The sequence below is a fragment of the Arvicola amphibius genome, chromosome 9 (assembly GCF_903992535.2).
Source record: "Arvicola amphibius chromosome 9, mArvAmp1.2, whole genome shotgun sequence".
Classification (NCBI taxonomy): Eukaryota; Metazoa; Chordata; class Mammalia; order Rodentia; family Cricetidae; genus Arvicola; species Arvicola amphibius.
Window position 1 is genome coordinate 26,343,552 of NC_052055.2, and position 552,534 is coordinate 26,896,085.

The 552,534-nt window shown below is 44.0% G+C and overlaps 7 protein-coding genes and 1 non-coding gene across 11 annotated transcripts in view; 4 read left to right on the forward strand and 4 right to left on the reverse strand.

Moving 5' to 3' along the window:
* Positions 1 to 3,546: 3,546 nt before the first annotated feature.
* Dnaaf11 (dynein axonemal assembly factor 11) lies at positions 3,547 to 97,952 on the reverse strand. The gene is made up of 12 exons (XM_038343498.1): positions 97,848 to 97,952; positions 90,920 to 91,087; positions 84,686 to 84,763; positions 73,370 to 73,542; positions 66,796 to 67,016; positions 61,713 to 61,904; positions 58,888 to 58,965; positions 53,769 to 53,834; positions 51,502 to 51,571; positions 50,748 to 50,843; positions 13,502 to 13,587; positions 3,547 to 3,724 (listed from the first exon to the last, which is right to left on the reverse strand). The coding sequence occupies exons 1-12, from the start codon at positions 97,855 to 97,857 to the stop codon at positions 3,547 to 3,549; spliced, it is 1,416 nt and encodes a 471-aa protein (XP_038199426.1). The 5' UTR covers positions 97,858 to 97,952.
* On the forward strand, positions 42,217 to 42,323 carry LOC119824153. Its single transcript, XR_005287073.1, has one exon. It is a non-coding gene; the product is annotated as a U6 spliceosomal RNA (small nuclear RNA).
* A 23,756-nt stretch (positions 97,953 to 121,708) lies between the features above and the next one.
* On the reverse strand, positions 121,709 to 154,920 carry Tmem71 (transmembrane protein 71). Of its 2 annotated transcripts, none has more exons than XM_038342708.2 (10): positions 154,638 to 154,920; positions 153,163 to 153,243; positions 151,684 to 151,744; positions 148,057 to 148,269; positions 144,494 to 144,642; positions 134,048 to 134,236; positions 131,176 to 131,251; positions 126,350 to 126,411; positions 126,189 to 126,249; positions 121,709 to 121,836 (listed from the first exon to the last, which is right to left on the reverse strand). In XM_038342708.2, exons 2-10 carry the CDS (start codon positions 153,200 to 153,202, stop codon positions 121,821 to 121,823), a joined length of 867 nt encoding a protein of 288 aa, XP_038198636.1. In that variant the 5' UTR covers positions 153,203 to 153,243; positions 154,638 to 154,920; the 3' UTR covers positions 121,709 to 121,820. The 2 variants fall into 2 exon arrangements, with proteins under 2 accessions (XP_038198636.1, XP_038198637.1); XM_038342709.1 differs by having other exon boundaries at positions 154,590 to 154,642.
* A 16,397-nt stretch (positions 154,921 to 171,317) lies between these two features.
* Positions 171,318 to 237,053, forward strand: Phf20l1 (PHD finger protein 20 like 1). 2 transcript variants are annotated; one of them, XM_038342707.2, is made up of 21 exons: positions 171,318 to 171,580; positions 173,571 to 173,690; positions 187,819 to 187,990; positions 188,132 to 188,216; positions 191,566 to 191,654; positions 191,885 to 191,962; positions 196,374 to 196,587; positions 197,101 to 197,226; positions 202,183 to 202,265; positions 205,678 to 205,927; positions 207,906 to 208,094; positions 208,344 to 208,553; positions 216,023 to 216,079; positions 217,247 to 217,354; positions 222,201 to 222,365; positions 224,221 to 224,402; positions 225,363 to 225,462; positions 227,056 to 227,251; positions 230,420 to 230,774; positions 231,941 to 232,106; positions 233,810 to 237,053. In XM_038342707.2, the coding sequence occupies exons 2-21, from the start codon at positions 173,608 to 173,610 to the stop codon at positions 233,950 to 233,952; spliced, it is 3,051 nt and encodes a 1,016-aa protein (XP_038198635.1). In that variant the 5' UTR covers positions 171,318 to 171,580; positions 173,571 to 173,607; the 3' UTR covers positions 233,953 to 237,053. The 2 variants fall into 2 exon arrangements, with proteins under 2 accessions (XP_038198635.1, XP_038198634.1); XM_038342706.1 differs by lacking the exons at positions 191,885 to 191,962; positions 217,247 to 217,354; positions 222,201 to 222,365; ... (4 more) ...; positions 231,941 to 232,106; positions 233,810 to 237,053 and adding an exon at positions 217,016 to 217,140.
* A 10,676-nt stretch (positions 237,054 to 247,729) lies between these two features.
* Tg (thyroglobulin) lies at positions 247,730 to 429,050 on the forward strand. The gene is given in 49 exon segments (XM_038341990.1): positions 247,730 to 247,796; positions 249,099 to 249,207; positions 250,175 to 250,272; positions 251,188 to 251,391; positions 251,778 to 251,937; positions 257,489 to 257,595; positions 258,261 to 258,404; positions 258,566 to 258,751; positions 262,150 to 263,247; positions 264,190 to 264,777; positions 265,775 to 266,014; positions 268,518 to 268,655; positions 269,043 to 269,120; positions 269,659 to 269,771; positions 271,835 to 271,937; positions 272,783 to 272,983; positions 274,292 to 274,501; positions 275,689 to 275,843; positions 276,059 to 276,215; positions 277,943 to 278,158; positions 283,784 to 283,813; positions 283,816 to 283,932; positions 287,323 to 287,493; positions 293,252 to 293,368; positions 295,673 to 295,788; positions 297,986 to 298,094; positions 302,702 to 302,893; positions 307,256 to 307,423; positions 312,549 to 312,614; positions 313,367 to 313,447; positions 315,067 to 315,204; positions 316,280 to 316,456; positions 317,886 to 317,997; positions 319,475 to 319,554; positions 320,850 to 320,993; positions 329,113 to 329,178; positions 339,076 to 339,210; positions 340,622 to 340,786; positions 343,112 to 343,334; positions 345,658 to 345,751; positions 346,655 to 346,814; positions 352,728 to 352,930; positions 407,105 to 407,269; positions 408,344 to 408,511; positions 416,513 to 416,694; positions 417,079 to 417,186; positions 425,465 to 425,599; positions 427,877 to 428,067; positions 428,932 to 429,050. Coding segments are annotated over 49 exon segments (8,304 nt in total).
* Positions 360,549 to 394,158, reverse strand: Sla (Src like adaptor). Of its 2 annotated transcripts, XM_038341992.1 has the most exons (9): positions 394,140 to 394,158; positions 393,469 to 393,584; positions 382,689 to 382,786; positions 374,100 to 374,199; positions 372,573 to 372,659; positions 369,983 to 370,086; positions 367,199 to 367,330; positions 363,671 to 363,818; positions 360,549 to 362,402 (listed from the first exon to the last, which is right to left on the reverse strand). In XM_038341992.1, the coding sequence occupies exons 3-9, from the start codon at positions 382,747 to 382,749 to the stop codon at positions 362,186 to 362,188; spliced, it is 849 nt and encodes a 282-aa protein (XP_038197920.1). In that variant the 5' UTR covers positions 382,750 to 382,786; positions 393,469 to 393,584; positions 394,140 to 394,158; the 3' UTR covers positions 360,549 to 362,185. The 2 variants fall into 2 exon arrangements, with proteins under 2 accessions (XP_038197920.1, XP_038197919.1); XM_038341991.1 differs by lacking the exons at positions 393,469 to 393,584; positions 394,140 to 394,158 and having other exon boundaries at positions 360,549 to 362,399; positions 382,689 to 382,866.
* A 45,692-nt stretch (positions 429,051 to 474,742) lies between the features above and the next one.
* Positions 474,743 to 502,446, forward strand: Ccn4 (cellular communication network factor 4). The gene is made up of 6 exons (XM_038344108.1): positions 474,743 to 474,811; positions 488,954 to 489,233; positions 494,751 to 495,011; positions 497,576 to 497,578; positions 500,326 to 500,516; positions 502,147 to 502,446. Exons 1-6 carry the CDS (start codon positions 474,743 to 474,745, stop codon positions 502,444 to 502,446), a joined length of 1,104 nt encoding a protein of 367 aa, XP_038200036.1.
* A 12,593-nt stretch (positions 502,447 to 515,039) lies between these two features.
* The window catches only part of Ndrg1 (N-myc downstream regulated 1), a 41,661-nt gene continuing 4,166 nt past the window's right edge, over positions 515,040 to 552,534 (reverse strand). The window contains exons 2-16 of the mRNA XM_038342002.1: positions 545,065 to 545,145; positions 543,985 to 544,020; positions 536,072 to 536,177; positions 534,254 to 534,374; positions 531,679 to 531,741; positions 530,909 to 530,969; positions 529,539 to 529,625; positions 527,622 to 527,678; positions 525,804 to 525,907; positions 524,326 to 524,382; positions 523,510 to 523,561; positions 522,772 to 522,819; positions 521,739 to 521,774; positions 519,796 to 519,847; positions 515,040 to 516,851 (exon numbers count right to left, since the gene is read on the reverse strand). Of these exons, the coding sequence (XP_038197930.1) occupies positions 516,610 to 516,851; positions 519,796 to 519,847; positions 521,739 to 521,774; positions 522,772 to 522,819; positions 523,510 to 523,561; positions 524,326 to 524,382; positions 525,804 to 525,907; positions 527,622 to 527,678; positions 529,539 to 529,625; positions 530,909 to 530,969; positions 531,679 to 531,741; positions 534,254 to 534,374; positions 536,072 to 536,177; positions 543,985 to 544,020; positions 545,065 to 545,127 (1,185 nt within the window). The 5' untranslated portion in view covers positions 545,128 to 545,145 and the 3' untranslated portion in view covers positions 515,040 to 516,609. The remainder of the gene's footprint in view (positions 516,852 to 519,795; positions 519,848 to 521,738; positions 521,775 to 522,771; positions 522,820 to 523,509; positions 523,562 to 524,325; positions 524,383 to 525,803; positions 525,908 to 527,621; positions 527,679 to 529,538; positions 529,626 to 530,908; positions 530,970 to 531,678; positions 531,742 to 534,253; positions 534,375 to 536,071; positions 536,178 to 543,984; positions 544,021 to 545,064; positions 545,146 to 552,534) is intronic.

Sequence of the window (552,534 nt, forward strand, 5' to 3'; positions counted from 1 at the left end):
AAGCCAGAGATGTGACTTCTAAAGGGACTTGATTTAGGCTCTCCCTACAGCAGATAAATATCAGAGGTAAGGTTATCTAGCTGGAAGCAGAAACCATGCAAACAAGGTCCTTGTGCTCCTAGAAAAGGTGAGAGGCATGGGGTAGGCTGGGAAACTACCCCCTGTTGACTGGTTATGACAAGATCCTCAGTAGATAGACAAGAGGAAGAAATACAGGTACAGGGAAGAGAATCTGTCCTGGCATCTCTACTAGGCTTCCTTAAAACTAATGGGAACTTTTTATATGTGTACTGATTGAAGAGACACTGTAGTTGGGAAAGCAAAGAAGTCTCTGCTATGGAACACCAGGCTGAAGAAATCTCTGCTATGGAACACCAGGCTGAAGGAGAAAGAATCGTCAAGGGGGAGACATAAAAAAGAAAAGTTCATTTTAGCTTAGGCCTGTGAAAATGGCAGATGCACTGGCCTGACATGTGACAGTTGCAGATGGGTGAGCACTTGTCCATCAAAAGGTGTCAGGAAGGCTGTGAGAAACTGTGAACAGCAACAGGCACACATGGCATGTCACAACCCCAGCTGTCAAACAGAGGGCAGTCTTTCTTTCCGTGAAGTTTTCACAGAGGATGAGACCCTGTGGATTGCTTCTATCCCAATATGGTATGATAGACCACGCCCTCCTGAAAGGTTGCTGTGAACAACCTCAAAAAATTACTTCACTCAACTGCTGACTGATGATTCTTAAAGTAGTAAAAAAAAATCTGAAGAACGTGGGACTTTAAGAAGTTGAACTGTGATGTATAGTATATTAACATGAGATGTTGTGTACAAAGAATGAACATGAGCCTAAAGTGGTGGGTTCAAGTGCCAAGGGGGATAGGGTATCCTAACTGGATTTCATTGTCAACATGACACAAGCCCAGAATCATTGACAGAAAAGCCTTGACTGAGAAAATTCTTAGATCAGACTGGACTGTGAACATTTCCGTGAGTGATTTTCTTGATTATTAATTAATTTAGGAGGGTGCAGCCAATGGTGTGGAGACCATCTCTAGTCAGATGGTCCCGGGCTATATAAGAAAGTTAGCTAAATAAACCTGTGAATAAAAGACAGCAACGAGCAGTCCTTCATTGTTCCTGCCTCCCAGTTCTTACCTTGAGCTCTTGCCTTGTGACAGACTGAGACCAGGAAATATAAACCCTTTCTTTACCAAGTTTTTGGTTATATTGATTGTAACAGTATCAGAAAAGAAATAAATACACAATCTACTCAATTCTCCAGCACATCCCAGCCACTGATTCGAGGACTGCAAGAACTATGATGTTATATGACCAGCACAGCTAATCTTTTGTCGTCTGGTGGCCCTAATGCACCTTGTAGTTGTGGCTTCTGATTCACTTGTGGTGGGAGTTGGGTTTGTAGCTGTGAAATATTTCCTAATTTCTGCTGCAGAGTTGTGGTGATTAATTCGATTGTTACAATGACTAGATTAAGAAATACCTATGGCAGGGACGAGAGAAATGACTCAGTCATTAGGAGCACTTGCTGACCTCTGAATTAGTCACATTTCTTCTGCTCTGATAAAACACCACGACCAAGACAACTGACAGAAGAAAAGGGTATATCGGCATTCCAGCTCCAGAATGCAAACAGGAAGCAGAGAGAGCAACTGAGGTGAGCATGTGGCTTTTAAAACCTCAAAGCCCATTGACAAATGTCCTCCAGCAAGGTCGCGTCTGATAATCCGCCGCCCAAAAAAACTTTGATGAAGTACTCAAATGTCTGAGCCTTATAGGAGGCATCTCATTAAACTATCACCAACTTCTAGAGATTCCAAGTTTGGTTCCTAGCCCCCGTGTCTATATAACTCATGACTATGTAATTCCAGCTTTAGATCTGATGCCTTCTTTTAGGCTCCTTAGGTACCCCAAACATAAATAAAAACAAATCTAAAAAAATACCCAGAACATGAATGACGCACACCCTTAGGTATTCTATGATTATGTCCCAGAGGAGATGGACTGAGAGAGGAAGATCTGCCCTGGATGTGGCTGGCACTATCCATAGGTTGGGATCCCAAAGTAAATAAACAACGGAAAAGGAGAAACCCAGCTGAGTTTCAATGTTATCCTTTCTCTGTTTCCTGTCCCACTGAGATCAGGAAGGAAGTTTGCCACTTTCCTGCTGAGAAAGAGCCACCTGCTGCCATGTCTTCCTCACTATGATGGACCGCATCTCCTCCAATCATGACCTTTAAGTTGCTGCATCTCAGGTATCTGATTCCAGAGATGAGAAAATTAACAAATACAGTAGCCTCTTCAATGCCACTCAGATCTCCTAGTGCCTCTTTCATGAATCCTGAAGCGCTCCCTTTCTCGCCCCCTCTCTCTGACAAGAGAGCTTTCCTTGGTTGCCCTGACTCTTCTCATTCATCGGGTGACACAGAGAGAGCTTGTCTAGCATTCCTTTCCAAAGGCAGTGTTCCTAGTGACCTAACGACCTCCCATGCAGCTCCATTTCACAAATGTCCTACATTTTCCTACACAACCACCCAAAGGACCAAGTTCTTAGCACACGAACCTTTAAGGAAACACATTTTAATGACATCCAAACCACTGCATTGCAGAGTTCCTCATGAACTGTTCAAACACTTGAGGATTTCTCAGTGAGCATTCAGTGGACAAGCATTTGAGGAAGCCTTGGCTAATACAGTCTTATTACGATTAGAGGGTTTCCTGGTCACTTTCCTAGCATGCATGTGGAATACTGAATTAGAGGGGTTTTTTTCAATAAAGGAGAGGTGGTAAACATATCAAAAAGTGGAGAAGGCATTTGAGTAGGAAGAGTAGTTGGGGAAGAAGATGGGGGAAGGAGAGAAGGAAACGAGCAAGAAAGGAAATAGTGGAGAGGTATTGTCCAGGGTGAGTTCACACAGCTGGCCTCAAGACCAACCTATGGAGCAAGCACTACTGTTTGCCTAGGAGAGACAAAGTCACTGCACTGGGAGGAATGTGAGGACCGGCTGAAAGTCTTCCTGCAGTGACTCAGCAGGAATCCAAATATAGAGCGTGTAATGTCAAATTCATGTTCTTGCCATGACATCATGCCACTAGAGAAAGCAGACACACGAGAAGGAAAATGGAAACACTGTTTAAAACCATGTCAAAGCATTCCAGGTGGATCTGAGATTACAGTTTTACCATCCGAGTTTGACCCATTTTCTCAAGTCCTTTTTCATATGACACAATCTATTGCATAAGCAAGCAACAAATGATTTATTCTTAATGTTGAATGTGATAGTTCTATTACATGACTGCATATTTTCTATAGCCAACCTTAATTATAGATGAGTGATAAGTTATAGCATTTTTAAGGTATGCAATTTAATTTTAAACTCACTTAAGAATATTACTATGCAAAGTAGGAGTTACAACATCAGATAAAACTATAATGAACTATGTTGACCCCATGAATGACACACATCCATTGTGGACACCAAGCAACATGGGTTGATCAGGTCACAAGCAATGACAACACAGCCTCATGTTTCAAATTAGTGGAGGCACTTCTGGGTTATCATCAAAGTCGGGATCTTCCATGCTGGGTACAACTTGGGCTTGAGAGTTTATTCTTTTGGGTTTATGTTTTTTCTCTTGTACAATTGTAGTCACATCAGGGCAGGAATGCTTGCTGGGATCGACTTCTAATCTTTCTATCTGCTTTTTTCTACAACAGAAAAAGGCATGGGAATTAATATTATTATTACAGTCTTCAAAATTAAGTTTTAAAGAAATTAAACTCATTTACTCACTCAGTGAATACTTAGCAAATGCCAAATATATGGCATGGCATAGATCAGTGGTTCTCAACCTTCCTAATGCTATGACTTTAATAGAGCTCCTCACATTGTGGTGACCTCCAAACATAAAATTATTTTTGTAGCTACTTCATAACTGTTATTTTGCTACTGTATGAATTATAATGTAAATACACGATATGCAGGATATTTGACATGTGATCCTGTGAAGGGGTTGTTAAACTTCCAAAGGAGTCAAAACTCCTATGTTGAGAAGTGCTGCCATAGAGGGTAAAAAAGCTTGTCCCTGGCTTCAATAATTAGGGAGACTTCTAGAAATAAGATTTTTAACCCACGGAAGAATAAAGAACCTAACAGAGCTATGCTGCTATACAGGGAGTAGGAGGTGAGGAACTTGAGAAACCCTGTTACCTCAGAAATTAAGATGATCCATCCACCAGAGTGACACAGCCAGGAGCAACAGGACACTAGATAAGTTTATTCCCGGACTGCAGCTGCCTGGGTTGTGCTCTGGTGGGGATGTACAAGCTCTGATACACAACAAAGCTCAGTCCACAGCTTCTACTCCCACAAGCACCTGCTCCAACTGCCCGTGCCCAGTACTCTTAGATGCAGTATGGCTGCAAAGGACCAGCAGGAAACTCTATTGCCACAGGCTCCTAATGCTGTGCTCATGGAGAAACTGTGTGCATGATGCACATTCCTGTTCTGTGCTCATGGAGGAACTGTGTGCATGATGCACATTCCTATGCTGTGATCACGGAGGAACTGTCTGCATGATGCACATTCCTGTGCTGTGCTCACACAGGAACTGTGTGCATGGTGCACATTCCTGTGCTGTGCTCACAGAGGAACTGTGTGCATGATACACATTCCTGTGCTGTTTTAACAGCAATTTTTGTTTGTTGCACCTGGACTCCCAGTGATTCTTCTAGCACCCAGACACATTTAACAGCCACTGCACAATTCATTCATTCATTCACTCAACAGACACATGTCCAATACCTCCATATTCCTGACAAAACAGCAGAAACTGAGGACAGCCTAGTCTGTAGAAAATGACAGATTTCTGGCAATGACTAGTGCAGTGCAATGCATAGACACAGAATGCATTACAGCACTGTGGAATTCTATCATACTGCTCTGTTTTCATACAATGCTGGCATATTCAAAGCAGAGATTTTGTGTTTTTAATTTCTTCCTTGACATACAGCAATATTTAACAAATGTTTATTTTGTAAGTGAAAAGGTATTATTCCTCATTGGAGAAATAATGAATTTCTGTGAGTAACTGCTCCGGGTTTTGTAGGAATTACAAAGTGATGTCCTCAGGTGACATGTGCCCAGCAGATGCTGTCTGCTACAAAGAGGAAAACCGTGTCCCTGGGAAAGTAGGGACTCTTGTACTTGAGATCCCCCTGCTCATCACTGAGATCCCCTACTCATTGTTGAGATCCCCTCCTCATCACTGAGATCACCTCCTCATCACTGAGATCCCCTCCTCATCACTGAGATCACCTCCTCATCCTCACTAAGATCCCCCTCCTCATCGCTGAGATCCCCCTCCTCATTGCTGAGATCCCCCTCTTCATTGCTGAGATCCCCTCCTCATCGCTGAGATCCCCCCTCATTGCTGAGATCCCCTCCTCATTGCTGAGGTCCCCCTCCTCATTGCTGAGATCCCCTTCCTAATTGCTGAGATCCCCTTCCTAATTGCTGAGATCTCCTTTCTCATTGCTGAGATCCCTCTCATCATCGCTGAGATCCCCCTCCTCATTGCTGAGATCCCACTCCTCATTTCTGGCCTCTGCTCAGCTCTTCAAGGCATTTGAGTTCATTCCTCTCAGTGTTCTGAGTAATGTGCACGGACTTGTTGAGGGAGAACACTAAGAATCAAGAGACTATAAAATAGTACGTTCTGTAGTCTAGCTTGTTTACTGCAAATGAACTCTGTATGCTATAGGAAAAGAGAAGAGACCAGAATGAACTGTGCATTCACTGAAGTAGTAACTGAAACAGGTCAGAAGACAAGGAAACTGGTACTGAGATAAATGACCAGTGTAGAAGGACAAGACCTGGGCACCCTATCTCCCCTGATCTGATCATAGGTAAAAAGACCTGCAGGCTGGGGCTTGGCTGCATGGCATGTCTCTATAGTGACATAAAACTTTCCTTGGAAGTAAGGCTGCTCACTCTGCCAACAGCATATCTAAGAAGCATGGTGTGTGCTTTCCTTTTGGGAGTAGAATTTTGACATATTCTAGCCCCTAGTGAAAATCCAAAGCATCGAGCCTCTAATGAGCCTGCCTAATGCACCGTGTTGGTTTCTCTGCTGCAGAAGTTAAGTGTTCTGTGTCACTCTAGAGGAAAGGACCTTTAAAAGCTTGTCCCTAGTTATCTTCAGACTTGCTCTTGACTAATGCTGCTTTGTTTCATTCCTCTAATAAATATTAATCACAAGTGTGTCTGTGCTGAGTCCTGTATACTAACAGACTACTGAGCCTGGGGTCCTCATGGAGATGCCTGGCATTGCCCATAGATACACCTTTTGTTATTCCCTTTAAATCCTCAGGTAACCTTCACTGCGCCTCCTTCTGTAGCAGGAGAACAGGAGGATGTCAGTCAAAGCCTCAGAGGTAAACAGTCAAGGCTGGGGAGCAAGGTTGGGTTGATGACATCAGCCCACATAAACCGTCACGCAGAAAAAAGAACCATATACAGCACAGACAGTGGCCTTTTCACTCTTGAACTTTTACGCTAAAAGATTCTATCAAAAAGGCCTCCAAATCAGTGCTATTCCACTCTCATCACACTGGCTTCTTAGTCATCCCTGGTTATTACCCACTAAGCTACAGCTCTAGAGTGAGTGGTCCAGCCATTATGCTTCAGTGGATTCATCATTAAAACTGGAACAATGACAACATACATGTGCATACTGTCCAGACCAAATTAGTTCACAGAAGTGGAGGAGAGAACAGAGTACCAGGAACTCAGCAGACATTCAATGAGGGTGGGATCCGTGGAGAAAAGATAACATAGGTCAAGGACATTACTCCAAGTGTAAGAGTCAGTTATTTAGTTCAGTGTGCTTTTCATTACACCTCTTTTGGGTGCCTTGTGCTGTGATCAGAATTAGGAACTTAAAACTAAGACACGACTTGTGTCCACAACCTAAGGAAGAAGGCACAGATAACACACACTCACTTGCCGTGCCCCAGGCTACTTGGCAAGACCTCTGGTATTGACATCATAAAGGCTGTTGAAATGCCAAGGGATCAACAATCAATGTGTGGATGTTGGGAGTTTTGGAGGAAAGGGCTTCACTGTGACGTTTTCAGGCACATACATCATTATACTGTGTTCTCATTTGACCCCTCCTTCCCTTCCCCATCCCTCTGATTCACTTTTGACTGATTCTCATCCACTCCCCAGTCTTTCTTTCTGCTTCATGTCACAAAGAATTACTTTTTCTATTACTTTTTCTACTTTCATCTCTCTCTCTCTCTCTCTCTCTCTCTCTCTCTCTCTCTCTCTCTCTCTCTCACACACACACACACACACCAAGTAAGTGCACACCATATTTATCTTAGCCTGAATGGTTTCTATGATTTCAGTTTCTATACATTTTCTTACAATTGTCACTCTTTCATGGCTCCTTACAAATAAAGAAAATTCATGTGTGTGTATGTGGGTGAATTTTATTTAATATATATTCACCATATTTTTTATCTGTTCTTTTGCTGACCAACTTCTAGCATGGTTTCTCTCATAGCTACAGTGAAAGGAATCTGTCTCTTCCTCAATAGATCACACTGGTCCACTATATGGATGACATACAAAAAAACCCTATTAACTGCTCACAGCCCATAATTAGTTATTCACACACAAATTTGCAGACACAGACACACAGAGAGAGAGGGGGGAGGGAGAGAGAAACTATGACAGGTAGTGACTTAGAACAACAGAGACCTGCCTCTCACAGTTCCGTAGCTTGAGAGTCTAACTCAGGTGTCCTTGGGCTAAAATCAAGGAATCTGTGTCTCTCTAGAGACTCAGGTTCAATCCTTTTATGGCTTTTTCTTCTTCACGAAGCTGTCTACATTCCCTAGTATGTGGTTCCTCCCGTCTTCAAAGCTGTCACTGGCCAGGTGAGTCCTCATCAAGCTTCACTACTCTGACCCTAACCCTTCTGTATCCCCTTTAGCCACCCTAGGCCTAGATGCTCAACCCAGGGCCATGTCTCTATTGTAAGGCTGTCACCATTTGCAAATTTAACCCACTCTCTAGGTGTGGGAGTTAACTCAACCATAGGTTCATGGCCTTACCACATGCACATCTACTGGGAAGCACTACTTTGCCTGCCGTCCTGTCCGGATCATGGAGACTATGAAACTAGGAATGACGGTCTGAAGCTTCAAAACAGTGATGCTTAAGGAATGACAAACATGATTACAGAGAGGCTTCTGCCCTGACACCTTGATTGCCAAGCTGATGAGCTTCCCATAAAACCACCAACCTCCAGACAGACTGTTATCAAGGGCAATTAAACACACTACATAAATGTTGCAGTATTGTATTCCATTCCATTCTTAGCCTTTTGGGACATTTAGAAGTGAGGGCTTGGTATATAGCTGCCAGAACTCATCATATAACTCAGACTGGTCTTTTTTAATTAATTAATTTAAAAAACCTTATCTTTTCTCATTTTACATATCAATCTCAGTTTCCACTCCCTCTCCTTCTTCTGCTCCTTCCACCTTCCCCTCTCACCCCACCTCCATCCACTCTTCAGAGAAGGTAAGGCTTCCCATGGGAAGTCACCAAAGTCTTTCACATCACTTTGAGGCAGGATCAAGGCCTTCCCTACAATATCTAGGCTGAGCAATGTATCTCTCCAAATAGAATGGGTTCCAAAAAGCCAGTACAAGCAGTGGTGATAAATCCTCATCCCACTGCCAGTGACCACACAGTCTGTCCCAGCCATACACTGTTACCCACACTCAAAGGGCCTAGTTTGGTCCTATGCTGGCTCTTCACTGTCAGGCCAGAGTTAGTGAGCTCCCATTAGCTCAGGTAAGCTGTTTCAGTGAGCATCCTCATCAGGGTCTTGATCCCTTTGCTCATATTATCGCTCCTCCCTCTCTTTGAATTTTGAGAGCTCAACCCAGTGTTCTGCTGTGGATCTCTGCATCTGGGTCCTTTCACATTCTAGGCTATGATGTGATGGCTTACAACGTCTATAATTCCAGTTCTATAGGATCCAGCACTCCCTGCTGGCTTCTGCAGCCACCTGGTATGTAAGCAGTACAGTCACATGCTTTCAGGCAAAGCTCTCATATACATAAAATAAACATAAATCTTTAAACAGTATGAAACAGTGGGAGACATTACAATTTTTAGTCATAGCATTCCAGCCCTAGCCCAGGAAAACCCATGCAAAATGCATTTAGTCTAACTTCAAGAGTCTCTCGATAGTCGTCTGGTGATTTGTGGCTATAACCTCAACCATGTGGGAGGCTAAGACATGTGGGTCCCAAATTCAAGGTCTGTCATGAGTTGAAGGCTAAACAGGACAACTTAGTGAGACTCTTTTACAGACCAAGAGTAGAAAAGGGGGTTATGGATATAACACCATGACAACCTAGAATGTGAAAGGCCCTGGATTCCATCACCAAAGTCTTAACAGCCTAGTAATATCCACAAGCCTCATTTCATACATTCTTTCTACTGATACTCTAGGAAATACCTCCATAGTGAACCCCTGTAAAACATCCAGTTATAGTTTTTGTTATACAAGAGCACAGAGCAAATGTTTCATTCCAAAAGGGAGGAACTTGAGTGTGGGAAGGACGGATGGAATCAAAGCAAGACTGAAGCAGAACAGAAAAGCAAGAATGGAATCTCAGAGTTCCATGACTGCATGTGTGGTGTGAGTGCCAAGAGACTGCACAGCTCTCTCAATGGCTCCCATGTTCATGACGTCTCCACTGCAATTTCAGCTTGACTCTCATAGCTTTACATATAGAGCCCCCAAGGACTTTTGACATGGAATTTGACCCTGCTCCATACAGTCAGGTTTTGTCACAAGAACCACCTTCCCGGTACAAACTTTCAGAGGTAACAACTTTTGAACCACTGGGAACTAAGTACACAATAAAAACAGCTTAAGGTAGCAAGGACTTATTTTGACTCACAGTTTCAGTCTACCATGATGAAGAAGACATGCTGGAGGAGATTAGGTCACGGCTGAAGGACATGTGACAGAGGATGCTCACCTCATGGCAGAACAGAAAGCAGAGGATGACAGAAGCTGGTGACAGGAATTACCTGTAAAGGCCTACCCCTAAAACATACCTCTGTCAATTAGGACCTACCTCCTAAAAGTTCCACCAAACATAGGTCACAGGGAATCTAAAGAGACATTTTAGATTCAGGCCATTATCTCTCTTTTATTTAATATTATATTGCAGTCTTTCACTATATAGCAAGGCATGAAATAAAATGATATTTGTGAAAAAAGTAAGCACTTTTTGCAGATATAAAGACTCTAAAAGGAACCCACAGGTAATAAAAGGCAGATATAGAAAAATATTAGTACTATTGTCAGGTATACATAAATATAAAAGTGGATTCCTTGGTAGTGCTAACTGTACAAGAGCGCAACCACACTATGTGTCAAGGAGTTTCAGAATGTCAAGTGGCTAAGAAGTCAATTTGATGTTGACTATATTTTCCCACAAAAAGAACAGATTTCAGCTCTACCTATCAATAGTAGTCAATAATAGAATGAATTTATAATAGTATAGAAGTATTACACCCCTAAAATAAATAAAACATGGGTATACTTACTGAAAAAAATACAAAAATTTGTAAAGTGCTAATGCTCAAAGGACTAATCTCCCCAACTGAATCATATGCACAATTCTAAACATAGCTCCCGAAAGTGTGGGGTTGGGGAGAGATGGGAGAGAGAGAGAGAGAGAGAGAGAGAGAGAGAGAGAGAGAGAGAGAGAGAGAGAGAGAGAGAGAGAGAGAGAGAGAGAGGCAGATAGAGTTAGCATGTGCTGTTGTTTCACCCTTAAGTTTCAGGAGCTAGGCCCTCCTTCTGAGGTCATCAAGCATGCTGCCTTTAAAAGTAACGCAGGAGTGCTGGACTCCTTGGACTTGCTCATTCTCAGATCAGATACTTACATAAAGACTGAACTTGAGCTCTGATTTTTTTTTTGTCTAGCTCCAACTGGTGATGTGGCTGCTCCTTACACATATGTCTCAGATGCATGTGTCTACACACCTAGGAGGTCTTTACCAGACTGTCCTTGAACTTCCAAAACTTAGAGACATAAACCTCATTTGGTTATAAAGTTAGCATGTTTCTGGTTTTTCAATGTAGTATTTGAAAAAAGGACAGATACAATTTGCATATAAAACCAGACAAGTTGATTCTAAAATTAATGTGGGCTTCTAAAGACACAAGAATAGCCAAATCCTCTTCAAGAAGGTGAGACGACCTTTTCTTTAAGTTATAAGGACTTATTATAAAGCTATGGAAATCAAGGAAGAATCCAGACCTTCACATTCAGATGCATGATTTGTGACACAGGGGTCTTGGTGACCAACATTTTTAGAGCCAGTTAAACATGAAAACAAATCACTCCTTAAACAAAACTCACTTCCTGATAGAGAACACCTAAACACGAAAAGCAAGACAACAAAATTCTAGAACAGGATAAGATTCTGAGAATAAGGCAAAGAAAGCATCAGCCATAAAACTCTTGCTAACTTCAACTCAGGATGCTATGTCATGATTACACTATACAACACAAAGGCTAATCCCAAAATGTCACAGTTCTGGATCCATCTCTCACTCATTTTGTGATATTGGGTAAATTCAACTTCTGTGCATCTCAGTAAGAAAGGCTTTTTTTTTCAGGCCATGCTATTTTGATGATGAAAGATGGTTTGTTTTGTCTAGGGTCTCAGCAACTGCATCATAAATATTTTCACTTTTGAGGACCCTACGTGTTTCCCTTTGCATCACAGTATGAAGAGCCACATTCATTCACCAGGTGCTCCTCTCCAGCCATGATGGATAAACCAGTCTTTCTTCTTCCTCCACTGGCTCCATCTGCTCAGCTTGAGAAGCAGACTGATCCAATTAGGAGAAAATGAAGGCCTCTTCCAGTCTTCCCAGATTCCTATTGCATTGCTACCCTCTTCTCCAAAGACCAACAAGCAACCCAAACTCAATCCCCATGCACACCTTTAATAGACAACGTTAGTTAATGGAGTTGCCCAGCCCAGAAGCAGTGTACTCAAAGAAGGGCTAAAGTGTGCCCTGCAGTTTTCCAGGGAAGAGGGAGCTCCACAGACAGCCTCCACATGAGCCCTGGGTGTGGGGTTGGGAGGTGAGCTTTCTCTACAATGAAACCAAGAAAGAAATGCTTTGTAGATGCACTGTGCTAAGATGACTCCAACTGCAAAATCTAATCATAGCAATGACAGTCTTCCTGAGGTCTGATAACGACCTCCAAACTACAGTGGTTTGCCTTCCTATCCTGCAATCCCTTGCAAATTAGCTAAGATTATTTACTTGGCTTGAGGGTGTTGGGGTTAATTATGAGTCTAATATTCACATAAGTCGTGATAGCTAAGGATCTTGAATCTGTAGCAAAATTCACTAGGTTAAGAAATACAAATGACTTTCCAAGGTTAAAACAGCAAACTGGTTTTCAGGAGAAATTCATTCCATACCTGTTGTTCAAGCAATTTCTACAAAACCTCAATGGTCACCTTTGGCTATACACATGGCTGAGGCTTTATAATGCAGAACACAAATACAGCGCTTGTGCAGGTATTTTTATGATGTGATCTAGAATATACATTTGTAGCACAGAGATAAATTTGCCTTAGTCCAAAATAGATTTTGCCATCTGGATGTTAAGAGTCTGGAAGTCATGAGAAGTAGGCTAGCTGAAGGAACTGGGGCCTTATCCAGAGCCTGGGAACCAGGAGAGCTTAGCACAAATTGACTTCCATGCTGGCATATTTAGAGGAGATTGGCTTTGCCTGAAGCTTTCCAGGAGACAGGGCCAGGATCTTGGGGAAGCAGATTCTAACACAGTGGAATACTGGAAATGAGTAAATATTCTCTTGAGAAAGTGAGAGTTCTGCTGAAAAATGCATCTAGGAAGAGGCTGTAGATAACTTATGGTCAGGACACTGAGAGGAGGGCAGTAATAGAGGCTCTTATATTTACGGAACCTAGAAGGTCGGGTGACAAGGGAATCGCACAGGGATGTGATAAAAGCAGTATTACGAACATGAACTGGTTCAACATGCTCCATGGCCTTTGGGACACTCAAATCCCCCTTGAAAAGTGGGGTTTGCACAGACTAATGTGGGTACAAAGCAAGGGTTCAGTAAATATCAACAGTCATGGTGAATATTATCAGTATTACTACAATTTTCACAAGCAGTTGAGACGTGCATGGACACAGGTTGGAGTTTGGAAGATCAAGAACCCTATAAATGAGGAGTCTGGGGAGTTGGAATAAACATGAACATGCATAGTCCGAGCATTGTCAAACACTAAATGCTTACGATCCTTCTGGAAGCCGCATACTAGTCACTGTGTGATAATGAAGAGAAAGAAGTCATAGAGGCAACGACAATCAGGGATATGATACCTGTGGTTCACTTGCTCTCTGCTGCTGTCCAGGCTGCTTTTCACAAACGTGGGTGTTCGCTGACCTCCTGTGATCACTTCTCCTACCTAAAATAAAAACATGACATGTGTAAAGTGGTTCATTTTCCTTGATATATGTGAATTTTTTTTAAAAAAAAAACTATAAAGCATCTGAATTTTTCTCTGTACATATTCCATAGAGGAATCTTAGTTTAAGCCTCTTAAACACAATAGTCTTGGAAAGCCTCAAGCTATCGAAAGATTGCCAAAGCCAAGCATGCAGATTTGGTGAATTAATTTATTGAACAAATGTATTTTATCTGAAAGCCAGCAACACGCCAGCCACTTAAGGGAAGTGTTCGGGATGGATGCTGATTTGAGAAGACTTTGCCTATGTAGTGTTCCCAATGAACATACTGACAAAGAAAGCATCCTACACTGGAGCTCTTCCTATTCCAAGTTAGACCTCTTGTTTCCATTTTGAAATTAGGAGGGGAACAGATTGTGCTCTCAAAGGTCTTTCTGGGTCTGAGAATTCTGTAATTCCATTACTTTCTTTAAACTAGATAAGTTCAGTGCTAAGCATGTTGCAATCTTAATAAACAAAGCTGACTAATTCCATTCATCCAACAAAGACTATTCAAAGGTGAAGAGAGGTCACCTAATTTGTGCCCTCAATAACTGTCCAAGCTCTCCCAGTGGAGCAGGAAGAGGGCACACTGCTCCATATCATAACCCAGCTGTACAATAAGCCTAAACTTACCCTTATTATTTGTTGCACCCTTTAATTATGACTCCAACATAATTCCTGATACAGGGATTTCCTGTAGGCAGACAAAGGTATCTAAAAACCCTCTCATTGTATTGCTTGGGTCTGGTGACCAATTCAGGCCCATTTGCCTTTTCTGTTCAAATGTCATGGAGGGATATAGTCCCTTGTGCCCTCATCATTTCCTCCTCCTTGTGAGAGGAGGATACATTCCTGAACACATCTGCACAGGAGGAACAGTCAATTGTTTTTAAAGTTGACATGTGATGTGGGATTTCCCTCCGTATGCTGTGAATACCATTGGTTAATAAAGAAACTGCTTTGGGCCTATAGCAGAGCTATAGGGGAACATAGCTAGGTGGGGAAAACTAAACTGAATGCTGGGAGAAAAAAGGAAGAGTCAGAGAGAAGCCATGTAGCCCCACTGGAGACAGATGTGCTGAAACTTTGCTGGTAGGTTAAGTAGGCTCATGGTGATGCACAGATTAATGGAGATGGGCTAAATTAAGATGAAAGAGTTAGAAAATAAGAATCTAGAGCTAATGGGCCAAGCAATGATTTAAATAATATAGTTTCTGTGTGATTACTTTGGGAGTCTGGGTGGCCAGGAACAAACAAGTGGCCTTCCTTACTACAGACATGAACCTGCCATTCTCTTCTGTCCTATCCGAGACTTGGTGTGTTACACAGCTGTGACCCACAGTCCTATGATGGATTAAGGAAAATTCTTAGGCTTGGATTTACAGGGTCATCTGCTGGCACAGCCAAGCATGCTGGACTCACATTTGCATTTGGGAAGGGAGTTGGTGGCCTGGTTTAGCAATATCCCCAAGTTTGTCCACCTGAATGCATAACCAAATTCACACATAGGAAAATATTCTTTGCCATTTGACTAAGGAATTTGTTATGCATGCTCCACAGAGCTCAACGAAGGATGGGTTAGGCCTGCATCACTGCTCAGCTTCTCCCACCTCCCACCCCTGATGCCTTCTCTCCCTTCTCAAGAGTTGATGCTTGGGCACTCCTTGATGTTTTGCAATTCATCTACACCTTAGAATCTGCTTTAGGAGGCACAGCGGCAACTTAACATCTTTTTATTATTTAAATGCTTTAATCATTTTAAACAACACCATTGAGAGTTAAAATGCATTACAGTATCAGCCTTGTTGTGGGGGCAGTACACATTTTATATTGCTTCCCATTGTAAACACACCAACAAGAATGAGAACCTATGCATAATTAGAGCCTTAAAATGTCTACTTCTAACACTGTTATTTGTCACATATTAGGCACAAAGATTCTCTGTGTTTCTGGAAATGCAAATAGAGTCACAAATTTGGAACTTTTCTTCACAGGGAATTTGCTGTGCAGCAGAATCTGAATGTGCTTCTTATTTTTAAAAGATATTTTCAGCATGGTTTGTTTCTAAGGGTCTTTTAATTTTGAAAGTTACAGGGCATCAAAACATCAGCAGTGATAAAAAATACGAACATTGGCATTCTTATAACATAGGAGTCTGTCACCACCAACACTCACAGCAACCACGGGGAGCCCCTGATAGGACCTAACTTGTTGGTGTGAAGGGCTATAGGCTCAGAGTGACAAGGCTTGGAAGTTGTGTCATTAGATTTCTCGATTTCCCATGGTCCTGTAGTTTGGGGCTGTGCTTCCTGTAGGTAGCAATGCTCATTATCAGTATCTTATTCGTTGTGCCATGTATGTTTTATGGATGACTAATGGAAAAGTTGTAAGGACCAAAATAATAAATTAGATAATGTGAGACTAACAGTTTCCTGAACCCGCAGAGAGAAATGTAATTAACTCCTCAAAAATTCAATTCTGGGACAGGCACTGAGATACAAATTAACATTTTAATGATGTTGCATTGTTTTAAGCCTCGGAGGTTTTCTCTGGGGAGCTGGTGCAGAATACAGACGCAGTGACAGGGCTCAATTGTCCACAGAATGCTCAAATCCTGCCTAAGGCTTTTCTGACCACTGACTTTCCAAACTTTGCTTGGCTAATAGCCTGAGTGGGGGGGTCTCATTACTTCCTGAGCCAGTGCCTGCACTCAGAGGGTCTATATGGATATTAATAAAATGTATATGGTTGCATTACTTACAGTAAATGGCACGCACTCCCAGACTGTGGCTGTAGAGCATCTGCGAAAGCAGGCCTGAGCTCTTGATTCCCATTTTTGACAGTGAATCACAGGAACTGCCAATCTGACTATTCTGATGCTTAGGAGAGTAATTAAATATGGCTCAAATCAATACTTACTTATATGACTCTAAATAAATACGGGTGAACAATCACCATTTTAGATGAAAGCTTGCTTGGAAATTAGAAGAAAAATGAAATATAATTAATGATATTTACTGAGAAAAGTATACAATCACCTGTGGTTGAACACACTGATAATGACCTCTGAGTCACCAATAGTGTTGCCTTAAGGAAAGAAGTCACAGCACTTACCCTTGGTGTCATTAATCAAGTTCAAGCCCAAATTTGAATTCTCTACTATATTTTTCCCTGTGTCTTCTGTCCTCCCTCACAAAGGGCTTTACTCTGTACTTATTGAACGTCACAAGGGAGGGGGCGAGAGTTACTTTACAGTTTTACTGGTGAGCAAATCACTGACACTAACTGACCCAGATAACAAAAGTATTATAAACATCATTGCTTATCAAACAATATCCAAATGTCTTCTTCCACATTCGTGGTGGATAGTCATGTTATGATTGGTTTCAAACTCTATCCTTGCTGTTTTCAGCAAGTGATTGTCATAACATGCCTGCATTACTCTGGGTCAAGAGCATAGAAGGATACATAATTCAATATTAAAACTTTGTTTTGGCTTAGGTTGTAAAGTTGACTACTTGGGAAATCCAAAGTAAGCATACTTGACTGTTATACATTGTTCTCTAAACTGCAGGTTAAACACACAGGCTGAGTGTGCCCAATACAACTGCTAGTCTTAAACTTAAGTGACCTTAAGGTGTATTATTAACTCAGCTGTGAGTTTCAGCAAAATGCCAGCCTCTTAGAAAGTAAGAGATATATTTATCACAAAGCATTGCCACACTTTACTGTTTCTTATAAATTTAGCTCTGCATCTTAAATATAATATGCGTGAAAATCACAATAAATTCCTTTTGGAGACTTTGCTTTTTCCCACAGTTTCCAATGTTACCTCCATTAGGTTTGCTTCACTGAGCCCCTACACTGGGTTAAGCACCAGACCAAGGGACAGATTGAGACGGGATGACAGGAAACAACCTCTGGGCATTTCACAAGGGAAAAAGACACATCCAACTGAAATTCCTGGAGACATGGAACTGACAGACAGCTGTATGGCCAGAACTCTAAGAAAACTTATTAAAGAAAATGGTATTTCATAATGGAAAGAACAAGCCTGAATTTTCCAGAATACAGAAATGAGAATGTTCTGGGAAGAGAAAAAAGGCATGATCAGCTGGATGGTGGTAGCACATAACTTTACTCCCAGCACTTGGGAGGCAGAGGCAGGTGGATCTCTGTGAGTTCAAGGCCAGCCTGGTCTACAAAAACTAGTTCCCAGGACAGGCTCCAAAGCTACAGAGAAACCCTGTCTCAAAAAACAATATACAAACGAACAAACCAAGCATGATCAAAGGCAGGAAAGTAAATGGACGCGTAAAGCACATGTCATTGCCCATCACACCTGGGGATAAGACTGCAGACCTGGGAAGCATGTGTGCTGTCTTCCTGTGAGGTGTTCAGACTTCTCCCATGAGACCGTGGGAGCTTTGTGGTGCTTTACTTGCTTGTTCGTGTCAGCTCATGAGGAATGTTTAAGCTCACTTCCTCATTCACTTAGGCCAAGTGTGGGAGCAACCACCACACCTGTAAATTCTCTCAAATTTAATCTGCTTTATAAGGTAATAGTGTGTATGAAAATTATATTTCCTGACAGAATTCACTCTCTCTCAGTTTCAACATTTACCTCCATTAAAACATCTCAATGAAAAGTGTACTCGAAGCCTTTCAATATGTAAGTAATTGTTGATTTTCATCTCTCTGTGCTTTGTCATGAGAGCAGAGCCCCCCACACACTAGACCAGTATTCTACTACTCTACGTTATATCTCCTGCCCTTGCTGGTACTGTGTGAGATGCTAATTGACCTGCCCTGTGTTTCTCAGACATTTAAGTATTATTGCTGTGACAAAGTTTGTCGCCTCCTTTTAGAGTCTGCAGAGAGCAGCCTGGAGTCCAGATGTTTTCTAGGTGATTCTTTTTTTTGAGACAAGGTTTCTCTGTAGCTTTGGTGCCTGTTCTGGAACTAGTTCTTGTAGGCCAGGCTGACCTCGAACTCACAGAGATCCGCCTGCCTCTGACCCCTGAGTGCTGGGATTTAAAGGCGTGCACCACCACTGCCCAGCTTCTAGGTGATTCTTATGTGCTGGCAAATTTGGAATTTTGTCTTGGTTGACTGCATAGCATTCAATCTTTTCTGAGTGCTGTTGGTGGAGGTTGTGGTGTATTGTGTAAGTGTTTGTGTGTGTGGTGCCGGGGGACTAGCGTTCTGCATGCAGAGAAAATGTTCTACCACTGAACTATGCCTCATAACTCCATATTCACTTACATAATCTACATTTAAGTAAGGTGGACAGCATTCTAGGAATTATGTAGGATCTGGAATAACATGAAGCTATGGATGAGCAATAACAACTCTCTAATATTCCATTATGTGATATACTGTTCTATAATGAGCTGTTTGTAGAAACTTAAGCTATTTCACAATTTCTTATTTATTTATTTATTATGTATACAATGTTCTGTTTGTGTGGATGCCTGCAGGCCAGAAGAGGGCGCCAGACCTCATTGCAGATGGTTGTGAGCCACCATGTGGTTGCTAGGAATTGAACTCAGGACCTTTGGAAGGAGCAGGCAATGCTCTTAACCGTTGAGCCATCTCTCCAGCCCCTATTTCACAATTTCTTATAATTACATCATGGTATCTACCCATTACATAAATTTGTACCATTGATTTATTTTTCTATAGAGTCCAAAAGTATAAAAATGAAGTCATAGCATACATCTTAAGACTTGATATATGGTGACAGTTTTTATTTCCAGAAAGATTAGATCACTTCCTATTCCTCCTGCAGTTTATGAGAGCATCTTCCATTGTAGCCTCACGGGCATCACATTTTTAAAACGTTCCTGATAGAAAGTTGGCAGTGGTGTTTGCTTCTGAAAAAGAAGGTTGCTGAGGACAATGGGAAGATGGTTTGCCATGCACTGTGTAGACTTCTTAATACTCAACCAATTTATTCTGTAGAACATATTTTATGTAAATAAGCATAAAACTTAAAAGTTTGTAATTAGATAAATAGGCATAGAGCTTTTGTTATAAAGTATAACATTTTTGATGCATGGATATTACCTCACTTGATCTTTTGTGCATGTTTTTCCTGCCAGTGGAGCATCAACTTTAGAAAAACTGAATACTAAGATGTTTATTTATTTAGTGTATGTCTTATCCCCACTAAATGCAAATGCCATACAGAAAAAAATATCTGTGCTGGGCATCACTAGGACTTCAGTAATTTTATTAACTATTGAATAGGATTTAAACAAACAATAAATACTGAAGTTTTAAATATAACTTTTAAATCTTAATAAAAACTATAGAATGTGGCCTCTATTTTAGTTTTGGGAAATATGTCTCTAGAGAGAAATAAAGTGGGTATTTAACTATATTTCTGTATTAAAATAATATCAACTATTAAATTTATATGAAATTTATTCTGATGTATGTTGTTAAATAGGATGATGTTAACTATCTTTGTGGTGAGGGGAGGGACTGCTCAATGGTTATGAGCACTGTCTGTTCTCTAGAGAATGACTGTTTGGTTTCTCACAGCCACATGGAGAGACTCACAACTGCCTGTAACCCTAGCTCCAGTGGATTAGATTTTATCTTCTGGCCACCACAAGAACTGCACACATGTGGCATACACATACAACACACATGCACATAGATAAAAAGTTTTAGAAATCTTTTAAAAGATGACAAACAGATGGTTTCTGGTTGTTCCAACTTGCCAGTGAAGTAGACATACCTCTTGTTTTAGGGAGCTTGTGGTCTAGTGGAAGGGGAAAAGCCCACGGGCAGGATTAGGACCGTGTAATCCAGGCACAGGCTACCAGTACCATGTGCCAAGAGACTCTCTGATGGCTCGGGGTCAATTCCCACCAGTATCATTTGAGCTAGAAAATAATTATAAGTTGAAAATTACGGATATGCCTTCCAAAGAGAGGGAAAACCTGTGTGAAATGCTCTAGGCTGCACAGACCTGAAGCAAGAGTACTGGCAGAGGTGAGGGTGAGAGCTGAGCTTACAGACCTAACCTGAAAGCTTATGAACTACCGCTACAGTTGGAATCTTAGGCTACAGGTGAGAAGGAGACACTCAATAGGCTTTAGGACAGGAAAGCGCTATCATAAAGTTGGTGATTTGAGAGGCTTGCTGAACAGCACAGTAGATATGCATGGAAAGAATACCTGGAGAAAGCAATACCACTCCTAAGAATTTTGTAAGAATAAGATTTAAGATAAGATGATAGTGGTAAAGAGAAATCAGAGTGGGATATAAAAGTGGCAGACCCGGCAGGCTAGAACATGGAGAGGAAGGGCAGAGGGAGATGATAACAGAGAATGACTAGGAAAAGGGATTAGGGAGGTATATTAAGAATGGAAGGGAAATGAGCTCATATTTTAACTGAAAATCCTGACATACATATTCAAGATAGCAGGCAAAACGTACCTTAAACCAATATATCAAGTAGGATCAGACAGAAAAAAGTAAAAGGAGAGGATACAGGACTGAGGAAGGAACCAGAAGAACGATAAAGATGAAAGCAATAGGTCAATAAAGTAGTGCATGAGCACAACGATGATCAGGGAAACAGGAGGGGAGACGGTAGCACAGGACTTCACAGAGCTATAGAAAGAGCTTGGGAAAGGAGATGCACCCCAAAGAAGCTCATGCAGTGGAAGGATTCAACAGATTACAATAGATCTACCGAACTTGTAAAAGCAATGTTTTTATAGTATGACATGCAGACATACATATATACATACACACATACATATACACATATGTGCAGACACACATACATACACAATACAATTATACACACATAAATACACATATACATACATACATACATACACACATACATACATTATTTAAAGGTATTAAAGACAAACAGTAGAAAGCAGAAACTAGAGGGTAGTTGGTCTATAGTGCGGGGCAGGAGTAGCAACCAGCAAGAGGCAAGTTCATATGAAGTTTTCCTACAAGGCTCTTCCTGAGCTGGATAAGGAAGTTGGATAAGGAAGCTGGAGCTCAAGAAAAAGAATGTACTCCTGCTGGCCTGGTGAGTCAAAAGCTGGAATATCAGCTAAAAAGAGTAAAAAAGAGTCCACAGAAAGGGACTTCAAGTTAAGCATGTAAATGCTTCTTAAGTCCTCATCTGGTCACACGCAATGTAGAGATTGCAAGGCACACGGCAAAATGCAAGGACCCAAAGAAAACTGAGAAGAGACTTTAGCTCAAACCAAGTTCAGAAGTGGTACACAGTTTAACAAAATGCTACCAAAAAGGTAAAATGTGACATCTGTACCACAGGCCTTCAAGGTTCAGGGAACATTGTAAAGAAAGGGCACAAAGATCTACGTGCCGGAAGTTAGAGAGGACAGCTACAGAATGGTGTATTCTGGGTATGACCAAACGACTCCAAGTGTGAATGCAACAGCTGTGGCTGCCTGCAGAAAATCAACCCACTCAACACTCCCGCATGAAGTGGGGAGAGCTCACCAGCTACCATCCTGAAGAGCAATTGACAAATGATGGCTCCTAGGGAGGGGAGAGTCTGCTGTCAGGTCAGCCATCCACTGGCCCCTCGCCTGTGAACTGGACTTGATTTGGGAGCAAGGTGGTAACGGGGTGGGAGGTAGGGTGCGACTCTTAGAGTGAAAGGTGAATATAATATAGTCAAAATACTTTGCATGCAAAGAGGTGTTTATGGGAAGGGGATAGAGAGAGCGAGAGAAATGATGTAATTATGTTATAATCTCAAAAGTAAAATAAAGGGGGTTTAAATAAAAGAGTGAATACAATTATATTTAAAAGCAAAGACTATTAACACTCCATATCCAGAGAGAGCATCCGTCAAAGGCCAGGATATGTGGCCGTGCTGAAAGCACTAATTCTGCCTTTGACCTACTGCTAGAAACACCTGGGAAACAGCAAAGACAAACGAAATGGCTGTTAAGGAATGGTGTCTAACAGACAAGAACTGTAATCTACAAGAGTAAGGAGGCACACGAACCGAGCCCTATGGTACAGCTTTTTTGGATACACCTTAAAATGGAAAATAAATAAACTTCTAAGCATATACAAACTAACATTTTAAAAGAAGGGAAAAGATTGACTTTCTTAAATAAGAAATCCTCAACAAAATTTGACAAAAGAAGACTACCTCTAGTAATTAAAAATGATGAGTGTTTCTAGTAACTGAGAACCTTTGTTAAGGCCAACATATTTTTAATCACTTTTATTTCTATATATACTAGTGTGTTGTCTTGGTTAGGTTATATTGAGGTGGCCCCATTCCCTGGAGACTATCCTAGATTGTGTTAGGATGGAGAAAGCAAGCTGGGCAAAAGCATGCATGCAGCATTGCTCCCTGATCCTGAGTACAGATGCCATGTGACCGCTTGATTGAGTCCTTCTCCACAATGATGAGCTATTACCTGGAAATGTGAGATAAAGAATGCCCTTTCTCTTTAAGATGCCTTTAACTTAATCAAAATAATCTCCCATGGACATACCCAAGAGGCCTGTTTCCCAGGTGATTCTAACTTTTGCCCAGTTGAAATTTATCACTAGCCATCTCAGGGACCAACTGCTTTTACAGAGGGCTCAAAGAAACTTGAAGAGGAAAGGAAAGCCCGGTGGTGCTAGAACTGCAGATTCCTACAAGGAACTGTCTCATGCCATACAGAAAATCAACTTGAAATAGGTCATATATCTAAGGGTAAAAGCACAAATGGAAAAGATTCTGGAACAGCTAAAAATGTCATGAACAACAATGGGGGAGCAATCACTCAAATGGAAATAAAACATAAAAACTATATGCTAACAGCAATCCATTAAAGTTGCTTTTATAAGGGTATTTCATTCATCACAGGAACTGGAAAAGTGGCCTCATAGGTAAAGGCCTGCGTTTAGCCTTTTTATTTTGTACACTTATCTGTTTATCTCATGCCGCACTAAGATGGCCTGACTCCACACTGAAGCTGGAAAGCTATAACTCTTCCAACCTTGCTGCTTTTATAACTATTCTGGTCATTCTTTATATTTTCATACATGTGAGGACCAGAACATCAGTTTCCACACCAGAGCCTTGTTGGGATGCTGCTAGAAATGCACTGAGTCTGCAGGTAAGCCTGGGAAGAACCAGCTCTTAATAAGATGACATTTGTCCATGGTCATGGGACTTCTATTCATTAAGTATTTAAAAATTTATCTCTGCATAAAAACCAGGACTCTTTCATAGTGTTATAATTACATTGCTCAAAATAAACCAAGCAATAGGTGTGAGAAAGGTGACTGTATTAGTCATCTTACCCTTATTGTGACAAAAATACCCACATCAAACAACTTATTAAGTAATAAAGGTTTATTTTGGCCTCAGAGGTTTCAATCCATTGTCACTTGTTCTGATTGTTTTGGAACTGAGATGGCATAGTAGGCCATAAAAGTAACATGTGGCAGAAAAGCCTGTTCTGAAGGCAGCTGAGAAGATGGGGAGGGGACCAGAGCAGGGAAAAGAGAGAAGAGGAGGGGGGAAGAGAATGGAAGGGAGAGTAAAGAAAAAAATGTTGGGGTCCCAGTATTCTAAATAGCACCCCTATGACCTGAGTTACTCAGCAAACCCTTACCTCAAAGTTACTCCAGGTTTGAAACGATGCTTCAAACACCTGATCCTTGGAGGGTCATTTAAATTATAGCAATGACAGAGAACATGCCATAGTATTAGCAAAAGTGATTGTGAAATGGCAACATTTGAATTAAGACCCGATTATGTGTTCCCAGAAATGAGGGGAATGGTGTCTCGAATGATGTGGAATTCCCCTCTGTATGCTATGAATATCACTGATTAGTAAAGAAACTGCTCTGGACCTACAGCAAGGTAGAACTTGGGCAGAGAAAACTGAGATGAATGCTGGGAGAAAGGAGGCACAGTCATAAAGAAGCCATGTAGCCCTACCGGAGACAGACGCCGAAACTTTACCTGGTAAGCCACTGCCATATGGCGATACACAGATTAATAGAAATGAGTTAAATTAAGATGTAAGATTTAACTGATAAGAAACTAGAGCTAATAGGCCAATCAGTGATTTAATGAATATAGTTTCTGTGTGATTATTTCAGGGCTGAGTAGCCAGGAACTAACAAGTGGGTTCTTACAACACTGGAATATATAATAAAGAGGGGAAAGTGAGAGGTGTCAGAAACATAGGCCAAAGCTGATCAAAGCTGAACTGCAACAAGGAATATAAACATTATTCTATGTGCTATAGAAGTCATGGGAGGGAGGGGGCTCTGGCAAAAGAATACTAATGCCTTTAATGGGGAACTTGAACTTCTCTCCAAAGAAAGAATTGAATATGGGAAAGAGCAGTGGGAAGGCCTAGGGGTAGTCTGATTGAGAGCTGACACTAGGTTTAACAGAAGTGATAGATGTTAGCATCAACCAAACAAGCAAGTGACACATACCTCCTACTGTGTGACTTGATCACTTGGGCACAGGCTTGTGCACCTTCCAAGAGTGGTATGACTCTGGCAGAAGTGGGTACATTGGACAAACTATGGGTGGATCAAAGATGAACATGCAAGGTCTGTGCTGGCCATTAGTTAGTGGACCTTGTCACTTGGCAGGTGCACATAGAATATCCTTTATTCTAGTGTCTGCAATGCTTGCAATATTTATGCCTGTAGCATTCCAAGTAGCAATGGACTAAATTTTACTTCCTTTGTCATTCAATAACACACTGGAGCAGCATTTCTATTTCCTCAAATTTATGTGCTGGTTTCTCTGGATTTTATATTTAGTTTTATTTTGTTAACTATTAAATGGAATATCTATATATTTTTCCTTTGGGAATGAAAATAAAAAATTTCCCAAGGTTTTGTTTACTCTGAAGCTATATTCTATAAACCCATTAATATCTTATAAGAAGCCATTTAGCCTTCTGGCAAGGGATGTTTGCTATATTATTCAGATTCTAAATCTCACATCTTGTTGATCATATCCATGAAAGAAAGAACGGTGTGTGTGTCTTCTAGTACAATTGGTTCTATTGATATTTCTAAATCTTATGGTTTGTACACTATTAATGAGCAGCGTAATATGGAAGGACCTTTGGAAGCCATCTCTATGCTCCCTTTGGAATAGGAACACCAGAGTGCTTCAGTTGCTTTTCTTACTGCTTGTATAAAGTAGCCTGCAAAAGCAACTCAACAAAGAAAGGGTTTATATGAGTGCACAGTCTGGGGGTGCGATCTATCCTATCATGGAAGGCACAGCAGAGAAAGCAGCTGCAGCTGTGGTAGTGAGAGCATGAAGGAGCTGGCCACACCTTGGTCACAGGAAGCAGAGATGAAGACTTTCTCACAGCCGGTGTCCACTCTTTTTCTTTTTGATTCAACCCACGACCCCTACCCAGGGGTTAGTGCCACCTGCATTCATGGTGGGTCTTCTCTCCTGAGTTAGACCTCTTTGAAAACGTCCTGACAGGCATTCCCAGAGATATGTCTCCTGGGTGATTCTAAACCCAGTCAAGAGGAGAAGGAACATCAAGTGCCACGAAGAGAAAGACTCTGGGTGCAAACAGTGCTATTTTGCTTTAAGTTCCGTCAACTGATAAGAATTTAGTTGTAGTGACTCCAGTTTTGCTTAGATGCACCAAGTAGAGCTTCTTGTGTCCTTTAGACACAAGGAGGTAAGGTAGATGTCAACTGACTGCCTCTCTGTCACCTGCTTACCAATATTCCCCTGCTTCTTAATGTTTCTCTGTACCTTTCACAGTTTTTAATGCCACTTAACTGTACTGGGCTTTGTTTGCAATCAATTTCTGTAATGCTTTGTAATTTATATGTTTTAATTAAAATTTGCTTACTTTTCCTGACCTGTTTATATTCAGTATCAGCATGAATAAGTGCAATAAAAGCATCTGGGGTAATATAAAAGGAAAGTATTTACATTTGTTCTTCTTTGCTACAATTTTTCCACTTCATGTTTTAACCTAAGTCCCCTGAATCACAGGGCTTTCTCATAATGTCATCTTTACTATTTCTACAAGGGAAAGTAGTCACTTTGGGGTGGTTTTGTAACACAACTTATTCCAAACAACTGCCACTATTTATATAAGCCACGGAATGCACTGGAGAGATGGCAATTGCTCAGCGGCAGAGCTTGAGTGAGTGAGGATGGAGGGAGTGAAGTGAGAAAATAGAATCACTCCCCAGGCCTTCGCCTCAAGGAATTATGGGAGAAAGGATGTATTGCAGCCTCCATGTAACTCTCCGTGAGGACAGCCTGGGGAAAATCTAAGTCTGTGTGAGACCGCTGTTTCCTCTGCATGTCTAACAATGCATTATAAGTACCTAGCACATAGCAGATGATAATTAAAATTTCTGGAATGAATGACAGAATAAACAAATGCCTACAGGCTAAAGCTAACAGCAAAGACCTCTAGAGACACCTGTTCCTTCCTGTTATGTCTATGAATGGAGGAGAGGAGGTCCTGCTGATGTTGGGTATAATGAGAAAGGGTTAGAATTTGGGAAGCCCCAAGAGTCCTCGTGTGTTATGAGGGGATGATAGCTATGGACCGAAGAGGGAGGGGACAGGAAGGAGCAGCTGAGGGACACAGATCCCGACTCTTTACTCTTCCACAGTAATTCACATAGAGCGTAGTCTACACCACAAGCTTAACAAATGTCGGTTGGATTTAATAAATATTTAAATGGATAATTAATAATTCATCAGTTTAAACTTTTTCAGAATTGTGCAGACAGCACTCTGTTGCTGAGTTCTAGCACCTTGCTTCTACATCTGGAAAGATGAACGTGATAAATTATCCCCTCATTTGATATTAATAACTTTCATATCAGTTATTTATGGTGACTGCTTGTCTTCCGTCGATCATCATTTGGCTTAAGTGCACACATTTAACATCCTTACCCATGCCTGGTAAATAATTTCTAGAATGCTTCCATATATTTTTTTCTGCACAAAACTTCCAAACTGTCTACATCCTTTAGATATGAACCTGCCTTGACATAAGGCAATTATGTTACTTGGGAATTGGGGTGAGTTGAATCACATTGTATTAATAGCACTTAGTAATGAGACCCAGCCATGTAATTAAAATAGATTACTATTTTCTAACAATCCTTCTGTCAACTGCAGAATTTTTTCACATGTAAACAGTTCATCTTATTACATAATTTCTGGTATTTATAGTAATTATACATATATATATATATATAAAATTCTCTTGTACAGCATTTAGGTTCTGACTTCTAAAAAGATGTATTATTCACATTAAACCATGGAAATAAAATTTTCTGTTCATGCCTTGGCACTAAGTGTTTATATATATGTATGTATAAACCTCCCCTAGACATATATGATATTCATATGTATACATATATATGTGATATTTTGATTTCATACTTTTAAAGGAATTTGTGGTTTTATTTTTATCTTTCCTTTTGCATCTTTCTAGATACTTTGTTTCTTAAAATGCCACTTGAAATAGTAAAAAGAGTTGCAAAGTTGGTTATTAAAATGAAATTATAAATGTACTATATGTCAGTAATAAGTCTGCTTTCTTAAAATCTGAGGATTAGGAATCTATATCAAGTCTACCCACCAAGAGAGTCACACACAGCAAACCTTCATAAATATTTTCTGAACATATGAAGTTATGATTACTATATATCATATATCATTTGTAATAAAGTAATGCACTCGTTATGACATTTCTATACAAGACAATTAAATTTGTATTTACCTACCCATCACCCTCTTTTTGCATTTATATAATTATGCATTAATTTATATATGTAATAATAACAAAGAAAAAGAGGACATGAAGGGGGTTGAGTCTGGGGTATGGGAGAAGTTGGAGGAAAGAGAGTGATGTGAATGATGTAATTATGTTTTATTATTTAAAACTGCAAAAAAGCAAAAATAACTTGGCAGAGAATAAGAAGAAATTATAGACATGAGCCATCATGCCTAGCTTGAGTATTAGATTGAAATCAATTTTGTCTATATTGTAGTATACTTGCCACTTTTATTTATTAACAAATATATTAATATCTGAGAAAATGTGGTGTGTATTTTTTCAAGACAGGGCTCCTCTTTAGCTTTGGGACCTGTCCCAGAACTTACTCTGTAAACTAGGTTGGACTCAAATGCACAGAGATCTTCCTGCCTCTGCCTACCGGGTGCTGGAATTAAAAGCGTGTGCTACTACTGCCCAGAGGAAATGTGTTCTTACTTAATCAAACATTTATATACAATATATAAAAGGCTTTGTTTGGATTTTATCACCTCTTATCTATCCTCATTGTCGCATCACCATTACATCCTCGGATTAATGGCTTTTTACTTAAATTTTTTCTCATAGCCTATATTTTGATCATATTCTTCCTCTCTGCCAACTCTTCCTATATCCACACCATCTCCTTACCCACCCAACCTCAGGTTCTGTCCTCTCTCTCTCTCTCTCTCTCTCTCTCTCTCTCTCTGTCTCCCTCTCTCCCTCTCTCTTTCAACATAAATCATAAATAAATCACAATACAAAAATAAAATCAAACAAATCAAAACCAATCAACCATACAAAAACCAGTAAGACAAAAAATAGCAAACCACACCAAACAAAAGTAAGAAGCATGCACACATACACATACACAGAGGGAGAGAGAGAGAAAAAAAGAGAAAGAAACACACACACACACAAAAGCCTGGAACCTATTTTATCTTGGCCACCCCTGAGCCTGATGCCTGCCCTGAAGAAAGACTGATATACCTAGTAACTCTCCAATGGAGAAAAATGGTTTTTTCGCTTTCCTAACAGGTGTAAATTACAAATAGCTTCATGGTCAGGGGTGGGATTTTGTCCCTTCTCAGCGCTGGGATTTCCCCTGGTTTAAACCTATGCAGGTCTTGAGCCTGCTGTCACAGTCTCTGTGAGGTCCTGCAGATCAGCCCTGTTGTGTCTGGAAGTCACTGTTCCTTTGGAATCATCTACTACTTCTGGCTTTTACAATTATTCTGCCTGCCCTTCTCCATAGATCCCTGAGTCTGGGGGAGTTAATAAAGACATTCCATTTAGGACTGAGCACTCCAGAGCCTCCCACTCTCTGTACATTGTCCAGTTGTGGGTCTCTGTTAATCACCATCCACTTAAGGAAGAAGCTTCTCTGATGAGGACTGAGCAAGTAGGACTGCCCTCTAAACAAAATATTTTATATTCCGATTTCCGTAACTGGGTTCTGAATGATAAGAAAAAACATATAATTTACCACTTCTCCAAGGAGAACAAGATCTCTTTTTCTATTTAAAGCAAGTCATTAATTCACAATATTAGAAACTATGGAAATTACCACTGGCATATTAAAATCTTTGAACAGATTAAAAAGTACTTGCACAAATCAAACATTTCTTAAGTATATTCTGTCTCAGGTCAGTGTGTAAATGCAGCAAGGAAAAGTTCAATTTTGAGAATGATCAGAAGAGCATGTAAAATGAGGGCATACAGCTCTGACCAAAGCTGCCCACCCCATTGTCTCAGGGAAAATGTTAGAAATGCTGTGACGTGAAGTGATGTGTGTTATATGATATATATTATACATGTATGTATGTATGTGTACATACACACACATACACACATATATATCACTATTCTTAGTTATATAAGACAGCAATATGCTGTCTGAAAAGTAGAGCAAATGTTACCATCACTAGGTTCCTTTCAATTCTTTCTTCTAGGCAAATGTAATCTCTCTGACTGTTCCCCATAGACGATCGTTAATGCACTGCAGGCTTAGATGAAAGGAGGGCTTTACTAAGTTAGAATGAGCACCAAGAATGATGGTGTTTCCAAAGAAAACATCAGAGATAGTCTGAATGGGAAAAGTCTCTCTCTTCAACTCTAAAAATTCATGGTTATCATCGCCATGCATTCTTCACTCATTCATTCATTAAACATTTATGGAGGTATCTGCTATGATCTGGCCAACTTTCTAGATCTTGGGAATTGAATACTGCATACAACTCACAATCCTTTGCGCTCATGAACTTACATTACAGTGGGAGAGGGAGTGGAAGGAAACAAATACTGGACCTCCAGAACACAGGAGTGCTGTGGAGACCAGGAAAGCAACAACAATGAGAAAAATCTGGGGCGGGCCAGGAGGTTGGGAAAGCAGCATTCAATATTGGTGTTTAAAGGAAATAGTGAGATTAAGGGAAGGCTTTAAAGAGTAAACAAGCCCTTGGGGGACCTGGAAGGAATGGAGATGAACAAGTAAAAGGCCGTGTAATTTGTTACTATTCTTGCTGCTGTAATGGGATTTGGCAGAAACAACCTAAAAAAGAAAAAATTATCTTGTCACACAGCATCAGAGGGAGCTGGTTGGTTGTGATGGGGAAAGAAAGTGTGGGGGTACAAGTGGTCCCATCCACATGGCAGTGTGAGTGCTTGGTGGTGGGTCGTCACACAGCATGGACAGGAGGGCAAAGAATTCAGGCTGGAACTAGAATTCGCTACCAACTTCAAAGGTGCACCCCCAGTTATCCACTTCCTCTAGCCAGGCCCTGCTTTCTAAAACATGAACTGGGGATGGCAGGGGTGGTGGTTAAGATTTGCACACTCATCGTGTCTGAGAACAGCCTGCCCTGAGGAACAGCTACATGGGGCCAGAAAATGTTGTTGGAATTGTGCTGTGGTCAACAGCAGGAAACGATGCTTATGAGGAGTCTGGGAGGCACAGACAAGGAGAGAGACCCCAGACACAGACTCAGCACAAAGCCTGTGATAGATGTATGCAAGGCATGTGACAGGCAAACATTTAAGTCTCGTGATAGGTGGCACTGAAAGCCTTCCATGTGCAAAGCCGTTATTCTTAGATATATAGAGTCTGTCTCTTCAACTTGTGGGGTTAGTCCAAGAGGCCTCTTCATGTTGCAAAGTTAAGTACAATAAAGGTTCTCCTAAAAGATTCTGGGTAGTCACCTGGTTGTTCTGGGACAGTCAATAGACTATCTATCCTGAGGAGAAAAGGAACAAGGTCCTAATCTTATTTCCACATGGAGGTCTCCTTAGCTTCAGAGATGTGCTGGGTTAAAGAGGAACCAAGGCTCATCTGAAGGCCACCACAGATGCCAAAAAAGGGGATGTTGGCAAGAGAATGCTTTGAAGGTAGAGATGGCCAGAATCTGCATGGGGGACAGCACCAGCAGGGGTTAAAGAGGGCCAGGTGTGTGAGTGCTGACGTCCATGCTGCTGCTTTTAAGCCTCTCCCAGGTTGTCATGGGCTTTTCTGGATGCTACATGGTTTTAACACAGCAGGGAACCAGGGAACAGGTACCTCCGACTCTCACTGGGAAAGCCGTGCCAGTCCTTTCTGACTGTAGAGTTTCCAGATGTCCCGAGAAAGGAAGGCTAGCCAGATCCTGGTCCAGAGCTACTGCCTTAAATATCACAGGGCACCCTAGTCTTGTGGTCTCTTCTTCTCTCATCTTTCCCACCTGAGAGCAACTTCTGTATCACCCTGAGGGTCTCCTCTGCAATGGAGGCCTATCTTTCTCCCGAACTCTGATAAACCTTGTTCCCAGGCATCTCCTCTCCCTCCAGCCTCCTTTACACTGGGCTTTGTGTTGGGCTTTACATTCTTTATATGGAAAGTTAAGCACATGAAATCTTTAGTGTTGGGCTGTGCTTTGATCTGATTACTCCGCTCCTTTTTTTTTTTTTTTTTTTTTTTTTTTTTTTATCTCCATGGAAGATTTCTTAAATTTCTCTTTGAGATCAATGCAATAAAGAAAGACATAGCGATCAAAAGAAAGAAAATATCATTTATGCTTTCCTAAAAACTATTGGTTTAGTTGTGTCTGATGAAAGATCAAGAGACTACAAAACCATTTTTTTTTCTTTTTGTAATAAGGGTTGCTGCCACTTTCCCCTCAAGTGGAATGAGGCTGCTGAGCTAATAATGACAAGGTTCCACTTTGGTAAGTGTGTCTGAGGAATAAACACAAAACTGAGAAACTGGTATCTTTTTTGAGCCCGAAAACTCCTGGGACGGAGTTTCTTGTCAGTTGGTACTTCTTTGTGGGCAGGAGAGGCTATGTGGAAAATTGAGGGCTGGGCACAAAAGGAAAGGACCACTTTAATAAGCATCTTGCTTTTATCCCCTTTTGGTTATTATAACAGTACCCGATTGAGATGGGGTAATTTGTAGAGGAGAGAGGTCTGTTTTGGCTCATAGTCTAGAGGCAGGGAAGGGCAAGATTAGGGGATGCATCTGGCAAGGGTTTCATTTTACTTCATAGCATGGCAGAAGTTGGGAAGGGAGACAGCTTGGGTGTGGGAGAGAACACAGGACTGCACTTCTGCAGTAGGGAATTCATTCCTGAAAGAAGGCAGGAACCCATTCGTCAGTGCTTCACTCCTACAACCTAAACACCTCCCTCCAGGTCCCACCCTCTGATACTCCCCATTAAGAAGCTAAGGTTCAGTTGTGAGACACATATTCACAACCTAGTTCATCTAGAGGCAGATGAGAGAGATTCAACCCATCTCAAGGGTATGTGCTTAGAGACTTGGCACTGTTAAATACTACTAAGAGTGATCATTTCCTAGGTTTTTACTGTGAAGTACCCTCTAATTTTTTCTGTTAGGGATGTGTAAATCAACCAGTTAAGAGTAGGCCATTCCTTCCCTTACTGACAGCTGACAGGTCCTTCCTTCATGCTTGGTTGCCTTGAGTGAGAAGCTGTCAGGTTAAGCAGCCCCTGTTTTTGTCCCTCAGGAAGTCCAATTTTTTTTTCTTCACATTCATGAGCACTTTGAGGAAACGTCACTCTAGCTTCAAGGGCCTCGCAAACCACAGTTGCTGCCCAAAGTAAAACTCCTGCTCCGGGAGGCCTTCCTCCAGGCTAGCGTGCTAATTTGGAAGACTCTGGTGATACTGCTCATCTTGTCATTGGTCTCCCTTGGGAAGGGGGGAATAGCACATCCCTGTTGAATCAGCAAAAAGCCTGTGATTGGTGCCATGCAAGGCTTATGGCTAGTAAGTATTGAAGGCTGGTGATGGGTGGCACTGAAAGACTTTCGAATGCAAGGCTGTGATTTCTAGCTATAGAGAGTCATTTCTAGGACTTGTGGGATTAGTCCAAGAGGCATCTCCAGTACACCCTGTCAGTCATGCAGCAATGACAAGTACAATAGAGGTTCTCCTAAATCATTTTTTATTTACTTGCAATCTTCATCATGGATAGAATGAGATAAGACGATTGTATAAAAAAGACAACTCCAAGGGGTTTTAGTCCTACATCCATCTAGCAGCAGCAAAAAGCCTCTGACAGCAGGCAAAGAGTCAAAGCTGGGGGTGTTAATACTCAAACCTTGGGAGCTTTAGCACAGGTTGTGGGCTGGGCTGTTAACACTCAAAGTGCAAAGTAATAACCCTTGACATAAATACCTACATGTATGTGCCTTTGGCTTTGAAAGCTGAGAGGAGTGAGTCTTGAGTCTTCAGGGTCTAGAACTATATAGGACAATGATTTCAAAAGTCTAGAGCTTGCTCTGTCATGAGCACCTAGACAGATGTCAGGTTTCTAAATATCATAACCGTAAGCCTCAGTTTCTCAGAGCCTCGTGCTGCATATTTCTGGGTTTGTGAGTCCAGGCTGTTAGACTCGGGGCTACCAACACTAAGGGAGCTGTGCTTTGTCTATGCATGTTTTCTATCTGAATGGAGCAAAATCATCCCCAAGTAACTACTGATGACAATCTGATGTGTCCAGATGATAAATAGACACAATATTCTTTTAACGGTGAAAGTGTTGGCCAGAAAGGGATTACAGAGAAAAGATAAAGTTCAGTTAATTGAACTGAGGCAATGAAAATGAGCAAATTCGAGAGACCTAACATTGAGAACCTGTGAAGCCTTAGCAGGAGAAAACAGGAAGGTTAGGAGGTGGATGGAGGAAAGAGATAGGCAGAAGAATGGAATATTTTCTAGGAGCTTATAAACTGGGGGTTAATGAGGAAAGTCAGAACCACAAGCCTCTGATGCCACTTCTGGTTGCCAGGAAACTGGATTTTATGCTGATAAAAGGGACATGCACAACTAACAAACAAGGATATATCCTGTGTCATTTTGTGAGCATTACCTTTGGAAAATATCTCAAAGTGTTTGAGGGGCCTTTGAGCCACAGACAAGAACAATGTCCTGAAATTAGTCCTCTGTCCATCCAAATGGCAGCTCAGTACACATGGCCTACTGCCTCTTCTCACAGTGGTGCCATTCGTGTTAGATAATAATGTGGGCAAGTAACCAGCCTGATACTCAAGCATACTCCAGTCTCACCCAGAAAAAAATCCCTAAGAATCAGAGACTCTTAAAGTAAACAGCAAGTACCTATTTCTTAATTTTTATAGATTCTGGTTTTTTATAAGACATTTCAAGTTTCAGATTTTCATCCACATTTAATTAACATCAGTGTCTGAAGGAGACATTGTCTGTCTCCTAACCACACCCTTTGAACTTGCGGTGTCCTCTAACAGGTTCTCATGCACCATTACCTCCACCTCTACAGCTTGGGTCTTCTCCCGGAAATAACACAGGAGTGCACCGTCTACTGTACCAAAACATTTGAAGTACTTGGAGCTTATCACATAACTACCACCTCACATCAGGTCATAGTCAGCAACAGCCGCTGGATTTAAACAGGAAGTGAACAGATATCCTAGTTCCCAGTGCTTCTCAGGTAAAAACGTCCTGATACAGGTGTTTCCTACAATATCCTCTAATTTTCTTACCAGGGTGGTTGGCCTAATACAGAGCTGTGTTTTGGTTTCTTCCCTTCCCTACTTCTTGACCATTATCCCTTCAGTTTAAAACCAACTGCTGTATTCAAATATCTAATATTCAGTTCCTATGAAGTCAGATTTTAAGATGTGTTTATAAATATGAAACTGTGGGTTGTAATTTAGTAGCCATAACAGCCATGGAACTCTGACTGTCACCTCCAGGCAGAAAAGCAACAAGCTAGCATGGCCAGATTCAAACAGTCACTGGGTTTCTATCTTACTGAGATGTTCTGAGTGTCTGTGTGCTGGATATTCATTTGAAGTAAATCAACATTCTTCAACCCACAATGAAGCCATGTCTGATGTGGGATTCCCCTCTGTATATTGTGCATATAATTGGTTAATTAATAAAGAAAACTGCCTTGGCCTGTTGATAAGGCAGAACGTAGGTAAACAGGGAAAACTAAATGGTATATTGGAAGAAAGGAGGCAGAGGCAGAGAGAAGCCATGTAGCCCTGCCGGAGACAGACACTGGAACTTTAGCCGGTCAGCTACAACCATGTGGCGAAACACAGATAATAGAAATGGGTTAAATTAAAGTGTAAGAGTTAGCCAATAAGAAGCTAGAGAAGTGATTTAATTAATACAGTTTCTGTGTGATTAATTCAGGGCTGAGCTGACAGGCAGCTGGGAAACAAGCTAATATCCTCCTTAAAACACGTGTCCTGATAAACCCATTGGAAAATATCTCTACACACAGTTGAATATGCACTTAGTAACATGGTCTACTGAACATCCTAGGTTAGGAGTATAACATATTTCAGTGTCTTAGCCGTTTGCCCTTATGATTAGGTGACTAACTGGGAGCTGTTATTATTGCACAGCAAGAAAAGATCGACCACATAAAACTAAGATAAAACAAAATCTGAAGAATGGCTTGAACTGAACACATATCATTATGAAACATAAAAGAGTTGAGTCATCATAAAAGACCATGTGAGTGTGTGTGTGTGTTGTGTGTGAGGGGGAGATCTTTGTTCCTACATAATACCTCTAGAACAGATTTCCATTTGTAGATATTGTTTATATGAGATTCCATTTCTTCAAGTTAAAGGCCCAATTTGAAGACCATTTTAAGATACGATGACAATTCACAAGACCTCTGGAGGCATGGCTTATTTCTTGTCTTGATTTGAAATTATAATGTAGTGAGGAGCCACGGGCAGGCCTGCTTTTCATCCTGCCCAGCTCCCGGCCACCGGCTAGCTTATGCCCGGGAAAGATTCTAGCATACATCCATCTTGGGCTGGAGCTTCGTTGCATCTCGCTCAGAGAGCAGAGGCAGGGCAATTGTCTGAGCCATCTACCTCACTTCCTTCTTCCTGTTCTGTCTACTCCACCCACCTAAGGGCTGGCCAAGGCAGTTTCTTTATTAAAACAGAAGACCTTCCCACATCATTATAATCCTTCAGAATCACATTTCAAAGTGGGAGGTCATATATGAGAGGCCCCCTCATTGACTAAATCTGAAATCCAGCTGTTTTTCTGTAATAACTGTAAAGACAAGTTTATCCTCAGCCTTCCCACTGGATCAGTGAACATAAATTGTTTATTATACTCTTAGGTACTAAACCTACTAAGATTTTTAACTCTTCTCACTAATTATTTCTCCTCATTATTTATTGGAAATTATCAGATGATGGAGCTCTGCTGACGTTTAAAGTTGTAAAATTATACAGAAAATGAATATACTGGAACAGACTGCCTACGAATGAAATAGAACATTCCCACTTTCAGGCTGTGGTATGAGAAAGAAGCATCCAATTTCCACTGTTCAAATACAGCCAGGGAGCAGACACATTTAGTGACACTTGGAGATATCCCATGAGAGTGGCATAAGAAAAGTTACGAGAGGAGCCAGTGAGTGGCAAGCAGCAAAGCAAGTAAGCAAACAAACAAACACACAAACAAAAGTCCTGCACACATGTCAGATGGGTGGAGGGTGAGAAGTGGTCACAGGAGATAGTAGTGTCGGTGATTGCAGACCGCAAGGAGATCTTTCAGGTGAGGGCACTTAGGGAAATGATCCTGTACTAGAGTTGGCTTGAAAGAGTGTGAGGAAAGCCACCAAATCAAGTGACAGCAATGCTGGTGAGGATGTGGGAATTAAAAAAAAAAAAGAACCTTTGTTTACTGCTTCAGTCATTACGGAAATCAGTATGGCGGTTTTGCAAAAGCTAAAAATGGAACTAACATGTGACCAATCTATATCACTTCTGGGCATATACCCAAAGGACTCTATGCACCACTACAAAAATTCTTGCTTATCCACACTTAGCTATGCATAAGAACTAAGAAATAGAACCAGCCTAGCTGTCCATCAATGGATGAATGAATAATGAAAATGCTGTGTCATGTACAATGGAATTTTGCTGAGCTATACACAAAATTGAAATTTGAATGCCAACAGATGGAACTAAGAAAAAAAGTACTCTGAGTGAGGTACCCAGACCCAGAACAACAAATGCCACATGTTCCCTATCCTATGTGAATCCTAGCTTCCACTCTTTAGATCTGTGTGTTTAACTTGGAGCTCCAATTGAAAGCCAGGAAAACAGAAAAGGGCTACTGGGTAGTGAATGCTTTAAGAAAGTGAAGTTAGGCAAATGAGGGCAGAGTACGGGAGATATAAGGAATCGACTGGGTTTGGGGGTTTGGGGACAATAGGAGGAAAAGGGGTCATATGAAATCAAAATGAAGAATATATGAAAAACGTCATAGGGAAACCTACTATCTGCAAGCTAATTATAAATATAAACTAAAACCTAAGAACTAGAGGAGCTCTCTTGCTTGACTGGATAGCACTACTCCTAGAAGTCATGGATTATTAAACAAAACCCCACAGGAACAGCTATGTTGTTTTTATGAGTTTTTTTCTTTTTCTTTTGGTTAAAGGGTACCCAGAGACCCTTAAAATTGCATGTTCTTGTCATTCTTCTTGGTTGTCCACCAGAATGAAATGATAAGATACCACATACCTTGGTTATAAGATATAGAGAAGTTATTGCAGAACTGAGCTAGAAAACCTGTCTCCTTTTGCATTAGCTTTCAAAATGCTGAAAGGTGCTATGTAGGTAGTAGGGAAGAAAAGGTATCAGCGGTCTTATCCAGCTGTGAGTCCTATGAACTACAAACCAACCCAGGCAAGGTATGTCCACAGCTACAATAGTGCCTCGACCATTAAGGCAGCAACCAACAGCTCTCTTAATGGAATTGAGGAACACTCTGCAGGAAGGAATTCATGCCTGGTGTTGTATTCCCAGGAGAACCTATGCCTGTGGATGTCATGAGCCCTAGGAGGGAATTGAATACCATCATTTAGCTAAATGGATATGACATCAAACTACCATCGCTACTCTTAGCTTAATCAGAAAACTGTCTCTTTACAGTGAATGGTCATAATACAGAGACTCTTGGCTGCCCGGTGTACTGAGAAGGGACAATTGATTGTACAACCCTATAACAGGACGTTTATGCCATCAAGTCTAGGCTCAGGAGTATCACAGGAGATGTGGAAAAAGAACTCAAGAGCCAGAAGAAAGGGAGAAAGGCAGTAGGGTGCTAATTGTGAACTCAGAGCAGCTGCACGTCCATGCAGTGGCAAGTCCCAGTACTGGATCTGTCAACAGCCAGGGATGGATAGAGGCAAGGCTAATGGAGCAATACCCTTCCATGCTGTACTAGTTGGCCATTAATGGATTCTGGTGGAAAGGGAAGTTATTAACTTCAGACATACCCACACTGATGAGCCCACCAAGCTCCACAGGATAGTTCCATACTTGTGGACATAAGATGGGCCTGGTTAAATCCAGTAGGTCACAAAACAAAATGAAAGAGAAATGAAAATTGGAAATGGGCCTGCAGGGTGGAGGAGGTGTTGACAAGGTTGGGGCGCTTAGAGAGTAGCCAGAATGCACTGTATACAGTCACAGAGTTGTCAATTAATCCTCCGAGCTTATTTTGGTCGTTGTGATAAAATATGGGGACAAAAAGCAACATAAATGAGGAAGTGGTTTATGTGACTTGTAATACAATTTATTGCCTATCATTCCAGGGAAGTTAAGGCAGGAATGCAGGCAGCTAGTCACATGGCAGTCATAGTCAAGAGCTAAGATAGAATATATTTTTGCTTTCCCGATTGCTCTCAACTAGCTTTCTCCTTCCTCATGTTGTTCAGTTGCCTAGGGAATGATGCTGTCCACAGTAGACTGGGGCATCCTACATCAGTTAACAGGCCCCTATAGACATGCTACACAGACCAACCTCATTTAGCTAATTCCTCAATAACACTCTTTTTCCAGGTGATTTTAAGTTGTATGAGATTGACAATTAGAACTAACCATCTCAGAACAAATTTAGTTAATGAAAATATATAAATAAAAGATGTCCATTTTAAGAGTCCTATAATAAATCAGACCAGGGCAATAGGGAGGGTGTTTTTTATTTTCTAATTTTTTTAGAAGGAAAGTATTTCCTGGATGTTTTTAGTATAAGATCCAGATAAATAAACTTCACTGAAACAGTACAGAGAAACAGAATTGCCAAAGGGGAATGAAATCATTCTTTGAAACTTGAGTGGAAATAGGATCTAAGCCTCCTGGGAGAAAAGAGGTGGGAAAGACCACAGGTTTATACAACCAGAAAAAGGCAGGGCAAAGGAAGGACTAGAAGGGTTGAAGTCGGTGGTGATAACCTTTCAATGCTTCCATTTTCTCAGGGATGGAAGTTTCAGGAATGAGTTCAAAATAGAAGAATAGCACTCTGAATGTAATAGACAAGCCTGTGAGGTAACCAGTGAGCACTCCGGACCCACACAACAATCAGAGAATAAGAGTGAGTCTATGTCGGCTATACCACTTGCTTATGTGAGTGGAAAAACATGTGTCTGAGTAATATGGAGGAAGGTAGTCCAGGTTTTATGCAATTATGGCCTGTTTTGTTAGCCTTAATATGCAACCTTCATCTCCTGTGTTTGGTGTAAGCAGAGACAGACAATATGTTCACCAACCAAAATGGAAATGCATTTTGCTGATCAATTCCAACAACAACTTCCTTAATCTCCGTTAATTATTCTGAAAGGCATCCCAAAGGAAATCATGAAGTATGGAACACTCCTATAATTTGTCAACTGAAATGTAGATGGGAGTTTAACTCATGAATCAGTTTAACCTGATTGAAGTGAGCAAGGCTTCTCAGTGCACGCAAAATTTCAGTTGAATCTTGTTAAGCTGGACTGGGGTGAGATGGCAAGCCCAACATCCCCAGGCAAATGTTGAGAAGACCATCATATACAGATTACTGAGTCTAATAACACATCTGGAAATGGGCTGAACGGCGAGCATACGCTCTGGGAAACTGTGAAGAGTAGCCTCGCTCAGAATAGCAACTAAGATTATAGATCCGAAAAAGTTACACATGTGCAGCAGCTGTGCAGAGCGGACCGGTGAAAGACGAAACCTTCTGAGGGACAGAAGTGTCACAAAGGAGAAGGACGTTATTGTGTTTCAGGTTTTAATCATGTAAATACATCCATTCATCCCATCTACAATCTACAAACAGCGCATACTCAGAAACTGCCATGGCTTGGATGTGGTTTATCCCTATCAAAGTTTATTGCCCAATGTAATCATACCAAAAGTGGGAGGGCCTTTAAGAGGTGACTGAGGCAGGGCCCCTTTGTGAAGGGATCATGCAAGTCTTATGGAGGATTAGTTCCCAAGAGCAGTCTGTTACAAATGGGCAAGCTTAGGGTCTCTCCACTTTCTTACTGATTCTCCTAACACATGGTACTCTGTCCATCACTCTTTGTCTCCAATCCCATGAACGTTCCACGGTACTTCATGTATCATGTTCCCATCTAGCCAGGGGATCCTTGTCAGGTTCTTGCACTATTTGTTCTTCTAGAACTAGAGTTATGAGTCAAATAAGCTTGCTTTCTTCATAACTTACCCAAACCAGGCCATCCTGTTATAGGCCACAGGGAGTGGGCTAAGATAATAATTACAAAGCAATATTAACTGATATTATAGTATAATATTAATAAATAGTAACAAGCAATATTAATCAAAATTATGCATGTCTAAATACAAATAATATTATGTTCCAGACACTGTTCTGGGTGCTTTGTTTTGTAGCAGTTTATAACATGCTTACAAAAACTTCTTGAGGCCTGAACTATTACAATCACTTTATAAATGAGGCATCAGAGGCACAGAGGAATTAGTAATTTTCTAGGGGTCACACAGATGCTAAATAAAACTAACAAGATTTGAGTTGGGCGCTCTAGCTCCAGAGGCTATGCTTTTAATCTTTGCATTCCACCGTGTCTGATGGATGGCAACAGAAACCTCAGTGGGCTTCTTTTAGAGGCAGAATCTGATAGGCGTATTTTAAATGCAATCTGAATAATACAAATGGGAAAAATGTGAAATAGCTAGAGATAGTTAATAATTAGGATGTTAATTAATTAGAATGTTTTAAAAATTCAAATTCAGTTACTGTATTCACTCATTCAAATACATATATACATTCCTTATCAGGCTTTATTTTAGGTCAGAGCAACAAGGCAGTTTGGAAAAGGCAAAGCCATGTGTTCTCTAGAGGCTTATATTCTTGTCAGGGAGAAACCGACAGAGAAGGAAACTCCCAGGCAATAAATGCTATAAGGAAAAAGTCAGCAGAATGAAAAGCATTCTTTAGAATGCAGGTGGGTGCTCGATGTGGCAGCACATATACTAAAATTGGAATGATACAGAGAAGGTTAGCATGACCCCTGCACAAGGATGACATGCAAGTTTTTGAAGCATTCCATATTTTTAGAAGACATTTCATATTAGTCACAGGAAAAAATCCATCAAGAGGAAATCTTAATACTGTATGTCTATACCCTAAATACAAGGGCACCTAATATGTAAAAGAAACACTACAAAAACTTAAATCACGCATTAAACCCCACACACGAATGGTGGGAGACTTCAAAACTCCCCTCTCACCATTGGACAGGTCTGTCAGACAGAAAACTAACAGAGAAACAAGGGAACTAACAAATGTTATGACTCAAATGGACTTATCAGATATCCATAGAACATTCCATCCAAACATATAAGAATATGCCTTCTTAGCACCTCTGGAACCTTCTCAAAAATTGATCACATACTAGGTAACAAAGCAAACCTCTACAGATACAAAAAATTGAAATAACCCCATGTATCTTAGCGGATCACCATGGCTTAAAATTAAAATTCAACAGCAACACTAATTTCAGAAAGCCCACAGACACATGGAAATTAAACAATGCTCACCTGAATCATCAATAGGTCAAGGAAGATATAATGGAAGAAATTAAAGGCTTCCTAAAATTCAATGAAAATGACCACACAACATACCTATATTTATGGGATACAATGAAAGCAGTGTTAAAAGGAAAGTTCATAGCACTAAGTGCCTGCATAAAGAAGCTGGAAAAATCCCACACTAGTGAGTTAACAGAACACCTGAAAACTCTAGAACAAAAAGAAGCAAACTCACCCAGGAGGACTAGATGGCAGGAAATAATCAAACTGAGAGCTGAAATCAACAAAATAGAAACAAAGAAAACAATACAAAGAATAAATGAGACAAAGAGTTGGTTCTTTGAAAAAAATCAACAAAATAGACAATCCTTTATCCAAATTAACCAAAAGGCAGAGAGAATATCCAAATTAACAATAATCAGCCGGGCGGCGGTGGCGCACACCTTTAATCCCAGCACTTGGGAGGCAGAGGCAGGAGGATCTCTGTGAGTTCGAGACCAGCCTGGTCTACAAGAGCTAGTTCCAGGACAGGCTCCAAAGCTACAGAGAAACCCTGTCTCGAAAAACAAACAAACAAAAAAAAAAAACAATAATCAGAAATGAAAAGGGGGTATAACAACCGACACGGAGCAAATACAGAGGATCATCAGGTCATAATTTGAAAACTTGTACTCCACAAAATTGGAAAACTTAAAGAAAATGGACAACTTCCTGGATAAATATCACTTACCAAAATTAAATCAAGATCAGATAAGTAAATTAAGTAGACCTATAACTGCTAAAGAAATAGAAATGATCATCAAAAGTCTCCCAACCAAGAAAAGTCCAGGGCCAGATGATTTCAGCATGAAATTCTATAAGATTTTCAAAGAAGAACTAATACCAATACTCCTCAAATTGTTCCACACAATAGAAACAGAAGGAACATTGCCAGCCCCAGAAAGACAAATATCATATGTACTCACTCATAAGTGGCTTTCAGACATAAGTCAAAGAAAAACCAGCCTACAAATGACAATCCTAGAGACCCTAGACAGCAAAGAGGATCCTAAGGGAGACACACATGGGTATAATCTACTTGGGAAGTAGAAAAAGACAGCATCTCCTGAGTAAATTGGGAGAACGGAGATCATGGGAGATGGTAGAAAGGGAGGAGAAAGGAAGGGAGGGGAGGGGAGGGAAGAAAATATATTGCTCAATTAAACAATTAAAAAAAAGAATACAGGTGGGGGGGGGGTGAGGAACCACCTCCTTGATCAGAGAACAGCTGAGAAGAAACCTGAAGGACAGGGCACTTTATGAGAGTGGCTGCTTCCAGGAACGAAGAGCCAAGCTCCCAATGAGTTTAGCAACAGAAAATTGAACCTTGGTCTATGTGACATGAACAGACTTAAGCTAGTGGAATTTGCCTGCTGGTCAGTACTCTGTACAGATCTGAGCATCTTTATGAGTAAGAAAAGAGAAAAAATATTTTGGACATCATGAAAAAGATGTGTTTACTACATAGCCAGGCCTAGTAGCTCAGATCTGTATTGCAGCAACTCAGGAGGCTGAGGCATAGGACTGTAAGTTCAAAGCTATTTTACGCTGCACAGAGTCCAAGGATAGACCAGGAAACAGTGAGAGCATGTCTCAGTGTAAAAAAACTGTAGAATAAAGGTTGAGGATGTGCAGTTCAACAGTAGGACTGCTACCTAGTATGTACCAAGCCCTACATCCAGTTCCTACTTACTGGAAAAATAGAAAGAAAAACATGTTTCTGATTCTTTTATCTCAATAAAAAGGGTTGTGTCTTTGGAAAATGAACACAAATTTCCACAAATCCACATGATATGATCATTGCCATGTCCAATCAAGCAGGCCAGCCTTTCACATTGTTCTTTACAAATACACCACCGACAGACATCAACTCATGATACACTCTGATTCAGATGACCCAAGCAGTCTAAGACACAAATACTATGTTAGATGTCCTGGAAATCCTAGTTTCTCTTAACATGCTAACAGTACTATTCTATGAATGAACTGAAATGCCATGTCTGATTGAATTGATTTTTATTCATTTTTAGGTGAGACAATACATTTTTATTTATTATGTAAACCTCTTTGAATCAGAGTTTTCTGTTGCCTGAGGCCAAAGGCATCTTAATTGTATGGTTTTCTTTTTTTTTTTTTTTTTTTTTTTTTTTTTTTTTTTTTTTTTGGTTTTTCGAGACAGGGTTTCTCTGTGGCTTTAGAGCCTGTCCTGGAACTAGCTCTTGTAGACCAGGCTGGTCTCGAACTCACAGAGATCCGCCTGCCTCTGCCTCCCGAGTGCTGGGATTAAAGGCGTGCGCCACCACCACCCGGCTTGTATGGTTTTCTTTTATCAATGAATTTTATGTACTGTATATATTTAAGGTTTGCATGACCTTACAGATACAGTAGATAATGAGAAGGTCCGCTCAGTAAACTTAGCATATCCATCACTCACAGCTACCCTTCACGCAAGAACAATTATAGCCTGTTTATAGAGTGTGGATCTCAAATGCAAATTTCCTAATGCTAACTCCTATGTTGTCCATTATCTCTCCAGACTGGCTCATCCTGCATTTATTCTACTCTGTCCTCAGACTTGCCTTCTTATTTCTATCATGCTTTATCGCCATAATTTTGTTTTGGTTTTTGCTGTTTAGAATATGTAAATATTATTTTTTAAATTAACTCACAAAGCTACTAGGTTCCCACATTGGGTTTTCATATTCTCTTTTGGTTGGTTCTCCCATCCCATCTCTCTGCCTTCACCCCTTTTCTTGGTATTCATTTGAGGTTATTCTCCCTTTTGTTTTGTTCTAGTATCTTTCCCAATCCCTCCCTTACTCTCTTAAAAGTTTTTTATTTTATCCAGCCATAGGTCCTTTCCAACTTTCCTGGCCTTTACCCATTTTACCACCATCTTCACTATAATTTTGTTTTCTATCTCTCTATATTTGATTTTCAGAAACATTCCACCTTAAGGAATCTTGCGCATGTTCTTTCTGTGCCTGGCTTGTCCCACTTAGCATAATATTCTCCAGGCTAATCCACCCTATGGTAAACATGCATATACCTTTGTATGAATATATATAATAGTATATATAATAGTTATCATAGATTTACATGCGCAAAAGCTTTTTAAAATAAATTTACTCATGAATTTGTACTGAGGTTTATTCTTATAATACATTTTAATATTCCAAGGGTTTTTCTTAGTAATCATAATTCAGACCAGTCTCATGCAACTTCCTCATAATTCAACAAATACAGACACGTGGAATACCTCATTGGGTTCAATGACAGTATTTTAAATATTTTACTCAGAAGCAGTATTACGAAGGTGTTAGTTTTCAGTAACACTTTAACTATAATATAAATTAGCTTAATTTTATTCATTAGCATTTGGTGATTCTTAGAAAAAATATTTGTTGTCAAGTTTATAGGCTCATGAATGAACAACTTTTAATTTTAGGCAAAAGGTATTTATTCTCTGAGATCTGATTTTAGTGATTCCTTTTTTTTTTATAGCGCAGTGGTACAAGATGGCTAATCTATACCTGGTTGCCCTCTCTCGTGATCTTAGGAGATAATCCCTCAAAGAAAAACATTTTCTAAGTCTATTTCTGAAGACAGACTAGAACCAGTTCTACACGGTCTATGTGCACCATCTCACCTAGATTTTATTCTTAACCATGCTAAATATGCTATGTTTTTTACATTTTAACATGAAACACAAGGGCAACTATGAAAAGAAGAAGAAACCCTACTCCTCAGGAGGTTAAGGCAGAAAAATACTGAATTTAAGTCTCATTCAGTTATGGAAGTAAGACTTACCCCCAAAACAACAACAAGACAAACTGCAACAGGCAAATGCAAACAGGAGGCTGTGTTCATTTAAAAGGCTCATAAAACAGACTACAAAGACAGTTATGGCACGGGGTTTTAATCCCAGCACTCGGGAGGTAGAGGCAGGTGGATCTCTGTGAGTTCAAGGCTAGCCTGATCTACAAAGCAAATTTCGGGACAGCCAGAGCTGTTACATAGAGAAACCCTGTCTTGAAATACCCCCACCCCAGCAAAGAATAGCGGTTATCATTTCATCATTATCTTGTCAGTTATACTAGAAGTTTCCAAACAACGGGGGGGGGGGGGTTGCTGATCATGATGTCCCGCAAATGTCTCTTTTGAGTATGGAGGTAATTATGTTCTTTCTTAGATTTCCCTGCAGATGTTCTAGTTAATATAGGCACACTCCTTTAGTTTGTTGTGGCCACCAAGGACAACATAATCCTTACAGTAGTGTTTGTTATTTTATTGCCTGACAACAAATTTCACTTTCTATTTTTTGCCTCAGGAAAAAAAATACAAAATTGATTATCTATGGTCAATCTGTTGGAAAATTGGCTATGGAAAAGGAAGGACTATTCAATCACTGTGGAAGCTTTACTGGCTAATCAAATTTATGTTCTTCCTAGCAGACACTCTCCTTCCCATTATCCCTTCCTTCTCTGGCAAAGGAAGCCCATTACTGGTTTATCTGTCCTTCTCCTGGAAACCTAAGGGGCACTGAAGAAGGTAACCTCACCTTAGCTCAAGGGATGAGGTCTAAGGAGAGATCAATCAAACTTGTCACCAGCCCATTGGCCAAAATGGTTTTATGTTTCAGGGTGAAGCTAATCAAGAAGACTAGATGGACTCTCCATCTAGTTGGACTATTTATTCTAGAGGGACTTTTGCTCCAAGGTGATGAGAGATTCTTTCCCTGTGTCTTTGAATTCTGCCCATTTTAAGTCAAGCAAGGTTGGGGCTAGGCGGGAAGTGTAACATCTGTTACTTCCTGTGCTCATCTGATAGGAGAAGTTGCTTTGAAACTAAGCTGACATTTCAGAAAGTCCTTGGCTCTACCCACTTAGAGCCTCTCTACTTTCTCCTACCTTCCTATAAAAGACAAAATTGTTTCTTTATGGTTAAAGTCACTTTGTGAGGTGAGATTCTATAGAAGACAGCCGGAAACAGTTAACTCTCTCAGCAGCTTATAATAAGAAATCCAGATACTTCACAGGGACAAGCAAAAATTTTAAAGCATCATTCCTTAATGTTTTTCAGAGTTCTCCTCTATGATAAGACTGTCGTGGGATCAAGTTATGTCTCTGATGTTCAACCTCGAGATCAAAGAAAAATTACCTAAAATCTGAAAGCAAACAGAGCCAATCCTTCCAGCCTGCAGCAGTTATAAATGCCAGGGCTTTAAATCTACCGGAGGAACACAGACTGGATCCTTAGCTTTGGTTTCCACTCAACATTCAGTGACCCTTTTATAAACCATCTCCAGCCTTGAAGCCCACCCTTGACTCTTCATCCCCGGGTAGCCACTGGCCTGCTGCTTGATTCCCATTTTCAGCAAAATTTCCAAAACCAGCTGTCTGAACCTTCTCTCCCCTGTGTTTCTAATTCTGGCAGGCTTCTCTGAGACAGCTCTCACCACTGTGGCCTCCATTTTGACAAAGCCAGTGTCTTTGAGTCCACTGGTGTCTTCCGTGGACTCAGCTTCCTTCTTGAAAAGATTTATCTTCTAGACGTCCCTGGTACTTTGAACTTTCATGGGTCTTGCAATTCACTGATTACTCCTCATTTTAAGCTGCAGACTGATCTCAGAGTGCAGCTATGTCCCCTCTGCTGCCCATGAACTCGCTCCACTTGTGCCAACAGAAGCCATTTTTTTCAGCACTCCCTTTTCCTACCATTTCTACTCTCATACTTTCTGGTTCCCTACCTCTGACCAGTTCTTTCTACTGAGCTCAAGGCAGACACATGTAAACGCCCCATAACATTTAGTTTTTAGAATCACTACCTGAGACTACGACCTGCTTACCTTAAATGCTTAAGAGCCCTCCCCAACTGATAGGACACTGGAATATGCCTGTTAGTTAAAACATCTTTGACTGTCCCCATCAAAATATATCCTCAATGTGGTGACTCATCACCTGTCTGGCAGCTCTGAACAGGGCTCCCTCACTGCAGAGACTTCTCACTTCCTTATTTTCTCAGTCAATTTTTTTCACCCTTGGGTTCTTTATCCACACAGAAGGCAGAATTATCTCTTTAAAATGTTTGTGGAGCTGAAAGGATGGCTTAGCCATAAAGAGAATATACTGTTCTTGCAAAGGACTTGATTTAGGTCCCCAGAATCCATGGTGGGAGGTTCACAATTACCTGTAACTCCAGATCCAGGGAATGTGACTCCTCCATCTAACCACTTTGGGCTCTGCGTGCACGCGCGCGCGCGCGCGCGCACACACACACACACACACACACACACACACACCATTTAAAAATAAATCTTTTTTTAAAAGAATGGGTTCTTGCTGAATAGCTATCAGTGAATTTCCTTGGTTTTGGACTAATATCTCATATTACTTGCTATCACCCAGAAAACTATGTGAAAGTTGCTTCTGCCAGCATTTCTGGCATCTTCTTTCTACTTCATTCATTCTGTTTCAATTCTTCTAGATTTTTCTTTTATGCAGTAGCCTCTCTTCCATCAGTTTCTTTTTTGCTTGCTATTCTTTCTACTTAGCACAATACCTTTACATAAATGGATCAAATACATCATTCACATCTCAGTTTAAATGTTGTCTTAGCCACTATTCTATTGTTGCAAAGAGACAGCATGACCAAGGCAACTCATAGAAGAAAGCATTTAACTGGGAGCCTGCTTACAGTTTCGGAGGCTTAATCCAGTATCATCATGGCAGGGAGCTTGGCAGCACACAGGCAGACATGGTACTGGAGAAGGAGCTGCAATCTACTTCTTGATCTCCAGGCCAAGAGAAACACTGCACCTGGTGTGGGTTTCTGAAACCTCAAATCCCACCCCCCAGTGACACATTTCCTCCAACAAAGCCACATCTACTGCAATAAGACCACACCTTCTAATCCCTTTAATCCTTTCTAACAGTTACACTCCCTGGAGACCAAGCATTCAAATATATGAGCCTATGTGGGCTATTCCTATCCTAAATCACCACAAATGTCATGTTTTATAGGTGCTTTTTTTGATCCTTCCATTTAAAGGGGTTCTTAATGTTACTGTATGTTTTATCTTCAGCATGGGGCCTAGCTCCTTTAAAAATAATCTCTTTTGTTTAACTGTTTGTGGTCCCTTGGTTCATTCAGCACCGGGAACAGAATCTGACTGCTGCTAGTACGTGCTCACTGCACTGAATTGCTATTCCACCTGGATTTATCCAGGGGCGGCCTCTCTGGCTTTTCTAACACATCCATATTAAGAAATTGTATTGAGAGGTGCTTGGATCTGAGGTCACCCACAGTCCTTTCTGATGTGCCTTCTGGCTCGTTTTTCCTGTCCTCTCTGACATTTGTCCTCTGCTGCAGCCACACAGAATCCCTTTCCAGTCACATATGTGCTTCACCTTCCTTGTCTCCTTGCTGTTTAGCCGTTCTGTTTCCCATGAATCACAACCAGCTGACCCTTCAAAATTGGTCACACACTTCTTTATCAAATTAGCCAATAACTTTCCCAAAGTTATAAAACTAATAAGCTGACTGTTGAGAAATCAAATACAGTATCTTTAGCGAACCAAGGCCAGCTGGACTCCCATGCAGTAGACAGGATCGTCAGGTCCAGTCTCACTTAAAAGAACTATATGATCTGTCACTCCAAGTGCTACGCAGACTGGGCTGCAGAAGTGATCAGATTGGAAGGATGAGTCACCCTGAACCTCAGTTACACCCCAGTCTCAGAATTTTTTCCTCTGAGGCCTTTGCTTTCCAACCTGAGCAGAGGTGAGAGTATTTCTGGTTTTCTCAGCTAAGGGTACCCTAATCAGAAGTCATCATTAGCCCCCAAAAGTCACACTCCTTCAAAACCCATCAAACTCAGATGTGAAATTTGTCCACATGCTATTTCCTACCTTGGGCATGCATATCAGCAAATGTCCTGTTGTTTGAGACCTTTTAGCGGAGCTCTTGTCAGGCTGGACCTCTGCAGAAAGGGCAAGCTGAAACGGCTGCAGGTGAGAGCACAAGGGGGCATAGAGAACAAGGACATCTTAAAAGGCAAGTCCACCTCAAGGGACATTCTCACCATCAATTCATCACACACTGTTACATTAATACAGCTGTTCAGATGCACTAGAACATGCTATGTAAGTCATTCCTGACATGCTGGATTTATGTACAATCTAAAGAGTATTCACCAGCCACAAACAGTGACATCTTCATGAGACCACTTAGGGTAGAAGGGTCACTTGTAGATAAAACATCAACCTATTTCTATTTTAATGTCTCTCTGGGCTAACCCAAATGAATGCTCAGAATTAGAAAACAAATACTATTTCGAAATGATCAAATTATAGTTTCCATGAATGAACTCACTGACCACTTAGAATAGGCATTCATTTGAATTTTATAGCCACGATATGAACTTTGGAAGATTACAGTGCACCAGATGCAGGTTTAAAGCATCCATATTCCTGAGATACATGAAGGTAACAGCCATCCCCACTGTATAACATCCCTGTGGTATAAAACCACACACCTAACAAACAGCACACTGGCTCGGGTTTCTAGTTTTTCTAATTAGGTAATACTTTTTAAAAACTGGGACCACACAACTTAGGTCAAGACTTATCTCTTAAAAGAACAATATTCTACAGTTATGCCTACCTTTCCTTTGACCATTACTCGAACATACGTGGGCTGCACATCAACCTCAATTAATGAGGTATCCATGTACCTTCAAAATTAAGCATATCAGATCTAGTAATTGTTAAAAAAAAAAACCATTCATTCCAAAGCAGTAAAACATGAAATCATGCTTGCAAGACCATTTTAGATGAAGAAAATTTTAAATGTCCATGCTAAACTAGTCCTAAAATACCAACCTTAAATTCTGCCTAGTCCAGAGGAAACTCAACATATCAGCAATTTCATTTTTAGACATACAAGTACACTTGGCATTGATTGCCCCAGCTCAAAAATATCTGAGGTCTAAAATGCCAGAGGTTTTCAAAAAAAATGGTTTGTCATATTCTTCCATGAATATTTTATTGAAACCCCTAGGATGTCAGCAGCTTGTGGTGCTGATCCACCCCACTCCGGGCCACCAGTCGCCAGCTCTGCTTTCTAGATGCTCTGTGCCCTACAGCTGTTCCACAGGTGCACAGGACCCGCACCGCTGGGGTGGTGGCTTCTCGCCCTAGAAGGTGCAAGCAGCTGAACAACAGTGCCTTTCAGGGACAGCAGCCACCCAAGGCCAGGCTGCTCTTTTTTTTTTCCAGCTAGATTTTACACCACCCGTTAAAATAGGTTTTGTCCAGTAACTTTATCTTAAAAACTGATTGTGAATATAAGGAAACGGAGCAATGATTCACAATTAAGATGGGGGGGGGCTCATCCAGGGGGCTGTGGTGAGGACCAAAGGCCCAGGCTTTGGAGTCATACAGGTTTGTGAGGAATGCACTCCTCTGATTCCAGCTTCACGGCCTTCACTGCATTCCCGAGTTCTTGCTCAGTCTGTTTCTTCCTCTGTACAGCGAAGAGTACCCTGCCCTCTAAAAGTTCTCAGAAGGCACACAAGCAGTGTTCCTCAGACAGTTCATGCTAATAAAGTATTTTGTTATCAGCTCTTAAATAGTAAGAATGAAAAATGGACAGAGTTCTCTCCCGTGCTTAGGATTCCCATGTGTTCACCTGCTCCTGCCTATAAGGCCTTGGTTTGTTTCTTACCAGTTCTTTCTGGGGCAAACTACTTCTCATCTCCCTGTTTTCACTGCTCAGGCCAACAAGTTCCACTGGCCACCCCACACTGCCAACCACCAGCCTCACACCCTGACATTCTGCTTCCCTGACCTCTCCCTTCCAACTTACTTTCCTACCTAGAGCCTTTCTCTCCGTAGTTACTGCTAGGGGTCTCTCTCATAAGGTGACATCTCATTAGCAGTTGGAGGACAGAGACATTGATGATGACAGTGACACAGACACGGGGAAGTGGGTACAATTGAGATGGGCAGCACAATGACTAGGTATCGCCAGGGCAGTAATCAGAATCTGACACTGTCAAGCAATGAGGTGCAGTGACCTGTAAAGCTTCAGATTCTCGTTGCAGGAAGGGGCAGGAAGGGTAGGTGATGAGACAGACTGAGTGTGAGTGTCAAACCCCGGGACCTTTAGAAAAGACAATTAATAGTCTGCCATGGTCACGAGAGGCAAACAGGTCACCTGGCCACTGTAGTCATGCCTGTCCACTGGAGTAAAGTACAACTGAAAACTAGTCACAACGTGGGGAGCTCAGAGAAGAGTGTCTCTTGTGACCAAGAGCTCTAAGGTGGAATGAGGAGGAGAAGGCTGACCATCTAAGTAAGGCTCATGGTTACGTCACGGCATTTTGTAAAATGAAGAGATCTGTCAAAGTAAAGCAACAGTCCTAGAATAAAGGGTACCTGCGATATAGCATCAGAAAAGAGCACAACTCTGGGAATCATTTCAACTCTGCCTGCATGATTCAAGAGCCCATAGCCATTCGGCTGCAGGGTTCTTGGTTTCCCCCTTTTCATCTTTGTACACTTATATTACAGTGAGGGATGTAGAGATGACTCAGTGGCTAAAAGTACTTGTTGCTCTTGCAGAGGGCCTGGGTTCACATCCCAAACAAATGGCTCATGACCACCTGTGACTCCAGCTCCCGTGACTCCAGTGCCCTAGTTTGTCCTTTGTGGGAACCAGGCATGTGTATAGTGCACACACATTCATACAGGCAAAATTAATACATATAAAATAAAAACAAACCCTTTTTAAAAATTACAATGAACACGGTGTCTCTTTAAAACAGCAAACCGATTTCCATTTCAGTGTTTCAGAACTCAGGAGAATGCTACCTAGAAAGAGATCTGATGGGAGAGCCATGAGAATTAATGCATAATAAAATACCTTACCTATAGACAGCCAGGTCCAGGATGATCTGGTTGTGTTTCTCATCATCTTTCAAAGAGAAATCAAGTCTATAAAGGACACATGGCGGGGGGGGGAGGTGACTTTAGTACACTTGTAAAGATAACCCAAGCATATAGTCAAAAGTAAATGACAACTGGTATATAAAAATCCTCGAAACCAAACATATCTTGCTAATTAGACAATAAGACATCTATGTTAATTTAAAAAATTAAGAAGCCTGGGTAGCCTATGGACAAATCGCTCTTGCTGACTTTGTTTGACGTGTGAGTTTTAAAGGTAAATCATATGCAAAGCACTTGCTTGGGTTTGGTGCAGAGATGGAGACACCTGGTGGCCGAAGTGTTCTTTTCCATTTAGTTTGAGTTTGCTAGAACCCAACTACACTAGGGATGTCCTTCTGAGGACATAAATGCTGCCCCTGTTGGCTTTGCTTCCGACAGTCCCTCAAGTCCCTGGCAGTTTTCCTTCTTTTTCCTTACCACATCGTCTCATCATCTTTCATGCTTCCATCCCTTTTGTCCTGAGACAGTCAGCAATTTATGACATCTATTTTATAGCTAAAGAAACAGAGGTTCACAGCGGTGAAGATGTTCAGAAAAAAGGCATGGGGGACCTGGATAGGCAAGAGCCGAAGCCCCTGACCCTTCAGCTATACTCCCTGGCTGAGTCCTAAGTATAACTGCTACACTGACAGCATATTCCATGGAATTACTTGGTCACTTACTAAACTGTAATCAATATAAGGCAACAACATTAAGCAATAGACACAAATTGTTTAGAAAATACAAATTATCTCTAATTTTGGCTATTTTTTTCCAGGTCTGCTGTGGCAAGGACTCTTGTCATTCCCAACAATCTAAACACACAGGCTTCTTCAGGGTCTGATATAAGCCCTGTACTCCTCATCTCCTGGGAGCCTCCTATGGGCTGACCTCTGTGTTTTGATAACTTATCTACAGTCAGTTAATTTGAACTCTATTCCTGTGTAACTTAAAATCAGTTTTCGAGGATTTTTATTTTTGTTTCCTGGTGTCGAGGATTACTAGAAAGAAAAGTCCCTATAATTTTTCCTTTATCTCTAGTAATAGAACCCCATGATGCACATGGCTACGCAGAATAAAGAGCCCATTTTCTATCCTCTCTTGATCCAAGGTTAGAACATATGAAGAAATGTGTTGTGGGCACTTTCCAGCAATTTCTCTTAAGAAACAATATGTGTGTCCTTTCCTGCCTCCTTTATTCAGCCAAGAATAACAGATCACGCTAACACATGAATTGTGAAGATTACTTATCAAGCTGCTGCAATCGTCTAGGCAAAAGGCAGCATTGGCCCACTCTAAGATGGAAGTGAAGGAGCTGATGCACAGGTGGATGTTGGTACTATGGAAATAAACGTAGATGGTGATCACTGATAAAAGGCCAGGAGAGGAGAGTCGGGAATCAATGGATTCGGGCCTTAGAATCAATGGGTGGATAACTGTTGCTGAGATGCAGACGGTGGGAGGCAAGAATGGTGGAGAGGTGAGAACAGTAAGCCGGGGCAGAGAAAACAGTTGTCCTTCTCAGTCATGTATACCAATAAACTGATGCCACCTGCTGACTGGATATTGAAGCTTTGAACTCAGGGCAGAGGCAGAAACTTGTTATGCAGTCTGAACCCTGTGATCAAAGCTATAGGACTTATTTTTTTAATTATTTATTTTTGTCACATTTAAATTTGTTTCATATGTGACATATTTTGATTATATTCTTTTCTCTCCCACTAAGTCCTCCCAGATCCTCTCCATCTCCCTGACTACCCCAAATCATGTTCTTTTTCTCCATCTCAAAGAAAACAAATGAACCAAAAATAATAACAACAACAACAAAAGCATGGAGTCCATTTTGTGTTGGCTATTATTCCTAAGCGTGGGACCTGTCCTGGGGTGAGGTTGATAGACGCAGTGACACTCCATTGGAGAAGTTCCCTCTCCCAGCAGACATCAACTGTGAATGTTTCATGATTCGGGGTGGGCTTTGCCCACTTTCCCTTCTTTGTGCTGGGAAAAGCCACAGGATTTGATGAAGTCCTGGCTCAGAAAACATGACAAAAATAAAGAAGAGCAGCTGAGAAACTTCCTCTAGAGCTCACAGAAGCAGGAGCTCCATCCAAGAGCAAGAAGAGCCCACTTTCACAAGGAAAGGAATGCTGCTGGATCAAAATTCCCGAGGCCGAATATGATGGGGCCTGGGCTTTGAATGCTCACCGTGCAATGATGGGACAACAAAAGTTTTCAGATAATGCGGTATTCAGAAGTGGCTTTAAGGAGAAACAGAAAGAGCTGGGCGGTGGTGGCGCACGCCTTTAATTCCAGCACTTGGGAGGCAGAGGCAGACGAATCTCTGTGAGTTCAAGGCCAGCCTGGTCTACAAAGTGAGTTCCAGGACAGCCAGGGCAATAGAGAAACCCTGTCTTGAAAAGCCAAAAACAGGGAGAAGAAATACAAAACAAAATGTCAGCGACTGAGTACTGACAAGTCTGTTAAGAAATCTGACTACTGCCGGGCGGTGGTGGCGCACGCCTTTAATCCCAGCACTCGGGAGGCAGAGGCAGGCGGATCTCTGTGAGTTCGAGACCAGCCTGGTCTACAAGAGCTAGTTCCAGGACAGGCTCTAAAGCCACAGAGAAACCCTGTCTCGAAAAACCAAAAAAAAAAAGAAAAAAAAAAATCTGACTACTGCTTGGGGCAGAGGAGCAGAAGCTGACAGACCCTGGGGGAGAGGAGGCGCTGTTTTTGTTAACGTTCCTGAAGTCTGCCTGTTTGCTGGTGCCATTGGTCGGGTAGGTGCTGCCGCGGATCAGGGCTTGCTGAGAAGCTAAGCCTTGGATGGTAAGAGACAGAGATGCTGAATCAGTGAGACAGCAAGGAAGCTGAGTTTGACAGCAGGTTCAGCCACCACAGAACAGTGTCTACCACAGAAAACAGAAGATGCCTGCTTGATTTTGTTTTTTTTCAGTGAAGAAGCAAGGTCTTTGGTTAAGCCTATGGGAACATAAGGCAGTGCTGGAGATGAGGAGGAGGAGGAGGGAGGTGTCAGCACTCCCTGTGAGCCACTGAGAGAATGCTTATCAGGACAGTACAGGGCAAACGCAGTCGACTTAGGACCTGTGGCCTCTCACCTGCACGGCGAGCAACAGGTAAAGGTGGATACCTCACTCCATGCAACTGACCAGGAGGAATGCTCAAGATTAAGCAGTGCGTGAATTGGCAAGTTGGTGATGATGGACAGAGGGAAAGAGGGCGCTGAGGATGAATTATTTCTGTGAGGGACATAAATACTAAATCAGGAAGAGAACACAGTGTCCGGACCGCAAGTACAACTAGAATGTGTGTAGGTTCCTGCATGAATGGTGCCCGTGGCTGCCGCATGGGAGGGAGTCTGTGATATTGGAGATGATGGTCAGTGAGTTGATGAGGTTACGGCTCAGGACATGGGCTACTGATGGCAGCAACTAGAGAAATGAAACCAGGCTCTTGTGGCTGAACTGAGGGGACAAAATATGTCAAAAGTCACCAGGACTGAGAATAGGATTGATGAGGCAGAGAAATGGGGATCTAAGTGTTAAGATCTTCCATGAACAGAGAGGGCAGGTTGGGGACTGACTGGGGTTATGTAGAAGACAAGAAGCGATGGACATTCAACAGGGGCTGGGGATTTTAGGAAAAGGGAGTCAGATAGGGTGAACTTTACCTGAGGTGTGTGGAGAGAAAGAATAGGGTCAATGATGGAAGCACAAGTGACCTTAGTCACTGGGCAAAGATATGCATCACCTGAAGGAGGAAATGATGCTATTGATGAGTCTGTAAGATCCAGAAAGTGTAGGTGGATGGTAGACAGGAACAGGAGGAGAGGGAACTGGGACAGATATAAAGGGTTATAATTCTGATGAGGACAGACGCCCTGGGACATGAAGTAGGAGGGATGGCCAAGGGATCCAGGGACTAGGGGCAGTAGGGAGTAATTTCTTCATAGAGGCTTCTCAAGAGAACTGGCTTTAGGACAGGTAGGGTAGTTAGTGTGGGAGATAGGACTGGGTACTCTGTCCAGAAAAATGTAAGGCTCTGAGGGTCTCCCTTCTTCCCCATCGAGCTGGAGACAGAGCAGCTCCTGTCACGTGTGCTCCCACACCAGCAGTACCTAGCCTAGAGTCAGGAGCTGCATTGCTGTCTGCTGGATGATGAGAGAGCATGCCACGCGGCAGACTGGAGACTCGACTGTGGAAACCATCACCCTGGGACAGTGTGTACAAGGCCGAGGCATCAGCTTCATAGCTGTGTGACTTGGGCCATATCGCTGACCTAAGGAGAGGTTATTCCATGTCCCAAACATGCTTTCTGTGGAGATGAGCAATGCCTGGGAGGACTCAGATTGTCTTTGTTGTGGTAATGGCATACAAATGAAATGATGGCAAGAAATGGGTTTTGAGTAATGAAATGAAGCTAATGAGATTTAGCCCATAGGCTTGTTATCTGCATTGTGACTATAAAAGGCACTGTGGGCATGCTCTCTAGTTACCAGCTTTCAGACAGACAGACAGACAGACAGACAGACAGACAGACAGGATAGCTCAGGTATTCTGAGACTGGAGGCTTTCCAGGTTTTTCCTCCCTCCATGACCGAGGTGTTTCTAGCAGTGCCTTTCACTAGCTTTTGAATGCTCTGTAGATGTGTTCCAGGGAAAATGTAGACATAAAGGAGATGCCTCGGAGTTCTCAGACAGATTGCCTTGTGACAGAGTCTCAAAGATTCGTAAACACGATGACGCGGTGACAGTTTTCAGGCATAAAACTGTACATGGTCCAGGATTTCATGGGATGCAGAAAGAACTAAGATTCCCATATGTCAGGACTGTTTTCTAGAAACCAGGAGAATCATGTGCTAGAAATAATCAGAGATGTCTGGCTTCTACCCATACACAAAATGACATTCCTGTTACCCCCATCAAACTTATTCGCAGTGGTCGACGTGCTCTCGTCAGAGGAAGCCTGTCACGGAGGCCACAGCAGTGTGTGGTGTGCACTATTGCGACTCTCAGTATCTCCACTTGTCCTCACGTACTTGGCTTCATTGACATTCAGGACCTTCCCATCTTCAGTGACCAAAGTCCGGGGTGGTTTCACTTTCTTCTTATTTCCACTTAAGGTTACAAGTGATGGGAGAGACCAGGGGGCAGGAGTCATCAAGAAAAACAAAATGAGTATGAGTATAAAAATTACTAATACATCTTTGTAAAATACTTTAAGAAACTTAATAAGGAATTTATTATTTTATTTGCAATTCACTTAAGACTCTGTCCTCTTAATCCTATACTGCTAGTTAAAAACCAAGCCAAGTTTTACGTGGTTATAGCTATATCTCCAAAGCAAAAATGTGACCAAGACAATTTGCCAGGGAATTTGAATTGGGGAAGTAAATTCCCTTTCATGAAATATTCATGAATATTTAAATGAGTCTATTTTATGCATGATTTACCCAGATAACTGTCAATTCTCCACGTGTGTGTATGCAACTTCTGCTTTAGTTAAAATAACAATTTTTGAAATGCAAGTGAAAACTATCCTGTGGAGATAAAGATACTGGTACATAAGGAACCTGTTACCTGACACTTCTCCCAGCATCATTTCCTGGGGCAAGTCCAGAACTGCTCAGAATACCTATCAACACACGACTGATTGGCTCTACTGTGGTACAGAACAGTGAGAAGCACCTCACAGCTGTGAAAAATGTGTCTGCTCCTTACACACTGATGAAGGAGAATGCTGACAGGGCATTTAGCAGCAAATATACGCCACAGACGTTTACTTTTTTGTGCGGAACTGTGGATTAGAACAAGGGTGTGTACAGCCAGGAAAGTGCTGGACCACTGAGCTAGGCTTAAGATCACTCTTTTTCCGACTCAAACCCCATTAGAGGTTGATTTACACGCAGGTTAGTGGTGATTTACACAGTTGCAGGGAGAGGAAAAAGCGGGGTGCTACCAAGCCACACTTGTTCACTCTTACTATGCTGAATGGCAGCATAGGAGAAAGTAAAATGCAATATGTGAAGCAAAAAGTTAGCACATGTTTTTCTTTACAGTAATAACACTTGAATAAGTAAGTGGGCATAAGTGGACACAAGGAAGGATGATATAACCATAGGTAATGATGCGCCTTGAATTGCTCTACTGTCTTTTAATAGAGATTTTATGTTAGCTGACTTTATTGTTCTAATATCACATTCTTTTTAATATTTATTTATTTATTGTGTATACAGTATTCTGTCTGTGTGTATGTCTGCAGGCCAGAAGAGGGCGCCAGACCCCATTACAGATGGCTGTGAGCCACCATGAGGTTGCTGGGAATTGAACTCAGGACCTTTGGAAGAGCAGGCAATGCTCTTAACCGCTGAGCCATCTCTCCAGCCCCCTAATATCACATTCTTTTGCACATTAACAGTTTCCTGATCTGATCCAGAGATTTTAGTAACTTGGGTCAAAAAACGAAGCCAGAAACACCAAGCTTCACTATTATCAGGACAGACAAGAGTTCAGGTAGAGCAAGAGGCACACCTGTGTTCTTGCTTTCTCACAGCCAATGAAAATGCTTGTGTATTTAAAAAGGCAGGCACACCTCAGGGATTAAACAGGGTAACTGAGACCTCCATCCAAATCTGTTGTATTTTTTTAAGTATTAGGAAGAAAAAAACCTTCTTGGTTTTCTAGATTGCTTTAGATTTAATGTAATATAAATTATTTACTCCATATATATTCCATATATATATATAATATAGACACAATCAAAACATATTCAGCTACATATGTTAAGAATACTGTAAGTCTACAAATGCAGAATTTATATTTCAAAGGGATCTTAAATCTGTATAGAACCTTCATGTTTAACTGGCTCATCTGCTTTTCTCAAAAAAATATAGTGGAGTGTTAAAACAGGTCATATGTTCTGCTTAACAAAGTAGGACCAGATGAAAAGTTAGGTACTTGCAAGCATGACAGCGGGTTGTAGGGTCAGGACATAAATGCTCATTTTCTGATGCGGCCTTCCTGCTCTTCTCAAAGCAATGTGTAGCCTTAAACAAATCACTACATTTTGCATCTTCCTATCTCTCCAAACAGTGAAGAACACTGCATGAAAGTAGTAGAGATTTTTAGTAGTCTTCCTACTCAGATTCTTGTTTTCCATTGACAATCATAGAAAAAAAACGTTTGTTCTTTTTTTTACCTCCTTGCCATGCAACAACTATTTCAGAGTGTACTGATGACATTCTCAAGCTCACAGATTCCAAGTATCCTTGTCAGTGATATATTTTACATGTTACATACTAGATTTCAGCATTGACATGGAGTGGAAGGAAACAGAGCCTGTCTATGAAAGGTGCAATTGACATAAGCATTACCTACGAATCCTAGAAACGAAGAAGTCGTGAGATGACATCTAAACCCTTCAAAGTGGCATCACACTGTGAAATGTCTCGGAGAGATGCACCATGAGAATAAAAAGCTTAATGATTCTAATTCTAATTCTTCATTCAAATGAACAGAACAGACTTAAAGAAATTCATTCACCCCACAAAATAATCTTTTCCTTTGAGCCTTACGCACTATTTTTAACCGAGGCCAAGCTATTTCTAGATATATGAAAAGTGGATTAAAAAAGGAATCTCCACCTAAAATGGCAAAAATCCCTGATGTTCTAAACTTAAGATTTTTATGTTAATAGAAGGTAACAAAATAAAATTCGACAAAAAAAATCTATATTTGGAAGAGGCAAGATTCATGGGTGATGGTTAGTTATGGTTAGGCACAGACAGAAGGCAAAGCATCTACACTGTGAACACACACTCCATCAGAGAGTGCTGTCTCGTTCATTCATGGGAAAATGGAATACCTTAAGTTTTCTTGGGCTTTACGTTGTTTTTCCATGTGCCTAAGAGTTTCCAACCTAGATTCAGGAGTGAACAAAGAGGGTTTGTTCCAGAATGCCATGTCATCTTCATGTTCATCTGATTTCTTTGCGATGTGCTCCTCTTCTTGTGTTTCTGGTACCTGGAGATGGTCTTTGTCCTCTATGGAAGATGGGCTGGACAAAGCAAACAGACCCAGAGCATGTAAGGCCAAGAATGGACGTAGGAGCTTCAACTTTAATGTTTCCTCTTATGATTTTCCTCGGTTAACTTCATATCTGTGAACGACAAATAGCCTTGGGAGTCCACATTAGCTAAATTGGGGGAAATTATTGCCTTATCACGAAGGCAGACCCTCATCTTCTATCTTTAGAATATTGCAGTATCCAGTTGAAGTGTGCATATGCCTAGTTAATGTGAGTCGGCTGGAGAGCTTTATAAATAGTAGAGATTTCTGAGCTCTCATTAGAGTGGGGGCCCTTGGGTCTTTGTGGAATCTTGCAGGAGTTTCTGATGACCAGCTGGGCATGGAGCTCACTGAGCCTTTGCGATTTCCCCACATCCAGCCCTATCCCTGTCGCACCGCCTGCTCTCCACATTGTTCCTAGTTCTGGCTCTAATCGACAATTTGATCATTTGACGTCCAGATTCTTCAGTAACCTCCCCCTCTAAACCCTTTCAGGAGCCGCGAGGGGCTTTCCGTGCAATGCCCTCCACTTTATTGATGGTTAAACTTCTGATTATGCTGCTGCATACAGCAGCCGCTCTCTGTTCTCTCCTTTATCCTGTTTTGTGTATTGTCTGAGAATTAAATGATCTCTCTGTGTAATTGAATGAGATTACACTGAGATTACATTTGTTCAACATGAATTCAAGACATTTACTGGGCCAGAATCCTGGGCAAGATAGACCATAAGACCACTTTCAGCACATGGTTCTGTTCTAGTAGAGAGAAAAGGATACAGAACAACAAACACTGGTAAGGGACTCTCTCCCTTCGTCACGCCCTAGAAGACACACTCTGTTAACAACTGGTATTCAGTGTAAACTTATTTGAAGCTATAAATTCTAGGTATATTAAATAATTACTCAGTATTCATTAGGTTTGGGGTTGTTGACAGAAAGTCTTATTTAGTTGATCTTCAGGAAGAACACTACTTTTATAAAGGCATTAATAGGGAAACATTACTGAAAGTTAGATACTACAGGCAGAACATAGAAATAAGTTCTGCTTGGGTTGTTTTTACATTTTAAAAACTGCAACTAGATATTTCAATGGATAAAACAATGAAAATAACTGAAAGAAAGTGCTCTGCCCTAGAGCTAAAGTTTTCTGGAACAGAAACATCAACCTGTGGGGGATCAGTAATATTCTATAGTATGCCAGTTAATTATCAGTAGAATAATTAGCTCCATCTTAGATAACATTTTCTATAAAGTGACTAGTTGGCTTACTTTCATTGTTTACAATCTAAAACTTTAAAATGGCAAGAGAGAGAGAGAGAAAGAGAGAGAGAGAGAGAGAGAGAGAGAGAGAGAGAGAGAGAGAGAGAGAGAGAGAGAGAGAGAGAGAGAGAGAGGAGTCAGAGACAGCCCCTGTTCCTGCTATTAGTATTTCCATAGAGGACTAGGCTACACAACTATAACATATACACAGAGCAACTAGGTCAGTCTCATGCAGACTCCCTGGTTGTTGGTTAAGTCTCTCTGAGCCCCTATGACCCCAGGAAAGTCGACTGTGTGAGTGTTCCCACAGTGTCCTTGACCCTTCTGGCTCCTAAACCCCTTTCTCCTCCTCTTCCACAGGATTCCCAAATTCTACCTAATGTTCAGCTGTGGGTCTCTGCATATCACACCATCAGTTGCTGCATGATGCCTCTCTAATGACAATTGGGCCAGGCACCAATCTGGTCACAGGGGATGGCCAGTTCAGGCTACATATCCACTTTTGAGACTCTTTTACTGGCTTTGGGACCCTACTTCTCATACTGGGTCACCTTGCCCAGCCTTAATGCTTGGGGAGGTGCTTAGTCATACTAAAACTTGATACGCCATGATTTATTGATACTCATAGGAGACCTGCCTTTTCCTGGATGGAGACAGAAGAAGAGGGGATGGGTGTTGAAGGGGAACGGGGGAGAGGAACTGGGAGGGGGGATTGGGTGGGGAAGGCTGCAGTTGGGATGTAAAATAAGGAGATGAATAAAAAATGGTTTAAAAAATCCTCTACTTATAAAAAGCCAATACTACTATTCTTCTAAATGAACAGAGCAACAAATGACTCCTACTGACATGTCCACAGGTGACTGCACTGTCGTCCCAGCATCAGAGAAGCTTCTTGCAGCAGACCCACAACTAGACCGTGTGCAGAGAGTGAGAGACTTTGGAGCACTCAGACCCAAATGGGGTGTCTTATCAAATCCTCCCTCAAGGCTCAGGATCTATGTGGAAGGGGTGGGGGCAGAAAGATTTTGAGGGCCCGAGGTGATAAATGACTCCAAGGGGACAGTGTGTTCCATACACATGAACACTGATGAACACAGGAACTTATAGCAACCGTGAAAGCAAGCACAAGACCTGCACAAGTTCAAGCCAGACAAAATCGGCACTGAAAAGGGAAGTGAACACAGAGTCCCATCCCTAGCCAAGATGCCTGTTTGCAATTGGCACATGTTGGAGAAGGAAACTCGATTTTCTCCAATGGAGTGTCACTGAAGAAAACAATTCAAATCGCTGAGAGGAAGTGCTTTGCCCTAGAGCTAAAGTGTGGTATACCAACCACACTCCAGGGCAGGCTGTGAGCCTCATACAGTTGGTCAACACAAGTCAGACTCTGTGGTGTGGTATGTGTGTGTGGTATGTTGTGCTGTATGTGTGAAAGAGAGAGATGCATGTGCACACTGTTTTTTGTTTTGTTTGGGGTTTTTTAAGAAAGAGAGTGAGGACATGAAGTGGGTGGGTTGAAAGAGGGGAAGATCTTGGAGGATCTAAACACATTAAGAATCAAAACATATTAAATGAAATTCTCAACAGATAAATAAAAATATAGAAAATATTTTAGAAAGAAAAACCAGTAGAATCATTAGCTAAGTGACTAAAGTCTTCAAAATCAAATCAGATCCAAATGTAGGTGGCTGGTGCTAAAATGTCAGAGCTCTCCAGAGAATGAACACAGTTCCATCTTCAGCACTGCTTTCAAGTCACTCTTTTGTCCCTCTTTCTACCTGTCAGCAGAACCTACCATCACTGCTGAAGAATAAACTGATTTCAGCTAAGACTCATTTCCAGGCCTTAAAATATCTGCTGTTTAAATAAAATTCGAGACTTCCATCTAATCTGAGGCCCTTTACTCCCTCTCCAAGTTCCTGTCTGGCTTGGTCCAGCTCACAGTTGGTTTTGCCTGGGAGAGACACACGGTCTCCCTCCACTCTCCTGCCTCACCTATTGTTCATCTCTGTGCTCATCATTATGCCTAGTTAGATTCTCCAGCCTATATTTTCCTGGGAGGATGGGAATGAGAAGCAGGTGATGCTCATGGCCCACTTGACCATTGCTCCCGTAACCTTGCCGGTGCTGCCTCTGTCCGGACACTGACTTCTCCTTTTTGGAGTATCTTGGCCATTTTCAGAGACACCATAAGAGTTCTCCAACCACACTGTTCCCTGCTGAGGTGGTCAGTACACTTGGTTGATCCTTCTGGGACAACTCCTGAGTGTCGGACCCTGACAATTCGGGTCACAGACTCTTATTGTGGCAACTCTCTTGGTGGTATCCTTTCAGAACACCTCAAGCCTGATTCCTCTTAACATCAATACTTTCTTTGCCTGGGAGAGATTCCCAGGTCAGTACTATGGGAGATGCTGGCAGTACCCCTTCCATGCTCGCTGTGCTCTAGGCTGTTACAACTCACTACTCATCTCTCCTATTCGTCATTAAGCAGAGAGGGAAGACCTTCACCTGCCCTTCCTGTAGACCTTGAATCTCAGTGCCATTTTTTCTGAAACATTTGTGGAGGCACTTACTTTTCCTCTCCACCTAAACCAATAAGTCAATAGTCAGCAAGTACCCTACCTAGCCTGCATCACTGAGGGCTTGAGTACAGATAGACAGATGTCATGTCTTGAAGGATTTCATAAGCAAGATAAAAAGATATCAAAATAACTTTAACTACATTAAGGTCTTTTTAGAGAGATGTCACTGTGTAGCTCTGGCTGGCCTGGAACTCACAAAGATTTGTCTGCTTCTGCTTCCCAAATACTAGTGTTAAAGGAATGAGCCACCACAACCAGTTACATTAAAATACATGCCTAGTATGTGCGGGCTTCAAGGCAGCGGACACCATTGAGGATGAAGAGGGGGACAGACCAGAATACTCAGTAGGCTTCTAATGTTTCCATGGCATTTCATTTTTTTCTAAAAGATTCATTACAAGCATACAAATGACTATAATGCATTCTGTCTGGGTGGTGGAACAATAGCTTCTTGCTTAATTGTTTATAAAGCATTTGTATACATCTGAAATACTTTATAATTACTATTTTCTCAATTTTAAGAAATATCTAATACTCTCTTATGTAGAACTGAATCAAGTGACTATAATTGTGATCATGTAAGATAAATACCATGAAAAATTCAGATCCATACAAGATCAATTAGAGGGTTATTAATCACATTTTAAAATGCATTCACTATATAATTCACAAAATAGGATGTTTTATGATGCAATCAAAATTATTCATTATATAATTGTGTGATTTGCATTTAACTTTCTAAACTATTCCTGCCTTAGAAATCAAGGTACACCTGTTAATTCATCTTCCCTGTACATGTTTAGAGAGATTTCTTTTGGTATAATTTCAGGTGCAAATGCAAGTTGCTGGTTAGGAAAAGCAATTTTTCTAAGAAAAGAAATGCTTCTAGAATCATCATCATAGGATGCTCATGATGCCCTGCCCCCTTGCCATATTATGTCCTGGAACGTAATAGATGTTGTGAACACTTTCAGGAGGGAATACTGCTTCTGTTTTAGTGGGAGTTAACAAGAAAACAAACCACTGATCTACGCACCAAACAGCATGAGTGTCTGTGTACCAATGCCCATCAAAACCTGGGCAGCTTTTCTTCTTGTCTTCATCTTCTTCCTCGAGTTTCCTCTGGGCCTCCTCTTTCTCTTTGGCCCGTCTAAGGCAGTAAGCTTTCTCTTGTTCTCTGATTTGCTGTTCAACTTCTGGGTAGTCCTGTAATGCCTGGATCCTTTCAGAACGCTCTATTTCTTTGCCATCCAACCACTTAAACAAAAAGCACAATTATTCAATTCAGCCAAGCAAAATGATTTATGCCTGTAATACTAGCACTCAGGTGACTGAGGCAGGAAGACTTCCAGGAGTTCAAGGGCAGACTATGCCAACTTACAAAGGTAGGAAGGAAGGGGGTAGGGTGAAAGAAATGAAAAAAGGAGGGAAGATGGGAAAGATCAGCCCCAAGTTTATGTTGATTGATATATTTTTAAATTAGAAATACTAATGCCATAGCAACAGAAAATTAAAACAAAGTAATTAATGGAAAATATCAGAAATATTTGTCTAAATCAATGCTTATTTTATACAAGTAATAAAGTTTACAAAGCACCATCACTGGAAATAAGTGGGTCTTCTGTCAAAATAATTAATGACAAGCTCTCAAAATATTTCTATTAATTTCATAACTGCTCACTTTATTAAGAGTGTTGATGCTTAAAGCAAGTCACAGCTCCTGTAACAATGGCATTATGCAAGCTTCTTCGTGGAAAGGACCTAACACAAGATCATGTGCCACCCTGGAGTACATTAACAAAGTGGTCTTTGTTGCAGACAGTATTTACACAATATTTATTAATTTTTACAAATTAAAATGTATACATACAGGATGAGATGGTGGTTCAGTCAGTAAATTGCTTGCTGTGCAAACATAAGGACTGTGTTCTACCCCTTGTACCCAGGTAAAAAGCCAGGCATGATGGTGCACACATGTAATTCCAGAGCAGTGGAGCTAAACACAGGTAAGGCCCTGGGCTCTTTGGTCAACTAGCCTACCCTAATTGGTGAGCTCTAGGACCCAGTGAGAGTCACTGTATAAAAACAAACAACAATTTGTACACAAGGTGACTCCTTAGGAGGAATCGTACCTGAAGTAATGTTCTGCACTCTATCTACATATACATACAATCCCAATATGTATCCATGCCCCCCACATGAACACACAAGCACATACATACATACATGCCCCACCGAAAAAATACAAGCAAATGGTAAAAACAAAATGCCAACTAATATACAAAATGTCAAAGCTTCCAGTTCAAAGAGATCTGTTATTAGCCCAGCCTCATTCTACAGAAAGAGGTAGGAGATTTAGATTGCTGCACTTGGCCAACAATGGTTTCCCTTAGTGCCTGTGATATAGTCACTGCAAATGTCACCACATCTGGTCAAAAAGACTTAGATGTGATATAGTTAATGATCCGCAGTGAGCAGCTGGATTACTATTGGGTTACAGAGAGCCTATAATGAGCAGCTGGATTACTATTGGGTTACAGAGAGCCTATAAGTAAGAATGTTGGAAGTACAAGCACAAGCCTCAGAGTTACAGAAGTAGGAGAAGACAGAGGACTTGAGCTCATGAATTCCATAGTCTGACCAGTTCCTGGACCCATTTGCCTACCATGTTTACATATTTAAAATGTGTGGAATACTGAATTCCTTTCAAAACCTCAGCTCCCTTTTAAAGCCATTCTTGACCATTAAAAAAAAAGGTGTATCTCTCTTCTTATGTGTGAAAAGAAAAATCATGCAACATTAAACTTCATTATACAAAACTGAAAAGAAAGAAGGAAGGAAGGAAAGAAAGGAGAGAGAGGAAGGAAGGGAGACAAGGAGGGAGAGAGGGAGGGAGTGAGGGAGAGAGGGACGGAGGGAGGGAGGGAGGGAGGGAGGGAGAGAGAGAGAGAGAGAGAGAGAGAGAGAGAGAGAGAGAGAGAGAGAGAGAGAGAGAGAGAGAGCATAAACCCAAAGATACAGTCGCCCTCTAGAGGTGGCAAGCAGCAAGGCACATGGTTTTCCTTATGACTAAACGTCCTTTCAGATCTTGGACCCTCTGAACCCTAAGGTGAATTTGCCTAGCTCTAAGGCTTTAAATTTGTGTTAACCTGCTGAATAGGAATAGGAAACCAGCACAAAGTGAATTTAAAGAAAGACAAATTTAATGAAGTATAAAACTGCCAACTATTAGGATAAGTCATATTATACATTAAAATGATATTGAAGAGATGAGGAAGCATGTTTTCATGAGACTCATACAGCTGCTATGCACAGACTAGAGATTTCATTTTAAGCTTCCTGGCAGCCAAAGTAAAAAAAGAAAAACATTATTAGTCAGATGTTTGATTTTTTCACTCTCTTGAATTTTAAAATATATTAATTTCTGGCTTCCATCTAATATCTGGCTTTAAAACAGATCTTTAAAGGGGAGTGTCATAATGGAGATAAGGAGAAATGTTACATACTATCTGCAGAGAAGTACACAGCAGAGTTCCAGGCTTTTCAGAGGTTTTGTTTCCAGTATTTATCCTTGAAGACTGAGGCGGTGGTGACAACACCTCCCTTGAAGCTATCATTTAAGGTGATTAGTGGCTGCAGTGCACTTTCTAAAAGCAACTCAGTTCAAGCTTGAGTTAAGGTCTAATCAAGCTGGGAAATTCTGATATTCATGACATAAAATAAATCTCTGCAATAAGTACAATATGTAAATTTGCAAGTAAATATTAGCATGTGTATGTAAATGAGACCATAAAATATTAACATAAATATGGATTGGACATTATTGTATTAGATTGGGAGAGTCTAGTTAAATAGAATTTTTTAACCCAGGATTCTGATGAGTTTTGGGAAGCAAGGTGCTGTTCTTGGTTGTGTCTGGAGCATATTTACCTATTTGATTCATAATGTCTTCATAAATATTTTAAATTTTTATTTAATCACATGTACTGTTCCTAAGAACATGAAAAAAGACCCCTCTATCACCTTCCAGACTAGAGACCTCATACAGAGAAGTGGCTTCTCATTTGGCCCTGTGCCCAGCACCTATCATAGGGATCGCATTTATTTGAAGATTTCTGTGAGGCACTGTCTAAACTTCCCCCACATATTTTCCAAGTCTGAACAACCCCTTCTGAGCTAGGCAGGCCCAGAGCAGCAAAGGCAGTGGAAGCTTTAGCATTTCCTGACCCTCCTCCAGGCAGGGTTCCTGCACCTGGAGAATCAGGGTGTTCAAGCTTGGTGATGATAACCTTGCCTGGGTCCACACTTATTGATAACTGTACATGGTATCCATGTTTGCTGGTGATAACTGTCATGGGTCCACACTAATGGAAACCATGCACGGATATGCAGTTACTGGTGATAACTTCATTAGACCATACTTACTGGCGATAACTGTCATGGGCACAAACCATGGTAACCATGCGTGGATACACACTTACTAGTGATAACTTCCTTGGTCCAGGCTTACTGGTGATAACTGTGCATGGGTCACTACGGAGGAAAGCAAATGGGGCTTCACTAAGGTACCCTAAAGGAACAATCAACATCCAGCTAGAGATGAGTAAAATAAAAAAGGACCTGCAGCTCACAGGTTGGATAGTAAGCAACACCATGCTCTGTGCTGCCATGGTCAGTCCCCCCTCACTACCTGTAGTGATGCAGACTTCAGGAAACCCTTGTGAATGGTTGGGTCTCCTCACACATTCTCTGTTCTTGGAGGCTGAGGTCAAGTTCTAACTCCAGGACCATAAAAACAGACTATTTGGACATAGTGACAGTAGAGGTATGATTCATTTGGGGGAAAAAAACCATTGGAGTAATCTCATATAACTAACTGGTGTGATTACAAGAAGAACTCCGTGTGAAGGAGCAGAGGTCTAAGAACAGTGTGAAATGATGAAGGCTAAGGTCAGGGTGACAAGCATACAGACAGAGAATGCCAAGCAGTGCCAGCCAACCTACTAGATAGGAGATAGTCATAGGGTCTCACCATCAAGAACCTAAGAAGGAGCCAACTCAGTCTAATTTTCTTTTTTTTTTTTTTTTTTTTTTTTTTTTTTTTTTTGGTTTTTCGAGACAGGGTTTCCCTGTAGTTTCTAGAGCCTGTCCTGGAACTAGCTCTTGTAGACCAGGCTGGCCTCGAACTCAGAGATCCGCCTGCCTCTGCCTCCCGAGTGCTGGGATTAAAGGCGTGCACCACCACCGCCCGGCCTCAGTCTAATTTTCTATAACTTCCTCTGGACCATTTGTTCTCCCGAGCTATGGGGTGAGTGGCTTCTGTCATTTAAGCCACAGACAGACGGTGCTTTTCTCACTGCGGTTCTAGCAAATTAACACGTCTACCACCACCGCTCCTTTCAAATGCACCTCACAGACTCTCGATGAGTCTGTAACTAAGATTTGAAAGTGCACCACTCTGTTTCTAAACATGGGTAAACACGTTTCCTAAAACAATTTTTCCACAAGCACCAGTGGCCTTGTGTGGAGGCTGAGTGAGTTCAGCCTTCTGAAAGACTGGATCCAGTGGCTTACGTAACTGAGAGAGCAGCAGTGGGCATGTGTATGGTGGACAGTGGGGGTTCAGCATCAGACACTGGGAAGAGCAGAGCCCTCCTGTTCCATTTCCCAGGAGTGTCAGGCCAAACAGGGAGAAGCAATTCTTTGAGCTCCAACTTTGCATCACTAATACACTTCACGGTTGAGCCTAGGACCTCAGAGACAGTGAACAAATCCCCCTGTACTACTCATAGCCAAATCCAATACCTAATGATATCTCACAAAGTTGACCCGATCACAGGTACACAGACAAGTTCAACTGTGGAGACCATGTGGTCCCAGTCCCTGATCCCTTCAGGTTAATGACGTCCATGTTCAGTCACCAGGATCCAATTCTAGCATAAGCGGCTTCACTCCATTCCTTTTCTAGGAAGACCTCGCATGATGATGGCCACTTAGCTTACATGTTAAAATGATTTATCTCTTATTCTAGGTTTCAATTATCTGACTTATTTTTATAATCTAAGAAATTTTATATCAGAATAAATGTGTTCTAGACTCTAGCAGTTGTTATGCCCAGATCACGGAGTTCCCCCAAAACCAATCAGGAGACCGAGTCCTGTATGTGAAAGCAAAGAGTCTTTATTCTTATACAAGTTTGCAAACTCAGACTCTCCGTGTGTCCAATGTATTAGAATGATCGGAGAGCCCCAAGCTCAGTTAGGGTGAGATTTTATAGTAGCAAAGGTAGGGGTAGAGGATTTCTAAGGTTTAGGAACTGATTGGCTGACATTTGTCTAGGGGTGTCCTGGTGAAAAGTGATAGGTGTATGCTGGCAGGTGATCCTATTATAAGGGTTGGAACATTAGGAATTTCCTTTTGATGGTCTGGGTAGACCCAGCTTGTGGTCTTTCTTGGAACCAGGTAATGCTTTAGAGTAAACTGAGACTCAGGCCACATTGAACTTGTCATGGCTAGGTCCTATAGCAGCCAGCAATGTCTCAACCACAGAGAACACTGAAGATGGAAGAACAAATACCCAATGAGAATTAAGTCAATCAATGTTATAAAAACCAATCCATTCCCATTTTTTATTGCAGAAGCTTAGAGACACACGTGGACTGAGAACTTTGGATTCGTATGAAAACTAATATTCTCTCCCTTTAATATTCTCAGTTGTGTACTTTCTCTAGAATCATATTTTTCCTAAATATTAGATCTAATATTATCTAAAATAATATTAGTTCTAAAATTATTAGATTTTAGGAATACAGTGGCAAAATATGAACATATTATGATACACAGTTTGGCTCTAACCATTGTCTCTGACTTAAAATGTCTTTCCTAAGTGAGTCATGGAAAATCTATAATGTGCCCCTGCCTTTAGGGGATCATAACAAAATTCTCTAGAGCTGACAAAATGGTTCAGTTGGTATAGTGCTTGTCTCATGAGCATAAAGATGTGAGTCTGATACCTATTTTTCACAGAAAATGCCAGCCAGACATGGCAGAACACACTTACTCCACCATTTAGGGAAGCAGGTAAATGAAGATCCCTGGGTTTCACTGGCCAGCCTGTCTAGCCTAATTGGTGAATTAGAGGTTTGACTGGTTGTTGCTGTTTTAAGGCAGGTCTCATTATGTAGCCTTGGTCAATTTTAAATTCACTGTGTAGACCAGGTTGGCCTTGAACCGTCTCCCTCTGCTTCTCTGCCTCTCACGTGCTGGAACTGCAGTGGTGACACATTAGAAATGACGGGGGTGTACTTCAAAGGGTGACACAACTGGTCAATAAATGGCTACATTCTGTGCTGTGATGAGACAGTGGCAAAATATATGACTTACCTTTTCAAATTTTGTTAATGTTTCAAAACCAGTGACAAAGGTTTAGAAAACAAAGAATGTAATCTTATTCTGTAGATCTTATTTCCGTCCCTGAAGCAACAAATTTCCCCTAACAACTCCAGGAAAAATACAGGAATTACTGTAGTTGCTCCTTCTCATATTTCTCTGCATTTCTTGCCATCTTTTTTTATTCTTTTTCTTTTCTTGCACCTTTACTCCAAGCATACCTTTAGCTGTTGTAAAGTCACCACCACAAACTGCCTGTAGCCATCAAAGTCAGCACATGGGTTGCCCATGAGGAAGAGTTCCTTCAGGTGGATGTTGTGCTTCAGAGTTTTAACACTGCTCAACTCGCCAATAAAATTTACAGTTAAGTCAAGTTTTGTCAGCCACTCACATCCTGTCAAGATAAGAAGAAAGAGAGAAAAGAAAAAACAGAGAAAATGGCTATAGCAATAAATTTGTGCAATAGCAAATAATAGATGGAAGAGATGCTATATTTTGAATCTTCTGATTATTTGCATTGCTTGCCAATGCATAATTTTTCAGAAATCTCAACTAAATTTCATAAACTGAAGCATTCTTGCATCTCTGGGATGAAGCCTACTTGGTCATGGTGGATATATTTTTGATGTTTTCTTGGATTTGGTCTGCCAGTATTTTATTGAGTATTTTTACATCAATGGTCACGAGTGAAATTAGACTCTAATTCTTTTTCTGTGCTGAGTCTTTGTGTGGTTTGGGTATCAGGGTGGCTGTGGCCTCACAGAAAGAATTTGGCAATTTCTGTTTCTATTTTGTGGAATAATTTTAAGAGTATTAGTATTGGCAATTCTTTGTAAATCTGGTAAAATTCTGCTTTAAAACCATCTGGCCCTAAGTTGTTGGTTTTTTTTTTTGTTGTTGTTGTTGTTGTTTTGCATGGGGGGACACTTTTAACAACTGATTCTATTTCCTTGGAGGTCACTGTTCTACTTAAGTTGTTTATCTGATCTTGATTTCACTTTGGCAAGTGGTATCTATCAGGAAATTAGTCCATTTCTTTTAGATTTTCCAGTTTGGGGCCTCTAGTTCAGCAGGAGGCTGTTGCCTGAGTTTGGAGCTGAAGTTCTGGCTGTGTATGTGCATGGCTTCTGATCTGGCCAGGGGTCCTCTGGGGCTGAGATAGTAGCTTGACTTCTGATGGGGTGGGAGGCTTCTGCCTGATTTTCATGGAGCTGGCCTGGTCTCTGGGGTTCAGAATGCTGAACTGTTCTCTGGGATCAGGGTTCTGGCCTGGCTCTGATGGGGTGGTGACAATGAAATGAGGAGCAGTTGGGGTTTTGTTGGGAAGGCATGGGCAGGGTTGGGGTACAATCTTACCTGGAGTTCAGAATGCTGGCCTGAGCTCTATGGGAAGAGGAGGCTTCCATCAGAGGTGTGGCCCTAGATGTGGTAACCCCCTATGCTTTTTGATTATGCTGTTTTTCTGTTGTTTTCCAGTAGATAATTAACTTGAAGTAAACTTGGGTATGTTGGCATAATGAATTAAGCTCAGATTGGTTCACAGTTCTGCAATCTTGTCACATTTGCTGAATGACCTTATTTCTCAATCTTGTATAATGAAACTGAATTATTATATGATAGTTTCTTTTCCCATCCCTTCCATTCACCTTTCCTTGAGTTTAGCCCTTGACCCCATCTTGGCCTGGATAGGAAGTCATTTACTGTAGCAAGGAGAGCTTGCCAGTGGCTATACCACTAATGAGAATAACACCCCTTCTCATTTTTCTCATATATTTCCTTTCTACTAAACTACTATGAGCACTCTAATTTTGGTTCCTACTAACTTTTGTATAAAATATGAAAATAATCTTCTAAGCCCATTCATAACAAGGATATGTAAAAGGGAAAATGAGATAAAGTATATATATGACAGAGAGAATCCAACATCTTGACATGCCACAAAGCAAGGATTTGTTCAGAGACTGAAAAGCCCATGAGGACATGCTTCGTCTGTTTGGAAGGACTGCGCTGGCCATGCTTGGAACAATGTGAACATCAAACTATAATATAAAAAATAGAACACCAATCTACTGAATTAACACAATGACATAATCTACTGAATAAAGCAAGGGTCCATGTACACAGAAAAATATAAAGTAGAAGAGAAGGTGAAGTTCTTGCTTAAAGTATAATGTCATCCAACAAATAGAGAATAATAGAATTGCAGGATCATTAATGAAGATATTAAAAACCAACACATAAAAGAATGATAAGGGATAAAATATTCACATAATGTCGCCTAATTTCTTCCCATCAATTGCTTAATAACCAAGAATGTCGGAACTGTACAGTAGAGTGACACATTAGATACTGACTGTCCTTTGGTTCTTTTTGCGACATTTAGACATTCTCCGTTTTAATTTTCTGTACAGGTTTTGTCTTTTCTGATATTTTCTTGTGCTGTAATTGAATACTTATAGTTTAGCTTTTTCTATTGTAATCTGAGTTCCTTGGGCATTGGGAAACTGTCTTAAACTTGTCTTAGTTAAGTAGGGTTTCCATTGCTGTGAAAAAATACCATGATCCCTGCAACTCTTATAAAGGAAAATATTTAATGGGGTGGCTTACATTTTCAAATATTTAGTCTGTTATCATCATGGTGGGATGTTGTGGCAGGCAGACATGGTGCTGGAGAAGGAGCTGAGAGTCCTACATCTTGCAGGCAATAGAAAGTAACTGAGATACTGGATGTACCTTAAGTATCTATGAGACCTCAAAGCCCACCTCCACAGTGGCACATTTCCTCCTCCAAGGCCATACCTGCTCCAACAAAACTACACCTTTCAACAGTGCCACTTCTTTTGGGAGCCATTTTCTTTCAAACAACCACAAAATGGCTTTTCCTACTACAAAAAAAGAAGCTCCTTAGCATAATATAAAAGGTTAAGAAACATTTGTGGAAGAAAGACAACAATGGGGGAAGCAAGAGGGGCAAGGAGTGGAGAGAAGATGAAGACAAAAAGTGGGGGTGGGGATAATGAGTAACTGAGCAGGTTGGAAGCCAGAGAGATTATTAGCTCTCCAGATGAAAATTAAGGAAAACACAACCTTAAAGGTAATGTGGCAACTGAGGAACGATAACTGACAAGGCTGAGTGCAGATCACATTCTTTCTGTGCCACTAAATGACTATTACTGTTGGATGTGATGTGACAGTCAGTAAATACATTGCATAAAATGTATCAGCCCATAAAGAAAATTAGCCACATGCTCAGTTTATAAAAGTGGTTAATCATGGCTGGGAGACGGTCCAGTGTATAAAATACTTGTTGAATAGCCATGAGGATCTGAGTGCACATGCCCAGAACACACATGAAATCTGGGCACAGCAGTATTCACTTGTAATCTCAGTACAGGAGGTAAGGTGGGGACAGGTAGATACTGGGTCTCACTAACTAGCCAGTTCCAGGGTTCAATGGCAAACCCACCTCAAATAGAGAAGAGGAGGGGAGGGGAAGGGAGGAGAAAAGAAGGGAAAGGAAGGAGCAGGGGAATAAAGGAGAGGGGAAGAGGAGAGGAGAGGAGATGGGAGAAGAGAGGAGAGGAGAAGAGAGGAGGAGGGACAGAGGAAGATCTGGATGTTTACCTTTGGCCTCCACACATGAACATATAGACAAACTCTCTCTCTCTCTCTCTCTCTCTCTCTCTCTCTCTCTCTCTCTCTCTCTCTCTCTCTCTCTCTCACACACACACACACACACACATTACTATGCATAGATACATACATACAACTTTTTAAAACTAGTTAACCAAACTCTATTGTATCTTTTCACTCCACTATTACCCAAAAAGCATTAAGAATTATGGTTATGAAATCTGTATCACAACACGGGGGAGATAACGATCAAAGTGAAAAGAACAAAAATTTGACGCTGTCTGTGTGCTGTGGTAGTGTCCCAGGACAGGTGGGAAAGCAGTCATGGACAAGTGGTAATGGCAGTGGTAGAAGTGAAAGTAAACTATTCTTTATTTCAAAAATTTTCAATATGACTCTGTCTGGTATTTTATATACAAATAGAAAATTATAGACAGTTAAGACACAGTTTCTAAGATTTTCTCTGATACCCTGCTACAAGAGAAGACAAGGATGATCAAAGTGTACTATACACATATATTGAAATGCCACAGTGAAATTACTTTTTATACTGACATAAGCTGAGGAGATAGCTTAAGTGTATGAGGGACCTGTGTTTTTTGATCCCTAGAACTCACATATAAAGCTAAGCATAGACATACATGCATACCTGTAACCAAGTGCTAGGGGGTGGGGACAGGAGGATTGCTTGATCTTGTTGACCAGTTGGCCTAACTATAAAGTGGCAAGCTCTGGATTTAATAAAAATTCCCATCTCAATAAAGAACAATAAAAAAGGGTATTTGATGTCCTCCATTGACCTCCATGCACATGAGTCCACATACATGAATATAACATATACAATGAAAGTATGTTTTATAGGCATATAATGTACTTGATACCTATATGACAATATCTTATTCAATCCCAACACCATGCCTATGAGCAAGAGATTATGATGATCACTATTTAAGGTCAGATTGATAATGGTGGCACTTGACTCCACGATGTTGCCATCTTCATGTGCACTCAGGCCATTCCATGGGAGCTGGCATCTAGTTCTGTCCACTCTCCCTATACCTGGCTTGTTCTCAGAGACTTTTAGCTGACAGACTGCAGCAATAATGAAGTTATACATCTTCCAAAGCTGAGTCAGAAGCTCATAGGGTCTCCCAGAGTATGAGGATGCTTACTAATGCTTACAATGTACACATGAATAAGAATGACTTGGTACTTCCTTAAGTATGCACAGCTTTTATGTTCCAGTTAAAATGCAGAAAAATAATACATTAAAGCTTGCTCTTAGAACAATTGCTCTAGGAGACTCAGAAGCCAGATGAAAACACTGACCTCATAGTCACGCTGAACTATCAGAGTTCCAGCTGGTGCAGAAGTTAAGAAAGGAATCAACAGCCATGTGCCCTGAAATTCTGACTCATAAAACTGTTAGAGCAGGGAGGTCTATGGAGATATGAGGTTTTGTTTAATTTTTTTCACTGCATTGGGTAACTGGATCTCTAATGTATATGAAACAAACTATTACCCGTGTTCTCACAGCTCCTGAATGGCTGAACTGGGGCTTGAACTCATATCTGCCTGGGGCTTGAACTCATATCTGCCTTCCTTAAAAGCAATGCTGAACAGATATGTTAGCTCCTTTACAAAGACCATCATCTTCATCATCACCTTCATCATCTTCATCATCATTAATCATCATCACCATCATCATCATCACCATCACTATCACCATCATCACCATCATCATCACGAATCATCACCATCTTCATCACCATCATCACCATCATCATCATCATCATCATCATCATCATCATCATGTTAAAGTTCTCAAGTTAAAACTTTTATGAAGCACATTTTGGGGTCTATAAATGAAAACACTTGTCACCACAAAGCTGGGAGTGGCCCAGGCTGGATTGAACTGGAATCCACAATGGTGAAAAAAATACTTCCTTTTAAACAATAAATTTGGTTTGTTTTATCTTTAACTGAGTTTTAACACAAAGGTACTACAATCTTGGTTTAACAGCATATTTGTTATTATACATTACATATTTTATATATACATATATGTGTATTAAATTGTATATTTATATGATTAAGTCACCCATGAATGGGTATGATTAAAATAAAATAAGTAAACTTTCATGCAAAATTAATCTAGGCTCCCGTTTATAAAGTAACATAAGGTTTGGGACAAAGGTCCCAGCCCTAATGGCCCCAACGGATTCTGATCAGTCACAGGTCCCATAACAATAGAGCTGAGTAATGGTGAGCACAGGAGAGAGAAGGTTTAAGCAATGTGGCCTTGTTAGAAGAGACAATTGAAAAGGTCCAGTAACTCCAAGTCTATCTTTGGGGTACTGAAAGAGCTCTAAATTTAAATAGAAAGTAGGACAAGGGGCAAGAGGTACATATAACTAAAGTCACAGTCACCACATCCCTTCATTGATCGTGGTTTAAGTTCTGGTCTGCAAGTCCATATCACATGGATGGACAAACTCTCCCCTAAAGACTGTCTTCTTGCCCACTCAGATGCAATACTATCACTTCCTACACACAAGCTTTCCTAGTGTCATGGGACATAGACCATCTTGCTTCTGAATGCACAGAATGCTCACACAACAAAGCAGCTGTAAACTCCCCAGCAAAAAGCTACACTTATATTGATTGTGGCTGACTGAATTATTAGAACCCCATGACTGTGGGGAGCTGAAGCAGTGTAGATACAAAGCCTAGTTATCTCAGCTATATCTAGTCCCTTTAAAGCCATTTGGCACTCACCTTCTATATCTGACACATGTCCTTTCAAATACTAGGCAAACCCTCAGATGGTATGAAATTAGCAGACCATGAGCTGCCAGCAATTCCAAAGCCATCAGACAGCATTGACACCTATGGCATGGGGCATGGTTTACCCTGCTTTGCTGTAACCCACTGACCTGATGTCCCCACTAATGCATTTGATAAGTGCCTTAATTTATGACTTTATTCAATGACTATAGAAGTTCATGTAAACTTCCATTTTGGACACTTTCTAGGTTATTTCTAGGTCACAGTCACTCCTATTTGCCCCAGAATAAACAATCTTATGCTACCTGTGAGGTAAGAATTGTGCATTGTATTGACGGTTGGTATTACACTGACTTTGGAAGGTTCTATAAAACATATGGTATCTTTCTATTATATAAGAAAAAGCTGATTTCCAAGATTCTAACAAGATAAAAAAATTCATGGTTTGGGGATTTGCTACAGTTTTATGGATGGATGACTCATGATTCTCTATGTGTTAATAATAGTTTTTTAAAAAAAACAACTTCATTTTGCTTATATTTGACCTAAACATAAAAAAGTCAAACATGTTTTCCATGCTAGAGATGAGCATGATCTTAGGTGCCCAAACTTGACCAAGTCTCCCCTGCCAAGGCAACCATTCTCTCCTTTACCCTTTGTCTTCTATCCTGAAAAAGGCCAGCTACTGACCCCAGGAATCTAAGGTCATTGAAATTAATAAGATGATTGCCATAGGTGGGAGAGGCAGCTCGAACACAGTACCCTTCCAATCCCTCCAGGTTAGGGCTGTGGGAGGGGCAGCGGGCACTTCATTCTACCCTGGTGAATCCTAAACATAGAAAAGAAAAGAGGGGAAAGAAAAATAGTCATGTTTCTTTGCTTTGATTTCCCCTCCCTGCTCCTCCTCCTCTTCTTTGCCATCTAGGTAAAAAGGAGAGAGGGTATAAAGGTGCCCATTTCCTTTTTAAAATCAAATTGAGATGTACTGCAGCAGATGGATTGAATATATACATCCATCTTCCTCTTCTCTCACTTCTAGCCCTTCAAAGTAAACAAAAAAAGATAACCCTCCACTCTCTTTACACATCCCTGATCTCGAGATGCATGTCCCCAAACTAGCCTGTACCCGGTTTCTCCGCATTAGAGCTGGAAGGCACAGTATGGAAGGGGGCACCTGTCCAGATGGCTGAACCACTAAAATCACACCACTGACAGCCTTTTGCAAAGTTCAAAACACAATAGCAGCGTTGTTGCCCTCTAGTGGTGGATGATCAGGACATCTGTTAAAAGGGAAGTTCCCGGTCCTGTACCAGCTTCTCAACAAAAACAAGCCCTGTGTAATTCTAAAAAGTGAGAGTTGACATTAAGTTGTCATTTCCTACATTTACATTAAAATTTTATTACCATAAGCTTGTATGCTGAGTAACTGTTGTCACTTTGTTGGACTGAAAGCTAACCGTTACAGAGCTGTTTTATACATGGAAACAGTCGTGTCTACACTTCTAAAACAAGAAGACACTGATGGTGCTCTGAATCTCATCACTGATACACTCACTGGGCTTGGGGATTTAATAAAGGCAATTTCTAGGTTTTGCAGATTAAAAATTCAAAAGGAACAATGTATGTCTGTAGATACGTCACTGAAATACCCACTGCACATGGGGAGACAAAGAGACTAGATCAGCTGTGTCCTAAGTGACATCCTCCCAATTTAGCTATTGACAGATGGGAGTGGGCTGGCAGAGCAGCTTGCCTGCCTCTGCTCCACGCCCTTCACTCTGCAGCAAAGCTGCCAGTCAGCATGCTCCACCCACTCAGAGGGCACACAGCCCTGCCATGCAGAAGAAAGGTTGACTGGGGAAACCGAAGCTCACAACTGCAAGCTCACACCAGCCACTGGACACACCCAATCCTCTGTGATTACTGTGGGCCATCAAGTTACCACCTAAAGAAAACAGCCCAGATGAGAACACATCAATAAAGAGAAGGCATTCGGAGAATGGAAAGAATTTAAGTAGGAATTCTAACTGCAACCACACATGTGTGAGATGGTACTTCATCCATCCAAAAATAATAGCGCTACAGGAAAACATTGATCATCAATACAGGAGTGAGAAAGAAGGATGAAAATAGTGGCCACATCAAAGGGTTAATTGGAAATGAAATGAATTCTAGAATGAGGAAGAATTAACATAGCATAATTATTCTGGGATTTAAATCTGGTGAGATGTCTCAGACTGCAGAATAAAAAGACGAACTAGTTTAAATAGACATGCAGCTTAAGAGGAGTGGAATGTCAGCTGAGTATAATCAAATCCAATTAATACGCTAAAGGTCATGAGAACGAGGTAGAGATAATTAGAGAGACAGAGAAGGAAGGATGTCAGAAAATAAGAGAGAAGAAAGAACAGAAAAAGGAGCAAGGGAGAAAGGAAAAATGTTAAGAATTCTTCATCTGGAAAACCACCCTTCGAAATATTTTTTTACAACTAAACAAAAGCTCAGATTTTGTCAACAGAAAATCTATCACACAGGAAAACATGAAATACAACTTTTGGATTGAAATGGAGACACTGGGGAGTAGCTCAAATTCATATGAAACTATCAGAACCAGCCTGTCAGCTGTTGTGGATGGAGCTTTTGCAGGCACAGGGGTAAACTCCAGGGCTACAAGCCACTGTGTGGGTTACTTGGTGCTCTGGCCCAGGATGCCTTGCACAGGGAACTGGAATCATGGAAGAACTACTCCAATCTACCATTGAATCTACCCCCAAATTACCATTGAAGAGAGATACTCCTTCTGGTGGAGGCAGACAGAGAGTTGAGTCCACTGTTTTTACAGATAGGATTTCAATCTACTGGAGGCAATGACTACTAAATGCAAGAAACAAGAAGGATTACATCTGACTAAAATGATGCCTTCACACATTCAGGAAGAGCCACAGACAAAAGGCTGAAAGAGCTTCATGATCCACACTAGCTCAGACACTGGACTGTGGGAGGGGGTGGGGGTCTTAGCTTGGGAGTTGATGGCAAATGTCATTCAAGAAACTCAGTCCCAGCCGGGCGATGGTGGCGCACACCTTTAATCCCAGCACTCGGGAGGCAGAGGCAGGCGGATCTCTGTGAGTTCGAGACCAGCCTGGTCTACAAGAGCTAGTTCCAGGACAGGCTCTAAAGCCACAGAGAAACCCTGTCTCGAAAAACCAAAAAAAAAAAAAAAAAGAAACTCAGTCCCAATACACAGTCTATTACCATAACAAGGTTGGCAGTTGAGAAGCATGGTCAGGAAAAACCAAGCAGTGTGGGCCAGCATCGTGGGTCAGCATTGTCGACCAGGAATGTGTACCATCAGTGTGGACCAACAGTAGATTTATAGAAAGTGAACAGGGGCCACACAGAATTCCCTCCCCACCACCTATCAAAGAAGCAAGGGCCCAAATGTCTATGTTTGGTATTTGTGATGTCAAAGTCAATGATGTCCCATAGAAATATTTGGAGGTATCTTCAGCGATGCTGCCAGCCCAGCTGAAGATGATGCAGAAGAGAGTTGAGCTCATTAAAACACATGTGTTCATGATGGTGATCTGATCCTCAATCTGTCATGAGCAGGTAAGGTGAGGCCCTCGTGCACTACATGATAGATGAAGTGAGGTTTCTTCTTCCACGAAAAAATGTTCCATGTTCCATGGAAAATAGAAGTGTATCAAAAACTGATGATGTGTGCATTCACGCTGGTAAATTTCATGGTATGTAATTTGTATTTCAGTTTTAAAGAATGGTCCAAGTACTTCAACCATGATACATTTTGAGAAAACAGTATCTTCTGATTTAACAGACATGGCAAACGTGAGATGGATTAGAGAGGATAAGTGTGAAAGATTAAGTCATTGAAAGTAGAACTCAACACAAAATAGACTGTATTTAGAAATTATAAAAGAAGAGGTTGATAGCTTAGTATATTATAGTATAAAACTTCTGCATACCAGTATCATAACGGAAAAACATAAAAACGTGGTACATAAAAGGAAAATATCTGTGTCATGTGACAAGAGTTTAAGTTTCAGAATATGTGAGAGTACACTTTCCAAAATGGCAAATCAATCAAAAAACCAGGCTAACACATAGGAAACATGTTAGAATTCACCTAAGAAGAAATGTCAGCATTCTGTAAGTGTCTGAACATGGTAGCAAAGAATCTGAAAGCAAACAATGACGAATAGCACAATGTTCCCAAGTGTATTCCAGTGTGCGGGAGGCTTTCACAAAGACGTACAGAAATGATACTCATGTGGACCAGCAGGTGCAAAGAGAAGTTGATGCAATCCTTCAGACGAAAACTTGGCAGTGTACTTCAAAATTTGCATATTTAAGCCTAGGAATTTCAAGTCTAAATAAAACGCGGAGGTGGGGGGGGGGGCATGCTCAAAGAGTGGCTGAAGAAGGGTGTGCACTGTCGCCAGCTTATTTTAGCAAAGCACAGGAATCCTCAGATGTCCATCTGCGGACAAATGCTTAGCTAGCCCCCTCTATATTTATGGCATTCCATAGCCTCAGATCCCTTTGCTTGCATATTAAGACAACAATGTATTTTCCAAGAAGAAATGGATTTTCAGAATACTCCTCATTAGGACCAGAGAGAGAGAGAGAGCTCAGCACCTGCTGTCAAACCCCAGTAAGAGTCCCCAGAACCCATAACGCTGAATGAGAGAACTAATCCTACAAGCTGTTCTTTGACATCCACATGCCCACGCACGCACATGCATACACACACACACGCACACACACACACACACACACACACACACCCCAAAAACATGTTAATAATGATATGGAAACATGATACGATAGAAAACAAGAGAGAATCATGTCACATATTCCAGATGTTGGCTGCAGCTACTTCTAATAGGGAGACCAACCTAGCAAGGGATGAAGTGAAGTACATTTCTGGCTTTGAATTTACATAGCACTTTATTGTCTGCATTTCTATAAAAACTGAGATGAGCAAGATTTAGGTAAAATATAAATTTAAAATCTACTCTTTTGTATCTACGATACTGTGTAAAGCTACTTTCAAGTTTTTATTTATCTCATAAACAAAACAGGAAAATTCTTACCTTCCAAATTTTCAATTCTTTCAATGTTGTTTAGTGCTAAATTCAAATATTCAAGTTTCTTGAGTTTGCTAACATTTTCTGAAATACAAATAATATAATTGATTAACCTTCAAGAGAGAAGACCATTTCATAACTTAAGAAAATAATACAGAGAAACAAGGGGAACATGTGGCTAGCAGCTTTTCAGATCTTCAATATCTTAGTTGAGGTTTCTATTGCAGTGCTAAATCACCATGACCCAAAGCAACCTGGGGAGGAATGTGTTTGTTTCTTCTTACATGTCCAGATAACAGCCCAACATTGAGGGAAATCGGGGCAGAATCTCAAGGCACAAAATTGGAGGCGGAATTTGAAGAAGCCATACTGAGCTGCTCCCCATGGCTGGCTTTGCTTGCTATTTTTAGCATCCAGGGCCACCTACCCAAGCCTGACACCACCTACAGTGATTTAGGCCCTCCCATATCAATCATCAGTCAAAAAATGCACCTTAGTCTTTCCCACAGGCAAATCGGGTGGGGGAATTTTCTCAGCTGAGGTTCCCTCTTCCCAACTGACTCTAGCTTATATCAAGTTGACATAAAACTAGTTAGTACAACAGATACTAGGGTGTTAGGGGCTGCAGACCCTCAGACCCTGAACTTTCTAGGACCTCTTGCCTGCTGGAGTAAACAACTTGTTTTGCTGTGCTTGCAGCTGCTCTGAGCATGAAACCTTCATGAGTTCCTGATAACAAGAAAGTGGTTTCTGGTGGGCTTGCAGTAGAAAATCCTGAGAGCTAGGGCGTGGCCCCTAATCAAGGAGAGCACTATATTAGCTGCCCTGGAACACAACAAAATTGGCATTCTTGTTTCAAGAGTGATTCATGTCTCTCTGTGTTTTTTAATCCCTAGACCCTTGCCCCATCACAGTCCCAGATGGTGCAGTAGCCACACTAGGTTGTCTGCAGTTTTCCCCTCTTCCTCTGTTCTTCTTAAGGGTGCCAATGGTTGCTTATGTCTCTACCCATCTCCAACTCCACTGGGCTATATTAAGAAAGCTGGCCAGGGTATAGTACTCCATATCTCCTGCTCCGTTTTCAAGGCAACAGAACTTAGAGTTAAACCAACCTCACGGCATCTCCTGGCAGCCACATGCTGCAGAAAGGATGCACATCACAAGTATCCACAGTCAGTTAGGCAAAAACTTAATCCTCTCTACTTTGGGGCCGCCTGTCTCTTTTACCACAAGATGGTAACAAGGAGAGAATTCTTCTTCTCTATAGTACTCAGGCACGATCAGGAGGAAACTTCCTATACATAAAGTCTACCCTGTGGTGGGGGAATAGAGAAAAGGGATTCACTGCTTCTGAAGTCCACTTTATCTTGACCTGTGGTAGGACAGAGTATGTTTCCTTACTGTTAAGCCACGGGAAGTGGGATTTCCTTTACTTAAAGCTCAAATTAACCTAAAATAAGATTATCTTTTTAAATAAATCTGGAAGGCTACTCAGACAAAACAAGTATGAGCTGGCCAAGGAATTGCTGTTGCATAATTGTCCCCAAATACAGCTGATAATAAGGCACCACTATTTTGTATATGCCATATTATATCCTAGACTTATCACCTATATTACATTTAAAAGCCATTTAATTACATTAATATATATATATATATATATATATATATATATATATATAATGAATGAGTGAATTGCCATAGGATGTGTGTGGACAACAAACAACTGTGGGAGTTGAATCTCTTCCACCCCCATGTGCATTTTGGAGTTTGAACCCAGGTCATCATGTCTAATATACAGAGAATTAATGCACATGTCCAAGATAAAATGATAGAGCCAAAAGACTTTGGTTCCAGAGATGTGCACTAAATCATTGCACTGTGCCTTAAAAGAACAATTCCTTTAGACAAAAAGAAAGATGGCATCCCTGTGAAGACATGCACATTTGGGTAGCCTTGTCGAAGTGATGCTGCTCTCCCAGATGCTCAGAGATATTATGAATAGCAAACATGACTTACTATCATTGCACTAAGCACTACCCAGAGTTCATCTAAACTTAAGTCATAGATATAGCCTTATAGATCTTAGAACAGTTCTCAGGGCCTCAAGTCCACTCATTTTTAAAACGAGACCCTAAATATGAAGTAGGCTTCTCTCAGTTGTTATTCAAGTAGTACTGTTGTTTACAAAAGGGTCTCTAGCAACATCTGAGCACTCAGTAGTCAACATATTTGGAGGCTTCTGTGTGCCAAGAAGCAGGAACGGCAGAGTGTCTTGTCTACATCCTGGACAGAGATACGCAGTCATTCCTGTCAAAATTGCCATCCACAGTGGGACACCTTCTAGGCAAAGAGCACTTCCTCCTGCCCTTGTTATCTGTGCAGCCCTCAGACCCCAGAGTCACCCAATAGAAACCAACACAAGAGTCTTTCAAGAAGAATTTCCTCAGTTAACACCCCAAGATACAGGGGGTCATACTGGCCAGGAGAAAGACAAAGTCTGTAAGTACAACTACACAGGCCCTCTCCAGCAGCCTGAAGAGGGTTTGAGAGCTCTAACTCTAGCCACTGCGGGAGCTGTTGACACTAACCACAAGCAGGCCCACAGACTTCTGGTTAACCAAATCCCTTCACCCTTGAAAGAAGCTTGTGCGCCACCCAGCCCCCCATCTTTACAAAGCCCACGGGGGAGCTGTTGGAAGAGTTGATCACTAGTGGCTACCCCCCCTGCTGCCACAGGCTCTGCACTTTGGTGGAACCCCAGATGGTCCTTGGCTCACACTTGCTTCATGGCTAAGCTGAGCCTTCCTCCCACAGTCCATCTGTCCCACCCAGCGAGCCAAGGAGCTCTAGGAAAGGCGGTTGCTCTGCAAACTTCCACCTCAATGGCAGGACAGCATGTGTGGATCCTGGAGAAGTACTTTTACTTGCTAAATACATGCCTAAATACCCATGGGTGGAACAGCATTGAAAAATCCCATTATTAGAATTTAAAAGTGTTTAATTTAAGAATACGTTGGAAGCAAAAATTTAAGCTTTCTCACAGCTCTGAAAAGGCCTGAAATACTATGCTACTAATTAGTAATTGTGATGGACCCAGCTGTGGAGATTAAAATTTCGGGAACTCTTTGAGATCTGTACAATTAGCATCGTTCTTCAAAGCGCCCATGAATAAAAGCTGGTGGTTTTCTCTAACCGCCTTTTTAATTGAACAGTGTGCCAGAGTTTCCAGTTCCTGGTAAAGCAAAGGATGCCAAGTATATTTATCTGAAGAAATATATAGTTTTACTAAATCCTCTAAAATGATGCAAATCTGGGCTTTTTATAATTCTTGTGCCAATTTTCAATTACCCACAGAATCAGAGGCACCCACATTACCAGGGTTTCTCAGTTTCAGTAATCTTAGCATTTTGAGCTGGATAATTCTTGTCCTGTGTGGTAGTGTCCCTGGCCTCTTCTGAGTTGGGCCAGGAGCTTACACAAGTCCAACACACACACACACACACACACACACACATGCATGCACGCACACATTTCCCATAACCAAAATGTCCCCAGTCATGGCTAAATGCTGTCTGTTGAAAACCAATGCACATCCCTGAAAAGTTATATATAACTTCAAAGCTGACCCTGTACTCCAGTGGTGGCATTCTCTTCATCGCAACTCACTCCATCTATTCCTCCAATTCTATTCACCTCTCCCCTCTGCCTCTGGCTTCAGATGGCTAGCCAAGACAGCCTGGTCTAAGTAATGACATTAGTAGACTGGCAGCTTTCAACCACAAAACTCTTATTTCATTGTAAACACAATAATCCTTATACCACCGCATGCCATCCTGCACCTCTCATCACAAGAGGTGTCTTAATGGTGTTTTATGAATACCCCATCTCAGTTTTGGTCAGTTTAACTGATTTGTTTATTTTCACACAGCTCACAAACAAGTGACAGAGGAAGGAGTCACAGACAAGTCTACTTTCGGCCAGAGCCTATGAATGCTTTTACAATTGAGGTAGAGTTGCTTTAACAAGAAGTGTGTCTCCACTTGTTCCCATGAAGCAGGACTCCACTAAATGACTCTGTAGATCATCCTTAATTTATTGTTAGGGCAAGGAGGGATACAAGGAACAGGGAAGATCAATTTATCCAATGGATAAACTGGGAGAAGAAACTGGGCATTCTAAGTCTTCTTCCTTCCTTCCTTCCTTCCTTCCTTCCTTCCTTCCTTCCTTCCTTCCTTCCTTCCTGGATGTCCTGCAAAGAACATAATGATCCAGTTTCCTCCTGCCATAAAGCATGAACCTACTTGGTTGGGGGAAAGTTGTAGGTGCCCAGCTTGGTCTGTAACTGAGATGTTTATTCTGAGGGTAGTACTAGCAAGTCCATTTATGCACTACTCTGTACTGTGTTCTGCAAAGAGCTTGATCAGTTTAGCGGTTTGAATAAGAATATCCACCAGAGGCTCATAGGTTTGAATAGTTAATCTTTAGTAGAACTGTTTGGGAAGGATGGAAGGGAAAGGAGGTGTGCCTTTGGAGGAAGTGTGTCACTGGGAATGGACTTTTGAGACGTTAAAAGCCCGTGCCTTTATCTGTATCTTTCTCTGCCTTGTAGTTATTGTCTTAATGTGTAAGCTCTCAGCTACTACTCTGACACCATGCCAGCCTACCTCCTGCCATACTCCTCACCAGAATGCTCATGAACTAACCCTCTGAAACTGTAAGAAAGTCCCTAATGAACTCTTTGTTCTATAAGATACCTTGGTCATGGTGTCTCTTCATAGCAACAGAAAGGTAACTAAGATAATCAGTTACAATGCCAACATTTTGATCTTTGTTTCCATGACTTCTACATTTACCTGTCAATTCCATTCCAGACTAAAACCACTTTAATACACTAAACTGATCACACTACCTTGTACTCAACAATATGGCATTACTGGCTAACATAATCTGTTGAAATCTGACAAAGACATTTAAAAACATATTCCTATTTTTCACAGCAAATTTATGTTTATAGAAAAATTTATCAAAACTTACAGCTCTCATATACTCCATTCCTTCCCTACCCAACCCCAAATTACTGTCCCCAACACTTTATAAATATCCTATGCCAGATGGTGGACTCATTATAATTGATAAGCCTACTTTGACATATCATCAATCACACATTTACTCTTGGTATGATACATCCTGTGTATTTTGACAAATATGCAACTACAACAACATGTATCCACCATTATCCTTCATGGCTTATTTTTTCTTCATTACTAATAGTTCCTAGAAACCACTGATCCTGTTTCAGTTTCTATGGTTCTGCCTTTTCCAGAACATCACAGTTGGACTCATGGAGGCTTAGTTTTTTTCATATTGGTTGCTTTCTCTTAGTGTGGACATTTAGAGTTTCTATATGTATTTTCATTATTATGTACCCACTTCTTTTAAGCTATGAATAATACTTCATTTTAGGGATTAAGTCATTCACCAACTAAAGGTTATCTTGGTTTCTTTCAAACTTGAGTTCTGTGGGACAGTGGTCTGTACCCTGTCACTTATACTTTAAATAAATGCTGATTGGCCAATAGCCAGGCAGGAAGTTTAGGCAGGGCATGGAGAACAGGAGAAACCTGGGAAGAAAAAGAGGCAGTTTGCAGTCGTCACCCAGATACAGAGGAAGCAAGATGTGACTGCCTCACCAAAAAAAAAAAAAGGTACCAAGCCACATGGCTAACACAGACAAGATTTATGGGCTAATATAAGTTATAAGAGTTAATAAGAAAACTGAGCTAATAGGCCAATCCATTTATAATTAATGTCTGCCACTGGGTGTTTATTTCAGACTAAATAGATGTGGGACCTGGTGGAATAGATGTCAACACTTGGACATCTGTGATCTTTATTAACAAAAAATTATTGGTATACATATATGACAAAAACTTTTAAATTTCAACATGATCTTTCCAGTTTTACAGATATAGAGTTATGGCAAATTCATGACTCATATCCACCCCCTTTTGAAAGCTGGTAGGAGATCATGCGCACAATAACTCCATTTCCAATTCCATAATAGCATCCCTCTTGGCACCATAGCCAACTATACATAGGAAGGCCTGGGAAATATTCTGCAAGCAGCTACTGAGAGGGGATTGCATCTCTTTTCTTGTGGCCTTCTTGTTCAGTTATCTTCCAAAGTTCTTCCACTCAAGTGTTAAAACATCATGAGAACAAATAAATGAGACTTACCAATTTTTCCAATGAGGTTATTTTGCAGATAGAGAATTTTTAAATCCCGGCACCATTTGTCGATGTGTTCTAGTCTTTCTATTTCTTGCTGATGCAGGGAAAGTTCCTCCAGGGAAAAAATTACACAGTCATTGTGCTCAGCATTCCGTCTAATAAGATCTTCTGTGACTGAAAGAAGTTTTGCAGCATTATTATATTCCCATTGTTCAGCATTGGGTTATTATAGTATTAACACACTGGAGTTTCTTTGCAGCTATGTGTTGATTCTCCAGGCCCAAGCAATTTTCAGACAAATGCTGCTTGCTGTCCACCTCATGCAGTCTGAACAAGGCTGCGACTGTGAGGCAAAATAAACCCTTAGGTCTCATTTGTCTTTGTATGTGTAAGAGCTATGTAAGTTTTGATGCGTAAATGGAGGAATAATTGCAGCTGACAGCTACAAGAATATGAATATAGGCTCTCCTGGTGGAACCAGACCAAACTGGATGAGATTCACTATTGGACCTAAGACAGAGCAACTGAGTCACAATCTCACTGACAAGGGACACAACATAAAAAACTCTCCCCACCATCCAATAAGAAAGACCACTCATCATTTAACCAATAATTGCTCATTTAGAACTTCAGAAAAAGAAAAAAGAACCCAGATTGTGGATCTTGCATTGCAGATTTGTAAAGTAGGTCTTACTTGCTGTCTTTCCTGGAGGAGAAAGAAAGAAAGAAAGAAAGAAAGAAAGAAAGGAGGGAGGGAGGGAGGGAGGGAGGGAGGGAGGGAGGGAGGGAGGGAGGGAGGGAGAAAAGAAGGAGTTTGTTTCAGGATTCATATTTTTGACACCAGCAATCAAGACTTCTTTACCAACACTGAAACACCCGATGGCTTGTCACAGTTTCTGGAAGTGGGACGATGGGGTAAATATTACATACCTGTGGTCATTTTAGCAGCCTGATTATTCTTAACCACTGAACGACACTACCTTCTACATGAGCAAGTGAGAGCCTCTGGAGAGTCCTCGGGCTCCTGAATGTGTGGACTCGCTCAGCTGAGACAAGTCCCTCACAGCACTATCAGCTGCCACACCACCATGCCACATTCTGAAGAACAGAGTAGATATGAACTCCACTGCTTGTTTGCAGTGTATGGAATTCTATGCTCCTTCCAATGGGAAGAGAGGGGAGTTGAGATGACACTTCTTTAGAATAGCAAGGGGAACACAGGTTGAGAGGCTACAACACTACCCAAGATGAACGCTCATTCTGCTCTAAGGGCCATCTCGGAAGACAAGGAAAGGTGGCTGCAAACCCAGTCCTGGGAAAGACAGGCCAAAAGTAATGCAAAGCAGCCTAAAGAGGAAGCCTAAGCAGCTCTGGCTTGCTAGATCCCTCCGCTATGTCTAGAAAGTCATTACTCATTTAGAAGCCAGCTTGCACCACTATATAAGCAAAAGGATCAGAAAAGAAAAGCAACAGCAGCAACAGCAAAAATCTTCCTAGTAACCAAACATTAAAATGGGATAACTTACCCTCCTACTGGACACACACACAGAAGGGGGGGGGGTTATTTTGCTTGTTCCTGTGTATTTTGTTTTTGTTTTTTGTCTTTGGGGGTAGGGATCAAACCTGGGGCATCTGCCGCCAGGCATGTGACCTATGGAACTACACCCTTAGTCCCCCATGTTTATTAAATAATTGAAATCAACAGACAATGCATAAGTAATGCCACCCACTTGAGACTACAAGTCAGTTGTATAAACTAAAATCATCCCCTTTATCGGTAATCTACAACAAGCATGCAACTTATGTTATGGGTTGAGAGGCAAAACCCATATTATCAGAGCTATTTTAACGAGATATGTGAATTATTCACCACTACTAACTAGACTCTCATGTGCCTAATAGTGTATCTGTGACTTAGACTACAAAACCCACAGGAGAGGATGGATTGTTGGAGGCCATGCTGTTAGAACTAAGATGTCCCCATCCAGAAATTACTCCCTCCATTTAGACCATGGCTAGGGAGGGAACAATGAGATTCATCACCGAAGAAGTCCTGTATCTGCTCCTAGGCTCCTCACTGGTCACGTTGGAGGACCATTTCCAAACGGGCTATGCCACAGTGTTTGCATTCCCAATAAACAATGCTTCCAAGGAGCATCCATTTGCCAGACACATGGATGACTTGGATGTATAGGCTGGAGTGAGCATGGGGTGGAGGAAGAATAGGGGATACAGACAGGGAAGAAAGAGAAGAGGGAAATGAACCAGAGGACAAGCTCTCCATGAGCCTTCACACTCTAGCAAAAACCCACATGAGTTTGAAAAGTTATATTAACTGTATCCTTTGGGTTGTATGAAAATATACTTCTCAAAAGAGGAATATGTACTTTATTAAGCAGTTTAGTTTACAACTTGATGGGCCATTATTTATCTTGTCCCCAAATTCTGGTAAGGCTTCATTTGGTATCCATATAAATACATAACCTAAGTAGTTTGAACACTGAACGTTGCCATCCATGGTCAAGTCAAATGTGCTCATGGGAACCCTGGCAGCATCTGAATTATCACGTGATCCATGAGTCCCTACATGGCCCACCCAGATAACCTGGCTGCTAAAGCTTTCACAGCCTCCTCCAGCTCTGTTGGCTCAAAGTCTTTGCCACTTTTTTCAGGCCTGAAGACTTAAAGCATGGATGAGGTTCCTACTGGTACCAAAAAATTCTTCTCTTGCTTCATTTCCCACAATATAAGAAAGTCATATCATTGTGCTATAAGTATAGCAGGCTGTCAGCATGTGATTGCCAAATTTTCCCTTTCAGCATCATGGATATAGGCATGAGGAAGAAATTATGTTTATCCTATTTTCTAAGCACAGAAGTTAAAATGGTAAGAATCACTGTCAGTTTAAATGGTCAGAATGAGGGAAGCTCCTTTAGCATGGATAACCAGTCACGCAGAGAGGAGGGATCCCACAGCTATGCTCAGAACAACGTTTCTGAATAGCAACTACCGTATAACAACAGAAATATTTAAAGTGTAGAATCACAAAGGAATGTAGATCTGTGATCATCTGAAATTTCCTAGTGGCCTTTTCCTGAACTATTTTAAAAACTAACACTTCTATATAGACACTGAAAGTTTCATACATTTTTTTTATTTTGATCACACCCATCTATCACCATCTCCAAGTCTCCCTAGTATCCCTACTTTATGCCCCCTTCATTAATAAACCCCTTGTATCTAATAAGCGCAAGTCATATGAACATGGGTGTGGGCCATCTACTGGAGCATTCAAGACTCAGGGAACATCACAGAAGAGGGGGCAGACAGAATGTAAGAGCTGGAGTGGGTGGATGGGAAGCGAAAGTGTAAAACGTTCACTTCTGGACAGCATAAGCTGTTGTATTCATCAACTTAGAGCAACTGTGATTCCAAGCACAGGATCAAGTCAGTCAAAATTCTTAATAGGTCTATAGTAGGCCAGCTGCTACGTGACAAATTATGTTATGGCACTTGGGAAATTGTTGCGTAATACTGCCTTACCTGTAAAGACAAACATCAGCGTGAAATCTAGATTCAGGCATCTGAGAAGAGATGTCAAGCATGTCTACATGGTGCATGGAGATTATAGTGTTTTGCAGCTTTAAATGGGAAGAAATTGTGTGATTTTACATACCACCTAGTTTAAACTATGCATTTTCTAACTCTGAGCTATGTCACCCACCTTCAGAACGTCCTACACCAAATAATATAGTACTGTGCTTGCAGGAGATCATCCTAGGACTTACTAATTCCTCAGCAGCATTAAAAGCTCATCACACAACAGTTTCAAGAGCGATGGTGCTGCTCAAATGGTATAGAGAACACGACACATAAAATGCTGCTTTTGCTTTATCATTCAGAAAACCACAAGTAAGAAAATAGAATACTCATATGGAACTTAAAAAATGTCCTGCTGCAAGGACATTTGGTGCTAACCAATACCTGCTTGGCTGCAGGAATGAGAGACCAATGAAGGATACCAGTAGCTCTAACATACTTATCTCATTAAAGCACGACACCGAGGAATCAAAGATTGAACTAATACTGATTAACCAGCCTCTTAATTCTTTAAAGTATATCTTCACAATGACCTTGTGCAGCTTGAGAAGATGGATTAGTGGGTAAAACACATGCTATGGAAGCATGAGGACCTGAATTAGAATTCCCAGAACTCAAATGAAATAGCACCTGTCTGTAATCTGTTCCTACAGCAAGATGAGGCATGTAGACAAGAAAAGTCATGGAGACTCACAGGCCAGCCAGCCTGACAAACAGCAAAGATGTCCTATCTTTAACAAAGGGGAAGATGAGGACCAGCATCTGAGGTTGTCCTCTGACCTCCATACGCATTTTATGGCATACACACAACTGTAGTCACACATACAAACATGTACACACACACACACACAGACACACACACATGCGCGCACCCCACAAAACCTTGTAGGGGTTCTGCGAGCAACAGAATAAAGCTTCTGAGCTATGAGAGCACGTTCCAATATGTTCATTTCTGCACGATTTTTGAGGTACTCAGTAATATTTAACAAAATTCCAAAACCAACAATTTAGCATTTATCTTTTAGGATTTGTTTGTTTGCCTGACCTTTTAGGGGTCTCATGCTGTAGCCTAGGCTGCCTGAAGCTCATTATGTAGTGCAGGCTAGCCTCAAACTCATGACAATGCTCCTGCTTCAGCCTCTCACGTAAAGGCTGGCATTCTACCATCACATATAGATCATTCCTTTATAGTTTATGTCATGTTTTGTAAACAGCTCTACCTTTCTTCCTGGGTTACACTAAAATCAACCAATATGTTCCCAGCAGATTTCGCAGATTTTCCAAACATCTTGAAATTCACATATGGGAATGTATGTAGATTATATATGTGAAATCAAGAATATTTAATAGAAACACGGGATTACAAATATGTAGTTTACCTCTCATAGTATCTAAATATTTTTCTGTTTAGAAGATACCATTTCCAAGATAACACACACTTCTTTTTCTTACAGACTTAATGGGCATCAGGATACATACTGATCCCTAATTCAGTGATTCCTTTAAGGGCTATTGATGTAACTGCGCCTTTTTAATAAACACAAAGAACCAGGACAGAAGAACTCAGAAAATGTGGTTTTGCACCTACTGATTCAAAGAAGGGAGGTCAGAAGAGGCTGCATGGAGGACAGGCCTGGACCTTGAAATGTGTGTAGATGTTTGCCAGACAATCAAATGAGGAAAGTGCATTCCGGGCCATCTTGGAGAACACAATATGTTGCCCGATTTTCCCTTCAAAACTGACGGATTAATTCCAGCAGCTGCTGGGAGCGCTGCCAGTGGCTCATCCTCAGCTGCTCACCTTCTTTCCTTCCAGTTCCCTTAGCTGAAAAAATGTCACCCCAATCCAGCTAATGGCCGCTAACAAAAGTCCACAATGGATGACTTGTTGTTAAGAGCCTGTTGAGGCCCAGTCTTTTATCTCAGCATGAGAAAAATCAGAAGGTCCATTCAAAGCTTGGAGCCCCTGGGGCTGGGTATCTTAGGCTTCCGTTATCCATCCCCAAGGATGCCCCAGAATAAATCTCTAGCATGCTAAACACAAAAACTCTGTTTCTTGCGGAGCCCAGGCTTTTCAGTGATACCCAGCCCTGATACCCAAAGTGGTCCATGGAAGCATGTGCTAGGTAAGATGTGGTTTTGAAACCAAATCTGTTGCCAAAATGGCAACACAGACACCACTACTGGCAGTCAGTGGGGCACAGGCAGTGCTGGGCCCACAGTTGCTGTGCATTTGTGGAGAATTTCTCTGGTTTTAGTGGTGATGGACTATCAGTGGAAGGAAACGCAGTGGTGAGTATGACCTATTGGTCATGCCATTTAAAGGGCAGTTGCACTGAGAAGTTCTGACTAAACACAACTGCCAAGCAAAGGATAAGAGACCCTAATGGACTATTAAAGGCTAAGCGTGAAGACCATAAAAAAGGAATGGAAGGCTATAAAGAGGTTTTCATCTTGAAACTATAGTTCAGAAAAAGCTGAGCGCCAGAAGCAGGCTAGCTCATAAAAGAGCGACAGACCCTAGCTTCTGGGCATGATGGAGTCCCAGGTTAGGATTTACACTCCCAGACTCCACTAACTAAACCCAGGCATGATATATAAAAATATTATTTTTAAAACATCAGACATCAAGAAACAACAAAATAATGGTGACTGGCATGATGTCTGGCCATTTTTCAGCATCAAAAAAGTCTGGATGACAGGAATGATTCAATCTAATCTAAAAATATCGGCTAATCCATCACCTTGCAGACACTTAATAGCTTTAGATAAAGACTTTCACATTTACTAAGTCTATATAATAAAACTTTGTTGTGGAAGTGAGGCAGCTAGGCTCAAAGGTGAGGTCCCAGAACAAAGGCATAGAGCTCAAAGGGTGATCATGGGGAAGGGTATGTGTCAAAGCATGGCTCTGGAATCGGTGCACTCCTTCATTAGGCAACCCTATCTTCCTTGGTGAGGTGGTGGCATACAGATGGTGTGACCCAGGACTTCACAGCCTAACCAGTCGTCCTGAACTCCCTCTCTCCATGGTGCCCACTTCACAGACTGACCAGCTGCTGAGAGGACCCGTAGACTGCGACCTAAAGAACTTGAAAGAACCTGATGGGACTCCAAGGGCTCCTGAAAGAATTTAGGCGGAACTACGTGATAATGCGAGGTCATGGTAGGACTTCAAGGGTCCTAAGTGGTCCCGAGACCTGACGGGTCTTGAGGGGACCTGAGGGGTCCTGAGCAAGAACTCAGAGGGCCTAGTCCAGCTTTAGGCACCTGCTGGTCCTGCCCGTAGAAGGAGGAGGAAGTGGGGAGGGGGTGATGGGGAGGGGTCGCTTACTCAGGCCCATGGTGCTTTTCTGGATCACTGGTCAGGGAATTACAGCGACGAAGGATTCCCTTCAGCTCTCACAGCAGTGCGTCTGCATTTGGACGCAATCCGGGAGCCATGGCAACGGGCGATTCTATGGTGGCCGCAGGAGGTCAGGCGGCGCCGAGTTTCCTGACCTCCAAACAGAAGCGGGAAAGCGATCAGAAGTGGAACGCCCCTATCCTGGCCGACTCCAGCTCCTTGTCCGCACCTGTGGCACTTCTTGGACTGTTTTGTCATACTAAGTCAGTCGCCCGCCCAGATCAAAGAATAAGAATCGTAGGGAGTTATTACTTCCTAATGGGGGGTCTGTGCGCGCCACCGCCCCCCTCCCGCCCCCGTGTGTTCTGCCTGGTCTCTGCCTATTCTCAATCTTATTTGATTTGTGCAGAGCCAGGGAGACTGGATTTGGATCCCACTGAACGGTATTCCCGCATGCTGGGGGTTACCCGGATTAAGCACAAACCACACTGAAACACCTGTTTTCACACAGAAAAGTTAAAGTGGCTGCTTTCTGATTCAGGCAGATGTTATTTTTCAAGAGAAGCAGAGGAGATCTGCGTTAGAAGGGGCTAGGATGCCATGCTAAAGGAGGAAGGGAGACAGGGAAAGGGACAAGGGAAAGGGGGCAGGGGTATTTGTCCCAAAGGAACAAAAGACAGCCTCTGGATAGAGAGGAGACAGAGCTGGCACACAGGTCAATGACAGTTTATAAAGGCAAAGGGGGAAACCCGGTGTTAGGATGAGGTTTTACATTTTAATTGGGCATGTTAATTAGGTGAACGAAAGGGGGCTTCTGATTGCTGGACTTCAATACTTCATTAGCTGGACCTTGGTCGTCAGCCTCAGGAGAAAGAACTGGCCAAATGAAGGAATAGACCTTGGTGGCTCGCTTTAGGAATGCAATCTAACAGTTTTAGCAAGGCAGTGGGAATGGGGGAGAAGGGCAAGGCCTGCCAGACCCACATGCTTAAGTGTGTTGGTGTTTCTTCACTCACTATATTTAATGAAGATGTGACCTTAAACATCTTTAGCATCTGTCTCTGTGTCTGTAAGATAAATAATAACACACACTCCTGCAAAAGCAAGCAACACCCCCCAAAAAAACTCACTAAAAAACCCCATGAGCCCGCCCCCCAAAAATGAACAAAAAACCTTATGGAGCTTAAATACGGTACCTGAACTGAAAAACTGTTGTTGTTGTTGTTGTTTAATTATTGTTTAACAATTTAACACATTTTAAAAACAGATGCAATATAGATTAGTTGTTACCATTAAATTACAACCCTTGAAATCATAGCTCTATCTTCACTCTCTTCCTACAATTATATTTTCTAAACATACCACCCACTATCCCTTCCCACTTCCCATACATACCACCCTTTTCATTGTAAAGCCTAGGGGAATCATTTCTAGAGGCCCAGTGCATGCCTGGTATCTCCTCTGGCCCTACTTCCCAAATGTCCAAAGGCTTTAGGAAAGGTTGAATAACATTGATCCTTCATCCTCCAATGTTCAGATACATTGAATGTGCTATACAGCTTAGTAAATAAATTTGTGTATGCCATAATTGCAAAAGTCAGCATAACTCCATTTGTTTTAAAAATGTAATGGGGGTGAGGGGCAGGAGAAGGGGAGGGAGGGGGAACTGAAATTGGTATGTAAAATGAAAATAATTTTTAAATAAAAATTATTTTTTTAAATAAAAATATGAAAAAATAAAAAGTATAATTTGTAAAAGGGTAAAAAAAACACATTCCAATTACAGTAAATCAATACAGTGCATGGCTCTTGATTTGTGTATTATCTTTGCATTTTAAAAGATTTATTGAGCACCGTTAAGTGCAAAGGAACTTGTAATTTGAAGAGGTATGTGTTTGGCATTTGCTAGTCATCATCAGGCTTGGCCAGATATAGATGAGGGGATGGGTGTGGCAGAGACAAGAAAGTCAAAAGATGTGGCCTGAGGGAAGACTAGGCAATGTTCATCAGCGTGGCTTTGCACGGGCTGCACGGAGGAATTCTAAACAGCAAATCCTGAGACAGTAGATAAGAGACAATGCACCTCACTGTCCAAGCCAAATAACTGAACTGCAATCGCAGAATTTTACACATCGTGCCCCCTTAGTGGGAGAAGTTCCAAGGAGCTGTCCAGTGGTACTCAAAATATAAATTTAGGTGGATATGTATTCCCTCTACAAATATGTCTAATTCTTAATTCCCTGGGTTTTGTTGTTGTTGTTGTTTCTGCTGCTGCTGTTTGGTTTTTATTTTTGTTTCTTCCGCAGAACAAAGTAGTGCAAGGCTTAACAGCTCTGCCGTTGGACGTACGATTCAAATCTACATGTTTCTCTCTGCTTGGTACTGCACGGGTGACTCCATCTCTGAACGCTGTACCTTCCCCCATTTCTACCAGGGCGACACCGGCAATCATCTGTGGCTGCGCCTCTAAACACTGAAGTCAGACTGCTCACAGAAATGAATTGCCCAAAACAGTGAGAGTTTAGCGGATTTACCTCTGCGTGAATTGAGAAGTTTTGACATTCGGGGGTTTGTGGAGGCTAAAAGGATCCAGGTTCTCAGAGAAAGTTGGTACTGGGGTATTTCAGGTAGAAAGATGAGTTTCTGGGATAATAAAAGCATGATATCAGGCTCAGCATAAAGGATTTCAGGAGTTTGTAGATCAGTAGTTCTCAACCTTCCTATTGCTGTAACCTATGAAAACAGTTTCTCATATATTTATGTGGTGACCACCAACCATAAACTCTTTTGCTACTACATCATAACTATCATTTTCTACTGTTATGAGTTGTAAAAAATGCAAATATCTGATATATAGACTATCTGATATTCAACCCCTGTCGGGGTCATGACCCACAGATTGAGAACCACTGCTCTGGAAGATTCTCAAAAGCTTTTGTGATTCAAGTGCATGACGTGTCAGCTCTGAGGGTCAATTCTCACTCTGACACCCACTCACTCTGACCTTTACACCTTACTCTGAAAATGTCTACTTGTCACAGAAGCTGACATGTTTTGATTCTCTTGGGGGTCTGTGGTGGGACTTAATCTTCAGTGCAAACAGTATTAAGAGGCATGGCCTTTAGAAGGTGACTGCACCATGAAGGTAGATTAGGTGCACTCAAAACAATTTGAAAGAAGCAGTTACCCCCTTCCATCCCTTCCATCCCTTCTACCATGTAAGGACACATGGTGTTCCCTACTAGAGGACAATATATCATTTTGAAAGCAGAGGCATAGACCCTGTTGTTGTCTCAGTCTTGGATCATGAGTAATTAAATGTGTGCTGTTTATAAACAACCCAGGCATAGGTATTCTTTTATAGAAGCATAAGGAGACATGGACTGGGCCTTGGAATTTTCCTGTGAATCTTAATGTCTTCAGAACTGAAATATTCCATTCCTTCATTCACAAGCAACTAAAGGCTAGAGCATCTACCCTGGTTAAAATTCTAATGGCTAAATATTCCTTAGATGTTTTCAGCACTGTGTGCCCAACCTTGCTCACATACTTGGCTTTGGGATTGCTAACTCATTACTTCTCATAGAGGGCTTCCGATGCAAGTCATGTTATTAATAGCAAATAGTAGACAAGGAAGAAGAACATCAGCAAAATTATACTACTACAACAAAGTGGACCAGAATTTTGTGTGCAAACCTCAATTCCATGCTCCGTAGCATTCTAGATTGAAAGCTGCTTGACAGAGTTCTTTACCTGATGGTTTGTTTCTACCTTTGAGTCCCAGATCTCTGAACAGACATTGATACTTGGGTACTAATAAGTATTTGCTGAGTGAGTGAATAAAATAAATTCATGGTCCAGGCTGTCCACAAGTTCAGTCATCCCCTGTGTAAGAACCGCATGTGTGGCTTTGGTAAAATCACTATGCAGATATCCATGCAGGAAGGGTCTAGCGAATAGGCCAGGAAGATCCCAGTTTCTCATCTTGGGTCATTTGCAACAAAATCTAGAATGAGAGCTATTGCATGGGCAGGGTCTTGAGAGACTGCCCCACTACTCTGGTGGGACAGCTTTGAAAGCAGGGATATCATTGCTCTTTGTTACAGATTAGGCTAGGCTGCTTATGCACTGTGGTTCCTTGACTGACAACCCAGCATGGCGTTTTTTTCAGAAACAGATAACCCAAGAGGCATGAGGGCATTGTGCAATGTGCTGTGACTGTTACAGAGTTCACTGACAACAGCTTGAGCTCTCCAAGTGAAGCCAAGTTCACTTCAAAGTGAGTGAAGTAATTCAAGATGTCGGGATGAGTGCTACTTATGCAAAACCTGGCTCGTAAAGACTCAGTTCTTTTACTCCTGCAAGGACAGCCAGGATGAGGAGGGCCCCCTCCCCCACCCATGCAAACCACTGCAACATTTTGTGTATGGAAACAAATTAAATAAATCTCAAGGAGCATTCTAATGTTAAGATTTCAGTAAGAGCAAACTAGTCCTCCTGCTTCTTTGCTTTCCTTTTGGGGCTGCGTCAGTTTCAAGGACACCCACCTAGAAAGATACATGCTCTTAGTTTCCATTGTTGCACACAATTTAATGTTTTGATAATGTGTAGCCACTACCGTGGCCATGGTACCATTGTATTTGGTATTTATTTTCCTTCAAGAGGATTTCTTCACTGCAAAATCTATTTCTTCATTGTAAGTTCCTGAGTTCACACATACCTTTACAACACACTTCCCTTCCTTTTTCTCCCTTCCTTCCTTCCTCTCTTCTCTTTCCTTCCCTTCTTTCTTCCCCTCTACCTTATTTCTTTCCTTTCACTCTTCCATGTATCAGTCTCTATGAGAGGTGATTGACATGGTGCATTTAAAACTCTTAGAGGAACTAATCTGACATCTATCCTGCATCATCTTCTAGATTTAAAGCTACAGGTGGGCAAAGAAGGAGGTTGTTCCTTATCAGTTAGTTTTCATCTCTGGGTCCTCTCTGTAAAATCCTGATAGTTGTATGCCCAATAAATATTTGCTGAGTGACTGAGCACATGCATTATTTAGCTAGTCTGTTCTGGAGTTAGTTATTCTTTTTTTTCTAGCAAAGTAATCAACACCATAGATAGTCTATCTAGAACATGGGTACTAATATTATCCATATTTCTCAAATAAGGAAATTTGGTTCACTTTGTCCCAATCTGATAGAAAAGACCTGATAAACTCGAACTTCCTGTTTTTTTTATAGAGTCTCATATGACCCAGATTTTTTTGTTTGTTTGTTTGTTTGTTGTAAAAGCCAATTTAATCATGATATTTTTCTTTCAATCCTGGAAAAATCAGCCAATGCGCATGCAAGGGGTGGAGGGATAGGAGGATAGAATATGTGGGCCTTTATTGGAAGGAGCACTCACAGATGAAGACACTGGGGAAACCTGCACTCTTGGTGTCTTGGTCAGACTTTTTCATCTGGAAGACAGCTGCTATTCATCCTGGCTCTAGCTTTGCAGCACCCCTGCCTTTCTAGCTTCTGATGTTGCAAATTCCCCTGTCTCTGTTGCACCCCATTAAGATGAAGTACAAATTCCCTGCATACAACTTTCTGTAACATAACACTTGCAACAAGTTTGGACTGGGGGTTCTGAAATCACCCTCAAATTCAGATCTTTTTTGGAAGGACTCACATATTTTAATGCAAGTTGTTGGACTCTCAGATAGTTTCCCACAGGAAGATTAGGTAGACAGATATCTACTGAAGGGAGAGACCTTGAAACAGAGGGCGGGACTTCCTGCTGTTCTCCCTATGGTAAGGGTGAATCATTCTCCCAGCATCTTTTATGTAGAGAATATATGTCAGCCTGGGAAGCTGATCTAAGCTTTGGAGTCAGGACATTTTTTATGTTTTGCTCCACCACATAGGGGTGATTCATTGGCCATGTGGTTGGTTAATCTCAGTCTTCAGATCAACTGACGTCATGTGACTTAGAGGATTTACCTCCAACCCCAATTATAAGGTTGCTATTTTAGATGTAGAAATCCCTCACCCCAAAATATGTGGGTGCAATTGGATCTCTCCTTAAATCATTTTGTCAGGCTAATCACTTGATTCCAGGTCCCCAAATAAAGCCAGGAAGAAATTACCTAACATTGAGGACGAATGTCAGACCTCTCTTTGATCAAAGCTTTAGCGCATCCCTCCCTAGATATCCACTATGTATAAGAACCCTCTGATACTTGTTCTGTTCTCTCAATTCTATTGTCTGGGTTATTTTCAGTGCTGATAACAAAGAAGCCTTCATTGGTGCTGAGTTTATGCCCTGGAAAGCTCAAAGACATTATTTGCATTGGGGAGGAATGGCAGGATCAGAGAACATAGGAGACTACATATTCAACCCGTCTCCCGGTGGCAGAAAAGTTCCTCCCACAGCCTGCAGTCTCAAAGAATGAAGAAGCTGCTGATCTGAGCAAGGCAGTGCCTAAGTTTTCCCTCAGTTATTTGATTTGCTTGCTTCAAATTCACTAAATCTGTCCCTTCAGGGCACTTCCTAGAGATAAGTGGCAACAGGTGCTAAAGGCCTGAAAAATAAATAAATAAAAGGGAGAAAATTTTAAAAAGGACTTAAGAAAAACATACCTTATCTACTAATTTAATTTTCTCTGAGAATTGAGTAAACAACAGTTTTATTTAGACTCAATGTTACAACACCTGGGGCCAGCTCACAGAAAAAAACTGATGACTACAGATTATTTATTATCTTTGGACCACTGAACTTAGCTAACTGCAGATAAAGACAGAAGTAAATACAGTCTGCATTACAACAGTGTCTCCAAACCCATTAATCCTTCCTAATATAATCCACAAGGGAATTAAAGTGAAATGGGGCCTCTAGGGAAATTGCAAGTAGCTGCCAATTTTGCTAATGATAATAAGTTTATTTTACTTGCTAATATATTCCTAATTACTCTGGTTCTAGAATGTTTATCTTGCTGTCAGTCATCTTCTTTGATTTATATTCTTTGTGGAAAAGCCTTCGTCATATCAATCAACCCTTTTCAAGTTTGGTGGCAGCCGCTGAACCTGATCTCACCTTCTCTGTCACACAGCCCTGCTGGGCACCATTTACCCCTGAAGGAGAGGGAGGCATGGGCTGCAGATACTTCGAGAATGAATTCATAGCTGTCCATTCCAGCTTGGAGAGAAAAAAAATGCATTTTTCAAGGCTTTGGCTACAGGAAGAGAAATGACATTGCCTACACTGGAAACTGTTTTTATATTTCTGTGTTTCTAAAACACTGAGCCAGTGTCTGCATTTTCCAAACTATCATATGATGTTTGCACTTATTTAGGCAACAGAAGATTATTCAATACTTGTACATATAATACATAACAGTAATCTAGGCTTGTACTCTTCTAAGCCTACTCTGTATTTTGCCTGCTTCCTGTGGGCACAGACCCTATGTGTATACATCTTTCATCTGTCATGTGTGCATGAATGTAGACAAAATATTGTTTCAAGAATATCGTGTCTAGGGCTATGAAGTGACTCATTGGATAGACGTGCATGAGGCAAATCCTGATGACCTGAGTTTGGTCTTCCAAACCCATGTAAAACATGGCATCCATCCATCATCCTAACATTCCCATGGTGATTGGGAGATGGAGAGACCAGACCATCACAGAGAATCTCACAGGCCAGCATGCCTGGAATATGAGGTGTAGCAGAAACACAAGAGACCCTGTTTAAACAAGATGAAAAGAGACATTTGACTGCTGAAAGTTGTTGTCTGACATCCACATGCACACCATGGCACATATTTGCCTGCAAGTGTGCTTGCACACACACACACACACTCACACACTCACACATTAGTTTTATACACACATTTTTTAATAATAAGCCTTAGAGTATCATGCTTTTAATGTAAAATTTTCTAATTTGCTTGGGTAGGAGGGACCCATTACTTCATTAACTAATTTCAGAAATCATTCTTGAGGTCCTGGGATTGAGGATAGAGATCAAGACAGGAAGGCCTGAACCACCTTTCCTTTTCTCCTCCTGGAGAGGATTTGCAAATGATAGATAAAAGAATACTACATTAGACTGAGGTCTACAAGTAGGGTAAGAAATAAAACTATGGAGACAGAAGAAGCATGGAGGAAAAATTCTTTCAGTAGTCGGAGTAGGTCACTGCAATCAAGGGGTGAGATGTATAGTAAAAAGGAAACGGCTAGGGCCGGGTGGTGGTGGCGCACGCCTTTAATCCCAGCACTCGGGAGGCAGAGGCAGGCGGATCTCTGTGAGTTCGAGACCACCCTGGTCTACAAGAGCTAGTTCCAGGACAGGCTCTAGAAACTACAGGGAAACCCTGTCTCGAAAAACCAAAAAAAAAAAAAAAAAAAAAAGGAAACGGCTCTATAGAGAACTATCAGACTTCCTCAGGAAAGAGCAAGGCAAAAAGCTCACAGTAGAGAGAGAGAATTTGGCTTTCTAGAAGGACGGGTGTGGGAGGCTGGTAAGTGAGGATAAGATGCCAGGGGGAGGTAGACAATCAGGCTCGCGTGGAGACAGGTTACGGTTCCAAGTGCAATGGAGGGGGTGTGCCTTATCGCAGCTCTAAAGGAGAGTTGTGGCTGCATGTGGCAATGGATACGAGGAAGTCTAGCGAGGGAGGCAGGAACAGCAGTCATGAGAAAGATAAAAGAGACAAGAAAACAAGGCGGGCGGCATGGCAACTGGACCGGAAGGAGGACCAGTTGTGGAGAGAAGCAGATGGTTAGAGTGGCAGGAAGAGGAGAACCTGTGGAATCTGTGGTCTTCCAACTTTCCTGTGCACTGTGTTGGCTGAGATGAAGAATGAGTGGGAAGAATAGAGAAATATAAATTTACATGTGGATTCCAGATGTTGGATACAATAGATGTGATATCAATTTCTGTCCTCTTGTCAACTACTTTGCTGCTGCTTCTGGGTTCAGTACTTGTTGGGTTTGGTTTGAACCTTTTTCAGCCTGTACATCTTCTGGGCTGTAAAGTTCATGTAGACAGAAACCATTCTTTTTTCTATTATTATCATTATCCTTATTATTATTTGGTTTTATGAGTTAGGGTTTCTCTATGTAGGCTTGGCTGTGCTGGAACTCACTCTGTAGTCCAGGCTGGCCTCTAGTTCACAGAGATCCACCTGCCTCTGCCTCCCAAGTGCTGGGATTAAAGACATATGTCACCATCGTCCGGCATTCATTTTCTAATTTTGTCTCCATAGAACCTACCACAAAGTCTTATTCATATCCAGTTCAATACTAATGCAAAGCAGAAATCAAAGAAGGAAAGTTTGCATAGAACCCCAAAGGATGTTGGCACTCCAATTAGACAGTGGCTATATATCCTTACCACTTGGTGACTTCTTTTTTTTTTTTTTTTTTTTTTTTTTTTTTTTTTTTTTTTTTTTGGTTTTTCGAGACAGGGTTTCTCTGTAGCTTTAGAGTCTGTCCTGGAACTAGCTCTTGTAGACCAGGCTGGTCTCGAACTCACAGAGATCCGCCTACCTCTGCCTCCGGAGTGCTGGGATTAAAGACGTGCGCCACCACCACCCAGCTCCACTTGGTGACTTCTTATATCACACTGGTGACTAAATACCATGATAGAAATGATTTGCTCAGTCATTCAATAAGCACTTTTGGAGCAGCTCCTACATATGAGCCATCATTCTCAGCACTTTGGAGCACCCGTGAGCAATGATGACAAAAAAATCTTCCTACAGAAGTCTGTATTCAACAAAATGCTGGTGCCCCTGTCATCCTGCTCCAACCAGTCTGTGTTTTCCTCAGTGTTTATCACTGAGGTCCAAGACAAGTGTGTTTTCCCAAAGCAAATACTGCCTCATTTCAACATGATTGACAAGCAGCTGTCATTAGTAGGTAAGCCCCATCTTCATTGACTTCTAATGCTTCTACTGCATTCTGCTAATTAATCTTCACGTGTATACAGAAACTGGCTTTACTGACTTACAGATGAAGATGAATTAGAAATTCAGGGGACATCTCAGTCAGGGTTCTGTTGCTGTGAAGAGACACAATGACCACAGCAACTCTTGCAAAGGAAAGCCTTTAACTGGGGACTTGCTTGCATCTTCAGAGGCTTAGTCCATTATCATTACGGAAGGAAGCATAGCAGTTAGCCAGTAGACATGATGCTAAGGAGCTGAGAATTCCACATCTGGATATGCAGGGAACAGGAAGAAGTTGAGAGCCACTTGCTCTGGCGTGGTTTCTGAAAACCTCAAAGCCCACCCCTAGTGACATACTTCCCCCAGTAAGGCCACACCTCCTAATCCTTAGTAGTGCCACTCCCTGATGACTAAGTATTCAAATCTATTAGCCTTTGGGGGCCCGTCTTACTCAAAACACCAGAGGGAATAAGTGATTTTGCACAGGTGGGGAGTTCAGGAGCTCAGCCTAACTGTGCCTGATGCCAGCCACCAAATAATACTATTTTTGCTTTCCATGCCCACCATCATTCATTGTGTGCTAACTTACCACCAAGCCCATCAACCACTAACTGGGACATGACCCTCCAGGAACCACCTCATTATCTCCCCTTCCCTGAGGTATTTGAAGCTAGATATCAAACATGCACGTCCGCAGCTTTATGACAAAAACTGTATCTTGCCCTACACAGTGAAAATTTATCAAAATGATGAAAGTTTTCCATCGTCTAGAATGAACTGTGGATGGATTCCTGAGTACACTCTTTGTAGCTCCACCTTCAGAATCTCCCTGTGCTATTGTGTTGAAGACAGAGTTGTCAGTTGCCCAATAGGGGTGCGGGGAACGAAACCCTAGTCTTCTGAAAGAGCAGCAAGTGTTCTTACCCACTGAACCCATCCCCGAATCCCAGAAATCAACCTCAGATGTCTTCCTCATTGTTCCCCATCTTAATTTTTGAGACAGGGTCTGTCATTGAACATGCAATTCGTTGATTTCTATGGGCTGTATAACAAGTGAGTCCCTCGTTTCTGCAGCCATAGTGCTGGGGTCACAGGTATCTACTACTACACCAAGCTTTTCTACATGGAAGCCAGGGAATGTGAACTCAGAGCCATCTTCCTTACCTTCCTATTTTTGTTAAAGATAAATTTGAACTTCAGAGAGATTATCTAATTTCCCTTATGACACAGAGCTCTTAAAGAAAATAGACCTGACATCAACCAGTCCCTGTTGCCTCGCTCTTGTAAACTTCCTCCCAGGGACAACTCTCTTGTGAGAGAGTTTCCATGCTGACGCTGAGTTGATAAATTAGGCTCAAGTCAATATATTCATGTTTGAGTTCCTTCAGTTCTATGATGTGCTATGTGAGGGGATTTCCAAAGCTATATTACAGTGAATTTGACACTAAGATGGCATATTGGAGAATCTGAACAGACTCAACATTGGGGAAGGGATACAGACAATAAAAACATGAAGAAACTCTCAAATAACAAATACCATAATTTTTATATGTGTGTATGCACATGTGTGAATGTATCTGTGTGTATGTATGTATGCATATGTATAAATAGCCAAAATTGAGGAGGAAGAGACACTGGATGTCTTAATCTGTTTTGTTTGACTATAACAGCCTGCCTCCCAGTTGGGTAAGGAGCAGCTTATTGGTTCTGGTTCTAGAGCCTGCAAAGTTTAGGATGGAAATGTTGGCTTCAGGCAAGCAGTTTCTTACTGCATCATCCCAGGGAAGAAAGTGGAAGACCAAGGCAAAAGAGTGAGGTTGGGTAGAACGTGCCCTTTTATAATAGTACCAATACCATCCACGAGGCTGAAGCCACGTGGCTTCATCTCCTCTTAAGTATCCCACTCTTGGATGCTATAACAATGACACATTTCAATCTGAGTTTTCTAGGAGACAGATATTTCAACCACAGCACCAGTATCAGCACAAGAAAAAAGTTCTCTGCTGCAAACAACACCAAGTGAGACATTATTTAATAGTATCACCTGGCCAGCATTCACTGTGTACCTCCTTAGCTGGCTCTGGACAGGCCCCAAGCAGAGAGTGATCACATGTCTGAGAAACACAGAGGGAGAGAGGAAGAAGAGAGGGAGGGCAAACTGATTAATGATGAACACACTAAGGGTACTTCTGATAAAGGGTCTAAAGGTAATATTCCATGTGTTCATCTTGCCCTATCTTGAAAGCAGAGCTGGGAAGATAGTTGTACCACATGACTGCTGATGGTACTGCCTCCAGAATCATCACAGCAGGGTCTGGACCTGTCATCTGGTCGGTGCCTCTCCTTCCAACAGGGCAATGGCATATGACTGACCACAGATGGTAGCTTCTGTACCTTCCAAAGTCTCTCTGGGTAGCCTGTTTCCATAGCCTCTCAGCCTTGCAAATAAGTTTCCTTTGGTAAATACTATGGTGTGTCAGTCTTGGCCAGCATGTGCTTACTCACACACACTCATGCATGCACACTTATATCAAACACACATACACACATCATATGGGGGTGGGAGGAGAGAGGGAAGAGGAGGAGGAAGAAGACACAACTAGAAAGATGAGCAATGTGGAAGACACTGGAATGAAGTGTTTGATTTTATTTTGCCTTTTACAGAAAAAGAAAACAAAAGAAAGAAGAAGAGACCAACAGAGAAGATGCCACTGGGTCTCACCAGACTCCCACAAGCCCATTACTTATGAACGGAACTTGAGCTTCATTTACACAAAGGTAGCTGCTTTGGTTGAGTTGGGCAAAAGACTAGGATGCCCTTTCATTTCTAAATGCAAATTCAAATGTAAAATGATTTTTGCATTGGAGTCCTAGCATACCATCCTGCTTCCAACCACACCGCCATCTCATTTTCTTTGTTTTTATTTCCTGTAAGGCTACAAAAGAATGAGACAACTTTTGCAAAGTGGTTGCCAGTCTTTGGCATCCACCTGCTTATGTGCCCCCATCCCAAGGTACCCTGTCTGGTCCTCTAGCAGGTGTAGCTAGCAGCTGTAGCAGACTTCACCCAGCATGGGCAGATGGATGGGATACAGCCCACACAGTGGGATAGATTTTGAGAAAAATAATAGATGATCAGACCTTCATCAAGGCCCGCCACGAAAATGTGGCAGCGAGGCAAAGTGTGCCAAGTTGGCAGGTGCCTGGGTCTGCTGTTGTGTGTGAGCAGTAGTGGGTTTCCTGTTGGGTGGAGGCTGGCAGGCTCGGCTGTGCAGGCTGATCATTCTGCATCTCAGTTGTTTGCTGTAACCATATAGTAAATAGCTTTTGGAGCAGATTTGCAGTGGGGGTAGGATGAGGTTAATGGCAAAGGAACCTTCAAGACTTGGGGCAGTGGAGTGAGCTTTGGTCTTCGCTGAGCCGTGTGACTTGGGGCAAGCTATGCATCCACTCTCACAGCTGACCTCTTCTCCTTTAGTGCAGTAGAACTACACCAGACCTGGGTGTTTCCCTGATCTCCCCAGCTACCATGCAAACCTTTCCCAGAGAGGATGCGCCAAGCAAGTTTGGAGGCTGCATGTGGTGGGCGGGGGTGGAATTCTTGTAAGATGAAGGGGAACTGTCTAGGATGATACCTGGTTTGCTTTCCGTGGCAGCAACATGATATAGGATGGTGATGAGGCCTGCAGGTGAGGTAGGGAAAGCATTAGGCACCTGCAGGTGCTCCATTAAGGAAACAGCTGGCTTACGAGCCATTACAGCTACATAGTCCTCTGTCTGCAGCAGACATTCTGAAACGGGACAGGCAATGGAGTTCTGCTTACTATGAAGCTCATTCATAGAAATTCTGGAATACTGCTTTGAGGACCTTGAGATACAAATGGAAAAAAAAGATCATAGCTCTTTTGGCTTTTATCGTCTTCTACCTCAAGGAGAAAGTTTCCTGAGTTAGCTATCTAATGGAAATGGTTCTTGAACTATTTGGTCTTTGAGGCAACATCCCCTCTCGTACTCCTCAGTGCCAATCAGCCGTGGGGAGAGCACCACAGAAGAGCAGACAAGCCCGACTGAAACTTAGAGCTCCTATTTTTTTCCTCAGGAAACTAAAGACACCTTTAGGTTAGCTATAAGATGTATAGAATGAAAGTTTCCATACCTGCCGCAATAACCAATTGCCCCAGAGAAATATCACCAATGTGGTATATGATGCATATTATCTATAATTATCTTCTATCTCCTATATCCCATTGATCATAACATAGATGAAATTTATATATTGCAGATTGAATACTATATTATATATTATACAAATATGCTGTACTATAAAATTGTATTCTCTATTCATGCTATATATAGTTGTATTATAAGCATTAACTAATAAATTCTATTGGTTCTGTTCTCTGGAGGGCTTGACAGTGTATTCATTGTGTGTTTATGTGTGTACATACTCACATATATACATACTCACATACATACATACACACAAATACACATACATAATACATACATACAAACATACATATGTACATACATACATACTCCTGTATGTATGTGTGTCCTCTGGGATAGCAGCAAGCTCTTTTAACTGAGGAGTCATCTCTGCAGCCCTACCAGGAACAATGATTTTAGGATTTCTAGGCTTGTGGTTGCTAGCTAGTACAAAATCATTGGGAGTAGCTCATGACCTAGTGATTCAAGTTGAGATAATATGCAGCTGTCTTGGATCTATAAGCTGGAGACCCAGTCAGGATACTTACATTCACAATCTCAAGCTGAATTCATTCTGTTTTTTGAAAAGCCTCACTCTTTGTTCGCAAAGACATTTAACTAAGTGGATGCGGCACCCACACGCTGTGGGAGGCAATGTGTTTTACTTAATGCCCACCATTGCAAATGTTATTTACATTTTAAAAATATTTTCTCAGCAATGTCGAGACCAGTGTTGACCAAACAACTGGGCACCATGGCCTAACCAAGTTTACTCACAGTGTTAACCTGATGGAGGGGCTTTTGGGACATTTGGTAGATTATGTAATGCAGCCCTTGCAAGGGCAGGTTTGGGTAAAAGGCATGTTCCTGCAGTGATTCTTTCCTTTCACTGCTTGCTAATTCTCGTGACTAGGGTCATTTTTGAACTCGTCATTTCTTTCCTCATTCTTTTTTTTTTCATTTAAGCACTGTCTAGCCCATTAGTTTCAGCCTCTTACTCACATCTTGACTAACCCATATCAAATAATCTGTGTAACACCACAAAGTGGTGTCTTACCGGGAAAGATTCAGCATGTCTGACCTGGTGGCTGGCTTCATGATGACTGTCTCCCTGAGGAGAGGCATGACATCTGACTAACTTCCCAGCATTCTGTTCTGTCTACTCCACCCACCTAAGGGCCGGCCTATCAAATGAGCCAGACAGTTTCTTTATTAACCAATGAAATCAACTCAAATAGAAGACTCTCCCACATCATACCCCCATGCTCCCAATTTTGTCAGGTGATCTTTTTCTGTTTCCAATTTCCATGCGGATCTATATATGTTATTATTTTGGTTCACCTTATTACTTAACTTGTCTAGGATCATGAACTATGGGTTCAATGTTTTTTGTTTGTATCTAATTTCCACTTATGAGTGAGTGCTTACCATATTCATCTTTTTGGGTCTGGGTTATGGACTGTAGACCCTCAGACACTGAATTTCCTATGATCCCTTGCTTGTTGGAGTAAACAATTTGTTTTCCAATGCTTGCAGATGCTCTGAGCATGAGACCCTCTCTGGTGATGGGGGAGTGGTTTCTGATGGGCTTGCAACTGAAGGATCCTGAGAGCTAGGGCATGGCCATTAGTCAAGAAGGGACTGATATTGGCTGTCCTGGAACACAATAATATTTTCATTCTTGGCATTCTTGTTTTGAGAATGATCTCTCTCTCTCTCTCTCTCTCTCTCTCTCTCTCTCTCTCTCTCTCTCTCTCTCTCTCTCTGCGTGTGTGTTTGTGTGTGTGTGTGTGTTTCAATTTTCAGCCCCTTGCCCAACTCATGAACCATCATGTGGTAGACAGGCTGTATGGTACAGGGGAACTGTACAGGTAGTTTGTTGTCTAGTCTTTCCCCTACTCTCACGAGAACTACAATACCTGGGTTCTCAGTATCCCCAAGGAAGAATTGACATGAATTACTGAAACTTTGGTTTTTGTAAAGGCCTTTTAAATGCTTTTATTTATGTATATCTTATCTTGTCCCTGAGCATATTTGACATTTGAAATTATATGCTTGGTTAGTTTTAAGTCTTTGACACATGTTCCTGGAGAGACATTTTTTTTCCTGATTATCTGTAACCAGTAATTATAATGAATGACTAAATTTTTTATAGGTGAATAAGATCAATAGCTATAAATTATATGCAGCTTCTAGAACAAAAATAATATCTATAGTAAAGATCATTATAAAATTCACATAAATCAAATTTGAATCTTTTAATGCTGGGCATATATTTTCTAGTTTCATTCCTGTTTCTGTGATTAAATGCCCAACTAAAAAAAAAAAAACTCAGAAGAGAAGTGAACGTATTTAAGCTGAAATCCTAAATTTTAATCTGTCATTGTTGGGGAGTCAAGAAAGGAACTTCAAACAGCTACCACAGCATGTCTAGTCTAGAGAAAAAGAAATGAATACAGACATGCTCATATACTTGCTTGCTTGTGCCCACACCAATTTCTAATACCGTTCAGGTTCCCCATCCAAAGGAATGTATCACCCACCGTGGGCTGGGTCTTTCTACACCAATTAAATTAAATATGATAATCCCACATAGACATGCCCAAAGGCCAACACAATGTAGATAGTCCCTCACTGTGACTTTAGATTGTGTTGTCAATTAGAGATAACCATAGTGAGCATCATAGCTTTTGTTCTCTTGTTCATGTCCAAATTCATATGCTGAAGCCCTCATGTCCAGAGTGATGGTATTAATAGGCAGATGTGGTAAAATAACTAGACCATGAAAGTGGCCTCCTGTGAATGGGCTCAGTGACTTCCTAGGACAAGGAAGGGATACTGTACCTTTCTTCTCCAAATGAGGACACAATGAGGAGATGGCCATCTGCGAATTAATAGTGCCCTCGCCAGACACTGAATCATTGGTAACTAGGGCTCAGCCTTCTCAGCCTTCAAATATATGAGAAATAAATGTTTTTATTTAAATAAAGAAATACATCATTTTATCTAGCATCCAGAACTAAGACCTTCAATGAGCAAGGTCTTCAGTGTATCCCATCACTAGTGGCTATATTATATTCTTCTTGTTTTACATAATACTTTCTTTCCTTCCCTACTAGACAAAGTTCTTGAAGGCATGTGCCAAATCTTAAATCATTTTTACCTGCCCCAGTTCTTGCAGTAGTGTGTCCTCAAAAATAATACATGCCGACTGAGTTACTCTCTTGACACATATTTTTGTACTTTTTCCCTTCCCCTTTGGGATCTTGAGATATAAACTGCCCAAATATTGGAAGCTAAAGGCTTGCTTTCTGAGAAAAGTCTGTATATAAAACAAATTGCTGCATAGCATCCTAGTCACTGTTGAAAGATGATAACTTTTTGTTTTGAAACTCAGTAAAGAAAATTAAGCATTCATTCTTCTAGCCAATAAAAATAGAAGCACAATGCATACTGCATTACCAAAGAGCAAGTATCACATTGTACATACTAATAAACAAATGAAGGGCACAATTGAACTGGAATGTCATTGCCATCTGCTAATGAATTTAAGGTTTTAACAAGTAGAAATAACTGTTGAAATCAAAATTGTTTATTGTCCTTCTCTCAGTGAAGAACTTAGAAAATATCTGAAGCAGCTATGCCCCCAAACCTCAAAACTTAAAAGAATTAAGCCTCCACAATCAACTTTCTATTAGCAGGAATGCAGAAGACTGCAGTGGGAGATCCTCTGCAAGTTGGATGGTTTCTTCTGCATGAAATCTCTGCTTTCCCCAATGAGCAAGCTTCACAGTTTTCAATGGGTGGAAGCTGGAGAAAGTGTATGTAGAGACCCCGCAGAGATATTAAATAAGCAAAGAAAACTGGGCCATGCTCTAGGATGGTATTTAGAGTATACACTGCCAGTAAAAGTACAAAGCAATGCACTGAAGGACTCAGAAAAGACAGGACACAGGCGGGGATGTGGATGAGGATAGCTGGAGGCCTGCTCACATAGCTAGAAAATCTTGTCTCTTTTCATGTTTGCTACTTGCAGGACATTCGTCCTTAAGAATTTACAAGTGTATTACTTTTGTACCACTGACCTCTCTGCTTCTCTAAGACTTTTACCCTAGGGTTACTTGGATCCTGGGGTATCCCTAGAGACAGTTTTGCCCCTCTCCCTGGGCTGCTCTACCTATGACAACAGTTCAGAGGCGTAGGAATACGGACATCACATGTGACTCAGCAGAAGACTGTGCCAGATTTCTTAGTGTGTGATCTTGTGACAATAAAAAGTTCAAACTTATATATTTTAACTCCTTTGCTATATTTCTAGTATTTTAACAATAAAAATGTTTTAACATTTAAAAATAATTCATCTCTTCTTATTTTATGTGCATTAGTATTTTGACTTGAATGTATGTGTGTGTGAGAGAAAGGGTCAGATCCCCTGGAACTGGAGTTTACAGACAGTTGTGAGCTGCCACAACTGGGAATTGAACCAAGGTCCTCTAGAAGAGCAGCCAGTGCTCCTAACCACTGAATCATCTCTCCAGTCCCCAATAAAATATTTTTAAATAATGTCTTCCTCAGTATTATTTTAGAGAGTGAGAAGAAACTAAATTAATATGATACTTCACAATAGTAGAGACCTAATTTGTCTGCTTTGGTATCACATTGCCAGGTGTTAGCCTGGCTCTTGACCTACAGTTGGGTTACACAAACCCTCGCTGAACAAATACAATCTTGATTGTCAACTCGTTCTGATAGATTATCAACTAAAAGGCATGCCTCTGGGAAGATCTGTGAAAGTACTTCCAGGGACAATTAACTGAGATTAGACAACATTTCCCCAGAGGCGACAGCACCTTTCAGAGTTACCTAGATTCAGAAGTCAGGTCCAAGGAAAACGTAATAATGCTTACCTGCCTGCTTGTATTTCTTCCCAGTGAGTGTATTTAATACCTTCATTGTGGCTGCTGCTCCCAACATTTGGTAATATCATTTTTTTTTTTTTTTTTTTTTTTTTTTTTTGGTTTTTCGAGACAGGGTTCATTTGGTAATATCAGACTCCAGAATCTTCTGGTTCCGCATGGGCTGAAGCCCAGTAGAACATCAAATTCTCTAGGACTTCAGTACCACATTGGTGCTACTAAGATTAATGTTTCCAAACAGGGGAGACTGACTCTGCCATTTCCCAGTCTCTCCCAAACCCATGTCATTTTTGCTTTAAGACTATTACTCTTTATAAAGCGTTACATGTGTATAAACTAATAAAGAAAAACCACGTTTCTCTACTCCTCCACTTAAGATGTCAGTCACAGGAAGTGGGTCCCTTTTAGGTTCCCATGTTCCCATCTGACTTGATTACACGTAGGAATTCAACATAGCTACCTGGTTATGTTAAAGTTTTTAGTAACTGAAGGCTGAACTCAGAGAATAAAGTGTTTTTTACACTCAGCAATTTACAGTAGAACATATCATCAGAATATAATGCATGGACAGATGAATCAATACCAGAGAAAAGTCAATGAGTAGCTAGATGGATTCTATTGCTGTGGAGTTTGGGTGCATCTTCCACCCTCCCTGCAAGTGGATAATAGCCAAGAAGGTGTCCAAATGCCACACTTGACAGAATTTTGTGGAGCCTTCATCACAGATGTATGATCCACAGTTATCTCAGTCTTTGAATCTATCATCCTTCCTAGTACAAGAAGGGGTTTAGAGTTCCAGGCTTCTAAACATATTTTGCTCTTTCTAGTGACCAGTCCTCTTCCTTAGACTGTCCAGGAGTTCATTAAGAGTGTCTTCCTTAGATTAGAAGACACACCTGCCATTTAGGAAATCCCAAAGGGTTCAGCATCTCTGTGTAAGATGTTCCCATTATCCCTGTTGCCCAGGAAATTGTCAGGGTTATTAGCTGTGTGTCAGGGAGCAGGGACAGATATCAAACGCACATTTGTTATTCTGATACAAAATTATAATGGTTTTTGTCACAGTTGCATATTTTGAATCAACTTTAAAAGAAGAGTTGGGAATGGTTAATCAGCATAATCCTTTCTTATGAACCCCATATTTTGTATACTCGATCAGTGATGCTGGGGTTGAAGATGATGAGGCAAAACACAACGCATATATCCCTACCTTGCTCCAGGTCTGAATGGTGCCATATTTTTCCCCTGGCAAGCTTTACTTTCTTGTTGCTTTGGGGCCAAACATATCAATTTAGGAAGTTCAGGATATCTTGATAAGCAACAAATGTTTTCTTAGACCATTTAGCAATTATAAATATGTTGTGGCATTCCAGAAGAAAAAGATACCTTGTGGTTCTTTTCCAGTAACATTTGAGACAATGAACTTCATTGAGATAGTTGGAAAAATTAGCACAGGTCACACTCCAACACCTTTAAGAGGTCAGAAGAGCTAGACTGTGAAGCAGAGGTAGTTGGTAAGCGATGTGGAGATTTACCACAAAATCCTGCACCTGCTCTCTAGAGACCATGTGGTTAGAGTTTCTAGGTTCTTGATTAATAGTGGAAGAAAAGAAACAACAGAGACAGAATCACCTAAAGCATTAATGATCACATTGTCTTGAAATCTCCATTCATGACTACTTTTGAAGCCCTATTGGGACAGAATAAGGACACTATTGAGAAAACTGAATATCTACATAAAATAATGAAATCAAATCCCTACCTAACAGCATTCAACAAAAATACCTGTTATAAATAACCACAGGAAGAAAAGATCATTTGTGCTCACTGGCTACTTGAAGGCAAATATCATGGTAGAAAGATGGTGTTGAAACAAAGGTACTTAACTCAAGGCAGCTTGGATAGGAAGGGGCCAGGTCCCAACATGCCTTTCATGGGTGTATTTCCAGTGACAAATTACCTCCTTATGTCCTCTTTCTAAAGTTCCAACCACTTCTCAACTGTGTCATCATCTGACAACCAAACCTTCACTATGTGTGCCAGTGGGGGCACACATATCCAAACTACAACATACCACATATAAAATCAACTCAAAATGTGTTGAAGTCCTAAATGTAAGCCATGAAACCATGGGAAACAGGAGGAATAAAAAGGCTTGTTGATATTGGCTTCGGCAATCATTTTTTTATTACCACACTGAAATCTCAGGCAGCAAGAATAAAAATAAACACGTGGGAGAATATTAAATTAAAACTTATGCACAGCTAAAGAAACAATCAACAAAGTGAAAAATACAAGCAATGAATTTAGGAAAACATATCCCCATACAATATATTCTGTAAAATACATAGGATATTCATGTAAGTAAAAGTACACAGTTGCTCTTCAAGACTCATGACTGTCATCACAACACTCAGAAGGCTAGGACAGGAGGATTGTCATGAGTTCAAAGCCAGCCTGATTTACAGAGAGAATTCTAGGCTATTTGGGAACTATAGAATGAAAAATACTATTTCTGAAAACAAATACAAAAAGGTCAAAACCCAAATAAACTAGTAAAAACAAATGAGCAGAAAATCCTAATAATCAAGGCTAAGAGGTGTGTGAAAGGTATATGGACATAGGCAAATATAAATTATATGACACACATACTATATATGTACGTTGATGGTGAGTCTGCCTACTTATTAGCATAATTTCATTCAACGAAAAGATACAGAAGCAAAAAAAGGTATTATATTAGTTACTTTTCTTATTGCTTTGATAAAATACCTGACCAAAGCAACTTAAGGAAAGAAAAGTTTGGCTCAATGTTAAAAGGGATACAGCCCATCATGATTAGAAGGCAAGAAGCAGAAGCCTGGGCAACTGACCACATTGTGTCCACAGCCAAGAAAGAGAGAGAGATGGATGCTGATATTCAGCTTCCTTTCTCCATTCCTCTTTTTTATTCAGACCAGGATACCAGCCCACGGGATATTGGTACCCATATTCAGGGTAAGTCTTCTCTCTTCAGTTAAACCTCTCTGGAAACAACTACACAGACATGCCTAAAGATGTGTCTAAGGGGTTATGCTACATAGAGTCAAGCTGACAGTGACTATTAACTGCCACAGGGTTAACTACAAAAGTGGTTAATGTGGCATTATCACTTTTATGTATATAGTTTTCTACACACAGAAGTTTCTCACCAGAGGAGATAGCATAGAACATCGTCAGCAGTCCATATCTGAAATTTCCTGGTGAGAGGTAAGAAGAATAAGTGTCTTCTATAACTTTTCAGCCAGTTATTTAGTTTTACCACTTCCTTGTGTTTTCAAACACCTTAATTTTCCCTTTATTTTATACTTAAGGATTTTTTTTAAGATGTGTGTGTGTGTGTGTGTGTCTGTGTGTGTGTGTTTTGATACAATATTTTTCTGTATAACAGTCCTGGCTGTACTGGAACTTGCTTTGAAGACCAGGCTGGCCTCACTGAGTTCTGCCTGTCTCTGCCTCCCAAGCGCTGGGATTAAAGGTGTGTACCACCACTGCCTGGCTTAGGATAACTCTTTTTTTTTTAAGGAACCTGTAAATCTTCATAATTTATTGAAGACTCCAGTGAAAACCACTAGCAACACCATAGCATCTTTGGTTTAGCAATCTATAATGATTTCTTCCTCCCACACCTCCTATGTGATGTGATGCCAAATACCTTGAAATCACCGCTAGAATGAAGGAGATGCTGGCACCTGCATTTGAACCTCCAGAACTGTGGGCCATAGGAATCCTCTTTCATTTCTAGCTCTGCTTCCTTGGGTATTTTATGATAGTAATGGGAACCAAAGATGAAAAATGAGCGATAGAGAGAGCTGTTTGTTGGAATACTAACTATTCTCTCAAATGACTTTCATTACTAAGTTTTTTTTTAATTTCTGTGAAATAAAGATCATTTTTCATTCAAATTGTGATTAAAATGTGATACATAAAAATTCCTTAAGGACCGGGTGGTGGACAGAAAGCTAGAGACAGACTGGGGATTTGAACATTTACACATTCTAAAGGAAGTTCCCCCAACAAACTAAGGATGGTCCACTGGTCCTGTTTCTCAAACGTTCTACCACTTCTTAACATTGTCCCCACTGACAATCAAGATTTCAACACATGGACATTTGGAGACAAACCACAGTACCTAATATCACCATCTAATATCAATGGACATTTCAAAATGGGACGAATTTTTGCAACAATACATTGTATGTACAAACTGTTCCTAATTCTTTTTGTTTGTTTGTTTGTTTTTTTGTTTTGTTTTTTCGAGACAGAGTTTCTCTGTAGCTTTGGAGCCTGTCCTGGAACTAGCTCTTGTAGACCAGGCTGGCCTCGAACTCACAGAGATCCGCCTGCCTCTGCCTCCCGAGTGCTGGGATTAAAGGTGTGTGCCACCGCCGCCCGGCTGTTCCTAATTCTTATACAGCATGTATCAACTATATAAGCTTGTTTGCATTGTTTAGAGTAAGTCAGCAAGGCATAGCCGCATGTTGGCAGACCAGAGACATTTATGCTCCAAGCCACTCACAGAACTCTCTAATTAAAATTAATGTTTGAGGTCCATCGCCTTGGGAACAACAGGCGAACATTACCCCAGGTGGCCTGTGCTCTGTCACTTTCTCCCATCCCTTCCCTTTCAACTGATAGTGTTCACGAAAGAAAGGAAGTTTAATATTGATGTCATGAGCTAATTACTATTACATGTGGAAATTGAGATTTTTAGAAAGAAATTACATGGTCGAATTAAAGTTTTTTTTTTTTTCCTCAGTTATCCATTTACTCATCCCCTTCCAATAAAGTGGTTGATTCATTCCAAGGAGACTACAAATTGTGTTTCCGGATGTTCAGATTGAAGACATTCATTACCAATATTCCTCAAGGGCTGTCAAATCTAGATTAGAGAAATAAAAAAGGAATAAATAATTCATACACACACACACATACACACACTGCAGTATCTAATTATACACAAGTAGCCTAAACAATCACAACTAGTAAGAGCAGGGGCTCAACTTAGGTTAACTCTACATCAATTTCCCCCTGGCACTTTTCAGTGACCTTTCCTCAGAAACCACAGAGGTTTTGACCTTTGAAGTTCACCACAAAAAAATGGCGAATTACCATTTTATAATATTTTCTCATCTGCATCATCCCAGGAGGAGAGCCTAGAGCAGTGGTTCTCAACCTTCCTAGTCTTGCAACCCTTTAATACAGTTCCTCATAATGTGGTAACCGAAAGCCCTAAAATTATTTTCATTGCCACTCCATAACTGTAACTTTATTACAGTTATGAATCATAATATAAATATCTGATATGCAGGGTATCTGATATGTGACCCTTGTGAGAAGGGTCATTAGTCCACCCCCCTCAATGGGGCCAGAACCCACACGTTGAGAACCACTGGCCTAGAGAGTAATGTGGCTGTAGTTTCCATGACTTAACTATACAGCTGATTGATTCATACATCATAAGCATAAATGAAAAGTTTCCACCTAACAGTAGAAAGCACTTGTGTATTCTGACATTTAACTGTTAACTTGACACAACCTCCTTACTTGAGAAGAGAGCCTCAGGAAAGGAACTATCTGGATCAGCATGTCTGTAAAGAACTGTCATAACTGTTAATTGAAGTGAGAGGACCCAGTCCATTGTGGGCAGCCTAGGCAGGGGAGCCCTGACTAGATCAAAAACAAACATGCAAACAAACAAAGCTAGCTGAAAGGAGAAAGGATGCATTTGTTCTCTTTGTACTACACTGTGGATACAATGTGACTAGATACTCAAATTCCTGCCTTGATTTCCCCTTAGTGACAGACTATAACCTAAAATTTTAAGCAAACAAACCCATTCCTCTCCCATATTGATTTTTCTCAGGACATTTTATTATAGCCACATAAATGAAACTGGGGCAATATGCTACCTGTTCTGGCACAGGGTGTCTGTCATAGGTATGCAGAGCATTCACACTGATGATTAAAAAAAAAAATCATTGGAGGCATGGAACACCTGCAATGACCTTCATGAGTAAGGGCTGCTCCAGCCTTGTTGAGTAAGTAGTACAACCCTCACAACTGTACGCTTCAAATTCAAGGAGGAATGCGGGTGAAAAGAAATCGATTTATAATGTAAAAAGAGATATGACTTGAGAGGACTGAAATGCCAAGAAAGAGGCACCTAATCGAATTCATCCTCACAAAGTGCAAGATGAGTGTGGGAGGATTGCAGTGTGGATGTTTGTTGAACTGAACTCAGTGACTTCCCCCAATTCAACACTCATCACTGACTGTGAGAGGAGACTTATGAGTCATTCTTGACTCGATATTAATCACCATGTATGTGTCTCATTATCTTTTAGATACATTCATGCAAAAAGGAAAGAGTTGCAGCATCGTTAATGCACAGACACAGAACTCTTTACTGTAAAAGTCCTTCAAGCAATGATGCAGAAAACATCTTTGGGCTGATGAGTATGCATAGAGCATCTACTATTTTAAAGGCATTGGGGTGTCTACAGTTCTTGTCTTCACAGGTCTTCAATGTAAGGGAGTGTGTACAGGCAAGCTGGTACGCAGAAAGAAGGAAAAGATGGAGAGACAATAAGAGAGGAAGAAGAGAAGGCGAGGAGGAAGAGGCCAAAGTATCTATATAAATCATCAGAGAAAGGATCTTTTCCTATAAATGAAGATGCAGATGAGAATGTCAGTGCAGAATGACTTGCAGTCTTGATGTATTTGCTTCAAGAAGAGAATAAGGAAAGAACTCAGAGCAATGGGGAGGTGCCTAAAATCTAGCTTGGGAAAGTAACTGTGGCAGCTCATCTCACACGGTACCTCTTCCAGGAAGGCTTGCCTCTCCCAGTCGGGAGAAACTTCCTTTCTGGTGTTCACTTGGCCCAATTACTAGCTCCATACTTTTATTTACCATTTAGAAAAAATTTAGCCTGCCTATTGTATGTATGTGACTAGTATTAAGCTCTAAAGTATTAAGACTGGCCACGTACCTTGGTTTTGTGACCTTGGGACCCATGTTGGATACTTATTTCATGACTGTTCAGAAGAACTGAGCACTGTGCTTGGTACAGAGCACAGCTCCCAGCAGAGTTTTGGTAGGCTAAGTGATGCCACAAATAAAGGATTAAAAAGGTACAGAAATCATCTTCCCAAGGTTATCAATGCAAATATGCAAAGAATTACCCAGAGAGACTATTGTAACTAAAGACCTTCAGGACTTGGATCAGAAGGCCTAGAATGGGGGCAGAATATAGCTCCTCCATGGCTTTAGAGTCTAGAGCCCTACCCCTACCCCCGCTTTGAGTAATTCTTCTATACCTGATGGCAATGTATCTTTCCAATTAATTGTACATTTAATTTTTTAATAGGAGTGATTTGTATATATCTCAATGTCTAACAGATCTTAACAATGTTGTTGCTACTAAACTTTAGGTTTTAAAAGAGCTCCTTTGGGTAAAAAAAAAAATTCTTGTTTGTTTGTTTATTGTGGCGCTAGATATCAAATGTAAGCCTTGTACATTCCTTAGCAAATTCTATACAGCTGGGCTACACTTCAAGTCACCTTCTTGCTCCCTTTCATTTTGATGGTTCTGATGTTCAAACCTAAGGTCTTGAACATGCTAGAAAATTCTGGGATTATTGCTGTTAGCATAGTACTAGCTGGTGTCATCTTGGCATACAAAACTGAACCACCATGGAACATCACAGAATGACAGAGCTAAAAAAATATAAGAGCTAGAGGTGGGGAACAGCACTGAGAATCCAAGTCACATGGACGTGACACACCACAGTTGATGTGATTGTGAAGTCTGCAGTTGTGGTTGCCTGCAGAAGATCTGTATGGGACTGAGCCCATCAAAACTTCATCATGGGAAGGGGAAGGGCTCAAGAGGCCACACCCTTCCTCAAGGGACTATTGACAGTGAATGATGGTTAGGGGAAGGGTGTCGCTTTCTTCAATGGTGTAACCACTGATAAGTTGCTCATGCTTCAGTAAATCACCTCCATCTGTATTCATTTAAACTCAGTGGGTCACATATACAAAAAAAGATATGGAAAATCAGAGGGGTACTTAAGAAAGAGGGTAAGAGGGAGGGTTTCAGCAGGAGAAGATGAGGAACTGAAATAGGGTAAGAGTGGGCAAAAGTGACTAAAATTTATTATATATAATATAAACTATGTATATATATTCACATATGGATGAATGAAACTCTCAAAAATAAAGAAGACTAAGTCAGAATACTTGATCCTACCTAGAGAAAAAACACTGTAGGCAGGACAGGATAATGAAGCCTGTGAGCCTTCACTTAGATCTAAAATGACCTCAACATAGGTAGGAGGTAAACAGTTATCTTAGAAGAATTTTAAACAAATGTGACTAACAAGGGTTAAAGAAGAGGGACTTGGGAGATGGCATCAACACCCAATTATCTCAATATTAGATTCAACGAATCTTAGTTTCATCAATGGCTGTCTTCAGAAACCTGAAAGGCTGGGAGTTATGAAAAATGTCACTCAGAGTGTCAGTAAATTCTCCATGTTATTTAGAGTTGTAAAGAAAATAAATCTCCACTCACCCCACTGTGATTTCAGAATCAGGACCAAGATTTCATAAACAAGGATGCAGAGAGGCAAGTGCACTGGCCAATAAACTGATTTGATTTGCAGACCCTGCTCTATCTTCAAGCCATTGTAGGTAGCTGGTCTCAACAACCCCAGTGAAGGTCAACAACACAGCCTGTCTTGCAATGAGATGAGCCTGAGGAGCCTGCTTTAAATTCTGTGAGCATCTCCTAGACCGTGGAAGCCCTCTGAAATTCTCATTAGGAGAGTTAGCGAGGGCAGAAAGATTGTAGCTCATAACAGATCATTTCACGGGCACTTTGCCAGACACTTGGGAAGCTGTACCATAAAGACATCTTGCTAGAAGATGTTTAGAAAGTGCAATGCTATGAATCTCTAATGACACTTCTCAAAAGAATTGAGGACACTGATATTCCTATTGTTTCCAATGTCTTGGGGCCCTAAAATATCATTCTAGTTCTTTTGAGACTAAAGTGTATTTCTATGACTGTTGCTAGGTTTTATCAGTAAAAGAAAATGTTCTTCACATGCTGATGGGGCTGTTCATCTATGTGGCCCTCACCATCTCTCACTCAGCAGAGATCTGCCACAAACACCAGATTCTGACATCTTTGATTAGACAGTGATGACGTCAAAGGCAGCACTTACTTAGCCCAGGCGGTGGCTTTGAAATATCTGGCAAGGCTGAGAAACAGTGGCTTCGCAATGTCTTGGGTAGAAAAGAGAAATACATATTGATTTTTATTTAAATGACCACGATTTGAGCAAAGTTCAAGAATTAGAGCCTCCACCTTGGAAAAGTTACTTACAAGCTGTTGTGACCACCACTGTGCAGGTAAAGATGCCGGCTAATTCTCCTCCCATAAACCACCTGAAAAAAAACACAATTGTGTCATTGTAGCATATTAGTCCTGTATTCCCAAAACATTCAGTGTTCTTTCAGACCAAGAATAGACTCTGAATGTCAAGATTGATTGTATAGATGCAGAATAAAAATAGTATTTTTTTTTTTTACTATTTTGTCCAGCAAAAGGACAGACAGGAAGCCGGGCGGTGGTGGCGCACGCCTTTAATCCCAGCACTCGGGAGGCAGAGGCAGGCAGATCTCTGAGTTCGAGGCCAGCCTGGTCTACAAGAGCTAGCTCCAGGACAGGCTCTAGAAACTACAGGGAAACCCTGTCTCGAAAAAAACAAAAAAAAAAGAATTGAATATTTGAAAGCATGAGAATGAACCCCCAAGCATATATCTTACCTCACATAATATTTACAGTAAAATGAATCAGAGACAACATTATAAACCATGAAGTATAATACTTCCAAAAGAAACCAAAGATGGAAACTGTATGACCTTGTGTTTGGCAATGAATTGTTAAGTACAGTATAAAGTGCAGTCTATTGAAAGAAAAAAATTGAATAATTGAACTTTCTTAAGATTAAAGAGCAAACGCTTTTCTCCAGGAAGAACAGTGTCAAGAGGATAAAAAGACAATGCAAATTCAGTAGTAAATATCTGCAAATCACAAATCTACCAAAGGCCTCCGGTCCAGAATACGTAAGAGGGTCTGAATAATAATAAAGTATAATGGCATATATATGAAATACCATAATGAAATCCATTACTTTGTATGATAATTTAAAAATAAAACTCAACAACCAGAAAACAAACAACCTTCCAAATGGGTAGAAAATATGAACACACATTATATGTTAGCCAAGATACTATGTATATAAAGAGCAGTATGTAAACATCATTTGTCATTAGATAATGCAAGCTAATTTATCAGAATAGCTCTAACTGCAATGCTGAGCAATAATTGAGCATTTATCAGGACAGTTAAGCCTCTAAATGGCCAAAACAAATGACAGAGAGGATGCAGGGCCATCATTGCTTATGGGAAGAAAAATGGTGAAAATATTTTGGAATAGTTTGGCACTTCTTCAAATCAGGAGTCAACTTACAGACGATAGTGACTCACTATCACCGTCAGCATATGGTGGTACATTCTCACTGGACTGTCTTCATATTTTTATTCCTCATTACTATACTGTTATCATTTCAAGTAAACTGTGTACATTGCCAGCATTATACATGTTGGTTGATTTTAATTGCTATTAAATGGCTTTTTCTAAGAAAAGCAAAAGCCAGGTGTGATAGAATCAAGAGGAGGAGAAGTACAGCTGCATAGAGAAGTAAAGAGCATTCTGGAAACACACACACACACACAGTAAATATAAAATATAAAATACAAAGATATAGGAAAGGGCCATAGTAGCTAATCTGCAAGATTACAAGAGTTCCCAATAGAAGAATTGAGCAAGAATGTTTTTGTTGTTGGTTTTTTGGGGGGAGGGTGTTTTTTGTTTGTTTGTTTTTTTTTTTTGTTTGCTTTTTTTGAGACAGGGTTTCTCTGTAGCTTTGGAGCCTGTCCTGAACTAGCTCTTGTAGACCAGGCTGGCCTCGAACTCACAAAGATCCACTTGCCTCTGCCTCCTGAGTGCTGGGATTAAAGGCATGCACCACTATTGCTTGGCAATAAAATTTTTTTAAAAAAGTGAACAAACCATAATGTTGAATTATAATCCCAAAGTACAAATTAAAATTCTGTAAAGTGAGAGGATGATAGAGACGGTGAAGGGACGAGTATTATCAGAATATGTTATATACATGTATAAAATTGTCAAAGAATGAATTTGGTAAAGCCCGTTTAACAAAAATCCTTTCATCTATACAGATATGAGATGTTTAAATTTGGGTTTACCAGTTTTCACCTAAATGGCCGTTTTATGTTCCAGGATCCTATCAAGGAACCACGTTACACTTAGTCACCATGGCTTCTTAGGCTCCTCTGGGATATGACAATTCAGTCCTGATGGCCTTCCTGGCTTTAAGGAGGACTTCTAATGTATTGAATGTCCTTCTTTTGGACTTTTTCTTTATTTTTCTCATGGCTGAACTAGGGTTTGGGGCATGGAGGTAAAGCTCCACTCTTACTGCCCCCTCTCAAGGGCACATACAATAATCAGTCTCATCTCATTGATGTTGACCTTGGTCACCAGAGGTGGTGCCAACCAGCTCTTGTCCCCATACTCCACAGACACCATTTCTCCTCTCTTCCTTTATGTACTCTTTGGAAATCAATTTCTAAACACAGCTCACATGAAGGTAACATAGAGTTAAGCTCTACTTCTCAAGGCTGAATGCATTCACATAGGTTAACTCACGAGGAATGTTTCACTGACAGCCCTGTCTAATGGGGTTTCTTGACCAACTTGGAAGTTTGGAGCACACTTAGTTAAAAGAATACTGATTGATTGTGATTTCTCTGCATAATTTCTTCCAGGCATTATTGTCCTAACGCACATTATCAGTTCCCAGCTTGGGCTATGCCATGAAGAATGTTACAATCCATTTTTAGCCAGAGAGCCTCCTCCTTTTGTTCTTTTGGTCCCATTGTGATCTAAAATCTTTCTCAAACCTCATAATTAAGTGGGAGGCTTGTTTTAAAATATCAGCTCTCAATAGGACTAAATTCATATCTCAAATGAGAGGATCTAGGAGTTGGTATTATAAAAATCAACCTTCCTGAGCCATACAGAGACATTTGACCATCAGGATGCAGGAACTCAGAGTGTGTAGCATTTTCCCACCGGAGTCCAAAGATTGTGGAGCTCTCAGGGCTTCACTGTTCTTTTTGTCTCATCCACTCAAACAAAAATATCAATGAACTATTATCATTGAGGATATGGAAGTACGGACAATGTATCAGTGGCCCTTTTGGCTTGTTCATATTCTATAAGAAATACTTTAAATTTTACCTATTTTGTGTGTGTGCATGACCTCATTGTAAGATTTATGTGTGCCCACGTGCATATGTTTTCATGACACATGTGTGTAATGGGGCAAGTTTCAGGAGTTGGTTTTCTCGTTCCAGTGTGGATTCTAGGTATTGAACTCAAGACACTGAGCTTGTACAGAAAACACTTTTACTTTCTAAAGTGTGCCATTGGCAGATTGCATGCCTTCTTAAATGATGTAGGTGTGTCTTCTATCTATCTGATGATTTCATTGATTAATTAATAAAGAAACTGCTTGGCCTCATAGGTTAGAACATAGGTGGGTAGAGTAGACAGAACAGGAAGAAGGAAGTGAGGTAGATGTCTCAGTCAGATGCCATGCCTCTCCTAAGTGAGACAGACTGCCATGCCTCTCCTCAGGGAGACAGATGTGATGAAGCTCCAGTCCAAGATGGATGTACGCTAGAATCTTCCCGGTAAGGCACCACTTCGTGGTGCTACACAGATTATTAGATATGGGTTAATCAAGATGTGAGTAAGAGGCTGAAACTAATGGGCCAGGCAGTGTTTAAAAGAATACAGTTTGTGTGTTATTATTTCGGAGTATAAGCTAGCCAGGCGGGAGCCAGTTGGCCCAGAGCCGGGCAGCAGGAAGCGGCCTGCAGCTCCTCACTACACTTATAATATTTGGATAACTGAACATACAGTAATGGGTCAAGAGTAGAAAGGACTTTAAAGTAAATGAAAGCACCATACTGTCTACACACACTTTCAGGAAAGGTCTCTCTAATAAAGAATGTGAAAAGAGTCCAGAAAGAAGTGTGGTTGCATGTTACTAGTGTAAGTGAAATAGATTTGTACCAGGAAGAGAATAAAGACCCTGAGGCATGAGCAGTCTGAGTGCTGAAGGAACTGATCATTTTTCTAGAATCTTTGGAAAAGGCAGATCAAGAAGGCATGGCAAGAACATGAAGGATAGGAAGGAGACGTTAGCACAACTACAATCAGGACAGAATGCTGTGTATCCTGCACTGCTAAGTTGGCATCTCTGAAACCAACAGTTGAGTGAAAATTGACACAATAAGATAGAGTCACTTGTATCAACCCCAACAACAAACAAGCAAATGCAGAACCATATGAAAAATTAATAACATAATTGCCTGACAGTAACTATTCCAAAAGACTTCACTCAGGCCCAAAAATTTCTCCCAACCCAATACAATCTTACAGCCAAAGTACTTCTACAGGGACATTTGCCCAACAGCTTCCTTTCAATCTCAATACATCATCCTTATTGTCAGTCATTGTGGCCAAGCATTGTTGTTTCAAAATACTTGATATAATTCTCTTTATTCCTCCCTTTATAAACATCACCTTCCTTTAGCCTCTGAATTTACCCATGGCTGCCTATGTGTTTCAAGCAGCACTCTGTTAGTTCCAAATAAGTATTGTTATTCTTTAGAGAACATCTTTTGATTCTTCAGTATTTTAGAATACAAACTACAATAGGAGAAGTGCAGACCCAGTGGGGATTTCAAGTGTTCTGGAATGCGCTGGAATGGGAATGTAGATTGTAACTACCCTTGCCATCACTGATTAAACAGAAGATAGCACATGGTAAAATCCATTTCTAAGCAAGGTACGCTGGCTTCTTTCTGTACTGTAGAGGATGGAGGGGCTATGTAAAGAATGAAAGATGCTATCATGGCAGATAAATGAACAAATCTTAGCTATTGAGCTGCCTAAAATGGTTTGTAAAAAGGGGGAAGGAAATCATCTACCAGTTATAGCTTCCCATCGATTATGAATTGTTATTGCAAAAAAGCAAAACTAGAATTACCTTGCACATGCAGAGATGATTAAGCACACTGTGAGCAGGACTGCTTGAAAGGAGATCTTATGCATCAGACTAGCTTCTGCAGGATGAAAAAGAAATGAGTCATAGATTTCTGATTATATATCTCTGAAGAACAAATTCCTGACAACATTGCTTCATAGTTTTTAAATGTATGCCAGTTTAAACAATTGACCATCAATAACAAGGTGGAATGCTGGCTCAGTGTTTAAGAGCATGCCTAGTACCTATATGGTAGGTAGCTCACATCTCTAGTTCCAGAGGATCTTATGCCTTCTTCTAGCCTCTGTTGACTTCTGCACAGACATGGTACTTATAAGCTCATGCAGATATGTACATATACTCATAAATTTGAAAGATATTTTCTTAAAAATTATGTCACATTATATGAATCCATTGATTAGAAAATTCCACAGTCAATGAAAAAAATCCTTTTATATCAAAACAAGAGTCTATGTTCTAAATGTCCCAGCTTTGCTGTTTGCTTTGATATTCAAGGAAGCCTTCGTAGAGCTTATGATAAAGTCAGAACTCTTAAAATGTGATGATGATTATGACTGTGCCAGCCACAACAATAAATAAAACCGCCTACAATTTACAGAGCGCTTTGTTATTCACAAACACTTTTCATACGTTAGCTTACTTCATCAGCCCCAAACCATGCAAAGTAGGGAGCATTCTCTGTGTTTTGCGGATGAGTAGACCAAGACTGAGAGACATGATGCAGTAGTCCAAGATCAGACAGCTATGAGGTGCCAGCACCAAGATTTTAAAAACCACATCTAGACAGGACATAATGTTTTGTCTGAAATGAGGCATAGAAAGACAATTGCAACTTCGCATACTGGAAATCTCTAAAGACCAAAGGGACAAAAAATATGTATTATGAAATAGTCCTTTCGAAACTCTGAAAGCACTGAACTATTTCCACATTGTCAAATCACGGTAGAAAGAAGTACAAAGCTTCCAGCAGTAACAGCCACAAGAATCATGACAATCGTGACCTTGAGTCTCAGACTAACACCTGTAAGAAATCAGAGCTGAGTTAGATTACCACCACATGAGAACTTTAAAAAAATATCTATGAATAGATTTCAGTTTAATATCCCCCAAAGGCTTCAGGGGTTTAATTTTACAATAGTTGTTTAAAACTCAAAAGAAGTTTTACTGTGAGTGTTTTTATTTTTGTGATTTATGCTGAATGTCGGGTAGAGTTAGCTATAAATCTCACTGAGCCCCTGGTGTGGGCGGAATCCTGAAGTTTGGCAATTCAAACTGGAGCAGTAGTAAATTATGTCACTCAAAGTGTGGAGGATTTATGTATACTGTGTGAATTAAATAAATTACTGAGGGTTCAGTGGAATGTCAACCATTCATCTAAAGTGTGTTTGAATCCTCTATCTATCCAGATTTCATGGGCAATTAGGAAAATAAATCCAGCTTGAGACACAACAAAGATCACTGGCTGTGCACACAGAAAGGTGAGTGGGTGTATCTTTGAATTTGATAAAGAAATCAGTTGTGTGACTTTGGACCTGATGTTCATTGCTCCTTCAGTGGCAATTGACTTGGTACCTGTTTTGACTATCTCATCAAGAATCTGACCTTGATTTCTCCAACTTCTCCCAACCTGTAGATGCTCTTTCTCTGTCCTCCCACTTTACAGTCTTCTATTTACTTAAACATCTTTTCACATCTAAATTTTTTGTTTCATTTCTCTATTCCCCACTGGAAAAAAAATCTGCCCCTATACATCATCTACCTCCTAGTTTTGAAGGCAATGCCATATTCTTGGTGGGGAATCACATTTTACTGCCAGAGGGAGCATCTGGTTTATTTTGTTTTTTATCCCTTCTCCCACATTGCCCCATGCCCTCAGGAAGTAGCCAGACTTGAGCTAGCACCCCAATACCCAAAGTGTCTGGAATGTTTAGATGGAAGTTCCATTCCAAACCCCACCCCTTGGAATTACTTCAGTCTAGACTCCACCTTCGAGAAAGCCTGCCAAACAATAACCCCTCCCCAGAGATGCTCAAGACCACTCCCACAGGGTATTTAAATTGTACCCCAGAGGACACATGGTTTTCCTGTCTTCCTTCTTTTGTTTCCCTCTTTTGGGTGCCGGAAGGCCACCCAGGAACGTTGGTATCCATTAAACCTGGGCTTTTTCTAATTTGGTTTGATTTGGTCTGATTTGGATTATTGCCTTGACAAAGAGGCTTATCGGTGTGCAGAAACTTTTCAGAGCCTAGTACATTTTTTTCCCTGTGGTGGTTTGTAGAGCTGTAAATTATGAGTGAAGGCCTGAACTTAAATACTTGGCAAACTCAACAGAACCAGCATGGCTCTTCTTCCCTGGATGAGACTGCATGAAGGTGTCATTAATGTGCAAAACTGGAGTCGGCAGCACACCCGTGAGCTTCTTCCATTACTCACGTAAGGATTCATCAAGAGCTGGATACCATTTTCCTTCCTGGGGGCCTAGAACTAAAAGGTGTGTTTTCCTTTTCTTCAATGTTTCTCTTCTTTTTGAGTATGCCAAGCAGACAACTAAAAATCAAGGCACAAATAATCGAGACTTGTGCTCTTTCTCAGCTTTATCAAAACCTAATGCTTATCAGGCATCAAGGTTCTTGAAAAAGAAGGCACTGTAAACTCAGGGCTGCTGAGGACTGCATGACTACACTCAAAGGCAGGCACTTCCTCTGCATCATGTGCATACCACCAGGAGCCTAGGCTGCCCCTTCCTCGAGCAGGTTGATACCAGTTCCTTAGTGCATATTAGTCACTGTTACCTCATTCTCAGATGGCAAGAAGAAAGAATTTTTTGGGTGTGGCAAAGATTAAAAGGACTCACTTGAATGCACCGAAATGTTCTTTTGGAAATGTCCTGATGTTCTCATCTGAGGCTGAAGAGAGGAATTCTTGGAGCTTTCTTTGAGATACTGAGACAAGATGTGGCCAGAAGAGGAGGCTTCTGAAGTGTCTGTGATTGGCTTCTGAGACTCCCATCCATCACTCAGGGAAGAACAGTCCAGATCACTTCCTAAGAAAGCAAAAGTGTTAATCTCTCTCCCTCTCTCTCTTTTTCCCTCTCTCCCTCTCCCACTCTCTTTCTCCCTGTGTGTGAGTGTTTGTGTGTGTGCACGCGTGTGTGCACGTGTGTGTGTATACATCCAATGATGCTATTGTAGTTTTATTTCTCTTGTTATGATGAAACACCCTGACCTAAAGCAATTTAGGGGAAAAAAGTTTTATTTGGCTTATAGTTCCAGGTTACCGACCATCATTTTGAGTAAGTTAAGGAAATAACTCAAGCAGCTGGTCACAGAGCACCACCACCACACTACCCCCCCCCCCCCCGGCAATGTTTAAAAGAAAGAAGTCCACCTACACCTACTGCTTGTTTCTGCTCAGCTAGCTTCTTTTATTCTTACACTGTTCGGGGGTGCCAACCTAGGAATCAGTGCATCTCACAGTGAGTTGAATCAATTAATAAGCAAGATAATTGCCCATAGACTTACCCACAGGCCAACCTGATCTAGACAAATCCTAGGTTGTGTCAAGTTGACAGTAGAAACTGACCAACAGAGCTGCCCTGTGTACAGTTCCCAACAATCAGTGTCTACTGCACTAGTGGAGGAAGGAAGGAGGAGCTTTTCCAGATAAGATGGTATTTTAATCTGTCCCCATGCTTTGGGGTCTAAAAGAGTTATCTCCAAGCAAAGATAAGAGGGATGAGAGTTTTGTGAAGGAAGACAACGATAGTGGTGACAATAATATGATCCAGGAGAATCCAGGAAAATATAATTTTACAACAAGATAGAGGACAGATCACAGAACACACCGACTTCCCAAGAGTAGGGGATCCATTTATAGATGATGGGGAGTGATGAACTGTGCCTTAGTAAGGGTGTCACCATATACACATTCATGTGGTATTTCAACTAGGTAAAATAACATACAGTGTGATATATATAATAAAATCCAGGTGGCCCTGGAAGAAATCATGAAATGATATTCTAATACCCACGTAGGCAATGAGATGTATTATCTCACCCTCAACCTCCATGTGATGTTAGATGGTGAATATATTTTTTTTTGAAGTATACGTGTGAGCAATTGAGCATCATGCCTTTACAACATTAAAACTTCATAGAAAAATAATTCTTCCTTCCAATTTGCATTTCTCTTATTTGGCATTTATCGAATGTGACTGTATATCAGACCATGCTGTTGAGAAGCAATAGTCAATTAGACACATGTCACCATTTGTTTCATGAGGTTTATATTCAGGTAGGAAATGAGTGGCAGAATATATTGTGATAGGCATCACTATAGAAATCCACCGTCTGTAAAACACATGGGAACACTGAATGAAATATTGAATAGCAAATGCATGCTTTGTTTTATCATTCACAGGGGATATTTGGTGCAAATAGTTTATAAAACACACATGTGCTCTCTTATAATGGTTCATTCATAAATACATTTTAATAACCCTAGAACTAGACTTTCAGTGCATCCAAAATAATAGTCAAGTTTAATCTCAAACCCTGCAACATGAAAGGTTGAAACATGCCAAGATAACTCCTAGGAACTTCTGGTATCCTCAACATGAAGTCACCATGGGCTGATATTTGGTTGCTGACTCTTAAGCTGAACCTAAGGTTAAAAAGATCCCAAACTCCCCAAGTTAGAACGTTGCTGGAAAGGATGAATGCAGTAGGTAAGGATGACTTTCACCTATATAGGTAGTGCATTCACTTAACCCACCAGAATCCACTGATTTGATTCATCTGGAATGAATGTCCTAAGAATTCTCAAGGCTCTGGCTTTGATGGTCTGTGTGATATCTACCCAAACCTTAGTTTCACTCCCCTGTCTGTAGGTGAGAACTTGAGACAATGCAGAACACACTGGCTTGGAGACAAAGACATTCACAAAGAGCAGGCAGAAGTCCTGCCTGGAATGCAGGTGTTTCCTGGGCTGGCTTAAAGGATGGCAATTATCCAACACACATTCTTTTCAAGCTGCGTACTTAAACGCAAAAGAAAAGGCAAGCTCAGGCCACTCACACCCCTAAAGAAGAGCTGTGGCTGAAACTGACAGGGATGGGGGGATGGAAAGGAGTATTTGAAAGTCATAATTAAATGGTTCCTGTTGAAATGGTGCTATAGCGCATGAAGAAAGGCTCTTTATTCTTAAAAGAGGCAGAAAATTAGAACCAAGTCCCTGCAGGGTTGAAATACTCTATTCCCTCCCCCCATGAAAAGATGAGGGAAAAAAACAAAACAAAACAAAATGAACAAAAGTATTTCAATAGCTCAGACCCAGTCAGGAAACTATCTCCTTGAAACTCTCTTGAAAGTGGATTTCAAGTTCAAATTTATACTAATCCAAGGATTTAATATTTCTTCCACCAGTGCTGGCCCTCGAAAGCTGCCAGGAGCCAGTATAAAGCCTAGGTATAGCATCACTTAATCCAAGCTGCATGGCTTCCTTCAGAGAATGTCTAAGAGAGCTGTTCACAATCCTACATTACAAAATACAGAGGTATTATCTCACATGGCAAAGAGAAATAAATGTGGTAATGAAAGATGGAGAACCCTAGGTAAAAGATGCCCAGAATACCTTTGCCATCGTTGTTTGGATTTCAGTTTTGACTTGCTGGCCTGGTATTTGAGTAAATTGTTCTAACTTATTTTTGTTTGGGTGGAAGCCTCATCCCAGCCGCTGGCATCAATATATCCAAAGAGTCTGGAATGTTCAGAGGAAGTTCCATCCCAAGCCCCCTCCCCCTGGGAGTTGCCTCAATCTAGACTCCACCCCAGAGAAAGCTCACCAAATCATGACCCTTCCAGGGATCCTCAAGACCACCCCCACAGGGTATTTAAATTGCCTCCCAGAGAACAAACGCCCAGTCTTCCTTTCCTGTCTCCTCTCTAGGGGGCTAGAAAACCATCCAGGAGCATTTGTATCCACGAAACCTGGGCCTTTTCTAATTTGGTTTGATTTGGCCTGATTCTGATTATTGTGTCAGTGGAGAGACTTATTGGGGTGCAGAAACTTTTTAATTTTACTTTAGGAAAGATGATGGAGTGGAGATGGATATTTTGTTTTTCTCTCATTTGCAATATCACCTGATTTTTTTCGATTGTCTAATTAGACAAGAATTTTAGGGTTCATAGGAGTCTTGGTTCCATGACTAGTGGAATATTCAGATCACAGACTCAAAATGTTCACTGAGTCCATACATCTCGGGTCACTTATATTTATATGGGAGGGATAAAAGGGAGCAGAGACAGACACCGACCCAAGGGAGGTGAAAATCCTAGTGTGAATAGGTGCTGGGGAGCTCAGTCAGGAGGAGACAGGAAGAAAGGCATTGTTGGTTGGGTAGAGATTCATGTAACCAGATATTATTTATTAAAATACATCATAACATTGGATAGAAACTGCCAAGACTTAGGCTTCAGGAAATCTGGAATATGAATTATAATAAGAGTGACATAGGTCATTTTATTTTCATTTTATGATCTCTAATTTCTTCATCTCTAAAGCAGATAGTTTCTAACTTCCACAGTGATGTGATGACTGAGGAAGAGGAGGAGCAATGTAAACATCTTATGGCGTGGGGTAGATAAAGGCCCTGAAGCTTTTGCTATTAATATGGATTATAATATGCAGAGTTTGTGGTTAGGTGTGGGATGGTCACTTCAGGGGTGGAGACAGGAAGATCTGGGTTGTCATTAAATGATGTTTCCAGGTGGGAAAGATTATCCAGAATGTCTCCTTAGCAAAAGGAAGATTTTTTTTTTTATTTTGAATTGGACATCTAGGAAATTGTCCCTTCACGTAAGGATTTCTTGATTCTTCCCCCAGCTTCTTCTAGGCTCCATTACTTATCACATACTCTAACCTCCCCTGAATTTACTGTGGGACAAATGATATCCTCTGCCACCTGCTCCTTAACAGGCTAAGTGTATAGTGAGAGGATCTCCAGAGGATACCACTGAAGTGTGGTGGGGAATAGCTATGGCCCTAAAATGATTTTAGAGGGAGCAGAAACTGAAGAGAAGGGGGAGAAAAAAGAAGCAATATGGAAGGCATTTTTTTTTCTCATGCATTTGGAACCTCGAGAGAAGCAAGCTGAAGTTGATCAGTCCTAGTAAACAATCAGAAAGGCTTTTTCTGGTTCCACTGCTGTCAGGGAAAGCCCAGCACACGAGAAGACAGAGGAAAGATGCCAGATGGGAGAAGGACAGAAGCAAGGCAGGCTCCAGTGACACCTCAGGGAAATCCTCAAGCCAGAGGATTTCAAAAACTGCCGCAAAACATGAAAAGACAGGTGCTTTGCAGAAGTAGAGAGTGGAAGTCTATTATTTCCTCGATGCATTTATTGTATATTCTGAATGCATTGTTCATTCAAGGAACTAGAGGAGCCAAGTCCTATTATAGGGGAAGTCTAGAAAAGAATGTCTGTGTCCACCTGGGAGAACAGAGGAAGGTTTCACAGAGGATGCAGGGCTGAAGCAGAAACCTAGAGGATAAGCAGGAATTCTACTAGAAGACAGTAGGAAGATAATGGGCCAGGCACAGGGAGAGGAGAGGAGAGGAAAGGGAAGGCAAAGCCAAGACATCAGTCTCAAGAGACAATATGGTAGGTTCCCAGTGAGCAACCTCTAGATGGCTAGATGAATGCATAAAGGAAATGTGGCATGTGTATCTAATCAAATGTCATTCAGCCTTAAATAAGGAAGGTAATCCTGCCACTTGCTACAACATGGGAAGACCTGCATGACAGTTTGCTAAGATAATTGGTTCAGTGCAAAGGGGCAGATACTGAGACTACTTCTATAAGGATCTAAGTATATAAACTCACAGAAGCAGAAAATTTGGTTATGGTTACCAGGGCTTTGAGAGATGGGAGGTGGAGAAAAACCGGGAGCATAGCATTTCCATCACATTAAGTGGATGAGTTGTAAGGATGTGTGTGGCACAGTTAAGTGCCTGTATTTAACAATTTGTTTAGAAGATGGATTATGTTACATGTTCTTAAAACACACCTACATCTGTGCACAACACAGAGAAGGACATAAAGTGTCTTAAAGAGTAACTTTGTATGTCCTTTATGTTAATTATAATGATAGCTAACAGATGTCTGCATATGGTTAACTCATTAAGTTGTACATATTAAATGTGTACATTCCTTTGTGTGTCAATTATACCTCAGTGAAGCTGTTTAAAAAGAGAGAATGAAATGGCTAGATGACCAAATCAATATGGAATTAAGAAAGGGTCCAGGATATCCTGGCTGATCACACATTCCTAAAAGGCTAGTTATGATCCCAGAACATGAGGCAGGCTCTGTGGCAATGGAAAAAAATATCCCATGCTGTTTTTCAGGATTACCTGGTCTAACTTAGAGAATTAGCACTGATAATTGAATTAAATAAAACAAATGGCTCTTATGGGGCACAATTTAAATAATTTCATTAAACACAGAAATCATAAAAATTCTTAATACTCAAAATGACCAAGGAGCTATCTATCTCTAAAAAGACCTGATCTGCCCCAACTCAAACTTTTCTTTGACTGATTTTCATCTTTTGCCAAATTTAATAATAAGTGAATGGCTCTTAACACATCAAATATTTCAGAAAATATCTTTAGTTGTGTTATACTTGAAAGTATTAATTTTATGCCGTTTCATCTATTTTCTTTAAATTCAAGACAGACTGTATTTGTTTAAAAAGGACAAGTTTGTATACTGTATATAGTCCATGAACACTTTCACACCTTTTCACATAAAATAAGCATTCTATTATTTTAGAGAGAAGCACAAAGCCAGAGATAGACATAACAATTGAGGGCACATATGGAAGGGGGCTTAGTCCTAGCTAGAGAAAAGCTCAGAACACAAGCGTGTGACTTGCTTATTTGAGGGCCAACAGACAGGGCTAAAGGAAGACCCTGCTCCATTCACTTCTCCCTGTGCGAATTCTCTGTTCTCTTTCAGGGGGACTCACAGCTCTAGGAACACATTCCAAATTGCAGTTTGGGGTGGGGGTGGGGTCTTGGGAACTGCAAAATGCCAAGGCTAAAGAATGAATTGCGACTAATGAGGGAAGGTATCTGTGCAGCTGGAGAAGGGGTTAGAGGAGGACAAACCAAGTAGGCAAAATAATCTCTCGTCTCAAAAGTGAAGTATGAGAAAATCAGAGGAAATAGTGTTTGATTGCAGCCGCCGCACAGAGAAAATAGCAAAACAATTTAATTTTGAATTCTTCTGGAGTCTTCTAACTAGGCTACATTTCCAGAGAAAAATAAATTGCTGATAAATCAAGAGGCCTTGGGTAAAGCCAGAAAACTAGACGTCTGAGGAAATTTGATTACAGCTGAGAGCAGAAATGGGAGCTTTCCAAGTCTTGTGTGCACCCAGGTTGACTAATTACTGATTTTTGGAAGGGGTGGTTTGATTTGTTATATTTAGAAGATATTTGACAACCATGAGAATTTTAATAAGATACCTCATGCATGTGCAGCGCCACAGTGGTCCAACTGCTTTCAAATTGTCTGGGCACATTTGGAAGAACCAACTATGGATGTCAGATGCCAATTTCCAAATACGTGAAAGTGACCTTTGTAAAAACCATTCCCCAATGCTGTGGTCTAGGTGTGAAATAAGCTCCTGTGTTGGTCACCACCTGGTTTGAAAATGTGGCAGGGTTCTTAGGAGGTGGAAGTTTGTGGGAGGAAGTAGGTAATTCAAAGTAGGCCTCAGGGTTTTATAAACACAGTTGCATTTCCTCTTTGCTCTCTGCTTCCAGACCCATACACACAATTGGACCGGCTACCCAACTCTTCTGCCATCACATCCTCCCTGCCGTGCTGGACTGTGTACCTTAAAACTGTGAGCCAGAATAAATCCTTCCTCCTCTACATTGCTTCTTGTCCTGAATTTTGCCACAGAACAAGAAAAACAACCGCCGAGACATGAGCTATAGTTACCAGACGCCATTTTCGTGTTCTTTGCTACCCTATGGAAACTGGCATCTCTTGGTCACTTCCAGTTTTTTGCTGTCTCTTTCATGCTTTTATTTTAAAGGAAATTTGATCTTAATTATTTATAGTCACAGTGAGAAAGTAAATACACACACACACACACACGTTTGCACACAGACGCACATACAAATATAACTCTGTTAAATACTGAGCATGTTGATTGGCAAACAAGGCTGAGAGATATGGCTAAGCAATTAAGATCACTTGATGCTTTTCCATATTACCCCAGTTTGGTTCACAGAATCGACATGGCAGCTGACAATTATTTGTAACTCCAGCCCGTGGGGTCCTTAGCCCTCTGCCTTGGAGGATACTTAAAAACAATAAAAATAAATGTGTTGAGTAGAACATCAACCCCAAGCTCATTTGATACTTTTTATGAGTTACTGCATTTCATCTTAACAGCAGTCCACATGGTATTATCTTTGTCATTATATTGACAAAGAAATGGATGATCAAGAAAGATAATCAGTGTGCCCAAGAGCACACAAGTAGGAAGAGGTAGTTCCAGGACTTGAATTCAGGGGCACTTGACCCAAAAGACATGTCCTCTCACCACTCTGCCTTCCTATCAGAACCGACACTGTCAGGTGTCTTTACACAGTGCCCCAAATGAAATACATCCATTTGTTAAACTCCCCTCTCTTCCTCACAATCTCATTTAATTGTTACAAAACTGTCAATTCTACATAAAAAAAAGCCCTTAACTCTTTTCCTTGTATTTCCTCTGCACTTCCTTGGAATGCTTGTTGCTTTTCTTTACTTTTGAGCTCATGCCAGTGACTCTCCATCCAATCTTCACTTGCATACTACTAGAAAAATAACTTTGAAAATCAAAATCTGATGTGTCTTCACCCTGCTTACGATCCTTCAGAATTTCCTTGAATCATTCAATCAACTGTGTCTCCTCAAGAAGGCACAGAAGGTTCTTCAGGCCTCCACCATCTGTCTTTCCTAGTCCAATCCCCAAGTTCTGCCTCCTGTCTGTGTCCTGCTTCAATTTCCTTGTTATTGGAACTAGATTGTACTTGGTTTCATTAATCATTTGTTCCTATTATGTGACTGATTCTTCATCTGATGAGATTTTATTCTCTTAAACTGAATCTAGCATTATACACATCTTCACACTTGTGCGTGCGCTTGCGTGCATAGGCACACACACATACACACACACATACACACACACACACACATACACACACATACAATGGATCTTCATATCATGTCAATTGGGAAATTTCTACTATCCGTCCAATTTTCCCTTTTTGGTAAAAGTACTTCATAATATTATCAAAACCAGGAAAACACGGATAAATGGTACAAATTTGCATCCTCATTTTTTTCCTTTATTTTTTCTCTGTGTAAGTCGCAGTTTTTTTAACATGATAAGTAATATATTTTGCCTATTTTTTACAACAAAATACAGTGTCCATAAGAATCAGCAGCTTCATTGGCTTTGTTCAACACTGTACTCAGGGAAAAGACAGTTTTAGCCTCCATTAGGAAAAAAGTCTTCCTAATTAAAGGAATGGATTCTTGTAGAGTTCTCAACCTGAGACCACTCATTGAAATGATTCGTCCTTGTAAACAGTGGTGTATCTGGAGTGATCACAGTACAATGTATGTAAGGGAAAGGAAAGAAAGTGATGTTGAAGATGAGACCAGAGGCATGGGATGGAGGGGAGAGCGGTTGTGCAGGGACCTGTGCTCAGGTGTGCCTCACTTGAGTTCAGCATGCCACTATCACATGTCACACTTTTTGCCTCAATCTCTTCCTTCTCACTTTGTACTTGCTGCTAAAACTTGAGTCAGTTCTGACTAAGAATCACGAGAAAGCCAAAGGGATTTATACGTGTTATGATGGAAAAACTAGCCACAATATATATCTTGGAAAGTCCATAATCCCAGCAATCTGGAGAATGTAATAGAGCAGGCAGCAGTGTCATTCAGGCTTCTGTCTGCCTAGGAAGCCATTCCTTTCTTAAGACCCTCTTGGGTGATATTATACCTGAATCCCTTCTCGCTTTATCTAGGCTGGGCTCATACTATCATTCTGGTTTATATATTAGCTTTCTTACCACCATTCTCTCCATCTTTCTAACCCTGCTACAACACTTAAGGCATTACACTAACAGTTTGCAAACCTATTTCCCTCCTTATCTGAGAAAGGAGTTTCCCAAGGTCATTGTTGTATCTTTTTTTAGCTTAGAACAACTGCTTATCTAGTGGTTTCCACATGACTTGTAGTAAAGGATTTGATGAGTGAACAAGAGAATGGTGTTTGAGTTCTGACACTGTATTTATATATGTGCATTTTGATGCATGAACACATAAGCACATTTTTATATTAGATATGTAATTTATATATGTATATATCATCTATTTCAACAGAATACACACATATATGTATAGGCATATGATGTGGGATTTCCCTCTGTATGTGGTTAATATCTTTGGTTAATAAAGAAACTGACTTGGGCCTGAACAGAGCAGAATAGAGGTAGGTGGGGAAAACTAAACTGAATGATGGGAGAAAGAAGGTGGAGTCAGGAGAAGTCATGTAGTCCCACCAGAGACAGATGCCAGACAGAACCTTGCTGGTAAGCCACAGCCATATGGTGATACACAGATTAATAGAAACGGGTTCAATTAAGATGTAAGAGCTAGTCAATAAGAAGGTAGAGCTAATAAGCCAAGTAGTGATTTTAATTAGTACAGTTTCTGGGTGGTTATTTTGAGTCTGGGCAGCTGGGAACAAACAAGCAGCCTCATGCAACAGGCATATGCATGCGTACACCATGTTTTAAACTAAAGTCATTGAGACTTAACAAAGTTGCTACCCCAGGATGCCAAAAATGGAGATTTAAACCCTGATTCCAGGTCACTGTCTCCAATACAGGTCTTATAAATTCGCCTCCATTATCACTTCTCCACTTCTATTCCATGCATGTAAAGTTACACAGGAAATGGGCCAATGTTTTATGAGTATCAACATTCTGATGCAGATATTTACACTCTGACTTTTTTTTTGCATGATATGACCTATGTATTCCAGTCACTGGGTCGTGAAGCCATGTCACTGAAATTTTAAATTCTGGCATCACCCTCTCCACCAAAATGATAGTCATCTCTGGACCATGCCTTGGGTCAGGACCACATGACTGTCATTTATAAATTGCATTGCATCATGGAATGCAAAAGCTGAGATCACCATATTCATTGCAGTGGTACATACCCAAGCTTCTGATGCCCTCCAGCCAAATGTCCTCACTTGGAAGTGAATCAGCATCTTCAAAGATACTTCCATGCAGCCAAGATTTAGAGGCTCTGAGGTCCAGGAGAGAAGAAAGAGAACGGTGGGTTCTCTTTTTCTTTCTAAATATTCTGGGAAGAAATGAGAGCAGTGAGTAGCAGTCACCTCAGGTTGGAAACAATCCACTGGAAATGTGTTTAGGAGGCCTCTTGTTGGTTCCTGGCTGCTCAGCCCCAAAATAATCACACAGAAACTATATAATTTAAATCACTGCTTGGCCCATGAGCTCTAGTTTCTTATTGGCTAACTCTTACATCTTAATTTAACCCATCTCCATAATCTGTGTATTGCCATGTGGCTGTAGCTTACCTGTTAAAGTTCTGGCATCTGTCTCCCATAGGGCTATATAGTTTCTCCCTGATTCTGCCTTATTCTTCCCAGCATTCAGTTTAGCTTTCCCTGCCTAGCTAAGTTCTGCCCTGCTATAGGTCCAAAGCAGTTTCTTTATTCATTAATGGAAATCACAGCAAACAGAGGGGAATCCCACATCAGAAATGATTTGATGTGCAGAGTAGGTCTACAACTCAAACCTATACACTCAATTAATTCTTCAAAAGTTTCTTACAGGTTACTGTGTTCTGGGGTTGTGAAGTTCCCCCAAAGTAATCACATCTTAAACCATATATCCACTGTAGAAAGGTTTGAATGTTGCAGAGCCAGAGCATTAATACAAATTATCTGAAGTTCTTAATAGTCCATTTATAGAAATTCATTGCCCATTATGTCTGTGACTATCCCTGAAAACCCACTGGAATCTGTTGACATAAAAGACCACTAATTCCACTGACCCAAAAGCTAAGAATGTAGGCTGATTGCGCCTGGGACCTAGAGTAGAGTTTCTCACTTGGTTGTGACCTACCTATGTAATGTTCCCTTTTGAAAACTGTCTTGATTTATTGTGCTGGTTGGTTTTATGTCAACTTGACACAAGCAAGATAAAGTCATCAGAGAGGAAGGAATGTCAATTGAGAAAATGTCTATGTAAGCTTGGGCTATAAGCAAACTCATACTAAATATATTAAATTATTGATTTGGGAAGGCCTAGCCCATTATAGGTGGTGCTACCTCTAGGCTAGTTGTCCTGAATTCTATAAGAAAACAAGCTGAGCAAGCCAAGAGGAACAAGTCAGTGAACAGCATCTCTCCATCAGCTTCTTCTACCAGGTTCTTGTCCTGCTCTCTAGTCCTGTCTCTTTGACATGGTGTTTTATCTCAGCAATAAGAGACCTAACTGGGACTTTTATTATTATCATTTTTTTCTCTTACTGCAAAATCTTCATGAATTAGAATGTAGAATTTGAGGAAACCTAAATCTGTGTTCCTGAACCATGGTCAGCTTGATTCTAGAATAAGTGATTTCTTATCTCCTTTGAGATGAGAATTAAGTTTTCATTTCAACAGTTAAATACATACAACTGAAAGGATCTTGAAGTACTCAGAACAAAAGGACAGACTGCCATCCAAACCAAGGGAGATCTGAATCCCAGTAAAAACTCACAAGCATCCACCTGAGGAGACAGGTCTAAACCATTGGTCATTAAAGAGCCATACTGGTTATCAGCTCTGATCCAGATGACAGCTCTGGTGAAAAGTAGATCCATCTGGGGGTCCAGAGTTTTGGCATAATAACTATTGACATAAAACAACATCTCTCTTCTCAAAGGAGTTAAAAGATAGTTTATTTTGCAGCCAAGTATGAGTAATTGTGATTCAGGGGTATGAAATTTGGGGTGCTTAAGTCTGTGTTCCTGTGACATGGTCACTCATATTTGGATCCATAGTAAACTATTTCTAATCCCTTTTGAGGTGAGAGCTGTGTTTATAACATAAACAGGTCCTTGAATCTATGTCAACTTGTCAATAATTCTGAGGTAAAGATTAACATAAGTATACAAAGCGGTCGTGGTCTATGTTCTAGGAAGCTGACAGGGCACTGTAAATACACTGATGCCTCTAAGGAGCTCACCTGATGCGGGTTAGTTTTCTCAGTTCCCTGCACAGATAAACCCACATGATACCCAGATCAACCCTATGAGATAGTTACCACATTATCCCATTTCTGAGATTTGGAAAATGAGACCCAGACAGGTTATATGGTTTGGCTAAGGTCATCCAAACAGGAAATGACATAGATCGGAAGCAAATCTAATCAGTCTGACTCCACAGACAATGCTCCTAACCATCATATTATGTTGGAGGATACATGCTCTGAAGGATTATGTAGAAAATGCCCACAAAGAACTGGAATTGCCAGGATTATTGAGAATCAATGAAGCTTTCTGGGATGAGTAAACCATAAATTATATGAAAAGATTGTTGAAAATAAATGTCTTTCATATTGCGTCATGGTAAAACGTGAAAATGGAAAGATAGTAAAAAGTCTTGCATTTTTTCCTAGGGGAGCCTAGGGTTGAATGTTAGTGTAAAAGAAACCACAGGAGTGTGACTTGGGAAAAGAATGGGTAATGATGTAACTCAGTTTTTATTTCCAAACCACAAAGAATGACTTGGAGGATCAGGTAGATATTGAAAATTCATGACAGTATCACTTCTTGTCTACCTGTCTGGAATGTGTCAAGCCCTGTGCTGAACACATTATGTTAGTGAGAAACACGAAAGGGCTGATCCAGAACCAAGTAACACAGAGAGGAAATGAATGCTTTTATCATGGCAACATTCAGATCGGCATCTAGAATCAATCTCAGAAGATGCATTTTGAAGTGGCTTTCCCATAGTGTAAAGGTAGGTTAGAGCAAGTCGCTGTGGGTTTTATTTGTTTAATGTGTATGGTGTGTGTGTGTGTGTGTGTGTGTGTGTGTGTGTGTGTGTGTAGGCCAGAGGGCCTCCTTGAGTATCTTTCTCTATCACTCTCCATCCTATTGTTTGAGACAAGGTCTCTATTGAACCTGGAGCTTTCTGATTGGACTAGATGTTTGGTCAATGAATTCCATGATTGTATTTGTCTTTGCCTTCCCAGCTCTGGGATTACAGATGCACAGTGCTGTGACTGGCTTCTGTGTGGTGCTAGGGATTTGAGCTCATGTCCTTATGCTTGTATGCAAGGCATTTGACCCACTGAGACATTCCCTAAGTCCTAAGCCCTAATTATTCATGCTTCTCAATTAGGATATTTTATCCTTCTTTCTTGTAGGAAACCCCTTCCTTAAACTATATCCTCACTAAGACTTTTGCATTTTCCCAATTGTCTGAGGGTTTCTCAAAATCCTTTGCCTGTGCCTTTCTTCAAGGCTCTCCATTTCCCACTTTAACAGGCAACCTAAGTCTTTTAGAATTCAAAACTTCCACCCCAGCAGGTGTATCACTTCATTTTACTTTTATTTGTTTTCATGTTGGCTTCCCCTGCTTCCAATTCCTCTTTTATTCCCATACTCTTGGGCAGCAGTGAGCTGCTTATCAAGGTATGGATGAACGAACGGTGGGCAGAATGGCCCAAAGATGCCTTTTTCACAGTGTTCTCTACTTACCTAACTAAGTTCTCCTTGTACATAACACTGGTATGGGAGGGGTTCAGAGTGATGTGGCCCTCTGGGTCACAAAGGAAACTGTCCTCAGTCCAAATGTAGTAGCCATTGGTGAGGAGTCTGGGGCTTCTGCGACAGACATAGTGGGAGCCTGTCAGGGGGTCTATGGAGCAGCATTCAAAAGAACTCTCTCCATCCAAGAAGCCACAATCAAAGCTAAAAAGGCAAAAGGAAAGGTCTTTTAAGTCACTACCAAGTACTTAGAATCACACAAACCCCATAGGACCATCTAGACACCATGAAGGAAATTTCATTCTTCATAATAAAACTGCCAAATACTTCCTCGGCCCTTAGCAATGGTGCTCTTAACTTACAGGGCTTTGAACCACACAGCATTTAGTTCTTTCTGTTTTGAATTTTTGGTGACAACATTCTGGCCAGTCAGCTTCTTCACCTTATGATGGATTTACTACACACTTGATATTGGTCCATTCCTTTGAAAACATCACCAAACAGCCTTTTCTGGATGTTGGAAACATGCTATTTTCCTGTTTATTTCCTGTACATCCTGAACAAAAATCTGTACACTGAAGGTTATTTAAGCCTCGAGTTTTATCAAAGATGAAATAATTTCATGAACAGTTCTTAATACTGATATCTTGTATATTCTAAACATTCCAAACCAAACACGTTGGCTACTATTTATATGTGTTCGTGTTTTGAGTTTTTGAATTTTGGTGGGATTCTAACTGTCCTAATTTAATTTTTTGTTGCTGTGTTAAACATTTGGACTAAAGGCAACTTGGGGATGAAAGAATTGATTTCATCTTACAGGTTACAGTCCAACCTCACGGACTGACAAGACAGGAACTAGAATCAGAAACCTGAGGGAATGGAGCTTATTGTTTTACTTCCTCTAGTTTGCTCAACTAATTTTCTTACATAGCCCAGGTCCACCTGTCTAGGGATAGCACCACTCAAAAAAGTAGCAAGTAAAAAAATGTTTCACAGGCATGGCCTTCGGTCAATCTCATTGAGGCTATTCTTTGGTTGAGAATAATCTAATTAAAAACAACTTGTAGACTTACTGGTGGTGCCAGGTTCTTACTTTAAATCACTGTTGAAAATACTGAACGGTACAAGTAGAGGGACCTGAGACTTTGGAAAGGCCAGAAATGACCTCTCTCCAGAGAGGCCTGGATGACTTCGTTTCAGCATCATTTTTATTCATCATTTCCTCTTTTTGTAGAAAAGAAAAGGAAGACCCCAGTAATAACAGCAGATAATAATTGTCCAAGATCTTAATGCTTCTGAGTGAGAGGTGAGTTACAAATTTCTATTATTGCCGGGCGGTGGTGGCGCACGCCTTTAATCCCAGCACTCGGGAGGCAGAGGCAGGCGGATCTCTGAGTTCGAGGCCAGCCTGGTCTACAAGAGATAGTTCCAGGACAGGCTCTAGAAACTACAGGGAAACCCTGTCTCGAAAACCCAAAAAAAAAAAATTCTATTATTATTTTTTTGCCTACTTATCTATGTTTCCCTCTCCATACTGTTTGCCTTTTCAAGAATTAGTGGAGATATCCATAATGCACTGGGCACTTGGGAACTACAGAGCTCTAGACCTGCATTTCTAGCTGCTCTCTAAGGGTCAATCTTTCACAATTACTATCAACGTCAGTTTCTCTAACCCTGGGCTTTCCTCCTTTCAAGTGTTCTTAAGTTTTTCTCTTCTTTCTTGGCTCTCCATAAAAATGGAAATATTCTTGCTATATCAACATACTTGTAAAAGAGTGTTCTCGGTAATACCAAATCTTTTCAGTGGTTAGCAAAACTACCTCTAGGTCTTGACTCTTACTTGAATTATACTAGAGCCATTCCAGAGGCTTATTGTCATTTAATAGGCTCTTTTCAATGGATTTCAGAAACCTACCTACACATACAACCAACAACTTGCTCAATTTCCCAAATACCAAGTCCTTTCTTGTCTTGAGAGATGACTAAACATGTCCTGGAAGAATTTTGATTTTTGGTGTTGATGAAGGGACAGACCCTACCATAGCCTATAAAAAGTTTGTGTAGTTATTCATCTATTGTAGGTTGTAAGTCATGTCTCATCCCCTCTTTCTATATTTCCCACAGACATTTCTAACTTTTGCAATTTAAAAACTCATGAACAATTAACATATGAGCTTGCTGTTAGCAATATATTAATTAATAGAAATTATTTGTTGAATGGACTGGAGAGATGGCTCAGAGTTTAAGGGCACTGGCTACTCTTCCAGAGATCCTGAGTTCAATGCCCAGCAACCACATGGCAGCTCACAACCATCTATAATGAGACTGGGTGTCCTCTTAATAAATAAATAAATCTTTAAAAAGAAAAAGAAATTATTATTGAAGTTGCACCATGTATATAGCCCCGATTTTTTTTATATTTGTTCTGCCCTTTGTAAATCTCTCTAAAAGGCAGGGATACTTAGCTATTTTACATAGCTTGCATACAGGGGAGTTATGGTATCCTAATTAAACTGACCCAACACAAATTCATATTTCTTCCTATGTACCCTTGGCTCACTTATATGGTAGTATCAGAAGACCTGATGTTTACAGGAAGGACAGATTCTAATATCAGTGTTAGATTCTCTTATCTTACAGGTACATTTCAGAAAACATTGGGGGAAAGCTCAACTAAAGCCTATGGAAAGGAAAACAAAGATTCCATTGCAGGGTAGAAGAAAACAATGGAATCAATTAGTGTGAGCAGAATATAAAATATGGCCAGCTTGCTGGTAAATACTCTGACCCTTGTAAAATGAAATGGGAAGACAAAAGTGGTTTGAAAGCCAGGCGGTGGTGGCGCACGCCTTTAATCCCAGCACTCGGGAGGCAGAGGCAGGCGGATCTCTGTGAGTTCGAGACCAGTCTGGTCTACAAGAGCTAGTTCCAGGACAGGCTCCAAAGCCACAGAGAAACCCTGTCTCGAAAAACCAAAAAAAAAAAAAAGTGGTTTGAATGGGAATGATCCCCATAGACTCACACATTTGAATGCTTGGTCTCCAGTTGGTAGAACTGTTTGAGTAGGATTAGGAGGTGTGGGCTTGTTAGTGGAGATGTGCCACTGAGGATTGGCTTTATTTAAGGTTTAAAAAGTCCATACCTGTTCCTGTTAGTTCTTTCTTTATCTGCCTCTTGCTTCTGGATCATACATAAGCTCTCAGTTGCTGCTCCAGCACTATGCCTGCCCGATTACTACCATGTTCCCCTCTATGATGGTCATGAACTATAACACTCTAGAATTGTAAAGCATCCATAAACAATTTCTTCTATAAGTTGTCTTTGTCATCGTGGTGCTTTATCATGGCAAAAGAAAGCAGTTAAGACACTAGCTTAAGAAACAAAAACTTAGTGATATCTAAGAATTCAATGTAGTTTTCCACCCAATAAAGAAATGATTGTAACTGCCTACATATTCACGCTAAAAAGGAAAAATAAGTCATTCTTAGAGTAGACAAGTTTTTAGTTACTAATGCACAGAGTGGAAAATATATAGCCATGGTCCTTTTAAAGGAAGACAAAATAAGATGGGCAGGAAGGAAGTTTGATTTAACAGAGAAAAGCTCTGTGACATACCTTGGGAAAATGCATGTGGGGGACAGCTCTCCAGAATGTCCTTTGTGTGACCTGGTGGAATCTGTGTAAGGAAAAAAGAAAGAAATTTTCAACATCTCACCAACATGTACGATCACGATTGGCCACAGTGGAGACCCATGAGCAGGTATGTCTAGATGTTCCAGTCTTAGCAAGAAGACAGCCATGTCATAGAGCAGTGTGAAAAGCTAGTTTCAGGGAATCCACCAACTTGTCACCTATTCCCTATGGGAAGCATAAAGCAATCGAGAAATTTCTGTCTTCTGTCCTTTCTCACACTCCACAGTCCTTGAAAATTTTCTTTAAATCATGGCCACCAAACTGAGTTTATGAATGGAAAAGAGAAAGAAACTTGTATGATGTTGTAAAAAAAAAAAAATCAAAATCCGTGGCTCAGTGTGTTTTTATGGTAGCTTACTCCACAAGCTGAGAAATTCAGTCCCTGGCCACGAGTTTTGTTATTTGTGCATTGTAGATTTCTACTACAGCAAACAGAAGGCATTGTTTGGGCGGAGTATAAAATTTTCATTTTGTGTGTGCAAGTGTGTGTACAGGTGTCTTCCTCTATTGCTCTCTCTAGACCTCATCAATTCTCCTAGAATGTCTCCCATCAGTACCAGGATTACAGGTACCATCACCCATCATACCCAGTCCTTTCTGTGGGCTATGTGAATCTGAATCCAGGCCTTTGCGCTTGCGTGGTGAACATGTCACATCACAGTGCTACATCCCCGGCCCTGGATCTGATTTTGTTTCTTTTAGATATATGATTCTTAAAGGTTAGAAGCCTGTGAGATCTTCATTAAAGAAGAATTAAGTACAAACTCTGGCCTATGACAATTGGCTTCACCTGGAGGAGGGTTGCAGATTATTAATAGCCTAAGCTGTGCCACATAATTTTATAACAGGCACTGATGGTAGCAAGACTTCTAACAGCGGGGCTTAGTGAAACTTGGTTTTCTTACTGACAAATACTACTAAAAACAAATAAGGTAATTTAGACTTTCAGCTTGGACCTGTATTATGAGCAGAAAACTGTGGGTGTGAGAGAGGGAGAGAGAGGGGGTGTAGGCAGAAAAAATAAGAGGAAGGAAGAAACTCAAAACCACTACCGTTTCAACAACGCCCTTATTTTCTGCAAGTAGCTATCAATCTTTCAGCATTTTTGTAGACAGTTTTGCATCTTAATTGTAGCCAGTAAACAGTCTCCTTTCACATTTATGCATAGGCATCTAAAAAAACAGTCATTTTTTTTTTCTCCTAAAAAGAAAAAAAATGCCACATTTCTCTCAAGGAAAGAAATGAAGTCAAAATCATTGCCAAAGCACACACTGGCATTTAAGAAACACAAGCTACTGACAGATGGCTAATGGTCTAAGTATCAGCAAAATCAAAGCAAGGAAATTGCTAAGAGGACTCTAATCATTCAAAGATAATTGCACAGAGCAGTTTCACATTTACTTGCTACTGGTGTCGACATCAGTTGAGAGACTCGGTACATCTTGAGAAGGCCGTTTGTTCAAACTTCACAGATTTTTTTTTTCTGCAAAAGACGTTTAAAAAAAAGATGGACTATATATTAAAAATAGGAAAATGATGCCAAAACAGATGGCATCTACTAATTGTACTAGTCAGATCTGTTTGCTGAAATGATAGAGAGACGAAAGATTGAAGACTGCAGACCAGATTGTGGGACTTCAATGAAGTGGTGCCTGCTTCAAAGACTTCAAATTCTATTTTTCATTTTCTCATTGCATAAGGCTGAATATTCTGTAAATAGGGACCCCATTTTGGGAGGAACGCAATACTGACAAAGGTTGATTTGTCATCCAGATTAAATAGTGTGCCTTAATTAAGAAATCTGAAAGCGTGGCTGGTTCTGGAGTCCTTGAAACAAACTCATGTGTATTTAAAGCAGCCTGCAGAATGTAGCTTCATTATCAAGTTGCAGACAGTGCTTAGGGACTGGTGCCTGTCTTCTTTGCTCAACAACATGAACCATTGACAAGTGGCCGTGGAGAAGCCTGGTGCTTTTTGTGGTGGCTATCAGTTTGAACATTCCTAAACAGCATAAGCTACCCTGAGCTACAAATAGCACACCACCACCCAGATTACAAAGCTCCATTCCTGAAAACATATAATTTACTTTTCAATTGCAAAGTAAGCATACATCCAAGTGTACTCTTTATGTAAACTTTGATCAGTTACTTCTTATCACATAGTTCTATCTCCAGGTGGCGTGTGTGTGTGTGTGTGTGTGTGTGTGTGTGTGTGTGTGTGTGTGTGTATGTATGTCTAATCGCTACCCTGGTAGTTTTATAAGGTGAAACTCATGTCTTTTATGATCCAGTAGCTCTGTCTATACTTTTAATAAACATGACAACTAATAATTGACTATTGCAACATAATACGTTAAATCAATCACATCAGTTCTAGGACTCAATTTAGAACAGTTTAATGATGTATGTATGAACCGTTCAAGGAATCATGTACTGCAGCTTATAAGATCCCTTTAAAGAAGACAGGAGTTATTTCTAGAATTCTCTGAAGGTTTCTAAACTAAAGCACACATTTAAAACAATCACTGATGCGAAAAATAAGATACTGCACACAAACATATTAGCTTGTCACTTGTCACTTCAGCATTGACTAATACAATAAGAATATATCTGGTCCAAATGACTGTATGCTAGTTTCACTTGAGCAGTAAGTTTACTTTTAAGCCATGATATTTTGCAGCAGAAAGCAAGGAAGATCTCACTGTTTGATCTTACAAAAGCGAGTAGCTGTGTGCAGTGAGGACAGCGCCAGTTAGTCAAGCATTAGTAACTGTGAAAACAACTTGCGTTAACAGCTCAAGAACTTTTCAAGAAACAGACTCTGTCTACCAATTCATCAAAGCAATGCATCTGTTCTGAAATAGAACTCGCTCATACATATTCCTCCACAGGGAGTCCCCAGGCTCTTCTTCCAACTGACAAATGACAGGATGGTTACTGAAATACGAAGCTTCCCCGTGGTTGGCAGTGCAGAAATCTGGACCCAGCAGTCCTTCAGCTGAAAGTCCCGTTAGAATGCCAACAGGTGCAGAAGTTCCTTCACAAAGAGAATCCCGTTTTCCCCTCTGGTGCAAACTGCCCGCGTCCCCGCTATGTGGAGGCATCCACAGTGCAGTTTAGTTCTTCGGTGGCCTCTGGAGCTTTCAACTGTTTCCTAGAATAGAATAGCTTGTCATTCTTGGGAGAGTCAAGCCTCGCAGCCCTTGTTTACTTTCAAAATCAGCCTTCTGAACCAGAGGCAGGGCAGCAGAGTGAGGTCATACTTCCTGTCATGATCGTATCAGTGGTGTTCACATAGTGGGACATGGTGAAGATAGAAAATCTCCTTGACCATGGTAGAACATGGACAACCCAGAGTCAGGTCAGCTAGATACATTCTGGTCAATGAAGGGTGCTTCTTAGAGCTACTGTGTCACCCCAACCTGTATGAACATGACAAAAACTTTTAATCAAGCAACTCTTCCTGTCTGTTATTTTCTGGTCACATTTAATTATGGGTAGTATATAATTATGTTCTTGGTCCAATTAACCTAAATATGTGAAAGATAATATATCAAAGCTGTTAAGTTCAGGATGCTATAAAGGAATATGATTATGTGATTTTATGAGAATTTTCACGGTACTAAACTGTTGAATCAAATAAGTTTGATTTTTGTCAAAATGTTCAACGGGTAGCATTCTGCATTTACTTTTTATTAGGGTTCAAATCACATTGTGTTTCTGTAAACACCTATGCTTTTTAAGGCGACAACAGAACTAAATCATTCCAGCAACACTGAGCTAACACTGAGTGGTCGAAAGAGCCTAGGATTCAATCGTAATCCTAGAGAATCTAAATAATAAGGTGAACCCAAAGAAAAACATATATAGATCCTCCTTGAAATTAGAAGCAGACAAGATTGCCAGGCAAAAGTTGGGAGTATGGGGGTGGGGGTGGGGGAACAGGAGCGGGGGAGAGAGAAGGGAGAAGGGGAGGACTGGGGAGAGCTTGGGGGAGTGGGATGGTTGAGATGGAGGAAGGGCAGATATGGGAGCAGGGAAGAAGATATCTTAATTAAGGGAGCAACTTTAGGGTTGGCAAGATACTTGGCTCTAGAGGGGTTCTCAGGTCCACAGGGATGTCCCCACCTAGGTCCTTGGGCAGTAGAGGAGAGGGTGCCTGAACTGGCCTTGTCTCATAGTCACACTGATGAGTATCTTGAATATCACCATAGAACTTTCATCCGGGGATGGATGGAGATAGAGACAGAGACCCACATCAGAGCACTGGACTGAGCTCCCAAGGTCCAGTTGAAGAAGGGAGAAAATGAGCAAGGAAGTCAGGACCACGAGGGGTTGGTCCACCCACTGAAACAGTGTGCCTGATCTAAGGGGAGCTCACCAAAGCCAGCTGGACTGGGACTGAACGAGCATGTGATCAAACTGGACTCTCTGAATGTGGCTGACAATGGGGGCTGACTGAGAAGCCAATGATAATGGCACTGGGATTTGTCTCTACTTCATGTACTGGCTTTTTGGGACCCTAGTCTGTTTGGATGCACACCTTCCTAGGCCTGAATGGAGGGGGGGAAACCTTGAACTTCCCAAAGGGCAGGGTGCCCTGCCCTCTCTTAGGAGTGGAGGGGGAGGAGGGAGAGTGAGTGGGGGAGTTGGAGGGAAATGGGAGGGAGGGAGGAAGGGGAAATTTTGAATTGTATTATTCATAAAGCAAAAAAAAAGAGCCTGGGATTCACAGTCTCATAGGCTAAGATTAAAATGGTCTACCATGCTAGCTATGGGACCTCAGACTTGTTACTTCACTTCCTTGAGCTGTGATTTTCTCAAATTTAAGTGTAATAATCTATACTCCCAAAGTTGCCTTGGAAAATTAAATGAGATGAAAGACAAAGAGAAATAGCTGGGTATCTGAGAACAATGCAAGATGCTTTCTTTATTAGATTTTATCAATTGACTTCTCTTTGGACAGTTTGGTTGGTCAGTCTGTTGGAGAAGTTAGTGTCATCAAGTCTTAGAAATCCTTACAGTACTGAGGTTTTGTTGATGCTGGGAGACATCAGTATTACTTCACACACAGAACCCACCTCTGCTGTCTCCCCCAAAGCGCTCAGCTGTCACCTCGTTCTGCCGAGGTTTTATGCTAACATTCCAACTGTCACTTGGTCTCTCTCCAATACATTATGCATACCACATACGGAATTATCTCACTATGAAAATCTGATGATGTCATTCCTTAAATTAAAACCTTCAAGGGCTAGTCTTTGCTACTTCCTCACAATAAGTTCAAAATCATCCCTGTAGCCTCTAAAGTCCCATGAAGTCCAGTGTTGCCTCAGTGTTAGCCTCATAGCGCACCCATTCTGTTGTCTAAAATCCAACCATCCTGACCTTAGCGTTTGCTCGTGTCCAGTTTTGCTTTCACCTTGGAGCCTTTGTAACATACCACCTTTGTCTCTCCATCTTGTTCCTAAGCAGCTCTTTCTTTAACCCCCTCTGTCCCTCCTACATCAAGCTGTAGCGTCCGTGGCTCTCTACATTGGCCTTAGGAATGTGCATTGTAGCTACAGGTAATAAACCAAGAGTCTGTTGATGTTCTATCTTCTGCTTTACTGCGAGTGTTGGGAGCATATGGTCTGTTTTTCTGGTCATCTACCATCTTTGCATTTATTTCCAGGTTCACTGCACATTAGGAACTTAAAAATGCATGAGTTGTGTGTTTTCCATATAAGTCAGTCTGCGCTTTTTCACACATATAATACGGAATTTGATCACAGCCTGGCATTGCTCTTCTGGTTATAGCTTGAGAAAGTTAATAACCCCTACAGAGCTGTGGGGAAGTCATTTTATCACAGCAATTACTCCACAGGAAAAAAAAACAAATATTTGAACCTTAGTTGTTCATGGTGATAGGCTTTTACTTTAATAGGTGGTGGTTTTGCAATTGGTCACCATGACTAAGCCGAACTTTTTCCCAGAACTCTTTCCATTTCATTCTCTACCCACCAACTTGCACAGAAGGCGAAATGTAGAAATGGAGTGGGAGCCTTGGCTCGCTATGAAAAGGTCCACATCTGGTTAGTTTCAAACGTCAACTTGGCACAACTAGTATTTAACTGAGACAGAAGTCTTAATTGAGAAATTGCCTAGATCTGATTGGACTGTGGCCAAATCTTTGTAGGGGCTACCATATGGTTAGATCATATAGGAAGATCCAGCTCATTGTGGACAGCACCATTTCATGGATTACATAAGAACAGAGAAAGCTAACTGAGAGCAAGCAAGCAAGGATGTATATATTCTGTCTCTGCTTTTAACTGTGGATACAATGCAATGAGCCACTTGAGTTCCTGGCTTGACTTCCCCAAAATAATACCCCGCAGCCTGGAATTGTAGCCCACGCAAACTCTTTCCTTCCCGTGTTGCTTTTTGACAGGCTATTTGTTACAACAACTAAATAATCTGTGTGGGTCAGACTGTTTATATCTTACTCATGCATACCTGCATAGGACATTTGGATCTTTCTGTGGACTGAACTCAAAGCTCCAGTCCCTACCGAGTCCTCGTCACCAGCTTCACAAAACCTAGGAGAGAAGTAAGTATGGTTATGAAGAAACAACCTCAGATTCTCTTCAAAGCATCTGAGATGTTGAGGGTTAGGACTGACAGGTGGGAGCAGAACAACACAGCTGTCATTGACAGATCTGATTCTAGTTGATTCTTAAGCACTTCAGTTTCTGTGGCTCTTCTCCCCTCCATGCAAATCTTCTAAACCTAACCAACTGTTGTTTGTGTTCCTATTCTGTACCGCTTGTAAGAACACCAAATTCGGCCGGGCGGTGGTGGCGCATGCCTTTAATCCCAGCACTTGGAAGGCAGAGGCAGGCGGATCTCTGAGTTCGAGGCCAGCCTGGTCTACAAGATCTAGTTCCAAGACAGGCTCTAGAAACTACAGGGAAACCCTGTCTCGAAAAAACAAAAAAAAAAGAACACCAAATTCAACTCTCTATTGTGTGAGGTTTGCCCCCTGTTTTACAATTGCATGATCGTTACTAGTTATTCTCCATCTCTCCTTCAACTGGTTTAACATATCCTGTCCTGTGTTAGTTAGCTGTACAATGGCTACAGTCTAATGTACTTTGGGCCATTATAGTATTGTGTTTTTGTGGTACTGGGTATTGAACTTAAGAATTTACACATACTAGGCCAGTACTCTACTTAGAGTTAAATCCCTAGCCCTAGGCCACCCTTGTTTTAGTATCAAAGACTGGAGTATCAGCTCCATGATGGACATCTCCCTTTATTCAAAATTCTATTTTCAGAGAGGTCTTCTATTTTATTTCATGTGTATGAGTGTTTTTCCTGTATGTGTGAAAGTGCACTGTGTGCATTCAGTGACCAAGGGACATAGAAGAGGACATTGGATTCTTTGAAACTGGAGTTACAAATGTTTGTTTGTTGCTACTACATGGGTTCTGGGAACTCAACACAGGTTCTCTGAAAAAAAAAAAACACACGAGCTCTTAACTGATGATCCACCTCCCCGGCACAGACATCCTCATTTTAATGCATAGTGAAAAGAACAAGAGAGTTTACAGACACACATAATGACTTGCAAAGCTCTTTTGTGCAACAGGCGCTTGAAATTCCACTCGTATGCCATGCGTGAGTTGAAGCAACCTGAACGGCCAAGCTCAATGTCTCCAAAGTGTAAAAAGTTGATTTTACCAAAGGAATCATCACAGTCAGAGTAATGGACAAGACAAAGAGCAGATAGCTGGAGGAGGAGGGTATTACTAAAATAATCTCTAATTTACTATAGTCCTAGGCTTTGGTCAGAGATACATACATTCTCCACCCTTGACTTTCAAGCATGGTGTATTCATTTCTCCCCAGAGGACATGCAAGACACAAATCCATCATGATGGCAGAATTCAAATCTAGACTCTCACAGTGACCTCTTCCCCAATGTGATCCCTCTTGATATGGAGGCCATGGAACAATCTTGGATTCTCTGCCCAACAAGAACCATGCAGAATAAACTCCACCAAGACTCTAGAAAGAGGACTGATGGATGGACAGGGCGAGATCATGGAACTCCGAGACTAGGAGGTCTGATGTTCCCATATGAAAGCCCTGGATCTTGAGAGTGATCAATGTGCTTGTTATGGTTTTGGTCCCTGTCCCTTTAAGAGACAAGCCACGCCCATTCCCTCCCCATCCAGCTGAGGCAGGCTGATCTTCAGCCTCCAGCCTGAGCTCTCTCTCTTTTCCATCTTCCTCTCGGAGAGGCCGCCGCTGCACAGCCTGTTCAGCCGCCGCCCTGGTCACACGTGTTCCGCGAGTAGTCTCCGCAGCTACGCGCAGCTGCCCAGCTACTAAGTTTTTTTTTTGGTTTTTCGAGACAGGGTTTCTCTGTAGCTTTGGAGCCTGTCCTGAAACTAGCTCTTGTAGACCAGGCTGGTCTCAAACTCACAGAGATCCGCCTGCCTCTGCCTCCCGAGTGCTGGGATTAAAGGCGTGAGCCACCGCCTTACTAAGTTTTTAAGAACAAAAGTGCTCAGTACAGGGCATGTTCTAGCAATGCAGACAGCACCTCAGGCAACTGGTTTGGGTGTCTTGCTCTGGATGTTAAAAGCTTTTATTTCCATAGAACTCATTATCTACACCCAAAAGTTAAGAAAATGAGCTTTCCATGGGCCTGCCAAATTCTCCCAACAGACTTGCTGAAGTTGGAAAATGACAAGAAGCTCTGAGTCTGTGGGTTCTTTCTCATAATCTTCTTGTACCTTAGCACCTCTCTGGTTATGTTTTACATCAAAAACACAGTTGGCATATTTCTTCCATTTTATTTCATCACATTCTTTACGTTCATGTCACTACCTATAGTTCATTTTAGACTTGTTTCTGTCTTTGTTCTTAATTGCTGACATGCTGGGCTTAGGCCCAAATATGTGACTTGCTTCTTGGATTCCCACCAAGTGTCACTGGATTAAGTCATGGACGCCGTCTTAGTCACTGTTCTTTGGCTATTGAAGAGACACCATGATGAAGGCCACTCTTACGAAAGAAAGAACTTAACTGGGGGCTTGCTTGCAGTTTCAGAGGCTTAGTTCATGGGCATCTTGGCAGGGAGCATGGCAGCAACACGGCACTGAGGCAGGAGATGAGTGCTGTATCCTCATCCTCAGGCTGAGAGCTGGTAACTCTGGGCCTGTCTTGGGCTTTGATAACCGCAAAGCCCACTTCCCGTGATGTATTTCATCCAACAAGGCCACGACTCTTAATCCTTTAAATTCTTTCATAGTGACACTCCTTGGTGACTAAGTATTTGGATATATGAGCTGGGGGAGCATTCTTATCCAAAACCACCACACTGTCTTCAAAGTCTGAAGTTTGATGAAGACTAGGTAGATCATAATGACTGCCCAAACTGTCACCATATTGTAGGACATGAATACCACCAAGGGTATTCTTCTACCTTCTGAGGATCGTGGAAGTAAGGGTGGAGATTATTCACATGAGTATAGGGAAGATGTGATAATGATACAGTTGGAAGTTACACAGTAGGAAAAGGCAAATAAGAAAAATGGTCAGGCTGGGTAGATTGCGAGGCAATTAAAGCGAATTCCAACTTTAATCCCTGTATAAAAGCTATGGTCTTTCTTGTCCAGATAGGGACACAATATGAATTCTCTAGTGGAGCCTTCTGAGTTCGGCAATCTATCACTTTTATGTGGTTAAACTCATTTCAGCACATTTAGTATTTGCTTTTGGATTAAATTTTGTCTATATTTGTTCCTAATGAATCTTTCAGGATTTATCTATTTCCCTGAAACTTGAATTTCTTTTGAAAATTCATATTTGAAGAACATGAGTGTTTTCAAAAGAGAAAGGTAACAAGAGGGAGAAAGAGAGAGAGGGAGAGTAGATGAGGAAAACCATCAGCTAGTTGTAAAACCCTAGTGTAAGTCCTTGCAAACATGTAGCTCTAGGAGGCAGCAATAGATTCTGATTGTTCTCCATGGTCCCCAGCGGAAAGCATGAGGGTGTATGTAAAATATCTAAATATTTTTCAGAAAATGTGTATTTTCATGAGCATGTAATGAATGGAGGTAGAGCTACCCTCAGGTAAACGGACCACTGAGAAAGGTGGGAGGACCAATGGGAAGCCTCTGGCATACGGACATTGTTTATTGTTTAGGAAGTATGTGAGTCTTGTTCTCTCCATTCAATTCTCATTACAGCTCCATGAAACAGGTTTGCAATCCCCATTAACATGAAGAAAAACCAACCAGAGACATATCTACTTTCTAAACTGCTGGCTCCATATCAGACCTAACCTAATTTCTAACCTTATTCCAAATCCCTGCCTCTGATACACTTTATTGGTTGAGATTGCTACTGAAACAAGCAATAGCATGGAACAAGCCAATAGATTGATTTTCTTTAGCATTACAATTTTCTATGATCTTTAAGATACGGCTAGTCCTAAAACAAGAAAAGAAAAACAAAGAATACTTGCCCTTATTAGGGTAAAGTTGTTTCTGTAGAATCTTTTGCCAAGTCACTAGAGAGGAAGTCCAGTAGCTGACCACAGGAGATGTTGCCTCAGAATCATATAAGGGGAAGCCAGCAAGCCGGGAGGGTAGCAATGCTGATGCTGATATACCCTCTGGGCTCATCCTCCCCTAACCCTTTCCACAGAGAATAACCTCCTCTATCTCAACATCCACTAGGGTTTTACAACTAGCTGGGGATGTATGACAAGAGGGCAAACAGCAAGGCAAATTTCAAGTGGCCAAGTTTACATGACTGTGTGTTCCCTCATGCTCACCCTTGTAGTCAGTGCAAATGACCTGTTCACTATTAAATGTCTTATGGCCAGGAATTGGAGGCTGGAGATATGACTTAATACGTCACAGCTCTTGTTCTGCAAGTATAAGGACCTGAGTTTGAATTCGCAGGACCTATATCAAAAGCCAGATGGGTTGTATGGGTGGATCCCCAAGGCTTCTGACCTAGCCAGCCTAACCAAACCTATGAGCCTCTAGTTCAGTGTGATACCCTGTTTTAAGCTGGGAAGGTAGAGAGCAGTATTTTTGGCTCTGACCTCTACAGAAGGATGTTTAGGTCCATGGACTGGCAAAGCCATGTGACTTGACCCCCACCCAAGACACACTTAAGCCTTGCACTGTTCTTGGGTTCTTGGAACATTGGAGATATTTAATAAATGCCTGTGTGAAAGAAAAGGAAATAGAGTCAAAATTCTGTTGGTACTGACTCACACTTATGAAGAGCTATAAGGGACTAATAATTACAGTTTGTAGGAGATGACTGGGGAGATGGCTCAGCAGTTAAGACCGCCTGTTGCTTATTTAGAGGACCTTGGTTTATCTCCCAGCACCCACACAGCAGTTCACAACCATCTGTAATAGCAGTGCCAGGGAATCTTATGCCTTCTCTGATATTTGAGGGTACCAAGCACACACACAGTGAACAGACATAAATATAGGCCAAACACTCTTATACTCATAAAATAAATTTAAAATAAATTGTTGCATTTTGCATAGAGCTGTTATGTGAAGGTTACTTATCCTTCAAATCCTAGTTAAAAGTCTGGCCCCTTCTCTTCATGCACTCTTTCCTGATCTCCCCAGGAAGAATGCGTGGATTCCTACAATTCCTTTACTTCATGATGCTTTATCTTTGGCCTCACATCGTGTTTGTTTCTGTAGCCGTCTTCCATCGCAGAAAGTCACTTTAGTATAGAAACCTCTTTTTCTTTCTTTTTTGCTTCCTTCGCCCTTACTTTAAGTCACTCACATTTTAGCACTAGAGAAGGGAAGTCTAATGCAAACACAAACAAACACCCTGAAGACTGCGATGACCTAAATAGATATATTCCCTAAGTTCTCGTATTAAAGTGCTAATCCTCCATGCGATGGTGTCTAGAGGTGAGGCCGTTGAATTTACGTGGGTCATGAAAGCAGGGCCTTCATGAATGATATTTCTTCTTTAGAAGAGGCAGAAATGACTTCTTGCCACTCTGTGAAGGAAGCAATGAGAAGACGGCCAACTGCAGACCAATGATAGTTCCAAGAACCAAATTGGTTAGCATTTTTTTTTCTAGAACTTCCAGGTCTCTTGAATAAACATACACTTTGAGTGTTTAATCTGCCTCCTTTATGTGAGGCATAAACTTTTAAGTGATTAAGTAAGGGAATGATGAAGGAAGGACTGCAAACCCCCGGCTGTCCATTGCATTTGAAGATGTCACTAGACTGAGCATGTTTCAAGGACAGAAGCTATCACCTAGAGACCTTGCTTTATCTTTTTCTGACCCAATTTGTTTACTTATTTATTTTTAAGATACTGAAGGATGGAACACAGGGTAGGAGAGTATTCTTCAATTTCCACCATTGAGGGACTCCCCTACCCTGATAATTTTGTATTCATTTTGTATATACAAAATTACCTAACTCAAACAACTAAGGCCAACCATTTGAGTCTCATCTTACAGAACATGTATACCTACTTCTGCACCAAACAATAGTTGGTAGGTTTTTAAATCCCGAATTAAAAATTCAGTAAGTTAAATCAAAGAATACACTTATTGAAAGGGACAGTGTTGGTGGCTGTTAGTTTGTATGACTGCTGTGTTCTGCTACTCAGTCTCTTCCCTGAAGTTGCAACAATCCCCAACAATGTATCCCTAAGTTGTACAGTGGCTGGAAAAGCGAACACTCAAGGACTCTGGAACCAGTTCAGACCAGTCTCTCCCTGGATTTGTCCTTCGTTGGACTTGATTTTCTAATTTTGCAACCCAGGAAGTACATGCTCAGCTGTGGAGGATGGCTGTAAACTGTAATTTGGAGCTACAATTAGTCTACACCATTTGAGCTGAATATTAGTTATTTTTGTTGCCAGCTCTCACTTTTCCTTTCAGAGGAAGCATCCCTGCTTTCCTTTAAAGTTCCCACTCACTTCCATCCATCAGCTGGTAGGGTTTGGGACAGTTTTGACTTTTACATGCAGGGATTTGGATTTCTATCCGATCAGGACAAGCCACACTCATGGGTACCACTCTTGAGTCAGAGCTGAACGTGATTTAGGTCAGTGAAAGAATGGCTTCTAAAACTTGTCTTTTTGTTCCAGAGTATTTCTTTTTTTTTTTTTTTTTTTTTTTTTTTTTTTTTTTTTTTTTTTTTTTTTTTTTTTTGGTTTTTCGAGACAGGGTTTCCCTGTAGTTTCTAGAGCCTGTCCTGGAACTAGCTCTTGTAGACCAGGCTGGCCTCGAACTCAGAGATCCGCCTGCCTCTGCCTCCCGAGTGCTGGGATTAAAGGCGTGCGCCACCACCGCCCGGCTGTTCCAGAGTATTTCAACGAGAAAACTGAAGCTGTTAGGGACCAAAATATTGATGCTAAGGACTCAAACCAGCCTCAGAAGTAGAGTGCAGGATGTTAGGTCAAACTGATCTAGAAGGAAGACATATCCTTATCTCATACTAATTCTCCAGTTTAGTAAGTTCTCTTTGTGCTTAAGACTGTTTCCATTCAACTTTCCTGTGTGGTGTGTGCATGTGCGTATGCATGTGTGTATGTGTGTTGCCCTCAGAGGCCACTGGAAGATATAGGGTTTGCTTTAAGTTTCCAGTTTACTCCACATGTGTAGAGTCTCTCACTAAATCTTGAGTTAGACTGGCAGTCAGAGCCCCAAATTACTCTCTTGTCTTTGCCACACAACATTGGAGTTACAGGCCTAATCATGGCCAAGACTAGATTTGTTGTTGTTGTTGTTTATACAGGTGATTGGGATTTGAACTCAGATCCTAATGTTTGCTCAGCAAGTTCTCGTGAACCAGGTCTTCTCCATTAATCACAATCAAACAAATAAGTCCTCACCCCCTTTGGATCTAATAATTTTGTTCAGAAAAGGCCCATAGTGTGGTTTATTAAGACATCATCCCCAAACTCAAATAAGAATTAGAGCCTAGGTGTTTGCATTTTAGCAAACAACCCAGGGAAGTCTAATACAGATGAGTTGGTGGGGGTAAAACTTGAGAGATGCTATTATGGAGAGTCAAAGTGATACCAGCGAATAAGAAAAATCAGAGAAGGTACCATCTGCCACCACAGCAGCTAAAAGAAAAGAGCCCTTCTTCTTTCTTAGTATGGCAAAGGAGATCATGTTATGAGGCCTCAAGAAGGATTCCCAAGTCAATCAAATATTGTTTTAAATAAGACACCCTTTTCTTCTTCTTCTTCTTCTTCTTCTTCTTCTTCTTCTTCTTCTTCTTCTTCTTCTTCTTCTTCTTCTTCTTCTTCCTTCTTCCTTCTTCTTCTTCTTCTTCTTCTTCTTCTTCTTCTTCTTCTTCTTCTTCTTCTTCTTCTTCTTCTTCTTCTTCTTCATCTTCCTTCTCCTCCTCCTCCTTCTGCCCCCCCCCCCAACTTTTCTCCTCTCTGCATATTTCAAGACAGGGTTTCTCTGTGTAACAGTTCTAACTGTCCCCAAACTAGCTCTGTAGACCAGGCTGGCCTTGAACTCACCTGCCTCTGCCTCCTGAGTGCTGGATTAAAGATTTTCATCCCCACTGCCTGGCCCTGACCTTATTATTAGCACTTTCTCTTGCTGTATATGGCATGATTTTGTATGTTTGTCTGTGGCTACCAGGGGTACATCTGTTGCTCTAAAATAATTATTAATAACTAGCACTTCCTTCCACTTTCAAAAGTGTCCAGGGTTGCAGGATAAATGCAGGCCATTCTTGCTTCTGAACAAATGGCACACTGCAACACATTGTCTCTCTCACGGCATACATACACCTGCACGTGGGCATGTTCACACATAGATGCACACATATCTGTATACACACACACATATATACATATATATATATATATATATATATATATATATATACTTTTAGAAGTAAGAACTGTGATATCTTAAAATACTTCTACCAAAGTAGAAAGTCTTTAAAATTGCAGAAACTCAAGTGCACATGAGTAGCACATAAACATTTCATAAATATGTACTTATATTAACTTATACATACATGTACATTATATATATATATATATATATAATGATATCATCTGACATCCAAGTATTATGCTATAGCCAGTATTGGTTCTTTAGCTATGTGAATAGAAAGCTCTAGTAACATCTGGAGAGATGTCTGCCAGTTTGCTGCTGGCTTGGAGGTTTGTCTGTAATTGATACATTCTGAACAGCCTGATAACTGGGTATAGTCAGAGAATAAGACGTGCGAGCTTTTATTCAGCTGAAGAAAGTTACATTAGCACCATTTTCAAATATGGTAGAATGAGAATATTTGCCAGTGCTGACTATTGCAGCAGCGGTTCTTCATTAAACTAGTCCATTAATGAATACTCTTGAATTATTATGTCTTTGATGAAGCTAATTACAAATATTAGATAAACAGAAAAATATCTGTCTTGTATTTCTGAGGATGGCTTCTATTTAGCAATGACTTTTCCCTACTATAAGTTACATATATACTCAGTTGTTAAATACTGCAGCAAGCATTACGGTTCCACATTCATATTTCTAGCGCTGGAGGAATTTAGATCAATGATTCCTGCTTTACAAGTGTTGTTTCAAGATACTTTTCCCGTTGCTTGTTTGGTTCTGCCCAAACACAGCTGTAAGGCCTTTCTTTCTATATTTGGAGTTGGAGTGACTGATGGCTTACATCCACCATCTGGAAGAGGGTCTGCTGAGTGGGGAGAATAGAGAGGAGGCAGGAATATATGGCTCAGTTACATGGCTGGGAGATACTCTTAGAGTCTTCTCTTCCCTGTGTCAATGCCCTGATCTTAAATTCAGACTCTGTATGACAATGAGGGGATGCAATGTGTGAGATCGTCTCTCTCTCTCTCTCTCTCTCTCTCTCTCTCTCTCTCTCTGTCTCTCTCTTCCATCCTTTCTTCATCCTTCCTTCCTTCTTCCCTTCCTCCTTCACTCCCTCCCTTTCTTCCTTTTTTCCTTCCTTCCTTTCTCTCTTTTTCTTTCTCCCCTGCCTCGTGTGTATGTGTGTAATTTTTCAAGAGTGTAGGTGCATGTGGATGTGTGTGCTTGTAGAGGTCCAAGGTTGATGGTAAGAGTCTTCTTTGGTAACTCTCCAGCTTAGTCATGAGGGATGGTCTCTAAATTGGACACAGAGTTTAACATTACAACTAATCTAGCTTGCACCAAGGATCCCCGTCTCTGCCATCTGAGTACCACCATGTTTGTACACCAGCTTAGCATTTACTTGGGTTATGGGGATACAAACCCTAGTTCTTTTACTTGCATGTGTCTGTACACTGGCTTAGCATTTACTTGGGTTATGGGGATACCAACCCTAGTTCTTTTACTTGCATGGAAAGAACCTTAACCACTGAATCATGTGCCTAGAGCTAGGAGAAATTTTTGTTAGTTTATGCCTCCATTTTAGAGTAGATTATGTACTAATCTACTATAATTAAGTTATTCCTCACACACTCCCAAAATGTCAATATAACCGTGATGGTTTTAGTTAAAATAGCCACAAATAGGATCATAGGGAGTCACACCATTGGGAGGTGTGGTCCTGTTGGAGTAGTTTTGTCCTTGTTAGAAGAAGTGTATCACAGGGGCTGGGTTTCAGAGTTTCAGAATCCAAAGCCAGTCTCAGTGGTACTCTCTCTTCATTCTGCCTGCCCATCCAGATATAGAACTCTCACCTACCTTTTAGATTAGGCATAGGGTTAGGGTTTCCAGCACCATGCATGCCTGCCTGCTATCATGTCTCCTGCCATGACAGTAATGGACTAAATCTCTTAATTGTAAACCAGCCCCAATTAAATGTTTTTTCTTTATAAGAGTTGCTGTGGTCATGGTATCTCTTCATAGCAATAAAACCCTAAGACAATGACACAAAGATAACCAAAAGATCAAGTGTAGAAATAATGTACAATAAAATAGCTCAATGCACTATTTTCAGTCCTTATTTACAAAAAGATACAATGTAGTACTCAAGTGTTTACATCTCAGTTGAATGCCTCTTGACTGCAATAGATACAAATACATATGGATACAGGATTGCCCTAGCAGTGCCTCCTGTTGATGGGTAGAAAAAGTGCACAATTTTCCTACCTAACATAGTAGCTTCATTCTCTGGAAACTGAATATCCCTCCAAACTTACTTTGAGTTTACACATGAGACTCAGTTTTAGGCATGTTCAATTTTTAACAAGTCTTTTTTCATTCATATTAGTATCTAGATGGACATTCAGATGTCATGCATGACGTGGGGTTAATTCTTCAAGCTAAAGAGCTATGTTGTGCACTTCAGACTTTTTAGCGGACCTGGTGCCTTTTTGTTGAGTACTAAAGATTTCCTATTGCAACTTAGTGACAGCTACACATGACACCCTCATTTTCAACATGCAACCTGAGGGCAGGTATTAACTCCATAGGAACATAAGCCACTCAAGGCACCAATTTACATTAGACTTCAGGACCACTAATTTTTTTTTCTATTTTGATAATTTTATATACTTACAGCATAAGTTTTTGTTATGTTCACACTCCATTACCCTTCCTTATCCCTTAGCTCACTAGAACTCTCTTCTCAGCAAGTCTCCATTCCACTTTCACATCTCTGTTCTGTGTGTTGCCCACTGAGTTTGTTCAGAGTTCCTTGCAAGTATAAGGAGGCAGTCCTTTCCATTTTTCTTCTACTCAGTATTATCGGAGGGACTCCAGCTGAAATATAAAGATTATCATTCTTTAGGGGAATTGGTTTGGTAGACACTCAACATAGTAAAGAATATATATACTCATGTAAATATATGTATTCATGTATATATGCATAAATATTTATTTAGAAATTTACTGGTTTACAGATCAGTGGGGTTTCTGCCAGGTTTCAGGAAGATTTAGGTGTAGGTTGAAAGTCAGAAACTTTAGTGGTACTGACACTGATGTGATGTGTAGAAATCTTTCCTTATTATGAACACTGCTACCATCTTTGCAAACAAATTTTTAAAGCAATATAGTTTAATTAGCATTTAAAGCCAGACCTTTTGCCACAAAGAAGACTAAGCTCATTAAATTCTAATATTTTCATCCCATTTAGTGAGAAGTTGATTCTTCCTCCAAGATTCCTTTAGTTTTGAAGGGTTAGTCTTAGTAATAAATAATACACATACACACACACACACACACACACACACACACCCTCTCAACATTGTACATTTTTATGTTTAAATTCTTGTTTATAATTGCATGGTTGTTGTAGATGATGTGTGTTTCTTGGGCTCATCCTGATGTATCAAGGACATGTGTTGCTAAAACAGCAGTTGTTGCAAACATTGTAAGCCACAGTTTGAGGCATAGAAAATTTGTTGGACTGACACCATACATTGCCAGTACCTGTGATAAATATTGCTTATATTTTAAGTTTATAGCAAATTAAATGAGCAAGCATATTACTAAGAAAACTAGAAAGTATAATTCTGCCTGTGGCAAAAGAAAGATTCTAGAAATATTTAGCTCATTTGGACTAATGACAATCATGGAGGAAATGTATGAGACATTCAAAAGAAAAACTGGATCTATCATCTATCAACTGTCTTATTTACATTGTTTATAGCATCACTAATCTCAGTATAACACTGCAGCTATTAGAAACATATCTTTGAATGAATGTCTTTTGAATAAAATGTTGAATATGAGTATGCTGCTTAATTTACAAAATCTCAGTATCATTGAAACTTGGAGTTACTTTGCTATTTTCTCTGTACACGATGAAGCAAGATAAATATAAGTGCCATTTGTATGCAATGACGCACTTTAAAAACGTGGGAGGCAGAGTGATAAGATTGGAGAGAGAGAGAAAAAAAAGAGATGTTTCCTCTCAGTAGTATTTTGTGGGTGATCACTTTTGGGTTTTCTCAAAGCTGGGACAGGGACTCTTGTGTTTAATACAGACAGACTCTGGGGCATGATAGTTACCCAGTAAAGGTAGTCCCTCTATCATTAGTTGTATAGACTCGTGGAAGTCACGTCATGGTAGCTACAGGCTCTATAGCTGCGCTCCACTTCTTAGGAATGTCTCTTAGTTGTTTAGTAAGAAGTTCTGAGGTTGGAGAGCAGTATAATTGTGCGGTTGGGATTATTACATGTTATTTTTATAGAATAGCGTCAGTAATAAAGAATTCATTCAAGAGACACTCTGATTTTGTAATAGAGATCATTGTGTCTGTCGTTAATGTAGGCTAAAACAGATCTCAAGGAAAGTTTGTGGTGCATTCGTTTGCCCAATGTGTCAGCTAGAGAGATAAGACGAAAACCGACATCCTGAAAGGCCTTCATCCTCTTCCCAGCACTAAGGGGAATCCAGAGCTCAAGTCCCTTTACTCCCTAGGTGCCCAGTCCGGACCGAAGCCCCGCCCCCAGAGCTGTCCTCCAATCGGCTGCGCCGCGTGAGCCCGGCCCTCGCAGGTCACGTGACGAAGCCCAGCCCACTTCCGGTGCGTCGCGGGCGGCTGACGTCCCCGGCCGGCGTCGCGTCAGGGCTGGCCGGCGGCGGCGGCGGTGGCGGCGGCGAAGGCGGCGATGGTAGCGGCCCCCGAGCGGGCTTGAGGGCTCGGACCCGGCTCCCTCCCCGCGTTTCCTCAGGTGGACGCGGCGCCGCGGGCCCGGCTCGCTCGGCTCCTGCTCCCTACCCGGCCGCTGCCCGAGCAGACGCGGACGAGGCCCGCGCTGGCTGCCTTGACGCACCCCGGCTCGGCCCCGGACGGCCCGGTTGCTGTGCGGAGAGGAGGCCGAGTCGGTAAGAGGCGGCGGCGGGGCCTGGAGGCTGCCGGGTCCCCGGGCCGCACTCGCGCCCTCGTCGCTTTCGGCCGGCACCCGGCTCCCTGCCACCCGCCGGCCCTATTGTCTGCGCGCCGCCGCTCTCCCCCGCCTTCTTTCCCTTGCCGGGTAGTCGGCTGTCAACCTGCAGCTCCCGGGCTCCGGGCCAGCCGCGCCGCGGCCTTTCCTGGCTCCCCTTGCCACCCTTGCCACCCTTGCCCATATGGGCCCGCCTCGTCCTGTCCTCCACCTCTGCTTAGCTTCGCGGTCTTTCCCTCACCGCTCACTTGCTCTGTGTTCCTGTCTCTGTCCTCTCACTGTCACCTCCGCTAACTTAACCGTCCTCACACCGCTGTTCTTTTTGCCGCTTTTCCTGCCTTTCCCCCCCCCATTCTTGTTGTGTTTCACCTACCCTTCTCTGTGTTAAGCAGTTTTACTGTAAGGATCTTTCCAGTAGATTGTCCCTTGTAAAAGTTTTTAATTCAGATGCCTTTCTCATTTTCCCCATTTCCTCACAAGAGAATGGAGGTGCCTCATTCCTGAGAGTCACCGGGGGATTAGATTTACAGGCTGGAAGTTTGATCTTAGGAAATGTTAGCTTAACTGGCACATTGCCTCTTCAATTTCGATTTCCGCACATTTAAGTAACAGCCTTGTATGTTGCACACTTACAAGACTGCTATTTAAAATGTTTAGATTTGTTGCCATTACACCCAATGCACCCTGGCTACGAATCTTAACCACACTGAAACCATGCCAGAATATTCTATAGCCCCTTAGTCGCAGGCTTGTAACCTTGATCCCCCCTATTTTTGTGGCAAGCATTGATGCTATTTCTTTTTATTTCCCTTTTCCGATTCTAAAAAACCCAGGAAGGCACATTTGGAATTCTGTTTGCCATTATGTTTTTGCCTGTTTTGAGCAGTAACCAAACCATTATAAAAATAAATTTCAGTTGTGTAAGGTTTTTTTTTAATGGTTTTTGTGTTTGTGTGAAGTTCTTTTTATAAGCCGGAGAGAGTCTAGTCAGTAGGAATGTAAAACATGTTTTAAGCATCTTCCTCCAACAATAACAGCTTTATATTCCTGATTACCAATTGTGTTTTGATAAGACTTGGCATACCACTTATATTTTCACTCCACTATTGATACTTGGAGAATGTATTTATTTCCCTCAAATACTTAGTAGTGAAAAAGGCCTCAAGTGTGCTAGGAGGCCAGTGTGACCCAAACAGTAGTAAATACTTGATCTGTGAATGATCTACAGAGAACTCCTTTGCAGGTTTTATTTATTTATTTATTTTAATGATTATCATTGTGGGCACTATGTTGAGTTAATGATGGAAACCATACTCAGAGTCAAACTCCGGCATTATTGATTATTAAATTTAAGGAAAAAACCCTCTGCAACTCTTTTTGTCGAAATTATGGAGTGGTGTACTGCTGGGGCAGTATGTACTAATGCATGCTGATCTTACAGAAGATTGCTTAGAATCCTCAGTGGCATAGGGCATGTCTACTGCTTCCTCCAGGATCCTAATGTTTTATATAGGGTTATACATTTTGACATACTGAAAGATTTCTGGAAATTAAGCTATATTACCCTCAAGGATTTCAATAAACAGGATTGTCTTAATTTTTAGAAACAGCATTTTCATCCTTGGGTGGAACTTTCTTGGGCATTTTTGAGTTAAGGTTTAAGGCATTTTAGCCATTCTTAAGTTTTAATAGTTTGTCTCTTCTTTTTAGCTAGTTTTCCTTTCTGTAATCCTTTTATTAATGCCTTGCCAATATTGCCTTCATGTTGCATGCTTCCTGCAGGTATTGGTAATCATCTAACTAAAAAACTGGAAAGTATTATAACTTTCCATGTATTATTTTGAAAGTTACTTAAATTCTGTTTGTTCCTTTAAGCCATATTCCCTGTGCATTTCATGCATTAGAATCTAACTGTCTTTTTTCCTCTTGAGGTAGTGGAAAGAAAATACTGAAGAATAGGATCTCAAGATGAGTAAAAAGCCCCCAAATCGTCCTGGAATCACTTTTGAGATTGGTGCTCGTTTGGAGGCACTGGACTACTTACAGAAATGGTATGAAAAATACAGAACTTTGGCCACAAAACAGCGAATATGTAGCTTTAGTCAGTCAGTGGCTATCCTAACCACGTGTCAGACGAGTGAGTATATCTGTCCCTTGACAAATATACGTGCACATGGGATTTTAGGTTTAGCCTTTATAAACTTCAGAGATTGTTTAGTACAGTACTTTAGATAGTTGAGATTTTTAAGTAGTTTTTAAAATATGAGTCAAATAGAATGGCACCCTTGAATAACTATCAGCTATTTTTGGGAGGGGAGGAAGGTTAATTCACATAATCGGCTTCCTACATTTGGACAGAGGCCTTGACGTGTCTGTTTTCTTGCTATTCATCAGTGGTTAGGATTTTCACTTTCATAGTATCCATGTCCATCCTTCATTATCCCACAGAAAACCAAAACCACATCTAATCTCTTCCTTCCTAACGAGCAGAACCTCAAAGCATGTTGTACGAGAAAGGCAGTCTCCCAGAACTGCACTTTCTCCTCTTATTTTGAGCATCTATGAAAGGTGGTCAGTATAAATGCCCTATGCGTATCACTTACACAGTGGTGTAGGAAAGGGTGATATGCTAGTGTGATATCCATCTGGTTAGGAGGGGAGGGAAATAGCACACAGAGGAATAAGAATGAGGGAATGAGTTGCTCATTCTTATTGGAGGCTCATCATTCTGCCTGTTAGGCAAATGTCCTCTTGTTGGCATTTGTGGACCACTGAGAGAAACATTTGATAGTTTCTGTCTTGCACCTTTGCTTTCTTCTCTTGATGCTCACTTGTTTTGGAGAAGGGCCTAGAAGCTTAGCTACTCCAGGACTTTATTTACTACACATTTTGACATTTTCTCTCACTGTATCTTCATTATAGCCATGATGGGAGCCAGCAGATTCTCTTATGATATATTTGCATTCAGTCATCTTATCAAGTTGGCAGTGGCAGACAGAAATCTTGTTTAGTCCTAGTATTGACTTGAGACTGGCCTTCGACTTTTGTTAACAACCTAGCCTTAGACCCCAGCATCTCTTTATCACCTAGCTTAATGACCTCATTTTGGGGCTCTTTAGGACAGTTTGGAACTCTTCTTTAAGGTTGAGTGACAACTATTTTGCTTCTTACTCCTAGCTACTCAGTGGATAGTTCTTGTAAGGAGCTTGTTTCTTACAAGGTGGATTGTACATATATTGTTTCGTTGAACTTGGGAAGCACCTGAGAAATAGGTTTTATCATAGCAAGGGTGATTAAGAAACAGTCTCCAGATTTTAGCAGATATCAGTGAGGATGTGTTGATGACAGTGATGAGATACAACTATGGAGTAGTACCTTTGCACTGTGCAGTAAAAGATGCCAGTTTGTGCAGAATGGCTTTCTTGTTTGTGATTTAGCCAACATCGTTTTACTGCGGAAGTACACTGTTGAGTCTTTGTGAGATATGAGTATAGATAGAATCCTTTTTTGATGTGAATCTTTACCTTTTTTTAAGCTACTGCTTTTGTGAATAACAAGTTATTTTTTATATTTATATATTCGCATAGGCTTCTAAGTCAGCAAAGTGCCATTGAGCTATTGTCTAGCTTTGAAGAAGCATATAGTTTATTAGTTCATGCAGTAGTTTTTAGAGACACTAACATAACTTTGGCATTGTTGTATAAGAAGTTTACTTTTGGTGATGAAATGCCTTTAATCTCAGCACTCAGGAAGCAGAGTCAGGAGTATCTCTGTGAGTTCAAGGCCAGCCTCATCTACACAGTGAGTTCCAGGACAGGCTCTAAGCTACACAGAGAAACCCTGTCTCACAACGAAAACAAAAATAAAACAAAATACTAAATAGAACTTTTTTTGTTCCTTCTATTCTTTAATATTTTTGCATGTGTAGTGAATGTTTTATCATCCATATACATTCAGTTCCATCTGAAAATTATTAGTTCATATTTGATATATACACTTTGAACTGTTAAGTAACTGGACAGGCAGTGTAGAGCAGTATTGCAAATCTCGTTTACTTTTTTTGTTCTTAAGACATGTACACTGACCCACTTACTGTGGAATCAATTTATCACATTTTCTTTTAAAAGAATGATTAGAGGTAATAGAGAGGTGGCTCAATAGTTAAGGGAACTTGTGTCTTTCCCATAGGATTCAAGTTTAGTTTCCAGTATCCATATGCAAAGGCTTACTACAACTGCCTGTAACTCCAGCTCCATGGGATCTGATCCTTTCTTCTGGCTTCTAGAGTACCCTCTCACACACACACACATACGCACACACGTTTAAAGAATACTTTTATGTTATGTGTTAACCTTTACCTGTTTGATTCCTGAGAATGTCAGAAGAGAGTTACAAAGGGTTGTGAACCACCATGTAGGTGCTGTTAAATGGACCCAGGTCCTAAGAGCAGCAAGTGTTCTCAACCACTGAGCTATTTCTAGCTACTTCTCCATACATAAAATTTAAGATAGAGAGAGAGAGAAAGACAAACCAAGCATGGTAGCACACTCAGCAACTTAGGAGGCTAAGGTGGAAGGTAACAAGTTCAAGGTCAGCTTGGTAGCTCATTGTGCCTACCTCATAATAATATATCCAATTTTTGTCTGGCATGTACAGATTCTTGAGTTCATCCCTTGTACCACCCACCTAAACAGACAACAACTAAAAAGCATAAATATTGATAATGGTATAATTCTCAAAATGCCAATTAGTTTGATCTGTATATATAACAAGTTTTTCATCTACAAAAAAGAACAATAAATTTTGATGTGTCCTAGTAATAAAAGGATATACTAAATTTAGTGGGAAGAAGTAAAATGAAGTTAAGCAACTTCTTTTATGTTTATGAAGACTTGAATTACTAGGAAAATGTCAATCTGTTTCCTAGGAAGAATACCATCAATAGTGCTTGAACAACCAATACCACATTCTCCTTAAAGTTCATAAAGATAGCTTCTCTTTGAAAATTCACTTATATTGTTAAGTAGTGATTTCATGTAGTTATATTTGTGAAATCCATTGATGGCTTATCTATCTATCTCTCTGCACTAATGAATACAGGCCCTGAGAAGTCATTGTGGAGTCTGACTTTGTATTTGCCTTTGTTCCCTAGATCTTTACTACACAGAGTAAACTCCTACTTTTAATTTTTAAATATTTTGTCATCTTTTTAAAAACATTTTCTTTTAACTTATTTTCTGAGCAACCTGCATAAGGACTTTAATGTTCTAGATTAGCTAATGTAATCAGCTGTTTTAAATTGTAGTTTTTTGTCATATTATCCATTGTTGCCTATGTTTATTCACACCTTGACATTCAGTTTTGTCTCTGGAAGACATCATAAGAATACCATAACAACCCTGTCTCGAAAAACCAAAAAAAAAAAAAAAAAATACCATAACAAGTATTTTGGTATAGGAATATATTTGGAGAAAGAGAATATTTATAATAAAGTTTTACCAAGGACACTAAGTGGATGGTTTTTAATTGATGCAGTTATTTATGATCTGGTAAGTATGGGCAAGTGTGATTTTATTTAACAGTGCCACTGACACTGTTATCCAAACAATATTTTCATTTCAGGATCAAATAAAAACATATCTAAACTTGGTTTGAATTCTACAATTTCAAACTTAAAACACTGACATAAATGCAAAGGGAGAGGGACAGCTAGAAAATAAACCTCTGTGTATCTAAAGTCTTCAGTGTCCAGTCTTTTAGTAGACTGTAATGCAGGCATGAGAGTGAGGTAGACTACACAGGAAAAAGATGCCATTGCAACAGGCTGTTAGAGCCTAGTCTTTAACCACTCAGCACATCTTCCTCCTCCAGTAGTCTTCTAGATTGCAGAGCTCCTGTAGACACATCAGCAGCTAACCAAGTGGAATATAGTTGGTAAGAAGTGATGATACTGGGTTAAACAGTTTAACTGCTGCCATTTGATTAGGCTGTTATTCTGCAGTTAGTGATTTATTTATGCGAACACAGCAGATGGAGTGATATGCTGTTAGTCTTAGGAGATTTGAAATACAGTCAAAGTATTCAGATGAGTTCTGCTCTTCTGACTTCTTTTGGAATATTTCTATTAATTCTCTTCTAGATCTAAAGAAAAGGAAAGTGGGAGATTAAAAAATGTGGAGATGTCTCCAAGTATGAGAGTTTGCTAGAACAGTTTAAATTTGAGTTGGCTAATGCTGTTCCCACACATTTGGAGGGTTTGAACTGTATGGAACATTTGCAAATGTGAGTGTTTAAGTTGTTCCCAACAGAATTTTATTATGTGAGAAAGTTAAAGAAGTTAAGATTGTAGTAATGAAAACTCTAATTGAAAATAAGTGCCTATTTCCAAAATAAAAAGTTAACTTTATATTGGTGGCTTTTCAGAAGAATAAAGCGATTTGTAACCTATATCGAGGGCAGGAGAATGCCCCTGGAAATTTGTCACTTTAGAAGTAAAGTGCACTCACATGAGTTCAAATAATTTCAAGATAGAGATTATTTAGCTGATGTGAGTAAAGTTTTTGTCTTTTTGTGTTTGGAATTTCAAAATATTTTCTTTAATACTTGAAATGTAATTATTTTGAGTCATTCACTACCATTGAAAATCAGATTTCTGGTGCAACTCAGGAAAAAATGTGTAGTTGTATCTATAATACCAAAATAATTGAATTATATATTAGGTCCATAAATGCGCACGCGCACACACACACACACCAACACACATCAGTAGGCAACAGTTTAAGGGCTCTTTGTGCAGAGAACTCAAATTGAAATGGTAAAAACTTGGTTTTAAATCCTGATGTTTAATCTGATCATTAGGTGGGCCTGTGCCTGCATGTAAACACTAACCTTCTACAAACTAGAGCTCTGCCTGCTGTGTTTAAGATGCTAATGATGAGACCCTCCTGATAAAAAAGTATGAAAAGCAAGATTAGAAGTAGGATAGGTGGGCTCATCAGAACACGCTTAGTTCCTCTGTCCTTGTGCTCAGCGTATTGATGTATTTTTAAATCCATTTTCTGGCTTATAGGTTTGGTTGGTTTTTGTTTGTTTTTTTAAGCTTTATTTTCTTTGAAAAAAGGTTATTTGATAAAGTAAATTTAATTAGAATCCAGAAAATATGTGTTGTCAATGCTTTTTTGTGTCTCTGAGTTAGTGTTCTTCTAGTGAGTGTGTCCCATTGTAGGTTTTTTTCCAGCTACAACCCCAGTTTCCTTTATCTCTTTTCACCTTTTCTGGGTTGACAGATAATTGTATTTATAGATGGACCTGTCACAGATCTGAAATAGAAATAAAGTAGGTATGAAGAATCTATAGGTAGTTTTTCAAAACTGCTAGTCACTTAGAAGAAGAAATGGTGTTCAGACATGTAGGGAAAGGCCAATATAACTTGGAACCAAAATATAGGGGTCTGAAACATTTGGATGATAGAAACCTTCAGTCCAGGTAGGGTGAGGTCACCAGTACAGTCCACTGCATTGTGTAGATTTCCAAGAGCACTAACCTGTTGGCTAAATGTGCCTAGGTCAGCACTGTTCCTGACTTCTCTAGTGGTGTATGTATATGGTATGTAAGAGCTCTCTGGTGCCCTTAGGATTACAGTTTTAGACAAGGCAAGCTAATTTCAGGTCTGCCCGTCCAAAGAACTTCCTCCTGATTTTGGCTTAGAAGCCAATCTTTAAATTGACAATTTTATTTCATGGCTTCATCGATTTGTAAATATTTGAAGGTGAAATCTCAGGCTGGCTGTGTTCATATAATGGCAGAGATTGGGCACAAACTAAAAAAGAGTGAATGTTTGATATGTGGTTTAAAGACAGCCATTATTTTCTCTACATATTCCTTTCAGCATTCTTACTAAATGTTATCATTGTTGACATGCCATTATGCATAGTGGGTATTTATTTTAGATAATAACTGTCCTATATTCTTGAGCTAACAGAAACCGATTTCAGACATGTTTGTATAAGAAGCAGATTGTTTACAAGAAAAGGTAAATTATTTTAGTTTCCATATTGTTTCCACTGGTAAGACCTACTGGATTTGAACCATCATAATGAGGAGTTAGTTGACCAACTAGTACATAATTTAGAATCTATAATAATTGGTTAAAAAATTGTGGACTAAAACCTGAGTTCTGTCATTTATTACTTCTTTAACTTGAACAAGTTACTGAACCTTTGGGAACACTGGTGACCTCACTTTTTAAAAAAGTAGCAAGAGTCTGGTGTGGTAACATATCTGTACTAGCACCCAGGATTCTGAGACATTATTTTGAGACCTGGCAAGCTTTGTCTGCATGTAAGACCCAGTATCAAAAACAGCAAATAGTGGGGAAGTAGTATCTCACATAAAGAATCCTTTGAGGGTTAAAGTACCCACTACATTGAAAAGTTAACTTAGCATGGCTTCTTCCTCATGGTAAAGATACATGATAAACATTAGCATTAAATACAGTAGAGCCAAGTAAAACAAGGAGCTAGTGTAAATCTGTAGAACTCTCAGTCGGGGCATAAACAAACCCTACTTTTGGAAATATTCAGAATGCTAAATAATAAAGAAAATTAGACAGTTGCAATCTAGAACTGGATTTTGCTGACATAATTTTTAAAAGTCTGGTTCTAGAAATTCAAACAAATTGTTCAAAGTACATGAACTTTGAATCCAATACCAGGGAAAGGAAGAACATGCTTTAGTAAAGCTGGGAGGGAGTTCTTAGTAATCTAATGTTTGTAGTGTGAGAATGTAATCGGTACAAAACTAAGAAACAGATTGAAGAAAGAGTTTCTGCTGACAGGTGTCATAGGAGTGTTTGCAAAAATCTGAAAATTACTGATGAGAACTTTTAGAATTCAGTGTTAGAGAGGATGTGTTTTTTTTTACTCTTCCTTAATTAACAGTTTTTCCCTTTATTTTTACATTCCAACCACAGTTTTTCCTCCCTCTTCTCCTGTCCCCCTCCCCAACACACACTGCTTCTACTCCCCTCCTCATCCTCCTCTATCTCCTTTCAGAAAGGACAGCCTCCATGGACTTAAACATAGCATGGCACATCAAGTTGAGGTAGACTGAGCTCTTCCCCGTGTATAAAGACTGGGCAGGGTAATCCAGCATGGGGAATGGGTTCCCAGAAGCCAGCTAAGTGTCAGGGACAGGTCCTCATCTCACTGCCAGGAGCCTTACAAATAGACCAAGCTACACAACTGTCTTACACATGCAGAGGACCTAGGTTGGTACCATGCAGTCTCCCTAACTGTTGGTCCAGGGTCCATGTGCTCCCATAAGCTTAGATCAGCTGTCTCTTTGGGTTCCTCTGTCATGACATTGATACACCCTCCCACTCCCACTTATACACTTATACTCCCTTTCTTCAGGAGGACACCCAGAGCTTGGCCCAATGCTTGGCTTCCATCTGTGTCTGTTTCCATCAGTTACTGAATGAAGGCTCTCTGTTGACAAGGTAGCCACCAATCTGATCACAGTAAATGGCCAGTTCAGCACCCTCTTCACTTATTGCTAGAGCATTTTTCTTTGCTGGAGTCATCCTTGTGGATTCCTGGGAGTGTCCCTAGCACCAGGTTTCTCCCTAGTCTTCTGTCCCACCACCAAACTACCTCCTGCACCAATAATTATTATATCAGTGTTCTTGAGAATCTCAACTATTTCATATATTTATTTCTTTTTATAATACCAAGTTTAAATTATGATTTATGTTTACATTATTGTGTTAAAATGTGAAAAACTAGCATGCATGTGGGACAGCAGTAACTTTAAACTTACTAACAGTAATACTGTTGCATCTTTAGTGTAGTAGAAATGAATAGGTGAAGGAATTTTGAAAATTACAACGCATAATATAAACTTAAAGTGCTTCAAGGAAGCTAACAAAATAAAACAGTTATTAGGTTATAAGACTATTGTATTTACCTTAATTTTTATTTGGCAAGTGATCATTCAACTTAATAGTCATACATAAGGCAGCTCTTACCTCTGTTTCTGGCTATCCTAGTAGGTTTTATATACTATAGTAGTTACATGATATAAATGAAATTTTCATCTATATAACTTTTATATTGTCATTCCTTACCTACTTGAGTGTCCTAACATTATTCTTAACTCTCATTTCAAGTTTCTTTATTACTGTCATTTAAAACTTACCTAATTTTGTTAATATTTCCTAATATTCTCTTTAAAATAATCTTTGTCCATATCTTATGTTAATTTTATATAATACTGTGTCATTACTCATTCTTACATTGCCATGGTTTTGATTTTCCTTTACTGAAATGAACAAAGAACTGTTCATTCCTAAATTACAAGATTACAGTTTTTGTTATTGACATAAACAAATTATTACTTAAAAAACAAAACTTGAAAACTTATTGGTGTATTTCTTTAAAATATCTTTGCCATTTTGTTTGCTTGACATTTATTCAAAAAGATTGGAAGCCTGTTCTGGTTATATTTGCTGAGTTGTAACCTAAAAATAGTTGTCAACTCTGCCCTTTGGTTTGTGTTCAAAAGATTCAAAAGTCACTTTCCTACAGTTGACTATCAGTATAAAAATATATCAAGATGTAGTAAGCTGTATGACAAATCAGAATGAATTCCTTCAATATAGATAATGCTTATTTTACTGCTTCTCTAAAATAATCTTAAAATTAATCCATCAGATTATCATCTAACATTGCTATTTCTAGTGTTATACATGCCTGCTATCTCATGCCTCTGCTCTCTAAAGATAATGAATAAAGAACTGAAGGTAGTAGATTGCCTTGCTTTCTAGAAGATATGTGTTCTGGGCATTCCTTTAAAAATTTTTTTCTTTTCCTGCCCCCTCCTCTTTAAACATCTTAATTCAGTTTAGGAATACCTGTCTGAAGAAAAGTCATCTACATCTATGCTGCATTTGGCAACAAAGAAATTGACCAGTCTCTTAGGGGATAAGTTAATACAGTTATAAAGTGAGCAAATATAATCACACACATGCACATATATAACAAGTATATTTTGTACATATATATATTTATATGTGTTTATATAGCATATATGTGTTTGTAAATTTGTGTATACACACAGCAAATATATATATATATATATCATATCATATCATATAGCAAATATGAGACAAAAAAGAGCACTGTGAGCCAGGGTTGGTGTTCACTAGCAGCAGTGGCTCCTTTCTTGGACTGCTTGTGTTCTCCTTGTGTTTTCTCAGCACTTTGGAGTTGATGCAGTTGGGAACTGAAACTGTTGAAGTGCAGCTAACTTCTTTGTCCTATGGCTTTAGCCAGTATCTGGTTCTTACTGAGTTAAGGATTTAGTCTACAATCAATAGGTCCTGTTACTCTCTGAATAGTCTTATACAAGTTAAAAGTATCAGTTACTGTTCTAAATAAACAAATCCTTATTCAAGTTGGAAACGTCAGTTACAGTGCTGAAATTACAGTATTTGGACAAGGCAATGAAATAAGAGTTCTGAGAAGGTAAAGGTAATTTTTATTTTTGCCAATAGTATTTCTGTGTTTATAGCCCGGGCTGTGGTTAAACTTTGCTGTTAGAAGACATAGATCTGGAAAGGCTCAAATACCAAACCTAAAGGCCAATTAAAATTAGCGAAAAAAAATTTTCAAGTCAAATATATTCTGTCTCCCAGCTTCCAGAATATAGGACTTAGAAAAGCCAAGTTAACCCAGAACAATGCAGTAAATCCTGCTGGACCAGACTCTGGTGTACTGACATCATCTGCCTTTTAAGGTGGGCTTTTTTCAGGGAAGGTAAATAGTGAAAGCTTTGTTATTTTTCAGCAGTAGTAGAAAAAGGGCCAGAGAATATTCTATAGGACTTTGCCATCGAGGAGTCATCCTTTTGGTGAGGTGACATTCTCTTCATCTCTTTCTATTAAATCTTTGAGATGGGGCAGCTATGGAGATTCCCTCTTCACTTTTGTCTCTAGTCGTTGTGGCATCTTACTTGACACTATGGATTCTGAAATCTTTATCTCCCACTTAAATATTTTCCTGAATCATTCATAGATGTATGAGACTAAGCCTAATCACTATTCTTTACTGTAACAGCTTTCTGTGATTCAGCCTTTAAAAGTGTCAAAAACAAAAACATTAACACCACATCTTCCAAATTCAGGAAGAAAAATCTTATGTTCAATTCACAGTCAATTAAAGCCTAACTAGCATGTGAAAATAATACGTGCTTTAAGATAGAGAGGCATTTGTGAATTAATTTGCTCAACAAACTTTTTTTTCACTGTGTGTATCAAAACATATACTATTAGTATGGGCCATCTGCCGGAAGAGAGGAAATATTTTGCTGTCTAGAACTATATGTGAAATGCCATGTTGGAATGTGCATTGTACTTGTGTTGCAAAGATCTTAGCATGCTTTTTTCTTCCTAAGGTATAACCAAAGGCCAAATTAAGTAGAAGCCTTCTGCTTCTTAGAACAAAGAATTATTTCTTTAGCTTGCTATTTCAAAACCCCTTAAGTTTGAAATAGGCTAACAAGTCCAGTTCAATTCTCTCTTCTCATTTATCCCCTGGACTGTCTGTGATATAGTCTAGCCAAATGGAATACTACTGTTGCCTTCAGGTACCCTTAAATCTCTGAAGGCAAAGTCCTTGAGGACAAATGATGCTCCTTGTTTTCCTCTATGACCTCATATGCTGTAGTTTCAGAGTCATAATATTTTTAATAATGAACATTTAATTAACTATATGCTTGCATTTGTACTCAGTCTTAATTCTTCAAACATCCCACCAAGTTCAATATGGACAGTATTTCCTAAGAACCTTCAGTGAGGTTTCCATTGTCCTCATAGTTAAGCATGTGAAATAAGGTTGTCTATTGACTTAGAAGTTTTTCTGTATGTTTTAACCACTCATATATAGACTTCACTCCACTTCTACTGACATGGTACAGAGCCTCTGCTCTGAAAACTATACCATGTATATTTTTTAGTCCTTATCTGTTAAAGCAGATTATGATATCTATAGCATGGAAAGAAACCAAGATACAGCATATATAAAGAACTAACTTTCAGTACGCAAAGACGATATACAGGGCAGCATTTCTCATCTGCTTCTCCAAACTGATGAAATGCTAATAGAATTTAGTAATCTACCAACAGTGCCTGCCTGCCCGCCCGTCCTCCCTCCCTCCCTCCCTCCCTCCCTCCCTCCTTCCCTCCCTCCCTCCCTCCCTCCCTCCCTCCCTCCCATTTCTTCCCCCACCACATACACCTTTTCATAGTGCCCATGAACCAAACCTCAGACCTTGTTCTTGTAGGCAAGCCCTCTGTTACTAAACTAAACATCCATTACTACCTTTGATTTATTTGATGTTTAAGTATATGGTGGATTTCTTGATAATATTTCTGACACCTTTAACCTTTGACTAGTAAAACTTGTGAAAAATAAAATAGATTATAATCCTGTGCATTTGCATTGTTTTAATTCTTGGCAGTAGTGTAGGTATGCATATCATTCTCTAGGCATTTATATAGAGACTCTGTCATGCTGTAACTTACCCTGAAGAAGTCCCCCAAGATGTAATTTGTTCAGGCTGTTGCTTTAGGCATCCTTTCAGCCAACAGAATTTAAAATATTTTTGGAAAACCATAAGTTGCTTAAAAATAACAATCTAGATTTGCATTATTTAAATTCATTCAGATTCTGATGTTTTTACTGAATTAAATCATGTAATGAAGGAGAGATATATTTGACTCTGTTACTGTGGACTCTTCTCACTTTGAAGACTGTTTTAAATATATAGAGTTCCATACATTTAGAATTTGAAGGAACCTAGAGAGCAAAGCCCTTGGATTTTACATAAAATTTGAGTGATGGGCTCAGTGAAATTAAAAGCTCCTTTGCTTTGAGAAAGATTTACCAGTTTTTACAGTTAACAGAAAGATCTCTTTATGGTGCTTTAATGGCTAGTAATGTTGAAAATATAGGGCATTCTTGTTGAGCGTTTTCCTGTATGCTATAATACTTTTATATTTTAAAAATTAGAGCAACAAAACAAATCAAGGGTAGCACTACAAATGATGAACTTTGTAGTTTTGATTTTAAGTGGCTGTATAGTCATGTCTACCCAAAAGCTAATCTAGGTTTGCTGGGCTTGATGTTTTTCTGTAACAAAATGTTTCCTTATCCACTTCTCCCTGAAGACTTAAGAGTTAAGGTTAGAGTCAGCCAACAGCCCTGACAGTTGTTAGGAAATATGAAGACTCTCTGTCTTTCACATCGTTTCATATTCCTGATGAAAACTGCTCCAGTAGCTTGTGTGTTATGGCTGTGCCAGATGCTGGGGGCTATGGGAAAGGAGCAAGGCTTAATTACATCCAGAGCTCATAGGATAGAGCATTGTTCTAGCATCATGATCCTTAGCTATGCATTGTTTGTAGACTTGATAAATATTTTGAGAAAAAAACATATTTCCTGTTTAGTAAAATCAGGTGCTTTATCTCCATTTCCTGATAGCAGCCATAATTCTTCAAGTAACATAACTTTTTTGATCTAATATTTCCCCGGTGTCTTTGACATTGGAAGCTTGAGACACATATAAATGCCTCTGGCAGTAGAAACACTCTCTAGCCCATAGTTTTGGAGCCTATCTAGAGGAGCTTTTAACATATGGAGTTCTGTAAAGGCAACAGAAAGGAGTCCAAGAAGTCAGTTGTAAGCATCGCATGTTGAACAATTCCTTAACAATGAGAATAAAAAGGACAGGAAGGTCAGGTTAGGGTACGCAGAAAGCATAGAATTGAGAAGTATGACTGGAAGGTGAAGGAGCATTGTGTGTGAGGAACTACAACAGCTTAGTGTCATGCTACAAAACTAAGAAATCGTGTTAAGAAAATGCAGCTTATTTAGATGTGTAAATGACTAAACAACACGACTGACCTATAAAATAGGTGGTAACCTCAAAGTTACAAATGGCTTTATGCTTAGAAAGCTTTGAATTTATTTTTAAAATAGAAAAATATGAGACAAATTATTACAGCCTAATCATCTCTCATGTATGGTAGTTGAGTTCTAATGTTATTCATTTTACACAGCTGAGTAGACATTTTAATGTAGTATGTTAGCAATAATACAGTTTTCCTTATACAAAGTTTAAGTGAATTTTTTTTTACTTTGAAATTAATCATAGGATAATCTACCTGTGAAGAAAAAAATCAGATATTTTTAAATTTACAGTCTTGGATTTTTCCTTTCTGGCATCTATGCTTTTAATAGGATGTAGAAAAATAAAATGTGTGCTGACACCAAATGGAAGAATATGTATAGTCTGGGGAGGAAGCTCAATTGAAATTATGAAGTCTGCCCTTAAAACCTACTCAACAAAAACTGGAACTGATATTGTATACTCTAATCTCAGCTCTGGAGAGGCAGATATAGGTAGATGCCCAGGACTGACTGTCCAGCTAGCATACCTTATCTGGCAAGTTCCAGATGAGAAAAACAAAGTGGATAACATATGGAGAGTAATAGCTGAGATTGTCTTCTGGCCTCCACATCAATGGGTTCACACTGGCATGCATTCACACAAAAGAACATACACACAAAAGGAAGCAACTGTACATGTTGAAATATTTTCTAAACGTAATATACATATGTAATTCTAAATACAATCTTCATTTAATTTTTTACTATGTAAAACATGACATTTGAAAATTGATATTATACTGTTTGATATGTCATTGTTTGTGTAACTGTGGAATGTCTTCAGCTCTTCCAACCATATTTTATCAAGTTTTTATTTTTTATTGTAAATTATACATTTCATATATATAGCTTCATAACTGGGATTAAGTCAAAAAAGTAGGGATGTGTTTACTGCTTGACAAATGTTAAAATATTAACTTTTTAAACAGTACAGCACTTTATGTTTTGCATTTGGAGTGTATCTGAGGGTTTATTTTCTCAGCTTTTGAGAGTAGTCATTTAAAAATGACAATAGCGATGCACAGTTTGTGGGTTTAGTAGTTTAGGAGTTTACAGACTGTTTTTTTATAATTTTAATGGTAAGTTGTACCCATTAAAATATTTCTGTTTAATACTTTATACTTGACAATATAAGGATTACTCTTGATATGAAGCTTTTTTATTTTTTGAGGTATCCATCACGAATTGAAAAAATTGATTATGAAGAAGGGAAGATGTTAGTCCATTTTGAGCGCTGGAGTCATCGTTATGATGAGTGGATTTACTGGGACAGCAACAGGTTGCGACCCCTTGAAAGGCCTGCGCTAAGAAAAGAAGGGCTAAAAGATGAAGAAGAGTTCTTTGTAAGTAGGAAGGTTTTCCCATTTAAAGCTTTTCTATATATATAATGACATTTTAAAAGAATCGTGTCAAATTTAGCATCCTGTTTTTGTTAATTAAATGGGTATCATGCATGAAATTGATCTTATAAGTTGTTTGACTAGGATTTTAAAGCTGGAGAAGAAGTTCTGGCTCGTTGGACAGACTGCCGCTATTACCCTGCCAAGATTGAAGCAGTTAACAAAGAAGGTACGCATTTAACATGACCTCAGGCTTAAATAAGAGTAGGAAAAATTCCTTTATTTTAAATTTCAGTTAGTGTATATAATTGTTGTATAGAACCTTTTTTTTTGTTTCATGTTGTCCTGTGTGAGTTTCGAGCTAGTGTTCTTTATGGGACCATTGTTATATATTGCATGATTCATGATTCACAGCATAAATCAAAAGAAAAAAACTGGTTGTGTTAGTGAGATTTCCTATAAGTCTGGGAAATCTTTCAGACTGATAATAAACTGGACTACTTACTGTTTTTTTCAAAGAAACAAACACTGCACACTGAGTGATAGCTTTGTTGCAGGGGCACTTGATCTACCCAGGGGATACTTCCTTTAAGTTGTGAAAGGCACATAAACTAGTTACAGAAGAGCTGTTTATTCTATTTGGGGTGGAAGAGTGAGGAAATGGCTAGACAGAGGCAAATATCAATATGTGAGGGACTTCAGATCCTTGCTAAAAGATTTGAATTTTTTTGGAAGTGATAAAAGACAGGGAGTAAGTTTAAACTTTGGATTAAAACTAAAAGCGAGGTTGAAAGAAATAGAAGGTAAAATAGAAATGGCAAACATTTAAAAGGGTGTCAAGGAATTTTGTATGAAAAATAAATCACAGTAGTCCAACTGATAATCATGGTATTATTTTACAAAGATCTTGGTCCATTTATTGTTGCTATGATTTGGAGCTGCAGTTGAGACTGGTTTCATTTCTAGTGCAGGAAGAGGTATGAGATAGCTCTGTCACTGAGTATGCAGATTGTTTTCCCCTTTCCTTTGGGTGCTCACACTTCTGTGGAGCTGTGTCCCATAGTGTATTGTTTTAAGTCTTGTACCTGTGCACTCTTCAGCGTCCAGTGCAGATCCTAACACAGAGTAGGTGGTCAGTAGCAGTGTTGGCAAGAACTAAGGAATCTGTTTTCTTAAGATCTGCCACAAACCAGACAAAGTAAAAGCTTTTAATGCTCTGTAACTTCAATCAGCTTGTTGAATATGGAGCACTTTAGGACATGCCATAATTCGTAAGCATGTGTTTGTGCAATTGTGTGCATACACACCATACTCAAACCACTGTCATTGTTTATCCTATTCTATTCATCCACAGGTTTTAAAATAGAAAATTAAGTTGACATTAATAGAAATATGATGCTACTGGTACTGTGACTACTGCCATTTCTGCAGTAGTTCTGTGGATTCTTCTCTGAATATTGATAGTTATTTTTTTAACTCTTCATTAGAAGTATTAATTTTGATTTCTATGTACCTTACATTGTGGATGAGCTTGCCTCTTTCTTCCAAAGAAAAATAGGAGTGGGTGAACCTCCAGTTCACTGTAAAAGTGAAAGAAAGCTAGCTAATGTGGACATTTAGATATTTGTGCTAAAGCTTACACAAGTAAAGAGATAGCACTATAAATCTATAATTATAAACAAAATATAGAAGGCAGTTTAAAATCACGACCTTTTAGCAAAATAACATTAAAATGTTCCCCCTTGAGCCTATGACTTTCCTAGGCATCAGTCTTGACCACGTTTACAGTATCAGTCCTGAACCTGTAGACTCTACCCACCCCGGTGCATATTGTCACTACCACACTAATGAGCACATCTTGTCCAGTGGGTTAGTATTGTAGCATGTAAGCTAAGACCATTGATTACTTTCCCCCCCAGCAACCTGTGCATATTCACATGAGCCACAGTAATTAGATTCAATGGGTTATTTTATAAGAAAGAGACCATGAACTTGGAAGTAAGGTAAGAGTTTTAGGGTGGGGTTTGAGGGAGAAAGTAGTTAGGGAATGGATGTTATTAAGATACATGTATCCATATATAACATTTTCAAAGACGAAAAAAGTGAAGAAAGGGGGTAAGAAATGTGGACTAGAGTAGTCAGAGATGTTTTCTGCATAAGGTTGGTCATTGAACAGTGGTTAGAGTTAAGTGTAGTAAGATTCATCCAAATGAAGGAAATAGCATGAACAAGGGCTGGAGTAGCAGGCCCACCAGTAGCTATACAAACAACATGGGCTACCCAGGAGTGCCTTATGGAGGAAGGAATTGAAGAAACGGTTGCAGGAATGATGATAGTGCAAGGTATGTATACAGTTTGATATTCTTAAAATTTTGCCATTGTCTTTACATCCCTACTGCTCACTTGATCATTAGTTTTTTTAAGTTTTACCTTAGGTTTGGAACTTTGTAATTATTTGTAGAATTATATTAATTATATGAAAATGTGAAATAAAATTGTGATTTTCAGATTACAAAAAAAGATCTTTTTTATATATGTGCCATTAGCTCTGGAGTTAACTTCATAGCTGTTGATAATCATGAGCACATTTCTTATTTGTACTTCTTTTGTAAAGGCCAGGTATCCTCTTAAAGTGCTGTTCCATTTTTCTGTAAGTGTAAAATCTAACACTACTTTTTCTAATAACCCTGTTTTATATTGATTTGCTGGCATGAGATCTGCCACAGAAAGTGAATTGCTTCAAGACCTACAACCAGATAGATGCAGGAAGGGAAAGGCACAGCTGGCTGCACAGCATGGTAGAAATGACTACTACTGCTGAGATGAGTATCACACAGTTGCTGTCCTCAGCTTCTCACGTTGGTCATGATGATCTGCTAATAACTTCCATCTTGATGCTTTCTAAATTATTTTCTAGCTTAAATGTCACATGTGAGGATATTCTTTTTTGCCACTTTAACACTATTGTAAATCTCCCTGAGAAAATGATCTTCATCATATATCAGATCTTTTCCTCTGTTACCTACTTTAAAAGTAACTTTTGAAGAGAGCCAATGATCATTCATGTAGAGATATGTTTTTGTAAATAGTGGTTTTATTTTTTTAGATAGTCTAAGGATATTTATGTCTTTTCACAATAAATTTCAAAGTTCTTCAGTAAAAATCAAAGTTACATACAGCTAAGTTATTAGGACTTAATTTGTGGATTTTTTTTTGTTTGTTTTTGTTTTTTGAGACAGGGTTTCTCTGTGTAGTTTTGGATCCTGTCCTGGAACTCGCTCTGTAGACCAGGCTAGAACTCACAGAAATCCCCTGCTTCTGCCTGCTGAGTGCTGGCGTTAAAGGCATGTGCCGCCACCACCCAGCAATTTGTGCATATTTTAAGGGAAATGCTAGTTGATAATTGTTTAAAGATGGAGAGAGAAAATATATTTTGTAGCTCAGTGGAACTTACAGGAGACTATGCTTGAGTTAGTGCAACCACAAAGCATCTTTTTACATCATATCACTGTTAGATTTCAAATGTTAATATAATGTCACATGATACTTTCTAATTATTCTGACTGCTCCTATTTCAGGAACATTCACTGTTCAGTTTTATGATGGAGTAATCCGTTGTTTAAAAAGAATGCACATTAAAGCCATGCCTGAGGATGCTAAGGGGCAGGTAAGAGTGTTCAGTATTCCTGGCTACTTAAGGGATGTCTTCCTGAATGGTGTTTGATCAACATACATATGTATATATTTTATTGAATGAACTAATTGTAGGCTTATGTGCTGAGAGCCCCAAATAGCAGCAAGAAAGAGAAGCTTAGACTGTAAAATAAATTATACAATTGATTTTTCTTCTTTGGCTTTAGACCTGCTAAAGTTATAGGTCACTAGTTTCTGTTCCAGGTGAAATCCCAGCATCCACTAAGCTGGTGTTGTCCTATCGACCCAGCTGGATCGTGTAACCAGTCTATGGGAAGTGAGGTAAGTGCCTTTTTGCTTTTAAATTTTGTTTTGTTTTATTTGGTATAGAGTATTATTTAGAGAGCTAATATTTAATATGAAATTTTACTTGAGTTTCTTATCTTCTTCTTTCCTTCTACAAATCATAGTTATTCACCTCCTTAAAAGGCGCTTACCTGACACTCTGTAGGCTGTTTCAGGTAGGGCTCTCTATGTAGCCTATTGGAAGCAGTGCATTCTATGCTTTGCTACTGCTCAAAGCAGGAATGAATGGTGAACATTTGAAGGATAATCTGGGATGGAGCTAAAAGCCATATTCCATTTACTGAATATGCTTCCTCAGTCATTGGAGAGAAAGGTGCCATTAGAAACAAAAACTGTTTTCTTTCATGTTCTGCTGTTATTTGGGATTTTCAGCACCTGGACCTACAATTAATTTAAGAACTTGAAAGTAATCTATGAAACTGTCTAATGTGAAAATATGTTCCCTCTTTGTTCCATACCATGTAGCAAAAATGTTATCCTGAAGTGTGTTAAGAATTGCATGGTTAGTTTCAGTTAGGCATGAGCATTTTATGGTCTGCAAATGTCTAATTCCACATTTAGAATAATTATTTTTGGGTATTATAGAAAGTGTGATTGCTTCTGAAATGATTATATATATACATACATATATATATACATATATATGTATGTAAATCCAATTAAAGTGAAAGTGCCTTCAACCAGTGAATCACTTTGTGTCCTCCTGTGAATTTGTATTCATAAAATAGCTATAGCTTCCAGTGGTGTCCTTTTTGGTTACGGAAATAGGAAGACTAATTAAAATATTGGGAGCATAGTTTGTCATATAACTTTAAATCAGTTTCTTCTTTTGCTTTAATACTGTGATTCTGTAGTTATTCAGATGTCATGAAATGACCCTCTTATTTTGCCTTGAAACTTTCAAAATGGAGCATTGAGACAATTTTATTTGTGGTTGAATTACAGACTATAGATGTTAGACTTATTGGATGTTATATTTGGAAATATTTAGTCACGACATGGCATACATTAACATTAAGGTCAATGCCAAAATACAAAACTTCTTAAAGTGTACTTGATTGGCAGCATATTTCCTTTTCTTTTAATTTTTAATTTTCCCTTATAATTCTTAGTTATATGCAGATTAAAAGTATTAACTAAATATCTTATAAGTTATTTTATGAGTTTTTCCCAAACTAGATGTTTGCCTCACCTAGGAAATATGATAGATCGGATAATTAGGCAAGGCTAACATTTTTTTCTAGAGTTTGAGTACTTTGAGAACCTTTTTATGAATATATAAAGTGAAGAATCTTTTACTAACTTAGCAAAGAATAAACATATAATAAAAACTTCTCCCCTAAACCCTCTTTATGAATTATGTAAGATAAGGCTTTAGTAGCAATTTTATATATGAACTTCTAGAATCATTTTCTTAAGCTTAAATAAAAGTCTTATTGCTAGCTATTGTTCTTAACTTTGGGACAGTTGGTTGATTGTATTCCACCTCTGGCTGGATTCTAAAGATAACTTGACCCTTCAGAGAACTTTTAGAAATGCTTTTGTTGAAGTGTAAGCTGTATGCCTTTTTGTGCTATGTTTATAGATATTGTTCTCCACTGGGGAATATGAGGTGGTAGACATATTGACTGTTCACACTAAGATTCCCAGGACATTTACGATGATAGAGATCAGTTCTTACACTCAGTGTAACCACCCTATGTTACTACTTGCTATTCTCCTTGATGTTTCACCATTATCGATCATAGCAGCAGTAACTGCAGGGCAAGATACTAAGGCATTTATTTGAAATTTAAAGTCTGTAACCACAGCTTCACATCTCTTTCATTCTTTCTGCAAGTGTGCTGATGTAAAGTATGCATTGAAATGCACTGAAGATAGTCTTATAAATGGATTTTAAATCCCTTGGAACAGATTTTTTCATATATACAGAGTTGATGTTTTTAACCTTACAATGAAAATGTCAGAATTTAGGGTTTCATTCTCCCATTACTTGCAGAGTGACTCCTAACTCAAACCTTCTGATTTCAAAACTGCATTCATTGTTAATGTACTCCTCTATTGTACCGGCTCCAGAGATTTCAAGCATGTCATTGATTCTGATTCATGGTAAAGCATCATCAGTTGTTTTTGACAGTTGAGGTTGTCTTATGTAAAAGTTCAAAGGAGGTACACTGGAAGTATTTAATGATTAAAAAATATTTTAAAATATTGAAAAACATTTTAAAGTTTTTAAAATTTGAAAGCCACAGTGATTTTCCTTCTGCTGTCTTTTTTAAAAAAGTAGAAAATAACTCGAGTTGGAAATGACCCTAACCTTGTCTGACATTTCTCTGACAGTTGCAAAAGAACCAAATAAACAGCAAACAAACAACAACACCAATACCACCAATAACAAAATACAACTGTAGTGTGGAACCTGAAGTTACATTTCCTTCTTTCAATAAGTTTGTAAACTCTTCATGGAGCTGCTGGTGTGCTTGTGCTTACTCCTCCTTCGTCTGTGTTGGCCACCCCTGGATTCCTATTGTTGTTGGACTTGGTCACTGCACTATTTGATTATGAGCCTCAAAGCTCAACCTTTAGCTATAGTAGTCCCCAGCTACTTTCTCTTTGCCTAAGTCCTTCCACATACATCCCACGATGGCTACTTTGCCTTTGTTTAGTGTCTTAAATCTTGTTTGGAAGACTTGGTTTCCCTTTTTAGGTATCCCTTTTCCAACCAATTCTTTTTGTCTTTAGAGACCATCTCCTATGCCCTTAGCCCTGAAGTCTCCCATTAGTTTTTCTTTTCAGTCAGAATATACTCTCTTCTGTTGTCTCGAGTATTTTCATTTCTCTGTGTCCTGTCACATTATATTTTCTTCTCCATATATATATATATATATATATATATATATATATATATATATATATATATATATATAAGATGGTCTCGTGTAGTCTGGGCTGTCCTTGAATTTCCCATATAGCTGAAGATAACTTTTAACTTCTGATCTTCCTTGCTTGTTCCTTCTCTGTCACACTGTCTTATGGTTAATTTTATTGCCTTATAAATTCCTTGCCTAACCCCTTCTGTTTTATTAGCTATTGTGTTTTAGTATTATACTGACACCTGGCTTGTCTTGTGGATCATTCAATAGAAAATGAGTTAAAACAAAACAAAACAAAAAACCTTGTTAGGTAAATCACATGATATTTGAAGATCTTTGATGGAGGGGAGGGATAGCTGAGGATGCATTTGTTGTTTGTTCACGACGGCCTCTTTATCACCATGTATTTTCAAGGGCAACTAGTTAGTACCTTTATTTTTTGTTTAAATTTTCTAATGATCATTTTATTTGCTTATGTTCATTCATAAAATTCACTAATTAAATTCATTTTTGTTTTAAAACTATTTCAGTTGCTTATAATAGGAATTAATCATGTTGGATGAACTTTATTGCCCATTTAGACAATGCTTTAGGGACATGAGTGGAAGATTAACTCTGTAGAGACATCACAAATATTTATTTAAAAATTTTTCCTACTAAAAGTCAATATAGTACCACTTTCTACTATGTATAGTATAACCACCATGTTATACTTTCACAATAAAGAATTTTGAGTTAAAAATGAAACACTAAGATTCAGGTAAGCAAGGGAGATGGCTCAGCAAGCAAAAGCATTTACTGACAAGTCTGATGACCTGAGTTTGAGTTGAGTTTGAACCCAACAACTCACATGGTGGAAGAACTTTCACAAATTTTTACCATATGCATGCCAATGCATGTGTGTCCCTCATACTGACAGACAACAGAGTAAATAAATTTAAAAAAACAAATTAATTTAGCAACTAAAAATTTTTATTTACAAGTATTATGAAGATATGATAAACTGATCCTAAAGTTTAAATGTTGAAAAAGTAAAATCATAGATTGATTTCTAAGAAATTAACTGTGAATTGAATGGTATGTGCTTCTTAAAAAGGAACAGTAGTAATATATTTCTCTCAATACATATAAGAGTTTAATGTAATTCTCTTCTTATCCACTGTATTATGAAAGAAAGAAAAGTAATGTCACTTTTAATTATGAAATAGCATGTTATATAGCGTTCCATATTTTCTATAGGCTTTATAAGTTTTTTATTTAATTATATAAAATCATATCCAAGAACTATATGCTGTTGAATATTTTTTCATCCTATAAATGGATTTTCAGCTTAGTCAACCACTAATTTATTAAACTAAAAACTCAATCATACTGATAATCTGCCACATAAATATAGTTAGCCTAATTTTTACATGTATGTATGTGTGAGTAGCTGTCAAGATGTAATACATAGTTTTATTAGTGAAATAAAACTTGGATTTTTAATACTTCATGTTTTATGTTTTCCTTTGGAGGACTGGATTGCTTTAGTCAAAGCAGCTGCTGCAGCTGCAGCAAAAAATAAGACAGTGACTAAGCCTCGGACCAGTGCTAACAGCAATAAAGAGAAAGAGAGAGACGGGGGAAAGTGGCTTACAGTGCCTTCAAGGAAGGCAGAAACTCCAACTTGCAGAGCCACAATAGAGACTGAGAAGAAGGAGGAGCTACCTACATCTAGTGAACCGTTTGGTACAAAATACATTCTTATTTTCCTTTCTTGTGACACAGGTAAACTGAGGTAGCAATAAGCCCAAATCTTTTGGTTACCTATAATTTTGAACTTAGAATTAAATTATTTGTTCCTAGTTTAATTAGGTGACTAACTTTATTATCTCATACATAACTATAAGGATACTGTCAAATACTGGCATTAGATGCTTTCAATATTCTTGAGTATAAATCATTATATATTTGTTAGTAGGTTTTTACTTGAAAGTTTTGGTTTAAGTGTTTAAGGGATTGTGCTGTTTCCATGTGCTGTATAGAAGAAATTATTCTCTTCAAGCTTTCCTTTAAGAAGGAAGGGGACTTTTATTTCTGTTGTATCAATCCAGAGAGATTTTTATTTGTTCCAGTCATAATCAAGCATTAGATTTAAAAAAGTAATATACAAAGCACTTTTACTAATTTGCTATCTATTAATTGTATGTTTTAATTTTGGATTCCAGACAAATTCTCATATATGTGTTCTGTTAAAAGTAGGACTTCACATAGACAGCGTTCCAAAGATCGTCTTTCCACAGCCAGAGAGCACATTAACAAACAAGAGGAAAAATAATCAAGGAAACTCATTTCAGGCAAAGAGAGCACGACTTAACAAGATTACTGGTAAACTACAATGATTCTTTTGGCAGTGGGGGAGGCTAAGGGATTCATGTTAGAGTAGTTTCTTTTTAATAAAGGAAAATGGATCTTTTGACTCAGTGTAATGAGTTGATTACTTTCTGGTTCTTCAAGTAAGCATCTCTCAACACTGTCATCTTTGTCTGTTACAAGCTGAAAATACCATGAATTTCTTACCTACCTCACAGGGATGTTGTGAGGATCCATCAGTTCCCATTGTTATAAGAGTTTGTAGTCTTGAAATCTCTTCCTTGGTAGGAATAGTTTCTGTCAGAATGGGTTATCTGCATTTATCAACTTGTGGTGACTTCATTTCGCTGGTTTTAAGTATTTTTACATATAAACGTCTTACAGATGACAAGGCTTAAGAATGGAACCATTTGTTATAAAAATTTTGGATATCTGAGTAAATTAAGTTCCTTACTCATTTGTTACTCCCTGCTTTTTTCTTGAGGTTGGTCTCTAGAGTACCTTCTTGTAAGGTAGCATATAGTAGTGTAGCATATAGTAGTAGTGCATACAACCCTAGCCAGGCTAGTAGTGCTGACAGAAAAGGGAATTGAAGTATTATAGCTATTGCCAATCATGCTATACCTGACACTTCTAGGCTGTCAGCCTAATTGGTTTCTAGTATTTAAAAGAAACATGATTATAATTCATCATTTAAAGGGAAGCTTAAATATTTTAATGGTTCAGACATTGATTTTTCGTTTTCTTATTTTAATTTTTTTTATTCATTTTACATACAAACCATAGTTCCCCCTCCCTCCCCTTCTTCTGCTTCACATCACCTCCTTCCGCAGCCCCCATCCACTCCTCAAATAGGGTAAGGCCTCCCATGGGAGTTAACTAAGCTTGTTATATCACAATGAAGCAGGACCAAGACCCTCCCCAGACATCTTATTTTTAAGAACAAAATATTTTCAAGGGCCTCTGGTTTAATAAAACTGAATAAACCTTTTTGGCATTTTTTAAGTACTTTGAAGAAGATTAGCTCCTTTGTTAGGGTCACAAATAAATATTAAGTGTGGTTGTGTCTGTTTTCAGAAGAGGAGACCTACTGACAGATGCCTGGAGCAGAGGGCTTTTGTGAGCTGCTCTGACAGGGCCCATTGAGGATTTTGATTCTTTCAGCACTGAAGGGATCAGGCTCATTCCATTTTTTTATAGTACTTTCATGGATTTCTCTGATATGGGTTGTTTTTGCCCTTAGTTCAGGAAATATCTTAGTATTACTTCACCCAATGAACCCTTTTCTTTAGAAATTGTTAGCCTTCGAGAAAGCCTGAATCTTCTCTAAACTGATACTTTTGCTGTCAACTTGAGACTTCGCTTATGGCTTAAAATACAGAACTCAGTGCTACTTGCAGGGCAGAGTGGAAAGCTGCTTCTCTCTCCTGTGATAAAGATTGAAACTACACTGTTGAGGATTCAAGACCAAGGAAGATGGAAATGCCACTGACAGGATACAACTAATTGCCAGCATCATGGGTTTTCCTCCTTCAGCCATATCACCTGTTTTTAGTTTCAGCCAATATTCTTTGACATATGCCTGCTTCTAAATGCCTTAATGGGAGGGGCAAGCTCATCTTTTAAAGAAATAAGGAAACTAAAAAACAAGCCAACTGAGTCCACAGTGATGCATGGCTTTGGAGTAGTAAGGATAAAAGAACCTTTTACCTTGTGCCTCACGTTGTCATCCTGGTTGCTTAGTAACACCTCAGGCCTTCTGTGAAGGACTTTTTCTTCAGTTTTCCATAAGAATTTTAAATGTGATGTTTAGCAACAAGAATAACACATAAGGTCTTACCCGTGTGAAGCCTTTATGGCCTTTTCCCATTATTAACTCAGAAGATTTAAATGTATCACAATTAGCTTCTCTGCTTCTAGTTTTGATTTCATGTCACAAATATGCCAGGCAAAAAGACGTTAGATGTTAAGATTGTCTTCAGTTGGCTAACCCTGGATTTGCTTATGTACAAGAAATTTTATTTTTGATCCATGAAAAGAAATAAGAACTAGTGTAAAATAGCAGATTCATATTGAAATTTTGCTGTATTTTAATCTTACCAAGTTCTATGTGTGTCTTTCCTTTACAAGAGAAAATGGGCAAGAATCATAGTAGTTTGTTCTCATTTACCCTCCTCTCATTCCACTCTACTTTTAAAAATCTAGGTGAAGATTAGTGAACCAGCAACTGGATAAGTTTAACTGTGTAATGATTCACTGTTTTGCTTTCCTTCCCTTCGTATTAATCCTATGGTGATTCTAATCCGATTGTTGTATAGAGAATGATAAAGTGATGAGATTTTCAAAGTTTGCAGCTAGGAAGAAATAAAATTGTAGTTGGATTCTGTATATGTGTGTATTCCCATTGGTTATTGCTTTTCAATATGTGATGTGCCTTATTGACAGTTCTATCATATATATATCATATATATATCATATATATATATCACATATATTCTATCATATATATATATATATATATATTCATTTGAGGTAGATAGTTTTACACTGAAAGCCAGAATTCATAACTTTAAAACAAGTTGCAAGCAAATTGAGTTTTTAGTAGATTTGAAAATAGCAACTGTAAAATAATAGCACAGGGTAAAATAATAAAGAATAGTTTGTAGTAGTTGGTATACTCTAATCACTGTAGGCATTGCTGGACGTAAGAAATGCTTGTGCAATGTCAGGGATTTTTGAAATATTTGAAAAAATCCTGAGATTAAATTTACTAGTGACACATAAAATTCACCAGTATTTTGAGCACTCCCCTTTGTGTTCCACGGAGCTGTGACCTCCTGCTTCTCAGAGAAGTAGATTATTATGAAGTGAATTTGTTTGCTGATAGGATTTGTGATGATTTAATATTCTACTTCTACCTACTGTTTAATATCTTGATTCTGTATCATGCATTCTCTAAGATACTTTTGTGGAGGAAGTCCTGTTTGTAATGTATTGATAATAAGTATTTGCAATAATTAAAATTAATTTCATTTGTGTCAATTACATCTGTTACATTCAAATTCTCATTTACTTCGGGTTTATAATTGGCAGGAAAAGGTAACTGGCTTTGGACTTTCTCTTGAGGCAGAAGTAGATCCTCCTCAAGTGTCTATTTTGTCGTTTGTCCCCTTTTGTTTATTCTTAGTAATTCATTTTAAATAGGCATATCCAGCATACAAGGTCTTACTGCTTATATTTGGAGCTTTTGAATTCTCTAGATAAGAGTGTATCTTTAAATCTAATTTTAAGTAGTTTGTTGTGTCTCATTATTATCTATGGCCACATGAAAAGATTGTCCTTTTTCTTCCCAACAACTACATGGAAATAGCTTTTTAATCAGTATGGTCTATACTATTGTAATAGGTTATGGATGGATTGTTTTGTTTCTTTTACAACTTGTACCATATTTTGAAATTTGAGCTTATAATTCATCTCATCTCCTGATGAATATAAAAAAAACTATTCTATCACGTCTATGAAATGAAACAGAATAAGTATCATTCATATATTGAATGACAAATATTTGTCGTGTTTGAATAGCTTTAAAAGATAGAAGTTCTGCTCATTTCCTAACATAAAAAGACCTTGATTCTATATTGTTTAACAAAAACTTCAGTAGCTCATTTGTTCTCAAGAATGTTAACTGGAAAAGAAAAAAAGAACACTGACTGTTGTTTTAAATGTTAAAGAAATAACCTAAACTACACCTTTGTGTGCATATAAAATGTTTACAGTGTTATTAAGATTGAATTTGTGGGTTAAAAACCTTATAAAATAGTTTATATCCCTTTATTTCTCACTTAAATCTAACTATGTTATGTGGGAAAGGGAGAAACTATGTAGACTGTTGTTTCAAAATAGGTGGAGTACCAGTCACTGATGTATCAAAATCATTGTTTTCTACTGAGCCTCCATTTCATACTCAGCTGTGGGTATTCAGCTTTCTAGTAAAGCCAGTGTGCTTTCTGCCTCATGTAATATTTATCTCTCTTAATACTTTAGGGAGGCCATGTAAATATGTGTGTTCCCATCTAGGTCATTTAATACCTTTGGGATAGTTACTTGAGAAAGTCAGGCCATGTTGCCTTGTGAGTAGCTCTCTATCCTGTAGTGTTTCAAGGAAACTTTTCCCTTCCGTGAAGTAATATTAACAGTTTCAGTAATAAAGCTGATAAAAATTGCTATGTCATGTTTACTGTTGGTACCACTTGTTATATGTTTCCTCTTCTAAACAAAACAGCCATTAAACTGAGTATTTGTCATTTTAAAGTCCTAATAAACCTGGTCTCACAGAAAGTACTGAATAAATGAGCAAAGAATTGTATTCAACGAGATGCCTTTATTAATGAAGGCAGCAGAATATAGAGAGGTGTTAGTGATAGAACTTTTCATTCTGTCACCATTTATAGAATGAAGTTGTCAGGCCAGGTGTTCAAATGACCCACACACTCTTCCCCTTTCATATAAAATTGGTCCATGAAATGGTCTTGAAACTTTTGTAGGAAAATAAGACATAAATGAGCACTGATACAAATGCACAAAGTTTAGGTTAAAGAATTTAGGTTGGAATTAAAATTTAGTAATACTTTTTTAAAATTAGTATGATGATAGAATGATATTCTACTCTTGTTTTATGAGTATTAGCAAAATAAACCATCTTTATCTGGACTTGGAAGCCAGAACCTTTTTCCCCAAATAAGTGTGTATATTTAAGGATCTCAAAAGTAATATTTAGAAAAATACTACCCACGTATGTGAACAACTCTCAATATTGACTTAGTCTCTTGTTAAGGGTGTTTGCATTTTTTAAAAGATAGCATTTTAATGCTTTCTATATATGGGAAATTTCATCTGCTATCATTTTAGAAGTTTATTGTGCAGAAATTACTATTTTTTCTAACAAGCCATTTCTCTACAATTCTTGTCAAGGTTTGTTGGCATCCAAAGCTGTTGGGGTAGATGGTGCTGAAAAGAAAGAAGGCTGCGCTGCGGCAGCTCCAGTCCTGGAGCAGGTATGGAATGGTAGCATTTGATTGTCTCCCGTCCCACTGGAGTGCTCACGGAGCTGTAGTACCCACGGGACTGCAGGTGTCCCTCTGATCAGATGTGCGAATAGAGCACTGACTCGTTGATGATATATTTTTATCTCTGCCTTCTCCCGAGTATGCAGATAAACTATGGACTTCATTAGCTTATTTGTTTTCCATAGCCTGATATTAACGCCATTGTCTCCAAAATTAGAAGGCTTGGAGACAGGCGTCCCAGGGTATGAGCTTCCAGCTGGATACCTTTAGCTTTCAAAAAGACCCTTACACAAATACTTTTTATTTGTGAGTTTAAACAGGGTTTTTTGACATCTAATTAAACTTCTTTTATAAGAAGTTTCTTTTATATTGTAACAGTTGGTGTTGTTAGACTGTGTTTTATGAATTGATCAATGAGCCATAAATTTTTTGCTAGGATGTATATTTTAATAACTACAATAAAAAGAGAATTTAAAAATCGTTTAAGGGTCTGTCTTAAACCACCTAATAGAAAAATTTAAAACTGAAGGCTACAGTTGCTAGAATTGGCCGTGTCTACCTTTGAGCTCCCACAATACTGTACATAATGAGCTGTGCATGCTTTTCCATCCTCTAAGGGCTTACCTGCTTAGGCACTGTACGAATACAGTAATAGCCATAACTGGATTTCTTTGGTTCTCCTGTTTTAAAATCTGAGCCTTAATGTAGTTTCAATATACCCTTTTTGTATTATCTTAATTTTCTTTATTAGTAGCCTAGTAAAGAAGACTTTAAAATGAGTATCTTTTGTTCTTCTCTATATGTGTTTAAAGAATAGCCCAAATTTAATTGATATTGTATTGAGTTTTTCAGTGTTTATTCAGGCCTGATTTGAAAGCAGTACATTGTTTTGGTGCCTCCATTAATGTTGTATTAAATCAGTGGTCTTTTAAATTGATCAATATGTCAATGACTCATACTTTCTGGTTTTCTATCAGCATCAAACGGTTAAGTCTTTGCCGTTATTGTCAGTATACCAACCAAATTTTAAATAACTTTTTTTACTGTGTATGACTATATTCAAGGTCCCAGATATAACAATATTTTGTACTCCTACAACTGTTACATTATATTCAGAATGCAACATATCAGGGACTTGGGTATTAAAATATTTCTGGAAAATTCATTACAATGTCAATCTTTCATTACACATTATCTTTGAGGTAAATGTGATTGTGAAAATTAATATATGTGGAAGTTAGTTTAGAGGTCAGTAACCAGTTCAGAAAGTCAGTTTTAAAAGGAAATTAGAGTGACTCGGCTATTAGTACTTGCATAATTCAAGACTTTTCAAAGTCCTTAGCAATTTTGTAACAGAGACCAATAATCATTAATGGAACCTTTGTAAACTGTTCTAGAGTTTAAGGAACATCATGCTGTTCCCTCTCTTTTTTTTTTTGTTATTCAGGTTGATTTCAATGTGAAAATGTTTTGTAACCAAACTCTTCATTTTTATGCTATATGTTAGCCTTGCTTCTAAGCTAAAAAGCCGAGTTATAAAACTCTTAACTATCTCAGTTGGTATCAGCAAGAGACCTAAATGAGTTTTGATTGTTGCTAACTTCTGTTTTCTAAGAAGTTACATTGCCAGTTATGACAGATTGATAACATGCCTACAGCCACAATTTGCTGTGCTAATGGAGTTATTATAGATTCAAACTGTGGTCTTGGACCCCATTATCAGATTATTAGTTATAGATTACTTAATTGTATTAGGGAAATGTGATGATATATTTACTTTTGGATATTTGATGCATAATAATTCAGTAAGGTTTAAATATGTTAATTTGTCCTTGTTTAGAAGTTAAGCACCTTACCAAGTTATTAATTTAAGTTTTAAAATCTTGTTTTATAACTTTGTAACTCAAGAGTAATGGATGCTGTAGTGATGTCTCTCACATATGTGAAGATGAACAATAAAATTGTTTATTTACAAGTAATGGCTCTAATTACTTTCCTGGCAACACCTTTTATGATAAGCTTAGGAATACTTTCCAGTCATGGAGTTCTTTTTCAAATGAAAGTTCCACTTGCACACATTTGTAGTGAAGAAATTCAAAAGTAGAAAATGAAAGTTGAATGAATGGGACACTTGACACAGGCCCTTTTATGTCAGATCCTTAGCATGCCATCTTAGAACATTCAGTGATGCCATATTTAATATCAAATATATAATTTTCCCCACCAGAGTCTGAGTAACTTTTATTTTAATGAGAACAGAATTATTTATTTATTTGATTCCCAAGCAATGATCTTTTATAGTCTAGAAAACAGAAGATTACAAATTCAATGATCATCCCCCTTTCCCAAATACATGGTAATTAAACAGTTTCTTGGGGACAGGCATGTTATTCATAGGACTAGTGACTTTACTCGTTATAGTGGCTTGCTATAATATCAATTTTTAGAAGTTTGTATCTCATGTTTTGCTGTCAGATATCAGCATGAAAATCAGTGTAGGCATTGCAGTATGACAGAATGTGGGCCGACTGTGGCTGCTTTCTGTTGTCTTTAACAGTCGATACTTTCACACTTATTTTTACATGTCCAGGGAATTTTACTGCCACGTGAATAAAATGTTCTTAATGAAAGAACTGACAAAAGTTCTAATTTTTTTAAAAGTATCAGTTGGCAGGAATAAGGTAAAAACTCATCTAAGAATGCGACGTATTTTGTTTTTAAATCCAATGTTTTAACTTACACTTTATCTTTTTTATGTTGTTGTTGTTGTAGTTGTTGCTTGTTCTGTATTGTTTTTTAGTCTTTTAACTCTCTACTGCTGGTGGCTCTGATTTCATGATGCATTTTGCTTATGAAACTAGCTTTCAGCACTAAAATGAGTTAAAGAGAATGTTTTGTTAATTTGGTCATTGTTTTCCTGTTGAGATCTTTCTTTAAAGGGAAACTGTCTACTGAGACAGCCACACACTTGATGATAGAGGCTATAAAAACTCTTCTAAAAGGCAGACTTTTGAATGTATTCCTTCAGAGCTTCAAAACCTGGAATACTTATTTTCATTCATTTAGCTGATATTAATAAGATTGACAATTGCAGTTTCAGAAGAGAGAAATTTCAAATTAATACTGAAAAAGTTTGTCCAGTAGGATACTTAATATGGAAGAATTTCATAGGCATTAAAAACACAGACTCATAGTTGACAGTATCCCTTTAAAGACAGCCTAGTCAACTTTTAGTTCATAATTTGTGGGGTTCTTTTTGGTTTTTCATTTGTAATAGAAATGTTATATGTTGCTTAACAATGTTTTTGGATACTAAAGTTGCATAACAATCAAAAATAGACTACAAGAAGAAAAATGAAGAAACCAAAATAAAAATATCAATTTTTTATTATTTATTCAGGCGATTTCACCTAAACCTCAAAGTCAGAAAAAAAATGAAGCTGTCATTAGCAGTTCTGCCAACACTCAGAAACCTGCACTGTTATCCTCAACTTTGTCTTCAGGGAAGGCTCGCAGCAAGAAATGCAAACATGAATCTGGAGAGTCTTCTGGGTGTATAAAAACCCCTAAGTCACCACTTGCCCCAGAATTAATACAAGCCAAGGATTTGACGCTTGTATCTCAGCTTTCTTCAGTGATAAATAAAACTAGTGAGCACAGACTTTACAAATAGTTACTTATCCTGTAAGATAGATTCAAAGCAGTTTTGTTTTAGTACTATTGTTTTTTATGAAGTTGCTTTTTGAAAACTCAAAATTAAGTGGATATGATAGAGAAAGCTTAAAACTAATTCAAGAGTGGAAATCGTGGACATTTCCTACTGCTTTACTGTTCCAAGTCTGCAGTGCACTTTCAGCAGCCCTGCCGTGCAATGGCGGGGTCCCATTGCAGTTGTACTCTCCTCAGCTAATAATACAAGGCCTGATTCATTACAAAAAACAAACAAACAAAACACCCCTGGAAACAAAAAGAACTGTAGAAGGACCCTTGGTAGGTGTTTTACATAACTCCTCATTCCCTCTGTGGCCAGGCAGGAGGCATCTCCTTTTACCTGTAGTGCACTTTATTTATTTATTTATTTATTTTTATGTTAACAAGGCAGCCTCGAGTCTTGTCTCATTCTTAGTGAAAGGAGAATGCCTTCTTGGTTATAAAGATTTGACTGCTGGCTACTACCATTTTAGTGTTAGATGTTTAAAAAAGGGTTTTTGGCTTTTGTTTTGTTTTTAACATGGATTTGGCTAGATAAAGATAAGGTTTATTTGACCCCAGGTTTAGCATTGAGAACAGTTATCTGGTACATGTCTAGCTAGGTGACACTTTCCTTTTGCCCCTTTATTCAGCAAATAGATTAGTGTTGTAATCAGGACATAAGAATGGCAGATTTCCTTCTAAACAGTCCTCTGTTGTGTCTTCCAGAATAATGATATTGGCATTTGGAAGACTTTATTAAACATGCTAATCTGTTTTTCATTCCGTTCTCACATTTATCATTAAACCACATATTTTAAACTTTGATCAGTCTTTATTTTTTAATAAATAAGGAGAAACAAAGGGAATAGAAAATTCTTATCTCTGAAACTTCTTTATAAAAGAACATCAGTAGTAGTCATTAGATTATCACCACACCAAAAAGCATTTTATCTTGAAGTTATTTTATATATTAATACAACCACAGTATCATAAAAGTTACATTTGTCTTTTGATTTTTCCCCATTATCATCTTGTCTTTTTTCATTATTTTTCATTGTTATCAAAGCATCAGCTCCTTTAAACTACTTCTTTCTAAATTAGCAATACTACTTTACCTATACAATCCTACCTACTATATAATTCAACATTTCATAGTCCAGGGTAAAAGAGGAACTCTCAAGTGTTAAAGAATCATCCAAACATTTGGGTTAACATTGCTAAAAGTTAAATAAATGATACAGTTAGTTGTTGGAACAAATGAAAATATTTAATGGCAAGAATAGTATCATGTAAATTATAGTCTAATTTGGCCATAATAAATGCATTGGTTTGTTTGTGTTCAATTTTTTGAATGAATCAGGCCCCCGATTTCTGTAAGAGTCCATGTGGGAGAGTAAGGATGGGATGGGTTATTTGCAGCAGCTTCACTTGGGGAAGGCCAGAAAGCAAAGCCCCAACTGTGGAATGTATGTACAAGCTATCACCTGTGCCCCTGCCTTCCTTTCCCTTTAGATTGCTTAGGCTTGCTATGTAGCAAAGGAATTTCTCTCCCTGCTTTCTCCCTTTCTCCCTTTACCTGCCTTCCCCTATTTTTGCTTACAAAGAAACTACTTTCCTGGAGGCAAATGACAGTAGCACAAGACTGCACTGTTGGAGAGCCCTTTCCAGTCTCACACTGTGGGAGAGCTACTGGAAATGAATGTCCCATAGAACTGTCTTAGAGTTCTTGTAGGGTTAGATTTTAGAAGTTCTGATGAACTTTTTTGTGAAAAGGGCACCTTTTGATTGCCTCTGGAATGTTCCATTTCTTGTGGTTATCTAGTAGCAGCACCACAGGGCAGAATATGGCTCATTTTTCCCCCGCTTATCTCCTTAAATATTATAAGATGATCCTGGTATGTATCTGCTTCGTGAACATTGAAGATCTTTTTCTAGGTCCTCCACAGCCTGTGAATCCCCCTAGACCTTGCAAGCATAGTGAGCGGAGAAGAAGATCTCAGCGGTTAGCCACCTTACCCATGCCTGATGATTCTCTAGAAAAGCTTCCTTCTTCCTCTTCAGCCACTGATGGGAAAGTATTCTCCCTCAGTTCTCAGAATCAGCAAGAATCTTCAGTACCAGAGGGTAATGTATATTGATTTCCTATAGAACCAAATGTAAAGGAAGATAAATATCTAACAGCAATTGTTTGAACATTAAGTTTTCTTCTTAATGTCTCTTGGACTTAGAAGCACTTCACATATTCTACAGATACCTTCTGGTGTCTTCTTTTTGCCAGGCACTGTGTAAATACCAGTGATCTATACTGATATGAACTGAGCCATTTTGTCTGTGTTAATATTATGATTTTCTTTTTCTTTTGATTTTATATAGTTCCTGCTATTGCACATATGCCACTCCAGAAGCTGGGACCCTGTCTCCCTCTTGATTTAAGTTGTGGTTCAGAAGTCATAGCACCTCGAGCCCCAGACTACTCCTCTTCTGGTGGTGAATGTTCCAGGGAAGGAAAGGAGGAGACACAGTCATTTGCAAATCCCTCCTCCAAAGTAGTGAGTGATGTAAAAGGAGCTTCAGCAGCCTCTGGTAAGGAAGCTCTTAGTTAAGTTTGGCCTAAACATTTTGATATTTAGTTCCACTTGATTAATACGAAATTCCACTTCTAAGGACTTCTAAGGCTGGGTCAAACTACCAAGTTTTAGGTCAACTAAGGCAATATAGCAAGACCCTGTCTCAAAACAACAAGAAATAGATTATATGAAATCCTTACTTTTACAATTAGAAATTAATAGTTAAATTTTTATTCATGAAGCAAGAAGATACTTCAGGGGATGAGTTCCTAGGTTTACAAATGTTGGTAGAATTTAAATCTAAATAGAATCTAGATTGAGTTTAGTTGTGTTACCTGTGTCGTAAGTGTATGCTCATGTTTGGAGACAGAATATCCTGTCTGAATATAATTTATTATTACGTTTTTGGGACAACCATGTTTAGCACATTTTTAGGTAATGTTATTGTTTATAATCCAAAAACATGGGTGGTAATTTTTTTATTAAGTTGATCTTTTAAATCTAACATGGTTCATATTTCTTATGTAAAGTTGCAACATTTTATTTAGAAATATTATAATTTTAAAGTTTCATAAAAATAATATATGTGTATATATACACACATATATAAAATTTTCAGAAGTCAAATAGTACTTTTCAGTTGTCTTCTTCCCAAGTAAATTATTAATTTGGAACTGGCTGGTGAGAGATTGGAATCAAGCTAGATCAGGAGACAAATATAAAGTAGCTATATGTGTTGGCAATAATTATGTTTAACAACATCTTCCACAAAGAATGTGGAGGCAGCTTCTTGGATGAAGCCAAAATATAGTTTGCTTTGCTCTGTCCATGCTACACACTAAAATAATGACATCAGTATCTTAATTTAATCTGCTGCCTTTAACTTGTTCTTTCTTTCAAAGTAGTAATGTTAGTATTCTCAAGTACATAATTATCTACTATTCCACTTTACCTATAAAGATTTAAATTGGTTTATAAATGATGACTTTTCCTTATTTAAAAAAAAGCCCACATCTGAAAATTGGTTGATTTTGATAGATTTTCATTGCTCAGATCTGATCTGTTGTCCTTAGATATTCTTCTTAACCTGATCTTAGAGTAATTCAGTTCATTTTCTTTTTTTTTTCCACAAAATTCCTGACTTATTGACCTTTCGAGGAAGTTTTTCTTGTAAAGGTCCCATGTACTATTTTAATGGTCTGTAACTCCTCACTTCATTCAGTATATGAGAATGATCTTAATGTCATAATAACATGTACCTACTGGAAAAATGATTTTTTGATGTGTATATGAAGATATTTGTATGTTCCTTAAAATATATATTTGAATTGATTGTAATCAGACTGAAGTACAGATCAATAGAAGTATGTGTCATAAATAGTGTCATGTAGGACTGGAGTGATGGCTTGATAGTTAAAAGAGTACTGGCTACTCTTCCTGAGAGCCCTGCCTTTGATATCAAGCAAACACATGGCACCTCACAACCATCTATAACCTCACTCCCAGGGGATCCAGTGCCCTCTTCTGGCCTCTTAAAGATATAGTACAAATGTGGTGCATAGACATGCAGGCAAATACACCTTTTAAAAAAATGTCCTGTCAACCATATTGTTTATTCCAAAAATCAAAACAGTATTTGTACACCAAAATCCTTTGTCTAGATGATTTTGCTTCTAACCAGGAGATTTACTGGGTCCTCTTTTGTTTGGTTTGGCTGTTTGTTTTCCCTTTAAATTTCTGGCATATTTGCAGCTATATGATTGACTACCTTGGAGAGGTAGTCATAATGTTCATAATGTTAGATTATGCAAGAGCAAAAAGAAGGCACAACCATTGTCTTCTCTTTTAAAATGTTAGCAGTAACTGTTTGGAGAGTTTGGTAGGATGTAGGTCAGTAGGTAAAGGATTCACCCTTTCCACATCACATGAGTGTCGAAAGAATCAGGTTTCTTCAGCATATAACAAAGAGCAGTGGACATATAGAAGTAGTATGTACAGCAAAGGTCTGGAGGGTAGGAAAACTGGGAGGGAATGTCCCTTTTTAGAAGGTTCTTCATAGGGTTAGCATCTGTTACATTGCTTGTAGTTTTTTAGCAGGCGATTCCTGCTATTTAAATGTGGGTGATCCAGTTTGAAGTTTTCAGTCCTGGGCAGTTAGAGCCACTCACATGTAACTTCACATCATGCAATTTGGATGGTGTGCATGAGGACAACTCTATGGCAGCTGGTTGTGGCTAGTTTTGGTTGGCTGTTCTGTTTTGGTAACAGGAGCTCTATTTTCCTGTTTGAGGAATACTCTAGGGCTAGATTTGCAATGGAGACTCAGCCCATCTTTGTCTCTCATTCATGCCGACCCATCCACAGAAACTGAAAATAGCAAGACAATTTCCAAAGAAAGTGAAAACTTTGGATTTTCATGCACTACATTTACAGATCTGTTTGTGGAACTGTAATCTTATTGGTATGCATGTAAGTGAGCTTAACATTTTAAGAGCACAGTGCTCAGCAGTTTTGTTTGTTTTTGTTTTTGAAGAGAAAGGTTCATTTGGCTTGTAGTTCTAGGGAATATAAAATGAGAAGCCAAAATGGCAGGAGCATTTGACAGTTCATCATATCATATTCACAGTCGGGAAACAGACGGATGAACACATTTTCTGCTTGCTTTCTCCTTTTAATTCAATCCAAGACCCAGCTCATGAAATGGGGTTACCCATGTGTAGGCTGGGTCTTCCTACCTCGGGTAGTCTAGATATTTGCTTAAAACAAGCAAATGCATAGTTCTAAGCTAGCTACTTAAAGTTGGGATGTACGTAATCATGTATAGTGTACACAGGGTATTTGAACGGGACAAGGTAAGACTTAATTCATTTCTGTGACTCTTGAATTTTTCTTTTTGAGGAAATTAATGCAGTTTATGCTGTATTTTTAATTTAAAATTGGGTCCATTTGTTTTACTTTCAGTGAACTTCTATGTGGTCTGCATGTTTTTTTTCTTTTTGTATTTTTCTGTTGTGGTAGTAGCTTTTTGTTTTGTTTCTTTGAAACATGATCTCAGCTATGTCCACAGCTCAGATAGTATGAAACATAATATTTACCCTGAACTGGTTTTGAAGTCTCAGTTTTCTTGCTTTAGCTTCTAGAGTGCTTAGATTGTAGACATGTGTCATCATATCTGGCTTTCTTAATATTTTTGTTACCTAAATGTTCTATACTATCTTGAAGTTATTTTGGACTTCTGTTTGTTCCCTATGTTGATGTACATCTAGAGTCAAAGAGCCAGGTTTTTGTTTCTTCTTTATGTATGCATGTAAATGAGTGTATGTGTACATGCATTTGGTGGGTGTTTATTCTAATTATAAAAATAAATTCTGTTTCTATTTTAAACCTTCTCTATAAGGAATTGTTTACAAGAACTTTATTAGCAGCTTTTTAAACTTGAAACTCCTGGGGAGCTTAACTGGTGAGAATGCTATTTAACTGGGAAGTAGTTCAGCAAACTTAGGACTCTTACCAGGTTAAACTTTGCTTTTAATTGTTTTTCCAGTAGAGATTATGAGCTTGCACTAATTGATCTACATTCTTCCACTGGGATGGATGCCTACATGACTGACTCTCAGGTTCGGAATACTGTTGCTGCCCACTTTAGCAATAAGTAAAAAGAAAAGAAAAAGAAATGGTACCTTTCTAAAAGTTAAGATATCAAAACAAAATAACAAAAATACCCAACACCCTTGATTTTGTGTTATGATAAGAATCAGAATGCTTTTTCTAACATCCAGTGAATCAGAGAAAGAGATTCAGCTTCAGAAATCTTACTTCTCTTACTCTCTGGGAGGAAAAGTAGAGCAAGTTTCTTAAGAAGGATCCTTTTCAAAAGAAACCTTTCCTGACCTGGGTCTGAGGGTGTCTGTATCCTGTCTAAATCTTGCCTAAGGTAAAGGACACAGTACAGGGATGCAGAAGCTGCACTCAGGATACTCAGCATCAACAAAGGAATCAAGCTAGTAACTGAAATACACATATAAATGAGAGCTGCTTATTTGAAGATGTAGAATTTTTTTATTAAATTTATTTTTTTCAGTGATGAAGATGAGGGGCACACAGGGAATGGGTAGAATTTTTAAGCATTAGAAGTAGGGCAAAGAGATAAGTCAGTGGGTAGAGGTGTTCCCTAAGCTTGAGATTTGGAGTTTCAGTCCCTGGTCCATGAGGTGGAAGGGAAAACTGACTCCATTCAGTAAGTTGTCCTCTGACCGCCAAATGCACCATGGAATACGTATACACCCACACACACAATGAATAGTTTAAATAAACATTTGAAAGTTTAAAAAAGAGACACAAGATATGTTGTATACAACGGAAGAAAATAGAAAATAAGGCCCTCAGAAGCCCTCAGACCAAGAAGGTGTGCTGTTACTAAGGTGACAGGAGCCGTCTGCCTGCCCTCTATTCTCACTTTCTTTCAGCAAAATCGAAATCATTTACTTTCTTAGCACTGTTTTTTTTTTTATTTTTATAATGGGAATTTTATAGTAGGTAATGTCTGTGGCAACTTCCAGCTCTGAAGTTTTGATTATTTATTTATTGTATCATTCATCATTCATTTCAAGAAGTCTAAAGTCATTTGAAAGAAAAATCATGATATGACAATATTAACTTTCACTTATAATTTTCAAATAGTTTTAGAATGGTAGCCATTCTTACGTAGCCTCCATTAAGATAAAATTGGAATTAATATATTATATGAACATAATTCTAAACAATTTTAGTTAGTCCTATATTGGGAGGCACATTGTAATATACTTTTATTTTCATATTTTGAGTAAATCAGTAGAAAATATCAAAAAATATTTGTTTTATTACAGAGTATTTTAGTTAACGTGGATACAAGTATTGGACTGATAAATGTATGAGCACTATCACTATGTACACTATCAGAATGTACATTAGCAGGCCATTCAACTTTTGGCAAATTTAGTTTAGTTTTAGATGAAATTCAATGTAATTTCTTGAATTCATTTTTAAATAAAATGTAAAAATAATAGGCATGTAAATGTGTTGATTGTCACAGTTAAGTGAGGAGAGACCTCTGAAAATCTTTGGTATTGAGTCCAGGGATTGCATTATCTGGTTAATATAGCATGTTATCACCAAGAAAGCCATAGATGGGTCTGAGACTACTCTAAATGAGGATGGCAGTAGTTCTACATGCTCTTGACTGTGACCACCTTTTAAATGGCATTCATTTCTATCTCAATATTTGATTCTGACTCTACTTTTACTGTTTAACAACCATTTAAAGTTTTCCAGAACTTTTCGAAACAAAGCTGTAATCGTGTTTTCTGTTATCTGCCCCTCTCCTCCCGCACACACATTTTCATGGCTTTTCTCCCAGGATTGCATTTTGTTGTGCTCTGAAAGCTGGAAGACTTACTCAGTGCTCCTCACTCTGCAGATGTGTATAGGAGAGTGGTCGGGCTTCTCCTTTTCTTACTGGAGTCAGGAAAGCCCTTTGCTTTTGTTCTTGTATTACAGTGGCTCTAAGAATTTATTTGAAGAAAATGTCCTCTTGAGAAAATTTAAAGATCATTGTCCTTTGTACTAATACCCTAATATTTAGGTTTGCAAATTGTAGCACATGATGTTATAATAACAATCATAGTTTATATAAAAACCACTTGTATTCTTTTGTTGAATCTAGAAAAGGTCTGTTTTGTTTTTCTATTTGTAGGTACTTCTAAAAATTTTGCCAATGTTGCAGATCTCTGTGCTCGTTTTAATGTCCTTTATCATATAAAATATTGACAACCCCATGTCAAGTTCCCAGTTTTGTTTTTGAAATTTGACCGGAGCTTGCTTTCCTAGAACCACTCAGAATGGCTGAGTGTTTTCCTGTGCCATCCCCTGGTCTGCAGTGCTGAACTGCTGCCATTACTATCTATGCTCCACCTATCTGAACTCCCTTGACGTAGATAATTTGATGGTCCATTTGACCTCTCTCTCATCTTAAGCAATCCTAAATCCTGGATATTTTTCACCTGGATATTCAGCAATCCAGATTAGGAACATAGGAGATGGAATCATTGTTAACTTTTCTTCTGCATGTTATGCCACCATTATGACCTAAGCAGCACTTTTCCCTTTATTTGATTTGTAAATGCTTTCTTAATTTTAAGAAAACTACATTATTTTTGCAGTTTCCATGGTCTAGTAGTCAGCAGAAGGAAGTAATGAATGTGTTCAGTCATCTTGATAAAAGGGGCAATGTTACTGTGTTTATTTCTGCTGTGAGGTCTCTTTCATTCTTTCTGTCACAATCAATGTGATGATCATTATTCTTATTAATCTGAAACTTTCTAGAGCCTTGTTGCCACTTAAATTGAGTGATATTTTGATAGTTTTATATTTATGCCATATAGAATATATTACATGGTTGGTATAAATTGATTTTTAAAAATCAAGAAGAAATCTAATAAGTAGAATTTAATAAAAATGTATTTTATATATTCCAGTATTTTTCTTAGATTAACCCAAGCCACAAACAAGACATTGAGAAATGTTGAACCAAGTTGTGAAGCTTCATTAAGGAAATCTGGTGTTTTAGTTATAGTTAGTGAAGTACAATATTTTCGGTTCTAATTTGGACTACTAGTTAATACATATCATTAACATGATATATTTTTATTATATGTGTACCTTTGCATTTCACATTTATGTAGTCTAAAAATAATTAGCAAAATAGTTCTGTTTGGGTTCTTTATGTTACCTAGCAATAAGGGATTCATGTGGATGATATACAAGTGATATTCACATATACTACCTTGATTTTATGGAACAAGAGGTCAAATATCAGTTTACATTTTATTGAAATAAGTTACATGTTTTTGAAAGCCAGTATGCTATGAATTTGAATATTTCCTTTGGATGTAGCAGTGATAATATGGGTTAGCCATTCAAAAAGCTGTCAGTACCTTCTAGGTTATCTAAGGTTGTGGTACTGCATCAGCCTTCAGTGATGGTTAAGGACCTTTTCAAAACTTCTCTTTATAGTTAGAGCCCTATTTTCACTATTTCTGAAATAGTGTAGCTTCAAATTACCCACTCCCCCAAAAAAGGTAAAGCAACATACCAGGCACCAGCCTAAGCATTTTGTATACTCTGCTTCATACAATCTTAAAAGAACATTGGTAGGTACTCTTACTCATATTGGCAATAAGGAAACAAGTACAGAGGCATTAAACCACAAACTTGAAGCATATAAGTAATGCATTGTAGAGGCCAAGAATTCAACCCAGGCAGTATAAAGGAACACAAATATTCCTTGAATAAGTTTTGGTTACTAGTTCAGGTGATAAAATTATGCAGACCTTCTGGAGGTAGGGAAGGATTCTTACTTAGAGTTTTTCAAACAATAGTGATTTTAAAAACTGTTGTCATATTTTTATCTTTCTGACTAAATTTACATCTTGTCCCCCTAACCCACAGGACTATCGAAAACAGAAAAAAAAGTGAAATTGGAAGAAAAAAGCTCCACTGCATTTGGTATGGACAGAAAGTAATCTTTAAGCAAAAGACTAGAAAGCTTGACAGAGGACAGCATCTTTCTCTGCCCCGCCCTGCTAGTGCTCCTTACTGTGCCAACATCTGCTTCTGTGTAACCTAGTTCAGCATCAGAGGCACCCACTCTCCAGGGCGTAGTCATACTCATGTATGTTCTGTGGGGGTTCTCTGAGTACTTGTTTCTGAACATCTCTGGTTAAAACTATGGAGAGCTGTTTAAGAATAAACCTCTATCTAATACTGAGACTGAGTAATGGGTGATATGTTAAAATAGTCATTCTTTTCATATGTTCTTCAGTATGCCTTATTAAAAGGTTACTGACTTTTCTACTGTCTTTTCTACCTTATGTTGAGTAATGACCAAGAGTCAAGAAATGATGGGTGACAGTATAAAGTATTATTTCAGTTATCTAGCTGGAGTCACTGAAAATTCACTTAAAATAATTAGAAAATTGTGGGCTAGCCCACTCTGAACTGGAAAAATCACTTCTAGAATATCTGTTCAGTTTAGTTTGAAATACAGTGTTCTGATATGCTGCTAAAACATGTATTTATCTTCTTTAAAGTAGATATGATTAAAGAAAAGAATGCTTTTTGGATTTTTAGAATAATCAGTAGAATGAAATAATTTTTTTCTTGTTCTTTTCATTCATGTATCCCAGGGGAAATACTTAAATATGGAAGGAACTATGTATAGATTAAGTTGATTGAAATTAATCTTGTTTTTCTTTTCTGGAGGAAAAAAAGCCATCCATCTTTTTAAAACTCTTTAAAACCTTATTAAGTTATGTATAGAGCTGCTGATTCTCCATAATGAGGTCTTTTTTAAATTATGGGATTTAACTTCTTGGCACATAGTAGGAATTTTAGTTTATTACGCATTTAAAGATTTTAACTACTGTCTGTGTTAACTTTAAGGTGTCAGGAGTTGGGATTTTTCAACACTGCTAATGAAGATCCCCTCTTATAGTCCAATAAGCTAAGCAAGAGTTCCAGACTCATGACACGAACAGTTTAATTGAATCCGTCCACTCTGGGCAGGTGACTGGAATCACTGATGAAAACATACATGCTGCTTTGAGGGTAACCACAAAGGAGCAACTAAGGATCACTCATGATTATTGAAGGATTTATTTTTATTTGTTTTAGGTAAAAAGAAAGAAAAGGATAAGGAGAAAAAAGAGAAGAGAGACAAAGATCATTACAAATCAAAGCAGAAGAAAAAGAAAAAGAAGAAAAAGAAATCTAAACAGCATGGTGAGTAGCTGAGATCTGTTTTACAGTATTTTGAGATTGTTCAACTCTCCTTTTCTCCCACCAAAGTAGGGGTATGATAAGGTAACCCACCATGTTGTTAAGAACTGAGACATTCTTGTAACTTTCCTTTGTCTTATCATCCCAAAACCACACAAGTCTGTTCTATAAACTAAGTCCCAGTGACTGGAATCTTTCATTTTCAGCAATATGGTGGAGTAAGTACTATAGCCACAAGCCCTTTAACATGATGAAGACAGTTTATTTCCCCCACTGTATATGTGTGTAGGTGTATATGTATATGTGTACATGTTTTTTTTTCTTTTCTTTCTGTCTGTGTGTGTCTATGTATACAGTCATGTATCCATGTGCATTTGCCCATGCATGTCTGGAGGCCAGAGATCAACATGGTATCTTCTTCTATAGTTCTCTTAGTTTTCAAGACAGGGTCCTTCACTGAACCTGAAGGCAAAGCTTTCTATTTCACCTAAACTAGCTGTCCAAGTATCCTCTGGGTTCTGAGAAGTTCAGCTTGCATCCTCAGACTTCTACGCCAGGAGTGATTGCTCACATCTGCAGTCCCAGAACTCAGGAGGCAAAGGCAGGAGCATTTACACAAGTTTGAGGTCAGTCTGGGCTACATACTAAGTTTTAGAACAATGTGGGCAATGGTGTGAGATCTTGCCTCTAAAACAAAATAAAATGAAATAAAAATATTTCTAATATAAACACCAAATAATAGTATGATAGGATATAATTTTCTAAATAGGAGAGAAAAGAATATAGTAAATAAACTATCTATATCAAACGCCAATTTGACTGAGGATTTGAAACAATAGGCTATAAATAAGGTGTTAGAAATAAGTATGTCATTAGTTATAATTTATAAGAATGAATGACAGGACTGAAGTGATAGTACAGTCAATATACATACTTCAGTGCCTTGTAAGTGTGAGGACCTAAGTGTGTTCCCAGAGCTATATTTGTATTGATACTCATTAAACCTTTAATAAAGCTTATTTAACACATAATTTTAGGCAGAAGGTGTCATAGTAGCTAATCATGACAAGTTTTCAGATTTCAGCTCTCTCTGCAAATCTAAGTTTTCTACCGAATATGACATTTTCACATTCTCCAACTCTAAAACTGCCAGAGTAAATTTGAAGATTCAGTTTCAAGTGAGTTGATAATCTTAAAACCACTTCTCAGGGAATTCTGCACATCCTAAGCATTCGTTGTTCCTTCATGTATAACACTGCAGGATACATACCCGAGGCAACCTCAGCTTGCGAAAACAATAGAGTAATGTAAATAAATACCACTAACCAGGGCCACTGAATAAGTGTCGACCTGCTAATGCAACTTCTGGATAAATTCTGGCCTCCATGCTCAGGGCAGTGGCAATGACTGGTTCTGTGTGCGTCAGTGCGCTGGTGTGCTCCACCGTTCAGTACCAGACAGAAACACTGAAGAGTGCAGAAGGGAAACAAGTAGGCAAAGCTAGGAACACGGAGGATTTGTGAGCTGGAGGAAGTGACCTCCCTTGGGGGAGGAAGGGTATTAAGGATTAGCAGAGGACAATCTACCCTTGGAGTAACCTTTTATTAAGAGCCATGAAGCTAGGTTGTTCATTTTGCTTCCTTTACCCTAAAGATTGCTTCAGACTGTTTTCTTGCCTTGAACAAGTTTTCACTTGTCTCTGGTGGTATACGGAAATGTCCTGTCCTCACCTGTTAGTATAGGTGTCATTTAGGAAAGTAATCATTTATTCAAGTAGCTCTTTATAATCATTCCATGCGATAGTGGGTTAGCATAGGCTTTTATTATCAGAACTGCTTTTCCAGATATAAAGCTGACATTGTGTCCAGTATGTGCATGGTAAGTTGCCATTTGGGGATTTATGAATGACATTTTACCAGTTTTTAGCTTTGTTCCTTTGCAGAGGTCTCTTCCATGTGTTTGTTACTATGAGACCAAAGGCTCTGGAGATCAAAGGAAAGTAGAGCTGGAGATACCAAAATGCCCAAACTATAGTGGAAAGAGTTTCCTCCAATAAGCTTCCACACAAGCATTGGTGTATCGAGTGTAAGTGATAGGACACACACATAAATGCCTGGATAGCTTGATAGTTCTGTAAGAGTGTTAGAAAGTCAGCCTCAAAGCTGGAGGGATCAAAGAAGGGCAGGAATGGTACTCTCACTTAAACCTTGCAACCTAACATTTTCTTCCTGATAGCTAGGGGGGATTGAAGTGGAGATGTATGTGAACTGTAGAATGCCAAGTCATTGTATTTATTTGCTAATACAGTATAGACCAATTAAGTGTTAACTATGTTTGATCTTCAGCATCAAGTTTATGATTTCTTTCACTATTATATTATTGGCCTCTACTTCATTTCCTTTTGCCCAGAAAGCAGTCACTATAAGTTATAGGTTTCATTTCTTGGGCATAACATTTACAGCTGAGTAACCTTTGACAAATCATTTATATTTCCTATGTCTCAGTCTCCTCTCCTCTAAAATGGTTACTGTCGTTTATGCTTCATCTGAGTAGCATCAGGATTAACTGAGGTTATCATTGTGCAGTGCTAGACACTGTATTTAGTATGATAATCACTGTTTCCATGCTTGCCTAGGTTATAACATGGAGTTATGCAGATGGCTCAGTTGCTGTTAAGTCATATTATGTAAAGATCACTCCATCATTTGACAACAGCAGAATGGGTTGGCAGTGTTCCCACTTCCTGTATCCTGGGATGGTAGACAGAAACCTGGGCTTTACCAGACATTCCAGTTTCCACACATTTTAATTCTGCTCCTCTTAGAGGTTATTGATTAAGAGTGAGCTTCCTGGAATCAGTCTTCCAGGACTTCTGGTTGTGAACGCAGTGACAATGGACTGTTTTGAACAGTGTACTCAATGTATTTGGCCTTGATTCTTTGATTCATAAAACAACATTAGTAGCCAAACCCAATTCACTGGAGTTTTAAGAGTATTAAGAGTTAATTAGCACACAGAACTTACTTAAACTCTCATCTTTGCAGAGAGTCCTTAATTGGTGGCAGGTTAGTTATATTCTAGTTTGTGAATGGTGATCATTGTGTAAGCTCTCCTAGACAATGGTTTACAAACCATCTTCAAATTTTGGAGGTCAGAAGTCCAAATAGTTCTCTAATATAAAGCCTTGATTCCTTTTTGGAGGCTCCAACAAATAATCCATAAATAGTCAATGCTCCTTGCTTTTCTGGTTTTCAGAGGTTGCTGTGTGTCTTGGCTTCGGTCTTCTCATCTTATCTTCAGAGGAGCACCAGGCAGTCAGATCTTACCTGGGTTGATTCTTTTGCCTTTATCATTCTGAAATAGGCCCCTAGGATTTCACTGAGCCCACAGGGATAGCTTGTTTCCTCCTTTACAGACATCCCATTAGTTTAATTCTATCTGCAACTTGAATTCCCCTTTACCATGATACTTAAGTGCGTATAGGTTCAATTAGGGCGTGAACATACATGGAGGACTGAACTGAGTGGCAACCAGATCTGTCATGACTATGTGCCTGTGAACTTGCCCTTGCAACTATTTACTCTCTGACCTGCCCTAGTCATGCTCAGTTGAGAAAAGACACAGGAGGTGAAAATTTGCTTTCTGTCCACATGTATGCATTTCCCTGAGCATGTCCATCTTTTCCACTGTTCCTGTTAAAATGAAAGGATTGTCTCTGGCATTTCTCAGCATTCTACACTGCCTCTTTAGGTTCATATAGATGGAGTCTAGGTAGTTTTCTCTATCTAAAACAAAAATCTTGCTTTCTACCTACCTGTTTCTTCTCTTATTCCCCATTCCCTGTTTACTCCCTAGCCCCATCACAGACTACCATCACTACTTGATTCCTTAAATAAAACCTGGAAAAACAATCCTGATGTCACCCACTACTGTTCTCAGCTTCCATTCTACTGTTGCTGCATGTTCCTCCTCAACTTCCTAGTCCAAGTCACCAGCATATTTTGTGTAGACCACTGCTATGGTCCATGACCCAGATTCCCTTTTTTCCATGTTTCTTCTGCATCCTTGTTCTTTCCTACTATTGGAGTGGTCTTGCAGAAATGAAGTGAGCCCATGTATCATCTTGCTTTCCTTTAAAACCTGTGAATGGCTATTGGTAATATTAGAATAAAGCCTAAACTAAAAAAGAAAAAAAACAGCAAAGAGCCCCGTGTACTTTGTTGCAGCTGCTCTCAGTGCCTGTCCTACTTATCTTCCATACTGCCCCAGCAGTAATGAACTTGACAGTCATGCACTGTGTTCTTGACTTCAGTGCTTCCTAGCACTTTGGCTCCCACCCATGCTTTTCTCCCTCTATTCCCAGACTCCTCCCTCAGTAAGCTACATGAGCCCTTCATGCTTGTATGACTTACCCAGGCTGAGAACAGCAGGTATTTGACATACAAGTTCATTTCCTTCAGAGGTTTGTCTTATGTGTGCTTATGTAAAATTGATTAAATTATCAGTACAGTTATGCTAGACATCTGGGAGAACCTCTTACCTAATCGACAGAAATAGGCTAATTCCTTCTTGCTGGAGGTATAGCTGTGAATACAATGGAGAGAAATGTAGACATGACCCTCATCATTTCTTCATTTTAAGAGTTTACTGATCATCATGTAGATTCTGGCAGTCTAGTTATCTACACTATATGGAGTAACTGATTTCGCTTGTTCCTGCCAACATAATGATGTAGCTGGTCTCAGATGACAGGGAAAGTGGTTGTGTGGTTTTGCGTGTTCTCATGACTTGTGGTGACTCCTGATTCCTTGAAACTTTGTTAATGTGTCTTTCTGTTTTCATATTGCAGACTATTCCGACTATGAAGACAGTTCCCTAGACTTTTTGGAAAGGTGCCCTTCTCCATTAACTCGATCTTCTGGGAGTTCTTTGGCTCCACGAAGCACATTTACAGATAAAACTACAGCCTATCAGCACCCGAGGGCAATTCTGTCCGTGGATCTTGGTGGTGAAAGTATGTGTGCCTATGTGGTGGCTGCTGTAAGACCTGGGGCTCCTCAGTGTGAAACTGAGAACATGTATACCGCTTAGGATGCTGTTCAAGGAAGCCTCACAATTGACAGTAATTATATAATCTAATAGGAAAATCTCAACATTAGACTTAAATACATGTGTTTCACTTCCAACTAATAATGTTTTATTATTACCCAAATCTTATTAGGCAGATGCTTGTTTAAATAATTATGTGGGTGCAATAGTGTTACGTGTTCTTTAGCCTGTTAACCGCCTAATCCTTTCCGAGCCAACTCATCTTCTAAGAGGGAGAATATTTTCTTACCTTACTGTTAAAAATAGGCAAGAAGTGACTTTCAAGATCTTAATTTTCAAAAGTTTGAGGTAGTGGGGAGGATTAAGAAAAAGCTCCTCTCTTCCCACTATTCTCTTTACCAGCAGGCACAGTTCCTTTTTCCATTTGGTCCAGTGGTTTTGTTGGTTTTTTTAACTGGACCAGATGTGCACATCATAATCCTTGCCTTTAAAATATTAAAATCTTGAGTCCAACCATAGAGCACAGAGGTTGTTAAAGATAGAACAGCTGCTTGGTGACTCTGGGGAACTTACAATGTGACCCATCCCATGAGCCATCAGGATCTGCAGGTGGGCTTTTGCTCAAGAGTACTGTAGGCAAGGGATGGATCTGAAGTGACAAAACTTGAGAGAGTAGAGACTCACAGGACTGCACCCTCTTGCTGTTTGTCTGCCCTTATCTTGCTTGGAGAAAGAAAGAGAGGTTCTCAACCATCAGTGTTTGACACAGCCACCCGGAGAACTTGTTAAACACATTCTTTTAGCCTTGCCCTCAGAGTTTCTATGAACAAATATTCAGGTAATGCCAGCATTGCCTGATCTGGAAGCTCTCCTTTAAGAACACTGTCCTGGGACATAGCAATGAGAGCTGAGTAGCAGATTGAAAGGAGCAGGTCTCATAAAGCTGCTCAGAATCATTATCCTGTAACTTCTTCTGTGATAGTGTTAGAGGGACGTTGATGTGTATATCTTATGTAAGTTTCACCCGAGTGACTCAATTGCTCCTCCCCCAAATTGAACCAAACATATGCTTAATACTTGGGAGTCAGTTATATAAACAAGACTCTCTGGTGGATTTCTTAAGTATGTATGCCAGTACTATGAAACCTGGTATTTAGACCATGTATGCTTATGTTAATTGTATGCTACTTCCTTTTAATAATATAGCTTAAAATTATTTTTATATTATGATTGCCATCAATTTAGTGTCTTACTTTGTAGCCCAGGATGACCTCAAATTCTTGATTATCCTATTTTAGCCCCCAAATGCTGAAATTTGAAGTGTGAGCCACCATGTCCTGCTAAGCAGTCGATGCTTAATTGCCTTTATCACTACCTGGCTGCACAGTTCAACCACATTATATGTTGTGTGTAAATTCTCGATATAATGCTTGGCATACGTAGTGCAATGATAGTTGATTAAAAGATTATTATTCTACTCATTCTTTTACAAGCAGAAAGGGGCTAATATTTGTGAACATTCAATCAAAAGTTTGCAAAATGTATAAAAACTAATAAGTATTTTTGTCAGTATCAGCCTTAACCATAGCCTGTGTTAGCAGGAAGAGTAGTGGCTAGTTAGTATTACTTTCAGCAGTGTAAGTATAAATGAGATGGAAAGCACCTGATCTACAAAACCTTTAAAGATGATCTGGTTTTTCTCCAGAGGCAGGTACTCAGTTCATATGTGTTTGTTTGCTGAAATGCTTACACTCGCTTCCCATAACTCCTTTCTTTCTGGTAAGTGACATGGAAATGGTATGCACTTTGATGTGTTCTAGACTTGTCGGATGTGGAATTTCTGGATGACTCTTCCACAGAGAGTCTGCTTTTGAGTGGAGATGAGTACAACCAAGACTTTGATTCAACTAATTTTGAGGAGTCTCAGGATGAAGATGATGCTATTAATGAGATTGTGCGATGTATCTGTGAAATGGATGAGGAAAATGGCTTCATGATCCAGGTACTTGGTCAGCCTCTGCCCTGCAGTTCTGGATCACGTGGGTGTTGAGTAGGTGCATCAGAGCTCTTCTCTTTACTGGCCATCCCTCACAAGGTAGTTTATAACACATTTCCGTGCTTTTAGCTCCACCAGTACTGGTTAGGAAGTCTGTCCACTGAATGATGCAGACACGGCTTGTGATTATCGCTGTCCACTTGTAGGCTCTCTGTTAACAGATTGAGGCCTTCAGGCTAAAATGTTTAAAGGTCCATAAGGTGGGATTTCCTCCACAGTGGAGGGTCGAGCTCAGCATGGCTTTGCTGACACTTAATAATCAGCAGTATATAGTTACCCTTTGGGGAGTGGTCATCAAAACCCAAATGTCCAGGATTCTCCAAAGAGAAAAGAACTTAGTTGCAAGGGTAAACAATGCTTCCTTCTAAGACAGGTGTCTCTGAGAAATCAAGGCAGCATGGCCCATATTTGTGTTGGTATGTAGGAAAATTAGGAAACATAGGCTACAGGAATGAAAAAGGTAACCACCTTCTTTGTCAGTGGTGATGGTGTTCTCAGATAAAGGTGCTGTGAATTTAGAATTTTACCATGAGTATTACCTTAGTGTCATTGCACAGACATTTTATAGATTTGCTTCAGTATGTGTTTTCAGGATTTGATTGTCTATGAATCAGGAGAGAACATGGGGCATTTCTCTTAAGTAGTTTATTAAAGTGTATTTTAATAGATGTGATATAAAGAAGTTTTTTAGATAGTTGACTATTTCAATGATAAAATTAGTCTTAAACATGACTTTTTCTTAATGGCACATAGGTCTTTAACTGGCAGTGCCAGAAAGTAGGTCAGCTAGTTAAAAGGCGACGATGTGTGTCTTCCCTTGCCTGTCCTGGTCTGAGAGTGCCATTTCTATCCTGGTCTGAGGGTACCATTTCAGCCAGCACTATGGGTCTCTTCTGTTCTCTGCAGTGTGAAGAGTGCCTGTGCTGGCAGCACAGTGTGTGCATGGGGCTCCTGGAGGACAGCATTCCGGAGCAGTACATCTGCTACATCTGTCGGGACCCTCCGGGTGAGGCCCTCCGCCCCGTGTGGGTTGTGTGACGCGGACTCCAGAGTATGGCCACTGTGTAGAGCACCTGCACTTCTTGGTTAGCTAGACTCCTCTGCCATAATGTGGGTTGAAGATACTTTTTGCCTGTTACAGCATGACTATCATAGTAATCACCTGCACAAACACATGTATGTAGACATGTTGACATACCAACTATCTTACCGAAAGGGAGATCATGGCTTTCTCCTATAGCTAACTTTTGGCTACTCCTATGTATTGATTTCTAACTGGCCTTATTTATACTGATTTGAGTGGACCAATGTTCATTGCCTGCTATCCATCTGATGAGTTTAGAAGTTTTGGGTAGTGCCACCTACACAGTTATTGTAGAATAAATGGAGTTCCAGAGCCTTGCCTATATCTTTTATTTCTCAGATGAAGCAGCTAGATGTGGGAAGTCACGTTTCTGCCTAAGGAGGCGCCACTAGGTGGCAGACTGAAATGAAGCTCCCAGTCCTTTGTAATTGCTTTGTTATGCCCTCCTCTATGCTAAGTACCACATTCTACCTGTGGAGTATAGTTTCAGCTACCAAGGCAGAAAATAACTAGTTAGTCAAGTGTACTCTTCCTATACCCACCAAAAAGACAAAGGAAAAAAATTATAAGAATTCAGAGAGATATGAGGATGGCTTAATCAGTAAAGTGCTTTTATTCAAGCAGGAAGACCAGTGTTCTGATTTCTAGTATCCATGTAAAAGCTAGGCACACCTAGAATCCCAGAAGTGTGGAAGCAGAGACAGAAGGCATCCCTGGGCTTTGTTGGCCAACCAGTCTAACTGTGTCCGTGAGTTCCAGATTCCACGGAAGATCCTGTCTTAACAACTGAAGTGAAAAGTAATAAAGAAGCATAGCCTCTGGCCTCACACATGTAAACAAAGAAGAAAGAGAATTGTTCAGAGCTCTGTGAATATAAACACTAATTTATTGTTTCTGCTTCTATTATAGATGTTTGCTATTCATTGTATGTCTTCATTAACAAATACAGCCTTTTACTGTTCCTTCAATTGCTTTTTTTGAATACATTCTATCTGTAAACACCTAGGAATGATGACTGATTCAAACTATTCATGCTCCTAATAGTTACACAAACACAGGAGCATCTAATTCTAAGAGGACCTGATATGTATTTAGCATTGAGCTCTAGGATATTGTAGTGTTGTGTGAGATTACTATCATGAAGATAGGATCTGTACTTGCTTAACTATAGCTTTACTTCATCTGGGTATGATCATGTTAGTGAAAGAAAGACCTATGGTTTCTGCCAGCCATCTTAGAGGACAGCTGGCTGATTTATAAAATTGAAAATAGTACACCAGAGTTCTCTTGGCAGGTATTATCTGCCATTGACCACACCCTCAGTGGCATTCCTTCTCATGGACAGGCTCACCAAAAGTGCCAAGGGGCTCTTGACATCTCAACTTTCCTCAGCGTGCTATCTAGTACAGTTTAGAGGCCATTTTTAGTGGTAGAACTTGTCTTAATGAGGAGCATTAGTGGGAAGGATCTGAATAAATAGTATCTTTATTATTTTAATTTCAACTTCATCTGCAGGTCAGAGATGGAGTGCAAAATATCGTTATGATAAAGAATGGTTGAATAATGGAAGAATGTATGGATTGTCTTTTTTAAAAGAAAATTATTCTCATCTCAATGCCAAAAAGATAGTTTCCACACATCATCTGCTTGCTGATGTCTATGGTGTGACTGAAGTCCTGCATGGGTTACAGCTGAAGATTGGGATACTAAAGTAAGTGAACTGACTCGCACACTGCCTGACACAATTTTTAATATTATTTTTATTTTATGACTGCATTTATGTATGTGTATCACATGGGCATGGTGCCTGTAGAGGCAAGGAGAGGGTTGATTCCCAGGAACTAGTTATACACAGATCTGAGCTTATCTTTGCAGTCCCATTCTTACAATATAAATACAAATATAAATCTTTTTTTTTATGTTCCAATTTCCTGTTTATTAAAGCAACATTCCTTGACCATCATTTTACTCATGCTTTTACATGCAGTGCAAAAACTATTCCACCCTCATATTTTCAAAAAACTTCAAGGCTTGCCAAAATAATTCCAGCATTTCATTATGGTTTAAACTTATACATGTACATATATAAAAAGTAAATACATGATTTCATTAAGTCAGTAGCATTGAATAGTGGTAGGATGTATCAGAAATTCAAATATAGATAACATATTCTTAATGAAAAATATGTTTCTTAATAAAGCAATTTACATATATGTGATAACTTACTACATGATTCTCTTGAGTTCTCGATTGCATGACACAATTTATAAGTTAAAATTATTATAATTATAAGTTCTATATCTTTTATTCATTTTACAAATAAAAGTATAACATTAGTTAACCATAAATATAAAGACAAACTAAAAGAAATAAACTTAAATAGGTTTTTTTTTAAAAATTATTTTATTGGGAGGAGGTTTAGAAATAAAATTGTCTTCACAGATTGTAATATAGTTTATCAAGTAGTCTTTTGGAGGTCCAGAGTAGTACTTCAGAAGACAGAATATTTAAAAGACATCTACTTTTTAAAAGTAAGAAAAAATGATTAACTGTTAGCAAGCTCTGTCTACCTGGTTCAAATCCTACTATGTCAAAAGATTTTAGAGTTCATATTGTGTGCACAGAGCTAACTGCAGCTGTTATGGTAAGTCTGTTTTCACTCTCTGATGTAATATGCAATGAATTTAGTCAACTAGGGCGATGTGTTCTTCAGTCAGCTTAAAACTCCGAAAGGGCAAGGACAGAAACAGATTCTGGATCGCCTTTGCTGCTGTGCACTATAATGTTTTAGCCTCAGGATATTCTCATTTAAGGAAAGCTCAGGTCCTTCTACCTAATGTCTGGCTAGTTTTGAGGGGTTGTGCTCATTTTTTTCTACAGCCAGGCCAGCCTTATTTAAAGAACACAGGAAAGAGCCTTTTATTTTATATAAAGTGGATAGTCTACTCCCAAATTTCCTACTTCTTCCCTTTTGCATCCAGAGGCCCCATGCCCTTTCCTGTGAGCCTGGGATTGCTGCTTTTTTGACGTGCTCTTCTGCCTACTCTGTTGTCTCAGCCAGGCAGCTTAATTTCACCTGATAAGTTTCTGTACCTTTTCGTGTCTGTGGCTCTGTTCTTCTCTTGCTTTATTCTTCACTCTTGATAGCAGCATTCACATTAATGACACAGAACATTAGCCTCTGTTACACTGTAATTTCTTCGTGCTGCCTCTGACAAAAGACGTTGAATAATAAAATTTTATTGCATACTTTCCTTCTTACTATTTTGACCAATCATTCCAGCTATATGTTATACCAAAACATAATCCCTAAATGAAGTATGATTTTTTTAGACATTCAGGTCTTTTTTACAGCTAGTTTCCCTAGATATGTTTCCACCATTGCCTGCTGGCTAGAGTTGAGCCTGCTCTACTCGGTACATTGCATGTATACTGAAACCATCATTCCTTTTAGGTAGGCCTTGGACCTTGAAGTCCTCCTGCATTAGGATTATAAGTGTGTGCCACCAGGCCCAGCTCTAGGTATAGGTTTTCAGAGTTATATCACCTCTCCAAACTGGCAGGATTCATTCCATTGGACTGTGGAGGCAAAGAACTAGGTTTCTTCCTAGTATGCCTTCTACTTACTGAGAATTTTAAGTACCTATTGTCTGGATATTAAATTGCTAGAAGTCTAAAAGATAAAAGATGATAAAATGAGAAATTATAAATATGTATATAAATACAAGAAGAAAACTGATTAGAGTCTCATTTAGAAATTATTAATTTGCAGCCATCGTTGAGCCTTTAGGAGGAGTTATAACTTCTGAGTAACCTTGCACTTAATTCTGAGCAGAGCCCTGCTTTGTTTGAGCATTACTATAGACCATAGTTGGTATGAATGGACCCTTCCTAGGAGGCCAATTATATAGTAACTAAAATAAAAATATATTCTATTCTGCAGTTCCTTATCTGGAAATTGGTCTGACTGCAGTATTTTAACTTGTGTTCAGTTATACACGTGCATACACATCTATTGGTGGACAACTGATGGGATGGAATAGACTGTCAATTAATATCATTTATCCATTAAAGTCTAAATAAATAAAATCTGTGTGTACTGGTGTGGCAAGATGCCTACTATGTGATATTTAGGGAAAAGGGAATGCATGATGAGTCCTGTTTCTATAAACAATTTCTTAAAGTATACTTTTCTTTAAAAAAAACACAAAATACAAAGATGTATTAGTTCCTGTTTGTATGTGTTAGTACCCACGTGTATGTGTACACATCAAGTGTGTGCCAGAAGAGGGCACTGAGTCCATGGAACTGGAGTTATAGGCAGTTGTGAGCCACCTGGTGTGGTGCAGGAAACTAAACCATTCAGATCCTCTGCAAGAGCAGAAAGTGCTCTTAGCTCCTTAATTTCCTCTCCAACCCCTCAGTTTCCTCTTTTTCATAATTTTGGATGTATAGAAAAAGTCTGCAAGATTATATTTCATTTAAAATTGCTACAGTGGAATAGACTTTTGTTTTTTATGTGCTTAGTTGTAGAACTTTTCTTATGAATACAGCTTTTGTTTTTGATTGACTAAAGGTTTATAAAATATGCTCACATAAAGTTTATGTATCATACAGTGACAGTAAAAAGTATATAAAGACATGTGTATATCAATCAGTGACTTTAATCAACAGAATTAAGTTCATTGTTGATTTTCTGAGTAGTGTTTCTTTAAAACTGAGAGGGGATTGAATTTTGGATGGAATGCTAGATGAATCAACGTAAGAACAACTTTGTCTTTGATCCTGACCTATTTCTCCCATGGTCACCAAATCCATTACAGTTTCCAGGTTGCTGTCACTCTTTTCCTAAGTGCTATGTCTCCACTCTTCTTTTAAGGAATAAACATCATCCTGATCTTCATCTCTGGGCTTATTCTGGGAAGAGAAAAGACCAGGATCAGATAGTAGCTGGAGCAGAGAAAAAACTGACACTTCGGGACATAGCTAACTCAGAGGGAAAGAAATATGTACAGAACCACAGAGAACCACCTCTGAAAATGGAAGGAACATATATAACAAGTGAACATAGCTATCAAAAGCCACAAACCTTTACTCAGGACTGCCAGTCTCTCATAGACCCTGGAAGCTCAGATGATGATGATGCTAGCAGTTTTGAAGAAGATGGAGAACTCCGCATGGGAAATAAAAGCTATCATCTGTATTCAGCAAAAGAGCATGGAGTGTCAGAGAAGGTAATGGTTCCCATAAGAATAAGAGAATGAGCTGTTAGCATTAAACACACCTAATCCTTGGGCTTTGTTAATACAGAAATACCTGACTAAAGATTTTAAAGTTTTATCTTTTCTCCACCACAAAACATTATCCATGTAAACAGTGAGTTGTTATAATCCATCCATCTGCTGCCCTAAAGTTTATAAGAACTATTGATGTCTCCAGAAATTAATGAGCCACATTTTTTATCAAAATGAAAAATGAGTTTCGTGGGAACATTTGGTTATATATGGTGTCATAATTTTCTTCCTTTAGTATGTTTTGGATAAAGCACGACCCTGTCCTTCCAAATATGTAGCATATTTGTCTGCTTATCAATCCCATTATCAGTAACTGTTAACATGTCTCCTGTTTATTGGGCTTAGCACTGAGATTGAAATGGCTCCTAATGCTTTATTGATTTTCCACTAGCAAGGCCACTTTAAAACTTGTTCTTTATTATTCTGGCTTTTAAAATCGTCACCAAAAGTTCATAGCTAAATTTGGAAAGCTTATATTTCATGAAACGTGTAGCAAATTATTTTGTCAAATTAATATCCTTCTCTGAAACGAATTGCCTTTGGCAAATCTAAATCTAAATTTTATGTGTATGTTTTGAACAGTTTGCATTCTGATGTTTTTTAAAAGATTCTTATCTTCCTTTAGTTCACCAGTATAACCACAATAATAAAGGCCAGTGTATCATCAACTGAACTTTTAAACTAGTGTTTTATAGTTTGCTTGATTTTTTTTTTCAATCGTTGATCTTCCTTCACTCCAGTTAGAATTAATGAATTAACTGAGGGACAAAATGGTCCACATTACTAGTCAATCCAACTATGAAATGGAATTAGTGTGTTCATTTATTTAGCACATTTCACTGAAATCATCTCCTGTGGGGTACACTCTGGAAGGCATTGAGGAGGAGGGATTTAGCAAGATCTTTAGTTTGGAAAAGCACTAGATGGAATTTGATGGTGTACAGGAACTTTCTCTGAAGACTTTCTCAGAGTCAGATTGTCTTCTACCTGCCTATGTAGGGAGATGGGTTTTACTCTATCCTTCTCATTTTGAAGTAACATTTCATTCAGTTATCTGTGTTTTGTTTTATTCTATTTTGTTCTATTTTCCCACTGGTCCTTTGTAGAAGAATCCTGCTTCAGGGAATAAAGTGTTTGTTTATAATGAGAAAAAGGGCACAGAGGGTCCAGGAGATTCACATCTTCAGTGGCAGCTAAATCTCCTCACGCACATAGAAAACGTGCAGAATGAAGTCACCAGCAGGATGGACCTCATAGAAAAAGAAGTGGATGGTAATGTAGCCAAGAGCTCAGGTGTTACTACTATCGTCTATTTAGTGTTGTTATGAAGAAGCTGTTTGGAGCTAAGTTGTAGGATGCAAACTATCTAGACCCTACCTGCCTGCTGATCTCTGTCTCTTCCTTTATGTTGTATTTAGCATATGCAGGATGTTGTAGAACAGAATGGTGGTATTATCTTTAGTAGTGGTTTCTTGTCTGTTTTATTCAAAATTTGGATATTTATTAAGTACTGCCCATTTGCCTGGTTTTATATGAACTATTTGGGGGAGTGTTAGTTTATTGAAGAATATTTTCTTCAAAGTCAGCACATTCATAAGCATATTCATTTGCACTTTGGCTTCTATTTGTTAAGTAGAATTAGTTCCTGCAAATTAAACAAGTAAACCATAAGTTTGCATGCAAATTTTCAAATAATTTTCTCTCACATCTATGTAAATTTTATCATCACATAGAAACTCTGAAAAGTAGCCAGAAAAATACCCCCATTTTATATTTGAGAAACTAGAATAAATTGAATTCCAGGAATCCCATATGTTTCTTTTGGTTTGACTATTTTGTCCTGACCTCATAGAACATAGCCTGCCTCCACCCTTTAGTCCTTTTCCTGTAAATACTGCATTGTGCTAAGGTAGACATGCTGTGCTTATTCCTTCTCTCCCTTAAGAGAGGAAGTGGATACCTTTTTCAAAAGCACCTTACATTTGATTTTAATTTCATTAGCTAGAGGTAGTTTATCTTCTGTGAATTTTTTAAGAAATGAAACTATGTTTTTACAATTAAAAGGAAACAATGAAAATTGAGCATGTAATTCGTTGATTGAGTTCTACCTAGTATTTTGTCCACTTGAATATCTTTTTTTAATATTTCAATAAAGAAGTGATCCTGAAGGACACTAAGAAACTGTTACCTCTTTCCTTTGTTAATGGGGAAGCTGTGACTTGGAGAGATGGTAAATGGTAAAGCATTTACTTTGCAAGTATGAAGACCTAAGTCCAGATCCCTAGAAGCCATGCAAGTAAAAGCCAGGTGTGACGGCATGCACCTGTAATCCCAGCAATGATGATATAAGGAGGTGGAGGCAAGTTGATTTCTGTCACTTGCTGGCCAGCTAGCCTAGTACTTGGCAACATTCCTGGCCAATGAGAAACCTGGTCTCCAATAAAAGGTGTATAATGTCTAAGGAACAACATCTGACTTTTCTTCTGACCATCACAGAAACACATGTACACAAAGGAGAAAATTAAGTAAAAATGGTTTATATCTAAATTAGTAGAAAGTTTGAGCAGGCATGAGGAACTATTATTTTCTGTTGCTGAAGAGAGTGAATGAGGCATACTAATGAATGTGTATGTGTGTGTATGCATATTATATATAATAGAGGGAAGACATCCTAAATGAAGTATGTATGTGTGTGTATGTACATGTAGGGTGACAGGGAATGGGTCTGGGTATGTAGCTCAGTAACGGAACCCCTGCTCTAGGTTCAAGCTCCAGTATTTCATGGGGAAAAGTGTCTGAGATAGCAGATGAAGATCAACCTAGAAGGATTAGAACTATTGTGGGTGGAATGCCTACGAGCTTAGCCTGAAAAGAGGGAAGTGAACTCTTTGTTTCACTCACCATTCCATCCTAGTTGATTGTCTTCTGGCTGTTCTTCTTAATGTCAGGTAACATATTTTCTCTCTTTCTCCTAGTTCTGGAAAGCTGGCTTGATTTCACAGGAGAATTGGAGCCACCAGATCCTCTTGCAAGACTGCCCCAACTTAAACGCCACATAAAACAACTCTTACTTGACATGGGCAAAGTACAGCAAATTGCAACTCTTTGCTCTGTATAACAATGGTAAATACTCAGTGGCAAGAATGTGTCTTCAACTAAGTGGATAGTCAAAAAGCTTAGTAATGCTTGGTCATTTACTGATTTGTGACATCAGTAGTATGGCATCATGGAAGGAAAATGAAGAACAACTTTGTCAAGGAAACTGATATTAAAAATGAGTGAGCAAGCTGCAAATGCTAATGTCATCTATGCCAAGAATCAGTGCGTAGAATACTGTGTGCTATACTAAAGGAAAGGAATTGGCAGGATTCTTATAGTTGCTTTCACAAAGCTCAAGATACCTGTAGAGAGAAATATGGTGTGTTTATATAGACCCTAGAAGAGATACCCATCTTTATAAACCAGCATTTGGCCAAAACAACACTGTAAGGAAATTCAAGTTCTGGAGAGTTCTACACATTTGCTCTAAGAATTGCCTTCTCAACAGTTGGATACAGCTGCGAAGATACTTAGGTTATTTAAACTTCTGGAGGATCATGAGCTATTTCTTGAGTGATGAATGTATTTAATCAAAAAACTGATAATGGAAGTCTCACTTTCGGGGAAACAATTGTGGAATTCTAACTTCATTATGAATGTATTTTAAGAAACCCACCAAATAATTGGAATTTATTGCGGGCATTGTGCTCTTTAAAAACAAAGTGGCTTACAAAAGGGCTTAGTGTGCCAAATGTTGATACTGCTGGAAAGAGGGTTTGAATATTGCAGGAGTCCTGCCACCCGCCGTACACAATGCCATTAACCATACAGTCCTGTGCACCACATGCTGTGTGTGCTCTGTGTAGGTGAGTGGCACTGTCCAGGCTTCAGCATACAGTTTGATCCTGGATATGCTTGGTGTGTTTGTCTTTTGAAAAAACAAAAAACAAAGAAAAAAAAACAAACCTCAGCTGGGATGAGGAGTGACAAAATATCAAAATAATCTGTGGCTGTAGATTTTTTTTTAACTGCTAGTAGTGGAATACTGGAAAAGCTTCATTTCTGAAGACAAATTTTATTTTAAAAGATAAATATGCATTCAAAAATTTTAGCTTTGATCATAAATGGACAGATTTATGAAACCAAAGGCAACTAAGTTGCTTACTCAGCTCTTGCTGGATTTTTGAGCCTAGGTCCTACTGTCTGCCAGTCCTGGTGTGAATTGTGTGCACCCCCCAGTGCTACATGTGCGGTATGCGTAAGTGAGTCTGCTTGTTTAAATAGTCAACGTACATATGTACATAATCAACACATATTTATATCACATATCTAGTTTTATTACTATAGACTATACAAATCGGTGGTTAACATAAAATGTTACCTTTTAACAGACTGTTTTTAAAAACGAAAAATGTATGTACAGGTTTTGAAATTTTTTTAAAAAGGGGAAAAGACTGTAAAGAGGAGGCTATTTGATGACATTACACTTGAATATTTTTTGCCTCATTCTGTTTATCAGTTCTAGATCTCTGTATAAACTCGTTTAGAACTGATAGACAGTGAACTTGAATTTATCTTTGATAAGAATTCATGCCACTGTACATTCAGATATTATTTAAATTTGCAAAGACACTGTTCTATATGTAAGGTACTGTATGTAAAACTCTATTAAAACTATTCCACTTATCCTAAAATTTCAGCTTGCCTTTTTGTGGCCTTATGTTTTGATGTGAAGATTAAAAGAATGTGCAAAACATTGAGAAATATTTTTATTGCCTTTTGAGATTTTTCCAACTGACAAATGTGCCAAAGATTACCATACGTAAAGTTTATTCCTCTGTATTTACTTGTCATATCCAAACTTTGTCAGAGCTCCTGCTGATGAAAGCTTTAGCAGAAGTCATTGTGGGGTAATTGCTTAAATTTGCATATTAAAGTAAAACGTAGTGCCTATAACTCATGTGTGGAGTAATTTTACTAATGTCTGTTTTAAAATTGATACTACATTGTTGATTTGTGTTTTAAAACAATAGCTCTAAAGCTCTCAACTGCAGCTGAGACATTGAATTTGCATCTTCTTTTCAGAAATAGAGTCAGTAATGTCCTTAGCCTGTGAATAGTGTTGTTGCCTTGATTTTTGTTATATATGCTGATGAGCTCTGCATTCAGAAGCTCAGCTTCTCAGTTCTGGTGACTTTGGTTAAAGTAATGCACAGTGTTGTGGTACAGACTAAGTGTCCCTGACACGAAAGTCTGGAATGCTCCAAATGTGGAGTGCCAGCTGATCTCCACAAGAGGAAAGTTCAACATCTCACTGTGTGTGGTAGAATCACTATCAAAATACAGGCTCGCTAAAGATTCAGTGTACAATATCTTCAAGCTATGTGCTTCAATTGTACACAAAACAGTAATGAAGTTCATGTTTAAACTTAACTCTCATGCCAAGAATGTGTCATGATAAAATGTAAAGATTCCACTATTGAAGAAAACACCAAATCCAAAACATTGTCCTTCCTGAGCATTTCCAGTAATAAGCAATAAACCTGTATTTCAAAATACTTTGTTAGCTACCAGCAAATTGAGTGCTTCATTAACAGAACATGTTAAATGTTCTGCTTGCTTCTTTGTCAATGAATGAGAAAGCTGATCCTTAGATTTCAACCTTTAAAGGCTATATTAGATTATGTGCACATACACTGTTATTATGGATCATACCCACAACTGCGTGAGGCCCATTAGCAGCTAGAGAGGGCAGAACTTTTCTTTGAGAGAATGTTTTAATTTTGGAGAAGCAAATTGATTGTGAGGTGTCAAGTAAGATTTGTTTTTCTCTTAGTCTTACCTAAAATCATTGTACTGAAATGTGAGCAATGAACTGGAGAGGGTGTTTCCTTTAAAGATAATGTTTCATTTCCCAGATAGAAGAAAACAAGTCCTGGTGGAGGGATTCCTCCTCATAATTTCTGGCAAATTTAATTTGTACTTCCTCGTGGTTGTCTGTGGGTCCACTGACTGTGGAAGTAATATACTTTCTCCTTAAAGGAATTGTTATTCTCATAATTTCAGGCAAAGCCCCTGTTCCTACCTGTTTCAACTCCATGTTCATACTAAAATGTGCATACTTCACATGTTCAGACTGAAGCATACTTCTTCCCTAATAAACCAAATCTGCTGCCATTGTCACTGTCTTGGTTAATAACATCCTGTCGGTCTGTGTTTGACATGCAGAGTCAGCATTTATCAGTCATTTCATCACCACATGTAGTGATTCCTTAGAACAACGTCACTGTCTTTCTTGAGCCTGCTGGGGGACTTGTAAACAAGGTCATGAAGGTATGAGGCAGTTTTGCTTGCCTCTGTCATTCTAGCTGTGTTTTCATTCTGAGTCTTCAAAACTCTCATTGCTAGACTAGAGAATTGTACTCAGTAAGCACCTGCTCTATGCCAGGCATTGTACATGCTTCCTGCAGTGCCTGAATTCTTTCACAGGACAGGTAAGAATGACAGTTTTCTAAATGAGTGTGCTGAGGGTCAGGCTTACGTTCAGATACATGGCCTGTGTAGCATGTGTTCCTCGGCTATTCTTGTTATTTCAGTTTTCTACTGTGAAACCTCTAGGGACTATTTCAAACTGTGTTTGGTCTGTGGGATTCAGAACATGTGCAAGCTGACGTAACTGATTCATGGCAATAGAGCCTGGGTGTTAAGATTGGGCTTATTTCTAACTCTGGCATTCATATTACTTCCTGTTTGGAAGGTCCTCACTTGCTTATGTCTCTGTAAATCCAAACCCTCTGTGTTGGGTTTCACATCCTAAATGAGAAGGAATTCATTGCCAAAGTTTCCTTTATTATTAAATTTGGGATGAATTCTGTCACTGAATAATAAATTGCTATATTAGAATAGGCACAGGTTTTGTAATCTCAGATTTTCTGGAAGTTTACTAGCTGTGTGATTACTCCAAGCATTGATTTCTTTGTCTGTAGATGGGAGCATACCTAACTTGGAACTTTTCTTTGATAGTTAAAGTACCAAGAAACTTATGAAGTGAATTGGAAATTCAGTGGTCATTGATTGTTACCTGTATGCAGTCCACTAAGTTAACATGGTTAGAGTTGAATAGAAAATAGGATCATGCTCTGTAAGCTAATGGAGGCAGTAGCATTTTCTAGTGGAAGCTCAACCAAAGAGACCAAAGGAAAGAAGATAGTTAGACTTGTAGGTGATGGAGCAGGGAAAACAGATGCTGTATATTCATTGAAACATTAAGTTTGAGTAGAACCTCTAGAAAAATTTGACATTGTAATTCCTAATGACTGTTGCTGTTGAATAGCTTTTACAGTACAGCCCAACACAAGACTTCTGAGTGTACTTAGTTTATTAGAAACAAAACCTAAACAAGTCAGTAGCAGGAGAAAGGTGAGGGGAATGGAAGAGGGAAGGAGAAAACAAATAAGCAGAATTGAGAACACTGTTATGAGCAGCAATAGGGCTTTGATTCTGCCCTCCTTAGTTCATTCTAGATGGAGTATGTAATTTACAACTTGCAAATACTAATATTATAATCAGTCAGTTAGAACATTATTAAATGTATGTAATTGAGTCTGATGCATCCCAGTGGTTTTGTTGTTTACCAACCTACAACCAACACTATTTTTGAAAGGACATGAGAGCTTTGAGGTAACATGACAGACTAGACACTGCCTACATGTGACTTTGTAAAGCAGAGTCAGAATAAGGAAAAGCAAACTCTCCATGAAGATGGTGTAGAACAGTCTAAAGTATATAGGAAAAGATGAACAGCATGATGAAGAGGGTAAACTAAGTAAAGAGCAGTATACCTTTCTAGTAGAGAGAGGGGAAGCAGAACCTTATCAAAAAGGTAAGCCAGGAGGCTCTGGTGAAGAGACTGACAGTACTACTCTTGGAACAAGTGTATAGCATCCATAACCTTAAATCCAGATGCAGATTTTGGTAAGACAGTAAATGCTCTAGTAGTCAGATCAGCAGTGGAAAGGAATCCTGTTTTATCACTGAATGTGTGCCATCTTGAGAACTTGTTTAAAATCGAGCCTTCTTAGGTGACTGAGAAATAGGACAATCACTAATCACACTGGATTTAATTTGCTACATCCCTAAGGTAAAGGACAGCCTTACAAGGCCTTTGTGGAGAGGGCTACCAAGCTTAAAAAGCTTAGGTGACAGAAAGGTCTGCCTAGGCTTAACTGCATAGAGAAAGGTAGCTCTGTCTTTGATGGCTGGTAACAAACAGCCCTAGAGGTTGTATCTTGGGGTTTGTGATTGCTCTGAACAGACATCATGACCACAGCAACTCTTAGAAAGCATTTAATTGGGGCTAGCTTTCAGTTCAGAGGTTTAATCCATTATCATCATGGTGACACGCAGGCATACATAAGTGCTGGAGAAGCAGCTTAGAGTTCTACTACATTCAGATTCTTAGGCAGCAGGAAGAGAGACTGATACTAGTCCTGGCTTGAACATTTGAAACCCCAAAGCCAAGCCCCAGCAACACTTCCTTCAACAAGGCCACACTTCATAATAGTGTCACTCCCTATGAGCTTATGGAGGCTATTTTAATTCAAAGCACCACAAGTTGATAACTCTGAGTCTGACAGGATCAAGGAAAAATCAGCCTCTGGAACTAACTACTTCCCTTCACTGCTGTAGTCTTGAGAGTTTGGAAGATCCCGAAGATTAGTTGTTCAGAATAACCAACCAGTTTAAGGTGTCCTGCTAAGACCTTTGCATCCTGTGAAGATCCAGCAGAATACTTATCATCGCATCTACTTTGCAAAAGGTTGATCAGTACTTAAGGATTTTACGAAGTTCAAAAGCAGGTCCTGGCACTATGTAAATCTATTGTGGGAAGATACTTAAGTGGGCTTGGCACTGGTGGACTTTAGACACTTGTGAAGTACAGACCCAACTTCAGCTGGCCTTCTTTTGAACTGTGCAGAAAACACAGTTCTAAATCTAGAGAACTTGGAAGCCACTTTGAAAATTCTTTTTTTTTTTTTTTGGCTCCTGTATCCCTCCCTTAGTTACTTTTAGCAGCTTTTACCTTGTTCTGTTTTTATGCCCTTTCATAAATTCATCTATTTTGTTGATGTACTTTTTATTATTAGCCAATCCTATTTTCTTTCTCTCTCTTTTTTTGCTCTGTTTGCCACTACCACCCTTCTTTTTATTATACATTATTATTTTGGGGGGGCGGATTTTGAAACAGGGTTTCTCTGTATAGCCCTGGCTGTCTTGGAACTCGCTAAGTAGACCAGGCTGGCCTTGAACTTGAAAATCTGCCTGCCCCTGCCTCCCAAGTGCTGAAGTTAAAGGTATGTACCACCACCACCTGGCAACTTTATCTTATTAAAAGAAGCTATTCTGTATTGATTTTATGTTTTCCTTGTCACATTTATGTAACTTTGTTTTCAAGCTTTCTCATTATTGGAAAATGTTTTCTATTCATCTATTCATCCCTTGCTTATTTCCCTTCTACTCCACTCCCTTTTCCTCTTAGCAAAGGACACGCAAATTCGAGAAAGCATTCCATATTTTTTGTCAAGTCTGTGTTACATTTACTTTTACAAAAACAAAAAACAAAAGTGCTTATATATTTATCAACATATAAGCCCCTGTGAGGTTTCTAGTGGTGACTGAAATAGTCTCTGTGGTCACCAGAAAATAAATAAGCCATTCCTCATATCAAGTGGGATAAACTCCTTGTCCTCAAGGGACAAGGAGTGTCTCTTACTGTGTGTTAGGATCCCTCTGCCTTGTCTTGTGGAGGTGAAGTTCCCCTTGATCATGTCCAGGGTTTTGTCTTTCGCTGTCTGAATCATGTTCCAGCTGCTTGACCCTACCATGTGGGTTCAGAACTTGTTTTGGGCATACTAAGTCTTCTTTTCCAGATCAGTATAATAAAGGAGTGATGTGCAATTAAAAAAAAGAAAAACTAAAATGTTAAAAATGAAAGACAAATATAAAAGAAAATGTCAGTATGCTAAACCAAACAGAGAAAGAATATCAGGACCAGAGGTCAGGTTCAAAGAAATAATACACCCAAACATCAATAGCAAAAAGAAACAAGCATGACTGCAAGATCCAAGAACTCTGGGAAATGCTCAAGGAACCAAACTTCAGAATATATATGGAATAGAAGACTAAACTGAGATTTTTTTAAAAAGCATATAGAACCAATTTTATGAAATTACAATCAAAATTTTCACACATAGAGAAAAAGTGAGCATTCCAATACAAGAGAATTGAGACATGGTTAAAGGAAAACCTCTCTAGAACATAAGATGTCAAACGTACAAGATAATATTGAAAGCCTCCTCCTTCTGGACTACCTTTCAAGTCAGGTGAGTAAAAAACAATTTAAATCCTACCCAGCTACAGTGCCCACAAACCATAGTAATAACCATCAAGCAAGATATCCCTAAAGCTACGATAGTGGACATTTCTTGGCAGTAACAGACAACTGTGTAGTTGGAGTTAAGGCAACTCAACAGGAAGGAAATTCTGCCTGGTATTTAGTCAACTATGTGACTAGTGAGATCACTGATCTTGAGAGGAGAATGTAGCACTGCCACTTTTCTAAGACAGGTTAATTCCTAATTCTAACCTCATTATTTTCCTTATAATCACTGATAAGTGCAGCTCTCTCCTCTCGTTAAACCAACTTCTTTACTCAGCAGACAGCGGCCATTAGAGTAAGCTACAATTGGTCAAAATGTGGAGAATAGCTGACAATGTGGTGCCCAGCCACAGTTTGCTACACACATAAGGCTCAGGGAACATTGTGAAAAAGGAAGAAGACAGATTTTAAGAAGCAAGATCAAGAAGTATACTAAGTTTATCTTCTGTTTTTAATAGGGAAGTCACATGTATGAGTTCTCAACAGTATGGCAATCTAAACAAGACTTGAACGCTGACAACACCAGTTGTCTTCTAGAAATAATATAGCTGTTGCACGTGATCTGACAATAGCTGTATTTACCTATGTAATACCTACATGATATGATCAGGCCAGTTAAAAGTTCTAGCATGGATTGAAGAGGGCCTCCAAAGGCTAAGGAACTATTGGCAGTTGATGACTGCAGAATGAGGGAGAATTACATTGCTTGAAGGATTTGAGCACTGGTAAATTTCTCATTTCTCAGTAGATGGTCCCTTGCCTGTGTTCATATAGGCAGCACTAACTGGGCTTAGTGGGTACAAAAAAAAATAAAAAGACAATAGGGAGGGAGATGTATTAAGAGGTCCTGAGGGTAGTTGGAGGGGGAATGAGGGGTGTATGATTGAGATACATTGTATACATTTATAATAGTTTCAGAAAATAATTATCTAAAATTATATAGAAAATAGAAAAATAAAATACACTTAACATATACAGTCCCCTAACTTCTGAATATAAAGGAAATAAATTACTATCCCAAACAATAAAAATCCAATTATTTGTTGTTCTCAAGATATATACCTCATGTGAATAAACTCACAACCTGATAGTCAAGGGATGGAAATAGGTATCAAGTAAATAGGTGGGGGGAAAAAAGCCTAGAATAACTTTGGATATATAATAGATGAAGATGAAGAGAGTCATTCTATATTACTAGAATAATTTGTGAAGAAGATATGATAAGGAAACACATATTCCCTGGATATTGAGCTCACAATTTTATAAAAAGCAAATGACCATAAATGATAAAGTGGATGCCATTCAATAATGATAGATGACTTCAGCATTCCCATTCATCTAGCTAAGTCACGTGAACTAAAATTGAGAATTAAACTGTACAAACAGATAAAAACAGCCAGCTAAAGCATTAGGGACAGGCTCTGCTGCCATTGTTAGGAGTCACACAAATAGCTACACAACTGTCACATAGATGTAGAGAACTTAAGTCAGTCCCATGCAGGCTATCTGTGAGTTCCTATGAGTAAGGTTAGTTTTTTCTGTGAGTTATTTTTGTGATGTCCTTCACCTTTCTGATTCCTGCAATTCTTCCCTCTCTTCTGCAGGATTCCCTGAGCTAGGCCTAATGCCTGGCTATGGGTCTCTGCCCAGACTTGAAATAACCATACAGAAACTGTATTAATTAAATCACTGCTTGGCTTATTATCTCTAGCTTCTTATGGGCTAGCTCTTAAATCTTAATCTAACCCATTTCTATTAATCTGTGTATTGCCATGTGGCTGTGGTTTACCAGCAAGTTTCTGGCTCATCTGTTCATGGCTACATGTTGTCTCACTGACTCCGCCTTTTTTCTCCCAGCATTCAGTCTAGTTTTCTCTGCCTACCTCTGTTCTTCCCTGCTCTGCTATAGGCTCAAAGCAGTTTCTTTATTAACAAATGGTATTCACAGCATACAGAGGGGAATCCCACATCACCTCCTGTTTTCTGCTTAAATAAAAAGGAAGGTTTCAACTTAAACATAGTAAAATAACATAACAAAACAGGTATCAAGCAAGAATTACAATTACAATATTTATATCTACTTTATCTTTTATCATAATTAAGATATACCATAATTTTAACTATCTATTCTTCAACTCCATCAAAGATTCCAGAGGGATATAATATTACCTAAATAAATAGAAAGTGCATTGTAGAGCAACTTCCAAAACTCTAGAATGGACAGAGACATCTTGCTGCCTGGATAGTTACCCAAGGTTCTTCTGTATTGTTAGAGCATCTATCTTCAGCCTACAGACTCATAGTATCCAGCAGACTTTTCCATGAAGCAGGTGGTAAGAAAACCTCGTAAGCATTGGGGTAGGGTTCTGTTCTTGTCTTTGCAGGTAAATATTCATTTTCAAAGAGTAGAGAGACCTTGGACATCTAGATGCCTAACGATAAAAAGATCCAGAAAAAAAAAAACGTCAACAAGCAAAGAGAAATCTGCCTTATGTTGCTGTATTATCTGCATGGTAAAATTTGATTATTTGGACATGTATACATCTCATAGTGATAGAGTAATCAATGCTGTTGTTTATTCTTGATTATATTATGTTTGAAGTTGTTCTCTTAATCTTGTTTTCAGAGATTTCACTACTATGAGTAAGAAATGACATTGAGATGAACCCTGTAACCCTGATGAAACTGTTCATTAATCATTGGATGTCTGTGTGTTCCGTAAGATTACACATGCTATGTTTCTGTCTTACCAATGTGTGTGCAACTAGAGACTTAGCCTGGGCAAAAAAATACCCAGTTACGGATGATGATGGTAAGAGCGGACGTCCTTGGATTATTTATTCCTGGCAAAGCTCTTAGTCTTGCACCACTGAATGTGGTACTAGCCACAAGTTTTGGTATGTAACTTTTTAAAACTAGGATTTAAGAAGTTACTCTCAACTCTTACTTTGGCGAGTTTTTATGAAAGCTGGATTTTTTTGTGGTTGGGTTATTATGGTGTTGGTTTAAAAAACCTGTCTATGCTTATCTTTATTCTTATATAAATGGTCATATGTATTTGTCTTTCATCATGGTGTCTTTTATGTTGTAATACTTTTTGAAGTTAAACCAACTTTGCGCTCTGAATCTAATCAACTTGGTTATTATATGTAATCTAGTTTTTATATATTGCTTTTATATTATTTGACTAAGAACAATGCATCTATAAAAATGAGAAAAAAAGTTTTTTTCTTATATGTTTGGTTTTAATAACATGATAATGCTGATTTTTGTCAGATGAAATAATTCACTCCACTATTTTTTAGAAGACTTTAAAGTTCATCTTATTTTTTCCTTAATGGTTAGTAGAATTCATTAGTGAAGCCATTTGGGAAATTCAGTTTTACTGATATTCATCTCATCAGAGTTCTAATTTTTTCTTTTCAAAAGATTTACTTTTATTTCTAGTTATGTGTATATGTGTATATCTGTGTGTGGGTGTGTACACATACATGCTGGTGCCAGCGGAGGCCAGGAGAGCATATCTAGGGCTGGAGTTACAGGAAGTCTTATGAGCTGCCAGGGTTCTAGTGCCAAGACATTTCTCCAGCTCTCTAATTTCTTTGAGTTTTAGTTTGAAGTTTGTCAGGGAGAGGGTTCTCCTGACTTCCCGGGGGGGCAGACATCCTGGCTTCTTGCTTGGCCTTAATTGGCTCAGAGGTGACTGAGTGGAGTTTTCCTGCAGTGGCTACTATAGACCGGGAGTTATTGTCTACGAGTTTCTATTGTGCCAGGCTGGCCCAGTTTCTTAGGATCTTGCTTTGGGGTGCTTTTCCAATTGGTTGTTTGGGTTTTATCTATGCTCAATGGCATTTATGATTTGCAAGCTTTACATGTGAGATTGAAATGAAAACCCGGAGGTTTGCTAACACCCACTCCTCTGCTCCTGAGGCTAGCTAGTCTTTCCTTATTCCCTCCTTTTTCAGTGTCCTCTTACGTTTGCTGGCAGGTGATGTCCACGGTTTCAGCCACTCTTGGGAGGCGTAGGGGAAAACATTTCAACTTCATCTTTTTGGATATAGAAATTAAGTACTTTTTTTTTTTATTGTCCAGGTGATCCAAGGAAAGGGAGGATGGGGCTTTGAGTCACTGGGTGGGTGGGTGGTAGGGAAAGAGGTAGAAGCTGTCCCTAGAAGGAGCATAGGGCCCAGCAGTACCAATACTGTGGATAACTAAAGCTTGGAAGAGAGGGCTACAAAGCAGGTCCCTACGAGGATTACCGGCATTGGTGGACTCAGAAGTAGAGGTGTGTGGAGCTCCCTATGTAATATCTCCCCGGGTACTCGAAGGATTGCATTCTTAACACATCTTCTGCCTGTCTAATTATGTGCAGAGGTCCTATGTTAGGGAAAGGAGGAGACAGGCTGAGCCATTGCATTTAGAACAGAGTACTTGAACCAGTGAGTGAGGAGGGGGCCCTCCACCGGAGTGATGGAGGTCTAAGCTTGAAATGGGAGCTCGTGGAGTTACCATGAAAGCCGTGTTGTGGGTCTCCGTGGGTAAAGGTACAGCGGAGGTGAAGAGCTGAGTCATGGTGATTTTCAATACTCAGTACTGAAAGCCCTGCTCCGCTCTACTGCCTGGCTAGAGAGAAGCCCTCTTCTGAGGAGGTTGGGCAGCTCTGATGTAGATTAAAGCTCACACTGCTCTACCCGGTACTGAGTTCACACTACCCACTTCAGAGGTCTCTCAAGTGAGTCTGGGCATAGAGTAACTGCTCTTCTCCCCGAGAGCCCTCTTCACCCTGCTTCATGGATCAGGCCTATGGGCACTAAAGCACCAAATCCAACGGAGCAAAGACATCCCAGCAAGGATCAGGCCCTGTCACCTACACTCCATTGCTCTCCAGGGTCGGAGCCAGGCACAGTGACTAAGCACTCAGCCCCTGCATTGGCTAACCTGGGTCATGGCGCAAGGCAGGAGGAACAGCGGGTCTGCGACAAATCTCGTTACTACCACCTTCGAATGTCTAAGAGACATCTGTTTTGAACAAAATGCAAATGGGAGATGCTGGGATGCCCAGGGCTGCTTAACAGGAAAGGCACTGGTGGCTTCCAGAGCACGGGGTCACCAGGGCCCTTATAGCATGGGCAGTAGGGGCTGGGCATGCAGAGTTCTTCCTCCTCGGTTCCCTTCACGATGCGCAGCACAGCCCCTTGAACCATCTTTGCTGGACACCACTTAGTTAGGTGTTCTTCCAACTTCCCGGGGTGACAGACTCCCTGCACTTATCTTTTTGGGGCACCTGGGAGTGAGTCTCCATGCCTGGCAGCTGGGGTTGAATTTTCTGACATTTTCTAGAACTGCCCCTGCAGCTGGTGAAGGAGACCCCGTGAACTTCAGGCAGGAGCTCTCCTGCCTTGCTAGTCTAGATCTGTGGGGATCCAAATACGCAGATAGGTGAGGGTGCAGGGAACCGAGGGCTGTCTGGGGTCAGTTGAAGAATGTTCACTGTGAAGAGAGAAGACTAGGATCTCAGACTGGCAGTCATAACAAAACCTGTGTGGGAAGTATTTGGGCTACACAGTCTGCGAAGCATCCAGGGAGAGGGGCCACTCTGTGCTCAAATTTGTTTCTAAGAAGGAGTTTGGGGCTCAGGAATAAGGCTTGTTTTCATAGGCTGTGCAGGGGCAGCTGGGAAAGGGGCAAGTTAATACTGAGATAAACTACAAGGGCATGTGGGCCTTATGTGTGGAAGAGTCCCATGTCTGCCTCTGCTAGGTTGGCGGGGTTTAGACCCAGAAAAGTTACAGAAGGACTAAAGAGAGGTGCGTGCATAGGCATGTATGCTCGTGCTTGTGAGAGTATGTAAAACAGCCTTGGTTTCCTTCAGGACAGTTCTCACATTCAACATTAAGGAGGGCCGAATTTTCCTGTTTTCTGCCAATGGCTTCGTTTTCTAAAATTGTTTCTATGGATGTTTGGCTCTAAAGCAATACTAGAGGATGGAAGGAAGGAAGGAAGGAAGGAAGAGAGAGAGGGAGGAAAGAGGAAGGGAGGGAGGGAGGGAGGAGGCAGTGAGGGAGTCAGGAGGAGGAGGGGATATTTTAGACTTCTCAGGGGTACAATCCAATTCTGTCACCCCCAAGGGTACAGAACTCTGGCATTGGCCTACAAAGAGTGATTTTTGTGTCACCCTCACATTTCTTGTCCCCACAACCTGGAATGGTCACCCTACTGACTACTTGAGTATCCTTAGGGGAAGCAGACTCAGATAGAGGGAGTTCCCGTGACTGGCAGAGAAAACAAGGTGTGTGCTGCCCAGTCAAGTGTTCTTGAACTCAAGAGCAGTGCTCGCCTCTGTGCTATAAAGTTTCCCCGATGAGGGCACTGAAGCAGGACATTGCCCCTAGCCCTTTAGCCAAGGGCGGGCAGGAAGATGGCCCTGGTCTTGTGGGTATTTGCTTTGCTGAGCTCAGTCTGCCTGGCAGAAGCCAACATCTTTGGTAAGTTCCAAGGACAAAGCCATGGGTTTGAGAGTGAGTTTTGAGGCATGGGGCTCAGCCAGGCTCTGGGAGGGCCCCTGGACAAATCTGGTCTCAGCTAACCTCACAAATGCAGAGGCTAGATATTTGCTCTTTTCTGTTTAGATGAAAAGAGGTTCAGAAAGGTGAGCTATATGGTATTCGATCCCAGAGTTAGAAACTGGTGGAGTAGTGATTAAAAAAAATGATGCAATCATAGCTTCCCTCATCTACACGTAGCTCATATTTTTGGCATTTGCATATGCTTTAATATTTATTTGGACACTTCAAAGAATATTCCTGCCATACCAACATTTGAGAAGATTATGACAGGCAACAAACATGGTAGATCACCCTATGGCTTAAGATAGACCTGAATTCTGTACTGGGCTCAGACACTTATTTGTTAAACTGTGCACAGTCTGCCTAGTTTCCATTTCTATGGTAAAAATCAGACCGAGGAAGGTCAAGAAGATAACTCAGTGGGTCATTTCCTTGGTGTGTGTTTATCAGCTCCTTAGTGTGGACCCCTAGACTCCACACAAAAGCCAGGTCCTGGAATGCTTATCTGAAACCCCAGGCCCAGAAAAGGCAGAGACAACCGGATCCCTGGAGCTCCCTAGCCAGTCAATTTAGCCAATCAGTGGGCTCTAGGTGCAGTGAGAGACCCTGTTGTAAAACATAGAGAAGTTAGTGAGGAAGACACTCAATGGGACCCCTGACCTCCACGCAAATGCACACATACAAATGTGTACATCATCCAGATCCAGACAGACAGACAGACAGACACACACACACACACACACCACACACACACGGGATGGGGAGGCTATGTGAAGAACATGCCCTGAACTCCTGAGATGGCTGTGATTTCTGAGAGAGATCAGAACATCGTGTGGGTCCTTAGTGAAGAATAAGAGACATGCGCAGTATAAGCCCGGAAGGTGCTACCCGCAAGCATGACTGGGTGAGGGCTAAACCAACTTCCTTATGGTGTTGTATCCTAAGCCACATAAGGGGCTTAGAGACATAAGGACCCCAAAGTCGATTCAGGAATCTCTTTGGAAAGGTATACTCTCACTGATGCCTGCAGCTTGATGCCCCTGGCAGAGTGGAGACATTCTCATCACCTCCCAGGAGAGCACTCCTGATTTAATGAACTAATCTTATAATGGGGGTGGTAGTAATGGCTGCCAACACTCAGTTAGACCAGGAAAGTAAAGGCCATGGGTCTGTATCTGAAAGACTGTCTGCCCCTCTCATGTGTCACTTCTCTTCACACAGAGTACCAGGTGGATTCACAGCCACTCCAGCCCTGTGAGCAGCAGAGGGAAAAGGCCTTCCTGAAGCAGGCCGAATATGTTCCACAATGCTCCGAAGATGGAAGCTTCCAGTAAGACTGGCTTTAGTAGAAACTCCAGAAACCTCAAATGTTCTAAAGAACCCTCCCGGCTTGTCCCTGTAATTCCCAATTGTGTCCACCCAGTTCCTCAGAGATCCCCAGCTACACTGTCATTTGGAGGGGCTCTTTCTCTGCTCTTGTACAGATAGTCTGCTGGAGAGAGCCCTGACAGCCCCTCAATTCCTGCTGAATATATCTTTACAGTTTTACAACATAATGTGTAAGGCCTCTTAGCAAAGCTCAAACAGAGGTAAGGGTGTTCCTAGGCTCCTAACCCCTAATTCCCTGATGGGCAAAGCAGGAACTGCTTGTTAACCTGGCCTTTCCTGTTTTCATAGCTCGCCCCAGGGAGCTCTGTTTTGGAAGGGGCTTTTGCAGGTGCCCTGACACATCTTGGGTCCTGGGATTGTCTTCCTCCATATAGAGTCAGGTTATGGTTTAAATTCCTTTTCCCTATGAAACAAGAGTCCTTATTCCCCTCCCCTGCGCGGAGAGGCCTCATCTGTAATTGTGAAATTCCTCCTCTGCTTCCTTACTCAAGTCCCCCCCACCACTTTCTCCCTTTCCCCAGCAGTAGATAAAAAGTGCTGGCTGCTATCTCTCCAGGACCTCTGGGAATTTCAGGGTTGTGAGGGAGGAGTTAAGGGGTGTACCTTTCTTTTTGCCAGCCTTGTGTATGCTTCTCTCCAAGTGTTTCTTGTTGTCACTGAAGTTTAAGGTCCACTTTGTCCCCAGGAAGATCTACATATATGCTTCTCTCCACCCAGCCACCTGCTACCCCAGGCTAGCCTGAAACTCTCAGTGTAGCCTCCCTTGCCCTAGAGACTCACTCCGTGGCCTTGTCTGATCACAACTTTGGCTCTTCCATGTGACTTGCTAGCCCCTGGTCTCCCTGAGCTGGAGCCAGACTGTGGCTTCAGAAGTCCATGTGGGTGTCACATTGTATGCCTCTCTTCAGGACAGTCCAGTGCCAAAACGATGGCCAATCCTGTTGGTGTGTGGATGTTAATGGCAGGGAGGTACCCGGCAGCAGACAGCTCGGGAGGCCAACAGCTTGTAAGTAACAAAGGGGTACCCAGTGCGCAGGGACCCTTACACTGGGGCACCTCACATCTAAGGACAAGAACTAGGCTTAAGTAAATGTACCGGGAAAGTTTCCTTAACGGCTGCTGGCTCCTCGCCACTGAATATGCCGAGGGTCCAGTTCCTAAAAGACGACTATGAAAATCATGTGAGATGCTCAAACTTAGCCAGTAGCCTGCAAGGACTTCCCATGAGCCAGCCACTGTGCCCAGCACCGAGTCAGTTATGGCCAGTAGACATCAGAGGGTTCTGAAGCCAGGTCAGAGCTCGGCAATGTTTGGTCCAATGGTGAAAGCAGGGCTTAAAAGGGAAAGCCTTTTTCAGTGGGTAGATGATAGCTGCCCTATCTGGTTCTTTGGTTTGATGGGGCCAGCATGGCTGGTTTGGGAACCATGACGTCCTTCCATACTCTCTAGCATCACCACTTTAGCCAAAGCCACTTATCCTCTATGATCGACACACACCCAACCCCAATCCACAAAGTGAAAGAGGAACCTCCTTTCCCCATGTGAGGATCTGCAACGCCATGAGCCCTGTGTAGCTGTTCCATAGGAGCAAACACAAAAGTACTTTTTCTCTCATGATTCAAGGCGAGGCAGCTGTCTGCTTGCTTGTAGAGAGGGAGAGAAATGCAGACTAATGAAGCAGCTTCCCAGGCAACACAGGCAGCCTGCACAGAGATTCGAATTCACATGCTCTGTCCAACCTCCCAGAAACTCCTCTCCAGCGCCAAGGTGCTAGCGAGAGCCATCCCATTCTGTCTCAGTTCCCCAAATGACAGAGCCTTCCGAACGTCTAGCTGAGTCTCTCAGGGAGGCAGGGTCCTCCTGGGCTCGATCCTGTGTGCTCTCCAAAGCTCTCCTCTGATGTGTCTCTTTGTGTCCCCAGGCCTGTCCTTCTGCCAGCTACACCGACAGCAGGTCCTGCTGAGCAGCTACATTAACAGCACGGATGCCCTGTACCTCCCTCAGTGCCAGGATTCAGGGGACTACGCACCCGTGCAGTGTGACCTGTGGCAGGTGCAGTGCTGGTGTGTAGACACAGAGGGCATGGAGGTGTACGGCACCCGGCAGCCGGGGAGACCAACGCGGTGTAAGTGTCATTGTCATCATGGGCACCAGGACCCCCCAGTGGGCTAGTTTGTCTCCCCACAAATCACATGCCTGGCGACACAGAGAGTGCATGGCCCGAGAGAGAGAAAGAGAGAGAGAGAGAGAGAGAGAGAGAGAGAGAGAGAGAGAGAGAGAGAGAGAGAGAGAGAGAGAGAGGAAAAATGTCACATGGGAAGTTGTATGACTGTAGACAGCTACAAGCCCAAGCAGCGTTTCAGCAAATGCTTGTGAGCCTTTGGTTGACTAGTTCAGGCACTGGTGCGTTTCCAGAAGTCACATGGGTAGCATAAGTACCTATCTTGACTGCAGACACAAACGCACCTACCCATCCATAAGGACTAAACAGATTTGGATGAAAATGTTTAGGTCCAAGGAGCTGTGAGATACGGAACCGTCGTCTCCTGCATGGAGTAGGAGACAAGTCGCCCCCCCAGTGCTCTGCAGATGGGAAGTTCATGCCTGTCCAGTGCAAGTTTGTCAACACCACAGATATGATGATCTTCGATCTGATCCACAGCTACAACAGGTAAGGGGGGTGTAACACCCGATTCTGTGTTACCCCCTCGGTACAGTTCGCGCGCCACTGTACCGTATGCGAGTCGGACAAGGGCCTGGAGATTGAAAGAACACAAAGAGACCTGGGTCATTCGGAAGGAGATCAGCCGAATGCCGTTTATTTAGCCTTGGGGAAAATCTTATATACCCCACATTCTGATACATCCATGAACTTGAAGAGCCAAGGGTTCCCTAAGGTCTTCCCCCCTTCAAGTTCATGGATGTATCAGAATGTGGGAGTGTCGTGTGTTACATGCAGCCTGGTGGAGAATTAAGAGATGTTTCGCCCTCATTTGTCACGGACAGGCAAGTTCATCCTGTCCCTAGTCCTGTTAACAAAGCCAGCTGGGAAGAGTTACTGTAATTACAATTGCATTATCTTAGCCACTGCTCCAATGCTGTGAAGAGACGCCATGACCATGGCAACTCATATAAAACAAAGCAGAGAGAGAGAGAGAGAGAGAGAGAGAGAGAGAGAGAGAGAGAGAGAGAGAGACTCTGACACTCTGGGTTTGCTATAGGCTTTTGAACCCTCAAAGCCCACCACCAGTGACACATTTCCTCAAACATTGCCACACCTCCTAATCCTTTCAACAAAGCCGCTCACTGGTGATCAAATCTATTAGCCTATGGGGGCCATTCTTATTCAAACAACCACATACTTGCTTCTCTGCCCTAGTGGCCCATCATGCAAATGAAAACACCAGCTCTGTGAAGACCTCCAGATCAGGGTGTTTGTCCCATTGTTCTCCATCTTAACAGAGAACTGGTGTGTGTGTGTGTGTGTGTGTGTGTGTGTGTGTGTGTGTGTGTGTGACTGTTCATCAAGTAGGGAGAGTGGCTGACTAAATGTAATACACTATAAACATCTGTACAGCTGCTTAGAAGAAGGCATCAGAGCTGGAGACATTGACTTGAGCAGGGTTCTGCAGCATGTTAGGCTAGTACAATTCAAGATGGGTAGTGTAAGTGCAGGATTTATATGATCCTGTGATCAAAAGAATATGCCAGGTCTGGATAGGACCAGGAGCAGAGGGTAATCTTAAGGATCAGGCCATTGTTGAAGACCTTTTGAAGATGAGGGCTGTAGTAGAAGGGTGGTCAGAAAGGGGATCCCTCATCAAAGGGAGAAGAGCCCATTAAAAAGCATGGATACAATACACGCATACATTTCTGTAAGTTCTGTATATGTGTGCACTTATAAAGGACTTTTGTTTTTAAAAATAATAAATATAAAGTGAGAAGCACCATATACACTCTGACCCAGATATCCCCAGGCAGCATCTGGCTACTCTAGATCACCCAATGATTGTGAAGGGCTGTGTAGACTTCAGATGCAATCAGGCCATGCTGAATGCAGAGAAAGAAAGCAGCAGCCCATGGGAACGGGTCTGTGGATTCTGTGAGAGAACCCGAGCCTCCACGTGGCTGCCTTCCAGAAGGACCAGTTTCCGTGTGAGAGAGAACGTTCCCACGTGTTGCGCCAGACAGGTCACAGACCTTGCCCCAAGTGCAGGTCCCATGGACAAACTCGATCTGAGTTGCACGACTCTCTAGAAACTTGGAATTTTAGTTAGATCACATCCTCCAAGGTTTCTACAAAATTCAGAATCAGCAATTTCATACACTCAACCTGAAATACCACGCTCATAGTATGGTTTTAGGAAGCCATGTTCATTTGTTTATGTGGTCAAGAAACTAGCCTTGAATTGTAAGTGTTGTACCAAAACCTTCTGTGTCCCTGGGTCCTTTGGAGCTTGGCCACCTCACTCCTGGCATCTCTGTCTGCTTCCTGTACTATCCGGCGCCGGCCCCATAGCCTTTGTCTCTGCCTCCTGCAGTCTTTATCAGCCATTACTTAGCAAGGTGACCTGGTTATTTACCTTCCCAGAGCCTCCTCAGTGTTCTCAGCTGGGAAATGGTCGCCTTTGCTCTGCTCTCCTGAGACTTCATTTATGAAATCACTGAGAACGCGCATTAGCCCAACTTGCTCATCTTCAGAGGATTCTTGTTTACCACCCAATTTCAGAAAAGGGAGGTCAGGTTCTTCCTCCAGCTGTTAATGATTTGCTTAATGGGGAGCAGAGAAGCATTAGGCAGCCCGGCTCTCTGAATGCTCATCTAGTCTGCACAGGCATCATGGATTCATGCCCAAATGAATGCTAACTGCATCCAAAGGAGTTTTCTAGATTGCAGCTTTAACACAGGCATAACTAGAGAGTCTGGTCTCTGGCACATAGCCAAGAAACCTGGAAGGCATCACTAAAAACCATAGTAAGCTTTAGAGATGTACAGAAACTAGTTCACGTGTCTGTGTTTACGTGACTTGTTTCTCTTCCCCCACAGCAGATGGCACAGTGTCTTGCCTACAGTAGGTCTACAATCCCAATTTAGACAGTACATAGATGGATCAAAGACATTAGCAGGGACAGTGTGAGACTGAGTCTCAGTTCACAGCTACTGCCACCAGAGGGCAGTCTAGTTAAACAGAAGAGTTGAGAATCAAGTATTCATTGTTAAGGCAAACAAAAATATTCAGTTCTGAAATGGGATTCTTTTCACTTTTTTGTGTAAGTAAGCATATCTTTGAGCAAATTCTGGCCTGGCAAGGTCATGGGAATGATTGATTAATGAAAACCCAGGGGTAAAAAAGAATCTCCTGTTACTTTGTAAATCTGGCTGCCCCAGACCCAGTGACTCCTTTAGGCCAATGGAAGGAACTGTGGAATCCACATGGAATAGGCTCACCTGGGGCTGACAGATAAGCAATGGGTAATTTTGTTTTACTGTGTGTCCTTGATATTGCCTTAAGCAGGGTCAGGGAGTGGAGTGAGGATTCGAGTTTAAAAGGCATTGTGTAAACACCACCAGATTTCAGACTTTAAAAAGCCCGGGATAGGGAAGAGCAGAATGGGTACTGGGGGTCCATCCTAAGTTCCAGGTTCAGTTCAGAGAGAGAGGATGGTTGCTTCATCTAGAAGAAGAGATGGGAGGGAGGCATGCTAGGGAGATGGAGCTGTAGGAGACATATTTATTCCACAGAACTTTGGAATGTGGGGAAGAAACATCTGCAGGAAAGAGAGAGGAACGAGGGAACTCCATTCTGAGCAGATGGCTGAAAATGTGTTTGGTAGGGAAAAGCCACAATCTGGCCTTGTGAAAGTCAATCTGAGGAGATGTCCTTGCAGAAGTGGCATAAATAATTGACTTGATGCCAGGGGATTTAGAATCCTGAGACCTGGGGGCAGCTCGTTTTCTAAAGCCCCGTGAGGTCTTACTGCTCTGTTCTAGGGGACTCGGGCTTGAACTTGGCTATTGTAGGTCTACTTTCCCCCTGGGGAAGAGCTATTTCTCATTGTAGTGATTGGGCCAGAAACTTAGGAGCCACATGGTAACTGTAAGTAGCTCTGCTGGTTCTTCTTTCTGCTCCATCGTCTTTATGGCCACAGCCCAGTCACAGCCGCAGGACTCAGTCTTGTTCCAAACTCGAAGCATGGCTGGTGCCATTGTCAAGGTTTTAGTGATTTGTGTTAAGATTCTTTTATCAACCCTTATTATTAATTGCAGTGCTTATCCTGGCTGTTCAGCAGGAAGCCTCACCTCAAGTGCCCTAGCACATTGTCCTGTGGAAAGAGTCAAGAGCACCTTAACACATCCTAAAGCACTATTGTAGGTGGAATATGGAAGGCTAGGAGGAACTCCTCACAGACAGATCATCTGGTCACCTTCAAGGCCACCTATGGTGATCACTTTGACTTGGGTACCTAGCTAAGCTGTGCATGACCCTCTCTTAAGGACTACCCGCGCCAGTGCAGGAGAGAGTCAGCACATTGTTAATTTATTAGGCTCTTAGTTGCAGATTAGGTTTCTGGAGGCCTGCCCAAGGGAAAGGTTAGAGAACCTGAGGGTGCAGAGAGAGTGTTGCAAGGGAGACAGAGGCATGGGGACACTCTGCAAAGAGCGGAACTAGAGGTCTGTCATCCAGACTCCACAGGGTTTGGTGACACTCTGCAACAACAGGGCTGGAGACCCATCATCCAGACTCCATGGGGCTTCCTTTGTTATCCCTCTAAGTCTGGGTTGGCCCAGTCTGAGCATAAACGCAGAGACGCTGTCATTTGTCTTTTGAAGAGCAGGGCTCAACAAATAGAAGCAACTATTTTACTATCATTGCCACTTTTACAACCAAATTGTCCCAGTTTCCAGGAAATAGACTTTTGAAAATTCTGTCTCCTCTCTCTGTAGAAACAAGACAAAGAGAGTTTTTTCATTTCTACTTTTGCACCCCACTTATGAGAGCACCCTCTTCCACATAACCCACTAACCCACAATAGTAGACAAGGAGCATGGACACCCATCTGTGATTTGATAGCCCTTTCGTGTGTTTGTAAAGCAAACTTAGCCTGTGGACTCTAGAGTAACCTCAGTTAAGGAACCAGCTGGTAGAATGCTCAGAACGTCCACTCGAGTTACTAATACTTGTGTCTCGTGATCCCCCTATATTGCCTTCCAGAGCTGGCTTTCCATGGTAATGATCTTATTATGTATATTTGTTGTTTTATACCTGCCCCTTTTGAGTGATGTTCCCTTTTTGTTCGTGTATAAGTATCACCCTCATCTGTCATATTTTATACAGTTTGGGGGTTTCTATAATTCACTTAGTTTCTCTGCCATTAGATATGCAGGTAGCTTTTAGTATTTTGCTAGAGGGTGCTATGTAGTAATAGACCTATTGATTGATTGATTGATTGATTGCAGAGAATGACTTACTATGCATATTTTCAGACATAGGTAGAAACACTCACTTGAATGTAGCATACTAGTTACATAGGACACAGAAAAAAAGATCCTGTTATTGTATAAAGAAAAATTCTCTCCTGACTACGTCATTGCCCAGGGAAGGAGCTTCTCAATTCAACTCATAGTACTTTAGTCTCCTCACATGCAAAGATGGGGGTCCAGCACATGGGCTCTGTGTAACATTTATCAGCTAGGGCATGGTAAAGACGAGCATTCCTTCAGCTGACAGAAAGAAATGGTGAAATCATTTGGATTTTGCGGAGTTTAATGATAGTACAGAAACATCACCTTCTGACAGATCTCCTGTAATAAAATCCAGATCTTTCTTTGCAAGCTCTTGGAAACTGTAAAAAGTCCTGGAAGCTGTTGCTTTCACAAAACGAGACCATCTGCAGCCTGTCATATACCTGTGATGGGAGCCCAGCCTTTGAACTTCGCAGTTACTCTACTGGAGAAGCGACATAGTGCTTACTCGTGACTTGTCTTCTTTTTGGTCCTCCAAGACATGTGTGTGGACAAATTGGTCAAACACCACCCTTAAGGAAAAGAGATAATTGGTAGATGATAGCTAAGCATAGTCTAACCTTGCTCTGGCTAACTTAACCCAGTGTAGGAAAGAGCCACCAGCACAGTCTCCTTGTAGAGGACTCTGCCACATTGATTTGGATTGAGGATGACTTGTCTTTTATGAAACGGTGACCATACCTCTTCCTGTCGGTCAGGTTTCCAGATGCGTTTGTGACCTTCAGTTCCTTCCGGAGCAGGTTCCCTGAAGTGTCTGGGTACTGTTACTGTTCCGACAGCCAGGGGCGGGAGCTGGCTGAGACAGGTAACCAGCCACACTTCTGGCAATGGGAAGGGATCGACTGTAATTCTTGGACTCTAGTGCCTAAGGCAGAAATAGCACTGGCTTTCCACATCCTTGGTAGGTTGATATGGGTGCAGAAGAGGACCCAGCCTTAGCTAGTTTTTAATCTGTGGTACCTCTGCTGAAACTTCTGCCTGCTCATATGGGTGCCATTGTGAAAGAGATGCCCACCTCGCTGTGTGGCAAGTGGAAGACAGGGCAGGTTATCAGCCTAATTCTATAGCTGCCCTCCTCTGCGCTGTCAAACACCTGCACAGCTGCACACAGCAGTCCTGCTTTGTGAACTCTTAGAGTATTATTCCAGGTATGTCCAACCTACGGCCCAGGGGCTGCATTAGGCTTCATATGGCCAAGGATAACTATGGATGTGGCCCTATGAAAATCACAAAAAGATACTCAAAAATGCTGCCACTATTTTCATTGGTATTTGTCACTCTGTGGCCTGGTTTTTGAGGATGCACTTTGTAGGTGATGAGAACTTACAGTGTCTAAAGGATGGACATGTCCCGACCCATGTATAACGCTGCTGGTATAGACTCTAGCCGTTTGACATTGGTCAGCTCAGTCATATTCGAGCTTGCTTTCCCGAGGAGCCCGTCCCTGAAATGCTGTCTGAATTTGCTCAGGTTTGGAGCTGTTACTGGATGAAATTTATGACACCATTTTTGCTGGCCTAGACGGAGCTTCCACTTTCACTCAAAGCACCATGTACCGGATATTGCAGAGACGCTTTCTGGCCATTCAATTAGTCATCTCTGGCAGATTTCGATGTAAGTAACTAGCTAGTAACAGCCGTGCACTTCTGCTGTAGAACCACTGGGCCTTGGGTCCCTTCCATCTAAACCAAAGTTTAGAGATAGAACTTGAGGGCAGCAAACATCCAAGCAGGCTCAGACCTTACCCATACATGTTGTCGTGTGGTCTCTTCTAGGCCCCAGCAAGTGTGAAGTAGAGCGGTTTGCTGCCACCAGCTTTGGTCACCCATACATCCCAAGATGCCAGAGAAATGGGGGCTACCAAGCAGTACAGTGCCAGACAGGAGGGCTGTGTTGGTGTGTGGATGCCCAGGGGAGAGAGATCCCTGGCACTCAGCAGCAAGGGCAGCCACCATCTTGTGGTAAGTTTCCTCTCAGGGTGAACGTTCTGCTCTGCTCAGAGCCTGTTACCACCACCAACCAACTGCTAACTCAATGTCCCCCAGAGGTCTGTCAAACTGTAGTTAACTGAAGTCAGTCTGCTGCTATTAACTTACAGTGGGTTTTTTGTCTTGTGTCAGACACAGTTACGTGTGATAGGACCTAACACACCAGGGGACTCATAGGTAACCAAAAAAGAAAAGAGAACTATGTTCATGTGCCGTGGGAGGAGTGTATGCAGGCAGCTGACGGAGCACCAAGGGGCAGTTTAATTCTGATTCAAAGCACTGAGGAAGGCTTCATGGATGAGGGACAGTTTCTCAGAGTGTCCTTAGCAAAGGAACTTTCTATATGCTCTCAATCTACAAGGATGGTGGAGAGACACTGTTGGAGTATGGAGCACACTTTGTGACTCTGGGAAAGGCAGGAGGGAATGACACTCTGCAGCCCTTCACCTAACCAAGGCTTGGGCTTCATGCTAGAGGGAAGGGAGCCTGGTGTGAGGCTCATCTTGGGAAGGCCTAGTGGGCTGAGTGTGTGGAGTATGTGCCCTCAAGCAGTGTTAGGGAAGCCATCTAGTTAAGAGTGCTACCTGCTCTTCCAAAGGTCCTGAGTTAAACTCCCAGCACCCTCATGGTGGCTCACAACCATTGTAATGAGATCTGGTGGCCTATTGAGGAAGAGACCTGGTCAGTTGTTCTCATGAACTTAGACGATGAAACCCAGTATGGACAAGTTCAACAGAATTGCCATATACAGGCTGCCCATGCATGCTTCAGCATTGCCAGGGCATAAATTTCATTTCACTTTCAATTTCAGTGTTAGGGGAGCAGATGGAAGAAGCCCTGGACCTGAGATAAGGCAGACAATTAGAAAGTCACCTCAATGTCCTTAGGAAAGATAGAGGTGAGGTCAGGACCTCTTAAGGCTCTTGTCACAAAATACCACAAAGTGTAAGTCCCTTACAACAATTACAGCTCACTCAGTAGCTTGAAGGTCTGGAGGCTGGAAGTTTGAAATGTTGGTGGGATCAGAGTCTATTCTTCTGCAGGCTCCATTAGAAGCCTCTCTTGACTCCCAGCTCTGGCAAAGGCCACCCTCATCTCAGGCAAAGACACTTGCAGTGACATTTCTGCTAAAGTAGCACATTCTGTGGATCTGAGAAGAAAGATGTGTCTTGAAAGGACATTATTCTACTTGGTGTGCTAAGGAAAAAGGCGGGCAGATGCAAACCTTAGCATTGTCGTGGGGCATCTCAGTAAGGCCCCAAGGATGGGAACGGTGTGATTACTGTGGAGGGGAGAAATCCAGGATGACATGGGCTTCCAAGATGGGAGCTAAGCCGTGAAACAGTGAAGAAAGAACTCAAAACTCATGGCTTCTACTTAGATATTAATGTTGATTCAATGAGTCCCATCAAGTCCTTCAACTTCTTCCTTTGACAGTTTAGACATTCTTTGTATTGTTTGGTGAGTGTGCAGATGTCATAAAAGCAACGTTTAGGCCAGGTAGTAGTGATACACACCTTTAATCTCAGCACTTGGAAAGCAGAGACAGGCAGATCTCTGTGAGTTCGAAGCCAGCCCTGTCTACAGAGTGGGTTCCAGAACAGGTTACAAAGCTGCATAGAAAGAAACTGTCTTGAAAAACAAAGACAACGACAAAGAGAAATGTTTAAAGCCTCGCCTTGGAATCATTTATTGCCATCACCCAGCCGCATGAGAACCTAGAAAATATTGGGCCCTGCAGTCATCGGGTGGAAATGAAGAATCAGAGCTTTCCAAGTTAGAGCAGGAACTCTGCTGAATGCATCGGTGGGTCTTGGACTTTCACTCTTTCTCACTGTCTTTAGTAGCAGGTACTTAACAAATGCGTGGAGGGCTTGGGCTCTCAGTGTAGAAGGGGAAGTGAAGCCAGGCACCCACTTCCTCCAAGTCTCCTGTGACGTCAGTTACAGGACACCATGGCCTCACCGAGGGATCTGCTCAGTTTTGTAGGTTGCCAGCATGCATGCGCGAGCGCGTGCACACACACACACACACACACACACACACACACAAACACCTACACAAGCAACGTGTTCCAGTTCTTTTTTTTGTTGTTGTTGTTGCCTGGTGATGATGGGAAATTGGCTGCCTTCCTTCTTGGCATCTGATTGAATCACAAGGAAAGAATTACTTCTGCAAGTTGAGAGTGGGGTGGTGGTTTAGAAGGTTCCCTGAGATCTGTGGATTTATGGAGGAGAATGGAACTTGCTTACGTCCTCCTCTGTGAGCAGAGCCGGATGTCGTCTGAGTTCTGTTTGTCCCTCCCAAGGGCACTTTTGTAGACTGTCCTGGCTATGCACAGGGTTGACTGAGTCAATCACCTTCTTTACTAGTAATTTCACAGAAAGATCCAAAAGCCCCAAAATGTACTTTTTCAGTTAGCATTTCAGTATTACAATATAGAAAATAAGGCGACAATGAAATATGCTGTGTTTTTAATATTACATTATCACAGTACAACAAGGTACTTCTATGAAGCACTGCTGGCATTGCTGGTAGAGGTCTCATTCTGAAAGGGACTGTAAACTGGAGAAGGCCACACCCAGGAGGAATTAGAGTCTCAGAAAGAACGTATGGTGAGGCATTAAAAGTCCATTGAGAATTCCAGCGAGAGAAAGCTGGGAAGCAGTGGCTTAGCAGCACAAATAGGACTTTGTTAGCAAGCAGGGCTCCTGAGGCTGCCAGAATCAATAGCTATGAAGTGGGTGCCTTGAGCAGCAGAAATCTGTTTTCACGCTGGAACTCAGAAGTCAAGGTGTGGGCAGGGATATCCATATCCCTTCAGAATCGGATAATTGGTGATTTCTGGTGTTCCTCGGCTTCATGGCTGCATCTATCACTCCAGTCTGTGGGTCTCGACCCTCACAGGGCCTCTTTCCCATGTCTCTTCTTATAGGCACAACAGCCATTGGATTCCTATCCCACCCTAGTCTAGATGACTTAATTACAGCTACCAAAAGTGCTTTTGATTCACAGTCAAGGGACCCCATCTAGACAAAAAAATGTTTTCAGGGGGACATTATTCAGACCAATGCAAGTGTGGCCAGGTTTTCAGAAAATGGGCTGGTGTCTCATAGATTTGCTGTAGAAAACCATTGGTCTGGTGAGAGGTGTCTGAGTGGTTATGAAGACAGGAATAGTCATGCTCAAAATTAGCCCTATGGAGGCTACTCGAGACAGAAGGGAAGACATAAGTGGATACAGAAAAGAAAATGGTCCACAAGGCAGTATGAGCTTTTGGTGTCTTACCAGTAGAGGCATGGGGGCACGATAGAGGGAGGGTTCTTGGGACCACTTGCTCTAATAACTATATTCTTAATTGTTTCACTTAGCTGGAGATCAGTCATGTGCCTCAGAAAGGCAGCAAGCCTTGTCTAGGCTCTACTTTGGAACCCCAGGCTACATCAGCCAGCAGGACCTGTTGTCTTCTGAGGACAGGCAGGTCCCTGACGGTGGTACCACACTGGCCTCATCCTGCCCACCTACAATCAAGGAACTCTTCGTTAACTCTGGGCTTCTCCGCTCTATGGCTGTGGGGCAGTACCAACAGCTTTCTGCATCAGGAAGTCTACTTAGAGAAGCCATCAGAGCAATTTTCCCCTCCCGAGAGCTGGCTGGACTCGCCCTCCAGTTCACCACCAACCCTAAGCGGCTCCAGCAAAACCTCTTTGGAGGGACATTTTTGGTGAATGCTGCCCAGTTTAACTTGTCAGGAGCCCTTGGTACAAGAGGCACGTTTAACTTCAGTCACTTTTTCCAGCAGCTTGGTCTCCCAGGCTTCCAAGTTAGAGACAGGGCAACTGATCTAGCCAAGCTACTCCCTGTGGGGTTGGACTCTAATTCTAACCTAGACACTCTCCGTGTCTCTGACAAGACAGTTGCTCTGAATAAACCAGTTGTGGGTACCTTTGGCTTCAAAGTCAACCTACAAGATAACCAAAATGCCTTAAGATTCCTTGCTTCTCTCCTGGAGCTTCCAGAATTCCTGATCTTCTTGCAGCGTGCTGTTTCTGTGCCCGAAGATGTAGCGAGGGACTTAGGGGATGTGATGGAAATGGCGTTCAGTGCTCAGACTTGTGGATGGACGCCTGGAAGGCTCTTTGTCCCATCATGCACTGCCGGAGGAAGCTATGAGGATATCCAGTGCTATGCTGGAGAATGCTGGTGTGTGGATTCCCGAGGCAAAGAACTCGATGGCTCAAGAGTCAGAGGTGGACGCCCCAGGTGCCCCACCGAGTGTGAGAAGCAGCGAGCTCAGCTGCAAAGCCTTGCAAGCAGTCAGCCAGCTGGCTCCAGCTTCTTTGTCCCTTCATGTACGAGTGAGGGGTATTTCCTGCCTGTCCAGTGCTTCAACTCAGAATGTTACTGTGTCAATGCTGAAGGTCAGGCTATTCCTGGTACTCAAAGTACAATTGGTGAACCCAAGCAATGTAAGTCTGTTGGATATTTAATTAACAAATTCTTTTTTTTGGACATCTTTTTTTAAAAGATTTTATTTATTATGTATACAGTGTTCTGTCTGCATGTACATCTGCAGGTCGGAAGAGGGCACCAGATCTCATTACAGATGGTTGTGAGCCACCATGTGGTTGCTGGGTCTTGAACTCAGGACCTCTGGAAGAGTAGACACTGCTCTTAACCTCTGAGCCATCTCTCCAGCCCCCTTAACAAATTCTTGAGTCTCTATTTAGATCAGAACCTAATACATTGTAAGAAACTGAGTTTGCTCATGACTAAGGAATAAACTTCAGTCAATAGACTAATTAGTTGCTTTAGCTAAGCATTATCCATGGAGACCTAGACACTATTAGTCATTCTAATGAGCTCATAGAGACTTTTGCTTGTAATTAAGAAAGTACACATACATGGGCTGAGAAGATGGCTCAACCGTAAAGTGCTTGCTGCATAGGCATATGGGTCTGAGTTTGCATCCACTTAAAATCATGCTGAGCAATGCACATTTGTATCCCCAGTGCTGTGGGCAGGGGGAGATGGGAGTAAGTGGACCCGGGACTGGAGCTCACTGGCCAGACAGTCTATCTAAATCAGAAAGCTTCAAGTTCAGTGAGAGATTGTGTATACAAAAGTAAGACAGAGAATGATTGGGGAAGACACCTGACATCAGCCCCTGGCCTACAATATTCACAAATGTGCTTAAACACACACACATACATAAACACATAAAACCCATACGACAGGACATATACATTTCTGTGGCTCCGGTCAGATCAGTAGGTGGGCTAGCCACCAAATTGGATGTCACTCAAGAACTTAGGACAATTGCAGTTTCTGCGACTTACCATTAAGCAGTCACCTTGACCCTTCTGGATCATTCAATTTATTAAATATCTACCCATATTATTCTTCTCCAGGTCCCAGTGTCTGCCAGTTACAAGCTGAACGAGCTTTCCTTGGAGCGGTGCAGGTCCTGCTCTCCAACCTCAGCATGCTGGCCTCTCAGTCCAGTGTTTATATCCCTCAGTGCAGTGCCAGTGGGCAGTGGAGGCGTGTGCAGTGCAACGGACCCCCTGAACAGATCTTTGAGTGGTATGAACGATGGGACGCACGGAACAGTGATGGTCAGGAAATGACCCCAGCCACAACGCTAATGAAGATCTTGAGCTCTACAGGAGCAGCTTCCAGAAACTTCAGTCTCTTTCTTCAAAGTCTCTATGAGGCTGGCCAGCAAAGCATCTTCCCAGTGCTGGCACAGTACCCTTCCCTTCAAGATGTCCCAGAGTTAGTGCTGGAGGGAGTCCCGACTCAGCCCGGGGAGAATGTTCTCCTGGATCCATACGTCTTTTGGCAGATCCTAAATGGCCAGCTCAGCCACTACCCAGGGCCCTACACAGACTTCAGCATGCCTTTAGCACACCTCAACCTCAGGAGCTGCTGGTGTGTGGATGAGATTGGTCAGGAACTGGATGGGACTCGGAACGAGCCAGGCAAGAGCCCAACATGTGAGTTAACTCATGTAGAGAGCCAATTTCATATTTTCTTTGAAAAGGCTTTCTGGTGGGAAAGCCTCCATAGGAGCGGGTCACTTCTGGGAACTGTGGCAACACTTATATGTCCATTCACCCTCCCGTCTGTATATCTGTACACCCAAGCAGCCATCTACCCACTTTCCATAGCTGTCCATCTAGGTGGTCCAGATATATCAATGTTCATAGGACGAGATTCTCTGGCAATTCTGAATCAGCAGTTCAGTGAGGAATTTGCTCAAGTTATATGATTTCTGCAGGCCTCGGTTTCTCATCTATCATTATGGTATCCAGGTTAATTGTCAATTTGGCACCACCTGGAATTATATTGGAAAAAAAAAATCTCAACTGAGGAAATGTGTAGTTCATATTGGCCAATGGATATGTCTTTGGGGGTATTTTCTTGCTTGTTAATTGATCTATTAGTGCCTAGCCCACTATAGGTAATACCATTCCTTAGGTAGATAGATGGTACTAAACTATATTAAAACACTACTAGCTAAGCATAGGTTACTTGCTAGGAACCAAGCAAAACTCTCCCTGACTCCTGTTGCACTTCTTTGGCTGTGCAAAGAACAAAGAAGTTCTTTGGTCAGAAGTAATACTGCATGAAATATCAGGACTACCTTCATGTCCCTGTTGCGTTTCTGTTTCAACTTCCCCCAGTGATGGGCTGTGGCCAGAACTGTGAGCCAAATAAATCCTTTCTTCCCTATATTGTTCTTTAATGAGGACAGTACAGCAACAGAAATGAAACTTGGATGCCTGGGAGCAAGCATCTTCTTAGACTAGTACCCGGATTCAATGAGATCCTTCGAATGTACTTAGCACAAGCCTGGCATGGTGTGAACAATGCATCCCTAATCTCCTTCGGGTTCCTCCATGAATGCTGAGCGAATGAGGCTGAGGAGACAAAGTAAAGGGAGCTGGGCTTGGTGACTAAATATACCTGTGATTCTTTTCATGGCCCTAGGTCCTGGCCCCTGTGAGGAAATAAAACTTCGTGCCCTGAAGTTCATTAAGGAAACGGAAGAGATTGTCTCCGCCTCCAATGGTTCTTCATTTCCTCTGGGAGAGAGTTTTTTAGTAGCCAAGGGAATCCAGCTGACCAGTGATGAGCTTGGCCTTCCTCCTCTCTACCCATCCCGGGAGGCTTTCTCTGAGAAGTTTCTACGTGGGGGTGAATACGCCATTCGTTTGGCTGCTCAGTCCAGTGAGTGTTGGGTTGACGGTTCTCACTCCATTTCTTTGGGGGAAGCAAGAGCTTGCTTCTGACTCTCCTGGACTTGACTTGGGCTGCCAGGTTCCTGGAAAGGCAGAGTGGCTCTGTGACTCTAGGCAAAACTTTTCCTAAAGGATCCATGATACTTCGGCAGAGATGCTACCTGCAGCCCTCATAAAACCACAGTTCTGTTGTTAAAAGGCTCTGTGTGCTCTCAAGCCTTGGCCTGTCTTAAAGCCTTGTCTGAGTTCCTCTCCTTTCTCAGTGGGGTTCTGGGCTGTCCACCTTCTGGACAACAATTTATGTGACATAAATCAGAGAGAATACCCTGCAACAATCTGGACTCTCCCTGTCTTCCTCTCATGACACCTGATGCTGGCTTGGGAGTGGTGTCTTTATTTTAACCCCCAGAGAAGGATCTCACAGATCAGTCTGTTTGCTGCCTCCTCCCCTCTCCCCACCAGACAACTGTTCAAAGCACCAAGCCTTGCTCACCTTCCTCTACACCCATGACCCACTCATCACTCACCTTGATGCTTTTTTTTCTCTGCCCAGAGTCCACCTTCCTCATTTCCTCAGAAATCTGGGGGCATCTGCTTTTCACAGGAAAGCAGTTATTTCAAATCCTGTGCCCAGATGGACGCTGATGTGCTGTGGGGACAAGTGGTTTTGGCAGCCCTGTAGTTTGGGCCATTTTGATCCGCGCAGAAGGCAGAGGAGCTGCCGATACATAATGTGTCACCGTGTGGCAGGGTGACATTTGTAAAAAGGGTAGAGTCCAGACAGGACAAAAGGATGGGAGAGAAACACAGCTCTGTAAAGGGTAGCAGGAACCTAGGGTGAGGATGTGGGAGATCCAGGCCTGGCGACCATGAGCTCCAGCCATTACACACTTCTTTTTGACCTTTTTTCATGCATGTATACATGACAATACTTACTTCAATCTCCCCCCTCGCTGTCCCTTCCCTTTCTTTCCTCCATTTGTTCCATTTTTGCTAGTCTTATATATGCTAGGGCCTTTTATGTGCTAGGTAATTAGTCTTCCACTGAGCCACACCCCCAGTTCTTTTCTAAAACAACAACAAAAAAATAATTTTGAGACAGCATCTCACTAAGTTTCCTAGCCTGACCCTGTAGCTCTGGTTGGTCTCCAACTTGAGATCCTCTGGCTTCTGCTTCCTGAAAAGCTGGGATTACATCATGCCTAGTTCAGTTGTCTCTTGGGTGTACATTATGAGCCAGGTTCTGTTCTTCATGTAAAAAAAAAAAAAACATGGAACTCTGTACCAAGGATTCCAAATGTAAGCCCAGACGAGGAACCCATACACAAACTCGATCAGTGCATGTCAAATGTGTTGCATGGCAGTGAGTGTTGAGCAGAGGAGCCATGCCGGGGAAGGAGAGCTGTAGTATGTCAACCACATGTGGTCAAACCCTTCCTTCCCTGTCCTGTTGTGAGACTGTGGTTCAGTAGTTACCTGTCTACTCAGTTTTGCCACTGCTCAGATTATATGCTAATATCTCAAGGGGCCATGGAAATGGTCCAGCTAATTCTTTCTAGGCATGTCCAACATGCATCTCTGTGGGCTACATGTGTCTCAGGATAATTAAACCTTAAACTTACTCAAGGCACTATGGGACACATCTGTGATTTTGCTTTTCTAACTCAACTGTGTGGTTCTTGAGACTGAACTTTGTAGATGACAATGTCGTGGCCATGCCAAAATGCTGACACACACCTGGTATACAACATACCTTTGGATGCCCATGTATTGCGGGGTATTTGTACACTGTGTGAAGGTGTATTGTTGCGATTGGTATAATGAAAAGCTGAATGACCAATACCTAGGCAGGAAGGATAAGTGAAACTTTAGAGCAGAGAGAGGTAGGAGGAGGAATCTAGGAGGGGGGCAGGAACATAGAGAGAAAACAGGAAGCACAAGCTGGAAGAGAGGTAACACCACATGATAGAACGTAGATTAATATAAATGGGTTCATTTAAGTTATAAGAGCTAGTTAGGAACAAGCCCTAAGCTATAGGCCAAGATTTCATAATTAATAAGAAGACTCTCTGGATTGTTTTTCTTTTGTTTTGGTTGTTGTTATTGTTGGTGTGTGTGTGTGTGTGTGTGTGTGTGTGTTTGTTGGCAGCCCAAAGAAAAATCTTACTATACCCATGACTCTTCTCTAGAGTCAAGTGCATGCCATGGATACGAAGCCACCCACCAGCTTCACCACTCTCCATGATGTTACCACACAGAGCTGTAGAGAGTCCTCCCAGTGCAGTCTGGGGCTTATTTTCATAGGGGGATCTGCGGAGTGTCTACTGGCTGGCCAAAAACTTAAGTGAAATTTCTGGTTAAATGTTTTTCAAGTTGTAAGAAGGCTGTCTTATATGTAAACAGGGGTGTGTTCAGAGGTGTGCGTGGTTTATCTCAGGACAGAGCCCACAAGGCAGCTGTCATATTCTGTGTTTTTCTTTCTGCATCTCTAGCATTGAATTTCTACCAGAGTCTCCGTGCTTCCCAGGGGGAGTCCGATGGAGCTGTCAGTCTTCTGTGGTCCGGGCCCTATGTACCACAGTGTGATAGTCTTGGAGGCTGGGAGCCTGTGCAGTGCCATCCTGGGACCGGTAAGGAGACTTAGAGAGGTCGAGTGAATACTTAGAGAAAAGAGCCACACAGCAGGAGGCAAGTGGTCCAGATTATTGGCCCCTCTTTAGCAACTAGGACAAACCCTTAGTTTCTCCACTACAAGCTGTCTCCCAGGTGTAAGGAAAGCAGGGACCTCCAGTCAGTGTGGGGTTGGAATGCTCATTGGCTCGGAATGTTGGATGCTAAGTCTTGTGACTGTGGACAGTGTCAGGAGGGGAGCCTAGGCCAGACAGATTACTTTGCTGGTGTTGCTATGAAGGTAAAAGAGAAGTTACTCACTGGGCACTTGGGAGAGTTCCTCACTGGGCACTTGGGAGAGTTCCCAGCATACTTGTGGAGCTTATGGGCTATGGATTATTTTCCAGGACAGTGCTGGTGTGTGGATGAGCGAGGAGAGTTCATGCCAGCCTCACTGACTGCACGCTCCTCACAGATGCCCCAGTGTAAGTAAAGCCCATGAGATTCTTTAATCTGGCCTATAGAATGGCCTTTATGCTGCTGGAGTCAGCTTGGTCATACAACTGAGCAGGATTCTGGGGTCTAGCTCTACAGAGCTGTCTCTGAGAATACCTTAGACACATTTTCTTACATCCCCAGGTCTGGGGCTCATGTTGACTTTGGGACATCCTTCTTGGTTCTCTCATTGGGGTGTACCCGGAAGAGCAAAGGATGGTGACAGGGTTTGACTTTGATCCCTGGGCCTTGGCTCCTGGGCAGCTCCAGCTACTGTGGTTATATCACTGCCTCACACATATTTCTGCAGCCCATGGAGGGTCACCCCTGAGGCATCAATAGCCCACTTGACCCCTCGCAGCCACCAACATACCCCACATGTGTCTCTGCTCCTGAACTTCAGCCTGCTTGTCCTGAGATTCTAGCTTTGTGGAACACACATCTACTGGTCTGAAGTCTGGGGTTATTTGGTGATACCCACCCCCCTTAACTCTATAGCCCTTTGTTCACAGCCTCTGTTTCCCACAGGCCCCACAAGCTGTGAGCTATCCCGAGCCAACGGGCTGCTTTCTGCATGGAAGCAGGCTGGACCCCAAGGAAACCCAGGTCCAGGAGATCTGTTCACCCCCACCTGCATACAGGTGAGCTTCTGTGGACTCAGGAAGGATAGAAGCAAGGAAGGTTCACTGACACTGGCTTCCTCTGACTAAAAGTGCATTTTCTAGATTTCTAGTTCGTTCTCTTTAGTACAAAACTCAGAGAGTCATGGGTGTCCTGGTCCTTCTAGACCTGGCTGTGTGTCCTTAGATTGGTTGCTTACCTTTTTCTGTGCCCAGTTGTGCTTTGTTTTAATCATAGGCCTGGGCCACATTCTTGTATTATCTAATTCTTAGATTTTTCTTGAGGCTCCAAGACAAATCCTTCACTAAAAGTCTTAAAAGAGTGATTATATACATATACATCATTATGTAAAATAACATATAGTATAGTATTTAATACTACACAATGTATACTATATATATATATATATATATATATATAATACATATAGTTGTTATCATATGTTTTCTGAAGGCACCTTGTTCAGGTCAGTGTGCTTGGTCCTCAGATTCTTAACCTTAGAGGAAGACATTATTCCTTGTCACTCCTAGCTTCTCTGTTGGTAGCTGTAACTCACAGTTTATTGAAACACCAACATAAAAGCCTAAAGGGAGAGAATTTGTGTTCAGGATCTAACCATATACCTACTGAGCAGTTCACACCCCCATGCTTGTCCCCTGTCCCTACACAAGGGTGGGTGACCTCACTGCCTGCTCCACTTAGCTCCCAGGAGCTTTGTGAAAATCAGCTGAAATCAGGCCAGAGGGCTGCCATCTGATCTCCCTTTCTTGGTGTAGAATGATGGGGACAGCAGAGTCCCCACCTTTCTGACTGCTTGTGGATCCTGTGACTCACCTGAAAGGAAGGTGTTTGTGAGCCTCCTTCAGGAGCTGGGTCAATGGGGGTGACTTGTCTGCAGAGTGGCCACATCAGAATATAAAACCAATGAGCCACAGTCAATAAATGCAGCACTCAGCACACATAAGGTTGGCTGCCTTTTTTTTTTTTTTTTTTTTTTTTTTTTTTTTTTTTTTTTTTTTTTTTGGCCAGGTTATGTCTCTGTGCTCAGGGCTTTGCATTGCAGAAATGGGATGGGGGCTTTACTGCTGAAGGAGTTCCTGGAATGAAAGGCCCCAGGAAATGACTTGGTCTTTAAAGTTCTTGTCTTACCCACATGAGGACCTGAATCCCTAGAACCCATGTAGCCAAAACTGAACATCATAGTGCCTTACCTATAATCCCAGTACTGAGGAGACAGAGATAGACAGATGCCTGGGGTTCCTGGCTAATGAGCCTAGCCTATATGCCGAATTCCAAACCAATGAGAAACCCTCTCAAAATAATGTTAGGTGCCTGGCATCTGAAGAGCAACAGCTGAGGTTGTCCTTTGACCTCCATGCACACAAAATTCATGCATGCATATCTACACACACACACAAACATACAATCACAGAGGAGGGGAAGAGAGAGAGAGAGAGAGAGAGAGAGAAGAAATGAGAGAGGAGAGACATGGAGGATCAATCTACTCCAGCTTCCAGGCTTTTAGGTGGGGAAACTGAGACCTGAGCCCTAGATAGTTAAAGTCTTGGGTCAGGAAAGCATGTTGACCCATGCTAGGCCAGGAAAGTAGGAGCCCACACTGATAGGTCCGTTCTGAAGGTCCCTAACAGGAGGTAGGGTTTGTTGGGTCACTGCCTTGGAACGTATCTGTATTACTAATTACAGACATTTACGGCTTCTTTGAGGTTCTGGGTGAAAAGTCATCTCTGGAATTAGTTCTGGACCGTGTGGAGCTAGAGTATATCATGTGCAGCCCAGCTACTATCTAGCTACGGGATATCACTCCAGTGCCTCACATCTCCTAAGAAGACTCAGTTTTCCCTGCTCTCAAATGGCACAACTTGTTCTTGTTTGGTGGCCAGCAATTCAGAGCATGGTTCTAAAGTTTGAATGGGACAGTGACTCCTTTATGGCAAACCTTCTTTGCCTGGAGCAGCTGTCACCAGTTGTTAGGAAGGAAGGGACATTCTTGTAAGACTTTCTCTCACCAATAAGTGACCTGCAAAACCTTGCAGATACTGAAATGACCATGGCTTTGTCACAGACAGGACAGTATGCCAGGCAGCAGACATCAAGAACAGGAACTTGGTGTGTGAACCCAGCCTCAGGGGAACGGATGCCACCAAACACAAACGGCAGTGCTCAGTGTGAGTAACCGTCTCTTCCCCTTGTTGTCCTAAAGCCTCCGAGGTGAGCACTGGGTAAAAAGTCCCAACTCTGCCACCTCCACAGCTGGGACACAGATTTTGACCCAAATGTCCCTTAACTTTCTCATCTATAAGACAGGACTCTTCCCATCTTGATAGAGCTCAGGAAAGTCAGTGTGTCCAGGAGCTGGATGTGCTCTCTGTAACCAAGCAGCACTAGCCAGCATCATCACCCAGCATCTGTCCCTGCCTACAAGGGCACTGGAACTTTGGGGACTACTGGTCATGTAGCTCTGAAGTACTGCATGCTCTGCCTGGCCCTGCAGCTCTGTGTCATGTGCTTATGTTGTCAAGGCCAGCCTGGGGCTTTTTGGCATAGCACAGGGTTCCCACGTTAGACTCCTATGTGACCTCTTGCCTTCCTCTCTGCCATCGCTTGAGAGCTTGTCACAAACTGTGGTTAGCACTTAAAGAGAGGGCGTGCTCTTTCTCCCTGACTTTTGTTCAATGTAATTCAGCTATCTAGCTGTCCCCCACCCCTCTCCAACAGATTCTCAGAGACCCCTAGCAGTTTGCTGGAAGATTTCACAGGTCTCTCTCTGGTGCTGTCTCAGGACTGCCCCATGACTCCATATAGCACACTATCACCCTTCTCTTCAGTTGCTTATCTTTGAAAACCCCTGCGAGGTTCTGAGCCCCTCCATGGTAGGCAACGGGAGAGATAGAGCCAAGACCCCTGGAACCCTACAAGCTGTTGACCTGGTATGGTAGGAATACCAGGGAGTGATGTGGCAAAGTTGGGAGTAAACATCAAAGCATGTTTTTCTTCTCTTGCCTATGTACAGGCCCCGGCCTCTGTGATGTTCTCAAGAGTGGAGCCCTGACCCAGAAAGTTAGCCCTGGCTACACCCCAATGTGTGAGGAGCAAGGTGGGGGCTTCTCTCCAGTGCAGTGTGACTTGGCCCAGGACAGTTGCTGGTGCGTCCTGGACAATGGAGAGGAAGTGCCTGGGACCCGTGTGGTAGGCACCCAGCCTGCCTGCGAGAGTAAGTCTTGAGATGCCGGAGGGACTGTAGGCTGAGAGTCTCATGCTGTACCAGGTCAGGGTCTCAGAGATGCTGGGCTGTTGGAACAGGAGTGGGCAGGGTATCAAGACAGTTGGCTGCTGTGCTATGGTTACTGGTAGGCACTTCCATAGCTCATTCAAGCCGGGGCTTGAAATTGGGAAGAACCTGGTGCCTCTGAAATCTATTTTGGTAGTTAAATGGAATCTGGCCCGACTTTCTATTGTCTGCAGTCAGAAGAAGCATCCTGACTCCAGGACCTCATGGGGACTCACATTTCTGACTTCTAGCGAGGGGCCATCTCGTTTGTTTTTATTTGTAATTCAGGAAGTTACTTGAATATCAAATACTGAGAGAAATATCTCATGAGCATCTAGAAGAATACTGAGATGTATTATTACATTTTATAGTATTCTCATTGAAAGCCTGCCATGAAGGCAACGCCTGTGAACCTGCTCAGGTAACAAATATAGCAAGACAGTGTCTAATACAAAATAAAACCAAACCAAACCAAAAAAACAAGGAAACAAAACAATGTGCTAGCTAAGGCCACAAAGCTAAGAGCTTAACCATAGCCTTGATGACTGTGTCTGGTAGATGCAAGTTTGGAAGGATCCCAGAGCCAGGAGACTAAAGTGAAGAGAAGTCCACTCTGTCCTCTTTCCTTTTCCCCTGGCCTGGTTCTCCCATGCTGCAGAGCCCCATGGAATGTTCTACAACTGGGTGTAGAGAGTGGACAGCAGAGGCAGCAGGAACACAAGGCATTAAGCACCCATAGCCAATTTGGGCAGTGGAGGCTGAGAGGGACACTGGGAAGGGGGACAGTGCTGAAGAGCTCACACAGAGCACTGTTGTCTCACTAAGGGAACAGGTTCAGACAAGGAAGACATAGGGAGGGCAGAAACCAGCCTCACTGGCTCCACGGCATGCCTACGTCTTGGAGCAGTAAGTGGCTGCAGGTGCTACCCCTTGAGCTCCAAATTGCTATAGTGGGGAACATGGAGAACAGCAACTGGGCTGTGAGTCCTGAGGTAAAGAGGATGGAGCGGTGGCTCACTGGATTTATAAGGTAGTTGGAGATACTATCATAAGATTCATCTTTCTTTGACTGTCTGATGAAATCGAGAGATGGTGGGTTTATCCAGAGAAGGAGGGGTAAGGCCCAGACCCTGACAGAACAGGGCACAGCCAGGAAGGGCCTGAGAAACAATCAAGGGACACAGAAAAGCAGGCAGGAGCTAGGCTGCAGCCTGGTAGGCAGCCATGACTCTTTTCCCTACCCCCTCCCAGGTCCACAGTGTCCACTGCCATTCTCGGAGTCAGACGTGATGGATGGGGTAGTCTTCTGTGAGACAGCCTCTGGCCCAGGAGTGACTGCCACTCAGCGGTGCCAGCTGCTCTGCCGCCAGGGCCGTCAGAGCGCAGTCCCACTAGGACCACTGATGTGTGACCTGGAGAGTCGGCGCTGGGTGTCACCACCGCCACCCCGGGTCTGCCAGCGTGAGTAGCAATGGAGACATTTGTCTTGTACTCTCTTCCCTCTCAGGACTATTGCTGAGGAAGCTCTCTCCCACTCACACACAGGCTTTTTATGGTACGTCAGGTGGCACCAGGGCTGGAGAGCTGGCCCCAGAAAGCACTGCTTCTAGGAGCATATAAACCCACAGCCCCTGGGATTAGGTTTTCTGGGGTGACTCTCTGGAGCCAAATGCTCTATGGGAGAATTAACATTATTCTGGGTTGCCTGTGGTTACTTGGATCAGATACAGATATTCAGTGGTAGATGCTCAAGCTGCAGAGTTAGGGACTGTATGCAATGTACTTTGATCTTCCGGTTCACCTTACGGCAAACCCTAACCTCTCCCCATATCCATCTTGACCTTTATGGTGAAGTCCTAGAAAGGCAGGGGTCCAAGACCTGTGCTGAGTGTCAGCGTCTTGGGGAAATGCAGACCTCTTCCTTTGTACAGTTTCTTATGCTGCCCCAGAGAACCCACCTACACATACCACAGTGTGGAAGCATGGGTTTCTGCCCAAGCCTGCCTTGACAAGGCCAGGGTGTAAGTAGCTCCAGCAGAGCAGTTTGAACTGAAGCATCACACGTGACCCTCCTAGGGTAGGGGTAGAAGCATCTGAGGTGGAGACCCATTATCTCGAGGTTGACCTCCATCGCCAGGCGCTAGCTGACAGCCAGAGTGTTCAAGATGGGATTAGCCGCAAAGCACCATGGGTTGTAGGGGGTTCTCATCCAGGAAAAGTTTAAGATGTAGTTGGGACAAATAAGTGGCCTGTCCCCTTGATTATATAACAGGGTGACCTCAGCTGAAATCAAGACCAAGTTGATCCTCATTGAACACTGAACAGCATTAGAGAACATCTACCCCTAGCCTGCAGAGGGGTGGTAGTGTTTATTAGCAAAGCAGTATGGGAGATTTTTCCAAGGAGAATGTCATAACCCCTATGAAGAACCCCAATTCAGAGGCTGAGCTTGCTGTGAGGAGGCTGAGTGACTCAGAGCTAAAACAGTGTGCCAGAATGTATGGGTATCTTAGGACATCAGTGCAAAGAGGCAATGCTTGTGTGCTTGTGCTAAATGAGGAAGAACTTCTTATACAAAGGAGAATCCACAGGAACGAGTCCTGCAGGCCTGTCACCTTTGTCAACTGACCTTCTGTGCTTGGCTGCAGGGCCTCAGCTGTGGCAGACCATGCAAACGCAAGCACACTTCCAGCTCCTGCTCCCACCAGGCAAGATGTGCAGTGCTGACTACTCCGGCTTGCTGCAGGCCTTCCAGTTCTTCATACTCGATGAGCTGACAAGCCTCGGCTTCTGCCAGATCCAGGTATGTGGAAGCGTTCCTATGAGGGCTTGGGCTGAGTTCAGCATCAACTCTCAGGGAGCCTCACATGGGGAAGAGGCTTTTCAGTACCCAAAGCCCCAGGAGCAGGGTGATAGAAGACTACAGGACGTAACATAAGCTCCTTCAGATTCCTGACACATGCTTGATAGCATCAGCATCTTCTATGTTCCTAAACCAAGGGGTTGTTCTCCACTCAGGTAAAGACATTTGGGACGCTGGTTTCCAGCACTGCCTGTGACAGCGCCTCGGTTCAAGTGGGGTGTCTGACTGCAGAGCGTTTGGGAGTGAACGTCACGTGGAAATTGCAGCTTGGTGACATCTCAGGGGCCTCACTTCCAGATTTGCACAGCATTGGTATGTTCACCTGGGCTGCTGTCTTGAAGAAGCCAGGCAGTCTCATGGAGCCTCAGACTCTTACAATGAAACCGGGGAAGGTGCCATTTTTTCTCATAACAACTTGGGAAGCATTGTGTCTAGCTCTTGGGAACGGCTAGTTGTGTGTTTAAGAGCATATAAGAGTTAGATTCCCCTGGAACTGGAGTTACAGGCAGTTGTGAGCCATGCAATGTCAAATCTGCTATTTGAACTCCAGTCCTCTGCAAGAACAGCAAGTGCTCTCTGAACCGTCTCACATGGCAGCACAAACTGAATAGATTATTAAATAATTACTAAATAATAGTTTCTGCATAATCAACAGATTACTAGAAAAGCTGAAAACATGGAATTTGGGAAGTAGATGGGCTATAGAGTTGATCTGGGAAGAATTAGGGGAAAGAGTTGGGGTGGTATGATCAAATTTCATTGTATGAAAGTATCAAAGCGTTAATAACAAGTAACATATATACTTAAAAAATATATAAAAGCCAGTAAAGTTCTGGTCAATAGGAACTTAAGTATCATAGGCAATAGAGAGGCTAGAGACTTCAATGTAGGGGTGAGGCACAATGCAGGGGAGATTGGGTGGAGAGAGGGACTCTTCACTGGCTTTCAGCTTCCGTACCACCCATGTCCATTGAGAAAACACCTCAGCCCATTGCCCCGCCTAAAGCCTGACAGTTATGCTAGGGATGGGTAGAGATATCACAAAGACCTGAGAAGGAAGGGTAGAGGGAATCGTGTGAGCGCTATCATGAGTGTGTGCCCTGTTTTCTCTGAACTTGCTGGTAGGGTAGGGAATAATCCGCACATCTGGGGGTGAGGGGCTCCTGTCTCTCCTCTGTCATTCAGTGTGGCCCAGTGCCCAGTTACCCGAGTAGCTGCAACTTGACCTCTGTATTATGAGCATAAATCTGTCAAAAACACAAGACTGGGGTAGAATCCAAGAAGCAGGCTACAGGTCTATCTTTCTCCTGGATTCCTAATGCCACTGTGGCAAGAATCTACCTATCATTATGAATAAGGGATTTCCATTAGCCTTCCCCTGAGGAAGCCTGGGTGATTTGGGAGTGTTTGATGTTGTAAAACCATAGCATGTTTGTCCCCAGCTTCAATGTGAAGACAATGATGACTGTGGCTTCAGGTCACAGCCAGGGACAGGTTTAGCATGGATGTTTTCTGCACATAGAGGTCTGCCCCAGCACCTTTCATGGCACTCCTCTGCTTTCTGCTTGGGAAGTCATAGCCTTCTCTAAACTTAGCAGGATAGTAAAAGCCGCATTTCCAACAGAAGGCCATGCCTTTCATGTGGGTGGCCCTTGCATATATGCTATCCCTTGGGAACCTTCCACGGGTAAAAGAAGCTTTCCTAGGTCAGTCAAGCAGATGTGGACACCGAGGCTTAGAAGAGAGGCAGAGCATTTGAATAGTGTACCTCAGATCATGGTAAAGCATATCATATGCCAAGATGGGCCACTTGGTGCCACAGAATCTGAGACTTAAGATCAGAGTTTGACTTACAAGTTTGTGATTTTGGGCCAGCCACTCACCTCTGAGCCCATTCTGTCATAATGTCTAATGAGAGAATTCATGATGCCCATGTGTCTTTCTGCCAGGATTTTCTAGGCAGCCCCACCCCTATTATCCTCTCTGGTCCTGCAGGGAACAATGAGATGACCTCCACCTGCCTCACCTATATCTTTCAGAAAGGGCTTTATTGGGCCAGGATCTTCTTGGGCGATTTGCAGATCTGATCCAGAGTGGCAAGTTCCAGCTTCATCTGGACTCCAAGACATTCCCAGCAGACACCACCTTGTACTTCCTCCATGGGGACAGCTTTGTCACCTCTCCCAGGACTCAGCTTGGGTGCTTGGAAGGATTCTACAGAGTTTCAGTCACCAGTCAGGACCCTCTGGGCTGTGGTAGGTACCCACCTCCCTCTGGACTGAGGTATGGAACCCCAGGGGTCTTCAGGAAAGGCCAGTGAACCCTGGGAAGAGGGGTTGATCATCAATGCCTTGGTCAAGAAGTATTTTCCACTGTCCAGTTTTCATGAGAATCACTCATTAGCCATCACTCACAAGGCTCAGCAAGAGGAAACATCCAGTGTGTGACATTGTCCTTTCTATTAGTTCTTCCTCAGCTTGAACCCTGGTGCTGGGGTCACTGGGAAAAGAAAGCCAGTGTCAACCCTGTATCCTGGCTCAAGATTTCTGGGTTTTATTTTAGGAGATGTCGTTCCTCTCAACCCCTATATAGCCATTTGCCAGCCCCCTCTGTTGCTCATGGAAATGAGACAGGGACAGGTTGACTTGGCTGTTTTTGCTCTTGCCATGAGTGTCTTTGAAGATCACTTTCATGGGAATGCAGCTGCAAAGTGGATAACAGATGTGTGTCAGCTTCCTGTCGCTCTCTTTACAACCATACCAGACTCAGTGGTTTTATCTTATAGTTCAGTAGGCTGAATTGCCACATGGGTCTCCTTGGCTAGAATTGAGGTACCCTCAAGACTGTATTTCTCCCAAAGACTCTTGAGGAGTCTGACTCCAGTTTCTCAAAGCTAGCCCACTCTCTGACCCCAGAACCCCTCTTTCATTGTCAAGGGCAGCACTATGGTGCCTTTCTGACCCTCTCTGCTTCCCAAACCACATCCTTCTGCTTTAAGAGCCATTTTAATGACCTACAGCTAGATCATCCAGGATGCTTCCATGATTGAATGGCCCATCTATTTTTATTTTAATTCCTCCTCTAATTTTAATTCTTTTTGGCAATATAACTTAACCTAAAGCTTCCAGAGTCGGGATGTGCTCATATATGGGTAGGGTGGTGGAATCGTTGCTCCACCACCAAAGGTTGAAAGGCTTAATGATGGTATGGAAGCCTTCTTCCTACATGGAATGAGATGAAGTGTTTTATCAAGCTGGAGGGAGATCTTCTCTGTTATTTTCCCTACATTATTACGTTGGTTGCAACATAAAGGTTCCATAGATGTTCTGAAATCTGTGCCAAGTTACTGGGTTTGAGCTACATCCCCATCCTAGCACAGAGAACAGGAGCACAGCCATTCCCAGCTATTATATACTGCAGATTTTATACTCTGCAGTGTGACTTTGCAAATATTTATCTCACAGGAGTCCCTGGTGGCAGAGCCTTTTCCTATGAGACAGAAATGGAGGCTCTGTTAATGGGCATATGCAGCTCGAGTAGGCTGTCTCCCAAGAGGGACCTGAGGTCACCAAACCCAATATCAATGGGTGAGGAATCCTACCTCCTCTTGGGCCAGAACACATAATCTGTCTTTCTGTCTTTTAAGGGCTTGCAAAACAGGAGGCTGAGAAGTGGAGGAAGAGTGGATGGTAGCATCTTCTAAGTGGGGGGAACAGGGTCATAGAGAGGACAGGTCATACATGTCAGCCGCTGTGTTCTCAGACTTTAGTATTCAGTGTCCCAGGCTCCCTGGATGAACACCATTAAGTAGGTGTGTGGGTGTTTATATACATGTAAGGACACTGTGTTCATGTTATAACACACACAAAATAAAGGGGACGATGATAATCCAATCACAACTTTCCTCTAGGGTGTTTGATCAATAGTGACAGTCGGATCTTATCACAATGGCTGACCACTCATCCTTGACAGAAAAGTCAAGGGTATGTACACAAAGGCAACAGGAAAAGACATGGGTAGCTGTGATTATGTCTGAGATCCCCAGTGAGTTTCTTGTATATGTGGGGGCCTTCTTGTATGTGTGGGCATTTCTGTAGGGTTCTGTGCCCCATCCTATCCTGAGTGAGGTGAGGAAACTAAGGCATAGAGCTCTAAACACACCCAGGACAGTGCTCTTTATTTAGACCCACCTGAGCTTGAGTCCTGCCCATCTCAGCATCTTCTCATCCTGCAGACTACTGAGGTCACTTGTCCTCCCCTGAAAATCGTGACCTCCTTGATGAAAGCACACCTCTCCTTCTATGAGCAACTCTCGGCAAGTGCCGGTGTTATTGCCTGGTTGTGTAGACATGTGAGCTTGGCTCTATCTGCTCCAGAGCTTTGGTTCTGCCCTATGCACCACGCCTCTCCCTTCTCAACAAGGGAGGTCTAGTGAAATCACAGCCCTCAAGATTCAGGTTTCTCCTTTTGGGGCTCTTCTTCTAAAACACATCTGGAATACAGCTGTGGACTTACAAGGCAGGGCATTGTCCTATGGAGATAAAGCAGGGTTTTTATCTGTTGTCTCTGAGGTCTGATGTAAGTGCTCCCTGGTAGTGCAGTGACTTGGGGGGCAGAAGGAGCTTCCCTCCCTTGTGGCTTGTACGGTCCTTCCGATTCTGGGAACCGATACTACTAGGGAGAAGACACCTTGCTTGCAGTTTCATCAGGATATGTTTAGTTCATTCTCTTGCCTCCATATGTCTTTATGGCTTCCGTGGAAGTGGATCCCAGGAGATTGTCAGGATTTTCCATTCTCTTTATATGTGACATTCATTTTCATTTATCTACTATAAATTCTTTCTTCTTATCTTACGACAAAGTCTTCTAATAGATCTAGGTCCCTGTGGACCTTCCCCACCCCCGAAGTGGTATGTTGTGGCTTTCCCCTTCTCCCTTTCCTCCCTTGCCCCATTTCACCCATCTGTCATCCACCCACTTAGGCTTTAAAAATCTAGTATGTGCAAGCCCCCATGTCACAAGTACAGAGCAGCAAAGGCCATGGCACCATACACGACTGGACCAGAAGGCTGTGCTATAAAGTGCCCTATAAGGCAGTCAGAGGGGCATGCTAGGGTGGCAGGTGCTGGGTGGGGTCTGGAAAAGTGAGCAGGGATTGCTGCTAAGGTAGGCAGATGAGAGCAAAATATCTGTATGGGAGTGTGCGCACGTGCACACGTGTGTGTGTGTGTGTGTGTGTGTGTGTGTTAGGTTCACTAAAATGATGACTATCCTAGAAACTGGGTGGATTACTGAAAAGGCTATGAGTCTAAAAGTCCTTGGCTTTCTGAGACAATGCCATGGTTTCTGTAGCAGAATTGGGATCTGTGGGAACATGGCAGGAGGTGACCCACTGAGAAAGACAGGATACAAGGAAGGATAGACAAGAAGTTTGGACCACCAGCAGAGTACCACAGAAGAATTTTGAGCTAAAGAGTGACAGGACCAGAAAGACTTGACAGGGTTTGCGTGAAGGACCATGATCTCTCCCCAAAGATGTTTTTCCTCTTTTCAAAAGTATAGCTGTCACTGATGGGGCTGAAAGATTGGCAGGAAGAATGTGATTCAGAGCCTTACAAACTCTAAACTCAAATGATCCAACAATGTATTATATAAAGGAAAGTACTGATCACAGCTCTCAGAAATTCTGGCTGGTGGAGGGACATAGTTGAAGGGGAAAATGAGCATGCAGGGGCCAAGGTGGACTTGAGAGAAGCCGCCTTCTGAGGAAGGATGATAATCATCAAGGCCCCGCCTCATTATGATCATGATCGGTGCTCTTTAGGTGGAAAAAACTCTTGACATCAGGGACAGCCACAGTGGGGAAAGAGGACGCACCACTCCTCAGAAGCAGCCTGTTGGTTTGATGCTATATCGCCAGGTCTCACTTTCCTGTCTTCATCAGGACTCAGAGCGACGATGGCAGGCCACTTGCATGGCCGGGGAAGCTTTTGTTTCCTCTAGTCCTGAAGTCAGAGGGGCCTTTACTTGAAAGAGCAACTGTCTCAACCAATCATCAAGAGCCGACTCAAAGGAGTAATGAAACTCCATGCTCAGAGAAGGATATTCTCTGCTAGGGTGGACTGGAAAGTATGACTCAGTTTCCAAGATGTGGAGGAGACTCTGATTTACTCAGAGACACCAAGTTTGCACGCAGACCAGGGGATAGGAGCCCCTAGGACATTGGCTTCTTCTCACTGCCACTCTGTGCTTACATTTTACCAGTTAATTGCCTCGCTGCCAATTCGGAAAAGATGTCCTTCTCATAGGGCTGTGAGACAACACGTGGAAACAGCCGGCACTGTGCCTGTCATGTGTCATAATTTCCCCCTCTCGCCTTCCAGAAGAGTGCTGTAGGAAGTGACGGCTGAGCACTTCAGGCCCGGCTTTCTCGCCTGTGAGATGGGAATAGATGCCCAACTCTTAGGGTATATATTAATCCATGGAGCATGCCCAGCAGTGTGCCAGACACACGCGAGGGCTCCAAGGGTGGGAAGATTTCAACTCCACCTTTCACATGGTTTAAAACTCAGTTTTTGAAGCTATTCAACAAATTATTGAGAATACACCCCTGAAAAAGGAGGGAAGAGAGGAAGGTCCTCCATGTTTTTCGAGCCGTCAGGGTGCTGGTTCATTGCAATGCTCTACAGTGGAGCTCCTGAGGGATCTGACTTCAATGCCTATGAGATATTTGCCTTTTCTATGGGGATTTTTGGGTTCCCTGCCTATGCCATATTGGAGAAGAGAAACAAAGAGGGGCCTGAACGATGTTAGAGGGAGAGAAGAGAAAGCACTGGGCCCAGAAGCTGAGAGGCTTGTATTTTGTAACAGGAAGAAGGACTACAGGAAGACATTCAGGTTGACAGGTTGACAAGAGCTCTTATACCACAGAATTTGGGCTTTCTGAGTCAATCTGAAGCTAGCAGGCCCTGACAGCAAGAACACCTTTAGTCTGCTGGGTGCCCAATTAGTCTCGCCTTTGTGCAGTATGAGCAGCATTAGTAGTGACTGACCCACAGGGACATTCAACCACAGCGGCCAAGTGAGATGGCACTAAGTTGCCTAAGAATTACTGGAATCGACCCATTGCGAAGGTACCATTTGCGCATAGCTGGCTGCAAGGAAGGACTTTCTTACAAGTGAAAGTAAATTGTTATTTGCTGAGTGCACACGTGAGCTGGTATTAGGACAGACACGTCTGTCCGTGACTGCTAGACCCCCATTAAATATGTGTTGACGCCATTTTTACACAGAACAAAAACTGCTGAACTAGACAGGAAGTGGGATTTCACCCAGTCCGCTGCTCTTCCACTCTCTGTCGGAAGCTGTGGTTGGGCCTCGTCTTTCCCATTCATTTCCTGCCAAGCTTATCTCCTTTACAGTCTCAGTTTTGGCCTCCCTGGCTGGCCTGGTTGGCCTTTCTCTTGTGTTTACATCTTGGGGATTTTGCACTTACTGTTTGCACTGCCCGGTGCTTGCTTCACAACACACACGCACACACACACACACACACACACACACACACACACACACGTCTCTAGTGTTAACTTCTCAGAGGCTGTTTCTCTCCAATGTGCCCTGACTTGTCTTCTACTTCATTTGATCCACGCCTGAAATCTTGCCTGAATTCCCACAGTTCCTGCAAGTCCATAGCTTATGGAGAGAAAGGCCTGCTTGCTTCATAGATGTCTCCTTAGCTTTTGATCCCGAGGCTCCCTGATTCTCATTAATTGCCCCCATTGAAAATCTGGACTGATTTTAGGATCTATATGTACTGCAAGCCCTGCCTGTGACCATAAAGCAAGTTCTCACTCTGATGTCTTCTATGTTTGTGCCCTTAGTGAAGTGCCCTGAAGGAAGCTTCTCTCAGGATGGCGCTGTACTCTCTGTCCTGCTGGCACATACCAAGAACAAACAGGCAGCTCATCCTGCACCCCATGCCCAAGAGGCAGAACGACCATCGCTGCTGGAGCTTACAGCAAGACTCTTTGTAAGTTATTCCGGGCACTATGAAGGAAAAACCTTTCAACACAGCGGGCTGCAATACAACCACTCAGTGTCAGTACTGGAGATCTCTCTGCATCCCAGAAATGACCCACAGTGGTAGGAGGTTGAATAGCATCAGTATCCCACATCTGATAGATAGCAACAGTGGCCTCTCCCCCATTTTATGATGAGCAAACTTGATGAGAAGAATTGCCAAGAATCTCTTGGGTAGGCATGCGAGTGGGTGGTGGTAGAACACAAAGCTCTCCACTGTTGAGAACCACTGGGTAATAAAAGGCCATCTTCTGTTAATGCCCGTGTCCTGCCAGGCTCCAGCCTAGTCATGTTACCTGCAAAGTCTTGTTCGGTCACCCCAACTCCTCTCCCAGGTAGATAGTGTAGCCCACGTTTTACAAATAAGATGAGGGTTCAGATAAGTGAGCTTACTTAGTCAAATTCACCCAACTAACTCGGTTGATCTTTGAGCTTAGTTTTGTCTGATTCTGCAACTTCTTGTTTTTGTAAATTGACTCTATTAGATCCTGAAGAAAGTATTCCCACCCAGACACATAACCACTGTCGTAACTCCATATCAGTCTTTCTGGCCCTAAGCTTGCAGAACCCCACATACTTGGTCTTCCTATGTGTTATGAACTTCCAGAATGTCAAATGACTACTAAAAACCACCTGGGTATTCTTGGGAAAGGGCCCATGCTTTGTAATAGGCCATGTTGATGAAGGAGTCTGCATTATGTCAGCATGAAGCAAATTGTTATTGCTTACAGCGTGAATATGTTCCAGAATGTTTTAGAAAGTGATCAAAGGAGATGAAACCTCCTTCTCTGATAAGGAACATTTCCTTGGAAGGAGGGCCACGCTAATAGGATGGTAATGCTGACAGACTCAAAACAAAAGGGATTTTGTAGGTAGGAACCTGCTGATCCCAGAGCAAACCCCTCAGCATGATGGCCCTTGACATCAGAGTGCCATTTCCCCTTAAACACTGACTCCTGGTGGAGGGGGCCTGGCATGCGGTTTCTGGGCCACAACAGGACTTTCTATTTTATTTTTATTTTTTTATTAAAAATTTCCATTTCCTTCCCTCCTCCCACTTCCCTCCCCTCCCCTCCACCCACACCCCCACTCCCTCCCTCTCCAGGCCAAAGAGCAGTCAGGGTTCCCTACACTATGGGAAGTCCAAGGTCCTCCCAACTCCCCCCAGGTCCAGGAAGGTGAGCATCCAAAAACTGACACAGGCTCCCACAAAGCCTGTCCATGCAGTAGAATCAAAGCCCAGCACCATTGTCCTTGGCTTCTCAGTCAGCCTCCCACCGTCAGCCCATTCAAAGAGTCCGGTTTGATCACCATGCTCCATCAGTCCCATTCCAACTGGCCTTGGTGATCTCCCATTAGATCTGTCCCACCGTTCTCAGTGGGTGAACGCACCCCTCACTGGTCCTGACTTCCTTGCTCATGTTATCCCTTCTTCTGCCTCCTCATTAGGAGCTTGGGAGCTCAGTCCAGTGCTCCAGTGTGGGGTCTCTGTCTTTATCTCCATCCATCACCAGATGAAGGTTCTATGGTAATATGCAAGATAATCATCAGTGTGGCTATAGGACAAGGGCCATTCAGGTACCCTTTCCTCTGCTGCCCCAAGGAACAAGCTGGGGACATCTCCTTGGACACCTGGGAACCCCCTCTAGAGTCAAGTCTCTTGCCAACCCTAAAATGGCTTCCATAATTAAGATATATACTTCCCCAGCAGAACTTTATTAAAAGGGCATCTGTGTCAGGCTCTACCCCTCACTGTGAAGGAGACACATCAGAAATGGAGGAAGCAGAACAATGAGACCCACCTTGGTCTCTCCCTCCCCTCGCCAGCAAGGTGGCTTAAATCAGGCAGCTGTCTTCTGAGTGTCAGTCTGTCCTCTGTGAGATGCGTCATTGGTGCCACATTCCTGGTATATCGCCTGATGCAGAGTGGTTAGAGTATCAGGCACTGTTTCTTTGTTTTGTTTTGTTTTGTGGTTCTCAGGATGCAGGATCAGTGTGTCAACATGGCAGGATAGAGGGTTAGAGGTGGGGCTATGGGGTGGGAGGAATAGGAATGCCAAGGTTGGGTTTCTCTAGCTGCTTATGCCATGAGGCCTGTGTGTACTGTGTGCACAGAGACTAAGACCTCCAGCCTTCCTCTTTGCTTAAACACATTCCATTGTCTTCTAAACTCCTGACCCCATCCCCCTGGAACTGCATTCCAAAGATGCTACCCTTGAATTCTACCACGAAAGATTGTGGATTCAGCACATGATTTGGGGCAGACACAATGTCAAGCCCATAGCAAGCAGTGAGGAGGTATTTGATGTGTGATAACACCTTCCCCCCCCCCCACACACACACACATACTGATGCAGATGCTGTGCACTGATCCAGGTGCTGCAGTGACATTCCTGTGTAGCTGTAGTGGACTGGGCTCTGTCATGAACCTTCCTCATTTATCTTCCTGAATCCAGGAGCAGTGTTTCGTGGATTTGGACTGGTTCCTGAAGGACTACTAATGGGCAGGATGGGCATGGAGAATGACTTCCAGAAAAGAGGTGTTAAACTTGAACACAGGGATAGAGGGGAGTCATCCCTGGACTTCATCCTTAGCATTCATGGACGTTGATGGGGGATTGTACATTTTAGACACTATGAAATGCAGTCAGCTGCATTTCCTGGCCTCATGGAGCTTCCATGAAGTGGAATGCAAGAAGTTCATTATCACCTTTTCGCAGGGGTATAGAAACACCAACCAAACTTACCACTCTGAAGGAGAGGTGTCAGTTAAGAAGAATAGTAGCATTGGACAAGACCAAGTTGGGGTTCTGGGGATGCTGCTGTCTCTCTAGGCAGCTATTTCAAACATCTATAAGCTGGGTGGATTTAACAGGCAACAGAACTTTGTTTTTCCTATTCTGGAGTCTGGAAGCCCCAATCAAGTTCAGTGCCTACTGAAAATCCACAGACGCTGGCTTTCTGAGTGTCTCTATATGCAGACAGTGCATGCCAGCGTCCTTTGTCCTCTTTGTAAGGGCACCAATTCCCTGGTGTCTGAGGGCACTGTCCTCGTATCAAAAAATCACCTACCTAAGACCACACCTCCTACTACAATCACACTGAAGATCAGATTCCAAAATATAGGCTTTTCAGCCCATATGAAGAGTTCTCTGTGGAATGGACACAGTGCCTGGGTGGTACGCTTTGCTGAGGATGGGCACACACAGAGATTTCAGCTAGAATGTCTGGCTTACCCATGACTTTGACCTCACCACGGTCCAGCGGTCCTGGAAGTTGGAAGAGAAGGAACAGACCACACAGTCCTATTACTCATTACCGTGTTTATCTGTTGTTCCAGGTATCACTGACTGTCAGAGAAATGAGGCTGGCCTACAGTGTGACCAGGATGGCCTGTACCATGCCAGCCAGAGGGACAGGGACAGTGGTGCAGCCTTCTGCGTGGACAGCGAAGGGCAGAGGCTACAGTGGTTGCAGACAGAGGCGGGGCGCTCAGATTCCCCGTGCCTGAGTATGTACTGGTTATTGTATCCACTGTGGTTGCTGGATCGGGGTCTGTCAGGGACCCTAGAAAAGGCATTATACACAGATGACATTGTCTCTGTCTTAGTTAGGGCTTCTGTTGTTGTGAAGAAGATATCATGACCACAGCAATTCTTATAAGGAAAACACTTAAGTTAGATGGTAGCTTACAGTTTTCAGAGGTTTGGTCCATTATCATCATGGGAGGAGAGGCATGGTAGTGTGCAGGCTGAGATTTCTTACATTTTAACTCATAGAGAACATGGAACTGGTCTGTGACATTGGGTGGTATATTGAGCATGTGCCCCACAGTGACACCTTCCTCCAACAAGGCCTTGCCTACTACAGCAATGCCACACCTCAAAATAGGTCTCTTCCTATGAATTTATGGGGCCTTTACATTCAAATTACCACAGTCTCCTACTCTATACTAAAAGTTTTTTAACTTACAGAGAAGTTGGAAAGGAAATGATAAAATGAAGATTTCCTTCACTTAGAGCCCTGTTACTATGCTGCTTTTTTCGTTGCTAGTTGAATCATTTGAAAATAGGTTTCAGGAATCATAAGAACATTACCCCTGAATAACTTGGCAAGCAAACTAGATGAATTTTCCACAAAATCCGAGCTGCTGAGGCCTCCTCTCTTGTAATCAGCTTGCCTCTGTGAATCTGGGTAGCATTGTCCCTCTCAGCTGGATGCTGTGGAACTGTTGGGTATCTGTCCTTCTTCCATCGCTTCCTTATGGGGTCACTCAGAATGACTTGCTCAACCTCTCTGATCACCCAGTCTATTTTCTGAGACATTGTGAGAATCGACATCTCCTCAAATGTCAACAATTACTTCACCAAGCACTACCTCAGGTCCTTGGGGTGAGGCCTTTGGATGAGAAGGGTCCCAGGAGTACCATTGGAATGTGTGAGTCTACAGAGCCAAAGAGAAGGGTGTGGTATCTGCGGTCAGAGTGGCTAAGTCCCCAAAGTCCCCTTGCTGCTGGTGTAGTACTGGACACTCCCTCGCCCCTCAGCATTGTTCTCCTCATGTGTAAGGTGGAGATCCAAGGGCCTTTCTTACTGGTTGTCAAAGCATTAGCTCACCATGCCACAGCCACGGTGACCAGACCCTTCAGGTATACTGGTGCTGAGGAGCTGTTGCTACCTTGCTTCTTCTCTGTTTATGAAAAGGTATGGGAGAGGATAGAAACAATGGGCAAAGTCCCTTTGTGCTGGTCTCGTCTTTGTCCTTAGGACTCAGCTCCGCCTTCACAGACCTTCTCCCTTTGCTTGAGGCCCCATTGGCTTGTTTTTCTTCCCCATATGGAACAGCTGTGGTTGGAATAAACCCTGCTGGCCAACTTCTTAACTGTGCAAGAAAAAGTTGTCCTATTGAGCTCACCATGTGTCAGAATTCTGCATATTCACCACAGTATACTTGTAGTGTCCTGAGATTGTTTTTTTCCAGTATTTACCTGAGGACATAGCATCAAGGAATGCTGAGTGTTTTTCTTTAACCTAAAGCTTCGGATGCCACACAACTCGGTTTAATCTTGGATGATTCTCACTCCCTAGACCCTGTCTTTATCATTGCACTTATCTGTGTTTCTATTCAGATTCATTGCATGAATGCAAACGCGTGAGCGCACACACACATACACACACAACACAAACACACACTACATTTTCTCATGAATTCATAAATATACACAAACCATATGTAGGGCTTTCTTGTCCTTATGGGGAAGTCGGTACAGCTAATGATAAAAGGAGACACAATTTGGGGTAAGAAATAATCATTTTCCAAGGATCAAGAGCCATTGTTCCTCTTATCCAGCAGAGTGGTTAACAGATCTCATGCATTTTGTGAGGAGAGTGTGTACATTCCATGAAAATCCACAGAAGTCCTCATTTTTCCTATTTTTTCTTATGTTTTTTATCATTTGTGGTGGGCGTGCACACATACACTTGTCGTTGCATTTGTGTGGAGTGTCAGAGAATCAGTTCTCATCCTAGGTAGGCTCAAAATTAAATGAAGGTAATCAGGATGAGCCATCTCACCAGTCCAGAAATCTCTTTTCCTCAGTCCCTCTCTTGTGGGCAGGGCTAACAGTCACAGGGAGTCGATGCAAACTGACAGCTTCTAAGACCAGATGGGGGCTCATTTCCAGGTGAGGTTCAAAGCGGCCCTGATGATCACGAGGCTGCTCGGAAATTATTGCCTGTGTGCTTTGAGGTCTCTTTGTGGTCCCTGCCGTGCTCAGTGTGAGGATGGTGCACACAATCTGTAAGATATCTGCAGTTCATGTTGTGCTGCCCGCATTCAGAATGAACAAGTCACTTTCGTTGGCAGCCTAAGACGCACTCTGGAGTTACAGCTCCAGCTGAACAGGCTGGAGGGGATGTCCCCAAGGCACTGACTTTTGCTCTGTTTTCAAGGCATCTTCAGCTTCTTGGCAAAGCTGGGAGCTTATTTTCGTTTCTTGGAGAGTGCAAGGGACTTCTGTTTAAGGAATAGCTGCTTTGGGGGTGTGTCAGTGGTGTCCCTTCTCCACATCTCAAACTTTTGGGGAGGAAAAGTGGCAGTCATCACCATTGGAGGCGTTTCCCCCCAGAGAACACCCAGGCTTTAGAGCTCACCTCCCCACCGTTTCACGTGTCCTCTGTGTGGATGCTACCCTCTGTCCAAATCTGCGGTGTCATCTTCACACACTTCAGGGCTTGCCATGCCCTCCTCTTTATCCTCTGGTTCAGCCCAGTGATTTGGCTATGATGGTCCCAGCATGGTTATTTTGAAAGTCAAGTCTCCTCACATAGTGTCTCTTGAATATCTCTATGACTATGAGGCACCCATCCGGGAAAAGTGAGTTGACAATATGGCGCCTTGTTTCTGTGTCGCAATCTCATTAAAGTGTTGTGCCCTTTGGGCCTACAGCTCACTCTGATTCTTGATTTATTTCAGAGCAATATGTGCTTGGTGACAGAATAGATGAATTGCTCCTCTTAGCAAAACTTCTTCAAAAAAACCATGCCCTACAGATCTGTCTGCCAGGAAGGAGAGTCCCTTATGGTTTGAGTTCCTGTGGTCAATTTTGCAAACTCTCAGGAGTCTTCACAGAGGGACAAACTTTGTAACTCATAAGCCATTTCTTCCATGCTATTTTATTGATTCTTATAACCAGAAATTGGGGACTTCCCAGAAGTCCCAGAAGCTGAAAGTGTGCCGGAGGTCCAGAGCCAGTGAGGAATGATTGCACTGGGATGTGGGTGAAATTTGGCTCCAGAGCTAATATGGTGTAGCTTGTGGCCCTGATGTCTCTATGTCTTCAGTGCCTACAGCTTGCGGAGTCCTGAGGTTCCCTTACTTTCTCTTGGATACTTGGTAAATGTATTTCCATACTCCCCACATTGCCTTGACTTACTCAGGGGAAATAGATCAAGTTTATCTTCTCTTTAACTTTAGATCAGGCTCTTTTATTTTTTTCAATGTATTTATTTATTATGTATACAGTGTTCTGCCTGCATGTCTACCTGCATGCCAGAATAGGGTACCAGACCTCATTACGGATGGTTGTGAGCTACCACATGGTTGCTGGGAATTGAAACTCAGGACCTCTGGAAGAGTAGCCAGTAGTCTTAACCAGTGAGCCATATCTCTGGCCCTAGATCCAGGTTCTTAAATCTGCTCTGTTGACCGATGCTGTGCTTTTGTGCACCATACCATATATCTAAACAGAGATATCCTCCCTGCTATTGAAAGTATACAATCATGACACACTCTCCTGGCTTACAAGGTGGGAGTTACATTAATAATCACATACATGTCCGTGTGTTATCCAGCTGTCCAGCTATTCATTCACACCATCTGCCCATCTATTCATGGAACAAGGGACTCCGTCATTGTGCCAGCTTGCAATGGTTCAGATACGATTAGTGCATTCTTTTTACCATGGAGGGCAATGGGCACATACATAGCCATGACTTACTGTGTAAGAGCCATGGCTAGATATATGCTATTTAAACATTAACCTTTATGCTTCCTCTACAATATTATGAAACTCTGCTTTGATACATAGCAAGTATACAAAGAGAACATGCGAATACCAAAATTAATTTTCACTTGTCCCTCTGCTTTGCTGGCAATAAACTTCTTCATAGCACCCAGGACTGAGAAGAACTCCACTACTGGGGCCTGTTCATGTAGAATCTCTAAGCAGAGAACAAAAGGGCTTCACTTTTAGGTATTCTTCATTAGAAACGGGAAGACCTGTCAAGGTTAGATTCAATCTAGAACAGGGGACAGGTAGTACTACATCAAAGTGTCCTTGGTGACCCTGGAATGAGCCTTCTGTGGTATTTGCTAGACTGGCACTTCAGGAGTATAAACAAAGTAATACGGAATGGAAAATAAAAGAGAAGGGGATTATGTGGGCTGAGTTTATGAACCTGGCAACTTCAGTGATGAGTGCAGATGGGTCGCTTTGTAAACTTAGAGAATGTTTTAGTTCTTAATTTTTAAAAGTTTATCATATAAGTGTGCTTATACACACGAAGCACCACTTGCCACCTGCTATTATTTTCCTTCTCCTCCTTTTCTCATCCTTGCCCCTTTGAATTAGGTCCTTTTTTGTTCACCTAGATGACAGTTCCACAGACAACTTTTCAACATCGAAGCATCGGAAGAGCTTAAAAGCCTGCTGTTTATGTATTACCACTAAGGCATTTCTATCCTTCGCATATGAAAAGCTGAGAAAAAGACGACTTAAACGTTGCATCTACTTAGAATTCTTTTCTGCCTCCGCATGAAAGACGTGATGTTTGACTGACGCAGAACAATGTAGATTCATGACTTGTTTATAAATGGATTGGATAGTGTAATAGTGAGCACCTACATCCAGGTCTGTAATGAATGACTGGAATGTGCTAAGGGGGATTATACATACATTTGCGTGTTTCGATTGAGGCCTGCAGTACAGGCACACTGGATTTTTTTGTGGTTTGGAAGATGGTTCTTTTTCCTTGACTGTTACTCTCCTTTTATAACCCTTTGTGAGGAAAGGAATGTGTTCCAAGTCCACAAAGCTTGCCCGAAATTTGTCTGTTGTTTCCTCCTCAGCTTGTCCTAGTTCCTGAAGCAGGTGGCTCGTGCGGAGTCCCCAGCCAAAGGGATCTCAAGTGTGTGTGACAGGTCAGACTAGATACACAAGATGGACAACCTATCACTTAAGTAAATATGGCCTGAAAAAGCGGAGGAGCCACGTGACTTCCTCTCCAAATCTGCAAAACTCTCATGTGCACATGTTTGATTCCCAGGCCTTGCAAAAATAGCTTACCCCTTACCCCCTCCTTCAGAAAGAACTCAGAATTATTTTGGGGGAAGGACAATTTCAATGTAATCACCATGCAGTATAATTAGCATTCGAAGACAGGGAAAGACAGGGAAAAAAATCAGTTAGCAATGAGAAGAGATGAGATGAAAGGTCCTACTATAATGTAAGATTTTCCTTTTCCTTCCAGGGAATAGGGTGGGAGAAGGAGACCAGCGAGTTATACTGCTGAGAATTGGGTGTGAGGCAGCAGGCTGGAGCTCCTTTCTGTGGTAATTGCTCCATGTGAGACAGATATGTGACCAAGGGTGAAAATAGGTTCAGTGACCTCCTGACCTTAGCAGGACTCTCTAGCCTGACCTAATAGTTACGTGCAAAATGTCCTCAGTGCACTTCAGGCTTGGATCTCACGGGTCTGTTTCATTTCCAGTGATGCAAAAATTTGAAAAAGTTCCAGAATCGAAGGTGATCTTTGATGCCAATTCTCCTGTGATAGTCAAATCCAAAGTCCCTGGTGCAGACTCCCCACTGGTACAGTGCTTGGCAGGTAAGCCATGAGGAAATGCACACACATGGAGAGACAGGGCAAACTACATTATTCAATGGGATGAAAAATTCAATTCATCAGAAACATAGGCAACTTGATTTATTAAATATCTGTGCAATTCCTAACTTCTCTGTGGTTTATCTCATATCTACTAACTGCCACGAGTTGCACTGAACGTTGGAAAATAGGAATGTATCCTCCTGTGTATCGCCACGTACCTATGCAGTCTGTTCTGAGAGGTAGGAGTAGCAACTTCTGCTCATTGAACATGCCTCTCTACAGGGGCGTCTAGTCACTCTACAACCACCCTATAGTGATCCCAAGGCACGGGTGAGAAGAAGGGGTTGGGAGTGTCAGTAGATCATTCAATGGCATGGAGTTAGCAAGTGACAAGTCTTAAATTCAAACCCAGGCTAGCAGATATTTTACAAGTGTGGTCGTGGCCACATACCTCTTCCAATAGCAGACCAGGTGCAATTGTGGCCATGCCACATACCTCTTCCAATGGCACTCTGGACAAGGATCTACTTTGGATAACATCTCTGTTCAGGCTAAGTCTATGCTCTTGTTTGCATTGTGAATACAACGCAGAGGCAGGAACTAGAGATCTGACAAAATTATCTGTAGAAGAGTGGCATGTGGGGACTGGATGAAGAGTGCCAAGGGGAAAGTTGTGCAGACAAGAGGAGGCAACACAAGGACAACAGACTTCGTAGGTACCTTGGAGGGTCGCTTGTCCCTGCGGAGTATTGCACAGGCACCCACGTGCACCATCGCACTGTAGCCCAGCTTGGTTTGGAAAGACAAGGCAGCAGGCAAATAAAAAGGAGGTGTAGAATTATACAGAGCGAGCTTAGCAAGAGAGGGCAAGGTCCTTTGGGAGCACCAGGAGATACTTTATCCAAGAGGTTGAAACCCAGTGCTTAAGGCAAGGGGACAGCAATAGACAGAAGTCAGAATGAGGCGACATTGTCAGGAAGGTCGGACAAGAAGACAGGGTCTGAGAGAGATGTGAGAGCAGGCTCTCTCACTCCGAGGCAGCCAGCACCTGCAGATTAGTGGGGTTTGGATATCTTCAACCAGGAAAATCATTTCCCATGGCTCTAGATGCTGCAGACCCAAAAGCAAGGGGTTGGCAGCCTCGGTCTGTTCTCAGTTTCTCAATGGCCACCTTCCTGCTTTGTCTTTACATGGTTTCCCCTATGTATCTGTTTCCTTCTCTCTTCTCCTTATTAGGATACGGGTTATGAGCTCAGTTCGCATTATTACTGCTTTACAGACCCCAAATATAAATAAATTATAGTCATATTCTAATGGACTGGTAGTTAGGACTCGAACTCAGGAATAGGAGACATAATTAGTCTCATAATAAACATTAAGAGGCTGTTGCAGAATGTCACATAGCCATTTAAGAGGAAGGAACATGAAATGACCGTGGCAGTAAGAAAGATGGGTACCACTGTCGATAAGAAAAAGGAAGTTGAGCCGGGCGGTGGTGGCGCACGCCTTTAATCCCAGCACTCGGGAGGCAGAGGCAGGCGGATCTCTGTGAGTTCGAGACCAGCCTGGTCTACAAGAGCTAGTTCCAGGACAGGCTCCAAAGCCACAGAGAAACCCTGTCTCGAAAAACCAAAAAAAAAAAAAAAAGAAAAAGGAAGTTGTAAGAAAGCCATGTATTCAATGTACTATTGAGAACGGAACAGAAAGGAGGAAAAGAAAATGAAGATGTGGATTTTAGGGTCACTGGGTACATTGTGTGCTTGGGACATGGTGGCAATGCTGAGTCTTGGTCAGCACCAATTAACCTGATTGTTCTGATACTGATATGGAACACTTGTTGCCTTGACTGTCCTTGTCCCTAAGTCTGAAATAAGGTCTTGCTTGCAGTGAAAATCAAGTTAATATGGCTGAAGATCAGGCAACCTTTAGGGCAGGGGGCATGTGGGCTAAGGTGAGCCATTTTCTTTGAGTTCTGATGGAGCAGGGTGTTTGCTAGTTGAAAGACACTATTTGCTTTATACTGCCTAATTCATATGGGTCAACTTGCAAAAACACATATAGATATAGATATTCCTTAAATGTGTTTATATGTGTGTGTGTGTGTTTTTATGTATTCTGTGTGTATTTGGGGACAATGTGAGTATTTGTGTTTGGATTCTGTGTGTGTGTGTGTGTGTGTGTGTGTGTGTATGTGTGTATGTGCATATTTGGATAGTGGGGATATGTACAGGAGATGAGGGTGAGGACAGGGTGTGGGTCTGTCCATCCTCAGCATCATCTGTTGCTCTCCCGTGGTTCTTGCAGATTGTGCAGACGATGAGGCCTGCAGCTTTTTCACGGTGTCCACAACGGGGCCAGAGGTTTTGTGTGACTTTTATTCTTGGACAAGAAGCAACTTTGCCTGTGTGACTTCTGATCAGGTAAGTTGCCGCAGAGAGCTGTACTCCTTTTCCTCTGTGCTGAACATGATCTTGTGTTCCCGTGGAGGCAATCAAGTGGCCCTTATGCCTGAAGATTGTCAAAGTGGTCAGTTCTGGAACTGTAGCTGTCCTGGGCTAGAGAGACTAAGGAAGTGACAGTAGGAATAGTATAGCATCTGACCAATCAGGACAGCGCCTCGGTGTGAAGAACCCTCATCCTCTGCCATTGCTTACCTCATCAGGCAGCTTAGTTCCTCATGCTAAGGGGTTATTGTCCAGAGCCCTAAATATCACCTGACTCCTGAGCTCTGGACACCAGCATTACTTCCACTGTGGAAGTCAAGTGTGATTGCGCTTTGGAAATATAAAAAGGTTAGACATCCATCAGACCTACATGAGACTGCTGTTTCTACAAGTGAAAGCTATTGGAAAATGAGAAGTTTTAGGTTGTACTGTTGCATTAGGGTAGAAGGGCATCCAGCCAAGATCAAGTCCCAGGTCCCAGGGTCCTAAATGCCTGATGTTGCAGTCTCCACTTTACTATCCAGATTTTCCTGGGTCCTCTTAGAAAATGTCTACATACTGTAATCCTTTTTTAGTTTGTGTGTATGTGGACACAATCAGTCTTCTTTTCTTCCTCGACTCCCTCATGCATTTTTGCATGTCTGCATCTTTTTATCGTGGTAGCCAGTCCACAGCATGGATGTGTATGACCCACTTCAACTGCGTTCAGTTTAGGACACCCAGGTGCACGGTTGCCTTAAAGCATCACTGGCCCTGGACACGGCATGTGCCTGTGTAGTGTACATGAGTCAGAGTGTTCCTGCGTGATGCCCCACCAGGTGCCTGGAGAGGGATCCCCCACCCCCGAGTTTTAGCAGCTTGTTTGATGTAAATGAAATGCTGGTGGGACTCAGATTAAAATATAAATCCCTTTCACTTGTTCTCTCCAGATCCTTCAGACACTGCCCCCCCCCCCAGTAATAAATGACTATATACCCACATCACAGCAGGGTTGTGAGGATGGAGGAAGGCTCCCGGGTGCCACACTGGACAATTTCTGCTGTGAGCTTTGCTATGATGGCTATTGATGCTCTCAGTGTTATTCTCCTCCCCAGTCTCCAGCGGGCCAGCAGGAGGTTTCCCAGGAAGCCCTGCCTGGAGCATTGTTAAGGTTCCTCCCCAGAGTCCTGGGCTCTCAGTGATGTCCTAAGGCGGGAGTGGGGCTTGGATGTTAGTTACATCTGATTGGTCCATCTCCTTGAGGGTTAGGACCCCATTCCTAGCTGCTCTCAGAGCCTTCCTGGCCCTGCAGCGCCAACTCCTTTCAGATTTGGGAACCATAGTGCAGGAGTTCAGCTTCCCAAGTCCAGACATCCATCTTGACTCCTGCCCAGGCAGGTAGAACCAAAAGGAATAAGGAAGGGATAAGGGATAAGGATCTGGGCCTCTACCTCAATCCCTTTCAGGTCTTCACTTCCCCTTCGTTTTATGCCCTCCATGGTCCTCCCTTCCCTCCTCAGGCCTTGGTCTCTTCTGTAAAGAAAACATGAAGAGACAGTACCTTCAAGTAGCCCGTACTTAGTCTCTGCCCTAAAGAGCCCTCATGTGAAACTCTATGGCTGGCAAAATCCTGGAAACAAGCCACAGATGAGTATGGTCAGCTTTGCCCCACCCACAGAACCGTTGAAAACCAATCAGGAAAGAGAGCAAAGGTAACCAAGAAAGGCAGGTGCACTGGAGTCTGACTGCCTTCCCAAGCCTCAGACTTCACCAATGGACAGACTGTATGCCTGCCAGGCCTCCCCTGAGCAGGCTCCTCCCACCTCCCCTCTCCATCCACTGCCCATCTCACTGGAAAGAGTTCCTGGTGTCTAATTAGAACCCCGTCCATATTCAGTTTTTCTGGGAAGCTCCTCTAGGTCCTGCTTCTCTACAGAATCCACCCCTGTCACCCCTGTCACAGACTCTTCGCCAGTTGCATGTCTTTTGCAGCCGCCAGCACAGCTGATAAGAGTTTGCTGCTCCCACGGTGCCCCTCTAATAAAGCTGGAAAACCTAGAACCAGACGTCCCCATGAACTTCCCTGGCAACCCCTCGGTAGATAGCTGTGCTTATAGTTTAGTAAATATGTAATTGCCTTGCTGTAAACCATGGGGAATGCTGGATAATACCGGGGCCCTTTTCCCACTTCCAGGAACAAGATGCCATGGGCAACTCCAAGGCAACCAGCTTCAGGAGCCTTATGTGCCAGGTGAAAGTGAGGACTAGCAGTGCAGGCTCTCTGGCTGTGTATAGGAAGAAAGGTAGGTTGAGGGTGCTGGGTGGCTGACGCTATGAGAGACAGAAGGGGTGGATCTGGATGGGAGGAGACGTGGGGATATAAAGTTCTTAATAACTTTCCAAGGTCTGGGACCATGTGAATAACAAGAACTATTCTACTGTGTGTTACACATCTCACTTTCCCATGTATCTTTTCTTTTTTTTTTATGGAAACTTGAAAGTCCTCACAAACACAGACTTCCTTTAATATCCCATGTATCTTTAAAAAATGATTATCTATCTATCTATCTATCTATCTATCTATCTATCTATCTATCATCTATCTATCTATCTATCATCTATCTATCTATCTATCATCTATCTATCATCTATCTATCTATCTATCTATCTATCTATCTATCTATCTATCTATCATCTATCTATCTATCTATCATCTATCTATCTATCTATCATCTATCTATCTATCATCTATCTATCTATCATCTATCTATCTATCTATCATCTATCTATCTATCTATCTATCATCTATCTATCTATCATCTATCTATCTATCTATCTATCTATCTATCTATCTATCTATCTATCATCTATCTATCATCTATCTATCTATCTATCTATCTATCTATCATCTATCTATCTATCTATCTATCTATCTATCTATCTATCTATCATCTATCTATCTATCTATCATCTATCTAACATCATCATCATCTATCTTCTATCTACCTACCTACCTATTCTCTCTCTCTCTCTCTCTCTCTCTCTCTCTCTCTCTCTCTCTTTCTCTCTGTGTGTGTGTGTGTGTGTGTGTGTGTGTGAGTTGGCGCACATACACCACAGGATGCATGTGGCAGTCAAAGAACAACTTGAGGAAGTCATTTTCTCTTTCCACCATATGGGTTTTAGAGAGCAAATGCAGGCTGTCAGCCTTGGCAGCAAGAGCCTTCGCCTACTGAGCTATCTTGCCAGCCCTTCACTCTCTGTTCCTGAAGAGCTGTGGTGGGGCCTCAGCATTCTTAAAATAACATAGGGATAGCAGGAAGAAAGCCCGGGACCCTGGGAGTATGGGAGGGGTGAGTAGCAAATGTCTCTAGTGTCCTGTGGCCTACACCCCTCTGTCCTGCCTTGTTTGCCTCCTGCCCCTCATCCCCAGTGTCAGAGAGGGGCCAGCAGTATGCAGCTGGGTTCTGCGGCCTGTGGCTTCTTCCCCAGTCCTGGTTCTCTGGGCTATAGCTTTCCAGTGTTCTGAGAGGCAAGATTTCTGACTTCCGTGTCTTATTTCTGCCTTGGAGGCAGCTGAGTGTACTGAATCCTCACAGGGCTAGCTGTTTGATCTCTGGAGTTTTCCCAGATAGTCTAGACTTCAATGTGTATAGCAGTGAGATCTGCTTGTCAGAAAGGATCAATGAGGTAGCCCTTGTTACCCCTGGAGACCCTGCTTGGCAAGAACTGGAAAAGTGAGAATGTCTGTAGGCTGAGGACCAAAAGGCAGGTAATGGAGCAATTGGGTTTTGAGGGTGGAGAGGAGTGAGGTGGGGTTCTCTGAGGACTTCAGCTCTAGGCACATGGACTAGAGCACACTGAAGCTTCAGCCTCGAGCTGGAAGCAGCTGGCCTTAGATGACCAGGCCACAGCCTCAGCTGACCCTGCAGCATCCTTCAACTTGTGCAAGGACAAGCACGGTGTTTTCTCCCTCACATCCCTGTCCCGATGGAGCAGGATGTGTATGTGGTACCAGCATCTTCTGGTGTTGGCTTTCTCTGACCTACAGCCAAGGCTGCTACAGCTTCTGCCTCAATGTGCAATTGTTCCTACCATCCACTTTTAAGTGTAACAAAGCTTAGGGATCGCTTTATTCTACCAATAAAAGCCAAAGCAAATGAGGCAACCCAGGCTAAAAATGTCCCTTGAAAACTGTAATTTAGCCTTTTATCACACTTAAAAATACAATTACTTTTAAGTGTTTGTTGTCCTGCGCCTCCTCCTGTCTCCTGGAAGTTTATATTTGGATTACAAGGGAAAGTGAGAACCTCTTTGCTGCCAAACTCAACCCAGGGCAGAAACTGGCTCGGCGCTTTATTTTGCTTTCTGTCTGTTTAAAGCCAAGATGTGTTCCCGCTGTACTGGAAGTGGGAGGCAGCTGGACTCAACCTCCTGTGTTTACTCCACCTCCGATCAGACTATTTCCCACTTCTACTTTAAGCTCAGTCCTTTTCCCAGCGTGCTAATAATATGTTACAGGAGGAAATAACACAGGTTCTAGACAGTCCTCACTCGCAAAGGGCCTTCATGTCCAGTTCCACTCCTCACCCTAAGTCACTTGTGTGATGGAACCGTAAAAGGGGGAAGGGGGTTAGAGACTCCCAGTTTTCTACGATGTCCAATATCTCCTGCTCCTTATCCAGTTGAGGTTTACGGTCCTAGAACCTGTGATAGGAGCATGCGACCCTTAGCATCACAGGAAACCAATGTTGGGAAGCTCCTATGTGATGGGCTAGCCCAGCCCCCAAACAAAAGACGAGATCTGGAAGGGGGAAGCATCCATCTACCCACTACATCCGGGTGAAACATCCTTCGCACATGATCACTGAGACCTACTCCATTGTGGAGAACACGGAGCCGTATAGAGCACACAGCCTTGCCGTGGCCTTAACTCCTCACTAGGCATCACAGGACTATATGGGCTTTAGTGACCCAGTGGTAAAACTGTGAGCAGAACACAACACTGAACGAGAGAAGAATGAATTCAGTGAGGAGAACATTTTGCAGCATGTGATGTTCTCAGATTGAGGAGGAGAGATGGGATTAAAGTGAACATGAATGGCTTTAGCAGTCAGGCGGGAGCCCTAGAAGAGATGGCATTGCAAGTGATACTCGAAAAAATGGGAGGAAGCCTATTGTATAGCAATTCAGGGTCTTCTGTGACACTTGTGCTATGTGAAGGACATAGGTCAGCCTTGACTCTGGCCTTGGCACCAGGAAGCGCTGGCCAGGAGAACTGCGGCCTGAGAACCTAGGCAATGAAAAGGGCAGACAGCAGTCACAGGGCACCACTGTGCCTTCAGATGGCGGTGGCACCGATTTCTAATGAAATCGATGTTCAGACAATGACGTCTGGCTGGAAGCTCGTGATGCATGTATCTGGGAGCTGCTGTGTGAACATTTTCTCCCATAGCTTAAATACAGTGTGTGTGTGTGGGGGGGGGGTCTTTTCTAAAGGCCCAAGCAGGGCGTGAATGCAGGGGAGGAGTAGCAAGTCCTAAGGTGACAAACAGGATGTCTCCTTTAACGGGACCTGGGCTCCACAGCGGGATGGTAGCAGCTTTCCATGGGGTAGGAAGCAGATGGGGCTGAGTGGGTCCATGCTTGGAGGGAAGAGATGCTGGCATTTTGGAGAGTGTACAGCACCCGTTGGGCATCAGCTAGCCCCGGAACCACTGCATAGCTGTTTTCTATGCAGTTTGTCTCCATTCGATGTCTTGAGGAGAAGGGATCTCAGGCCTGTGTGTAGGCGAGGCAGCAGAGGCCCAGAGGATCCTGGCATTTGTGTAGTAAGGGGCCATCGGGGTCTTCCCTTGGGACCTTCAGAATCTGAGACTGGGCCACGAGCCTCTGTAGTGTCTCTAGGAATGAGAGTCAGTGTAGGCCTGGACCACCGCTGGGCTACTGGGAAGTCAGTACAGGAAAAGCATGGACACCTCTGCCACCTGAACCTGCTGTAGACCAGGGACACCAATTCACATCACATCACAGACTAAGGCTCTCTCCTCAGAATAGCATGAGCACAAGAATAAGGCCACACACACACACACACACACACACACACACACACACACACACCCTGTGTATAGATTGGTGCTCTAAGGAGAACTAGAAGTAGGAACAGGAGAGCCCCAGAGCAAGCCACTTTTAATCAGAGGGTTAGCAGAGACAATATGACCCTGCTAAAGCCGATGGCTTACTGACAGAAAAAGGTGTGCTGAGTTCCTTAGAAACAGCTGTTTTGGATAGTGGGGAAAGCAGCTTGAAAAGCAGGTGTCAGCAGGGGCTGAGTGATGGTAGGTCACATAGTGAAGGGTCGTGTGTCAGGGCCTTTGGAAGAAAAAACCTAAGGCAAGCTGAAAGCAAGAAGCTAGACCCCTTAGCCTGCAGCTGTCTTTCTACTCTAAGCTCCTCTGTCAATGTTTGATAGAACAGGATGGAGGAGATAGCATCCATCGTGACTTCTGAATGGTTGCAGCCTAGTTTCCTTGTCTGCCACCGCCACGTGTTCAGGCTTATCTAGGTTACATACACGAAGCAATACATAAGAAATGAGATAGTATGGGGTGCAGTGTCTATGCAGACAGGGCATTGCTGCCACATCGGAATAATCAAAGGAACAGCACATGCAGTTTTCTAGGTGTGCTGATATTCACAGGTATAATGTGTGTGGTCCAGGCTTTAAGGTCCATGTGTGGCAGTCATATCCTTTCTATGCCCTGTCAAGTACAGAGGTTTCCTGCCCAGAGAGAATCCTGTCTTGGTCTTACACTGTTCCCTGCATTCAGTGACTTGATTGAGATGAGGGAGCTCTGCTCAACCCCACAGGGTTTTGATGTCCTTTCAGACTCTTTCTGCCTCTCTTTAGGCCATGAGTACACTGCAGCTGGTCAGAAGAGCTTCGAACCAACAGGTTTTCAAAACGTGCTCTCTGGGCTGTACAGCCCTGTGGTGTTCTCAGCCTCGGGAGCCAACCTGACAGATGCATACCTCTTCTGTCTGCTTGCCTGTGACGGTGACTCGTGCTGTGATGGCTTCATCCTCACACAGGTCAAAGCAGGTATGGCCGACTGGCGGGCTGGGCCTACCCAGGGGTATGGGACACCTGGAGACTCAAAAACCACCATGTGGAGCCCGGCATTGGAATTAGTAAGACTGATATTACCATGCCCAAATGGAAGGTGATAGTCACACACAAAATCAGGAACAAAGCCCGGCCTCTTCCCAGTGTCGTTGATTGTATCAATACTTTGTGTCATAAAGCTGGTTTCATTTCCATGGTTGTCTTCAATTTTATAAACAAAAACAAAAAAGGCTCCAGGAATGGAAATAATTTTCTCAGTGTTATATAGCTTCTGAGGGAACAGGGTAGTATTTGACCCAGGTGTGTATCCTTCCCAATAGCTTACTATTACCTGGGAAGACTGGCAAGGTCACTTTTGGTCAAACGGCCATGGCACACTCCTCTGCTCCTGATGACTATATCGATAACCAGCCTATGGCTTATCTTCCCTGGGTCATTTTCAATGGTTTCTCAGCAGTGGGTATCGCTTCATTTTACAGAAATAAACCTAGGCACTCAGCAGTGTGACCTTATGGTTAGGAAGGGACTTTGGAGGTATACAGTGTAAAGTGGCATGAGACTGTAGGGACTCAGTGGCCTTGTGGGGAAGGAGAGCTGGTCTGTGCGCTGTGCGGTAGACAGCGCATAGATGAGGTGAGGAAACCAGGGCAATGCTAGGGTAGGATTTACTGGGTGTTATGCTAGAGGCTGGGAGACACCATCTGGTTTAAAGACCACCGGCAGAGTCTGGGTCTCAATAATCAGGTCAGCACGGTGAGTGGATGCTGGGAAACAAGATCGTGCATTCTCCTTTCCTGCCTCTTAGCCTTCTCTCCCTAAAGAAATTATGAAGGGAAGAAAGGATAATTGGCAATTATTGGGCCCAGAAAAAAAGTTAAATACAACTTTGGAAACCTACACAGTTTTGTTCTATGCTGAGAAGAAGTGACGATTTCCTTAGGTCTCAAATAGAGTGTATACGATAACTTGGTGAATCGAAGAGGTTATGGTAGTCCTGGGTAGAGAAAGAAAGAGAGCATGTTAGAAGTCAGTTCATGATGAAGAGGAGGAACTTCAAGTTGGCTGTGATCCCCAGAACAGGGAGAACAAGCATTTGTCAACCATGGCTTAAGAAGGAGCAGGAGGGAGAGGGTGCATCAAAGGGACCTTTTCAGCTGCACTAGCAAGCGTTTTCATCTTGAGAACACCTGGCAGCCATGGAAGGCTTAAAGCCAGTAAGGGTCGTAGTCACATTTGCCTTTGAAGCCAGCACTCTGATTGGAGTGTAGAAAAGGTGACAGATGACGTTCACTTGGGTGTGGAGGGGTCAAGAAGGTGAGAAGCTATGCAGAAGACCAGGTGGCCTGGACTAGGGTGGTGGCAGTGGATTGAGGAAGATGAGGAAAATTCAAGAGGACTCTGGGGATGGGAAGAAGAAGTCTGTGGCTGGCTCTCCTGGTGGGATTTGGCTCTGTAGTCAGTAATGAATAGCAGAGACACCAAGTTATCTATCACATGGCCTCAGAGGGAGGCTTAGCCAGCTCAGGAGTCTGCCTGGGCACACTAAGTTTGACGCACATTTGAGACATTTACAGAATGTGGCTCATCTTGTATGCAAAGCTCCAGGGCCCAGAGGGGCCGAGTGGATGGAAGAGGATAAGCAGTAGCCTCAGAGTGGACAGAAGACAGAAACCATCTGGTGACATCGGACGTTGTAGGACTAGGGCAAGGGATGTGGCTCAGTTATGAGAATGATTGTCATGTATGCGCGTGGCTCTGGTCTCCATCATTAGCACCATATAAAGCCAGGTTTGGAAGTACACACCTGTAATCCTACTAAGGAGGTGGAGGAAGGGAAGGAATTAGAAGTTCAAACTCACTGATATAGAGGGCTGCCTAGGATACATTAGACCCTGTCTTTTTAAAAATAATAAAAAATTAAAGGTTTGAGTGCAGTTGAGAATTCTGGGGAGACAGAACGTGATGGGTGAGAAGACATGCAGTGTGTCAGACCCTGGTGAATACTTGAAAGAAAGGTAAAGCCACTAGGCAGAAAGAGAAAGAGACCCAGGGTTTCTAAAGGTAACCGAATGAGGGAGGGTAGGGCATGCAGGGAGCCTTGACGGTCCCTCATGCTGCTCCAGCTCCAGGAAACATCCATTGGAAGGTGCCCAGCTGAGTTCCCTGTGGTCAGTAGTGGTAAGAATAAAACTGGTTGGTTTTGTCATTTTCATTGGAACAGGGTCTTGATTATCTTAAGTTGAAATTTTTCTAGGTAGCCAAGGATGTCTTTGAACTTGTGACCTTCCTCTTCCTACGTCTTCAGTGTTGATGTTGCAGGCATGCTCTATCAGGCATGTAATGCTTATGGTACCAGGGGCTGACCCCTGGCCTTTATGCATGCAAGGCAAGCGCTTTACTAATGAAGCTACCTTCTCAGGCCCGGAGCGGGATTGTTTCGTTGAAAAGATGGTTAGAACAACTTCGTTCCTAACTATCCTGGCCTCCGACCTACAATTATACAATGTGGGTTCACATTAGTGTTTAGATGGGCAAACCATTCAGTGCCCCTGAGGTGTGCATCAACGCATGTCTTCCTGCACACCCATTTGGAAAGTCTGCCTTCAAAGCCAGGTTGCCTCCTTGAGCTAAACATATCTTCTGTGGGCACCACCGTCTCTCCAGATGCTGTGTTACTCACCAGACCACGTGATTATTCCATGTGGAAACACTGACTTCATTTTTCCTAGGATCATATATGAAGGATCATTTTGTTCTGTGGAGCAGTGAGCCTTCCAAGCCCTGTTTTCCACGACACAGTGGTTGGCAGCCTGCTGGCTGTTCCCTCCAAGTCTAACTAGTGAGCTATGAATTACCCTGAACCCAACATCTTACCCACCCCTACCCTCAAATGCAGTGCCAGAAACTGGGCCCTTGGGTCCTGCCTAAACCATCTGGCTGTCTTTCCAGACTCATCCGGTCCTGTGGGTGGCTGGGAGTTTTAATTTAGAGGGATTTGGCTAGACCTGCTGAGGTCTGGAGACAGAATCCCACTACATCCTCCACCACAGCCTGCAAAGTCATTTAGCTTTCTTTTAAATCCCTCCTTTCCCTCTCCCCCCCCCAGCTGCCCCTCAAGAAAGCTGCCAGCCACCTCCTACCTCCTCTGGCTTCTTACCTCCAGCTCCCAGTGAATGGCTGTATTTTCAATAGGGAGCAGTTAGTGACAATTCATGATGCTTGAAGCCTGCATTGAAGTGGGGGCTACTGGGAAGAGGGACTTGGGGGCTGCCATGACCTGAGGTTCAAGTGTTACTGGAGGGTGTGACCAGGAAGTAACAGGTCCCTGCCACACAGAAACATGTAGTACTAGGAGAGGAAGCTGTATGGTTTCCTTCTGAACTGGGGGTCAGAGAATGAGAGCACCAGTCTCTGCCTGCATATTCTCATTCTCTCTCTCCCCCCTTTCTCTCTCTCCCTCTCCTCCCTCCCTCTCTCCCTCTCTCTCCCTCCCTCCCTCCCTCCCTCTCTCCCTCTCTCTTTCCCCTCTCTCCCTCCCTTCCTCCCTCCCTCCTTCTCTGCCTCCCTCCCTCTCCCTCCCTCTCCCTCCCTCCCTCCCTCCCTCCCTCCTCCCTTCTCTCTCTCGCACCTCCTCTCTCTTTCTCTCCTCTCCCTCTCTCTCTCTCCCTCTCTCTCCCCCTCTCATCTCTCTCCCTCCCTCTCTCTCCCCTCTCTCTCCCCTCCTCTCTCCCCTCTCCTCTCCTCCCTGCCCTCTCCGCTCCCAAGCCCTCGGGCCTCCTTTCGTCTCTTTCTCTCTCGAGTCTCGTCTCTCCCATCTCTCTCGCTTCGTCTCTCTCTCTCTCTCTCTCTCTCTCTCTCTCTCTCTCTCTCTCTCTCTCTCTCTCTCCAGTCTGGTCTGCTCCTTAGTGGGGCTTCGGCTTCCTCCACCCTTTCACTATTGCTCAGACACTAGAAAAAAAACACTTCTCCTTTTGTGGTGTCTCGGTGTCCCCCCTCTGTGAAGCTAGGGTATCTAATGAGGTCATTGGTCACTGACTCTTGAATCTGGCTCTACACTAGATTCTTCTGTGTGCTTCTTGTGAACACTGCCTCGCCAGTAGCATCTCTCCCCCCATGTGACCACACGATGAAGTCCACAGCTGGTACACTCCCCCTGTGTAGTGTATCCGTGCCACATAACAGGACCTCTGAGGCCGTCTTCAGAACGGAATTTGAAAGCAGACTCCAGTACCCCAGTGTCCCTGTCCCATCCCCAGGCATTGTCCAGACTCTCAGGAAACAGGAAGGCTATGCAGGGCCCCAATGGTTTCCTTCACACTGGCCTCTCCTCTCTAACAGGGCCCACTATCTGTGGACTCCTCAGCTCTCCTGACGTTCTGGTTTGCCACATCAACGACTGGAGGGAGGCCGCTGATACTCAGGCCAATGGTACATGTCCTGGGGTGACATATGACCAGGGGAGCCGCCGGATGGCCTTGAGTCTGGGAGGCCAAGAGTTCCTGCAGGGTAAGCCTCTACTTTTTGCCCCTTTTCGTCATATTTCCAAGTTCCTCTTCTCACCAGTGGGGTCTCTGCTAACTTCTGAGGTACAGTTCTGCATCCTGAGACCCTGTACCCCTGCTCAGCTATAAATCTCCCAGGACACAGGTACCTCCTCCTCACACTGGTCTCTCATCTCCAGAATGTTTAGGCTCCATTTCTAAAAGGGGAAAGGCACCCATGATATTGCACAGAAAATTGCTGGCTGAGTTCAGTGTTATCCCAGCAAAACGTTTAGTTGATTCAGCTCTCAAAGCTGGGGCCAAGATCCCTCACGAATCTAGCATGCCTGGCTGCTGCTCCAACTGGGTCCAGGCCTGCTGCTGCTGGTCTTGCCCTCCTTGGGATGAGTGTGTTCTTTTCCTGCAGGTGGCAGAAGCAGGGCAGAATAAGAATGAAGGGCAAGACCTGTGAAAGTCCGGATACACTAGTCTGGTGCATAAACAAACCACACGGGGAAACTAGAAGCCAAAAGACGAGAAATACAGTTTCACTAGTGGGAGGTGTTGCTAAGTCTCATGTAAAGTATCTGAAGCTAAGTAAGGGTAGAGGACTACAGTGAGACACCCTGAGCATTTTCCCTGGGAGGTTCAGAACTCGGTGTTACACCTAATGCCCTGCCCGTCTAATCACAGGAGCTCGGGGGCAGATGTGTTACAGGTGAGGATAAGCAGTGAGCAGAAAGAACAGATGAGCCCGGGATGTTCCCTTCTCCCGTTTGCTGAAGCTCTTCCTACTTTTCTGTAAGATATGTAAGCATTAGAGACAGCAGGCTGGCCTCAATCCACAGGGATGGCTGGTGGGTTTCCAAGGTCTCCCTGGGCCAGTCAGACCACCTTTCTGCTCTGTTGCCTGGCTGCCTCTCTTAGCAGGCCCAGGAGAGAGAAAGGGGCTTCGTTTGCAGTCCTAAAGTGGCCCTGGCTAGGCCAGCGCTGTTCACAGGGTCAGGCACATCAGGGACAGTGTCACCCAGAACTGGTTAGACATGCAACATCTCGGGGCCCCGTGCGAAAGAGGCTAAGGAAATCTAGTTCTGATATTGTGTAAACCTGTTGCCTGCTAGGTTAGAGCATAGGCTAGCAGTATCTTGGAAACAAAATAGTTCATTGGGCTGTTAGGTCAGACAGCAGCAGGACTGAGACCTGCACATGCATAGTGGTTCAAAATGACACTCTTGTGGTTTTGCCCATCTTACACCTGAGGGGAAGCAGGCACAGGAAGAACACCCCCTAGGGAAGTTTTGCCTGAAACGGGCTCCGGGTGTCTCAGCCACTGCAATAGTGACAGGCACACAGGGAGAGTTTTGGACAATGTTATGTCTTTTTTTTAACTTGTGCTGATACCAAGGCCAATATATAGCATGTATGTTGCTCTTTGGAGAATTATGTATGCCTCGATAATTCTTGGACACATGACATAGAGCATAAAATCCAGTGTAGAAAACACATAGGAAGTCTGGTTGGCACACACAACCAAAGCCTGGAAATACATGTCGGAATCTGGCAGCCTTCCAGAGAGCCTAACTCGCTTGCTTCTTTTGGGGTAAACAGAATCCAACGGCTTATTTGCGGGATGGCTGCCTCACAGATGCTCTTCATTACTCTGAGAGGCGCCCAGGGTGAGAACAGGCATTTCAGGAAAGACAAGTGATGAGCTGGCAGCCGTAAGTCAGTGGACTGCTTAACTAGAACAAGTGCTTGGTGTGTGCCCAAGGAGCCAGGAATGCGCCCTGGCCTGGCCTCCACGCGGAGGGGTGACAATAGAGAAAGGGCCTTTGTGTGTGTGTGTGAACCAGAGGACAAACACCTTGGCTGTCAGTCCTTAGGTGCCTTCCACTTTTGTTTGAGACAGGGTCTCTGGGGCCTTACTGAGGCTAGGGTAACCGGAAAGTTCCAGGAATCTGCCCTTTTCTTGCTTGCGTTTTACTCTCACTGCAACTGCAAGTATTTTCCTAGTTTATTAAATGGGTTTTAGGGATTGAAATCTCCCCAGCCCAGCTTTGGGGTTTTCAACACGTGTGTGTGTGTGTGTGTGTGTGTGTATGTGTGTGTGTGTGTTAATTCTAGGGCTTTCTTATTTCTTATTTATTCTGATCAAATGTATAAGACAACCTTGGTTTATAATCCTAGAGGCATACCTCAGGCTGCCCTGATGTCCCTTTTAAGGGAGGACCTTCTCAAACAAAAACTAACAAACTCTGTCTTCATCAAAGTTCACCGAGGGCCAACCCCTTTCTTCTCATTCCACAATTTCACAGAGGCCGGCTGAATTGCAGAATTAGGAGATCCGTGAAGCAAACCCCATTGTGAATGCTTGTTCAGTGCGGGGCCTGCCCAGGTCACAGTCGTTCCACGTCTGAAAGGGAATCACATGATGGTCCTGGGGACTGCTCAGAGAGTTAAAAAGCATGGCAGGAGGCACACAGAGGCAAGGAGCTGTATGAATTGTTTGCATTCCAAATTCCTTTAGTTGAGCCCCACATTTTCCCCTCAGAGTTCTGTGACCTCCTTCAAGCACTTAGCTACCCTGAGCCTCAGGGTGACCCTCTGTGAAGTCTGAACACTTTATGTAATGTAACAAAGTGCCCGCATGCTGTACAGACAGCAAAAAACAGCTTTGTTTTCTAAGTTCCCACTATCTGGTCATTTACCTGTGCCCCACAGCAACCCTCACTAGGGTGGATTGCTTCTGTTTCTTGGCTAGCTGTTGATGTCAGAGTTGAGTCCAACAGAGACCTGGTCATGGGTCAGGCAGGCTTGGATCTGTATTGGAAAGCTAATAAGGCTAGGCTCCCAGTTATAGGAAACAGCAGCTCAGTAGAATGCATGACCTTCAAACAGGAAGCTCACCTAAGTCTGTTTTGCATGATTGCCTTCCAGATCCTTTGGATCACCTGCCGAGGCAAACCTGACCCAGATAGTATACTTCAGAACTGAGTGTGTTGTACTGCTCATTAATGCTTACTATGGCCCAACCTTTGAACCCCCAAGTTGTTGTGCAAACTCCCCACCGTGCCCCCTAGGGCCACTTTCTGCTACCGAGCTCCACATGTGATTTCCCGAAAGCAGAAAATGCTTTCAAGTCTTCTGTGGTTACAGCAGCAGATTCTTTGGCATCTGTGATAACTGGGAATTCCTCTGCTCGGATGCCACTGCAAAGCCTCTCTTTTGGACTCCGTCTGAATGCCAGTTCACAGCAAGCTCTGATTCAAAGATGGCAAAGGAAAAATACTAAAAGACCACTGCAAAAGGGAGCTGAGGGATCAAGAAGGAATGGTGTGGCCAGGCATAAGTTGGTAGCGGTCTTCACATGTTATCACCACAGCCCTCTGGTGTATCCCCCATAATAAAAACCCACTGGGCACATGGGAGGCAGCAGGCCAGGTACTGGGTGCAAAGGCTGCAAAGGTTTCCATTGTCAAGGCCAAGAAGCTCCCCAGCTAGCTCAAGTGACAGGCATGGGCATCACTAGAGCACAGTGTTGACCGAGGTTTCTGTCCTGCCTGGTCCTGCAGCCATTAAGTCTCAAAGACTCACACAGAGATCTATATTAGTTATAAACTGATTGGCCCATTAGCTCAGGCTTCTTTATAACTTATATTAGCCCATAATTCTTGTCTATGTTAGCTATGTGGCTTGGTATCTTTTTCTGCGGGGCAGTCACATCTTGCTTCCTCTATGGCTGGGTCACGATTGCAGACTGAAACTTCCCTCTTCCCATAATTCTGATTGCTGTGCCTCTACTTCCTGTCTGGTTGCCAATGCCCCGCCTCTACTTCCTGTCTGGCTATTGGCCAATTAGCATTTTATTAAAAATAATATAAGTGACAGGATAAACGACCATTGTCCCACAGCAGCACAGACTTGCAGTTTGGCTTCTTAGACTGTTAGGTTTGTTGGCTTTGCAATGCTCAAATAGAACCCTTCTGCTTAGCTTCTAGAAACTAGCTAGGTTCTAAGATCACTTAGCCCATCATCTATAGCTGATTTCTGGTGCCCACAAGCAGAATAAATACATAAATAAACATGCCCACCATCAACCCACAGAGAACCAAGAGATGATTTGGTACAATTTGACCCCACAGCAGGTATGCATGGGAAGTTTCCTCCTCAAACTATTAGGGGTGTGTACCAGATGAGAATGCTCTGTGCCTGAGACTGAGCAGGGGAAAAAGAGAAACACTTACCACCTAGAGGTTTGAGAAATCTAGCTTTATCCAGTGTGACACTAGGCAAGGAGAACTTCCTGGAAAAGAGATGGGACTAGCTGGAGTGGTAACAGGAGAAGTATGGGGGGAAAGGAGAGGATAGGAGGCATTATCAAGTCAACATAGATGGTAAACATCATTGAAAATGTCTTTATAAAGCCCATAACTATATGTAATGAATATATGCCAATAAAAATTTAAAGAATAGTTAATAACATTAACAAAAACACTAAATAAGAAAAGTTGCCAATGATTGAATATGTATCCCATGTGAAGGATCTAAAAGATAACTTCTTTAGAGTATTGCCATCATTCAGTTGCCAGTCCCAGTTAATTTTTACATTTATTGATTTATATATTTGGTGTGTGTGTGTGCGTGCATGTGTGTGTCCATACATGTGTATATTACATGAGCACACATGCCACCATGTGTATTGTATGTAAGGTCAGAGGACAACCACGTGGTGTGTGGGGATCAAAGTCAGAACACAAGCCTTGGGAGCACATGTCCTTACACCCACCCTGCTGATCCAGCTTCATTAAGGAGTCAAAATCTCAGCAGTTTGATGTCAGAAAATACCCACAATGGGACCTCTTAAAATCCTTGTTTTCTTTAAGCCATCCCATTAACTGCTTTAGTCTTGCTCCTATGTTGTAGTTTTGCGACCCTCCCACATTAGTCTGTCTGGTTCCCTGCGCTGGATTCCTGAAGTCTGACTAGGTGTTGGAATGGCACTCCATGAGGTTTTGATCCATGAGGGATCCTGTGTAGAGTACATAGTCAAGCCAGGAAAATCTTGGGGAGGGAGTGATGAGGCAATTGTAAAGGTGGGTGACCAGTGAGAGCAAGCACCAGCAAGGCTCATAAATGGCAATCTTCTGCAGGTCTGACGCTCTTGGAAGGCACTCGAGACACCCTCATCAGCTTCCAGCAGGTGTACCTCTGGAAAGGTGAGCTCCAAGGTGGGGAATCAGGGGTGACAGGACAGTGGCTTCCTGAGTTTGGTCCCAGTTTGAATTCACAAGGTATTCTGCTCCCAGTGGAAGTAAAATGCAGACCTATACTCTATGGGCATGCTTTCTGTGGAACAGAAGGGCTCCCATTCCTCATCAGAGGAGACACATGGTATAAAAGAATGTCATGTGGAAAGCCTTCAAAAGATGGGGAAGGCAGGAAATACTTGGTTCTTGGGCAATAGAGTTCATTGCTATAGGTTGCCTTTATCACTGGAGTGGGCTATTGAAAACCTCAGGAAGCATTTCCCCAGGGAACTTGGCCCTATGAGCCTCTTCTTCCTGGAGCTCAGGGTGATCGAATGTGACCTAGGTGATTGTTGCTATAGGGTTTAATTAAACTTTTTAAACCCTGCCTTGCCTGCTGTCCCTTTAAGGTCTTGGGATGAGTTCTTTTCCCTCACTGAGTCTCATTTCTCGGAGGTTGCATGTGAACCTTCTTCATCCCCTTCAAGGGTGGTGTGAGCATATATGAGCATCTTTAAAGGGTAAACGTAAATAGTTACGGTGTCACACACAGTCTAGTTCTAGCCCTGAGAGATTGGCCAGTGTTAGGTGCAGGACCAAACCTGCTCATCTGGGTGGCTGGATCTGTGCCGGCCTTGTGCTGAGTTCCTGGTTGTGGGACGTGAGGATTGCTATGTGGCTGCCTCATCATTACCAGGGATCTTACTTTTTTTTCTTCCTAGATTCTGACATGGGGTCTCGGCCTGAATCTGTGGCATGTGGAAAGGACATGGTGACTAGGTTAGACCCTCCAGCAGAAGCAGGTATTGCCTCTAAAGAGTTCATACAGTTGGGTCCTGCAGACAAGATAATGGCTTTCAATGTCTAATCAGTGAATGGGCCCCTTATTTTTACTTCATTCTGAAGCCTTGGAGCTGTGGTTCTCAATCTTCCTAATGCTGCACCCCTTTAATAAAATTTCTCATGTTGTGGTGACCCCCAACCATAAAATTATTTTTGTTGCTACTTCATAAATGTAATTTTGCTACTGTTATGAACTGTAATGTAAATATCTGATATGTGACCCAAGGGGGTTGTGACCCACAGGTTGAGAACAGCTGAGAGCCTTACAAAGCACCAAATTATGCCCCAATCTAATTATTCCCTCACAAATAAAGAGATTCCTGAAGTGTGCAGTAAGAACAGAATGTACAGAAACTTCATTGCCCATTCTCAGTGCTGCAGAAGCAGAAACAAACACAAGAGCTATAGCAGGAGCAATAGCTTGCTTAAAGAGCAGAATTTAACAGAGCATGCCCCGGACCCCAGCATCTCAACCCTGTAGGGCCTGGAAAAATGTTACTATGTATCAGAAAATGTCAACCCTGTCTAAATGAGCAGTCTGTAAGGGGTCATGGCAGGCAGGGGACGAGCTCATCCAGACACGGATTGCAGCTGGCCTGGAGAAGTGTGGGAACAGCCTTACCCCCACCCCCAAACCTATAGTTTTACTATAAGGTGGCACTAAAGGCCAGGAAGAATGGAGGAAGAGAAAAGTAGAGAGAAATGGAGGGGAAGTCTGAGAGCATAAGTGGGGTGTCTTAGCCTACTTAGTGCTGTAGTAACAACATTCCAGACTAAGTACTCTTTAATGAATACTGTGTATTCGCCTCCTAACTCTGAAGGCTGACAAACCCAGCATTGGAAAGCTACCTCTGGTGAGTGCCTTCCACTGGGCAGTACCATGGTAGAAGGTGTCTAAAGGCTCAAGAGAGTGAGAGGGAAGCTAGCTTGCTATTCTAGCCCACCCTTGCAGGATGATTTGTCCACTGTGCACTGGATTCAGGGACCGAGTTCCAACAGGACGCAACAAACCATAGTATGGCTGGCTGAAAGTTTCAGAACAAAGAATCTGGTGACATGGCTGCTGTGATTGGCTCAGCTATGTCACATGAAGCTACCCAGGCATGAACTGGAATCCCAGGGGAAATCCCTGCGTTGGGTAGAAAGGTAGACCAGGGGGCTCCTAAGGTTTCTTCCAAACCAAAATTCTGGGTTTCAAAAGTGTGTGATTTTTATGATTTCCTAGGACCTTCTGAACTCCTTTTGTCTGTTTGGATCCACACTGTCATTTCTAGCCCTGCTCTGGCCTCAGTCATCTAAGAATTTTTTTTTTTTTTTTGGTTTTTCGAGACAGGGTTTCCCTGTAGTTTCTAGAGCCTGTCCTGGAGCTAGCTCTTGTAGACCAGTCTGGCCTTGAACTCAGAGATCCGCCTGCCTCTGCCTCCCGAGTGCTGGGATTAAAGGCCTGCGCCACCACCCCCCCCCCCGGCTATAAGAATGTTTTATGTCTCCTGATCTGTCCCCTAAGTCTGCTTCTTTCTGTCTCATGCTTGCCGGAGAGATACAGGTAAAGGGAGCTGACCCTCTCCTTCTTTTTCAGCGCTGACAGCAGAACTCTTCCTCCCTGTGGACACTGCCCAGGTCATTGTCAGGGCAAATCACTCATTGCCCAGCCAGCAGTACTGGCTCTTCACACACCTGTTTTCAGCAGAGCAGGCCAACTCGTGGTGCCTTTCTTGTGAGTATCCTTAGACTGAAACCTTCCAGACCCCGGTTCAACAACCCCTGAGATATAGACAAGTTCAAATTCACTGGCATAACTCAGCGGTTGCTACTTTCTTAGCATAGAGATAGGAATTGTTCCCAGCCTTCAAGATGCTCACAGTGAAGGCAGTGTCTGCTCAGCAGCCAGAACCTGCCATCCATCCATCCGTCCGTCCGTCCGTCCGTCCATCCGTCCGTCTGTCTGTCCGTCCGTCCATCTGTCCATCCAATGTTGAATATTCATTATGATCTAGGACTTTACATTTGACTTTGTGGATAAAACCCAAACAGAATGAGTCCCGACCCTTTACTTAAAATAGTTCACATGTATATTTGGCAAGACTGACATATACAAGAAAACAGTGTTCACATACAAAGACCCAGGTCTCTGGTCTGCTCACTCTTAGAGCTTCCGGAAAACCATGGGTAAAGCCCCTGGGCTTTCATCCGGTTGACTCCCATATTGCTGACTTTGTTTCTGACCTCTCACTTACCTTGACTCTGCCTGTACTTGAGCCACAAGATCACTTATTTCCCCATTTCATAGATTCCCCAGTGTTTTTGTTAGGACTTCATGACTATCATGGGTACGCTAGTACTTTGTCAACTTGACACAAGTTAGGGGCAGCTAAGAAAAGGAAACCTCAATTAAGAAAATGCCTCCGTCAGATTGGCTGGAAAGTTACTCTATGGGACGTTTTCTTGATTAACGATAGATGTGGGAGAACCCAGCCCATTGTGGGTGGTGAGATCTCTGGGAAGGTGGTCCCGCATTGGATAAGGAAACGGGCTGATGAAGACACGGAGAGTAAGCCAGTAAGCAGCACCCCTCCACGGGCTTGCATCAGCTTGCCTTGAGTTCCCTTCATGGTAGACAGTAAGCTGTGAAGGTGAAATAAATTCTTTCCTCCCCAGGTCGCTTGTGGCTGTGGTGTTTACCACAGCAATAGAAAGTAGACCAGTGCACTCTGCTCTGAGAGATTCCCCAGATGAGTCTGCCCACTTAAGGCCTTGCAAGGACTAAACACCAACTGCCTTCTTGCCTTTAGGGTGTGCCCAGGAGCCTGCTTTCTGTCAACTTGCAGACATAACGGAGACCACACCTTTGTATTTCACATGCTATCTCTACCCAGAAGCCCAGGTCTGTGACGACATCTTAGAATCTAATGCCAAGAACTGTAGCCAGATTCTGCCCCACCAACCAAAGGCCCTCTTCCGGAAGAAAGGTAAGCACAGTAGTCTTCATGAGCTGGGTGTCTGATAGACCACCACTCTGCAGGTTAAGAAACAGTGAGATTAATTTCTTTTCTCTTTACGAGTATTACTCTTCATACACACACACACACACACAAACCATTAAAGAAAAAAAGAGACCATGAATTTTTTAAATAGAGCAAGAAAGGATGCATGGATGGGATTAGAAGGAGGAAAAGGAAGGGAGAAACGGTGTAATTATAATCTCAAAAACTAATATATGCATATATAAATACGTAAAGTTATCCATGGTCCCTCAGAGATATCAAGCCATTGAGAAAGGCATCAGGCTGACACCTCCGAGAGTTCTGCTCTGGGGTCTGACCTCAGGCGGAGCCGCTATGGATGGACTTGCACCGGGATTTCATGCAACTGTGTGATACAGAGATCTCAGAGACAGTGGCTTTTATAACGCCACAGCTGTTCTCTCTCTTCAAGGACATTGATGGCGTCATTTTGCTGTCATGGTGGTGATGTCATTTTTCACCCTATTTCCCCAGTAGCTTGTTTCCCCACTTTTCTTTGTCAAGGCCCTTTACCTATCTGGGGGCCCTTGGCTTCCCCTCAAACATCAGAGGCCACAAAGCTTGAAGCAGCTCTTTTTGGTGGGAGCTTCTTGGGTGTTGGTTTCTCCTTTGTATAATCGGATCCAGTCGTTCTTGGTAGGATCCTTTTGTTAGGACTCCTAGGCCCTTTGTCAGAGGAATCTCACAGTCCTTTGCCTGAATATACACATTAGCAAGGTGAGAGAGTCTCGGGTCTCTGTGAAGCCTAAATCATGCTCTGTGGGGTTTGTGCATCTACTATCAGAGGACACCAAGGGACCCTCTCTTCTGATCTTTCTAGAAATAAATCTTCCATCTTTGCCCTTGTGGGTAGGGCACTTAGACTATCAGTTCCTTAAAGATGTAGGGGTCTGGAGGCACACATGCTGCCTTCTTGCTACTTCACACAGGGGAGCAGAACCTACCTTCCTAGTCTTTGGAGCCAAGGTCCTCCACAGGCTTCCTAGACCCTGAGCTTGTTCCATCTCTAATTCTCATTTCCCCATGGGCTCATGCCTTTACCAGAGTCCCTTGCAAGAAGCCCTGGGTTCTGTTCCAAGTGCTTACTAGTGATTCATACTTGTAATCTTGGGTCTTGAGAGATGGAGGCAGGAGGATCAGAAGTTCAAAGATATCCTTGACTACATATTGAATTCAAGATTAGCTTAGGTACACAAAACATCACCCCCAAAAACCAAACAAACAAACAGAATCTTGTAAGTCTTACTCTTGTGAGATTTGGGAGCAAATGTATTAGTTTCATGTGCCGTCTTCCTGGAAGTTCAGTCTGGGTTTTACTCATTGTCTCCATATTTGCGAAAGTATAATGCATTTTATTTCTTTTCCCTCTGTGAAGCTGTGCTGAACGACCGAGTGAAGAACTTTTATTCTCGCCTGCCATTCCAAAAGCTCACAGGGATTTCCATCAGAGACAAAATCCCTATGTCTGGAAAATCCATTTCCAATGGGTAAGTGGCCAGGTTCTACCACAGCGCTTATTATTCAGACTCCTTGGCTTCCATGAGTAGGTGGCATCTCAGCTCTTAAAGGCAGAAGCATAACAATGATCCAACCCAAAGCTAAGGGTACAGGAGATGGCCAGATTAGAAGTCCTCCATGGGGAGAGATGACATCTTAAACACCACACTGGGCTCTGAGCCTGCAGTCTGCTGAGGGAGATCAGATGCACTAAGCAATATTGTCAGTTAATAAAAGCGATCAAGATGGTAATAAACTTGTTCTTCAGAGTCTTTCAGGGCTGTGCTCAGAATCTGGAAAGCAAGCTGAATCTTTAACAAGAACTTAGCTTAGAAGAATGCCTTACTTATGACCGCTACAACCTATGCTGGTGTTCCTTCATTGGCTTTTTTTGTTGGCCACTATAACTGAAGATGAATTTCCTCTCACCACCCAACATGGGATCTCATTCTTCAGAATCTCCAAGTGTGCCATTGCCTAACCACATCCCTGAACCTTCCTTGGACCTCCTCAGGTTGAGGTCCTGGGATGGGACTCAAAGAATCAGAATTTTAAGGAAAATCTCCAGTGAGTCTTTTGTATTTCAGTAGTCACTGATGCGTGAACTGCTAATCTGCGAAGTGCTATTGAGTTAGGGAATTGCATCATGTTGCTGGCATTTAAAAGCGATTTCTGAGAATGGAGCTCAAAAGATGACACCAGCTGCTTTGTCTTAAGATCCAACTGGACATCACCTTACTAGAAGAGGGGATAGAAGCTATATGTCACCATCCTGGGAAAGGGGATAGAAATCAGATAGCTCTTTATTGGACATCACTATGCTGAGCCTGGGACTGGGACAGGACCTGGTGCAGCGGAGCTTGAGGTCATAGTACAGGCTTTCAAAAAGAAAGGGAAGCAAATGTAGGCAGGTCAATAACTGGGCAGGAATCTAGAGCAAAGAAAGCCAGAGAGATGACTTAACCAGCTTCTGGGTGGAAATGTAGCCTGCACTGTTGAAGCTGCCCCACAGATACAAATTTCAACACTTGGATAAGACTTGGAGTCAGGAAAGAACAGCAAGAATGAGGCAGGAGCCCCAAACCAGAAACGGCCAAGTAGTTAATCAAGCTCTCAGGAGCTAGGAGCAAGAGATCAGATTAAAACATGAGAGTAAGGCAAAGAATCTTAGAGCTGGACTCCAGATCACTGAAGTGCTCGAGCCCCTTTACCGTGAAGCTGCACGGTAAAGAAGAATGGTCCTGGAGAGGGCTTGAATGTGCGAGTAAATACATGGAGACTCTGAAGAAAAGAGTGGGGCTTTGTTGACAGAAATCTAGAAAGCCAGTGTTGGCCAAAGCACCCACACTTCATGCGCTTACAAAGAAATCTGATCCCCAAGGTTCAAATTATTCCATTCATTCTACACAGTATGTCATGGGCGCCCGTGGGAGGCTTCTTCACACTTGTCTTCTCTTCTGACTCTAGGTTCTTCGAGTGTGAGCGGCTCTGTGACAGGGACGCATGCTGCACTGGCTTTGGTTTTCTAAACGTCTCCCAGTTGCAAGGTGAGGGTGATAAAGGAGGCAGCCCCCACCCCCTGGCATATCACATCAGTCTAGAAACACACTTATAATCCTTCATGGTCCCCACTTTCTCCTCAAGACAGGGAGGATGAGTGAACCTCATTACAGTAAGGAAATAGGGCTGGGAGAAACAGGCAGCTCATCGGTATGAAATTAGCAGTGTGGTGGCCCTGGTCCCTAATCTATCCCTTCGTATGTCTATCTGAGCCCAGCAAATGTCCCTCCCTGTTTCCATACTTCATTTATGTGTCTTATGTGCTGTTTTCAGAGTTCTGTCCAGGGAGCATGGTTGACTGAACTTTAGATACATCACATGATCTGTATTGAATACTCACTTAGCCACTTACTGATGCTATGATTCTGGAAAGTTCTCTTCTAGTCTCTCCAGGCCTTAGCATCCCCTTTACTATTTATGTGTAAATAGTAACACACATTGTTTTGTTGTAATGAGGCTGCTTGGTCATTCTGGCTGCTAGGCAGCTCAGACCCAAAATAATCACACAGAGATCATATTATTTAAATCATTGCTTGGCCCATTAGCTCTAGCTTCTTAATGGCTAACTCTTTTTTTTTTTCTTTTTTTGGTTTTTCGAGACAGGGTTTCTCTGCAGCTTTTTAAGAGCCTGTCCTGGAACTAGCTCTTGTAGACCAGGCTGGTCTCGAACTCACAGAGATCCGCCTGCCTCTGCCTCCCGAGTGCTGGGATTAAAGGCATGCGCCACCACTGCCCGGCTTTAATGGCTAACTCTTACATATTAACTTAACCCATCTCCATTAATTTGTGCATCACCACAAGGTCGTGGCCTACCAGCAAAGTTTCAGCACGTCTATCTCTGGCAGCGGCTCCATGGCTTCTCCTTAACTCTGCCTTCCTTCTCTCAGCATTCAGTTTAGTTTTCCCCACCTAACTAAGTTCTGTCTTGCTCTGCTATAGGCTCAAGACAGTTTCTTTATTAACCAATGGTATTCACAGCACACAGAGGGGAATCCCACACATTGTTTCCCTCCCCAGACCTAGTGAAATGATACCCATAGATCTGGTTCACCTCTTATGCATGATTGGCAGGTATTCTGTTAAAAGTAGCTACCTCCATTCCTGGACTCAGGGGCTATGACTCTTAGATAGAGGAGCTGAATCTGTAGGGATGGTCAAGCCCTCACCTGGAATACAGAACAAAAGCTCAAGCAGCATGTTGAGCGATGGCTTGCAGAATCCCTCCTGCTCAGTTCATCTTTCTCCCTGACTCACTTTCCTAAACTCCTGGCTTCTCTACCAGGAGGAGAAGTGACCTGCCTAACTCTGAACAGCATGGGGATTCAAACATGCAGCGAGGAAAGTGGAGGAGCCTGGCGCATTTTGGACTGTGGCTCTGAGGACATTGAAGTCTATACCTATCCCTTTGGGTGGTACCAGAAGCCTGGTGAGTAACCTGCTCCTGGCAGTTGTGCCTTTTGTGGATTGAGTCCCAATCCTGCATTAGGATGACATCTTAGGTTCAGAAAGATTAGTCAGAATTCGCTGGGTGCCAATAGCAGAAACTGATTCTATTTATTTTAAGAAGAAAAGATATGCCTTGGGGACTGTTTATTAACCCAACGGAAAGGTGACCAGTTAGGTCTCAGGACAGATGGAAGCAGACCAGGTTCCAAAGGTGTTGTTAGTCAGTGTCTATAGCCAAGTTCTTCAGTGTGCCACTCCTGACTGATTGCTTTATGGGGGCTGCTCATTGTTTTCTATAGAAGCTTTGCATCCAGGATCTATCTGCCTAGCATGTTGGATGAATACACCCACCACAGAAGGGACAGCTTGAGTGACAGCCTCAGCAAATCCAGAGCTATTGGAAAGAAAGGAGGCTAAGGTCCTGTTACTGGACAGGCAACAAAGTCAACAGTTGTCTCCTCTACCTCGATCCCTCTGTTTCCTCACTGTGTTGACTGCTATTCTAAGTCAGGATGGTGTAATGCATGGCAGGGTCAGGGAAGGAAGGGTACAGCCTGTGTATGCTTTTATGCACTTGAGTTAAGATTTCAGGAAAGGCCATCCCGAGCCCTCTGTGGTTCATGAAGGCAAGCATCTAAGAATCATTTCCAGGGATATTTTAGAACATTCTGAAATCAGTGGACCAAAAGAGTGAATGCTTTTGTGTGTGCTTAGACATAACTAGACGCATATGAGACTTAGCATCCTCCCTCTATCAAGACACACTGGTCTTCAAGGACTCATATCACTCCTTAGATTCTGTCAGGAGGACAAGTGGCTGAGGCTTTGGGTGTCTATGGTGTGGGTGGCTGCATGGAAACTAGAAGAGACTATCCTTCTGCTTGTGTCCCAGGAGCAAACTCATGAAGATATCTCAGAGATGAAAAGATTGTCTCAGGAAGTAACAGAGAGCCTGTGAAGGGGATCAATGTCCCCAACCTTCCAGTTGTGAGCAAACCTGGACAGTGCTGACCATGGTTGACACTTCCCTAGGAACTAGAGTTATGCAATGACTTGTGTGACAGGAGGCTTAGAGATGTGGAACTTTGCTTTCCACATTCTTCCCACCATTACCCACCATTTTCTACCTAGTTTGGGAAGCGAGGGAAAACTGACATTTTTCCTGTGCCTGCTATGTGTCAGGCACATGCTAGGTCTGTGTGAGCCCTGTTGTTTCACCTCAAGGGAATTTAGTGGAGTGCACATCACTTCCTCCATTTTCTTATGCAACAAATGAGGCCGGCGGTGGAAGATGCTGGCCCAGTTATGTGGCTGCTAAGAAGCAACCAAGTCGAAATCCCAGGTCTGATTGACCCCAGTTTCTCTGTCCGGTTTTTGGTAACTCCTGGCAGACCACCTAGTGAGTGAGTTGGTTATTAAAATCTCCAGACACCTTTCTTGGCTGGGTCTCTACAATTCTAGTAACTTACAAGCGATTGATCCATCATCTGAAAGAGGCTAAAATTATAGCTGCTGCTGGAGTGGCCTTTCTAGTGTAAGCCATGTTGGAGCTAAAGGGCACATAGTTTGGCTTCCAGAGCAAAGACACCTTTGGTCTTACTCCTGCATCTCTATGTTCATCAGCTTCCCGGCAACTAGTATGGACATAGTTACTTCCAGGTTGGAAGGCATCTTCCTACTCATGGCTATCTTCTGCATCCTAGGTCTTGATTTGAGGTTGCTCTGTTGGATTTTTTCCTTCAACAGCTTGAATTGTTTTTAGGAAAAATGGGAGTTGTATAATGAAATTGCCTCTGTGGGTTTATATGCCAAGGGATTTTTTTTTCCAGAGACGTCTCTAGGCTTGACCTTCAGGGCCAGGGAAGAGAAGGTCATGCTTGCCTAATGCATTAGTTCTGAAGGACCTCATGGACAGCTGCAAGTCTTATGCTGCTCCAGAGGCACGCTCACCTCAGGACCTTCCTTTGTGCCTATCCTCTCACCTTTTCACCCCGCCAGCATCTGGAAAATGCCACTTTCCATTTCATTTGACTGTGGAAGAGTTGGACAGAAAGAAGCTTAAGCAGTAATTCATTTGTTCAGAATGTGATGGAAGTCAGTCCAAGCTGTTTCAACATCTTGACAGGGGCTGGCAAGGACAAGAACCTAAGGTACTCCTGGTTCCAACAGGTCTCAGATGCTCTGTTCCTTTTCATCTGACTGCCTGGAGTGTTAGTGTCTTCCAACACACACTCTGTGGCTCCGGGTAGGGACTCAGGAGTCCTAACCAGAAGCCACATGGCAGAGAATGAAAATTTATATCAGGGCTGTCCCTCAACTGAAAATAGTGCTGTCAGGCGTGTCCAGCAGCCGCTAGTATGACAGCCTGGCCTCTGTTCATTAGGATCTGATGCTGGAGGCCAGCACTTTGTGAGCACTTTCTCATTATATCCTCATTCCCCTCAGAGGGGAAACAAGAGGTACAGGGAGACCCAAGGGGACACAGCGGGTAGCTGACAGGCCTGGGACCCAATTTCCTTTACCTCTAAGTTGCTGTGTCACATGGTAGAGTGTATATTGTCCCAGTTTCCTGGCCTCGAGGAGCTCCCAGTCTTAAAGGGAGCTACAGTTGCCGAGGAGGTAAACCCCTGTTGCTAGGATTCCCACCCTAGGGCTGGAGCCTTCAGAACTTCACTGGGTATTTGTACTGGTGTGCTGCGCCAGTCATTGAGGAATGGGAGAAGAACAGAACGTTGCTGTTTTTCACAGGTACAGCCTAGAGAGGCCAGCGTGAACATGTGCGAGCAATTGTAGCACAGCAGGAACTGCTTAGAGGGAGTCTGACTGTACAAAATAATGGCAAATAAGACATGGGTTCTCCTTGGAGCCACAGATGTCTGTTGTAGAAATGAAATGGGTCCTCCTTCTGGCTTCAAGGGTCACCTCCCCATGTCTCCTGGACCTATTGGCACAGAGATATCCACACAGACAAGCTAAACAGTTGCTCTCATTGAGAAGAAAGAAAAGTTATTCTAATGGCATCAGCCTCATATCTTCCATCTGTGACGCTGGTACAAATTACCTTGGTGTGTACATGGCTCTGGATATTCTGGTGTGAGGCCCCTTACATGGTTTAGAACAGAGAGAAGAAGCCTGGCTGTCAGCGGACACACTGACAGGACACAGTATAGCTATGAAGAGTAGACAGTGGCTTTGTCCTTAAGTGGTTTTCTCCATAAAGGTGTGAGCAAGTCTTCAGACCATAGCGTCATTGCTTCCTAAGATCTAGGCAGGGAAAAAAACCTTACTGAAAAACATCCTTCTCAGTCGACTATACTGACCATCCCCAAACCATCTTTGGACTCATGCTTTATTTTCTGAAATGTAGTCTCTCTCTCTATGTTTACAAACTCATTTTCCCTGGAGTTCTGCTTTCTCGAGTAGACACAAACACACTAGTGTGCTGTGCGGTTTCCCTGCACATGCAGACACCACAGACATGCTCCTCCAGTCCTTGTCTTTGAATCAAAGATGCCCTACCATAGCAGAGAAGGGTCTGTGCAGTCCTGGGTAAGACACCATGCACAGCAGCAGCACTGAGCCAAAGCCCTGAAGGGTAGGTCTGATCTGAACCACCTCCTCTTGGACAGTCCTTGCACAAGAGGCAAAATGTTCACTGAGGACACTGACAGACAGAAGCTGTAGGAGACTTTGGTCTTGCCGCAATGAAGAAGGAAGGTGGCCCTTCCTAAGCACTGGTCATCTGTAGATAGGACTCTGAGCATGAATACAGCATCAGCGTTCTTTCTGTGATGAGAGTTCCTTTCCTGTCCCCCATGGAGGACATGCTTTCTCTGATCAGATCACATCATACCACAGCAATGTGACAGGTGTTGCTGCGCTGAGTCCCCTGGATGAAGACGTGTGTGTAGCAGAGTTTAGATGGGAAGGGAAGACTGCTCTTTTATGGGGATCACTCCAAAGAGACTTTAGGAAAGAATGAGAGTCTGAGATAAAGAGTAGGGGACAGAGGAGCAGAGAATAGAGACAAGGGAAGCATATTCCCACCTCACACACCTCTTAGCCTTGGCAAAGAGGGTGGTACACTAGCCACCGCAGCCTGGCTTTTTACCCTAGCTGTGCCCACAGAGGACAGAACAAAACCTAGTCCTTCAGTACCCGGGAAAGTGAGTTACACACCAAGAACATAGAAGTATCAAAGGGGTCTGCATAGATCCCGTGGGAGTCTATGATCCTGTGGGAGCAGCTTCCTGATGCTGCTATCCTCGAGTTCATGCAAGGTTCGGTGTATCTTAGCACATCTGTAAGTTGGCAGGTGTCCTGGCCAACTTTGTGAATGAAAAATAAGTTTTGTCTTTAGTCCTCCCCAGCAGCAGGGCTCAGAATGGAAATAGTCTTGGTCTCCAGAGGACCAGGACACAGGGACCTCTTGGGTTCACAGTATCATGAGCCCAGGGCTTCCTGCATAGTTGGGAACAGGCTCTGGTACCCCTTGCATTTTGGAGAAGACAATGTCACTGTACCACATGGGAGTCGGTGGGGCAGCACTTGGCTTTGCTCACAGAGTCAATGTGTCTTCTTGAAATGTCACAGCTCTGGGTCCTCTCTTCTGATAGGCATGGGCCCTCAAAACCTGTTGAAGTTGTATGCACAAAAGAGACATTAGGGAGGGATGGGCAGCCTCCCCTAGTTATTCTTGGGACCCACACAGATGGTGTTACATCCAGAGCAGTCACTGTATCATTCATCCTTACTCCCATCACACCAATGTTCTCACACTTACCAAGCACTATGTGTTCCTACCGTCGGCTAGCAGCCAGTGTTCCCTCACTATGGCGCCTTCTAGCTTCTGACAAGCCAATGAGTTAAGGCTTATTCTGTTCCTTAAATCTAGCCAAGATGGGATGGGAGATTTTCTTCCCCAACATTTCTGACACAGTCCCATCTGTAACCAAGATCCCAATTCTCTAGATACAAACTAGGCATTAATTAATCCAGTTGATGGGTTCTTTTTGTTCTGATATTAAATACCTGAAGTTGAAAACAGAACTCAGAATCCATGCAAAGGGAACAATCCCACAGGCTTTCCCCACTACCTGCTATCAATGAGGCCAGGGCCTCCTGTTCTTCCAAGCAACTGACTGTAAGTTGAGAATTTCCATTTCCCCTCCTGGTGTTCAATAATTTGCCAAACTTGCTCAAAGTACACAGGGAAACTATTAGCTACTATTCATACTTTACTAGAAAAGATTCAACTGGGGCTTGGAGAGTGTGTAGCTCAGAAGTAGAGGACTTCTCTGGCATATGTGAGACCCTGGGTTCCATACCCACCAAGAAGAGCAAACAAAATATATCCCCCTACAACTCAGTTATAGACACACAAAGAGATGTGGAGGGCAAGTGGGAATATGGGGCTCCCTTGCCCATCCTGGCCATGTGCTCACCACCTGTGAGCCTTTCCAAACCCAGCAGCCGAGAGACTTCTATGGGGATGTATGGAGTAGACACCACTCATCACATCTGGGTCACTAATGTGTTGACTTGATATCTAGCCCCTTTGCTCTCTCTGGATGTTGGATGTTGGGTTTTCAACCCTTTAAACATGCTTAGTCTTCATGGCAAATAAGTCCTATCTGGAAGCTACAATGGGCCCCAGCTACAAGCATAATCACTAATGCATCGAAGCTTATCATCCTTAGTCCCAAGATCTGGGTCCTAGGAAGAAGGTAGCAAGATAAAATACTCTTCAGTTCTCTTGTCCTTCAGGAAATGTCAAAGGCCTGAGGAGCTCTCTGCTAGAAAGTAGGATAAAGAGCTGATGTACAGATCTTACTACATGCCAGTGTCATGAATGCTTGCTGTGCTGCCTGAGATCAATATTCAAGCCGACCATGGGCTGTTTCATGCCGCTAGATTGCTGCTGCAGGCAGATCTAGGAAGCCATATGCATAAGTGGCCGCTGGGAGCTTTGTCTCTATCCCCTGTCCTCAGTTCATATATTTCTGTTGTCTCTAACTTTCCATAAGAAGCTCACACATCCAAACGGAACTTTCTGTGGATTTCTATAACAGACTGCCAAGATAATATGGAGTACACATTTGAATAAACAAATACCCTCAGCATGTGCCAGGCTGTTCCTTAACGACTGTACTCTCAGATTCCCTATTCTGAGCATCTTCTGGGAAGGGAAGGCAGTTGGTAGACCAGGAACAACAAAGCAGGGTTACTGACTGGAATCTGGCTGATGACTAGGTACGGAGGAGTGTAGAGGGAAGTTGTTAGCAATTGTGGCCATTCTGTATGGCGCTTTCATGTGGGAGCAGAGCCTCAGCTCAGAGGTTGGCATCTGGGAACCTACCGGAAATGTTAAGTCTCAGGCACCCACAATTGGACCTTAGAGTTGGGCCCTTGGGAAGTGGGGCTCAGCGCAGTGTTACCTGTTGTTACCTAGTCTTGAGGAGGTTTTAAAGTCAATTAAATTTTGGCGATTGATATCTGGAAATGATGGCAAGAAGTGCCTTCGGGCAATTGGAATCAAGGAAGAAAAGAGGCTTAGGACTGAAGGTTCTGGAGCCTTGAGATGCTGAGCGTCTTAGTTCAGTTTATATGGTTACCACAGACAGGGAAATTGACAAGGAAACGCCTCTCGTGGTTCTGGATGTAGGAGGACCAATCAGAGCCAAGGTGCTGGCATCTGGAGATGGTCTTCTGACATTTTAACAGGGTAGGAGGCAATGTACGGTGAGAAACAAGGTGAGAGAAGGAGGGCACACTGGAGACAGCATCTTTGACAACAGGACTGCTAGTAGGATCATATTGAGGATAATCATACTTCCCCAGGCCACAGCCCACCAAGGCATTTGTCTGTTTGTGAAGGTGGGAGCCCACAGACCTAACCACCACTCAAAACCCCACCTATTGGTTGTTGTAGAGGCAAATCAACTTCCACAAGAGTTTTGGAGGGAACATTCGAGTCATGGCATGTATTTTGCACACCCAACAAAAGGGAAGAAGATGGGAGATGGAAATATCGGGGAGCTATTCAGGAATTCTGGAACCAGCATAGATACAGACTCTGACCCAAGGGACAAGAGACAATAACCTGAGTGTGTCATTATGACTGCTTACTGTATTTCCCTAACTGTAATTTCCGACCCTATAAACCTCACAACCCTGAGATAGGGTGCTGTTGACTTCTGAGCGCAGAACCTGTAAGGGAATTCTCAATGAATTCTCAGTGGTAGTGAAAGTCACAGTAATCTCACTCTGGAACCTCTGGCCCTGGGGTCACTGCTCTCAGTAGCTGATCATGGATTCCTATAGCTCCCAGTGAGGGAGAGGAGTTCTGGGCTTCATTCTGTTTAGGTCATTAGAAGGAGAAAGATTGAGGAGGCTTTGAAGATTTGGATTTGTTCAGTGAAGGGAGAAGAAGGGAGGGTAATTAGCATTTCTGTGTCACCTAGAGGGTATGTGTTTCTCACTGGCTTCTTATGTCAATTTCACTATACAAACGCCAAGGACAAGCATCAAAAGTAGATGACCCGTTCCTTTGCCCTGCTTCTCTGTGATATGTTGTGTTCAAACCCAGGCCTGTCTTTTCCCAACATTCAGGTATCCCCATCCATGTAACTTGCTATTTATCACTGCTGTTTACTGAACTTTTGTACCTTGTTCTGTGGCGAATATTAGGTCACCTCTGTAGTCCCACAGTCCCCTTAGCGGTATACTGGTAGTGTGACCTCCATAGCACAGATGTAGAAGCTGAGGCATGGGGTGCTTTGCCCACATCAGCAGATTCAGGGAAACAGTGGCAGGCATTCACGGTGTGGTCAATGGCAATGACAATCAGTGGCCGATGCATGCTACTCCTAGATGGAAGCTGTAAGGGCAATATTGAAGTGTCCTACAGCCTATTTACCTTGTGTGGTGATAACTGTAGCACGATTAAAGTAGAGCCTTCCTGAGCCAGGGTCGTGAGAAAGGAAGTCAATGTAGAGCCCCTAACTCCTTCTGGCCTGCACAGACCTCTGGCTTCCATCACCGCTCTGGACCTTTACTGTTGTCTCCATGGCTGTAACACTGCCTCTGCTTCTTTCTAGCTGTGCAGAGTGGCACTCCCAGCTTCTGCCCTTCTGCTGCCCTGCCATCCCTCACCGAGGAGAAGGGTAAGTTCATTGTCTAGGTGACCATTCTTGGGAGAAATATCATCTTCTTTCTCCTCTTTTCCTTTGTGCAGTGGCCTTGCTTTATAAGATGGGACACTGTTATATTCATGAATATTAGACTCTGTCTGTGGGAAAAACATATTTAAGTAGGTTGGATACCAGCCACATGCCCTTTCCAAGGACGTAAATGACAGCACTGCGCGTATAACAGCTCATGGAATCAGATGGCGCGTACGCCTGGTGTTTTCCTTGTCCTGTCTAGCAATGTGTCACCCTCCCAGGTACAGACGTACAGACTAGACTCCCATAGTCTCACGCAAAGTCAGGAGAATGGTGTTGTGATCTCAAAGTGAAAAGCCCATTGTTTATTGGGGCAAGTCATCTGGAGCTTGCAGCCACTGGACAGAGGGTGCAGTGGACTCTGAAGCTAGTCCCATAGCCAAGAGTTCCATCAAGATGGAGGCAGCCCACCCTTCTGTTCTACTGCATCATGTTCCAAGTGGCTGTGGGATAGCCCAGGAACTCAGGACTGTGGGGGCTGGGGTAAGCTCAAGGGATCTGGCCAGTGTTGGTTAAGTCTTCTGTACTGTGCTTTCTTCCATTTCTTCCTATTAGGAAATGAGGCGCACATACTAGGTTCCAGGTGCCACTAGCTAAGAAGCCACATACCTTTTATTTCTGTTCTATGACATGATGCTTGAGAAGTTTCAGATACCCATCATTATGTCCCTAACTGGGGAGATAGACCACAGGTAATGTAGGAAGGGGTTATTTGACACCAAGTCTATGGCTGAAACACAAAAATGTCAGCCTTTGTCACTAGCATGCTTCTTATAGTCAAAGCAGGTGACTTTGAAAATCACACAGCATACATATATAGTCATTTTTCTCTGTTGGATCCTCTATTGGATCACCGCTACACATGTACTCAGTTGCCAGTTCCCTGAAGTACCATGAGGCAGGTGTCATTATTGGCAGTCATAGATGGTAGAGGTATAGCTTAGAGAGATCTGATGACACCCAAGTCCTCACTGCAGATCTATGTCTGAACCAAATTTATCTTGAATTTTATCGGGGTAGTATATAAACATGGTTGGGATAGTCAAAGTACCCAAAAGATTTATGGTTTAAGGTCCACATGCATATGCACACATGCACGCGCGCGCGCGTGTGCGCACACACACACACACACACACACACACAATGTATATGACCTCTATTCTCCCTACCTTTCCCATGCCGGAAGCCACCACTTTGAACTCTTGTGACTCTTTGTTGTTACCGTTGTCTCTGAGTTTCTCAGTTACACATAGATCCCATTGCTGCTTAGTTTGTCCATTTTAGAAGAAAACCCCTCCCTCCTAGCAAGAACTAGCTGACATGCTGGCTAGCAGGGTCCAGTCTTACGCAGCTCTATTTGTCCTGCCCTGCCGCTACTGTCTCTACTGTAAGGTTGCGAATCCTCACTGGTTTTTACCCATTGTGGCATCGTGTGTGTATTTCCACACTGCTGCTGAGCTCGCTAAAGCGTGCATCATCATGTAGGCTTCTGTGTGGTCATCTGCTTACTCTTTCCTCTCATGTCCTCCATGACACTCACACTCCAGTGGTGGGCAAACAGTTGAAGACGGCACTGTGTTGACAGTGTGATTTTCCTGTTACCCCCCCCCCCCAAGTCTGCCAATGTTTCTCTGGTTTGGAATATTTGGATTTTATGAGTCTTCATTGTCATGAGAGTTTGAGGAGGAACCCTGAGCCTCTTATGACAGCTAAACTGTTTCCTGAGCTAATTAATTCTCCAAGGAGAAATGTTATGCCAGAGAAAGTGATATTTTAAGACTCAGATCACATTGGCTAATTGCCCTCAAAATTCCTAGTTACATCCTTTTGGATGTGAATTAATTGGCTGGTTTTTTTTTTTCACATCACATACTCATCATCCTAAAATAGTATATCAAAAATAGTAAATTTATATAAAAACCATGCTTGGTATATAAATGTCAAATACAGTTACAGATATACAAATCAAACAATAACATTGCTAGAAAAGGTTTATAATGCTTGCTCTGTCTGTATTTAACTTTTGTGTTATTGAGACTTGACATAAAACACACACACACACACACACACACACACACACTATGAAAACAGTGGAGAATGGAGTACTATCTCCTTCCATGTAGTTCATAGCCCCAAGAAGATGCATCCAAGGAAAAGTTGATGTCTCAGCAATTTTAAATATGCCTTCACTGAGTCAGACTTAAAAGCAGAACAGAGTCTGTCTGTGCTAAGAGTTCCCTGTTGGAATGCAGAGTTTGGGATTAGCCCTTTGATGTGGACTAGAGGCAGGGTTCAATTCTACCTTCAGTGCTTTGGCTTACCACTCTTTGATTCTGATTCAGACAAGTGACTATGTATGGATGTGTGCACGAACACATGCATGTGCTCACAAGCGTGCACAGTGCACATGTAAGAGCCTCATCGTTCTGAACTTTCTGATCTGGGGAAAAAGCATTTGCAAATCACTTGATCAGCAGCACCAGGAAGACAGATGATAACGTGGTTTATTTTTCAAACGAGGAAACCGAGGATCTAATGGGTTACTAATCTAACCTAGGGCTGGGCTATGAGCCCATACCATCTATCTGGCTTATCCTATAGTTAGAAGAGATTTACTTTGATGGTGTTCCTGGAACAGGTTGACAGAGGTCTCATCTCTTGTCTTCCTTTCTCTGTTGTGTTTATTAGCTTTCTGTTCAATGTTGACACTCCAATCATGGACTGCCTGTGACAAATCATGGAAAATGGGGCTCACCTGAAACCGAGACCCCAAGTAAAGTCATAATGAGTAAAGATGGAGTTTTTCCAATGGAGAAATCTGTCCTTATAAAAGTATAAGGTGTCAGTATGAAGGGGTAGATAACATAGAAATGGGCAGGAGTCGGGTGAGCCTGCGGGAAGATGACAATTGGGTATTCAGTATCTGGGGATTGAAGGGTAGTGGGAATGGCTGGGGATTGTCTACTGTTATTAATGGTAAAGGAGCCAGGAGTGCCTGCAGTAAATGGGAGGCATTTCTCTGTGGAGACACGCTCAGCCAGCCGATCTCTCTGGTCACAGCGACCACACAATAGGAGGGTGCTTTCTTCCCCTCTTCCTGTTATTTAAGGACCATCTGGGTTTTCATGATATTAAATGGGGAAACCATATAGCACACCCGTGATGTGGTTCTCATTGAGAGAAGGTCACATATGAGAACCAAGTGTCGGAGACAGAGCGGTGGCTGCTGGCGCTGTATGACTGGTTGAAATTGAGCAGTGCTGAACTCTTCCTTCCCTTCAGGGACCATGGGGCTCATCAGAGCTTCAAAGGCAGCATTGTCTGTTCCGTTCCACAAAGAACAGATAATCGGGCCTGGAAGACTGTGGCTGCCAGGAAGCCTTGGCCTGACTGCCAAGCTGGCTGCTAAACCACTTACTTTCCTGTGGCTCTGACTTCTGGAGAAGGGGAGGGTGAGGTGGGTGTGGGTCAGCCTGGGTCAGAATATTGAAAAGTACAAAATTACAAAGCCTTGCCATTTGCCCCCGGCAGCCCAAGGAGTGTAGGGTGCACACCTCAGCCTCCCTTATAGCTTCTCAGAGAAAGGTTGAGCAGCTAAAGGACTCCCTAGTTCTCATCACTAGAGCACTAGTGAAGACCCTGCACGCTCCAAGCCCTCGGAGTCGACAAGGGCCGCCCTGCTATCTGCAGCTGCAACCTCTTAGTTGAAAAAACAAAACGGCTTGTGAGTTTTCAGGCACTCAGAGGAGCATCAAGCATCCATGTCACCTCTTTTGAAATCTTAGGCAAAAATCCTGAAAGGCCCTTTTTCCAGAGTTCACATGAGAAAGGTGAGGGTTCGGGCAGGAACCAGCTCAGATCTCCTGACTGGCCAGGTCAGCCCTCCTTCCTCTGTGTTGACACAGCACCTTAGCAACCATCTTTTGGGAGAATTTTAACCCTTGAAAATGCTCCAAACTCTGGAATGTAATCTTTCCCCTGGAGCTGAGCTGGAATGAGGAAGCTAGGGTAGTTTAAATTGGCTCTCTGTCGTCTGTACATAATGAACATCTTCAAACGTATTCTAGTCTAGTTTTTAAAAACACAGTCAACACTAGCAAGAAAAGACACAAGGAATGAGTAAATCAACCCAATTAGCATATTCATGACCTTATTCTCTTTTTAACAGTTTTTGAGGAGAGTGTTTGAAATTTACTCTCTTACATGAGGCATGGTGGTGGCACATGCCTATAATCCAAGTACCTGACAGGCTGAGGAAGAAAGATCAAGAGTTTCTACATGAGCCTAGACTACATAGTAAGAAGCTGTACCAAGAAATAATAGTACTGAGAAGGATGCTATTGATGATGGTGATAATAGGGATGATGACGACCACAAGACATTTTTTTTCACAATGTGAAGCTCACCACACTGCAGAGTAGCTCCCCAGAACCTTCTTCTTCGACATTCTACACGTGTCCTAATGTCACATGATCCATCAACATATATGCCTGTAATTGCCAAGTAATAATCAAAAGAGACTTTAGAAAGGCACATGAGTGTTTCACACGCCTGGGTTGCCAGGGCTTGATGGCAGGCCTCCTGGGCCTACAGTCCTGGAGCAACTCAGGCAGACCCAGCTTGCTCTATCCTCCCTCCCAGTCTCTGCTTTCCCCTCTGCCCCATCTCTTCAAGGGCTCTGTGGTTTGTAGAGGGGCATACTGTTGTTTGATATCCTAGATGAAAATATAGACTTCCACCTAAATGCTGACTGGCCTTGGGCAAGCCTGTCTTCATGTGTGGCAATAGCAGGCTGGAACCCTGATTGTGGGTAAGGTTTCTGTCAAGCTGAGGTTGCTGGATTGTAGTGAGGGCTGATCTGCTTGTCACCAGCTCATGGAGGAGGCTCCAGATCACAGTGAGACAGAGCCACAAGAGCACAATTCTAGGCTGGCTATGCCAAGATCTGCCATGTGACCTGGATTGGAACCTCTGTAACCTTCGGATGCCCTGTGTCCTTTCCTCCCAGACTTAGCCCCTCCCACTGTCAGGAGGATTGGTATAGATTAGAGAAATTCAGCTTCATTTTGTTCCCGTTCCTATGACTTGTGTGGAGTAAGCAAGTATGGATGCCCAAGCCCAGACTGTGGGCTTGGGTAGACTCATGCAGCTGCAAACCTCAGGGGACCCTCCCTGCCAGTCATAGACTGTCACATTCCTGAAGGATGCCTGGGGTGGAGTGTTGTAGTTAGATTTAGATTTGTAGCCAACAGAGTCCATCCAAAGCATGAGAGTGACCACAGTCAGCCAAGACTGGCAGCAAGAAGGCCCACCTAGAGTCTCTGAGGGACATTCCCCAGGCAGGCTAGAAGGTAGATTGGACAAAAAAAAAAAAAAAGCTGTTATGGTAATATAGGGAAGGGACCTCATTTGGGGACTTACTAGCCTATTTTTTTAGGTTATCCCTTTTGCTACAAGGTACTATATATGGGGACTAGAAGGAGACTTGGGCTGGTCAGCTATCCATCACTGTGACAAAGGTACCTGAGGAAACCATCATGTAGGAGGAAGGGCTGGTTTCAGCTTGCTACTTCAGCTTATGATCTCTTGTTCCCACTGTCTTCTGACCTGAGGGGAGCTAGAACAGGAGCACAAAGACATCTTCCCTTTATGACAACAGTGGCCATTTTTAAAATAGAGAAAAGAAATATGCTCTGCTTTTGGCAGCATCATGTATTAATTCATAACATCCAAACTACGAGATGATGGTAGAATTTTAAGATCATTACATATGATCACCAAAGGAGCACGCTTGAAACTTACTTGACAGGGAGTTTTCAAATTTAATCTGAATAAATAACTAAAAGTGTTTTTTTTCAGGAATCAAAATAATGTACAAAGACTGCTACAAACAGATGGTAAAATGTGAAATAAGATGTCTTTGGTTAAAGTTGTGTGAGAATAAATTCATCATTCTACAAGCGATGTTTGACAAAGAAGTGGTACCCACTACAAGAGTGATTGATGCACAATGTGTGTGTGTATAGATATAGATATATATACAAATATACATATATAGAGATGGATAGATAGATAGTATATAGATATAGATAGATAGATAGATAGATAGATAGATAGATAGATAGATAGATAGATAGATAGATAGATATGATGCCTGTGTGTGTATAATGCAACTTTATGGGAAGGTCTATTTTATCACAAATGACTCTGGTGTCATAATTATCATATATGTGTTTTTAAAAAAGAAAGAAAATAAACAAATGCAGAGGAATCAATAGGCATCATGAGGTTCACATGAACCTCTCCCCACTGGACAAGCCCCTAAAGGTTGCCATAACATCAACCTGGAAAGGAGGTCACCTCTAGTAGACCCTGGATACAGCCTGTGAAGATAAGGCTCCATCAAAACCAGTACCACTCCCTGATTGGTTAAGATAGTGTTGTTTGTGCCAATGGGTTCAGAAAATGATGTATTATTGAACTCTGACATCTTTTACAAGTGATAGTGCAATGGTGTTGTGAATTCCTGGCTGATAGTAAATTGACATAAATAGGCCCCAGGATCTCCAGCCTTCCTGCTTCAGTATGCTTCTGTGTCCTCAAAAGATTTTTTTCTCAGTAAGACTATAGGAAGTCTATGAGGTTTGGATGCTAACATCCCTAAACAACAAAGGCTCATTCAGGAGACATCATGTAGGTTTGCATGGGGATGGGTAGGGACATCGGCAGGGACTTGGCTTCAGACCCTAGGGAATGACACAGGAGCTGGCTCTCACTTGGAGATGACATTTACTCTTTAATTACAGAGACAGCAGTCTAAACATGGGGTATGGTCAAAGTTTCCATCTTTGGACTATAATTGGCCACTGTGGTCCTGAAACCCATGATCACTCCTCTCTGAAATTTCAGCTGCTTGCCATCTAAGAACATCTAAGAGTGACCACATCACAAAGATGTCACTTGAGTTGTCTGTGAAGACAGCAGCATGCAGAGCAGCTTTAAGAAAATGAGAGCCCAGAGGAGCCTGCCTGGCTAGAGCCAAGTACAGACAGACCCAAGTCCTGACTCCTCTGTCTCAACGATGGTGTTAGGACGTAGAGCATGAGAGATGGCAGATTGGACAGTGGGGCCCTCCTGGTGGCATTAGTACTTTTCCAGGAGAGATGGGAGAAAGCTTTCTTGTTCTCTGCTCTGCCATGTAACAAGAAATCATATGACAAGAAATCAGTAATGTAATAAGAGGCTGCTTGTTTGTTCCCAGCTGCTCAGCTCTGAAATAATCACACAGAAACCATATTATTTGCAATACTGTTTGGCCAATAGCTAAAGCGTATTTCTGGCTAACTCATATCTTAAATTAACCCATCTCCATTAATCTGTGTATCACCACAAGACTGTGGTTTACTGGGTAAAATTCCGGCATCTGTCTCCGGCGGGGCTACTGGCTTCTCACTGGCTCTGCCTTCTTTCTCTCAGAATTCAGTTTAGTTTTCCCTGCCTAGCTCTATTCTGCTAAGCTTCTTTATTCATTAACCAATAAAAGCAACACATATCTAGAAGGACCTCCTACACCATAGTAATCCATGAGCCATGAAGAGATACCAAAAAATCCCAGCTTCATCCCAAACTTTAAGTGCACAGAACTAGGAGAAGCTGCTGTTGCTATTTTAGTGCTCAGTCTGGTGAATCTTATTACAAAGGGGCCCCAGTGAAGGCTGGGGGCAAGGCTGTCTCTTAGTTTTATTTACCAGGCTAACTTTAGTGGCATCTCACCCAGCAGCAGCAGTGTTAAAGATGGGTTGGAGATAGAAATTACAGGCTCCCCATATAGCTTGCGGTACTGTGCTGACAAAGCAAAGACCCCCACACACCTAGAAACAGCATTCTGGAAAGGGACCTTGAGACCGTGACCTCAGAAGCCTTACTCTGATATGACTTTGGCCACTGACCAGCTGGATGAATTAGTTTTCCTTTATATCACGTTTGTGAAGATGCACTAGATTCCTACCCCTTACCACACTTGGAGTACTGGAAGATCAAATTTAATAGAGCAGACATACATAAAATGCGATACTTTAGACCATCAGTGTGCTTTGCCAGCCCAAGGTCCACACTCACAAGTATTTGTAAGAACAATAAATTACTGTGATCTTCTGAAGCAAAGAAAGAAACGGGGAGTGGGAGTGACTCTCTCTACTAATCTTCAGAGCTGTCCCACTAGGATGGGCTTTTCTGGAGCCAGCAGTATTGGATGCTTACACAGCAATACCAGGGTGGGGCAGCTTCTGGCCTCTTTAAAGTTATTTCTGGATGCTGACCTAAAGGTACAGTCCTTCCTCAGAGAGGCACCCTCATCCCAGTGCTCAGACCCATCACTGTTCTCTCATGGCCTACCTTTACTCACAGGCTTGGTACCAATGAGAGAGACCCCAGCAGTCCTGTTGGTTCACACCAAAGACTTATGCTTGGCTGCTAGCTCTTCATCCCTGTTCCTTGTATCACATGCCATATGCAGAACTTGGGGGCATTCGGAGACAACTAAAATCAGACATAGGCTCTGTAGCTATGAAGGAAGTTTCCACACACTGGCAAGTCATATCATTGTCTCTGGGCCTCATTTTCTTTCTGTTTAAAAACAGATGTCCTAACTGTGTCTTTCAGGACACAGACCGTGAGACAGACATTTGCATGAGGTGATCTTAAACACGGAGGGTAATTGGATGTGTTTGTATATGGAGTACTGTGTTGACAGAGGTTTCTGTCTCATCCCGGTCTTGCAGCCATTCAGTCCCAAAGAAACACACAGAGGTCTACATTCATTATAAACTGGTTGGTTGGCCTATTAGCTCAGGATTCTTATTAACTGATTCTTACATGTTAAATTAGCCCATAATTCTTGTCTGTGTCAGCCGTGTGGCTTGGTACATTTTATCAGTGAGGCGTTCTCATCTTGCTTTCTTTGAGACTGGCTGACAACTGCAGACTGAGCCAGCCTTTCCTCTTACCAGAATTCTCCTGTTCTGGTCATCCCACCTATACTTCCTACCTGGCTACTGGCCAATCAGCATTTTATTAAACCAGTACAGCTGATGAACCTTTACAGGGTATAAGACTATTGTCCCACAGCAGTACTGTAGAAGTCAGGACCAGAAGAAGAAGAGGCAGGACTTCTCAGGACTGGGAAGAGGATGTTCATGGCAGAGAATCAAACAAGAGCCCAGCCCATCTCTTTGGGAGCAACAGCTGGGTCAGCCATGTCAGGGTAGACCACAGGTCTTTCTACATGGATTAGCTTCCAGATACAAGCTGTCTCTGGGGGAAGAGTCAGCTCCTTTAGATGAGGATCAGTGTTAAAGAATGACTTAGTTGGGATACCAGCTACTAAGTGGACATGAGAGCTTCATTTCTATAGGGGCTTAGGTAGTCCATCGTGGGGCCCCTACAGAGAGCAACAGGCTCAGGAAGATGGAAGGCGTGGCACTCTAGCCCTATGGCTACTTTGTGGTGTTCTGACCTTCATTGTGTCACTGTGTCACTGTTTTCTTGTTGTCTCCACTTCCCCCTCCTCTTTTGTCTTAATTTATAGACATAGACATGCCTTCATTTACTTGTCAAATTTTCAAACTTTGAACTCCTAGATTTGAGCTTAGAACTGGTCTCACTTATGTAGCTATAGAATGGAGATACCCACAAAGGCATAGCATCACACAATAGAAAAGACAAAGGAATAGAGAGAGTCTCACTGAGGCCACTAAAGTAGTTTTGGGGGTAGTCTCCACAGTCTTCATTCTGTACGTGGTGATAACCACATGTAATCGTTTCCTCTTTGTCTCCCAGTTGCTCTGAACTCTTGGCAGACCCTGCCCCTCTCTTCGGCGATCATAGATTCATCCATCAAGCACTTTGATGTTGCCCATATCAGCGCTGCAGCCACCAGTAACTTCTTTTTGGCCCAGGACTTCTGTCTGCAGGGTAAGGGAATCGCCCAGAGAGGGTACAGGAGGGCCTCAGCCAAGTAATACTGCCCTGGATATTAAACAAAGATAGACAAGAGATTCCAAGATGGCCTGGGAGCTCCTGACAGGAAACAACTAACAAAGAAGGGAACACATGAGAATCTTTCCACTCCTCTCTAGACAGTCTACAGTGAGTTTGCAACAGCCAGGCAACCAATGAGGACCTTGAGCAAGTGTAGAAGAAGATCAGCAGGTAGAAGTGGGATTATTGTGAGGGTGAGAAGAAAGAGGTTTGGGGAGCCGGGTGGGTACCCTTAGAAGCAGGTGGGCTGCCATGGTGAGGAAGTGTATATACCCTGGACTAAGCCAAGATCTATGGGTAAACACAAAATTATAAGAGATGTTTTTAATTCAATTTTCAGAGTGTTCTAGTTGGCACAATTATCTCCAGATGCAATTTCCCTCAGTGTTTCTAGGAATGGGTGATACTAAAATAGTAACTAGGTGGCCACACAATTCTAATGTTCCACAAAGCTTTCCCCTTTCTAAGAGTGACTGAGTTCCGTTGATATTTGTACCCTGATATTCTGAACCCCTTCAAGATACACAAATGCTGGTTATTACCTTCTCCATGTGTCTGGATGTTTATCATGGAGACTATACTGCCATGTGTAGATGGCAAGTTGTGTGCTACACAGCCCTGGACAGTGTCGTTCAGAAACTGGGCTTTGAATAAAGGACACAACACACATAGCTCAGACAGTCCATGTGAAGCTGCCCCATTTCCAGAGCTATTCTTAGCACCAAATGCCATGAAGCAGGGTAAATTATATCAGACTGCACATGGCTTGTACAGCAAAAGTCATAGTTCAGGATGGAACATGTGAGCGTGTCACAGGTTAAGAAAGAATTAGAGGAGGCCAAAGGAAACAGACCTGAAGAGGATGCCAAGAGATGGAACTTAAAGAGCTGTGTTGCATAAGAAGCCCATGGGAAACTGTGAAAATCTCTTTAAGCAGGGGATTGAAAAGAGCACATTTATGAGATAATTAAGCGATAAGAAACATGACTATTTTGTGAAAAACGTCTTGATGGAGGGTTGGGTTCCCACCACTCACTGTTTTATTCTCAGCCCCAGTGCACAGAATTTATAATGAGTTCTTCTATAATGGATAGATAAGGAGATAGACAGATGGAAGGATGAGCACATGCATTGGTGGCTGTGTAATTTGATAGAAGAATGGGTGGATGGTGAGTGGCTTTGTGGATGAATAAATAGGATAAATGATTGGATGCATTAATGGTAATGCATACGGGTGGAGTAGTGTATGACTAGATTGGTGTGTGGATAGATGAGTGTATGCATGTATGTTTCATGAATACAGTAATAGCTCTGAGTTCAGGCCCACCTCTCTTCTCTTCTACAGAATGTTCCCGTCACCAGGCCTGTCTTGTCACCACCCTGCAGATCCAGCCTGGGGGTGTGAGGTGTGTGTTCTATCCTGATATTCAGAACTGTATACACAACCTACAGAGTCAGAGCTGCTGGCTGCTGCTCCGTGAAGAGGCTGCTTACATCTACCGGAAGTCTGGTGAGTCAGCCTGGGCCTCTGAAGTGATCCATGGTTTGGGGGCAAGGCAGGGCTGGGAAGAATATTTTTTGGTGACTTGGAGGGCAGTGACTTTGAAACTCTTAAGGGAGATTTAGCTAAAAGTGGTTGGCTAGGCAGCATTCTTCTGGGAGCAATAGGGAAGGTTGGAGAAATTCTCATTTCTGTATCACATTTATTCTTTGAATCACAGAAACTATTTGGGTCTTTGAATTTCATAAGAAAATACTTAGATATGTTTTGTTAATGCTGTGTGGTTAAGAAAGGTCTTGTCTATGCCCTCTTCTGCCTTCAGGACTAGCACCTTCTCCTTATGTTGGAGGTCAGCACTCTGGGGCACAGAGTAGTCAGGTGATGGCAGAAGGGGGAACCTAGAGACAGATTTGTCTCCCAGTGTCACCCTCTGCCTCAGACTCATGCTGACTAAGGAGTAGATCATAAATGCTCAGAAGGAACTATTCTCACCTCAGTTCAGTTTAAAGGCATTTAGGACTGGAGCTATATTTATAGCTCAGTAGCACACACAGGACCCTGGGTTCCATCCCCGGCACTGTGTATATATAAATTATTCAGAGACCATTTACAATGTATTCCAGGCACTCACTACACAGTCAAGGGGAGAGGTACATATAAACCTATCACAGAGGAAGCCAGTAAAAGCCATGAGTCAGGAAACACGAGCCAGAGACTAGACACACTTACAGGGGAAGTGAGTGTCTGTTGAGGTGTTGGCTGTACCTGCTACCCTGTCTTCTGAAGCAGGGTCACACCCTTTCTCCAGAAAGGATGGGATGAAAAATAGAATAGGTTTCATAGCTATATATTATTATTACAGATATTCAACTGCCATTGTAGGATAAAAGCAGTGATACACGTCAAAGCAATGGACCTGACTCTGTTCCTCTAAAACTTTATTGACAAAACCAGGAGTGACTGAGACGTCCCTACACACTCCAACATAGACTGTCATTCCTTAAGTCCACTCTGCATGCCAGGGACTTCCTCCTCCTGCCCCTTCAGCACTCAGCTTATGAGTATCTCCCAGTTGAGGCAAGCTCCTAGGTCCTTGGTCTTATCTTCTATCTGGACAGTAATGCTATTGATTTGATCTGCCCTCCGCCCTTCTCTCTTGCACTTCTGTTTGCATTACTGTGTTAGACACATTTCTATAGTAGGAGCCATGCAGAAAACACAGTGGCCTTGCTTTCTGTTAGCTCAGAGCAGAGCAAGTCTACTTTAGGACAAGAAGAGGTTTCACACAACACACACACACACACACACACACACACGCACACACGCACACACGCACACACCACATCTTTCTTTGGTGGCATTTATAGTATTCTTTGTGAAAGGGTTAAGTCTCACAAGGAACCATCTCAAGATCCGTTGGCATTGAGCTTGGGTACCCCTAAAGTTCACTGAAACAACAGATGAGGGGGAGGAGAGGCAAGAGAGGAAATAAGATAGGATATCCCCCAGGGGCCAACAGTGACCTGATGAGTGTAGTAACAGGGCTCAGCAGGATCTCTGGTGAAGTGAGCAGGCCTGAGTAGTACCAGCTATGACCGTATGAACCAAGACTTGGGACATGAACCCCAGGAGGGAAGGCCTGACAGAGGAGGTGGGGAGCACTGGCCAGGCCTGACTTGTGTGAACAGCATGGGTGGGCAAGGGGGGAAGGGAGAGCTCTGAATTCAGCATCACCCAGTGCAGCTTGTCTCTACCCCAGGACTGTAAACCCTTCAGTTACAAGACTGAAGAAAAGGTGTTCTAGAAGTTAAAATCAACTAAGGGTAGGCGCCCTTGTCCCAAATCTGCACTGAACTGACTGGAGAAATGCCTTTATTGTTCTCTCAGTATGAACAATCCAGATATTCCATCTCAGGAGTAAGAGACTAAAAGAAGTGCCTGGTAACACCTTCTACTCCAGATGGCCAGTTGATGCTCAGGTGTCCCTTTTCTAGGCTCCCGGGTGTCCAATGTGTGGTGCTGGCCTGGGTTAGCACCTTCTCCTCAGGAGCATTGGAAAAAATGCAGGAGACCGTCCATGAACACGAGTCAATGTGTGCTTGCACCTGGCTCATGTCCCACAGCATGGAGCGCCTTCTGCTATTCCTATTCGCAGTTAGTGTTGTTGACACTGAAAGCTAACCTTGGCTAATTCCTAAATACAAATGTGGACGAACCTCTGATATTGTTCTAGCTGCCTCAAACTGTAAGGATAATTGTTTGCTTGCTGAAAGCTAGCGAGAATACCATTTCTCACTGTCCTGCTCTGCCTTTCTGCCCTTGTCTTCCCACCAGGAATCTCTCTGATCAGCTCTGATGTAGCAGCTGCACCTTCTGTACGCATTGACCCCTTCGGCCAGCTTCAGGGTGGGTCCCAGGTTGTCAAGTTGGGCACTTCTTGGAAGCAGGTCTACCAGTTCCTTGGAGTTCCATATGCTACACCACCCTTGGCAGACAATCGCTTCAGGCCACCAGAACTCTTGAATTGGACAGGCTCATGGGATGCCACCAAGCCAAGGTATGGAATAAGTGGCACCATTTTGGCAATTGCCCCAAGAATGCATATCCTGGTCTAATCTGTCATGGGAGAGCCAGGTGTTCTAGTTAGAGCAGGAACTGGAACTGCATTCTATTAAACAGCACCACACCTGGCAGATCCAGGTACCCAGCTTCAGTGAATCAGTGCTGCTTTGCTCACAGGTAGGGAGGCCATCTGGTGAAAGGCCTATCTGTTCTGCTCCAGGCAGTGATTCCGTACTCAGGCCAAGGAGGTGCTGCATTTGGCAGCATGACTCTTCCAAGTTCTCCTTGGGCATTTGTGTCCAGAAACACAAGGCTGTGGGAGAATCTCTAGAAGGGGGTCAGACCTGAGGTGAGCATATGCATCACACCAGTCTTGTAGTTGTCAAAGTTAGTGACATTTCCCATTTTAAAAGTAATTCCTTACTGCAGGGAGAGCTGCTTGGTTGTTCTGGCCTTTCAGCCCAGAAATAATCACATGAAAACTATATTATTTAAAACACGGCTTGGCCTATTAGCTCTAGCTTTTTGTTTGCTAACTTTGAAGTCTTAATTTAACCCATTTCTATTAATCTGTGCATCACCATGAGGTCGTGGCCTACCAGCAAAGTTTCAGTGCATCTGTCTCTGGCAGAGGCTCCGCTCTGACTCTGCCTTTCTTTCTCCCAGCATTCAGTTTAGTTTTCCCTGCCTACCTAAATTCTGCCCTGCTATAGGTCCAAAGAAGTTTCTTTATTCATTAATGGTAATCACAGCATACAGAGGGAAATCCCACATCACTTTCTTTTTACTTTCTTTTCTTAATCTTCTTTCCTTCCTCTCATCTTCATTTCTTTCTTTCTATCTTTCTGAGATAGGGCCTCACTATGTAGTTCTAGGCTGGCCTTGAACTTGAGATCTTCCAACCTCAGCATTCCTGAGTGCTTGGGACTACACGTGTGTTGCCATATCTGGCCAGACATCTAACTTAATGGGACTGAAAATGCAGCATGAGGCAGAGGGACCAAGATCTAACTCTAATGCATGAACTGACTTTGTGGAGCCTATTCTCTAGGGAGAGGTACCTTACTTAGCCTAGCCCCCCAGGGGGGGGGGGGCTTGGTCCTGCCTCAAGGAGGGAATGGAACACACTTGGTTGACTTCCCAGGGGAGGCCTTAACCTCTCTGAGGAGTGGATGGAGGTGGGGTGGAAAAAAGGGAAGAGTGGAAGGAGGGGAGGGAGGGGGAACTGGGATTGGTATGTAAAAATTAATTGACTAATTAAAAAGAAAATCCAACATGACAGGAAAGATGAATGAGTTTTTTTTTAAAAAAAAGAAAAATCCCTAGAACAATATAAGTTCTGTTTCTCCTTCCCCGTCTTTTCTGAGCTTGTCACTCAGACCCCATCATTTCCCCTCATCAAACCATTCATGTCAAACATTGACACATGATGCATACCACTGGAGTGAATTGTGAGAGAAGTCGATCAGCCCTGTAGAGAATAGGCACTAGGTACTTCTGCCACTTGCATTCCCTCCTTGGGCTCTGTGGCTCTGTCCCGAGGAATAGTGTTCTCTATGCCCTCTGTGGCTACTCTCTGGCTACAGAGCAGGTGCCTCTCCATAGAAGTATAGGTTGAGTGAGGTGCTCCTGAAGCTCTGTGGGGAAGACAAGGACCACCCTAGCAGAATGGCAAAGGAAAAGTGTAACAGAGCAGAGTTGAGTTGGTTCCACCGTGGGAAACCCCAAACCCAAAGGCACTAATAGAGGGACTTTCTATACTAGGCTGTCTCAAGGAACAGAAGAGGTAGGTGACCAGCCCTATCTTAGGTAGTGTCTACAGAGTTCAGTCGTTGTAACCCAGGATTGGTAACACCTGGAGGATAAATCCAAATGGACTTGGATAGATGTTCCTTGTGTGGCCATTGGGAGAGGTCCTAGATGAGCCCCTATGCAAAAGGACATTCAAACTGACACCCAATCGTCTTCCCTGATGCAGAAGGTGGGTCTGACAGCACCTCTTCTCAGAGCAGAGTCTGTGAAACACAGCAAGGAAAGCCAAGGCCCTGCCAGCTCCCAGTCTCCTCCTCTGGCCTTGGTCTCTAGTTAGCACACTTACCACTGGGTGACAAGTTTTTCCAGTCCAATGGCCAGAGAGGTCAGAGACAGGCTGCTACCCCTTCCACTCTCTGCCCATTCCTATGACCTGCAGCCTCCTCACTGCTCCAGAGCTACAGCAAAACCAAGCTCTGACCACAAGTGACGACTGGTGAGTATGCAGGAGAGGGAGAGGGGTCCCTTTGATAGCTCTCTGAAAATCCCATGCCTTATTTCTTCAGGGCCAGCTGCTGGCAGCCAGGTGCCCAGACTCCAACGTCTTCCCAAATCAGTGAAGACTGCTTGTATCTCAATGTGTTTGTCCCTGAGGACCTGGTGAGTTTAGAAGCTCTTGTGTTATCTGGTGAATAATTCCTTTTAACAATCCTGAAAAAATAAAAACAATCCTGTTGCCCACCTTCACCAGGCTCTAAGGAACCTGTGCTTCTACGGTATCATCCTTAGAGGCACTGAGCTCCCTGTATGAGAGCCGAAAGTAAACAAGGGGCCTCGGAGCTTTCCAGGCAGGTCTTATGTGAGATGTACAAAGATGAAGAATTAGGTTTGAAGACATTTTTTCTTGTATCTGCTTAAGAAGCCACTGCAGTCTTGGGGCTGAGTGGCTGGAGGACCCTAGCCCATGAGAGGAAAAAGGACGCGGGGAGAAAGAGGAGCTCCAAGTCTGTACTGAGCTTTGCTTCTACTCATATTCACCTTGAAACATTAGCACAGCATCCTTACCTCTGTGAGCCTCCATTTTCCTACCTATGAAATGGGGGTACAGTAACCCATTAGAGCTGACACCACAGACTTCCACGGTTAGGCATCTTGAGCTACACATACTTTCTCTCCTCACAATCTGGAAGTTTGAAGTCCAAGATCAAAAGGCTAGTTTCCCTATTGTGCATCTCCTTGCTTGCACTTGGCACCTTCTACCGGGGTCTTTCATGGTCTTTCCCTTGTGTGTGCCTGTGTACAAATTCCTTCTCCTCAAAAGGACACTGTTCTTACAGGATCAGGGTTCACATATTGGACCACAGTCAGGTCTCCGTGTATGATCACTTTCTGAACTAGGGTGTCAGTGTATGAATCTGGAGGATAAAATTCAGCCCATTGCATAATGTTAAGTGTGTGCCAAGGCAGAGCTGGCGAGAAGGCTCAGAGTCTGGTTTCACAAATGACAGTTGCCCCCTTGCACAAGCTCAGCTTCCACCTCCTCCCTCTTTCCAACCCCTTCAGGTCTCCAATGCATCAGTTCTGGTGTTCTTCCACAATACCATGGAGATAGAAGGCAGTGGAGGACAGCAGACTCTTGATGGCTCCATCCTGGCTGCAGTTGGCAACTTCATCGTCGTCACTGCCAATTACAGAGTGGGGGTCTTCGGCTTCCTGAGTTCAGGTACATTGCTGGTGTGATGGACAGGTCAATCATTCCTCCATTACTAGAAGAGATTCCTGAGACAATTTGCTTAAAAGAGGAAGTATTCACTTGGGCTCACTGTTTTGGAGGCTCTAGTCCACGGTTGACTGCCCCTGTTGCTTTGGTCTATGCTAAATTAGCCCAGCATGGCAATTGGGATGTCCAAGCACAGCTATAATCCTCATGGCCAGGCAGCAATAGAGAGAGATACAGGGCTAGGGAGCTTCAATCTCCTTTGAGAGGGTAAAAAGGTTCTATCAGGAGAGCCATTCCAAGCCAAGTCTTTAGAACATAGGCATTTAGATCTAGACTGGAGCAATTGGACTGCTCGCCTCTCAGCTCTTCTCTGCAGAAGTTCATCCCCATCTTCTCCAACTGCAGAACTTCTTTGCCCTCCTCCTCCTGTGGCCAAGCTAGACATATTTTTTGAGATCTTCCAGGGGTGCTGACCTCCCAACTCTTTGAGAGAAATAATAATAGCTGCCATTTGTTGAAAATTTGCTGTATGTCTGAGATTGTTCTAGTGCATCTCATGCTTTATTGTCTGATATGATCGAATGTATTCAAATATATATGCATGTATGTGTATGTTTAGAAGGAAGATTGGGAACCAAGGAGGTTAGAGAACTGTTTAGGAAACAGAACTCCCTCAGCAGACCATGAGTACTTTTTCCTTGGCTATCTCTGAGGATCAAAACACTTCTATCACACAGAGGCCGCTGGGCTTGGTCCAAAGGCTGTGTGAATAGAGTGCCTCCCTCCCCTTTATTTCTAGTCTCATTGTGAATCTATGTGTGCTCTACCCACTACCAACCACGTGGGCAGAATAGAGTCCTGGTCCAGCACATATGCCTTTTATATATGTTTATAGACCTCTGTGATATGGGCAGGTTGGTCACTAGTGGAGACAGGAGGACCTTGGCATCTGAAGAGCCGAGGCCAGTACTGGCTCTCATCAGTCGCTTGACCTTAGACTAACTCTCCCTTTCTCCCAGTATGTTAGACCCCTCCTCTCTAAAACAGGAATGGTTTTGCTCTACTATCGGGACTGCTGGGAAGGTTAAGAGGTTTGAGTCCATGAGTATAGGGGCTGAGCCTCATCGCTGATTTCCAAGGATCTCCTTGGAGTCCTGGGCTGTGCTAAGGATGGACAGACAGGTGGAAGTCTGGAGGGCCAGAAAGAGTGCAGAGGGGTGGGGTGGACTAGGGGGACCACGTGGTATAAGCCACAGCGTGGCCTGTGGAGCAGGCAGCAGTCAGTGTAGGTTAAGGAGATGCTCCTTAAGGCTGAGGAGAGGCTAATGAATGGCAGCTGTGGGTTTCCTTTGGCGCAGCAAGTTCAGCTGAGAGCCATGGGCGTGAATGGGTCTTCTCCAGTCTCCAATCCCTGACAGACGCCGGGTTGGTGTGACGAGGGGAGGCAGTATAGGGTGTGGAGGAGTACAAGTTTCTCAGCAGGGTGAGGGAATTATTCTCTCAGGAACTTTCTTTTTAGAAGAGGAAAATTTTTCTGTGGGGTTTTCTGTCCTCTATTCAAATGCAAAGCTGTTTCTCTGGAGCTTTAAGGGACATTTGGGGCTTAGCTGGCTGAAGCTGGCCCCAGAGAGCCCTTTCCAGACACAACTAACTTTGGCTTAAGTCTTCTCTAGACAGCAGAGTGGCTTTCCATATGTCCTCTGTCCTGCGGGGCATGGGAAATTCGCATTTCAGGGAGTGAAATCTTTTTGAGAATTTATACACTTTTGGAGAGGCACGTTCATTTTGACCTTTGGTGTAGGTATCTGAAGAAGGGTGAGAGAAGCTTCCAAAACACCCACTCCTCCTTACTGACTCACATCAATGCTACCTGATCATTTTGTTTTAAAAAAAAAATAAATAAAAAACTATCAGCAGCTGGAGAGAGTTACACTTCAGAGGGCCTCTCTCTACCAGCCGTCCTGCCTGAATTTCCTCACACAGTTCTCAGGCAGCACTGAGGCCTGCATACTCTGCCATTTTCCAGAAGAGAGGTCAAGGCTCAGAGAGACTGAAGGACTTGCTGATCATCCACAGGCAGCGGCAGACTTAGCTTGAACTCAGCTCTCTGCTGCTCAGACGACAGCAACGAGAAACAATGGACCACAGAAACTTCTGGAAGGTCTGGAAATTACTCTGATTGCCTTGTCCATCAGGGTTCCTCTTCTGCTGTCCTTTAACCAGGGAAGGCAGTCCCTTTGGTGTTGTTCACTTGACCCCTGGTCCCAGGGTACCTCCCTCATTCCAGAGCTTCTGGGTCTCTCATACTTTCCTCCCTACAGATCTGCCCAGAGTGGAGAGGGGGATTGGAGGTAGATAGAGAAAACCTGTTTCCTCCACCTTACCTCTTCAGCATTATCTTCTGGTAAAGGACCCAGCCAGGGCCCAATAGTGCTGGGTACAGAGGTGAGGAAGAGAGGGTAGACAGTGGGTCCCTAGGCCCTTGGCAGAGTGTAAAAATTGAGAAGGTTCTCCTTCTCCCTCTGTGTATGTACCCCGAACCAGGAGCCTGATGGAAGACCATCTGCCACCAGTAACCACACAGTGACATGACTACAGTCACCGGATACTCTAGACCTCTTAGAAGATCTTTTATCTTCTCTAACCAATAAAACAGCAGCCATTCCTACTAGAAAAGTGAAACTGGCCCTGCTAAGGACATCAGTGGGACACTCCTTGGGCCTCAAGATGTTCGATTATATTTCAAAATAAAAGCACAGCTGTGATGCCTACTTTGGGGGACAGATCTGTTGTATTTACATAGATTTAGTTATCAGCAGAACTAAAAAGAGCGTATTCTACAAACACGCACTGTACACAAAATACATGGACACTAGGTAGGCTTCCCAGGGTCCTGCTCAGGGCAGGTGTAGGAGCCAGGATTTCATCTAGGCTCATGTGCTTCCACCTCCCACTGGTGTCCATGGACAAGACTAGGTACTGCTGGGATCCTCTAGAGCTGGTGAATAAACTAAATGGACAGATGCGAGCCATTCATGCAATCAAAGGACAAGTAGATGTATACTGGACGGTCCTGTCTAGAAGGCTGGGGCTAGATCAGGGAAAGAAGACACAAACAGTAAGCACACGATGTCCAGGAAGTCTCCTCTTGAAGTGTAACCAGTTTCCAGGGCTGGGCTCTCTCTCTCTCTCTCTTTCTCTCTCTCTCTCTCTCTCTCTCTCTCTCTCTCTCTCTCTCTCTCTCTCTCTCTCTCTCTCTCTCTCTCTCTCTCTCTCTCTCTCTCTCTCTCTGTGTGTGTGTGTGGTGTATGTGTGTATGGTGTGTGGTGGTGGTGTGTGTGTGTGTGTGTATGCACGTGAACACACGTATGCACAAGTATAGGGATGGACAATGACTGAGGAAGGTGGCTCTGGAGCAGGATCCTGGGGGTAAGGCAACTCGAGCTTGGCCCCACGCACCTGCAAGGGAGCATCATATATCCACTGAGCAGCCCTGGGCACCACTGGAGCTGACTGATTAGCAGACAGGCCTGGAGGACCTAAGGAGTAGGAAGATTCAATGTGGTGGTAATGAGGAGATGAGGATTCTGCAGAGCAGCATGTGAACTTTTAATACCTGTCATAAAATCTTCAAGAGATGTTTATGGAATTGGATTGACTTTTAAGACAAAGAGTTCTGAAGTCGAGTTAGGATTTGAGTTCCCTGCCCAATCTCACTTTTGCTTCTTGCATCTAGACAATTTTTTATGCTCAAAAGATTTTCTTTCTTGCCGGGCAGTGGTAGCACACACCTTTAATCCCAGCACTTGGGAGAGAGAGGCAGGCTGATCTCTGAGAATCTGAGACCAGCCTGGTCTACAAGAGATAGTTCTAGGACAGCCTCCAAAGCTACAGAGAATATATATATATATATATATATATAATTTCTTTACCAATGAAGGCTGAGGCTGAACCAGATCCAGACCCTTCCCAACATGGTGGCCTATCCCTTGCCTTCGTGTGCCTAGGGAGAGTAGACACTGAGAGGTATGTACACCTCAGAGTGTGTTTACTGGGAAGTGTATGCACTGGTGGGTGGGCACTGGGAGGTATGTGCAATAGAAACTGTGTACACAGGAGACTACACATTGGGAACTGTGCTGCAGGAGTAGTTTACTTTTTGCCTTCAATACTGACACAGTACGGGCATTGGAGGAAGCCAAATTGGTCCCTGTTTGATGAAGGTCTTATTAGACAACCCCAGTTGTTACTACCCAGGAGTCTGCAGACCTCAGAACTTGACGTCATCACATGGTGGGAAGCTGACACATGGGCAGGAGCTCCAGGAACGCCCCTCCCACACTGTTCCTGGCAATGCAGACTGCGGCTATCTCCCCTCAGGCTCACGCACAGGCTTCATCCTTCCTCATTCAACACCCTGTTCTCCTGGACTCGCAGAGGCTGGGAGGAAACAAACACATGGATCTTGACAAATGCGACTTGGGAGCCATCCAGAAAAGGCCACAGTGAGGACAGGGTTTGCCAGTAGCTTCACCAGGCCCAGAACATGGAAAGCAATTGAGGAGAACTGGAAAGCTGCACAGCTGGAAGAGTAGTTAGTATTATTCATGTGCTCCGGGCTGGTGTTCTCTTCAGCTTTGCAAATACTGGGTCAGGCGATCAACGTGCAAGAATTTCCTACCTTTGAAGTTTTGGGAATATGGGGTCTTCCTGACACATTCTTGTTCTATATGGAAGCTCCTTGTTCATAGTTATAGCTATGATATCTCATGAAGGACTGTGCGTGGAGCTTAAGAGGGGTGTGGCCTGTGGATATAGGTGTATGCAGATGGGGATGGGAGTCATGGTGTCTGTGTTCTTTACTTTTCTTGTTGACAAAATAGCTAACAAAACACCTTAAAGAAGCAAGAGTTTCCTTTGGCCCATGTTTTGAAAGTATGGTTCATCATGCTGGCAAGAACTTGAGGTAGCTGATTACACTGCACCCACCGACACCCTCATTTTCTCCTTTTTGTTCAGCTCCAGATCCCCATCCATAGACTGGTGCCTCCCACATTCAGTGGTGGTCCTCCCACCTCAGTGGAGTCAGTCTAGACACTTGCTCATAGACATGCCCAGAGACTCCTGGAGGAGGTGATTCTAGAACACACCAAGTGATTAGTATGAAGTATCACAGTCACTAAGAGCAAAGTCAGAAAAGACAAGATGCGTGTGAGCTTCAGTTGACGGCAGAGTAAAGCCCACTTCTCATGGTGTTACTGGAGGGCCAGCACGTGGGGGCAGACCAATAGGGAGGCTCTATCATGGGCATCAAAGAACAGTGCAGTATCTCAGATGATCTAATGAGATGTGTTCATTTTTGTTATTTTGTGGGTATGTATGCAAATAATTAAAAATGGTGCTACATCTTCAACAAACAGTTATTAAATTCTGTGATTTAAGAAAGAGATGTGTTTCAGTGGCACAGTTCTAAAGTCATAGATTAGGCCGTAAGAAAGGCTGGGATCCATTGCCTGGCCTGATCTAGCCACTGTTTGACAGGTATACCTGTGGTAGGGTCTGAGCCCTTGGGTGGGAGTCATCTCTTTGCTTAGGCTGGAACTGAACATGCATGGCCCCCACTCTGAGCCCCAGTCCTTCACATTTCCCTGTCCATTGACAGACAGGAAGCCATGTCTCAAAGAGCAGAGGTGTTTTCCAGCTCTTGGCTAATGCAGTCCAAAGCTCAAAGACAAGCCAGATTATGCTTGATTCCAAAGCCCAGGTTCTTGTCAGCATCCTCACCTGTGTGTGTAGCTTATAGTACTGGCCTAGGTGGATAAGTCCCCTCAGAGTCTTGTGTCTGACATAGCACTTTTTTTCCATAAAATCTAAAGCTGTTAGGACACACAAGCTAATGACTTTCCTCTTTTGCAGGCTCTGATGAAGTAGCTGGCAACTGGGGGCTGCTGGACCAGGTGGCAGCTCTGACCTGGGTGCAGAACCACATTGGAGCATTTGGTGGGGACCCTCGGCGTGTGACACTGGCGTCAGACCGTGGTGGGGCGGACGTGGCCAGCATCCACCTTCTCATCACCAGGCCTCCCAGGCTCCAGCTCTTCAGAAGGGCTCTGCTTATGGTGAGTGGTATGGCCTGCTTTCAATACTGCCTCAGTGATCTTCCTGACTTTCGAGACTGCTGTTGTTGGTATTCTCTTATCCCTCATACTGTTGTGGATCCTGTTCTGGCTGTCACAGCAGGTATGTGTGGTTCAGGAGGCTAAAAGGCTTCCTTTATGCCTTTTATTCATGTGGAAAAGCCTACATGGCTGGGTGTTTCTATTCCCTGGATCCTTATTAAGGTTAAAAGCCATTATGGTCCTGACTTTCTTTCTCATGTTCTCTCTCCTTCTGCTCCTCATCAGGACCTTGGGAGCTCAGTCCGGTGCTCCAATGTGGGGCTCTGTCATTTTCTTCATCTATCGCCAGGTGGAGGTTCTATGGTGATATGCAAGAAATTCATCAGTATGGCTATAGGAACTGGCCTTTTCAGGCTCCCTCTCCTCAGCTGCCCAAGGAACTAACTGGGGGGCGTCTCCCTGGAAACCTGGGAACCCCTCTAGGGTCAAGTCTCTTGACATCCCTCAGGTGGCTCCCTAAATTAAGATATATGCTTCCCTGCTCCCATATCCACCCTTCACCTGGCGATAGATGAAGAAAATGACTGAGCCCCACATTGGAGCACTGGACTGAGCTCCCAAGGTCCTGATGAGGAGCAGAAGGAGAGAGAACATGAGAAAGTCAGGAATGTGAGGGGTGCGTTCACTCATGGAGACGGTGGGACAGAACTAATGGGAGATCACCAACTCCAGTTGGAATGGGACTGATGGATCATGCGACCAAACCCGTCTCTCTGAATGTGGCCAACAGTGGGGGCTGACTGAGAAGCAAAGGACAATGGCGCCGGGCTCTGATTCTTCTGCATGGACGGGCTCTGTGGGAGCCTTCTCAGCTTGGTCGATCACCTTCCTGGACCTGGGGGGAGTTGGGAGGACCTTGGTCTTAACATAGAGTAGGGAACCCTGATGGCTCCTTGGCCTTGAGAGGGAGGGAGGGGAGGTATGGGTGGAGGGGAGGGGAGGGAAGGGGGAGAAGGAGGGGAGGAGATGGAAATTTTTAAATATAAAAAAATAAACCATGAAAAAAAATAAAAAAATAAAAAAAAAAAACAAAAAAAAAGCCATTATGGTAAGGAGAGCTCCCTACTCAGGACTTTATTTATCTAGTGGGCTGAGATGCCTGCTGAGTAGAGATGATGGTGGAGCTGCTGCTGCTGGCTGCTGTTCTTGTTGATGGTTCAGTGATGCTGATGATGACAAGAAGGGAGAAATGAACGGCCTAATTGGCTACATCAGGAGCTGTTCTGCCACTGCTTGTGTTGAGTGTTTGACTCACAGTAGCACTGTGTTAGATGATGGAGTGCCATGATAAATTAGACACGTTCCCAGTTCCAGGGCAAGGGGCACCCACACTTAAGGCAGATGTTTTAAAGGATCATGGGACATTAAAAAAAGAAACCCCTGAAAAGGACAGAGGAAGGTAATAGTATGAATGGAAATGGCCCTGCAGAGGGAATGTTGAGTGAAAAGTTAAAGGCTGTGTTAGCAGTAACCAGAGGCAGAACCCTGGTGAGAGTGGCCGTGTGGGGACAGTGTGCCCAGCCTTGCCTGACTGGTGCATACCTTGGGCTTTTCCTATGTGCATGAAAACTACCCAGCGGGTTTGCTTGTGCATTTATCCAGTTTCTTCTTTGTCTCCTCTTATGATCATAGTCATTTTTAAGAGTCTAATCGGTGGCACTAAAGACATTCCCAGTATTGTGTGGCCGTCAGTGGTATCTGATGCTAGAACTGTTTTTATCATCTCGTGTAGATACTCTGTACCTTCTAAATGTGAGTCCTGAACCTTCTTATCCCAAAGCCCCAGGAAGGATCTCTCTGCTTCATTCTGGTTTTTTCTATTCTAGAACGTCGTATCGGTGGAAACACGGTGTGTTCATGATTTGTGCATTCCATGTAGCATGAGTATGGTACATTTTATAAAAGCCTTTGGCTTTAGATATAAGTGGGTGTAGACCAGTTTTGTGTCCATTCATTCACTTGTCAATAGACATCCATTATTTTCCTTTTGGCTCCAGTGAGAAATGCTTCTGGGAGTAAGGGATATAGCCAAGGCTTTTTAGAACAGACAGGAAACGGTTTGAGATCCCATCTTGGAAAGATCTCCTTAGAACTGAAAGAAGAGAGAATTTAAGAAGTGGATCTTTCAGGCAGAGGAGTAGTAAATAGAATGCCAGTAACCCAAGCTAAGCACCAACAACCAATGAACAGTGCTTAGGGGATGACACCAAGGGTCTCCTCTACACACACATGCACACACACATGCACACACACACACACATGCATGCACACACACGCGCGCACACACACTCACATACACACAGAGAGAAGCAAGGATAGATTGAGGACCATTTAAACTAAAATCTTAAGCCTAATCCTGCATAGACCTGCCTCTGCCAATGATTCTAGTCCAGGTAAACATACTCTATCTTTACCTAGTCCTTCTGATATCCACACCTGTGATTATGAAGGGGGAAAATGTCACTGCTTGGTCATATCTGATGCTAGACAGTATTGTCACTGTTCCTGACAGAAGAGCCACTTGCCTCTAGGTCTCCCTCTTTGAGCAGCAGGGGATTTTCCATCCCTTGGGTTTTTTTCCTATACCTCTGCAGATAGTTTCATTCAAAAAGAAGACCCCTTTCCCTCTTTCCCCATCCACTCATCATTTCAAAAGAACTTCCAGAGTTTTGGGCTCAGAACCAAGCTCGTTCTACAGCATGGGCTGCCCAAACATCTACTGTACAGCAGGTATCCTGATTTCCATGAGTCTGGCTGCTTCCAAAGCCAGGTCAGCTTCTGCTACATGCCTACTCTCTGGAGAGGAGGGACTGGTATGCCTTGTGCCCCAAGGCTCCAGTGTCTGGCTCAGCACACCTTGCAGTGAATAGGTGCTATGCAATGAACACAGGGCACACTTCCAGTGCGCAAGTGAATGAACAGGTAATCTGGTATTCTCAGGAACCCAGGGATTCCTGTGAGCCTGGTCCTTCCTGCCATACTTTTCTTATGCTTCTTGGTTCAACTTTTCTTCACTCTGCCTCTTTGAAGTGGATCCACCTAGTAGATAGCTTGGAGCATGAATACGTCGTAATTCTTGGTAATTAAACTCAGGTCTTTTGTGCTCTAGGTTGATCTTGGAGGGGTTCCCCCAGTGCCCTGTGTTGACAGGGCCTTGTCAGGACCTGGGAGATGCTCAAATGCCTTCCCTGGGTCCAGAAGGCAGACTTTTCTTTGTGGAGTTTAAAGTGTCTGGGGAATTTCAGAAACAAATGGCAGTGCATTTAAAAATAACCCCTCCGTCTGGTTTCTGCATTTGGAAGCAGCTTTTACAACCACTCCCAGAAGTCCTTGGGATCGTGTGAGCTTATTTGGGACTGAGCAAACAGAACTACTTCGATGCCTTAGCATCTCTTAACGTGTTCTTTACCAACAGATGTTTGGGGAAGGAGTGGGAGCTGCCAGTTTATTCTTGACTAATATCTAACGGCTCTCTGCAAATATCGGGCCTGAGGCTGTTTAAACAACCATCAAGAGAAGCTGCTGTGGTGATAATTAATAATCTATATTTAGTGTACTGTACTTGGCAAAAAAAAAATCACTATCTTATCTCAGATTCCTTCCACTGCCTGGCACGGGGTGCTTGTTTTATTTTCTAGCTAGAGATAAGAAATCTGAGGCTTAAAGAATTTCAGTGACTTTAGCAAAGAGCACATACCAAAGAGAGAACTTCATGACAGATCAAGGCCTAAAACCAAATTTTCTGTTTTCCCACATTATGAGACTGCTCCTCTAGCAACTTGGGGTCTTCTCAGCATTTTAAAGATGTACTAGATAGTGGTCAAACTAGAGCCAGGTAGGCCTGAATTGTGATCTTAGAACAAAACCCTTCACCTTTTTTTAACCTGTAAAATCAGTATGTTTAATTCTATTGTTCAATACTTTGAGAAACTGTTGGTCATAAGACGTCAAAGGCCCTGCCCACTTAAGAAATTTAAGCCCCTTATTACACCTTCCCAGCCCAAGGGAAACCTCCTCCACCCAAAAAAGTCCCAGGATAGTTTACTTGTCTGGAGTCAGGCTGGAGAAGAACCCTTGATATAGCCACATGTCCCACAGAGCTGGATTCTAGGCCAGGTTTCCAGGGAGGGAGAAGAGGCTCTGTGCTAGAGAGTAGGAAAACTTGCCCCATGGCCTTCAATGTTTACCCGGGACTGTTCCTCTCCTGGCCAGCTCCAGCCTCCTGAAGCCCACTGCATCTGCACCTTTTCCTGTTCTATTCCCATGTGACCATGGCCATCACAGGTCCTAGAAAGTGGCCTGGTGTGTCAAACCTCAAAGCCTATAGGCCACATGTGTCCCAAAACACCTATGAAGGTAACCCAACACTTTTGTACATGACATCATGGGTCAAAGTCAAAAGATCACACACTGCTGTTGACCTTTCTGTCTCTGCTCAGTGGACAGTGTGTGTTAGCTCACTGGGAAATGTCTTTCCCTGAGGCCTCAAGCCTTCCCAAGCCTTCCCCATCTCCCAGTGTAGAAGGAAGTTTCTGTTAAAAACAAGATTCCTAGTTAGCAGCGCTGAGGGACTCTGCTTAATTTTTTAATTATTGTTTTATGTGTGTGGGTATTTTACCTATGTATATCTCTGAGCACAATTGTGCCCAGTGCCTGCACAGGCCAAAAGACGGTGTTCTATCCCCTAGAACTGGAGTCTCAAGCAACTGCGAGTCATTGTGCAAGTGCTGGAAATTGATGCCAGGTCCTCTGGAAGAACAACCACTAGGCCATCGCTCCAGTCTCCTGTCTCATTTTACACTGCCCTTTTCCCAACAAATGTGATTCTAGTTCTATCATGGATAAGTATATCAATTCTTTCAGGGTTTTAATTATCTTACCGGGTTCTTGGCATTGAACATCGTCTCTGGCTCGTATGATACAACCAACACCTAGGACACAGGAAGAGTGTGGTGACATGCTCTCACAGACTGTTGCCAGTGGCTGATGCTTATTACTTAGTGGGAGCGGTCTCTTCTAGCTGGTCTCATTCGAAGTTGTCCTGACTAGTCTTGAGAACAGATATTTCTATTCAGACTTCAGAACGACTTTACGGATGTTTGTTTTATTCTAATAATTCTCCTGGGAATTTGAGTATAACTTCATAGAATTTAATCTATTGATTTTTAGGGGTAAATCTACACGATTATGGTTGCCTGCTGGGTATATGGAATTTTCATTGACGTTTCCCCATAGTCTGTGGATAATGAGTGTCTGGCTTATTTCTGTACTGTTGGAACAAAGTCTCAGAGGGAGTGACACAGAGACCCAGAGCCAAAGCAGCTCAAGAAGCTGGGTGTCTGTAGTAATCTGAATTAAAATTGTCCCCCATAGGCTCACAGGGAGTGGCATTATTTGAAAATATTAGGAGATATGGCCTTATTGGAGAAAATGTGTCACTAGGGGTGGGCTTTGAGATTTCAGAAGCTCAAGCCAGGCCCAGTGGCACTGTCTCTTCTTATTGCCTACCAGTCCAGATGGAGAACTCTCAGCTTCTCTCCAGCACTGTGTCTGCCTACACAAGACCATGCTTCCTGCCATGCTGATAATGGACTAAACCTCTGAACTATAAGCTAGATACAATTAAACGCTTTCCTTTATAAGAGTTGCTGTAGTCATGGTGTCTCTTCACAGAAATTGAAACCCTGAGACAGCATCTGTATTACACTCAAGACACGAGTTTCTTATGGAGGCTTCTCTGCCATCCCAATGACCTAAGCCACATTGGTAGGGCTGGATCTAAGCAGTGGAAGGATGGGGGAGGAAGGGGGGACGCTGTCACTCCACAACTTGGGATGACAGTCCTCAGCAGACACTCCTCACCCTTGAGCTTCCCTAGACTCATGTTTCTGTCCCATCTTTCTTGATTGTGCTGGCTTTGAATAGTCATACCCTCCATTACATGTCACATGTTAAATTTCTCTGGAAAATCTGCCTTGTGGCTATTTTAAAAAGTAAATTGCTGACATCTGCCCTTTGCTTTCCTGTCCTTGTGGACTGTGTCACCTTCTTTGAGCTCGCCATTCAGAAGCTGAGTTCATTGCTCCTCAGTCTTTGTTTCCTGAGACACACTGAACTTGAAGCAAAAAAAAAATCCCCTCTTGCTATTTTATCACCTGCTCCTCAAAAACTTTGAAAAACAGAAAACGGCATTTTTTTCTGAGCATTTCCTTTTGTGAAGATTTTCTCTTTACTCGAGAATTCTTTAAAAAAAATACAATAGTCTTTTCTCGTTTCACATACCAATCCCAGCTCCCACTGCCTCCCCTCCTCCTGCTCACCCACCTTGCCTCAACCCCATCCCCCACCCATCACTCATAGAATTTTTTTCTCAATCTCTGGCAAGGTGGCCTTCAATGTACCCTTAACGGTCATTTAATATATTGTAAAAACAGTATCTTTTTCAGGTTGTAAGCTTTCTCTGCCTTCTCCCTGGACAGCTTTTCCTGTAAGTGCTATTATGTAGTCGATTCTCACCTTACATCTTATTTTGCTTCAACGTGGAGCCCAAATTTTCCTTGTGCTCATTTCTCTCCATTAAAAAAAACCTTCCACATGTGCATTAGGATCACCTGAGCCCTGTGATAGAAAATGTCTCACAAATGCACCCATACATTCCTCCACAGAATCCTTTCCAGATGGGAATCCACTTCCACAGCCTCCTTTCCAAGTAGAATGTGGGTCTGCCTGGGACTTGGAGTCTTGGATGCCCTCTTTATTTTATGACTATATGTTCTTAGAGCTATGTGTCTTATAAGTAATATGATGCTCAAATTTACAATATCCACGGTCCATCCAGCATCCAGTTAATCTTTCAAAGCACCTAGTGAGCAGTTATCACTCTTCTATTTCCATCCTTCCCAAATCTGCCTTCCTCCCACACCTAGGTTAGGCTTTACCCCTTCAGGGCCTAGAGACTCCTCCCTCTGGATGATGTTTTTATTGCCCGTGCCCTCAGGCTCACCCATGCATCCCTTTGGTGTCTTGGAGCATTTGAGCTGCAGACTTGCTCAAGCCTGCAGGACTGGCCCTGCTGACCTGTTGCCTGGACTGTGTGTGCTTCCTAAGTCTTTGCGCAGCTATGCGTTGCTCCTGCCTCAGCATCCATATGACGAGTCATGGCTGAATGGAAATGCATTTTTGGCATAGCACCACCACCCTTCCCTCAGAAAGTGTCTCCTTTGTTAGGGACATCCTGCTATGTGACATTAGGGACCTCCACAGCCACAAGCTTCGGCAGTTAAGTTGAACAGGTGTCCAGATAATGTTTGTGGAAAGAAATTCTCAGAAGACTGAGTAACTCAAGTGATGGTAGTTGATGTCATGACCTCAAGAAACCTCTCCTTCTTGAGCTCTCCTTTGTCTACTCACATGAAGTGAGATGGGGACCCCCAGGCATAACAGTATCTCTTGTTGGCCTTTAAGCCTGCCCTTCGGTTGATCTCTTCTTTGAAGAAAACCTAAATCTATAAACTCCAGAGAGGCATATTCGTGCTTCCCAACCCACAGGTCCTTCATCCAAGGTTAAATAAGTGTGTTTTACTTTAATCAGGAATAAATACATGATTAAGCAAAGTATAATGCTTCCCACTTAGAAGTACTCCCAAAGTTCCAATCACATTGACCACAACAGAAGACAGCATAGAAGATAGTGAGCTGACGTATCAGGAGCTGGAGATCATGGCCTCATGCAGAAGTCATTGACCTTGTGTGACATGTCTTTCTCTCACACTGGCCAATCTCCTTGAAATAACCTTTGGGGGAGACCTAGGAGACCGTACAAGCCTCCTGGTATAAAACACTGGACAGGACAATAGATGAAGTCATGTCAATGCATATGCTTTTCCCTTTGCGGGATGAGTCAGGCATGTGCACAGGATGGGTGGCAGATCCCCCCTTCATTCCTCTTACCGAGAATACCTTTGATAAACAGGGAGGAATGAGCCACAGCTAGCCTGCATCCCAGCCAGGCAAGAGGTAGGCATGAGACCGGATGGAGGCTTCTCTTTCCTGAGTGCCCTGTGAGTTTTCTCTCGCCTCTCAATCTTATATGGCAGCATTCAGCTTCTCCAGCCCCCCTTCCCCAGAAATGGGCATTCTTATTCATGCAGATGCCAGCCCTTCTTAGATTAAAATATACAGGATAAATTAATTCATTAAAGCCCATCAGTCTCCTTTAAAAAAAAAAAAAAACCTAACCTTACTAATCTACTTGGTCCAACAGTCTTTGCATTTCCACCAGATCCATGGAAACAAGAGACTTTTGGGTAACCCTTACTTGTCCCAGTGTATAACCATGAGGCTTCCTCCTGTTTCTCAACCACTGTTCCATTCTGCTGTTCTGCCCGTCTCTCTGCCCCCTGCTAGAAGCCCAACATTAAGGGATGCTATACATGCCTCCTTTATTCCCATTTAACCTCAGCACAGTGGCCTCTGCCAATAGGCATGAGGGAATGCAGGTTCTGGAACAACACAGAACCCCAGTGGCTAGAGGAGACCTTTGATATAAAGAGGCAATTCTGTTTATCTCAGAAGTTAGTGCAGCTGAGCTGCCGCCTGCCTTTCCCGGCTGCTCCTTCACTGACCTACACTCTCCCATGACTCCTACCTATGTGGCTTTGGTGCACCTGAATGCAGAAGGTCCCGCTTGGATCAGAGCTGTAAGTCCTTCTGGATAGTGGTTAGTGTCGCAGGTCCCTTAGGAAGAGAGGAGACATAGGCCAAAGGTCTCACTGGTCCTTTAAAGGTCACTCTGCTCCAGGTAAAGGTTATTCTGCAGACCTAAGAAGCCATCTTCCTCGTGCTCTTTCTCAGATGGATGCTGTCGGCAGGATCTCAGAGGTGGGCCATTTGGACTGTGAGCTGGAGACAGTCTCCTCCCACTCTCTTTCAAGAGTGACCTTACACACACACACTCATACACACATGGCTCTTTAAAGCACTGACTCATTATATCGTGATTCAAACATGATCTGGCTCCACAGAACTGATCCAACACCAGGGAAGAGTTCCTCTGGTCACTGTGTAAAAGCAGTCTCTGCGTGACTTCCATTGGTTCCTCGAAGACTCAAGATGACCAAGGAGTAGAGAACTCAGGTTTCCACAAGACCTCAGGTGGCAGTCAAAACCTTTGTCTTTTGCATACCAGCCAGGGTATTAATCTTCAAAGTACTGGGGCGCTGCGAAGAAGGAACTCTTACGTTTGCTGGCCCCGTAAGTTAGGGAGAGACTCTTCTTCTTCCGGTCAAAGGAGCTGGTGTCATCCCCTGTCAGGGACAGGTAGGATGCGATGCTTTCCCGGAGACCATAGCTGAAAAGGGATTCATCCACGCTGAGTGGGTTCTCTGCCCCTTCTGGATCGCCCTGCAATCTGGTGTTGAAAGATTCAGACAGAGGAAGTAAAAGAAGAGAGATGTTAGACAGTGTGGGTGATGCGGACAGAGTGTGAGGAAAAGGGAAGTGGAGAAAGAGAAGAGGAAGAAGGGGGAGGAAGAGGAGGAGAAAGAAGGGGATGAGGAGGAAGAGGAAGGAGAAGAAGAAGAAAAGAAGAAGGTTATTCTTTTTCTAACTAGTTTGAATTCTGTTTCTTGTGTTTGTATGCTGTGTGTAACTGTTGTTTCCTCATGTGGCTTAAACTTCCCACAATAAACCTTAATCAATATTCTTTATGCTATTTACAAAAATAATCATTTCATTCATGTCTTGGGCAATTCTGATCTCCCATTTGCTTTAAAATGACTGATGAGATACCTGGCTTCATGCTCAATTAATGAGTTACCCAATAATAACAACCCACAGACACACGTAATAGAAGAGCTGTCAGGGGAATAGAGGGAACAAGCTAGTCAAAGTATTTTTTTTTCCTTTCTTACTCAAAGAGAATCAGTTACATTAAGATTTACGTGCAATGTTTAAGCTTTGTAATTAGATTTTAAATATTAAATTTATGCCAGATTAACTTGTGTGCTACTGTCTTGGATTCTAATCATTAGAAAGAGCAGGGTGGTGTGTTTCTGTTAAAAATGGGGTGTTTGCATTGAAAATGGACTTGGGGGATGTTTGAAGCTCCAGAAAACTGTGGATACCATATGCTATGTGACACTCTGGATTCTCAGAATTCAGAGTCTGTCCTTGTTCATGGTGCCCATGGGGGTGTCAGCAGGGTCAGGTGCTTGCTTGTGATTTCATTATGCTGGGGTCACCCCATCTGTAGCATGAATACTAATTGGTCTTAATAATAAAAACCAGGAGTCAGATATTAGGGGTGAATGTTGAAAAATCAGAGAAGCACTGCAACCAGCCACTAGATTTCTTACTTCTATGAAATCCTCAGACCAAAAAAGAGCTGAAGTCCTGTCTCCTCCTGCTTTATATTCCTCTCTCTGTCCGGTTATATCACTTCCTGTCTCCACCTCCCAAGTTCTGGGATTAAAGGTGTGAGCCAACACTGCCTGGCCTCTATGGTTAACTAGTGGCTAGCTCTACCCTCTGATCTTCAGGCAAGCTTTATTTGTTAGCGCACAAACAAAATATCACCACACCCATCTGGTGCTCCTATGTGTTCATGGAGGGCACACATTCATGTGTATGCATGTATATGTATACACACACACACACACACACACATACACACACACACACCTGGATGCCCTCTTCCAGTCAAAGGTCTTCTGGCGCAAGGTGACAGGTGAACTAGAGGTGGTGCACGGTGATGAACGAGCTGTCGATGCAGGTGTGTTCTGTGCCAGACAGGGTGTGGTGAGCACACAGCATAGACCATCAGCCACCTCTGTTGGATGGAAGGACACAACAGTCAGGGGATGCTGCAATGTCATAGACAGTGTGGAGAACAAAACAGAGACCCAGAGCAGATAGGCCCCTGGTTACTGGCATGGGGAAAACTGAGGCCAAGATGTTAAAGGGGAATGGGGCTTGGCTGATGTTGCTATGTCCTGATGGATATAAACTCTAGGCTTACACTGCCATGGAAAGAAAGCAGATGTGGAGTCAGAGACAACCAAACTTGAGGCTGTGCTACAACTTTGCTCTGATGAGCTGAGTTACCTCAAACATCTCGGAGCCTCACCCTCCCCAGGCACAGAAGGGAGGGAAGGAAATGACAGGACAACAGCTGTCAAATGCCTATTTGAGAGCAGAGTTTTCACAGCAGGCAGAATTTCACGTAACTGTCCCTGGCTGGGCCAGAGAATGGGAAGCGTATCCAGCACAGGCACCTTCAAACACTTTCAGGGCAGGAAGACAAATGAAACGTGGGCAGAAGAAGGAAAGGAAGAAGGAGGGAAGGAAAAAGGACGAGAGAGTGGAACAAAGGAGGAGGCAGGTGACAAGAGCAGACACGGGGAGAGGGAGGAGGACCAGAGAGAGCGAACTGGCGATGCAAGAGTAGGGAGGACCTTCTGACCCTGCACATTCCCTAGGAGCAAAACAAACACCAGGTAAAACCGCCGTTGCTCCCCTTGGCTGGTACGCAGCCTCGGGCCTGCAGGCTTTCATCTCTCCCAGAGCAGCAGGAAGTAACTCCCATGATTCCAAGCCTCTCTACTGCATGGCATCATTACAAGTACAGATGTTGTTGTCCCAGACCCCCAGTCAGCGTCACCTTTCTCAGGACATGGGTCCCAGCCCTGTCCTCAGCCCTGGGGAGACTCAGAGGCCTAAGATGTCAGACAGTCAGCAAATCTCTAGCAGGACCCAAATACCTTGGTCTCAGTCTGCTCATTCTAGGGGTTATTGAGCATACTACATCCCTGGTGGCCTCTTTTCATCTTATCTGTGTGTTTCTAGGGTGTTCTCATCCAATAGAAAAGGAAACTGTCTGAGGAAGCACATCAGCCTAGTAGAGAGCGGCAGACACCCTGCCCCCGACACACATACACTTCTGGTTTCTAGGTGGACATCATGTTAATCCAACATGTCACTAAACATAGATATAGATGCGAGAGCTGGGAGGGAAAACTTGGTTGGATGTGCATCTGAAGCAGTGACCTATTGAGGCTGGAGATGGACAAGGTGCGATGTCACAAAGCAGACATGAAGCCTAGAGAGAGTGCAGCTCTGCCACGTGGCAACCTGGGCTCTGAGGGTTTTCTGCTTTAGGTCTACTCGCACATCGTGTGACACGGAGTGAGTAACGTCACACAGGCAAGTGACATTAGCCAAAGACTAAGCTGCCCTCACCCTGTTTTCCTCATTGAGGCTCCGTCTCAACATCATGCAGTTAGCAGGCTATCCCATACTTGGGATATGGAACCAAAACACCACAGAAATGTAAGCAAAAGTCCTGATCCATAGACGTGGGACCAGTGACGTATGCCAAAAGAAGTGCGTGGCTTGGAGTAGAAAATCGGTAACCTTGTCCTGCCTGTTGGCTGTTGTATATAATAATATAATTCACCCTGGTCCCAGCAACTCTGTTCTTGACCCCAATTTCCCAGTGAGATTTGAGAAGAGATATAGGAAACATTTGGGTTCCCAACCACTGTCCCCACTACGCTGCCAGGTTGGCAGAGGTAAGCCCCTGGCTGTAGCTCATTGGCCCACAGGATGGTCAGGAGTGTCTTTCGGGAAGGCTCTAGTTCTGCACCAGCCTTGCTGTAAACCGGAAATTCAGGAGAAAGAAGTTCAGGAAGCTCAGTATGTGCCGTCTCCCAGTCATGAGAGCTCTGGTGAGTGGCTGATTTGCTGTTGTCTATGCAAAATTTCTGGTCAGCACATTCCTCGGGTGATTGTTATGAAGCGTCAAATACCACAAACAACCTTTAGGCTTAGGGAGTTGAAGTCTAGGACTCCCTTCCTCTTTCAGTTTTAGCTAGCTGCTGGCTTCGAGGCCATCACAGAAGCGATACTTGTAATTGTTTTGCACCCATCAGACTACATTAGACCCAGCACATAGGTCATTATGTTTAGCAGTCCTCAGGAGGCTGTTCCCACCACCTTCAGTGAGGGAGAGGTTGGGGCCTTATCCCATACCCCTCACAACCTAGTTTGAGCACACGTCTGCCTCTCCCCGTAGCCTTAGCTTGGTATTTGCTGTTTCTCATACATCAGAGGTATCACCTATGGGCTCCTTTCTCCTTGCAATGGCCCTTGCTTCTTCAGCTAAAGACCCTAAACCCTAATGGGTACTATTGAGGGTGCCAGCATCTCGAACCATGGAAAAGGAGATGTTAGCAAAGCAACTATAAAGCCAGTTTTTCTTCCCTCTGGCTGGGCAGAGGAGCAGAGGAGGAAGAGGCCTAAGGAAAGCAGTTGCTATTTTGTAGCTGCTCATGGCCAGGTGCAGGCTCTCTGGTCAGTGCTTTGCACATCCCAGTAATTCTCACGGTGCCTGTGACAGGTAGGAAAAATTAGCATCCTCTTTGCACAGTAAGAGGTGAGACAGGAAGAGTCACCCGGTCCCAGGTACACAACTGCCAGCCAGCAGACATGGCATATAGAACACAGGGCCAGATCCCATCTTTGGAAACCCAACAACTGCTAATCCCTTCTGTTCCACAGGGCATATAACTCTTAACAATAAGGTTGGGGTCGGAGGCTTTTTGGTCTAACTCCTGTCTCACTGATTGCACTTTGTGCCCTCAAGCCGTGCAGTGCTCCAGCATTTTGGGGTTCCTCCCCATCTTGATTAGCCTGGAAGACCTAGTATGTCAGAACAGTACTTCTGATTCACCTCCAGGCCGCACTTCTCAACCTGTGGGTCACAAACCATTCGGGGTTCGAATATCAGCTATTCTGCATATCAGATATTTACATTAAGATGCATAAAAATAGCAAAATTACAGTTATGAAGTAGCAATGAAGTAATGTTATGAGGGACCGTTTTAAAGGGTCACAGCATTAGGAAGGTTGAGAATCATTGTCCTAAGGAGACAAGCCCCTTAAAGAGAGGCCAAGTGTCTACAGTACAGGGCTGTGATTGTGAATATGGGGCATCCTGGTGTATTCTGTTCATGCAGGGAAGACATTCTGCCATCCTGGCAGCATGAACAGATGGTCTTATGTGACCTGAGGCAATGAACTGAGCCTATGAAGATGACAGCATGGGTAGGAGGAAGATCGCTGACTTTTCTCAGGGACCGGCACCACCTTCCAAACACTGTCGTGCACCAGCACACAGGGATCACCCCACTGACCCTGGCTGCCCCTTACCAGAATAATGAGTCACCAGGTCCTCCAGGCACTGGAAGGTGAGCCTCGGTGAGATGTAGTACCAGTTGTTGGGCAGGCGGAAGATGCGGTAATGCTTCACCTGCCTGTGTCTGACCGACAGCGAGTAGAAACCTGCAAAGGAGACAGAAGGGGTCAGGACGTAGTCATAGCATTCCACGTAAGGGTGACAGGCTGCCCAATCCCCTACCACCCAGGTAAAAAGACGCCCCCTTGGAGCTCTCTGTGTTTAGCCCATGGGCAGCCTCACCCCATCTTTTAGGCTGGTTCACTGTGGAGCTTCTCCACGTGACTTGACCAGACCTGAGGGAATGGATAGTGGCTTTTCCTCTTGTGCTTTTTGAGGTAAATTCTGTCATCTCCTACATTTGATTAGGGCAGATAAAGTCTTGGTGGTCCTTGAGCCCTTTCTAAATGCATGCTGAGATGTCTTAGCTATTGTTTCCTCAAGTCCCTGTATCCCCAATGTCACCACGCTGTATGCTAGGAAAGGGATCCCAGAGTTCTTCACCCTTAATGTCTCCTGCTCCTTCATTTAAGCCAGACTTTCCTAGAAATTTGGAGCAAACATCAGTTGGCATGTGTTCTGGGTCACTGAGAAATCTGTGAAGGATGTGACTTCTCCTTCAGCATAATCAGGGAAAGAATACCAGGCAGGTACCATTGCCTCTTGTAGCCTTGGTGTCCCCAAGTGGTAAGATCGATCCTTGGGCTTACCTCATGTTTGAACCCCTCCCTCCCCTTGCTCTATTCTCTCCTGAGATGGCTCACTCTTGAGAGGGCAAGACACTGCTCTCACTGAGTCTATGCTGCCAGTAAAGGCCTGGGAAGACTGTTACTGAATGTTGTATAGAGGGTGACAAGGAGGCTCTGGACCTTGAGTGTCTCCAGTCACCTCCCTGGAGATGGCATCCCTGGATGCAGGCTTCAGCCTCAGTCCCCTGACCACTGTGAGGGGCACATATATCTAGTTCCACTTGAATCCTGGTTTTGGAATCACCCACTATGTGACTTCTGGCCATGTGGATAGGAACTAGAAGCGTGGCAAGCAGGTTTGCACTGGCAAACAGGAAATCATCAGAACTGTGCATACCCAGTGTGTGTGTGTGGGGGGGGGGACTGCTACCTGACTTCAACTTCACCCTCTGCCTGAGGACTGAGGTTAGAGTGTCTTAGGGGTGAGTTGTGATGCCCTGGGTCTTCCACCTTTTTGGACATGTCAACCTTGGAGACTTTAAATGCTCTGGGTACCCTGAACCTACATAGGATTCTGCCTCTGTATTGTCTTAGATATACAGGCTTTGGGGAGAACTGCTCTGGGACGTCTGTGGTTACATATTACAGCTTCCCCAGAGCTGAGTGATATTCCCCAGCATCAAGTAGCCCCTGGTCCTTAATAGGTCCTGGAATAAACTCACAGGTACCATGTTTTCTCTCTTGTGAATGAAAAAACAAGCTTTATGACTCATCTATTTAAAAAGGTCACAGCCCTAGACAAGAACAACAGGCAACTAAGGAACGCTATGAGCAGGAGAAATAGTCCTCCTCCAGGGAGGGTCACAGCGATTGCTTATCCAGTACCGAATGGTTAGCCCTGAAAACATGCATGCAAGCAACATTATACATTCTGGGCAGGTTTTACTTAGGTATTTAGGAATATATGTGTATATACACACATGTATATATGTAATAACAATTACAGAAAAGACCATGGAAAGAGATTAAGTGTGCGTGGGGGGGGGGGCTTGGTACATGTGAAAGTTTAGGGGAAGAAAGGGAAGGGGAAATTGTGCAATTACATTATAATTTAAAAACAGAAGAAACTAATTTTAGATTGCTTTAGTTTGCAAAATAAAATAAAAATAAGAAAGAAACATCTAGTTTAGTAATCATTAGGTTGGGGCATAAGGTGTGTGTGTGTGTGTATGCGTGTGTGGTGTGTGTGTGTGTGTGTGTGTATCTCTAAATTCTACATACAGCTTTCACTTTGTGAACCATTCTTACTCATTTACAGCTCGTAATTTTTGTCTATGCTGTAGCCTTTTACAGTGGGTATGCAGGGCTAGAAATAAAGGAGTATGCTGGGGATGAGTGAGTACTGTGAAGTGTTTGGGTCCCATGACTTGAAGCCCGAAAGCATACAGGCGAGGTGATGAGAACTTTCCCAGACTAACACCCTGCCATGGGCAGGGCATGGGCGAGGGATCCAGGCTGAAAGACAGGAGGCAGCCCCCTAGCAACTCAGTGCTGACACTGTACTGCTGGGCCCCTGCTTGGAGCAGCGGCAAGGACTTTGTTATTTCTCTTTTTACTGTTACAGGAACTCAGAATGATAACGATCTCTGCGAGTTTACAAGCTCACACCTGCTTGCCCTAATTCTCAGAGATGCCCCATTTTATCCCAGTGCAGAGGTAACTGTTGCTGAGGGCCTGCACACAGCGAGAACACCATGACTACTCCACTTGACTCTCACCACGACTACACAGATGAGCACAGAGTTCAGAGAAGTAAACAGGAACCGAGCTAGGGAGCACAGGCCAGGCCAGGATGGATATCCCTAGTCTGTGGGTCGACAGGCTGCCGTGTTCTCAGTTGATTATGGCCTGCCTATCCTTATTCTCTTGCTCTCATGGTGGGTATGACACCAGGATCCTGCCCGTAGCACTGGTCTGCTTATGTGGATGTGGATGAGGGGGAACAGATCCATAGCAAGGCAGCTGAGAGATGATGCCCCGTGTGGCTACCTGTGAAGGAAAAAGGCTCACCTTTCTTTGTTTCACTCTCTCGGATCATGAAGGAACCGATCTTCGTATCTGGCAATTGGAGCAACTCCTCGGCTTTGTCCCTGCCCAGGCCTTCAAACAGCCAGCTAGGAGTGAAGAGGACAGTCTTAAGTGACCACAAAAAAAAAAAAGAAATTAAGACTGGCCAACAAAACAGTAAGCATAAAGTTGAAGGCTAGTTTCCAGAAAGCTGCCCAAATTCCACAGATGAGGGAAATCAATGTTTCTTTCATTCATTTGCTCGCTCACTCTGCAATCTTTCAAATGAAGTGCTCTGAGTAGCTCTTTGTGCCAGTGTTAGGTAAGGAATGACTAGGAATATATACTAGGTTTGATATTTCTTGGCTGGTTTCTCGGCACTGACTAGGGCAGGCTCCTGATCTTGTTATATCAGGTTTGTGCACCATATGGTGCTATCCTGTGCCAGACACCTCTGTAAGACCTCTACTCCCTGCCAAAGCAACGCTCCCAGCAGAGGGCTATTGTGTTCCCTTTTGGTGTTTAGGGCATCATACTTGGTGTAGGTTCGGGAGTGACAGGGTGGACATGGGGAAGGAGAGCCATGCAGCGTGGTCTTGCTACTGAGCAAGTGGCCCTTTCTCCTGCTGCATAAATGCCTTTGCATGTTTGTATATCTCTGGCTGCTTTCACTTAAGGGTGAGAATGACTAACTGCTACACTACGGTGGCCCAGTAGGGGTGGAAGGGCTGCCTCCAAAGGACAGTGACACACAGGCTCATCAAAGAACTCTCTGGACCAGAGCAAACTGTGGTTCAAATTCAGTGGCTTCTTCTTACTTTTCATACTGGGCTCTGGCAGTTTTCTGCTGACGGGGAATATGTTATTAGTGGGTGGTCAGCATATTTCTCACTTTAACAGGCGCTGTGTTTGGGAGAAAGGACACTGCCTGCTAATCCCCAGGTCTAACTCAGGCTGTGAAGAAGCAGTGACATTTTAGTCTTGCTGCCTGCATTATTCCCCAAGCCACATACAGGCTGAGCACCTCTGAGAACTGGGCTCCAGGACAGCGCAGGTACAGAAGTGGTTCCATTTTCCTATGTGCTCAGCACCATGATTGCTTTCCTTCTTAGAACCATAGTACATTGTAATTTTTAATTTTCTTGCTATTACAGAGTGCAATAAATTATACGATGTATTAGTTTCAATGTATATAGCAAACATTTATACATGCAAGTCCTACTTACAACTGTGAAAATAAGACAGTAGCAAGAGCCATGTAGGGATATGAATTATTTTAGCATAGTGCTAGTGTATTAAGACTGTGAAGGCTAACCCTCCCCTAAATCTCCTAAACAGGCAAGACTTCTCCCCTAGCACCAAAGTAGAGCCCCCGAAAGCTAGAATGATTAGTAATTTATTCAAGTTATCATTACCAGTTGAGGGAGCAAAATAGTGCTTTTTTTGGGGGGGGGACACAATTTCTTAACCATTTTACTACCCTTCCTTTCTTCCAATTCTGTTTTGGAAAATGCTATCACCTCTATTAGGCGGCTGTCTGATAGGGCCAGGATTATGTCAATCATCTAGGTTCTCATCACCGCAGCTCCTACAACAGCCCTGTGCCTTCAGTATGTAGGAGCATGTGAGTGTGTGTTCTCTAGGAAGAAGCAAGCACTTCTTCAGAGTCCCTGGTTTATAAGCGATGTCTAACTCCAGTCTCTCTGGACATGACTACCGTAGGAGCCCCCTCTGTTTACCTTCCCACTTTGAGCACAAGTGGTTAAGATCACCACAGTGGAATCAAGAGCTTGAATATCAATTTCCCAGGGGAAGCCTGTGACGTCAGAATCTTTACAGCTTGAATAGTGGCCTTTGCTTGCTTCCTGGCTCCTCTCTGCTGGACTGAGGTTTGGCCTTGGTAGCTTGACAGAGGAGGAACCTGTGGTTTAGCAAGGTGTAGCCACATTCCTAAGGCCCTCCCATGGCAGAAGGGAAGTCAAGTGTGAGTTTGGTAGTGCCCGAAGTCCACTGCAACCTCCCAGGGGGCTGTGAGGCCCCTGCCTGGCTACAGGAGCAAACATGTCTGCTCTTCCCCTACAGAGCCCAGGGTGCTGGCTGCTCCTCTGTCTATGGCCACCTTTAGTCAGAGATCACAGAAGTCTGCTCCTTGTACCTCTAGTACCCGCCTATTCTTCTGAGAACCTCCACTTCAGTAGTGTGACTCTGGATCACTAGCCCACGATCCTACACTGTAATCAATACCTGAAGATGCACAGAGAGCTAAGGAGCTTCTACATTATCTCGTGGTCTGGAAGGGACAGAGGCAAGATTTAAACCCACAAAGACTGACTTTTAGTTAGTACTGAGCCTAGGTGCTTCCTATAGACAGTGCTGGAGTACTCAGGTATGTGATAGGAGCACTATGTCTAAGCAAGAAATTCCAACTGCTTAGGAATCAAGGCCCAGAAAGTGGGGAGGATTATCCTTGAGCTGGGATATAAACTTCCCTTTGCAAGCAATGCCTTCTTTGCACTATACAGTGCAAGAGCCCCTCCCCCCTTTAATCCCATACACATCATGACTGAATAATGCCATTTAGACATATACTTACCCATGGTACACTCTGGCCACACACATTCCTGGAATATAACTTTCCCGGCCGGTGCTGAGAGAAATGGCTTTCCACCAGCCCCCTTCACTGTCAGGACAAAACAGAAAGGGTACTGTGCATGAGTAAATGGCAAAACCAAAGATATGCGATCACCAAACTCTCATGGCAGTGTGGGACATTCCTCTTTCAAAATCTATCATGACCACTCAGACCTGCATTTCACTAGTTAAAAATTTAGGTTTCTCGTATGATTGTGTGTGTGTGTGTGTGTGTGTGTGTGTGTCATGGTATGTTGTGTGCACCATATATGTGCATGTGGAGGCCATAAGTGAACCTTGGATGTTATTTCTAGGGATACTGTCCACCTTGCTTTATTTCCAACTTATTGTATGCATTTCTCTCTCTGTGTGTGTATGCATGTGTATGTGTGTGTTTGTGCATGTGAATAACGTGGGGGGTGGGGACATGTGCTTACCACAGCATGTATGAAGAAATCAGAGGACAACTCTGTGTAGTTATTTCTCTCCTCTCACCTTTACATGCGGGATCAAACTCTGGTCATCAGGGTTGTGCAGCAAGAACCTTTACAGGCTGAGCTGTCTTGCTGGCCCCAACCTTGTTTTCAGAAACTAGGTCTCTCTCTTTCTCTCTCTCTCCCTCTCTCTCTAGTTTGGAAGTTGCTAAGTAGACTAGGCTAGCTGGCCAGCAGAGCCTGTCTTTTTCTTCTCAGCACTGAGATGACAGCTGTGTGCTCACCTGCCCAGCTTCTTTATGTCGGGTTCTAAGAAGCTGACCTCGGGTCCTTATGCTTACATGGCAAGCATTTAACCAACAAAGCTATCTCAACTAAAATTTTAGTCTTTAAAGGCTGTATAGCCAGCAGGTATCCCTCCCTCAAGGAGAGTCACTTGGGGAACCTGCTCACATGCTGACAAGAGTCACCCCTGGGGGAACAGTAGTTCATTTCCTCAGCTGATACGCACGATTGAAGAGTTTCAAAAACAAAAGCTTCCTGTACTGGTTTATCCCCTCAAGTATAACCAAACATCAATTTGCATGTCTTGATGAAGGAGACTCTAAACCAAAGGACTCAGAGCCCCTAGTTTGTGCTACAGGCTGCTCGAAATCTTGCTTAAAGATGCTAGCAGGAACAAAGGTGGTACTATTATCACCTACAGTGCTTTTGGACCCTGCTTCTTCTTCCCAGCATGCCCTAGTGAATAACATTCTCCGGCACATTGAGAGACTGATGAGCTCAGCGGGGGAAGCAGGATTTGTCATAAGGGGGCTCCATCCTTAAGGAGTTTTGGTTTATTTGGCAAAGAAGGAGGAGCCACCAGAGGCTGGCTATAAAGTCCTGGAAGTACTCAAAGAACAGGTCACAGCAGGGACCAAATTTCTTCTCTTCTCTCACGGCAGGCTCAGGAACGTCCCCTCCTTCAATAGAACTGAACAACTGACCATATCTGAAAATCTTATGGTGTTAGTCACGGTTGGGGATATACATGTTTCGAGAGGCTCACTCACTCAGAGATCACACGCAGTTTCTCTCCTCTCCGGAATATCGGGGGGCTGATGTCAGGAGATGGGTAGTCATTCAGCACAGCCAGAAAGTCGCTTTCAAGTCCTAGGAAGCAAAGCGAAGGATTTGACTGACTGGGCACAGGAGGGAATTGGGAAGAAGGAGAGATGAAGCTGATGGGGGATTTCCTCTGGAACAGTGGTTCTCAATTCGTGGGTCGCAACTCATTTGGGGGTCCCACACAAGAAATCTTGCTTAGCAGATATTTACATTATGAGTCATCACAGTAGTGAAATTACAGTTCTGAAGTAGCAGTAAAAATAATTTTATGGGTAGGGGTCGCCACAACATGAGGAACTGTATTAAAGGGTCAGAGCATGAGGAAGGTTGAGGACCACTGCGCTGGATCTGCCTAGTTTGTGCTTCTGAAGCTCTCTTCCCTCCCACCCAGTGTTCGAGGCCTCTTCTCCATGGAGATGTCCCTAAGTCAGACTGCCAGGCCTCTGACAGCTATAGAACATGCTCTTAGTACAGGCCCACGTTGGCCACAATGTTCCCATCTGAAAAACTGTGCCCAGAGACCTAGAAGTTAGAGTCACACCATCTGGCTTTGTTTCAGGGTCTGCCCTATGTCTACAAGCCTCAGTGTTTCCATCATAAAAATGGGGTGGCAGATGAGAAGATGCCTATCCCAGAAGGCTATGAAAAGACCCCTCCTTGGAGGGACTCATGGGGCCCGACTACTCCTTGAGACAGCTAATGGTTTGCTATGGAGAGGGAGCCATTCCCTTCAATGGTGTGGTCACTGAGAAGTTGCCCAAACTCCTGTAAATATTCCCCAATCTGTGCTCACACAAGTAATCCTACTTAAACTGGGGGGGGGGGGGACTACAATAAACACACAAATAAGAGAAGGCCTAATTGGAAAGAAGGCATCCAACAGGAGGAGGGACAAGAGAGTAATAGGGGTGAATTTTATCAAAATATACCAAATACATGTATAATTGTGATTTTTAGAAAAAAAAAATCCTTAGTACTATTTTTCAGATGCCCTTCCTAGGCCCTGTGGTCACTTGTGGAAGAAGGTTGGGCTATTCAGTTTGGACTCTCCCCCAGGGCCAGGAGGCTCAAGCTCTGTAGTTTAGAGTCCCCTTCTCTTGGGGTGGATGGGCACTATGTCAGGCACCCAGACAGCAGGGATCTTTAGTGCCATAGCGATGGCGAATGAAACCTAAGTACTTTCTGATGTAGGTACATTAAAATTTCAATTTCTTAACTTGACATCTGAGACTCTGCATGACCTAAATTCTGCCTCCCCCTAATAAGAGCTCGCGTATGTATGAAATTTTAATGATGTTTTGCAAGGGGAAGCGTACACGCTCTTTGGCTCATGTGAGCCCAGCTGGCTGCAGAGATGCAGGGATAAGATGCGAATCTCCTTCTTGATGCCAAGCAACGATGGCGTCCATCCTTTGTAGTTCTCCGTAACTCATACGTACTGATGCAGGTAGTGCTGGGGCTCACTCAAGGGGAACAGCACACTTACAAAGCAGCAAACATGGTACCGACTGTATCTGCTAACTGGGCGTCAACCCGCACTTCTGGGTTGCATCTTTTACTTCTTCATTTACTGGTTCTTCCTTGAGCCCCAATCCTGAGCCAGCCTTTTCCTGCTTCATAAGATGTTACATTCTAGATCCCCAGGGTCACACGAGCCGTTGCTTGTCCCCGGCCACAGAAAGTTCAGTAGAACCCCAGTACTCGGCTGTGCAGGTTGGGTCCCTAGCAAGTGTCTTTCTGTGAGGTAGTCACCTGTACTGGCACTCCAGCTCTGACCTCTCATAGTCTGGAGGTCCTACTGGCCAACTTTTCAATCTCTTACATAGACTGAGCCAAAAGAGAGGTTGAACATGAGGCTGAGTGAGTGAGATGAAGAAAGGCTCTAGGAGAGGCACTAACCGCCAATTAGGAAATGAATCAGAAATCTGTTATCGTGGTGGAAGAGTCCACACAGATATGTTGTTCATTTGGGGAAACTGAGTCATGGGTGATAAACTATGTAAATTTTGCGAGAGGAAACTAAAAGCAAGTGTCCTAATGAGTCACAGGAGAGGAAGAAGGGCTCCCAAGAAACAAGCTCTGCCGGACCTGAAAGCTTGGCTCAGTGAGACTGCCAGCCTGAGCCTGTGCGTGAAGGAGCCCCACACTCTGCCTTAGGAAATTTTAAAAAAGAGGTTCTTCTCTTTGTGACCGAGATACCACCCCAGAAATTAGAAGCAATTATCAGGTTGGATTAAGTTTGAAGTCAGAGGTTTGAATCCTGATAAGGGGCAGAGCCAGCCTCTGGGGCATGAAGCTTGTACAAACTTGGAGGTTCCTGTAAGTAAGACAAAGGTCCAGTGCAGAGGGAGGCACAGGATAAGTGGGAGATTAGGGACAAACCTTCCCTGAGAGTCTACCCAGCTGCCAGGGCTAGCTCTGCAGAGTCCAGGTTCCTAATGATATGCCACCTTTCATGCCCACCCCAACCAAGGGTTTCCTGTTCTGTAACCACGATGGGTTGATAATTCTCTTGAGATAGACATACATTTTCCCGGCCTGATGTACTCAAATATGAAACAGCCTCTTACTCACTTGGCTGCCTCAGCAGAGGGTGACATGCCTTTCTCAGGCTTGCCTTACTTCTCAGACCCCAGAGTCTCTCTAGGAGCTGTCTCTTTGCCGGGTCACCATGGCTCTCTCTCACCTCTACCACCCCTCAGCAGCTGCAGCCAGTAGAAGAGGGTTGATGCTCTGCTCTTCTTAATGTGAGGTTCTCCTTCAAATCAATGTCTCAGAGTTTCCCTGGCACATCTGCGTGACTTCCAGAGGAATACTCTACCTGGCTGTGAGCTCAGAGAGGACTGAGCCCTTGAGTATTTAGTGTCATGCAGCCCTGGATCCAGCCCGGAGCCTGCCACTTAAAGGATATTACAGACGTGTGTATAGAAAACAACAAGGATCAGACCCTCTTTTCTGGGGTCCTCTGTGCTACCTCTCCAGAGTACTCCAGGCAAAGAAGTACTCATTGGCATATCCCCTTATCACAAACAGGGTAGAAATGACCCCTAGGTAGAAACTCTTATCTGTGACAAGAATAGAACGTTGAAATACAGCCTGTGCTCACCAAGGTGTTTGGGGTTTGACGCCAGCACATTGCGCAGTCAGGGTTAAAAGCGTGAAATGTTACAAAGCCATCCTTTATAATGTTGAACACAAAGTGGAACAGAAATAAACAAAACACGAAAGCCCATTGTGAATGCAAGAGTTCAAGTGAAAAATGCGGGGGCTCATGGGTATTACGGTTTCACGGTAGCCAAGGCAGCTTCTCGTGGAGCTTCCCTAACAGCCATATTTTCGCAGCAATGACCGTGAAATGTCACCAAGACAGCCTTGAACTTGGGCTTCAGCCTAAGGGTTCTCATCCCCTTATCACCAGAGGCAGAACACCAAAGGGCCAGTCACTAGAAGTCACACAGCCTGATATAAACCTCTGGGAACAGCAGCCTAGCCACTGCGAGCAAATTAGATTGCACGGCCCCCTCTATCTTTCCTGAGCTCTTGTCCCTAGGAAAATAAATATTGGGAGTAGGGAATATATTTTCTCTTCAAGACATCTTTTAGCTACCTGTTTAGCTGCCTGTTTAAGCTACCTGTTTAGGCAGAAATACACATGTAGCATCTAGACTTCTGGAAACAAAATGGGAGGGTGGTATAATTCTATTAGGACTTTACCTTACATACACAGTGGATTTTGATTCCATTTCCAGAGAGCTGAACATTTAGATCCAACCAAATAATGAGTGGGGCAGAAGGAGAGGGCTAAGGAAGGAGGGGCATGGTCAGGATTCGGATTCACAGAACAAATGTGTCCTGGCCACGAGAAGCCCAGAGCATTTGACATCATCAGGACTGACCCACATGCCCCTGCTTCAGAGCTTGGTAATTTGAAGGAAGGCTCTTGAACAAATCAGAGCTCGACAAGTCCCCAAATAAAAATGGGAAATATCAAAATCTGCCTTGTGGTAGATTACACAAGGCTGGTTTCTGTGACTCACAGGTCATTCCCACACAGGACCAGCATACTCTTTCCCAATCAAGACCAGTTCTAGCCAGAGCATCTCCAGGAATGGCAATGGGAGAAGGGTATCTTACCACCTTTAGGTCATATAAACACAAACTCCACTTGGTAAAAGGGAAAAAGAATTTTGGAATACCAAATATTTGCTGATACCTGGTGAGTGAGCAGAGGAAGAGAACATAGAAATGGATCGTGTAAGGAAGGGAACCAGAGTAGAAAGGAGCCAGACAGAGCTTACTGGACACACATGTTACCTAGTTCATAAAGAACGGGCTTGTGAGGCATAATTATTCTTTAGCATGTTATGGCAGCTCCTTTTCTAATGCTAGAACCTATTCAGAAGCCCCACCAACAACTTTTGTTGTAGCAAAAGCTGTAACCATCCCTTCCTCATGTTCTACCTGACCTCGTAGGCCACCTGATCTTATCTGGAGGATGAGGAAGGCAAAGCAGGAGAGAATTAGTGGCACGTCCAGGGAACAGCATGAGTCTGCAGGTCTAAGATGACTTCATACAGCTCTCTTTGCAGCTTTTGTCCAGTCAACACTCCATTCTCCAGAGAGAAAGCCCACACCCAAGGGAGCATTTAGAGCTGATGCAGGCAGCCCATGTGGCTAGTGGTTGCAGGGCTAACTGGCTTAATAATTTCAACTTCTGCTTTCACGCTCTCTTGAGTCATCTCCAAATTCAGTGGCTCCTGCAAGGTCACCATCAGGCCTGACTTTCAGTAACTTTGTCAGGAAGCAACACACGAACATAGCCAATCAGATGGAGCTGCAGGCTGACATGCAGGAAGGTTCCTCCAAGCTCTGCTGATGGATGTAAGCCAGGTCTGTGGGTCCTACTATCTGCAAGCCTGTATTTGGTAGAGTACTTACTTATATTTTATGACATTCATTAAGTGTAAAGTGGCTCAAAAGTTAAATCCACTTCATTCTAAAGTCATCCCATGTTTCAGGAGGGGGTGGGGTCAATTATTATAGAAATGAAGACCCAGACCGAGATCTGACTGGTGCTTGATTTATGGGGTCTCTCACAATGGCACAAGAATGTTTGTGTCATTGAATTTGATGAGCAGGCATTGCTCCTAACTCTAACCCTCTCAGAATACAGTCTTCCCCAGAATCTGACAGAGAATAAGAGGGACACTGGACATTAATCTCAGGCCGTCCAGTTGTTTAACTTCCCTTCTCCCTGATGAGCTGGCGGACTTTAGGAGACTCACTTAACCTTCCTGGCCTCAGTTTCCTCAACTGCGAACTGAAGAAGATGATCGTGACGATGCGGTTGGGCTATTTTAAGAATTAAGCGTCACTCCGAAGGAATTTGCATGCGGTATGCTATTCTTACAGGGGATGTGTATGTACATGCAATGGTTCCTGTCTTATGCACAAAGCTCTTAGAAGTGTGTGTGGCACACCTCAGGCACCAAACCACACTTCGATTACTCCTGTCACAGAGGCACCATGATGAGCTATCAATCACCTCTTGATGTGTATTACATGGGAATCAGGACTATCCTGAATCTGCCAGTCTTAGAGACTTAAAACCTACCAGAGCCTGGTAGGAAATGCAGCTTGCTGTTCCTAGCCATCTTCCACCCACCGTCAGTTCTGCTGGATCTTGAGGTTTCTGTTTCCTTCTCCCCCCTCTTGCCTCAATCAACTATTTCTTTGTGAGTGTCAGCAATATCAATGCATGTTGGATGGGTGTGATTCCCATCCTGGCACTGTGGAATCGGTTCTGAGCACAGCTGGTTTGTGTGGACAACTCTGACATGAGATGTCACTGTAGGTCACAGTGATGTGGAAGGAAGAAACTGGGGGGGGGGAGGGGATTATCACAGCAGAATCACTAAGTTGTCTTTAGCGGGTGGAAATATGTATTTCCCCCAACATCCTGGGAGGTCCCCCCGCCTGGATTTTAATTAACTCTGTGCTGTATGAATATGGCCCAGGGGAGGTGTCTGAAGTTTGCATGGTCTGGGAAATTTCACTATTTGCAATACTGTGAGAAAGCTCCCAGGGTGACCGGTTCCACTGCTTTTACACTTGAGAGATGCTCACACTTGAGGGAAGTCCACATTTGGAGGGAAGTCCACCCTTGAGGGATGTCCACATAGATACAGCCCACTGACGTAGCTGACCTCACGTGGAGCTTAACGCGTGGCCACCCTCACTACTAGGTCACTGCTCTTTCTTTGTTCTATTATGGTAGTAAGGGATCTTGGCAAAGTCCCTGATGAAAGGCTGGGGTAGTTCTCTGAGATCACAACAGCTTCTAAAGGACACCATTTGGGACTCCAAAAGATCTTTTGCCTCTGAAATGTGCATTATTCCTACCGAACATGACCATCTCTTTGTGACATTAGTCCCTAGGAATCACACTGATGAAGAATATTCCAGAAAGCTTAGTTGAGAAGAAAACAAACCATCAAGCCATATGCCCAGGCCTTCACTGCCCAGGCCTTCTCTTTCCTGGCATACTGAAAGGAGGAGCTTCCAAAGGCAGGAGAATTCTTTTGTCTTGAGCTCCCTAGGGCAGGACCAGGAGCTTTCCTGCCCTGAGCTCTTTGTCACCCAGGCCAAGAGAGGAAGCTATAGCTGGCCTGAAGCATCAGCAATTCAGGCACTGCCTGATGGGAACCTATTAGAACAGCAGCACCCTGGCGCCTTCTCCTTTATTCAAATAGGTACATGAAGAAAGAGAAAACCAAGTCAGGCCTGACAACAGAGGAAGTTTTCAGGGTGGGGCAGCAAAGCAGTTTGTCAATTGCTGGATGTGACTATCTGGATTAGTGCCTGCTACAGGCCTGGGGAATTCTCTTAACCAGCAGCCAGAGGGGAGACCCCTAAATCCCTCTCTTAAGGGTGACCTCCAGCCCACACAATGGAAAAAAAAGAAAAAGAAAATTATTCCATAGCAATTTGCATTTTTAAAAAAAAGGCAAGTCCTTGGAGGTGTATGTTGTCATGAGGCTTGCTCAAGCATACAGGCCCTTCTGCCCCAGTCTGAGAAGCGGCAACTCAGCAATGGATTTGGAGGAAGTGACATTATTTTACCCATTCTCTGGTGCTTGTCCAGCCAGAAGTTGGTTAGAAAAAAGTTAATTTGGGGAGGGTAGGAAGGAGGCAGATTGGGCCGCTCTGCCTGGGACAGCCCATCCTGAACTGCGTGTGGCAGGCAGACGACACACACCCTGCTCACCTTACCTTTGCAGGTCTGCGAGTATTCTTGCTGCTTTCTCCTTCAGAAAGGGAAGTGTTAGGGTTAAAAATCAAAAGTCCCTAGGAGTGCCCCTGCATCTGACTCGAAAGGGTACAGGCACAGGCTCTACCCTTGTTCATAGCTGGCCTCCGAAGGACCATTAGGCAATAGGGTGATCAGTTTGTCAGCTCTGTTGTGGAGAAAGTAAGCCGCTCCTTTGTTAAGGGCCCACAGGTGTCATGGAAAGAACTACCAGCAACAGGGAAACTCCTGCTTTTATGAAGCCCTCGTTTGGCAAGCAGGATTGTTAGCTGAGAGCTCTATGAACTTGGTGTTATAGGGTGCAGTGAGAGACACTGTCATCTCTTCCAGGAGACGAATGAGATCCTGAGTGTGGTGATTTGAGGGGGAGGAAGAAGTGTCCTGTGGGACCCTGGAGCCACCCTGCAAACACGGTTGGCTACCACCCTTCAGTCTCCCTACAGGGAGCTCTCCCTCCACACAGCCCTTCTCACTGACCTGACTAAAACTTTTCAGAAAGAAAGATGAGGGTGTTAGATAGGCCACATAGTTGACCCTTGAACTCTGATGATGCCTTGCCCTCTGCTCACACATGTCCCCTCCACCCTGTGACCAGTTGTTGAAGGACTCTTTGAATCTCTGGAAGTCTGGCACAACCATACTTGATAATACATAGCTGAGCTTGGCCACCCTGATTAACCCACAACCCCAGCTGCTTCTCTAGAGTTCTGGTCTATTGCAGCCTTTGTTAGACAGGAGATTTCTTTATCTTCAGCAAGATGCCATGGAGACAGTGTCTAGATTAGTAAAGGGGCCCTGACCACACAGCCCCCCAAGACTGTGTACCGTGTGTGTGTGTGGGGGGGGTGGGGTAGTATTTATCATGGATGGGCAAGCATGATGACCAAAAGTCTAGCTTTCAGAATCAGATGGTCTTGGGGTGGGTCTCTGGGAGCAGTTAATGATACAACCTGGGTTGCCTTCATGAGGCTAGGTTTGCTGACTGTAAAATAAAAGGATGGAACTCACGGATCTCAGGGCTCTCTCTCAAAATAACAGTTTCAAACCGCCAAGTGTCTGACCCTTTCAGATGCTTCTCATTAAAAATTTGAGCCACAAAGTGAGGGACTGAGCGCCAGTCCCCACAGCACAGTTTCAACAAGCACCATTGTCTACCATTGTCCAGGCTTTCTTATGGACTACTGCAGGACCAAGTTAAACACATTTCCAGAGAAGTCAGACTTACCCTCGGTGCCAGGTAATGGCCTCTCCAAAGGCGGAGGTGTGGATTTCAGGCTGTTCCCCATCTTTCTCTTGCCTGGGGCTGTGGAAGGTACTTGAAGCCTGCGGAACAAGAGACACACACGTAGCATGAAGCGCACCCAGAGCTCCCTGAGTGGAGAGTGACCTAGTTCAGAGCGCATGGTGCATCATTTCTCAGGCAGCACACTCCTTGAAAGGCAGCTGTTTTTTTATGTCAAGATGCGATGCATGAGTGTTGGTTACAGAGGCACAGCTCAATTCTTTTATCAAGGGAATGACAGAGAAAAACCACAGAGAAGGAAGTTGCTCACAAGGGCTGTTGGTGGCAAAAGTTTCCATTCCTCCACGCCGCTGCTGAGCAGAGCAGGGGGTGCTGGAGAAGTTGAACAGTGTTTTAGAGAGTCCCGAAGAAGCTGTGCTCACTCAGACTGTAGCCAACAGTTCTTAAGGCCCAGGAATTCAGGCACAACACACTTAAGAGCTGAAAGGCTTCACAGCCTGAAGGGGCAGGGCCAGGCCAGGCTGGGGGCCTCTGGGTCTAACTCTTCCTTGACTGTTTGAATTTCCACACCTGTGTTAACGAAGAGCGGCAAAGGCCAGCTTTGTGACCGCACCCTTTACTTGGTTGGTGTATGTTCTCCATGCTGCAGAACTCATTCACCTCTACTGTAACCTTGATTATGGCAAAGCCCTGTGCCCTTAAGGAAACAGACTCTAAAGGGGAAAACAATTGACTCAAGCTCATATACAAGGAAAGGAGCAGCTGTCTGGGTTACCTCAAGATGGGCTCTCTGGGATCCCCATACAAACTACAATGCTGTAGTTCTCCCTTACGAACCGATAACCTCTGGCAAGTTTGTTGACATTTTTTGCCTGCTGTTGGGGACTATAGGCAGGGCATCTTTGGTTAGCTGCCACAGAACTAAGTGAGATGAAGCTGGTGAAACACACAGCACATGGCCTCACTGGTGAGCATCATGTTGACAAGCATTCGAATCCAGAGATTATGCACAAGTATTTTGAAGAGAGAAGAGAGTCTCGGGGAAGCACAGGAAAGGTGGTCACAAATAGGGACAGAGTGGTTCCTGTTTTAGGGGGCAAAGGGAAGAGACTAGCCAGTGTGGAGGGGGACAAGAAACACAGAGTCCAACGGGAAAACATATTTTGTTTGTTCTGAGTACACAGCTTGGGTCAAGACCTTGTGAGTTTGAACCAATCTATACTCCCTAGACCCTGGCTTTAGATCTTATCTCTGTGTTTTGTCTATGCAGTCAGTCTCTAGCCACAGGGCCAGCTCCTCAGAAGCCCCTCATATGCTGAGAATATCACAAGTCAAAGTTGTGTTTGTGCACCCAACCTAGATCGTAAAACACAATAACATAGCACCATGTAGGGATGGGGTGTTGCCCTTTGTGACCAGGTAGCCAAAGGCAACCTTGACTCCATCCTGCTGTACATCATTAAGAAAGAAGATTGGATCACAGATGTGAGCCTGGGAAAAACAAAAACATCAGCATTCAAAATTTGAAATACAGCTTCGACCGAGTGCACATGGTTTTTGAGCCACTGCTAAGCTTAAAGTCTCAAGTCCTGTGTACACAAGTTCTAGAAAGAGCTACGCTCTGAGAGCAACACCTCCAGAGGAGGCAGAGGGAGGTCTGCACTACTTCCTAATTCTGGAGGAAAGGAGACAGGTGGTGGAATTCTTCAGCTATTCAGAAGCAAGGAGAACGAAAGGGAGGCTTTTAAGAGTCTTGAGTTCTCAGCGTTTATATGAATGAATAGTGAGTGGATGACAGTACCCCATAAAATGTTTCTTAAATACAGGATGGGTGATGGCTTAACCCCTCTTCTCTGCCAGTGCAGTGGGCAGTTCTGGGACTTCTAACCCACACCCAGCTCTGAGCCAGGGGCCTCTGAAAGACACAGCACATGTGCTCTCATTCAAACCCTTCCCAGTTCTTCTCAAGTGTTTGCAAGCTGTTTGAGAAGCCTATGTTCCTAAACTTCAGAGAGAGAAGGAGAGAAGAAAGAAAAGAGGGAGGGAGAGGTGGAGGGAGAGAGGAGGAGAAGAGAAAGGGAGGATGGAGAGGAGGAAGGAAGGGACATTGGAAGTTTACATTTTTTTTCATAGGGGAAACCCAAAATGTATGAAAGAGACAAACCCAAAGACATTAGCTGATGAGGGCACAGGATGAGCTGGCCCTCCCTGGGCCCGGGCCTTCTGCTCTTACCTTGCTTCCTAGGTTCTGACATGCTATCCTCTCTTTCCTTCGCCTGACAAAAGGACCGAAGAGCCTCTTGGACCTTTGAGTCCTGTTACCTCAAGAGAGCCATAGCATGGGCTACCACCTCACAGAGCCTCCAGGAAGGGGTTAAATCACCACGTGAAGGCTTTTATTTGAGAAGAGTGGCAATGCCCAGAAGCAGGGGAGCTGGGGCCTCCCTGAGGAAATAACTGAACAATTTGATTTAATCTGTGACAGTTTTCTGCAGTGGCTAGAGAAGGTGCAGGAGACTAATTGCTTCTATGAACAATAAGATAAGGGCAGAAGAGAGCTGAGTTAATTAACGCTGGTCCTGCCTCTCCCTGACCTTCTTCCCCTTCTCGGAGGAGTGTGTCCACTTCCAGGTCCAGGTGGAAGGACTGCTGGGGCTCATTACATTGTCACATTCTTCTGCCTCCGTTCCTAAAGCTAAAGCTATTTTTCCTGTGTGGCCTTTAGCCTCGGTTTCCACTTCTGAAAAATGAGAGGAATAAGAGAGCAGCTCTCCAGACAGGAAGCCTTTTTACCCTACTTCATTCTAGCAATCGAGACTCCATGGATCTTGGAAGATTAGTAATAAGAGAAAAGAGCCATCATCATTTTTACAAAATCCCGCTGGGAAGAGTATGAATTCCATCTTTGTATTCTTTGGGATGGAGGGAAGACAGGCGGCAGGAGCCAGGCTGCCTTCATACCAGCATTTCTGGGAACAGGCCCTACTTTTTTATCCTGAAAGGGTTAAAGGTCGGAGGTTGGCCCAACTGCCTCGGGTTCCAGTATAAGAACCCCACCATTCTTTTTTTTTTTTTTTTTTTTTGGTTTTTCGAGACAGGGTTTCTCTGTAGCTTTGGAGCCTGTCCTGGAACTAGCTCTTGTAGACCAGGCTGGTCTCGAACTCACAGAGATCCGCCTGCCTCTGCCTCCCGAGGAACCCCACCATTCTTGACTACAGACAGCATGCCCTCTGTGCAGTCATGCTTCTGTCTGTCCTCTAGAGGACACCGGACAGTGTGTGTCTGCCCACTGAGTGGCTCGGGAGGCAGAGTCCTTCTCTGCTCCGCCCCAGCCCCCTCCACTGTGCGTCTTCATCAGGGCAAGGGGTCTGCAGCTCCCAAGCCTTCCTCTCTGATGGCATCCCACAAGAGAACCAAGTGTCTTTCCTACACGGCACACTTACCGCCCTTGTCTGCCCGAGGAAAGGAAGGTCAGCTGTGCAATTTTCAGAGCATCAAAGAGAGAGGACAACGGAAAATCAACCAGGGGCAAAGCAGAGTCCACTCCGGGGAGCACATACGAGCCAGCCTCCACCACAGCAAGCATGAATATAAACCCTGAGAGGCCAGCCTTCCCTTTGAAGGAAGATATCTTCTACAACGTGACACCTCAAAATTACTCCAGTAACCATCTTGTAAGATTTGGGATCCAGAGTCTGCTAGTCAGGAACTTCGGTGTTTACTTGACATGTCACCTTCCATCACAACAGTGACACATGAAAGAGCCACCAAGCAGATCAGTTTTGCTCTGTGCTGCACGGGGCTAAGCATTGTGGCTAAGCATTGTAACTACTGACTGTGCACTCAGTCTAAACTAGCTGTGTGCTAAAGTTTCAGAACTAGGCAGAGGTGATACAGAGGTCAAAGCAGGCTCCCTGGCTCCAAAGCCCAGACACTCCCCACCTCTGGGGACTTGCCCCATCCTCTTTTCTCCCTCCTGGTCTGAGAAGATGACAGCAAAGGGACTCTTCAAAGTCGCCCGACAAAACTTGGCAGTCATAAACTCTGAGGGACAGGAAGGCCAAGGGGCCTGCTAGAGAAAACACAGCCATGACTGGAAGCCTGAGCTTGGCAACACACTGTGGGATGGAGAAGGTGTTGAAGGCGTTCATGAAGGCTTGCTGCTATTTCAAGGTGGGGGCAGGGGTGTAAAGTATATCCTAGACTTGATAACACTCAGAACTGTGGCATGCTAGGTCAGAATGGAAGAGAAACTGGTGACCATGCTGAGGTAACATGTAAAAAATTATCTATGACCATAAATATGTAACGAATGTATGATACATATTTATGGTCTTGCAACGTAGCTCAGACTGGCCTGGAACACTGGATCCTTAGCCTGAGCCTCTGACGTGCTGGGGTGACAGGTATTCACCACTGTGACAACTGCATGAAAACATGACAGCGTGCGCATGCGCTGAATATATCAAAGTAGCACGCGAAACTTCCCCAGGAGTTTCCAAGGGCTCTCTCTGGGTGTGGGTGCGATCACAGGTGAATGTGTGAGCTTCTGGGGTGCACATCTCTGTAGTCTCTATGCTTGTCTTATGTGCATGAATTGGTTTTGTGCCTCAAAGCTGGGCAAGACAGAGAGAGCACCACAGGAGGATCTGCAGAGCCGGGTTAGCCTTGCTAGTTTGTGTCTCCACTCCTATTGGCTGTGTGTCATGTCTCCACTACCCACTTACTGGCTCTTGTGTCTTCAAGCCACTTTTTGCACCCTTCCTGGCTCTCTACATTCTGTTCTTTTCTACCCATTTAAGATAGCAATGTATGCTTCACGGGTTTGCTTGGGGAATTAAATTGCTATGTGTAAGTAAAGCTGAGGTGTGTTTGGTAAATAGTAGCCCAAACATACCCATGGCAGGTCCTTTGGTGCGCCAGTCATTAAATAACTCATTGTGCCAGCTGAGCAAATAAATCACTTGCCCCTTCTAAGTTGTATGGCTTCATCTACCCTAGCCCTACCCCCGAGGCATGACTGGCCCCTATATTTCCATGTTTGCTTGAAACTTGTTCAGTGGTGGCTGAGGGTCTGACACTTTGCTTCAGGGAAAATAAAAACTGTCACCAGGGCTTAATGCCAGGCTTCACTGAGAACCTGGCAGGAGTTCCTGGGGTACCACACCACATCCTGGCCTCAACTGACAGGTGTTTCTCCCTGAACAGGTGTAGGAGGCTGCCAGGGCAGCCTGCCCTGTGGCCCCTCCATTCTTTGCCCACTGCTCTGTCCTGCTGTCCATTTCTGTTTGCAGCACAGACAAAGAGGTCTGGGCCACTGCCTCTATCTCCTAGGGTACCAAGTAATGTTGGTACCTACACAGCCGGGGTACTTGCTGATCCAGCCATCCTGTATCAGACTCACAGGTGGAGTATGAAAAGTTTGATGGGAGAATGACTTAGGGTTCTCCCAGATAAGTCAATCCGCACCCATGGGTGGCAGGAGGCCAAGGATACCAATGAATGTAGCAGAAACTTACCGAAACCGTTATGAAATCTTTATTTTTGTAACTTGATTGCATGAACATGAATTTTATAGACAGAAACATTGCTTTACAGTGTGGAAAGGATTAGGCAATGCCTAGTCTAAGACAGTTTAAAACTGTTGGTCTAAATGTATTCTTTTGAAGGAAGTTCCCCTGGGAGCTCAGTATACAAAGCAGACCAAGTCAAGTTGCTTCTTAGCTCAGATATGGCCTTGGGAAATGGAGGAGGAGGAGGCTGGGAGGGACTCCCAGGGAGATGCTACCATGTGCACAGGAATCTGGGCCCCCAAACTAGCAAGGCTGTGATTTATTCATGATTTCATCTTTCCCAGCAAAAGTTCCTTTTGCTTTTCATTCATACACATGAGTCACCAACATGACTCACAACCCTATCAACAAGATAGAAATCTGGGTGCTGCCCAAGGCAACATGCATAGCTGATGGTCCCTTCCCTACTACTCAGTTTGGTGCGGTTCTCAGGTCTGGTAGCACTAGGGCAGCTGCCCTTCCACAAGGCCCAGGGTAATTGTTACAGTTGAAGGAATACTCTGGCCACTGCTGTGAGCTGGGCTCTGACTCTAAGTTGTTGGGGCCATGACTGTCCATTACTTGTTGATTTCTGTACCGTTTCTTCCCCTCACAAAACCAGAGCACAGTCCTCAAGGAGATCAGAAGCAGATAAAAAGAAAGCCACAGTGTACCAGACAGAGCCACTTGCAGTGACCTGGCCATCACTGAGCAATCAGTGCTGAGAAAATCTCTAGTTTGGAGTGTTTGACAACGTTTGTGGTGAAAATGTCGTGCCATGACCTATTACTGGCTTCCTGCTTTACATCTCTGGATGTGTAGGCCCTATAGGCCTCCTAGCAGTACTAACTGACTCTGGAAAGTTGAAATCAACAGCCTATAAACTGACAAAAAGTTCATTAGAGTATATTTATTATAGCATGTGATTGGTTCATATGGCATCCATTCAAGTATATCATGTGCTTTGACCATATTTACCCCCTTTACTCTCTCCTGACCCTTTCCAGTGTCATTAGCCCCTTTCCTTTTCCCAATTATTGTCCCTTCATTACCTGCATATATGTTACATATGTGTGCGGGTGTACACATGTGGTGTGTGTGTGTGTGTGTGTGAGAGAGAGAGAGGGGGGGAGGGAGGGAGAAAGAGATTAAGGTTCAACATAAGGAAGAAAATGTAATATTTGTCTTTCTGAGTCTGGCTTATTTTATTTAATATGCTGATCTCAAGTTCCATTTTCCTAAAAATAGCCTAATTTCAGACTTCGTTGTAGCTGGATAAAACTGTTGGCTATGGATGGATGGATGAAGACACACGTGTTCTTCACTGTTCTGTTGATGAATGTCTAGGCTGGTTCCTTATCTTGGCCACTGTGTATACTCCTGCAGTAAACACAGATATGCAGTTCTCGGTGTTGTTTGTGGACTTGGAGCCCTTGGCTCCATGCTCAGAAGTGCGTTAGCTGAGCTGTGTTGTAGTTCTACTTTTAGATTTTTGAGGAAGCTCCATATCGATTTATTTAGTATTGGCTAGATGGTTTCTATTCCCAAAACAAATCAACCTAAATTCCTCCTGCCGGTTTGTGTGGAATCCTTACCACCTGTAGACATCCTCCTTAGTTTCCACAGGAAAGGAGGCACTGAAGTCCATGAGCAGCCACTGTGAGGAAGGCCTCCTTTATGCTTAAAATACTCTGACTCATTTGATGTCCAGAGAGCTCAACTTACAAACGAGAAGTCTGAGTCTCAGAGATCTTACGTCGACCACGCAGCTCATTCAAGGAAGGGGTCAATTTTAGTGCTTACTTTTTCTTATTCCTAGCTCTACCTCCTTCTGTCATGTTGACCCCAGCAAAAGAGCATTGTCCTACTAACTGCAAGTGCTTTGTGAGCTGGGCTTGCTTGAGATACCCTGGTAGGAGATACAGAGACCTGTAGCTGGCTGGGTCTACTGTGTCTGACCACTGCAGGCGCATGCCTACTGCACAGTGCCTAGTCAAAAAGTTGGTTCTTGGATTCAGGGTGTTGTCAATCCTGTTGTTAAATCGTGTGGAGAATGATTGCAATCCTGTCATGAAGATGAGTTAGACACATTTCCCTAAGTTTTGCTTTCCACACATTAAATATACTTTTTGCACATCTTTAGCATCCATAGTGGGCCAGCTTGAATGCGCGATGGGCAAGTTACTATCCTTCCTTGGGCACCCATCTGCTGCTTCATCAAAGAGTAGGCCAACCAGATGGAGAACACACTATGCTCGTCACAGACTGGGGCTCATGAGTCCCAGAGGCCTAATCTACAACAGCAAGGGCCATGGGCATGGGTGGACATATGTTGAGGACTTCTGATGTCACTTTATTCAAAATACCACCTCCCTGGACCTCCACAACTCCATGGAGCATGTGATGTTCTACTCAGTTTCGGCATTACTCAGGAAACAGAGGCCAGAGAAATTACTCAACAGTAGTAAAGGTAGGATGTGAACCCAGACCTCTGCCTCCAGAGCTGGCTGACACCTCTAAAACCCTTGAGCATTAGGAAAGGGCAGAGTTACCAATCAAGAGTGTCATGTCATCCCAGGGTGACTTTCTAAGGCTAGGTACAAGTACTCTCAATGGAAAATAAAAGCATGACCTGCGTGTGTCTGGTACCTAATATATGCACAGTAATTAGATGTAATAAATGAAGATGTTGTCCAGCATGACCCCAGATTGTCTGTTAAGAGAAGTGAGACCCCACAAAGCTGTCTGACAACAGAAGTAAGGTACACTACTCCTGAGACCTCATGTATAGCTGTAGCTGGAGTTACTGTACTTAAATAAGGTCCTTCCTGAATGGTTCTGGGATAGGAGGAAGTGGTTGGGACATGATGTACTTAATTTCTTTTCAGAAGCTTGGGTAGATTGTGAGAGGAAGGAACTCAGTCACATGGTATAACTCCAGTGTGTATGTACTGAAGGAACAGATGGGTAGATGGAAATAAGGCTGAATAGGTGGATGGACTGGTGGATGGATGGATGGATGGATGGATGGATGGATGGATGGATAAGCTGATATTTGGGTAAGTGGGTGGACAGATGGGTAGATGGATGGATAGATGGATAAATGATTGGATGGAAGGATGGATGGAGGGGTGAGTGGGTAGATGATGGGATGGACATACAGAGACTTATTACTAGAAGTACTCATATGTCCATTCCTCATGTGACTAACGATGGTTTGCTCTGATTTGCTAAGGATTCTTAATGAGAATATTCAATCTGAGCCCATGGCAGAACTGTGGTAAACAGGCTCTTGCTCGGGAGGAAACAAGTCATTACTACCAACCCATCTCTATGAACACAGGAGATAGATGAAGGTGGTCTGAAAAGAGTCATTTCTGCGTTTAAGAAGTACACTTTGCCATTCCCAGTTTCCCAGCCTGAAGAGAACGAGATTTCTCTCTGTTAGGAGCAGGTTCAGTTTACTGAGATGGGCCCCCACTGATGAGGTTTCTTTCTGTCTAGTGAAACAATAGCAGAATTCTGTCTTCAGAAAAGAAAGGGAGCTCCATATCTTGGCTTTGCAGTTTGACACCACTGTACTTAACACTGATAGCAATCCACACTGCCTGTGGAATTAGGCCGATTTCACCTCGCTCAGGAAAAGCATTAACAGTCATGGTTAGCTTAGCATCTCTGCATGTTATACATAGCATGCACTTCTTACAAACACCACAGAAGTTAGGCTTCTTCTGATATAAATGAATAAATAAATAAATAAATAAATAAACGGACATTCAGAGAGACAAAGGAATTTGCCCAGAGTCCCACAGTCCTTTGTGGCAAACCTGGAACGCCTCCCTGGGTACTCCTGTCCTAAAGCTGTTTAGAAACCCGATGTTTAAGTAGATTTCAGTATGTCTATCCACAGGTTATTATTATACTACTAGAGTGTTTTAATCATTTTGCATAGCATCCGTTAACTGGAAAATATCAGTCACAACAGAAGTTGCCAGAATGCTCATCCCTCTCACCTTGCACAGCTTGGTTGAATAGACTTGAAACTCAGCATCTTCCAGCAGCCCTCAGAACAATGATCTGCAAACTACAGGATGTGTGTCCCTAACACTAAAGTGCTGCTGTCAACAAAGACCTTTGTCCTTTACACTCTCCAAGGCTCTTCCTTCCCGTCTCTGGGCCCTTAGAGCTCCTAGCTGTTTATATTTCCCTACCAGCTGGATGACTGAATAAATCGGTTAAACTCTCTGAGCCTTATCTTCTCCCCGGTCAAAAGCAAATAACAACTGGATACTTACAGTGTTCTGAAGACTGGATGAAAGGAACTAATTATTCTATCATCTTCCCTGGTCACTCTGCATGGCAAACATCTGTTCATATCCCATACACAAGTCGAGGCAGGCCACTCTGAGTCTCCAGCCCATAGACCTGTGCAGGTCCCCTAGGCAGGCCACTCTGAGGCTTCAGCAAAGATTTTTCTCTGATGCCAGGTAACACGCAGCATGCCACATTTCTTAGGAAATTCTGTGTTTTCCACATTTCTTTCATTTGTATCATGTTATGATTTTAAAATTTAAATGCTTCGCATGTTGACCTTCTCTTTAGCTCTTCCTCTCCTATCTGCCTACTTCCTACTTAGGTTATTGTCAGTCGTCTGTGCCGCTTTTCCCAGGAAGATTCTAACTACCAGCCTTCGCAGGGCACTACTACTGTCATTCCAGGGCCTCTGTATCTTTAGACACAGTGGCTGGCTGAGAGCCCTCACTGAGCACCTACTGTGTGTCTGGACCTTCATAGGCACCATGTCTATGCTACATCCACTCATCCCACCAACATCTGTGTGATCCAGGCAACACTGTTTCTATTCCATAAATGAGAACATGGAGATCTATAGTGGTCTAAATGACTTGCTCATGATGACTTGCTCAGGGAAACACAGCTGCCACATCCTAGCTGTTTCTTAAGTCAAACTGTCTCCTGGCAGGAAAATGGGCTGCCCACCAGCCTGCCACAGTACTCCTTCTTTCATACTTAGCTGTTGAGCATCTTCAGGGCAGTCACAGTGCTAGGAGGTAGGACTTCACCAGGACATTCCCCTGCTCTGTTTCAGGGGTCCTTCTCCGGCTCCCGGAAGCCCAGCCCTAACAATTACACTCCAGAGAGTTCCTATAAGTCTCTCCCCTCCCTGTCCCAGCCAAGGTTCCCCCAAATACCTTCAGATGCCGTGGAACATGGCCTCTCCTGGGAGTTGGCAGCAGAGGGCCACCAGGCACGGGGTCACCAGCTCTCCATCAGCTGCGGTTGCTCCAGGCGGAGTGGGCCACACAGGCTGGAAAGGGAACACAGGCACAGCCCATGTTATCAAGCGGGCTGCAGAATTGTAGTTGCTAAAGGGCTGCACACTTCCTCTGCCGAAACAAGGAAGGCAAAGGCGCAGGGCTGGCAGGAGGGCAGGTTCCTGTTTTCGCTAACCCACAGAGCAGACTTCTCACTGCAAGGACGGTGATGGCGAAGAGAAGGGCCTTATTAATTCCTTTACAAAGCACTTGAGAATATAGTCAGCTTGATTGTAAATTGCCAGGGCTTACAGAAACTCACTTTTTCCCTTTCTCTTTCTAATTAAAAGGCAGATGGGGCTGTGAATTTGCCTGTGCATGTCCCTGGAGCTCACTGGGCCCAAGGAGGCTGAGGATAGCTCACTGCTGCCTTCCCTTCCAGAGTTTTCTTTCATTTTTACAGTTCTCTTGCAGAAGGGAGCCAGAGCAATCCCTGAAGCTGCAGCTCCGCTATAGGCCGGTTTCAGTTGTCAGAGACCTACGACAGTAGACAACTGCCCCTGAGCATAGCAGAACTGGCCAGCAGCATCCCTGGGCACAAAACCCACCTCCGCTGTGGTGCTGCCAGAAGAGCTGAAAAGGCTTTTGTGAAAGAGCTTAACACAGAGAAGGGAGTGGTGGCAGATGGGAGCAAGGCGTGGTCCCTGGGGGAGCCCGGATTCAAGGAGAAAGAACTAGAAGCAACTGTGTTGCCTTGAACAAGTCGTTTTAACCACTGGAGGCTTCCATGTTCCCGTCTGTGATGGGAACGCAGACGACGTCACAAGGAGGTCAGTGCTCCAGGAGGCAAGGATAATAGACAGTCTTGTGGGAGGAGGTTCTAGTTCCTAGGGAACACCTGTGTGCTGATATACTTGGTGAAGAGGATCATTCTGAAATAGTTTGCTAAACAAATACACTCGGGGGGGTGGGGAGAGGAGTGAAGCAACTTCCCTGAGGACTCAAATGACAGGGGATGTGGGTCCCTTGCTCTTTCAATTTTCCCCCATGGTTTAGAAATAGAAAATGCACGTGCCTTTAAATAACATATTGTTATAGGTATAGTATATATAATTTCATAGTGTGTGAGTCCGCAGCAAGGAAACCTGTGGGCATGCTACTACGTGAGAGGGAAACCTACTTCTGATCAGAAAATGGCAGCCAGCAGTGCCAGGAGGACCCTCCTACAAGCTGCTTTCTGCCATTTCTGTTCCCAAAGTGGAAAATCCCTCAGAGAATTTAGTGATATCCCTCAGTCTGCAATTGGTCCCTACAGAGCCAGAGTAAAGTCCGGGGCGTGTGTCCCAAGGACCCCACCCAGCTAAGACCAATGTAGAAACTCAAGACAGTCATTTAGAAACCTCGCCGGGTGTCCTTTATGAAGATAAATTACAAACAGTGGGGCAGTATCTAAATTTAGCAGTGCTGTGTACTAGACAGACTCAGCTGGCTTGTGCAAAGCCAGCTCTGTGCAGGGCATGCTGGGAAGGTACAAGCAGGTGGTGTAAGAACTTGGTGGAAGTGGCCGAAGTGGGGAAGAGCAAGCAAGTGGAATCAGCTGAAGTGGGGCTTTCCCGCACATGCACACCGAGGTGTGTCAGAGCTTCGGAGGGAGGGACACTCTGAAGGCAGGAGTGAGGGGACAGCTTTTCTGCACCTATTGGGAAACCCTCAGGCTTGAATTAATGCACTCCTGATGCCGGCATCCCTGCAGTTAACGTGGTTGATCGGAGTCATTAGGATTAGGTCATCCGTGTCATTAGGATTCAGCCATGATGTGGCCCTTATCAGAGCCGTGAGACAGAGACCTGGAGGGCAGGCCACAATTGCAGGACTGCTCTAAAGAAGACACGGTGGGCACCGGGACAGTGTCCACAGGTGGTGGTGGTTAGGGAGAAGGTGTGTGTGTGTGTGTGTGTGTGTGTGTGTGTGTGTGTGGCGGAGGGATGGTCATTGAGTCATTACTTCAGGGGTCAGAAGAAGCTAGGGTGAAGGATTTACACTGAAGAAACTACTGCTGGGAACCTGGGGCACATGAGTGGCTGAGGGAGATAGGTACTGGATAGAGAGCACCCAGTCCTGACCTCAGACCTTGTAGGGTCAAGGCCTGTGGGAGAGCAGAGGTCCTGCCGAGGAAAACCATGGTGATTTGCCCCAAAGGGCTCTCCTTCTGCTCTGACAGATCCCTGAGTACTCTTATATGGTTCATCTTCTACCCTCTACCTCAGAAGTGTGCCCACCATCCTCCTCCGATCCACAAAGGTGGCCTGAGCATAGGAACACTGTCATTTTTTCAGGCATATGTTTTGAGATTCGTTCATTCATTCACCAGCCTTGGGCATCACTTGGGTCTTGCCAGGCACTGTGTGCCAGTAAAATGAGACCCTGTCCTCAAGGAGCACCTAGTAAAATGTTCTCCCCAGTTTCTCAAGCCCAGCACAGAATGGATCACATCCTGATGCTGTACACCGGGTGGGACAGGACTGCAAACGTCTATGTCCACTCAGAGCCGACTACACTGAGAAGACATGGATGGTTCTGCCCATCCTTGCCCTTGAGTTTATAACCAAAATAACCGGGGGAACCAGCTAAACACTACAGACTAAAAGCAGAAGTAGGGAGGGAGACAGGAGAAGAACACGGAAGAGTCCTGGGGCCAGCTCTACAATGCACTGAGGTTTAGCAGGATGAGGCCGGATCTCATCCATACAGTGGGGTTTTCATTCAAGGTCATCAATGCATGGAATCGGCACAAAAGCTAAAGATAGGAGGTCGCCTTCCAGGGGACTCAAGCTAAGTGTGTGCTGAGCCAGGCTGAACTGTACTGGCAAATAACAGCAACCTCTCAAGAGGTCACAACTTAGGGTCCCCGAAGGTACTCAGAACCATCTGTGTCACATTTCCAGAGGGCTTCGCAAATTAATTAGCCATCGGTGCCCAGATAAACAGCCACAGGGAGACAGCAAGCTGTCAGCCACGAGTGAGCCAAGGATCACTCCGTGAAGTGGGATGGTGTGGTCTACCCTTGCTAAGGTGACAAGATGCCTTGTCGAGAGTCAGTTGCCAGAGTCACCAGCTGGAGCTGGCAGCCTCCCAACTAGAGCAATTCAAAGCTCGTTTCTCCAGCTTTAGTTCTCCTGGAGGTTTCTGGCTCAGGGGAAGATACGCTGTGAGGCAATTTGATGTTCCATGTCAGGGGTATAGGATTATCAGCAGGTCCCAAGTCTGGGGAGTTTAGGTTTGTTTCCCTTCTTCCCACATAAACATTGAGAATAACGGATGTTGGGGAAATCAACCTCAGGAGCCGGGAAGTATCCCTTAAGTAGAAAGAATCAGGTACCAGTGTCCTAGGTTTCACAGTTCAAAAGTACTTGATGCCTTTCCTGCTTCTGTGGACACCCTGCCTCCTGTAGGTATATCATCCTCCTGGGCTACTCAGAGCTCACCTGGTCCTTGTAGATCTCAGAGCTCCTCCACCTAGAGGCGTAAGCTCCCTCTTGGACACACCTGGGAGTTGATTTTGCAATGTAGGAGTCAATATCAAAAGATAGAGTCCAGATAGCTAACAGCTGGACTGTATGACCTTGTGCAGATTCCCAAGTCTCTCGCAGAGCCTAATACCTAATACTTCTAGCTCATGAAGACGTATAGGGAAATATACATAAATGTTCTAATGTGGCGCTAAACCATGAAGGCCCTCTTTTTTGTGGACTCTTGAAAGGCTAAAGTGGATCTGATACATGGGCACCAAAGGCCGTGAGTCAGTGTGGCCACTGTACCTGCCCTGAGGAGGTGACCCACAAGTATCCACTGAAAGAATAAAGAAAGGAGACAGTGTCTGGGGGTGGGGGGCGCCACCTTACCCTGCCCTTCCCATGTAGGGGCAGATAGGCTGCATCCTGCCTTGACTTAGAGTTAGAGAAGCGGTCTGGGGGGAGATCTGAATTCACCCACTGCAGCAGAACCTGCAAGTGTCATTAGGCTCTGTTTCTGCAGGAAGTTTCCTGGGACTACAGCTCCTCAGCTAAAGTAAAAAAGCAGAAGCCCCACTGCATGGGCCCCTCTCTGCTCAGGAGAGCTGCACAATTACCCTGACTCATTAGAGCCTGTTCTTCTGTCCTTGCTCAATGAAACCCACTAATATGGCTCCAGAGCCTGTGTGGTTCTCAGCCCTGTAAAGGTAGTTTACTGACTTCTAGATGTGCTAGCTTGCAAGCTGCCATCTTTCTTAGATCCAACTCAGACGCTTATCTGTTAAATACTTGTGATAGAGCCTCTGTGGGCTAGTACAAGGCAGAGCTATGGGGAGACAAGGCTGCCACGTGCTCCATCCTCTTAGGGTTAACCTTGAGTGGAACAGGGGGACAGAAAAGGCTGGGATGGTGGGGTCTCTGGTGCACAGAGACCTCAGAGGAAGCATCTGGAAAGGCTTTGATGACTAATGTTGACCAAAGTCTGGTATTCAGGGGATCATTAAAAAAATGTGAGAATTCGGTCCAGCTAGACATTCAACAGGCTCATAGAATGTGTTTTTGTACCTCTTTCTCAATTCCTTTTTCTTGTGGGATGACTTGAGTTTTGTCTTGTCTGGAGTTGATGATGATGTCAGTACTGGCCACTGAGAGTTGTCTTGCTTCTTTCACTCATTCTCTGTCCCTCTCAAATCTACTAAAGCAGGCTAATGAGTAAGCCCCTCTCTGTCCTCTTCTTTCCACGCTCTTCCTGTTCTTATTGTCCTGGGCCCTTTGGGACTACTCATCAGGTTCTCATGGATGATGCCATGTGGCATTAGGCAGGATGCAGGATGGAAGGCATGGTGGCGTCTGTCTGCAGCTCAACAATGTCAGAGGGTATAGAATACATTGTATAGCGTAATCTATACCTGTCCAAAGACAAATGACTTGCTGACATGCTTGCTACTATTAACAGAGCATAACCAGCCCCTGGTAGCCGTGTCCTCCTGGCTCCCCAGTTTTCTCCAGCATCTCCTTACCATTTGACTAGTCACTTCCTCACTTTTGATCATGCACCCACAGCCAAAACCTGAGGGTGATCTCTCAGGATATTCATAGTTAGTCATAAACTGTTTCCATAGGTAACTCAGCTAATATGTACATGGAAACTGAAAAGAGCGGTATTTCTTAAAAGATGTTGATACTTATATGCTCTGGAACTTTCATCCAGGGCTTCAGTGGTTATCTTTGGGTATCCCATTCAAGAGAGGAGGACACCAGGGAGGAAATAGATTGTTTCTAAACAGGAGTCTTGAAAATGTCTTTTTTTTTTTTTTGAAATCTTACATTCCACTCATCCTTGTGTCTTCAGGGAAAGCCCGGAGATCCTCTGAGCTCTGCTGAAGAACAAAGCTGTTACAATGTCTTCCCATAAAAAGGACATTGGGGTGGGGGAGTGCTGAGGGTGGCTGGACCCCACAGAGGACATTTTTCAAGGGTGCCTCGTAAGATCAGTCAGCATTGCTGCAGGCCTGGGACAGGTGCGTGCAATCAGTGTGGTACAGCATCTGTACCCTATGTGACCAGAGCGAGCAGATACGCATGGGGAGGGGAAGAGGTGGGAGATTGAAGAAGCAAGTAAAAAAAAAAAAAAAAAGAAAAGAAAAGAAAAAGAAAAGCTGCCTTCCCCCAGATCTCAAAAGACCTTGAGGCCTTAATCATATTCTGCTGATTCGGATTCCCTGGGGCATCTTTGTGCCGAAGCTACTAGAATTAGCCCCATAATAGAGCAGCTCCCAGCAGCAGCAAAGACCTGTGCTGGGATCTGGAAACAGCTGGCTGCCCACCTGGTGATAAAGCCACTGTCCCAGCCTTGTCACCTCTCCGCCACATCACCTCATCTCATGAACAGCCGCCCCAAAGTAACTGGCCAGCTACCTCTGGGCATTCTGAACAGCACAAAAGGAGCCTGAGGTCTCTTTTTGGTGGCTTTCATTGAAATCCCACCTCATGCTCTCCCACGATGCCTTCCCAGGTCTGCTTGTTCCACTTACTTCCTCATGACAAGATTTTATTGGCAGAGGAAGAGCAAGTACAAGATTGGCGTTGATGTCATTTAAGTCACTGCCTCCCGGTTAGAGCCAACTGTGTAAAAGCACCAGGCAAGGTCAGCTCAGCAAGCAGTGATTCGCGACTGATTGGACCAGCAGTGGGAGGCTGTGGAAATAGCCTCAACGGAGGTGAAACTCCAACCCTAAAGGCCTCTGGTCCACTAGAGCAGTAATTCTAGTTCAGCCTTCCTAATGCTGTGACCTTTTAATACAGTTTCTCACGCTGTGGTGACCCCCAAGGATAAAATTATTTTCATTGCTACTTCTTAGCTGTAATTTTGCTACTGTTAGGAGCTGTGATATAGATATCTGTGTTTTCCCTTTGGTCTTAGGTGACCCCTGTGAAAGGGTCCTTCAACCCCAAAGGGTTCACAACCCACAGGTTAAGAACCACTAGACTGGAGTTTATTCTGCCATTTTAAAATTCTAGTTTCAGTATCAGTAAGTTTAGTGGACGTTTATATGGAGAGTGTTTAGTGGGTTATACCATCTTTCCATATCTGTGATTTAATTTGATTTCACAGGGGCTCTCTAAAACATTGCTTAGAGTATCTAGAAAAGTTGGTACTCTTTACTGGAAACTTTCTACACATAAACTCTTTCATGCTGCCTCAAAAAGTTCCTCCTAACAAATATATAAGGAAAGTATTTTCTCACCCGTAATTTAAATCCAAGAAAGCTGCAGCCCAGGGATTTTAGATAGCTTTCCTACCGTTGTGTAGCTGATCTGTGAGTGCTGGACTTGAGTTTGGGCTGGTGACCTAATACTCCACACCTCAGTGTCTCTCCTGTGACATTGCTACATATCCACTTGACAAATGAGGAAACTATTACCCAAGGAAAGAAGCTAAGTGCTGTTGTGAGCAGAATTTTGCAAGAGTCCCCAACCTGAAAGCCCATTTTCCGACTAGTCTTCCTATGTCTCTTCAAAATAACAATAATTTGTACTTGCGTTCATCTGAAAGGGTTGAAGGACATGATAGGAAATAGACCCCAAACATGGAGCTGCAGAAGTATGCGTGTTCTTCTTGTAGAAGTGCGTCAGAACCGGGGCAAGAGACTCCATTTGAAGTAAGGATCTGTTTGAGTGGAGAGCTCAGAGGCTGTCAGTTCCCTCATCCTGGTGGCGGTTGGGCTCAGACCATGGGACGAGGAAGTGGGCTCTGTCAGGAAAGTGCCAAACCCATCTGTCTGAAAAGACTATGGGGACAGCAGGTATCAAACAGGCACGGGAACCACAGGTTGCAATTCAATGGGTCAAAGGACAGTTGGCCCTCGAGAATGAAGACGCAGACTCCACCTCAGCTATCATTAAGGTAACATTTTTCAAGTGTACCTAAGTCTGGAAAGTCAGTCATTTTTAACTACCGTGCCCTTAAATGGTTTCTGACAGTCAGAAGGTGATGGAGCTAATTAAACATGACACATGTGACGGATAGAAAAACGTGTTTGTCAAGTCTTTGAGACCTGGAGAAAAACATGATAGGTGGACACCCCGTACCAGAGGGCGAGAGCCCAGACTAGTCCTGTCTGCTTCCAATATGAGGTTTGCTGTTGGAGCCTGTCCTCTCACCCAGACCCTCCTCCTCAGGGACTTGTGTTCCATCTCATCACGTGTTTCCCTGTGAAGCGTCCTTCAGGGACCTTAGCCATACTATTTACTTGTTGATTTGGTCATGTGGCAAATGTTAGTGACTGCTGTCCCCTTGGCCAGGATCAGTCAAACTATAGCTTGGAATCAGTTTTTAAATGTGATCTAAATGCTTGTCTAATTGCAACTGCAATGATAATTCATGAAGACAGTGACACTGTTCTTGAAATTGTAAGGAGCTGGTGGTGTAGCTCCACAACTGGCTCAAGTGAATATAGGGTTTGGAGAACTGGCAACATTGAAATACCCTCGCAATCCAGGGAGGGGCACGGGTAATAGAGGTGAAGTGTTGGAACAGAATGTCTATGAATCTCACCTGGATTCTGCCATCTACTGGGGCAGGGTGTTGTCATGGAAAAGCACACTGGAATCAGAATCCTTGATATCAGCCTCTTCTACTGGGTACCAGCAAGCTATCAAACCTCGTTGACACTCTACCTATGTCTACAGAAATGCTAGGATGAAGTAGACACACACAGAACAGCATTAAAATAAGTAGTGTGTGTTCCTCTTCTAAGCCTACTCTAGCATACTGAGAATCGGCTCTATAGTTGGTGGGTCTGTACTGTGCAGAATGCAGAGAGGTTGTAAACATTGGACAGGATACTTGTTGCGTACCTGTGGACAATGTGTGTAGCTGAGGCCTGTCCCACTTCTGCAGACGTGACACCTCATTTTCAGAACCCTGTGTGAAACTCACCTCCATCAGGCACTCCCAACCCCCATGGGAGAAGAAAGATCACATACCACCCTGTTCTCTGTCTACCCTCGTGAGCCTCTTCCTTATTGACTGCCACCAGCCTGCCACTTATGAGTGGAGAATGAAATCTGGTGATGTGATGCGCTGCACTAGGCTGGGGCTGTTCTCAGAGGGCAGCAGTAGAGCGTGGGGGAAACTAAAAGCTTTATAGTTTTGACTGTTATTACCAGCCTCAAGATCTCATATACCTCACCTCCTCATTCAGGACTGTGGTTTCTCCATCTGTAAAATGGGGGTGGGAGGTGGGAAGGTTGATAATAGGTAGAGGGCTGTTGTGGAGATCACCAGATAAAAACATACATAAATTAAGAGCCCCAGCTCTTAAGAGAGCGCATGTGAAGACTGAATGCCTTTCACTTTCCCTGTAAGTGCATGTGTGCATGTGTGCATGTGTGCCAACCTATGTACACATACACATCAGTCACCTTCAAATTCTACCTACAAAAAGCACCCCTTGGTTGTGACTTGCACTTAACTCCTGTTAGGAGGGCCAAAGTAGACCCCTCCCATCCAGTAGGCCAAGGATACTAAGCAAGAGCAAACCACACCTTGGCTCTTCCCACCCCAGTTCTATAGTTTCTGCTAACTAAAACCAAGAACCAGCAATTTCAATGAAGAAGAGAAGTGAGCTGTGACCCTATAGGGTGTAGTTTCAAGATGAAAGTTGTACTATCTGTTGTCATCACTTGTGTTAGGATTTGCCAAAACTGTGCTTCAGACTTCCGGAAAACTCACAGGCTCAGGGATCAAGCAAAGAGATGACTTGGGGCTAAAGGCATGCAAGAGAACATTAGCACAGACTTGGATGGCAACCATTTTTAAAGTCTCTTTGCTGGAGTTTCTAGGTCTGTCTCTAGGTTCTCCTTGTCTCTCAGAAGCATGCTCTGATGCCAACGTCCATTGGACTCAGTGGCAGGCTTAGACTTGGATGGATTTCCAGAAAAAGAAGGGTACAGAGCAGGGAACCTGCACTCTGGCTCTGCTCTCCATCCAGAATCCCTGCACCACAGCCTGGGCTGGGCTCCTGCCTAGCTGTTCCTAACTCCTCCAACAATGAAGAGGTCAAGCTACACCCTCTCCTTTGCCCCAGTTCACTTCTGCCCTACATGCCTATATGGAAATGGTGATGAACATATGGCTGTAGCCAGTGATGGAAAAATCACTTCCCTACTCTGCCCTCAGTTAGTCCACACTCTGGAGGCACTCATAATCAATCATTGCTCAAGGGCCTGCTTAATGCGTGCTCAAACTACTTCAGCCTGACCATGGACAAATGCTGGCAGTGATACTTAACAATAATCTGTCCAAAAGCTCCTATGGACTTCCTATAGTTGTTGAAGCATGCCCTGTATCCTAGAGTTCACATCCTCAAGGTGATGCCTCTCACCTGGCTGTTATTGTTTCCTGACCTTACTTCTCAGCATCTTCAATGCAGATTCCTCTCATCCTAAAAAGCCCAGCTGTATCCCCATCCTTCTGTGTGTTGGCTCCCACCTGTAATACATATAGAGCTCTTTACAGGGATGCTGGGGTCTAGAGACCACAGCTGTGTTGTCTTTGACAATTCCCAACCTATCTGCCATCCTTCCCACCCCCTTTACACTCATTTTCTCCCATCAAAGTCAGTCCTCTCAAGTTCCGCCTCTCCTCTGTAGGCATACAGGTGCCCCACACCAGCTTCTTGGAGTTCTCAATGCAAAAGAATTCTAGGATTTTTTTCTGATTGCAATCACAGAGGTCTTGTCTTGAGGTCACTCTGATGTGTAGACTGCTAAGCACAGTCTGTACTTTGAAAAACTATGCATCTGATCACTTCTTGGGGACTTAAGGCATAAGACTCTACATAAAAATCAGACGGAGTCAAAATATACTTAGGCTGATCCCTCTTAAGTAGCTGAGTGGTTGAATTCACTGTAGTCCATAACTCAGTGGGAGCTGGGGGTGAGGGTACTCCTCAGGGTGCTGCATTGCAGTGGGGCTGTGGAGTTGTATTTCTGCTTCCTCCAGCAGGAATAATACGTGGGAAGAGACACCAATGGTTAATACCACTCCCAATGCTAACTAGCATTCCCTGTCACCGAGAGCCAATTACTGCTGTGGGGTGTCTTGTATCTTCTTTGGTACTGTTGATCCCCTTCCATGAGAAGACAGGGGAGCTTACAAATCAGCAGGCAACACTGAAACCAAAACCTCAGTCTGTCTGTTTCTATAGGCAGGGCCTTTCTAGTGGGTGTTGTTGGCCCCACCTTCTCATGGAGATAGGCAGGGACCAACGGCCACAGATAACCTGCTGATGCATGGCCCATAGAGCGTGGAACGCTGGGTGGCTGCCTGGGATGGACCTCACGTCTGTCCCTTCCCAGCTATGAGACAGGAGGTGCACAGCTTCACTTCTTCCCGCTGCCTGGCACCTCTAGAATCAGGATTCGTGGGTTGTGCTGAAGATGGAGCAAAGCTAGCCATTGCCCTCCTCTTGTATTTGTTGTCTGTCCCTGAGCTGAGCCCACCATAGCCCATGCAAGCCCGGGTGCTCACTGTTGAGGAGGTGGCTGTGGGCTTCCTGCCTTCTCCTTCCCTGCGGACTTCCTACCTCACAGTGAGGATACAGGAGCACTGGAGAGTGGTGGAGAACTGGGGAGCGTGGGGACGCTAGAAAGAAAGTAGAGCAGGCCTCTGGGGGACTCCTTTCCTGCCTTCCTGCATAAGAACATTGACCCCTAAACCCGTCTCTCTGAATGTGGCCAACAGCGGGGGCTGACTGAGAAGCAAAGGACAATGGCTCTGGGCTCTGATTCTTCTGCATGGACGGGCTCTGTGGGAGCCTTCTCAGCTTGGTCGATCACCTTCCTGGACCTGGGGGGAGTTGGGAGGACCTTGGTCTTAGCATAGAGTGGGGAACCCTGATGGCTCCTTGGCCTTGAGAGGGAGGGAGGGGAGGTATGGGTGGAGGGAAGGGGAGGGAAGGGGGAGAAGGAGGGGAGGGAAGGGGGAGGAGGAGGGGAGGGAGGGGGGAGGAGGAGGGAAGGAGATGGAAATTTTTAAATATAAAAAAAATAAACCATGAGAAAAAAAAAAAAAAAAGAACATTGACCCCTAAGGCAGAGCCTTCGGGGTATACCTGGGGTAGCAAGACTGTCACAGAAAATAAAATTGTGCCTCTGTTGCCTTACCAGCTAATGACTTCTTCAAGGAAGGCCTGACAGGGAGTCCTCGTGGGGCACACACTAAAGTCACAATTTCAGGATGACTCAATCAGAGTGACAGAGTTGGAGTTCCCGCCTGATCCCTTTCCCTCTAAGCTCAGGCTTATTTTTCCCAGCTCTGCTCAGCAGGGACCACCACTTCTGAGTCCTAACAAACGCCCCCCAATGAGGGCAGCTTGTTTAACTGCTAATTTTCCACCAAGAACACGGTTTCCTTCAGAAAGACTGATTACAACAGAAAGAGAGAGGAAAGTTTTCTAAGCTATCTCACAGTGTCAGCGAAGCCCACGCCTTTACCCACTTCCTCCCCATATCAAGAACCCCAGCTATTTATAGCTGGCAAAAAAAAAAAAAATAAAATAAAACTGAAAACATCAGAGACCCACCCTGAAATCCTCATGCCTTCAGGCATTACCATAGGCAAAGCTGGGCACACTTGGCATCACCTCCCACCCCCACGCTTTGCAGTGCAGAATGCGGGGCCGCAGCGGGAACACTTCTGGTGGGAGTGCCATTCCGTTACAAGAACATATCCAGGAGTTTCTCAGAAAAGCTGACCACTTGGTGTTACAGAAATAAATTGAGGGTGTAAGACTCACACTCAAAATAAGTTGCCAACTGTGGTTCATTGCCAAGATCACTGCCCACCTGGTCCTGGCTGGCTGCATGTTTGATCTGTATGTACTGCTGTTGATTCTCATGATGAGCCTGGTAAATTCTCTCTTGTTTATAGATGATGATGCTCAGAGGATCTGGTCTGCACATCTTGCAGGAGGTAGCAGCAGGCAGAGTTTAGTATATAAAGCACAGAACCCCCTTCTGCTGTCTTACACCATCTCGGGTCTGCAGTCCAAGCTCTCTGGCCTTATCTGTACAGTTCAGAGATGTTGGGAAGGGCTCTGGTCATCAGTCTATGTATAGCTACTGGGTTTACAGTCCTCCTCCCGCTCATCCTGTGGACTTTCTTGTTCCTTCAATGAGTTCCTCACTTCTGGCTTGGCCTCAGGCTCTGGTCACAGGTCCCTCCAAGACCTAACAACTAGACGTCAATATGGAATAGGTATAACACTCTCCCATCAAGACCTAACAACTAGACGTCAATATGGAATAGGTATAACACTCTCCCATCAAGACCTAACAACTAGACGTCAATATGGAATAGGTATAGCACTCTCCCATCAAGAGCCTCCAGGTATGTGTGAGAGTCTGCCTCACAGTGACTGAGCACTTGACCACTGTGCTCAAGTTCCTGATGTGCCTCTTATTAGCAGTGGGGTTCTCAGAGAGGCTGAAAAATTGTGTTAGGAAAATAATCCAAAGGGTGCAGGACTCACATTAGGGAGCCTGCAGAGGTTCATTGCCAAGATCACTGAGTCGAGGCTCTCTTGTCTGGTTGCATATGTGACCAGGCACCCATTTTTCTGTACCTCTGATATCTCTTCTGTTACATGAAATGATGGTGTCTTCTGGGGGGAGGAAGGGGAAGGATCTATTTTCATATTCAGCTACATCTTAGAGTCGGGAAACCTTGCTGCTTAAGGAGCTCCCTGGGGGTAGAGGTGGATGCAGTTGTAGCTTTCAGCATTCTTTTACCAGAAGCTCTTCTGGTCTCTGTTCAGAACCATCATCCTTTGCCTCTGTATACTTCTTCGGCTGCACAGTGAGCCTGGAGATGAACTTATCTGGTATCCTCATTTCACAGATAAGGAAAGCAAGTTTTTCACACAGCATGCTGCTACATGCTGGTCATCCCTGACACCCATACATGTTATGTCTCCAAGGATCTGAGGGTCCCCAGCCTAACTAGCAGCCAAAGCCACGCAGACTGTCAGCCCAACCCCCATCCTTTCTTCCAGGGAGGTTCCGCACTGTCCCCAGCTGCAGTCATCAGCCCAGACAGGGCCCGACAGCAAGCTATGGCCTTGGCAAAGGAGGTTGGATGCCCTACCTCCTCGGTCCAAGAAGTGGTGTCCTGCCTCCGCCAAAAACCTGCCAACATCCTCAATGATGCTCAGACCAAGGTAGGCACTGGTGTGCATGCAAGGTGGGGAGGGACAATCTCTTGTCTTTACAAAGGGAAGATCAAGTTCTAACAAGGAGATGCAATGATCCTTGCCACCCAAGCTACACATCCAGTGGATGACCAACTAAAGATGAATTTGTCTCCTGAGTCCCAGTCCATGTAGGAGCTGCAGACTGTGATGAAAGACACAAGGCTACTGATGGGAAACAGATTTCTATCATTTGGATGTTTTATGTACAGAATGGGAACTATGATGGACACCTAGAGTTGAGAGATGAAATGCTATCACTTGAGAAGGAGAAAACCCCATGCTAGGACCAAACAAGCACAATGTCAGGTTATAGCCCCTTGGACAGACAGCTGGGCCTCCCTTTCTACCTGGAAAGACCTTGTTCTCAGCCTGGGTCTCTGGCTGCCCCTTACACTGGTAAAGGAGACATGAGCAGGCTTGGTCCTCATATCCTCAGAAGTGTGAGTTTGGACCCTGAGACCTGAACCAAGTCTTGTCCTCAGCCTCACCTATGTGGGCTGTGCTGGCTAGTGTCATTCATTAGAGCCTTTGACTTTTCTTTAAGGCCTTCCCCTTATTCCTATTCATCCTGCAATCCTCTAGTTATTCATCAGACGGGCTCTATGAGGGTCTCAGGGAGGCCAAGCATTGCTGAGGGGGGGGGGGGACTTGCTGCCCGGCCACTGGCATTGCCACAGGCTGTCCTTCTTGCCTGTTGTCACGTTTGTTTTACCCTTGCTTTCTATTAGAGCTCCCTGGATTTAGAGCATGAACATTTGTGATTAAGATCCCATTAAGCAAGGCAATCTACTAGTTATATAATGGACAGTCACTTTGAGGCACTGTGAGGCAGAATTATGGGGCTCTGAAGGGAGAGAAGGACACGGTCCCATCTTTCAGAGTTCCCGTCACAGAGGTCTTTTGGGTCCCTGTCCCTGTTCAGAACCATTAGCTCTTTGCTACAAGAGTCAGCTTCAGCTGCATAGCCAAGACTGGGATTGCCCCTTTTTAGAAAGGAAAGTATGATGCAGGCAAGTAATGGCCTTCTTCCTCACCCTGCAGCTCCTGGCTGTTAGTGGCCCTTTCCACTACTGGGGCCCTGTTGTCGATGGCCAGTACCTACGTGAAGTTCCAGCCAGAGCGTTGAAGAGGCCTCTGCCAGTGAAGGTGGATCTACTCATAGGGGGTTCTCAGGACGACGGAATTATCAACAGGGCAAAGGCTGTGAAGGTAGGTGAAGGGAGGCAGGGTGGGGGCACCATACCCTTCTGCTGGGTCAAGAGCGTCTGACTGACTTACATCTCTGGCTAGCAGAGGACTGTTAGCCAACGCTGCAGAAGCCTGGAGGTAATCATGGCAGAAGCTGGCTTCAGAACTAAGAATTTACCAAAGGTGACTAATATTGATATGCCCATAAACGGCAGCTGGGAATCAATCACTGTGAAGAGCTTAGAGCAGAAGCTAACCTGGGTGTTCCCAGCCTCAGGGGCATTTCGTCGCGAGCCAAAGCACTGCTCTCTCACGATGTGTGTACAAGGACGTTTATCACAGCATTAATTATTGTAGCAAAAAAAAAAATCGGGGAGAAATCCAGATGCCCCTTGACAGGGAAATGATTGGCTAAATTAAGATACACTCTCACTTCTAAATATTATGCAGCTGTTAAAAGCACGAGCCTGATCTCTCTGCTGGCTTGAGGGATGCCTCTGATGGACGGCAAAGGAGAAAACGGAGATGTAGAGAGACATGGAGTTGAGTTAGCACTCTTGTTTAAGAAGCGAGTATATGCATGTATGTAAATGTACATATTTGTGTATTTCTGCATGAAAGGATCATGGTGTGAACAGATAGAACCAAGCAGTTAACATTGGCTGCCACAGGAAGGGTGAAACAGAATAGCTTAATCTCCGTGGCTGCCTTCTCCACATAATGAGTTACATGGATTATAACCTTTTCCTTGCAATCTCACATACAATGCTTCCTTGTGAGAGAGGACATGTGATCTTTGGGCAGGAGACCCCATCCTCATGCTGCTGGATCTGAAAATGTGTGCTGAACACTCATCCCATCTCTCTGTCATGAAAGAGAGGAAGGCTACTTTCAGAGTCTCAGCTTAGGGTTCATCTAAGACAGGGAGCATGGGGTGGGGGTGAGGGCCACCCTGGCAGGTGCTTCCTACACCACCTCCAAGCTATAGAAGTTCCCCCAACTAGTGATGGAATTCGCCAGGCTTCCTGCTAGTCAATTTGGATTGTTGATGGGTCAGAGCACAGCCCAGTTCACGATTCTCCATTATGCTTGCCAATCATAAGAAGGCTGCTAGGCTGTGTGGCTGCCCTGGGCTTGCCCTTACTAGCCCCGGCTCAGTGGTGTTTGGGGAACTTCCTGTCATTGCTGTCAGACTACAGGGCCAGAATCCTTCCTCGATGCTGCATTTTGATTCAGGGCGAAGTTCCCTTTGTTCAGTCATAAAGGAACACAGTGACATACGACAGGAGGCTCACCACAAAACCAGCACTGCTGGGAAGGTATGGCCTTGGAGGTGGCCAAAGCAGGGAACTCAGTGTACATGTCTGTGCTTCTCCAGTTCTACCCCATAGGGAGCTAGGTCTTGGTACACTGCCCATTGGTCACCCAGTTCCTTCTATCTGAGCTCTTGTGTCAACTTAGGACCTTGTGTCTGATGAGCACACCAAGGCACTGCTTACCTAGAGGACGGGGATGGCAGAAGCAGTGGTTGATGGGAAGTCAGAGTTCAGCTCTGCATCTCAGTCCCTTTTGAGTGGGAAGTGTACACCTCCAGCCCAGCTGTCCGTTCAACAACCCCTAACCCCTGCTTGACCCCAGACTGCTGCCAGAGACAAGAGACTGCTAAACATCTCAATTTGGATGCCTACAGCCCCTCATCTTTAGCTCACAGTGGTCCCCACTCAAATCCGCATATCCACCACAATCCTCAGTGCACCCCTGCTTTCAGGCTTAGCAATGGTAGATTCACCTTATCTTCTCTTATTCTATAAGCCAAGCCCGTCTCTGGCAGTCAGAGCTGTGTCCCGACAGTGGCTCCAGAAACTTGTTTGATGGGATCTAAATTTATTCCTTGCTATGCCCTGCCTGGTCACCTTGCATGACCAGAGCAGTTCCATGTCTTCAGTCTTCCTTAGTTAATGCTAAGGGGTGTGATATATGCTGTCCCCTCTCCTAGAATGTCCTCAGCTTTCATGGGCCTCATTTCATCTGGGGTCGCTTCTGAGACCCTAAAGCCAGGAAATCACTGCATCACATAGGTTGCATGGCATGAGTATCTGTGCCCCTGAGAGCAGACTAGCCATTTACACTGTGCCAGATGTGGGGCCAGTTAGGGTAGTCCTCACTACCAATTGTATCCTACTCTCTAAGAGGTAATGATCAGATCTGAACATAGAGAATCAACACGACACACATCTGGGAACGGCTCTATGCATGCTGTCTAGAGAAGTGGGCATCATGTCCCTGAAGGTAAGAAAGAGCTAGGGTGGGGTCTATTGCCCATAGTGGCACTGCCAGCTCAGTGACAAATGAACAAAGACTGACCAGAACCCTTCCCTTAGCATTCTGCCAGCAGAACAGGGGGAAAGTCCTGGATGTCTTTTGTCTGTAGTTGGAAGCATGTACATTTCCCCAGAACCAGAGACTTAGTTTCCCTATCTGTAAATTGGGAGACAATTCATAGAGATCCTGCTGAATATTCCCAGAGAACTCAAACCTACTCCACTGTCCAGAAAATAGTTGGACCTGACAAAACGATAGCTATTTTTATGCTGAATTCGTTAATAGAATAGTTAATGACACTGGTCCCTAGAAGAAATACAAAAGACTTACAGCCACTGAACCATCTGCCCTCAGGTCAGTTTTCCAAATCACAGCAGAAGTAAACGTACATACTAAAACAGACACACACACACACACACACACACACACACACACACACACACACACACTTTCTCCTCATAGCAACCTACAGAAACGCCTGCTGTAGCCCAACCCACAAACACACACAGTCCAGGGAGGGATAGGTGCCTCCTAGCCCTCATTCAGCCCCTCAGCCTAGCTACCAAATGCACTCAGACCAAAGAGGGTGGGTAGGTAGGGTTTCATCAAATCAAAATTCCCTCACCCTTGCCACCCAGGCCACCAGGGTCCACCCAATGAGTCCTCATAACACTCAGAGACATACCTGCAGAGCATGGGGGCTGCATAGATGCCTGGCAAGGTGGGAAGCCTCCGTTTGCTCAAAGCGATCTCATTTCTGAAGTCGAAGCATTCTATTGAAATTCTTCATTGGTCTCTGAGATGGGGAATTATCCCCCCCCCTTCCTCCTTCTCCTCCTGACTGCTGAAGTTGACAGTCTGTCTGCATTAACCAAGACTACATTTGCATTAGCAGAAGCAGACTTGTTCCAAGATGCACGGTGCCGCTTCCCCTCAGAGCATCTCCAAGGAAGGCAAGAAAAATCCAAAGCTTAGTGTAGCCGACGTGCCCTGGGCTTGGCTGGGAGTTGGCCTCATTCAGGAGCAGGTGCAGTGGGGCCTGTGAAGGGGGGGCTGTCTGAGAGTTGGAAAGCTGCACCTGGCAGCCAAGTCGCTGGCATGAGCCCCAGTGCAGCAGTATCGAATCCTTGGTGGCAGCTCATAGTAATAGGCGGATGCAGGAATCCTCCGTGTGTGTGTGTGTGTGTGTGTGTGTATGTGTGTGTGTGTGTGTGTGTGAGAGAGAGAGAGAGAGAGAGAGAGAGAGAGAGAGAGAGAGAGAGAGAGAGAGAGAGAGAGAGATTTCTTGGAAAGATGTCCCAAATCCTCATACTAGGTCTGGACCTAGACAGACACAGGATGTGAATTAGAATAATGGGTCATGATTCCTGGTTTTGACCACGTGGCTTAGACAAGTTGTTTAGCCAGTCAGAGCTGTGGCTATTGCAGCTTCCAAGTAGCACAGTGAGCCCTGCCTGCTTTCTGCATATCTAAGAATGGAGACAGCTCTCTACAGAGAGGGACTCTGTGGGGGTTCCAGCTCTATGGATGCCCTAGCTAAGAATCTGTAACCCTTCCATTCCTACTTGAGTCTCAGACCCTCAAAGCTCGACACCCCATATCTTCCCATCTAATGCTTTGGAGGCTCTCCCTAAAGGTAGAACATGTGGACTTAACCCCCAAATATACAATATTTTATAACTGTTAATACAAATATGAGTGCCAAACAAGCTAGAATTGTTCTATCGTCATCTCAGCCCTGGCGTCCTATTTCCTCTTATAACTTGGAAAGAAGCTAATAGAATATTTTGTGTGTGTCTAAACATGTGATAGACACTTGGCACTGATCCTGCCCCATCTGATAGAAGGCCAGCTTTTGGCTCTTAGCTCTCTAGTAAGATAAGTAGTGATCAACGGTTCACAAATGACTTATGCACGCACCCCCAGGGTTTCATTAAAGACTCTGTGTCCTGAGGTCTTCTGGGGTTTGGGAGGAAGTTCTGAGCACACAGCTAGAGCTTGTGCCTTGCAGAGCTCACAGAACTAAGAATCAATGACACATAAGCACTAAGGGTTTCAGGTCTTGAGAGGAGCCCTGGAGGAAACAGAGCCAGAGAGCTTCAATGGAGACAATGGAAAGGGAAAAACACTTTAGGGATGGGCAGGGACAGCCTATCAGATGAGTCCCTTGGATTGAGACCTGCAGGGGAGAAGGAGACAACCATGGAACAGGGACATCTGAGGGCAGATGGAGATATAGGAGCCATAATGGGAATGGCTGTCTGTCAGACCCAGGAAGATTATATCCTAGGAACCTGAGGAACAGTAGAGGGGGCCGAGGAAGAAGCAAGAGGGAGAGCAGTGATATGCCGTCCCGGTGGCTATTTAAACGATGGTGCTGAGAGAACCCTTTCAAAATAAAAACACAAGCATTCTCGTGTCCGGTCAAGACCCTGGTGATGGTTGGGTAGTGGGGAAGGTAGAGACCGGACTGTGGTGCTGTAAACATGCAAAGAGCTCCTCACCCTTTCAGGAGGACCTAGAGAGAGGGCCTGATTTGAGTGTGATCAGAGGATGGTTCTGGTCTACCTCGCTAGAATGAAAGACTGACAGGAAGAAGGTACCCCCAGGTAAGCAAGAGTGTTTACAGAGGAAAGAGATGAATGGGGCATGCTTTAGCTGTGCATGACTGGCAGCCCCCAGGAGGTGGGGACATCTGAATAGAAGGCCTGCGGCTTGGGCTGGACACAGATTTCGACCTCCCTAATTTGATCCTGGGTGTCTCAGCAAGAGGCTTCATCTTTACACCAGTGAGGGAGAGCCACTGCCTTCAGTGTATACAGTAGTCCCCGGCATGGCTGGCTGGTAGAACACAAGGGTCCTGGTACTTGGACATCTCTGTCCCGCTCCTCATGCTAGAAAGTGGAGGTAAGCTATGCCTTCCAAGTGTCCAGCAATCCCCCTGTGACTGTACATCCCCCGAGATCCCAGAACTGAGTCTTCTCACCATCATTTCTGCATCAGCACATGGGCCTTGCAAAACAGCTAGAGACAGGAAATAGACACAGGTGTTCCCCTGCCCCCTGCTCATCAGTGCCTTTGCTGAGGGCTGGGAGCTGGGCCAATGGACCAGGGAATTTGACATCCATGATAGTTCAACCATCAATACTTGCACAGCCTTTCAAAGATCCACAGCATCCACCTAAAGAAATGAAGATATGAATAAAAGCAAGAGAGAGGCCTTGTTCTGTGAAGTCAGACCCACAGGGCTCTCTTCATCCTATAGTAAAGTGGTTTAGGGCCTCTAGGTTTTCTGCAGTTTTCTCATTGATGCCAGTGAAACTGACAGTTAATACAAATTTGCCTTTTACTAAGTGACCTAGGCCAGAGTTTGAACAGGGTGTTTCAGACTGCCCTTCTGAACTCTAAAGACAACACCGCATGCAGCCTTTACTTTAGTTAACTCCAGACTGCACATGAGGAACCTGAGGACTGAAGAGGCTGTAGGACAAGCCAAAGTCATACCACCAGGGAATGCAGAGGACTGGGAACCAAGCTGGGATGCTGTCTCCAAGTAGGTCCTTCTGAGGGAGCCTCTTAGCTGCTCTTGACCTACAGCACAAACGACATAATGGGATAGTACAGGTGACTGTCTTGTGCTCCAATCCTCTCAGAAGCTACCCAGGGCTGGACCACAGCATCCCCTACAGTTTAGTGATACTGGGATCAGAAGAGATGAAATCATTCTTCCGAGACCTTTCAAAGGCAGCTTGAGACTTGGACCCTCACACTGATTCCCAACTCAGTGTTCTTGTTACTACTCTGGGCTGAGATCTGGGTCAGCTTCCTTTCCATGTTGTATGGTCCTGTGTTTGCAGTGTAACTCTGGGTCATGATTAAGTTAGAGCTGAGGAAGGACTGGGTGCCCCCATGATAAGGCCTGGGCTAAATACCAGCTCATGATGGCTCACTGTATGGTGGCCCTAAGGAGTACAGGCTCCACTGGTCTGAGATTGTAGCAGGAAATAGGGTGATGCCATACCCAGAACCAGGGCTCTTGGAAGACTTTGGTGAAGCAGTCAGAAAATGCTTAATACCAAGCTGTAAGTGGCAGGAGGTATGTGACAGCTTTAGTAGCTATTTTGTTATGAGCAATTCCAGAAAATCATCCAATTCAGTTTCCCCCATGCCTTTGGAAACTTATGAAATCAGTACGATAGACAACAGATGGGTCGGTGAAAACCAATATTATTAGCCTACAGTAAATGAACGGTAGCCCCCAGATTCTAATGAAAAGAGTGAAGTGGGTGTATGATATTCATGTGGAGCTTTTTTTGGGGGGGGTCTGTGAGAGAATGTAGATGTGTGGGTGAGGATGGAGTATATTTGTGTGCTCTTACACAACCTCTTCTTATTGTGACTTTTGTCTCTGGTCACATTCACTGATATTTGGAAGCTGGGATGCTCATGTACTCACAACCTTGCTTAGCAGATAGTGATGAATTTCAGATTTCTTTCTAAAACATCTATCAAGACTAAAGAAACATGGCCCTTTTGCATGCTAGCCCCTGTGGTCCTCCTCACGGTCTCCTGAGGCTAGTGTTAGGCACCTGGGACATGTCTTCCATCAGTCATCCCTCAGGTGGGTAGGCCAGACTCCTGTCCTACAGGTGGGAACATGCTCCTTAGCTTGCCAACATGTGGCTCCTTGTGTCCTGATCCTGTACTTAGAGGAGTTTATAGAGCAGTGTAAACACACCAGGGCCTGCCATTGTATGGGCTCGTGGTATGCAGAAACTCCTGGAAACACGTAAACATATATGTATCCTGAGCCTGTCTGGGGATCAGGCATGTTGGCCTCACTCCCAGACCTGCATCAAGGAAAGACCTGCATCTTCTGCCCTTTGTCTCCAGAAAGGAGAAAACTGAGGCCAGGAGGTAGGAGCTGAGTTGTTCTCCACCCCACAGTGTAGTCAGCTGCCAGGAAAGAGAAGGGCAGGGAAGCTGAGAAGCGCTGCTCCTGAGCAGTTAGGCAGCCCCTCAGCCCAGCAGGGCAGCTTCTTTGTCTGTCTCTCCTAAAGCAGGCCTGGCCCCATCCTCATCCGTGTACCCTTGCCCATGCTAAGCCTACTCTGTGAGGTCCTGGACATCCACTTACATGTCCCTGTCTCTGCCTACTGGGACATAGCCTAATAGACAGAGGAGCAGGACCTTATGGTCCCAGACACTTCCCAGGCAATGGAGAACTGGCCCAGGGGAAGAGTGTGTTCTTAAGGTAACACTATCTGTTTATATTCTGAATGACCAGGGCAAGTATATGGGATGGAACAAAATGTCTCACAACAGACCACTACTAGGCACACACCAGTTAAACCTAGGCAGATAAATCCAGAAAGAGGCAGCATATGGCCCAGCGGTCGGGATGAGACAGACTAAGTGGGAAAGTGGGATTGGCTTCTTCACATTCTTCTTTTAAAAACCCTAGGGGAAGGCACTCCCATTTTCCAATGGGCAAAGGAAGGCACAGGTGGGGAAGAGCCACTTGCTTAAGGTCACAGGGTAAAAAGCAGGTGGAGCTGGAACAAGTACAAGAGCTTAATGCTGTGCTTCTCTGAGAGAAAATTCTATAACAATATTTGAAGGACACAAAGTATACCTTTCGGGATATGGTTGGGAAAATCCGTATCTTTCTCTTTCCTTCCTCCATCCCATTTTTCAAAGCAATTTGAAGAGAGACAAGGCCGAACCAACAGCAAGACAGCCTTTTACCAGGCACTGCAGAATTCGCTAGGTGGGGAGGACTCGGATGCCCGCATCCTCGCAGCCGCCATATGGTATTACTCCCTGGAACACTCCACAGACGACTATGCCTCCTTCTCGCGGGCACTGGAGAATGCCACCCGGTAAGCTAGGCCCATCAGGCAAGTCGGGGCCACTCAATATGCCCGTTTGTGCAGGATGCCACTCCTCTGCCTACTGTGGATAAGGGTTGCTGGCAAATCTTTAAGCATTGTTAATATTCAGAAAAGAGGTTCAGACCTACCAGAGGCCTCTTGACCTGGGAAACCCATCACCATGGACACATTTCAAACTGTAGTCCCATAAACCAAGCTGTACATCTACCAGTGTGGCCCCGGGGGAACTGGAAGGCACCTATGCAGGGCTGGGCAGGGGATCTTTGAGGCGATGGGCCTGGTGGACAGGGCCTGCCTATGGGAAGCGCTTGCCTGGTGCAGCCCTCCCCCTACAGCCATGTAACCAAATTTTCTCCTCTGTCCTTTCCTCAGGGACTACTTTATCATCTGTCCCATGGTCAACATGGCCAGCCTCTGGGCAAAGAGAACCCGTGGAAATGTCTTTATGTACCATATGCCCCAAAGCTATGGTCATGGCAGGTAAGGTGATCATGTGACTATAGCAAATGTAGACAGAGACGGCTGCCTGGCAAGGGTCCCTGTCACCACTATGATCCACAAAGAAGAGAAAGAAGGCAGGATGAGGCATGGGCCATTCCTCTGTGATGTGGGACAGGGCTTGACCATGTATGCCTTCCCTTCATTGGCTACAAATGGGGCAGTGGTCAAGGGTACTTTATTCCATGGTGTTTCTGCCTGGAAAAAATGAAGTATAAACTTATGAGGACTCATACACCATGGAGGATATGGAGCTCTGACTTAAGTTACTCTCTCTCTCTCCTGGGCAAGAAGAGAGCCTTTTCCTTTGCTAGGATCCTACTTGTTTACGCCTTTGTGAATTGAGTGCTTAAGAAATGACTTCCCGCTGGGCAGGGGTGGCACACACCTTTAATCCCAGCACTTGGGAGGCAGAGGCAGGTGGATCTCTATGAGATCGAGGCCAACCTGGTCTACAAGTGCTAGTTCCAGGACAGGCTCCAAAGCTACAGAGAAACCCTGTCTCGAAAAACAAAAACAAAAAAACAAACAGAAAAAAAGAACTGACTTTCCGTAGAAGCAAGCATATCTTTCTTATTTGTTTGTTTTTGTTTATTTGGTTTCATATTTTCTTTACTCTGTAACTCAGGCTAGGCCAGCACTAAGTATATAGTCCAGGTTGGCTATGGACACTTGTCAGTACTCCTACCTCAGCCTCTCAAGCATTGGGATAGTAAGCATGAGCTGCCAAGACCAGCTGAGAGGTTTCTGTTTACTTCAATTTCTCTATCGTCCAGAAGAGGTTCAAGGGCCTGGTAATAAAATCCTGGGGTGAAACAAAAATCACCAGAACAGGAGAGAGACATGAGAGGCACACATAGGAAAGAAAAAATGATGGACAGGAAGCGAGGAGCTACAGGAAGGATGCAAGGAGGCGGGATGAGAACATGAATGACAGCATTTGGAGGGAGGGCTATGGAGCCTGGGTTCTACTTCTGCCCTCACAACATGTGGAAAGCCCATTCCAGCAGGAACTGAGATGCCTACATTAAGCCACATCTGAATGGCAACTTCATACAGCAACCCTTGGGTAAAGCCTTGAAAGGAGTCTTGGATAATGTAGTCCCATAAGACTTGTGGTCTTTTCCACTCAGTGAAACCGGAGCTGTAGTGTGTCCGAACGGGCGACTTGGTTTTTGCAGCATCCAGTGGAAACACAAGGACTGTTTGTGAGGGTGGCAGGTTGAGACGGTTGTCCCTGCTTCGTAGACAGAGGCTTCTTGAGCCAATCAGGCCAGTCTAATAAAGCACCTTACAAACAGCCCGGGCTTATCACTTACAGTTGTGGAGGCTGAAGTCCAGACTCAAGACACCAGCATCTTGGGATATCTATTGAGGGCTGACCCACACCAAAAGGCACCTCTGTGCAGGAATGTGAATGAGTTTCTTGGGACCTTGTTGATTCTATTCATATCAACCTTGTGAGGCTCAGCTCTTAAGACCAATAGACAGAGGATCAGTCTTAAACTTAGGAGTCTTGGAGGATCGCAGATACTTATTCTCTCTGAGGTTCAAGAAGGTTCAGCGTGCTCTCCTCTGTTTCCCAAGATGAGCATCTGGCTCAGTGCAGAGCAATGGCTGTCTCTACACCTCCCAGCCTAGAGATGTGCTTCCACTAGACCATGCGGTCTCTCTGCTTAGAGCTGTTTATAGTTTCTACCACACCAACCTCTAGAGTCAAACCGTGTCCTGGGGTTGAGGATGGGAGGCTAAATAGTCCGCTCTAGCTCTCATGGGAATGTGTGGAAGGAAGGGAGGATGGGAGGGAGTCAGGGAGAGAAATAAGGAGGGAATGATGGAGGGAAGGAGGGAGAGACGGAAGGAGGAAGAAATGAATGAATGAAGGAATGATGAAGGAGCTCAGGAGTGTGGGCACAGTAGAGTCACTGTGACCTGGAAGCCTACCCCAGAACATGTTTCTAGATTCATCCTCGGCCATGCCTTGCAGTGCCAGGGCCTGGATTCATGGCTCTCTGATCAGTATTTGCCTCCTTCTAGTGAGGTGGAGAAGCCATGGAAAGGTGTGGGCCTCCCACAGCAAAGCCATATCTTCTGGAGCCTTAAGAAGTTTGTATCTTTTTGTCCTGAATATTTACAGTAGCAGAGAAAGAGAGAGAGAGAGAGAGAGAGAGAGAGAGAGAGAGAGAGAGAGAGAGAGAGGAGAGAGAGAGAGAGAGAGAGAGAGAGAGAGAGAGAAAGAGGAGAGAGAGGAGAGAGAGAGAGAGAGAGAGAAAGAGGTCCACACGTGTCAGCAAAGGGAAAGGAAAGCACCAGCATGCACACAGTTCCAGCAGAGTCAAGAGGGCATGAACCCTGGGTTGGTTTCAGAGGCTCCCCTGGGGAGGGCCCACAGACTTTGTGGCCTTCAACAGCAGAAATGTGTTGTCCCATGTTTGGAAGGGCTGTGGGCCGGAGTGCCGATGTCATGGGGCTGAGGTGTGCCTCCACAGGTTCTGGAAAGGGTGTGACAGGGGACCTCTGGCCTCTGGTTGCTTCAGGTATTGCTTACCAAAAAGAGCCAGTCTTTCTGCTCCCCAATTCCTTTCATGCCTTGTGTGTATCCCTGTGTCCAAATTCCCACTTCTTGCAGGGACATCAGTCCTCAGTTGAACTCAGTCGTGTGATCCTGTTCTAAGGTACTGGAGTGAGGGCACTGGCGTCTCTTTTGGAGAGGACACAGATGTACTCTCAAGAGCCCTTAGCTTCCTGTAGATCACAGAGTCCCATGTTGGAGGCTTCTGGGGTCAAGGACCTGAAGTGGATAGTCCTTCAGGGAAGGACTAAACTGCAGCCAACAGCACCCTCGGTGTGCTAGGCTAGCCAGGGTTTCTCTCTGCTGGTTAGCCTCTGCCTGTGCTTCTGAGCAGTGGCAGACTGGGCCCTTATCATGATCCTGGGGACCTTCATGGAACAGCCACACGTTGTGTCCGATTATGAAGGATCCTCATAACTTTTGACACCTCAGTCTGAGGCTCTGTGTTCAAGGAAGGACTGGATAGGCGCTCACAAGACAGTGAGGAAAGACTGAACCCAGAAACCAAACCATCCCTCTTGACAGTTGGGGACAAGCCTGCATTTCTGGCCTGTAGGCTCCCCTGGGGCTGGTGCTTTGGCTTGGAGCAAGCAGGTAGTGAGCCTGGAGGACCAACTTCCCTGGGATCCAGGGAACTTGGGTCCCAGACACCAGTGCGTCAAGGAAGAGGAAGGCTCCCTGAAATCAGCCCTAGCTGTCCATCCTAACCTGAGTGCTGCAATGCCCAAGGCTGTCCTATCATTTCCAGAGGAAAGACATGGAGACATCTGAAGCATAGCTATGTGCCCTGGTGACAGGCAGGGACTCAGCGTCCTCTCCTTCCAGCTAGCAACATGCCCTTGACTCTTACCAGCTACTGACCTGATTCAGGTCATGTGGTCTTGGTGTCTAGGTTTCTTCATCTGAACAATACTGAGAGAGTAGGACCTCTCTCTCGGGGCCACGCAGTAATGGATTTGTGTGTAGACCAGGGCTTGGGTGACTTTAAACCACAGGAGTCCCACTGTTCTCGACAATCTTCCTTGTCACAACAGTTACAATGTGGAGCCATTGATGTAGTAGACACTACAGTTACTGAGCACATCATCGAAGGAACTTGAGACTTTTGGCAAGTCCTCTTTTTACTGCTCCAAAGTCTCCCTTCCCCACAACTTCCTTCTTCCTTTCTACCCCTCCCCTTCTCCCTCTAGCTTCTACCCCTTCCTCTCCCTTTCCTTCCCTCAGGTTTCTCTCTCTTCCCCAGAGCTGTCTCTTCTCTCATTTTATTTCTGGTTCGTGTGTGTGTGTGTGTGTGTGTGTGTGTGTGTGTGTGTGTGTTACATTCCCGCCGTCTGTCTCCTGCCTCTGTTCTGTTGGCATACAGCAACTTTCCTGGCAAGGGCCAGCAAGCAGACGCTATACCACCCCCTTCCATATAGAGCACTGCTCAGATGTCACAAAACAGCAGTGTGGCACTCTTGTGCTCACCACATTACTGCTAAGCTGTCCTTTCTGCCGAGAGCAGGGGAGAAACAACACCCGGGCAAGGACAGAGAAGCCCCGTCCTTGTAGAGTAAGAGAAAAGCCTCATACCCAGAGGCAAAGAAGACATCTCCTCTTAGATCTTTACTTTCCCAACACAGAAACAAAAGTCTGGGGAGGTGACGGGATATGTTCCCCTCACATGAGCAGCAGTCTGGACTCTCACCTGTCTCCTGCCTGCTCCTCTGTTCTCAGTTGTACCCACTTTAGCCAGAACTAGATTGCTTAAGTCCATACTAAGCAAAGTTTATAGTAGCTGTGCAACCCCAGACAACTCACTTAGCCTCTCTGGACCTCCTAGGAAATACCTGGGAGAAGAATAACTGTCGCTCAGAGCTGCTGAGAAGGGAGGTGGAGACAGGACCTGTAAAAAAAAAAATCATTCTGAGGCTTGCATATATTCTGCGAGGGTCATGCCCACATACATATCTGGCAGACTTTCAATGCCATGGGAGGAAACTCTCCATGGCTTTCACTCTCTCCTCTGCTTTTTTTGACTGTTTCATCTAAGCGAGTTCCCTTGCCTCAGTGTTCTTGCCTGTGAAATGGGTGTTGTTTCTTCCACTTCATCTTTGGAGTACAAGAATTAAAGACAATACATGTTCAATATCCAACACTCTGTAGGCCCTTCAGTGTTTATAATCAGAATTCGGTTATTTTAAGGAATTAATAAAACTCTGCTAGGAAAGAAAGGAAATAAAGATGGCTATGAAGGCAGCCATGCTCCTCCTTTAAATGCTGCCCAGCTGTGGGAAACAGAACTGTGAATCTTAGCCTTGAGATGTTTCGAACACCACTGCATTCTAGATACTTTTGTGCATTCCAGGGGCCTGCCCATTCCAGATCCAAAATACCATCTCTTTAGCCCGTTATCTTGGTGACTTTGCAGAAACTGGCAAGCCAAAGAAAACAGCACCGGGCTGCATTCTTGAACTGGGTCCATGGGCCCAGTCACATCCCGTGTGATCCTTGAGATTCTCTCCCAGGGTGATAAAAGCCAGGCTCTGCTGACACTGCCCACCACACCCTACAGTGGTCCATCCACTCTCCAGTCCTCTTCCACCCTGACACGACAGAGGCCTGCCTGCTACGGGGCAGACAGCAGAGAGCATACCATCCGTCTGTACACGTTCGGGTAACTTGGCAGTGCCGGGAGGGAGGAGCCCTAAGGTGCTGGGCTCAGTGCTGAGGGAAGGACCAGGTAGAAATACATCATTCGAGCTTCCAACCTAAAGGACAGGGGACGGCGCTAGTGCAAAAGTGAACCCCCAAAATGGAGGTCAGGTGCCAGGGCCCTGAGGTGGGAAAGGCCTACATGTCTGTAGGTAAAGAAGGCCGGGCGACGGGGCTCTGTTGAAAGTGAGGAAAATGGCTGCAGCTGTGAGTAAAATTGACAGGTCTTACCAGTTTTATAGGTATTTATCTAAGTGTGAGAAGATTATCATTGCACTCAGCATTCTTATTTTCAAAGACATGTCATTCACAGTGCACAATGATCTTGTCCCTCACACCCGAAAATGTGGTTCACAGAAACCCTGTAACTTGGTGGTTGTTCATGAGATATAAAATAAGAACCCCATCATCCAATATGGTGGTCAGCTGCTCAGAAACAGCCATGCTAGATGAGAAGCAACCAGCATGACTCAGATCCGGGTTTTTATGTGGAACCTGTACCTGGGTTCATTCCCTTCCTGTTCCATCTCCAAGTGTGAGGCCTAAGTAGGAAGATGCTATTTTCGGATCCCCTTCTGAATTTCCTGCAAAAACCATAAACTTAGTGTGTGTTCCACAATTTGATTTCTAGGCTGGGCCTCTTGTACATGGAGTATCTGCATGATAGACAAAGCATTTAATGACCCCCAATGGTAGCTCTCGGAAGACACTTAGCCTGAGTGCCGAGAGGGTGCGGGGTCTGAAAAGTGCAGATTTGTGTTTGTGGCAATTTATGGAAAGAGTCAAGTTCAGTCCAGTTTAGTCCTTCCAGTCAAGTAGAAGCCACGACTGTCCCACAAAATAATGTACCATCAGCTCTGCTGGGCGCCGAGGAGACCAGAAACACTGCTGCTCTCTGGGTAATTTCTGAGCTGGAGATGGGCACCTCCAGGGCACCGTGCTCATAAGAACTTTCCCTGGGGGCACAGGTGGGACCGGAGTACGTGAAGTAAATTGGAAGCTCACCTTTAAAAGGTTGCACAGAAAGGCATGTGGTCTCTGAGGCCCACGATGACCTCCTTATGCATTCGGGAGCAGGATCTCAGTTTCTCAGGTTTACCCAAAGAGAGACATGAGCCAGGTACTTAAGAAGTCTGTGGTTCTCTAAAATAAGCAAAGAGGCCAGAGGCTGTGGAAGCAAGACTTCCCCTCCTCCATTTCCCACAGTTCCTTCAGAGGAAGGGCTGTAGGGCTGGGGTATGCTTTGTGGGTACAAGGTCAACATGCTTCCTCTTACGCTAAGAACTTCAGGATCTCTGTGGTTACAGACTCATCCCCAAACCTATCACGTGGTTAGGGTCCAGTAGGCCTCTTCCAGTATTGCCTCTTACCCTGTCATCAGAAGGATGATGACTTCCAGCACACAAACTGTAAGAAATGTCGTCACTATCTCTACCCCCGCACCCTACTCTCTTCTTGGCTGGAGGAGAGCCCAGCTCAGCCACCTTCCGGCTGAGGCTATTAGTCAGAGTTCTTTGGGGACAGCGCCTGTTACTGTTTTCTGCCGAGCTTCGTCAGTTTTGGTTACTGGCCATGGAACTTGTGTTGAAAGTCAGCAGTGAGCAGTTATTTCAGTCTGACCATGCTCTGGCTCCCTGGGAAGGATTTAAGTTGAGCGGGGCTGAGGTAAAGTCGGAGATCTCATGTGGCTTCTGTCCTTACTGGACAGTAGCAGTGGTGGCCCTGCCTCAGCTCAGGCTTCTTCCCATGAGGCTCAAGGCCATGGTCAAAGGCTCTCTGCCTCAGACACTACCCAAATTTTCCACCTTTTCAGGCCTTATTTGCAATTCTTCAGGACTCAGCTCTTACCTCGCTCTCTACTGGAGCCTGATGAATACTAGCAAGCATGCCATCTGTCACTCCTTTGACTTTTCTAGAATAGGAAAAATGACCCCTTTTGATTCTCAACACGGAGCAGTTGTCAGTAAGGGTGTGAGGCCTAGGGGCCTATTGCCTACTAGAGGCTCACTTCAGTCATGACACACATTTACTGAATACCTACCAAGTGTCCGGTGCAAGGGCGCTACATGAGCAGAAGTCACCCTCGAGGAGCTGACAACTTGCAGATAAAGGACCAATGCAGAAGAGGGACTTGAAACTGTCCATGGTTTATGATTTTGTTCATTGAGTGCTGCGGGAAGATTACAGCTAATACCTACCCACCTATAAATACCTGTATATTTCTTAGTTCTGAGCTACTGTGGGATTCCTCTCATTAAGCATCTGATCTCCGCCCTCAAATGAGGAACAAGCATCCAAAGATGATATAAGTATTGTAGCTAAAATAGAGTCAAAGGGTCATCTTGGAACATTATCTGGTCATCAGTTCTCAACAGCCAGTGAGCCTCAGCTACCACATGTGCCATGGGTCTACCCCAGACCAGGTTAGCCTCTGGATACAAGCCCAGTAGGATGTCACACTAAACAGGCATCCTACACATGATAGGAGGTGTGAGACGGCTTTGTTTCCAATGGAGGTCCGCTAGGTTTGGGTTCATTGTAGTGAGGAGGAGTGGCGGGCTGCATTCCTGCCCAGCTCCCAGCCTCCTGGCTAGCTTATACCCCGAAATAACAACACACAAACTGTATTCATTTAAACACTGCCTGGCCCATTAGTTCCAGCCTCTTATTGTCTAATTCTCACATCTTGATTAACCCATTTCTAATAATCTGTGTAGCACCACAAGTGGTGTCTTACCGGGAAAGATTCAACATGTCTGACCTAGCAGCTGGCTCCATTGCGTCTGTCTCAGAGAGAAGAGGCATGACGATTGCCAGAGGCATCTGGCTCACTCACAGCATCCTGTTCTGTCTACTCCACCCACCTATGTTCTAACCTATCAGGCCAAGCAGTTTCTTTATTAATTAACCAATGAAACAGCAGATAGATAGAAACACTCCTACATCAGTTCATATTTACCACCTCACGCTTCTTGCCTCTCCCTGTTTCCTCAGCCTGGAATTGCTGGCAGATGTGCAGTATGCTTTCGGACTGCCCTTCTATTCTGCCTACCAGGGCCAGTTCTCAACGGAGGAGCAGAGCCTGGCCCTGAAAGTCATGCAGTACTTTGCCAACTTCATCAGATCGGGGTATGTGGCCCACTGTTCTCCGAATCCCATCATGTGCTCCCTCCCAACCCCACCGCTGAATGCAAAGGCTGCGTGTTTTATCAGTTGATTCAAAACTGCGGTTCTCTGTTACCGTATCCCTGACTTGGCTTCCTTGTTTCTAATCAAACAATCTTTATAGATAAATCATGAAGAAATCTTCTAGCTGAGTCCTTCGTTGCTCAGACCGCTGATGCAATAAGTCGGGGTTTCTTTAGCCTCTGGGCCTCTGGACTGTGGACACTAGGGACTGACTAAGATGTGTGTGTGTGTGTGTGTGTGTGTGTGTGTGTGCGCACACACACACACACACATATTCTGTAAGATAATTGACAGTGTCATCTCTGGTCTCTGTTCACTAGATGCCAACAGTATACACTGTGCTATTTACATAGTTGTGGTAAAATACCTGACAAACAGCCTGTGGGAGGAAAGGTTTATTTGAGGTCCCAATTCCCCATGGTTTGTCCTTGGTTGTTTTCCCTAATGGACAGTAGCACATCACAGCAGCAGAGGTGTGTAAAGAGGCCTTCTTACCTCGTGGAAGACACGAAGGAGAGAGAGAATGAGGTCAGGAGGGACAAGGTCAATTCTCCACTGACGTAGTTCCTCCAGGGAGGCTTTACCTCCTAGAGGTCCAGACATCTCATGAGATCCTCACAAGCCAGGAATCAGGCATTCAACATGTGAACTTGTGGGAAACATTCTACATCCACAACACAGCACTCAATTCTGTTCTAGTTGTGAGAATCAAAAATGTCTCTGGCAGGCAGGTATGACAGTATCGTCTGTCATCCCAGCCCACAGGCTGAGGCAGGAGGATTGGGATTTCCACTCCAGTCTGATCTATACAGAAAGACCCTGTCTCAAAAGAATAAATATTTAAAAAATCCATAGGCATTGCCCAGTGTCCCTTGAGGAAAGACCAATAGGAAGAGAGCCATTCTGTGTCCCATGGGTGCATTGCCACCTAAGGATGTCAGCTGTGGTGTGTCATCCTGGCATTCTGGTGCTCCCACAGCTTCCACCTCCCCAGCAGCCTCCGATCCAGTCCTGTGGTACACCACTTCCCAGATGTGCTGTTCCTCCCCACTCCTGGAAGTTTTTCTACTTCCTTTATCTCAAAGTTCCCTGAGGGAGTAGAGAGATTCCTGGCACAACCACAAGCTGTTAACAACCTCAGACAGTCAAAGCAGAGCAAGTAAAGCTTTGTGACGTTTGCTGTGGAAGTCTAAGGGAAGGGGGCATTTCTTCTTGTTAGAGTTTTAGAAAAGGTTTTCCTGAGTAAGCAGCATCCACACAGGACTTTCAAGCCATTCAGATGAGCTAAGGGAAGCTGCTCTGGGGAAGGGGGCAACCTGAGCCAAGGCAGATGCTGAGGGGGCACTCCAGTTATGAAGATGGGGTTGGTGGGATGGGGGATCAGATCCAGAGAGTAAAATGAGTCCTAATGATGACATCTGGAATATGGAGATAGCAGGATGTCCTTAAGACGCTTGCAGAAGGGTGAGCTAACAGATGACATAAGGAGTATTCATGGGGTCAGGGCCGCTATCTGCACCCAAGTTCAAGCAACCTGGAGGAGGGCACGCCCTCTCTCCAGGAGAGCTTCCAGGGTAGGGATGCTTTGGTGGAAGAGTCTAAAATGGCAGGTTTTGTCCCATGAAAAGTGCAGAGTGGATGACGATGGGTAGATCTTAACGTGTTTTAGATTCTCGTCTCTGCTCTGAGATTCTGAGGCTAAATGACTCTGTTAACAAAACAAAATGCCATGGGACCCCTATAGCCTGGAGATAAATCCACTGTCCTGTTACCTCTGGAGGCGATATCTCTTTCATGGGACCTTAGTCTATGGATTGTAAGGTGACCTCTGACCCCACCTTCTTATGCATACTTGGATAAGCAAGGGCCTTCAGAAACTGGGCGTGGCATCCAGATCAAAGGACACCAAAGTAGAAGGGGTACCTCTGTCTCCAGAGAATTCAGAAAGATGGGGCCACACTAGGTCCTGAGTGGTGCCACTGGGTCATGAATTGAATACGGACTGTTAGAGATGATTTCAGAGAACTTTGCGGCCTAATGCTTTATAATAACAGTGTTCTAGGCTCCCAGCTGGAAGCTGGACCAACTGAGCTCCCATCTGGAACTCAATGCTGAAGGATTTGCCCTTGCAGGCCAGAGCAAGTAAGATGTGATATCAAGAGTTAAAAAGGAAGATGCATTTCCCCCAGAGTCATTGCTTTCTTCTCTTTTCCCTAGAAATCCCAACTACCCACATGAGTTCTCAAGGAAGGCAGCTGAGTTTGCAGCACCCTGGCCTGACTTTGTCCCTGGAGCTGGAGGAGAAAGCTACAAGGAGTTCAGCGCCCAGCTTCCCAACCGCCAGGGCCTGAAACGAGCTGACTGCTCCTTCTGGTCCAAGTACATCCAGGCTCTGAAGGATGCAGGTAGTAGTGCCTTGTGGGCTATGAATTTGGGGATGGTGTTAGAGTCAGTGATTCAGTGCCTACTGTTTAGCTGTGTGCTGGCTTCCAATGCATGCATGAAGGCTGCCAGGTAGGTCACTAGGTACTGGGTGCATAGCCCCTTTTCATGAGGCGTGCACAGTCCAAAACTCTTCCTTTGCCAGGAGCCTCCTGATCAGACGGGGGAGATGAGGAGAAGTAAGGGTGAGGCTCAAGAAGAGGGCACTGGACAGAGGGAAGGAAGGACATGGGAAGGTTGAGTGATAAATGGCAGCCAGTTCTAGCCAGTAACACCCGTGCAGGAAGAGAAACATCATCAACCTCTTGCAGCCCTTTGCCGGGATACATAGAAAATCTCAGAGAAAGGGAAGCGGTGAGGCACAAGACGGTATTCCCACTTCCTGCTGCTGGGGCTTAAGGGGTCAAATGGACCATGGTAAGACATTAGGCCTGTAGGAACAATATAATATTCTTAAGAAACTTCCAGGAGAGTGAGGAGACAATGTGAATGTCCTTTCTCTTTCTTTTCACTGGAGGACCTGTACCCAAGGGCCTGACCCAAGGGCCTGAAGGGGTCACAGAGGAGGGATGATTTGAGGGAGGGTCCAGAATGGAAGTCCTACTGACAGAGAGGGAGAGATGGAACATCAGAGAAGAGGCCTTTGTCTAAAGTGTTTTGAACTCTCAACTTTGCTTTTAGCTTCAAGACCAACTGAGTCCCTTGACATACCAAAGATCCCTGCATCCCAGAAATGAATTTAATATTATCAGGAAATTGATAAGGAATGAGTCTGGTCCTGGGATCTCTTAACAAAGGATCGATTCTGGTACCCTTCTCTTCTGTTTCAGATGGAGCCAAGGATGACCAGTTAACCAAGAGTGAAGAGGAAGGCTTGGCAGTGGGATCTGGGCTAGAAGAAGACTTCTCAGGTTCCTTGGAGCCTGGCCCTAAGAGTTACAGCAAATGACCAGCCCTGAGACCACCTATTCACCCTGCCAGTTTCATCTCAAACTGCCCAACATGGTGGTTTTGCTTATATACAACCACTGGCTTTCAATAAAGTATTTGCATTCAGCAAAAACATTGATGATTCTGAGTTGTGATTTCAAAGCAGTTCTTGGTGACATGACAAGGGGTATTCATGTAAATCTTCCTGAGATTTGGCTCCCAGGTTACTGGGTTGTCAACAATATTTATAAAGTATCTACTCTGTTTCCTTAGGAAAGCAAGGTTCCTGTCCTTCTGAGAGAGGAAGTCTGACAAACAGAAGACAGTAGCACAGAAAATGGAGCTCCATCAAAGGCAGGGGCTCCAGAGAGACAGTCTCATCTAAGTGAAGGAAAGTCCAGAATGCAAATAGGAGAACTAGGACTAGGGCAGCAGTATAGCAAGAGGCAAGGAGGCCTGAAGCATTGTGTGATGGTAGAAATGGATGGAACAGGAGGCTAGAACTGGAGACTTTGATTATGTATGAGAAGGAGTAAGTAACAGGAAAACAGGATTACCCAAGCTCCAGGACAAGCATCTACTTTCTACTTACTCTCCCTAAAGGGAGCACTGGTGAGAGCAACTCTCTGTCTCTGTCTTCTGTCTGTCTGTCTCCCCTAGCCCCTCCTCTCTTCCCCCCTTCTCTCCCCCCTCTCTCTGTCTCTCTCTCTGTCTCTCTCTCTTCTCTCTGTCTCTGTCTCTGTCTCTCTCTCTCTCTCACACACACACACACACACACACACAAAGGCTAAGTTGAGCAGGTGGAATTCGTTAGCACTCTCTGTCATTTGCATGACACATCATAAAATGTGTTCACACCCATCCTCTCACTGGAGTTCAGACCAAACTCTGTGATGCTTTGCAGGTTAGATGGGGCACAGCAGGTCTAGTAAAGTGTTGCGATTTAGAAAAGAGTAGGGGAAGGAGTGGGGTTTGAGTTTCATGCCTTAGTGGGACGCAGAAGCATATGCTAGCCCAGTACGTTTAGATGGTGCAGAGCAAGTCCTTTGACTCAGTGGCTCCCAGCTGTGTCTTGTTAGAATCATCTGAGAACTTTTGCAAACCTTAGTACTCTGGCTTCCCAAGGACCTCACCAGGATACAGTGCAGGACGGCTGCTCTTTATAATACAGAATATGGAAGTTTCACCATCACATGGATCAGTTATGCTTATTGGGTGGGCATCATTTGCCAAGATATAAAATGGAAGCAGTTTTAACTTTTATATGGCTGCCGTTTTGCAGTAGTCATGATAGTGTTTCCACCGAAGCTGTGCCAGCCTAATCCCTGGGATTTAGGTGGCATGTAGACTTATAATTGATAATCGCTGGCCTTAAGGGGCCAAGAATTACCTTGATCTTCTGTAATGCTGAGTCACTTAAGGTAGACTGAGGAGGCAGAACAGCGGATCAGAGAGAAGATGGCATGGGAAGACCTTGCCTCAGCACTGCTGGTGTTTGAGATGGAGAGAATGGGATGTGAACAAGGGAATGTGTGCAGCTTCCAGAGACTGGAAAAAGCAAGGAGATGATTCTCCCCCAGGGCCTCCAGAATGAGTACACACTGAGGACAAGGTTTCAGCCCACTGGAGATGCTTGCCTGATTTCTGATCGACAGAAGTATAAAGCAATGGACCTGAAAGTTGGTAGTAATCGTTATAGCAGCCATTGAAAGCTAATGCATCATTATGCCTGTTCAGATATATGTATATACGTATGTATGTACGAATGAATGTATGTGTGTATCTTCTCATGCCCTTGACCAAGCCACAGGGATAGGTAGCTCATTGTTTTCCTGAAAATAAAACATTCACTCCACTCTAGTTTAAGATTGAAACTCCAGATCTACCAATATTACTGCTAAAAATGGATGGCTCCCATTTTGCCACCTGGTTAGACTGAGGGTGGAATACACTGACTGTCTCTATGAGCACTGTATTATGTGGTTGGGTACTTCAGGATGGGGAAGAAAACATTCTGTTACAGTGGTAATGGCTGATTGGTAGATTGTCCTGTGGATTGTGGGAACTAGTGCATGTGACCAGAAAGCCTGAAGCAGTCAGTGTCTACGGGTCCTTGAGGCTAAAGATGAGTCTTGGGTACTTCCTATGTGACAGTCCAGTCCATGAGAAAGGCAAAGAAGAGAGACCTCAAAGGCCAAGCCATCACAGAACTGCCCCCACAACAGTGTTGGTAAAATTTGTACAGCCAACATCCAATAGTAAGGATGTTTGTCTACAGGGCACCCAGGCCCCTGGGAAGATAAGAATGGAGCAGCACCCTGTCAAGTGCCTGGCCAACCTGTGGGAGCTGCTACAGAGCTCTGAGCTCCAGACTTCCCATTATGTAGTTTCTTAGAGCTGGTGCCATGGAGATTGTTGTAGCCCAGCCCTATGAGCAGAGAGACAAAGCCGTTTGACTCAATGAGGCAGGCAAATATAGAAAATACCTTACCAACTTCAGACTCCACTTGGCCTGAGCTATTGGCACAGCCCTCTCTGAATGTGCCTAGCAATCTATCAGCAACACAGGTCCCACACCTGCATAGAGCTGCCTTGCTACCTGCTTTAAACCATGGGGAAGAGAACCACTACCCTCCACCTCCACAATCCCTCTTCTAGTCAAACACATCCTGGACTGCATTCCAGAAACTAGGTTGGTTGCATATGCAGTGAGGCAAAACCGTATTCCCAAGTGTTTAGAGAGGAGCCTCCACCTTGCCATGTTACCAATGTGTATAAATGGATGTGTGCATTATCAAAACTGGATGCATTATGATGGCGTGGGAGGTCCTTCTGTATATGTGTTGTTTTCATTGGTCGATATAAAAAAAAAAACTGCTTTTGGCCAATGGCTTAACAGAGTAAAGCCAGGCAGGAAATCAGAACAGAGATGGAGAGAGAGAGAGAGAGAGAGAGAGAGAGAGAGAGAGAGAGAGAGTAGGCGGAGTCAGTGATACGCTATGGAGCTGCCTAAGGAGAAAGACGCCAGCTGGCAGCCAGAACTTACCTGGTAAGCTACAGCCTTGTGACAATACACAGATTAATAAAAATGGGTTCCTGTAGAAAGAAGCGGCGGGGCTGAGTCCCGCCACCCGGCTAGCTTTACACCCGAAATAATTACACGGAAACTGTATTATTTTAAACACTGCCTGGCCCATTATCTGTAGCCTCTTATTGGTTAATTCTCACATCTTCCTTTAACCCATATTTAGTAATCTGTGTAGCACCACGAGGTGTGGCTTACCAGGAGAGATCTTAACCTGCGTCCATCTCAGAGAGGAGAATCATGGCCACTGCCTGAAGCATCTCCCCAACTCTGCTTCCTTTTTCCCACAATTCTGTTCTGTCTATTCCGCCTACCCAATTTTCTGTTCTCTTAAAGGGCCAAGGCAGTATCTTTATTAATAATGAAAGTAACACATAGACACTCCTCCATCAGGTTCATTTAAGAAATAACAGCTATCTAAAACTATGTTTGAGCCATTGGACAAACAGTGTTGTAATTAATATAGTTTTGTGTGGTTATTTGCGTCTGAGCGACTGGGAAACAAGCAAGCAGAACTGGCAGTCTCTAACTACAAATTAGGACCAATGTGGCCAACTAAATCCACTTAAAACATGAGAGAGCTTGAAAAGGAATTCTACACACACACACACACACACACACAAAGAAAACAAAAAACAGAGTTTGATGCAGCTTCTTGCTCTGTTTGCTAGTGGCAAGCAGAGACACAGATCCTTTAAGTGGTTTCCTGACTCAGCTGTAGCAGGAAAAACTAGTTTAGGATATAAGAGCTAGCTAGAAAATACACTTAAGCTATTGGCCAAACAGTATTGCAAATAATATAGTTTCTGCACAATACTTTTGGGTCTGAGCAGCTAGGAACGAACAAATAGCCTCCGACTACATTATGAGAGGGGACATTTGAGTAGAGAAATGATCATATGACCTAATCTATCAAGAACTATCCAAATTGTGCCTCTTAGTGACCAAACTCCTCCTGTGAAACACCAGAAAAGGAAACTTCAGGATGTATTTGAGGACTGTTGACATTCTTGTTAGTGTGTTTTCTGACCTGTACTATAGTTTCTTGGTGCTTTAAAATCTGTGTGGTCATTTATTCTATCCTTGAATAAAAGGTTATGAAACTGGAAATGCCCAAGCCAGTCCCTGACCACCTCTGGTAACAGCAACTGGTAATTGAAGGCCTCTTAAACCCTGCCCTTCATCTGAAAGGTCGGGAAGGTCACAGAACACCCAGGTTAGGTTCACATGAAGGTCACTAAGTGAACAGGGAATCTTCTATGAAGAAACAGAGTGACCTTGAGGCTTGAGCAAGCATGATTCAGGAGGGAAGTGTTGCCATCCGCTAGAAACCAGGTATAGCCTATTTCCTTCTAGAGGGAAGTACCAGGAAGCAAGTGGTTTTTTTTTTTTTAAGGGAAACAAGACATCCCTGTAGGTGTCCTCTGTCCTATATCTTCCTATATAGGGGCTGCCTATATCTTCACCAAAGCTTCACCAAAAGATGGCGCCTCTCAGGCTATCCTAGTCCACAGATGCCTATTGCAGGACCAGGGTAAGAGCATAGAACTCAAACGGCTTATTAAAAATGAGAATTCCTAACAGGGAACAGTGGCAAAATCTGTAATTGCAGCTCCCTAGGAGTCTGGGGCAGGAGCATCACAAGTTAAGGTATGATTCACACATCCACAGTTCTGAATAAATAGCACCTTCAGGTAGGCGGTACCTTGAGAGGCTTCTCAGTCAGCTATTGGTCCGCCTTCCCATCATTTCTTTTACCAGCTCCCACCGGATTCCTGTCACCCACGGCTCTCCATTGCATAAGAGCCCCATCACCTGTTGTTACACCGATCTTACTGGCTTCCTTCCAGGAAAGGTGAGTGTCCAGCCTACATATGCCACCCACCCCTGGCGCTCCCACAAGTTTGGTAGCATCAGAATTTCCAGTTCTTCCTTGGGTCACTTCTGCAGCACTCCAGTACCCTCTCTTTGCTGGTAGCTTTGCTAACCGTTTCCTGGCTTGCTGTGTAAATGAGTTGCTCAGCTCTTTCAACCATAGCCCCACCTCTTCCTTTCCCTCTCTGACCTTGTCCCTAGCTAGCTACCCTCTCATTTTGACTAGCCACGCTCTCTCTTGCCTTGTACTGGAATCTCAGCTAGGTCTTCCAGGGTCTGTCCACAAGGCCCTACACCTGAAAATCAATAAGCCCCATTTGGCCCCAGTAAGACTTCATATTGTCCATAGACCAAGCAACATGTGTGAATCATGTACCACATCTCATGGCCCATGTTTTTGTTGGTTTTAGAGCAGTTTTTGTGTTGGCCATGTTCAGAGTCTCAATGTTATTTTATATGACTGACTTCCCTTTGTTGCTTCTTCTCTTAAGATCCGACTCTACTCAACCAGATCCCCACTCAGAGAAAAAAATCATAGAGCCCCCCCCCCAGGTATGTTCAATCTGAGACCCTTTGGGCCACATGTGTCCCCACATGCATAGCTATGAATGTGGCCCAGCACCTCTGTAGATGAAAACATCCTGCTGTAATATGTCAAAGCTGCACACTCTGGGAGGCATTCCTGTCTCCATTGTTTCCATGGGAACCAGTGCTCTGACCTTCAGAGTCAAGAAAGCAGGGGATGATTAGTAGAGAGAGAAGAGAGACCAGGGGAAGGAACTCAGAAGCAAACATTAGGTTCTACTAAAATGTCACTGAGCCTGTGGCTGTGTGTATCACAAGGTGAAGCAGCGCCCAGCTCTTCCGAAATCGTTGCTGGTCCTCCATGGGAACTATTGGCATTTTTTCCTCAGCCTTCCTGGATCTCCCTGGATCTCTCTTCCCTCTGAGTAGAACTCAGGGTACTCCCTTACTTGTTCTTACACATTTGCAGCCAAATAGTCCTTGAATATGGCTATATGTCAAGCCAGAGGTGGGTATAATGAGGAAGAAAGGGCTTGTGCCTCCTGCTGGTGATGACACACGTCTCTGTATCTTGAACTGAGGAGCTGGAGTCAGAGGGAAAGTTGTTCTATGTGAGCCGATACCAGAGAAAAAGATAAACCAGGTCTCAGAGGCCAAGCAGACTGTGTATACCTATGCCATATGGTTCATCAACAGGCTGCACGTGTGTCTACGCAGGTAGATCCGGGAAGATCAGAAGGACGGCATGCTAAAGTTTCAGTTCAGGGTCCAGAGGCACCAATTACTCCTCCTGTCCTTTGGAGCCCTTCCTCACTGTGGCCTTGACTCTGAAGCCAGAGCCTGTATCCTCCTGCCTCTGTGAGCTAGAAGTTACCTATCCTCCCTTAGTCTCCCTCGGAAGACATGCAGCTCCACCCCTCATGGGTGCTCTGAAGAGATAAGACACTCTCACCCAGAGAAGCATGTGGAGGGACCGGCACACTGCAGCTGCTCACGAGAACTGCACCCAGGGACTCTCCCAGGATGTGACAGTTCCCACTGGAGTTTGTTGATCTCAGCGCTACTTCTCTTTGTCATGAGAATGAAGTATTTCATTTGTCCCAGCTTCTCTAAAAGATTGTAGCCTTCAAAGTGAAGCCAATGGCTCATTGCCCTTTGAAGGACAAACTATAAATACATTGAGTCATTAAAAAGAGGAAGGACTGCACCTGGTCACCAAGAACATGTAAATTTGACCTGGGCGACCTCTGGGACCACAGTCTGCTGAGTCCGTCGTCTCTTCTTGGCTTGAACAACCCTCTAGAATGGAAACTGCTAGCCACCACTGTCCCATTCAGTGACTTCAGAAATTCCATGTGTCCCCCTAGGAAAACCATACCCTTAAGCTGGGGTGAGGAGCTAGTCTTTGACCACGATCAACTTCCATTTCTGAAGAAAGAAATGTAATACCTGTAATGAGGAAGGTCTGTCTAGAGGCAGTCTTAGTGACAGGGGGCATCTTTGGAAGATATGTCTGTGCCTCTGAGCCTGTCCTGAATGTCAGGAATCTGGCCATTGTGACTGCTGCAGCTACTTTGGATGAGACAGCATTGCCATTCAAGACATCAGAGCCTGTCTTGGCTCAGCAATGCAGCATACACACACTGTGATTAAATCCGATTTAGGCGAATAACTGATACAGATCATGCCCGCATTTTTTATTTTTTTTCTTAAATATTCAACAGCATGATATATTGCACACCAGTCTCTTTTATTCACACATGAAATAACTGGTGATACAAGAATAAATTTCTGAAGATGCCAAATCTGTGAGGATTATAGATTAAAAGGCTGTACCATTGATAGTTGTACCAAAGGACAAGATTTGAGCTTTCTTTTGCCCCTCCCCAAAGAGAAACAAAGTGAGGTGAAGGTTACATTCATTAATAATGGCTTTGCTTGTGTTATGTGCCCTCAACACTGGGTCATATACGTTAGGCAGGTGGCGTGAGGTGTCCTTCTGAGATCAGGAATTGGAGTCTAGGAGGACGTATTTGGAGATGGCAGAAATGTTGCTTGGAGGACTGGGCATGGGTGACAATGTGTCTCCAATTTTGGCTTCTGTACCTTTTGTCCCATCAGATTCTGTCTCTATGATCAGTCTTAGAAATCTCTGCCCAAGCTATGTTTTAAGTCTCCAGTGTCCAGAGGGATTCGACAGGATGGTGTTAGCTGAGAGCAGAGGCCACCCACTGACCTATGAGGAACTGGTGATGTCACCTAGTGGGTCAGCACATACCTGTGACATCGTCTGCTATCTGGGCGGGTAGCTCAAGCCAGTACAGTGCAGAGCAGAATTTCCAGAAGCCCTCTGTGCCTTCGGCGGAGTGCTGTGTCATCTGGCCTCAGCCTCCAGGAAGACAGCAAGACCACGTGAGAAGCTCCAGAGCTGCCTATAGGGGGCAGTTGGCAGGAGTCGAGCCTAGATTCACAGGCTTCAGCCCTCCCAGGCCTGCTCTGCCTCCATGCCTCCTGCTGCTCCACCATGGAGAAAAGCCTAGGTCTGCTATGTCCATGTTGTTTTGCAGGAGCTTCTCAAGGTGCACCCTGATGATTCCCAGAAGCCTTCATGTCTAGACCTCACTTAACTACGTTGCCAGGAGAGAGCCCATGCTTAACACCACCTCTGCAGCCAGTGAGTTGTTTCCACCAGCTAGTTGTGAAAGAGCATGTTTGTTCCCCATCCATCCTTACACCACAGTGACATCTGGATGAGATACCTAGCATAGATACCAGGTCATGGCTCTCGAGCCAGGTGGCCAGGCTCAGAGCCTTCTCTCAGCCTTATGACCATGGGCAGGGGTCCTCACCCTTCTGGAATCAGGCGAAACGTGTGTTCCTTCAGTCGTTTTGTGTGACAAGACAATGAACAAGTTCTAAGAGGATTTTGCCCACTGATGCGTCTGACCAGTAACTCCCTGTTCCTTCCTGACTCTGAGACCTTCTCCTTAAGGACACCCTAGAACGTTCTGCTCACCTCCCCAGGATTGGCTTCTCAGTGGAAAGGAGAATGAGGAAAAAGAATGAGGAAAGGAGAATGACCCTCTGTGTGAGGGTCAGCTGAGTCTCATCTTCTCCCGCATGGTGGTGGTAAGGGCCTTTAAGAAAGAAGTAGTGGAGACTCAACACCATGTCTTGGTAATTGGGGCCATCTGATTGAGTTTGACCACAGCTCTGCCCGTACCATCCTGGGTCCAAAACTCTGACCTGCTTCTAAAGGTAGAGAAAAGTAATGGCCTGTGCTAACTTTCAGGGACATAAAACCACAGGCAGATTTGACCCTGTCTTGGTTAGTTTACACGTCAGCTTGGGCCGACCTACTCACTTCTGCAGAATCAAAGCTGGGGCTCACGTTTCTGAGGAGCCAGTAGGATGTCTAACCACAGGGTAGTGTTCATTATGCTGATTGGTGTTTAACTGTCATCTTGACATAACCTAGAAGCGGCTGGGAAGGTCTCAAGGAGAAGATGCCTAGACCGTCTCCTTGCAGGTGTATCTGGGGAGGTTGCCTGGATTTTTAATTGCTGTAAGAAGACACCAGTTCACAGTGGGCAACACCACTACTTGGGCTGGGTTCTGAACTGTATAAAAGCGAGGAAAACTAATGAACAAGCAAGCAGCATGAATGAATTCGTTTATCTTTGCACTTGAGTGTGGACGTGACGTGGGTAGCTGCTTGAATGACGCAGATGTGCTTGTTATGTGACCTCTTTTTGGGGTATCGGCTTAAGTTTCTGAGCTTGGTATCCCCAAAGTGATGGCCTGTAGCTTGAAAGTGTAAGCCAAATCAGCCTTTCCGCCTCTTACGTTGCTTTCTGACCGAGCATTTTTATCACAGCAACAGAAAAGAAACTAGAATGCTCTTCACCTGAGTATCGGCGTCACTTTGAAGGTGATCCTTCACGTTGAGAAGCCCTCTCTTACATTTGGAACTTGAGCAGCAAGGTAAGGGCTGGAAGACTTCATCAGCAGTGCTGGCCTAGGGGGACCCAACTGATGCCATGGGAGAGAACTTAACTCCCTCATCTGTCTCCAGCCACCTTCCTTACCCACTTGCTCAGCCCTGAGGACAGTTGTTCTCTCAACATCCATGGAGTAAAGATAAAGAAATTTAAGCTGGCCACAGAGGTACATACCTTAAATCCAGCACTGGAGAGGCAGGAGGCTCAAGGCCATCCTGATGTACATAGTGAGCTTCAGAACATCCAGGACTATACAGACAGACCCTGTCTTGAAACTAAAATAAAATAAAATAAAATAAAAAATGCAGAAATCCCTCCAACTTGCAAAACACCAGCTATCAGAAAAATGGAAAAAGTCAGGAAGGGCATTTGGGTTGTTGAATGTCCAAAGCCGGCACATCTGACCAAGACCTTAGTCTTAACCATTATAAACAATGAGCTTGGGGTTTGTGGGAAGTAGAGGAGAAGGCCTGTCAGGAAAGAACAGTGTTCCAAAATACCTACTCTCTGAGGTTAGCATCATTGGGAGGTAAGGGGCCAGGCAGACCTCTCCCCTAGCCCTGGTGCACATACATGAAACGCTCATTTTCCTTATGCCTGGGACTTCCTTCTTCCTGTTGCCCTTTCTGCCTTCCTTGGTCCCTCTCGGCAGATGTGAACTTTCTACCGCTCCACAGACTACCAGATTATCACTGGCTACTTGTCGTTCCTGGCTACTTAAGAACTGGCTACGAAGCATCTCCAAGCCTCTGTCCTCCAGACAGTGGGCAGTATGGGCTTTGCAAAGCATCTTCATTGCTTCCAGGCTCTCTGGAGTCTGTAGTAGTCTCCTGTCTGCCACCTCTCCACTCTTTCTTGTGCTGATCTTTTCCCTTTACTAAAATGTCACGGCTCTCATTCCTGTCCCTCATCATCCTCCTCATGAACTCTGGTAATGAGACAGATTGTCTGGAGAAGTCCTGGGAACTCAGTCTGGGTGTGTAGACACTGAGCTGTCCAGGACCATGAGCTCCCCTTGCTGCCAGAGACCAGCACCCAAGCTGTGTTCTCCCTGGACTAGACCTTCCAAGCCACCATCAGGAGTTACAGCTTCTAACAGCACAGCTAGATTGCCCACAGCAGCTGCCCACAAGTACCCAGATACAGATCTGCCATGTCATCCCCCACTGTCATGGTGCTCCCTTATGAAGGCAGACTGTTCTACTACCCTGGGACATAACCTGAGAGCTCTGTGTTGGGAAGATGGCTTCTCTTTTCTTGTCAATAGCTTTGGCAAGAAAACCAACTCCCTGCCTGTGGCATTGCAATTTAGCCCAAGTCCCAGTGCCTGGCCAATGGTAAAGGCCAAGCAATGCCCTGGGGTGTCCCCTCAATGATCCCGAGGTACTCCCACAATGGTTCTGGAGTGCTCCACAGTGGCCCTGGGGTGCTCCACATGACCCTGGGGTGCTCCACAATGGCCTTGAGGTACCCCACAATAGCTCTGGGGTGCTACCACAATGACCCTGGGTGTTCCACAATGGTCCTGAGGTACTCCACAATGGCCCTGGGGTGCTACCACAATGGCCCTGGGGTGCTACCACGATGACCCTGGGGTGCTCCACAATGGCCCTGGAATGCTTCACAATGACCCTGGAGTGTTACCACAATGGCCCTGGGGTGCTCCACAGTGACCCTGAGGTACTCCACAATGGCCCTGAGATACCCCACAATGGCCCTGAGGTACCCCACAATGGCCCAGGGGTGCTACCACAATGACCCGGGGGTGCTCTGCAATGGCCCTGGGGTGCTCCATGCAGCTCCACATGCAAGTGCTCCTCATGTTCTCTCTCCCCCATTGTTTGCAGCTTTGACCTGAGTCATCTCAGTCACATCAGCCCCCTGCATCTGCCCCCTTCTTCCTAGAAGCCTTGCCTTCACTCACCCCCTGCCCAGACCTGCAGCTCAGGTAGACTCTTGCCAAAGGCAGATGTCATGAGCACAACCCACAGAACATCAGGAAACCACTGAATGTATGATTCTAGATCATCCTGATATCTTGGCCATCCTGTTCCAGGCTCAGCCTCCCCCTGGCTTGTGAAATTTTCTAAAGAGAATTAATTTGTGTCTTTGTCTTTCGGTCCAAATCCTGGATCTAGTCTTTCTTCCCCCAGCCCATTATAAAAAGAAATTATGAAATCATTTTATCTTAGCAGATAACACAGCCGGTGTGTTCTCATGACCTGAGTAGGGCAACTCAGAGAGGTTTGGGAGTTTGCTTTTCCAACCTCAAAGGCACAGTAAGACGTTTTCTAGAGAAACAACTACATAAATTTCCATCTAGTTCCAGCAGGAAGTTTCAGAGGGTTCGAGATAATAGTAATTGCTCAGTGTGCTTCGGTAAGTTCCTATACTCATTTCCTGGCTCTCTCCAGCTATGCCGTTGATAACAGGGAAGACACGTGTACAGCAAAGTTTCCATGGTGTGTGACTTACTGATACATAGAACAGTATGTTGGTTGGAGAGGGTGAGGAAGCAGATACATTTAAATTTTAAAGCATCCAGGTCTCTCTCTCTCTCTCTCTGTCTCTGTCTCTCTGTCTCTGTCTCTCTCTGTGTGTGTGTGTCTCTCTCTCTGTCTCTCCTCCCACCCCCATGTTGTGTGTGTGTGGTGTGTGCGCGCATGCAAGCACGTGTATATGGATGTACTCCTCATGCTTGTGGGGATGTGTGTGCATGTGGGAGCTTACATGTGCTGAGGTTTGAGGTGATCTGTAGCAATGTTTACAAAGGCCAGAGCTAGAGGGCCTGTGGAGTGTGGGAGAGGGAGAAATTTGTGTGCAATTTCAGATTTCTCAGCCTGTCACTTGCCAAGTGGTTTCCTCTGAAGCTCAGAATCAGCCCATATGGCCTGGGGTGGAAAATACCACTGTAGGCAGCCAGCCCCTGACTCATTCCGAAAGCCTGCAGGCTTCTGCTTACTACTGGGTCCCACATTTGCATCTCATCAGCCCTGCCTCCAGACTGTTCCTTTGAGGTCCCACATCCATCCCTCTTGGAAAGCTTGGAAGGGAATGTGGAGACCCTCTGAGCTCACATCGCATCTTGATTCTCTCCTTCCTGCCTGGCCTCTTCTATGGGACAAAACCTACTCTGTATTCAGAGAGCTCCCAACTACAGACTCCCTTACTATTCCCAGGGGCCCCTAACAAGTATCTTCAAAGTCCCACATATGGTTCCATATGCTCTCTTTCTTCTTTATCTCCCTTTCTTCCTGTTCGACTTGCAGACCCCTGGGTGACATGTCACTTCAGTAGCCCTGTAGGAATGATGACATCACCTCTGAAGACAGAATGAAAAAAATTAAAACTTTGTGGGAGTGGCTATTATTGGGGAGGGTTACTGGAAATGAACCTGTGGCCTGATGCCCAAGACACTTTGAACCAATGCTCAATCTTAGCTAAAATTTGGAGAAGCAATATAGGCTTTCAAGATGATAGTAGTTCCTTCGTGGGCCTCATCGAGTTTGTCCATTCCCTTCCCTTCTCACACTATCATGACAAGAGTGGAGGGCACATCCAGGGGAGTTCCCCACTATTTCCATGTTGTGTAACTATTTCCTGTGATATAGCACAGTATGAACAAGTGGGCAAGGGACTGGATGCGCTTTCTCTGCTGTGTTTCCAGTCACAGGGTTTAAATGAGTTGTAAGTCCGTGTCTGTATTTCAAGAGCAGGGAATATAGACCCCAGGCACTTCCACTGGGGAGGGTGGGCATGACATGAGATCCCCAAGGCTTGGGAGCATTCATCCAGCTTGATCACCAGTGTGTAGGTGGCTATTTTGTCTCACAGAAAGCCAACCTGTCTCTGCCCTTCAACTTGATGCAGCCTATGGGGACTTACAAAATGGCCACCTCTTCTGAGTTCCTACCCGATCTTGGTGACACTCACCATGCTGAGAGTGTAGCTCATCTGCAGGATCTTGTTCTAGGATCTGGGCCCTGCTTTTCACAGGACACAGAGTCTGTGGGTGCCAGAAGAATCGGCACTGATATTCCATAGAATTGTGGGCTAGCCACTGTCACATTTACTGTTGACAGGCAAAGTGGTGAGCTAGCGTCTGCAGACAGCCAGTATATTCCTTCTGTTAATGGGTGTTCTTCCCGGTGATGGGAACCCCTCCCACCTCCTCCTGCACATCTCCCATACTTAGACAGTAGACAGAGTCACACACTCACAACCCGCTGCTCTGAGACACCCATGGGAAGAGGTTTTTTTCCCGGTACTGCAGTTTTTGTTCTAAGCAGAGTAAATGGCCATTTCTAACTACAACTTCCTCTTCTAGAAGTTACCAGCTCCTAAGTTCCAGAGGAAACACAATGGACACTGCATTATGCAGTCAGCAGATGGGCTGAAATTGAATGTGCAGTCTGTTGTATGCCCCTCTCCATCTTGCCAGGTAATAAAAAAAAAAAAATGTCGTACACATTTGGTGGTAACTGAAGTCACCACAAGTACAATGTACAGCATCTGGAGTAGAACCTTCTCCTGTTTTCTGAAATGGTGTCTGAATTCTAAGGCTACAAAGAACAAATGGAGCCTAGTTTCTTTTCCTCTTGCTGGGATAAATTCCCCAATAAAAGCAGGTCAAAGGAGAACGGGGTTTGCCTCTGGCTCACAGTCTGAAGGTACACAGCCCACAATGGCAGGAAAATCAAGGTGACAGGAGCTTGAAGCATCACATCATGTTGGTAAGGAAGGATGAATGCCTTCTGCTGCTCAGCTCCTCCTCCCTGCCCATACTGTCCAAAATCCCAAGCAGAAAATGGTCCAATGCACCATTAAGACAAATCTTTTATTGATCAACATTATCCAGATAATCCCCTACAACACTTGTTCTCAACCTTCCTAGTGCTATGACCATTTAATACAATTCTTCATGACCCTCAGCCATAAAATTATCTCATTGCTACACCATAACTATAATTTTACTACTGTTATCATAATATAAATATCTGCTATGCAGGATTCTGATATGCGACCCATGTGAAAGGGTCATTTGACAACCCCCCCCCCATGGGCTGAGACCCACAGGTTGAGGTCCACTGACCTACAGGCATGCCCCACATACACCTTCTAGATGATTCTAGATTATGTCATGGTCACAGATGCGGAGCACATGAGTGGCTCATGTCCCCATCTTCCATCCTTCTCTAGTGACAGGACCTGATGGAATTGTCTCAAAGAGTCGGCCTTCATGTGTTGGGACGGCAGGAGAGGAACATGTGTGGTGGGCTCTCTCAGGGTGGGCAAAGGAAGCACTGGGCTGCTCTCTGCCCTGAACCCTTCTTCTCTGGGCCATTCCAAGAAAATGAGTGACAGCTCACTCAATTTGGAGTATATCTTAGAAGTCTTGTTTGTGATCTATACATTTTACTCCCCCGTGAAATTCTGGGTGATTGTAGGAAGTTGCTGAGAATGAAGGCTTTTCCTACATGTGTGTAGTGGCTACTGACCATTGGGTAAGAACATGAGCCCTGGAATAGAATCAGCTGTATCAGACACCGTAAACTCTTGGACTCAGGAAAGTTGGAATGTGATCCATAAGCCCTCAAGACCAAGTTGAGGACATCCGTATCACAGGCATATTTTATTGAAGGGCCTAATGTTTCCTGTAAGCATGTTCTTGCTGCTTTTTTTTTAACTGTAAAAGTCACATAATTCCTTACAGAAATTGCTCAGTGTAATAACAGTATAAATAAAAAACCCATGGTTCCACCAGGAAGCTGTAAAATAACCATGTAAATAGCATGGCATGTGTTCTCCTGGTTTTCGTCTCCCTGTGTGGGTGTGTGTACGTTTAGGAAACTCTGCTGGTTCTTTACATGCACTTCATATCCTTCCTTTGTTTGTTTTCTGACATCTGCTACCATGAGTCGTTTCAGTTTTCTACTAAGACGTCAGTGACGCTACCAATGAAGTTGAAACTGAAACTTTAAAAAAATGTATTTTTCTCAAAAGATACATTATGTGCTAGGAATTGAGTGTTTAATATGTTTTATACCTTCTCCCTTTCAGAAGAGGCAGGTTCTACTTTTTCTCTTGTTTTCCAAATCGGGAAACTAATGTTTAGATAGATAATGTAAATTATGGAAATAAAAGTGGAATTGATGGGGTTGGAAAGATGGTTCAGCAGTTGAGTTCTTCCTGTTGTTGCAGAGGACCAGTTAGGTTCGATTCCCAGCACCAATGATGGCTTAAAACCATCTAGAGCTCTGAATTCAGGAGTTCCACTGTTCCATTCTGGCTGCTGTGGGCTCCAGCACACATATAAACTCACAGGGACACACTCATGCACATACACAGGCACACACATGTGCATGCATGTACACATACAACACGACAAATATGCCTTTTAGAAGGAATATTTTTGAAATTTAATTATTGCATGTGATTCCAGCATTCAAAATATTAACCATCTCTCTTCTTCTACTCTTTCTCTCTCTCTCTCTCATAAATGTTATTGCCAGACATTGCTTTAGAATATGCCGATAAGAACAGGTAAAAACAAACAAAAACAGAACCATTCTCATAGTGTTCTGATCAATTGGGAGTTTGTGGAGCAAAGTTAATAAGTGGATGAGATGAGTACAGAAAGATTATTATAAATGCTTCTAACGGTTATGGTGGATAACAAACAGGAGGGGAAATGGGATAGCAATTGGCAGTACAATGCTGTAGAAGACGTGATACAGAGCAGGGGCTAGAAGGTAGTGAGGGAGGTGGCCATCTGGGTGTTATGAGGACATGAAGTGCTCCACCCAGATTCCTGTGTTGAATCTCCAGCTGGTAGGTTCTATTATTAGAAGGTAGTTGGTTCCCAAAGACTCTGACTTCACCCATAGTTTAATCTAGTGATGGACTCATTGCGGAGAGACAGTAAAGATGTAGTCTGGTTAGAGGAAGTAGGTTCTTGCTAGTGTGCCTTTAAAGAGTGTGTACTGAGTGTGTGTGTGTGTGTGTGTGTGTGTGTGTGTGTGTGTGTGTGTAAGAGAGAGAGAGAGAGAGAGAGAGAGAGAGAGAGAGAGAGAGAGACAGAATTTGACACAAGCTAGAATTATCTGAAAGGAGAGAACCACCAGTGAGAAAATGCCTCCATAACATCAGCTATAGACAAGCCAGTTGGGTATTTTGTTAATTAGTGACCAATGAGGGACCTTCCAGCCAATAGTGGATGGGGCCATTCCTAGGCTGGAGGCCCTGAATTCTCTAAGAAAGCAGGCTGAGCAAGCCATCGGGAGCAAGGCAGTAAGAGGCACACCTCCATGACCTCCGCATCAGCTCCTACCTTCAGGTTCCAGCCCTACTTGAGTCCCTGTCCTGACTTCCTCCGATGATGGACTATGACCTAAAGTATAAACCAGATAAACCCTATCTTCCCCAACCTGCTTTTGGTCATCGTGTTTTGTGGCAGAAATAGAAACCCCAAGTAAGTTAGGGTATCTCACCCTTGTCCCCTTTCTGCCCCTCTCTTTTTTCACTGCCATGTGTTAAGCAACTTGGCCTGGCCATCACACTGTTTGCCTCACCACAGGCCCACTGCAGCCCTGAAACCATGAGCCAAAATCAGTTCTTCCTCCTTGAAGTTGTCCTCTCAGGCTTTTATCACCGGGACAAAATGTCCGACTAATATTGTAGAACACAGCAGACACAAAGTCCCCAGAGCAGGAGAGCCTTGCTCTCCATGGTATTTGTATTATCCGAGGGCTGGGAAACCGGGGTGACTGGGGTGGAGTGAGCTGGAACAGTGGGGAAGAGATAAGACTTGAGATTTGGTACAAGGGTATGACCTCCCATTTTACAGATGAGGCCAGTTAAGGCTTAGAAAGGGGGGGAAACGTTCATAGTAGTATGGATACTTGTTCTGAGGTCTTGGTCTGGTATTTCACAGCACAATTCACTGCAGACACTGGCATGGACACTATATTTCCTTTTACGACGGCCCTAATGAAGCAGCCCTCCACCGTGACAGGATATCAAGGCTGATGGACGCAGCTCCAACTTCTTCCTGCCCCAGGTGCTATGATTCTGAGTCATGATCTGGGCCTTCTCCCAGACCTCCCAGGGGAAAGGGTCCCAGATACCTGCAGTCTTCTTTTGAGTTGATAACGTTCTGAGATAATCTCAATGGGTTTTCCCAGATCTCCGTGTGTATTAGTTACTGTCTCGTCACTGTGTATTTGGGTGTAGGGTTTCTGGGGATACATTCTATCATGGTGTGGAAGCATGGCAGCAGGAGAATGACATAGATGGTCACATGATGTTCACAGTCAGAAAAACAGAGGGCAATGAATGCCTATGTTCACCTTCTTTCTCCAATTATCAGTCTAGAACACTAACCCATGGCCTGGTATCAATTACATCTAGAGTGAGTTTTCATGCTTGGTTAGCTTAATCTAGATAATCCCTCGGATGCCCGGAGATTGCTTTCCACTGTGATCCTAAATCTCATCAAGCTCACAATCAACCTTAATCACCAAGATTAATTAATTAATTAGTTAATTAATTCCCTTACATGGGATGTCTGCATGGTTGCTCAAGCACATGTCTTCATCCAAGATTGCTTTAGAAAAACTTGGAATGAACACTTAGGTGTGACACGGGATGAGGTGGAGGACAGATATAGCCAGTGAAACTGAGCACAGCCTGTGGCATTTGGGGGAGTACCTGCATGTGTCAGTATGTATGGTAAACATGGTCCCAGGCACACATCCTGGTAGGTATGGACTCACATCTGAGTGCCAGCTCATAAGTTTAAAACCAGAAAGGGAAATGTAAGCAGACACTCATGTAAACACTGAACAAACAGAATGCTGTTCTTTGCTACCTGTCACTGTGGAGTTTCTGAAACGCTACCCTGCCATACACACACACACACACACACACACACACACACACACACACACACACACACACACGATGGCTAGCTGGTGAGAATGGAGTGGAAAGACAAAGCTATTTTGCTTTGGGGATTTCAAGATTACTCTCTCCTCCCTGTCTCCTCTCTTACTCTACCCTCCAGGTCAGAATGGAGGATCTACTGATCCACCGAAGGGAGGCCCTGAAGCTTCCAGAAAGGGTAGCACTCTCCCTATGCTCTGAACAGCCAGAAATTCACTGGCAGATGCTGGATCACCCAAAGTCCCTTTCACACGTCACCTCCTTTTGAAACTTGAAGGGAAATCGTGGGTGGGAGTCCAATAGCTCTCAGTTGGGTAATGGAAAGTGTGGGCTTGTCACCCACCTGGGTTCATTCAGCCCGTGGCTGAGGCACTTAGTGCTCTGAGGATGGGCCTCTGGCCTGCAAGAAGGGGTGTGTAGCTAGCGTCACATCCATGAGGGAGATTAAGAGCCTCAGGTAACACCAGGAACCAGAAGAGACATCTGAGAGAACAGACTTTACCAGACACATTCAGGTTCAAGTCAGATCTCTGCCATTCCTGGGACCTTGAGAAGTAGTGAACCCATTTGATCCTGTGTGTTCAGCCCCATTTAATTTAAATGACACTGTGCAAACATTCCAGTTGTTGACTTACAGGATGTACCTCATGATGTTCCTTTACTCTGTTTTACAGATCCAGCTGTTTCCAAGGAGACTGGAGGGAAAGAGAAGCAACAGACTAGGTAGAAGATTCACCTCAGCATAACAAAGAGGTCAGGAACTTCCAGAACTGATGCCAATAGCAAGTGTGATTTAATGGTCTTGGTGAAGCCCCTCTCTTCACTCTCAACCCAGGGACCATGGCCATGGGCGATGAGACTCAGAATTTAGTCATCCTGTGAAATGCTGTAGTCTATCCGAGAGCTTGTCCAAAGAAACTAAACAATGGTAGTTTTATTTTCATGATTATAAAACTGAAGGTCCATGAAGGCAAACTTTGAAATACAATCCAGAATGAAAAGATCACCCATAACTCGATCAAGCTTTGAGTATTTCTCTGCCATGTCTTTTGCTTTCTTGGCTTTTCCTTGTGCAAAGTACCATCCAACACATGGTAAATGTTATGATCTTAATTAATCAGCTATTTCAAATGTCTGGATTATTTCATTTCCCAAATATTCTGGGGCTACACCCTGAATCATTTGATTGTTTACATTCTCACAGGCTCATCTGATGCCAGTGGGCATGGGATCCCAGACACGCCATGCGAGGAGTGAGATGTGGTCTCATTATATAACCTGGAACTGGCACTTACTGTTTGGTCCAGGATGGATTTGAAGTGACCATCCTCCTGCCTCAGCTTCCCGATTGTGAAATGACAGGTGTGCACCGCCATACTTGACTCTTTAAATTGGTGATACTTGTGCATATGTTTCATTCTTCAGAGCATTTGAGATAGGATCTTAGTAGGCAGCTGATCCTGGCCTGTGACCCACAATCCTCCTGCCTCAGTCTACCAAATGCTAGACTTATAAGTGTATGTCATCATGTCAGTTCTGTCCCAGTGACTTGTAACAAGTCTTTCTTTGTCTTGCCAGCCAGCTCCCAAATAGCTACATGGAGACTTACTGTCAATAACAAAAGTTTGGCCTTAGCTTAGACTTGTTTTTAACTAGCTCTTATAACTTAAATTAACCTATTTATATTAATCTTCATTCTGTCATGTGCCTCCTATCTTGATTTTCCCGTATCTTCCTAGCATCTCTCAGGTACCAATCATCTCCTACTTCTCTCTCTACCCAGAAGTCCCACCTATACCTTCTGCCTAACTATTTGCCATTCGGCTCTTTAATAAACCAATCACAGCAACTTATCTTTACACTGTGTGCAAATATTCAGTAACAGTGGCTCCTACATTAAGCAGGCTTGGCTTTGCTTCGCCCAACAGTTAAGTACTTGCTAATCTCAATTTTCTCTCTATGCCCTCTTGATTTTATTCAGGCTTAATCAAATCTCATTATAAAACTAATAGCATTTTAAAATGTACACTTAAAGGCAATGGATCTCATCTATGAGTATCCTACCAAATTCACCTTGGGTGATAAAGTATGTTAGGACTACAGCTACTCTTTGTCTATAGTTGAAACTACAGCTACCTACCATTTGACACCTTAGCAAACAAGGGCTAGACTCTTCTACTGTGGGCCAATTCTGACATATGTGCATAATCTATGCAAAGAGGAGAAAGAGGACCTAGACAACTTCTGCTGTGAGAGACTCAGCAACCATAAGCCAGTATGTGAGAATATTGATGTCAGTGGATCTAAGAATACCATGAAGAACACTGTTGTATGCAGTCCCATGGCATGATCATGACCCTGTGAATTTTTGTAATTATTTTAGATAGTTTCTCATTTAAATAATAGAGTTTAAACAGAATGAACCTCAGATGCCTGTGGAGTCTACAATGGGCAGGAGTGAACTGATTGGTGGGTGGAGTTGTGTAAGGTGCAGGCTTCAGGGGAAAGAGATGGCAAAGAGATATCTCATAGCCCTGTGAGAAGGTGAAGGGTGTGAGGTGATGACCCACACTTCATTTGCCTCCCGGTTTCCACAACCTAACAGAGAATCTGACACACACTCATGTGCCAAACAATCCTGCATGTTCATATACAATTGATAAAGAAAAAGTAACAAGTACAGTGTTAAAACGAAACTCACTGCCAAGACTACAAAATTCATAATTATCCCTATCCATAATTACCAGGAACACTTGAGGATGCAAAAGGTCCGCCCTTGATTTCATTTTTTAATATGAGTGCCTGCAAGGAACTTTACAGCGTGCCAGGTATATCTGGCCAAATTCACAGCATTTAATCCTCACCCAAACGTTGGCAGGAGCGAATAATGAAACGTGATAAACAAGGCAGTTGTGGGTTCTGTCGTGTAAATAATTAATGCCCACTGTGATCATTAGGAAGCAATAAGGGGCAACAGGGGGGTAGAGTCTCAAACAGCACCATCAGGAGGCCTCTTGGGGGAGATCTGAAGGTTGGAGTGTGGTGACCAAGGGAAGGGCAAGAGCATAAGGAAGATGTTTCAGGAGAGAGAGAGTCAGGGCACCGGACACCATATGAGTTCAGATGGAAGCTGGACTTGTGGGATGTTTGTGGTCCCTGAGGTGAGGCAGGGGAGATGGCTTCTTGGGAAGGAAGAAAGGCAAGTAGAAGCCAAGCCATCATCAACAGCAGGGGCCTTTATCATCCGGTCAGCTGAAGGTGCTGGTGTGTTTCAAGGAGGGAGTTACAAGATGGAATTTCATGGTTTGTGAAAACGTTGCTGTGGGGTGAAATACCACTCAAGCCGTTGATCAGTGTAGGTCGCAGAAGGGACGCACTGAACGGGAACTCTTAGTTAGCAAATCACTCTGATTTCCCGGAACAGCTGGGGAGGCTCAGGCCAGAGCAATGGCAATAGGAAGGGGAGAAATAACAATCTCTGACCCATTTAGAAGGCAAAGCCAAGATGCGCTGTTACAAGCAACAGTCCCATTTCTCTGGCTTTAGTGATCAGCATGGAAAGAAAGGGGGAGACAGAGTTCTCAGGTCCCACCAAGACCTCAGTTTTGGACATGCTGTCCCTAGGATGTCTATGAGAGGCCACAGGACACGTGAGTCTGGGGCTTGGAGGAGACTGGGTAGGAGGGGCACATGGAGAATTGCTGCTGGCACATGGTGGAACTGAAGCCACGGGAATGTATGAAGTCACCAAAGCATAGCGAGACCCTCACAAAATTCAAATACCAACTCAGCTACTCCGAACAAAATAGCCAGGTCCTGAAGAATTTTGAAGTAAATGACTTGGAAGAATTTCCTCTGTGGTGTGGGATTCCACAGTCATCTTTGGCTACAGGAGGGATGTGGCTGGCCCCAGGCTGTGGTCTATTGACAGGATTTTCATTAAGCCAGTCTGGAAACCATGTCTCCACCCCCAGTCCCCTGCCAGGCCCCGTGACCCCACTGTCTCTCTTTCTCCTTCCTTTCTCTCTGGCTCTGCAAGCATACCATAGCATCTAGGTCTTGAAACTCTGAAGGGCCCTCAGGATTTTGACAAAGCTTGGTCTTCTGTCTCTAGTGCTGGCAAGTTAACTATCATCCACCACAGGTGTCTAACATGAATACCAAGGACAGGGGGTGATGAATTTCACTTAGGGAAAGTCAGACCCAGGATGGGGGTTGGGGGTCATAGTGTCAGGCAAAGCATTCGTGTAGTGGACAAGAAGGTGGCCACAGAAGGAGAATGTTAGGGTGGACATCTTTCTCAGGAGAGTGGTGGCTGCAGAAAGCCAATTTCTATTTGCCATCCACCTCTCATCCATCCATTCTTCTCCAAAACTGTCACCAAATATTCACTTGCTGTGCCCACTCATTATCTCATGACTTCCCTCACTCACTTTGCTCTAGATAAGACTCTTGATGTCTTTTTTCTCCTTCGTCAATCCTCATCCCATCTTCCTAATTTCTATTAACAATCCCACTTTTCAAATCGCTGAAACCAGAAGAAACAAGTCTTTCAAGACCCCTCCCTTCCCCACTAGCCACATCCATTAGTTTCTTGAAACAGTAGTGATGGTTACCCTCTCTCTTCTTGTTCCTATCCTCTGGCTACCATCTAGGCTAGACCTTCTACCAAGTTTGCTCACCATTCTGCCTGGAGTCTAGTACCCTTGCCGCCCCCATACACACATAACCCTCCCATTTTTTTCCTGTTACAATCTGTTTCTCAGACTCCAACACCAAAGTCTGGCAGGTCCCTATACTCTCTCAGGCTAAAGACTTTCCAGAGCTCAATGGCAAAGCCATTCATTGCCTGCCCCTTCCCCCATTGTTGACTCTCCCCGGTTTCTCCACTGCCCCCTGTTGGTGAGGCACATATGTTTGCCACATGCTACTTTGAGCATCTCTTACCCGGATGCCTCGCTTGTCTAGCAATGTTTCCCTGGTTGTGGCCCTCAAGCAAAATAAATCATGACTGAAGTATACCCTGAGCTTCAAAATAAAGTTCTAAAAGTTCAAAACCTGAATTGACAGGGACACTCAGAAGGAAGCCCTTGCAGATTTTCTGCCAGTATTTCTGTGCTTTCAGGTTTAGTGTGGGGATAGGGAGTTGGCACCCAAGCCTTAAATCCTACCTAGTAAGATTCTATGGTGGTCTGAATATAATTGGACCCCATAATCTCATAGGGGGTAGCACTATTAGGAGGCATGGCTTTGTTAGAATGGGTATGGCCTTGTTGGAGGAAGTGTATCCTGTGGGGGTGGGCTTTGGGGTGCTCAGGATGCCACTCAGTGTCTCAGTTGACTTCCTGTTGTCTGCAAGATGTAGCACTCTCAGCTACCTCTTCAGCAGCACATCTGCCTGTGCACTGTCATGCTCCCCACCATCATGATAATGAACTAAAACTCTGAAACTGTAAGCTAGCCACCCCAACTAAATATTTTCTTTGTAAGAGTTGCTGTGGTCATGGTGTTTCTTCACAGGGATAAAAAGCCTAACTAAGACAGGAACAGGGTCTAAGAAGATGGGTTAGGCCATGTTCTCCTTTAGCTCCCTCCTGGCCAGCCCCTTAATTTCCTTCTCTTCTCCTTCTCTTTTGGTCACAGTTATTCACAGCAGCATCCAGTCACTCGACATGTGTCAAACATGTAAACCACAGTGCTGGGTGCTCAGAAGATGCCAGTGAACAAAAAAAAAAAAAAAAAAAAAAGACACATCCTCGCCAAATGGGAACAGGAAAAGATAAGTAATTGGTGGCATAATTAACCTATGTTTTTACAAGGAGAGAAATATTCTAATATAAGGAAAAATAATAAGGCAAACTGTGAGTATTGGAAGTGAGCAGAGAGAAGGCTCAACACTAACAGCAAAAGGCTCACACCAGCACCCAGTCTCTTACACAGACTTTCTTCCTTCATACTTTCCCTATTAAGTTTTTTTAGTAAGCTTTTTATTAGAATCTTGGGATTTTTATGCAGTATGTTTTTATCATATTCACCCCCTCCCCTAACTATTCCCAGATGCACGCCCCCTTTCCTATCCACCCAACTTAGTGTATTTTTTCACCCACTGAGTCCAGTTTGTGATGTATTCTTGGGTGTGTAGCCTTCCGCTGGAACATGGCCAACTTGCCAAGGGCTATGTTCTTAAAGAAAATGGACTCTTCCTCTCCCAAAAGCTACTAATTGCCAATAGCCCTTCAGCTAAGGGTAGAAGTCTGTGCCGATCTCCCCTCTCCATGCTGGAATTTGCTCTGGCTTAAGCTTGCCACGTTACGTGCATGTTGTCACAATCACTGTGTGTTCACACGAGCAGCTGCCCAGCTGTGTCTAGAGGAACACAGCTCCAAAAATCACTCCAGTGTATAGATAGATATTCTCTGCCCTCCTGCACGCTCACTCTCTCTCACTTGCACAATTCTTTCCTTCAGTGGGACTGCAAGCCTATAGCCCTGTGGAACTGAACAAGAGAAGCAGTGTTCGGAATTCTCCTCATCTCACACTGACATGGTCACCTCTCAATGTCACATATTTTCTTTCTTTAAGCTTTTTTTCTTTCTTTCTTTCTTTCTTTCTTTCTTTCTTTCTTTCTTTCTTTCTTTCTTTCTTTCTTTGTATTTATGCTTATTTTATGTTTTGGTATTTTGCCTGCATGTGTGTCTGTGTTGGGGTATCAGAAGCTCTGGAACTGAAGTTTCAGACAGATGTGAGCTACCATATGGCTGCTAGGAATTGAACCTGGGTCCTCTGGGGGAGCAACCAGTGTTCTTAACCCTTGATCAATCTCTCCAGCCCCTACCACATGTCTTTTTAGCGAAAGCAAAGACTGTGGCTCCTCCCACCTCCGTGGTGCCTCCTTCCAAGTCTTTTGCCGTAATTGTTTTCTGCGTTTGCCTGCAGATGTTACAGTGAGCATTTCCATTATCTATTCCCATATAAAAGCACTGGAAATGATGGAAGGATTTTAAAGCCTCAAAGTCTGCCTCCCTGGAACATGCTTTTTGCAACAAGGCCACGCCTCCTAATCCTTACAAAGCAGTTCAATCAATTGGAGAATAAGTATTGAAGCATATGAGCCAATGGGGGACATTTTCACTCAAATTGCCACAATGCCCACCCCAACTCCCATAGGCCTATGGCTGTATCACAGTGTAAAATGCATTCAGTCCAGCTTTAAAAGCCCCCATAGTCTTTTAGAGTTCCAACACTTTTAAAGTACAAAGTCTTTTCTGAGACTCAAGGTAATCTCTTAATTGCAAGCCCCCATAAAGTCAAAAAGCAAATCACACACTTCCAGCCTACAATGATACAAACTATATATTACTATTTCAAAAGGCAGGAGTGGGGTATATTTAGGAAATACTATACCAAAGAAAGATTGAAAGCCAGAAGGGCAAACTTCAATCCTGTAGCTCCCTGTCTGATGCCAAAGGGTTTAGATGGCACCACCCTTTCATCTTAGCTAGTTCTACTTCCCCTCCGACTATAGCTCTTCCTGGCAGATATTCCAAGGCTCTGGCACTTGTAACATCTTGGGATTACCAGTGAATCTTTCTCAGCTTCGTGCAATGGCCTCTCAGGGCTTTCATGCAAGTGCTGCCCAGCCACACACTGCCTGGGCTCAGCAACTCACTTTGATGATCGAGGAAGATTCCACAACCCATCAATTGTATATCTTTCATGACTCTGAAGTTATAACCACGCAGACAATATTGCCAAGTTCAGCTATCTTTTTGAGATGAAGCCTGGCGCTGTTGAACTACATCTGCAGCAACTTTCATTTGTTGTTGATTTGGAGGAGTAGACATTTTCTTGGGGTGTTCCTTTCACAAACTGGAAGCTTATCTGGGTTGGTTAGTGACCTGAGGACACCCTACCCTTTATTCTGAGGTCACTCAGACCTCACTTTAATCTCCTTACCTCATCCAGCTCAAGCCTCAGCTCCCACATAACAACTTTTGCTGTTCTTTTTCTCTCTAAACTCTACATTGTTTGGTTTTTCCTTTCCCTGCTGCTTCTTTTTTAGCCCTGCATAAGAGTAATTACTAATAACCAAATGACAGAATCAGTATTAGGCTAACTTGAAAGCTCCTTCTCCTCCAAAGAAATCCATCTATTACTTTTCAGTTTAACCCCAAGAAAATTCTCAGGGCTCTTCTCCACTCCCCTTCTGTTTATTCTTCAACAAAAGGTACAGCCTTTCTCCAGACGATTCTACTTCCTCTGATCTGTCCAAAGTCCCCTACCTCTGATGTCTCTGTTCTCTCACAGGACTCAGGTGATAACTCAGGTGTTAGCAGTTCTGTGTGACTTACCCTGAACTCAGATAAACACACTGCCTTTGCGTCACGTACCACGTTACCTTGATTTTCCCTGTGGCAGCATTGACAGGATCCGTCATCATCTTGCTTGGTAAGATGGCTATTTATTATGTCATTTTCCTCTCTGGGAGCAGATCCATTTTGCGTTGGACGCTGCTGTGTCCTCAATAAGAGAGGTGCCTGACACCCAGTACCCAGGAGGAATATGCTGCAAGGATAATCACTGTTGACTGGAGATATTCACCAATACCATGGAGCTGATTATTTGATTAAATCTGAACTTCTGATTCTAGTTCTAGCCTGTACTTACTAGGAGATTTGCTCAGCCTACTTAAGCATTCTCAGTAAAATGGGAATAACAGCCGTTCCTTTGGATGTCAAAGGTCATTGGAGCTGAAATTTTAATTGTGTTGAACACTGTGAATGTTCTCACTTAATCTTTCCAACAGCTTCTGTGAAATGAGTGCTTTTGGCCCTTTCTACAGATGAGAGCGTCGCATCTCAGAGCTGTTGACTGATACCCAGAGAATCACAAATAATTGATGGTTTCAGAGCAGGATGGGATCCCACAACTGTCTGACACTCATTAATAATGCTACTGCAGGCCTCCCCGTCTTCTTGCCTTCAGTTCCATTTGGCTGTGAAAGTGAGCCTGGAATCCAGCTTCCTCCTTCACTTGGCCCAAGTCTCTCTTTGCCTCGGGCTCTTATCTGTCAGATGAATGAGTGGTCTAGACAGTGCATCTGAGTCTAGGTTCCCCCTCTGGGCCACATGTATGAACAAGGCTGACACTGGTTTACACCGCATTCCTGAGATGTCTGCTCATCGTTCATAGCAGGGAAACAAAACCACCAGGAACAGAGCAACAGGCGGCTAGAGGGGTGGAAGTCTGAGGTCTACTAGTGTGGGCTCCGGGAGTCTCTAGCCAGCCACAAACTTGTCCACACAGGCAGACATGGATCGTCCATTATCTCTGAAATCATACGTAGCTTACGAGTGAGCTCATGGTGGTGAGCCATGGGACGGACACAAGATCAGCTCGAGTTCCTCAGCACGTTGTGTAGCCACGGGAGTGGGCTGCTTCAGACATGTTAGGAGTGCAAAGGCTCAGAGTGGGGGTGTCTGCAGAGTTAGTCAGACCTCAGTCATGACCTGGGTGAGCTGGAGATGACAGTAGCAGGGGAGGAGGGCAAGGATTCTCACCAGGGAAGGGGACAGTGTGGCCAGGCCAGTGGTGTCAGGTGGGAATGCGACACGCGGTCGCCACCTGAGTTCCTCATTCGGGACCTATCTTATTGATCTGACATATCTTTCAAACCCAGAAATGGGCACTGGATCTCTAATAAAGATTAGGACACCGATCATCTTACTGGATAGTACAATTAACTTGTTAAAGGTCTAGTTGGCACCAGAATTCATCCATGCATCCTCTCATTCATTTATTCAGTCATTCGGTCATTCCAGTATCAAATCTTCACTGGGTTCCTGTAGTGTGCTTTACTCTGAGATGTCATAGTCTTAACAGAGACTACAAAGCTCTTCCTTCCTGAAGCACACACGAGGACAGGAAGAAGGACAATGATGGCATACAGTGTATGTCACTGTCAGTAAGCTTATAGATAAAGAGGTAGATAGAGAGCCTGTCGCACTTGAGGTCCCAGTCTGAGTCCATCTGCATGGAAATGGCTTTGACAGCCACTTGAGGGTGACATTGGAATTCTGAACAACAATGAGGCTTTAGATCAGGGGCTTCTAGAAGTACAGATGGACTCGCAGTGGAAATGGGGAGGAAATAGAATAGAGAGGTTGTAAATGTGACGTAAGGACTAAGGGGCTAGAGAGGGTAGAGATGGCTGCTGTGGCATTTTGTTTGTACCTGGGAATAAAGTTTCTCCTGTATTCTTAAAGCTTTAGGGGAAATTGAAGCGACATACATAGCTTGGTTTCTTTTTTCTCTTTCTCTCTCTCTTCTCTGACACACACCGCAGAGACAGAGAAAGATACACACAGAGATGGAGAAATTTGGAGACCATGCCTAGAACACATGGAGGACCACAGAATAAAACTGCAGTGGTCTAAGGATGAGGTGACTATTCAGGACAATATCAGTTACTGGGCAAGAGTCTTTTGGAATGGATGCTTTTTTTCCTGGTTGGGGCTCAGTGTCTGACCACTCCCAGGCTCTCTGCACCTCACCGCTCCATCTTGTCACGATAACCAGGCATACTCCCCATCAGTTCCTGTTGTCCGGACTGGTTCCTTAGCAGTCTGGGGGTGGGGGTGTCTTGTTCTTTCCCTGACATCTCTGGATGCCACCTTTGACATCTCTGGGTTCACAGCTGTTATTTCTCTTGTATCTTCATCTTCACCGAACTTCCTGTTTGTGTGACTTCTTCTGCCTTCATCTCTTCTTTTAAGGACAGTAATGCAGGTTTTAGGGCCTAACTTCAGCCCGAGATGATTTTTTAAATCCTAAATTAACAACATCTACAAAATCCCATTTCCAAATTGATATGCTCCCCAAGGTTTCTTCCAGGTAGGCATAGATCTGGGGACATGCAATGTACCCAGTACAGATAAGCTCAGAAATGTATTTTTCAGACTGGGGGGCAGAGTGAGGCTGTGGGAGAGAATAGAGATTGGGAAGGAATACTAAAGAATTGTAAGCAAGTGTCTATTCATCCCAGAAAGGATACTGATAAAAGACTAAAGAAACAACTCTACCCCAGACCTAGCCTGGTGAACCAATGAGTTGATTTGAGTTACTTACAGAGGCATGCATGGGGGACCCAAAAGTAGCTGCATTAGCAAAAGGCCCAGTCTGGCATGGGTGATGACTCATGAAAGCTACTTTTCTGGAACGTCCAGCATGGCTTGCAGATGGTCTCTGCCAGCCTGAGAGTCTCCCCCTCCTCAGCAGCTGCCCCGGCTTATGTAACCTTAAAGAGGGACCTCATAACTTCTGGGATTCGTGGGCTTTGTAAGTCACTTGCATGGGCTGTTGCTCCTTCCTGTAAGAGAGAGGGTTTCAAATCACGAAAACGGCTACCTAACAGGAAGACCAGAGGCCCCCAGGGCTATAGGTGGGGCACCGGGGGTAAGAAGGATAAGAGCAGAGGGGTCAGCAGAGGACACTTGCTTGTGGGCTCTCAGAAAGAACATGAGAGATTGATATCTAGACCCGTTGTTCAGGCAGCCTGAGAGAATTTGAGAAGCAGGGAGTTACAGGCAGTGCAGAGGGACTTGCTGGATGTTTTGACCTTTATAGGTTACTTTCAGGGTCCTCCAAGAGTCACCGAAGTACCACATCCACACACAGCAGGCAAAGGGTCTTACCCAGCACCCAGCATGGTGTAGAGCCCGTGGCTTCCCAGTTCCCACCAGTGTTTCCTTATGTGGAGTAAACAAAACCAGAAACACATGGTGCTGGCTTCTCCCACACAAACAGCAGCAGCCTGGAGGACTTGCAAGAGCAGCTTCGAAGTTGTGCTTTGAAGTTCTGGGCTAACCCCTGAGGAAAATAAGATTCGCCACAAGGAGCATCCTTCTTGCCTCCTTGAAGCAGTGACTCCCTATGACCCAGCCTCCCTGAGTCCCCCGTCCCTCTCCCCTCCATTCCTGGCAGGGTACATGCAGAGAGGGTGATGCGGGCTCCAAAGGGACACATCTGAAACTCTTTAACAAGCTGTGTGTGGTGCCTGGCTACTGGGCTTCTAGAGACAGATGCTGGGGAGAATGAAAGGAGAATAAAGATGGCATCCAAAAAGCTTAAGAGACATCAGAGCGGCACCGAGGCCTTACCCCATAGGAATGCATTGCAAGTGATAAAAAAAAGTATTGCATGCTTTGAGTTCTAATATAACTGGTTCCATATCGCAAACCTACTGCAAAACTAGAAAGCCAGAAACAAGCTGTGCCCAATGAGAGGGCGTGACTCTCCATAAACAGGACAACACACACCCCTTTCAAACCAGGCCCCTCAAAAGGCACCATAGTCATAGCGTAGTGTCACTTTAAATAAATGAACCAGTAGAAAATTCTCAAAAAAAAAAAAAAACCCGACAATTTTTGTTTCATTCTTCGTTGCCTGCAAGAGTTCTCTATTATAATATCATTAAGTATAATAAAGAATTAAAATATATATGCTCAACTATGTCTCTTCTACTTTGCAAAACTATATGAGAACAGAAGGTATTATTGAATGCCTTTCTATAGGTCAAAAATGCTTTGCTTAAATCAGGGTGCTGAAATTTTTATTAAGTTTATCAATTAATTTTCTAAGAAAAAAAGGCAACCGATAAAATGTTTCCCTTACCTGGTAAATTATATACACTTTCATGTGACAGAATTAATGAAAATGTTCCTGTGTCTTTTGAGTTGCACATAGAATGGCTGACAGCTAGTCAGTGTAATATTAAATATAATAAAGGTGTACTATTAAATAAGACAATGTCTTTTGTGGGGAAGTAAATCAACAAAATGGCATGACTTCAGCTTTTAAATAATTATGTACCATATACATATATAGAGAAAATGTTTAAAACTTTTTCGAATTGCAACAAAACTTATGCTTGAGAATTGTCTATGTGTATGTTTTTTCTTAAAGCGTAAGGAGTGGGGATATGGCAGTGGTAGAGCATTTGTCTACTCTGTATAAGACCCTGGTTTTGAGCAACATGGCTATAAAAACCAAAATTGTCAACCAGGAGCTTAAGAGATGGCTTGGTGGGTAAGGGAACTTCTTACTCTTCTGGAGGACTGGAGTTGGGCAGCTTACAACCAGGTGTAGCTCCAGCTCTTTGGAATCCAGCACCCCCTTCTGCCCACCACCCACAGGACACTCCTATAAACACAGGACAAACAAAAACACACAGGCTTGTAAACATAAACACACATAAGTTGGAATTAAAAGTGGATGCTGACTCCATGCGCCAATCTGTGGCCAGACTTTCTAAATGTTTTAGTATGCTTTTCATAAAAGCTCATGGCGTCCAATTTTTGTAATTTTCATTACAGATGGGAGGAAGACAGTGAAACTCAGAGACGAGGGGAATAACAAAAATGTAGAAGGCTTATCTAACCCAGATCTGAAGAAGAGAAGACAGGCGGTATTGTAACTAGGGTAAGTGCAGGCTGAGGACAACGTGGGATGGCTGCCCACACAGAGCTGGAGTTGCCAGAGAGTCTGCAGAGGCAAGGGGATCAGATGCCACCCCAGCCAGAGGCTGCCAGCCAGCCAAACCAAAAGCTGTCCCTAAGTGCCCTCAAAAAAGGAAGGGGCTGGAGGCCAAGGTGGCAGGAAGCTTAAGAAGTAGAGTGTCCCTCAGAAAGGTAACTTAATCCTAGAGAAGGAAAGGACACACACAGGGACACACAGTGAAGGAGTGTGAGAGTGAGCGAGAACTCAGACCCTGCGAGGGGTACACTAGCTCTCACCAGGCAACGTGCCAGGCAGCAAGGATGCAGCAATGGGCAAGGTGCACAAGTCATTGCTCACCACCGAGTCATTATTGCTCACATAGCACCGGTTACAGGTATACCAAGACTCTGCTCTCCAGTGCTGTACCCCAATTCTGTCAACATTCTCTAAGGTCACTGGAGCACAGATTTCTGGCTTGCCCTGCCATGCTGATTGCTGACAAACTTGCAAAAGTTGTATTCCAGTCATATGCAGTCCCATGCATATGTGCAGGCATGTGCCTTGCCTCCTTATTCAGTTCCTTGTCTACTTAATCAGTCTCTGTCCATCTATATATCCACTCATTCCAACACCTATCCATCCTCATATCCATCCAACACACATCTACACATCTTGACCAGTTTACTCATCTTAGCTTATTTTTTCCCTTTTCCTCTTTGAAAATATTTGTTCCATTTATTTACTTGTTTCTGGAGTGAGTCACAGGCACTGAGGTGCTCATGTGGAAATCAGAAGACAACTTGTAGGAGTCATCCTCTCTTTTTCTACCATGTGGGTCCTAGGAATTAAACTCTGGTCCTCAGGCTTGGCAGCAAGCTCCCTTACACCCTGAGCTATCTCACTAGCCCTTTGTTAACAGAGGTTTCTGTCCTGCCCAGTCCCACAGCCATTCCATCCCAAAGAAACACACAAAGGTCTACATTAATCATAAACTGGTTGGCTTTATTAACTCTTATATCTTATATTAACCCATAATTTTTGTCTGTGTTAGCCATGTGGCTTGGTACCTTTTATCAGTGAGGCATTCTCATCTTGTGTTCTCTGCTTCTGGGTGACAATTGCAGACTGAGTCTTTCCTCTTGCCAAAATTCTCCTTTTCTCATTGCCACATCTCTAATTTCTGCCAGGTTGCCCCCACTATACTTCCTGTCGGGTCACCCTGCCCACACTTCCTGTCTGGCTACTGGCCAATCAGCATTTTATTAAAACAATACAGATGACTGGGTACAAGACCATTGTCCCCCTAGCACTTTCTTTTTTATTTCCAGAACAAGGACTCTAAATCTAATCTCCTTCATTTAGCTTTTTCCCCAGGCCATTATCCATAAGAACCTGTAATCAACATTCTAAACTAAGATAAATATCCATAATCCATTTTTTTGGGAATATGGGCATAGTTTTCTAGGATACTTCCTGCTGATTGAAGGCACTGATAATCTCATGAGGACTAAAAGAAAAGTTAGGATTATGTTCAAGTCCTCAATGGAATATTCATTGAGGCTTGATCATCTCAGTCAGCAGTCTTGAGGCTGTTCTGGATGTAGAACTCAGAGGAAATTCCAACAGAGGTCTTCTGAAATGTTGGATCATCTGGGCCATCTATTCCTATCAGAGAGTCTTCAGAGGGTCCTCCTTGATCAAACCCGATTTTTCCTAACCCAGAATGAATCCACAGCCTCTCATTTCCTGTGAAAACAAAAAGCAAAACCTTTTTCTCAAAAGTAACATTTCTTTTGACTCAAATTTTGAAGTCAAAGCATTTCCAAAATAGATATGTTGAATTAATCCGGCAGTATTAATAATCAAATGTCTTTTAGCAGCTGTTGTTCCTTCCTCAGCCATCAAATAATTCAAAGACAACACAATAACATACAGTATCCAGATTCTCTGTATATTTTCCACCTTTACATGGCTTTATTTTAAACTCTATTTTTTATTTTTATTTTTAATTTTTGGTTTTTTGAGAGAGTGTTTCTCTGTGTGTCTTTGGCTGTCCTGGAACTCACTCTGTAGACCAGGCTGTCCTTGAACTCACAGAGATCCACTTGCCTCTGTCTCCCAAGAGCTGGGATTAAAGGTATTTGCCATCACACCCAACTTCTCTCTCTCTTTTTTATCCTTTATCCTTTATCCTTCTTCTTTTCTTTCCCAAACCTACATATTTTCTTAGACACACTGTAAACCATTTAGAGGTTTTCTTCATCTAAATTTATCATTACTGTATATCTTTTTCTGACCACATGAGTTTTTAATTTACTAAGTGATATGACTAGGATTAAAGCCATGACTTTGACAGCTGGATCCATGTCACTCTTTAGCTTTCTGAGAGTCTAGCTTCATGGCACAGGTACTGGCAGGAGCCATGTTTATTGCCAGAACTCTATGGAGTTTCAAGGTTCGTGTCACCACCAAAAACCATGCTGTCAGCTATTCATAAACACCATTTAAGTGTTTGCTGGTGGGTCCTCTTAAAACAGCTGTAAGGTTTTTGCAGCTAGAGCTGAATCAGGAAGCCTCTTTTAAATGAGATGCACTTGCCCCTAGCAAACAGAGCCCACCCAAGAAAATGCTGCTACCAAGAAGCTGTGTTTAACTCTGTTCTTTTGTTTCTAGAATTACTTCCCAAACTCTCTCAGATTTTAAGTGGATTTAGCTGTCCACATTGGCACCATTTATTGACAGTAGTTTCTGTCTCACCCAGTCCCACAGCCATTCCATCCCAAAGAAACACACAGAGGTCTACATTATAATTAATAAACCGGTTGGCCTATTAGTTCAGACTTTCTTATTAACTAACTCTTACATCATACATTAACACATTATTCTTGTCTGTGTTGGTACCTTTTATAAGTGAGGTGTTCTCATCTTGCTTCCTCTGTGTCTGCATGACGACTGCAGACTCAGTCTTTTCTCTTCCCAGAATTCTTCTGTTCTTGTTGCCCCACCTATACTTCCTGCCTGGCTACTGGCCTATAAGCATTTTATTAAAACAATACAAGTAACAGGGTACAAGGCCCTTATCCCACAGCAGCCCTTCTTTTCTCTTTGCTTCCTCTTCTCTCCTTCCAAGTTCCTCCTGGCTTTTTATTCAATATATAATCAGATGTGGGCCAGACACTTAGCTCAAACATCATAAAGAAGGAAGGAAGTTCCAAGATAGCATACAATCGTTGGGGAGAATTGATCATGTGTACAGATTATTTCAGTCCACAGAGTCCATGCATGCTTTATGTATAACTGCTGTAACTGTTCTTTTCTATCTAGTGGGAAGAACCAAATGGTCCATGGCAGGGAAGGTGAGCTATCTCTGCAGCTGGAAAGGTGTCCTTGCTGAGGGAATCCTGGATGTGGGAAGCCCCATGCACCTTGAGGATGGTCGTATGGTGTGTGGAGACAGTCTCTGGCTGCAACTCTGTCTTGAATGGCAACACCAAATCTGTGACCTCCACAATGCCTCTATCATTGCAGCCCATGAGGACATACATTGCTGCTGCTGTCACCCCGAGAACCACACTGCTTGGCAGTTGGCTCAGTCCTCTTGACTTTAATTCCCACTCACTGCTTTGTCCACAGATACTGAACCCTGATTTTCTAGCAACCCTTTAAAATGTTCCTGCCTCCCCGGGCATTCGTCAGTCTATCACCCAGGAACATGGCTATGACAAAACCCTTTCCTCTATTTCCTTCCATTCTTCCCAGCCCAGCAATGCCCCCATCTGCCTCCATCTCTTTTGCTATCCCCAGCTGAAAACTCAGCACCCCTGTCACCCAGAGAATGGACCCATTTATATCCTGACTTCTTCTCTTTCTGCATCAGGCCTCCTCTTCACTGCTCCCCATGTTTCTGAGTCCCAGTCACTTGTTATACCCACTGGGCTCTTCACCAACTGAGCTTCCTGTTGCTAATGCTCCCCCAGTCATGTGCCTTTCCCCCACAGCATCCATTCCGAACATTCTAAAAGGTCTGAACTATGTACTTCTCCTGTTGACCCTTTTTAACTGTTCCCTCAGAAGGACAGTGCTGGTTTTCATGAGGTGACAAGTGTTTAGGAGAACCTGGGACCTCAGAATACCCTGTCATGCTGAAGTCTTTAAAAATTCTATGAACACACAGAACTCTGTCTGTCTGAGCCACTAATAGAAAGCCACGCTCTCTCCTATCTAAGTAATCATACCCATAAGCTACCATCTACCTCTGACATCAACCTACTCCACTCGGTCTGAGTAAAAGGCCCCTGGATATTCCCATAATCATTTGGGCTTGTTTCAACTAAAACCATAATGAACATAGTTGACATTGACTTTTGTTAATTTCCTTAGAGATCAAGACGATGGCTACTGGGCTACAAAGATACAAACTCCTTCCTGTGTCTGGCATACAATGGGTGCTTAATAAGCAAGGATAGAGTCTTTCTCTAAAGCACTCAGAGAATTAGAGGGCAGATAAGGAGCAGGTTCTGGAATATTCTCTGTCACTGGCTAGCCAGTGGGATGTATGTCATAATTTCTCTGCATCTCACTCACCTTGTATGTAAAATGGAGCTGGTGTGAAGAAAGCATTTTTTTCTGTCATGAAGATGAATTGATTAATATGTGCAAGGTGCCTTAAATAACACCTACTATTGTATAACAAACAGTAAATACTGAGCTCTATTGAAACAGGGCAATTGTATCCTGCTCCTCTTTCTCTTTCTCTTCCTCTGCCTAATGTTGGAATCCTCTCCTATCCCTTTACCCAGAGACCAAACTCCTTTCATCCTGCATGATCTACCTATCAAGGGTTTTGCCTCTTTGACACAGAGAACCTCTTGACCTACCCTGATTTCTGTGGTGGCTTGTTCCCTTGCTTGTTTCTAGAGCCCCTCTGTGTCAGCTCAGGCCTGGTTCTTGGGTGAGCACACAGGCACGCATGGAACAAAAAAAAAATGACCCATTTCACCCACACTCCATAAAAGGCAGGTAGAAGTGGCAACCAGAATGCTGAGTAAGGAGAGAAGGAGAAGAAATGGTCACGTTGTTTCAGCATGGTGACATTCTCGTCTCTCCCTGTGGCCTGGAATCTGGACATAGGGCTGGAAACACTCTGGGATGATGCAGCACCCACAGATTCAACCCCAGAGCATGTCACCCTCCACAGAGGCATGAGGAGGAATCCCATCCGTTCTTGTCCAAAATTCCCAGACAGTCTTGACAGGAAGATGCTATGCTGGGGGGAAGGGCTGTCTGGCTCTCACAGCCTCTGGAGTGTGTGAAACCCTGCGCTTCCTCCTGCCAGATAAAAAAATTCCTATCTGCCTCCAGCTGACTGCATTGAGGCCAAGGGGAAGTATCGCTTGTCACAGACCTGCTCTTTGTCCCTGCCACATGCTCCCTGTGCTCTGTGAGAGACCCGGTAGCCACCTTCCTTCCCCCAACTCAGTCTTCTAAACTGTTAAGCCATATCTGGCTCTGCCTGTGCCTCTGCACATCTACTTCCTGTCCTCGGGGGAACTGATGATAGATGTAAGGAAATCTGGCCAGAGCACACTCAGAACCAGAGCCCAGCTGCTCAGACACCCCTGAGTCAGCCTGGTTTTGAAGGGTATGAGGGTAAGAATGTACTACAGTTGGGTGTGCCACCCAGCGGATGAGGTCTGAGGCTTTCTTAATGGGGTCAGGCCCTGAGCAAGTACCCCACCACTTATTTACTGTGGGCACCAACAGTGTGTCCAGAAAAACATCTTGGTGATGTCAGTGAACATTTTGGGGTAACTAAAGTGGTGAATGAGCTCAAAGGTGTTGGGCCTCAACTTCATCTCTGTGGGTAACCGGCTCTCTGACAGGGGCTGACCTGTGTCCTCCATAAGACACAGATGTTGAAAGTCCTACCCACATAACTTAGGTTTCTATTACTGTCATAAAACACCATGGCCCCAAGCCATGTAGAGAGGAACCGGTTTATCTCGTTTTATAGCATGTAGTCTTTCCTGAAAGGAAATGAGGGCAGGAATTCAAGCGGAACCTATGGAGGAATGCTGCTTACTGGCTTGCTCTTCATGGATTGCTCGGCTTGCTTTCTTATACAACCCAGGACCATTTGTCCAGAGATGGCACCACCCACAGTGAGCTAGGCCCTTCCATAATCCATCATTAACTAAGAAAAGGTGACATAGACTTGCCTGTAGGCCAATATGATATAGGCCTATAGACCTCACCTGAGGTCCCTACTTCCCAGGAAACCTTTTGTTAACAGAAATAAAGAAAGGAAGGAAGAAATAAAGAGAGAGGGGAGAGGGAGGGAGGGAGAAAAGGAGGGAGGGAGGAAGAGAGGAAGAAAGAGAGAGGGGGGAGGGAAGGAGGGAGGGAGGGAGGAAGGAAGAAAGAAAGAGGAAAATCAGTCAGCATGCCTCACAATTTGAACTTGAGGGTTTGGCAGATTTGGAGCCAGGTTCTTAAAGGCACAGTTGCCGTGAAATGGTATCACAGGGGCGGCTCCTTACTCCAATGTGACTCTTAAACCAGGAGAGGGAAGATCTAAGAAGACAGGTAACCATGATTACCTTCAAGGCTAGGAGAGAGGCAGGCCCTGCTGAAACATGGATCCTTGATTCAAAGACATCAAACTATTAGAACATGAACTTCTGTCATTTTGGTCAATAAAATCCACAGTATTTGCACAGATGCCCAGAGAAGACAATACTTTCTCTGACTCCTCCCCCTCCCCCCTCCATGCCTACAACATGGCACCTACTCTCCCAAGTTCAGCTCCTCCCTCTGCTTTCTCTGGTCAATCCCTGATTTATTCCTTTTCTCACTCGTGAGTGTCATTCATGGGCATCACGGGTGTCTTCAGCGCTCACCTGTGGAAGGGCATTTCATGGGCATCACGGGTATCTTGGCACTTTCCTGGGAGCAGAGGACTGAAGTCACTTGAGTTTTCCCATCATCCATAGCTCAATGCTCACCAATGCCTATCTCTTCTCTGGGTTCATCTTGGGGTCCACCTCCTTTGTTCACAGCTGTCGGCAGCATCTCTCGTGTGTGTCTTACAACACGTACCTACCTTGTAAGTGTGCCTCTGACTCTCTTGCACGTGGTGGTGGTTGCTGGGGCTTTGTTCCCAATGCTTTCTTTAGTCACTTCTGGGTTAAGCCTTTGCCCAGTGTCCACTATTCCTAATGGGATCTTGTGCTGTTACCACCCAAGGCTTACTCTCTCCTTCCTCAGGCTGCTCAAGGTTCCATTAGAATTAGCAATACTGCAAGAGCATCTTTCCTCTTGATGACTACAGGGTGTATTCATTTTCTGAGGATCAGTGGGTTCCATTGGCCAAGGAAACAAATGAGTTGTCTTTCTACCTCACAGAGGTGACACTTAAAGACCTTAACAGAGTCCTTACTTCCCAAGGCCAACTCAAGGCCCAACCTCCACACGTTTTTTTCTACTTGGATCTCTCTAACTCAATGGGGACAGGGGCTGCTTGGAGTCATGCTGATTCAGAAGCCCAGTGTGCACACCTAGAGCTCTGTATGTCTTGAGAGTTTCCAGTGAACCTGGTGAACAGGCCCTTAGAGATGCCCCCTGTCAGTACTGCACTGCCTCTGAAGCAGTCAGGGCCTGGCCTAAGCCCCCAGCCTGAAGCCAAATGTCTCAATGAGGGATCAACCTACAGTCAGATGTCACAGTGGGGCCCAGTAGAACCACGGAGTGTCATTGGCATGGCTCGGGTGTTAGCCTTCTCCTATCAGCAACTGAATTTGATCTACATCTCTACCCCTCTTTCCATTGTTCCCTAGAACCCCCGGCACCTAGGATGGAGGCAGTATGCCATCCTTTGTGGCAGCTGTGCAGCAGCTGCTTTCTGTTCCCCAGCCTGGAATGCCCACTTACAAGCTGCTGCCAACCTAAACCAGCCAAGAGCCAAGATGCAGCATGTGCCCAGTTCTTTCAGCAAGTCTGCAGGCCCTCTGAGCCACAAACGCTTCCTCCTGTGAGTATTCTAGAGGCTAACACCTCAGGAGACCATTGCTCAGATACTCCACAACACTTGGAATTCGAGACCCTTACATCTGCCCGAACCTTGGGCAGTGTGTCAGTGACTTTTCTTTAGCTGCGATAAAACACCACATTCAAGGCAAGTTAGAGGAGTTTGTTTGGGCTTACAGTTCCAGAGGGTAAAGGGCCCATCGTGGCAGGGGAAGCATGATAGCAGGCACGGTGGTTGGAGCAAGTATGAAGCACAGAGAGCAAAGTCAGAACAGTATGATTCTCTAAACTCTCAGAGTCTTCAAATGCCTGAGAGTATTTCTTTCTGGACCTTGCTTCTCTCGGAGTCTTCAAAAGCCTTAGAGCATGGGCTGCCTTTCTTTCTGGGTCTTGCCTCTGTGAGGGACTGAGGAAATTGATGCCTACCTTGCCATAAAGAGGGCATGCCCAGCCTTGGTAAGCGGCAACAGCCTATGTTACTTCTTGTCATACAGAACTGAGACACAGAAAGATGAAAATGCCCTTCAATTTAATATTGCTGAAAGACGAGAAAGACAGCATGCTTGTTCTTTTGTTTTCTCTCTACCAGAAAGATGAAATAACTGTGTGTGTATGTTCCTGAATATGTGGTGTGAATGTGTGTGTGTGTGTGTGTGTGTGTGTGTGTGTGTGTGTGTGTGCGCGCGCGCGCACACGCACGTGCATGTGTGTCAGCACACATGCAATAATGGAAGCTAAAAGTGAACCTTTGGTGTCCATCTTGGTTTCAGGTACGTCTTCGGGGGGTTATCTCTTAGTTGAGATGGGAAGGCCCACTTTCACTGGGTGTAGTCTTGGGTCTCAGACTGAATGAACAAGAGAAAGCAAGGTGACCCCCTTCACTGTGATGGGCTGTACCCTGGAGCTGTAAGCCAAAATTAACCTTTCTCCCTCAAGTTGTGTCTGCCAGGTACCTTGTCACAGAAACAAGAAAGGCAGTTAATACAGGGTTGCTCCCTGAGCCAGCAGCTCACAATTTAAGCTCAGCTGAGTGACCAAAGAACCCCAGGGATCTACCTGTTGTTACCTCCTCCAAGTTGAGGTTTAAAACTCATGCCACATTGACTGGCTTTTGACATTGATTTGGGGTCTCGAACTCAGGTCCTTTGCCAATTGAGCTACTTATTTAGCCCCCACTCTTTTGTTATATGAACACCTTTTAAGTGCCTATTGCATGCAAGACAAGGTCAGCCCACAGAAGCATGGAGATTCAAAAGGACAGATGTGCCCCCCATGGCCAACAGCAGCCATCTTTCCCCCATCTCAGACCATTGTGGTTAGAACCCAGACCCCAAGTCACAGAATGAAATATTGGACAAAGACCCAGATGGATCCCAAAGCAGATGTTCCATACAACCCAACCCCAGCATCCCTGGCTGCAGTCACTACAGGCATTAGATGGGCATCCAGATAAGGAAGTTAGATGTGAAAGTTCGTGGGGTCTGGGCATCCCCCCCACAGAGGCACTGTGGGCACAAGAGGTGTGGGTGTGGACCCCAGTGCGACAGGTACTGAGATCAGAGAACACGAAGGAGGCAAACTTCCATCTTGATCTAGCAGAGGGGTCACGGATGCTGTCAAACGTGCTCAGAGACTTTAAGTGCTTAGAAGCAGGGCCACCAGACCCTGCAGGAGCTGGGAAAGATGTCTCTGCTGGAGTTCAGACCCCTTTGCATTTGGTTTTGAAGCGTAGACAGGCTGTATCTGCTGGTCACACCAGCAAAGCTGACTAGAGAGTCATTTCTTGCCATCCCATTTCAGTGTCTCCTCCTTGACGTGCGCATGTCCTTACCAGAGCAAGCCAGCAAGACTGTAGATTTTACCTGGCGACCAGTGATGAAAGAAATTGGAGATCCCGCCTCACACCCCAGGCAACCTCAGGGAAGGGACGCTGAGAGGGAGGGCTGAGCCCAGGTGCCCCAGGCTGGCAACACAAGCTGAGCCTCCGTGATAAGCATGAAGAAGATGATGAACAACCGTTTGCTCAACCTCTCCCAGGTGTTGAGGACCAACCATGCATCAGGACGCTGGAGGCTAACATTATCCTTTGTATGGTTAAGTAACCTAGGCTACTTAACCATAGCAAGGCCCTTGCTTTTTCCTTTTTCCTCCCCTTATGAGTAGTGACGTGTCCTAGGGTCCCCTATCTGTGGCTAGACTCCAGCAAGGAAGCCTCAGCTAAAGGACCTAGTAGCAGAGAGGAGAAGTGAGAAAGACTTGGGGGAAGCAGGAGGCTGGACATGGTAGAACAGTAACCTTGTTCCTGTTAGCATCTAGTTAAAGCGGTAGCCCAGAGCTCCCTACGTGGTTTCTCCACTGTCTCTCGGGTCCCAGGAAAGGAGGTGGGTGCCTGGGCCTGACAGAGCTCAATCCACCCACAGCCACTCAAGGCAGCTTCCCAAATCAGCAGGCCATTAATGTGTATACTGAACAGCCAGCCCAGGCCTGCATAGACCTGGCCCTCTGCCACCTACTTGCAAGCAGTGTGGGCTCCCAACATGTTCATGGGATGAAGAAATGACAAACAAACAGGCTGTGAGCAGATCTGATACAGATGGAAGCCTCGGGGCCTCTTGGTACCTGGTTCCGAGACTGGGTCTGGAATCTTCTGTGCATCTGGCTCTGGTCAGGCTAGCCTCAGTGCCTGGTGGAGGAAGGCTGTACTCTGACCGTATTCTGGAAGCCCTCCCCCCATCCGCTCTTTGGAATTTATTTATTATTTACAGCTGCTCTGGGAGATCTGCCAGGACACCTCCTGCATGATTACAGCTCCTGCTGGTGCAGGGAGCCTGCCTGAGATGAAGTAGAAGGCAGAACTTTGATAGGAACAAGGGGACAGCCAAAAGCAGTCCTTCTATGACCTGCACATGGATGGCAGGTTTGGGTGTGGGATACAAGATTGCCCCAGGCCAGACTCTTGCCTTGGGAGTGTTACCAGGACAGGGGCCAAGAAGGTAGAGTTCATTCTGCAGACATGGTTTGGGGAGGGAACTACTGAGTGCGCACGTGCATACACCTATCATCACCATCATCATCATCACTTTCTCAGTGCCAGGAGCCACAGGAAGGAAGCAAGAACACAAGAGAACTCATGTGAGTTTCCCAAGGCCACACAGCTGAAAGTTGTCAGGGGGCAGGAATTCAACGCAGTTGTCTTCAGGTGGTACTGGTCCATCCACGAATCACATGGGAATGGCATCAGTCATGATGACAGCCAGAGACTGAGTTCTGAGAAACTCCTAAAAAGTGAGGGAGGCTCTCTGCACCTGCCGTAGGGAATTGTGGGTACATCAAGGCCATTCACCGTAGAAAAAGATAGGGTAAGGTCTGAAAGTCAAACGTGGTGGCCACTGAGGCAGCCACCAGGAGCCTTGTACTAGGAAGATGTTCTTGGAGAGCGTAGTGCAAGTGGAGATTGAAGGAGGCTGTGACACCTGCCACTAACCTGGGTCAATACCCCACTTACGCCCTGAACTCGGTACCAGAATTAAACTCAAGTAACTGCTCTCTGTTGACACTAAAATGCTTGCCAGATATCTCTTCTCTGGGCCTCAGTTTCCCCAAAGACAGTGTTTCAGTTTTCATAAAGAAATAGCTGCTGGGAAGTTGATGGAGACATGGGACAGCCAATCACAGCAGCTGGAGAAATGGAGCTGGCTATCCCTAGGGATGAAAAGAAGCAGGGCTCATGGGGTGCAGGGAGGGAGAAGACCCAGAACAGAGGAAGGAGCTGTAGCATGTGTTCTGTAAGTTCAGCATGGCGGGCTGGAGAGCAGAATCCTCAGGGGCTGAGGCTGGTCCAGACGGACTAGGAAATCTGTTCCCAACCCTGTGCGTGTCAGCAATGAGGGTGCTCTGATGTGTGAGCCTTAAAATTGCCCAGCGCTTCTGAGTTTGTCTTGCCTGACCACAACACAGAGGGAGTTGTAAGATGGTCCATGGCATGGGACATGTTCATGCCCGCCGTCTGTCCAATGATTCTCTGGTCCCCAGTACTTAGGGAGAGTCCTTTAATGTTAGCTGCCAGCACGCTGGCCTTAAGGAGTCCCAGCTACAGAAGCAATCAGATGAGCTAATGAGAAGATAATCATAAGCTACTGGGGCCATTGACCTCAAGGCTCCACACTCCTGTCCTGCTTTGCTTACGTATATGATTTTCTTCAATTCTCAAATATCAGTTAATGTGAGTTGGCTCCAAAGAATAAAATACCTGACTACCTGAGACTAAGGCCACGAGCTGCTGATTCATCCCACGTGTGGTTCAATAACAAGATAAACTTCCAGAAACCCAGACTTTTCCATCAGGTCTCAGCCTTGTTCTTATCAAAATGGCTGCTCCAGCTCCAGCCATCACAATGGATGCCAGAGAGAAAATGAATAGAGAACCCTCTTTTCTTAAGAAACGAGGTCCCCTTTTAGACTTCCTCTTACGTCTCACTGATTAGAATTGGGTCAGAGGCCCAGTCCGAGTGAATGACTCAATAAACCATCAGAGTCACCTCTTGGGGGGGGGGGGGGTCATATCTATGATGATCGCAAGTGATTTCTGTGAGTACAGTCACTGCTGCTCCAAACAGACAGCATCCCCTGCTAATGAGCTGCCAGGAAAAGGGAAGGGAGATGAATGGTTTGTGCACAGAATGGAGTCTTCCTACTATGTAGGAGACAGGTAGGCAGCAGCAAGGAGGTGGTGCCATGGGGACGGGACAGAGGGATGGTACTCAAGAAGGAGAAAAGAGCCCCTGGCAGGCATTGGCTGGCAATGCCCAGGAGAAGACCCACACTGGCCATAAGGCCCCTCTGAAGTCTGCTCTGGTCTCTCTGGGATGCAGTAACATGATAGTGCAGAGGAGAAACTAAGGCAGGAGGCTGAACAGTGCCTGTGCAGAGATTCTGGAACTACCTGGGGATGGATCTGGATATCCTCCGCTCCCTTCTCTTTGGCAGGCAAACATGACATTTCTTTGACTAGGTCTAGAAAGGATAAGGACCAAGAACGGGAGCCCCATCCCACCAAGAATACCCAAAGGCACTGAAGGCAGGCTGATGGGTTAAGGAGTCCTGGCTGAAGAGCCAGCTCTCAGCTGCCACCAGTGTCCATGGCCTTGAGGAGCAGCGCAGACCCCACTGACAGTGCACACCTCCAGGCATGGCAAAGGTAAAGTCTTGTCATTTCTGGGTGGAACTGAGTCAGAGGTGGGAGAGACAGTGAAGAAAGGCTAGCCCACAGGAAGAGGGCAGTGAAACAGAGGGGAGCCTCTCCACACTCAGACCCCTTGCAAAGCCCCCACAGTGTCTCCAGCATCCACACCTCCAGCCTGGACCCTCCTGCTTCCTCCCTCCTTCCCTGAGAGCCTGAGCTCTCTGAGAACATGGAGGATGCTGGGTGAGAATTCACCTCCCCATGTGAAGTCAATCCTGGGACTTCCCCTTTAAGAGCTGTCAGAGCAGGGAGGCTGGCCAAGCTGGGCTGGAGGTGGGGACAGAGGGAAGAAAAGGAGAGAGAGGGAGAGAGGCAGGAAAAGTTTTTTTTAAGAGGAAAATGCAGGGCTAGTCTGTTGGCCTGACGTCAGATGTCGCTTTCATAAACCCCCCTCCCTCGGGGGCTGAGGAAGGCTCTCCGCTGCTCTGATGGGCCAGCCCAGTCCTGGCCCCGCTCCCCCGAGAGGCATCTGCATCCTCTGGGCTGAAAGGTAGCGCCTGTGCCGCTGACTTCCAGGCATGAGGTGGCTCCTGCCCTGGACGCTGGCAGCTGTGGCAGTCCTGGTGGCGGGCAGCGTCCTGGCCACGGTGAGTCCTGCCTGGAAAGGATTGGTGAGGGAGACCTGATCCCTTCCCACCTGGTGCTGAGGCCAAGGGACTGGGGGTCAAGACAAGATGGATTGGAAAAATGCCCTGAGAGGGGAGAGGGCTGCTGGGATCTGAAGAAGCTGGTGGAATGGGGGGGCAGAAAGAGCACCCCTCAAGAGAGAGCCAGTCTTCTTTCCTTTTTTTCATAGAGTAACACTCAACAAAACAGGAGGTTGGGGGATCAGCACTTCGGACTGGCTGTGTGATCTGGGGTAGATCATTCATCTATTTCAGAGCAGCATAAAAGAGGGGGTTCCTGGGGAGTTTGAAAAGCTCAGGACTCTGAGCATCAGCGCTCCCAAGAGGAGAGGTGCTGGGAAACCCCACGAAAAGCTAGGAAGGAACCTGCCTGCTTCCAGCAAATTCCAGCTAAGCAAGCAGCGTTTTTTTTTTTTTTGGGAGGGGGGGGTGTTTGCCAGCTGCATTGGTTGCCACCTTGAGCTCCTGGGGCCCTCCATGGTTTGTTCAGTGAGTGTATTCCTATCCTGCCATTCCCAGAAGGCTTCTGGAGGCTTCTCTCCCACCTGGTCCAGAGGGAGGAACAGCAGTCTGCACCCTCGAGAGCCAGGGGAAGGAGAGAGACACGTGGCAAAGTAGGAAGCTTGCCGGAGCAGAACACGAGTGGGGGTGGGGAGTGTGGCTGGGCAAAGGGGTAAGCTGCTAGGGGCAGTGAAGTGGATGCTAGGCAGAAGGGAGGTAGCCTGGGGCAGCAGGGTGAGCACTGAGTCTGAGGCCCACATGAGAGCCAAGAACCGTGGGAGAAAGAAGCAAGACTATTGCCATGGAATTTTGCCAAGGGTTTCTTTGGGGGCTATCGTGTCTATTCATGGTTGAGGGGACTTGGAGTCAGGGTTAGCTACCTGCCTGTGTGTACACAGGCTCAGTCCATTTCCAGTGGCGCTCAGAACCAGACCTGACTGGGACTGGGTAACAGACACCCTAAGGTGTTGCATGCATAGAATAAACCTGTCCGGTTTGTCCCCAAGTCCTCTAGCCCTCTAGCATGGTGCTTGTGGGTGCCAGCACCTAACCCTACCAATAACAATAATAGCGATTATAATACTAGCTCTGTCTACAAAGGATGGCCAGAAAGAAACAGAGGTTTGGCGTGACTGGGGACTTGCCCAGGGTCAGGATGAGTAAGTGATCAGGGTCAGACACTGTGTCACTGCCTCTCCACTCACAGCCCTCCCAACATCTCCTAGTCTGGAGCCCAGGAAGGAAGGAACTGTGCCTGCCTCCGCCTCAGGCCTGGATGTGACTGGGTGCAGGCCTGCAGGTGGCTGGGCCTGGGAGGGCCGGGTGTGGATGGAGAACTGGTGAGAGGACAGACAGAGTCAGGGTGAGGGCACGGGAGGAGAAGCTCATGGTAAGTCCCGCACTGCAGCCTGCTCCCTTGCCGACAGAGCTCACCTGACTGGCAGACAGTGGGGGACAGAATCAGAGCTTTTCAGGGGATCTCAGCAGAGAGATCCAGGGTCCAGAGGGACATGGTAGTAGCAGGGGGTGCGTCCAGTAAAAGCTCCCAAGATACTCACCCCAACCTCTTAGGGGACTTGAGGCCTCTTAGTGCAAAGGTCTGGGGTCCCCAGATGGCCTCAAAACCCATATCCATTGGCACGGTACCCTTAGCAGTAAAGAGCTGGGCTCTGCCCAGAGGCCAGTGCCTGGCTTTGTGGCCAAATTCCACACACGGCATCCTCCAGAAATAATACAGAAAAGGAGTTCAAGTCCAGCAAGGGGCCGGGGAGCCCCGTGGAAAGAATGATGCTCACTGGCCATATGGAAGGAAAAGTATGTGGGAAGTGAGAATTGCCAAGGAGACTTCGAGGAAGTGGGCTGGGAGGGAAACACTGTCTGGTGTGCATGTAGTTCAATGGGCTGTTGGGAGGAGGGGGAGGCCAGCTGGGGAGGGGGCCATCTAAAGGGGAGGAGGCAGAGCCTATGCTCAGACACCAAACCTTCTACAAATGGCAGTGTTGCGGTTGACACTCGGGGTGGGGACCAGTTTGTTTTTCCACTTCTTTTGCTTGGACAAGTGTTGACTGCCCACCAGCTAGGAGGAAGGAAGTAGAGTATGTGAGCCTTCCCAAGGACTGTGTACCCAGTAATCCCCACCCATGTGCCATGCCTGTGCAGAGAGAGAAGACTTGCTTAGGTACCACCAACATCTTTTGATGTTCAGCATCTCTGAAATTCCTGTCATGGTAATACGAAAATAAAACCATCCTCCTATGGAGATGCAAAAGCTGAAGCTCAGAGAGGTTAGATTAAATCACCCAAGGCCACACAGCCCAACAGTCTATGGATATGACATTTGAACTTAGAAACAGTCTTCTTCAATGAAGTCCTACCCTGCTCTGCATCCTTGTGCAGAAATGGAACACATGTAGGTTAGACCCCAGAAGAACTGGCAGGTTGGTGAGGCCAGAGGTTGGGGACATCCACACATGTGTTAGAATGAGGGATGTGAGGGAACAAGGCAATGTCTTTCAGGATGAATAGACTGGGAATAGACTGGGATGTGGGTTCTGCAACTGGCTGAATCTTCTCCTCTCTTCCTGTCCATATGTGTGGGCTTTTCACACAATTTGTGTGTGTGCGTGCATGCGTGCGTGCGTGCGTGTGTGTGTGTGTGTGTGTGTGTGTGTGTAAGAGAGAGACGGGAACAGGGTGGGGTAAGGGAAAGAACTCATTGCTTGGGTAGGGAATACAAACTTATTCTCTGTTCCCAGAATATGAGGGACCTGGGCGTGTGTTGAAATTTTCCCTGTAAATGAGAAATTGGGCAGGACCCACAGCAGTCTCTATATACAGAGCTGTGGTGTGAGTTGGCAGCCCCGCCCACCGTTACCTCCAGATCAGAGCCCTGCAGTGCCTTTAAGTCTCTGCCTGGCTCAGCCCCACCGCAGGCTTGTCAGGGAGCTGTGGGAAGGCTGCTGACAGTCAGTTTCCCTCTGCTCCCCGCCACACCACGGCATGGCATTTATTCAGGAATGGGTCTCAGGAGGGCTCCCTTCCCCATTGACAGACATGTGCCCCTCCTTTGGGCTGGCCAGACCTCTCTGGTCCTTTGGCAAACCCACACAACATACAACACAGGGTTTAGTGACAGCTCTGTCTAAGACAACTGAACAGGGAGCTGCCAAGACTGCTTGGTGCCCCACTATCTCCCACGCAAGACTCTCCCCAAAATGGCTCCACTGAGAGCAAGGGAAGGAATCATAGCCACGGCTAGGCTTCCAAAGCCATAGAAGCCACTAAGGGTTGGGCGGGTGACTGTAAGGTCTCAGAATTACGCTTCGGCATGTGAGCTGTTATGGTCAGCATATTAAGGATGGCCCACTTGCCAGTCACTGGAGAATAAGGATGGCTCACTCAGTTCTGACACGCAGCTTTAGTCTCCATGTAGACCAATGCATTGCAACATTGCTCACTGAGAAGACAGAGAGTGCAGTGTTCCACACCCTCACTCACTGCACTTTGCAGCCACTGGGCCCCTAAAGCCATGCTGAGTGGTCCATTGGATAGCAGACATCAGTAGAGACAATCCAGGGCAGCAGATGCTCTAACTCCTACCCTGACTCCTGTTGACTGGATATGTTTAGACTGTGCTTTGGGTTCAACAAAACATACAATGGAAGTCAGTTTCACCTGCTTCTGATTCCTTTTGATATAACTGCTAGAAAAGTCTGTCTGTGGTTGGCAAATAGACACAAGGGTACTGGGTGTGGTGAGGAGGGGTCAATTTGGAGGGTTCTGAGCCAGGTTTAGAAGCCGAGTGTCCTGGGGAAAAGGATCCCTGATGCAGCATTGTCTCTTTAAAGGGGAATGTGTCCCTTTAAAGGTTCACACTAGATTCCAGGGATGGGGGGAGTATGGAGAAGATGGAGGGAAGGGGTAGCGAGCAAACACATGAGGCCTGAAGACTCAGCAAAGAGTCCCATTGTCCCAGCAGCAATGCTGGATCCCCAGCATGTGAAGACCCAGACTTCAGGCAGACCACTAGTCCAGGAGTACAGGCACTAGAAGGACTGGGCTCACTACCCTACCACGCATGTGCAGAGCAGGACAGGTGTCTGCTCTCCAGGGCTCAGAGCCGGGAATCTTCTAAAGTCTGTTAGCCAAGTCTCTGGCCCTGAGAGCCAAGTCAGTGAGCACTCTAGGAGACTGTGCAAGAGAGGGAAATGGGCGACATAATGCTGCTGCTGGTGGTGATAGTGGGAATGACAGTAATGGTGACCATAGTGATGGTGGTGATGTAGACAACAGAAGTCGGGAAGACGGTGAGGACAGGGATTAAGGTGTTGACGGTAATTATGGTGATGGTGAGGGAGATCACGGTGATAATAGTGATGGTGGCAGGAATTCTAAGGATGCTCGTAGGGTGTGTGTGTCTCACAAAGCTGAGTCGGGGCAATAGCCCTCCATTCTAACTGTAGGACTCACAGCCCATCCTAGTGCTTGTTCTATTGGGAAGCAGGAACACCGGCATGGGGTCTGCGTTAGGTGGTTGAGGAAACATGACGTCTGTCTGGAAGACGATTTCCTGATAACTCAAGCTTGCTTTGGACTCTAAAACAATGGATGAGATAAATTATTCTATGTTCGCATGCTGATATCCTGACATTCATTGGCCAGGGCTCCCCTTTCTCATCCCTTCTCCTCTACCTTCTTCCCCACATCTTCCCCTTCCTCCTCCTTTTTTCCATATACTAAAAGGAGAAGGAGTCTGGAGGGAGGAAGAAGGTAGAAGAGGGAGAAACTGGGCCTCTGAAAGGGGATAATGGACATTCCAGGGATGCGATTTGATCTTGGCCCGCCCACTAGCCTGGGATGTGGAGGCAAGTCCAGGCGAGGTCTGTGCTGTTGCCGATCTGCTGGGAGCAGGGAATGGGAGGACAGGGGCCAAGATTTAAGGGCTCCTCCAGGGACTCTGCCTCCAGTCTATGAATGAATAGAAGGAAAGTGGACTGTGAGCTTCGCCAGGGCTGGAGAATTCTGAAGGGGCTCGCAGGATAGAGGAGCACTTAAGAAAGCTAAGCCTGTATTTAGCACAATTGCCGTGAGACACTACGCATATCACTCTGTTCCCTATGTTCATTTTCTCTTCTTGAAAGAGAGGAGAGGTCAGACTTGAGTGTTCAACTTGCTTCCTGCGGAAGCTGCCTGGAATCCACATGTTCATTCTTGGGGTCGAGTGAGCACTGAACAAACTTCAGGACTTGTACTGACTAATCTTCAGAGTTGGGGGGGGGGGGTGCGTTACTGTCTTCCTGCAGAGAACTGTTAATCTTGCTGCCAAAACCAATGTGTCCCTAGTTCAAGATGTTGGGCATGTTCCTCTCTCCAGGTCCCAGGGCTGTTTCTCCAGTCCTAGTGCTCTTTGTATATCTACAGCTGTTCCCTGTTGTCCTGAACACAGCTAGCCCAACCTAACCTTGGGGGTTACGGGCATAGCAGGGCCCTTAACCAGCTCTCCCTTCCCATAGATGTTTTTCAGACTCATTCTTCATGACTGCCTTGTTCATTTTTTTTATTTTTTGAGACAGGATTTCTCTGTAACTTTGAAACTTGTCCTGAAACTTGCTTTGTAGCCCAAGCTGACCTCAGATTCACAGAGATCTGCCTGCCTCTGCCTCCCAAGTGCTGGGATTAAAGGTGTGCACCACCACCACCTGGTTTACCTTGTTCATTTAAAAAACTATTCCCCAAGTCATTTCCCCAATTCTCCATTCTGTGTACATACCCTGATTGTTCCTCCATCCCAGCCTTGTCCCTCCGTGCCATGAGTGGTACCTACTTGGGACACCTCCAGGAACCCTTCCTCACGTCTCCCAAGTAAAGCGACAGACATCCCAATAGATCTTATCCTTGTCACAAGGGAAGGGAATCACATCACCCAACTGAAACTACACTGGCCTCACCCCACAGAAGACCTCTCCTCTGCTCAGGCCCTGTACTCCTACAAAGCTAAACACCTTTTAATTCTCAAGCCACGTGAGCTCCTTAAGCCTTTGCACGTGCTGAGTCTTCCACAGGCGTAGCTAATGCTAGGTTCCTTCCTGGTCTGGCATGACCCCTAATGGTCTGTCAGTGACTATTTCAGCACAGCGTGGATGCTCAGGACCAAGTTCACAGTGACTCATAAAGCCAGGCCAGTCCTACTGGGGACTAGGCAAACTGCACATGAGGAGGATGGACAGAAATGGGTGACCAAGGACCTTTCTAAAGTGGAAATGGCCTGCTGGAGAGGAACAGGGAATGTTGAAAGAGGACCTGACCCAGTAGCTAAGAGACCAAGACAACAATTAGTGACTTCCAGACTTGCTACCAAATCAAGAGTCTTGAACTCTGAGATCTGCCTGTCTCTGCCTCGTGAGCGGTGGGATTAAGGGTGTGCACCACCACTGCCCAGTTTCATTGTGATTTTTCTTAAGAATCCCCAAAGAAACCACCTCTGCCTAGAAGCCCTGAGGTGGCAGTAGCCAGGCTGTGGCTGTCTTCACTCCTCCCTTGGTCTTTTTCACACTCTTGTCTCCTCAGAAGGAAGAGTAGTGAGCATGTATCGTTGTACCTGGAGGTTAATAGAGGTTCTAAGTACTCTGTCCTTTGCTTTTGAGATTGAATACTGATATACAACCTAGGCTAGCCTAGAACATTCCAGGCTGGTCTAGAACTCACAATCCTCTTTCTGCCTCTCAAGGGCTAGGTTTACAATACTGTTCACCACGCCTTGCCTCTGTACATTTGAAGAATAGATGAATGAGTACTGTAAATTTGGAAACATCTTTATCTCGTGCTCCCTTTATCCTCTCCACACACAAGTTGTCTTGTCCTGCCAGAGGCCCCCCAAAATGCAGTGTGTAAAGTGGATGGGAAGAAGATTACAAAGTCTTTCGTGTTCCTTGTCCTGATCCCTAGCCAGCTGGCATGAAGACTTGGGGCGACTTTCCTCCCTGAAAACCCTCTTGAATGTGCAACCTGGGGGTCCAAGGCTGTGTTGGGAGGGAGAAGGACCTGCCACTCATGCCTGGTTCAGGCCTGCAAGGCTTGGAGCCAAGATCTTCCCACACAGTGGTCTAAGGGACTAGATGTCCAGAAGCTCCCAGGAGGGTCTGGAAAATTAGCACCGTTCAAAAAACCAGAAATACAACAAGGCAGTGAGATCTACAGGTTCCTGTAGCGCATGCCACAGCCTGGGCCCAGGCCCACCCTATCGCTCATCTCCTCCAGAGACTCTCTTTTCAGAAACTGCTTCCAGGCAGGGAGACACCCTCCCCACAACCCCATCACCGGTCCTTAGAGGTGTGCTCTATCATTCCTGCCTCCACACTGACCCCTGGTGGAACATGTAGGCACAGCATTGCAAAGGCTTCAGCCAGGCTCTCCATCCTGCCCTGCTATTCCCTGAGGATTGCCCAAGTGAGCCCTGGAACCTGCAGGCATGTGGGAGGTTTCCCCTTGCAGGATGAATGGGTGTAGCCATTCTCTCCTCTTCTGGGTCCTTTGGAACCAAGGATCATCTCTGTTGGGTTACAATACTGCAGTGGCCCACGCTTTGTCCCTTCAGGTTCCAGGCAGTCAGTAAAGACTTAGGGCATAAGTGTTGTGGGAAAGAATAAATGAATGAACCTGGATGGATGAGGGTGTGGTGCAATGACAAATTGCACATCCATTTGTACAGCAAGGAGAAGCCTCCTGAGTACCCACAGCTTCCAGGGGCACACTTGGGCAATGCTCACAGAACAGCAGGGGAGGCTGGAGAGCCCAGGCGAAACCATTGGAATGCTCTGCCTAGATGTTCCATCAGGGGCCAGCTAGCAACGACAAGTGCATACTCTGGGAGACACTAGGGTCAGACATGATTCATGGGCAGTGAGAACTCAAATGAGTACCTTCAGCTCTCTGAGCCTTTGTTTCTTTTGTTGGAGATGGGGCTGAAACTCATCAGGACTAATGAAGGGCCCTGCCACTACCACCTTTTTACAAATGAGGAGGAGAGTTCAGACGGGATGACAGCCCCCAGTGCCCAGCCCTGGCAGTGGCGAGGAAGGGAGGTTATCACATGAGGTCCCCTCATTTCTCTGTGTCATCTTACCATCCGACCACTCATGCCCTAAGAAAGGAGAGACAGACATCACTGGGTCCCTTGTAGGGTCCTTTCCACCTAGACAGGATTCCATTTTCTGATCCCATGTCTCTACTGGGCACCTTTATAAAACAATGAAGTAATCCCATTGTGTGATGCCCAGAGGACTGACTTTGCTTCTGGCTCCACCTAGAATGATGGACCATGCTGTCCTACCCTTACCCACTGCTCACCTGTAAACCGCACATCACAAATGCGCATGCGGGCTTTCCCACAGTGCTGTATTTTCCTTCTCAACTCCAGTCAGCTTAGGCATTCTTGTAAGTATGACAGCAGAGATTTTGCCCTGCCTACCCATTATCCCCTTTGTCCAGAAGTGTGTGACTCTTAGGGACATTGCCACCAAGCGATTTTCAGGCACTTTAACAAACTCTCAAGGGCTATAATGAAGTTCTATCCATCGCTTCACCACATTTTGTCCTGAGAAGTAAAATAATGACATGTGTCCCCAGCTGTGTCTGATGGCTCTGTCTAGGGCCCTCTGAGGTACTTTATACTGTGCACGAGGTTTAGGCTTCACAAGAACCAAATGCTAAAGCAGGAAGGTGACCCAAAGCTCTGCCCTGTACCCCCACCCATTGTTCTCAAACCATTGTTCATACCCTCTTAAGAATCACGACTAAAGCCGGGCGGTGGTGGCGCACGCCTTTAATCCCAGCACTCGGGAGGCAGAGGCAGGCAGATCTCTGAGTTCGAGGCCAGCCTGGTCTACAAGAGCTAGTTCCAGGACAGGCTCTAGAAACTACAGGGAAACCCTGTCTCGAAAAAAAAACAAAAACAAAAACAAAAACAAAAAGAATCACGACTAAAGACCATTGCAGGCTGTAGGCCTGTCTAAAAGAATCCAGAGAATTCAACTGGGAACAGGGCATCTGTGTTGATGGTGGCTGCGTTCTGAACTAGCCAGAATGAACTGCCCAGCTTCCTCTCCAGTGGCCTAAGTCTGGGTTTCTAGGAGCAGTAAGGGGTTGTTAGTGTACTCTGGTTGTCAAGGTGATTCTTTTGGTGCGCAAGGAAGTCCAGGAAGTTCTGTTGGGCTTTGCTTCTGCTAAAGAACCCTGAGCAGACAGTGGGGAGGGTCTCAGAGTGGAGAGGGTAGGCACCCATGGAGCTGGGTAGGCCAGCTATGACTGAGCATGTACTGTGCATTTGGTCTGGGCGGCATCGTGGGCATGCCACTTTGTCCTTGTCTTCCCATTAACACAGTAGCATCTGCAGGGTCTGGTGCCAGAAGCACATTGTAAAAGAAGTTTTATGTGAGCAACTTCAGTTTGGAAAGACCAAGCCTTTTTATTTATTTGTTTATTTATTTTTTTCTGTCTCTGTCTTTCTTAACCAGCATTCTCCTTACTTGCTGATTTACTTTCTCTTTCTTCCTTAAGAATAACACAGGGTGCCAGGGCACTGTGTCTGAATAGATCCATCTGCCGACTTTCAGAGTAGGCACCTTGGCCCTGTGAGCTGTAAGAGGGCGAGAGCCAGATCTCTGGGGAGAGCACAGAGCTCACACTCAGAAAAGCAGGGACAGAATCCCAAGAAAATTAAGAGTATGAGAAGAGGGTCTTATGGGTCCAGGGCAGTATCCCCCAAAAGGAGGGTGTCTCTGGGAGATCCTATGGCAGCTTAAAGTACACAAAGGACTGCTTCTCCCTTTGGGTCACCAGGAGATTCTCCCGTCCTCTCATCTCACCAGGGCCATACTCCCAGACCATGTGAGACTAAGCTTTGCAAGTTATTGAGCTTGCCTGCATGCCTGTTACATCCACAGGACAGCAATGGACTTGCTGATTGCATTCTGAGTACAAGGCTCAAGTCCTGCTCTCTTTGGCCACCACAGTCCTCGTGCTGGGTTTATTACATGGGCAGTTGAGTTAATTGCTTAAAATCTTCAGGGAACAGGCTGGAGAGCCGGCTCTGAAGTTATGTGCACTTGTTCCCCTTCCAGAGGACCAGAGTTTAGTTCCCAGAATCCATGTCCACCAGTTCACAATCCCCTATGACTCTAGCTCCAGGGGATCTGATACCCTCTTCTCATCTCCATGAGCACCTGCACACATGTGGCATATACACATATAGACACACACACATAAATAATAATAATAATAATAATAATAATAATAATAATAATAATAATAATATAAAGCATTTTTTCTAAAGCTTTGGGCATAGAGCAGCTTGGTCCTATCCCTTTTTCCCTAGGTGACCTACAGATCAAATTGTCAGGTCATCAAGGTTCTCTGAGGGCCCAGCTCCTCACCACTCTGAGGAAAATCAGCAGGTCCCCTTTTTAATATGTTAGGCCGTTTATGAGCTAGTGTGTGTAACAATGCTACAAGGAGCACCCCATCAATATTAGCTGTAGAAACCTCAAAGATGTGTGTGTGTGTGTGTGTGTGTGTGTGTGTGTGTGTGTGTGTTTATTCATCCCATGAAACAAGGGAATGGCAGGGAAATGTACATTAGTTCATCTTTTCTGCTGGCAGGGGCATATTGATGCCTACCATGTGCCCAGCTCTGTGGGGCCTGATCTTTGCCCCCATAATTGCCAGCTATTTAGTTCTTTAATTGTTTATTCATTTTTATTTAGCATCAGAGTGTACATGTATGCAGGCCAAAAGATAGCTTTCAGAAGTCGGTCCTTTCCTTCCATCTTGCTAAGACAGAAAGTGGTCTCTTTCTCATTCTGCTACACTACACATTTGGGGCTAGCTGGTCCCCAGACTTCAGGGAAATCCTCCTCTCTTCACCAGCTGTCTCACTATAAAAGCCCTGGGATCACAAGTGAATAGCGCCATGTCCTTCTTTCATACGTGGATTCCGCAGGTTGAGCTCGGGTCATCAGATTCATTGACTACGACATTGCACCAGCTCCAAGGTTGCCTCCCCAGACAGTATCCGGAATGTCTTTCAGCTGGTTTCTTCCGTCAAGAAATTCTCCCTTCATGCCCCATAGTGGGAAAGTTACTAAATCCAGCAGACCTGAGTTCTAGTCCCTGTTCTGAGATAGCTAGGTGTTCTAGTCACCTCACTGATCTATAAAATACAAATAATATGCCTGTTGCCATGGGGGAAATGAGGTAGTCCGAGTAACAGAGAGCTCATTCGATGCTGGTCCCAAGTGTCCTCAGGAAGTTGGCTCTCAGGGGACAGGCTGAACAGCTGGGGGCTATTGCATAAAGTTGTTCCCTAGGGCATAAGTAAGAATACCACTTCAGAGGAGCAGACTGAGCCTCAGATAGAGATTCCTCCTGCCACGGGAACGATGACAAGCAAAGGCCTGGCACCAAGGCTCAGTGTGCTTTGCTCCAAGCCCACATCTGCCCCAAGCATCTCCTGCTAAAGTCTCTTAATGAGTGAGGCCTTCAGGACTATTCTTGGACAGCGTACTCAGTGGGCATCAGCAGCCAGTCGACCTCCGCCTCTTCACACACACGCTGACCGACACCCACGCTGCTGCGCTCAGGATACTGCACGCCACCGACTCAGGACTCAGTCCCCTGCCCCCTTCCGTCCCCTGGGTCCACTCTCGCTCTTCTATCACCGTTTCATGGTTTCTAGAGCCTTGGCACTCCTTGGAGAAGTTGGCCCCACCTTGTACTCTTCCACGTTTCTTCTCTCTACCCCTGAAGTCAGGTATGCCTGTTTGCTCACCCCCTCCAACACACACACACTTCAGCACCCAGCCTGGCACCCAGTGTAAAAAGTAAAAGCTAGAATTGTGCTGAGTCAACAAACGAGAAGATTGAGTGAATGATGTCACTGTCGTGTTGATCACCTTGTTGCAATTAACATCCTCGTATCAGCACTGGGTACGTGTTAGTGAGGAGAGGGACTCTATGCAATGCTGCGTCCACTAAATTCATCACCAGAGCACAGCACACAGTAGGTGTTCGGTAACAACCAGTGGATTCAGTACTCAAAGAGCTGGTGTGCGTTTCTGTCTGAACTGTCTATCTTCAGGGGCAGAAGTCCCCTTCCAGTCATTTGTGTGAGTCTGAACTAACTTCTGGCTTGTAGTCTTACACCCCAGATAATGCCCGGGGGCAGAGGGAAGGCAGTGTGCTTCTTGCTTGGGGTAGCTGGAAACCTTATCACCACTAGATGGCACTAAGAGCCAAGACTTGGCCCAAAGTTAGTTTTGCCTATCCAGACACTGCCCAGTGGTTCTCATTAAGTCTGATAGGGCCTTCCTCTCTTCACTACCAAGATGCCTTAAATCAAGGTTACAGGTGCTACAGCCCCACTATAGTCGCCTTGCTGGCCTTCGGTGCCTTCTTTCCCTTGCATCAGTCTGTGTGCACTGTGTGATGTGCCGGGTTCAGAACCTGCCGGTCAGACTAAGGCAGCAGGGCATCTCTGGTCCTCTTTAGCAAGAGCTGTTCCTGTCCCAAGTTCCAGACAGCTTCTCTGTACTCTTCACAGCCACCATAGTCTTACATTATGATCCATAACTCCTAGTGCTTCTCTCTCCTACACACTGCATGAACTTCGAAAAAGTAAAGGGCCTACTAAATCTTCAAGTGTCTAAAGCATAGAGACATGCTATAGGCTAGCTCACACCAAACATCTGCTGAATGGCTGAAAGAGCCCTGAAATAACTGCAGGGTGCAGCTGATTCTCTTCCACCCTTCAGGCTTCAGTCTCTTTCAGTGCACGGCAAGGAACCCAGATGGGTTCTGGGTGGGCAGGTAAACTGGACTACAGAGGTGCGAGCATCTTCTGCTTGGACACCAGGATCCTTCCACCTGCCTGTTATCCGGGACAAGATGCATTGGGGTCTCAGTTTCTCTTCCCAGCTGTCCTGTTCTTCTGTTTGCCACATGAACTTGTAGGCTGGGGGATGGGATGTGACTGTTGAGGAGAAGTGCAGGTAGGAGAAATAAGGAGTTTGTTTTGAATGAAAAATGAAGAGCCCTTTTCCATCTGCTTTACTTGAGTCACAGAGTCCAGCTGTCTCTCCTAAGGGCCAGGGAAGCGAGAGCTGCAGTGAGCTGAGGCTATAAATCTGTGGCTGCAGCTAGGTGACCCTGCCTACTAAGGCTCATGTGTCAACTACAGTGGAGAGCTAGTCTTCTGAACTTGGACTCAGTGAGGAGCCATGTTGGGACTGGAGAGATAACTCAGTCAGAAAAGAGCTCAGCAAACACTGGGAGAATCTGATTTCCATCCATAGAACCCCTGTGAAAAGCCAGGTGTGGTGTAATCCCAGAACTGGGGGAGATGGTTGATTTCAGCCACTCTAGCTAAATCAACAAGTGCCAGAACAATGAGAGACCCTATCTCAAAAATCAAGGTGGGCAACACCTGAAGAAAACAGCTTAAGATGACCCTCTGGGGCACACACACACACACACACATCAACATACATGCAGGTCTACTACACACAAAGGCATGTGCACATCATGCATGCATGCACACCAACACACATACACACACACACGGACAGATGGACAGACAGATAGACGGATGCATGCACACATCCAGGAGGACTCTACCAGGCACAGAAGATTTAGTGGAGGAAGAACTTGGAGCTACAGGAGGGAGCAATAGCTGTGAGTTGTGGGCAACTCCCCTGCAGCAAAACTTACCAGCATGTCTACACTGTCTAAATCCTGGGCTCCCTCTCTTAAAACTCAGTGCCACCACACATATTGCTGGGGCTATTGAGACACCAAGGAAAGAAGGAACCAACCGAGGTGGCTACAGGCCCCAGCACTTTACAGGCTGGAAATTGTTTTTGACCTCTCTGAACTTTGAGCTCTTTAATCTTACTGGCTTTATTGATAGAAGTGGATGTTTGTCTATTGGTCGTATGGAAGCAAATTGTGAAACAACCTAAACATAATGAAGATGGAAAGTCAATTGCAGTCATTTGGGCTTGGGAACCCTGGACTCAACAAGCCCTTTCCATCTCTCCCCTTCCTCCACAGGTCATCTCTCCAACTCCCACAACCATGACTTTCACTCCAGTGCCACCGGAGGACGCAACTACACGCCCCGAGTTCTGCAAGTGGCCCTGTGAATGCCCACAGTCTCCACCTCGCTGCCCACTGGGTGTCAGCCTTATCACAGATGGCTGTGAATGCTGTAAGATATGTGCCCAGCAGCTCGGGGACAACTGCACAGAGGCTGCCATCTGTGACCCACACAGGGGCCTCTACTGCGATTACAGTGGGGACTGGCCGAGGTACGCAATAGGAGTGTGTGCACGTAAGTGAGAGCCTCCATACCTTGTGACCGCCCCTCGCCCCAGCTCTGGCCCAAGAGCACCCACAGCCACTCATCCGCTCAGGTTTAGCTTGTTAGGAAGCATACTCCAACCCTGTCCACATTTAGAAGCCACAGGATGGGTGGCGTTATTCTTCTCCCTAAGATCTCATTGTGCCTTGCTCTCTTCTGTATTAGAGGCATTTTCCCCAAAGGAAGGAAGTTCTGCCAAGAAATACTAAAGCCTGGTTCTGTTCTCTCGGTCGATAGGACTCTGCAATAGATGCCCAATGGCCTCTCTGATGACACTGAATCACTGCCATACTACAGATATTTTAATGATCCTTTAAATTAAAATGCTTAGTAATATGCATTAAAAAGCCAGTGGCCATGGAATAATGAAAGCTGGCAGCCTGCAGTCCCCATTTCCTGGGAGACATGCTTTCCCAGTTACTACATTACTTTTAAGTTGCTAGCCCTTTATTTTAATAGCCATCACTACATAGCAATATCTTTTGCTAGATCTTAATTGGTTTGCTATACTAATTTTGGATCATTTATTAATATCCCTACATGTTAGTTAATGGCTAAGCTCCTGGTGCTGTCAGATACCTTTGTTATCTTCCAAATGTCCTTCTTCTGATTTTTGGCTATATAATCATGACTATTTATTGCGCTCTATGTTCCGTGGAACCTAAGCAATGTACGTGTTTGACTTCTCCCTTCTCATAGTGCCTTTCGCTCTTCCTGCTGTTCCTACCTGCCTTTGTTTTTCTTTGATTTTGGTCTGTATAGTATCCTTGTGTTTGGAGGAAGACTGCTGTTTATTTTCATGTGGTTCATTCTGTGCCCCCTGTTCCCGCTACTGTTCATAGAGACCGTGTTTCTGAGACTTCATCACCTCCCGCTTCACTCTGGACTCCTGTGTTCTCAGTCTGAATTCTGTGAGCATCGCTGGCCAAATGGCGCAGACCAGCAGGATGATGAACAATAGCCCGAGACAGGAAAGGTTCCTCAAAGTCTCATGCATACAGGAAGTCCTCTCCCAGAAGTATTGAATCAGGACTCCCCCATAATTATTCGTCTACATCTTCCCCACTCTCTGTTCATAGACAGTGCAGTCCCTCATTCTACCCAACACTTTAGATTCCTGTGCGGGTTGTTGATGAGGACTGTGCACACGACCCATGTCAGTAAACCCTACCTGAGCCTCCTGGTTCCTTTGTGGCTCTTTTCTTTTTTGTCTCCTTTCATTCATTGACATTTACAAACCTTTGGCTTCTCAATGCCTTGCTTCCCCCATCTCTCCTGTGTTTCTCCACTTTCTGGAGATTTGTTGTTAATGCCACTAAACTGTTCAAAGAAGACTTGCACCATAGCCTGCACATAATCACTCGATGCATTAATTAAAGATGTGTTTCCTGCCCACCTGCCCAGGCCGGTTTAAATAAACCCCTGAGTTCCAGGTGATCTCTGCTTGCTGGTTCTCAAGACTGGCATTAAATAGTCATCTACCTTTTTTTCATAACGCAGGGAGGCTTAGCAAGTCTCCCTGTGCTGGAATCACCCATGAGACCAGGCCTACGGGAGCAGCTAATAATTCCTCTCCTGGCTAGCAGCTATCCCTAAGGTCATTTGAAAGGTAATTCAATTCGCTGTGATTATACTAATCTCCAAAGCCATAATGGGATCTCGCCCCCTTTATAGACATTGTCTCATGGACCCAGAGATTGTCTTCCCTGCTTACCACCCACCCCCACCCCACCCTCACAGCCTCCAATTGCAGGTCCCACTCCCAACCACTGCAGTCCCTTAGCTCCCTGCCACCAGGAACCTTGATATAGTTCCCTTTCATTAATTTAAGAAAAATACATAAACGCCTTGATTTAAGGAAGGATTCAAAAGGTTTATTCATTTCCTATCACTTCCCTAGCCATGTGGGTTTACAGACATTAAAATAAATACAGTTAACCAGGAGTTATGGGGACTGGAAATGCTCCAGCCCATTGTTCAGTGTGTAAAGGAAGCCTCCACAGAGACCCATCATGTCCAGCTCCAGCTCTCAACTCTTTCATCCCAACATTCTTACCCATGAGCCTCAGTACAGGCACTCTCACAGACACACATCCGGTGCATGCTGTACACATAAATACATACATGTATGCACGTGCGCGCACACACACACACATATGCACACATCTTGCATCTGTAAACACATATACATACAATTAATTCACTGGTGTCCCACAAGCATTTCTCCAGAAATGTGACATAATGTCAGAATTCACGAGGCCCACATACAAGAAGAAAGGCAGAGCGTGAAAGCCAGAGTGGCAGCGGGAAGCAGACAGTCCGTCAGCACATGGCCAGCTTAGCGAAAGGATGGCCCCCAGGACAGGCTAAAGCCATCTGGAGATTTGCAGAGAATTAAGGCCAAGACGAGGCGAGTGCAAAACAAGTAATCAGAATGCTGCCCCACACAGGACCCAGGGAGCTCAGAAGAGACGTCGGCATGCCAGCAAACGCCAGCTTTGGCTGTCAGTGGTCACCCTCCTGGGCCCTGAGGCCAGGTGGAACAGTGAGTCTAGTCTTGCCTAGACTGGTCAGCTGTCAGGAGGAATCTAGGCTTGTGTGTGTTTGGTAAACCCTAGCACTACATTCAAGGAAACTTTAAAAACTGCGTCTAGGCCAATATAAACACAGTGATGGGCACAGCGCCCTCGACTTCAGAAAGCTCCACTATTTTGGTTGTCCAAACACTGCCCTAATGCAGCTGGAACAGGCACCAGGGCAAAAAGGTCTGTGGAAGAGAACATGGTGTTTACAGGCGGATGGACTTGAGGTTTCGATCCCTGTTCTGCCTCTTGCTGCTCCCTACCTTGGGCCACCCACCTGAGAATCTTCAGTAAATCAAGGGAAGGAGAAACAGGAGAATGGTGTCTGCGGCTTTCACTTGCACTCGGAATAGCATCTCAGCCCTATCCACTCTTATCCTTGGGAGGGGGAAGGTCTTATTACAGGACCACCCAACCTTGCATTGCTAACAGAGGGAAGGGAAAACTCAGCATGGTCCTTGGGGCTAGACAACCTGAGCTGGAATCCCACTGCTACCACTAAGTACTCCTGCCATGTTAGGCAAGCTCCTGAATCTCTTAAACTTCAGTGTCCTTAGTAAGGACAATGTGATGAAGAGTGAGATCTGAGGGGACAGGCTTAGATACAGTAGGCGTCTAGTGGAGGGTAGGGGCCCTGACACACGTATGCCTCTATCCACCCATCAGCCCACTAACTTAAGACAATATGCAGGTGAGGTTGCAGGACTCAAGCCTTGTTTCTACTCCCACAAGGCCACAGATGATGAGGGTTTGAGGGTCCCAGGAAAGGAGCATGGTAGCTTTGCTGTTGCAAGTCCTTTAGCTATGAGAAGCCTGGCCAAATTTTACCTGAACATTTAAGAGAGGTTAGAAAGGAGCTGGCCGTTTCCCCTCATCCAAAACCAGCTCCCTGGGAAGGTACGGAGGCTGTATGTGCCCGAAAAGGGGTCACACCTCTGCTGATGGATAATGCATGATCATCATATACCCTGATCTCCCTTTGCTCTATGTGGGACAAGTCTATCAGCTGCCCGTGTGTCCCCGTTAGCCAGTCTACAGATATAGCATGTTCTGAGCACAATAGTACTTGACTTTCACTGCACACTGGACACTCCTGGAAGAATATCGAGTCTGAGGAAGCAATACTCCAGCATCTAGGGCTGTCTCATGTTATTTGGCCTGGGTATCAGCATTTTCAAAGGTTTTTCTGTGAGTTCCTTTGAGCTGATAGAAGGATTGCTTTGCAGGCGACTCCAGAACCCCGATCTGACATCTTTACATATAGGAAAGGAGCATAAACTTTAGTCTCTTTCCTACCAATACACACACACACACACACACACACACACACAGAGAGAGAGAGAGAGAGAGAGAGAGAGAGACGAGAGACTCTCACACACGAGAGAGACTCATACACACACACACATACACACACAGAGACGAGAGACTCACACACACACAAGAGACTCATACACACATATACACACATGCACATATATAAACTAGCATGCACAAAGATGTACATACACAAACATACACATGACTACACACTCACATGTACACATATGTACAAACACATCTTCCTGGAGTTTGAGGATGTGATGTGGTGATTGAGGCTCAGGGGCCTCCTTGCGTCCTGTTCCTCTTCTGTGCCTGACCTTTCTTGCTCTCCCCTCATCTCCCTCCTTTTCTGATGTCAGGGAGAAGGAAGAAGGCTGTCGGTTTAGCATCTCTGCTCTGTCATTCACTTGTTCGGTCACTCACGTCATTTGAGCACATGAATCCCTCCTTCTTCCCGACCTCTCCTGTCCCTAATACAGTAGACAAAGCTCTCCTGATGAAGTCATTATCGGGAGACCTGAGTGAGATCATGGGCCAGGAGCTGGTGTCAATGCATGCCAGAACCTGCTTCCTGGATGTTCGGAAAATGATAGCAACAATGATATGTACACACCCTGAAACTGCAGCTCATTGGCCAGCTTGCACTCTGATGTCACCCTACTGAGACTATTTTCGCTATGCATAACAGTGGAAGGGACAATGTGTTTCCTTACAAAACAAAATACGCCGTGAAGCTCAAAGCAGAGACCCTGGGTCTGACAGTGTTTGCACCTGCCAGATGTCCTAATGCTTATGATCAGCCACCACCCCTACCAATCCAGCAGACAGAACAGAGTTCCTGCAAACAGCAGACTCCTAACTGCCCCTTTCCTGTGGGCATTCCTGATGTCCCAGGACCCTCTATGGATTGTTCCAGATGCTATTCCCAAGGAGCACACAGCACCAAGAGTAGAATCTGGCCTAGCAGTCCCCGAGCCACGCAAGGCCAGTTTCTATAACCAACTCCGCCAGGCATATCTCATGTCTAATGAAGACTTTGGAACCAGCCTACCCCAGTCTCGGCTCCTCCAGAGAGGAGGGAAAAGCTCACTTTCTGGTCCCTCTTCCCACCTCATAAATCTTCAAGGATCATCCCACCATCATTCTGTTCAGGATTGGGTCCTCAGCTCCTGACATACTCCACCGTTCATACGGAGGAAGGCAGCCCAGTTTGCATCTAGGTTCTGGTTTTGTGTGTATGCCTTCCTCCTTTGGACAGGCATTCATCAGTAGTAGGCCTAGTGCTGGGGACAGTGTAGGGAAAAAAAAATGCCTGAGCTCTTGCACTATGGAGCTGGACCCTCCCATTCAACATCCAGCAGAGTCTTCAGTAGCTAAGACCTTCACTGTACCCTTTCTCCCTGCTCTTCACGTGTCCCCCTCTTTGCCCTTGGGGCTCAGCCAGCTGATATGTGGGACAGCCCCTCCTTCCTCACATGAGTGATTTCTTGGCATGGCATCTTAGGCGAAGGGAAGATGGTGCAGAAGCATCTTGGCACAGAGCCCACCCCTCCTGGCCTGACATGTCCACCACCTGTGTTTGCAGAGGTGGTCGGTGTGGGCTGCGTCCTGGATGGCGTGCGTTACACCAATGGCGAGTCCTTCCAGCCCAACTGCAGGTACAACTGCACATGCATTGATGGTACAGTGGGCTGCACACCGCTGTGCCTAAGCCCCAGGCCCCCACGCCTCTGGTGCCGACAACCCCGGCATGTGAGGGTGCCTGGCCAGTGCTGTGAGCAGTGGGTATGCGACGATGACTCAAGGAGGCCACGCCAGACGGCACTTCTGGACACCAGAGCCTTTGGTAAGTGTGGGCAAGGATGAGCAGGGTCTCTGCATACCACAGAGCCCCTAGAGTCCCGATTTCCTTTTAATAAATCAAGCTCCCAGGCCATTACCCACTCCACAACTCACCAGTTATATGGTCTTCGGAATGTGCTGTCTGGGATCCAAATTCTCCATCTGTAAAATGCAAATGACATCATCTTTACTGCCTGTCTTGCAAGCTGCTCCCAGCATAAAAGCCTGCTATGATGTGTGCTGCCCTCTCTCATCTTACTAAAGTAGCCTAGAAAGTGGTTAGGGATATTGAAAAAGGATCGGGTGGCAGGGCATAGGAGGGGATAGATGGACCTTCCAGGTAACTCAGGGGATGCATTGCTATCATCAGGTGAGCAGATGAAGTTTTTCTAGGTAAGCCTGAAAAAAGGAAGCCCTAGGTGGGAAGACAGGAGCATGATTTTTTCACCATTCCCTAACAGAGGCCAGTGTACTTGCCAGATACTTGAAAAGTACACAATTCATGCTTGCAGAGGAAGCCATATATAAGGTTTTGGCTATAGGTGACTGATTGTGTGTGTGTACTGCATGATCAATACACACAAGTATGGATAGATGCATAAAGGAGAAATGGTTGGAGAATGAAAGGGGAGTAGATGGATGGATGATCAGACAGATGGATGGATGCATGGATGCATGGATGCATGGATGGATGGATGGATGGATGGATGGATGGATAGATGGATGATCAGACAGACAGATGGATGATCAGACAGATGGATGGATGATCAGACAGACAGATGGATGATCAGACAGATAGATGAATGGATGGATGGATGGATGGATGGATGGCTAAGTCAATAGAAACACGGATGAATGCTTGTAGAATAGATGGTTACAGATAGGATGGAAATAGATGTATAGAATTAGATAGATAGATAGATAGATAGATAGATAGATAGATAGATAGATAGATAGATAGATGATAGATGATTGATAGAATGAATACAATGAATGGACAATGGTAGGTGGATGGGTGGATGGATGATAGAATGATAGCTGGGTCGATAAAGGATAGATAGATGGTGTCTGGCTGAATGATAGTGGATAAATGCATAGTTAGGCATCTGAACTAGGGCAGAGGGGATAGAAGGAGGAATGGACAAGGGCAAGAAGCAGTGCTAGAGTACACCCAGGGCCTGGCATCTGTGCTGTGCAGGGCAGAGTGGGAGGGATTCAGAGTGGTTCCAGGCACTGGCCGCTGCCTAGGAGAGAAGACGAGAAGAAACATATTTAGGGTGGTGGTGGACTATCTGCCACGAGCAGGCTGAGCTGGGGGAGGGTGAAGGATAGAAATGTTCAGTGTGGGCAGCCTCACGGAGGGGTCCCCACAGGAAGACAGCTCTGCTTACAGCAGCTCTTGATGGCTGATGAGGCCTGGGAATAACACACACAGTGAGAGAGAGGAGCCTAGAGCAGAGGTCTAGGGAGGCTGACCTTTGAGAAGTAGACAAGGGAAGAAGAGACCAGGGACTGCAGAGACATGAGGATGCAGGACATGGGCCACAGAATGAGGACCTTGCTAGGGGAAAGTGCCTCTGAGGCAGGGGGCCCCAAAGGAGAGCAGACGGCTTGCTGCTGCGCTTTTGGGTGTGCTAATGTTTTAAAAAAACTTCTAAGTGTACAAGTTTGTTTAGAGCCCGTGTAGAGCTGGGGTCTTGGCCTTGGTGTCCATAGCACTTAGCATCAGAAGGATTTTGTTGTTGTTAAGGGAAGGGGCGTTGCCGGCTTGGAAGCAGTCCCTTAGATGACGACGGCACTTTCCTAAATTATGAACATCTGAAAGACCTCCAGACATTAACACACGTGACTGGGGGACAAAGTCACCCACATGGAGAGACGACGTGGAAGGGAAGGCTTGGTCTCTGGCAGCTCAGGACAGCATTGGCAGCTCCTCCCACTAAACCTCCCTCCAGTGTATCTGAACAAGAGTCACTGGGTGGTGGAGGGGAGGCAGAGGCTGCCTGCTTATTGTATGTGACCCAGTGACCCAGTTCTTACCATCCCGGGCAGATCCCCTACAGCAGTGTGAAGGAGAGCCAGAAACCAAAGCCCTTTTATCCTCTCATCCTCCCAGGCAAATCCCTCCCTTCTAGCTTGCTACATGCTCCCAACCAGCTCATCCCAGACTGCCTGCCGCCTCTGTCCTTGGATGCCTCCATTGCTCTCTCCCTTCTGCCTATTGAAGCCTTCCCCATCTCAAATTCATTCATCAGCAGTGCTTGCTGCATGCCTACAAGTTCTGGGGACTGCGTGAAGAGCTCTGTTACCCTAAGGAGATTCCTCATCTGCTTGATGTGTTTTTCCTCTCTTCTCCCTATTCCTTGATTGCCTTGTCTGTCCTTGCTCTTGTTCTCTCCCCTTCCAGCCCCTCTCCCACCTCCCCGCCTCCCTCCTTTTCTCCCATTTCCTGTTCCTGTGGGATCTCTGTGTGTCTACCCCATCTTTCTGCAGGCTGTTCCGTCTTGCCTGCCATCTGACAGTCTCCCTTCACCGCTCACCAGTCTCTCCTGCTCACCTCTGGCTAAGCAGGTACCCGTCAGATAGATGTTAAGGATCTGTATGTTCACAGGACAGTCAAGAGCAAATAATCCAATGGGACTATAGTCAAGTAACTATACCAGCTGGCTTGTACTAGGACTCACTAAACCAGGGAGTCCCAGTAAGTATACAGACACAGACATAATACTGTAATGTCAAAATAAACAATAATAAATAAATATAAAAGTCAATCTAACTTCAGTGAAAATAAGAGTACACAAGGCAGCAGAAGAACAAGGCAGCAGCTGGTCACAGGGCATCCAGTCTGGAAGCAAACCATGATGAATGCTGTGCTCAGCTCCCTGTCTCCTTTTTACTTGCTCAGGAGCCCCAGTCCATGCCCGTAGTTAAGGTGGAACTTTGCTCCACCTTAACTTGCGGAGCTTGTGGAGGCTTCAGATTCTTTCTTTTATTATTTTTTATATTTTTTTTATTTAAAAAATTTCCATCTCCTCCCCTCTTCCTCCCCCTTCCCTCCCCTCCCCTCCCCCCCTCCCCTCCCTCCCTCCCTTTTCAGGCCAAGGAGCCATTGGGGTTCCCTACTCTATGTTAAGACCAAGGTCCTCCCAATTCCCCCCTGGTCCAGGAAGGTGATCAACCAAGCTGAGAAGGCTCCCACAGAGCCTGTCCATGTAGAATAGTCAAAGATCAGCGCCTTTGTCCTTGGCTTCTCCATCAGCCTCCACCATCGGCCCCATTCAGAGAGTCTGGTTTGGTCTCATGTTCCATCAGTCCCAATCCAACTGGAGTTGGTGATCTCCCGTTAGTTCTGTCCCACCGTCTCCATGGGTGAACGCACCCCTCACGGTCCTGACTTTCTTTCTCATGTTCTCTCTCCTTCTGCTCCTCATCAGGACCTTGGGAGCTCAGTCCGGTGCTCCAATGTGGGGCTCTGTCATTTTCTTCATCTATCGCCAGGTGGAGGTTCTATGGTGATATGCAAGAAATTCATCAGTATGGCTATAGGAACTGGCTTTTTCAGGCTCCCTCTCCTCAGCTGCCCAAGGAACTAACTGGGGGCGTCTCCCTGGAAACCTGGGAACCCCTCTAGGGTCAAGTCTCTTGACAACCCTCAGGTGGCTCCCTAAATTAAGATATATGCTTCCCTGCTCCCATATCTACCCTTCCTGTATCCCAAGCACCCCATTCATCCGAGCTCCCCCCATTCTCCCCTTCATGCTTTTCTCTCCCCATCTTCCCTTGGCCGCATCTCGCCCAACCCTCAAGTTCCCAATTTTTGCCTGGCGATTGTGTCTACTTCCAATATCCAGGAGGATTACTATATCTTTTTTGGGGGGGTTCACCTTCTTATTATCTTCTCAAGGATCCCAAATTATAGGCTCGATGTCCTTTAATTATGGCTAGAAACCGATTATGAGTGAGTACATCCCATGTTCATCTTTTTGGGTCTGGGTTACCTCACTCAGAATAGTGTTTTCTATTTCCATCCATTTGCATGCAAAATTCAAGATGTCATTGTTTTTTACCGCTGAGTAGTATTCTAGCATGTATATATTCCACAGTTTCTTCATCCATTCTTCCACTGAAGGGCATCTAGGTTGACATTAAGGGCAACATTGAATAGATGGGACCTCCTGAAGCTGAGCAGCTTCTGTAAAGCAAAGGACATTGTCACTAAGACACAAAGGCAGCCTACTGACTGGGAAAAGATCTTCACCAACCCTGCAACTGACAAAGGTCTGATCTCTAAAATATATAAGGAACTCAAGAGACTAGACTTTAAAATGCTAATTAACCCAATTAAAAAATGGGGCGCTGAACTGAACAGAGAATTCTCAACAGAAGAAGTTCAAATGGCCAAAAGACACTTAAGGTCATGCTCAACCTCCCTAGCTATCAGGGAAATGCAAATCAAAACAACTTTGAGATATCATCTTACACCTGTCAGATTGGCTAAAATCCAAAACACCGATAATAACCTTTGCTGGAGAGGCTGTGGGGTAAGGGGTACACTCATCCATTGCTGGTGGGAATGCACACTTGTGCAACCACTTTGGAAAGCAGTGTGGCGGTTTCTCAGGAAATTCGGGATCAACCTACCCCAGGACCCAGCAATTCCACTATTAGGAATCTACCCAAGAGATGCCCAATCATACTACAAAAGCATTTGCTCAACTATGTTCATAGCAGCATTATTTGTAATAGCCAGATCCTGGAAACAACCTAGAGGCTTCAGATTCTTGAGTATTCTGGTGACCCTCTACAGCAGCTTCAGGCTCAGTGTAGTAATGTCATGGGAACTACGTAGCCTGCGCCAGCCCCAGTCTATGCCCATAGTTGAGGTAGGATTCTCGCTTTACTTAACCCAATCTAGAAAATCCTCGCCAGACATGCCCACGGGTCTAGCTCCTGTCAGGTTGACAGTCAATATTAACTATCACAGAAAAGAATTTGCCCTGGGGACCACCTGGCTCTAAAGATGAGGTTTCCTTCCATGATTTAATGTTTCATCTCTTGGTCAGAAAAAAAAAATGTTAAGTGTAAGAATGTAGTCTCCCCTGCCTGGGTGCCCCTGCCAATTAGAAGTTAGTTTGTCTTCCTCCCTATAGGGAGGTACAGCCCAATTCTGTCTGTCTGTCTCTGTGTCCTTGTCTCTATCTGTTTGCCTCTTTCTGAGTCTCATGAAGCCTAAACTTTTGGGGCATGGTGATGGTGAGGACGGGAGGAGCTTGGGGAGGCTGCAGACTCATGGGGCTTCCCGTGTCTTTCCACGGCAGCTTCAGGCACAGTGGAGCAATGGCATGGGAACTGCATCGCCTACACCAGCCCCTGGAGTCCTTGCTCAACCACTTGTGGTCTAGGAATCTCAACTCGGATCTCTAACGTCAATGCCCGGTGCTGGCCGGAGCAGGAGAGTCGCCTCTGCAATCTGCGGCCATGTGAAGTGGACATCCATCCATACATCAAGGTAAAGCCAGAGCAAAGGTGGGCATCTCAGGCAGGTCTTGGCATGATGAGCATGTATAGCATAGAGTTGGCTTTGTGCCTGGCCCCTAAACTTCATAAGATGGAAATAATGAAGGCTGTCTGGCAGGCCTGGGGTAAGTGATTTAGGATGATGCAGCTACTAGGCTGGTCCATAATGGATTTCACTGAATGGATGCTTTTGTAGTTCTCGTCCTGTCAAAAGCAAGGTCACTCCAAGGAGAAATTGGGAACCATCCCAAATGCTCTTTCTGCAGTGATTCTGAGGGACCTGTACCACCTTTCATCCCCACGGCATTCCACATCCACCGGCACAGGCACAGGACAGCTACCTGGACAACGTGAAGACTGCTAGAACTCGAAACACATAGGTTCAAATGCCTCTCAGGTCCTGTTTGTGTTTGCTGCTGTAGCCAGTGCTGGCCTAGACCTTAGTGCTGGTCCACCCAATGTCACATCTAACAAAGCAAACTACACAGGGCTCATCACTGGATCCATTAGTGGAGCAGGAAAAGTTCTTTGGATGCTGAGAAAAGGATGCAGTAGAGATGAGAACCCCACTTCTCACCATACCCTTTAGGCATGTCTTTTTATCGAGATAGCATCTTGTCATCTTTGACAGGCACACACTTTTCTTCTTTCTCATCTTTTCTCCCTCAGTTGTACCAACCCTGGGTACCATCAGGCCCTCATTGAGTGTCTTCTAATAGGAAGTAGGAGTGTTGGAGGGCCCAGCATAGGGAGATAAAAGAACTAGGACCCTAGTCTGGGATAAGAAAATCTGTCACAAGGCTGGGCTAGTCACTGTAGACTCGTGATTCCTCTCCTGTCTCCATGATCATCTACCCTAGCTGGCTTCCCCAACTGGACCAGCTACATGCCCCACTCACACTGGATGTGCTCTACCCCCAGCTCTGATAAGGTGCTGATAATATACTCTAAGAAACACTAGCCCAAGGCATTTAGTAAGCGCCTAAATGTATACCAGCTTCGCAATTATATTAGTGAGATATGGAAAGAGGCCCAAGTATCAAGGAACCAACAGCCTCATGGAAGGCTATCATTGTATTAGAGTAATGTCAGTGCTATTGAAAATGCTACAAAACGGTAGGGTGTGTGTGTGTGTGTGTGTGTGTGTGTGTGTGTGTGTGTGTGTGTGTGTGAAAGAGAGAGAGGGGGTAGGCAGCATTGGAGTAGAGGGGACAGGTGAGGGTAAAACACGTCTCTGATTGTGGAGTTGCATGCCAGCTCAGCCACTCACTGCTTGAGAAGATTGGTTTGCTAAAAGAGATAGCAAGCCTTCCTGTGCTAGTGACACTGGCATATGGACACCAAAAAAGCAAAAATGCAGGAGAAGGGAGATTGCAGACTGTGAGATCCAAGAGCAGCCTGGTAACTCCCTTCTGCAGTCTTCAGCTTACCTATGCCGTGGGGGTTAGACCTCGTTGTGTTTGCCGACATCCTCCCTTGCTCAAAGGTGCTGCAAATCTGGAGCAAAGCTGATGTTTGCCGTGCACACTGATGGGAAGGGAAGGACTGGATGCTTGGTGGGAACGAGGTGGCTGTGCATCACCAGAGCATAATTAACAGACGGTCCCTTTCCTTTCCTGAAGGCCGGGAAGAAGTGTCTGGCTGTGTACCAGCCGGAGGAGCCCATGAACTTCACTCTCGCAGGCTGTGTTAGCACCCGCACCTACCGACCCAAGTACTGTGGAGTCTGTACTGACAACCGGTGCTGTATCCCCTACAAGTCCAAGACCATCAGTGTCACATTCCAGTGTCCAGAGGGGCCGGGTTTCTCACGTCAGGTCCTATGGATCAATGCTTGCTTCTGCAACCTGAGCTGCAGGAATCCAAATGATATCTTTGCGGACTTGGACTCTTACCCTGACTTCTCAGAGGTTGCCAATTAGGTAGGTGTGTGACTCGGGGTAAAAGCTCCGTGTTTACAAAGCATCCAGTCTCTGTGACCCAGGACTTCATAATTGAGTCTTATTCCATCTACTTCCTACTCAATTCTAAATTCCCTGAACCTGACTGTTTGCCTGTGTTCCTATTTTGACCATCCCATTCGCCCAGAAGAGCATCGCTCAGGCTCAGACAATGCGTCCTTCCTTGGGGATAGTCTATATCACTCCAAAGGAAACACATCTCTGACTGTTTAACATGAATCCCAAGCCTGACCCAGCCTGTCTGGTTCCAGCCTGGTCAACTTGTCAGAAATCATGATGGGGCTGCCCAAGGAACAGAGTCAGCTGAAGAGCCAATATCAAAGACACCCTCTTCAGATGCCAAACCTGATGATGTTGGGATCCTTTCAGATAGATGGATGGGACTGGGGACACAGGAATAAGCTATTATTTGGGACTTGCCAAATGATACTATCAAGATCATTTCTGCCCACAAAACACCAAAGAACTTTGTACCACAAAGTCACCAAACATTTTCCATGTGAGGTCAAGGGTTGTGTCATTTTTCTTTGCAATAGAAAGTCATTTCCATTGATCTGGGTATAACTGAGGATACATTTCACTTCTCCCTATAGCATGAAGAGCTAAAATTTGGTTCATGTTAACCAGAAATGTAATTTGAGAAATTTCATTTTGCCCATCCTATAGAGATGGGGCAAGGACAGCCAGTCTTACAGACCATAGCTGATCAGGTCATTGAATCTGCAGCTGACCAAGTTCTTAGGGCAATTAGCCAACTCTTTCCAACATCTGGACCTCCCTTGCCCTGGGGCTCCTGGGAGTTAGTAGGAATCTTGGGGTGACCTGTCTGATGTCTCAACAGCACCCTAGAACAGTGGGATAGTTGGGAAGATGTCCTCATTGGGCTTGGAAGATTCTTTTGAAGTCCAGATCAGACCTAGCAGGATGTATGTGTCAAACAAATAAGTAGATCACCCTTCACTGGTCTGGGTGGCTTCTGGCAGGAGTGGTGAGGCCACAATAGTCCCTGGCCCATGATACAGCTCTTCTGCTTTAGTGAGCTACTTCGCAGCCTCGGTGGCTCAGTTTTCTAGCCTGACCAGCTGTTTGGAAATGGAAATCTGTTTAACGGAGGTAAAAAGCCAAAAAGTTTGTAATTTGAAGAAAGAGATTTCTCCTAAGTGATAGTAAGGATATTTTAGCAGTAGAATATAAGATTTTCTGTCGTCATTCGTTTACTGGGTTTGTTGCATGTGCTAAACCTTTGTCGGGTTTGTTGCATGTGCTAAACCTTTGTCCTCGAGATTTGCCACATACTTGCTCAGTGAAGCTTTGTGATAACATTGAAGTGTTCCCTTCATAATTCTGCTCTTGAAACTGTGAAATGGAAGCCCAAAGAAGAAACTCAACCAAAGTCATCCTCTGGAGATTCACATCCCAGATAGATTAACTTCCTAATTCATATTTCCTCTATGCCGCTGAACCTTCCAAACAAGTCAGGATAGGTAAGGCAACTGAAATCAGCAGCTTGTCCTTCTCAGTTTGGCCTCTTAATATTCTCTCTCTAGCTCCTCTCCCACAAGAGGGGAGTGTTTAAGTATTAAGCATCCAAACTAAATGAGACAGGAAAAGGCACACACATCTCCCGTGGCTCCTCCTGCCTTGAAATCAGAACCAGCTCACAATATGCATTTGTACGATAGTTCTGTTTGCCCGGCACCATATGTGCAGTGGTGGGAAGATGCCGGTGGGAGAACTATACACAACACACAAATGAATCCTTAAGTAGGAAAGGGAGCTTGCGATTTCCCCTCCTTCCAGTAACCTCCCAAAGGCCTGGCCTTGTGCAAGGCAAACAGTGGTGCTCAAGATGTATTTAAGGAAAAAAATACATTATATTTACCCTCCTACTTTTCCTTAGAAACACTCTTCTTCTAAGAACTCATCTTACCAGTGAAAATCCTCTGTTAAAGGAGGCTTAGCGCTTTGAATAAATGTATGTTCATATGTGTACAAGAGCTTGCATGTAAAGATATGCTACCCCTGGGGATTATCACTTATGTAAGTTCTTTGTGGATCATGTTAGATTTCTTTTAGCTTAGAAAAATATCTGTCTTAATATCTAATTCTAAAAGAGCTTCCATAGAAGCTGTAAGTTGGGGTCTTACCAGGTATCCATCCTATTTGGGGGAACTGAGCCAAACATCTTTGATCAAACGGGGGTTCAGTTAGAGGAGTTAGGGTGATCTTGGGACTAAAAAAGAGGGATGGCCAAAGTAGCTCAGTAATTATTGGTTTTGAGAAATGAACCTGGCCTACATTAGGATCAGAAGAACTGTCTTAGAACCAAGAACTAAAGTCCCAAGGAAGAACACATGAATGCAATATAAAGAAATTCTTTCTAATAGTCAATAACATCCTAGTGTGACCTGGTTCAAGGAAAGTTAAGAATAACAAGTATGATTTTAAAAAAATGTCGATTTATTGATAGCTTATTTGGTGCTAAGCACCGCCGTGCCTTTTATCAGGTTATCAGTTAGTAGAGCTGTGCTCAGTACACAACCTTTCTCCATTTGATAAACAAAAGCTCTGGAACTCAAAGGGACTGGGGAGCTGAGGCCCAGACCCACACTAACTCCACCCCACCGTAGGAGGAGATCTAGACAGAACCAAAGAGACTGATACTGGAGGCTCATATAAGCAAGGCTTTATATCCACACCCTCCCCCACAATGCTTAGAGACAGAGAAAAGAGTAATGAGAAGGCGCTAACCTTCTGTGAAGAAATTCACTGTGGCACCCAGAGTGAATTTCTTGGGTGTGCTTATGAGAGACAGAGAGAGAGAGGGAGAGAGAGAGAGAGAGAGAGAGAGAGAGAGAGAGAGAGAGAGAGAGAGAGAGGGAGGACATTCTGAACCAGCAGCTTACTAAACCTTCATTTGGAGAGCCTGGAGCATGCATCAACCAAACCCGCTACTCCATGCTTTACTGACATAGCCCACTTAATCCTTCCAGGGAGCCCAGGAGTTGTGCCATTACCCCTGCCCATTTTAGGACAGAGATGGCAAGAGCTCCAGAAGTTAAGTAATTTGCTCAAGTTCTTATCAACCAGGGCACTGCAAACAAGCTCCAAAGCCCAGGATCATGTGACACCCATGCCATCTCCCATGACATTCAGACTACTTACCTGCCCCCAACCAAAGGCTCCAGAGTCACAAGAGGGGATTCACAGACCCTGGTGATGAAATTCGAATTTTGAGGTGATTAGAGATTGATCAAAGAAAGTAATTTCAAATGATCTGATTGTCTGTAATCACCTTAATTGATTTTGGATGCTGTACACATGGAGGTTGTGGAGAAAATTATAACCTCTGACTATGGTGTTGACTCATGTCATTTCCTTTTAAAAACTTGTGTTTGGCTGGGCGGTGGTGGCGCATGCCTTTAATCCAAGCACTCAGGAGGCAAAGATAGGCAGATCTATGTGAGTATGAAGTCAGCCTGGTCTACAGAGTGATTTCCAGGACAGGCTCTAAAGCTACAGAGAAACCCTGTCTTGAAAACCAAATAAAATAAAATAAAAAAGACTTGTTTTTGACTCAAAGGAACTGCAGTGACAGCTCTGAATGACTGGGAAGCAGGAATGGCCACGATTAGCTGTGTATCCCTGCATAGCTGTGCACGTGTGTGTGTGTGTGTGTGTGTGTGTGTGTGAATATATGTACCTATTTTCAAACTGTGATTGAGTATTTAAATATTCCTACTGCCATGTTGTAAGTGAATATCCATGAAGAAATGTCTTTAAAGTGCCCAGTAGAGGAAAACTAGCCCTTGGGCAACCTGTCACGTTTACCACATTCCTCATTTTTCTCATGATTTGTGGAGCAGGGAATGTGTTTGTTCACCCGTGATGGGTTTGCATTGTGCAAATTCTTTGTTTACAGCTTTTCTCTTTAAAGCAATAAATCATCAGCAAAAGTGACTTCTTTGATTTGGTGGTTCTTTTTTTGTTTGTTTGTTTGCTTTGTCTTTTTTTTTTTCCCCTTGTAGATTCCATTGTTAGAAGGCAATGATTGAGGACTGGGCATGATCAACCAATGTGCAGACTGGAGAAAATTAAGTCCCAGATATTGGATAGGAGGGAATAAAAAAATCCTTAAATGCTTGGATACAAGTCTCGAAACATAGATTCTGAAACTCTGAGGACGCCTGTGTTGTGAGATACTGTTCCTGAAGAGACCTGAACAAACATCAACTCACCCTAGACAGGGAGCCCACAAGATAGCATCAAAGGGATAGCACCAAAGTCTGATTTGATGAGCCAATGTGCTTTATTGGAGTTAGTTACAGGAGTCTAGATGAGAAGCTATTCACAGAGTACATATAACTCAAAGGCCACTGCATCACAGAAAGAGCACCCAGCAGGGACGCTGGGATTTTCCAGCTCACTGTATGACTTGAAGGCTCAGCGGGTCAGAGGATCTCTCTCTCTCTCTCTTGGGCAGCTCAGCTGATCGTCTTTGTAAGCTGATCTGTCTGTTTTAGGCAATTCAATTGGTCTTTGTTTCCTTAGTAATTCTTACTATTTTCATAGCCTTGAGGGTGGGGGCTTATGCTTCTGGTCAGTTTTAGGGACTTTTTGAGTATCCTGAGTTGTTTACTTCTTGAATTCTTGGGAATTTTTTTCCCCTTGAGAACAAGCCTGTCTTTAGACTTTTTGGGGGCTTAACAAGCCTCTTTTATAACTTCTCGGGTGTTAACAAGCTTCAGCTTTGGGGGAAATTGCTACACAACAATCAGAGTTGCAACGTGCCCAAGCTTAAAGAAAAATTGAAGGAGCATTTTAAGCACCCACTCCTTAATGACACTCTTACTCATTTGTTTAGTAGCTTGTTATATAGATGTTGGGTACCATGAGGTCAGGGTCCTGACTACTAGCACAGTGTCTGGAGCATGTCAGGGGCTGGTGAGATGACCGAGTATCTATTGCAAGATGACAGGGTATCTATTGCATACTGTCCTCAGGGCCAAAAGGAGCTCAGAGAAGCATAAAGCAGGCTGCAAGTTGTCATGGAAACAGTCCTGCCATTAGCGCTCAGTGGGTCTTTTTTTTTTTTTTTTTTTTGGTTTTTCGAGACAGGGTTTCTCTGTGGCTTTGGAGCCTGTCCTGGAACTAGCTCTTGTAGACCAGGCTGGTCTCGAACTCACAGAGATCCGCCTGCCTCTGCCTCCCAAGTGCTGGGATTAAAGGCGTGCACCACCACCGCCCGGCTCAGTGGGTCTTAAAGGACAGTACTCCTTGCTGGGATGCCTCAACACAGTCTCCTCAACTGGAGAATTCACAAAGTGATAGCACCTACCTCTTGGGTGAGTGCTAGCATAAAATAAGATGTTTAGCTAGCCAACTGAGGGACCTAAGTTGGATTCCCCAGAACCCACATTAGAAACAAAAATCTGACCGTGGAGGGGCTGGAGAGATGGCTCAGAGGTTAAGAGCATTGCCTGCTCTTCCAGAGGTCCTGAGTTCAATTCCCAGCAACCACAAAATCTGTAATGAGGTCTGGTGCCCTCTTCTGGGCTGCAGGCATACATGAACACAGAATATTATATATATAATAAATGAATAAATATTAAAAAAATAGTTTAAAAAAATCTGACCGTGGAGACAGCTGCTTGGGAAGCAGAGACAGGTGGATCCCTGAGACTCACCGAGTAGCCAGTCCGCTTAAATCAGCAAAGACCAAACTAATGAAAGACTGCCTGAGAAAACAACTGAGGAATGACAACCAAGGTTGACTACTGGCCCCAACACACACTCACACACCTGTGCGTGTGCAAACATGTGCATCCACACAAACACTAGCTGAGTTGTGTTATGGCAACTGTGGTGGTAGTCAGCTAGGTCATAGTAAGACTTAACATTTTATATATATATATATATATATATATATAAAATCGTGAACTGTTTAATCACCAAATGTTTGTTCTTGGTGTGTTTTTGTTTTAAGTTGTAGCTTGATTTACAGACCAGCTTCTCTAAGACAGGAGGAGCAGCATGGTGCTCCTCTCCCCACAGTGGTATGCTTAGCCATATGAGCAGCTGCCAATGGCTATACTGAGTGAGGTGAATGAATCCCCCGTCCTTTTAGGCAATCTCTCCAAAATCAAGTGGTATCACAGTACAGGCCAAGGGGACACTCGCTCAGTTCCAGTTTAGAAACGCCATAGGACTTATTTCCATTTACACCTCCATACTCGAGCACAGATTTTCATTTTCTCAGAAGGACTCTGCGTCTTGTCATGGAGATGTGGGTATGCCCACTCTCACTGCTGCTCCGTTCACAACAGCCAGGGGTTTGAAACAACCGAGAAGTCCATACACGGATGAATGGAAAGGGAAAACATGCTACATATGCACAGAATTTTACTCATCCATGAATAAAAGTGAAATACTGTGATTTGCTGGATCACAATAATGGATGGAACTGGAAAATATAGTGACTGGGGCTCAGACAATGGCTATGTATTCTCTCTCATGTATGGGTCTAGCTTCTGAGTTTTAATATGTATATTTATGTGGGAATTGAATGTGTATAGACAGATTCCAGGAAACCAGAAAGAGGCCCGTTAGAGGGGGAAAATGGCTTTAATGGAGAGAATTTGGGAGAGTAATAGGCACATGTAACATGACAGTGGAAAGCAGGATACCGGGGGTGGAGGGGAATAAGAGGGGTGGGGGTAGGGAGATTGTAGAGAGGACAGGGTGACAGACAAAGACTGAAACTAGGTGCATAACACCTTGCTACAAGGAAACCTGCTTCTGTAAAGTAACCAAAGAATAAACAAAACTTAAAACAAATTCAAAGCTGGGGCCTGGAGTTCTGGGGATGCCTCAGGTTCAGGGGGATGAGTGGACCTTAGCTGACATTTGTTAGATATCAGCTGGTTGAAGTTGGAGAAAATGGGACCTGAAGGAAATTGTAAAGATGTATATAATGGTTGCAGGGCAGGGTGGTGATCCTGGAATCCTGTTCCGTGGGCTAAGGCAAGACGATTGCTTAAGAGTACAGTATTGAGGCCAGTCTGGGCAATAGAGCAGGCCCCTCTCTCTCAAAAAAAAGAAAAAAAAAAGAAATCTGTCTATCTACCTATCTATCTATCTATCTATCTCTATCTATCTATCTATATATCTATATATCTATCTCTCATCTGTCTCTAGGTATTATCTATCAATTACCTATCATCTATCAGGCTATTGTCTATCATCTATTGTTTATCATCTATCTTTGTATCTATATCTATCTATATATACATGTATATATATTCATATCTTCTGTCTATCATCATCATCCACCTACCTATCCACACCTTAGTGACATCATATTTAGAAATCTGTGTCCTTTAGGAATAGGGGCTCTTTCTGACATAGAACTGTTCAGACACGGATTCTTAGGAGATGCTGGCACAGCCTGCTCACTGTTTGGTACTCTCTGTAGAGCACACCTCAGGCTCTTCACTCTAAGCCTCATTGCTCTGGCTTTTATATAATACAAAATAAAAATTGTGGGTTTTTTTTTCATCGATTTCAATAAAAGGGAGAGAGAGCGGCTGGAAGCAGGCTCACTGAGAAGATTAAGAAATGCCAGTGGAGGAAAGGGGGAGACACAAAACCACATCAAAGCTTTTGTGTCTTGCAAGTTTAAATGGGACCATTTAATGGAAGAACAAAGGCACCTGGGGCCAGTGAAAACCTTTCGGGCCCACAGCGCTGATCCCTGGAGCTAACAGATGTTCCACCATCCCTCCACATTGGAAAGTGAGAGCCCGAGCCAGTCCTGTGCTCAGGATTTATCCGCAGAGAGACAATAAACCACTGAAGTGGCTAGTCAAGCCACTCAGTCTGTCTGGGTTTTGAAAATGACTCTACTGGGGAATGGAGGCTCCCCTGGGCTCATTGGCCAGCCAGTCTAGCCAAATTGATGAATCCCAAGCTCAGTGAAAGACTCTGTCTCAGGAGCAATTAGGGAAGATGTCTGATGTTGACCTCAGGCCTGTAAGCACATGCACGCATGTACACACACACACACACACACACACACACACACCATATAAATGCAATGAAAATTATTTTTAAAAAGAAATCAGTAGTTTGGGAATGGAGAAAACAAGGTAGCATACAGTATGCAGCCGCAAGTCTCCTTGCTCCCTGGGAATGCTGGGCCTGTTAGGCATCCCTTCTCAGAGCAGGGATGAGTGACAATGGGTTTTGTACCCATGGATTTGGCCCTCAGCAGATGATGTCACTGTCAAGTCATTAACTCAACTACTCTGATTCTATTACTGTGATAAAACACCATGTCCGAGGCAGCTTATAAAAGAAAACATTTAGCTGGGCGGCGGTGGCGCACGCCTTTAATTGCAGCACTCGGGAGGGAGAGGCAGGTGGATCTCTGTAAGTTTGAGGCCAGCCTGGTCTACAAGAGCTAGTTCAGGACAGCTATAACTATTATACAGAGAAGCTCTGTCTCAAAAAACAAAACAAATCAAAAGAAGGCTTTTAATTTGAGATTTACTGTTTCAGAGGGTTAGAGTCCATGACCACCATGGTGGGGAGCAAGGTAGTAGGGAGTTATGAAGCTGGAGCAGTAGCTGAGAGCTTACATGTAGACCTACATGCACAAGGGAGACACACACACACAGAAAGAGAGAGAGAGAGAGAGAGAGAGAGAGAGAGAGAGAGAGAGAGAGAGAGAGAGAGAATTGGTTATTAGCTCTGGGTTCAAAAACAGAATGATTTGGCTATTTTTCAAGTAGGCCCACATTTATACCTCAGACTTGCAGAGGAATACATTCCTAGGAGACTGATTTATGTGCACTCCTTCAGCCTCTCCCATTCCGTGATTCTACAATGGCCACTGTGGAAGAGTCTCTATGCTGCCTAAAAAGCTCCAGATAAGCATGAGGAGGTAGGTGTGACTCCATCTAGAGATCAGCCCAGGGCTCTTACAGAGTTTGAGAAGGGACCTGGAGGAAGAGGGCTGCAAGAGACTGGGTTGTCTCTCTGAGTGTGGCTGAGCTCAATAAACTCCTGATCTCACAATCACTCCTGAAATGCAAGGTCAAAATTTTAAACCATGACCTTCCACAAATAACCCCCTGCATGGGAACTAGATTCCTTAGGTGGAGAGGCAGCCTCAGGGACACTAACCCTGAACAGTACCAGACATGCAAATATTGTTGGTGCAGCTTTCCTGTCAGGGCCAGGCACCTCTGGACCCCAAACTTCAAAGCTGATTGTTTGGCACAATGCTCACCTAGCTGGATAGGTATTTCCTTCCTGTGGAGGTTTGAATAAAAATGACCCACATAGACTCATATATTTGAATCCTTAGTACCCAGTTGGTGAAACTTTTGGGGAAGGATTAGAAGGTGTGGCCTTGTTGGAAGAAGTGTGTCACCAGGAGTGCAGGTGGGCTTCAAGATTTCATAAGACTGCAGAATTTCCTGTGTGTATGCGCATGCATGTGTGCCTGCCTGCCTGCCTTGTGCTTGTAGATTAAGATATGACTATCAGTTGTTCCCTCACTCCACCGTTATGGACTCTAACCCTCTGAAATGATAAGCCAAATGAAATGTTTACTTTTATGAGTTGCTTTGGTCATGGGGCTTTATCACAGCATTATAAAAGTAACTAAGACACATCCTCTGTCAGTTGAGTGTAGATCATCAACAGTCCCCCCCACCCCCAACCAGCCTTGTTTAAAGTTAGCTCTCAGGTCCTGGGAAATCCATGCATTGAATTCAGTGGTGGTGATCTTGAATGAGGAACAACTCGACTTTGTTTCTGCCAGCCTCCGGTTGCAATTTAGCACTTCCTCTTGCTTAAATGTAGAGGGCAAATCCCCCAAATTTCACCAGTTATGATTGCAGGCTGGTGTCTCATCACAGCTTGGGTAGTGAACACATGCTGGCCATTGCTTTGAAACTGCATGAATGCTGGGGCCTGCCTCACTTCCCCTCAGTGTACTTATAAAAAAGTTTGTGCTATGATTGATTGTTGGATAACCACACATCGGTATAGCCGATTCCTTCCGTAATGTTAGAAATTTTGTTCTATACATTTAAAACTTTTGAGAGGGCTCCAAAGACTTCCCCTTGGCAGTATCTGCTGGGACCACACAGAGCTGTAGAAGAGCTGGCCCCATCCCCACCTTTCTAGCCTTGCTTTCTACCACAGAGGATACTAGGTCACCTGCCCATGTCCACATGTCAGGTTCCTCATCCATCCTGTGCTGGTACTCAAGCTGGACAATGTGTAGCTGACATCTCCTTCCTTCTGTACTGAGATTGTTGCCCTTTTGTCATTTCAGGTATATTTATTATCTAAACAGAAGTGTCCTGAACTATGGCTCCACCATGGTATAGATCTTGTGTGTTTGTAGCCCAGGGTAAGAAGTACAAGGAAAGGGAAGATACTCCAAGATAAGTAACAGTAGGAAGCCTGTCTGGGGCAAATGCTGAGTATCTAGTGACTTGCTTCCAAGAAAGTGAAAAGCAGAGGAGCTCCTTGGTAGTGGGGAACCCCAACATACATGATCCTGGCTGAAGACCAAGATATATCTCACCTGGGAGAATTCATGCTGTAGCACGTGTCCTTGGCATGATGTGGCAGAGGCACTTGAAGGCTTGGAAGATGACTCAGTTGGTAAATGACTCAGTTGGTAAAATACTTGCCCTGTAATGAAGACCTGAATTCAATTCAATTCCCCAGAACACAATCTCTCTCTCTCTCTCTCTCTCTCTCTCTCTCTCTCTCTCTCTCTCTCTCTCTCTCTCTCACACACACACACACACACACACACACACACACACAGAGAGAGGGGGGGGGGTCTGACACCTTCTTCTGACCTCCACAGGCACAAAGCAAGCATACATGCGGTGTAGACATGCAAACACCTATACACAAAACACTTATAAAACCAGGCATGGTGGTACATACCTGTAATCTCAGTGCTGGGGAGGTAGAGGTGGAAAGATCACTGGGGCACTCGGGCCAGTCAGCCTAGCCTACTTGATGAGTTCCAGGCTAGAGAGACACTATGTCTCGAAAAATAAGTAAACCATAACAACACAGAGATTATCCTCTAGATCCTCTAGACTCCAAGAGTACAGCTGTGCACCAGCACAACAAGGGACATTGATTTCTGTGGCCATCCCCCTGCTGAGAAAAACCCTACACAGCGCTCAAGTGAGTGACCTTCATGGAAACACTTAATGCTGAAATCAGCTACAAGTAAGAAAGACCTACAAAAAGACAGACAATAATAAAAGAAGACACAACGTTCTATCATGAAGTATTCCATGATACAGAAGAGACACTAAGAGAGAACCAGCACCATCCTGCTAGTGTCCTGCTAGTGTCCAGTTAAAAGTGAGGCACTAGTGTTTGCTTTTGAGTGACAGGGCCCCCAACGACCTGTAATGGGGAATCTCTGGAGTGATTGAGCAATGACTTGGATATAAATTGAACCCACTCCAAAAAACTAAAACCCTCACATGCTATAGACTTAGTCCTCAGTGCAACTAGGAAGGCACTGACCATGAGTGGGTTTACTCCATCAGAGGATTCGGAATTGAACTGACTGTAGAGGGGTGGTCAGCCATAGAACGCAGGGCCTGGCTGGGAAAAAACGAAATGCTTTTCAGGTATGTCCTTTCTGGATATTCATTGTCTCAGCTCTTTCTCTTTCCTCCTGGCTGTCATTATGCCACAGTTTCCTCTCCCATAGTCCTGCTACCATGATTGCTGAACCATCTGGCCACTGTGGTCAAGTCAGCCAACCAGACTGAACTCCAAAAACTGTGTGCTGGCCGGGCGGTTGGTGGCGCACGCCTTTAATCCCAGCACTCGGGAGGCAGAGGCAGGCGGATCTCTGTGAGTTCGAGACCAGCCTGGTCTACAAGAGCTAGTTCCAGGACAGGCTCCAAAGCCACAGAGAAACCCTGTCTCGAAAAACCAAAAAAAAAAAAAAAAAAAAAAAAAAAAAAAAAAAAAAAAAAAAAAAAAACTGTGTGCTGAAATAAACCCTCCAGATCTGGCATAGCCACAGAAAACTGACTGAAACTAACTACACATAGTCTATAGATTTTACAAGAACTATAAAATACTTAATAAAGTGAGGAGTTAAAGCATTCTCCTCTCATCACTATAGTGACCTGCTACAGGATGCCTACTATGTGGCTAGGCTGACTGCACAGTAGGTTCCTTAGTACAGAAAAAGATGTGTCTGGCAGTTTGCATAGAAATGGTGATCGTTTAGATATATTGGGCTAAAGGGCTGTAATATGTAAATTGCCTTCACCTGTTTCTTCTTTCTTCAGTATTACTACCTGAGAGTTTAGGAACCCGTAGGACAGACAGTGCCATTTCTACTGGCCAGTACCAATCTATGGCAAAGAACTCCAACATTAAGGGGCACACAGGAGCTCTGGATGTCAAGAGTAAAGCTCCACCCCTTCCTGTTTCACAGTGTCCCACACACCCTCACAGGGGGAAAAGGAAAAGACACAAGCCACTGCAAAGTTACAAATTTATTGGTCTGGAAATAAATACAAACATCTCATTAAGAAACTGCCCTGGAAAGACGTGTACAATGGTTTCTTGTCCTCATTCAGGCACCCTGGTCTGGATCCCTGATCTTTCTCTACAAGGCTGGAGGAAGCTTCCATGGTAGGAGTTGGTGGGTAAATTGGTCCTTGCCTCCCATGCCGGCTATAGGGCGTGACTACTTTCCTTTAGCAAGTCCAAGATCCTGGAACTCACCAGGCCTTGATAACTGACTTCCAACAGTCTAATCTGACCACATTTCCTATAGGGAAGTCCACAGTTAGCCATGGTGAGAATCAAAAGACAGTAGCACAGGGCGTGGGCACTAGGCTGGCATCGTCACTAACCCAGTCAGCAGGAGGGGCAGGAAGAGGGGGCCGCAGGAGAGGCGAGTGAGTTCCCATGGAATGTACAGCTTCTGGAACCACCTTCTCAGCCCATCCCCCACCAGAGTACATGGTTCACTCTGAAGAACCAGCAATGGGCCAGTTGAGAGCCATTTAGCTATCAAGTTTAGAGCCAACCCCAGATGTCAACAATGGGAGACGAGGCTTGACTCGGTCACACAAGATTCCAGCTCACAGGCTAGTGTTCACTGAAATCATGCCCACCAGGTTCTAGCGCTTGGGTTCTTCTATTAATCACCCAATCCTATGCCTACTGCAACCCCAGCCCTTCCCAGCCTAGAGACTCATCCCAGACAAGGATCATTGTCACCTGTTGAGTTCTCTGTCTCAAGGAATGCAACTACAAATCAAAACCACCTTCCCCGGGGACAAAGGAGTTACCCACTCATTCACACTGTGGGATGGGAGCCAAGGACAGTAGGGCAGATAGGCTATGGGGCAGGGAGTCTTAAACCACTATGACACCCAATATTTGCTGGATCGTTTTCTTTACATAGCCCGAACTTTTTTTTTTTTTAACCAGTCTTCCCTGCAAATTAAAAGGTTGTCAGAAAAACAGGCTGTGGGTTTTGGCATCCAGAACTTTAAATCCAGTTCCTTCCAGTGAACTGTGTGGACTTGGTTTCTTCTACCTACCCTAGATCCCGCCTCTTTCCCTCCTCATCTTGTTTTTCCTTCTTAAAATAAGGCGCCCAACTTCCCTGCCTCTCTCCCCTTTCAAATCAGAAATAAGTTTGTTTCCAGGAATGATTTTTAGTGGGGAGGAAACAGGAAGCAGGGGGGCGGGGCTGGCAAAATGCCGAGAACCAGGATGCTGGCTCAGCCTGGGCTCGGGGCCAGGCAGTGTTACAGCTCTGTTTTTCTTAGTTTTGGCAGTTTGGTGTCTGAGGATAGAGAGAGGGGCCACCGGGCCACTTGCTAGCAGAACACAACTTTGAACTGCTTCTTGCCTTTGTCCACCACCACCCACTCTGGTCCCAGGCAGCCGCCTGAACAGCTTGGGTCTGCCACCGCCAGAGTTCATTTGTACAAAAGCAGCTTTGGATTAATACCGCATTAGCGCAGGGTGGCAGGCAGGGGTTGGGTGCTAAGGGAGAGCCCACCAGTCCAGGACGACTGATGCGCAGACTGCCTAGCAGGACACCTCCATCGACTTGGGCCCGGCATTGTTCCCAGTGGCACCCGAGTTAGGGGTGATGTTGAGACGGGCATCTTCACTGGTATGGGAGCGGCTCCGGGACCCCTCGCTGGTGTGTGAGCGGCTGCGGGGACCCTCGCTGGTATGGGAGCGACTGCGGGGGCCCTCCAGGGATGTGACGCTGGATCCAGAGGCTGTGCGGGACCGCATCAGGCGGGTCATGCTGGCAGAGGGCACTGGAAACATAGAACACAATGTGGTTAGGATATGGGAAGCCTCTACAGGTGTGGGACCGTAGCCCTGTCTCTGCCATGGTGTCCTTATAAGAACCCAAATGAACGCCCCTTTTCCCTATTGCTTTCATTCTTGGGGCCATCCACCTTCTATGCCCCTCACAAAGTGCCTAGTCGTGGTAAAGGCATATGATGATCACAGGGCAAGAGACCAGAGCCATTATGGGTATGAACCGCAGTTTGTTATGTGCTTATTATCTAGATGGCTGCTGGAGAGTCACTTCTGAAGCTTTTCTGTGCCTGTCTGCAAAATTGAAGACCTTTGTATGGTCACAGAACCTTCTCTGCAATGTACTGTTAGGAGGTAGGAGAACACGGAGGCCAGCAAGGCTAGTCTCTGCCCATCCCAGGGAGGACCCAAGGTCTCACCACGTGGTTCCTGTGGAGATTTTAGCAGTCTGTCTATCTTCTAAGATCCTGCTAGCTCTCAAGCCCCAGCAAGACCCCAACTGCCCATGCCGCAGCAGGTGGCTGACAGAATAGGATAGAACAAAATGATCCTCACCCTGTCTGGGGTTGCAGCACTTCCCCCAAATCCATGCCCACTTAAAACCTCAGAATATAATAATAAAAAAAAAAAAAAAAAAAAAAAAAAAAAAAAAAAAAAACAGGAGAGGGCCAAACCCATATGACATGATGCAGCCACAAGCCACACAAGGCCTCTGACTGCAGCCAACAGAAGTAAGCAGACAAGAAAAGGCCTTGCAAAGTAAGCCAGCCCTGACCACACTTTGGCCTCATACCTGCAGCCTCTGAGCTTGTGGGGAAATGCATTCCTGATATTTAAGTGCCCTATCTCGGGGGGGGGGGGGGGGATTCTCTTAGGATACTCACTGGGAGGACTAATGCCACACCCCAATGAAGCAGTGCCCTAGAGCAGACACCCACATTTGGATAATTGGATTAGTCCTTGCTCAGTTGAATTCCCTCCTTAAAGAATTGATGTTGTTGTTTCCTTCCTTCCTTCCTTCTTTCCTTCCTTCCTTCCTTCCTTCCTTCCTTCCTTCCTTCCTTCCTTCCTTCCTTCCTGTCTTTCTGTCTTTCTTTTTGGTAAGGATCCATTAAGTCCAGGCTGACCTCCAACTCTATGTGTCTGAGATGACCTTGAACTCACTGAACATCTTTCTGCTTCTGCATCCCAAATACTGAGGTTAATACAGAAGTGGACCACCACACAACTGACAGCCTATTTTTAATTCAGGAAGAACTGGGGTCAGTGCACATCTGTGGCTCATATGTTTTTTACTCTGAGTCTCTTTTCTCCACCCAAATCTGCGAGTCCTGATGACCTCACCAGGAAATGGCAACATCCTATGACACCAAGCACACAATGGACAGGACCTGTGAGGCCAGCATCACAGGAAGACACTGTGAGCCAGAACCTCCTTTTTCGGCAATGCCTTTGGGTCGGTGGCTCTTACTATTATCTCTCCAAGGCCTATTTGTCAGACTGATCTGGGAGACAGAAGTGAGACAGATTTGGGGAACAACCAAGGCCTAGCTTTTGCTTCTTTTCCTTCCAGAATACACAGCAAACAGGCTGTGATACACACCCAGCAAGGGAAACTGGACTACCCGACAGTTTTCACCCATTTCCACTAGGGAAAGCATGCTGGGTGGAGGGGGAGAGTCCACAGGCAAATGTGTTCTGTTGGTGAGGGACAACTGGGGATGGGGACCTCATCTGAGGCACTCACAGCAGGCTGCCTCACTCTGTCTTGCTGAGAAGCAAGTGCGGGTGAAGGACCATGGGGAATTTATAGTGCTTCACCAAATAGGCCCATCCTTTTCTAAATGGGTGGGTGGGGTAGGGAAGAAACACGAGGTTAGACTTTTCCAGCTAAGAAGGTCGCATGGATGGAAACTCTAAGCAGCAGGCAGGAAGAGCTGCATGAACTGCTTTGGGCCAGAACCATAACCAACACGTTAATCAACCAGTGTCAACCAAGGCAACCCAGCCAAACCTGTGAGTCCTGGTCACAGCTTGGCATTTCTGAAAAAAGAGGCCGCATGGGTGACACACTTACTCTAAGCTTGAAGCGGGAAGGAAGAAGTCCCTAAAGCAGGCTGCTCGGTCCTTCAGTTCCCTGACTTAATGATCTAGCAAAAAGGCGTTATGCTTTTGGTCTCAAGCACTCTGTTCTCTCTTACATGAAGCTCGGGCTTCATCAGCCTTCCAGAGATCACTCCTCTGTGGCCTGTTTATGCCTTCCCTTGTAGGATTAATGTGATAGTTAAAGGAAGGGAGTGGGAAGATGTACTAATGTTCCTCCCCACCTTTGCTACAACTCTGGTCTTTTGAGCAAGCATGTGTTCAGAATTAGGGGCATTCCTTGTTCAGCTGTTGGTCATTGCTTTTTGAAGAGGAAGGAGGATTTTAAAAGACAGTCCTAGATTAGTATAGTGGTTCTGCTCTGTAATCCCATTACTTGGAAAACTGAAGGAGGAGGATGTGAGTTCAAGACCAGTCTGACCAATAGGGATATTCTGTCTCACTCCTGCCCCCCAAATAATCATTAAATGGTCCTCACACAAAGCTAAATAAATGTCGGATCCACTGTTCATGCATACATAATGGCGTCTCATTTAACGGGCTGGATACACAATGAGGTCTCCTGAGACCACACTGCCCAGAGACACTGTCACCATCTTAGTTTATGCCAATGTCACACATCTTAGTGATGTGTGCTCCATGGAAATCAAATTGGTTACTGATTCATTCCTCATTCAGCCATGCATAGTTGTGACGGCTCCTTTCTCAGACCTGCCTAATGCTTAAGAACTAAAACCACCCAAGATGACAGAGCCTCCCCCCCCCCAACCCCATATTGCTAGCTGTGACAGTACCATCCCCACACCTGCCTGGTGCCCAAGGTGTCATACTTACTGTATCCCATGCCTTGCACAAAGTACTTGAAGGCCTCAGCAAGCTTAGCGGGCTGTAGGAAAGAGAGAGAATATGCGGTCAGTTTCTGGAGGTCCAGATCATCATAGGCCACCTGTTTCTGCAAGCCATAGCTCTGTCCAGGCCAAAGCCACCACACGTGGACAGGAAGAGCATAAGAGCCAAGGGATGGCTATGGAGTCCAGAATCAGCTTTGGCCAGGATCAAACATCTCTAACCTGTCTCATGGCCGAAAGAGCATGAATAAGATACAAGACTTTCTGAGTCAATGTCCTCAACGGCACATAGGGTCGAGTCATACTCTGGGCCTAAAGCCCGGTCTCACAGGCCACCTGGCTGACTAGAGACTCTGCAGAAATTGCTCCAGGAAACCTGGCACCAGACTGACAAGGTCAGTGTTCCTGGATGCACACAAGATGAAGGGAAGGACGGAGAGAAGGAAGAGAAGGAAAGTGGGAAAAGAAAGCAGAAGGACTAGCTAGAAGAAGGGAAAAAGAAGGAAGGATTATAAAAAGGATTATAAAAAGTCAGATTGTTCATTGATGGATGAATAAAACCAGGATTGACAGGTAGAGAAAGGAAGGGGAGAAAGATGGGTGGGAGAAGACATGGAAGAAAGGAAGGAAGGAAGGAAGACTAGAAGGAAAGATGAAAGAAATGGTTGGCTAGATGGGTGAATGTCTATTATCACTAGCTGGGTTAAGTAGGCTATTTCTGGTTAAATGAGCAGGCAGTGCCAAGGCTACCTCCAGAGCCACTCTTTCGTCTGCATGATTCATTCAACCTAACTGGGGTACAAGGAGGTGCTACTAAGGGCCCATCTGTGTGCTCATTGTGTGCCCAGTGGCTCAGTCTTCTCACAGACAGAGGCCATGCAGTCGCCATCCTGCATCTACCTGCACCAACTCCTGCCACTCATCTGCAAGGAGGCAAACAGCCTGGGTGACATTTAGCCTTGCAAATGTTATACCCTGGAATTTTGTGAGACGCCAAACAATGGCAAAGCAGGGCATGACTTGGCTGCAGAGAGAAAGGACATCTGTTCAAGATGGACCGATTTTGAAGAGGGGGCCAGCAGGGCACCACTGGCCACTATTACCATAGGCAACATTTGCTTCTTTCCAACCTCAGTTTCCCCTTAGCATGCTGAGCTGAAATATCTGCTCCTATCTACAGCCTCTGAGAACTACAACAAAGGCGTAATCTGAACAAAGGTAAGAAAGTCTTTTGCAATCACGCCCAGACAGGGAAGGGACAGTGGGAGCGGTTACATGGGAATCAGGCTTGAGGCTTAGTTTTCACCAGTGTTTAAATAGTTTCAGTCCAGGCCCAGGCTAGATCTGTCCTGGTTGCAAGCAGATAAAGATAGCAGGGAGTAGGCCAAGGACTGGAGGATGATGAGCAAGCAAGCTACACAAATGCAGGGATACAGGTTCCCACATACCCAGACACATGTGCATGTAGGCACATGAATGTACATATGTGCACACACAGAAACACATGTACAACTCTCGTTTGTGCATGCATACAAACAGGCATGCACATACATACACACACAGACATGGCCTATATACACACACATTGTGGTGTCATAGTCTCTCTGTCTCTCTATTCTGGGCTTGAGCTCCCAATAGCCCCTGGCTAGAGCAAGGCAACCACGATTCTGACCCCATGGCCAACCCAGGTCCATCTGGCAAATCTCTTAAGCCTGTGGACCTCAGGGTCACCCAATCCCCTAAAGCTGCTTGATGGAGATCTAGGAAATCCACATTTATGAAGCACATTTTATGAGAATATATGCATAAACTACCATTGGATGCCACACAGAGGGAGTGGGGTAAAGGGAGTTCTTAGGTCATAAAGGTACACACACCCCACCAGTGGAGGTGACAGGTGTTGAGTGACAAAGCCACAATTTCACTCACCTGAGAGATCTGCGGGAGGCCGCCACAGTCTGCCATCTAGAAAGGAGGGAGGCTGGTTAGTACCAAACACCTAGATCATAGCTGCAGCAGTCTGTGCTCTCCCCCAGGATTACCCACCTGACTCTGCTCTGGGTGGGTTGATTGTGGGTGGGTGCTGCTGTTGACCGTAATCTATTATCTTCCTTGGCAACTACTCCTTGAAGCTTACACACAGAAACAAACCCCTACAGACCACTCCATGTAATCCCTGAAAGCATACCTGGCTCAACTATGTCATTTAGGAAGCCAGGGCGGCTTATAGAACTTTCAAGATCCTGGCCTCCAGGGTATACCAGTGGGGAGATCCTCAGGAAGGAGCCTGAGCCTGTGGCACCACCCAGGTACAGCTGCCACACACAGGTGGCTTTAGGGGTGCAAACAGCCCTGACTGCATGCTGTGGGATTTCTGCAGAACTCTAACCCAGCACAAGGTAACAATCACACTGAACTCAGGAGACATTGCCAGAGGAGGCTTGTCAAGCCTCACACCCTCTCACTGCATAGGGGTGTGGTGTGTCCCTCTGGTGCAGGGATGTCCTTGCCCCATCCTAGGAAAAGGAGACTCTGGTCCTGTGTCCCAGTCTACCTTCCCCCAGCTGCATGTACAGAAGTACATAGCCCCCCTGCAGTATGGTCCCCAGAATGGACCACTTTGTTTTGCATCCTCAGATTGGCTCCAAGCTGGCTTGCTTCCTTAACTAACTCCCTATCCCCATGTGTCCTTTCCTTCTTCCCTTTCAGAGGCAGGGTCTCAAGTACAGTCTAGACTAGCCTAGAAAAAAAGGTTGTGTTGTCTGGGAGGGCCTCAAACTTCAGATCCTCCTGCCTCTGCCTCTGGAGTGCTGGGAAAACAGAGATATGCATGACACCCAATTCCAAATCCTTACTTTCAAGGATCTAACAATAGTTCTGTGCTTCAACTAGCTCGGCTCAGGTCTGAAAACATTTGGGGGACTCTAAACTATGCCAGCTGCAGCCCTGCTGTTGCTCATACCTTGAGCAGGGTGGTCTTTGTGGGGTCCAACTTGGAGTTGCATTCCACCTGCACAAGAGGAAAGACTAGGTAAGTGCCTGACTCACAGCCCAAGTCAGGAGTGCCCTGGTCTCCCCTGCACTCCGCCCCACCATCCGGAACACCCCCGTCCCCTCAGTCATGAAGAAAAAAAGGTGGGCATTGTTTTCTTAAACACATATGGTTTTGGAGCCTGGGCCTCCCATGACTAGCTCTGTGACCGGGAGACAAGCCAAGCAGGTTACATCCAGCTCCGTGGAGCACTGGAGAGGCAGAGCAATGGTCTGGACTTTGAGTAACAACCTCAAGTCACACATCTCCCCAGGTGGAAGGATGTCCGGAAACAGGCCATCCTCTATGTGTCTCCCTAGCACTGCAGGTGGGAATTAGAGGGGAAACTGAGGCAGAAAGCTCTGCGTGACCCAGCTCCCGGCTTTGTTTTTCTGCTAAGGGAAAAGCCCACCTGGTGCCGAGACTGGGGGAGAACGCCTAGCCATGAAGCCTAGCCTTAATCCTGCCATGTAGATGAGGTGCCCGTGGACAGCTGGAGGGCAGGGGAGGCAGGTGGCCAGGCAGCCAGGACTGGAGGCCACACTGAGAAGCTGACCTGAGCTCTGCTCCAAGGCTGGCATGGCATTTAAACAATATCCTTGCATTGGGAGGGAAAAACAGGGAGACTCATACAGGTGAGGGTTCGGGGTCTGCTGAACTGATACCTACCACAGCATCCACGGCAGGAGAGTTGTCCCCAACCACCAGCAGAGCAGGGCACCTGCACAGGACAGAAAAAGAGAAGTCACCCCAAAATCCAGCTCCAGGTTCTCACATGCTAGACTCTGGACTACAGCAGGATTCTAAAAGGCTACTTAGGTTTCCTAGCACCTTTTGTACCTTGATGTTCCTACACTAGCATCCTTTGTTTTGAACTTTGAATAAAGAGGACTAGCAGTTATTTCTACCTTAGTAAAAAAAAATTCAGCCCAATGACTCCTGTGTCTTAATGCTTTCATTCCAATGCACCCTCCGCCTGGGGAAGGAGGAATAGAAATTTTCCAGGGATTAAGACAGACAAAAAAAAAAAACATGTGGCATAAGTGACAAAGAAAATAACACAAGTATTCGCCAGTGTGGTGCACACGGGGAACATAGAAAGACACCATCACTGCCAGTAGAACTTGTCAGCTGCAACCACTGACTACTAGATATACAGAACTCTCATGCCAGGTCCTGTATCTTTCAGCTCTAGGCTTTGGGAAGCACAGCCTAACTCGGCCACTGGTGCTGAATGTGCTTAACAGAGGCAATCAGCCTCTTGATTCAAAGGCTCCAGTTATGATCGCAAACTCCCTGCCCCGATGTTGACTCCAGCTACACAAGGAGAGGTTCAAGTCAGATAGCTTGGGTAAGATACAGTCAGCCGTCTCTACCAAAGTGCTCCACCCTATGGGGGCATTTCTCACACCCAGCAGACGCCTGCACCAGCAGCCCTGAGTGGAGCATGGTAGCCTGGCCACAGAGGGGAGGAAAGCCACTCACTGCAGGGTGACGGTGTGGGTTCCAGGCATTGGCCGCTCAATCTCCAGGTCCCGCCGGCTGTAGACAACATACACATTGTTAGCATTGGCAGACCTGTCCCAGGAGCCACTCCCACCATGCCAGTACTGGAGATCCCACCTTAGACCATTCTAGAAGAAGACCACAGATCATCTTTATGATGAGGTCATGTAACGCTCAAGACCCCAGGACCACTTAGTGTCCATAGACGTAATTAAGAGTCAACAGGTCTCATCTGTTTCTAATGAAGCCTTCCTCATTTTTTCCTGGAATTTATCAGTGTTAATATTATTTCTACAGGGAAACAAAGCAGGTCTTCACTAAATGTCCCTGCTTCCCTGTCCCCCTACCTAGAGCCCCCACCCACCACCCACCAATGCAAAAGCTCCAGAGTGGCCTCCTGGGACCCCTCCACTCCTAACTGAAGGCTGTCCTCAGCAGTTCTGAAGCCTCAATCTCTAAAACTCAAACCTTCCCTCTATGTGTCCCAAAGCCTGCGCTAGTGGTGTCCCACTATGCTAGCAGAGGTCCAGAGTGGATCTAATCCCTGCATGTGAACATCTGGCCCCTATGCCCTCTGAAGTTCTGAGACCAAAGCCAGCACTGCAGCATTCAAATCATACCATGCCATGTCCTAGCTGTGTGACCTTGGGAAGAACACTAAACCTTTCTGTGCTTTTGCTTCCTCTCCAGGAAATGGTCTCAGTAACAGCCCCTTTCCAGTTCATTCCTGTGATTCCCACTGTCCAGCCAGGAGCCCATGCCCCTCTTCTTGGTACCCATTTGCATCTTCAGATAGCAGTGAGAACGCCATAGGTCTCCTGCACTGAGACGCTGACAGGATTGCGAGAAGGGCATCAAAGCCCATCAGAGATGCTAAGGTCACTGCAAATGCAAACTCACTGTGAGGAGGTTAAGTCCTAGGCCCTGTCCTAGGTTAGATGCATGCAAGGCTCACTCCTGGCCCCTGTGTTGGAAGTGCAGCAGAGGCGCCTCTGCAGGCTGCGTGAGTGCCCGTTCCAGAACCTGTCACTGATGCTACTAACCCTGTGTAGTCCCTTCCCCAGGAAAGCTCTGAACAAGGTCCTCAAGCTTCCCAGCAGCCTCCAGGGTCCTACATTCCCACAGTTTTTCACTCTGTTGCCCAGGTCTACCCATAGAAGGTTTTACTCTTAGTCAGCATTGGGCACAGGCCTCCACCCTCCACCCTGACTGCTCAGCTGGTTCCTACTCACCTGGTCCCACAGTCTGGATAGAAGCATCAGCCAGAGCCTGGCAGAGCTCACTCAGTGCTAAGGGCCAGGCAGCGTCCGCACAGCCATTGTCCTCCCCAGACACCACTCTGCTAACCTACAGCTGTAACAGCCCTGACCTTCGCTTCCACTGCAGGCCTGCTGCAGGAGGCGGATGAGGCCCCCAGTTAGACATGGCCATGCCCACCCCTGCCCAAGGGCTCTTGCCTGTTGTAGGCGCTGATGAATAGGTGTAGGTTGCTGGGGTTCATATCATTGAGGATGTGCTGGCGGTATGTGTGCACCACCTCCACGTTGTTGTGCATCTCCTCCTGTGGGGACAGAGGGGAAGGCTTGTCACCACTGAAGCCACAGCAGTAGGGAGGAAGAGCATGGCTGAGGCAGAGGCAACTGTGATCTAGGTTCATGGCATGTCTGTGGTGGCCAGTGCAGACTACTGAGTGACAGTGATGGGCACCCAGGTTTCCTGCTTCACGGTAGGACCCCTCCCCTCCCCCACAGGACAAAGTTCCTGTCACTTTGGGGATCAGAAGGAACCTTTGTCAGCAAGGAGGCTAAGCCATGACAAAGACACCCTGGGGGGGGGGGGGTTCTGACCAAAATGAACAGCAGCAACTGGGGGGTATCAACCAGCCTCAAGGGACTTGAGGGACAGTCTGAACTGTGTGATGATACCCCCGGGTTGCTCTGAGTCATTTCAGTTACAAGCCCAGGGTGACACCAAAGCAAAGGCGGATGTTTTCTGCTGCTCTGAAACTCAGGGGGCATCAAAGAATCATCACATTCATTACCTCAGCAGTGGAGAATGCCCCGTTCAGAAAAGTGGTATATCACGGAGTCTGGGCAACCAAGGGGTTTTCCAGACATTGAACTTGAATGTGAGCCAAAAGTATACATCCTCTCTCAGGGCAGCTGGCTCTGGGTGAGGCCAGCAATGTGACACCAGACAGAGGCAAAGACCAGACCTCTCACTAGGACACTGTAAGGATGCCTGCTCTGTCTTCAGCCCTTGAAAGAACCAAGCAAGGCCAGAGGCTTAGGAAGGCAGATCAAATCCCAGTCATGCATCTCCTGGCTTGGGAGACCTTACACGAGTCATCCAGCCTCTAATCTACATTTTCCCACCTCAAACTGGAATGAGTATATGGTCACAGAGCTTTGGAGCGGATTCTGTGAGCTAATCCCTGACAAATACCAGAAATTGGGCCCCACATAGGCAAGAAGCTGATCCCCACAGACATGTACACTGCAGACTTCATTCATAAAAGCCCCAAACTATTACAAATAAAGGCCCAGCACAGGTCAATAGAAAAGCTACGGTATGTCTACTGAGTGAAATATTACTCAGTGCCAAATGGATGATGGCGTCCAAAAACGTAAGTAGCCTCTAACATAATCATGTTACGACCACAGAGAAGAGAGTATGGGACTCAAGGACAAATCTAGAGAAACAGAGAGCAGACCAGAGATGCTTGGGAGGAGAAGAGGTTCAAGGACACAAAGGTGTGTGTGTGAAGGACATTTCCACCATCTTAGTCACTCTGAGGGCTGATGGATTTGATCAAATATATGTCGCACATTGTGCTTCAACAAAGACAGGTTATCGAGAAGCTCCACCCCTGGCTGAGGAGCCATTGGCTGTTGATGGATGCTGGGGGAAAGGAGGGGGGCTGCCCATGCCAGCGGATAGCCCTATACTCTTGTTTATAATAGCAGCACCAGCAGCATTTAGTAAATTTTAAAAACACATACATTTAGTTGAGAGGGAGATCTGGAGGGGAAAAACTCAGGGTACATTTGATCAAAAGACCTTGTACACATGTATGAAATTCTCCAAAGGGGGTGGGTAGAAAGCAGTGTGAATGGCTTGCTGACTGTGAGCCAATATTACACAACAATTCACAGACTCCAGCCTGGGTCACCCCTTGATTGTACCTTGTGTGTGCCACCTGCCCATGTGGCCCTGTGTGGGGTGCCACATGGTTAACTGCTCAGCGAGGACAGCAAGACACCCCCACCACTAACCTTGCCGAAGAGGTGGGACACGACCATGTCTGGCAGGGCTTGGGTCCATCCTGAGATCTGTAGAGGGAGAACAAAGAAAAATTGGCAACTAGAACTCAGCAGTAGAGAAAGAAAGTCAGCCAGCCCAGGGCCCTAGGGGCAGAGTAACACCTGGCTCCCTGAGACTCTAACAGGGCGCCATGACAGCCTGGCCAGAGCTTGGCTCTGGGATGGATGCCATAGACCAATTTAGTACAGACCTGCTCACTAGCTTAGCACTATTGAGAGGTAAAGGCAAACTTTTAAAAGGTTGAGGCCCACAGCAGGCCTCCAGGGCAGCAGGGTAGTTTATTTTATTTTTGCCACCAGCCACAAGCTGGCCTACTGCCATGACGTGGTCTTGCCATAGGGACCAAATCCTCCAAACCTGTGAGTCCTCACAAATCTTCCCTCAGCAGAAGTCAGTTATTTCACACAACTGCTTGTGTGGCAGAAGGGCTCCTGTCTCTGGTTCCCTCCTGAACCTACAACCCAAGGCAGACCAGGCCTGGCTTTCCATCCAGTTCTTCCCTCTTAGAGCCCACACAGAGGAGACATCCAGCAAGTGGGGTGGAAACACAGCCTAGCGAGGCCAAGCTTTCCCTGCTCCCAAGTCCTCAGTACTGTGGCCCCATCACCCCAACGCATGACCTCCCTTCTCCACAAGGCCGGGTGCACTCAGCCCTAACTCCTCCTCCTCCATCATCCCCCAGCTTCTCCCCTCCTGTCCAGTTTCTGGTCTGTGAATTCCTTGAAGTCTCTTGAAGTCATTCTTGAATGACTCCCCACAGCACCTCCGAAAAGACTGTATACAGCAGGATCTAAAAGCCCAGTAGTTTTTGCAGCTGGTGCTCAATAAATGTTCAGACCATGACGTAAAATCCAAACCGCCAGTTATACAACAGGAGCTGTATAAATGCTACATGTGCACTGTAGGTACTTGACAGACAAGGCAGATATCACAGAGGATAGGTGTTTGGGGAGAGGTGGTAAGAAAGATGAACATTTGACCTAGGATCCTGACCTGCCTTGATGGCTACCTGAAGCTACAGAGTACTGGGCTGGCTGAAGGCCCTGAACCTCAGGTCTCTTGGCTATAACTGGAGGTATTAAAAACCATGTCATCAGGACATAGCAAGGCTCCCACAGTAAGGATCCAATAAGGCATCCAGGCATCGCAGACTCTGGCAATTACGCCTGGCATACAAAAACCCCTAGATATGTCCGTCCCTCTCTCTGGCCTTGACAGACATGGGGAACTCATTAAAACCACAGCCTATCTCAGCTGAAGGTCAGTGCCCCAGCCGTCCTTGCTTGGCTCAGAACAGCTGAGCAGCAGCCAAGTGGGCCCAAATGGAATGTCCCTCTCTCGGCTGGAAAATAAAATAAAATCCAGGGAGGATGCTTTACTCCTGGCTGCCCTACAGGCAGGGACAGGGCTATCAATGCTTTAGGAAGACTCAACAGCATCTAGCAGACAGAAAGGGGGGTGGGTACAACTCATGCCTGCTTCCTCAACAGCTGCCCATACTAACAAAACCACCATCCCAATCAGAGACCAATCACTCCAGCCGGAGCGGCTTTATCCCACCCTGATTGGAAGCTTCTCCCTATCCTTGGAAATCACTGGGGACTTCACAGGAAAAAGAAAAACAATCATTGCTTAAAAAAAAAATCAACAGACTCAACAGGGACCCTTGGGACAGCAGCCAGGGCAGAACTACTTAGCTCATCTGAGCAGCTGCAAATGGTTGCTAGCCTAAACAGGGCCAAGGAAGGTTGCTCTCTTGGGGGCTGGGGAAAGAGACGAGTAGGGCCAAGAAGGTGCTCCCCTGGCGGCGGCGGTGAGGGGGGCGAGGCTGGGACCCCACCTTCCTGCCTTGCCCTGTCAAGTCTCACCTTGGAAGCAGCCCAGTCCATCCAGCCTTCTGCACAGGGGTTCACATTCATGAGCACGAGGCCCTCCACCATCTCAGGGTTGTTGAGCTGCAATCAGAGACACAACGTGAGCTATAACACTCAAGAGAGAAAAACATGGAGGCTTTGAAGCCAACAACAGGGGAAACTTGGAGCAGGTGTAGATAGCTCCTTGGCATTGTCAGTGCAGAACGGAGGGTCTAGCTCAGGCAAAAGTGGATCAGGTCCTCACGAGAGCAGAAGGAAGAAGACGTAAAAGAAGAAAGAATGCACTCACACTTTGGGGACCTGTCAATCATATCCCTTCACCTCACAGAGCCTCAACTATCTCAGATGTCAGTGGTGCAACAGCCAAGCCACACTAGAGTGAGAAGGGCCCAGTAATGCCCTCTGGTTCTGTCACCTGGAATGCCTCTGTATTTAGGACTCTAAGACCAGTCCAGCATCTGCTTGAAGCTGATGCCCAAGCTCATTTGCATTTTGACAGTATGCGTGAGCACTATTGAGGTGCTGCACTTAGCAGGCAACAAAATACCTTGAGTTGGATGACATGAGCCACTTTAGGGAAAAGTCATGAAGGCTACCCATAGTGTCAGCAGCAAGCATGTCACATTCGTATGTGTCTGACTCTTACGTAGACTCCACCAGGATCACAGAGGACCTGGGTCACAAAACCCTGAGCTAACACAATGCAGTATCAGAGGATGCTATGAATGGGAAACTATCCACATTTCCTGCTCAGAAAACAAGGCCAGTGACCCTGTCTACTGGTGGCATTTCATCTGTTAGCAAGAAAGTATGAGGTACATGCACAGGTACCCATGTGGCACATGCCACAAGTGGCCCCAGTGGCTCTCCCTTGGGAAATAAAAGTACAGCTCATTTCCTTTTCCTGTTTGGGTTTTTTTGGATGGTTTTCAAATTTTATTCATTATGTATTTGTGGGTCTGTGTGTGGGTCTCATACCAAAATGTGTGGGCCTCATACCCAAACGTGCAGGTAGACACACTTAGCATAACCATGCAGAAGCCAGGGCAAGGCACAAGAGTCTATCTCTGCTTCTCTCCATTGTGTTCCCTTGAGACAGGGTCTCTCATCAAATATGAAGCTCACCTTTTAGGCTAGGCTGGCTAACCAGAGACCTCTCCAGAGTCTCTACCTATCTCCAATCCACTCCATACTGAGGTTACAGGCACCTGCAGCCATGCCTGTCTTTTACATGGGTTCTGGAGATTTGAACCCCAAGCCTCAAATCTCTACACTTGCATAGCAACACTCTTTCCTACTGAACTAGCTCCCCGGCACCTAAATAAATTTTTAAATATAATTTTACAAACTGTAGAGAAACTTACTGCAAAGCGGGTCAGGATGTATGCGCCAGCTCCTGTCCCCATGCCAATGACACTCTTGAGCCTGGAAACAAAATGGACATTCAGGTTGGTGAAGGGAGACGTGGTAGAGCCCCTGCTTACCCCTATCAACTTCCCTCATTTGCTCCAAAGAGCTCTGCCCCTTAGATATCTTTGCTGAGGATGTCAACAAGCTAGCTCATGCCATGAAAGGCAGGCAGCCCTGATGTGCCCTCCAAGTCCAGAGCTATGACCTAGGGAGCCTCATCTGTCTTGCTCCTTTCCCCCTTTCTGCAGCCAGGCTTAGAGATGCCAAGCATTTACAGGAAGGGCCATGAAGAAGTTGCCTCACACCACTCCCATGCTTTATTCTGGACTCTGAAACTTGGAGTGAGAACAAATTGGGGAGCCATGGGGTTTAACCCTAGGAGAGGCTGCAGTGAGAAATGAAAGGGAGCTTGCAAGGGCAGAATGAGAGTCTGGAGAGAGAAGCCAAGCTCCCAATGTACGCTATTCCAGAAGGTTCCATAGGATAAGAAAGCAAGGACAGAGTGGGCATTGGGGCCACTCAAGAAGCAAGACTATGGTCATAGGACAAAGAGGGATGCTGAGCTGGGAGAAGCAGTGGGTACCAGCCACAGCAAGCTCCTTTTTAGACTCATCTGAGAACTCCAACCTGTATTTTAGCAGTCAGGCTAAGGAAGAGAAGGAGCCCAGTAGCTGCCCTTCTGACCAAGCTGACAAGCTTAGATGAAAGAGTCCCAGGCTCTTACCCAAACTGGTGAAGGACTCCAGGAAGCATTTCAGCCAGCTGATCCATTGAGGGGTACATGTACCTGTGAGAGACACAGAGAGGCAGAGCTTGAGAACCCAGACCCTTGAAGAAACAAGTTATCCATATCGGGATATTCTGAAAGCCCAGACACCAGCTGGCCCTTCCACGGAGCAATACAGGCATGGTATTCCCACCTCTCAGAATCCACTGTATGAGGACACTCCCCCCTAACCCTGCAGCTTCCTCTGCCTTGGTCCTACACAAGTACACTTATCAGGACACCAGGGAGGACATGGGTGCTGGGAGGATATGAGAGCAAAGGGATCCACTCTGTTAAAGTGGTCAGGAAGGGCTTCCTAGAGGAAATGATGCTGAGATAGTGCCAGAGACCAGTGGGAAAATGGATCCTCCACAGGGAATGTATGTGGAGGACTCAGCTGGAAGGAGCCCAGATGGTCTGACTTTACTTAACTGGAGCCAGCTTTAGGAGAAGGAGCAAGGGCATGGAACTGCTTTGAGAGTGGCCATACCCCAGCTTGGAATCTCACAAGTACAAAATGAAAAAGTCACCTAACTATGAAGGATTCCACTTCCTGTCAGCTTCCTGGGGTTGGGTAGACAAGAAATGAGTAGCAGATTCCCAAGCAGGAAGTAGATTCCAAAAGGGAGGAGACAGCCATTGATCCCTAATCCTGCTTTGGTGACAAGCAAGACAAGGAGTGTCACCTAGTCTCAACTCCAGAGGGCAGGGGGAAGCCACATCCTGTTCTAACGTTATTTTTACCTCAGGCACACTGAAGTCGCCTGGTAAACTTGGGGGCACACACCTTACATCTTAATCTGCAGATAAATTTTACATTTTTCTCTGAGAAAGGCAAGCCTAGGAGCATCATGAGGCTTCACTTGGGGAGTAAGAGCCTCTGCATGACACCCCCCCACACCCCATCTCACAGACACTTGTCCAGACTGACTTAGCAGAAAAAGCCCTGGTATTGTCAGCTGATTAAGAGTTCACTGTACCCCATTGTTGAACAAGTTCTTTAGGCCTGGGCCTGTCCCTGAGGGACTGGGTGTCCCTTCCCTTCTCTGATAAAAGTTGAAAGAACTGGAATCAGTGACAAAAGAGGGGGGCATCTGTACCCTGGACAAGGAACCTTGATTGACCAGAGACAGAAGCCTCCAGTGCAGACCAGAAGTGAAGCCCAACTTTCTATCTCTACTGTGTGGCCTTTCGTAAGCTCTGAAGTCCTCTCCATGCCTTAGCATCTTCACCAAGAATAAGCTAATAACCCAAGCCACAGACTACTGGCTGATAAGGACTGAGTGAAAATGACATTTGTCATTGGGAACCATGGCAGTGGTCATGTCCCTCCCTCCCCTTTTCCTTTTCCCTGTCTAGGGTTTCTCTACTGCCCCTTTGGGTCTGCACAGGAGAGACACAACTGTCTTAAGCCAGCCTAGCTGGCATGTGGAGTCAGGGTTTACCGGACACCAAGGTTTATCTCCACCTTGAGAGAGGAAGAATACTGGAGAATGATGGCAGCCACACCATGTTACAAAGTATCCCATCAAATAGGGCAGGAGAGATTGCTCAGTGGTTGTTACAATGTATCCCATCAAATAGGGCTGGAGAGATTGCTCAGCGGTTAGAGCTCTTGCCGCACACCATGTTACAATGTATCCCATCAAATAGGGCAGGAGAGATTGCTCAGTGGTTGTTACAATGTATCCCATCAAATAAGGCTGGAGAGATTGCTAAGCTGTTGTTACAATGTATCCCATCAAATAGGGCTGGGGATTGCTCAGCGGTTAAAGCTGCACACCATGTTACAATGTATCCCATCAAATAAGTCTGGAGAGATTGCTAAGCGGTTGTTACAATGTATCCCATCAAATAGGGCAGGAGAGATTGCTCAGTGGTTAAAACTCTTGCAGCACAAGCATGAGGACCAGGGTTTGGATCCTGAGAACCTCTGCAAATCCTGGGCAAGCATGGTGGCCTGCCTGTAATTCCAGCCACAGAAGGTGGAGACAGGGCATCCGTAAAGCAAAACAGCTAGGGAGATTAACCATTATTAGTGAACTCAGGTGTGATAGAGAGACCCTGCCTCAATGAATAAAGTATATAGTGAATGGGAGTGATTCCCTACATCAACTTTGGTTATCTACACATAAGTGCACATGCACCTACACATATAAAAATGTATACACACATAAGTGCACAGCACACATACACAAATGGAAAAAGGAACAAGTTAAAGGGTAAATGCCATGTTATACACACAGTAGCCATAAAAAGTTGTTGAAATAAAATATATTGTCTTGAGTTTTCTTTCTTTCTTTTCTTCATAAAAACTTTTTTTGTAATGAGCCCAAACTAATCTTAAAGTAGTGAACCTCCTGCCTCAGCTTCCCAAGCACTATGATTCCATGTATGCGCCACCATGCCCAGCTTAGAAATAATAAATCTAGATTTTTTTTTTACCATAGCTAATTTTTATTTTATACTTATTGACATTTCCCACTCCACCTGCATCCCCACCTGCTCCTGGGGTGAAGGTCTCTGCTCTTACCCCACTGGAAAGGAAGGGGCACCATCCTGTTGCCCAGGGGCATCCACGTGGCAGACAGCAAAATGTTGTGTGATCTCCTGCATGTCCTCAGAGTTGAAGAGAGGGTTGTAGCAGGTCTTGTCTGCAGGACATGAGAAAGAAGTTAGGAGAAGGGGCTAGCAGCAAAGCACACTCAGTTACTCCTTCACTTAGCAGCAGCAGGGCAGAGCTCCCAAGAATGTGTGCCTCTGTGAGTTCGAGGCTAACCTGGTCTACATGCAGAAAGTTCTAGACCACAGTATCACATACTGAAAACCCTATCTCAAACGAAAGATACAATTCTTCCCACCTCACCTCCAGGCCTCCCTCTGGTGACAGAGGCAGGAAGAAGTCAGAGCTAAGATCTAGTATAGGGTAGAACAGGGTGGGCTTTAAGTTCCTTGATTCCTCCTCTAAGGGAATATCGCCATGGGGCTAGTACAAGGCATAACCACTTCTCTGGGACTTCCAGGCTGTAGGACCTGGGACATCTCTCAAGGCACACATGATTTTCAAACAAGAAGTATCCACTTGGATCTCCCAGAATGATCCCTCCCATACACATACTTGCTAGGGGGCTGACGCAAAAACAGCCAGCTGTGTAACTGAGACTGCCCTTGAATTCCTGATCTTCCTGCCTCTACCCATAAGGATTAGGACTACAGAGAGGTGCATCACTACCACCACACCTGGCTTCCTGTTGTTTTCTGTAGCTCAGGTGGACCCATAACTTACTATGTAGTCTAGGTTAGTCTCCAACTCACAATGATCCCCTGGTCTCAGCTTCCCAAATGCTGGGATGACAAGCATAGGCCATCAAGTCTGTTACTTCCTGTCATCTTAAAAGTCAATGAGCCAACATTCACTACAACACTGTGTATAACACAGTTAAGTTCAAAGAGCCCAAGTACCCACCATCCAGCGTGGTGATTTGAATAAAAACAGCCGCCATAGGCTCATGTATTTGAAATACTAGTCATCTGGAAGTGGTATTATTTAAAAAGATTAGAAGGATTTGGGAGTGGCCTTGTTGGAGTAGGTGTGGCCTTAGGGGAAGCAATGTGTCACTGGGGGTGGGCCCTCTCCCTCTCCCTCTCCCTCTCCCTCTCCCTCTCTCTCTCCTTGCAGATCAGAATGTAGCACTCAGCTAATTCTCCAACACCACTCCTGCCTGTCTCCATGCTCCCTGCCATGACCATGGACCAAGTCTCTAAAACTGTAGGCAAGCTCTCAACTAAATGCTAACAAGTGTTGTTTCTACTCAGTAGGATTCAGAAGTGAAGTACTGCCAAAGTCCACAGCACATAAAAATCTTGAAAACATGGACAAGGCCAGTCATGAGCCAATTGTGAAGGACCACACACTGAAGGAGTGTGCTTATGTGAGAGTCTAGAGACATACAGAAGGAGACAGAGTGTCCTCAGCAGGGCTGGAGGGTGTGGGAGATCTGTGCAGGGGAGAAAGAGTTCAAGGCTTCTTCTCAGAGTCACTATAGTGTCCTAAAGATGTTTGTGCTGATGGCTGCACAGCTCTGTGGTGATATCAAAGTCTGATGCACGCATTTTTTAAGTCACTATAACAGGTTGTTAAGTGGCAGAGTCATTTGCTTCCTGTCTCCAGAGCATCCTGTACTAATAGCTTTGGACCACACACAGTGTGACTCAGGATTTTCCAGGCTAAGGCAGGAGTTCCTTATGGAATAGCTCCAAAAAGTCCCCAAAGCCGAAAGAGAAGATGACTACCACCGGCCCTCCCTCGCTGGCATTTCCCTCCCCAGGTGACTGAGCTCTCCAAACTCACGGTTCATGCCAATGTCGTGATACGTGAGAATGACTGGACGGTTGCCCTTGGGGGTTCCACACAGTGTGACATGCAGGGAGCCATGGAGAGTCTCAATGTCCTGCTCCTGAGGAGAGATCACAGACAGAGTCTCGTCAGGTGAGATTCACAGCAGCAGTGTGGCTGACTCATTGGCAGTGGATACCTGTCATGCCCCCAGCTGTTTTGAGGATGACCCAAGTACACACTCCTTTAGTCACCCAGAGCTCTGCACTGGCAATGGGAGATGCCTGAGGCCAAAAGAGGCAGGGGAGGGGAGGGAAGGGAAGGGAGGAGAAGGGGAGGGGAAGAAGGGGAGGGGAGGAGAGGGAAGGAGAGGGGAGGAGAGGGGAGGGGAAGGGAAAGGAGGGGAGGGGAGCAAAGTTGTGTCAGGAAGCAGAAGACAGGGCCCTGGGAGGTTATGCACCACTCTCCAGGGACAGGTGGCCCCAGCTACCCTCCCTAAAAAGTACTTTGTTTTTTGCATCTGGCACGAGCGTCCTTATTTCCTGTTCCTGGGTCTCATCTATCCTACAGGCAATAGCTACTTGTTTATTTGAGGTTTCCTAGAAGTCACTCCCATTTCAAAGGACAACCTCAGTTTCCTGTGGGAACACACAATGTGGTATTTTGAATAAGAATGGACCCCATAGGCTCAAATATTTGAATGCTAAATCAGCAGGAAATGGAACTCATTAATAGGATTAGAATTAGGAAATTAGGAGGCAAGGCCTTGTTGGAAAACCACTGGGGGTGGGCTTTGAGGTTTTCAAAAGCTGGCAAATGGCCTCCTATTGGTCTTTCTTTCTCCTGCTCCCCGCCCCAACCCTTGGCCTGTGGATCAGGATGTAGTTCTCAGCTACTGGTCCACCACCTTATGCACTGCTGTGTTCCTTGCCATGATGATAATGGACTAAGCCTCTGAAACCGTAAGCAAGCCCCAATTAAATGCTTGTGTTTTGTTCTGTTTGTTTTAACAGAGTTGCCTTAGTCATGGTATCTCTCCATAGCGATAACTAACACACACACACACACACACACACACACACACACACACACACACACACAAAGCAGTGGCTCCCTTGACTCTAGCATTTGTTGATGTTCGCCTCTCCTGTTTCACAGGCTGAGGTCAATTCCCACCTTGCACCTCTCAAATGTCATGTAAAATTAAATGATACCAACCAGAGCCAGCCTCACTCACTGTGGAAGTGGGCTGGACTTGACCCTGCAAAGCTTACCTAGAAGTCATTGTATTAGCACAAGGCAAAGGTTTGCCTGAATTAAGCCATCATCCAAGGGATGATAAAGGCAGAAAGAAAGTCAAAGCCTCAGCATGACATCCACCTCCTGGGGCTGCCAGTGAGGTGGGCTAAAACTTCCCATTCTGGATTGACCACAGAACCTGCAGTGATCTACCCAAATCCCTTCTCTCTCCCCCACTCCACTCTGAGGCCAGTCCTCAGTAATCCATAGTCCTCCCCATGCATTCCCATGAAAGCAAAGAACATGTCTATCCTTCTGCCCTCAAGAAGACAGGCTCTATCTTGGTTCCAAGCCCTAGCTCCCTGTGAGCTGATTTTCCCTGCCATTGTCTTCTGAACCTCCCGTGCAGATGGTTGTGAGCCTCGATGACCTTCTGTGACCCTGCCTTTGTCCCATGCTATTTGTCCTCTTTGCTGTCAATCAAGGCTTCTGAGGACCCACGACACACATCTCCCGAGAGCAACAGCTTCCTCCTTGGATGTGGTTAGCTCTTGGCTGCCCTCCCTAGGTCATCTGGGGACATTGAAGCCTTCCTTGTAGCTGAAGCATTTCTCTCCAGGTCATCTCTTGCAAGAACCCTGTGGTACTGTGACACCTCCATCCACACCGGTGATCAAAGACAGGCAAGTGACACAGAGGCAGTCAACCAGCTGTGTTTCCCTGAATCTTTCACTCCCTACACTCACAGAGGTTGGAAATATCAGAGCCCTCTCGCAACCTCCAGGCCACTACAGACCAACTTGCAACAAATGTGAGACTAAAGGACACCAAAAATTCCAGGTGCCACCAACCTTCTCCCAGAATCTAGGACCCCCACAAGCCCCTTGAGGCAGGAGACAAGAAACAAGATTGGCACTCATGGTCTAATGTGAGAGGAGAAAGGATTGGGGAGTCACTCAGGAACCATAATCTGGGAAGTCACCCTAATCTGTCTTGGGAGCAGCCTCCCTCCTGCAAGACTTTGGGAGACCAGAATAAGACTGTGAAGCCCGGGAGGACAGGGATTCCCCGACTGGGGCACTCTTGGAGCACGAACAGACATTCATGCATATATAACAGAGTACAGGGGTGTGTACTTGTACCCCAGTGCTCACGCCTATACTAAAATAGCAGCCCACATGTGTGTCTAGGAGAACAATGCATCTGGGTGAACTAATACAACATGGTACATGGATGGATAAGCACAGCGGCAAGCATGAATGTATGACTAATGCGGTTCACATGAATGTACTAGAACTGCAGTGCTCACAGATTTATTGGTAAAGCAGTACACGGACATGCATGTATTTGTTTTAAGTAGAACAGGGAAAGCTTGTGTCCTAGCATACAGTAGACATGGATGGCTGTGAACAGCAGTACACATGGATGTATTAGTAAAGGAACATACATGAATTCACTAGTACAAAACAGAATGAGCCCTCATTCTAGGGTCCCACCCCAGAGTATGGTGTTTGAGTGCTGTTTTCTTTTTTGCTGTTTGCACATACTGGAGACGGACCCCAGGGCCTGGCTAGTACCCATAAGCCGAGTACTCAACCACTGAGCTACATCCAAAGCCCCCAGTATGGCATCTCGTCAAGGCTTCACCCGAGGTGATTGTGGTCATGCACATTTAAATCCCAGTGCTAAAGAGGGTGATGCAGGAGGATGGAGAGTTTGAAGACAGCTTGCACCGCATACTCTCAAACACACATGACCACACATACACTCTCAAGAGCTGGACTTGTCCCCACCAAGACAGAGAGATGCAGGGGCTCCTAACCTGGAAGATTTCTAAAGTGAGCAAGCCCAGAGCCCTCCCCTCCCCACTCTATGGAATAAGAATTTGAACCTGTGGCAGTGTCTATGAGGGAGTGATGATACATCCAGCACAGGCAGGCCTTGGCACAGGCACAGGCAGGCACTGGCAGGCGCAGACAGACACAGCCAGGTACAGGCAGCCGCAGTCAGCCAGCAGAAGACACAGTCAGGGATAGGTAGGCATAGAAAAGCAGGGACACTTAGTTCCTTGTGTACCTGGCACAGGGGTCTCTTGATCCATATTGTCACCCACAAAAGGAGTCCCCTCCCCCCAGGGAACACAAAGTCCAGTACTGCCTCCCTCCCCGCTTTAACTTCAGGCTCAGCACTTCTTTCCTGCCTAGAGCATGCTCTGGAAAAATCCATAGGACAGGAGCATCAGCCCAGCCCCATGGGACACGGGTCATCTGCCGACCCTGAAGCCACCATGGTAACAATGGTCCATTGTGGGGCCACATTCTTTATTGTCTTCGGGGCTAATCCACATGGCTCATTCTAAAAATAGGCCAAGCCAGTCTCCCTGTGGCTACTACCCTTCAAGCCCTTGTCCCATTTGATAAGCCTTCAGGGCCTCAGCTCCCAGAAGGGAGAGCATGTCCCCAACAGAGGAGCCTCAGCAGCAGCGCTGGGAAAGAGAGTTGGAGCACAGCCAGGCAGAGGGGACTTCAGCACCCACTAGCACGAAGACCAGCTTTAGGGGTGGAGATGCACATCTGACTTTGGCTAACCTCTTCAGAAGTCTTACAGATTATGATTTTAACTCGAAGGGGGTCTCTCCTCCACCCAAAAACAAAATACTACCCTGGTGTGGCTTCTTGTTCTACAGAGATGCTGCCTGTGCACAGTAGGGCTCGGGGCTGCAGGGACGTCAGAACTGTGTGCTGTTTTACCTGTCCTCGTCCAAGACAACAGGCAGTCCCCAGTGCTGGGATTCATCAGGAGGCACTTCTGGCTGGGATGCTGTGGGACCCGTCTCTTGTTCCTCCAACTCTAGAGTCTCACACTCAACACTACAGCAGGTCAGAGGCAGAGAGCATGAGACCTGGCTCAGAGGTCATACAACCAGGAAGACATGAGACAACGGCCACCTCTCACCTGCTCTGAAAAGTCTAGAAGCTCTTTTTCTTTGGGGCAGGTGATATGAAGGTATCAGGGAGGACCGTGGTAACCACTCCATCTACCATAGACTCCACCTTAAGCTTCTTCACGTGTTCTCATGGAAACCACTGACTCCACTACCTAACGACTGCCACCATCCTGCCTAGATGAGGAAACCGGAGTTGAGAGAGGTCAAGTCACTTGCCTGAGATCACACAGCTAGGATGGTGGCACAATGTTTGGACTAATCTTGGATTTAGACAGCCTGGTTCAAAGCCTGGTCTCTGAATAGGAAGTGGATGAAGGTACCGAGTAGGATGTCAAGAAGGCCCAGACATCCTAAGCCTCATACCACCTCCCCCACCCCAAAGACTTAACAAGAAATCAATGGAATAGTGCCAGCCATGTGGTTGGCCAGACAGACCAAAGAGGTATGGCAGGGGTGAGCCACAGTGCAGTCTTAAGGACAGGGGATCCCCAAGTCTAGAACTATAGGAAAGTTCTTCAGGGGAGAGTTGCAGCCAAGGTGGACTCATAGAACCACCTGACCGATGCTGGCATGGTCTCATCATCCATGATGATGATGATGATGATAACACAGGTCCCTGAGTTTTCATCAAGAGCACAGGGCACCTGCCCTGCTTGTCCATGGACATCGTGGCGGATAAGTGGCATAATTTTACTACAGTATGACAAGCTTCGGGGCTATGAAGCTATATAAAATTAGCTACAGCTGTTATGTGTCCCCATTTACACAAGGAGCTTGTAAACAACAAACTCAAGCAATGAGAAATGGAGGTGGAATGGCGGGGGAGGGGGAACAAGGACTTTTAAATTTTATGCATTTACTGCCACCAGACGGCACACTTAAAAGTGGTAAGCATGTCACCTAGCCTGTGTCTTTTACCACAGTGAAAATCTGAGGAAACCCACAATATATGTTGGGGGTGTGTTCTGCTTGAACTAGCACTGTCGTTTAGCCCCAACTTTACCCTCTCTATAACACAAAGTCACTTTACAAAGGCTATAGACTTTCCCATATCACAAATGAGGAAACTGAGGCTGGAGGGACTGGGCTGATAACCAGAAAAGGACAACTGGTCCTTGCATCCCACTCTGTCTGAGTCCACACACAGCCTTCACTCCGAAAGCAGATAAACCCTAGACCAATCACGCACTGAGCAGGAAGGCCCACAGAGCAAAGAAAGCAAGTCACCAGGCTCTTATCAGGGAGAGGCTTGTGTGGCTCAGCCCTGACGGCACAGGTGGGCCCCCGGGACTCTCACTTACAGATATGTTCAGCCCACACAGCCAACTAAATAACCAAGGTATCAGGGGACAGTTTCACAGCTCTTACTACCCTGGGATAAGAGGACATAACGATCAGAAACAAGATCAGGTGTCACAAACTTAGCCACCACCGATATACAACATCTGCTCTTACTCTCTATGTCTCAAGCAGGACAGGGTTGAATAAGATAAGCCAAAGTCCTCAGGATATTCCATTGACCTCCTGCTCAACACAGTACCTGTCCATCCCCGAGTCCTAGAGAGTGAGATGTGCGGTGTGGAGTTCTGGACATTGCATACAAAGCAAGAAGAGCGAGCATACAAGCTTACTGCCTGGAAACAATGAGACAAAAAAATGTGCACTTCTGCCCGTGTAGCCAAACGTGGACCTGGTGAGCCACCCAGTGCTACCACTTTGACCTCCGTCTGAGCTAGGTAGACACAATGCTTCTCCTGACTGTTGAGGAGTTAAATGAGGTACTGGCTGGGCAGCCTTTGGTATGGTAGCTCGCATATGAGAACAGGCACCCAGACATCTTTATCAATACCACCCAGACATCTGTGGGTCTGAGACAGGAAAGGACAGGCTCTGACACTGCCTCCCACAGCAACCACAGGGTGGCCTCTGGCAAGTCACTCTCCAGAACTGTCTATCCCCCTCTTAACAAGAATGTGGGTGGAACTTGGGGCACCAGGAGCTCTGCTCTCCTTGGAGACCAAGATATGTGTTCTGGGTGCTGGGCACAGCCAATGAAATGACTCTCCCAAATCCTCAAACATCCGATGAGCAATGGACCAGATCCCAGGGAGTCAATGGAGATATATGTAATCAGGCAGTGGTGGGGGTGGAGTGACAAGCAGTCCTCAGCAGGCCCCTTCCTAGATCCTTTGCACCCAAGGAGCTGCCCCCATCCCATGCATAGTCCTCTGCCGCTTCGGCAGGCAAGGCCAGTGGACCTGTCTACTTGTTTGTCTCCCATCTCTGATGGGATGAATACATACTACATTACTAATTTTGGGGGGGAGGGGTTTCTCCTGACATTACCACCCATGATCTTCAGAAGAAGCATGTTTCTGGCCTGACCTCATGTCTTTTCACCCACCAGGAACATGCAGATAAGGAAATTGGTGGCTAAAAAGGCCTGGATCTTAAAGGCCACTTCTGCCCACTCTTCCTTGCAGGTCACAGCCTTTTCTTCGAGCCACTACTGGGAGTCCTACTGGTATCTTAGCTGTCACAGGATGGGAAGCACAGCCAGGAGAGCTCCACAATAGCACCAGGCGTGTGTCTCAGCAACACCAGTCATCACCCAGGCAACATGGAGTCTCCCAGCAAGAAATGACACAGAGCCCATCAATTCTTGGCCTTCTGACTGAGATTAAGTGGGGATGAGAAATTTGTACCCAGGGCTCTTGTGGAGATTGGATGAGCACTTCTCACAGTTGAAATATTAAATTAAGACTTAGAGTGCTTGTAACAATGATTAGTACATAGTTAAATACTAGAACATTCTTATATGTTCATTGGACGAAGCTTACTCAGCAAGGTGAAGTAACTCATCAAAGGCACAGAATTTGACAAGTAAGTTAAAACTAACAGTGTTGCATACTCTTTAAAAGGTCAGTTTCTTCAAGATGCTGAGGTCTGAGCTCTGTTCTAACCTCAGGCAAGTCTCGGTTTAGGAGGATTCCACATAGTATGCAGAGATGACAGCTGTACTGGAAATTTATCAGCTACAGACAGAGACTGGGGCAGCCAGGGCTCTGGGAACTGGGGCTGTGTGTCCAGGAGACTCCTCTGGAGGGGAGAAGGCTAAGCTGCTTCCAAACAGGAGCCCTGGGTTGGAAACCACAACTTGATCCTCCAGGTATCCTCATTTTGCCGAGGGTACAGGCTTGTGAGGGCTCCTAATTCCGTGGGCATCACCTTCCAATGGAAGCAAGTGTCGTCTCTGTATAGCCTTCAGATGGTCACTGTCCTTGGCTCAGGGCTCCTGCTCAAGAGCCAAGATGACCATATGCTTGTATGATAAAACCCCCTCACCATTTCCCACCAGTTGCACAGGTGTGGGCTAGACTATTTACCTCTGCTTTGGAGACAGACATGTCCCCTGCTTTACAGCATTATTGGGGTTCAAAGGGAAATCTTTGCACTTTCTTAGTGGACTCCAAGGCTTGTACACAGTTATAGCTTAATACCCCTTTCCTGTTGCCAGCTACGTGGGATAGGTTGTCCTCACAGGAGAACAGGCAGAAGCCACGGCCTCAGACCCACACTGGTAGTCAGAGTACCCTGTAATCAGACTGATACTACACCCTCAAAGGCCCACCTCTGTAGAAGGAACCGTGGACTGTGTTCCTGCCACCCGGCTCCCGGCCGCCTGGCTAGCTTATACCCCGAAATAACAACATACAAATTGTATTAAACACCCTCTACTTGCCTGGACATCGAACTCTTGCAGGAGGCCAGTGATGGTCTGTGGAGAGATGACAGAGTCATGGTTAGTTTCCTTGATTAGAGACAAACATTGGCACTCATGGTCCTCTCTGGTGCCTGAATCTGAACTCTGCTCAGTGGGCTTCCCTTAGTCCTTGCAAAGAGAGATGGTTTCATCTCAGGGAGCAGCAGCCCCATGGATAATTGGCCCATCTGCTAGGTCCTTTTCTGAGGACAGTTGGCCAAAAGAGACCTGAAGGTAGAAGCGGGGCACAAACCTGAGTGACAGACATTGCAAGTGGCTATCCAGTTCATACGGACACCCATGTGCTGGACTCCCGGAATGCAAATGGGACCTTGTCACTTCTGCGCTTGCAATTTCCTGCTGCCTGTCAAGGTCTGCACTCTGTATTTAAATACAGTCTTTTGTGGGGACAAAGGGATAAGGGAAACTTCAAAGACTTTCCCTCAATCTATACATAATAAATTTCAGCCCAAACAGCTTTCATCCTTGAACAGTTTTCTGTGACAGGAAGGTCTTGACTCCACTGAAGCCAGGGCAGTGTGGTTCTGGGAGTACCTGGAGCCTCACTGGTCCAGCCAGCTTCTGTTAAGGATTGCTACTGGCTTATTTTCTGAGGGGACTGAACGCAAAGCATAGAATGCCAGGCGCCAGTCGGAGCCATGACCCTCCAGTACAGAAGATGGCTCAGCAGTGTCTAATGCCCAAGAGGCCAGGGAAACAAGGCAGGGTGTAGAGGGCCACAGGGGCTGGAAAACTGTAAGCCAATCATAACAGATGCCCTGCTGCAGGGGCTGTGACTGGGTGGTAGACAAGAGCATCAAGAGTCACTAAATGCGGATTGAAACAAAGGGGATCAATGCTTATATTCTGTGTGTGTGTGTGTGCGTGTGTGTGTGTACATGTGTGTTTTCCATAGATTTGTTTATATTCTATGCTCTTGTTCACACGTGTGCATGTTATGTACAATGAACGTATATTCATAACTATGACTGTGTATGCCATGTGTATGTGTGCCCACTATAAGCACAAGATGGGGTAGCCTGAAGCAACTCCACTCACCTCCCCTTTTTCCACTAGAGGCTTCACCTCGGCGAGGTCCACGTCCTGTAGCTCGCGGGACATGTCCCTGCTATTACAGACCTACCAGGAGAAAAAGGCCAGGAGGTCAGCACTTCCCAATAAGATAACCTTCTTGGAATAAGCTAATACATAAATGGAACAAACAGAAAGGCCAGGCCTCCCCACTAACCCCCAGCTCTTCCCACCCACAGCCATGCCCATGCTGTGGGCTACAAGGAAGTCTTCCTGCCCTCAACCTTTCCCAGGCTTCCTAGCGGAACTGGGTAGTAGATTTCTGAAAGACAAAGCAGGTTTACAGTCACAGCTACAACAAAGCAGGCGGATGGAGAACCAAAAGCAGGTGCCACATCTAGTCCAGACCCATCAAGCACACCCCATGCTTCATGATACATTCTAGAAGGAGACCCCTTTACCGATCCCAAAGCCAGACATCCTCAGATTAACCATCAAGAGACCAAAAAGCCCCTGGGTATCACCATGTACAGGTATCACCATATACTCCTCTGGGCCTGAGGACTCCAGGTAGTCTGACCACAGTGGAAAAATAGGACATGTGACAAACCCAGTCCAAGGATCTGACAGGCATTGAGTGCTTGGTAGGATGTGGGAAAAGGAATCTAACACAAACGGTACTTTCTGAGCCAGACCCCACCAGGGCAAACAAGAGTGGCAATAGGGATTTCCTTGGCTCACACTGGGACACATACTCCTGTAGGTCAACAAATAAGGACTGCAGAAATAGACAGATGCAGATTTCAAAGCTGCTGGAAAGTCTGGCCTGATGGGCTTGTGGGGAGAGGAGAGGGCAGAGGGTGATAGCCACAGACCTAGGAGATAAATACACAGACTTCTAGATCCACAGTCAAGTTGGAAAAGTAAATGCCCATGGAGAGCAGGCATGGATGAGGCTCAGAGAATTCTGGAAAGCAGAACGGAAGCATCCCAGAAGGTACACAGAGTTCTGGGGTGGAGGAGAAAGCCAAGACTCGGGCCCAGGATACGGTCTTCTAACTACCTACAGGCAGAGTCTGAGTTAGAAAGAACCCCAGCTGCTCAAGGACCTGTAGACCTTGCAGCAAAGGAAGTTAAAGTCTCCAAATATTCCTGAGAACCAGCTGCCCAAGCCCACAGGAACCCTGTGACCCTCATCTAGAGGTCAGCCTTCAAGAGCAGCCAGTCTAATACATAGCCAAGCCAAAACATGGCATGCTGTGGGTGGATGGGGTGTGTTGGTCTGGGGCCCCAATGTGACTCTCCCCAGTAGATAACCACCTCACAAGAATGTCTTTATGCAGCCTTTGGGGTCTGGGATCCAGAACATTTCAAAAACAAAGTCAGTTTTATATCTGTGAACATTCCTGGGCCTCGGCCAGCTCAGAGGCAGCAGGCATGAAAAGCTACGGTCTGAGAGTCTTGCTAAATCAGCATGTTCACAGTCCCAAGACCTTAGCTGTGGGATGCCTCGCCTACACAGCCTAGAGAGACCTTCCAAAAGCCCTGGGCTCTGGAAAACACCAGCCCCCATGCTGAGAGTGGAGGACTTCACAGTTCATAGGGATCCTGACATAACTGTGCTCAGAAGAGAGCCTAGGGTGAAGCTGAGGTCTTCAACTTGCCCACAGGGTGGGTTCTGACAAGCCCTCTTTGGCCCTTGACTATGTGAGCATCACCCATTAGGTAGCACCCTGCCTTGGGCTCTAGCTTCCCACCTCCAGCAGGGGAAGCTTCAATTCCCCTTGGTTGACCCATTGAACAAAATGCCCTGCGCACTTCCTCTGTGCTTACAAAGACTCATCATACACTGTAGCCTAGCTCAGTTTGGTCAGTTCTCCCAGGTTCTAGAACGTAATGCCAGCCTCTACCATCTCTCTCCTCCTTCAGAAACTAAAGGAGATTAAAGCATAGCATCTGGTTCCCTCACTGAACTTCCTGATTCACCCAACTTACACCCTTTCCCCTTTCCCTAGACCACAGGATGAGAAGAGCTGAAAGATGGAACAGTCTCCTGACACCTCAAGCACTTGCCGGTCTGCTCCTTGGAGCCCTCTTCTGACAGGGCTTCAACCAACTCAAGGCCTGATGGAAGCCCAAAGGTGAAGGACACTGAATATCGTCTCTACTCTAATTGATTTGTCTCCAAGAGACCCATTCACAGTACTTTAAGACCTTTTGTTTTTGTTGTTTTTATTTTCTCAAGACAGGGTTTTTCTGTGTAACAGCCCTCGCTATCCTGGAACTAGCTTTGTAGACCAAGCTGGCCTCGAACTCAAGAGATCCCCCTGCCTCTGATTAAAGGCGTGTGCCACCACTTCTTTTGATTCTCATCAATGGAATGCTCCTGGGATTCATCTTGATGAGTGGAGGCCGGGGACACTGCTAAAGATCCTCCAGTGCATGGGACAGTAGCACGGTAAAGACCGCCTGACCCGCGATGCTAACCATGCAGAGCGTGAGACATCTTTATCTAGGTGAAGACTCAAAAACTGGTGGGGAGAGACAACATAATCCAGCAGGCCAGGGGGCATGCTTGGGGATAGAATGCTCTGAGTGTGAAATACCTGTGCTATCCAGGTCACCTTTTCCCAGTAACCAAGACTGTGCTGTAACCAGGACTACAGACACTGGGCTACCACAGGCTACCTCTGTTGCATATCTCCATCAGCTGTGGGACCCAAGGTATCATCCTTCTCCATTCTCTCTCCTCACAGGACCAATGTGGCGGGTGGACAACTGCATTCCCTAACTGGCTTTGGCAGCCCAGCAAAAGCATCTTCTAAATGTTTATTTTTCCATATGCTTCTGTACAAAGATGGTCTTTTTAGGACTCCCAGTGTAGAAAAAACAGATTAAAAAGCAACAACAGGAAACTTGAATACAGTCAGGGCTACAGGTATGGCCATTCTGTGGACCCTTGTCCTCCTCTCCATCCCTACCCATTCTGCTTTGCCCTCAAAGTTGCCTTTAGCCAGCAGCTGAATGCCATGAGCAGCTTACAAGGTCCACGACGTAGTCTTCGTTTCTTTCCGAAGGACATTATTAAGAGGCCCTCACAGGATGAGGAGCGAAAGCAACTGCAATGTTGAGGAGAATTTTCCATGTGATGGGTCTGCGGATAGAGCCATGACTGCTACTAGGTCCTCCATCTCAGGACCTCAGGCTTGTGAGTGGCCCTCAGGCTTCCCCTGTAGCCAAGTGGCCCATCTGTCTGTCCCTACACAGCCTGACTCCCCAGGATCATGAACAACTGACCCTCCAGTGTGTTTTAGCACTATGGTATTCATACCCTTGTGGATTTTAGGATGTCCAGAAATATCCCTGATCCTGGCTAGCCACCAAACTGTGACAACCCCAAATGCCTGCCGACACAGCCAAATGTCCCCTGGATACAAAATCAAATCTGTCTGGCGTTGGCTGAGCTCAGTAGTTCATATGGCTGAGCGCAGTAGTTCCTGGTATGAGGTTGGCATCCAGAAACGTCAATTAGACACAATTCTTTAATCCAGTACACGTTCAGAACCACGTACTCTTGCCTCCAAGTCTAATGACTTCTGCTCACACAACCAGCTGCAGGGATTAGAGGAGGAAGAATCTCCTCCCAGTGAAAGTCTCCTACAGAGGTGGGGCCCCAGGTTATACCACCAGCTGGCAGCCTGGCTGGCACGGCTTCTTCCTGCCCCACCTGCCTGCTCCAGGAGTTAAGGCCACCTGGAGTTAAATAGCAGGCTGTGGAGCAGACTCTAGTATTACCACCAGCCTCAAAACCCACGTTGTCTGGAGCTGGAGCTCCGCCTCTGTGTGCTCATCGATGTGTGCATGATGCCAGGGACATTGTAAGACCTGCTCCCAACAAGCAGCAGGGCTTATCCTCAACAACGGATCTGCAAACAGATGTTAAATGAGCCAGTGTCTCTTCCTTCCCGAGTTGCTGGGGAGTCCCTGGGGCATTATGAGGACACAGCCTGTGCTTTACACATTGTTAGTCCCGGAGTGGCCCGAGAGGGAGGAGAACAAGTAAAAAATGTTCAGGAAATGCCAAACAGGTCTCAGTGCAACACCATGAGGTCCCTCTGATATCAGCAATGTTTGACCATGAGTGACAAGGCTCAAGTAGGCTGGGCAAACACATCTTGGTCAGCAATGAACAAGAATTCAAGGACTCCTGGCCCAGCCAGGCCAACATTTGCTGGGAGCAGGTAGAAATGCAGCCCTGGGCTCAAAGGGCAATACGTCGCCACCCTCCCCAACCCAAAGTCACTTGAGAGTCATTGGGCAATCTCTGAGGACGGTGGGGACAGAGTCTGGGATTCTCAAGAACCCTCAGAGAAGTGGCAGGACATGATTAAGAGTTCCTAGCATGGGGATCATGTCACCTTCTTGCCTTATGACTTCAAGTCATCACCCCTAGGAGCCTCAGTGTGTCCATAGGTACAGGTCCATTCCACCTTGATTTAGAGCAGAGAGTTCTGCTCTCTCAAGGTTGTTGTCAACAGGTGTGGCTAATATCCAGACCTGATATTTCAGGTATTAAGAAGTAGATCTGTTTCTACCTCAAACAAAAGTCTAAGGATCCAACTAGGTCCCTACTCCCTTAGGGAGATAACTGTGGATTCCACCCAGGGAGTGGTTTGCCTGTGAGCGTTACTTGTCTTGTTCTGGCAACAGGCTGTTTAACTAAGAATGTAGATCATAATCCTTCAACTGGTCTGTTCATTTCCTTGTACCATGTTAATGCAGTTTTTTTTTTGGTTTTTTTTTTTTTGTTGTTTTTTGTTTTTAAATCTTAGTCCTACCTTTTGGGGTCAGGGTATTTAAGCAAATGGAAATTAAACCTGGGTGATCTTTCAGTATTCACTGGAACTCCCTTCCAGTGCTATCCTATGCTTCTGCTTTATTATGCTCACACAGGTCTTCATTCTCTTTGCTTATTTTTCTATTCCCCATCCCCTACACCGGTAAGTGGTATCCTTGTCGAAGTTGGTTTCCAACAAAGGATGCGTATCTGTCCTTTGGACACTACATAAGTCTTTAACAAATTTGGTACACATGGGGACCCAGGTAGGAAAGCATTGACCTAAGACCAGAGTGCCACATGCATTGTGTGCAGCTCTGGCTGAATGGCCCTGCTTCACTCACCCTCTTCTTCATCAGGCCTCAGATCTCTCACCGCTGACACTGGGTTTTCTACTTAATTCTATCACTCCTTGCAGCTGAAGCTACTCTGTGGAGCTCAGCCTTCTGCTTACCCTCTTGGGCAAGTTCTCCTGGATCCCCTAGATTCCCCATGGGATGAAACATGAACTGTTCTGGGGCTTCCACCACCCAATCTCCTAGGAAGAGCATCCATGGGAGCTGGACAGCATGAAACCCCACATGGCCACACCACAGTAAGTGCCACGAGTCACTTCCATGGCACCCCACTCATTCCTGTGTTCAAAGAAGTCCTCGGCAGGAGCATTGCCAACTTCACAGAAAGGAATCAGGAGCCCTGTGAATGTCCCTCATGTGACTTGCCAACAATACCACATCTCAATCCTCCAGCCTGGAGAAGGATGGCCACATCTCACTCCTTTGTTGGAGGCAGACAACAGGCCCTTGGAGTCCTATACTGAAGCAGAGAAAGGAAAACCAGAGGGGACCATGGCTGGCTCAGCACTGACTATTAAGTCAGCAGCTGGCCCAGATTCTGCCCTTCAGGTAGCAGTCACTGAAGCATGGGTATTCCCAGCCTGCCCTTTACCGAGCCTGGGCTGGAGATCAGTGTGTGCTACTAAGGGTTGCATAGCATAATATGGTAACCCCAGAAAGGTCTGGAAGGCAGTCTCACTTCTGTGTTAACCCAGGAAAAACTACCTTGGGACATGCTCGCGGTTCCCCCACATGCCTGTTGGGACATTCCTATGTCAATTGAAAGTCACTTTGGGAAGCACTTGCTCTCCTGGTGTTTTCTGGACTTTTGGAAGTAAAGGCTATGGGAAGGGTGAGGCGGTGGAGCCCTGAACTAGTTTTCTTATGTAATCCAGCTCGCCAAGACTGCTGTGGATGGTGCAGTGGATGGGCTAGAGCTTAGGGACAGTATAGAATGGGGTGGAAGATCTCAGAGAGATCCAAACAGCCTTCCCAGAAACTTCCAGACCAGGGTTCTTTCAGGGCCTCGAGACTCGGCATAATACTGGGCATCACTGACTGGGTCCATGTTGGAAAAATGAGACAAGGGTAATAAGGAGAAATCATCTGTTGCCAGGCAACCAAAACTCCTCCATCCCCCGTGCATCTGTGGGGACTGGAACTTTTGTTTTTAATATTGAACCTAGTATGTGGCCAAGGCCTCTACCACTATGCTGCCCGCCATCTTTTCCTCCTGAGACAGTCTCAAGTTGCACAGGCTGGCCTTAAACTCACAATCCTCCGGCCTCTTTATCCCAAGCAGGAGTACACACGTGTGTTCAGTCAGAGTCATGGAGCAACCAGCAGTGAGGTAGGGCAGAGTAGAGGGCGGGCTAGAACAGAAGGAAGAGCGAGTGCCTAGGACCTGCCCGCTGTGATCTTCCCACAGTGCTCAATGGTATCTTGGCACTGGAGTTCTGGCAGTTAGTGGCTTGGCAGACGGCTGTAACTGGAAGTCCGAAGAAGGACATTGGTCGCACTAGAGGACTATTCTGTGAATCCGTGGGATGGGTGTAAGCTGTGCTGGCAAGGCTGAGACACTTTATTGACATCACAGAGCCAGTGTTAGCCTAGGACGGAAATGGATCCTCATGCCGAACCCTTTGTCCCCAAGATGAGACAGCACCCTCCCTAATGAGATCCTTCCCCCAAACGACTCTATCACTTCCACACTCCAGAACAGTCCCTTGTAGTTTTTTTCCTGTACAGATGGGCTGGTTTATTGCCCTCATCAGTGGAGATTTCCTTTGGATGCACATGGAAAGAGTACTCAGTGAGTGCCAGGCTCTCAGGCCCTGGGAGGGGGCACGGGAGAGCAGAGATGACAGGACAGTGTGGTCCCATAGGACAAATGGGAGCAGGGCGGGCACTCAGCCCAACTGCTAGCCATGGGAGAGGCCATGGAAGGAAGGGCAGAGGCTGGCTAGCTGAGGAAGGCTTAACGGTTTCTTCAGATTTAATGGTTTCTTCCGATTTAAGGAAAGGGTGAACCTGTTTTTTAAAAATCAACTGTTTCAGGCAGTGGTGATACTCTTCTTTAATCCCAGTACTCAGAAGGCAGAGGCAGGAGAATATCTGTAAGTTTTAGGCCAGCCTGGTCTACAAAGCAAGTTCCAGGACAGCCAGAACTATTACACAGAGAAACCCTCTCTAGAAAAAATTAAAACAAAAACAAACAAAGAAACAACAACAAAACAAACAAACAAAACAAAAACTGCAAGTCCCCAGGTTCAGGAGACTTTCTTTGGCCCCCTTGGGTAGGGAAGGGCTGGCTAGACCGACAGT

Coding starts and splice junctions, on each gene's coding strand:
- Sla (XM_038341991.1), bottom strand. CDS start 382,866: ATGCGCTCTGAACTAGGTCACTCTCCACTCAGGGAGCTCTGGGTGCGC. Junction 367,331..369,982: donor AGAGAGTGAAACAAAGAAAG/GTGAGCCTTTTT, acceptor TCTCCTTTGCAG/GTTTCTACTCGCTGTCGGTC. Junction 363,819..367,198: donor CCTGGTGACTCATTATTCTG/GTAAGGGGCAGC, acceptor TCCATCCAACAG/AGGTGGCTGATGGTCTATGC.
- Tmem71 (XM_038342708.2), bottom strand. CDS start 153,202: ATGTACCGAGTCTCTCAACTGATGTCGACACCAGTAGCAA. Junction 148,270..151,683: donor CCCACATGCATTTTCCCAAG/GTATGTCACAGA, acceptor TTGCCTTTTTAG/CTTTGATTGTGGCTTCTTGG. Junction 131,252..134,047: donor GAACATTTCGGTGCATTCAA/GTGAGTCCTTTT, acceptor TTCATCCTGCAG/AAGCTAGTCTGATGCATAAG.
- Phf20l1 (XM_038342707.2), top strand. CDS start 173,608: ATGAGTAAAAAGCCCCCAAATCGTCCTGGAATCACTTTTGAGATTGGT. Junction 191,963..196,373: donor ACCAGTCTATGGGAAGTGAG/GTAAGTGCCTTT, acceptor TTTCCTTTGGAG/GACTGGATTGCTTTAGTCAA. Junction 232,107..233,809: donor CATAGAAAAAGAAGTGGATG/GTAATGTAGCCA, acceptor TCTTTCTCCTAG/TTCTGGAAAGCTGGCTTGAT.
- Dnaaf11 (XM_038343498.1), bottom strand. Junction 84,764..90,919: donor TAACCTCATTGGAAAAATTG/GTAAGTCTCATT, acceptor TTTGTATTTCAG/AAAATGTTAGCAAACTCAAG. Junction 61,905..66,795: donor ACAGACACTCATGCTGTTTG/GTGCGTAGATCA, acceptor TGCTTTGTCCAG/CCCATCTTCCATAGAGGACA.
- Ccn4 (XM_038344108.1), top strand. CDS start 474,743: ATGAGGTGGCTCCTGCCCTGGACGCTGGCAGCTGTGGCAGTCCTGGTG. Junction 474,812..488,953: donor CGGGCAGCGTCCTGGCCACG/GTGAGTCCTGCC, acceptor CTTCCTCCACAG/GTCATCTCTCCAACTCCCAC. Junction 500,517..502,146: donor ACATCCATCCATACATCAAG/GTAAAGCCAGAG, acceptor CCTTTCCTGAAG/GCCGGGAAGAAGTGTCTGGC.